We start from the raw sequence: 576716 nt of genomic DNA, 5'->3' as shown, positions 1-576716 counted from the left end.
CATTGTACTTATTGATCTCTACACACCATTCACATGCCAATGTTGTTATTCCAATACTTCAAAGTTTTTGTTTTTTGTGCATTCCACTCTGTGGTGAATCCCCACTGGGGTGAGTTTTCCTCTGGCAAATGGTCACACCTACAGAGATAGACAATTAAATTTCTGCACTTTGATCTCACACTTGGCAATAGCCAATTTGTTCAGGAGTTATCACCTGACTCAACATGGGTCAATGACAGTCTCTTGCCTGGGAATTTTGAAGCAGGAAAAAGAAATTCTAGTCTCAGTCTGGCCATTCTTATGAGTTGCAAAGGAGATTTCTGCATTGTAAGATTAGGTAACTGAGGCCAGCGCCTCAGCTCACTAGGCTAATCCTCCGCCTGTGACGCCGGCACCCTGGGTTCTAGTCTGGGTTGGGGCGCTGGATTCTGTCCCGGTTGCCCCTCTTCCAGGCCAGCTCTCTGCTGTGGCCAGGGAGTGCAGTGGAGGATGGCCCAAGTTCTTGGGCTCTGCACCCCATGGAATACCAGGAGAAGCACCTGACTCCTGGCTTCGGATCAGCACGGTGCGCCGGCCACAGTGCGCCAGCCGCGGCGGCCATTGGAGGGTGAACCAACAGAAAAGGAAGACCTTTCTCTCTGTCTCTCTCACTGTCCACTCTGCCTGTCAAAAAAAAAAAAAAAAAAAGATTAGGTAACCGAAAAAAGTTTCAGAATGATGTTTATGCACTGAGAGGAGAGATAGAGGTGAGAAGTACAAGCAGAGTTCTCAGTGTTCCCTTGGTTCCATTCCCTATAGATGCCTGGCTTCCTTCCTACTTTTAGGTAGATGAGATGGTGAGATAATAAAGTTTGCTTTATTTTGCTTAAATAGCCTTCTTGGAGATAATTTCCACAGTGCATGCTCTCTACTGTCCATTCCCTAGTTCAGCTTTCACCCTGTGCTGATTTTCATCTTGGGCTAATGGACTACAGACTTAATAAAAACTATATTTAGAAAACACCTGCTGGCCGGCACCACGGCTCACTAGACTAATCCTCTGCCTGCGGCACCGGCACCCCGGGTTCTAGCCTTGGTTGGGGCGCCAGTTCTATCCCAGTTGTTCCTCTTCCAGTCCCGCTCTCTGCTGTGGCCCAGGAGTGCAGTGGAGGATGGCCCAAGTCTTTGGGCCCTACACCCACATAGGAGACCAGGAGGGAGCACCTGGCTCCTGGCTTCGGATAGACTCAGCACACAGGCTGCAGGGCGCCGGCCATGACAGCCATTTGGGGGGTGAACCAACAGAGGGAAGACCTTTCTCTCTGTCTCTCTCTCTCTCACTGTCTAACTCTGCCTGTCAAAAACAAAAACAAAAAACAAAACAAAACAAAAAAAAAAAAACACCTGCTGAAATGTGAGTGGGCATTGGGAAATCAGAAGGAAGTAAAACTAAGCAAAATTCTTAGTTTATCAGAGAGAAATTCTACACATTAAAAACTGTATTTCACTTGTGTGGAATTTTAGCCCTTTTGATATCGTAACGCCCCCATTAGGAGAAAAAAAGAACAGAAACAGGAAGTCTCCCTTAATGAAAAGAGCAATGATATCAAATCAATAATAAGATTTTGAAATTTTGATATTAAATGACAAGGATGTCATTTTTGTCCTATCAAATTAACAAACAACAGAAAAATTATAATATTCAGTGTTCTCTAGGATATGAATAAATGAGCTCCATATGTGCTCCTCGTGAATATATTTATGTCAAATATTTAATGTCCATTTATTCATTTTCATCTACTTGAATGACATCTACAGAAAGAAACCTATACACACACACACACACACACAAAGCGGAAGAGGGAAGGAGAGATCCTCCATCCTGGTTCACTTTCCAAGTGGATACAAGAGCCAGGTGGGGCCAGGGTGAAACCAGGAGTCCAGAACTCCATCTGGGTCTCCCAGGAAGGTGGCAGAACCCCGGCACTTGACAGCCCTCACCCTCCCACCTTCTCTCACTTCCAGATGCATTATTAAGTACTCAAATCAGCATTCTAATATGGGATGTGGGGATCCCAAACAGTGGCTTATCCCACCCTGCCATGCCACAGTGCTTGCCTTTGTGTAAACATGTATTGCTGCAAACTTTCCAGAAAGAAAATTGGCAGTGTATCCTAAACTTGTGATTTACATATTTGACTTTTTTTTTTTTTGACAGGCAGAGTGGACAGTGAGAGAGAGAGACAGAGAGAAAGGTCTTCCTTTTGCCGTTCGTTCACCCTCCAATGGCCGCCGCGGCTGGCGCGCTGCGGCCGGCGCACCACGCTGATCCGATGGCAGGAGCCAGGTGCTTCTCCTGGTCTCCCATGGGGTGCAGGGCCCAAGAACTTGGGCCATCCTCCACTGCACTCCCTGGCCACAGCAGAGAGCTGGCCTGGAAGAGGGGCAACCGGGACAGGATTGGTGCCCCGACCGGGACTAGAACCCAGTGTGCCGGCGCCGCAAGGTGGAGGATTAGCCTATTGAGCCACGGCGCCAGCCCATATTTGACTTTTGACCTCAAAATTCTACTTCTAGGAATGTATCCTAAGAAAACAATTAAGAATGTAATTAAAATATTCATTCTAGCATGAAAATATTGAAATAAGCTAAATGACAAAATTATAGTTTTGTTATCATAAGTCATGATACTTTCATACTTAAAATATTATATAATCATTATCTATTATAATAATCTATTAAAATGTAAATTTGTATTTGTTAACATCAAATTGAAAGACATTCAAAACATTCATGGAAATAGCAAGGTGCAAAGCAATATGTATTGCATTTTTATAAATTAATATGTATCTATATATGCATAGAAAAGTGTTCAGAAGAATTCATACTATGGTATTAAGTGATATGTTTTCTTTCAGCGATAAGCTTGATATTCATTTCTTTCTTTCTGCCTGTTTTCTCCCCTGGTGCCTTTTATGACTTTTTCAATAGTGACTTAGATTTGATCCAGAGTTTTCATACTCACAATTCCATTTGAGCTGTGTAAAAGACCATGGAGTTCAGCGGGGAAAATATTATTTATCATCATTCACTTTTACTCGTGAGAAAACAGGTAGAGCAACAAGAACCATAACTAGCACTCTTCCTTTGGCTTTACCTGCACTGCACTTTACTTCTTTACCTGCACTGTGACAGAATGGCACAGTAGAAGTGCCTAAATATGCAATGATAGGTTAATCAAAGTGAACTATCAGAACATGTAGCTGGACACATTAGCTGGCACTGTGGACACATTAGGAAACAATGTTAAATAAGAACAGAGAGAGCCATAAGATATATGCATAGAAATCATAGCCATGTGAAAAAATGTATGGATACACAAATGCACACATGGGGGGTGTTGTAATCACCTTGCGAGTATATTTATAGGGACGTTAAGGGTATTTGGTGTTTTCTGTGATGTCTAGTAATGTAACTAGACAGTACAGGAAGCATCAAGTTTTGCCAAATACATGTGCAAGCCAGAGGATAAGAAGTCAGATAAATTTGGAATGGAAAGTGAGGGCTGATCTGGTTTGTCCTGCACAGAAGGGTTTCCTGGGATATTCAGTCTTTAAATTAGGAGACTCCATGGCAAAATGGGGTAAATGTCCCCCTAGTAGAGAAAAATGGGAAAGTGTTAAGGCAGAGCTCAAAAATCCAGAAAGCCAGAAAAACAATGAGCAGAGCAAAAATCTAGACAGGGCCTATATTCTCTTTCCACTTCCTTTGAGGATCCAAAGGTATTGGTTGCTAGAGGGATTGAGTGATATTTCCCAATTGAATTCTAGATTCCACTTACAGTAGAGCTCAGCAGTTGAGAGCTGTTGAACTGGACATCTGATGCTCTGGGAAGTTTACAATTTGTCCCCACTGTCATCTGGCTAAGTAACTTTAGGGAAATTCTCTAACATCCTGTTACTTCACTTTCTTCATCTTTAGAATGGGAATAATCATTATCCCACTTTATGAAGTTTTAATGAGAATAGAATAAAATAATGAGTACAATGTCAGATCCCCAAGAATTAAGTGTTGTTCTTAATATCATCACCCTGCATCTGGCAACAAGCAGCCTCAGTGGAGTCTGTGGGCATCATCTTTACTATCTAGGCACCAAAGTGTTCCATGTCAAAATGGTCTAATTTCCAGCTCTCCTTCCAACTATTTCTGATCTTGTTTACAATCTTACCTGCCAGCTCCTCCTGCCAGGATCTTTCTCTGCATTTTTCTCTCTTAAAAGAGTCCTCAGACTCCATCCTTTTTCAGAAGAAACCATCCCATCCCTCTCCCTCAAAAGAGCCCTCTGCCTCTAGGGAACATGTTTTTTGCATTATTAGCAAGGACTTTCTAGATATAGAGTATGTCAACTAAGGGGCACTTCTGGTTATGCTAAAAGTGCTTTCTATTCTTTTCCATTATTCTCCAGTTCTTTTCCTATTGTTGGGTCTTGAGAGAAGGTTGGTCCTTCTTACTCTGCCTGGAACTTGTACTTCAGGGAGCTTGAGAAGTGGAGGACAACAATAATTAGGTCAAACATGAATTGGGGAAGTGTGCAGCAAATATAGCCAGGAAGGGAGGGACCGATTTTGAAACAGAAAAAGGCATAATTGCTGAGCCTCAACGCACAACTGTTTCTTAATTTTTTGGACATTCTCCAAACTCAATTGTCAATATTATTACCCGTGGAAAAAGGATAAGCAAAAAGTAAATAGGCATGTGAATTTTATTGCAGAAGGTGGATTGCCTTTGGGGCTACATGAGGGCATTTCCAGAGACTTTCCCGTGCGTGTTAGTCAGACAAGCACAACTGGGAAATGCTAACACTGGCTAATGCATGCAGGAAACAGGACTAGAGCCTCCTGGTCTTACATGGTGTTGAGCATTATTATGGAAGGACCTTTTCTCTGCCAAATCTCAGATCTTGCTCTGAGAGTTGGACAGCACTATTTAAATTTCCAAAGGGCTTTAATTCATTCACCCATTCATTTGTTCATCAAACATTTATTAGGGTATTGGGTTGGCACTGGGAATCTAGGGATCAATTAGATATTGTCTTTCCTTGGAGGAGCTAGCCATCTAATGTGGGAGATAGGTAAGTAAACAGATCATTATTATTAAAACAATATAGTGAAGATCTGGGAACATGTAAGAAAGGGTGGCTATGAGTTTTAATGGGAATGGATTGAGATTTTAAGGAAAATTTTTCAGACAGGAGAATATTGAACCAGACTTCAAATTAAGATGGGGGAGTGGTAATGCAATGGTGCTATAGGAGGAAAGGTCTTTAACAAAAGCTTGGAACACTGAGTGCCCACGGACCAAGGCTGAAATATATATCTGGAAGAGAAGAATGGAAAGATTATGCTGGAACATGCAAGGCTATGTAAGGCAAGCAAAGAATTATGTGCTTTATTCTTCAGATTGTGAAGAGCCCTTAGAGGGTTTTGTGCAAAGAAGAATCATTTTGGAAAGCTTGCTATGACAACACTGTGGAGGGTGAATTTTATGTGGAGGTAAAATTGGAGGTAACATCGGAAAGGAGTCCCCTGCCATAGTTAAGAATATTCAAGATTTAGGCTAAGGCAATTCCAGTGTACAATAAGAGTAGTACGTCTTGAAAATATATAATCAATAATAACCATGACAGCAAATAATTTCGTAACACTTACTGTAAAATAGGCATGGTTCTAATGCTCACAATTAACCTATGAGATAGGTACTATTATTACCCCCATTTTACAAGTAATGGAACTAAAACCAATGAGGTTAATAAACTTGCCTAAGATAATTTATTGCCAAAGCAGATTATCCTGGGTGGCCTATGGTCAAGAAGTAGGAATGTGATTTTGCCTGCAATCAATACTTCATTATCTTGACATGTATTAACCATATTAAGATCTAATTGGGATCTTGAATTCACTCATCTCCTCAGTAGAGCTCAGATAATTGGGTTTTTGGCAAGATTATATATATATATATATATATATATATATATATAGACAGGTAGAGTTAGACAGAGAGAGAGAGACAGAGAGAAAGGTCTTCCTTTCCCATTGGTTCACCCCCCAAATGCCGCCACGGCCAGCGCTCTGCAGCCTGTGTGCTGAGTGGACCCGAAGCCAGGAGCCAGGTGCTTCCTCCTGGTCTCCCATGTGGGTGCAGGGCCCAAGCACTTGAGCCATCCTCCACTGCCTTCCCAGGCCACAGCAAAGAGCTGGACTGGAAGGGGAGCAACCGGGACAGAATCCAGCGCCCCAACCAGTACTAGAACCATGGGGTGCTGGCACCGCAGGCGGAGGATTAGCCAAGTGAGCCGTGGCTCCGGCCAAGATTATATTTTTTAAAGATGTATTTATTTATTTGAGAGATAGAGTTACAGGCAGAGAGAGGGAGAGCACAGAGAGTGATCTTCCATCTATTGGTTCACTCCCCAGATGGCCGCAAAGGCCAGAGCTGGGCTGATTGAAAGCCAGGAGCCAGGCGCTTCTTCAGTGGGTGCTTGGGCCCCAGGTGGAGGCTTAACCTACTATGCCACAGCACCAGCCCTGCCAAGATTATTCAGATAGAAATATAACATTAGCAGTAGGATATGAAGAGCTGAATGAGAAAGAATTCTGAGCTAAAAGGATAGGTCTAGAAATTACCAGCAAACAGGTGGTAATTAAAGCCATATGTATGAAAGATATTATCTAAGAAAAAGAAATAGAAGAAATGAGTAGAAATGAGACAAGCTCAATTGGAAGAGGTTGGGGATCCCATGGAATGTCAACATTGAAGAAGAAGAAGAAGCTATAAAGAGGACAGAGAAGGAGCATCCAGAAAGAAAGAAGGCTGCTAAGAGAGAATGAATCTAGGGAGGCCAAAGATAAAAAACCAAGAAGGGAAAGAACATTAGGGTCTGAAGCCAGAAAGGTATTTGGTAAGAGTAAAACTGGAATGTGTCCATCTGTTTTTAACAAATAGAAAGCTGAAGGTGACTGTAGTATGGGAAGTCTGAAGAGACGACCAGGAGCAGGAGTTAGGAGGCAGAGTGTTTGCGGCAGTGAGTGCAAACTACTCTTTGAGTAAGATAGTAATTTAAGGTGTATAGGACAGGGTCCACTCCAACAAACACAGCCACAGCAAGTAGCAATACATTATAAAAATTGGTTCCTATACAAATGTGGGAGGAATTGAAGAAGTGAAGGCCTAGAACGGGTAAGTTACAAGGTCAAAAAGCCATCACTAAACAGACTTTCTGAAGACCTAGAGCAGGTAAACAAGTTGGAATTTGGAAGGAAATTCTAGAAGTGCAAGAGCTGGACAGTGGCACCACAAAGGGGAACTCATATGGAATTCTGTGGAAACTGCTACCCTGAGGTAGTTGTTGGCCTTTCATGACTGCTCTCTCTGTGGGTCTGTTGGTGGACCTGGGCCAGTTGTTGGTCCACAAGGCTAGCAGTCATGAACATGAACTAGAGATAAAATAAAGGTGAGCAACAAGCTGGTGTCTGCTGAGCATTTCTGCAGCTGTTCTATGGTCACCAGGTCTAACCGTGATGATCTTCTGAGAGTAATGCTTCTATTTCACCTCTGCCCTCTAAATCTCTTGCCAGTGTCTCTGCTGGCAAACACTAACCCAAACCATACAGGAAAGAGTGTCCTAGGAAGCATGGCTCCCAGCCTCAGCCAAGTTGACAAAAGACAGTCCATCATGGAAAGGGAACAAAAATAAAAGATGGAAGCTTTGTTCCAACAGAGGACCTTTGAAGAAGCCACAGAGGGCAATCTTGTAGCACTGCTGCAATGACTGAAAGGAGGTATAAAGGGGTGCAGTGTAAGATACATGTGGAAGGTTTAGTTTACAACAGGAATGTGGATTCTGGACTCTTACAAGAAGGGGCTGTGACAGGGATGTATATGGCCTTTGACACCTTCATAGATGGAAGGGAAGGTGGAAATCATATAGCCTTCACTGTAGATGAGGAGATCATGAAGCCTGACAGGTATATAGTGATTAGCGCATAAAGCCAAGAGCTTGGAATGTTTTATGAGAACAGGAAAGAAAATGGCTTGATTCTAAGAGGGCCCATGTAGCTTAAAAGCACATGACTGCACTGAGTAATTGAATAAAGACTGAGGGTTTGGTTGCTAAGAGCAACACGGACAAGGAAAAGCGCAGTTTCCGCTGATCTGAAGAAGTGCTTTCACAACACAAGGTGTGATGCTGTGCAAAGAAGGAATTGCATCTTTGTCACTTCTGTGTCCAACAGAATGCTTTACTTGTATTTCATTAATTGAAGTGAAAAGGGCAGTAAGGAACTATGAGGAAGAGGATCATCATGGTGATTCTCTGATAGACAGCTGACTTGAGTTCATAACAACACTTAGATCAATATTTTGAGGGCACTTTCTCAACTTCAGCATGATTGACATTTTAGATTGGATAATTCTTAGCTTTGGGAGCAGGTTTGAGCATTGTATGAGGTTTGGCTGTATTTTAGTACTCTACGATGTGTTACCAGTAGCAGGTCTGCAGTTTTAACAACCAAAAATGTCTCCAGATATTGCCAAATGCCCCCTGGAGAAAATAAAACTAGCCCTACTGAGAACCACTGATTTTAAAGGAAGGAGCCAACATTTTTCTGCTTTGCTAAACTAAATTTTCATTGCACCATGAAGGATTTGGGATGAGCATAAAAAGGGTTTCCCTTAAAAAAAAAAGAAGGGAAAAAAAAACAAAGAAACAAACTAAATATCCAATAATATATTGGGGGGCAAATTGTTCACTATATATATATATATGTATATATATATATATATGTATAGTGAGCTAGTATGTAGTCATTTAAAACAGTGCAAATGTCTATTAATATAGAAATAGGTTTCAGAGCACACGAGAAAAAATCATGTACATACATGTAAATGTATTTGGCTTTGGCAAAAAAAAAAAAAAGTGTGAGAGGATGTATACCAAAAATGTTATCAGTAAAATCTTTACAGGTTTTTCTTTTGTTCTTTTATTTCTGTGTTTTATGCAAGCATAAACAATTTTTAAAAGTGGATATGATGACAGAAGGATATGCCAATTATAGGGCAAATGGTGGAGGCTTTTTTGTTTTTCGGTCCTGAAATTATATGCCAGGAAGTTTCCATAACTGACATTTACTGCAGCTCCTTTAGGGGCTTAGTGTGTATTTCCTGGCAAAATTGAACAAAGCTTATCTGAGGATTGCAGAATAGGTAAACTGGGATGCTCCTGCAAACACTTCTTTCTATCAAGGAGAAGTTAAATCAGAGGGAGAGTCTGGAAGAAAGTGCACTCAGGACAGCGGCCTGGAAGATGGCTCCTGCCAATGACCCAATAGAGGGAAAGGCAGCCCCAGGCTTCTCTTTAGGAGAGAATTGGCCTAAACTAGCTAACTTCTGAGCTGCATTCCCTCATTGAGTTGCATGGCACCTTTTAATTACTTGCTGGCTCCAGCAAGAAGCTCTTCCACTTTCCCACAGGCCATAACCCTGAAGAGGCAAAGCCTTCAGGCTTCAGTGAGTCAGCCCAGATAGGGACAGAGAACAACACTGGGAGATGGCAGCTGCTCTGGGGGATCCAGAGCACCCAAAGCCAGTCAAGCTGTGAAGAGGTAGGAAGTATATACTTCTTCTGCAGGACCTTTGTTTGAGGGGCTCAGAGTAGGGGCCAAGAGGGAAGGTAAAGGAAATGAGGAAACCTCTCAAATGCAAGAGAAGTGATTTCTTCTTGTGTATTTATAAGGACAGGTTTTGAAAGTGAGATTTGTTTGACAATGAGTCATCGCCAACATTTGATAGATATGATTCAGATGACCTTCCCTGACAGCGAATTCTGAAAATACAGGTTAAAGTTTTCTGATTGTTCAGAAATCCTCAAAGAGATTTAAAAGGCAGTATCATCAGTTTGATTTTTTAATCATCCATATTTTTGGTGTTATTGTTGATAGGTTCAAAGCCAATGATAACAACCCTTGGCCCTGATGGAAGAAACGGATGCTTCTCGGGGATCAGCAATGATTAAGTTGCCACAAGGGGCAGAACATAGAAATAGGTAGAATTCAAGAGTTCGGGATTCTCTCAATAGCCAGCATGGCGATCTGACCTTGAACAAAGAGCTGATTTGGAGAAACAGTTACCTAGACATCATTTGGGTATTTACTCTTTATGACTTCATTGATGGCTAACTAATGTGCCATTCAGGTGTCCCATTATGACAGTCTAATCAATTGAGGATCCAAACGACTGAGCTCTGCAGTTCATTGCCACATTTGCTTTGGCTGTTCCTCTCAAGGGCTGCTTCAAGGCAATGACAGTCCAACAGAGATAAGAAGGCAGACCTGTTCCCAGTAGAGATGGGTGTTCTCTGATGCGCAATTATGACTTGAGAACTGAGAAGTGGCCTTGCCGAATTCTCCTTGGAACTTAGAAACAGTCGAAGGTGCTTCCAATCAACTTCCCTCCCTTCCTTTCATTCTTCTTTCCGTCCCTCCCTCCCTCCTTCCCTCCCTCCCTCCCTCCCTCTCTCCCTCTCTCCCTTCCTTCCTTCCTTCCTTCCTTCCTTCCTTCCTTCCTTCCTTCCTTCCTTCTCTCCCTCGTTCCTTCTATCCTTCCTTCCTTCCTTCCTTCCTTCTTTCCACTCTAATTCTTCCTCTCCCTCTTGTTTGCACTTGGGCTCAGATTATTCCAGAAGTAATAGTTTTCCCTAGCTCCTTTTCCATTATATCTCATGAGCACATCCCTTAACTTTTTTCTGGTTTGATCTTGTCAAGAGTGGCCATATAATTTAAGAATATCATCCAAACCAGGACACTTTTGAGAGTGAAAGGAGGTACTATCCATCATTCCTCAAAACTACAGGCTTAATCTAGGATTGTCCTGCACAAACTAGTGTCTGCTAATGATCACATTATATCTATAAGGCAAGTTGTAAAGTAGTTAATAAAGCTGTCCAGAGTTGTGGTGAATCTCTTTATAGTATATTGTTGAAATCCCAATTGTTTCTGATGAAAGAGTTTTCAAAAGTGTTTTTTCCCATGCTCTCAGTTTGCAGAAAAGGAAACTGAGATCCAGAAAGAAGCAACATGCTCAAGGCCACTTAACTAGTAAGTATAAGCACTGGACTTAAGCCCAGAGCTCTAGTCTCCTATTCTAGTGTTCTTTCCTCCATGCAATGATGACTATAATAGTCATCAGAAGTGTTGATTCTCTTTCAGTGAGAGTTCAAGGCTCTGCTACCTGTGTAGAACACCAAGGTCATTCAGAAAGCATATTCTTAGTGAGAGACTATTCAGAAAACATTCCTTGGGTGAGTGTTTTCTGCCTTGTTCCCTGTAGAATATTGTATTTTCCAAGGACAGCTTCAATAGTATGTTCCTCTTTGAATCTGGTGAGTCCTATGAATATTTTGACCAAGAATATGCTGTGGTTCATTTCCCAAATGGCTGTAATAGCCAAGTTTTTGGCAAGGCTGAAACCAGGGACCAGGAACTCCATCCTAATCTCCCTTACGGTGCTAGTGGTCCATCATTTGCTGTCTTCTCACTCACATTTGCAGGAAGCTGGATTAGAAGTGGAGTAGCCAGAACTCAAACTGGCACTCCAATATGGGATGCCCAAATAATAGGCAGCAACTTAACACATGGTGCTACAATACCAGACCCTTGAAATTCTTAACTCTTGGGAAGTTCTCTTATAGAACCCCACCATCATGCTTTGAGATCCCCAAGATAACTGGAGCAGTTATAACGAACAGCCCAACAAAATTTTCAACCAGCAACCAGCATCAGTTCTCAAGCCTTGTGAGTGAGCCTTATTGGACATCATCTTTGTTGAACTTTAAACGACTGCAGTCCTGTCAGTGTACAGCTGCAGTCTCATGAGTTGCACCAATCACTAGACTGAACCAAGTCAACACATAGGAACATGACAGTAAATGCTTGTTTTAAGTCACTAAGTTTTGGAGTGGGGACAAGAACATCCAAAATCCTCTCTCCAAGTTCAAAACAGGTCCAAGCTGGGAACAATTTTCCTCTTAAAGTACGGACCTCCTAGTTACATCCACAATGAATGTTCTGCTAGTTGTCAATAGACTTCTTTATGGTGGAGCTTGGAGTACCATTCATTTGAGTTATAATTCTCAGAGATAAGAACTATGAGTTTCTTTGAAATATTTTCACGGAACAAACCAAGGTAAAATTCAAGTATACTTGGAACTCCATCTATGATTGGGCCCCTACTCACCTGCGTCATGCCTGAAATGCTCTACTGTCATCTGGGAAAACCTCATGGCGTTAGTGCTTCGCTCACCACTGACTGTTTTACTGCACAGTGCTAGGTTTGAATCCTTTTTGATCAAGAAAACTAAGTAAAACTAAGGAGTGAAATTGAAAATAAGTAGATTTTCTTTTTTTTTTTAAAAAGAGTTATTTGATTTATTTGAAAGGCAGAGTTACAGAGAGAGAGAGAAGAAGAGACAGAGTGAGGGAGCGTTCCTCCATTGGCTCACTCCCCAAATGGCTGCAATGGCCCAGGCTGGACAAGACCAAGGCCAGGGTCCAGGAGCTTCTTCCGAGTCTTCCACATTGGTGCAAGCACTTGGGTCATCTTCTGCTGCTTTCCCAGGTACATTAGCAGGGAGCTGGATGGGAAGAGGAGCAGCAAGCACTCAAACTGGCACCCACGTAGGATGCCAGTGTCACAGGCAGAAATTTTACCCCTCTCAACAATAACTATGGGGTTTCCTATATAGCTGCAGGGGCCAAGTATTTGGGCCTATTTCCATAGCTTTCCCAGGTATATTAACAGGGAGCTGGATCAGAAGTGGAGCAGCCAAGTCTTGAACTACTGCTCATATGGGATACCAGTGTCACAGGTGGCAACTTAACTCACTATATCACAATTCTGGTCTCAAATATTAGCTTTAAAAAAATCTGTTGTAGCAAAATATGTACTGCCCAGAGCTCATCTTATCTTGGATGAGGACTGTGGTGCCCAAATTCTGTAGGCTAATTCTCCCTACTGTCAGAGGTAATAGGCCAGAGATAAAGGTCTCACATGATGGGGTAGAAATCAGGGGAAAAGAACTGTTAAAGCTAGAATCATCATTTAGATCATTGTTACCTGTATATCTAGTCATCCATTTGTAAAACATCAGTAGTTTGTAACATTCTTCTTAGAAAGTTTTGTATTACGAGCCCAGAGTAGTGAAAGGAGTGAAAACAGTCTTTGGAATAATCACAATCCTTGAATGGAAAATAGACATGTAGAATTAACAAGAACAAAATGAGTTCCTAAGTAGATTTGGGTCCAAATCCTGATTCCAACCAATGGTGAACTGAATAAGTTCATGACTTACTGCATCTTATATCCTTTCATCAATTAATAATAATAGTACTACTTCATAAGGTTTTTATGAAACATAAGTGAGCAAATTCACATATGATGCTTAATACAAAGATTAGCACATAACACACACTCAATAATTACAGGTTTAAAAAAATGACAGAAAACAAGACAACTTTTTAAAAATGGTGATATGAATAAGAGTTATAGCTAGTCTGTGGAGGGGGTAGGTATTCCACTTGGAGAGAAAGGGAGGTTTCAGAGAAGAGCAAATACTGGGATTTTTAAGAATGATTAGGAGTTTACCCAGAAAGAAAGGAGGAGACAACGGGGAGAGGAAATTGTAGAAGGAAAATCGCAGGGCATATGAAAGGGATGGTGGGTTCAAAGAAGGGAAATTTAGTGAGGCAGGAAAGGGAGGGAGGGATCAGAGAGAATATGAAAGGGCACATCAGGCCAGGTCATAAAGGAGACCTCTCCTGAAAGAACAAAGAGCTTAGGTTTTATCTTGTTGGCTAGCACTTCCCAAGATCTGTTCTGTAAAATGCTCACCTGGGAAGATGTGAAGGGCCACTGTGTGAACAAGGTCTGCACTTCAGTAAATTTGGGAAGTGCTGGGTTGAACTGAGGTGAGCTCTTTATGCCCAGCCTCTGCCCCCACCCCTACCCCCACCCCCAGCACCTTTAACACACTGAAGGCATCTCCTTAGAGAAGGAGAAAAGTTGAGTTCTGAGAAATTTGGTTAGGCAACTAATGTTGTAGGTGTGACAATACAGCTTGCATGTTCAGATTTGCATTGGAGCAGATGCACTAAACATGTGAAGAATGGACATTTGAGGATGGGTTTGGAGTGGCAAGAATGAAGGTGGGAGACCAGGATAAAGAAAAGTGCAAGAGACATAACTGAAGGTTCAGTGGGACAATGGGAGGCAGCAGTTACAAGCACAGACTCATTTGGATTTGAACTTCAGCCTTATCTCATACTAGCTAATGACTTAGGACAAATGACCTCCCCTCTCCAGGCCTCAGTCTCCTCTTCTGTAAAAGGAGAATAAGAATATGCTCATGGGGTGGGAGGGTATTGGAAGATTGAATGAAATCATATTTATAAAGCACTTAGAATAGTGCCTGTACATATTAACACTGTTAAGAGCATTTGGCTAATTAAATGCGGAGGACTGTATAGAATTCGCCAACAGATTTTGTTGGAGGAAGTCAGACAGGAAACTGTGAATTGCACAAAGAACAACTCTGCTGTCCTATACCAATTTCTTCTACCCTTCTTGCCATCCCTTTCCCTGTTTTCTTGATTTGTTTGCAGATCAGAGCAACAATATTGCTTGATAAAGAAGTGATCTGAGGTTTTCTACAAGCATAGCTACAGGAATGCAAATAAAACAAAATAATTTTAAAAAGAATAAGTACTACTATATTAATATAAAATGATAAATATATAAAATGTAAGTGGTACAGGCCATTACTGTGCGAACATTCGTTCTGGGAGCCTACCATGAGACCTGTGCCTGTGCTGTGGCCCAGAGGGTCCCAATGTCTTTATGCTGCTGCCGAGGAGGCAGGACCTTGACAAGCTGAGGATGATGCTGAGGTTGAATGGTAAATAGTTCTCTTATGATGTGAATCCTAAGTGTAAGCCAACTTGGACTGAACTGCAGAAATAGAGATCTGTTTGGGGAAGACACACTGGTTGTGTCCACCTTACTGCAGACATGTTTATAAAGAACTTGCAAGGTAATTCTGATTACTTTTTATTTTTGTCTAACACACTTTAAAACATCACTGTTTTGTACGTCGAAACTCTGTTACAATGCAGAACTGCAATTGTCACCTGGGTCTTCCTGATTCTAAAGTGTGATTTTTCTACCACACAAACACTTGTAGACAAGACCTTGTGATTCATCCACTCATTAATTCAATACCTCTTAGTAGACATCTGCAACATGCCAGAAACTTGACAAATGCTCAGGATGTAGAGACCAAGTTGGGCATAGTCCTTGTTCTCATGGGGCTTCAAGACTGTGAAGAAAGTGCTGAGCAAGAAATGAACTGGTGTGGGACAGGGTGGGAAAGATTCAGCCACTCAAAGGGCACTTCCAGTACTTTCTAACCCAACTTAGTAAAACAGAACCCAAGCTAGGATCCTGGGGTCATAATCAAAACCAGGGCTAACTTTTGGAAGACAGAGTCTCAAAGAGCACAGTTTAGCTCAGTTACAGTCTACCATGGCTGCCCATTATAGTCAATTGGAAAGTATACAGTCCTCCCTTGATATCTTCAGAGAACCCATTCCAGGACCACCTGTGGATGCCAAAATCCATGGAGATCATGTCTCTGATATAAAATCCCTAGTATTTGTGTGTCATCTATGCATAACCTCCCGTGTAACTTAAATATCTCTATGTTACTTACAGTATCTAATACAATATAAATGTTATGTAAGTGTTGTTATACTATATTATTTAGAGAAAATTACAAACGGAAAATCTGTACATATCAACACTGACTCAATTTTATTTTTAAATGTTTTTGACCTATTATTAACTGGATCCAAACATATGAAATTAGGGATGACTTATATACTCATGCCACATTTCCAGTAAATGTAATACAAATATCTGTTTTACATAAAGACTTAGAGGCTTATAACTATCACAAAGATTGAGAGGATGCTCTGTCTCCACACACAGTTGCTTCTAAACTATACAAAAAATGTTTAACTTTGGGAGATGTAGATGTGTCTGGAATGGAGCCAAAATGCCAAGAGAGGAGGTAGACATGAGAGCTGATTCTAGCTTCCTTATTGGCTAGCTGTGTGATCCTGGATACATTATTTAATCTTTTAAGTCCCTTCCTCTTTTAAAATCTTAATAAGTTTATATTTATATTATATATATACATATATATATATAAACCTCTTTAAAAAGAAAATAATGTGTAGAAAATACATAATTATACTAATTGTTTTTCTAATCAAGAAAAAATCCCATAGATCACCATGAAATTTTAGGAGTAGTTATCAAATTTTCTTTTCCCAGGTTCTTGGTATATCCTTCTTTGTAAAATGTTGTTTGTTTATTTTCATTTTATTTCAAAGGCAGAGAGAGAGAGGGAGAGAGAGATCTTCCATCTACCCAAAGCCAGGAACCCAGAATTCAATCCAGGCCTCCTGTTTTGGTAACAGGGACCCAAATCCTTGGGCCATCCTCTGCTGCTTCCCAGAGTGCACATTAGCAGGAAGCTGGAATCAGAAGCAGAGCTGACCGTTGAACTTGGGCACTCCAATAAGGAACATGGGCATCCCAAGTGGTGCTTTGACTGCTGCACTGGATGCCCACTCCAAGTATATCCCTTCTGTGGTACAGGAGTTGTCATAAACTTGAGTCTACTAGTCAAAGTTTCTAAATTATCTAATGTTTCTTTTATTTTATGTTCTACTTGTTTTTTGGCTTTGAGTATTGTGTTAAAAGTGGCTTCAGATTCTTTTCTACTCACCCTATTAAGAGGTAAAGTTTAATTTCTGTTCTCTTGAATTTGGACTAAACTTAGTGTCTCACTTGATCAAAGGAATGCAACAGAAATGATGTTCTAAAATTCTGAGGCCTTGCTTGGGAAGTCAATTGCCTTCTAAGAAGACCAACAACCCTAAGCCACCATGTGTTAGAAAGAATGCACAGAGAGACCACATGGAGAGGTCCTAAGACTGCACAAGGAAAGAGACAGTCCTGTATGCACCAACCCTCAGCCATTCTCTAGGTTGATACCTCAGGCACCAGGAAGAGCAAGAATTAGTTGTACTTGACAAGCCTGGCCTCAACTGGCAATTCATAAGCAAAAGAATTTAGTAAGGTTATGATGGTTTATTTTGTTGAAATATGTAATTAGAACAGGAATTTGTAAACTCATTCAAAGAGCAACTTCTTTGACAGAGAAGATCCATATATAAAATATGACACATGAGTAGATGTGTTGATGAAGAAGCAGTACACATCCTGTGATGCTGAGTAAGCAGGCTTCAGCAATTCAGTGTCCACCTATAAGTTGCTGATACAACTAATATTGGACCTCAATACTCCTCCTATTGCTGCAAAGATTGATTTTGTGTTCCCTTCAGCTAAAATCATATTCTGAAAGAGGGATGCTGAGGATAACCAAGAGGTAGAACTGGTTCACAAACCTGCAACTAAGAAAGGAAATGATTCATATGTTAGGGATGTGATTCCAATCAACAAAACTTTATTGAGTGCCTATTATGTAACCCCCTAGGTACAAGAGATGCACGGGTGAAATCCCTACGGATGCATAGGTGGGAAGCACCTGTTAAGCATAAGGAAGCATTCTGTTAAGGGCCACATATAGGTACTTCAAAGCATTCATGAAAAAGCAAATTAAAAGATGTTCATTTTGATACAAAACCCCTTGAAATCCATGTATAATATGCTTTTTCCATGAATTTCTTCAATTCTCATATTAATGTGATATTAATACAAAGATAACAGATTCAGTGTAGTTCATAGATACAATTCTAAGAATATAATGATCTTCCTTTCCCCTGCCTTCTCCCCTTTTTTCTTTTTCTCTCTTCCTTTCTTTCTATGAATGCTTTGAAGATGACTTGTACACATGGATTTCAAGGGTTTTTTCCACAAAATTTATTTTAAAATTTATTTTTCCACGAAATTTTTGAAGTACCTCCATATTCAGCTCTACCTGAAGAGGTGAAGACTTCTTGGAGGAGGTGGTGCTTGAGTGAAGCATTGAAGAATGACTAGGGACTCACCAGGAAGCCACAGAAACAACAGATGTAGCACAGTGGTTAAACATGTCATCAGAAACTGAACTGAATGTGTTCAACACCTGGTGCTATTACCATCAACTTTGTAGACTAGGAAAGATACCTAATGTCTCTGAGGTTGTTTCATTTTTGTGATATGGTTAACAATTGTAATTTATAAGCTTATTCTGAGGTTTACAAGGATTAAAACATGTAAATCACCTAAAATGATGTCTAGTAGGTTGCAAGTGTGTAGCTGATGGTGGCTCTGACAGGGAAGATGGCATATGCAAATTATGGAGACAAGAAATAGCTTGGTGGAGTGGATGATCTGCAAGTTCTTCACAATGACCAGCACAAGTTGTTGATTGGGACACAAATGATGGAGTGAGCTGGCAGGCAGTGGGAGATGAAGATTAAGAGGTCAGCAGAGATGAGATCATGGAAAACCTGTATGTATGTATGTAATGTATGCATTTTATATTCTAGGGCAGTTATCCTTTATCATAATATGTTCCTAGGAGGAAATATCAGAACACTTGTTTGGCCAGTATTTTTTTGTCAAAGCATTTTTTATATTATAAAGACAGGCAAATTCATCCTGATATTCAAGGAACTCTGACTTGCCCCTGAGAAGGAACTCTGACTTGCCCCTGAGAAGGAGAGAGGAGGCTGCCGTCCGCGGACCCCTATGGAACATATCCAAACTTTGGCAGGAATAACATTTCTGAAAGCCAGGAGCGTGAGGAACCGGGCATGAAAAAACTGAGAATATTGTAGTAGGAAAGAAAGGCTTTTAAAGGTTTGAACCAAATGAAAATCAGGATTAACCTTGCCTTTCAGAAACAAGGCATTTGCTCTCTAGACTTTAGTGTCACTTTCTTGGAAACCTCGGCACCATGAGAGCCAAGTGGAGAAAGAAGCAAATTCGCAGCCTGAAAAAGTCCAAGTAAACTGCTGGCTTGTATACCTGTAATGGCCAAAGGAGCAGAAGAAAGAAGTGCCAAACTCCAGAACGCTAGTACAACTGTTGTACTGTTTGCTACTATCTACAACTTGTCTCCAAAGATCTGGAACTTCCAATACCAACAGATTGTTGAAATCACCTTTGAGACCCACTTTGCTGACACAAAACAGTTCCTGATGGCCCTTTGTCCTGGGCCTGTGACATTCTGGTCTAGTTCTCTTCTCAGCTGTGGCCAAGTGTAACACATGTACAGTAAATCATCTGTTCTTCTGTCTTAGCCAAAGGAAGGAAGGAAGGAAGGAAGGAAGGAAGGAAGGAAGGAAGGAAGGAAGGAAGGGAGGAAGGAAGGAAAGAAGGAAGGAAAGAAGCAAAGAGGGAAGGAAGGAAGGAAGGAAGGAAGGAAGGAAGGAAGGAAGGAAGGAAGAGGAGGAGGAGGAACAGGTTGCTTTGGTGGCAGTTTGAAGTAAGCATTGGGATGGTAGAAGAAGCTGGTCAATGGTGGAATAAGAGAAGTGAATAGTAGAATGTCGCAATGGTTCAGGTGAGAGTTTATTAGAACCTTGTTTAACAAAATGGTAATGGGGATGGAAAGGAGAGGGCACAGGCATTACAGCAGAATAAATAGATGAGGTATGTGAAAAAGCTTTCAAGTAGTTCAGCACTCTTAAATTTCTTAGACCATAGCAAAGCCTTTGGCTCTCATTACATCACCATGTCTTGTCTTTCAGAACAAATGTAACAAATTTGTTCTATGATTTCATATTTCTCTACCTACAATACAGCAGGTCCCATGATTGGTGATAAAAGCGAAGATTACAATTGTTCTTTACTAGGATTCTTCATCGTATATAGACAAAAGACTATAAATAATGTTGGCCCAGTAACTTGCAGGTTTTTTCAGCTGAAAGCCTGAAAGAACAGGGGGATCATTTCTTAAAACCCGTAATCAGTCAGATTTCCCCAAGGCTGGTTTGCAAGCATGCTGGTGCAGCCCTCTTTTCTGAATCCTGCCTGACTCCAAAACACTACCTTCACTATAAAGTGGAGACATGAGGGCAGAGGAGGGCAGCCAGAACTATTTTGCCTTCACATCCAAATCCCTGAGGATTAGACTCATCATCGCATCTTGACTTGGAGGCTTCTGACAGGAAAAGCCGATATATAAATCCCTCCGTTGTAAAACCATGTGGGAAGTAAGCCCATCCATGTTTGAGAGGCTCATTCATAAAAGCTCTCTGATCTCCAGGAATTTCACTCAGCATCCTGATGCCTGTGGTTCCCACCTATAAACCCGCAGACATAGCTTCCCAGTTGTTGCTCTCTTCTCAGTGGAGAAGGAAGATGCCCGTGTGGAACCTCTACATCTCCAGCTCTGAGCTCATTGATAAAGGGTGTAGAAATACTTTTTTGACACAGGCCAAAGGTAAAAAGGAGGTTGGGTCAGGAGTACAAAAGGGAAAACAGTAGTGGCCTGGAATATCTCTCCATGAAAAAAGGCTAGGGCTGGCTCTGTGGCATAGTGGGCGGGGTCTCCACTTGTGGTGCTGGCATCCCATATGCCTGCAAGTTCTTGTTCCAGCTGTTCCTCTTCTGATCCAGCTCTCTTCTATGGTCTGGAAAAGCAATGGAGGATGGCCCAAGTGCTTGGGTCACTGCACTCACGTGGAAGACCTGGAAGAATCTCCTGGCTCCTGGCTTCGGGTCTGCTCAGCTCTGGCTGTTATAGCCATTTGGGGAGGGAACAGACAGATCAAAGGTCTTTCTCTCTGTCTCTCCTTCTCTCTTTCTGTAACTCTACCTCTCAAATAAATAAAATCTTAAAAAAGAAACAAAAAGGAAAAAAGAAGGCTCAAGGTATAGCTTCCTGGCAGGGTCTGGGAATTTGTGTGAGGCAATGGTGGAAGGGTGAAAGAGGTGGTTCCAGGGTCCCGGCTGGGAGTAGGGTCATTATTTGTTTCATGCCTCCTACATTTCATGAAATTGAGTGACTAGCAAAAAAGAGATATACTGAGGCTTAGCCACAATCCATGTTACTAGGCTGTCCAAATCACAGGTCTTTTGAGAAGGAATCGACGGAGAAGGAGATTTTGCATACTTTCCTCATAGAGGGAAACCAGGAGGCTGGTTAATTTCAAGGAGAGACTAGGAAACCGGGATAAACTTTCTGACCAAGTACTCAGTGACAAAGGCTTTGATCATATTCAATAAAGAAGCCATGCAAGTCCTGACTTGCAAAGATAGGAGGATCTGATTCTCATGCCCCACCCACTTGAGTAATAAAGGAACTGGAGGTCAGAATTTATCTTCCCATTTACAGATCAGGAAATGGAGGCTCAGGGAGGTAAAAAAATCACCCAAGTTCACAAATAATAGTGAATTGACTGAGACAAGATTATATCCAGGACTGTAAATATCATGTCTTTTCCATTACACTGAGCATTTTACAAATGTCTAAAGAAGAATGAGATCTCTGGGATTCCAGATTCAAAGAAAGATGTGAACCAAGCAAACAAACTCAACAGGTAATAGGGCAAGTAACTAGAAATGGGGCCAGTGATGCTTTAACATTACAGCAGGTGGTTGAAGGAAGTCTGGCAGATGCAGAAGATTAGGTGAAAATAATACTGGATACTGGGTTCATATGTAGAGATACTGGATTCATATGTAGAGACCATGTCAGAGAGATGACACAGGCCTACCAAGAGGGACAAGTATTTTCCTCTCACCATGGGGAGACAGGTTGTTCTCACAAAGGCATTTGCTACCAAGGCTTCTTAAAGGGAATATGCATGGGTTGCTACCCTATGTTAGGTTCCCAGTGCAAAATGAAACTGCGGGCCCCTTATCCAAGAAACAGAAAAAATCATGGTTAATATTTTTCATTCTCCCTCTCAATCTGTCATGTTAGTTTTTGTTTGCTATTTCACATGGTATTCCATAACTGGAATTCATACCACGTGCATGTAGATCCTCATAGGCACCTGAGGTCCTGTCCTGCAACTTGCCAGGTGCATGAGCAATCCACCATTTCAGGGTTTCCCTTCACATAACTAATGTACAACACCTGTGATAAGGGCTGACAAATCATTCTCCCCTCCCTTCAGGCACACCCACTAAACCCACAGCAATGCCCAAAAGATTACAAATTCTGCACCAGGATATGCTTGGTATCATGATCAGAGATGCCAGAAAATGCCAGCATCAGGCAGGAACAGTTGCAACCATGCCTTACACCAAAGTGGATCCTAGTGTGCCTGTACCAAGGCCCCTTCCAGAGACAACAGTAGTCTCTGGATGGTGGTGAGTAAAGGAAGGCCAATACTTGGGGCTTGAAGAGTGGGATACTAAGTTCATACCCTATGTAAGCATGGAGGCCATAGGAGACAGGTTAGACATGAGCTAAAACTCCAAATCCCTGGAGCATGCTCTGTGTCTCACCAGACTTGATTTACAAATCATAAACCCAAAGACATAATCATTAATGGATCTCAAATTGGTAACTGCAGAGCAATAAACCACAGGAAGATGGTTCTCTGATGACAGCATCTTTGTTACATATCCAGAACATGTAAGCTTCAAAAGTAAGTGGTCTTCAACTATAAATACAATCAAGTGATCTGAAGAGTGCTAAGGCTCTCAAGCCTAACTTCCTACTGCTAATGTCCAGATGGCTTCCGTGATTGTGCTGGACATCATGGACATTGCCTTCCGTTATCACCAGTGCTGTCTTCCATGCTGAAGCCTCTAGTGTTGCTGCTTCTATTGTTGCTTCTTCCCTCACAAGGACAGGTAAGGGCTCTCTTCCTGCCTGTGCCTATGTGTCACATTTATTTTCTAGAAAGTGTGGCCCAGTTTCTTCCAGTTCTCCTATGCTCCATAATTGAAGAATTTTGGGGAAGTCTACTAGAGCTCCTGTGATTATAGAATTAGCCCATTCTCCTTCTTTGGCAGAAAAAGGAGTTTAACTAATAATTACACGAGGATGAAAGGAGTAATTGGGAGGGTCTCAGGCAAACCAGGATATTTGGTCAGTCCATCAGTGACTGAATAAGAAGACATTTGGGCCGGCGCCGTGGCTTAACAGGCTAATCCTCCGCCTTGCGGCGCCGGCACACCGGGTTCTAGTCCCGGTCGGGGCACCGATCCTGTCCCGGTTGCCCCTCTTCCAGGCCAGCTCTCTGCTATGGCCCGGGAAGGCAGTGGAGGATGGCCCAAGTCCTTGGGCCCTGCACCCCATGGGAGACCAGGAGAAACACCTGGCTCCTGGCTTCGGATCAGTGCGATGCGCCGGCCGCAGCGGCCATTGGAGGGTGAACCAACGGCAAAAAGGAAGACCTTTCTGTCTCTGTCTCTCACTATCCACTCTGCCTGTCAAAAAAATAAAATAAATAAATAAAAATAAAAAAAGAAGACATTTGACCGATCTTCTACAATGTTGCACACTGAAAAATTCCAATACTAATACCTCAAACCAATTTCTTAACAAGAAAGTCATATTAAGCTCTCAATTCTCTCCTTACTCAGGGCAGTGTCTCAGTTCGCCCAAGAGGAAGATCAGCCTTTACCCACTCTACATCTGTTCTTGATTAATATTCCTAATCTCGGTGTTTGTATTTTCTGTATTATTTTCTGTCCTGGAGCCTAGCAGGTTATTATTCAAATTTAATGCTAGTGCCCTGTCTTGGGGCTCCAGGATCTGCAGTAGGACTGGGAATGAAAGTGTCTCTTGTATCCTTACTGTGTGTATAAATGGACTTTCCTCTATTTTCCAACAGCTATCAGGAGTCATTGAATATCCCCCCACCGCATACACAGCCATTTTTGTTAACGCTCTCTCAAAGGTGCAAGAGGATTAATATCACAAGCCGAGAAAACGTAATTGGCCCTCAACTGCAGATTCCAGAACTCAGAAGGAAAATTTTTGTTAATGATTTCATTCTAAAGGTAGAGTTCACTATTGTTTAACCTTTGCCGTAAGGTAATTGCTTAGCCTAAACTATTCTTCTAGGAAGGTAAAATAATGCTTACCCTTTCTGAAGAGACTATCAAGAGAAGAAAGATTCCCTTTGCACTGCCTGCCTCATGTTTTACCCCTCAAATGCTCTTCCTCTTCCCTTTGTGGGAATGTTATCACCGGGAATCAGCTCCATTGGATTTCCCATTGACATCTAATTTTTACATTCTTGTTTTTTTTTTGTTTGTTTGTTTGTTTTTTTTTTTTTTTTTTTTTTACAGGCAGAGTTAGACAGTGTGAGAGAGAAAGAGACAGAGAGAAAGGTCTTCCCTTCGTTGGTTCACCCCCCAAATGGCTGCCACGGCCGGAGTGTTGCGACCAGCGCGCCGCGCCAATCCGAAGCCAGGAGTCAGATGCTTCCTCCTGGTCTCCCAATGGGGTGCAGGGCCCAAGGACCTGGGCCATCCTCCACTGCCCTCCCGGGCCACAGCAGAGAGCTGGCCTGGAAGAGGAGCAACCGGGACAGAATCCTGCACCCCGACCGGGACTAGAACCCGGGGTGCCAGCACCGCAGGCGGAGGATTAACCAAGTGAGCTGCAGCGCCGGCCCTTCATGTTCTTTTTATTGGACAAGAAATACTATTTTGAAGAGTTCTATTTATGTCATAAAATTAAAAATACATTTCTTCAATTCTTTTGGAAAAACGCATTTCAAGGGGATGTAACTTCAGTAGTGTCAGCTCCAAGCACTTGAGAAATCTATGCTTCAAAAAGGTAGACTCTTCAAATCTCACCTAATAGTAAATTCCTATACTCTAAACCATAGAGTACCTACATTCCTGGCACAAACGAAAAAGCAAGGATGTTTTTATTCACTTCGTAATTTTCAGTTTGAAAGTTGACCTGTTGCCAGCGCCACGGCTCACTAGGCTAATCCTCCGCCTTGCAGCGCCGGCACACCGGGTTCTAGTTCCGGTCGGGGCACCGATCCTGTCCCGGTTGCCCCTCTTCCAGGCCAGCTCTCTGCTGTGGCTAGGGAGTGCAGTGGAGGATGGCCCAAGTCCTTGGGCCCTGCACCCCATGGGAGACCAGGATGAGCACCTGGCTCCTGCCATCGGATCAGCACGGTGCGCCGGCCGCAGTGCGCCAACCGCGGCGGCCATTGGAGGGTGAACCAACAGCAAAAAGGAAGACCTTTTTCTCTGTCTCTCTCTCACTGTCCACTCTGCCTGTCAAAAAAAAAAAAAAAAGAAAGTTGACCTGTCGAGCAACTATGTTCTCACCCATCTCTTCCCAACCTGAGCTTCCCTGTTTCATCTTATTTTTTCTCTTCTTTTATGCATTAGTATATGATCCACACGGTAGAATAATGTTTTTGACCAATCATTTGTCCTATGGCATCCCATTTGAGCCACATCAATATCACAGCCACCATAAGTCTATTAAATAAAAATAAATTTTTAGTTATGTAAGTGTTATGAACTGAGTTATATCCTAGCAAAAGTCATATGTTGAAATCCTAACTCCCAGTATCTTCTAATGTGACTGAATTTGGGAAGAAAGTCTTAAAAGAGGCAAATAAGGTAAAATGAAGACATTAGGGTTGTGGGCCTAATGCAATATTACTAGTGTCCCTATAAGAGATGAGGGCACACAGAAAAGACCGTCTGAAGACAAGAAGAAAAATTTGTCTAGAAATCAAGGAAAGAGGACTCAGAAAAACCATCCCTGCCAAAACCTTGGTCTCTGAGTTTTAGCTCCGTGATCCATGAGGAAATAAGTGTCTTTCCCCTAGTCACTCAGTCTGAGGACTTTGTCATGCAGTCCTAGCAAACTGATAAACAAATTTATCTTGTGCCCATTCAATGTATTACTCTTATTACTTCTTTTTCATTTTGTTAGTTTAAAAATGTGTTTATTAATTTTATTTGAAAGGCAGACAGAGAGAGAGAGAGAAGAAAAAAGAAAAGAAGAAGGAAAGAGAGAGAGAGAGATTGAGAGAGAGATCTCCCATTCACTATTTTCCTCCCCAAATGTATGAAATGGCTGGAGCCATCAACTGTGTTGGGGTCTCCCACAAGGGTGGCAGAGACCCATCTATTTGGGTCATCACCTGCTGCAACCTAGGGTTCATTTTAGCAGAAGCTGAAATCGGGAGTGTAACCACCACTTGAACCTGGTTGCTTTTCTCAGGCCATTAGCAAGGAGCTGGATCAGAAGTGGGACAACAAGGACATGAACCAGTGCTCATTTGGGATGCCAGTGTGACAGGCAGCAGCTTTACCTGATATGCCACAACACCAGACACTACATTTTTAGAATCAGTTTTACTGAAGAATATTTTATATACAACAAACTGTACCAATTTAAATTGTGGTTCAATTAATTTTGGCATATTTTATGCATATGTATAAATAAAATGTACAGTAAAAATAAAAATGGAGTGAGTGTGGCTAAAAGTTAATTGCATATCTCTTGCTTCTGTACATATTAGCTTTGTTTGCTAAAGGCTAAGGGTGTATCTTGTGAAACTGTGGGCCCAAATTCCAAGGAACTGAGAAGGGACATAACCGAGTGTTCTGCCTAAATTGACAGAAATGTGCCCTGCACTGTTATCTTACAATCATATCTTGGGTTTATTATTGTTCCTGGGTTTGTTATTATTAACTTTTATTTTTTTTTAATTTAATTTAATTTTTTTTTTTTTGACAGGCAGAGTGGATAGTGAGACAGAGAGAGAGAGAGAGATCTTCCTTTTTGCCGTTGGTTCACTCTCCAATGGCCGCTGCGGCCGGCGCATCATGCTGATCTGAAGCCAGGAGCCAGGTGCTTCTCCTGGTCTCCCATGCGGGTGCAGGGCCCAAGGACTTGGGCCATCCTCCACTGCCCTCCTGGGCCATAGCAGAGAGCTGGCCTGGAAGAGGGGCAACCGGGATAGAATCTGGTGCCCCAACCAGGACTAGAACCCGGTGTGCCGGCACCGCAAGGCGGAGGATTAGCCTGTTAAGCCACGGCGCCGGCCTATTATTAACTTTTATCTTAAAACCATATTCTGGGTTTTGTTTTTTTTTTTTTTAAGTGTTCACTGGATACCATGGGTTTGAAATTGTGAGCCCTGGTGGACAGAATACTATAAAAAGCTGTGTAACTTGCTGTCGGGGGTCGCACTCTGGTAAGGAGTGTCTGTCCTGTTTGGATGCCTGTCCCAATCAGTTGCCTTGCCTCTCATTTTCAATAAAATTCATCTGTGACTGTCACTGGTTTTTGTAATAATCTATTATAGGTGACAAGTGGCTGCAACAGTACCACAACAAACTATAAAACGTTACCCACAATCCAACAAATTCTCTCATGACCTTTTACAGCTATATCTTAACTCTCTAGTTAAAGGCAAAAACTTACCTTCTTTCTTTTATAATAGATTAATTTTCCCTGTCCTAGAATTTCATGTGAATAGAATCGTATAAGATATACTCCTTTGTGTCTAGGTTCTTTCAGTCACTATGTTTTTAGAGCTTCATCCATGTTATGTATATATCAGTGTTTTGTTAATTTTTATTGATGAATTGTATTCCATTGTATGAACAACCATAATTTGTTTATTCATTCACTTGTTGATGGACATTTAGATTATTTCCAGTTTAGGGCTATGAGTAAAGTTGACATGAACACTAATGGAGGTCTTTGTGTGGACGTCTATTTTAATCTCTTGGGTAAACCTTTAAGAGTAGAATTGTTGAGTTTTATGGAAAGTATATTCTTTTTTGGCAAGTATATTCTTAATTTGTCCAAAAAAAGGGAGGAAAGAAAGAAAAGAAATTGTTAAACTTTTTTTCTAAGTGTTTTACTTCCTCTCCAATTTTACATTGTTAAATCACAAATTTACCGTTTAACTCTCCTACCAATAATAAATGAGAGTTCTATATTCTTGCCAATCCTTGTACTGTAAGTTATTAAATACTTTAGCCACTCTGATGCTTGAACAGTGATTCTCATTGTCCAGATGACCGGTGCTTGCATGTGCTTGTTGAATACTTGTATATATTCTTTGAAGAAATTTCTGTCAAATATTTTGCCCATGTTATAATTTAAAAGGTAAAGAGACGCCAGCACCGCGGCTCACTAGGCTAATCCTCCGCCTTGCGGCGCCGGCACACCGGGTTCTAGTTCCGGTCGGGGCACCGATCCTGTCCCGGTTGCCCCTCTTCCAGGCCAGCTCTCTGCTGTGGCCAGGAAGTGCAGTGGAGGATGGCCCAAGTCCTTGGGCCCTGCACCCCATGGGAGACCAGGAGAAGCACCTGGCTCCTGCCATCAGATCAGCACGGTGCGCCGGCCGCAGTGCGCCAACCGCGGCGGCCATTGGAGGGTGAACCAACAGCAAAAAGGAAGACCTTTCTCTCTGTCTCTCTCTCACTGTCCACTCTGCCTGTCAAAAAAAAAAAAAAAAAAAAAAAAGTAAAGAGAGAGACTGAGAGAAGAGATAGAAGTTCCATCCATTGATTCACTCTCCAAATGCCTGCAAAAGTCAAAGCTAGGCTAAGCCTGAAGCCAGGAGCTGGAAATGCAATCCAGCTCTCTCATTTGGGAGGCAGGAACCCAATTTCTTGAATCATCACTGCCACATCTAGGGTCTGCATTAAAAGCTGGGGTTAGGAACTGGAGTTGGGAACCAAATCCAGGTTCTGTGAGGTGGGATATATTTTTTTTTCTTTTTTTTTTTTTTTTTACAGGCAGAGTTAGACAGTGAGAGAGAGAGAGACAGAGAGAAAGGTCTTCCTCTTCCGTTGGTTCACCCTCCAAATGGCCGCTGCGGCCGGAGCGCTGCGCTGATCCGAAGCCAGAAGCCAGGTGCTTCCTCCTGGTCTCCCAATGGGATGCAGGGCCCAGGGACCTGGGCCATCCTCCACTGCCTTCCCGGGCCACAGCAGAGAGCTGGACTGGAAGAGGAGTAGCCGGGACAGAATCCAGCGCCCCAACCGGGACTAGAACCCTGGGTGCCAGCGCCACAGGCGGAGGATTAGCCAAGTGAGCCTTTACGCCGGCCAGGTTTTAATTTTAATATTGCTTGTATTTGTCAATTTTCCTTTTAATAATTATTGATTTTTAGGTTATGGCTAAATTAGTTGGATTCTGCCACCTACGTGGGAGACCTGGACAGAGTTCTTAGTTCCCAGCTTTGAATCCCTGGCTGTTGTAGACATATGGAGAATAAATCAGAAGATGGGTGCTCACTCTCTCTTTCTGTCTGTCTGTTTGTCTCCACCATACCAACAAATAAATAAAGAAAAATTTAAATGTAATAGAATTAAGTAATTATATGATACATAGTCATGTAATCATACCCCACAACATAGAGAGTGGTGATTTCATTTCAGCAAAATAATACCATTTGTCATATTAGTGTAATATTAATTTAAAATCTGTGCTTATATAGTCTTCTGTATTTAATTTTCAATTGGTTTTCTACTTATATATCATGAGAACTGGAAGCATATGGAATGTATGCTGAATTTCATGTTGTATGTATTTAAATAACGTGCTACTAAAAATAGTTTGTCAATATTGAAAATTCATGAGATAATTTTTACCTTCAAAGTAGTTCCATATATTATTCAAATTTGAGATGTATGATATAGCCAGGCAAGCCATTTTCCTGATGAGGCAATATCTCTAGTGGTACTCCTAAGTGGGCAATATGTAAGATAAGGTACATCTGTCCAAGGCCAACCATGAAGGAGACAGGAGCAATCATTCCGAAGCTTTGGAGTCTGCGAGACTCAGCCATCATATTAAGGATTCCAAGTATGACACTGGGAGAAAGTACATTTAGAAGAGTCTAAGTATCCATGATAGGGGGGAAAATGAAGTGCAAGAGGTAGATAGGGAGATGCAAGGCTAACAAATGTTCAATTGTCTTTAAGTGCCTGGAACCATCCTTCTAACAATTCTCCACCTTTCAGATGAGGAAAATAAGTTTCAGGGGAGTCAATAATTGGCTAAAGCTGCAGAGCTAGAAAGCCACAGATCCAGGATACCAGCTGGCTACCTGGCTCCAAAGGTCATCATTTTGCACCCTTAGCTTTGTTTCTGAAAGCTGCAGGTGAACATGGAGACTGATACCTATCAGAACTCTTGCCCAGAAATTCCAGAATGTATGACTTTTTTTTGAGAAGGGCTAGCCCAGAAGGGCCCCTTTGGGCATTCCTGAGCTTCCAATGCACAGAGGCAATAGGCCTTATGGCTGGGTGACAGTTATTTTTATTTGTCAACTTGGCTAGGCTACAGGGTTCTCAGGGATCTTATTCAACATTATTACTGGGTGTGTCTGTGAGGGTTTTCTGGAAGAGATTGGCATTTTAAGTTGTGGACTCAATAGAGCAGATGGCCTCCCCAATGTGAGTGGGTACCACCAATCCATGAAAAAGTTGAATAGAACAAAAAAGTGAAGGAAGGTTGCAATAGCTCTGCTAGATTGTTTGAGCTGATATATCAATCTTCTCCTGACCTCCTTGCTTCTGGTACTCAGAGTTTCAGACCCAGACTGGAATCTACACCACTGGCTCCGTGGCTGTCAGGTCTTTGAACTACATCACTGGCTTTTCTGGGTCTGCAGTTTGCAGACAGCAGATCGTGGGACTTCTCAGTTTCAAAATCATGTGAGCCACTACTTTATAATAAATATCTCTTCCTTTCCCTCTTTCTCTCACTCTCTCTATATATGTCATTAATGTATATTAATGTATATTATATATATAATGACATGTGTGTATATATGTATAAATATGTGTGTAAAAGTGTGTATATATGTGTATGTATGTGTATATATATATATATTTTTTTTTTCTGCTTCTTTAGAGAACCCTGACTAACACAGTACCTTCTTGCAGACACAGCCAGTGATAGTGCTGGCTCCCAGGATCCTGACAGCTCTAGTTGCAGCTCAGAAGTTTCTTTCTCTGCTTAACCTAAGAAGAACCACTGGCCATTTATTTTCTCAAGTGGGTTCATGACCTCAAATAGTTATAGATCCAAATATGCCTGGGAAAAATAGCCTTTCCTTCCTCAGTTTACATATCATCTTTGCTAAGGAAGTGGAGATGCCTGTATCTCATTGCTGGGAGAATCCTTGTCTCCCATGATAGAATGGATGCTGAAAAGAAAACATAGGGCCTTCCCTCTGCTTCCACCCAAGGTTTGGTGGTGTTTTTTTTTTTTTTCCTTCTCTATTAGAAAGCCACAAACTAAACATTTCATCCTCAAATGTCCATATGTAAGTTGGAGACAAAATGCTTCCAAGCCCTCAATTTTCAGAAAGCCCACCCTCAAATCCCAGAGTCTACATTTGTAGAAACACTGTGAGCTTGCTTCTTCACAGCCGCAGCTTTCCCTGGGGGCTCTTGAGAGCCAGATTCCTCCAAGTCTGGTCTCCTCTGTGCTTCTTCCATTGTATAGGGTAAAGGGAACTTTATTGACAGAATAGAAAAGGATTTCAGCTTTACAACAAATTTTAGGTAATATGTAAATTTTTAGAATTGTCAAATTTAGGGAAAACTTTATCAAGTTGTAAGATTTGAAATGGTTTTCTACAGACCATATTCTTTTTTTACAACTTTTATTTAATAAATATAAATTTCCAAAGTACAACTTTTGGATTATAGTGGCTTTTCCCCCCATAACATCCCTCCCACCGGCAACCATCCCATCTCCCATTCCCTCTCCCATCCCATTCTTCATCAAGATTCCCTTTTGATTATCTTTATATACAGAAGATCAACTTAGTATGTACTAAGTAAAGATTTCAACAGACTGCACCCACACAGATACACAAAGTATAGAGTACTGTTTGAGTAATAGTTTTACCATTATTTTGCTTAGTACAACACATTAAGGACAGAGATCCTACATAGGGAGTAGGTGCACAGTGACTCCCCTTGTTGATTTAACAATTGACACTCTATTTATGACGTCAGTAATCACCCGAGGCTCTTGTCATGAACTGCGAAGCCTATGAAAGACTCTTAATTTCACCAACTCCGATCATATTTAGACAAGGTCATAGTCAAAGTGGAAGTTCTCTCCTCCCTTCAGAGAAAGGTACCTCCTTCTTTGATGGCCTGTTCTTTCCGCTGGGATCTCACTTACAGAGATCTTTCATTTAGGTCACTTTTTTCCTACAGTGTCTTGGCTTTCCATGCCTGCAAAACTCTCATGGGCTCTTCAGCGAGATCCGAATGCCTTAAGGGCTGATTCTGAGGCCAAAGTGTTGTTTAGGGCATCTGCCATTCTATGAGTCTGCTGCATATCCCACTTCCTATGTTGGATCATTCTCTCCTATATAATTCTATCAATTATTATTTCAGACACTGGTCATATTTATGTAATCGCATTAACACTTAATCCTAACTTTTTGATCAATTATGAACTGAAACTGATCACTTTGACTAGTAAAATGGCATTGGTACGTGCCACCTTGATGGGATTCTATTGGAATTGGCACGTTTCTAGCTCTACCATTAGGAGTAAGTCCTAGTAAGCATGTGCTGAACTGTACATCTCCTCTCTCTCTTATGCCAACTCTTATATTTAACAGGGATCACTTTTCAGTTAAATTTAAATACCTAAGAATAATTGTGTGTTAATTAAAGAGTTCAACCAATGGTATTAAGTAGAACAAAAAAATACTGAAAGCAATAAAGTATTAAGTTGTTCATCGACAGTCAGGACAAGGGCTAATCAAGTCACTGATTCTCATAGTGTCCATTTCATTTCAACAGGTTTCCTTTTTTGGTTCTTGGTTAGTTGTCACCTATCAGGGTGAACATATGATATTTTTCATTTTGCAGCAGGCTCATTTCACTCAGCATGATGTTTTCCAGATTCATCCATTTTGTTGCAAATTACTGGATTTTATTGTTTTTTACTGCTGTATAGTATTCTATAGTGTACATATCTCATAATTTCTTCATCCAGTCTTCTGTTGATGGGAATTTAGGTTGATTCCATGTCTTAGCAATTGTGAGTTGAGCTGCAATAAACATTGAGGTGCAGACAGCTCTTTTATTTGCCAATTTAATTTCCTTTGGGTAAATTCCAAGGAGTGGGATGGCTGGGTTGTATGGTAGGGTTCTATTCAGGTTTCTGAGGAATCTCCAGACAGACTTCCATAGTGGCTTAACCAGTTTGCATTCCCACAAACAGTGGGTTGGTGTCCCTTTTTCCCCACATCCTTGCCAGCATCTGTTGTTGGTAGATTTCTGAATGTGAGCCATTCTAACTGGGTGAGGTGAAACCTCATTGTGGTTTTGATTTGTATTTCCCTGATGACTAGTGATCTTGAACATTTTTTCATGTGCCTATTGGCCATTTGGATTTCCTCTTTTGAAAAATGCCTATTGAGGTCCTTGGCCCATCTCTTAAGTGCATTGTTTGTTTTGTTATTGTGGAGTTTCTTGATCTCTTTGTAGATTCTGGTTATTAATCCTTTATCTGTAGCATAGTTTGCAAATAAATTTTTTCCCATTCTGTTGGTTGCCTCTTCACTTTCCTGACTGTTTCCTTTGCAGTACAGAAACTTCTCAATTTGATGTAATCCTAATTGTTAATGTTGGCTTTGACTGCCTGTGACTCTGGGGTCTTTTCCAAGAAGTCTTTGCCTGTGCCAATATCTTGCATGGTTTCTCTTGTTATTCTCTAATAATTTGATGGTGTTGGGTTGTAGAATTAGATCTTTAATCCATGTTGAGTGGTTTTTTGTGTAAGGTGTAAGGTAGGGGTCTTGCTTCATGCTTCTGCATGTGGAAACCAGTTTTCCCAGCACCATTTATTGAATAGACTGTCCTTGCTTCAGGAATTGGTTTTAGCTCCTTGATCAAATATAAGTTGGCTATAGATGTTTCGTTGATTTCTGGTGCTTCTATTCTGTTCCATTGGTCTACCCATCTGTTTCATACCAGTACCATGCTGTTTTGATTACAACTGCCCTGTAGTATGTCCTGAAATCTGTTATTGTGATGCCTCTGGGTTTGTTTCTTTTTTTTTTTTTTTTCTACAAGATTGCTTTAGCTATTCAAGGTCTCCTATGCCTCCATGTGAATTTCAGCATCATTTTTTCCAGATCTGAGAATAATTTCTGGTATTTTTATTGGTATCACATTGAATCTATAAATTGCTTTTCGGAGAATGGACATTTTGATGATGTTGATTCTTCCAATCCATGAGCATGGAAGATTTTTCCATTTTTTGGTATCCTCTTCTATTTCTTTCTTTAAGATTTTGTAATTCTCATCATAGAGATCTTTGACATCCTTGGTTAAGTTTATTCCAAGGTATTTGATTGTTTTTGTAGCTATTTTGAATGGGATTGATCTTAGAAGTTCTTTCTCAGCCATGGCATTGCCTGTGTATACAAAGGCTGTTGATTTTTGGGCATTGATTTTTATATCCTGCTACTTTGCCAAACTCTTCTATGAGTTCCAATAGTCTCTTAGTAGAATTCTTTGGATCCTCTAAATAAAGAATCATATCATCTGCAAAGAGGGATAGTTTTACTTCTTCCTTCCCAATTTGTATCCCCTTAATTTCTTTTTCTTGCCTAATGGCTCTGGCTGAAACTTCCAGTACTATATTGAATAGCAATGCTGAGAGTGGACATCCCTGTCTGGTACCAGATCTCAGGGGAAATGCTTCCAACTTTTCCCCATTCTATAGGATGCTGGCTGTGGGTTTTTCATAAATTGCTTTGATTGTATTGAGAAATGTTCCTTCTATACCCCAGACCATATTATTACTCCATACATTCCAATCCTTGTTTCTCCTGCATTGCCCACATAGTGCTGGTCCTGGTGTAATAGAAGTAATTTATATCATGGCATGATCTCTGTTCTTGTGCACTGACTTCACAGCTTTGGGTGGGTTGGCACAGGAGGCAAGAGGATTATTCCTGGAAACTATTTCTACACCAGGAGGGCTAATCATAACTGAACTGTACAGGAAACTGACCAGGAACCATATGAGTATGCACCATCAATGCCAAGTTCATTGTAGCTTCAAGTCAACTTTCCCTTAAGGATCTCCAAAATGTCTGTGGCTACACCCATCCTATCCAACATACAGGCGATGTGAGAACTGAGGTTGAAAAAGGGAAGATGGTTTTCACTGAGTGAAGGTGAGTGTGGAATATTGCAGATTGTATAATATACATGACTACATTCCTAGAGCTCTTTCCAGATTCTTGGAAGTGACCAACGAAAATGAGTTCAGCAGCTTCATCACCCATTAGTCTTTGCCTTGTATTTGGGATATATGAACTTCTTATTCTTTGTGATTGATTTTTCTTTAGCATTTATAATGTCTTGAAAGATACCAAAATAGTTTTTAGATGGGGCTTCCTAGATTTCTGAGGTGATCATTAACCCTTTAATTTTTATTTAAATAATCCCTGCTGCCACTTTTACCCTAAAGCTATTATCAAGAATTATCAGCGACTTCCCCGTGTCCCCCCCCCCACCCCCCCACCCCCCGCTCTGTTGATCTGTTGGGACCGGGGAACCTCACCAGGGAGCGGAACCCCAATAAAAAACTGTGAATTAATCGATTCGTCTGCCTGAGAAGATTTGTTACGCGCCGGACACCTTACAGATGGTGCCGAAACCGGGGAGCTGAGGTTTAGAGCCTCCCCTTTCTGGGTTTGAGGCCCCCTTGCTCATTGAACATGTCTGGTGCCCCAGGCTAATGACCAACTGTAAGTAACTCCTCCCTTGCTCTCCCTCCCTCCTCTGGGTTGGCCCAGTCTCTGTGACCTCCGGCTAGCTCTCCGTCCGGACAGAGACCTCCAAAGGCACGTGGCCTTTGTTCTCCGCTGTTTAGCCTCCCAGCGGCTGTTGGAGACGCCCCGCCACTGGCTTGGCCCCGTAGAGGACTGACCTCTAATCTTTCTGCTGAAGTCCGGGACAGGGGACGCCTTGACCGAATTTCAGTAGATCCGGGCTACCGGGGAGACCATGGGATCCGGCCAATCCTGAGGGTGGGACTCAACATGCCCCCTGGCCTGCCTGCTGAAGAACTTGAAAAAACTGGGACTGGCCCAGGATTTACGGAGTAAACACCTAATCTTCTACTCCACCCAGGCATGGCCTAATTCCTAATTGCCTTGAGAATTTCTGCCGCAGGGAGAGAAAATGGTCCCATATATCCAGGCTTTCTGAAACCTCTGCCCCTGTCCTACTCCCTTCTCTCCCACTTTCCTCTCTGCCTGCTCCACGGTCCAGGTCTTGCTGGCCAAGATCGGGCCCCCACCGCCTAAGAGTGCCTCTTCTGTGTTACTGCCAAACTCTCCACCCTCCACCTTTTCGGACCTTCCTGAGTTCCTGGGGACCCACAGCTAGCCAGGAACCTCCCGCCCCCAAATGCGCATTCTTCCGCCCTGCCCCACCCCATGTTCTGCCTCTCCCTGCCGCCATTGCTGGAAGCTAGGTAGCCACGTGGCCCAACCACCAGTGTCAATCTCCCCACCCCCATCCTAATGGGATTCTCTGCTCCTGCTACCCTGGCCGCCCTCCCGCAAAGTTTTAAAAGGACCTGTTCCTGACACGTGGCTCTACCTTTGAAAATATTGCTTTGTAACTTGCTGAACTTATTTTTGCAATTTATTTTAACAGGTTTCTGGGTAATCAGTACTCAATGAAACAGCAATGGGTAATTAGTACTTGTTTTAGATGAATGCAATTTTAATTTTAATTGAATTCAAGTAGAGATATATCAGCATCTTAAGTCATTTAGGTGTAACTGCTAATTTATTGTAAACTTGTATACTCAGCATGTTAAATTTGTGTTAAAAATGTTATAGAAATGTGCATTTGGTAAGGAAGGTTAAAAGGAAAGAGTTATTTTAAATAAAAAAAGGACAAGGTTTGTAAAATTGACTTCATCCTTATGGCTAGTTTACTCTAGCCTGGAATGGAAATTATGGAATGTCTCAAGTAAGTTGAAGAGGGTGTGTGGAAGTCACAGAAGGTATGAAAGAAAGAAATCTTGGATCTTAATGAGAAAGCCACAGAGGCCTAAAGAGTTAAATGTTCTGTAAAATCCTACAGGTGCTTTCAAAAATGCTATGTGAAGTAAGCACGTGCCTCTTGTTGAGTTTATAATGAGTTTATAATTTTAAATGTGGCAACTGAAAGTCTTTTGTCATCCACAGTTTTATATATCAGATTTGCTACTCAAAAACTAAAGCGTTGTTGGTTTTGTGCTTAGCTGTCCTCCTATAGGTTTTGATGGACTTTTTCCAGCCACTTCTATTGTATTCAGTACTTTGGGATGGCGCTGTAAACAGATGAAGCCAATAATGTATTATAGATACCAACTGAAAATATGGTTAGCTGAGGTTACTAAGAGCAGAAAGCAATTCGAATCAATTGGTAAATTAAAAAACAGTTAAAGTTTGATTGAAACTGCTTTATTTGTTATCTAATGATTGAAACTACTTTTTAAATTTTCATTTGATATTACTATTGTCAGTCAGTGATCTGGGACTTGAGCACCCCCCTGACTTGCATCCTCTCTGCTTTAACAAAAACCAGGAGGAAGAGAAAGCTAGGCATCAGAAATGTAAAGATGGGTGGCAGGCCTATTACTGGCTGTTCTGTACAGTGATCTGCCCTCAAGGAGACTCAACAGGCCAGTCCACTGCAGTGGCTTTCAATGTGGTAAGCCTGGGCTTCAGCAGAGCCAAGAGTTGGATCACTGGAAATGGACCTCTCCTGGAGTCAAAGGACTTCAGGTCAGAGCCACAGATCTTATTGGCTCTAAGCTGAAAAGCCCTTCACTCGGCCCAGCTTCCAAGGTGACCACCGCTGCTGAGAGGAGACGGTCAAGTAGGGTCAGCAACATTACAGGCAGAACTGGTAATTTCCTGTTAGAGATGCCACCTGCCTTTACCTGGCCAGCTCTCCTCCCGGACCAGCTAGGTAATGGAAGTCAACAGGGTGCCTTCCCCAAGGAGGTTCACACCTCCCTTAGGATGTACCATATGTGAAGAGACAGACAGATCTGGGCCTCTTTAACTTACAAGGCCAAAAGCCCACCAGATTATCAGGCCCCTTCTGTCAGGTTCTGTTTGCCTCTCAATCAGAAAACTTAGTTGACTCTACTCCCAACCTGTGTGTATTGATGGTCCTCTCCTCCACCTAATTTGTATGATTATTCAGAATTTCTCTACAGACAAACCCCTCTACCTGCAAAAGCTGAGTGGCCTTTCTCCTGGTCTTGGCTGGGATCAGATTTAAACCACGTCCATCAAACAATCCTCACAAGGGTCCAGAGACCCCCCTCATTTCCTCTCCTCTATGAAATCCTTTCATTACCTGGTTAATGCCACTCTTAGGATCATTGGTTGCTATTCTCACCCTGACTTATATACTACAGTGTCTAAGTGTTTATAGCAGGTGATAATGGAATGAACCAAGGCCTTCAGCAACCAGGCAGTCAACGAGGTCCTTCTCCATCCATACATGCCTGTCCCTGCAGAACCCCAAGATACCCTCAGCGGGCCCCTGTAGACCCTGTAGATGATGTTCCCAGTCAGCAGGAAATAGCCAGAGAGACTCATTGTCGCCCCCTTTCCTATCATCAAAAGGTCAGGATGGTAGCTTTGGGATCTGCAAGGAGGGAAGGCCTACACTTCCAGGAATGGAGAGGCCTACTTCCAGGGAAGAAAGTCCTTGTCAAGGTCCCTGCGGGTGCCTAAAGGTCAACCAATGAGGATCAGACCACCTCAACCTTTAACTCCCATGCCCTGAATCTATAAAGGGAGCTCTCCCAATCTCTGACGCGTGACTTCCCCGGCCCCCGCTCTGTTGATCTGTTGGGACCGGGGAACCTCGTCCGGGAGCGGAACCCCAATAAAAAACTGTGAATTAATTGATTTGTCTGCCTGGGAAGATTTGTTACGCACCAGACACCTTACAAGTCCATACTCATTCAGTTAAGAAATCATTCCTTGATTAAATAAAACAAAAAAAGCCTGAGTAACAAAAGTAAAAAGGAAATTTAAAGTTCAAAACTAAGAGCCCCTTGAAGGTAGAATGTCTCTCTTTGTCCTGTTAGCACTGAGCCTAGAGTTTGACATATATTAGGGATTTGCTGTTGTTTAGGGGCATGATGCAAGACAGTTTTAAGGGCCAGCTCAATTCACAATAGCTAAGACCTGGAACCAACCCAAATGCCCATCAACAGTAGACTGGAAAGAAATTATGGGACATGTACTCTATTGAATACTATACAGCAGTCAAAAAAAATGAAACCCAGTCATTTGCAACAAGATGGAGCAATCTGGAAAACATCATGCTGAGTGAATTAAGCCAGTCCCAAAGAGACAAATATCATTTGTTTTCCCTGATCGGTGACAACTAACTGAGCACCAAAGGGGAAACCTGTGGAAGTGAAATGGACACTATGAAAAACAGTAACTTGATCAGCTCTTGTGCTGACTGTTGATGTACAATGTAATACTTTATCCATTTTAGTATTTTTGTGTTCTAGTACTAGTGGTTGAACTCTGTAATTAACACACAATTATTCTTAGGTGTTTAAATTTTAACTGAAAAGTGATCCTAGTTAAATATAAGAATGAGAAAAAGAGAGGGAGGAGATGTACAATTGAGGACATGCTCAATCGGACTTGCCCCAAATGATGGAGTTAGAAACGTGCCAGGGGATTTCAATACAATCCCATCAAGGTGGCATGTACCAATGCCATCTCACTAGTCCAAGTGATCAACTTCAGTTCACAATTGATCACACTGATAGGTCTAAGAGTCAAAGGGATCACACAAACAAGACTAGTGTCTGCTAATACTAACTGATAAAATCAAAAAGGGAGAGAACGATCCAGCATGGGAAGTGGGATACACAGCAGACTCATAGAATGTAAGATGTCCTAAATAGCACTCTGGCCTCAGAATCAGCCCTTAAGGCATTCGGATCTGGCTGAAGAGCCTATGAGAGTATTTTAGGCATGGAAAGCCAAGACACTCTGGAAAAAAAAAAAAAGAAGACCTACATGAAAGATCTCAGCGAGTGAGATCCCAGTGGAAAGAATGGGGCCATCAAAGTAGGAGGTACCTTTCTCTGAAGGGAGGAGAGAACTTCCACTTTGACTATGACCCTGTCGGAATAAGATCGAAGTCGGCAAACCCTAAAGGCTTCCATAGCCTCGGCAACTCATGACTAGAGCTTAGGGAGATTACTGACGCCATAAACAAGAGTGTTAAATTGTTAAATTGTACATCAAGAGTCACTGTGTACTTACGTCCCATGTGGGATCTGTCCTTAACGGGTTGTCCAATGTGAAGTAATGCTATAACTAGTACCGAAACAGTATTTTTACACTTTGTGTTTCTGTGTGGGTGCAAACTGATGAAATCTTTACTTAGTATATACTGAATCGATCTCCTGTATATAAAGATAATTGAAAATGAAAAAAAAAAAACAAAACAAAACTTGGTGTTAAATTGGAAATTACATAGAAAATTAATCAACTTTTTAAAATATATCATGTAGGATCTCTGTCATTAATGTGCTGTACATTGTGATTTAATGCTATAACTAGTACTCCAACAGTATTCTTTCACTTTGTGTTGCTTTGTGAGGGCAAACTGTTGAAATCTTTACTTTATATATACTAAACTGATTTTCTGTATATAAAGAGAATTGAAAATGAATCTTGATGTGAATGGAAGGGAGAGGGAGCAGGAAAGGGGAGGGTTGCGGGTGGGAGGGAAGTTATGGGGGGGGGCATTGTAATCCATAAGCTGTACTTTGGAAATTTATATTCATTAAATAAAAGCTTTAAAAAAAAACAAGAATTATCAGTGGAAGAAGCAGTGATTTCAAGTGTCTTGTAAATTTAGAACTCAACTTTGAAACTGATCATGGAATCTTAATATTTGTGGCACATCTTTCTGATTAGCCAATAATGCAAGCTTCATGTGTCTGAGTTTCAGCTACTCCAGTGGGTAACTACCTATCTCTTTGAAGTACTCCTGTGAATCCCTAAAGTAAATTCCATGTATAACACATGTCTGTATCCCAAAGTGTCCAAATTAGGTGAAAATGTGGTCAGCTATTTTCATGTGATGTAATTACAAATAGAGCAAAATATACTCTTAATTTAATGGTTTCATGCTTTATTTCATTCTTTAAAGGATTTGAGACAATTAATGGTTATACATGCATTTGGTTTTTCTCCTACAGATAGGAAAAAAGTCAGAAAAAAGAAGGAAAAATAAAACTCAGTGGAAAATGAAAGTTGATATAGTGATTGGAGGGGAAAGTTCATACATAAAAATTAAATGCACGCATAATGACCATATCTGGGTGAATAAATCAGCTCTGAGCTGCATTGTGAATAAAGTAAAAAGGGAACCCTGGTTAGTTTTAAGGTGTACACTGTTCAGCACATCAGATCGTCACCCAGTATTTCATGGTTCTGGGTCTCCCTGGGATCCCATGAAAGTGGTCCTTTGTGATATTGAGTTGTGATTCTTCAAACCAGCTGTTGTTCTACAGAAGCTTTGGGGGAGGGTTTTTAAAAGTGCTGATTCCTGAGACTTCCCTCTGGAGAATCTGATTCAATAGTTACACAGTGGGGCCCAGGACATATCTCAATCACTGTTTAAATCCAAGAATGTCACCTGGTACTTAGTACAAGACTACCTAAATATTTGTTGGAAAAATGATTAAATGAATGAGTGAAATGAATGTTTGCTTTCTCTAATAAATTAAAAATTATGTTCTGTGCCTTGTCATCTTTATCTCCCCTAAAATACTTAGTATAGTTTATTAACTCATTTGTTCAGCTAGCATTTGTTGAAGGTCTACTGGTGCCAGACATTGGTCTAAACTCAGGGAATATGGCACTAAACAAAACACTGTAATGGGGAGACAAATGATAAATAATTACCGTACAGATGTGTATGGTTGTGTTCATTTACACACACACACACACACATACACACACATAATTACAGAATGTTAGTGAGAACTCCTTAAATAAAATGAGTACATATTTGAATTTTGTACAGATTCCAGGAGGAGCTTCATTCTCCAGAAAAGCCTGGAGGATCTTCTACCTAAGGACTTGTAATTATGATGTGGTATGATGTGGCAACAAGGTGTGTGGAATGGCTTCACAGAAGGTCACTGAATGGTATTTCGGTTTTCTAACCTATAGTGGCTTGGATGCCTTTGAACACCTTAAATGAGTACACTATGGTGGGAGATCTTAGAACCTACACTTTTTTTTTAAAAGACTCTTCTCAAATTAAGTAGTGAGTGACTTAACTGAGCCCATCTTTAGAAACAGCATCCCCTCAGGCCCATTATACCTCTGAGCCATTCTGCTTCCTACTAAAGGAAATCCCAGGGATGGGACCACCCCACTCAGCCAAATGTATGTGGTCAAATCATGGTCATTCACCACAGGAATGTTTTGTTTTTCTCTTCCTTGTCTTTGCTTTAGCACAAAGAGCTGCTCTAGCAGCCCTGTTATCTGTGGCGCCAAGAAGACTAAGAGTCCTGTGACAGCAGGGGCTGGTAAGCCATGCACTGAAGGCTGCTGAATGACCAAGGCCCATTAACTTCCTATTCCAGCTCATTGTTTTACAAGTGGTCATTGCCACCTCACCGCACAGTTAGAAGCAAGTAGCAGCTTTATAGCCTACTTACAGAAAATGGCTCAGCACTTAGGCATTTTGTAGTGCCCCAGGGTTCAAAGTGAAATTAATTTCCATTACTTCCCATAATAAATCACCTCACCCAACACATATATAAAATTCCATTCAGAAGACTCAAGTCATTCTGGTGCCACATAGAAGAGAATACACACTACACTTGCACTTACTTAATTTCTGAGTTTGGAATAGAGTTGATGGGGCCCTGGAAATAACTGGGTTCCAAGAGAGCCAATGGAATACTTTCTGACATCAGAATCTGAATCTAGTTGAAAACACTTTGAAGTCTTTGAGGGGATATGTGTGGCTAGTCATTCTGATTCTCAATCTTTTATAATATAAACAGCTGAATGATCATAAGTGCTGCATACAGTTGGATAATAAAGAAAGTAAATAGCAAGGTTCAGTGTCATGAAGATAAATCCACAGAGGTTGGAAGATGGTGAGCATGACTCATATTCAGCAAATCATAACTGAGGAGTTTAAGCCAGCAAAGTCAAGATTTTAAGGGTCATATTGCTCTCCTATAACCCAATTAGTTGGAAGCAGCTGAGACTTAAATCTGAAACCCAACTAATGTTCTTTCACAGAGATAGGAGAATAGGCAGGTGAAGTAAAAGGTGGGTGGGCAGGTAAATGGATAGATAAAAACATAACTAGATAGATGATATATTTCTTATAATTGCTTTATGATGACATAATACATCTCATGGTAAATACTAGAGAATTATAGGGATATATGAAGTGAGGGAATAATATAAGCTCTTTGCTTTAAATAGTAATATCAGGGATAGAGCCCTTTAATAATTTTCCATGCTTATATCATACAAAATTTTTGTTGAGAAACATGCTTCCACCAGCATATTGTACATATTTTTCTGTAGTTTTTCCTTAAAAATACCACTCAAATTTATGAACTATACATTTTATTTTATGCACTATTAATTAATTGGTTCCTTATAAGTGGATATCAGGTATCTCAATTTATTGCTGGTGCTCTTTACATTACATGGTATGTCTATAATCTATCAATTATGAGCACCATTTGGGGAGTGTATTAAAATACATATCCTCAAAGCTATAGATTCTTATTCACAAGGTTCCTCATTGTATTTTGGAAGTATAGTCCTCCCTTAGTCTGAGTGGAAACAATTTCTTGTGATGAAGAACTCCAACTGTTTGGATGTGATGAAATAAATCTGCATATATGACTCTAAATGTGTGAGTTTTGGGTCCGGCGCTGTGGTGCAGCGGGTTAACACCCTGGCCTGAGTTGCCGGAATCCCATACGGGTGCCAGTTCGAGACCCGGATCAGCACAGCTCCAGCTGTTGTGGCCAACTGGGGAGTGAACCATTGGATGGAAGACCTCTTTTTCTCTCCTCTCTCTGTGTAACTCTGACTTTCAAATCAATAAATAAAAAATCTTTAAAAAAATAAACTTGCAAGTTTTGAATTGGTTTGGTTTAATGACTGAACAGATATAGTAGTACATACATGCTAGGTGGCAAATGGGGATGGGTATTTCACATGTATTGACTCATTTGAACCCTCTGATGATTTAAGAAATAATGAGACCAGATATCTTGTGACATTATGGGTAATGCACTTGAGTCTCAGAAAGGCTTGTGAAGATCACACGGGTGGTGGTCCAGGTGCAAGGCTGTCAACCCAGGCTGAATTTCAGCTGTATGTCAGTAGTATTGGAACTCCTTCAGCTAAGGGAATTGACTGGCTCAAGTAACCAATGCTTGATTCCAAATCACAGGGCCCTATGTGAATTTTGGAACTTGAGGAAAGGAGACTTCCCTTGTTAGGAGCCTTTCTGGGAGCTCATTCAAGCAGCACTGGGAATTTCCAATAGCCTCAGTCACTCTTAGAAGTCAGCGTTTGTTATCCTATTAATTCGACCTCCTGCTAGGAAAGTGAGTGCTACAAATATAGAGATGCACCTGCTCAAAGTGAAAATTGGCAACTCTAACAGTTAAAATGTAGCACTCAGTGATTATCCTTTCTATTTTCCCAGCACTCTGCCTTTATATAGGTATACAATCTATAAATCATCACAACCATCATATGAGAAAGCAGACTGAAGATCATTAACTCTACTTTGCAGATGAGAATACTGATTGCACATGGTCACCAAGTCAGAGTTTTTCAAGACCAGGTCTGCTGAACCCTAACCAGATGCTCTCTGCACCAGTGGTAACAAGGACATAGGAAACACCGCATTCAAATATATTTCAGATATGTTATTTCACAAAATCTCAACAGCCATAGGAAGCAAACATTATCACCCCCATTATCAATAAGTGCAGAGTCCTACTGGACACGAAATTTTTCTAGGCATGGGTTGCATCACATTTGTCAGTGAACTTTCTTAGTTATTTACATTGGAAGTGGCAGAGTTGGAACCAGGCAAGATACTTTTTCTGATCAACACATGTTTCTAGAATTTCTGTACTGAGCCTGAAAGACTCTACATATGTGTGCAAAGCAGCCACCTGTTTGATGGGCTCCCGGAAGAGGAGTTGCTACACAACTGTAAGAGAAAAACTGGTTTCCCTGGTCACCTCTTACGTGCCAGGGGATTCACTTCCATTACTAGATCTACTCCATTAGAATTGACTCCCCTGAGGGCTACTTAAATAATAGATTCACCTAGTTTTCATATTTTAATGTGTATATTAAATGAGAGAAATCATAATCTTCCCTCTTGTCAAGATCTGATTCTAGCACAATAAATAAGGAACTTTGATGGGGGGATCTACATTAATGTCATATGCCAGAATTCTCAAATGCAAGCTGGATTAAAGAAAATTCTTGAAGTGGGCCAAAGTTTGTCTTGAGTTCAAACTGCATGCCACTAAATTCAACAAACCTTTATACAATGCCACCTCTGTGTCAGGTGCTGTTTCAGTCATTTAGTGCTAAGTGGACAGCAGAGGTCGGGGATGGATCTTGGGTTTAGAAGAATGACAAGGACTTTTCCTAGGAGATGACAGAGTGAAAGCAGATGGTACTACAACTACCACTAAGAAAAATGACTACCACCTATTGAGCACTTACTGTTTGAGATAATATAATGTGCAACTCAAGCACTGTGCTTTAGTCCTTGACACAGGCTATCTCATTAATTCTTTCAATAGTAATCCCATGTAGTTGATACTATGAATATCATTCCCATTGCACTGATGAAAAATAGAGGCACAGCATTGGAAGCCTTTGGAAGGAGATTTGAAATGACACTTTCAACGTCAGATGAACACTTTTAATCATCAAGCTGTGTTTTAGTGGTTCTTTGCCCCATCCACAACTATTGAAAGTAACTTTCCTCATGTCAAAGTTTGACATTCCAGAACCTGAGATCTAGCCACTTGTGGAACATGTCAGCCTGTGTCTACTTGCCCAGCTTGTCTCATTGGCTGACAACTGCTATGAAGAGAATACTGGGGGACATCTTTTGAAAGGGGGAAATTTCAGAAGACAGGAAAGAGTAAAACTGAGAGCAGTCGATGGTGAGGCTTCCAACTTGTGGCCCCTGTTACAGGAACCACCTCTTTCCACCCTTTCTTTGGGTGACCTTGTGACACTTGATGTGATTAAATCTGTCCCTACCAGGAGCAAACTATGGATGTGTGGTTCCCTGGTACTTTTAGTCTGATTGCTACCCAATGAATATAAAAATTATCGACTATCTGTTCAGCCACATAGGATTCTGAAAACATTCAGAAAGGGCTGAACACCAATAATACTCTACCGTCTGTAGGTTAACATCTAGTATCAGTAGGATGATCCTAGTTTACGTTGGTTTTCATCTCATTGTGGTCTTTCAGTATCAGGTTTACTGTCCAGTTGCTAGACAGGAGCAAGCTGTGACCCCAATAACCTCTCTTCTGTTTCTCACATCCCACCCTGGATAGGAACACAGGATTACTTTTCAGACTGAGAACAGGTGCTGCAAGCTCCAGCTGAGACCCATTTTGCTGAGTCTCCCCTGTTGACCTTGAAGGGTCAACTGGCTGAAATGGTTCCAGGTCTGAATTTGGAGCCCAGACAGGGGCTTTAGCTGGTTAATCAGGCCTACTAATACAATTGGCAAGCATGGATCTAATGTTGGACCAAACCCTCATGTAGCACCCTTCCTTGGCCCTAGATTAGGAAATGAGTCAAGAGAAAACCCAGCTCCTGATAACTAACTCGTAGGTACCTCATTCTTTTGCTTAGTATTTCAAGGAAACAAAACAGATCACCCAGCTTCCTGCTATCTTCCATAGGTCTATGTGTCCACTAGGCTCAGCAAAGCAGTTCATCTGCTGGCTTGCTTGTAATCCTCATGCAGCTGAAATCAAATGGTGGCTGGGACTGACATTGTCTGGAAAATCTATAGGTCACTTCTATGTCTGGCAGGAACAGCTGGAAGATTGAGCTCACCTGGAGTCTGAGGCAGGTAAGGCTGTCTCTCCATACCGTTTCAGAACCCCTTTTCAATATGGAGTCTTTCTGTGATCCATTCGGTGGGGTAGCTGGACTTCTTATAGGGTGGTAGGGGCTCCCAAATGTAGAAGCCTCCAGTGCCTAAAGTTTAGGCCTAAAGCTACCGCAGTATCACCTCAGTATTCTACTGATTAAAGTGATAGGGCGTAACACACCCAAAAATACTTTTCGTAGATACCATTGGGTGAATGCTCACCAGAGGTGAGACACTGCGTTACATGGGTTACATGTTTGTCTATTGTATCCTTAGAAAAACTGAGAGAAGAATTAGGACCACCATGTTACAAATGAACAAACTAAGGCTTAGAGTGTTGTAGTAAACTTTCCTAAATTATCTAGGTAGGAAGTAGTGGAGCAAGGATTAAATATAAGATCTATGTGCTTGTAAAATCCATATATATATATATATACATATGTGTGTGTGTGTGTGTGATTATATATATAATCTCACAGTGTTTCCCTTTCTTTCTAATTAAGTAGAATAAAAAGCCAGTCACGTTGGCCAAGGTGAGTTTGTTGGTGTCTTTCATTGAGGACTTAATGCTCTTGAGAGTAAACATGGTTGCAGGCTCAGAAGTTCTTTGCTTCAGGCTAATTGGGCATTCTACTGCAGATGTCTTACCAGCTGCTGCTCATGTACTTTACAGTATCTCAGGCCCTAGGAAGATGGCTTTTGTTTCCAGACAGTTCTTTCTTACTGCTGGGGATCTGGTCCTAGGAATTCAACTCCTTAGCCAGATCATGATTACATATTATCTAGATTCTGCCTTAGTCTTTGATCCCTCTTCTCTTTGCCTGTATTCCTCATCCCTACTGTTGGTCCTCCCAGAATCTGAGAATTTCCTCCCCAAGCCTGAGCTACTGCCTGTCCTTCTCTGCTTTACTTGGCCTTGATCACATTCCTCAAGCACAGACAGACTCTTCTTTCTAGTCTAGTTTGATCTGTTTTCAGTCATTCAGCCAATCATTCAGTAGCTGTTTATAGAGGGCTTTTCATGCCTCAGGTCGTATTCCAGGATCATGGATGTGATAGCGACCCAAATTGGCATGTTTTCTACCATCACATTATTATACTCTAGTTTTAGGAGTAATTAATGAATAATCAAATGAGTAAAGTTTAGATGGCTTATGATAAGGCAAGAAAGAGGGATGTGCAAGGAGAAGATAATAGGCAGAGGAAATATGAAGATGAAGGAAATGAGTGTGACTTGTTAACAGATCAAAGGCACTGTGAAAGAGTGAGGATTAGTGTAGAAGTTTTCAACAACAGACAAGATTCCCAGAAACCCAGCACTCACTAGACTGGTTTGGGGCCCTTTCTATGTGATTTCACTTTTTGTAGCTTCTCCTTAATTGCTCTATCCAAACTGTTTTGATGCTTTCTATTTATCTCCCTTATTAAATTTAAATTCTTTCCCCTCTGTATGCAAAGTGTCTATCACAGTGTATTCGAATAAAAATGTGTTGATATAAGCAGGCAGGCAGGCAGGCAAGAGGGAAGGAACGAAGGAAGGAAGGGAGGAAGGGAGGGAGGGAGAAAAATGAAAGGGGGCCGGCGCTGTGGCATAGCAGGTAAAGCTGCCACCTGCAGTGCCAGCATCCCATAAGGGTGCCGGTTTGAGTCCCGGCTGTTGCACTTCTAATCCAGTTCTCTGCTACAGTCTGGGAAAGCAATGGAAGATTGCCCAAGTTCTTGGGCCCCTGCACCCGTATGGGAGACCTAGAAGAAGCTCATGGTTCCTGGCTTCAAATCAGTGAAGCTCTGGCCATTGCAGCCAATTGGGAAGTAAACCAGTGGATAGAAGACTCTTTTTTTTTTTTTTTTTTTTGACAGGCAGAGTGGATAGTGAGAGAGAGAGAGACAGAGAGAAAGGTCTTCCTTTTGCCATTGGTTCACCCTCCAATGGCCACTGCAGCCAGCGCATCACGCTGATCTGAAGCCAGGAGCCAGGTGCTTCTCCTGGTCTCCCATGCGGGTGTAGGGCCCAAGGACTTGGGTCATCCTCCATTGCCTTCCCGGGCCATAGCAGAGAGCTGGCCTGGAAGAGAGGCAACCGGGATAGAATCCGGCGCCCCAACCAGGACTATAACCCGGTGTGCCGGCGCCACAGGGCGGAGGATTAGCCTGTTAAGCCACTGCGCCGGCCCAGAAGACTCTTTCTCTCTTCTTCTCTCCCTCTCTCTCTCTCTGCCTCTGCCTCTCCTTCCATCTCTGTGTAACTCTGACTTTCAAATAAATAAATAAATCTTTAAAAAAATAAACAGTGAATTTCAATCTTATTCTCTAGGTTTTTTTCTTCAGTATGGGGACTCCCTGTTTCTTCCAATGTCAGAAGTGGCAAGGAGAAGAAAGGAGAATCTGATTGTAGTTGATTTGACTTTGGTTAAGAGAATGGGTGAACAAAAAGTTCAAACCACATTTCAGATGAATCTTGATGTGAATGGAAGGGGAGAGGGAGCGGGAGAGGGGAGGGTTGCGGGTGGGAGGGAAGTTATGGGAGGGGGAAGCCATTGTAATCCATAAGCTATACATTGGAAATTTATATTCATTAAATAAAAGTTTTAAAAAAAACAAATCACATTTCAGAGTGAGTTTTTGCATTATCTGTGAATTTCAAAGCTTTGCCATGTTTTCAAAAGCTAAAACCCTCAGAGTAAACATATAAACGTCAACTCAACAAATACTTATAGAGCACATTTTGTCCCAAGTACTTAGGGTATCATGGAAAATATAATAGAATCATGCATTAGTAAAGAGGCAATAAACATAAAGAGTGTGAAACACAATTCTACAGAAGGACAAGATGAGCACATAGCCTCGTGAATTGGTCAGGGTATTATAGATTATGCTATGGTAACAAAAAATCCCCAAATATCAATAGCTCTAAACAACAAAGATTTGTTTCTCACTCATGCTACAGGCTCACTGCAGACTGGTAGGTGACTCAGGCAAATGTAGTAACCAGCCATGATAGAGGGAATATAGCTCAAGAGGATCTTGAACTACCAGTGAAATGCATAGCTTGGAAGTGATTTATGTTGTTGTTCATTGCTAAATCAAAGCACAAGCTCACCCAATCAGAAGGGCTTCAGGATGGGTCAAGCTTTTGATGCAGGAAATGATGTCCAAGCTGAGACCCAAAGGATATCTCAGCTTTTATGAATAGAAGTAAGGTAGAGCTTAACGTATGGGTATTAGGAAGAGTAAAGAGTAAGAAGGAAAACTTGGAAGTGAAAGAGAGAACGTTGTTTTAGAGGATGAGGGTGGGGTTGGGAAGAAAAAGAGGATTCTTGGTCATCACTAGGATTTAAAACACTCAAGACATCTCCCATTTGAGAGAAGCAGCCACTGGATAAACAAGTTAGAAAAGATTTGCACAGGAGCCGGCATTGTGTTTTAGAGGGTTAAGCTACCGCCTACAGTGTCAGCATCCCATATAGGTGCTGGTTTGAGACCTGGATGCTCCACTTCTGATCCAGTTCCCCACTAATGCACCTGGGAAAGCAGCGGTTGAAAGCCCAAGTGCTTGGGCCCCTGCATATACATAGGAAACCCAGAAGAAGCTCCAGGCAACTGGTTTCAGCCTGGCCCAGTCCTGGCTGTTGCAGCCATTTGGGGAGTGCAACAGCAGATGGAAAACCTTTCTTAAAGTCTCCCGCTACCTCCATAACTCTGCCTTTCAAATGAAAGAAACAAAAAAGATAGACACATTCATTCACGACAGATATGTTTCTTCCATTTATATTTTATTCTAAAGTCTTTTATTTGTCTTTCCAGTATCCCTTCAAATCATTTCATCATGGTCACTGTGGGTAGATGTCTATGAAGGTACTTTCCTAGGAATTTTTCCAATTGTAATTCTTTGACTTTTTAAATATACTTTACTCAACAAGGAACTTTTTAAAAAATATTTCATTCACTTAAAAGGCAGAGTTACAGAGAGAGAAGGAGAGACAAAAAGAAGAGAGAGAGGTGGAGGGAGAGATAGAGAGAGATGTCTCTTCCAACCTCTAGTTCACTCCCCAACTGGTCACAGTGGCTTGGACTGGGTCAAGCTGAAGCCAGGAGACTGGAACTCTGTCACATTTGTGGTGGAGGTCCAAATATTTGGACCATTTTCAGCTGCTTTCCCATGCACATTAGCAGGGAGCTAGATTGGAAGTGGAGGAGCCAGGAATTGAACCCATGCTCATATGGGATGCCAGAAAATCACAAGTTGTGACTTAATCTGCAGTACCAAAACACAGGCCCCCTCAACTAGGAACTTGAAAAAATAACGTCTATTAGTCACAAAGTCATTCTTAGAATACAAAACATTTGCAGAGAGGAGTACCAAATTCTGAGTGAATGATCATTTTAAATATATACTAACTAAATCCTCTGCAGATGTGAACAGTAGAATTCATCTACTATGGGGCAAAGTTGGAAATCTCTATAGGTTTCTGTCAGAAGAACTGAAAATTTCAGGGTAGTATTCTTTCCCTGAAGAATTTCAACAAATTCATTCTTTCTTTCATCAAATATTTACTAAACAGGCACTGTGTACCAGAGCCAGGCACAAAAGGTTGGTGATGCACCAAATAATGTTCCTGGCCACATGAAGCTGACAGTCTATCAAGGGAGACAAGGAACAAGTAAATATATAATGCATAACATGATATTAAATTCCATGGGTAAAAATACAATGATTTGGGAAGGCCTCTAACATAGTAGATCTTATAGGAGAGAGATCCAAGATGGATGAGTAGGGAAAAGATGTGCTGATTTGGACCATAGGAAGACAATAGAAGGAAAAGGGAGGAGCTGCGTTTCCAGAGGATAGTTGGAGAGAAGTGTGCTGTGGAAATTCTACAGAGAGGAGAGAGGCAAAGGAACATGGGGGAGGGTACAGTCACACAGCAGTGAACAGGACACCACTGTAGCAAGTGGGACACGGCTGGTGATTCCCACAACCAGGGGCTAAAGGAGATGCCATCTTCTTGGAGTAAGATGAGAGAAACCTGCCGCAGCCCATGTCACTGATTGCTGAGGTAGAACCTCACAGACCCCTCTAAATTTGAATCCAGCCTGAAGCAATAACAGGGGGCAGGATGCCCACCTAACCACATGAAGGGAGGGCACATTGCCTTCTCCCTGAACCCCAAAAAGTGTGTCCAGTGGCTAACAGGGAGAAAGCCCCACCTTAATAAGGTGAGTAGAGGTTGCTACAGTCCAGCCCATACATGACTGGGAGATTTTATGCTAGAGATAAATCTGCAGTCTCTTCTGAATTTGAGTCTGGTGTGGAGGGTTGGCAGGGGGCTGGGTGCCCACCTGGGTCTGTGGAGTGCTCCCCACTCCTCATTCTAATCAAAGTGTCTGAACTCAATTTACCAAGGCAGAGCACTGACCAACTTCTATCGGGCAGGCAGCTGGCTCATACCACAGTTCTTTCCATGGACAGAGGGGTCTTGCAGGGTTGCAGATAGTCCTCTGTTCCCTGTGACTGTGGGAGCCCTGTGTGCTATGACTGTGGAATCCAGTGACTGTATGATAGGGTATAGGGTATGGTTGGGTCTTTGGGCAATTATTGTGTCTGGCTTCAGAGGTTCAGAGTTCCCTGAGTGCCTAGGGTAGGTCGTTGCAGAAGGTTCTGTGCTCACACTGAGGAGTTAGCAGATTGTGCAATTTGTGTGCTTGCATAGATGGGGTGTGTAGCCACTGTGGGTTCACCCTCAGCAGTTAGGGTACCTTGGCAGGGAGCAGGTGAGGCTGTGATCATGCCAGGCAATCCAGTCATATCCTTCCCCCTCCTGACAATGGGGAAAATCTATCATACCCAACTTGGGTGTCACTTTGCATACTTACCCCACCCTCAAGCACTGGCTGGAGCTCCCTGGCCCCACTCAGCAAACATCTCTAGATATCTACCTAAAGAACAGACATTCCAAGCCTTAGAGGCATATTTAAAGTTAAAAGCCCTCAGAAGAGAAAAACAACAAGTCTCTACAAATGTGTAAAAATAAGTACAGAAATACAAAAAGCATGAATAAGAAAGACAATATGACTCCTCAAAAGGAACACATTTCAATATTAGAATGTGAAGACAAAGAGATTGATGAAATACCTGAAAGGAAATTCAAAAGAATGATCATAACATTACTCAAAAACACAGAGAAGCAAATACACGAGTTAAAGAAATCCACACATGAGATGTATGAGAAATTCTGCTGAGAGATACAGATATTGAAGAGAAATCAAACTGAAATATTAGAAATGGACAATTCAGATGCCAAATAAACAATAGAGTAGAAAGCCATAACAACTCAGTGAGGCAGAAGAAAGAATATACAATCTATGGGGCCAGTGCTGTGACACAGCAGGTTAACGTCCTAGTCTGAAGCGCCGGCATCCCATATGGGCGCTGGTTGAAGACCCAGATGCTTCAATTCTGATTCAGCTCTCTTCTATGGCCTAGGAAAGCAGTAGAGGGTGGCCTAAGTCCTTGGGCCCCTGAACCCACATGGGAGACCCAGAAGAAGCTCCTGGCTCCTGGCTTCGGATCAGCACAGCTCCGGCCATTGTGGCTAACTGGGGAGTGAAACATTAGATGGAAGATCTCTCTTTCTACCTCTCTGCCTCTCCTCTCTCTGTGTAACTCTGACTTTCAAATAAATAAATAATTTTTTTAAAAAAGAAAGAATATGCAAGCTAGAAGAAATATCCTTTGAAATATTTCCATCAGACAGAAAAAAAGAAGGAAAAATTAGAAAAACTGAAAATAGTGTTCAAAATTTAAGGGATACTATCAAATGACCAAACATAACATCTTAGGGGCTTCTGAAGGTGTAGAAAGAAGGAATGGATTTGAAAATATTTTCAGTGAAATAAGAGCAAAAAAATTCCCTAATTTGGAGAAAAGGACATCCAAGTACTGGAAGCACTTAGAACTCCTAATATGATCAGGAAAGATCTTCACCAAGACATATTGTGGTCAAACTTTCAAAAGCAAAACATGAAGAAAAGATTCTAAAGTATGCATGAAAGAAAATGTCAGATGACCTTCAGAGGACCTCTGATTAGGTTCATAGCCGATTTCTCATTAGAAAGTCTACATGCTAGGAGAGAATATAGAGATACATCCAAATCCTAAAAGAAAAAACTGTCAACCCAGAAGCCTATACCTAGAAAAACTTTTATTTATAAATGAACATGAAATAAAGACCTTCCAAAACAAAAAGAAACTGAATTTGTCACCACTGATTCAGCATTACAAATAATACTTAAGGATGTTCTATGCGCAGAAACAGAGAAAGATAGTCAGCATCATGAAAGAATGTGAAGGCGGAAAATCTTGTAACAGTGCAAAGGAAATACAAAACAAACAAGAAAACTACGGAAACATGACAGAACCAAATCGTTACTTATCATTAATAACCATGAACATAAATGAAGTAAATTCTCCAATTTTAAGATACAGACTGGCAAATGGATCAAAAAGCAAGATCCATCTATTTGCTGCCTGCAAGAAACACACCTCACCAACAAAGATACACACAGACTGAAAAGTGAAAGGATGGTAAAAGATATTTGATGCTAATGGAAAGCAGAAATGAGCAGGGTAGCCATCCTAATATCAGACAAAACAGACTTTAACACAAAAACTGTTAAAAGGAACAAAGAAAGGCATTATGTAATGAATACAGGATCAAGTCTACAGGAAGATGTGACTACAGTAAATGTATATGCACCCAATGCCAGGACTCCTGAATATTTAAAACAAATATTAATGGATCTAAAGAGAGACATAGGCTCCAATACAATAATGGAGTACTTCAACACCCACTTTCATCAATGGGCAGATCAACTAGACATAAAATCAAGAAAGAAACACTAATCTACACTACCAAATGGACCTCATTGATATCTACAGAACTTTTCACCCCACAGTTGCTGAATACACATTCTTCTCCTTAGTGCTAGGCCATAAAGCAAGTTTCAACAAATTCAAAATTGAAAATTATACCATGAATTATTTCTGCCACAATGGAATGAAGCTAGAAATTAACAACTTAAGGAACCCTGGAAAATATGCAAGCACATGGAGACCTAACAATATGCTTCTAAATGAACAGTGGGTCATAGATGAAATCAAAAGGATATTAAAAAATTCCTAGAAATGAATGAATATGACAATATAATACATCAAAACCTATGGAATATAGCAAAAGCACTGTTAAGAGAAAAGCTTACAGTAATTGGTGCCTAAATCAAGAAACTGAAAATGAATCACATAAATTATCCAACAATGCACCACAAGGACATAGCAAAAAGAGCAACAAACTAAACCTTAAATTAGTAGGAGGAAATAAATAATCAAAATTAGAGAAGAAATAAAAAAATTGAAATCAAAAAAGAGGTGAAATAAAGAAATGTTTTTTTTAAAGATTTATTTATTTATTCGAAAGACAGAGTTACACAGAGAGAGGAGAGGCAGAGAGAGAGAGAGTGGTCTTCCATCTGATGGTTTACTCCCCAGATGGCCGCAATGGCCAGAGCTGCACCAGTTTGAAGCCAGGAGCCTGTTAGCTTCCTCTGAGTCTCCCACACAGATGCAAGGGCCCAAGGATGTGAGCTATCTTGCACTGCTTTCCCAGGTCATAGCAGAGAGCTGGATCAGAAGAGGAGCAGCCAGGACTAGAACTGGCACCCATTTGGGATGCTGGCACTGCAGGCCAGGGTGTTAACCCACTGCACCACAGCACCAGCCCCAAGAAATGTTTTTTTGAAAAAATACATAAAATTGATACACCATTGGCTCAACTAACCAAGAAAAGGGGGAAGAAGACACAAATTACTGAAATTAGAGCTGAAAAAGAAAATGTAACAACAGATACCACAGAAATAAAAAGATTCATCAGGAATTACTACAAACAGCTATATGGTAACAAACTGGAAAATCTAGAAGAAATGGCTAAATTTCTGGGCACACAAAATCTACCAAAATTGAGTCATTAGTGATAGAAAACCTAAAAACACAAATAACATATACAGAGGAAGAATCAGTAATAAAGACCCTCCAAACAAAGAAAAGCCCAGGTTTGAATGGCTGCACTGTGAGATTCCACAAAGCTTTTAAAGAACTAATTTCAATTCTTCCCAAACTATTCAAAGCAACTCAAAGGAAGGGAATCCTCCCAATCCTTCTATGATACCAGCATCACTTTAATTTCAAAACCAGAAAAAAAACACAACAAAGGAAGAGAATTGGAAGACCAATATTCTTGATGAATTTAGATGCAAAAATCCTCAACAAAATACTAGGTAATTCAATCCAACAACATATCAGAAAGATCATTCACCCAGACCAAGTGAGATATATCCCTGTTTTGCAGGGGTGGTTCAACATACACAAATCAATAAATGTGATCCATCACATTAACAAATGAAAGAGTAAAAACCATATGATTATCTCAATAGATACAGAGAAATAATTTGATAAAATACAACATCCTTTCATGAAAAAAAAAAAAAACTTAAACAAGTTGGATATAGAAGGAACATTCTTCAACACAATTAAGGCAATGTATGTCAAACTTACAGCCAACATCATAGCACTTGGGGAAATGTTGGAATCATTCCCACTAAGATCCAGAATCAGACAAGGATGCCCACTTTCACCACGGCTATTGAATACAATTTTGCATGTGTTAGCCAGGGCAATTAGGCACACAAAAGAAATCAAAGGATACAAATTGGAAAGTATAAAGTCCAATTATCTCTGTTTGCAGTTGACATAATCCTATTTATAAGGGAACCAAAAGACTCCACTAAGAGACTCTTAGGACTCATAAGAGAATTTATTAAAAGTTGCAGGATATAATTGACACTCAATAGCCTTGGGCCTGGCGCTGTGGCACAGAAGGGTAAAGCCCCAGCCTGCAGCATTGGCATTCCATACGTGTGCCAATTAGAGTACCATCTTCTGATCCATCTCCCTGCTAATTCACCTGTGAAAGCAACAGAGGATGGCTCAAGTCCTTTTGGCCCTGCACCTAGATGGGAAGACCTGGAGGAAGCTCCTGGCTCCTGGCTTCAGATTGGCTCAGCTCCAGATGTTATGGCCATTTGGGGAGTGAATCAGCAGATGGAAGACCTTTCTCTGTCTGTCTGTCTTTACCCTCTATGTAACTCTGTCTTTCCAATAAATAACAAAAAATCTTTTAAAAAAATCAATAAACTTTGTATATACAAACCATGCCATGGTTGAAAAAGAACATGTAAGATCACTACCATTCACAATAGCTACAAAAAATTTAAATATCTTGGAATAAATTTAACCAAGGATGTCAAAGATCTCTACAGTGAAAATTACAAAACATTAAAGAAAGAAATATAAGACACAGAAAAATGGAAAAACTCTTCTTTGTTCATGGATTGAAAGAATAATATCACCAAAATGTCCATAGTACTGAAAGCAGTTTACCAATTCATTGTGACCCCAAACAAAATACCAAGGACATTCTTCTCAAATCTAGAAAAAAATAATTCTAAAATTCACAAGAGACCTCAAATAGCTAAAGCAACCATAAACAACAAAAACAAAGCCAGAGGCATCACAATACCTGATTTGAAGACATACTAGAGAAAGTATCATCAAAACAGCCTAGTACTGACATAAAAATAGACATATAGACCAATGGAACAGAACAGAAACCCCAGAAATAAATATATGCATCTACAACCAAGTAATCTTTGACAAAGGAGCTAAATTGAATCTCTGGATAAAGGACAGTCTCTTCAACAAATGGTGTCGTGAAAATTGGATCTGTACATGCAGAAGTAGGAAACAAGACCCTTACCTTACACTTTATACAAAAATCAACTCACAGTGGCTCAAGCTTCTAAATCTATTACCTGATACCATCAAATTACTTGAGGAACACATTAGGGAAATTCTTCAAAACATTGGCATAGGCAAAGACTTCTTGGAAAAGACCACAGAGGCACAGGCAATAAAAGCAAAAAATAGGCAAATGGGATTACATGATGCTAAGAAGCTTGTGCACTGCAAAAGAAACACTCAACAAAAAACAGAATAGGAGAAAATATTTGCAAACTAAGCAACTGATAAATGGTTAGTATCCAGGATCTATAAAAAGCTCAAGAAACTCAGCAACAGCAAAATAAAAAATTCAGTTAAGAAGTAGGCAAATGGGTGCCTCTCAATCAGAAAACTTAATTGTAGCTTAGACAGCACCTTTCTTAGCTCCTCTAATAATGACTCTGTCCTTTGTTCTAGACCCTGTCTAGCACACTTGGGCCTCATTCCTTTGTAATCATAACCTCTACTCTACCACCAATGGCTCTACTCCCAACCTGTGTGTACTGATGGTCCTCTTCCCCACTTAATGCTGTATAATTGTTCAAACCTGGTAAATGCCACTCTTAGGATCATTGGTTACTATCCTCACTCTGTCTTTTATGACCTTGTCTAAATATGATCAGAGTCGGCAAACTTGGAAGGCTTCCTTCCATAGCCTTGGCAACTCATGACGACAGCCTAGGGTGGTTACTGGCACCATAAACTAGAGTGTCAATTTGTTGGGTCAACAACAGGAGCCACTGTGCACTTGCTCCTCATGTGGGATCTCTGTCCTTAATGTGCTATACATTTTGATTTAATGCTATAACTAGTACTCAAACAGTATGTTTCACTTTGTGTTTCTATGTGGGTGCAAACTGTTGAAATCTTTATACTAAATTGATCTTCTGTATATAAAGAGAATTGAAAATGAATCTTGATGTGAATGGAAGGGGAGAGGGAGCGGGAGAGGGGAGGGTTGTGGGTGGGAGGGAAGTTATGGGAGGGGGAAGCCATTGTAATCCATAAGCTGTACACTGGAAATTTATATTCATTAAATAAAAGTTAAAAAAAAAAAAGAACTAGGCAAATGGGGCCAGTGCTGTGACATAAAGGGTAAAGCCACTGTCTGCAGTGCCGACATCTGATATGGGCGCCAGTTCGAGACCCACTTCCAATCCAGGTCTCTGCTATGGCCTGGGAAAACAGTAGAGGATGGCCAAAGTCCTTGGGCCCCTGCACCCGCATGGGAAGACCTGGAGGAGGTTCCCGGCTCCTGGGTTCAGACTAGCGCAGCTCCAGTTGTTGCGGCCAATTGGGGAGTGAACCAGTGGATGGAAGCCCCCCATCCCCTCTCTCTGCCTCTCCTTCTCTCTGTGTGTAACTCTGACTTTCAAATAAATAAATAAATCTTTTAAAAAAATGAAATGGGCAAAGGACATGAACTGACATTTTTCAAATGATGAAGTACACATGGCCATGTATTTTATGAAATAAAGATACATGAACAAAAGCCTCAGGATCACTAGCCATCAGGGAAATGCAAATCAAAACCACAATGAGGTTTCACCTCACCCCAGTTAGAATGGCTATCACCCAAAAGTAAAAAAATAATTAATGCTGGCAAGGCTGTGGTAGGAAAAGTACCCTAAAACACTGTTGGTTGGAATGTAAGCTAGTACAATCAATAAGGAAGAAAGTAAGGAGATAACTCAAAATTTGAAAATAGATCTGCTATATGACCCAGCCATCTCACTCCTGGAAATTTACCCGAATGAAATGAAATCAGCATATTAAAGTGTTATTTGTACCTCTATGTTTATTGCAGCTCAATTAATAATAGCTAAGATATGGAATCAACTCAGATGTCCATCACCTGATGACTGGATAAAGAAAATGTGGTATATGATGAATACTACTCAGCCATAAAAAGAATGAAATCTTGTCTTCTACAACAAAATGGATACAACTGGGAAACTATTATACTTAGTGAAAGAAGTCAGTCCCCAAAGGACAAATATCATATGTTTTCTCTGATATGCAGCAATTAATATAGAATACAAAAAATGTATAGTAATGAAACAGACATTTTGTGACTTATTGTTGTTTTCAGCCCTTATTTATATGCCTGTAGAACTGTGGTCTTTCCACTTTTTACTTTTTGAATATTATGGTTAGTGCTGCACTAACCCTATAATTATAAAGTGGATTTAAATTATGTTTTTGCAAAAATTAATTAAAAATAAAAGAGGAGGGACTGGCGCTGTGGCATAGTGGGTAAAGCCACCGCTTGCAGTGCCTGCATCCCATATGGGTGCGGTTCAAAACCTGGCTGCTCCTCTTCTGATCGAGCTCTCTGCTATGGCATGGGAAAGCAGTGGAGGATGGCCAAAGTCCTTGTGCCCCTGCACCCGTGTAGGAGACCCCGAAGAAGCTCCTGGCTCCTGGCTTCAGATAGGCGCAGCTCCAGCCGTTGCGGCCAATTGGGGAGTGAATCAGTGGATGCAAGACCTCTCTCCCTCTCTCCCTCTCTCTCTCTCTCTCTCTCTCTCTCTGCTTCTCCTTCTCTCTCTGTGTAACTCTTTCAAATAAATAAATAAATCTTTAAAAAAAAAACAAAGAAGAGGAAAGGAGGAACATTGAGGGAGGGAGAGAAGAAGGGAGGGCATTATGGTTATCTGCTTAGAATTTTACCTATGAAATACATAAACTCTGTTCTTTTATATTAATAAAAAAATTTCAAAAGAAAAAAGCACTACTTCCATGTCTATCTTTCATGATGTCTATATTTTCCACTGATAACAATGACAAATAGATATACTCAAGTCAGGGATAAAATAGATCGTATAGAATATTGGCGCTATGGCACAGCAGATAGAGCCACCGCCTGCAGTGCTGGCATCCCCTATGGCCACTGGTTCCAGTCCAGGCTGCTCCACTTCCGATCATGCTCTCATCTATGGCCTGGGAAAGCAGTAGAAGATGGCCCAAGTCCTTGGCCCCTGCACTCTTATGGGAGACCTGGAAGAAGCTCTTGGCTCCTGCTTCGGATCAGCGCAGCTCTGGCCATTGCAGTCAATTGGGGAGTGAACCAGTAGATGGAAGACCTCTATCTCTCTCTCTGCCTCTGCCTCTCCTTCTCTCTCTGTGTAACTCTGACTTTCCAGTAAATAAATCAATCTTAAAAAAAAAAAAAAAGAAAATGAAGGAGGATATCTGGAATAAGAAGAGTCAAAGGAAAAAGCAAGAACAAATAGTTTTGACACAAAAATCATCCTTAGGATAGTCACAGAACCAGAGGGAGGCCAATATGTCAAGAGAAGTATGAGCAGTAAGGACAGAATTAAGAGATATCTAAGAAATGGGATAGGGATACAGACCATGCTCCCTATACCATAAGGACTTTTCATTTAAATCAGAGTGAAACGGCAAATTATTTTGAGCAAACAGTGGCTTTTAGAAGGAAGCCTCTAGATGCTGTGTTGAGAAAAGTGTTAAGGCTGCCCAAGAAAAATGAAAACAGTGAGATTCCTTAAGGGATTCTTCTAGGTAAGAAATAATTATACTTGGCCTAGTGCAGCAGCAGTGCTTATAGTGATGAATGATCAGATTCTGATTATATTCCAAAGGAAAATCTGAGAAGATCTGCTGTTGAATTGGATACAGGATATGAGGCAAGGATAGAATCAAATACAACCCCAAAGTTTCTGTCCTGAACAACCGTAAGTACAGAGTTGTCATTTACTGAAAAGGAAAAACATATGAGCCCATATTTTTTGAGCACAGGAATTTATTGGTGATAACTCCTATGAGAGTCGGAGTATAGGGAGGGCCTCAGAGCACCTTGCAGAGCTGACAGTCTCAACTTACTGAGCAGGGAAAGGGATCCTACCCAAAACAGTAATGCTCCATCCTCACACCCCGCTCTGGGCTTACATCATGTGGGACCCACCCAAGACCACAGTCTCAGCTCGAGATCAAGGAAGACCCAGAAAGCAATGAGTGAACTGCTCTTGCCTAACTTCTTGCAGGTGAACAATAAGTTGTTTCTTAAAGCAGATCTGAGAGAATTCCGCCGTGGTTGCTACAAACTTCCCCAGTCTGGAAAATCTCAGCCCAGTCATTCCCTTAATCTCTTACCAGCCCATTCATTTTAAGAGAATAAATTCTATAAAGCATTTCGGTTCAGCCACACTAGAGAAAACTGTGCCCATCCCGAATGTTACATTATACAACAAGAAGACTGGCATCATGTCCCACGGAAGGCCTGCCCATTTCATTAAGTGACGAGGCAGGATGTAGATGGGAAAAGGTCATTTCTGAATAGCTGCTCGGTAAGTGGGATTCTCTTCCCAGAGACGCCAAAGAAAGCAGCCAGCCCCACTTGACCACTTGTCCAGCATCTCCCCTCCATCTCCTCCCCTCCCTGATTCCAGGAAGGTAGGCGAGGCATGTCAATCACTGCACATAGCTTCCAGCCAGCGTCTGGCCCATGGGTAGCCAAGTGACCGAGTCAGAGTCCATGGACTCTAGGAGGTTACAGTTTCTTGCTCCAATCCGGAGCTGTGAGGATGTCGCCCTGGTGCTAGTGAAACAGAACAGCAAGACCAACACAGGAAGGAGGCCTGGGGTTCCGAGCCCAGGAAGAGTCATGCTTAGATGCTCCAGCTTCTGTCAGGCTCCAGGAGCCAATCAGTCCCTTTGGGTTTTCAACTCTGCTGAGGGTTTTTGACTAACAGGGCAGTCAGCCAAGGCCCCTCTCTTGCTGTTCTGTGGCCCCCTGTAAGGGAGGCAAGGGAGGAAGAGGCCAGGGAAATGTCCTTCTTCCTGAACCTGCAAATGTTTGGGGAGCATTCAGGCCTCACAGGAGAACACCGGAGTCCAGGTCTGGTTCGCCTCGTCCCCACACCTCAAGGATCCGGGCATGACTGTGTCCACCTCACAAGGGGGAACTCAAGGTCTGGAGCGGGCAGGGAGTGAGCCCAGCGTCACACACGACCTGGAGCGGCTCCGTAAGTCTCACAGGAGGGAGAATGGCAGCTTGAGTGGGAAGGCTGTTCAGGCTGGCGAACGAGGAACCAGGGACAAGGCCTCTCGGGCAAGGCCGGCCTGCTCTAGGTCCTGGAGCAAGGACGCAGCTTTTCTGCGGGGACTATTCGGCCCTGGCCACCTTCTTGTGCACCTTCTGCTGTCGGGTTCGTCTTGCAGCGGCTGCATCTTCCAGTGATGCTTGCACAGGGCTCTGCGCTTTTCCTTGATGTCAGGGCCTCCTGCCGCAGCCTTCTTCGGCGCGGATCTTCATGCCCTCCGCCTTCCATAGCAGATTGGTCAACTCCATCTTGGCCTCCAGCTCCTGGGCTTCGTGCATGTCCTGCTCCCGCAGCTCTTCCAGCCTGCAAATACCCAGCAGCCACCGGTCAGATTCCTCTTCACCTGCTACCTCTTCCATCCCACTCCAACTGTCTCCCACCTTTTCTCCAAGGCAGCGGCCGATGGCTCCATGGTACCGCCCGGGCCCCAGTCCTCCTAGATCTAAACGTGCAGCCACTAAGGCAGGACATGCAGGGTAAAGAGAGCCAGGCCCTGTGGCCAGGCCATTTGTGGGAGCTCTTGTGGAACTGGGAGTCTTCTCCTCTTGGCCACCTCTTGCTTTTTGCTCCCAGACAAGTTGGAGACTTCTCCCCCGAGGACTTGACCGTGTGCTTTGCAGCCTTCACTTTCTTCTCTTCCATAATTTCTTGTGTTTTCTTTTTGGAGGCCCAACGGTTTCTGAGCCTTGAGTTTTACCAGCCCATTTGGGATTCTATGGAGTGCAGATGCTCCTGGCCTGGCCCTGCAGGTAGGCATTTTTGGCAAGACTGCAGGTTCAGGCACTGGGCTCGCTGGGCACACAAGAATTCCACAGGAGAGGGGCAGACGCCGAATGCCCAGGTGCCTACCGCCTGCTCCACTCTCACAGCTGGCGCTACTGGCTGGAAACCATCACATGGGCAGGCACCGCCAGCTGAACCAGAGCCCAACTTTAGACCTTTTAACTTTAAAATGCCTGCTAGATATTTGAGTCAAAATTCTAGGTGGGTATTGGAGATATGAATATGGATTTCAGGGAAAGAAACGAGGCGGACATTTGAATATTGATAAAGGCAGTGATCTCAACCACAAGGTACACTAGCTTCACACTTAGGTATATCTAATGACCTTCACCAAACACTGTGAAAAGAGTGTATAGGACAACAAGAGAGGGCTATAGGGAAAGGAAGTTGTCTAGTAGACAGAGCATTATTAAAAATGCTTCCAGAGCTGCTTATCAGGGGAGCAGCTAGTTAGAAAATACATCTGCTATGGAATGCTAGCCCCCTGGAGAAATGAGATAGTGCCTATTTAAACATCTTAAGGGTATCAGATACTAAGGTGTAGTAACTTGCAATCAATACCTGTAATTTGATGAGTAGGTAACCAAATCCACCCACCTGAATCCAATCTTTTATTTTTCATTATGGACTAGACTGAAAAAACAACAAGTTTTTAACCTATCCAGGTGAAACACAGAATTTGATCTTTGGTAAATCTTAAAACATAATACAAAAGGGAGATAGTTTGAAGGCCCAGAAAGAAGCCCAGCTGTTGAGCCAGGACACATTCTTAGAGCCGAAGCCAACAGAGGCACTGACATTCTGACACACTGAACAATGCTCAGCTTCCTTCCCTGGGGATCCACTGCTCCTAGATCCAAAAGTCTGCCTCCCAGATGGCACAGCCACAAGCCCATCCTTGATATGGGCCAGGGTCAAAGTTTTGCAGACAATTTCAGAAAGACCTAATTATCCTCAAACTCCTTAAATTCCTCCTAGAAAAAGTCTGAAAAAAGCATGAATTTTTGGCAAATTGCTGCAATTTTCAGAGATTTATCCACCATTTTATTCAAGGTAAGTTTTTCATTCATTCACTACAGTGAAATCCATATTGAGGGTCTACTTTTTGTTATCACCTGTGGATATGGTAGAAAACAAGATAAACAAAAGTACCTGCTCTGGTGAAGCATATATCCTAGTGGAGAAAATACAGATTTGCTCTGTTTTTCCTTCAGTTCTTGGCTATGAAAAAACTTAAGGGATAGATGTCCAAACTAAAGATTCTAATGGCTCTAAGGAATGATGATGAAACAATGTAGAATAAACTGAAATGAATTACTAGACTCTAACAACCAGAAAGACCTCTATTGCTTAGTCTCAAAAATCCTAGGAGTTATCAGGGAACTATACCAATTTATTTTGTCTATGGGAGACGCCATTCAGGAAGTAAAATCTCAAGATCCTTTTGAAGAACTGGACTTGCTTGTACTGAAGGAAAGTTTTAATCTAATTTTCCCTGTGTAATATCTGTGCCAAACACTGTACTAAGTTCTTTCCCATTATTATTTGGTTCAGTCCTTTAAACAATCCTATCGGGCAGATATTTTTTATCCCACTATACAGAGGACAATGATTTCTTTAAGGTGGGAAAATGAAAATTAATGAATCAAAAACTCCAACAATATAAAATGGACATTATTTAAAACTTCATTGATGAGAAAAATTTTTCCTGGCTCATTAAATAGAATGACAAAATTAAAAAATACAGGCTGGGGGCCGGCACTGTGGCTCAGTGGCTTAGCACCCTGGCCTGAAATGCCGGAATCCCATATGGGCACCACTTTTAGTCCCGGCTGCTCCTCTTCCAATCCAGCTCTGTGCCATGACCTGGGAAAGCAGTAGAAGATGGCCCAAGTCCTTGGGCCCCTGCACCCGTGTGGGAGACCTGGAAGAAGTTCCTGGCTCCTGGCTTCGGATCGGCACAGCTCCAGCTGTTGTGGCCATCTGGGGAGTAAACCAGTGGATGGAAGAACTCTCTCTCTCTCTCTCTCTACTTCTCTCTGTAACTCTGTCTTAAAAAAAATACAGGCTGGCTTCAGACCCCAAATCTTTATTGTATCAACTATCTCCTGAGCATGTCTGGTTAAAATACTTTGTGACTCATACATGGGAACATCTACATTTGCCTCTGTAGAGCACAGTCTGCTCTTCTTTGTGGGTGATCCTTTGCCTGGCTGGAAGACTGCTTGCCTAGCCTATCTATGCATGAGGTCAAGAGGGCATGGCACACCATGACCCCTGAGAAAAACCCTGGTTGAGGACTAGGCACATTGAGACCCACATATGACCTGATCTCTGGCATATGGCAGGGACCCCAGGCACATTTCCCCAACCACAGCTTCCTGTTGAGGGGCCTTGTAATTGTCAACTAAGTAAACAGCTCCTAGGTGTGGCCAAGACCCATAAGACTACCTGGAAGGATACCTAGGCTACATGACCTTCAGGCTGATTAGAGAACTGTAGAGGCACCAGTATCAGCTTTATCCTATAGAATTAGTGTTGCTACCTTGAACTAGCTACTCCCCTTTGCCTGCCCTATAAAAGCTTGTGCCTAACTGTTAATAAATGGACATCTTCACCAAAACTGTCTCTTGTGCTTCTTGTCAAAGAACACCATCACCCCACCATCCCAATCGTGTGGACTTCACGAGATGAGCCCATGCTTCTTCACCATGCTTATGCTCAGGTAGGTTGATCACCATGAACATCATCAGTAGGCTCCCTTGCATACTGACTTCCACTTGGGCTTGGCCAATGGAGGTACTCCCAGAAAACTATGAGAGGTGAAATGGATGAGAAAAAGGTGAGGTCAGAGTAATCACCCTCCCATTTCACATTGCCTCCATTACAGTGACATCTGTTTTGTAGCACCGGGATGCTGAAAACTTGGAAAATGGAACCTAAGAGTTTAGGGGGCAAAATTATTTCCTCTAAAACAAAATTAACTTATGAGGCACAGACCAACCCTAAATGGAACTAACTCTCCATATACTCAGTACAGAAAATCTGTTTAACTCTTCGCTTTTTACCTCTCCCTAAAGATGGATTATATCTCCCATTCTCTTCCAGCATTTTCAGGGGGAAAAAGTTATTTTACTAATTCAGGGTACTTTCACTTTAAATTTGATATTTCTTCATCTAAAAGTTTGAAAAGTTCAATAAACCCTGAAGCCAGAACAGATGTTAGCATTTTAATATTACACTTTAATATAATCCCTTTTGGTATTACTAATGATGCCTGATTGCTTTAAGTATTACAGTAAAATAAAAGCATTTGACTTTATTTTAGAATGGTTGAACATATTGAAGTCACATTCTATTATTTCAAAAGAGAGTACCAGAAGAAGAAACACTGACAGAAGTTGGTAAAATGGGATCTATTATCAACTGCTCTCCCTAGTCAACCATCTTAAAAATTGGTCTGCTTAGGAAGCCAATTAAAGCCTCCTATATTCTCCTTCATTGATCAGAATAATAATGGTTTAAAAAGGCAGTCCATATGGGAAAAAGACATATTTACCCCAGAGTTACTCTACTAAATATATTATAATGGTACAGAACATTAGCATTGCTCAGCATTACCTAACTACAATTCTCCTCATTGCTCCCATTCTAGTTCAACAACTTACTAAGGGTCATTTTTGCTACTATTACTGCTCTCCTCTTCCACATACCCTCTGTGCTCCAACCAGAAAGTTCTTTTATTGCAAAGTAAGTGTGATCATGTGTCTTCCCTGTGTCAACCCTTTGCATGGTCTACAGAATAAAGCAAACTCCCAAGAAAAGCAAACTAAGCTTCTCTTCCTACAGAGCTTCCCATATTCCCTTCTCCAGGTCTATACTGTATCCTTTGCTTAGATGCCTTGTCCTGCCTCTCCTGGATGCAACTTGTTCTATCTTCCAAGGTTTTGCACATCCTGTCCTGTCTGGATGAGTCTCTCCCATTACGCATGGAAAGCCTCTCGTGTGCCTCCTCACACACAAGAGACTGAGTCAAATGTCATCTCCTAGCTAAAACTTTCCCGAACTTCCTCCCCACAACAGCTTCCTGCCACCTGTCATCTCCTCTTCAGTGATTTTTAAAACTTAACTACGTCTCTTTTTCCTTCTTTGTTCAACATCCCATCCTTTGAGAAATAAGGAAAAGTAGTAGTTACCATTCTCTTTTATAAGGCTATGTCATTATGAGTCATTGAATTCTAATTGCATTTTTAAAAAGAAATACCATGTACTGAGCACCTGCTATTGTACTGTGAACATTATTTACATGCATAGTTTCAGTTAATCCTCACAGCAACATTAGGTAGAGAATCACTGTTACCCCATTTTATTGATGAGAAACTGATCCTGAAAACAAAGAAATGTTGCTCAGGGCAGTATAGTTTGTGGTGACATAACTAGAATTTGGCCCTCTGTTTTATCTTACTCAAAATGTGTGCTTTTTCCATGATACAATCATTTTTTCACAAAAGTTATTTCATCAGAGTTTTAATACTCCCTTTTATTTACAGAGTATGTTACAGATTATAAAATACTTTTGCACCATTATCTCATTTGGTCACCAATAAAGCTGTGAAGTAGTTAAGGTAGGGTGAGGGGGTTCATTTTATAAATTGGGAGTTCAGAGAGGGAAATAATTCTCTGAAGATCACTAAATCAAAAACTGAAGATATCAAGACTAAACTGCCATCTTCTAAGTCTCTGTTCTTTCTATATAACACCACTGTCTTCCAACAGATGTCGCATTTTCTTCCTGGCAAGAAAGAACAGATGAATCTTCAAAACAATTTGACTCTCTACAGAGACTCCAAACGAATCTCCCACATATCTTGCTCTTTGGTCCTGCCTTAGCCACCAAAGACTCAACCTCTAATCTGATCAATTAGCTGTAAAACTGAGGTTACATTGCAACAGGATAGCAGTCAACTCCAACATCAGAGATGGGATTTGGTTTTTGTTTTTCACCCTACACTGCATTTTTTTTTTATTTGAAAGGCAGAATTACACAGTGGGGGGTGGGGAGAGAGAAAGATATCTTCCATCCCACTATCACTCCCCAAATGGCCACAATGTTCAGGACTGATTTAAGCTGAAGCCAGGAACCTGTAGCTTCTTCCAAGTCTCCCACTTGGGTTCAGGGGCCCAAGGACTTAGGCCATCTTCCATTGCTTTCCCAGACAGATTATCATGGAGTTGGATTGGAAGTGGAGCAGCTGGGACTCAAACCAGTGCCCCAATGGGATGCCAGCATCACAGGTAGCAGCTTGTTATGCAACAACACCAGCCCCATCTACACTGCATTTAAAAAACATATCAGTTCCTAATTTTCTGAAAGTCAGATGTGTAAATTCTCCCGGAGGAAAAAAAAAGTGCAAGTGCAGTTACAATCACCAAAGCTTAGTGTTCTCCAACTCCTGCTTTTATGTACCTGCTAGTCCTAGTTTCCAGCCTAGTTCTTCCCACTGGGGAACCTCCATTGACTGTGATATGTAAAAGAACTTGTAGGAATATCGTCTAAAACCTTACCTTCTTTTCTAATTTACTTTTCAAAGTTTAGCTCAAGGCCCTGCTTTCCTAGAATGGGTCCCTTCTCTAAAATATTGAAGTGCATCCTCTATAAAATTAATTCTTTTCTCCTTCATGCAAGAACAAGGATATTAGGTGTTACTTACTCCTTCTGGTGTCGCTTTATGAACTCTCATTCCATCTGTGCCGTAAGGGCTCCAGGAGAAAGGGGATTTTGTGAGTGAGAAATGATTGCTCATTGCAGAGTATGAGAACTTGTTTCTGTCCACTAGGCTTCTGTTCTTTATCTTTACCATCCGTAGTTTCTGATGGACACTCAAGAGACAATTGCATATTGTAAATGATTAGAAAGTTCTTTCTTAATCTCTCTGGCCTCAGTTTCCTCAGCTGTAATATGAGGATGGTAAATTATTTATTCTTTAAAGGTCCTTCCAGATAAAGCATTGCCTGATGCTAGGGGGAACCATCTTTGTGAGTACAAGCCCAGTTTTTGGCAAAATAATGTTTTAATTTCTAAGTTATAATTTAAAATGAGTAATAAATGCAATACAGTCTCACAGTGTTTTGGTTGTCCACAGAGCCAGAGTACCTCCTGGGTATATATGAGGCTTCATGAGCAACATCTGCAACAGCCCAGGAGATCTCATTATGCCATTTACCTGTTATATGATCCTGGGCAAGTCCTTTCCCTCTTTAGTTTTCTCATTAAATTGAAGCAATGGAGTAAATTCAATAAATTTGTGATGACAGATCCAAGGAATACACTATTTGGTGAACTGAGGAAGCAGTGACAATGGAAAAAATTCCAGACAACTAGTTGAAAGACCAGAGTGCTATTAATAGTTCTGCCACTCACTAGCTTTGGGACTCTGGGTTGTTATACACTTACAGCCTTTGGGCTTTTGTCCCAATTACTATTTGTCATTTTTGTGTTGTGCTTGTTTGTGTGTTTGCTTTTAATCTGGTTAGCACATTCATTTTCTTTTTAAAGATTTATTTATTTGAAAGCCAGAGTTACAGAGAGAGGTAGAGAGAGAGAGAGAGGTCTTTCATCTACTAGTTCACTCCCCAGATGGCCACAACAGCTGGAACTGCGCCAATCCGAAGCCTGGAGCGAGAAGCTTCCTCTGGGTCTCCCACGTGGGTGCAGGGGCCCAACTTGGGCCATCTTCTACTGCTACCCCAGGTCATGGCAGAGAGTTGGATATGAAGTGGAGCAGCCGGGACTAGAACTGGCGCCCATATGGGATGCTGACACTTCAGGCCCAGGCTTTAACCCGCTGCGCCACAGCACTGGCCCCAGCACATTCATTTTCATGACCACTTACATTCTGTAGGCATGTGTATTTGTTAACCATCCTTCATCCAGGACTTTTATGCCTTCAACTAATAGCTATTGAGTATCCCTTGGAATACCAGGACTTTTTACAGACAAGGAAGAGTGATGTCCCAGGGAAGCTGACTTTCTGCTGAACTTAAGATTTTATCTGGAACATACAACACCAAATCTGGGTGCTGACAACTGATTTTCTTCATCCCTGTTCCCTTCCCCCTTAACCTCATCCTTTGTTTTAGCCTCTACTTAATGGCCTCCCTTCAACTGTGTGCTCTGCTCACAATCCCATTGATCCTTAATTATTCCCCACCCCATCTGCACAGATAGTCAGCATGAGTAAGTATATGAGTAAATGTTAAAGGTACAGTAGTAGATGATTCTTCAACCCAAAGGCATGGTATGAGAAAGGGTTCTTGGACTCATGAGAATGTAGATTCAAATTACCATGAAGTTACTGACTGTGGGAGTTCGGTCAACTTGCTTAACCTTTTGGAACCTCAATGTGCTCATCTATAAACCGTGGATAACAATAGCAATTTCCCAGGAAAAGCAGTGCAATAAAAGCATTCAAATAAACTGAGTGGTTGTTAAGCACGATGCCTGTCCTGGGCAGATTTTAAAGGCTCAACATATAGTCACTATTATGACCAGTAGGAAACCCAGAAAATTGTATTTGTGGTCAGGCTGATAGTGATGTTCTGGGAGAGGAGGGGCCTTCTCACCTCTCCTAAACTTCTGCCAATTAGCTTATGTTAACGACAGCAGATATAAGGCCTCAGTTTAAAGCCAGGGGTGCTCAGGGTGAGGGAATCAGCTGCAAGATTGCAATTCAGCCTCCTTTTTACAGTGTGTAGAAAGAAGACCTTTGCCAGTTCCAGAGACAACACAGAATTCTCCCTACACGTGGCTTTGACTTCCAGTGCCAAAACACAAAAGACTCTTTACAAAGCCCTTGTTTTTCTGCAAATGTGTTTGTCAGGGGCCTTGTTTTGCAGATAATGGATTTACAAAGAGGCCTGTTCTTCTTTTCTGGCACCTTGAAAGGAGAAAATCTGAATGGAAGAAGGATCAAGTGGCTGCTTTGCACGTACAGTGTCTCTTGCCTACGTATTGTGCCACTGACTTGGAGGCTAGGTTTCATAATTACACAGTGCCGATACACAATTACCCACAATTAGACTAATTATATAAATACACTATGATTATCTGAAAGATAACATTAAGTAACATGCAGAAAGGATGGGATGGCCCTACGGTAAACCTGAGGGGAGCAAGGCAGGGGGATGGAAGCAAGATCAAAGCAGTCTCCTGACATCCCAGCACCAGCACTTAACCAGGAGGAACCAGCTGCCCAGCCAGAAACAGGTCCTCTCCACAGCTCCAGTGGGTTGGGCTCCCTTCAGGTGACCCCAAAATGTTCCCTTTACAATCCCTGTCTGTTAACCCAACGAATTATAAAGAGCAGTTGGGTTGGAAACCATATCTGTTTCAGGCCAACACTGCAGCCACGCTGCTGCCATTTAAAGGCAAGCTGTGCATACCTTCTACATTGCCACACGTTTCAGATGGGCTTGTCGTTTTCTGATGGTCAGGCCAGAGCAATTAAGCAAAGGTTTACACTGGCATAAAAAGTATGGCTAACTGATGGATGGCCAACTCGAGCCTCTGGCCTGCTCTGAATATTGGCTGCCAACTTCCTCTTTTAGTAAATGCATGTTGAGCTCTGGAGGAAAAAAGAGGATTTCACAAATACACAGAAATAAAATTTTAAGTTAGTATCCCTGGTGTCTCTTTCCTGGATTCTCCTGGATCAAGATTCTCAATATTTGTTCAACAAACACAGTTTACTGAACACTACCTTTTTTTTTTTTTTCCTGCTCATCTTCAAATTAGAAGCTGGGAGTAGAGCAAGGAACAAAACAAATTGTGATGTTTGCCTACCAGAAATTTATAGTTTAGCTGGAATGAGAAAGGAGGGACATGTTCTCTTTTCAAGTGGATTTGCCTTTGCTATGAGTGTAAAGGATTGTGTCATTGTTCCCAACTGTTCATCCTCCCGCCCACCATGGTGATTATCATGTGACTTGGCAGTTCCTCTTGGTAATGGGTAGAGTGACTCCTCCACCCCACATTTGCAGGACTTGGCCATGTGATTTGCTTTGACCAATGGGATTTGTGCTAAAGTGATAATGTGTCAATTGCAAGCTTTATCCTCAAAAAACAGCACAGGTTTTCATTCATATCTCAGGAGAGCTTAGCCTGCACTGTGAAAAGAACATGTTCCAAGTACCCTGTTGGTCTTTGATGAATTAGAAACACATTCAGTAAACCTGAACTGAACCTGGAGCCAAGTCTTACCATAACCCAAACTTTCAGCCTAGAGCTGAGCTCAGCTGCCATCAGCGGAGCCGCTCAACTGACCTTCAGATGCGTAAGTGAGAAATAATTACTAACGCTGTATGCCACTGGGATTCTGTACTCACTCTGTTATATAGAATTTTCATGGCAATAGTGGATGGATACAAAGACTTTTTGGAGTTCCATCTAAGAATTTTGGTACAGGATATGTTTCACCTAAAACAGATAAAGACAATTTTCTGGAAGGGTACAAACCAAGCCAACCTATATACAATGCTCTCCATTAGAAATAGGTTTAAGGAAAGGAGCTTAGAGTATGGGAGAATTAAATAGAAACTGTTGCCTTTTATTGTATGTTCTTCGTTTTCTAAATGCATACAAGTATTATTACTTTTGCAATCTGAAAAGAAATAAAATTTAGAAACGTCATTTGTAAAATTCCAAAAAATAAAGGAAATTAGGTAGAAGAGAAGACAAACATATATTAAAACTTTATTATGTTCCAGGCTCTGTGTTTTCATTTTATACCCACCTACATTGTTTCATTTGATTCTTATAACAAATTTGAGTCTTATGGTCCCTGTATTAAAGATGAAGAGACTGAGCTTGGAAACCTGTCATAGTTTACTAAAAACCAAACAGCTAGTACATTTGGAAAATAACATTTGACATCAAGCCTGTCAACTTCAAAGCATAAACTATTTTTTCATATTATATTGTTTTATGCTGCCACAGATGAATAAACATTTAGGAACTCAGTTTTCTTGTCTGCAGAAAGAGAGATTTGAACTGTATCATCTCTAATGTTCCTGGTAGTCGAGGAATCCATAAGTGAAAATCCACCCCATGCAATAAAGAGTCTTTACTTTTAGAGGACTACAATCAAATTTCCTTTAAGTATAGTGCTCCCCTAGCTCACATAAGTGCTTATTATTTCCAGATCATTAACTATTTGACATAGAGATTTGGCTGAGAAACTTGAAGCTCAAGTGTTAGAGGGCTCTGCCAATTGAAAATCAGTCAAATGTGGATAATGGCTTCTGTTACTGTAATGCAAGCCTACACAAAAATATGATTCAATTTATAAAAATTCTATCAAATGCAGCTTTTCAGGAATTCATCTGTTGGGTACAACAGGTACATCTGTGCTGTATTATACAAATAAGTTCCACCTGGCAGGCAGATGACTAAGGCTTAAAAAGGAAAAAAAAAAAAAAAGTCTTTATAAAGTCCTCTATCTCTGTTCCCCCTAACTTGTTCTAATCTAGTACACTCTCATTTCTAGGTAAAACAGAATCATTAAATTTGGTCAAACAATGAAAGATGAACTTTCATTAATAGACAGAAGTGAATTCGTCATGAGAAAAGCCTTTCAAATTCAGTAGGAAGGTTGGGAAGGGGGGAAAATGGTAAAAAAAAAAAAAAAAAAAAAAAAAAAAAAAAAAACACTCCTTCTTTGTCCAACTGGCTTAGCTTATGAGCTTATGAAGAAATTCACAAAATGGTCATGAGAGCTTTGTAATGTGAACCCCTAGAGGCTTGCTCCAGCTTCTGCACAAATCCAGGGTCCTGAGAATGCCCAAGGGAAAGAGGCCATTAAGAAAACTTACAATTATTTTGAAGGCATTAAGATCAAGGTAGGTTATTTGGATGTCTGGGAAAATTGGGCTTGAAGAATACTTTCCAGATCAATATGGTTTTAGCCACAGGATTCTTATTATAGTCAGTATTCTGCCCTGGGTGACAACATTTTAACTTTCAGCAGGAGCTCTCCTACCCCTCTCCCCATCCCCTGCTCATTTTTCCTCTTCTTTCTGTGGCTTCACCTGGGACAATGTCATCCATTCTTATTTGGTCCTTTGTAAACCAAAACACCTCCAGACTAAGAAGTTAGTTTTGAGAGCCAGACATCTATTTCATTATGAATATCTGTCTAGACATTAAAGGGGTCAATCAACACTACTCCTATGATCCTGTGAGTGCAATGACAATAGCAGACCAACACAAGGCAGACAGACCCAGGTATCCAACTCATCCCCACCCCCACACCTTTTCTAGCCTGAACAGATTCTGTTTCCAAAAAGAAGCAAACTAGGAAAGAGGGAGGCTTCTCAGTTGGTAGAGGTAGTGGTGCCACGTGCAAAGACTGGCTTTATTTGTTGAATTTGTGGCTTTCCCTCTCAAAAGCAGGAACACTTTCTTACTTTTCAAGGAGGTCTAACATGTTCAGACTAATTAGCACTTGGATTCATTATCAAACCAACAGGATCAAAAGGAAGATGTTTATTGATTGATTATGTTCTTTGATTGATTATTCTGTCCACAATTTGAAATCGTGCAAAACTGTTATGTATAATCAACAGTTGAAGTGCAAAATACAACTCTATAGGATTCATCTGAAGTCATAATTGCTCCTTCTTGTTATACCTTCTTCAAAATGGTGATACTGAAGGTAAACTACTTTTAGTGCTGACAAACCCATAATGGGGTTAGGATAGAGGATCAATTCCTTTACCTCAAGATGGAAGTTTTTCCAAGAGAGTTCCCATCTGGATTGTAATTCAAAATCTCCGAAACAACTTCTCAATCTTTTAATTTACACATTCTTTGAAATAACCTCCTTAAAGTACATTCATGAACTGCACTATGATGTTCCAATCCATGACAGACCCTGCATATGACAATGGTCCTATAAGACTGTGTTATTGGGAGGCCACATGCTTATTCTAATAAGGTTTCCTTTTCTCTTAACCTGCTCCTCGGAAAAAAGCTTTCATAGTTACTGGAGTCATAAAGAAAAATTAGTCTAAATACGTCAGAATTCTTTCTCTTTTTTTTAACAACAAAAAATGACATTTTCCCTAGGTTGTACTCTTTACATGACATTTGGTACCTAAAGATTTTTAATATTTACAAATGTCAAACCCAGCACCAAAGGATTATTTGTAGCTATTAAAGGCATCCAAAGATTTTAACACAGACTTGTAATATAATTTCAACATTTTGAACAAGGTAATATTTTTGGATTAAATACATTGTCTATGGAGGTGGCTGCTCTGAAGAAGACATGCATGCATTCTGGTCATCATGTCACACGGCTGCAGAGAGGATCCCAGTCTTATTGTATCTTAGGTAAATAACACCTCCCACAATTTTGTAATCTGGGACACTATGTATAGTCTACTTTGGGAAAAAATAGTCTTTAATAAACATTCCTTTTGCCAGCCAAAGTTAGAACATCAGAACCTTGAGAATTTTTTCTTTTCATGTATATATGTTCTTCCTATAGGATCACTGAGTGATGGCCCTATTGTATTGCTGATTATTCTTTGTCAAATTTATAAGTCTTTTCAAAGAAATAGAAACTACCTTCTGGAAATGCTTAGGCTATTTATATTTTTATAGCATACCATAATTTTTAAGTGACAGAAGTGGCAAGGTTAGACACATTTCTACCTCGAAGTTAGTGAGATGGTCTAGGTTAATGTCAATCAAAGATTTGGAATATAAGACTCAAATCTAGTTTTTTGAGAACTTTGCTGCTGATATAATTTTCCCCCGATCTTTTCATAAACTAAAAATAAAAAAAGCACAACGAGGGGGGTTAGAAAAAATGATATAAGCTCCTAAAAACTATCCAGGAATCGGAATTGATCATTGGCCCTACTTAACTGGCTAAGGTTGCAGGTCACATTAATCAATATTTGGTTTCATAGCAGATGTGGAGGAAGTGAAAAGTCTGAATTCCAAAAAACACAAGAATACTGAAAAGTATCGCATTTCACACACATGGCAAATAAAATGAAGAGGGGAAAAAAGATTTATGTGTATCTGAAAGCAATAAGTCCAAAAAAACACAACTCTTCAAAATCACTGTAGTAAAACCAGATTTAAATCCTGCTTAGAGTTTTCTTAATTAAATTTCAATATCACAAAGTCATGAACAACAAGTACACATCTTGTTATATACCAACGTGATCTAGAGTCCCACCTGGTGGGAGAGCATTTTAAAATCACACACACAAGCACATAACTATGCATAAAATCATGCATTTCCTCCTTCCCAATCTCTCTCTCTCTCAATCTTTCTCTCTCTCTTTTTCTCAAAACATCCAAAATTTAGCCTCAGATCTTTTGCATAAGATCTTCTGTATCTTTTGTTCATTCAATAAACATTCACTGAACTCTTTGCTGGCCAGCCTCTGCACTTGATACAGTGAGAAATGTAAAGATGAGTTTTTACAATGGGAATAAAGATACCCTAAATGAGGAAAAATGTTGAAAACAGAAGAATGACCTTGAAATAAGAATTTAGGGAGGGAAAAATGCTTGCTTCCCTAGTGGCATCCACTCAATCAAGGTGTACTTATGAATGTCTACTCTGCACCAGGTGTGTGCCGGGCATCCTGAAAAACAGGTAGGAATAAGACAGAGCCTTCTGTTCACACATCTTTTAGAGTTTTATGACAACTTTCTTTCTAAGCCTACCTAAATTTTTTCTATTTTTATGGTCACCACATCACACGGCTGGATATTAGGAGCCATGCCTGCCCATTTACAAATGGGTTGACTATGTAACACAATTACAGATATCCCACTAATAATTCCAATCAGTTGTTTACCATTTCAGTTATTTTAAGGCCAACTTGTGATTGCTTCTGGAAGGTTGGTGAACAGAGGAAAACAGGAAATGAACAAAATCATTTATTAACATTGAAAATAATGAATCAAAAGGTGTTGGGTCCTGAGGTATAAATAGTACTTGACTAATGCAAATGAGAGAATGGGGATTTTCCAAAGAAAGGACTTATCTGAAAGAATTTTCCAAAATTTTCTTTTGGTGTCATGGAAAAACACTAATCTCAAACCAATTTTATTGATTGCTGAACATGTCCTCAAGAAGACATGTACTTGCTAAGAACTATAAAGCTTTAAATCACTATCATGTTCATGCATTGAATATATCCTGAAAATGAAAGAGAATTTAAAAAGGAAAGGAAGCCAGGCCTAGTAATAGATGTTTTCATAGATAATATGTTACCTACATGTCACAACAAACCTGTGGGTTAGAATCATCACTTTACATATGGAGAGAAAAATAAAGACTAGGGGAGGCTAAAGGACTTACTAAGGTGACACTGCTTTCAGATAGTGGAGCTTGTGCCTGGACACCAAGATTCATGTGAATCCATCAAAATGCAAGACTTCCTTCACTCCAAGTACTCACTCCAACAAGGAGAATTATATTAAAAAGTAGAACCTTTGTGTTTTTAAAAAATGTTCCTACAACACAACAAATCATATTTGAATTCAATCTGGTGAATTATGTAGAAATCAGTAATATTTTCTTTGAAATATATATTGATCTAGAGTATTGTTAAAGATAGAAAAACATATTGCTTGGGTGTGACCCAATACCCTGCCCTTTTCTTTATCCTGGGATTGTGCCCTGCTGTGGGAATGAGTAATGATCAGACAAATCAATTAGTAGGGAAGAAGGTAAGTTTGGGAAGTTGTCCTGAAAAGAGACAGATAATTTTATTATATCAAAATATCTGGGGCCAACAATGTGGCACAGTGGATTAAGCCTCTGTGTGCAACTCCGGCATCCCAAAGGAGCACAGGTGCAAGGAGTTACTCCACCTCCAATCTACCTACCTGCTAATGCACTTGGGAAAGCATTGGAAGATAGCTTAGGTACTTGGGGTCTACCACATATGTGGAAGGCCCAAATGGAGTTCGAGTCTCCTGGCTTTAGCTTGGTCCAGCCCTAGCCCCTGTAGTCTTGTGGGAATGAACTAGCAGCTGGAAGATTCTCTCTGTCTCTTCCCTCTCTCTCTCTATCCTTCCCTCCCTCCCTCCCTCCCTCTCTAACTCTGCCTTTTAAATAAATAAGCAAATATTTTAAAAAATCAAATAAATGTACTTTTGAGTAAGGATGTCCTGCACAGAATGACTTACAGTAACAAAATTTGGCAATACCTAAGTGCCCAATACAGGTGATTGCATAAATAAATGAAATTCATTTGTGCCATATAAACTTTGTGAATAGTTAGAAATGATGTGTTTGTTGGTGGGCATGTAAACTGGTCCAGCTAATGTGGAAGACAGTATGGAGATACATAAGAAATCTGAATACAGACTTACCATATGATCCCACTTCTGGGAATTTACCCAAACCAAAAGAAATCAGCACATGAATGAGTAGTCTGTACCCTCATGTTCATTGCAGCACAATTCACAATAGCTAAAATATGGAATCAACCAGATGTCCATCAGCTGAAAACTGAATAAAGAAATTATGGTATATATACACTATGGAGTACTACTCAGCTGTAAAAAAAAAATAATAATAATAAGGCTGGCACCGTGGCTCACTTGGCTAATCCTCCACCTGCGGCACTGGAACCCGGGTTCTAGTCCCGGTTGGGGTGCCAGGTACTAGTCCTGGTTGCTCCTCTTCCAGTCCAGCTCTCTGCTGTGGCCCAGGAGGGCAGTGGAGGATGGCCCAAGTGCTTGGGTCCCTGCACCCGCATGGGAGACCGGGAGGAAGCACCTGGCTCCTGGCTTCGGATGGACACAGCGCCGGCCGTAGTGGTCATTAGGGGAGTGAACCAACGGAAGGAAGACCTTTCTCTCTGTCTCCCTCTCACTGTATATATCTCTACTTGTCAAATAAAAACAAAATAAAATGAAAACATGTCTTTTGCAACAAAATGAATGCAACTGGAAACCATTATACTTGATGAAATAAACCAGTCCCCAAAAGACAGATATCATATGTTTTCCCTGATCTAACTGAGTACTTAAAATATAATATATTGGAGTGAAATGGATGTTTTGAGATTTGATGATTGTTTACTGTCCTTTTCTGTTCTGGTGAGGAACAGTGATATTTTTTTCTTCATACTATCTGTTGAACTCTTTTACTTAGCATGAAGTTACCTTATGATCATGAAATAAATGGAAATAGATCTCTGTAAAAATTAAGAGTGGGAATGGGAGAGGGAAAAGGAAAAAGGGTTGGAGCATGGGCGGGAGGGAAGGACATGTCACTATGTTCATAAAGCTGTATATATGAACCACAAGAAACTTGTATAACTTAAATATATACAAAGAAAAGAAATTATATGTTGATGGATATATGGAGATTCACCATACTATTCTTGTTTTGTGTATGTATTTGAAATTTTCCATGATATAAACTTTTTAAAATGAAATATGAGTGTATGATGCATACTACATACATACATACATACTATATTTTGTTTTGTTTTTTTATTTTTATTTTCTTTAACATTTATTTAATGCATATAAATTTCCAAAGTACAGCTTATGGATTACAATGGCTCCCCCCCCCCCATAGCTTCCCTCACACCCGCAATCCTCCCCTCTCCCAACACCTCTCCCCTTCCATTCACATCAAGATTCATTTTCAATTATCTTTATATACAGAAGATCAGTTTAGCATATATAAAGTAAAGATTTCAACAGTTTGCACCCACATAGAAACACAAAGTGAAAAATACTGTTTGAGTACTAGTTATAGCATTAAATCACAATGTACAGCACATTAAGGACAGAGATCCTACATGAGGAGTTAAGTGCACAGTGACTCCTGTTGTTGACTTAACAAATTGACACTCTTGTTTATGGCATCAGTAATCACCCCAGGCTTTTCTCAGGAGTTGCCAAGGCTATGGAAGCCTTTTGAGTTCGCCGACTCTGGTCATATTTAGACAAGGTCGTAGTCAAAGTGGAAGTTCTGTCCTCCCTTCAGAGAAAAGTACCTCCTTCTTTGATGGCCCCGTTCTTTCCACTGGGATCTCACTCACGGAGATCTTTCATTTAGGTCATTTTTTTTTTCAGAGTGTCTTGGCTTTCCATGCCTGAAATACTTTTATGGGCTTTTCAGCCAGATCTGCATGCCCTAAGGGCTGATTCTGAGGCCAGAGTGCTGTTTAGGACATCTGCCATTCTATGAGTCTGCTATGTATCTTGCTTCCCATGTTGGATCGTTCTCTCCCTTTATTGTTCTATCGGTTAGTATTTGCAGACACTAGTCTTGTTTCTATGATCCCTTTGACTCTTAGTCCTATCATTATGATCAATTGTGAACAGAAATTGATCACTTGGACTAGTGAGATGGCATTGGTACATGCCACCTTGATACACATACTACATTTTGATCAACAGAACACCTATGCAATAGTGCTCCCACATGATTATATTGCCTGGTGATATTGTAGTCTTCTCAGTTTGTGTTAAGTACACTATGCTGTTCTCATAATGACAGAATCCTGTAATAACACACTTTTCAGAACATGTCTTTATTATTAAGCATCATGTGACTTGTACACTGAATATCTTAGAAATATTTTTGTAATAATTATGTGGGAGAAGCAGATTACTACATGTAGTAAATGTTATTATTTGCATCCATTTTCCTCCTGTCTTAAGTCCATTGGAGGCTTGTATTTCCCTGCCCTCTTGCAGCTGTGGAAAACCCTACAACTCGTCTGGTCTATACATGTAGGCAGAAATGATGTGTGTTATTTATAGGCTGGAATACTTAATTTCCAAGGTGAAAGTTTCCAACACTCTCTATTCCCTACTTCTGCAACCTATGATTCCAAATGGTAGGGTATTTGTCCCTGAGTGAGGACAACATCAAACAGAACTCCCAAAGAATGGACAGACAGTGTGACCAAGAAATAAAACTTTGATGCGTATAGCCATAAGATGTTTATTGTCATAACATAGTTTAACACATCTTCGTTGGTAAATAAAACAAACGAATCTGTCCAGGAATACTCAGCTTGCTTCCTCATTATCAGGTCTTTGTGAAAATTTCATTTTCTGAGTAAGGGCTTCTCTGACAGCTCTCCTGCGCCTAACCTCAACTCCAGTATTCTCTGTCATCTTCCCCTTTATTCTGTACAGCACCTCAATACCTGTTTCTATTTCTGATATAAATTCTGTATAATTATTACATATCATAAAGACACAGATGTAGTTGTAGTTATTTTTGTTATTGCCTGTTTCCCTTATTAGACCAGAAGAACAGAAGGCAGAGGTTTTTGACTTGCTTCCCAGTTGTAACTGACCCCTGCAACTGGATAAAATTTCTACTTTGACCATAACAACATCTATCTATAGGAAATATCACCCCTCTTATCACATTTTGCTCTTATTCCATCTGGAAAAACTGTGATGATTTTTAAAATGAAGCACATAAAGGTTAAGTACTCTTACCTAGATCAAAATAATCATAATAGCTTAGAATTTATGGTGGCCTTTTTCTTCTACATTTTGTTTGATGTAACACAACAAGCTTACAAGATCAATTGGATCATTATCCCCCTTTCACAGGTAAGGAAAGTAAGACAAAGAAAGACTAAGAAATTTAATTAATATATTCAACTAACATTTGCTGAGCTTCAGCTAAAGCCAGGCACTGCTCCATGCACTAAAAATAGAAGATTAAAGACAGACACAAAATCCTTTTCTTCATAGAGCTTATACATCTGTTGGGGCAGGTAGTGATATTGAAGTATATCAGCCACTGCAGCTACCCCCTACAGCCCCACAGCCATACCTTGAAGTCCAGCCACTCCCTGAAGAGTTCCATCAGTCAGCACTGGTAAGAGTCACCTCAAACATGTTCCCAGCATCTTTGCTTTCTATCCATGAAATATCTTGGCCTACAAGCAGCTCGGAAACGGGCAAGGAATTAAAACTCTGGATGTAACTTCTAAGCAACAGAGAATGATGGCAGGGGATGCATAAAACTCCCAATTCCCAATTCCAAGTTTAGGGAGACACTCCTGGGAGTGAAAAGCTTAGAAATTCAATGCACAATTGCGTTAAGTACTATCGAGAATGCAAAGCAGAGTGAAGGGATAAAGGGTGATCACAGGGCAAGGATGGGGAACACTATTTTTTCCAAACTTCATCTTAAAAATTCTTCTGTAGTTAAATAAAAAGCACTCAAAAATATTCCTTCTATCTGACAGTAATTCTGTATTTTTGACCAACTTCTCCCCATTCATCCTCCTCACTAATCACTCCAGATTCTCATAACCACCATTCTATTCTCTGCTTCTGTGAGACCAATTTCTTAAGTCCTACATATGAGTGGATCTTGAGGTATTTGTCTTTCTGTCTGGCTTACTTCACTGAATATAATGTTCCCTAAGTTTATCCATATTGTCACAAATGAAAGGATTTCCTTTCTTTATGGTTGAATATTATTCTGTTATATATGTATACCACATCTGTTTTACCTTTTTATCTGTTGATGGACCCTTAGATTGGTTTAATTTGTTGGCCTTTGTTAATAGTAATGCAATAAACATAGCATAGGTGTCTCTTCAACATACTGATTTCATTGCCTTTGGGCATGTACCCAGCAGCATTGCTTGATCAAATTGTAGTTCTATTTTATTTTAATCATTTTTGTTTATTTTCATTTTGTTTGAAAGGCAGAGAAAAAGAGGGAGACAGACAGAGAGAGACAGAAGGGGAGGTTTTTTTCCTATCTGCTGATTCACTCCCCAAATGCCTACAACAGCTAGATTGAAACCAGGAGCCAGGAACTCCATCTGGGTATCCCATGTGGATGGCAAGGACTTGAACACTTAAGCCATCACCTGCTGCCTCCCAGGGTGCACAATAGCAGGAAGCTGGACTGCAAGTGGAGTAGCAAAACTCTAAAAAGGCACTTCAATATGGAATGTGGGCATTCCCACCAACCACTTAAGCCACTGTGCCAAATGCCTACCTGGTAGTTCTATTTTAAAATATTCTATTTATTCAAGAGGCAGACACACAAATGCAGAGAGAGTGAGAAAGAATGCTCTCATCCATGAGTGTACTCCCCAGTTGCCTACAACTGCCAGGGATGATATGGAGCTAAAGCCAGGAGCTGAAAACGAAATCCAGGCTTCCCACATGTGTGGCAGCAACCCAATTACTTGAACCATCACTACTCTTCCCACGTCTGCACTGGCAAGAAGCTGGAATTGGGGGTAGAGCAGGGAAGCAAATTCAGGCACACTGATGTTGGATGCAGATGTCTTAACTGCTAGGTTAAATGCCTGTCCTGGTAGTTCTATTTTTAATTTTTTTGAAGAATCTTCACATTGTTTTCCATAATGGGCTGTACTAATTTACATTTCTCACCAATATTTTTCACCTTTGGCTTTTTTTTTAAATGGTCATTCTAATTGGAGTGAAATGGTATCTCATTGTGATTTTGGTTTACACTTCCTGATGATTAGCAGTGTTAAACATTTTTGTCATGCATTTGTTGGCCATTTGTTTATCTTCTTTTCAAAGCTATCTACTCAGATATTTTGTGCATTTTTAAATATTTTTTTCAAAAATTTTCCAGCTATTGAGTTATTTGGGTTCCTTATATATTTTATTCATTATTAACCCCTTACTACTTGTATAATTTCCAAACATTCTGAGGGAGTCTTTATTTTTAGATTGTGTGTCCAAGTAGAATTTTTCTACTTTTCGGGTGTGGAAGATCAAGAGCTAAGAATTGATGAGGATGAGGAAGTCCTGAAAAGATCTGGAGCTGGGGCTGGGGAGGAATGTTTTGGGCAGGTGGAGCAGTGCATGGGAAGGTTCCCAGGAGGGAACAAATATAGTGGAGAGTAGTGTGGGGAGAAGTTGAATATGAAATTGCAGACCAGATTGAATCTAGTCTTGTCAGCCTATTGAGGCTATAAGAAGTTATTTTCTTCATAATGGCATAATGGGTAGCCATTGGGGGGTTTCCAGGAGGAGAGTGTGTCAGGACTAAGTGAGTCTTCCAGAGTCCAAACCCAGGATCCTCATTTTGTATGAGGATTTGAATTCAGCTGCTATAACCAAAACCTAACTTTCCAAAAGTAGTAAGTTATTTCTGTGTCATAAAACCATCAATGGGCTGGCGTAGCAGCTCCATGGTGTTGAAGCTCCAAAATCCATGTGTTTATTTATTATTTTAAAAATAATTTTTTGTTTATTTGAAAGGCAAATTGAGATTATATATATATATATATATATATATGCACACACACACACACACACATATATATATATATATACATTTTAGAGAGAGAAAAAGAAACTATCTTTCATCTACTGGAAAATGCCCCAAATGGCCATAATGGTCAAGACTGAATCAGGGCTAAGTCAGGAGCCTGGGACTGCATCTGGGCCTCCCACATGGATGGCAGTGGCCCAAGTACTTGTTGCTTTCCAGGTGCATTAGCAGGGAGCTAGATCAGAAGTGGAGGAAACAGAACATGAACTGGCACCCATAAGGGATGCTGCATCTCAGGCCGTGGTGGCTTAACCTGCTGCACTACGAGGCTGGCCAAGTTTTTGACAAATGTTTACTGGGTGTTGATTATAGTTTAGGGCCCTGGAGACACAGTGGTGGGGGAAAAAGAAATATATATGGATACGTGTGTGTAAATATATGAACATATATATATATATGTATATGAATATATATATATATTTGTACATGCAAATCCCTTCCCACATAAAGCATATACTTTAGTGAGGGACCTAAACAACAGAAAAAAATAAATAAACTGTGTGGTAATTGTGTAATAAGTAATAAATTACGTGGTAATCAGTACAATTGAGAGAAAAGCAATTAGGTGAAAATGAAGATGGCATGGGGGTGAGGTTGAATTTTTACTTTTTTGGTTTTTATTTAGATCTTAGTATTTATTTGAAAGCAGAGTTACAGGGAGACGGAGAGGGAGAGGAAAAGAGGAGAGAGAAGGAGAGAGAGAAAGAGAGAGATGATAAATAAATAGATATCTTCATCCACTGGTTCACTCCCCAGATGGCCACAATGACCAGCAGTGGATCAGGCCAAATTCAGGAGATAGGAGCTTCATCCAGGTTTCCCACATTGGGGCAGAGGTCCAAACATTTGGGCCATCTTCCATTGCTTTTCCCAGATGATTAGCAGTGACCTGGATTGAAAAGAAACAGCCAGGGCTCATAAGGGATGACAGCTTTGCAGTCACAAGCTCTAACTGCTATGCCATAACACCAGCCCTGTGACAGAAAGAGAGGTGGGGCGGGAGAGCAATCATAACCCATTGCATCACAACACTGACCCCTGAGATTGCATTTTTAAATGGAATTTAAAAAAAGATTGATCAATTGATTGATTGATTTGAATGGCAGAGCAATAGAGAGGGAGAGACCTTCCATCCACTGGTTCATTCCCCAAATGACTACAATGATAAGGCTGATCTGGACAGAATCTAGGAACCCAGAGAGCCATCTGGGTCTCCCAAGAGGGTGACATGGATCCAAATATTTGAGCCATCATCCACTGCCCTCTCAATTGCATTATCAGGGAGCTGGACTGGAAGCAGGGCAGCCTGGACTCAAACCGGTGCTCTAATATGGGATGCTGTTTACAGTTGGCAGCTTAGCTCACTGTGTCACAATGTAGACCCCAAAGTTGGGTTTTAAGGGCAGACGTAGTTAAGATTTTTCAGCAAGCAACTGGGGATGTGGGGGTTAACCAAGCAAATAGCTGAAAAAAACATCATTCATATGGAGGGAATAACCCAGTTCAGAGGCCCAGAGACCATAATATACTAAGAGGACAAGGATTAGCAAGAGCTACAAAGCAGCTGGAGCAACTAAGTGGGTAGAAAGTAAGAGAGGAAGTCAGAGGTAATGGACCAGAAAACTCTGAACCTTTTAGGTCATTGCTAGGACTTTTCATCTCTGATGAGGTAGAATGCTTTGGGAAAGTTTGAAGTGTGTTATGGGGGTGAATTCATCTGACATGGAGTTTAAAAGGATCACTTTGGCTTCTCTATTTAAAAAATAGATGGGAGTGTGGGAGTAAAAGTAGTGAGGTCATAAAAGGCTATTGCAATAATCCAAACAAAAGGTAATGATGGCTAGGACTAATAGAGGTGGTAGGAAGTGGATCTGTTTATAGATAGAGCCAGTGGGATTTGCTGGTGGATTGGAAACCTTACTTTGACAGAATGAAAAATAAAGGGTAACTCTAAGGTGGTTCCATCAAAGCCTAGGAAGTTCCTCTCATCCTGCTGACCAACTAAACTTTTCAATATCTTTTTTTTTTTTTTAAGGTTTAGTTATTTGAAAGGCAGAGACAAGAGAGAGAGAGAGGAGAAAGAGAGAGAGAGAGAATCTTTCATCTGCTGGTTCACTCCCCAAATCATCACAATAGCCAGGGCTGGGCCAGATCAAAGCCAGGAACCAGGAGTTCTCGTGTGGGTGGCAGGGGCCCAAGTGCTTGGTCCATCTTGTGCTGCTTTCCCTTGTGCGTTAACAGGGAGCTGGATCAGAAGTGCAGCAGCCGAGACTCAAACCTGTGTTCCTGTGGGATGCCAGCTTCACAGATGACGGCTTAACCCACTGTGCCACAATGCCAGCCCCTGCCAATCCTCTAATGCTGTATTTTTGAGAGTCGGAAGAGGAGAAAAGAGGAAATGAAAGACATTCTTTTTTGTTTTAGAGGAACACATCCAGTACCCCTCATGTCTTTTATTCCCTTTCCTTCAGCCAATATTTTGACCCGGCTTTAAGGATGACTCAGAAAAACAGTCATGAGCCCAGCAAAACTTCACTGTTCTATTATCAAGAGAGAAGGTGAATAGCATATTGGGATACCACACTCAGTCTCTCACCAACTAGTAGGTACATTGTTTCCCCAGCCAATATCTAACCACAAATCTTCCAAAGCTTATTGTGTTCTTTCTCCTATGAAGGCTTTTTCTAAGTTGTCCCCTCTTGTTTAAGTAGCAAAGCATTTACCACAAATACTGTCCTACAAATACCATGTGGAATGCTAGCTCAAGTAAGAGATATAACTCAGATACCTATTCCTTTATCCAATAAACATTACCTGAACAACTACAATGATCAAGATTATATAAAAGGAGCTGTGGGAAAAACAAAAATTAGTAAGACATAATCTATGTCTTCAAAGATCTCCTAAAATAGAGCTGCAGAGGAGGGAAGAACAGACATTTACACAATGAACTCTAATCAAAAACAGAATTAAATTAAAGCAATAACAGGATGTGAGCAGTATGTTATGAAGGACAGGGGTACTTGGTGGACTATAGACATCAGGGGAGTTATTTCAGTGAGACATTGAAGAATGTGAAAGATTTCAGCAGGCCAACAAAGGCAAGGAAGGGCGTTGTTGTCAATAACACAGATGTGAAGAGGGAAATGGAAGTTGAATTCAAAGAATGATGAGATATCCAGTGGGCTGAGACGTTACTGAGGGTGCACGGAAGGGTGTAACCTGATATGAGGTTGGAATGATGGGTAGGGGTCACAAGGCAACAGCTTGAAATCTTCACAAATCTGTTTATACTTCATTCTGCAGGTGTTGAGGAGTCATTTAGGGTTTGTGAATTAGAGAATAGCTAGATCTGACTTTTATTTTAGGGTGATTACTTCTGGCAGTGCAATGGATTGGTTCGAGAAAGGAAAACCCTTAGAGGAAAATCCTTCCCCTGTCTGTATTTAAGACTGTCTGCCCCTGAGCCTGTCAACTGCTCAATTTTCAAACTGATGATTCTTCTTCTGAGGTTCCCAAAATCTGGAATTCTAGAATTCAATTAAATTCACTCTTGCAAGCATGAATCATTCTGCATGTTTACATTGAACCTGAGAAACCTGAAAAGAACAAAATATCCCATATAATTTTGACACATAAAAGTATTTGCCATGGTGCTTGGGCAAAGATGCGACCATGAGCAGCTTCTCTGCTTAAATTCATATAAAAAGTCAGTCCCTATGAGATTTAACAAATCATGTAGTTCATTATGAATACTGGGGAATACATAGGTGAAATGATTACTCACGCCGGCGCTGCGGCTCACTAGGCTAATCCTCCGCCTTGCGGCGCCGGCACACCGGGTTCTAGTCCCGGTTGGGGCACCGATCCTGTCCCGGTTGCCCCTCTTCCAGGCCAGCTATCTGCTGTGGCCAGGGAGTGCAGTGGAGGATGGCCCAAGTGCTTGGGCCCTGCACCCCATGGGAGACCAGGAGAAGCACCTGGCTCCTGCCATCGGATCAGCGCGGTGTACTGGCCGCAGCGTGCCTACCACGGCGGCCATTGGAGGGTGAACCAACGGCAAAAAAAGGAAGACCTTTCTCTCTGTCTCTCTTTCTCACTGTCCACTCTGCCTGTCAAAAAGAAAAAAAAAGAAAAAAAGAAAAAAAAAAGAAATGATTACTCAGGACACAATACCTTAGCACCTGATATCAATTTCTTCATCAAGTGTTCTATCCACCAGTGCAAACCACAGCAATCCTTCTCACTCAGTAGAGATTCATATTTACTCCAGTGTGGGTCTAGCTCTTGGGCAAGAGTAGGACAAGAAAAAAATTGACCAGTACTATGCAATCAAAGCTTGTGTTTTTCAAAACTTTGATACTTATTAATTTATTTTCAAATTAAAAAATGATAATCTTATAAAGACTAAAGGTCATTTCATCCAACCATGTAATTTTCATAATTCTATAACTTGACTTTGTGAAAGTCATAAGAGATTTCATCAATTGCTATTTTGAACAATAAAAGGCATTCATTACAACATTTATTAATTAGCAAGGGGTGGTGGAGGTCAAAGTAGATCCAATCTTCAAAATGTTTACAGTCTCACAAAATACCTGTAAGCTTCCTTAATTCCTCTCCTGTCCTCAATTTCCTTGTTATTGATTTGACCTACATGACAATTTTAGGAATTTGTTCCTGGATCCATTCAATAGCCTGAATTTGACTTTAGGAGGAAATAAAAGGAACTCTTTATTCCATACAGAAATACCTCTCAGCTGCCTTTTTTTCACCCCACAATCTATAGCCTTCCCTGTGCAAATACTTGTTGAAGTCTGAGTGGTTTCTCTGTTGGCTGTGTTTGCCAGAGAGACTTCCCCTAGCCAGAACCAGTAATCATTAATGGGTACCTTGGAGACCCTTGACAGGGGCTGGAAATGAATCGCCTTGGTGAAAGCCACACCAAACCTTAGCCATAAATTACCCTGACAGTAATAACTAGAGAAAACCTGGTTCATATCAAGATCTATTTGTCCCATGTTGAAGTGAGGTCCTGCATCTTCTGGGGCTAAACCCCAGGAGTGAATCCATCACTCTCAGAAGACTTTCTGCTCAAGTACCTTTTCACTCTTGGAGGACATCCTGGCTGAAGCAGTGTGTGCACTCCAAAGGAAAAGCCAGCAGTTGTGATAATAATAATAAGCTTAGACAAAACACTGTTCTGCTTAACTAAAGCCCATTGTCATTTGTACATTTTCCCAGTGTGGAGAGTAGGAGATAAACGGCAGTTGAAGACAGGATGTGATCAAGGTGTCTCTGCCTCCCTTTGACCAAGTGAAATCAAATTCTAGCTTCATGAATTTTACAGATAATCAGTTATTTAACGCACATAACAGTTGTGTGCAAGGGTTGTTGACATAATGCAGGCATCTTGAGATCTACAGCTCTAGGACTCTGTTAGCCCACATGGTAACAACTAGCCACATGTGGCTGCTGAGCACTTGAAATGGAGCTAGTTTAAAATGAGAGATAAATGAAGACATAAAAAACACACATCCGATTTTGAAAAAAAAGCATTTAAACAATACCTCCTTAATCTTTATATTGATTATATTTTAAAATATATTTAATATGTTGACTTGCATAAATATATATTAAAATTAATGTCACTGGCTTATTTTTATAATTTAAAATGTGGCTACCAGATAATTTTTTTCTTACAGAAACTGAATTTATTTTTTGATGATTGTCTTGGGGTATTTGGGATCACGAATTCTATACTATACACATCTTATGAAAATTGAAAATTTTGCTTCCAGAAAAATGAGCCACTACTCAAACACACAATTTAAAAAAAAAAAAAAAAAAAAAGGAGACAATCTCAGGAGACAATTCAAGGGATCCTTTGAAGCACCCAGAATGATCATCCTCATGATACTGTTCATTTTGGTTAGGTCACAACAAGTGAGTATGGGGCTTAACCATGAAGTACCAGTTAGGATGCATGTGCCCCAAACTGGAGTGCCTCAGGTTGAAAACTCTCTCTGATTCCTGAGTTCAGGTTTGTGCTAATCCAGACCCTGGGAAGCAGTAATAATGGCACAAGTAATCTTGTTCTTGATACCCACATGGGGCACCTGGATTGAGTTCCTGGCTCCTGGCACAAGTAATCTTGTTCTTGATACCCACATGGGACACCTGGATTGAGTTCCTGGCTCCTGGCTTTGGCCTTGGCTTAGTTCAGGTCATTGCAGGCATTTGGGAGTGAAACAGAGGCTGAGAGTGAGCTCTTTCCCTCTCTCTCTCTCTCTCTCTCTTTCAAAAAAATTTTAAGAATAAGAAAATCCTAAAGGTCTAATTAACAAAAAAGAAAAATTAGTGCTACTATTTGCTCAATTTTATTTATTTATTTTTGATTAACACATAATTGGATATATTTATGGAGCATAAGATATTTTATATATGTTATCCATGTATAATAATCAAATTGATATAATTAATATACTTATCAACTTAAACATTCATCACCTCTTTCTTTAATGGTGAAATCGTGCAAAAATTTCTTCTCTACCTTTTTTGACAAAATTATATCACCTGGTGCTAGAAAGACCCCAGTAGCATCCAGACTTATCTCTCTGACATGTAGATCCTTCCCAGTTCCATCCAACCAAGTCTTCTTCCATCCCTTCCTTAACATATCCCTGGATACTTACTGCTTTGGTATGAATACTTGTGTCCCTCCATAATTAGTGTTGAAACTTAATCTCTCATAGAATAGTAAAAGGTGGTATCTTTAAGAAATGATTAGGTGATAAGGTGGTGGGCATGGTAAAGACATTTACATCCCATATCAGGGTTCCTGGGTTTGATTCCTGGCTCTATCTCCTGATTTGATCTGAGAATGCAGACTCAGCAGGTGATTCCTCAAGTAGTTGGGTTCCTGCCACTTATGGATTGAAATCCCACCTCTTAGCTTCAGCCATTGCAAGCTTTTGGGGAGTGGACCAGCAGAACAGAGCTCTCTTTGTATGTCTGTCTTTCTCCTGCCCCTCAAAAATTTTTTATGCAAAGGCTTATAGTATGTTTGGCCTTTTTGCCCTCTGTCATGTGAGGACACAGCATTTGTTGTCTCTGGAAGTCTCAGAAACAAGATGTCAAAGTCTGCTAGCAACTTGGTTTTAGGTACCCAGATTCCAGAACTGTGAGAAATAAATTCCTAGAATTTGTGGACATATGTTAAAGCAACACAGTAATTAATCAGTATTTTGAGGGGATTCTTTGAGGCTACCAAACATTATTTCAACTTTCAATTAAGCCTTTCCTCCCCCAGGCATATTTTCTAACAATAATGATTTTCCGGCTCTGATTTCCTCACATACAGCATGTATATCAGCAAATCTCTATTTTTGTTCACCATGATCTGTCTAGAATTTGCATTCTTTTTTATGTCATGCTCCAATGGCTATACTCTGAATTTTGATGTAATGAATTTTTCTGTAATTGTAATTCTATTTCTTTTCCCCCTGCTAATCAAGACACTAGGTTTGGCTATTAATTTTTCATTTCATAATATTGTGTATCTTTGAGTGTGTGTGTATGTGTGTGTGTGGATACTCAAAACTTGCATTTTATCCAGGTTTAAGAGTTGTGGTTGTTGGAGTAAGTTAGACTTGTGTTTGAAATCTTAGGCCTGCTAAATACAGCTATTAGATATTGGACAAGATGTTTTTATCTTTCCAAACTAAGATTCCCTAGCCATTAAATATGAATGCTTATACCCACATATCAAGATCACTGTGAGGATTAAATTAATTCATAAAATCAGAACTCCAAGATGAGTGCTCAGTACACACAAGCCATGTATTAGCTGTGATTTCCTGACTGGCCATTCACATTCCTACTCACAAAACTTGATTTCTCCTGTGTCTTCATGTGTCTTCTGGAATCATTGATTTCCACTCTGTAGTTGGTGGAGACTTTAGCGGATCTTTGGGAGAAAATGGAAGGATTGGTCTCCAAGCCTCTGTCTCTGCATCTTGTGGAACACTCTGCTTTGATCTATTTTCTACATTAGTTTTAGCTTAAGCTTTTAGTTTGAAAAAAAATGAATTCTAGGACTTAATTTTTTAACATATGCTACAAGTTTCTTCAGGGAAGAAGAGAAATTTTTAAACTTTTTGTCCTTTCCCAGTATAAACCATGAGATTATACACAAAACTGATATCTAGTAGCTGTCAACACAATGAGGGCACTAAATACTTGCTCTGGCTCAGGGTTTTGCAGCAACACTTGGGGCATTTTCCACCAATCATGAGTATCCCAAACCATCCAGGACCTGCCCTAAGAAGTCTATCTAAACCAACACTCTAAGTTGATTTCTCAGATATCAGATAAATGAGGGTTTCTTGGCATGAATTAAAATATGTTATTGACTTTCTGAATATTTACTAACAGGAGAGAGTTGTGTTCCAGAAACCTTTTAGAGTTTCATGAAAGTTCATCAAAATGCTTATATTTTTCTGCAAATTGACTTAGAGATTATGTCTCCTACACACATTCTTGTGTAAATGCACTGAGAAACATTTAAAAGTCAAAATTATTAAACTGTTAAACAGTATTATTTTCAATGATAGAATAATGGATATTGTGTTTTTCTTTGCATAGCTATACTTTACAATTTGTTCATAAAATTTAATAAAATACATTTTATAGAGAAAGGGTATGAGAAATAGAAGAGAGAGAGAAACAGGGCAGGGGAAAGAGAAAGTGGGAAAAAATTGAATATTAAAATTGCGTTCCAATTTCTTTACCTAATTTATTTTTCTCTGCAGTCATTCTTGAAATGCAGTTAACTAAAGCCCTCTGTACCTCAGTTTATTGGTGACAACTCCATTTCTAGCTTCTCAATATCTCTAGTAGGCAGACATGGTGAGTAGATGTCCATAGTGTGCCCCAAAGCCATCACCGAAAGGCAGTCATGCCCTTGAGCAACAAGTCCCTGAAAAGGCATAAATTTGAAGCCTGCATGTTTCACATATTATTATCATGTGGACACTTAAAAGAGATTCTGAAAAGATGTCATCTATTCCATTCCTTCCCCCAGTAAAAGTGAAGTTCATAGAAGAAATGTTTTTGGGCCCCCAAATGATCCATCTCTTCATGTGAGAGCTTGTTCTCCAGCTTTTCTTGGTTCCTTTTTTCTTTTACAACAACTCTGAATTCTCAGTTTTCTCTTTAGTCAGTTTTTAGAAGCTGACAATATCCTGAGTAATAAGTCTAAAAGTGAAAATATATTGGAAATGAAACTGCTTCTCATATCTACTGTCATAGCTACTTTGCTTACTGACTTAAATGCACCATCATTTTGGTCAGATTATTGATTGATCAAGGAAGACGGGGCCATTGAAAAGCAGTGAGTCAGAGCATTTGTGCAGGAAAACATTGCACTCAACACACCACCAGCTGAGACATCGGGGGCCAGAGAAAGAGGAGGTAGACTAGTTAGGGAAAAACAAAAGACTTTTCAATTTTTAATACACAGAAAGGAAAAATTTTGGTCTCCAACCTGTTCAGTTTCACCAAGGCTATTAAAAGTAGGCCAAAGCCAACAGGTCACCATTAGGCCATATGTTCTAACAGTCCAAGTCTGGGCTCCAGGATTGTACTGATTTTTATTAAATGGAATGTATTTGTTTCCTGCAGATGTTATAACAAATTGCTGTAAACTGGGTGGCTTAAGACAGCAGAAACTTATTCTCTCACAGTTCTAAAGGCCAGAAACCCATAATCAAGTTTGATAGGGTTGATTCCATGCCTCTTTTCTAGTTCCTGGGTGTTCTTTGGTTTGTAGATGCATCACTTCAATCTCCTGTGTCACCACATGGTGTTTTCCCTATGTGCTTGTGTTTGTCTTTTTTTCTCTTCTTATCAGGATATCAGTCATCTGGGATTAAGAGCCCACTAATCCAGTAGGACCTCATATTAATAATTACATTTGCAATGGCCCTATTTTCAAATGAGGTCACATCCTGAGGTATTGGATGTTAGAATTTTAATGTATTTTCCTACTGGATAAAATTCAGCTCTAGTAGGGATCAATGGAATTAATTGAGCCATAGATTTGCTCCTTTAATTGTGGGGAGCAGCAGTCAATTGGAATCATCAAATGTGGCAGCTTTGGCATTGACTGGTGTGTCAGTGCTACATGAGAAATAAGGAGAGGGCAGTAAAGGGGATGGTAGGTTATTTATGAGAAGGTAATAATAAATCAGTAATAGCTAAACTGTGAGTTTTGGGCAAAGCATATGGGAGGAGCAGAGTAATACATCTCTGAGTGTAGTCTCATAATGCTCATAGACAACTAAAGAGGAGGGTTGATTTGTTGGAAATCCAAGTTAGCCCACAGAATGAAGAAACTTAGATCCACTAGTGGAAATTTTAAAATCATTAGGATAAACAGATCCCATGATTGGTAAAACTAGCATGTTTGTTTGTCTATTTATCCCTTTAGAATGTTTTTGAAAATATAAATGAAAGCTATCATGCTACCCTTCTTTTGTAACTCAAAGAGTAAGGATTTTAAATGAAAAGATTTACCAGGACTGAAAGGCAAGAGAAATGAATGAAATGTGCTTGGAATAGAATTCGGAAAGTCCATATATTTTCAGTAGTTTAATTGGCATTGGCTTCAGTATTGAGGAGGATTAAGGGAATGTGAGGGATTGTATCAAACTAGAGATCATGTTTCTCACTTGTAAGGAGAGTCACTTGTTTATAATTGTCATGTGATGTTGTGGTGGATTTGTTTCTGAGAGGAAGAGCGTGGTGGGGGCAAGAGGCGCAGAGTCACCACACAGACCCCGGGAGTCAGGTGGAAGCAGGCCTGAGGCGAGCAGCCTGCAGACTCATTTATCTCAGTTGCTACAGCTGCTTATATAGCCAAGGCAGCCAATCCAGTCAAGGGACGGTCTATGCCCTAACCAATCACAGCCTGTTGCCAGGCAGTTTCCAAAGCCATCCAATCACAGCCTGTTGCCAGGCAGTTTCTATTGTCAGTGGCCATCTTGGTATGACCTTCTCACCTTTTCATGACCTTCTCATCTTCTCATTCCACCACAATGTACAACTGGTCATGGGCACTGGTTATGGAAGTGAGTGAGTGAAATTCAGACTGTTCTTTCACCAAGCTATGAGCCCACTGGCCTCCAGCATCCCTGTGGCACAACCTTTTACAATTTTTGCAGAGGTTCAATGTAGGCTGCGAGCTGTCCTAGCTCTAACATTTTTGTCAGGCTAGAAGATGGCTCAATATTTCTAGATCTCTGAATTTTTTAAAGAGAAACTAGAAATCTGCAGCTTTATATATTCTTTCTTAATTTTTAAGTGTTGAAATTTTTAAATGTTGAAAACTCCTACATAAACTAACAAATCCATGTGGTTATGGTCTGTTCTAGCTTGTGAATTTCTTTCTTTTTTTTTTTTTTTTGACAGGCAGAGTGGATAGTGAGAGAGAGAGACAGAGAGAAAGGTCTTCCTTTTGCCATTGGTTCACCCTCCAATGGCCGCTGCGGCCGGCGCATCTCGCTGATCCAAAGCCAGGAGCCAGGTGCTTCTCCTGGTCTCCCATACGGGTGCAGGGCCCAAGCACTAGGGCCATCCTCCACTGCCTTCCAGGGCCATAGCAGAGAGCTGGCCTGGAAGAGGGGCAACCGGGATAGAATCCGGCGCCCCAACTGGGACTAGAACCTGGTGTGCCGGCGCCGCAAGGCGGAGGATTAGCCTGTTAAGCCATGGCGCCGGCCTGAACTAAGGTTATTATAATAGCTGCTACTATACTGAGACTATTGTACATTGCAGCAACTATTATTTTCAAGATTTGGCTTTGTGTGTGCTGCTACCCTCAAGGAAGGGTGCAAGTGCTCTCTTACTCTTGCCTCAATTAGATTACCCCTTTGAAAATCGTGCCTAATAACTCTACCAATAATTATTGCAGCAGATGAGTGTGAGCATCTGGAACTTTTGTCAGCACATAGTATTTACAAGCATGACATAAATAGTTATATTCAGTCATTGGAAAGGAACCTGGAGATTTTCTACATCAATTTTCTCATTTGTCAGACAAGAAAACAAAGCCTCAGGAAAAACAAAAAAGAATTATACGTCTATGGTCACATAGCTTAATATTAGCAGAGCATGATGCAGTTTATATTTATATTTTGATTTTTTTTGCTTTTAATGGAGACTTTTAACTTTGTAGATAATATTTCAAACAATGCAAAGTAATAAATATGTTCTCAATTTATTTGACAATGAAATGTAAATTTTCAAAGCTGAAATAAAATGTAAAAATAAAAATACATTGCTCAAACCTCACCCTCCATCCTCTATCTCATCTTTGAAGGAGATAGATGATATTGGAAACATGTTGCATTGGGATGGAATAACAGCTTGTATTTTGTGTTTTTAAGCCTGGGATTTGCTTTGATTTGTTTTTGGAGGGAAACTGAAAGCAATGTGCTATACCTTCCACATGAAGATGTTCTGAAGATTAAATGATCAGAGCTTGGTGCCTCATTTATCTCATAAGCAGTAGCTTTCACTCTCCTCTTTGTAAATCCCACATAACATACCCTATGGTCCATTCCTGGCCAAAAAGATGCATAGATTCTAAAGCCTCTGTACTATTCTGTGAGCATTCTGCTGTCACATCATTATCTTATTTTGTATTGAACTGGAAACCAATATAGCTCTTGTCACCCTGAACATATTCAATACAATTTTGTTGAATTTAATTGATTTATTGTGTTCCCCTCAATTGGAACAATTCAGATTGTGCTTAGAAGACCAATTCATTCACATATTTGTTTTTAAGTGTATCCCTTACCATATGCTGCAATGCACTTAACACTACTCAAACTGATGACATAAATATTATTTCTAAGAAACTCAAGTTGTTGCTTAAATAAGAGTTTGGAATTTAAAAAAGAACTAACATGTATTTCTGAAATATCTGTCTCCTTGAATTCTGAGGACAAGTGCATTGATTTGGCTTCTCTCATATGAGAGCTCACATAATTTAAAAAGAGAATGTCATGTCCTAGAATCAGGGGACCCACATTAGAAGCCTTCAATGAGTCAGCATTCTCCATGCTTCCCTTGACATGATGAGGACGATGGTTACCAGATCTCCATGGTGCTTGGAGGAGCAGATGTTTCAGTGGTGACGTATTTAAAATATTGCTCCTGTTCTTTCCTCAGTGAAATCATTCTCTGTACTAGCCCATTTGACTAGCCAGGAGAACATGACCCTCTGTAGCTCCACTGACCTCAGAAGTGAGGGTGTATCCTTATCAATAGGGCTTTTCCAGTAAAGATATTCCACATAGAAAACTTCCCAGTAAAGCTAGGTGGAGGCATGTAGGCGAGCGCACGTGTCTCAGTGGATGCTAGCAGGGACGATGTCATCCAGCACCCAGTACCACTTCTAATTCCTTGAGACTCCATGAGTTCCCTCAGAAATACAAGTGCAAGGTTGGGTTCTGTGGTGCAATCGGGTAGGCCACCACTTGCTGTGCCCACATCCCATATCAAAGTCTTGGTTGGCGATTCAGCTCCTCCGCTTTCTTTTTCTCTTCTTTTAGAATTTATTTTATTAAATCACAAATGTACACCAGCTTCTTAACTCTACACATGCATTTAAATTTTTTTAAAGGAAAAACATTATGTCTTATTACACCATGATCCTGGCTAATAGCTTTTCAAAACTTTGAGAAAAATCTTAAAAAAGGTTTCCCTGAAACTTACAAATGTATACTATTTGATACAAGGCATTTAAAAATGAATATAACATTAACCCTGTCTTTATAGAGTTCACTTTTAGTGGCAAAAAAATAAAAGGAAAGAAAAAACAGAACAAAAACATAATTAAAGGAGTGGCATTGGCCTAGCAGTTAAGATACCAGCTAAAATGCTCATATCCCACATTGGAGTACCTGGATTGGGTCCCTAATTCCAGTACTTCATTCCAGCTTCCTGCTAATGCGGACTCTATGAAGCAGCAGTGATGACTCACGTAATTGGGTTCCTGCCACCTAGGAAATGAATTGCTGTTTCTTTGCTTTGGACAGCTGCTGACTTTGTGCTGTTGTGGGAATCTGAGGAGTGAACCAGCTGATAGGAACTGCCCCTCTCTGTCTGCCTCTCAAATAAATAAAAGTTTGTGGAAAAGTGAAATGAATAGGTGAGATTATTTTAGAAAAGAAAAAAAATTTATGTTTAAAAACTAAGAAAATTGACAGATTAATTGCATAAAAGTGCAAGCATTAAAGAAATATGCAATGTGGAATTATGTTTAAAAGAGAAGGTACATTTGAATTCAGCTTTGAGTTTGTCAGGCAGTTGACAGCACATGGCAAGACATGCCTATCTTGGTGGCAAATGTTAAGTTGGAGTCCAGGGGTTGCTTTCCCCAGAGTGTTTGTTTATGAGGTTATTTAAGTCCTGGCCATCTGTTTTTGAAAGCAATGGGTGTGAAATATGACAGCAATTATTAAAACACTTGCAATGAAATTTCCACTGATCACTGAAAGATTTATACCATTAGATGTTAAACACCACACATGTTTTAACCTCAGGACCCTTAATTTCAGTGGCATAGACTGATGGAGTAAAGCTGCTCAAACATCTAGTGCAGAACAATCAATCCTATTTAGAACAATCAATTTTATTTGACTGGTTAAATGGAGGATCAGATTTTTTAGGTCAGGGAGCAACAAGAATCTATAATCAGGCAAAATAATCAGAATCAACTTCTACAGATTTTGCTTTATAATGTCAGAGGATATTTTCTTCCAAGTACATTTAGCCCTCCATATTCATGGGGTTTGCATCTGTGGATTCATCCAAATGCAGATAGAAAATATTTTTAAAAATCACATCTGTAAATGACATGTATAGACTCCTTGTCATTATTCCCTAAACAATACAGCATTACAACTATTTACATAGCATTTCATTATATTAGATATTATAAATAATCTAGAGATGATTTAAAGAACATGAAAGCATGTGTACAGATTAAATGCAAATACTACACCATTTTATATAAATGATTTGAACACTTATGAACTTCAGTATCTGTGGGGGTCCTGGGACCAAGGCCCTGGACACAGAGAGTTCTCTGTACTTAACTGTGAGTCAGAAGCAGCCTTAAACCCTCACATACCGCTTGCCAACCACTACAGGTTCATCCATGAGGCTTTACTGCTTTCATACACCTGAGTGACTGTTCGCAGTCACTCATAATCTGATAAGACCAACTCCTAATGTTAGGCTGGTGTTTACACAGAATCCATGTCACTCCAGTTTTGTGGCACATCTATAATATGGCAGCAGAGTGGCCCAACACTTAAAATCACTAGCTATGTGTTTAAATTTTTATACTACAACATTGGAATTATTATTCTTTTTTTTTTTTTTTTTTGAGAGGTAGAGTTACAGACAGTGAGAGGGAAGACAGAGAAAGGTCTTCCTTCTGTTGGTTCACTCCCCAAATGGCCGCAACAGCCAGAGCTGCGCCGATCTGAAGCCAGGAGTCAGGAGCTTCTTCCTGGTCTCCCATGAGGGTGCAGTGGCCCAAGCACTTGGATCACCTTCTACGGCTTTCCCAGGCTACAGAAATGAGCTGGATTGGAAGAAGAGCAGCCAGGACTAGAACTGGCGCCCATATGGGATGCCGGCACCACAGGCGGAGGATTAACCTACTGTGTCACGGTACCAGCCCAGCCTTATTATTCTTATAGGTAGTGTTATAAATGGATGAGCCTTTAAATAGTCATTCAAAATTCTGGTTCCTGAAATTTATCTTCTTTTATTTCTATGAAACCGGTTCCCACCAATACATCAGAACTTAACTTTAAATCAACTGCAATTAAGTTTCCACCAAAATCTTAGCCTAGAAAAATGATATTAATGAAAGATGTATACGGGGCATATTCCCCATTTAACCCTGTACGATTCGTATGTAAACTGATGAAAATAGCATTCATAAATAGGCTCATAAATGTCTTTGACAACTCAGCTCTATTTCCCACCCTGCCAACTTGTCTCCGTAGTAAAGGACTGGAAACAACATTTCTCAGAGGCTTGGCTAGCAAAAAGCTAACATAGATTACACAAAGCATCAGTGTGCAAAGTTGGAAGGAAGAAGAAAAATGAAAACAATGTTAGGGTTTCACGGGCAGTGGCAGGGATGGAGGCGGTGGAAGTTAAGACATGGTATATGACAGGGCTTCCAGCGCATTGTGCTCTGAATTGTTCACCTTGGCACTGGAATACAACCAGAAACCTCCTATGATTCTTGCTTCATCCTGGATTTCTGAAAGCTAGAAGCAAACACAGGAGTTGAAAGCATTTGTTGTTCCTTTCTCTATGAATGCTCTTTGCTGAGATGCCCACGGGATTCATGGGCTCACTTCATTCAGATTCTGCTCCAATGTCACTTTCTGATCACTTCCTGTAAAAGTACATTCCCTGCATGACCCCTATCCTCCCTTATTTAACTTCACTGTACATGTTCACTTTTCCTTTATATAATATGTTAATTTATTCATTCATCTATTGAAATGTCAGCTCCAGGAGAGCAGGGACTTTACTTTATTCACTGCTTTATGCTTAGCACCTAGAATGGTATCTAGAACACAAGAGGTATACAAGAAATGTTTGGTGAGTGAATAAATGTTAAAAAAAAAAAAAGCAACTAACAGTAACAATAAAGTCTAACCTCTACAAGCAGTTCTACATGCCAGTACCTTGCTAAGTACCAACATAGATTGTTCCATCAAATTCTCCCCCAAACTCTGTGCCATAGAAGGAAATCAAGATTATCTCTCAGTTTGCCATTCTCTTTGAGGCAGTATTTGGTTCAGGGGTAGAAGTGACAGCTTCAGAGGGAAGCCCAAAATCTTTGATGACTGGAGATGAGGCTTCATTTTTCTGGAGACAAAGCAGGAAGTACTTGGTGCAAGATACTGCAGCAGCCATTCTACTACCACAGGCGAACTCAGTTTAAAGGTGAACCCAGTAAGACAGAAGGAAAAGGAGGGAGGGGGCGAGTAAGGAAGGGAGGGGGAGAGAGAGAGAGAGAGGAACATCATTTGGGTCCATGGTGACATCATAGAGGTGCTGGACCAAACTTTACCTGTAATTTATCTTCTTTCATTATATATGTCCATGATTACTTAACCCAACTTGAGAGATGTGCTGTTGGTACTTGTAACTGAAAGGATCTTTATGAATCTACGTGGAGACTTTTTAGTAGCTGTGTCAGCTAAAGCGAGTTATTGAACCTCTTTCTCTGCCTCTGTTGCCTCTTCTGTAGATTGAGGCTAATAATTTGTCTCTGAATTTGTTGTGGGGATTAAGACATAATGTAGGAGGCTGGCACTCCGGCGAAGTGAATAAAGCTGCCACTTGCAGTACTGGCATCCCATATGGGTGCTGGTATGAGTTCCAGCTGCTCCACTTCCCATCCGGCTCTCTGCTAATGCACCTGGAAAGCAGCAGAAGATGGCCCAAGTGCTTGGGCCCCTGCATCCTCGTGGGTGACCTGGAAGAAGCTCCTTGCTCCTGGCTTCAGGTTGGCCTAGTTCTAGCCATTGTGACCATTTGGAGAGTGAACCAGTGGATGGAAGATATGACTCTCTCTCTGTCTTTCTGTCTCTGTCTCTCTCTCTGTAACTCTGCCTTTCAAAAAAATAAATAAATGTTAAAAGAGAAAAAAGAGATAATGTAGGTAAAAGCACTGAGCACAGTTCTGCTCCATAGTAAAACTTTATGTACTCCTATATGGTCTCATAAAAAAATAAACAGGAAAAGTGTAATTATTTTAGGTCAAAAATATTCAAACTTGATCATATCTACTCCCACAGCCACTGTCAGAAGTCTATGTTATTTTGATTCACTGTTTACATGTCAGTTTCCTGAACTATACTGTGAACTTCTAAAATATAAAAGGCAAGACAAAGGCGATACACATTCTCTGTATGTGTCCCAGTGCCCATCATTGTGCTAGGTATGTGGCAGGTGTCTCACAGAAGTTTGTTGAACTAAGGGATTAATTTATGAGAAAGGAGCCTAGAGAAGGAGACAGAAGCAAGTGTTACAAAATAAATAACTGATGGACAATGTTTCAAGAGTGGGCAGGAGGGAAGGGGATCAGAGCCAGGGGAAGGGGTTAGTCTTGGAAAGGAAGAAGGTTAATAGTAAGCGGAATCCGGCCAGTGCCGCGCCTCAATAGGCTAATCCTCCGGCTGCAGTGCCGGCACCCCGGGTTCTAGTCCCGGTCGGGGCGCTGCATTCTGTCCCAGTTGCCCCTCTTCCAGGCCAGCTCTCTGCTGTGGCCCGGGAGTGCAGTGGAGGATGGCCGAAATCCTTGGTCCCTGCACCCGCATGGGAAGCCAGGAGAAGCACTTGGCTCCTGGCTTCGGATCAGCGCAGTGCGCCGGCCACAGCGGCCATTGAAGGGTGAACCAATGGAAGGAAGACCTTTCTCTCTGTCTCTCTCTCTCACTGTCTAACTCTGCCTGTCAAAAAAAAAAAAAAAAAAAAAAAAGTAAGTGGAATCCAATGTCTGCACCCAAATGGCCATTATCCCATTTCTTTCAGTGTTATGAACATAGCCAGACACGAAATATTTCCCAGTGAATACTAGTAAAGCAAGGACTGGGAAAAAACATTTGCAACAGAAAAAAAAAATTACAATGAGCTTTTCTCCAAGAGGGCTAGGATCTGATACAAGGGAATATGACTTTTTGAAGAGACAATTATAAAGTTTCCATGCAAGATTAATCTTTGCTACATAATACAGCATTGTGAATATGGAGCAGCTCCAACAGACAAGGGAAACTAGTTGCTAAAGGTCCCAAGTCACATAAACAAAAAACAGTGATAAATATCTTGCCACTACCTAGTAGTACGTTTAGAAATATTTCATCTTTTTTCTTCAATGTTGTAGTGGGGAGAACAAAGCATGTATTGTTACTTCCTTTAAAACATCAGTTAGTCATGGACTAAAACATTTGGAAAAGACCAAATTCCACAGTACTGTTATTTATGAATTGAGCAACAGCAACAACGTTCTAGGCACAAAGCTGGCCCTAGGGATACAGAGAAAAATGAGGCATGAGCCCTACCCAGAGAAATTACAGTTTTTATTACCTCCACTTCAACTAACGGGAACTTGTCTGTAATCAAGTTTAAGCAGAAAGAAGGGAAACAGAAGATAAGGTCATTTTGAGGCTCTCATGGGGTTCATCTACACTGAGCCCACTCTTGCATATAGCCAGCAATCTCCCGTTTGTGACTGCCCAGTGCTCCCAAATAACTTTCCCATTTTGGGCAAGTGCTCCCTTTCTTAGAGATTTGAAATGCATATATAAATAATGAGCAAAACAGAAACACCTGTGAACTTCTCCTGTGCCACTCTAAAGGAGGCAGGTGGGTGGATTGGCCCAGGAGTTATCTTAGCACCTTTATTTCTAGGCACTGGAAGATCTGTTTCTAATTTGGACCGTGTACAGGATGTGGTGTGTATTGCTAGAGGGAATTTTTTTTCAACTTCTACAACTATTCCCTTTTTCCTCTCCATTCACCCCTCCAACTGCCAGGATTCCTGCAGAGAAGAATACTTCCATTAGAAAGATGGAAATCTCCGAAGCAATGCACACTTTTGCAGTGCAGGTTGGAAGAAAGCAAGACTTTCTAGGTTGTCCATGAGTGGATAAAGTCCTGGAACTTAAAGACGTACCTTGGGCACGTGCATCCTCAAAGTTTAAGACTCAGTGGAAAGATCCTGGAAGAAACAGCAGAAATCCTAGTATCATGCAAAAATAGTACCTAGCACATGCAATTAGAGGGAAGAATTCCAAAAGGAAGATGCAGACTGTCCAAGAAAAGGAATTGGTTATCAGCAATTTCCTAATGATGAGATCAAGTACCTGTACTTGGTGTCAGCTCCAGGCATTATGCTAGGGTTTTGCACAATCAACCCACACTTGCTCTAACTTGAGATCACATCCATTATTATTTTAACTGTATGCATAATGATAGTAAGATTCAGAAGAGTAAAATAACTGTCTAAGATTACAAAGCCAAAACTCAAAGACATGTCTGTCTCACTGACTTTGCTTGTAACTACTATGGTCTTCCTTAGTAGGGAAACTGATAGCAGAATCCATCATCAGTCCTTTCTGATCTCTTGTGTCTGTATTGTTTGTGGTCAAAGTTACACAATATGATTTTTATTCCACACAATGCATCCATTACTCATTTAAAATGTCCTTTTATCCTTTCTTTTAAAGATTTATTTATTTATTTGAAAGGCAGAGTTACGGAGAGGTGGATGTAAAGAGAGAGAGAGAAAAAGAGAGAAAGAGAGCGAAAGAGAGCAAAAGAGAGAGAGAGAGAGAGGTCTTCCATCCAATGGTTTGCTCCCCAGATGGCCGCAATGGCCAGAGCTGCACAGATCTAAAGCCAGGACCCAGGAGCCAGGAGCCAGAGCTATGCCGATCCAAAGCCAGGAGCTAGGAGTCTCCTCTGGGTCTCCCGTGTGAGTGCAGTGGCCCAAGGACTTCAGCCATCCTCTACTGTTTTTCCAGGCCATAGCAGAGAGCCAGATCCGAAACGGAGCAGCAGAGACTTGAATTGTCGCCCATATGGATGCTGGCACTGCAGGCAGCAGCCCCACCTACTAGGCCACAGGGCTGGCTCCCTTTTATCCTTTTATTTAAAATTTGTAAAACAAACCTGTCATAGTTTGGGAAATAAAAGACAAACTTAAAACTTTTAGCAAAAAACTAGAAACCTAGAACTGAAAAATATAATAATGAAAATGAAGGGCTGGGGCCTGCACTGTGCCTCTGCCTGCAGTGCCAGCATCCCATATGGGCACTTATTCATGTCCCAGCTGCTCTTTTTGATCCAGCTCTCTGATATGGCCTGGGAAAGCCGTGGAAGATGGACCAAGTGCTTGGGCCCTTGCGAAACGTGGAAGAAGCTTATTGCTCCTGGCTTCGGATAGGTCCAGCTCCAGCCATTGTGGCCATCTGGGGAGTGAACCAGAGGATGGAAGACCTTTCTCTCTGTCTTTTCCCTCTCTCTGTCTGTAACTCTACCTCTCAAATAAAATCTTAAAAAAAAAAAAAATTAAGTGCACAAATGAATGGGTTTAGCAGTAGTAAAGGTAGAAAACACGGAGTGAAAACTATGCAAATACGTAGAAGATTGAGCATGCATTTAAATGGAGTCTCAGAAGGAGAAAATAGGGCCCGACTTTGTGGCATAACTGGTTAAGCCACTCCTGCAACTCCTGAAACCCATATGGGTGCCAGTTCAAGTCCCCGCAATTGCACTTCCTGTACAGCTCCCTGCTAATAAGCCTGGGAAGGCAGCAGAAGTTGTAGCAAGTGCTTGGGCACCTGCCACCCAAATAGGAGACTCAGAAGCTCTTGGCTCCTGGTTTTGGTCTGGCCCAACCCTGGCCATTGCAGCCATTTGGGGAGTGAACCAGAGATTGTCCTCTCTCTCTCTCTCTAACTCTGCTTTTCCAATAAATAAAATAAATCTTTAAGAGAAAGGGAAGGGGTTATGCATGACTTCATTGATGCTCTTCACATTTTACCTTTTCTGAAATAAGGATCTATCACAATTGACAACATCTTACTTTTACTGAAGTTGGGCAGAAGTTATATCAATTATTATTGCCTGTGCATTTGTGAATATCAAAGGTGAAAATATGAAAACTCTCAGAAAAGAGGTCAGTAGTTTGGAAAAAATTCCAAGAGACAGTAGTGAAGCAATTTTTACCCCCAAGGAAACAAATGGTTATTCAGACAAGTTTAACAATCTTTTCTAAGAAACAGCTAATAATGGGCAACCTGTACATAATTTCAAAGTCAGATTAAGAGTCCATCATTAATGGGTTTTAATTCCTATGTAGAATCTTTGAAGAATGCTATACACAGATGGTCATCAACAAGTGATTCAGAGCATTTGGATTCTTCATGAGAAGAGGTTTTAGAAATATTCACATAGATAATTTATTTTGTGTGTATTTTCCTTATTGAGTATTGTGATGATTAATTTTATATGCCAACTTGGTTGGCTATGGGACATCTTTGTGAGGGTGTTTGTAGATGAAATTTACATTTAAATCATTGGACTTTGAGTAAAACAAATTGCCCTCCACAATATAGTTGGTCCTCATCTGATCCACTAGTGGCCTAAATCAAAAAAGAGACTGACATTCCCCCAGGTAAGTGTGGTTCTCCAGCAGACTGTCTTCCCACTAGAATTTCTAGAATCTCTAGTCAGTCAGAATACCTACCAGATATTGAACTTGCCAAGCTTTCACAATCATATGGAACAATTATAATTATTTTCTGTGTAGAACTCTGACTATACAGGTATGAATAGTTATATATAACACAATTTTGTCTGATTAAAACTTAAAACTTTATTTTTGTGACAAATAAAAGAAAAATTCTTGAGTGATGAGGGCATGTATTAATGTTTATTTAATTGGCTGTGGGTTTATTTCTTCTATTCTTGATTATGCCTAATCTAATGCCTAAGTTTTGTTCACATGGCCATGTTGATATAAGAATTTAATCCAAGCATGTATTAATTTTTATAATATTTAGTAATTGCTTACTAGATGCCACCTTCTATTAAGGTCAGCTTAATAGTAAATAAGCCATACAATCTAGTTGGAATATTTCTGAGAAAGCTTTCACTTTCTTAAGAAGATATCACTAGGGAAAATTTGTACTTACCTTTTCTTCTTGCTTTGATTGTAGGTGACCAGAAAGAGAATTGCAGAGAAAACATCTTTGATCATGGCTGAGCTGCTAAAGAAACATGGACAATTGACTATCTCTATAGGTTTCTAGTAATGTGGGAAGTATCTTGCTTCTTAAGCTATTATAATTGGGTATGATCTTCATTTCAGTATAAGACCTTTCGGACTGATACAACATATGTAAGCCATCAGGAACTGGGTATTTCCCTATGACTTTATGAAGTTCTTATAATAATAGTTAAAAAATAGTGCAGGCAGATTTTACATTATGCGTGAGGTAAATTGGAGTCAAGATATGTTATTTTACTGCTTTCAACAAGTGAAATAGAACTAAAGGACCAACATTTCAATCGACCATATTTAGATTCATCATAAATTAGGACTTCCTAACAATTGTAATATTCTACTAGTGGTATGTATTGTCTTGCAGAGGTCAGTTTTTATAAAGGAAAAATCTCAAGAACAGATGGGAACACTATGTAAGGGATTCCAGTTCTGTATGGAAAGTTAGAAGAGAAGGGGAGAACTCCTAATATTTCTCCTTACCCTAAGATTCTAACATCAGTTTTCAAAAATGACGGGCCATGATTTTTTTTTCACATTTAAACTTTTATTTAATGAATATAAATTTCCAAAGTACAGCTTATGTGTTACAATGGCTTCCCCCCTCCCATAACTTCCCTCCCACCCGCAACCCTCCCCTTTCCCGCTCCCTCTCCCCTTCCATTCACATCAAGATTCATTTTCTATTCTCTTTATATACAGAAGATCAGTTTAGTATATATTAGGTAAATATTTCAACAGTTTGCCCCATATAGCAACACAAAGTGAAAAAACTACCGTTGGAGTACTAGTTATAGCATTAAATAACAGTGTACAGCACATTAAAGACAGAGATCCTACATAATATTTTTGATCATAATAAGAAAACATATAAAGTTGCTCCCTGTTTCTGGCATGGAGTTCCAAAACCCTTAGGATTTCCTCAGTGATAAGAGTCATAGGACTCTTTCAATCACACCTGAGTTTACATTAATGAAGTGACTTTTGGAAAGCCTCCAGATAGCCACAGGATGGGGGCTTGTTGCCAGGGGAGCCAACCACATGAATGGAAGGGAGGGTAGAGGGCCTGGAGATTGATTTTATCATCAATGGCTAATTATGTAATTAATCATATCTATGTGACAATGATTCCAGAAAAACTGAGAAGAATGGAGTTTGGAAAACTTTCAGGTGGAGAACATGCAGATGTGTTGGGCGAGCGGTTCTCCTTGGTAAGATGTGAGAGCACAGTTCCTTTCCCTTATAATTTGCCCTGTGCCCCTCTTCTATTTGGCTGTTTATTAATTGCATTCTTTATAATAAACAGGTAAACAAAAGCATTTCCTTGTATTTTGTGAGCCATGGTAGCAAATGATTAAACATGAGGAAGAAGTCATGGGAACCCCCAAACTGTGAACAAGTTGGACACCTACAATAGATAGGTCAGTGACCCACAATTTGACATTGGTGGCTGAAGTAGGGAGCAGAGTTATGAGACTGAGCCCTTAGCCTGTGGGATGTGCACTAAGCCCAGATGGTATCACACTTGAATTGTATTTATCCAGTTGGCAACTGGAGAGCTGGAGAATTGGTCCATGTGGAAAGTCTCCTATATATGCAAATACCTGAGGTCAGAAATGAAGTACTGAGAGTATAATGAAGTGCTGTGTATTTAAATTAGGAAGAAATGCAAGTTCTTTAAGAGGAGAAAGTGAAGTTTCCTTTATAGAGGCAAAATCAAAATGGCAATAAATAAAAACTTCAAAATTCTTAAATCCAAATTTAAATTATCAGTCTCTGGCTGACATTACACAGGACAGTTACAGATAACAGTAATTTCACTGGATTCTCATGAAAATGAAACATTTTGATGCTGGCCTTGTGGAACAGCAAGTTACACTGAACATTCAAGTCCCATCTACTCCACTTCTAGTCCCAGTACCTGCTAATGTGCCTGGGAAGGCAGCAGAGGATGGCCCTAGCGCTTTGGGTTCCTGAACCCACTAGGAGACCTGGATAGAATTACAGGGCTGCTGCCTTTGGCCTGTTCCAGCCATGGTCACTGTGGCCATTTGGAGAGTGAACCAAAGCATAAAGCACTCTCTCTCTCTTTTAACTCTGCATTTTTTCTTGTTTATTTCTTTAAATTTTATTTAAGTTATATAAGATTCATGTAGTTCATGAATACATGATTTAGGAACATAGTGATACAGATTTAGGAACATAGTGATACTTCCCACTCTACTCTCCCTCCCACCCATGCTCCAACCTTTCTTCTTCCTTCTTTCATTCCCACTTTTAAATTTTACAGAGATCTACTTTCAATTAACTTAATGATCATAAAGAGAGTTCAACAAATAGTATGAAGGAAAAAAAATGTTCCTCAACAAAAGAGACAAGGACTGTAAACAATCATCAAACCTCAAAATGTCAATTTCACCCCAATACATTACATTTTAGGTACTCTATTAGTTACCTCAGATCAGGGAAAATTTACGATATCTGTATTTTGGGGACTGGCTTATTTAACTAAGTATAATGGTTTCTAGTTGCCTCCATTTTGTTGAAAAAGACAGGATTTCATTCTTTTTTTACAGCTGAGTAGTACTCCATAGTGTATATATACCTTAATTTCTTTATGCAGTCAACAGTTGATGGTAATCTGGGTTGATTCCATATCTTAGCTATTGTGGTTTTGATTTATGTTTCCCTGATGACTAGTGATCTTGAGCGTTTTTTCAAGTGTTTGTTGGCTATTTGAATTTCCTCTTGAAAAGTGCCTGTTCAATTCCTTTGTACATTTCTTAACTGGATTGTTTGCTTTTTTGTTCAATTTCTTCAGTTATTTGTAGAATCTGAATGTAAACGTTTTATCAGTTGTGTACATTGCAAATATTTTCTCCCATTCTGTGAGTTACCTCTTCACTTTGCTGAGTGTTTCTTTTGCAGTACAGAAGTTTCTCAGCTTGAAATAATCCCATTTGTCAATTTTGGTTTTGATTGCCTGTGCTTCTGGGGTCTTTTTCCAAAAAGCCTTTGACTATGCCAATGGCTTGGAGAGTTGCCCTAATGTTTTCTAGTAATTTAATCATACCAGGTCATAGATTTAGGTCTTTGATCCATTTTGAGTGAATTTTTCTATAAGGTGTAAGGTAGGGGTCTAGTGTCATACTTCCGCACGTGGAGATCCAATTTTCCCAGAACCATTTGTTGAAGAGATTGTCCTTGCTCCAGGGATTGACTTTAGCTCTTTTTGTCAAAGATAAGGTGGTTGTAGATTCATGATTTCTGGAGTTTCTATTCTTTTTTTTTTTTTAAAGATTTTATTTATTTATTTGAGAGGTAGAGTTACAGACAGCGAGAGGGAGAGACAGAGAGAAAGGTCTTCTTTCCATTGGTTCACTCCCCAAATGGCCATAATGGCTAGAGCTGCACCCATCCGAAGCCAGGAGCTAGGTGATTCTTCTTGGTCTCCCATGCAGGTGCAGGGGCCCAAGGACTTGGGCCATCTTCCACTGCTTTCAGAGGCCACAGCAGAGAGCTTGATTGGAAGAGGAGCAGCTGGGACTAGAACTGGTGCCCTATGGGATGCTAGTGCCACAGGTGGAGGATTAGCCCACTACACCACGGCACTGGCCCCAATTTCTATTGTTACATTGGTCTACACATCTGTTTCTATGCCAGATCCAGGCTATTTTTATTTTATTTTATTTTTTTATTTTTTTAATTTTTTTTATTTTTGACAGGCAGAGTGGACAGTGAGAGAGAGACAGAGAGAAAGGTCTTCCTTTTGCCATTGGTTCACCCTCCAATGGCCGCCGCGGTAGCGCGCTGCGGTCGGCACACCGCGCTGATCCGATGGCAGGAGCCAGGTGCTTCTCCTGGTCTCCCATGCGGGTGCAGGGCCCAAGGACTTGGGCCATCCTCCACTGCACTCCCTGGACACAGCAGAGAGCTGGCCTGGAAGAGGGGCAACCGGGACAGGACCGGTGCCCTGACCGGGACTAGAACCCAGGGTGCCGGCGCCGCAAGGCGGAGGATTAGCCTAGTGAGCCACGGCGCCTGCCAGTACCAGGCTATTTTGATAACTCTCCTGTATTATACTTTGAAATCTGATAGTATGATGCATCCATTTTTTAAATTTTTTTTTTTTTTTTTTTTTTACATTTTAAGCTTTTATTCAATGAGAGAAATGCACAGAAGGGTGAGGGCCCTATCTAAAACAGAGAAATCAGGATTCATACTGAGTACCAGGAGCCAGCCTTGTGTAGGAGCATTCAGGCCAGGAAGCATGGGGTGGGTAGCCCGAAGGCCATGCACCCTAGAGGTGCAGGGCAGCATGGGCCCACAATGGCAAAAGGCCAAAGAAAGGGAAAAGGGCCAAAAGGGCTGGGCACACCATGCCCCAGGCTTTTAATCGACTTAAAATGGGGAATGGTTAATTAACCTGATTGGCCAGTTGGGCACACAGATGTGGCCAGGTAGGGGCATGAGGTAACAAAGGGGCGTGGTGAAGGCTTGGTCTTCCAGCTCACAAACCTGATCAATGTTATCCTGTATGCCTGCCTACATCATTCCCCCCTCAGAGACTCCATTCCCTTAATCCTAAGGGATGTTGAAGAGCATAGAATCATCCATCTCTGTAGCTGCTTTCTGCTTATGAGGGGCATAGTGCAGGCCCTGCCTGTCTGGGGTCTGGAAGTCTGTCTATCTATCTAACAAATCCACTTTGTTAGCCAGAGCAGTCTCAGTCACTGCCAATGTCTGTGTCTCCTGGGTGATCAGTTACTCCCAGAAGTCGAGTTCTGAAACATGTAAGTTTGTTCATTAGCAAAGGCAAAACTGGCACAAAACCAATTGTAAGTGCCCAATTTGTTTTTGTTGTAAAATATTGTTTTAGCTATTCAGGGTCTCTTGTGTTTCCATATGAACTTTAGCATTTTTTTTTTTTTTTTTTTTTTTTTTTTTTTTTTTAGATCTGAGAAGAATGTCCTTGGTATTTTTGATCAGGATCACAATGAATCTGTAAGTTGCTTTCAGTATTATGGACATTTTGATGATGTCAATTCTTCCAATCCATGAACATGGAAGATTTTTCCATTTTTAAATGTATTTTTCTACTATTTATTTCTTTAATGTTTTGTTATTTTCATCAATCAGCTCCTTGACATCCTTGGTTAAATTTATTTTGTTTATTTCTTCTCTAATTATTAAATTTAATTCTTTGTGAATGGTATTAATCTTGAAGTGGTTCCACTTAAAATGCCACAGGAGGAATAGAGATCAGAGAATCTGTACATTTCCCTGGGAGAATATAATGGAAAAGGTTAAAAAAAAAAAAAGTTCTTTCTTAGCCATGGCATTGTCTGTGTATACAAAGGTTATTGATTTTTGTGTGTTGATTTTTACATACATCCTGCCTCTTTACCAAACTCTTTAATGAGTTCCAATAGTCTCTGAGTGGAGTCTTTTGGATCCCCTATATATAGGATCATGTTACCTGCAAACAGGGATAGTTTGACTTCTTCCTTTCCAATTTGTATCCCTTTGATTTTTTTTCTTGCCTAATGGTTCTGGCTAAAACTTTCATGACTATATTAAATAGCAATGGTGAGAGTGGGCATCCTTGTCTGGCTCTGGATCTTAGGGGGAATGCTTCCAGCTTTGGAATGCTGGGCATGCATTTGTCATAAATTCCCTTGATTGTGTTGAGCAATGTTCCTTGTATACCCAATTTGCTTAAGGTTTTCATCATGAAAGAATGTTGTATTTTATCAAATGCTTTCTCTCCATCTATTGAGATAACCACGTACGTTTGTTTTTCAGTTTGTTAATGTGATGTATCACATTTATTAATTTGCAAATGTTGAGCCACTCCTGCATACCAGGAATAAATCCCACTTGGTCTGAGTGAATGATCTTTCTGATGTGCTGTTGGATTTGATTAGCTAATGTTTTGTTGAGGATTCTTGCATCTATGTTCATCAAGGGTATTGGTGCAAAGTTATCTTTCTCTGTTGTATCTTTTTCTGCTTTAGGAATTAAGGTGACACAGGTTTCATAGAAGGAGGTTGGGAAGATTCCCTCCTTTACAATTGTTTTGAATAGCTTGAGAAGAATTGGAATTAGTTTCTCTTTAAATGTCTGGTAGGGCTTACCAGTGAAACTGTCTGGTTCTAGGCTTTTCTTTGTTTGGAGGGTCTTTATTATTGATTCAAATCCCATCTTGGTTATTTGTCTGTTTAGGTTTTCTGTCTTCATGACTCAATTTTTTTTAGATTATATGTGTCCAGAAATCTATCCATTTCCTCTAGGTTTCCCAATTTGTTGGCATACAGCTCTGTAGTAATTCCTGATGATTCTTTTATTTTCTGTGGTATCTGTTGTTAGTTCTTTTTCATCTCTGATTTTATTTTATTTCTTTCGGTTAGTTGGGCCAATGGTGTATCAATTTTGCTTACTGTTTCAGAAAAGCAGATCTTAATTTCACTGATCTTATGTATTATTTTGGTTTTAATTTTGTTTATTTCTTCTCTAATTTTAATTATTTATTTCCTCCTATTAATTTGGGGTTAGGTTTGTTGTTGTTTTTCTTGGTCCTTGAGATGCATCAATAGCTCATTTACTTGGTACCTTTCTAATTTTTTCATGTAGGCACCAATTGCCAAAAACTTCTCTCTTAACAATGCTTTTGTTGTATTCCACAAGTTTAGAAATGAGGTATTATCATCATTGATTTACAGAATTTTTTTATTTTTATTTTTATTTCTTCTATGGCTCACTGTTCATTCAGGAGCATGTTTTTTAAGTCTCCATGTGTTTATATTTGATCTAGAGATTCTTGAGTTGTTGATTTCTAGCTTCATTTCATTGTGGTCAAAGGAGATGGATGGTATTTCATTTTTTTTTTTTTTTTTGAATTTGCTGAGACTCGCTTTATGGCCTAGCATATGGTATATCCTTGAGTAAGTTTCATGCACTGAGGAGAAGAATGTGTATTCTGCCACTGTGGGGTGAAATGTTCTGTAGACATCTGTTAGGTACATTTGGTCTATAGTGTCAATCAGCTTTGTAATTTCTTTGTTAATTTTCTGTTTGGTTGATCTGTCCATTGCTGAAAGTGAGGTATTGAAGTTCCCATTACTATTCTATTGGTGTTTATGTCTCCTTTTAGACCCATTAACATTACATTTAAATTGCCAGGCAACTTGTAATTTGGTGCTGATACATTTATTATAGTCACAAATTCCTGTTGAATTGATCCCTTAATCACTACATAGTGCCCTTCTTCATCTCTTTTAACAGTTTTTGAATTAAAGTCTATTTTGTCTGATATTAGGATGGCTACATCTTCCCATTTTGCTTTCCATTAGCATTATAAATCTGCATTTTAAATAAATAAATAAATCTTTAAAAGAGGAAAACATTTTATTTACCTACAAGATGTGATTTTTTTCTTTCTTATCTGAGTTAATAGGCATAGGAAAATAGGATTAAAAAAAAAACCTAGACTTTTAAATATGTTGACAAGGGTAAATTTAAATTTGCCTTAAGAAAGATTACTTACTGTATGTATTATAAGAGTTTTCATTCAGCAAAATAAAGGAATTCTTTCCTTTTAGCTAAAAATATCCTGTCAACAATTAAAGTTATAACTCTAGGTAGTTGTTTAATAATCTTGACATTATAGGAAAGTCCAATATGTTAAGATGTGATTTTTAAAAAATTTCAAGAAAAGTTATGATTAAAATTTCAATGTTTAGGGCTAAAATGAGAACTTTGCCAGTAATGGCATACACACACATTTTTCTGCCCACACAGAGGGGAAATGCCATACACCTCTCAAGTTATATGACTCACTCATTACCTGGGAGATATAGAACATATGACCGAGGCCATTCTGGAGGAGTCAGAACATATTTTTAAAAGATAATTGTAAGAGATGTCACATTTAAAAATTGTTGTTAAAAAAACTCACTGTGCTGATTGTGCAAGCATTTGTATTGTGTTCCTTGGCATAGATGAAGCAATTTGCTTGCTGCTGAGAAATACCAACAAGAACCATAGGAGGTCCTCCCATTGGATCTCTTGAACATAGGCAAACATAGGATTAGGTACTTCAGTACAAGTATAGTTGGGTGCTAAGTACAAGATGAACAAGAGTGATATGGTCTTGGGTTTCACAGAACTTATGTTCTTGTTGCCATGATCATCACATTTCTTTTAAATAAAAATTTCTTTCATAATTTTTACCCTCCAAGTAGAAATAGGTTTACTCCCAAGAAATGCAAGCCTACTTGGTAAATGAGTTTTGCTCAACAGTTATACAAACCTATTAGACTCTCAGACCTGATTTTAGTCAAGTAAAATAATATAAACAGGCTTCCCCTTTCCTCCCAACTCCAGAAATTTTTTTCTATTGACACTTTCATTTGAAAAATATTCTAAAGCCAAACCACTTGCATTGCTGAGTCATGCTAAGTTGTGCAATGTTATATTACATTCCATCTGGCATCAGATGACATGAAAGAATGTAGAATCTTAAATTTTTAAAAATATTTTAGGTATAGATGACATCTGTAATTCAGGATTTATCTTGCAAACATGTCTACCAGTAACTCTTACAACGGCCACTAATAAATAGGTAAGCATTTATATCATTCATTGTAATAAGTATGCTTTTTCCATCCAAATGTTAGAAATTACTGGCATTCATTTTGAGGAACTTGTTAAGCTTCTAAAATTTTGTACCAGCAAGTATCTGGAATATGCCTTGAAGCAACTTTTGTTTACAGACAAAGTCTGTAAGATATCCAAATACCACTGTGATGTGTTTACAGTTTATAAAAGAATTAAATATCAAGTACTTTTGGGTGTGCATTTCTAAATGAGCATTAAATGAATTGGGGAATGAACTAGAAAATTTTCATATCTGGCACATGCCAAATGAATGCTCGCATTCATCTTCCTGCTACAGCTTTACTTCTGGTTACTGAGAGATTCTCCAATGGTCATTAAGGTCATGACTGGAAATTAGTTTTTTTGTAAATGGATTTCACCTGGAAATGTCATTTCTGTGCAATCAATTGTATCATCTTGGGCCTATGAGCAATGATGCTGAACTACTGACAGATGGGGAATTTTGAAATGAGTTCCAACTAATTCTGACAGCCTTCACTTCTCACCACCCTTGGTTAAAAATTAACTTCCAAAAGTTAATGATGAAACCTACCCAATACCTACAAAAGATGTTTAGTATCACGAATTGTTATTCATAATTTCTTATTTTGGGAGGGAGAATGAGCTGTTCTGGGGAGTTATAACTACTAAATAAAACCAAAAATTCATTATAGTATGCCTCCTGTCAAATTAAACTTACAAGCATGAGGAAGCAGCATCCCAGGGAAAATCACTGTTAACAGGGGCCAAAATTTATTGTACTGGTTACAAAGAAAGTGTTGAAATCCACCTGCACAATGTTTATTTGGCTCAGTTAATTCACAAGGCTTGTCTTTAAGTCTTCACCCGAAATAACACATGTCTTCAAGAGTCAAGATCAGCAAAGTATTTAAGATAGCATATTTGGCAGACTGAGTACCAGAAAGAGCTAATTTGCTAATTAGGTTTTTAGGTCACAGCTTTAAAACAGGAAAGGTAACCAAGGCTGAAGCCTCTGTCATTATAGACTTTGGAAAGCTAAGAGATAGGATCATGGATTTCTTTAGACTTCAGCAGTGCAAGAACCCAACTGTTTGATTTATACTCTAGTGCGAAAGTCTCAGGGTGGCTTTATCAAATTATAGCCAAGTAGATGACTTTGTCAGAAGCACTGGCTTGGAGTTAAGCACTGATTTTGGAAAAGTCCACATGAAAGATGGCCAAGATACATACCCCTATGTTACCATAATTACTGATAGATGTTCTATTTTTTCTTACCATGCACATCCCTTATTGAAACCTTCAATTTCCTACAGGACTTCCTGCTCAAGTGCCAGTGATGGGTAGGCAGGGAAACATGAACCCTATGGATACTTTGCACTTTTTCTTTTCCTTGCTTTTCTCTTCCTACTTTTTTAGCATACTAGGAAAATAAGGAAGAATGGTCATGAAATATAATTTTATAAGTACGTGAAGTTAGTAATATGAAAAAGTTATTTTGTAGAAGTATAAAAATGAAAATGACAAGGCAGACCTTTGTCTCTCTCTCTCACTGTCCACTCTGCCTGTCCAAAAAAAAAAAAAAAAAATGCAGCACTGATTATACTGAAAGTGTGTTTGAACTGGAATGGCAGTTTGAGTAGGCATTCAGTAGATTATTGTGTGGAACTAAATTATGTGATTTTGGGTCCCTTGTGTGTGGGGAGCTGTTTAACTAAAAAACTCAGTAATGTTCAAAATCTTGATATCAAAATATAAAGGTACATACTTATCTGTGTTGAGGACAGAGTAGAGTGGTATGAACAGATTAGAATTCAAGCAACTATTTTAGTACAATAATAATTTGCTTAAATATTTAAAAAGCTTAAATGTGGCATTTCTTGGAGAGATCATATTGGACTTGTAAGTATTTTACAGAAGGTTAGGGAAAAACTAATCTCTCATATGTCTTTTCCTTGGGGTTCAAAACCAATGAAGAAATAAACAAATAAAGTTTGGATAGGAGTACCAACATAGCATAGGAATTTTCTACTATTTCCTCCCAAATCTAGAGCTTAGAATTATTATTTAGCTAGTACTATAAAGGATAGGGGCTGAGGGAGTAGATGGATGTGTGTGTGTCCCTCAGGGTCCTACCCCGGGGTTCTAGGGGGAGGGGTGCAAAGATAACTCCATCAGGACTTCACTGGGGAAAGGAGTGGTTTTTCAAATACCTGAGACTTTTTAATCAAACTGAGTTTAGGTGGGTCAGGTAAAACAGATATCTGCTATACTACTAAAGTGTCACAATGACAACTCTGTGAATATGTATAAACACAAGTACTTGATAAAAACATGTTGATTATTGCTATAACAAGGAATGGTTACAGATTTAAATTGTATTTATATTTTGAAAGAAAAATAAAGGCCAGAAACCCTGAACAAAATTGAGTAATTAACTAAAAGCTTACAAGAAGCATAGTCTTGAGACAGTGGTAAGATGAAAAATCTTGGATTGTGAATGAAGTTGATAAAAATTAGAAATCCTTTGTGATCTTTAAATTATACAGAAACTAACATTTTATGGGCAAAATGATGAAATATTTAAACAGGTTAAATTTAAGTTTTGGAAAAAAGTAATGTTGATTCTGGCATTTAAAAATGCTCATCTATGCAAAATTGGACAGTATATTTTATATAGGTAAAAACCACATTATGACAATTATTAAGCTCAGGAGTAGCTGGGAACTTTTCTTCTCATTTGTGGCCATTTAGGTAACACTCTTGTAGCACAATATAGTAAAGGGCTTGTTAATTCCCAGGGATGATCTTTCCAAAGATTCTTTTCAACCTGTAGGTAAACTAATGAAAGACTAACCACAGAGGTTACCTTAAAATTGAATGAAGAAGTGGAGTGGACAGGTAGACTTATTTGGAGAAAGCAAAGGAAGGAGGTAGAGAGAACAAGAAGTTAGGTGTTGATTTTTACACTTAGTTTTGAGTAGATGTGATATGCTTGCATTTTTATCTTGATATGAAGAATTCAGGAGGGCAATGAACTAGAATGAAAGAAAATTTTTTAGCATGTTGAATTGAGAGAATTGGGGTGAAAGTTAAGAATCTACACTAATAACTATTATTGAGAAGAACAGTAAGCTTTAACACTTTAAAAAAGATGATTATTCCAAAATACACACATGAGGAGGAAAATAGGAAAGTGATGGGTACAGAAGGTGCTTATCTATTTCAAGTGGTTGGTAACAACTTATGAGCAAGTTATGAATTTGCAAAAAATATTGTTTGTATGAGACTTTGATTGTAAAAAAAGTCCTTGAAAAATCAACCCATATGATTTTTTAAAAAAGATTTTTATTTATTTGAAAATCAGAATTAGAGAGAGACACACAGAGATCTTCTTCCATCAGCTGGTTCACTCCCCAAATGGCTGTAATGGCCAGGGCTGAGCCAGGCTGAAGCCAGGCACTAGGAACTTCATCTGGGTCTCCCACATGGGTGCAGGGGCTCATCCACTTGAAACATCTTGTGCTGCTTTCCCAGGCACATTAGCAGAGAGTTGAATTGGAAGTGGAGCAGCTGGGGCTCGAATCTGGTGTCCATATGGGATGCCTGCACTGCAGATGGTGGCTTACTTAATCCACTATGCCTCAGCGCTGGTCCCAATCCATAAGATTTTTGAACGTTTTCAATGATACCACTTCTCTTCATGTTCAAGTAACAATATTTTTTGTTTTTGATATAAACATGTGAGCTAAAGGTAATTTTCTTATAATTACAAAATGCACTCTTATTAAATCTTAAAACCAAATTTCAGGTATAATTAGTTTACTGACCTTCAGCACACATTAATTACCAATCCCAGGTGAGCATGTGGCTTGAATTTGTTTTCTGTGGTAGAAGTGCTTTGAGTAATTATCCATATGCACAATTTTGGTCACACTAGACAGAGGCAATGTACAATAGTCTCAGTATAGTAGCAGCTATTATAATAACCTTAGTTCAGGCCGGTGCCATGGCTTAACAGGCTAATCCTCCGCCTTGCGGCGCCGGCACACCAGGTTCTAGTCCTGGTCGGGGAGCCGGATTCTATCCCGGTTGCCCCTCTTCCAGGCCAGCTCTCTGCTATGGCCCGGGAAGGCAGTGGAGGATGGCCCAAGTCCTTGGGCCCTGCACCCCATGGGAGACCAGGAGAAGCACCTGGCTCCTGGCTTTGGATCAGCGAGATGCGCCGGCCGCAGCAGCCATTGGAGGGTGAACCAACGGTAAAAAGGAAGACCTTTCTCTCTCTCTGTCACTATCCACTCTGCCTGTCAAAACAAACAAACAAACAAACAAAAAACCAAACTTAGTTCAAAATACCAACTACGCTACTGTCCAGTTGTAGGTTTTGGCAAATTAACTTTTCTAAATATCTGCTGCTTTAATCAGAAAAACAAATGTGGTTAATAAACAATCATCTGTTTATGGCTGTTTGGGATTCAGAATTTTTTGTTTTCAAGAGGTAATATAGGTAATGTTGGGCATACACCGTGTTTGTCTTTCACCCTGCTATGGCTTGGATGCAGTTTGTCCCTCAGTTTCTTGTACTGGAAGTCTGAGCCCTAGTGTGATAATACTAAGAGGCTATAGAACATTTAAGAGGTTGGGGCTGGTGAAAGCTGTTTAGGTCATTGGCAACATTGCCCTTGGGATTAATGCTGGTCTCATTGAGTTGATTCTCCGGAGAGTGAGTTGTTAGGAAGCAAGGCCAACCCATGTGCTTGCCTCTTTTTACACGATGCTGGCTTTCTTCCTCTTCCTCTGCCATGTAATGACAGTCAAGGGGGCCTTCACTAAAGCTTGAACCAATGGGTAGAGTTGCTAGATCTTGGACTTTTCGCCTCCAAACCTGTGGTCTAAATAAATCTCCTCCCTTCATAGAGTACTCAACTTCAGGTAATTTGTCATAGACAAGGGGTCTGAAGCAAACACTTCTAATCAAATATTAACATTTCTACAGCAAAGCCTTTGAATGTTCACACTAAGAAGGATAAGACTACTGAGTCTCACGTTAGAATTCAGGCTTTAACAATCACAAGGACTCATTTTCAAAATCTGAAGAGTGGAATTTGGAATTGTGAATGAGAGGGTGTAAATATGATGTTTATTTTTCAAATAATAAGACATATTTCTCATGCACAACATAATTGTAATCTGCTTTAAAGGCTTGTTGCAAGGAATAGGTGAAAATACATTTAAAGCATTATTACATAGAGAGAGCTCAAAAAAGTGTGGAAAAATTTGGTGACTGGAAGTATATTTATTGTCAGCAGTATTTATGAAATTGATACTTAAAAACTTTACAACAATGTCTAGGATGTTTTTAAATGTAAATAAAAAAGCAAATAGCCAAAAATATTAAAAAGCATGACTCAGTTTTTGTTGCCCTTATATAGAATTATATATGAATAATTTGGTAGTCCTTGAACTTGAATTAACAGTGGTCACATTTAGGAGTGCTACTGGTACAGGGTAAGGACACATATTTTACTCTTTACAATTCTATATATTTTTTTTAGAATACAATAAAATTTAATACAAATTATTTAAGTTAAAGTCAATGTATGATGTTAGAAAAGTTGTTACCCTTGGGGGATATGGTAGATGTGATGGGGTACAAGGAGGGCTTTTGAGGCCCTTAATATTTCCAGTATATGCAGGTATATCAGTATGCTCATTTTGCAAAAAAAAATCTATTGAGCTATATACTTATGACTGATCCATTTTTTACATAAAATTCATTTATGAACGAACTGTTCAAAGTGACATTGAATAGAATTTTTGTTCTAGTGTAGATGCACATATTTTGTCTTAGTAACATATTTAATAGCTTTCTTTTCCCATATTCATTGTAATTTATTCCTCCTAATTTCTCCTTAACATGGTTGCATTTCAAAGGTACTATTAATTTTTACAGAAGGAAATATCTCTAGTTAATAATATAGTATGACGGACTATAAGTTATGACCACTTATTAATCATGTCAGCCACTCATCAGCATTTGGTAAGATTTCTTTGAATCACACAATTAAATCACACTGACAGGAATAACAGAGAGGTAAAAATTATTGTTAAAAAGGGCAATACAATAAAAAAAATTTATTGGTGAAGCATCCAAAATAATGAGTATGGTGACTCTCCTTATGACAATTGTATGATTATTTGCTTTGCTGTGAAGTTTCCTGCACTGTATAAAATAAAAAAGTGTATTTAATTAACTATTTGTTGTATTTAGCAGCAGGATAAATAAGGTTATATAATTAACTTGTAGGTCTATATAATTTCTGAAGCAGCAGGAATAGATTAAAATTTTTTTCCTTACCATTAAGGAATGTATGGAGTATTTTAAGATTTGGTTATGGTACCATATTTCTTGTTATAATCTGAAATACAAATCTGTAACATTCACATTTTATATAAAGTAATAGTCTGGCATATATAAGGGGTAGTAATGAGACAGGAAAACCACTTTAAAATCTGCATCTTTAATATGTAAAGTATCAAGGAACAATATTAGTATTTTATTCAGGACAACTATTTAAATACTATTTACAACTTTATGGACACATTATCTACATTTGTTACATTTGTACATCAAAGTATTTTTAGAAAGAGAAATATGTATAATTAAAATAATATATGAAAACATAATAGAAGTCCAAATATATCTGGCGGTGTAATTTGATCACTTCTAAATTTTCCTTATTGACAAAAAAAAAATGGGAACAATTTTGACTATTATTTTCTAAAATGTCCTAACTGATTTGCTGAAGCATAGTAACAGGAAGCTGCCATCAGGTGACTTAGGGACTTAAAAAGATAACAAATATTTTACAACATAACCTTTTCTATTGAAATGTTGTATTTACTTACAATACGAAAGGAGAAAAAGTTTCTTTTCTGCTTGCTGAAAGTATTTAGGTAAACATAGCTTTAAAACAGTCTTCTTTCAAAGATTTTAAATACATTTCTGAAAAGATTCCAACAAAGCAAATTTTTAAAAGCAAATTTGATCAATTTTATTTTTCTTGACTTTGAAGTGATTCATCTTAGATTTCCTTTTGAAATGTTTCTTCCAAATTTTCTAACTATCCTTGAATTTATCTTATGGATGTTTCTTTTAAATTCTAGAGAAGAAATAAAAAGATGTATAAATATGGTATCATTTGAAAATAATTTTTACTATTCATTCAACTTAAAAATTATTAAAAATTATAAGCATATACAGGAATATTTGCTCTTGAAATTCATAGTTGTTAACACGATTTGAAATTTAACAAAGAAATATTAACACCTTTGCTGTAAAACTGCTTGCTAAATCCATTTCTCTATGTTGCAAGTTGAAGATTCAGTGAGCAACTGCACACACAGAGGTATCAAAAGTCACTGAATGAACTGCAGATTCACTTTCCTTCTAACAGAAGACTATTTCTACAAGCATTTGTTGCTTTATTGTTTTCTTTCTTGTATAATCAATTTTTCTCATTCTTTATTTCACCAGGGCTTTTAAATGTCCATATTCTAAGAAAAGGTTATCAGTACTTCCTAGAAGGCTGATCCTAGTCCTATAGTCCTTTTTGCTTTCACTGCCACCTTTCAAATGTTTCTTTTTCTTTTTCTTCTTGTTCTTTTTAAATATTTATTTATTTGAAAGGCAGAAGGGAGAATGATAGAGGGAGGAGGGGCAGAGATCTTCAGTCAGTTGATTCACTCTCCAAATAGCTTCAACAGCCAAGGCTGGGCCAGGCTGAAACTAGGAGCCAGGAACTCCATCCATCTATGTCTCCCGCATGAGTGGCAGGGACCCAACTACTTGGACTATCATATGCTGCCTTCCCAGGTGCACCAGAAGGAAGCTGGATTGAAAGTAGAGCAGCTGAAACACAAACTAGCACTTATGACACAGTACGCCAGTGTCTCAAGCTGCTGTGTCACAATGTAAAATCCCTTTCAAATGTTTTGGTCTATGCCTACTCTGATTCTTTATCAGTCTTTAAAACAATCCTCCACTCAACACTACTGTAAAACCTAGGGCCACTGACTTCTTTTGAGAGCACTTAATTGGTTGTACATTTTATTGGTCACATTAGGTTTTAGTTTTAGAGGAGAAATATATATATATATATATATATATATATATATATATATGTATGTATATATATATATTCCCTAACTCTAATTCCTTTCCTCCTTCCTCCCTCCCTCCCTCCATTTTTTGTTTAAGAGGGAGAGAGAGAAATATGCTTCTCTCTGCTAGTTCACTCTCTGAACTCTGAATGGCTGCAATGCCTGGGGCTGGGCTGAAGAGGACAAAGCTGGGAGCCAGGAACTCAATCAGGTCTTCTGCCAGGGTGGCAGAAACTGATAAGCTTAAATCATTACTGCTGCCTCTTGGATTCTGCATTGGTAGGAAACTAGAGACTGAAGCTGGAGCTAGTCAATTAATCCAGCACTCTCAAGTGGGGTGGGAGTTCCTTAATTGCTGGACTAAATGCCCACCTCCTCTTGACACTATTTCTTATTTCTCTAACTGCTCAGTCAACAGCTATTGCCATCTTTCCCACTGATATTCTTTTACTTTATCATTTGTACATTGATAATTGGAGAATTCGGGGAAAAAAGGCAGTCTCAACCTTCACTATTCTAGGCATTTCTGGTGTGTGTAGCAATTTTATTTGGATGTTCTAATATACAATGTTATCTTCCCTTAAAACTTAATAACTTTCCAAGTGTTCAATTATCCTTAATAATCTGTAATCTTTTAACCTAGCTCTTTGAAGTTTCTAATTTGACAATTATATGCAGTTGAGGGAATGTAGTCACCTCAAGTTGCATCTTTTTCACTTTGCCAATGGGAATTACAATATGATTGTTACTGTGCAGAGAGTGGAGCTTGTGTAATAATTACACAAATGACTAAGAAGCTAAATTAAAAATAATAGGCTAAGAAAAACATTTCAGGTAGATATAATTTATCTGTAACTTATACTTAATCAATAACTTTTAATAGCTTTATTTTTAACAAATTATACTTGTTTTACCATACAATAAAGGTGATAAGTAGTATATAAAGAGACTCCTATGAAAACAGTATAAAAAGAGTAATCTACTATGATAGGTAATCATATCATTAAGATTAAATTACCAAATAAACATACCTGTGGTTGTTCTGTTTTCTTGTAAATGTTTATCACTTGAATTATCTGATCGGACACGTTTGGCAAATCCATGGTTTTCTTCAGCAGCTGATGGAATACTTGATGCAGATATTGAGGAGAAAATTTTTTAAGTATTTTTTCATCTCTAAGTTCTAATTTCTGTTCTACATGCAGCAATGATAGAAGAAATCAAATACAGAAATGTAAAGCTGTGAAATCCTATAGAAGTAACTGGAGCTACTAAACACATTTTTGGCCGACAGAAATTTAGATGTTTGTGACTTTAATGTTTATTCCAATTGCACATTATGATTGTAAGTGTAACAATTCTGACTGCAGAATATTTCTAGGGTGCTCTGCTGGAATATAAGTGAGCACTTATCCTCAAAGTATAGAAATAAGTAGCATATAATCACAAGATGTGCAAAGCTAGTATCGAACAAATTTGGACCAAGAACCCCAATCTGGGAATATAAACAAGTGAGATTATTTGGGCACTTTGTCTTTAAATCAAAACATGTTAATCGACCGACAATCTCTAATTATTACAATTACAGAAACTGAAATGAAAAAGAATGATCTATTTTCATTTGTCTTTAAAAATATATCTCACATTAAGTGTCAAATTTCTAACTCAATTTGAGTTAGCATAATACTAAATACCCATAATAGATCTGTGTTACAGGATGTGCAAACCAGTAAGGCACAAATAGTCTCTGTCCTGCTAAGTTATACCACAAACACCTAGTAAGGGCAGGGAAAATGTAAGACAAATACATGAATCAATATGGTAGAATTTAAAAAAGTGCCACACGTTTTCAAATTTCAAGGAGCTACAGACCTTCAAGATGTGATAAATTTGCTCAGAACCTTCAATTACAGCAATCGTTCCTAGTTCTAAAAAGGATTCAGGGTTGATTGGGGAAGAACATCCTCCTTCCAAACTAATTTAACTAAGCTAATTTTACAGAAAATCTGGCTCATAGAGACTACACATACTAATATAAACTGATGCTAATTGCTTATCAGTTGGGTTAACAATTGGGGGTTTTCCTTTAAAGGCAACAACTTGGTCTTCTGGTGATCCCAACCATGTTTTAAATTGGTAAAGGGATATGTGTATAGAACAGGGAAAAAATGGGTTAGTGGCATGCTCACTGCAAACACACATGAGCACAATGAATGCAGGGGAAAACAACTCAATTGAGATAGGTCCATTTCTAGAGCCCTTGAGAGAAATGATTTTGTTGTTTATACCTCCTTTGTCCAAGAATGCAAATCACATTTATCCAAAATGGTTAGAAAGGAAGTGCTGGTGCTATAAAAGTAAACAAATTCAACTATAGAAATTACCCATTCCTAACAAGTGGTAAATAAGTTACTATAATTGTTTTGAATACTAAACATTTTTTATATTATATATATATCTACTAGTGATCCATGGCAGAAATTCTTTTTTAAAGTCATCATTTGGTGATTTTATTTAAGTAAAAGAGCAATGCCATTTTCCATATAATTTATTTTAAAGTTGTCTTTTTTATTTTATAGTGTGATTTTTCACCTTGGTTAGTTCTAGAATCTTATTTTTTTTTAAAGATTTGTTTATTTATTTGAAAATCAGAGTTATAGAGAGAGGTAGAGACAGAGAGGTCTCGCATCCACTGGTTCACTCCCCAGATGGCTGCAAAGGCCGGAGCTGCACCAATCCAAAGCCAGGAGCCAGGAGCTGCTTCTGGGTCTCCCACATGGGTGCAGGGGCCCAAGGACTTGGGCCATCTTCTACTGCTTTCCAGGCCATGGCAGAGAGCTGGTTCGGAAGAGGAGCAGCTGGGACTAGAACCGGCGCCCATATGGGATGCTGGCGCTTTAGGCCAGGGCTTTAACCTACTGCACCACAACGCAGGCCCCACTTCTTACTTATACCATGCTCTTAAATTCAGTCTTTGGAATAAGCCTATTTGATTAAAATTCATATTTCTAGGAATGAAATCCAAGTCTAATAAAATATGTTGCATAGTTATATGTACGTCAAACATACCCAAATAGTTTTAGGATTTAATTAAAGCAGTCTACTGTTAGAATTTAGAAGTTAGATTATAAAATAAAGGCAAAATTTATACGTGCACAAATTCATATTATGTGAAGGACTATATTAAGATGAGATCCAACAACTCTTGTAGTTGTAAGCCAAATATATTTTTCTAAGTATTAACAAAGCTGAAAATTAACATTTGCTCCCCCACATAAGTGGAATTTTCTACACCATAAAGGTAGTGCAATTTATATTCTTCTAGTTGAAGTGATTTCTAGTTGGGATCATTAGACATATTTCAAAACAAAAAAGATATGGCAAGTGTGAGACATTTTTAGGCATTATTTCTTAAACAAATGAAAAAACCAACCAGTCAACTAACCAAATACAAGGCAAACACTCCAAACTCTGATAAACATAATTTATAAATAAAAGCTAACATATGTATTTGTATAGTTGGTAGGCTGATTCACTTAATCCAAAGTCTGCTACTAAACAAATTGTTAAGATTCAAAATCAAGGGGCTGGTACTGTGGCACAGTGTATTAAAGCCCTGGCCTGAAGCGCAGGCATCCCATATGGATGCAGGTTCTAGTCCCGGCTGCTCTTCTTCCAACCCAGCTCTCTGCTATGGCCTGGGAAATCAGTACAAGATGGCTCAAGTCCTTGGGTCCCTGCACCCGTGTGGGAGACCCAAAAGCAGCTCCTAGCCCCTGGCTTCGGATTGGTGCAGCTCTGGCCATTGCAGCCATCTGGGGAGTGAACTATCGGATGGAAGACCTCTCTCTCTCTGCCTCTCCTTTCTCTGTGTAACTCTGATTTTCAAATAAATAAATAAATCTTTAAAAAAAAAAAAAGATTCAAAATCCAGTATTTTGGTAGGTTTTGTAATATGCAGTGCATTTGGACTCTTTTGAGAAAGAAAAACTATACTCCAGAAATGGCTCTTTTCTTTATTTTTAACAATGATAGATTAGAATATATACACATTTAAATAGGTATATAAAGCTGCTAGGTGGAAAATACCAGAGTTTATTACTCTCAAGCCCATGTAGCTTTAATTGGGGAAAAGGAAGATTAAAAAAAAAGTGATCATGTACATTTCTAGCATTAATCTCTTTTAACCTTAGTTAATGGCAGGATCTAATTATTGGTACCAGAGGGAATGTAATAGAGTATTAGGCTATGAGAAATCAAGCATTTTCTTTACTTGTTCTTCAATATTTCACAATCTTAGTTACTCATGTGGAAGCAAGCCCTTTAACTCTACTAAAACCAGTCTAAATACATAATTCACATACCTGGATATTTCTTGAAAAATCATGTGATTTAATAATGTCTATGCTTGTATCTTAAAACTATTCTTAGTTATAACCTTTTAGTAAGTACAACAGAGTGCATTACTACTGAAGGACAAGAAAATTCCATTAACATCAATTAGTGGAAAGAACGGACAAAACTGGTACAATGCAAATTAGTGATAAAATGGATATGACAGATGATGGTAGTTAGGTAGGCTCACTCACAAGTTGACTGACTGCCATGTACGAGTCAGACTTACTGCACAATTCAAATTTGTGCCCTAGCAAAATATATTAGTTCTTTCTTTTCTGCTGTGTATATGTTGTAAGATCCCTGTGATTGCCTGAAATGGAGACAGTAAGAAACCCTATATAGTAATATATTTTTTATGGCTTTTCTTTGGCACATCCAAATAATCAGTGTCACTAATATTGTGCTTTGGGGCCATTATTAACTAAAATAAAGGTTACTGGGACACAAGTACTGTAATACTGAGACAGTTGATCTGATGACTGAGTCAACAGAAAATATATAATACACGTACATATACACTGGAAAAAGGAATGATCCATGTTGTGGGATGGAGTCAGAAAACATGAGATTTCAACACATTACTCAGAACAGCTCATAATTTAAAATTCATTGATTACTTTTGCCACTTTCCATTCAATATTTTTGAACCTTGGTTAACCACAGGTAAGTGAATCTGCAGAAAGTGAAATCATGACTAAGAGGATGCTTCAGTACATATTTTTAAATGTCATGCATAGTTAGACACATTCAGGAAAAAGCAATCCATGAATTTAAATATGCACATTCTTAGGCTCTGCTGTTATTTGTTTTGGAGGGGCAAGGATGTACCTTAAATTCATCTATGAGAAGACCCTCTATGAAGCACAGATAATTAGGCTATTTGTAAATTTAGTTCCTGTAGCCTAGATGATAATAGATAATATAGATATAGATAACAGATAATAGATCCATAGTGAAAAACATTTTAAAAGTGGTGTCTTAAGGTCCTACACTTCTTATACTCATAGCAAGTCAGATTCATTTTATATTTATTTAGTATTTTTTGTCTCGGCACTCAATTTGTAGAATCCAAAGAACATATAATAAACTGCATCTTACATGACTTGGTATACTTAAGATTTTTCCATTTTCTTTGTTTTTAAATTACTATTGTGTAACTGGCTTATTTCTCTTTGTATTACCCTGCTTGTGGTTTACAGCACTTTTCAAATCTGTGATTCATTTTTTGTTAGTTTCAGAAATTAGGAGTCATTTTCTCTTAAAAAACTGTTTTCCCCCATTCTTTCTCTTGTTTCCTTCTGAGACCCAATACATGTATTCCAGTCTCTCCCCTTTTTAACTCTTTCTAATATATTTATATTCACTCTTTTATTTTCCATTTTTTATTTTTTTATACATTAAGTTGAATATTTTTTCTATCAATGTACCTTTAATCCATTAAAACTTTTTGCTATGACTAATCTGTTAGATTGATTTACTGAATTCTCTTAAAACTTATTAAATAATTTTGTTTTTCTTTAAAATGACACATACAAATTGTACATATTTATGGGGTATCATGTGACCTTTCCATACATGCATACATTGTGTAATGCCCATTAGGGGAAACATATCTCCTTAAATATTAAATGCTTTCAATGAGGAAAACATGAAAAACCTTTTCTCCCAGGTTTTAAAATATTTTTAAGAAATATGAATATTACATTATCACTAGTGATAGTCACCCTACTGTGCAACATAACACTAGAACTTCTTACTCTGATCTAGCAATAACACAGTACTTCTTAATCAACGTTTCCCCATTCCTCCCATCATCTCCCATTCTTCTCAGATTTTGGTAACCATGATTAAATTTTATAACTTCTGCGGGATTAATTCTCCACAGATGAGTGAGATTATATGGTACTAGTTTTTCTGTGCTTGGCTTATTTAATCACCTAACAATGATTTCCAGTTTCATTGATGTTACTGCAAATGACAAGATTTTTTTAAATCCTTTTTTATGGCTGAGTAGTATTCTGTTATAGTACATTTGTATTATCTATTTACCAGAAGATGGATATCTGGTTGTTTTCATTTCTTGGCTATTGTAAATAGTGTTGTAATGAACATGGGGGTGCAGATGTCTTTTCAGTTCCTTTTATACATACCCAATAATAGAATTTGCTGGATCATATGGTACTTTTAGATTTTTGAGGAGCTTCTATACTGTTTTCTACAGTGGCTGTAGTAATTTGTATACTCAGCAGCAGTGTGCAAGGTTTCCCTTTTGCCATATCCTTATGAGAATTTATCTTTTGTGTTTTTGATTAACAGTCCATCTAATTAGAGCAAGGTGATTTCTCATTGTGGTTTTGATGTGAATTTCCATGATGGTCAGTGATACAGAGCATTTTTTATGTTCCTGTTGGCCAGAAGTTTAACTTTTTTTTGAGAAATGTCTATTTAGTTCTACTTTTTATTGAGTTCTAAATTTTAGTAAATTCTCTTTTCAGTTCTAGAACATTCAACTGGTCCATTTTATTTTATTTTTATTTATTTGACAGATAGAGCTAGACAGTGAGAGAGAGAAAGAGAGACAGAGAGAAAGGTCTTCCTTCCATTGATTCACTCCCCAAATGGCTGCCATGGCTAGCACTGTGCCGATCTGAAGGCAGAAGCCAGGTGCTTCCTCCTGGTTTCCCATGTGGGTGCAGGGGCCCAAGCACTTGGGCCATCCTCCACTGCCCCCCCGGGCCACAGCAGAGAGCTGGACTAGAAGAGGAGCAGCCAGGACTAGAACCCAGTGCCCATATGGGATGCTGGTGCCGCAGGTGGAGGATTAACCAAGTGAGCCATGGCGCCGGCCCCAATCCATTTAATTTTTTTTTTAAAAACATTTATTTTTTATTTTTGAAAAGCAAGTTTACAGAGGGAGGGAGATACAGAGACAGATAAATCTTCCATCTGCTGGTTCACTCCCCAAATAGCCACAACAACTGGGGCTGGGCCAGGCCAAAGCCAGGAGCCAGGAGCTTCATCAGGGTCTCCCACATGGATACAGGGCCCAACCACTTGGGTCATCCTCCACTGCTTTGCTGGGCTCAACAGCAGAGAGCTGGATAGGAAGCGGAGCAGTTGGTGACTCATATGGGATGCTGGCATTGCAGGCAGAGGCTTAACCATTATGCCACAATGCCAGTCTGTAGTAGATCCATTTTAACAGAAGCCAATTCTCTATGAAATTTCCTTATTTTATTTTGAAATTAATCAGTTAAACTCTCAGCTTCTGATAAACTAATATTTGCATAATTTATGAATCATTGCTTCTCTAACTTTTTAGAAAAGTTGGATTTTAGTCATTTATCTTGTCTCTTGGCATACTTAATTTGTTTAAATACCAAGTATTACATATGAAAAACTATAAAGGATCCACATAATATAGTCTCTCAGTGATACTAGATTTTCTATGGCAAGAAAGCAGAGTAGTGGTTGATTACCTTGATCCAGCTGAGTTGGTTCAAGGTCTGTTTCTGGTTTTGAGGAACCAACCTATTTCCAGTTGGTCCTATTCTTAGAATATACTGTGCTTCAGAGATCTCAAATAAAACTTTTTCATGGTGGTCTCTGAATTTTAATTTTTCTGTTTAATACTTTACCCTCTTATTAACTACTTTCAGTGTGGTTTCTTGGCCTCTTATTCTATAGTTTAGAACTTAATGAATACCTTGAGGGCAAAAACTGCATAGAATGATTTTGTTTCCCTATCACAGTGAAACTGATCATAGCTATAACTTCCATCTTCTATTTGTCCTCTTTGTCATATATCTTAATTCAGCAAAAGCTAAATGGAAAAAAGAGACAGAGAAAGTCTGGCTCTCTATAGCACATCTCCCCTTTCTCTGTAATCTTACACTTCCAACTACTGGTGGCCTTGGTTGTTCTCCCAGCCCTAACTGGCTGTTAGTTTTACTGTATCTAGGTTTTTGTTTTTGTTTTTTTTAAAGATTTATTTATTTACTTGAAAGGCAGAGTTACAGAGAGGCAGAGAGAGAGAGAGAGAGAGAGAGAGAGAGAGGGAGGGAGGGAGGGAGGGAGGGAGGGAGAGAGAGAGAGAGAGAGGTTCTCCATCTACTAGTTCACTCCTGAGATGGCCACAATGACTGGAGCTGCACTGATCTGAAGCCAGGAACCAGGAGCCTCCTCAGGGTCTCCCACATGGATGCAGGGCCCAAGGACTTAGGCCATCTTCCACTGCCTCTCCAAGCCACAGCAGAGAACTGGATTGGAAGGGGAGCAGCTGGGACCAGAACCAGAGCCTATATGGGATGTCAGTGCTATAGGCCAGGGCTTTAACTTGCTGTGCTACAGCGCTGGCCTCTGTATACAGCTTTTACAACTTTTTTTCATGGGTGGCTTGAACTGACACAATTATGCTGTCATAGTCAGAAATAGAAGTTTCCTTACTCATTATACGTTAGTCATATATCAAAATCCATTCAAATAATATAATTCTGGGATGGAAGAATTTCAGTAATGCTTAAAAAGAAAAATAACCAAATAAGTAAACATTTTCACTAGAAGAAATGTTAAAATTAAGTGACATTTTTGTAAGCCAGAAGCCTCCTCAGTTTATTTTTAATAATCTGAAATATGGAATACTTACGTAAATATCAAACGGAATACTTGGGCTTTTTCAAGATCCCCCTTCAGTACCATGAATTCAGTGGCTCATTCAAATAAATTTATCACGAGTTTGCTTAAATATAAACTGAGAGTCTAATTACAAGAAATAAAAAGGCTATTGAAAACAGAGTATAAGATGATCTTATATAAATACAATTACCGCACTTCTTTCTGTGTAATCATACCTTGTTAATTTCCGTTTCCTTTTGGCAGCAGCAGTCATTGCCATGTAGGATGGCACCACGCTTGGTAGAGGCATAGAATGCTTAGTTGAGAATGAAGGGTCCAGCCTGCACATTAAACAGTGAATACCAAAACAGAATAAGTTTGATTTATACTATAGAGAAAAAAGGGGCATACACTTCTACTAAAAAACTATCTGATATTAATAGATAAAGACAAACATTCTTATATACTATAAAACTTTGCAAGCTTACCCTAAGGATTTTTTTTTTTTTTCTTCTTCATACAATAGGCAGAGCTGCTATCAAGAGATTTCTGCATTCCCAACAGGACAGAAAAGTGAAGAAAATATTTTTCTCCTCATATTTAGATTGGGTATCATTATGTAAATAAAGTGAGAAGGAAATGTGTGCTTGGATGACATGTGGTCAACCATACCTTAAACACATGACTATTACAGAGTACGCTGAGGTTTGATAAACATCAATAGAACTGGACTCTCCTTTAGTGAACATATTAATGAATAAAAACCAACATGGTAATCCTCTGATGATAGATTATGTAGCTTTGAAATATGAAGAACAAATTGAATATATCTTAAGGTCTCTCCTAGCTGAATGAGGGTCAACTGACTAAAGATCAAATTTATTCTGACATTTTAAAATATTGTTAGTGAATACTTCAGAGAAAAAGATTTAACACAAGTAAAATACAGTTTTGTAATCCAGACAGCCTACTAAATCTATAAAATACACCTCAAATATAGCTAATGAGGAAGAAAACTAGTCTGAGTGCTATGTTAACAAAAAAGAACTGGAAAATATCCCTGTTTTTACCTTTGTAAAATGTTTTTATTGTTGTTTGGTTGAGGTTCTTGTTCAGGTAATTTACTCTTCAAGCTCCTAGTGTCTTCACATATAGTAAATGTAGAGTCCAAAATTTCCTCTTCACATTCTCTTCTGTTAAGAGGGATATCTACTTCACATAACATTTTTAGAGAATTATCACTGTTTCTGTTTGAGCTGATGTCCTGAAAACCCGCAGTATGTGATGATGGCTTTATTAAGGCTATTGGAGATGGATTCTGAAAAGGTTTTCTACAGTTTTCTGGAGTATATACAATAGGTTGAAGTTCTTGGCTGAGAGAATCATTGAGATGCATACTTTCAGATAGTGCAGACTTTTCTGTATGTTTGACTTTTAAGGGAGAAGACATTAGTTTTCTACGAGTTCTTTTTTGTGGAGGAATTTTAAGCAGGTTAGGATCACTTGAAGATGCACCTGTTCAATAAAATTAAAAAGGTGATTAAAATGCTGCTCAAAGTTTTCCAGTAACTTTATTAGTTTAAAAAAATCACTAATGAGTACTTATTTTTTGCCAAAAACTGAACGAAAATAAGTTGGAAAAGAAAACAAGTTTTTTTTTTTTTTTTTTTGGTAAGAAAGGCAAATAAAGACAACAACTCATTACATATAAAGAGAATCTAAAACAGAATATAGTAAATTGCTAACATCAATATTAATACCAGTATGACTATTTTGATATATTGGATATTTACAAATTTCTAATCAATTATATTAAAATTTACAAGCAATTTCTAGCTTTCATGTTTTGATGTGGGCTTAAGAAAAAGTAATATTTAAAATTTGTATACATAGATTTTTTTTCTTTTCTTTTTTTAACTTTTATTTAATGCATATAAATTTCCAAAGTACAGCTTATGGATTACAATAGCTTTCCCCCCCATAACTTCCCTCCCACCCACAACCCTCCCCTTTCCCGCTCCCTCTCCCCTTCCATTCACATCAAGATTCATTTTCAATTCTGTTTATATATAGAAGATCAGTTTAGCATATATTAAGTAAAGATTTCAACAGTTTGCACTAACACTGAAACACAAAGTGTAAAATACTGTTGGAGTACTAGTTATAGCATTAAATCACAATGTACAGCACATTAAGGACAGAGATCCTACATGAGGAGTAAGTGCACAGTGACTCCTGTTGTTCACTTAACAAATTGACATTCTTGTTTATGGCATCAGTAATCACCCTAGGATCTTGTCATGAGTTGCTAAAGCTATGGAAGCCTTTTGAGTTCACCGACTCTGGTCATATTTAGACAAGGTCATAGTCAAAGTGGAAGTTCTCTCCTTCCTTCAGAGAAAGGTATCTCCTTCTTTGATGGCCCCGTTCTTTCCACTGGGATCTCACTCGTGGAGATCTTTCATTTAGGTCATTTTTTTTTTTTTTTTTTGCCAGAGTGTCTTGGCTTTCCATGCCTGAAATACTCTCATGGGCTTTTCAGCCGGATCCGCATGCCTTAAAGGCTGATTCTGAGGCCAGAGTGCTGTTTAGGACATCTGCCATTCAATGAGTCGGCTGTGTATTCCGCTTCCCATGTTGGATTCTTCTCTCCCTTTTTTGTTCTATCGTTTAGTATTTTCAGAGATTTTTTTTTTTTTTTGACAGGCAGAGCTAGACAGTGAGAAAGAGAGACAGAGAGAAAGGTCTTCCTTCCATTGGTTCACCTCCCAAATAGCTGCTACGGCCGGTGCACTGCACCGATCCGAAGCCAGGAGCCAGGTGCTTCCTCCTGGTTTCCCATGTGGGTGCAGGGCCCAAGGGCCTAGGCCATCCTCCACTGCCTTCCCAGGCCACAGCAGAGAGCTGGACTGGAGAGGAGCAACCGGGACAGAATCTGGCGCCCCAACCAGGACTAGAACCCTGGGTGCGGGCGCCACAGGCGGAGGATTAGCCTAATGAGCAGAGGCGCCGGCCCATACATAGAGATTTAATACTTGTTCTATTGTAAAAAATGACTAGTTTATTATTATAATGGGGTGAGAATCACATATTGGAAATGCTTGGAAAAAAAGTGTTTCTTTCCTTTTTTTTTGGTTTTGATTTTTGGACTATCTCAATGTATTTGTACACAAGGATTTACAAATTTTTCCACACCAAAATAAACTTTACTTCCAACTTTATTTTTTAAAAATTTATTTGTTTGTAAGACAGAACAGAGAGAAGGAGAAACAGAGAGAGAAGATCTTCCATCTGCTGATTCACTCCCCAAAAGGCTATAATGGCAGAGGTGGTGCTAGGCTGAAGCCAGGGAGTTTGGAACTCTATCCATGTCTCCCACATGAATGGTAGGGGCCCAAATACTTGGGTGATCCTTATTGCTTTCCCAGGAGCATTAGTAGGCTGCAGGATCATAAATGGAAGAGACAGGACTCAAATGAGCACCCATATGGTTGCTGGAGTTGCAGGTAGTGGTTTAATCTACTGCTCCACAATGCCAGCTCCCTAATGTTATTTTTCATGAAATACTTTTTGAAGTATCATTGTACATAACAAGATATTTTGGAGATGTAACTCAAATATAACATGAAATTCATTTGTTTCATTTATAACATACATACAGCCTGAAGATAACTTTACACAATAATTTTTAATAATTTTGTGAATGAAGCAAAGCTTCATGGTGTATAATTCAAAAAGTCTTTAGTCTGGGGACATTTCAGATTTTGGATTTTTTGGATTATGGACGTTCAACCTTTAAGTGTAAGTCAAGTAGTCTAAACTAACAAGGGTGATAACAATAAAAATACCAGATTTCTAAAATAACTTCATCTGTTATGATTTCATACATACTGAGTTAAGCACTGTAGCTGATTTGCTATACACACACATACACATCATAGGTTTGCAAAAATTAGATTTAATAATAAAAACGAAGAGTTCAGTTTAGCTTTTCAAAATTATAACCTTATCTTTATAATCTGTGTTAATTTCTTCCTCCATCCAGTAAGTATAGAAATTCACCTAAGCAGTTGCACTTTGCCTTGCTAATCAATAGTTAGATAGAAACATGGTATCTAGAAAAATTTTTAGTAGCGAAAGTCTTGGTCTAAAATCAAAAGATAATTTTTTAACTTCAGTATACTTACCTTTATTTCTTAACAAACTTTTTTCTACTCTGGTGAATTTCATGGAGCCTGACATGTGCCTTTGCTTGGAGTATAGCATGTAAGAAAGTAATATGTGCATTTCTGCCTACACTTTCAGACAATGAGGTAAAATTTTCAAGTATTGCTATATTTTCTTTATTATATAGAACTAACTTAAATAACACTGAAAATTGAATAAAGTTGTGTATTGTATTTTAATAAAGCAATTCAGAATATCAAACAAGTTAAAAAATACACTTACAACAATCACCAACAGTAGTACATGCATTATTCTTATTATGTTAGTTGACAATAGGCTCTGCCATGGCTAGGTTGACAATTACCCTCTAGGAAATACAATTTAAAAACAGGAAGAAAAATATGATTCCTGTTCTACTAAGGAATTTTACTTTTCTGAGAACTAGATAAATGAGATCCAGATCTTAAAATAATTTTCCACTCCCTTTAACATGACATTTGTCAAATTTTCCATTACCAGATATTTTTATACTAATGCTGCAGTGTAAAGACAGTTACTTTTCTCCACTGTGCTGCTATCACCAATTTGGTGGCTATTAATAGCTGGAAGATTAACTTCTTTTCCCATGAGAGGCAGCAGAGGTATAGAGGATAGAAAACTATATCCAGGATAGAGAACTGAATTGAGAGTCAGGAGACTTGGATTCTATTTCTGGCTCCATCAACGACTCATTGAGTGACCTTGGGTAACTCACTTAAGCAGTGTGGACATAAACATCCCATAGAACAAAGGGAATACTACTCTCTTATGGACAGGGAATTTACTAGGATTAGAAAAAAATTTAGGGCTCAAAGAAATGCTCTACAAATTCAAATATGCTTCAACTGTTAGCATTACACTATCACAGGGAAAGTTGTAATTTATTTTCCAGTAGTATATCAACAACTACCTCACAGTTAACTCTAAAAAATGTCTTACTTTCAGTTATCAGAAACCAAGTTTACCAAGGCTTATCACAAATTGCAAATATAAACAAAAGGTATGTTAAAATAGGCATATGTATGTGTTATTTGCAAATGCTGACTTTCTAAACACCATTCTAACACTTAGAATACAATGGGACATGAAACCTCAGGGGGTAAGGATTATCCAAAGCCACTATTTTTCTTGTACATATTCAGAGGGCATAATCTCTGGAGATACAACTGGGCAAAGACTCATGTGGTGGACCTCTTTTCCCTTCTGCTAACAAAGAGCATGAAAATTAAGGCCTTCCCACAAGACACTGAAGAAATATCCACCTGTCCTCATGGATACTCTAAATACATACCCAGTATCAAATCTGATATAATCAGACTAACAGTTTATCAGTAAAAAGAATAATGTCATACGACGTATCTTTCACTATAATTCTGCTCTCCTGGCAAAATACAATAATCTGAAGAATTAAGGAAATGCAGTAGTTAATGTGGATTTACATACAGTTGTTTTACTAGGCCTGGAAGGAGAGATGTTAGAGACACAGAATGTATACAATACAAATCTGAAAGGGTCTTTTCTTTTTATCATCTCAGTTATTAAATTTATACTCTGAATTATTAAATTCAGATAAAAATACTAACAAGAGGGCAGAGAGTAGATGGTCTACTCAGGACTACTTAGGCTGATTTATTGCTAACAAAGATTCAGGAGATAACCACAGCAAAAGTAAGATTCAAAGGCTTAAATAAAAATTCACTAGTAATCAACTATCACTATAAACGTAAAGGGATAATGATATACTCTATTACTTAAAACTAAAAGAACACAATAAAAAAATTGGCATTTCACTTTGAATATGATTCTTAGAATCTATAAACATAACTATTTTTAGCTAAGTTATATGACAGAATATTTGAAGTGTGTATGGCAACTGGAGAATGTTGGGTTAGAGGCATTATAGGGTTTATAATGCTGAAAGAGAACTATTGGGTATGCTAGATTTATGTGTATAAAAAATTTGCTGTAAATTTCCATTAGAGAGAAAGGGTATTCAGTAACTTTCCAGAACAGTAAGCTTGGGGTAGTTGTACAGTTTTCCTTGATTCAGCCTGGGAAAATACTATCTAACAAAATTTCATAATTTCTGGGCTCATAGAGTAGAAGTAATAAAGGAGGGACCTGCAGGCAAATTATAATTCCTTTAGAAAGGTCCCATAAAATAAGAAAAGGAATCATGTAGTTGTAGGCTGTCAGAACAAAGCACCCTACAGATGAAGAGTCAATGTAAAACCATAGCAATGAGGATACTACACAGGAGGGGAATGGGAGTTAAAAGTGCATTGATGTAAGACAAGGTCTCGCAAAATAGAAAAGATCTGCAGCCTTTGGGAAACAACAGGTCTTTTCTCTACGATCTATCTGTGGTACTAACCCAGTGTACCACAGCTGAGTATAGGAGGCAGCGAACTGCATTTCTATCACTCTGAAATGGTTATAATCCATGAGATGTAAGTGAATATAAGTTGCTGAAATTAATAACCAACTACAGAAGAAAAGGTCACTACACATGTTGCTTTTTATGAAAGAAAAAAGGTTTTGGTTAGCTGTAGCGCAAGATCAATAATCTAAGACTGTACACACATAAAAATAATTTACTGTCCATTCACCCAACATTTATTTCTGCCATGCTCATGCCTTGGTAGGCATTGCAAATTCAAGTTGTTTTGCAATTAAGAAGTTACATTTTCGAGGGAGGAATGCAGATGACAATAAAACAAAGATGAACTAAAGAAAAACAAAACATGAAGCAGAAAAATGGAATACAGATGAGAGACAAGAGGGATGGTTTTAACTAAGATGGCCAAGGAAACCAATTCTAGAAATGGTATATGTGACCTGAGACTTGAATGGCTATGGAGAAATCAGTTCTATGAAGAACTGGAGGAAAAGGCAGAAGAAATTACAAGTACACAATGTCAACAATGAATTTAATCAATTCAACCATAAGAGAGGATTCTAGTGTAACTGAAGTCCAGTGAATTAAAGGGAGAGTAGAAATAAGAGAATGGAGCACTAAAGAGTGGTCAAACTATGTTAGGATTTACAGTCAAAATAAGGGCTTAAAGTTACTCCAAGCACAAAGGGCTATCGGCGGAGGATTTCCAAGTATAGACATGATGTAATTTGATTGATGTTTAAGAAAAAGACCTATTTACTTGCTGTGTAGAGAAACAGTAACAAGGATCTTGCAACAGCTCTGTCAAGAAATAATGAGAGCTTGAAAGAGAGTGGTAGTAGTAACAACGGAGAGAAGGGTATTATAATCAAATAATCAGATAAAAAAATATAAAGTAGGGGGCCGGCACTGTGGCTCAGCGGGTTAACGCCCTGGCCTGAAGCGCTGGCATCCCATATGGGCACTCTTTCTAATCCCGGTTGCTCCTCTTCTGATCCAGCTCTCTGCTATGGCCTGGGAAAGCAGTAGAAGATGGCCCAAGTCCTTGGGCCCCTGCACCCACATGGGAGACCCAGGAGAAGCTCCTGGCTCCTGGCTTTGGATTGGCACAGCTCTAGCAGTTCTGGCCATCTGGGGAGTGAACCAGTGGATGGAAGACCGACTACTCTGTCTCTACCTCTCTCTGTAATTCTTGTCTTTCAAATAAATAAAATAAATCTTCAAAAAAAAAAAAAAGTAAATCCATACAGTAGATAACAATATAAGTGTGATTAGCTACCTCTCTATATGGAATAAAGATAAGAAGTTCATAGTAAGGAACAGAGATGAAGAGGTATTATATGTTACTTTTACACAAATACATCAACAGAAATGGACAACAATCCAAGACATCATGAAACATTTTTGGTGTTCCTCATTTTCCCTCAAATTTGGCACTCTCTTGTTTTGAGATCACCTTTCTCCTACCTCTACCATTCAGATTTGAAGACCTGTCCAGTATTCAACAGTTCTGATCCAAATAATTCGAGGAATGTGGGAATCTGGCTCTTTCCTTCTGTAGTTTGAATTCTCATGGACTCATGGCAGCAGAAACCCTCTCGGGTTTGAGGATAACACATTTTTATTCAGAAAGGATAGGTGTAGTTATTATGCTGAGGTGAGTTAAAGGAGAGTAAGCAAAGTAGGAGACAGAGACTATAGAGAAGGTATGGAAAATAAACTTTGGCTTCTAGAAGTAGTACAAAGATTTTAGTTAGCAGGATTATGTGGAAAGGTAAAGAAGCTTTACCTATGTTTATATATATATATATATATATATATATATATCAATCTTTGAGAAAAAACTCCTACAAAGAAAGTAAGATGATACCACAGCAAAATAAGACAAAGGAAATAAACAGGTGATTAACAGAATGAATTATAATTAGACAAAAAGTATGTGAAAAAGATAATAGACTGTATATTTATAATAGTTCAGGACATTAATTTGATAATGTATATCAAATGCTTCAAAAATGTACAAATGATTTGATCTAGATATTCCATTTTAGGAGCTTAGCCTAAGGAAATAATTAGACAAGAGTAATAAATAATACAAAGATGTTTAATGGAGTGTTGCTAGTAAAAAAAATACAAACTACATGTTTATTATAAGGGATTAAATATAATATGCATGTATTAAAACGACTTGAATTCATATATTTTTTAAAGATTTATTTATTTATTTGAAAGCCAGAGTTACACAGAGAGGAGAGGCAGAGAGAGAGAGGTCTTCCATCTGCTGGTTCACTTCCCAGATGGCTGCAATGGCCTGAGTGCGCCGATCCGAAGCCAGGAGCCAGGAGCTTATTCTGGGTCTCCCATGCAGGTGCAGGGGCCCAAAGACTTGGGCCATCTTGTACTGCCTTCCCAGGCCATAGCAGAGAGCTGGATCAGAAATGGAGCAGCTGGGACTCAAACCAGTGTCCATATGGGATACCAGCACTGCAAGCGGTGGCCTTAGCCACTAAGCCACAGCGCCAGCCCCTGAATTCATATTACTGAGAGGAAAATACACAAGTGGTTCAATGAAAAAAGCTGATTATAAATTGTATGTATGACAGATGTTTTTGTTTTCACAAATGTAAATTAGGGCAGGTGTTTGCTGTAGTGGTAAAGATACCACTTGAGATACCTGTATCCCATGGGAGAACCTGGGTTCAACTCAGTACCACTCCTGATTCCAGCTTCTTGTTAATGCACTACCCTCGGAAATAGCACATGATGGCTCAAGTGCCTGGATCCCTGCCACTCACATAGTAGAGCTGGATTGAGTTTTTGGCTCCTTGCATCTGCCTAGCCCAGGCACTGCTGCTGTAGGCATTTGGGGATGGACCATGGTATGGGAGATCTGTTTGTGTCTCAATAAAAAAAAAAAAAAAAAATTAAAAACACTGAACTTCACATTTATTGATAGGAAAATGTGTCTATAACATGGTCCAGTGAACAAAAAATGGTTATTAGCTGGATTTTCAAAGGATGCTATTGATTGCTTTTTTTTTTTTTTTTTTTTTCTTGACAGGCAGAGTGGACAGTGAGAGAGAGAGTGACAGAGAGAAAGGTCTTTGCCGTTGGTTCACCCTCCAATGGCCACCGCGTGCGGCCGGTGCGCTGCGGCCATAGCACCGCGCTGATCCGAAGGCAGGAGCCAGGTGCTTCTCCTGGTCTCCCATGCGGGTGCAGGGCCCAAGGACTTGGGCCATGCTCCACTGCACTCCCGGGCCACAGCAGAGAGCTGGCCTGGAAGAGGAGCAACAGGGACAGAATCCGGCACTCCGACCGGGACTAGAACCTGGTGTGCCAGCGCTGCAAGGCAGAAGATTCGCCTGTTGAGCCGCAGCGCCGCCTCTATTGCTTGGGTTTTGAAAAAGGATTACTCAGAAACCTGAATATAACCCTACCATTCAACCCAGCCATCCCACTCCTTGGAATTTACCCAAAGGAAATTAAATTGGCAAACAAAAAAGCTGTCTGCACCTTAATGTTTATTGCAGCTCAATTCACAATAGCTAAGACCCGGAATCAACCTAAATGCCCATCAACAGTAGACTGGATAAAGAAATTATGGGACATGTACTCTATAGAATACTATACAGCACTAAAAAACTATGAAATCCGGTCATTTGCAACAAAGTGGAGGAATCTGGAAAACATCATGCTGAGTGAAATAAGGCAGTCCCAAAGGGACAAATATCATATGTTCTCCCTGATCGGTGACAACTAACCAAGCACCAAAAGGAAACCTGTTGAAGTGAAATGGACACTTTGAGAAACAGTGACTTGATCAGCCCTTGTTCTGACTGTTGATGAACAACGTAATACGATATCCCTTTTAGTATTTTTTTTTTGTTCTACTTAATACTATTGGTTGAACTCTGTAATTAATACACAATTATTCTTAAGTGTTGAAACTTAACTGAAAAGTGATCCCTGTTAAATATAAGAGTGGGAATAAGAGAGGGAGGAGATGTACAATTTGGGACATGCTCAATCAGACTTGCCCCAAATGGTGGAGTTAGAAACGTGCCAGGGGATTCTAATTCAATCCCATCAAGGTTGCATGTACCCCAGGGGATTCGAATTCAATTCCATCAAGGTTGCATGTACCAATGCCATCTCACTAGTCCAAGGGATGAATTTCTGCTCACAATTGATCATAATGATAGAACTAAGAGTCAAAGGGATCACATAAACAAGACTAGTGTCTGCTAATACTATCTGATAGAATAAAAAAGGGAGAGAACAATCCAACATGGGAAGCGGGATGCACAACCGACTCATAGAATGGCAGATGTCCTAAACAGCACTCTGGCCTCAGAATCAGCCCTTAAGGCATTCAGATCTGGCTGAAAAGCCCATGAGAGTATTTTAGGCATGGAAAGCCAAGACACTCTGGCAAAAAAACAAAACAAACAAACAAAAAACTATATGAAAGATCTCCACGAGTGAGATCCCAGTGGAAAGAACAGGGCCATCAAAGAAGGAGGTACCTTTCTCTGAAGGGAGGAGAGAACTTCCACTTTGATTATGACCTTGTCTGAATGTGATCAGAGTCGGCGAACTCAAAAGGCCTCCATAGCCTTGGAAACTCATGACAAGAGCCTAGGGAGATTACTGACGCCATAAACAAGAGTGTCAAATTGTTAAGTGAACAACAGGAGTCACTGTGTATTTACTCCTCATGTAGGATCTCTGTCCTAAATGTGTTGTCCAATGTGATTTAATGCTATAACTAGTACTCCAACAGTATTTTACACTTTGTGTTTCAGTGTTAGTGCAAACTGTTGAAATCTTTACTTAATATATGCTAAACTGATCTTCTATATATAAACAGAATTGAAAATGAATCTTGATGTGAATGGAAGGAGAGAGGGAGTAGGAGAGGGGAGGATTGCAGGAGGGAGGGAAGTTATGGGGGGGGGAAGCCATTGTAATTCATAAGCTGTACTTTGGAAATTTATATTAAATAAAAGTTAAAAAAAAGTACACTATACTTACACTTAAAAATGTCCCATAGTTTATCAAAACAAAACATCAAAACATTAATTTGTTAATGGGCAAAGCGTTTTTGGTTTGACTTTTTCCAAATTAAAATAAAAGAACACTTACTGCTAATATAATAACAAAGATAAAACATTCATAATGCAAGCAAAAATAAAAAAATGAATTCTAAGAAATATAGTTTTTGTCAATGACATAGTTTTTTCGGGACAGGGAAGTTGAGGTAATGATAATTGGTATATATAGTGGAATCAAAAACAAAAACCCCAGGAATGCCAAAGAATATGTTTAGGCTCAGTACAGATGACTCATGAAAGAAAAGGTTCCTAAATCTGTATATATGAAATATATAAATCTTGCTTAACTGAAATTAACATTTCTTTTTTAAAAAAAGATAAGGTTATATAAAGAAGGTATTATCTGAATTAGCCTCTCAACACAGAGAAGGACTTAATAGGATAGGATGGAGGATGGAGGGAGAGGAAGCAGCATTGGAAATTGAGGGAAAAACTTGGAAACTGAAGAAGCAAGAAACAGGAAACAGGTTTAGGAAGAAGTGTCGGCTACCAACTGCATAGTAACATCAGGCTCAGAAAGTCTTTGAAGGCTCTCCTTAGATATCTCAATTTGATGAGGAAGATCACTTTGGGTAGCATGAAGGGTAGATTGTGAGGTGTAAGCCTCAGTACTTTAAAGGAGTTTTTAGAGTATACTTAGTTTAGTTTGTACATAAAGCTAGCTAGCACTTTACACACAAGTAAATATTTTACTGTTAAGGGAAAAGCCTGATTTATTTGTCTTCTGTTTACTACTAATGGGAGGCAATTTAAAACTTACTAAGTGACTAAAATAAGTTAAACTTGTGTCAACTAAGTATGTAATTCCCAGGCTTTATTGAATGAATTGAAGTGTTTAATCAGCTTTAAATACTGTCCGTAAAGGAGGTACAGGGGAATTTCAAGGCAAGGTGCTTCCAACTTCAGGCATTAGGAGCTAGGGCATGATCTGTGAGGACTGCCAGTGACCCAGGTCTTAATATGTGTAAAGGGCTGTGTCATTTCATTTTTCAAAGTGTGTTCTTCCCGATTTTGCTGGTATAAAAAATCCTTGCAAGGTCTTTTTGGGTAGGATCTAAGAAAGCACTGTGAATTTTCCAATAGTCCTGGAACAAAATAACCCACCTAAGATCTTACTCCTGAAAAATGGTAAAACCAGGACTGAAACTGGCTCTTCTAATGCTGTTCTTTCTGATTTTTTGTATAAGTAGGTACTGCTGAGATTTAGTCCATTTATATTTACTACATGTCTTTTGAGTTAGAATATGTTTACTATATGTATGTCCTTTGAGGTTTTAGCTGTGGTTCATACTTTGACTACAACCCCATATTATCTTGAAATTCATAATCAGTGAAAAATTGCTCAGTGTAATTCTTAACATTTGCCTAAATTGACACCTGATGGATTCTAAAACTTTAGTAGAAAATACAAACTATTCATATATATTCCATTGACATAGAAGTCTCAGGGAGAAGTATAAACATAGATAACAGCTAGTTCGAATTAATTTGGCCTCATGTTTTAGGGAAAAACAGATGAAATATTCCATGGAAAATGACAGATGAGCTGTGAGTCTGATAATCGCCTGTTGGCTGATGGTGTTGTGCAGTGCTCAGTTTGCACCATTTGTTGTATGAATGGTCAATTTAAAAAATCCCTGTAATATGGAGTCCTTTCTGTCTTAAATTATTGCGACCTAATGCTAATAAATGCCAGTTATGGACCTCAAAAAAAATACAGAGCAAAAAAGAAATGAAAACTAGTTTAGATGTCACTATAATTACTCATTTCTTACATCACGTATCCTCAAAGTGTTTTAAAATAAATAGAATTAAGAAACACCCGTTTTCTCTGTTTTAAATAAATCTTTGGAATACAACTACTAACTGGTAATTCATGTGGTTTCTTACATGGGGAGGTCTATTATTACTTTTTAGCTTTTTGAAGTATTTCACAGATGGTTCCTTTAAATAAACAGACAAGCTCATTTATCACTAATGAGTTTAAAATCCCTCTCTTAAAAAATGGACAGATCTTTTGGGGTCATCTTTTGATGTGCCACATCATGTGTTCAGAGTGATTTTACCCAGAGGAACTAATTTATCAAGAGCTTAAGACTGTAAACGTTAAAAGATTTACAGAACTATACATTAGTGTAAAAAGCAGAATGCAGTATTGAAAAAACATGAGTCACAGGCTGCAAAGTAGGGTTCATGACAGGGAGACATTGATGAATGGGGTTAGACTTAATTGAGGTTCTAAACAAAACCATGGCAAGGATTCTTCTTCTGCTGGCACCCTTATTAATATATACATGAGGAAGTATTTGGGGAAACTGCTAAAACACAATTAGGTGGGCAAAATTCTAAAGTATAATCAAGTATTAATGTATGCATTTCAATAAACACTTCTAGGCTACAAATGATTGATACAATTACTATACTAATCATAAATCTGGATTCTTTATAAAAGCATTATGACTCATTGAGTTGCAAATGATACAGTTGAATGAATTTCAACTACTTAAAAGATACGTAACCTTAAAGTTCCCCCTAAATTAACCAAACCCTATAAACATTTTTATAAAATATTTATGAGACATTTATTGTGGTTACTATATAGTATTAGTACCTACACAGATAATGACTATAAAATATTAAAAAATGAGAATATATTTTCCCATGTATTAAATTATAGTTCTTTAAATGAATCTAGCATTTTGGATAATAGATAAATCATAAGCTTCTGACAACTGTCTCTGTGAGAAATAGGAAATAAAATGTTTTCCTCTCAGCCTCATTTTCCAGTTCTCATATTTATTTAAGATGGACAATGCAAGGAATAATCTAGCAATATTTGAAGCTATAGATGAATAACTGAACACTGTCTTATTTACATGGGGTTTAAGAGTCAAACAAAATGCATTTAGGGCTGTAGGCACAACTTCCATTGTTCATTGTTAATGACTGAATTTTGTTGCCAAACAGACAAAAATATGGAAGATTTAGTTTATAAATATTTTTGCAGTTTTACATGTTATATGAAGAATTGGCAAGTTGCTTTTTTTAAACAAGAAATTTCCTTCTTTCAAGTATTTTCAGGAGAAACTTATGTGAGAACTATTTTCAATGAGAATATCTGTACAAGAAATTGGTTCTACTAGTATCTTTTCTTTCATTGTGCTTTAAGATAAAACCAAGAACATGGGGTACAAAACTTAAAAATGGAAAGGTTAGAGACAGAAATATTACTAAATGTAAGCTTCCAGATGGATAATGAGGAAATCTTGACTTTTCATTTAATGTCAGAAATTTTATCAGTCCCATAAATAAACCTTGCTGTCAGCACCCCCATCCTGCACAGTACTCAGTGAGTGTGCTTTTGTTTTCTAGACTTAAAATAGGAGCATGTTTTACTCTTTGTCAATACACATGTAGTTTAGAACGAAAGATTTCAAGTCAAATATCTATACAAAAACCTAAAGTATTTGTGTTGGTAAAGTATTAACTTTAACAAAATTTTATTTCTTCCAGAATAAAGAGTAACATAGGCTTATAAATATAAGAAACAAAAAAGTTCATATAACAAATATGTAAAATATTATATCTAGAGATATTTTAAATAACAAATGCATAGAACATACATTTAAACACTCTTAAATTGAATTATAAATGACTACATATTATATGTAAAACAAAAGTATTAAAAGGATGAATTGTCAATATTCTATATGCAAAATTGTGAATATAATAAATATGATAGGTTCCTTGGAAACAATAAAGTTAGATTGTTGCTTATCATCCCACACTGAAATAAATGAGGGGAAATGTAAGGGAAAAAATTTAAAATTTATGGATGGAAAGACCTTTCAAGTAATGATTCCAAAGGCATTGAGAAAAAAGTATTCTATACAAAAAGTTTTATATTTCAATATTAAAAAAGGATATTTTAAGCAAAGAGTAAATGATGAAACTTAAAATAATATAATTATATCATGTGTAAACAGTTAAAATTCCATGGTCATCTTATCTACCTTTAAGACTTTAAATATCATCTAAATGTTAAAAACTCTGAAATTAATTATTTCAGTTTAGACTTCTCTACTGAACTTCAGGTTCTTAATTCTCTATAAAATGCCTCCACTTGGTTGTACCCTTATGCAAATTTAACATGTCACAAACTGAACTCTTCATTTTTTACCACCTCTTCCTTGTTCTACCTTCAAAATACATTGGAATCTGATCACATCTCTCCAACTTCACTACTACAAACCTTGACAGAGCTACATCATTTTCACTTGTTATCATAGTAGCCTCTTAATGTTTCAACCTTGCCATACTACAATCTATTCTTAACATAGCATCCAGAGTCCTACTTAAGAAAGGATTGAGGTATTTTAGGCTCTCCACTTGATTATGCCTTGACTCCATTTCACTCAGAGTAAGACTAAGTCCCTATAAAAAACTACAAAGCTCTCCTGGTTTGCTTTCCTTCTCTCTATGAACTTGTCAGTATCTACTTTTCTTCCCTTTCCTCTGTACCAGTCATACCATATGTCTTCCTTGCCATTCTTAGAAATATGCCAGGCAAATTTCTTCTGTGTCAGAAATTTTGCACTGCTTGTTCCCACTATCTGCAAAACATTCTTCCCGTAGATATCCACACAGCTCATTTCATGAACTCCTGCAATTTTTATCATTGAGATCTACCTTGACTCTGATATTTAAAATAGTAACAACCACTCCTCTCTGGCCTTACTCTTGACCCCCCTTTATTTATTTTCCCATATAGCATGCATCACCTTCTAAGATTCTGTTTACTAATTATATTTATTGTCATTTTCCACAAGAAAGCAGGGTCCATGAAGGTGGGAAAGTTTGTAAATGGAAGAAATGACATGCAGACTATAATTTATTTCAAAGTAATCCAGTGGAGTAGCTAGTGTAGAAGAAAGAAGACAGAGTTTTTGAGATCAGACATGAACTGATAATTATCAAAGTTAGGTGACGGGCATGTAGGGCTCATTCTGTGGCTTATTATAGTATTCTTTGTACTTGTATGAGTTTGTAATTATTTTACTAAAAGTACAAGTTGAAAATCTTTTAACATAGGAAAGCCGGTAAAGCTAAAAGAAGAAAGGAGCTTATTTTCTTACACACTTGATAGAAGTTAAAATGATTATAACCATGAGGGAGGAGAATAATTTTATAAAATACATTACAAATTTTGAAAAACTTACATATACCTTAAGAAATTCCATTGTATTAATTTATGATAGGGCTTATCAGACAGACAGCAAGACAAATATTCATATTTGGTTAGTGAAATATTACTTGTCAAAATAAAACTATCAATATTGTTATTTTATTAATAAAACATTAATTATTAACATTATTAAACAATATTACTTGTATTAATACTTTATGAAAATAAACTAAAGACCAAAAATAGAGGATAGGCTAAGTTAATCTCATCAGACTTTTAAAAGCATCCTGTGTGTGTTTTAAATAAAAAGAAATATGTTGATCTAATAAATACTCTTAAAGGTCTCTAAGGAATTTTTTTTTTGAAATTCAAATTCCACAGTATTTAGAATTTTGAAATACTAAATAGTATTTTTAAATACTAATGCTTAACAATGAAGCTACTTGCTATTACTTGCTCATGAGAGAACAGAAAAAAAATCAGAGACACACAGTTAAGATAAATGAGACAAATTTGACTGTTTTGCTAAGTTAATTTGCTAACTTGAACCTTCTGAATTTTACTTTTAAAATTTTCTAAAATTTTAGAGTACCAATAATAGTATAATTTTCACAATACTTAATTATCTGAGTATTGCTTCAGACTTTCTTCTATGAACTACTTCAATAGTCCAAGACTAAAAACAATAAATATTTGTAAATGGACTAACGATATATCTATTCTGCTATTCTTTGATAGTCTTCATAATGCATGCATTTCTAATTAACAGGATGAGCAAGAAATTAAGCAGTTAATTTCTGAAATAATTTGAACCAAAGTAAAATAACAAACCATGAGCAAAACTCTATAAAAACAAAATCAACCTTCTGATACATTCTTAAAAGAAACTATGTATTTACAAAACGTTGCAGGAATTCAATAGTATTTTTTTGTGGAAAGACTGTAAAAAGGAATCAAGAAACAAATAAATGTTTTGTTTTATCGTTGAAAAGTATAGTCTATGTAATAACATTGTATGTAAAATATGGATTTTTAAATAAGGAATAATGATCATCATATAGCAGGTGGCCAATATTACTCAATTTTTGTGTTAAAACCCTACTTCCTCTCCAACATCTTGAATACATTAAAAAAAAGAATAAGGCCTAAGAGGTATGAGGCTCTGAAAAAAATTTCAAGACTTTGTTTTAAAGATTTCAACTAACGGTCAGGTCTAATGACGATAATACTTTATTTAAAGAAAAGGAAGATAATATGTATATATTTAAAAGAACATATATTCATATATTTAAGAGGAAGATAAAATATTTAAGAAAATCTATTCAACTTTCTTATTGTCTTAATGTGAATATATAATAAAGACAACTTCTGCTAATAATAAAGATGTAGATAATTCAGACCGACCTATTTTCTGAAGGTTACAAAAATCTGGACAAAATATAAGAAACATGTGTTTGAAGGCACTGGATTGCTATTAAGACTGTGAAGAATTATAGGTGAGTATCAAGAGGAAGTTGGAGGCACAGGAAGGTAATCTCTGCAATTATAGCTAATTTCCCGTTGAAGTTGTTCACTGATGCTAGAAGAGGTATCAGAAATGCTTAACAACACTGTTGAGAGGTTATGGGAATGAGGTGCTGGTCTGGAATTTTGGCAAACCCTAACTTTGAGTTGAGATACTAAACAGCTACACTCTAGAGAGCGAATCAGAAGTAGCCAGACCCTGTAAGACAGTGCAGTTTAGTTCCAAATTATCTCAGTCTCTGAAATAGGATTGAAGTGATTTTCAATTGCCAATATCACAAGTTGGAGAAGCAAATGTAAATAATCTCAGAAGGAAGACATCATTACCAGAAGCCTCAAAGTATTTTGACAGATAGTTTAGCAAATACACCAAAAATTAACATATGAAAGAAAATCAGCACAAATAAGTAACAGAAACAGGTCATAGCATTATAGATTCAGGAATTTTCATAGACTTTAAGATAACTATATTCATTTTGTTCAATAAGAATTTTGCAAACAAATGGAAACTATAAAAAAAAAACCAAATGGAAACCCTAAATTGAAATACAGTAATTGAAATTTAAGGACTTGATGGATTTAAGAGCTAGCTGACAAAGGTGAAAAATAAAACTACAGAAAGTGAGAAAAAAATTTCCAAAAAAGGAAAACATGAAGAAGAGCAGGAAAGTAAAAGGTATAAATAATACAATCAGAGAAGGCACCACATAGGTACCTCTACTTTTCTTGAGTTTTAGAAGTAGAGACAACAAAAGTGGCAAAAGCAGTATCTAATGAGATAACGGCTAGGAACATTCCAAAATGAATGAAAAATAATGCAAACACAAATCGAGAAAAGTTCTGTGATAGGTAAAAGTAAAATTAATTAGGTTCAATATAGAAGCTAAGCAAAATTCAAACACTAGAAAAAATATTTTCAGAAGTCAGAAAAAGATTTTATTTACAGAAGCAAAACTTAGGATCAAAAACATTTTAATAGAAATAACAAAAGCCAGAAATTAATAAAAAGATTTTTTGCATTGCTAAAATAAAGGAACACCAAGTCAAAATTCTATACTTAGCAAAATAGTCCTCAGACAGAAAATAAAGTACTTTTTTCAGATATACAAAAACTGAGGTTCTCTGGATGAAAGAAAAGTTACCTCAGATACAGATGTAAAGATGATGAAATATGAAGAAGAACAAAAAGAGTGAATGAGAATACTGTCTGTAGGGACAATAAAAATGACACCTTATTGTCCCCTCCTCTGAAAATAACCATAGTATATGTATGTCAAAATGGCTAATGGAGTGGAAACATTTTTCAGCTCTGGCATTGTCTGAAAAGAAGTCACAACTGGCTAGCGCCGTGGCTCACTTGGCTAATCCTCCACCTGCAGCACCAGCATCCCGGGTTCTAGTCCCAGTTGGGGTGCTGGATTCTGTCCCAGTTGCTTCTCTTCCAGTCCAGCTCTCTGCTGTGGCCCGGGAGTGCAGTAGAGGATGGCCCAAGTGCTTGGGCCCTGCACCCGCATGGGAGACCAGGAGGAAGCACCTGGCTCCTGGCTTCAGATTGGTGCAGCGCGCAGGCTGTAGCGGCCATTTTGGGGGTGAACCAATGGAAAAGGAAGACCTTTCTCTCTGTCTCTCTCTCTCTCACTGTCTAACTCTGCCTGTCAAAAAAAAAGAGTCACAAGTAAATAGACTTTGGTAAATCAAGGATATTTAACTTTAAATGTACAATGACCACTAAAAGAATATTAAAAGTATGTATGGCTTCCAAGTTCAAAGGGTGGAGGTGGTGGGAAATAATTAAATACAATTCTATCACTTCAAAGTAAAATCCATAACAATTAAGGAGTTTCAATTAACCAGGGCAATTAGAAAGCAAACTTCAAGATTATAGATTCAAATCCAAATATCAATAAATGAGTACTTGAATTAAAAGATAAAGATTAGAAAACAGAACAAAATGTAAACTCTAACTCTGTACTGTTTATAAGACACAAATTTGAAACATAATATTATAAAAAGATTAAAAGTGAAAGAATTGGATGAAAAGGTAAATCATAAAAATCAGCAGGGGCTGGCGCTGAGGCATAGTAAGCTAAACCTCTGCCTGCAATGCCAGCATCCAGTATGGGCATTGATTCGTGTCCCAGCTGCTTCTCGTCTTATCCAGCTCTCTGCTATTGCCTAGGAAAGCAGTGGAAGATGGCCCAAATACTTTGGCCCACACAACCCACATAGGAGAGTTGGATGAAGCCAGCTGCTGGCTCTAGGCTTTGGATCGCTGTGGCCATTCAGGGAGTGAATCAGTGGATGGAAGACCTTTTTTCACTGTCTCTCCCTCTCTCTCTGTAACTCTCTGTACCTCTCAAATAAATAAATAAAATCTTTAAAAGAAATAAATATGAGTGAAAAGATAGAACAAGTCTATAAGTATTAAGGTAAACAAAGTCAGGAAGAATTATTAGAAGAAATTTAATTATAATAATCAAAGAAGTAACATTTATGAACTATATGAATGTAATAAAATCTCAAAATAATGAATGTGATAAATGAATGTAATAAAATCTCAAAATAATGAATTTAATAAAACCTCAAAATACAGATTATATAAAGTAAATACTGACAGAACCACAAAGAAAAATGTGTGATAGGCAAAATGGTCCTCCCAAAGATGTCCATGCCTGGCTCTGGATCCTGTGGGTATGTCATATTACCTGGCAAAGAGATTTTGCTGATGTAATTGAAATTATGCTATTTAAAACAGGGAGATTTTTTGGATTATTTGGTGGGTCCAATACAATCTAATCTTAAGAACTCTTTTTAAATGCTGAGAATTTCTCTAACTGGAGATAAAAGAAGAGAAAGCTTTGACTGTTTTTGTCGGCTAAGATGAAATGGGTCATCAACTAAGAAATATGGCTGACCTCTAGATCTGAAAATGACCTTTGGCCAGAGCCAGTAAGCAAACAGGGACCTCAGCTCTAAAGCAGTCATATGAAACTGAATTCTGCTTTTAACCAAAATGAGCAAAGGAGCACACTCTCCCCCAGAAGCTCCAGATAAGAGGCCCAGCTGGTTGACACCTTGATTTTGACACTGTGAAACTCTGAGTAACCAGTTGAACTTGCTGGACTTCTGACCCACAGAACTGTGAGTATAAATCATTGTTATTTTCAATTGGTACGTTTTTGTTATAGCAGCAATATAAAACTTTTACAAAATGAAATAAAATCCAATTGTAATGGGAAATAGGCAAAGAGGTAACTTATTGATAATTAACACATTAATTGCTCAACTATGACTGTCATGTTTAACAAGTTTATAGAAAAATGGAACTAGAAGATAATGTATATTTTCCATGAATTTTCCATGTAATCTGAGTTAAAACTCTCTAAATGTAGTGGGGATCTCCCAGGAACAGCATTGGAAAGAGAAAAAAGTGGAGCAGAACCTTGGGAAGATCCAAACTTCCAGAAAAATGAAAGCTTGGCGGTAAGGGAGTAGCACAGGATAGCAGTTGAGACCAGATGTGAAACTCTAAAGCACTATATATCCTTAGAGGACAGTGTGATCTTACTTGTACAAATATGAAGGACTGCCTGTTTGCCTACCTGTGTGGGCCCTGGAGATTGATATGACCCATTTACTTATCTAAAGCTTTAAACAATCTTCTCATTCAGGAAAACGATTGGATGAAGAAACAGAAATACTCCATCACTGAGGAAGCCCAAAGAGAAACCAATCACAATCATCCCAGTCTTAATCACATTAAATATGGTTGACAATGAAGTTTCACCACTCAAAGAAAATCAAAAGCTTGAAAGAAAAGAATACAGAGGAAAGAGGCATAACGAACAAAGAGAAAAGTTAAAAAAACATTCAACTACCATCCCAATATATTGTATTTTATTAAAATAACTCAGAAAGTTTCTATTCAAAAGAAGAAACAAGCACAAAAACTAAAAAAAAAAATAAAAAAAAATAAAAATAAAAAAAAATAAAAAATTAAACAGAAGGGCCAAATGATAGAATGGACACAATTAAAGACAAAATTAGTATTGCAGATGAATCAGAAAAAGCAAAGTACTACTAAAAATATTAAAGAAACATAAGCAGGTATTTTCACATTATGACAGAAAAGATTTTTCCAAGAAAGACATAAAATGTGAAAGCCATAAGGAAAACTAATCAAGGTTACATCTTCTCTGGGGTTACATTTGCTCATTTTAAATTTGTTAGGAAACTATTTCGTAATAATTCTTAATAAAATAATTCAATTTTGTAGGATAGTGTCACTTCTGGTATTATCTTTTAGATTTCTAAATTTCACTATGGTAATACTTCTATGTCTTTTCTAATTTTTAATATATGCTTATGTATACTTTTCCTAAAATAGACTGAGAAAATATTTGATGTTGTTTTTCTTTCTTTTTTCTGTTTGCAAATGATCTGCTTTTGGATTTATTTATTTATTTATTTTCCCTGCAATTTTTAAATTTCTGTGTCATTATTTTCTACCATTACCTTTATTCTTCCTAGCATCTATTCTACTGTGCTCCTTAGGTCTTGAGAGGCCATGTTATTTAAAACAAATTCTTAGCTAAATATTAAGTTTTCTTCTTTGAGCACAGATTTAGTGCTTTTTATTGTTTTCCATATAATTTATAATTATACTCTGGATTTTGTTTTTCCATGGAATTCCCAGTATTGTTGATAATTTTGAATCCATTAAGATTTTGATCACCTAAAAGAATTATTTTCTTTTCTGTTTTTGTTTTAAAATTTATTTATTTATTTGAAAGAAAGAGAGAGAGAAAGAGAGCTTCTATTTGCTGGTGTGGTCCTTAAATGGTGCCACAGCTGGAGCTTGGACAAGCCAAAGTCAGCAGTCACAAAGTCTGAATTCAGTTCACCCACATGTGTGGCAGGGAGCTGGATCAGAAGTGGATATGAGCCAGTATTTTATATACTTATTTCATCTACTGGATCACTCCCCAAATATCAGCAACAGCAATGCTAGGGTAGAAGCAAGCCAGGAACTCAGAAGGCCACCTGGGTCTTCCACAAGGGTGGCAGCAACTCATGTATTAGAGCCACCCTCTGCTTCCTCGTAGGATGTGTATTAGCAGGAAGCTGGACAGGAAGCAGAGCAGCTGGGACTGGGACCAGGCTCTTGAGTATGGGGTACAGGCATCTCAGGTGGTATCTTAAACCTTTGTACCAAACACCCACCCATCACCTTTTAGTTACTTCTAATTTTGTTACATTCTAAACAAAATATGTACTTCATAAAAACCTCTAGAGGGAGAATAAAAGAGATGATCATGGGATAAGTATAATTAAAAAATAATGAAAGATAATTTTTCTAAGTTCAACGAAAACCTGAATCTATAGAACTGAAAGCTTCAACAAATTCCAGACAAGATTAATGAGATGACTCTTCAGCATGACATGATAAAATGATATCTGCAATAGTTAGTTATACTAAATGTAGATGTTTCTTTGTATATCTATTAAACTAAGCTTAAATATAATGTTTAAATTCAGTGTTTCCTATTAGATTACTCCAATTCTTTTTTTTTTTTTTTGAGATTTATTTATTTAATTGAAAGGCAGAGTTACAGAAGAAACAGAGGGAGAAACACAGAAAGAGAGAGACAGAGATATCTTTGAATTGCTAGTTCACTCCCCAGATGGTTACAATGGCCAGAGCTGGGCAAGTCTGAAGTCAGGAGCCAGGAGCTTCTTCCAGGTCTCCCACAAGGGTATAGGGACCTAAGTTCTTGGGCCATCCTCTGCTGCTTTCCCAGGCACATTAGCAGGGAGCTGGAATGGAAGAGCAGCAGCCAAGACTGGAACCGGTGCCCAGTTGGGATGCCGGCATCACGGGAGGAGGTGTTATCCACTATGCCACAATGCCGGCCCCAGATTACTTAAATCCTTTTTATTTCTTTTTTATTTTTTGGACAGGCAGAGTTAGACACTAAGAGAGAGACAGAGAGAAAGGTCTTCCTTTTCCATTGGTTCACGCCCAAAGTGCAGCTACGGCTGGCGTGTTGCCGCCGGCGTGCTGCGCCCATCCTAAACCAGGAGCCAGGTGCTTCCTCCTGGTCTCCCATGCGGGTGCAGGGCCCAAGGACTTGGGCCATCCTCCCCTGCACTCCCGGGCCACAGCAGAGAACTGGACTGGAAGAGGAACAACTGGGACAGAATCTGGCGCTGCAACCGGGACTAGAACCCGGGGTGCCGGCGCTGCAGGTGGAGGATTTGCCTAGTGAGCCGAGGCGCCGCCAAGATTACTTAAATTCTTAAAGAGGGAATACTGAAACTGATCATAATTATATATTTTGCTTGTTCTTGGTACCTGTAAAAATTATTGGCCTACATATTTAGGTGGTATACATTTGTGAGTGCAAATTTATGATTAATTTATTGAATTGTGCCTTTTCCATTATCTAGTATCTTTCTTTATCCTGTTCAATATTTTTAAAATTAAATTATTCCATCACAGAAATTTTCCTTCATTCTTGCTTTCTTTTTTTGGGTATTTGTCTGATACACCTTCACTTTATTTTACAGTTCATATTTTATTACACATTCTTAGTATATAGACATGCATTTAGAAATATTATCTACTTATTACATGGATAACAGAGGAGGTAATATTGGTAACTATTACAACCTTAATATCCTGAATTAGCTCTTCACCCCAATATTAAGGGTCATTATTTGGATCATCCATTATTTCATTACAGTCCCTGCTTTTAGGTATTTTCCTCACATTAGGTTCATGCACAATTCGTATTTTCTCTGCTGGCATTTGTTTGTTGGATATATTTTCTCTATGCAATTTTTCTCTATTTAAAAGATGGTAAAAAAGGGACTGAAGACTCATTACAGGTAATTCACATGTGGTACTGATATAATGAGTGGTAGAAGTGAATGGTAAAGTAGCCTCCACTAAGAGCTGGTCTTAGCTGGTGCTAAGACTTTCCTGTAGAAGAGACAAAGGTGAAATTTTTGTTTCTAAGTCTTCTGGTTCTTCCATCTCAAAGATGGGAGGCTCCTGCACACCTCTTAATCTGTTCCTAGATATTCTGTGCACTCACAAATATTAGGCACAGGGGCTGGTATTGTGGTGTAGCAAGTTAAGGTGATACTTGCTAGCATCCCATACTGGAGTGCTAATTCAAGTATCAGTGTCTCTGCTTCTGATTCAGTGTCCTACTAATGTGTTTGGGAAGGCAGTGGATAATGGCCCAAGTCTCTGGGCCCCTGTTATCCTTATGGGAGAGCTGGATGGAGTTCTTGGTTCTTAACTTTGGCCTGGGCCAATCCTGGCTGTTGTGATCATTTGGGGTCTGAAACAGTGAATGGATGATCTCTCTGATCTGCCCTTCAAATAAATAAATTAATGAATCTTTAAAAAATATATCAGGCATAATACAGTCAACGTCAACTTCCCCCAGAAAGTCCGTAGATTTTTGTGGCCAAATTTTTGTGAAGATCTTTGATATTCATTATTATGATGCTCAATTGGTCTTGTCCAGCCCAAGCAGGAGAAAACACATTTGCTTTCACAGAGAATAAGGTCTTATCTGTCCTTTATCTCAGAAAATCAGCTTCTAGGAACCTATTCTAGGAATCTAGGAACATATAACAAGCAAGTTCTCAGATGCAGTGCTTACTAATAGAACAGTGGTTAAGTCATTCATGGTACTTCTCTGAATTCTTAAAAGTTCAAACAATGAAGTAAGATTCTTCATTTATGTACTCTAAAATGCTCCTAATAAATTAAACAAAAATTGCTGCAGACCAGTATGTATAATATGCTACCATTCATGTAAAAACATAAAAAAAATAGAGTATCCAAAATTTTTTCGTGATACATAAATACCTCCTCCCCCACACACTGAAAGGATAACAAAACTATTCATAGCATTTATCTTTCAGATGTGATATCAGATTGGGATTATAGGAAGAACAGAAGAATGTTCAATTTCTTGTATCATCTGAATTTTATGCTAATTTTTTTCAACCATGATTATATATTAGCTATGCAATTAAAATATCCAATGAATACTTTTATGAGAGAGACAAAGAGAGTGATAGGGAGGGAGAGATACCAAGTGATCTGTTAGCAGAAAAAGAGCAAAATTCTAATAAATAGGTTTTATTACTACAGTTACTTTGAACACCAAAGCAAACTTGTTCTAAGATCCTTGGAAGAGACTGGTTAACAAATAATTTTGAAGTTAATTTTCTTGTTCTTATAAAATAGCCAAACCTTTAAAAAAATTAACTTTTCTGTAGATGGACACCTAAAAGATCTCTTTAGGAGTAATGTTACTATTCACTTTATAAAATAAAAGCTGTACTTACAACAAGGAATAGACTGAATTGGTCCAAGCTGTGGAAAGGTCATAAGAACAGAAATCCCTGGTAGGTCATTTTGCTTTGGATGTTCAGCAGTTTGGTCTGCCCAGACCACCACTTTTTTCCTCTCCACCAAATGTTCAATTTCTTTAAAGTCAGACTCAAAAGCAGCATTTGATAGACCAGCTTCTTTCAAAGTGCAATACTGTTTTCTTAGGGCTGGAAGTAAAGCATTCAAAACTCTATATGCAGAAGGAGAAAAGAATAGGAGAGATAAATACTAAATTTTAAATACTATGGTTCTTTTATGTAACACCCAAAGTATCAACATATTATTGAAATTATTCCATTTATCTTTTCTTTCAGAATGGTATTTCAATCAAATACCTCAACATATTCTTAGTACATTAAATAAAGAGTGGAAACAATCTTGGGTAGGAATTACTAGTCTCATATAGTCTTTACGTCACTCCTACTTAACCTTGGACAAAACACAAACTAAACTTGTTCCTCTAAGCTGGTAGGCTTGGGGTGGACATAAATTTATCCTAATGGTTAAGACATATATGTTCCATATTGGACTAGTACCTGGTATGGATACAAGCTCTGCTCCTGACTACAGCTTCCTGTATCCTCTAACTTTCCTATATGCTGAGAGGCAGAGGTAATAATCAAGTGACTGGGTTCCAATCACCCACATGGGATATGTGGATTGAGTTCTGGACTTTCAGATACAGTTCTGGACAGGGGACTGTTGCAGCCATGAGAGGAAGTTAAACATGCAAACATACAAATACATAAACATAAATTAAACTGAGGGACAAGCAGATAGCCCGTAGGCATTTGACAATAGTTAAAACATTATTTGGAATGTGCACATCCCATATGAGATTGCCTAAGTTTGAGTCCTGGCTCTGCTCTCAGTTCTAGCTTCCTATTAATGTGTACTGTGGCAAGCAGCAGGTGATGGATCAAGTATTGGGACCCAGCTACCCTTCTGGTATACCTAGATTGGGTTCCTGGATGCTAGTTTCAGGCTGGCCCAGCCCGAGCTGCTATAGTCATTTGGGGATAACTCTTTCTCTTTCCAATAAAATAAATAAAAATTTAAAAAGCCATTACTTATATTACAGATTGCTTTGAGGGTTAAATGAGTTAAATACATAAAAAAGCTTTTGCAAAACATGAGATTTACAAACCACACGTATTGCTGTTGTTACTAATAATTATGGATTCAAATAAAAAATACACTATGTCAAATGATTAGGCTCATTCTTGGTACATAGTATACACACATACACAATACTCATCACAAAAGAAGAAATCCCAACTTGTTTTTAAGATAAAGTACCCAAAGCAATGGCTTTCAGAATAGAATTCAAAGGGGATTCAGGGAGAAAAGTTGTGGACAAGGAAGATGGATATCAGAATTGATAGGGCACTAGATTCATGGTTCTGACTCAAAATCTTTCCTATCTTCAATAATCAACTACATTGAATGTATCCTATTTACTGATAAAATATCACAGCTAACAAGTTATAAATTTATGCATTCAACCAATGGTTCCTAACTTGTAAAAGATGGCAAATAATATAAGTGATCTTGAAATGATTCAGTCAGAATTCTGTGGCAGTCAATAGATGATGTTTCAGTTGATCCATAACATCTAGGAAAATAGAATCATTTGAAGTATTGATAGGGCAGTGAAAAAAGAATAATCAGGCATTAAATTGAACACATTATGAAATAACCGTCTGATAACTAGGAGCATTAAGCATTTAGATAGCAGTACAAATTATTTCTGAATTTCTTTATGGTGAGGGTTTCTGAGAGTAGTACATTTAAGCCAAGTATGCAACAAACATAGGGAACAGTTACTAATTAAAAAGTCAATAAAGCAGTTATTTATTGACCAACTATACTGATAACAAGAATTAACATTGTAGGGCTGAGAAGGCCAAGAAAGGCTTGGTTGCAAAGTTGGCCTTGGCTGGTATTTGAAACTTGGATTTTGGGAGGGCTCTCATCATTTTCAGAATTGATATGACAGAAGTGATTTATACTGAACACTTGCTTCCCATCAGAAACCTGGTGCATGCTAGTCAGAGGGCGCCTATGTGACCAGTTACCAGTAAAAATCCAGGGCACTGAGTCTTTCAAAACAGACAACATTTCACACGCATTATCACAACCTTTTGCTGGAGGATTTAAGCATATTCTGTGAAACCCCACTGGAAGAATTCTAGAAAACTTTTATCTGGTATCCTCCCAATCGTCTATGAGCCTTTTCCCTTCAGTGATTTTAGTTTGCATCTTTCTGATGTAAAAAATCATAGTCATTGAGAACAGCTGTATGATGAGTCTGTGAATCCCCAGAGTGAATCACTGAAACTAAGAATGGTCTTAAGAATGCAAAGAAAGGTACTTTATTGCATTACTTATTTTTATATTGTTTAACCGTTTCAAAACCTTTAAATGGAACACATTGCAATCTAATTCACATACAAGAATTTTCAGGCTCATTGAATTTAAATAATTAATATGGATTATGTTGATTAATATTATTTTTTTACTATTTTTTTCAAATAAATGACTAACATGTTACCACTGATCTAGTAGAGACAGTATAAAAGGGTTCACATAAATCTGATGTTTAGTAACTGCATTTTAATGACAGCAAAAAGTCATTCTGAATTAGGAATAAGTAACAACTGCCTACTAAAAATTCAGTAGGTGTTAATGGTAAATTGTTACTAAGAGCAAAATGAATGACTAGAGGATGGAAATGACTGCAGACTTCTTTTGATTATATAAGCAAAGCAGCAGAAGATGGCCCAATTGTTTGGCCCCTACTACGCACATGGGAGAGAACTGGAAGAAGCTCCTGTTTCCAGAGTTTTGCATGGCCTGGTCATTGAGGCTATCTGGGGAGTGAATCAGCAGATGGAAGATTTCTCTGTCTCTTACCCTGCAACTCTGACTTTCACACAAATAAATAAGTCTTAAAGTATAAAAAGCTAGGGCCAGTGCCATGGTGCAGTAGGCTAAGCCTCCACCTGCAGCGCTGACAACCCATATGGGCACTGGTTCGAGTCCCAGCTGTTACACTTCTGCTCCAGCTTTCTGCTATGGCCTGAGAAAGCAGTAGAAGATGGCCCAAGTGCTTGGGCCCCTGCACCTGTGTGGGAGACCAGGAAGAAGGCTCCTGTCTTCAGATTGGCCCAGTTCTGAAGTGATCCAGGGGATGGAAGACCTCCCTCTCTCTGCCTCTCTCTTCTCTCTCTCTGTAACTCTGCCCCTCAAATAAATAAATAATTTTTAAAAAATAAAAATAAAAAAGTTAGCTGGAAGGGAAGAATCATATCTTTTATACTCTATCAATTTTGCATGTTTTCTAACTTTGCATGTTTTCTGATGCTGGCAAACACTTAGAAATGATGTATTTATCTCAGATAAAAAACTTAGCTTTTTGGCAAAGGAAAACTGGCCTCCTATGCTTCAAGTACTTTAGGTCTATAGTGGTAAATTTGTAGAATAGGTAAATCCATAAACATACGCCTCAGTCTGTCTGTGTTGTTGTTCTTGAAGACAGGCTAGATCCATCATATGTCGAATTTGTGCTTTCAAATCCTTGTTCTGGAGGTGCAGATGATGGCAATGAAAATCTTTACTGAGTTCCTGGGAAAATAAAGAAAATATATGTCAGAGATTTCTAAAAATATTAAACTTAATTTCAATAAAGCTTATTTTATATAGTGAATAGTTTTAATTATTTTAGGTTATCAAATGATGTTTAAAAACAAATTCTTGTAGAGGTGGTCTATAATTTATAAGCAGTAATAGGTACCAGATTTCCTCAGAAACAAGGTAGGATTTCTGAAGAAATTTTATTATGATGAGAGTTTTTTGGTTAATCCTATTGTTCATTATTTTGTGAAAATACATGAGGATGATCAGTTTTTACTTAAATGCCGCTTCCTCAGGTTAGCAATGTATTTAAAGAAATGTATTTAAAGATGGAACTGTCCACTCAACTTCCAATATTCTCATAGCATTGATCAGTAATATTTTCACTTATTTATTTATATATTTAATTATGAAAATGTTTTGTCCACACCCACTCTTGGCATAAGCTTTGCTGTTGGCCAAAATATGAACAAGCCTCTTGAGGGTTCCAATATTCCTAATCAGCACCTGCCTAGGGCCAGGGGCCCTCTACTATACTACCTAAAATTACATGTCTTTCCTCAAATTTGGTATACTAAACTAAGCACAGGAAATATCAGCTAAGTGAGTACACTAAAGTATGAATGATATCCGACAACATTCTCAGAATTTCAGTGAGTATAATGAAAAGGATGGAAGTTTTCTGGATATTTTGAACAGATAAGACAGCAACCCATAAGCAGGGGGAGTTTTGACTGGAAACTTCCTCAAAAGTATAACCCATTTTAGCTTTCTAAAAAGCTTTCCCAATTCACAGTTGGTTACTAAGTCTCTAAAAGCTCAAAGTAGCTTGTTCTTTCTTTTTAACACTTCCTATGCCATGGTAGAAAATGTAAAAGAGAAATAATGTCACTCTATTTATCTGATATACTTAAGTTAAAGGTTATTTACATAATTCATGACTATATTCCAAGAAATATAGCAAGAAAAATAAAGTCTTTATGGAGTCAGGGTTATATGCTTAGAGCACTGGCACATAAGTCATGTGATATTATTGTTAGCCTTGAAACAAATGACATCTTAAGTCAAATATATGGCCTTTATGGATATCAGTTTACTTGACTAAGATAGTGGTTTCCAGTTAGAAATTTGAGTGATCATTATAGTGCGAACATCTTTGCCAAATATTCCATTTATCCTACATAAAAAAAAAATTCTTCCTTTATATACAGTTTCTGATAATTTTATTCTTTTATCTTCTTGAATTATTCTATCAAAGAAAAAAGATTCAGCTGTTGGGAGCTGACACAGTGACACAGTGGGTAAAGCTGCTGCCTGTAATGCTAGCATCCCACATGGGCGCCGATTCGAGTCCTGGCTGCTCTACTTCCGATCCAGCTCTCTGCTATGGCCTGGGAAAGCAGTAGAAGATGGCCCAAGTTCTTGGGCCCCTGTACCCACGTGGGAGACTGGGAAGAAACTCCTCACTCCTGGCTTCGGATCAGCGCAGCTCTGGCCATTGTGGCCATTTGGGGAGTGAACTAGAGGATGAAGACCTCTCTCTCTCTCTCTCTCTCTGCCTCTTATTCTTTCTCTGTGTAACTCTGACATTAAAATAAAAATAAATAAATCTTAAAAAAAATTCAGTGGTATGATTATATTAGTTAATGAGTCATGGTAAACTTCATCTTTGGAAAAGCAAGTTTATAATTTGAGTTTTTTTTTTTTTTGTCATGACACACTAATGATTGAATCTGACTGAAAGAGCACGATCTATTCTGAAAACTACAAGAAGGCACTATTAATAGCTGAAGTGCAGGCTACATGGAGAGGTGACATATAAAACTTAAGAGGCATCACTTCTTGGCCTTTTGGTTAAGATCAGGTGTAAAACTTGAGTTTTTCAGGTGCCAGACCATGCTATGCCTGGTAAATCATAATGCACAGTTTATAGTAGGGAGAGGGTATTGAAGAATCATATGATCAGGATTACTCTTTAAAACCTCATTCTGGCTGCAGTGTAGAGAATGAATTGCAGCAGAACATCAATGGAAGCAGAAAGAAAAAATTAGCTGTCCAGAAATAGGGGGTTGGAGTCTGAAATAGTGTAGTTGGAATTAATGATAGATTTAGAAGCAAAAAAAGTAGATAATGATGGAGAGTGTAGAGAAAACAGAATCAATTAAGAAGTCAAAAGTAGTTAGTCTAGTGTTGTGTGATCCTGAATATAGTCGCTTTATCAACTTAATAACTAGTTAATTCAGCTGTAAAATATATATAGCAAAAAAAAAATAGGGTGGGATTTAGGTAGTAGACATGGAAAAAATTTCAGTTTTAAATAATTTCAGATTTTTTTTTTCACAGGCAGAGTGGACAGTGAGAGAGAGAGACAGAGAGAAAGGTCTTCCTTTTCCGTTGGTTCAGCCCCCAAATGGCCGCTACAGGCGGCGTGCTGCACCAATCCGAAGCCAGGAACCAGGTGCTTCCTCCTGGTCTCCCATGGGGTGCAGGGCCCAAGGACTTGGGCCATCCTCCACTGCACTCCTGGGCCACAGCAGTGAGCTGGACTGGAAGAGGAGCAACCGGGACAGAATCTGGTGCCCCGACCGGGACTAGAACCTGGGGTGCCGGCACCGCAGGCGGAGGATTAGCCTAGTAAGCCACGGCGCCAGCCCAGATTTTTTTTTAAACCAGAAACCTTTTATTTAAGGGATATAAACTTTATGCATTTCATAAATACAACTTTCGGACATAATGATACATCTCAATGTATTAAAAAACAGAACTTGGCCGGCGCCGCGGCTCACTAGGCTAATCCTCCGCCTTGCGGCGCCGGTACACCGGGTTCTAGTCCCGGTCGGGGCGCCGGATTCTGTCCCGGTTGCCCCTCTTCCAGGCCAGCTCTCTGCTGTGTCCAGGGAGTGCAGTGGAGGATGGCCCAAGTGCTTGGGCCCTGCACCCCATGGGAGACCAGGAGAAGCACCTGGCTCCTGCCATCGGATCAGCGTGGTGCGCTGGCCGCACCGCGCTGGCCGCAACGCGCCTACCGCGGCGGCCATTGGAGGGTGAACCAACGGCAAAGGAAGATCTTTCTCTCTGTCTCTCTCTCTCACTGTCCACTCTGCCTGTCAAAAAATTAAATAAATAAAAATTAAAAAAAAAAAAAAAAGACTGTGACAAAAAAAAATAAAAAAAAAATAAAAAACAGAACTTAAAATCAATTTTAGGTTCACATTTAAATGTGCAAAACTTCTGCTTGAGTTCTAGAAGACAGATTATTAGAAAAATTAGGTTTGACCATACTGAAACAATTTAATGCATTAAAATAACCAAAATAATATTGATAACTTTATAAACACTACTAAGTAGATAAAAACAAAAAAAAATTAGCAATAATAGTGATACTTTTTTTAACATTAGGGAGCTTACGGTAAATGTTGGATAGGAAAACAAGTAAGTTTCTACAATTGACTATTTTGCATCTTTGATATTAAACAAACTATTGTATGGTTGGGGTTGGGATATAAAACTAGAACACTGATTACATAGACAACCATTCTAAACTGTAACATAAGCTCAACATAAATAGAGGCTCTTGATATACTCCAGCATTATCATCTTAAAATCATATATAATATGTGTAAGTTTTTTAAATGAATGTAATGTCACTGAAATGTCAATCTAAAAATGGTAAATTTTATGTTATATTTTACCACACACACAAAATTCTTTTAGACTCCTCTTAAGAAAGTTTTTGACCAATAAAGTGCTAAATAATCAGTCATGCATTAGTAATAAAGATAGTAGTCATTATTAAATAAGGTCAAAGATTACCTTTAACCAAAATACTTATAATTTTTAGCTTACAAAATGATAATCTCAAAAACACATCTTTTGATATATAAATAATAAAAAAAAAATCAAAAAGTACTGTCAACATAGAACACTTAAGAGAATCAGCTCCAGTGCATTGAATGAGAAATATCCAAGTGGTCAGGATTATCCGCTGCTTTCTTCAAATACTCTTTATGCAGAACATGGTTTTGGTTCTTTTACAGGTACACTCATGGAGATGACTGTCATCAATGAAGAGTCTCTATTGTTTTAGATAACGAATATGTAATGCGAAATTTCTGAAGTTACCTTTTGTAAGCATAGACAACTCCAACATTTTCCAACATTTTTGATTACTCCTTTGATTACTCATTATATTATCTTGAGATGGATACAGCATTTTTATAAGTTTTTTATTATCCCTCTAAAGTAGATGTCTTGTCTCCCCCCAACCCCCTTTAAGATTTAGTTATTTGAAAGGCAGAGTGACAGAGAGAGGAAGGGAGAAAAATCTTCCATCTGCTGATTTAACCCCTAAACGGTACAAAAGTTTCAGGAACCTGAAAATCTATCTGGTCTCTCAAGTGGGTGGCAGGGGCGCAAGCACTTGGTCCACCTTCTGCTGCCTTCCCAGGCACTGTAGCACAGAGCTGGTTCAGAAGTAGAGCAACTGGGATTTAAACTGGCACGCTGTTATGGACCAGGGCTTGAACTGGCACTCTGAAATGGGATGTCAGTATTGCAAGTGGCATTGCTGCACCACAACACTGGTCCCTAAAGTAGACAGTTGTATCTGAGTTTTAATGCTTAATGACCATTTACAGTCACTGCGAGTCAGTCACAGAATAAATCCCCCTGGTTATGAGGCATTAGGTAGCATTAAAAAATTTTTGAGTTTAAAGTTTGTTACTGAATACTTCATATTTTCTTTCACCTCTACTTTAGTTGGCACTCTTCAAGATATTTTAAAACCTTAGAAAGATATCAACTAGCTCATAGGGAACAGTGAATTTCAGAAGAGCATCATCAAAGTACAGACTTAGACACTCCTCAGTATTAGTCAGCTTTTCATTACTCTCAAGAAATATCTAAGGCAGGCTAACTATTAAAAAAAAAAAAAAAAAAAAAGGAGGATTATTTTGGTTTACAGTTCTGGAAGCACAAGGTCTAAGGGCCCCCACCTAGTGATAGCCTTCTCACTGGCAGAATTCTGGTGTGGTGTAGAGAATCTCACAGAAAAAGATAGGGATCCAGAATGTCTAAATCTGAACAATCTGTAGCCTGTCTTGCTATGAATCCACCAGGATTCAGTCATGAGGGCTCCACTTTAAAGACCTAAACCAATCTTAAGCACTTCCCTAAGGCCTCACCTCTAAATACCATAATTGGATTAAGTTCATAAATTCTTTGTATCATTAATGTAAGACTTTGGAGTTTAAAATCCTGTATGCATTCCAGGGCCAACTCATAATCATCCTCTTTAAGAAAAAAAATTGGGCCGGCACCACAGCTCACTAGGCTAACCCTCTGCCTGCGGCACCATCACCCTGGGTACTAGTCCTGGTTGGAGCACCAGATTCTGTCCCGGTTGCTCCTCTTCCAGTCCAGCTCTCTGCTGTGGCCGGGGAGTGCATTGGAGGATGGCCCACGTCCTTGGGCCCTGCACCTGCATGGGAGACCAGGAGAAAGCTGGTTGGCTTTCCAGCTCCTGGCTTTGGATAGGCGCAGCGCGCCGGCCGTGGCAGCCACTTAGGGGGTGAACCAATGGAAAAGGAAGACCTTTCTCTCTGTCTCTCTCTTTCACTCTCTAACTCTGTCAAAAAAAAAAAAAAAAAAAAAAAAAATTGAAAAGAAGTTCTTTAATGTGCAAGGTTTCAGGATCAATATTAGTTACTTTGTGGCAGTTGCTGCCAGTTGCTTATCCCATATTCAGTTTCCACTTCTTTCTTATTAAGAGAACTCCAATTTTGTTCAGGATAATAATATATCCAGTAAAAGAAAATGGAAGCTTTCTACACTCCTTTTTACCTGAGGATAGCTATGTGACATAATTTTAGCTAACATACAGTCTGTTAGGAATTTCTGGAAAGTCCTTGTTTTCCTGATAGAGACACAGCTTCCCTTTTACTTTTCTTCTGGTCTGGGTATAAATTTGAGACTAGAGATGAAATAGTAATGTTACAAATCATGAAATGAAAAGCACAATGATGACTTTGATCACTTTTTGGAAGTACTCCAACAAGAACAAACTGCATACTTCCAACACTTTTAAGGAGCAAAATACAGCTCAAACTGGTTAAGACACTGGAGTCAGATTATTGAAATCTTGTGGTAGAACAAAATTCTAACCTGATACAGCCATTAGCCATCATCATACATCATTTACTATAAGTTTAAATTTTTGCCAAATTAAGGTATAATATTTTCAGTTATATACACACACTCACTCTTTTTTTGACAGGCAGAGTGGACAGTGAGAGAGAGAGAGAGAGACAGAGAGAAAGGTCTTCCTTTGTCGTTGGTTCACCCTCCAATGGCTGCCGTGGCTGGCACGCTGTGGCTGGCACACTGCGCTGATCTGAAGCCAGGAGCCAGGTGCTTCTCCTGGTCTCCCATGGGGTGCAGGGCCCAAGGACTTGGGCCATCCTCCACTGCCTTCCTGGGCCATAGCAGAGAGCTGGACTGGAAGAGGAGCAACCGGGACAGAATCTGGCACCCCGACAGGGACTAGAACCCGGGGTGCTGGCACCGCAGGCGGAGGATTAGCCTAGTGAGCCGCAGCGCTGGCGACACACTCACTCTTTTAAATTGGTTTTCTTTAGAATTAATACTACTAATGGTGCCCACACTTAAAATCACTTTTGCACAATATATATAAAGATGTAAAGCAAACAAATTACCTACTTGATAAAGCCTCAAGTGTAGTTTGAAATGGAATTTATTCTATTTTAAGAGCTACTTCATAAAAGGATGCAGTTCCTTAAGTAACTTTATTGTTTTGAAAGTATAGACAAAGCAACTCTAATAGGTAATTGGAAAGCATAAGAGATATATATTCATTTAACAACAGTAAAAAGGATCAGAGAAATTGGACAATAGTGTTATGAAGGATACTTATTCAATACAAGAAAGATAAAGAACTAAGTTCTTTAATAAAAATCTGAACATAGAAATACATCCGTACCTTTGGAATATGACCATTTTGACCTAGGAGTCTCATTTCATTTTCAACACGATGGAGCCAATTAGTATTCTCATCAAATTGCTTCAATTCTTCTTCTTTCTTTTTCTCCAGGTAGCAGCGACGAGTTTTCAACATTGCAAGTCTGTGATCTCTTTTGCAAGTGGCCTGAAACATAATGCATTTAATAATCAACCTAATTTCTTTTTTTTAAAGATTTTATTTATTTATTTGAGAGAGAGAGAGTTACAGACAGTGAGGAGAGACAGAGAGAAAGATCTTGTGTCCATTGGGTCACTCTCCAAATGGCTGCAATGTGGGTACAGGGGCCCAAGGACTTGATTCATCTTCTACTCCATGGCAGAGTGGGATTTGAAGAGCAGCAGCCAGGACTAGAACCAGTGCCCATATGGGATGTCTGCGCCGCAGGTGGAGGATTAACCTACTGCGCCACAGTGCTGGCCCCTAGTAATCAACCTAATTTCTATATTTGATGTGATATTAGTAAAGTGGTATATTTTCTTGTAAGTATGCTATCGTAGCTTATGAAATTAAACCATTCTTTTGTATTTAAAGCTATTTTCCCCTTGACATCACACAATCCCACTGCTTGCAGGAAAATAGGAAATTGAATTGTGAGTCATTTTTATAAAATTACATGTTGAGCGTTTATGGTTTTAAGAAATACAAAGGCCAAATTGAAGACTGTAACTTCCTTTTCTCTTTTCCTTTCTTTGGCCCTAAAATATATTTCTTTCAGTATATTACAATTGAAAAGTTCACACAAGGTCAGACAAATTCCATGATTTGCTTTAATACAGTCAAAAAAGATGTATATCTTGTTTTAGTCATTGCTCCAATTTGAAAGATGTGAAGAAATAGTGTTGTATTGCTAAGTTTTGCCTATGTGGCCTTAAATTGGTTGATACAAATGACAGAAAAGAGAGTTGTATCAGTGTGCTTATCTGTATCTTTCCTGATGGTTGGTTCAGGATCCATGCAGATAATCTCAATAGTTTTGGAGTTTTACAGAGGTAAAAATTGAGATTAAAACTAATTTTGGGGTGTCTAGCCCCTAGGATCTTACACATTATCATGGAAACTGTGAGACAATATAGGTTGGCCTTTCTGGGCTATCTGCCAATAGACACTGAATTAAACAATTATCAGATATGGCTACACCTGAAATAATAGATTTCTATAGATTAGAACCATCTACAGTTGATTTTTGAAGTGGAGAATGAAAACACAAACAAAAACTATTGAAACCGATCAGAGACCTCCCTCTCTTTGGGTAAACTCTAATTTCTTTCTGACTTTCAAGCAAGATGTATTATTGACATTTGGGGTATACAATAATAAAAATATTATCATTATCATCTACATAGAGGATGTGAGCTTATGAAAGATTTAATGCAAGGCAAAGGTGGCTAACAGAAGTCACAGCCAAGCCTTAGACAGCCATAAAATTTTACTTGACATTCCTTTTAAGGAAATTATGAGGACCAAGGAGAAGCAGACTCCATTTCAGCCTGGAGTCCATTAGAGGAGGGAAAATGGTTGATGAGTATTGTCATTCTCACAGAGGTTCTTGACTACTCTGGCTTCTCTGGTTAATTACAATACCTCAATTGCACTTTGACAAGGTAAGACATTAATAAAAAACCTTCAACAAAGAAACTGAATAGTCAAGAAGATAAAACAAAACAACAAGTAACCCTTCAAAACAATCAGTGTGCCAGGAAGAGGAGTAAGAAAGATAGCTATAATACAGATTCTCCAGGTGTGGTACAGGGATCCTAAGGATCCTTGAGAGTTTTTGACGGAGTTCACAATGTCAAAATTATTTTTATGATAACACTAAGCCTTTTTAATTCTTACTTGCATACACATTATAAAGGTTTCTAGAGGTTAAAGGATGTGTAATAGTTCAACAGGGTGTCAAAGAAGCACTTGCAGTGCCTGTATCCCATATGGGTGTGGGTTTAAGTACTGGCTGCTACACCTCTGATCCAGCTCCTTGCTAATGGCCCGGGAAAGCAGTGGAAGAGGGCCCATGTGCTTGGGACTCTGTGCTGATGTGGGAGAACGAGAAGAAGCTCCTGGCTCCTGCCTTCGAATCAGCTCAACTCTGGCCATTGCAGCCATTTGGGGACTGAACCAGCAGATGGAAGATCTCTCTCTGTATCTCTGCCTCTCAAATAAATAAATAAATCTTAAAAAAAAAAAGGAAAATATAATTAGTGACTTTTATAAAAATGTTAGCTATGTTATGAAATGATATTTTCCAATGAACAAATATATTTTTATGAATTTCAGTTTTAATTTTAACATAATTAATATCAACAGATGGAATCCGTATAAATAATAGCTCTTTGAGGTCCTACATAATTTTTTTTATAAAGTGGAAAGAGATCTTGACACTTGAAGTTTAGAGTCCACTGGTATTATTTTGCTTTAACATTTACAAATGTTGTAGGCACTCTTAGAAACCAGAGTAGGAAATGATCTGTGGGTCCCATGGCAGCAATATTTAATATCAGAAAGATCCTAACTGAAAATCCCAGAAAGTATGGATTTGACTTTTGACTAATTTTTTAAAGATTTATTTACTTATTTGAAAGTCAGGGTTACAGAGAGAGAGAGAGAGAGAGAGAGAGAGAGAGAGGAGGAGAGGAGAGGAGGAAATGAAGAGGGAAGGAGGAGGAGAAGGAGGGAAGGAGGGAGGTAGAAAAGGAGGATACAGGGAAGGAGGAGACAGGAAGAGACAGAGAGAGATCTTCCATCCACTGGTTTACTCCCCAGATGGATGCAATGGCTAGCAGTGGGTCGGGCAGAGATCAGGAGCCAAGAACTTTCTCTATGTCTCCCATGTGGGTGGCAGGGGGCCAAACATTTGGGACATCATCTGCTTTTCCCAGGGCATTAGAGGGAGCTGGATTGGAGGCAGAGTGGCTAGGACATGAACCAGTGCCCATATGGGTTGCTGGTGCTGTAGGCAGTGGCTTTACTCACTATGCCACAATACTGGCATTGACTTTTTTTACTTTTTAGGTGCATATGATGTATCCTCATGATGCTCCATGGAGACATTTCCCTTGCAGGTAGTCCTATGGAATCATTATTCTAAAATGGCAAGTTAAATGTTTGGGACTACATTCTAAAATATGCACATTAAATTCTGACATTAAAGTGAAATGTTTCCCATTAAAGTTTCAAATGCTTTATATATTTCATCAACAAAATACTCAGAATGCCACTAATGTCTTAAGAGAGAATAAACACATAATTCTGACATTCTGCATGCTATTGTTGCGTTGTAAAAGAGAACTGATGCTATGATAAACTCTAAAAATAATTTTACACATTATCTTTATGTAACCATAAAATTACCCAGGAGCTTCACTTTAATACTAATCTCAGAGTCAATTCTCTACTTTTTATATCTGAATCAATGTTAGGAGATTCTTTCAGCACTCTTAATGAATAGCTACTTTTCAAAAGATTGAAAACATAATTCCTAGTTCTACAATGGTAAAACTGAAGTTTGACACTAATGTGTAAAAACAGAACAAGAACCCAAATCAGTTTCTGATGTTTTTCTGTTTCTCCATGGCTTAACTTAACAACTTCGAGTTTATATCTGCATTGCTTACCAAGTCTTATAATAGTTATAAGAGTTGAAAAAAGACTACTAAACAGAATAAAGATGGAAAGAGTAAGACATTAAAGAAATCTAGTCAAACCCATTCCATTACTCCATGTCTTGATAATTCCAGACATTCAAAATTCATTGGGTGAAAATAATAATAAAATAACAACTTTTAAAATTAGTTTGTCATCAAACAGAGCAAGGTTATTAATTATACTAAATAAGAATATACAAATGTTTAAAGTATCACTTGGTTTCTGAGCTCTTATAATGCCACTTGGTTTCAAAGATTTCCTTTTGGTTACAAAAATAGATGTTAAATTTCTGGCAACAAATATTTCTATAATCTGTTCTACCAGCCTCTCTTTCCATCTATTGTCAATAATTTCCAATACAGCAAATATGCCTTACATTTTGTTCCAACCTCAATCCATTTGTAGTGGTGAACTCTGACTTCTTTCAGGTTCAGAAAGAACAGGTTATGGAAATAGATCGACTTTTAGCGTGTTTAATACAGCAGCAACAGGTAGGAAGTGTTGAGTCTAGTAACTTTCTTCTATAGATACAGTCCTACAAATATGCTGTGTTCTGGTCAAACAGTTATCTTATCTTGAACACAGTGTTCCTATCAGTATTTTAATGTAAAGCGCAGTGCAAATTTTGTCTTTCCACTAAGAACCCCTTTTTAATCACCACAACTGAAAGCTACTATTTTCTCTTCTGAGCAGCCACAGTGTTTATACTACTTATAGTACAGCAGTGTGATGAAGACTGCACACTGTAAAATCAGACAGCTACAGTTTAATAATGGTGCAACTCCAGACAATTTATTGAGTTTTAAATCCTCTTGCTCATGGATGGTAATAATTTTGGATCTATCTCATAGGATAGTTATATATACTAAATGAATTAATCTATACAAAGGACTTTGAAAAATGTCTAGGGCTGGCATTGTGACGCAGCAGGTTAGGCTGCTGTCTGTGATGCTTGCACCACATATCTGAATGCCAATTCGTGTCTCCGTTTTTCTGCTTCCCATTCAGCTCCCTGATGATACAACTGAGAAAGCAGCAAAAGAAGCTCTAAGAACTTTAGCCCCTGACACACACATGGGAGACACAGATGGAGTTTCAGGCTCCTGACTCTGGCTTGGTCCAGTCCTGTTGCAGCCATTTCAGGAGGGATCCACTGGGTGAAAGATGTCTGTCTCTTCCCTGTCATTTTTTCAGATAATAATTTTTTTTTTGACAGGCAGAGTGGACAGTAGAGGGAGACAGAGAGAAAGGTCTTCCTTTTTGCCGTTGGTTCACCCTCCAATAGCCGCCGTGGTAGGCGCGCTGTGGCCGGTGCACCGCGCTGTTCCGATGGCAGGAGCCAGGTGCTTCTCCTGGTCTCCCATGGGGTGCAGGGCCCAAGCACTTGGGCCATCCTCCACTGCATTCCCTGGCCACAGCAGAGAGCTGGCCTGGAAGAGGGGCAACCGGGACAGGATCGGTGCCCCGACTGGGACTAGAACCCGGTGTGCTGGCGCCGCAAGGCGGAGGATTAGCCTACTGAGCCGCGGCGCCGGCCTCAGATAATAAATTTTAAAAAATAAAAAATTGCCTGGCACTGCTCAACAATATTAGTTGGTCTTATTATTATTATACTCCTACATATGACAATTAATAGTGCCTTGTCATTTTTTACTATTGAATTAGCATGTAAATAAGTGAAAGCAATACAGTGTCTCATACTTTTCCATTGTGTCTAGCACAAGGCTTTGCATAGAAACATGTTAAATAATAACTGTTGTTAAAGTTGTGATATTAACTCAATATCAGAGTCCCATGACTGTATTTCTTGCCTTTGATCAAAAAGTCAGATAATTACAGATTCAGATACCTGAACCATATTTAATAGATATCAACATAAAACCTGAAAGAGAAATTACTATTCCCACTAAACATTATTCTCTATAAGAAGTACTAATAAAAAATTGATAAGAACATTAAGAAGTTCTCAAAAACAAATTCTTGAACTACAGAAATCCTTCATGGACAAGATAGAAAATCTCTCTCGTGAAAATGAAATAGTAAGGAGGAATCAAAATGAATTGAAACAACTAGTGGAACAAGAAATGGTGATAGTGATGAGAAATCATAATGAAATGAAGAATTCAATAGATCAAATGACAAACACATTAGAGAGTCTTAAAAACAGAATGGACGAAGCAGAAGAGAGAATATCAGACTTAGAAGACAGAGAACAGGAAAGGAAACAATCAAATCAAAGAAAAGAAGAAGAAATCAGAAATCTAAAAAATACTGTCAGGAATCTACAGGATACTCTTAAAAAACCCAACATTCGGGCTCTAGGAGTACCTGAAGGCATGGAGAGAGAGAAAGGATTAGAAGGCCTTTTTAGTGAGATACTAGCAGAAAATTTCCCAGGTTTGGAGAAAGACAGAGACATCCTAATACAGGAAGCTCATAGAACCCCTAATAAACATGACCAAAAGAGATCATCACCACGACACGTCGTAATCAAACTCACCACAGTGAAACACAAAGAAAAGATCCTAAAATGTGCAAGAGAGAAACGCCAGATTACTCTCAGAGGATCTCCAATTAGACTCACAGCTGACTTCTCTTCAGAAACCCTGCAAGCTAGGAGAGAATGGCGAGACATAGCCCAGGTGCTAAGAGAGAAAAACTGCCAGCCCAGAATATTATATCCTGCAAAGCTCTCATTTATGAATGAAGGTGAAATAAAGACCTTTCACAGCAAATAGACATTGAAAGAATTTGTCGCCACTCGTCCAGCCCTGCAAAAGATGCTTAAAGATGTGTTACATACAGAAACACAGAAACACGGTCACCAATATGAAAGAAGGTAAAGGTAGGAAACCTCACACCAAAAGATCACAGGAATCTCAAACCATATATTAGAAAGTATCTTTGGCTAATGGCAGGGCAAAGTTACTCCTTCTCAATAGTCACATTGAATGTTAATGGCTTGAACTGTCCAGTTAAAAGACACCGATTGGCTGACTGGGTTAAGGAACAAAACCCATCCTTTTGCTGCTTACAAGAAACCCATCTATCCAACAATGATCCATACAAGCTGAGAGTGAAAGGCTGGAAAAAGATATACCACGCCAGCAGAAATGAAAAGAGAGCGGGCGTAGCCATCTTAATATCGGACAACATAAACTTTACCACAAAAACTGTTAGGCGAGACAAAGAGGGGCACTATATAATGATTAAGGGATCCATTCAACAGGAAGATATAACAATTATCAATGTATATGCACCTAATTACAGGGCACCAGTTTATTTAAAAGACTTGTTAAGGGACCTAAAGGGAGACTTAGACCCCAATACAATAGTACTGGGGGACTTCAATTCTCCACTCTCAGAGATAGATCAACAGGACAGAAGATCAACAAGGAGACAGTAGATTTAAATGACACTATAGCCCAAATGGATCTAACAGATATCTACAGAACATTTCATCCTACATCTAAGGACTTTACATTCTTCTCAGCAGTACATGGAACCCTCTCTAGCATTGACCACATACTAGGCCATAAAGCAAGTCTCAGCAAATTCAAAAGAATTAGAATCATACCATGCAGCTTCTCAGACCACAAAGGAATGAAATTGGAAATTGGCAACTCAGGAATCCCTAGAGCACGTGCAAACACATGGAGATTGAACAACATGCTCCTGAATGAACAATGGGTCATAGAAGAAATTAAAAGAGAAATCAAAAATTTTCTGGAAGTAAATGAGGATAACAGCACAACATACCAAAACCTATGGGATACAACAAAAGCAGTGTTAAGAGGAAAGTTTATATCAATAGGTGCCTACATCAAGAAATTGGAAAGGCACCAAATAGATGAGCTTTCAAGTCATCTCAAGGATCTAGAAAATCTGCAGCAAACCAAAACCAAACCCAGTAGGAGAAGAGAAATAATTAAAATCAGAGAAGAAATCAACAGGATTGAATCCAAAAAAACATTACAAAAAATCAGCCAAACGAGGAGCTGGTTTTTTGAAAAAATAAACAAAATTGACACCCCATTGGCCCAACTAACTAAAAAAAGAAGAGAAAAGACCCAAATCAATAGGATCAGAGATGAAATGGGAAACGTAACAACAGACGCCACAGAAATAAAAAGAATCATCAGAAATTACTACAAGGACTTGTATGCCAGCAAACAGGGAAATCTATCAGAAATGGACAGATTCTTGGACACATACAACCTCCCTAAATTGAGCCAGGAAGACATAGAAAACCTAAACAGACCCATAACTGACACAGAAATTGAAACAGTAATAAAGGCCCTCCCAAAAAAGAAAAGCCCAGGGCCAGATGGATTCACTGCTGAGTTCTACCAGACATTTAGAGAAGAACTAACTCCAATTCTTCTCAAACTATTCAGAGCAATCGAAAAAGAGGGAATCCTCCCAAATTCTTTCTATGAAGCCACCATCACCTTAATTCCTAAGCCAGAAAGAGACACAACATTGAAAGAGAAATACAGACCAATATCCCTGATGAAGATAGATGCAAAAATACTCAATAAAATTCTGGCCAATAGAATGCAACAACACATCAGAAAGATCATCCACCCAGACCAAGTGGGATTCATCCCCGGTATGCAGGGATGGTTCAACATTCGCAAAACAATCAACGTAATACACTACATTAACAGACTGCAGAAGAAAAACCATATGATTCTCTCAATAGACGCAGAGAAAGCATTTGATAAAATACAACACCCTTTCATGATGAAAACTCTAAGCAAACTGGGTATGGAAGGAACATTCCTTAATACAATCAAAGCAATATATGAAAAACCCACAGCCAACATCCTATTGAATGGGGAAAAGTTGGAAGCATTTCCACTGAAATCTGGTACCAGACAGGGATGCCCTCTCTCACCACTGCTATTCAATATAGTTCTGGAAGTTTTGGCCAGAGCTATTAGGCAAGAAAAAGAAATTAAAGGGATACAAATCGGGAAGGATGAACTCAAACTATCCCTCTTTGCAGATGATATGATTCTTTATTTAGGGGACCCAAAGAACTCTACTAAGAGACTGCTGGAACTCATCGAAGAGTTTGGCAAAGTAGCAGGATATAAAATCAATGCACAAAAATCAACAGCCTTTGTATACACAGGCAATGCCACGGCTGAGGAAGAACTTCTAAAATCAATCCCATTCACAATAGCTACAAAAACAATCAAACACCTTGGAATAAACTTAACCAAAGACGTTAAAGATCTCTACGATGAAAACTACAAAACCTTACAGAAAGAAATAGAAGAGGATACCAAAAAATGGAGAAATCTTCCATGCTCATGGATTGGAAGAATCAATATCATCAAAATGTCTATTCTCCCAAAAGCAATTTATACATTCAATGCAATACCCATCAAGATCCCGAAGACCTTCTTCTCAGATCTGGAAAAAATGATGCTGAAATTCATATGGAGACACAGAAGACCTCGAATAGCCAAAGCAATCCTGTACAACAAAAACAAAGCCGGAGGCATCACAATACCTGATTTTAGGACATACTACAGGGCAGTTGTAATCAAAACAGCATGGTACTGGTACAGAAACAGATGGATAGACCAATGGAACAGAATAGAAACACCAGAAATCAATCCAAACATCTACAGCCAACTTATATTTGACCAAAGATCCAAATCTAATCCCTGGAATAATGACAGTCTATTCAATAAATGGTGCTGGGAAAATTGGATTTCCACATGCAGAAGCTTGAAGCAAGACCCATACCTATCACCTTACACAAAAATTCACTCAACATGGATTAAAGACTTAAATCTACGACCCGAAACCATCAAATTATTAGAGAGCATTGGAGAAACCCTGCAAGATATAGGCACAGGCAAAGACTTCCTGGAAAATACTCCAACAGCACAGGCAGTCAAAACCAAAATTAACATTTGGGATTGCATCAAATTGAGAAGTTTCTGTACTTCAAAAGAAACAGTCAGGAAAGTGAAGAGGCAACCAACAGAATGGGAAAAAATATTCGGAAACTATACTACAGATAAAGGATTGATAACCAGAATCTACAAAGAAATCAAGAAAATCCACAACAACAAAACAAACAACCCACTTAAGAGATGGGCCAAGGACCTCAATAGACATTTTTCGAAAGAGGAAATCCAAATGGCCAACAGACGCATGAAAAAATGTTCAAGATCACTAGCAATCAGGGAAATGCAAATCAAAACCACAATGAGGTTCCATCTCACCCCGGTGAGAATGGCTCACATTCAGAAATCTACCAACAACAGATGCTGGAGAGGATGTGGGGAAAAAAGGACACTAACCCACTGTTGGTGGGAATGCAAACTGGTTAAGCCACTATGGAAGTCAGTCTGGAGATTCCTCAGAAACCTGAACATAACCCTACCATACAACCCAGCCATCCCACTCCTTGGGATTTACCCAAAGGAAATTAATTTGGCAAATAAAAAAGCCATCTGCACATTAATGTTTATTGCAGCTCAATTCACAATAGCTAAGACCTGGAACCAACCCAAATGCCCATCAACAGTAGACTGGATAAAGAAATTATGGGACATGTACTCCATAGAATACTATACAGTAGTAAGAAACAACGAAACCCAGTCATTTGCAACAAGATGGAGCAATCTGGAAAACATCATGCTGAGTGAATTGAGCCAGTCCCAAAGAGAAAAATATCATTTGTTTTCCCTGATCGGTGACAACTGAGCGCCAAAGGGGAAACCTGTTAAGTGAAATGGACACTATAAGCAACAATGAACTGATCAGCTCCTGTCCTGACTTTAGATGTACAATGTAATACTTTATCCTTTTTAGTATTTGTTGTTGTTGTTGTTGTTCTAGTACTATTGGTTGAACTCAGTAATTAACACACAATTATTCTTAGGTGTTTAAATTTTAACTGAAAAGTGATCCCTGTTAAATCTAAGAGTGGAAAAAGAGAGGGAGGAGATGAACAATTTGGAACATGCTCAATCGGACTGGCCGCAAATGGTGGAGTTAGAAATGTGCCAGGGGATTCCAACACAATCCCATCAAGATGGCATGTACCAATGCCATCGCACTAGTCCAAGTGATCAATTTCAGCTCACAATTGATAGCTCTGATAGGTCTAAGAGTCAAAGAGATCACACAAACAAGACAAGTATCTGCTAATACTAACTGATAGAATCAAAAAGGGAGAGAATGATCCAACATGGGAAGTGGGATACACAACAGACTCATAGGATGGCAGATGTCCTAAACAACACTCTGGCCTCAGAATCAACCCTCAAGGCATTCAGATCTGGCTGAAGAGCCCATGAGAGTATAGCAGGCATGGAAAGCCAAGATATCATGGAAAAAAAAAAAAAAAAAGACCTAAATGAATGATCTCTGTGAGTGAGATCCCAGTGGAAAGAACGGGGCCATCAAAGAAGGGGGTACCTTTCTCTGAAGGGAGGAGAGAACTTCCACTTTGACTATAACCCTATCGGAATAAGATCAAAGTCAGCGAACTCTAAAGGCTTCCATAGCCCTGGCAACTCATGACTAGAGCCTAGGGAGATTACTGACGCCATGAACAGGAGTGTCAAATTGTTAAATCAGCAACAGGAGTCACTGTGTACTTACACCCCATGTGGGATCTGTCCCTAATGTGTCGTCTAAAGCCAAGTGATGCTATAACTAGTACTGAAACAGTATTTTTATACTTTGCGTTTCTGTGTGGGCACAAACTGATGAGGTCTTTACTAATTATATACTGAAGTGATCTTCTGTATATAAAGAGAATTGGAAATGAAAAAAAAAAAAAAAACCTGGTGTTAAAATGGAAATGGCATAGAAAATTAATTAATTTGAAAAAAAAATTATGTAGGATCTCTGTCTTTAATGTGCTGTACATTGCTATTTAATGCTATAATTAGTAATCCAATGGTAGTTTTTTCACTTGATGTTGCCATATGGGCAAAATGTTGAAATCTTCACCTAATATATACTAAACTGATCTTCTGTATACAAAGAGAATTGAAAATGAATCTTTACATGAATGGAAGGGGAAAGGGAGCGGGAAAGGGGAGGGTTGCGGGCGGGAGGGAAGTTATGGGAGGGGGGAAGCCATTGTAACCCATAAGCTATACTTTGGAAATTTATATTCATTAAATAAAAGTTTAATAAAAAAAAAGTACTAATAACTAAAACAAAATATACAATTCTTAAAATAAAAATATGGTACTATTTCAGAATTACATCTAGCAAACATATAAACAACAAAGTATTATATTAATCCTATGAGATAATCTGTTATTTGCATCCCATTATATTTATCAAATTAAACTGACAATTTTCATTTTAACATTAAAGTGCATATATAGTGGCAAGTTTCAAAGATAAAAATTTAGTTTTTATTCTGCAAAAAAAAGAATGTGAGAGATATTTTAAGTGAAATTTGAAAAAAATAAAATTAGAAAGGAATTTTCAGTAAGATAAGGCACACAAAAATAGTAAACAAATTATTGATTTTTATAATACGGTTTAGTAGCTTCTGATAAATTTGTATCAATGATACCATTAATGAATGCCTGTGATTATTTTTTAGTATATCAACATCTTACCTATTTCAGAGGCTAAGAAAAAAGTAAAATGCTAGTTTGTTAAAGCATTCTGTAAATTACATAAAATATGACAAAACTTACCATTGATGAATAGCAAAACTAGGGAGAATGATTATCTAGTATTTTAAAAATGCTCATTTTTTTGATCTTTTGTAATCTGTAGTTTCACATGTCTAGCTATAAAATTATTTTATACTGCTCAGAATGAAGCTTCTTGAATTTATCTTATTGGTCCTATAAAATTCTCAACCATAAATTTTTTACACAATTGTCCTTTCTCACAATCTCCTCCTGGAAAGCCTAACAGATGAATGCGTATTTTCAGTTTGTTATATGATACCTAGTCTACATATGCTATCTTTAAAAATCTATTTATTTGTTTGAAAGGTAAGGAGAGGAAGGGATTGAGAGAGACACACACAGATAAAAATAAAAGGCAGAGCTTCCATCTGTTGGTTTACTCCCTAAATACCAGGGGCTGGACCAGGCTGAAGCTGGGAATTGGGAACTTAATCCTGGCCTCCCCATGTCAGTGGCAGTGACCCAACTAGTAGAGCCATCACCTGCTAACTCCAAGGGTTTATATTAGCAGGATACTGGAATCAAGCACAGAGCTAGAATTCTAACCTAGAAACTCTGATATGGAATGTAAGTTATTTAACCACTAGGCCAAATCCATTCCATCCACATATACTATCTCTTTATGCTGCATTTGGAGCTCACTTCAGCGGTATCTAACAGTATTCTTCCTTGAAAAAAAAATCTGATGATAAGTTAGAAACTAATGCTTGCATCTGCTCCCAGACTGCTACTACTGCCGCACCTTTGGTAAAAAATTCTCTCTGAGTGTTAACTTCCTTTTAAGAACTCCATAGGGGCCTGAGCTGTGGCATAATGGGTAAACCACTGCCTGCAGTGTAGGCATCCCAAATGGGTGCTGGTTTGAATCTTGGCTGCTCCACTTCCCATCCAGCTCTTTGTTATGGCCTGGAAAGCAGTAGAAGATGACCCAAGTCCTTAGGCCCCTGCACCCATGTGGGAGACTTGGCAGAAGCTCCTGGCTCCTGCCTTCAGATAGGCCCAGCTCTGGCCACTGTGGATATTTGGGGAGTGAACCAGCAGATGGAAGACTTTTCTCTCTCTCTGCTTCTCTGTAACACTGCCTTTCGAATAAATAAATGAATCTTTAAAATAAAAAAGAACTCCATAAACCCCACAGAATATTTCCTGGTGTTTGTAGAAAATAGATGACTAACTAATTCGTCTATTAAAATTCAAAAGTCCCCATGTTATTACATTCTATAAATATAATCATAAAATTGTTAAATACCTTTTCTACTTTGTCTTCAGAACACATCATTTCTATTTGCTTATGACACTGTTGTTGATAGAATGACTTAAGTTCATTTTCTTTAAGCAACATTTCCAATTTCAGATATTCTTGTCTGATTTCTTCTCTATTTTGAAACAAGCAGTTCAGAATTTCGTGAAATCTATAGAAAACACGTTGCATAATTTTACTAATTTTGTGATAAACCATACACAATTTCTTTAAAACATGCACAAAGTACATATCACTTACAGAATTTTATTCAATGATAAACAACAAATAGCTTAGAATGATTGTTTCTCATTACAGAAATACTTATGAGCTTTAATGTAATTTCTAGTATGTTAGAATTCTTTTTGTCTCCCCCAAGGAAGATGTTATTGAAACATATAGGTATCAAAAGGCCTCTGGCAGTAGTAATATATTATATCTACACTTAATATCTACATATGATACAACTGCTTAGCAAAAAAATATTTTGTTTATAGGAAAAAGATGGTAACTTGGACCTGTACTATGTCAATTAACAAGGCCCCATTAGCAACATGACACTGTGTGTTTTGGTGTTGGCTCACTGTGAAGAAATAAGCAGTAGGAGTTATAATCATATGGTGCCTCTATGGTCCCCTAGGGAAAACGAGAGTCAGTTTTTAGCTTCAGAATTTGTTATAGTGAAAACATGACATACGGTTAGGTACCCCCTACAGTCTGGCTAAGAGTCAAATGACACTGCCAGGACCCAAAAACATCCAAGTTTACAGTGTGGTAAACCTAGAAAAGCTGCAATAGTGTATTTCCTCCATAGGGTAACATAGATCTAGAGAATTAAAAATTGATAGCATGATTCAGATCTCCAAAGACTTAAATGTCATTAACTCCTATGAAAACACTGGAAGGAAACTGAAGTTCTGTACCTTCCAGGGGTCAAAAGAACTTTGGTCACAGTGATATAATAAGTTTATAAATATATATTTACACTTTTGAGTCACATATTAGCTCTAAGCTACAGTAACAGTATAAACAGTTACATGAGTGTACAGACAAAAACTGCAAAGAAAAATTAACTGTGAAGTCTTTAGAATAAAATCAAATATATGCGTTTAAAAATAAATGTTCTTTGGCCAGAATTTTAGATACATTTGTTAAGGATTTGTGGTATAACCACTGCCAATTTACGTCACTGGTTCTTAATGAAACTCTATGGGGAATGAATATAAACCACGATACATTGACTTTACTGCAGTTTTGTCAAACTGATAAATATTTCATAGGAAATATGTACAGACATTGTGATTTCATTGTATTATATTACACCTACGTGAATGCCAGTAAATGAATTCATAAGTTATCTTTACGTTACACTCAAATATAATTTCTTAGTTTTGGTGTAATTTTTTACTCAAGAACAAAGTTAAGTATCTATCAATACTCTAATTTTGTGGTTCAGACATACTTTATTTACTTGGTGGCATTTACAGATTAGGATGGAAGGAAGAGAATTAATACCAAATGCTCTTTGTGAAAAATTATCATTTAAAAAAAACCCAGAAAGAGTCCTAAGGGAAAGACTACTAATAATTATTTTCTAATTATTTGAAACACTAAAGTTTACTAGAAATCCAAAACGCGTACTAATATTTTTAGGTGATAAATAATGGGTTAAATTCTAAACAATTTCCTTTTCTAGTCCACAAGTGAAGTTTTATAATTAGTTTTTATAAGAAACAATTGTATTTTGTTTATGACTTCCTTTTAAATATTATATTTCCAAGTAGCTTTAATAAAGACCAGATATTCTATGTTCTTGCTTAAACTTCATCAAAAGGTTATTTGAGTTTTATGGAAAAAGACATTTTGAAAATTCATGTCATTGAAAAAACCCTATGCAACAGTGTGACTGATATAATGAAAAATATTTCATATATTTCTTTTAGGATTCAGTTACTTTTTAAGGAAAATGACAAAGGTTATAGGGTACATAATTTTATCATTACTTTAGTTATAAATACAAGTAAATTATCATGTAGCATCAATTAAAATTAAAGTTTTTATTGTTGGTTGAAAGTCAGGTAGAGAGAAGGAAAAATATCCGATATATTTTCTTTTTTAAGATCATTTATTTGAAAGGCAAAGTTAGAAAGAGTGTGGGAGATCTTCCATCTGCTGGTTCACACCCCAAATGGCTGCAATGACCAAGGCTGGAAACCAGGAGCCAGGAGCTTCATCCAGGTCTCTCATATGGATAGCAAAGGCCCAAGCACTTGGACCATCCTTCACTGTTTTCCCAGGTGCATTAGCAGGGAGCTGGATTGGAAGTGAAGCAGCCAGGACCCTAACCTTTACCTGTATGGTGCGCCAGTATTACAGGTTGCAACTTAACCCATTGGGCCCCAATGCTAACTCCCAAATAAGTTCTTATTTTATAGCTTGGGCCGTCTCTTTAATTACTTTACCAAAGGGAGACTCAATAATTCAAAGTTACCTACTCCAGGAAAATTTACTGATCTTAAGGTTTTCATAGGAAAGTAGAACCAGTTAAGTAGTGCTGAGCAATTCTATGGGAAATGTTATTCCAAATTTCAGAAACTGGTGATTTTTTAATTATTAGGAAACCTGAATAATTAAAGAGATATGCGGTTGCATGAGGGCCAGTCCCACATTTTACTAACAATGGAATAACAACCATAGTGCATGAGAGTTTAAAGTTTTCCTTGATATGGGTAAACAATAACTAGAAATTATTTTTACTTAGGTTATTTTACAAAAGACAATAAATTGGTGGGATAGGAAAACAACACAAGAGTAGTATAACAGCAATTTAACTTGAAATGCATTACTAGGGGGATTAACAAAAAACACGCTAGAAAATTTTCCAATTAAACAGAGTTCCTGCACTATAATAATAATAATACAGATGTCAATCTTACCCCACATGAAAAACTGATTTTTTTTTTCCATTGGTAGAAATAACTGTGGTAGTTACTACTTATGATGTCTACAAAGTAGCAAAGTATGGAAACACAAGGATAAGATTTGAAAAATGTGCTCCTTTTTAAGCTTCTCTATGACAAAACAATATATCCATTAACATTATTTGAAGGCGTTGTTATAGTGATCAGATGTAATTAATACGGGTCTAAAAATCATCAACAAAGCCATACATAAAAACAAATAAGGAGTTATCTTAGCACCAAGGGTCCATTGTGGCAGAAAAATATATTTTTTTTCAAATCAAAATGTTACATTTTATATAAAACTTCAATACACATGTGCAACTGTAAAAAGTCGGTGGAGTTGGATTGAGGTTGAAAGCCACGGCTAATCAGAAATTTCCTATTTTCCTTATGGATACCAAGTCACTTCCAATAAATTAATTTCAAAACAGTATGAGCGGACGCCGTGGCTTAAGAGGCTAATCCTCTGCCTTGCGGCACCAGCACCCCAGGTTCTAGTCCCGGTTGGGGCACCGGATTCTATCCCGGTTGCCCCTCTTCCAGGCCAGCTCTCTGCTATGGCCCGGGAAGGCAGTGGAGGATGGCCCAAGTCCTTGGGCCCTGCACCCGCATGGGAGACCAGGAGAAGCACCTGGCTCCTGGCTTCGGATCAGCGAGATGCGCCGGCCGCAGTGGCCATTGGAGGGTGAACCAATGGCAAAAGGGAAGACCTTTCTCTCTGTCTCTCTCACTATCCACTCTGCCTGTCAAAACAAAAACAAACAAACAAAAAAACCCACACAGTATGAAATGTGGTTGGTTTCTCATACTAGTAGGAGACAACTGGCACTGGAGAATGAATGTCAAGTAAGTTTAACTTAATTCCACTATAATCAAAGCTGAATGGGTATCTCAGAGCCTTTTTCCCCCCATGTTTTTATGTATTTATTTATTATGTATTTATTTATTATATATTTATTTATTTATTTGACAGAGAGAGAGAGAGAGAGAGAGAGATAGAGAGAGAGAGAAAGGTCTTCCTTCTGTTGGTTCACCCCCCAAATGGCCGCTACGGCCGAAGCCAGGAGCCAGCTGCTTCTTCCTGGTCTCTCACGTGGGTTCAGGTGCCCAAGCGCTTGGGCCATCCTCTACTGCCTTCCCCGGCCACAGCAGAGAGCTGGACTGGAAGAGCAGCAACCGGGACTAGAACCTGGTGCCCATATGGGATGCTGGCGCCGCAGATGGAGGATCAGCCAAGTGAGCCATGGCGCCGGCCCATCTCAGAGCCTTTAACATGTGGATTATACTTGGGAATTTCTTTGATTATTTCTCTGTATGGAGAACACAGGCCTTCTGTATAGAGATTCTCTAATGTAGATTCAATAAATTATAGATTCACAAAACCATCTCCTCTGTTTCTGTACAGACTTCCCCTGTCATTATTCCCTAAATAATAAAGTATAACAAATATTTATATAATATTTACTTAGTATTTGGCAATGTAAATAATCTAGACATGACTAAATTGTATACAGGAGGGTAGGTGTAGGTCATATGCAAATACTGCACCATTTTATATAAGGGATTTGAGCATCAACAGATTTTGTTATTCACAGGGGTTCCTGGAACCAATTCCAGGAAGATACCAAGGAACAAGTTTACTCCCAAAATTTGTTTGATCCAGGAATTTCTTACTGCATTTTTAAACCTACCCAAGCTCAACATTTCTTGATTCAGTGTCCCAAAGGGTCACTTTGGAAAACTGTGATAAATGCTTGGGAAAAGAGTACTTTTGACTACTAAATTATTAACTGGCTTGTTTTTATTTACCTGCTAGGAAGATTATTTGGAACTTACCACAATTCTCTATCAATTTATTTTACTGAGAGATGTCTAGTTACATAATTATCCACTTAAACACCATAAGAGGGCTATTAGAGCTATATATGGACAACAAAATAGAGCAAATTTATATGAACTACAGAATGCTGGTAACAGAGAAGAAAAATATAACTAAAAATGTAACTTCACAAATGACATAATTAGCTTTATTTTCTATTCATTTTGCCTAAGTCCTGGTTCTCTTTCACATCCATAAAATCATAACTAAAATGATCTGATTTCCAAACTGTACAATATAAAAAGCCATCAGTGATTTCCTGAATTCAGTTAGTTGAGTGTGCGACATATAACCAACGCTGATTAATATAAAATATCTGATTAAACTATGAAACAATGCATTCCTCAAAATGAGATTTTTAATGTCACTTTTACCTTTCAAATTCTTTTTCCTCAGGCTTTGAAGTCATTAACTTTGCTTTGCCATTTTCATCAGTAAAGGCTTTCTGTTCTTCATAAGCTTTTAGCTTTTCTTTTAACATTAAAATCTAGTAGAAAGAAAATAGTAGTTAAAATACAAGTTATTTGTCTCTAACATGGCCACAGGAAAATTTCTAGTTGTGAAAAATAACTGGATAAATCACATTTCAATTGTAATAGGAAAATATGTTAAATATGGGGACAGTTAGGATTACAGAATCTTATAAAAGAGGAACTAAGGGAGATTAGCCTAACAATTTAAACAATAGACATACCTCTGCCTTCTGCTCATTACATATCTTTACATATTGAGAAATATGATTATCCAGGTTAAGAACATTGCTCTTCAACTGTTAAAAGATAGAAATTATGATTTTGTATATACAGATAATCACATAGTTATAAACATGAACAAAATGACACTGTATCTTCATTATTTGTCCTATGTGTTCAGAACTGATGATATTATGATTATGTGACAACCATCAATTACGTACATGTTTAAAACTTAGGACAAGAAGATAGGCTTAGCACATTAATAAAGCAAAGGAAATTATAAAGAAATTGTCTTACTGAGAAAAGGCACTTTTAAGCATTCATTTACGACATGATAAAAATTACCTACTTTCAAAGAAACTCAGAGATAATTTTATGTTTCAACCGTTCATGAGTTGAACTACTTTTTAGTGAGTTCCTTTTATATTTTATCCTTTTTATAAGAGTGTGAGACCCTTGGCATCATCTATGGAATAGTGAAGATAATATTAAAGTGAAGATAAAAATGTCTCCTTCAATGGTTGCAGCAAGGATTACATGAAAAACGTGTGAAAAACCTTTATATACCTACATAGTACAACCTTTTGCAATTAATTACATAAATAGTATATGAATATTCTTTTCAGAATGACAACAAACAACTCATCTTCAGACACATTTAATGGGAGCAGAGGAGAGTAAAGGAGTCATCATGTTATGAGTTTAATCCTAGGTCTTTCCCAATCCTGAGATTTATACACATAACATGTTTTGACTTACATTTTTTATTTTAAAAAAATCTGTTATTCATGATTGGGGTAGGGGCTGATGAGATAGAGAGATGGTGAACAGAGAGGAAGATGAGATGAGACAGAGATATGGAGAACTTCCATCAAGTGGATCAATCCTGACAATGGGTAGGGCCAGAGCCAGGATTTAGAAACTCAATCCAGGCCTTCCATGAGGGTGGCATTACTGTTACCCAGTAATCTGCATCAGCGGGAAGCTGGAGTTGGGATCCACGGCCAGGAACTGAACTCAGGCACTTGGATTTGTGATTCTGGTATCTTAACTGCTAGGCTAAAAACCTAAAGTACTACATACCTTTGTTAAGAACAGTGACATTTCTAATTATGATGTTATTTCAGGGGCCAAATAGAGATTGCTATAGCAACATCATGAGTGAAAATACATCTTTTAGAGGGGTGGACATTTGGGACAGCAGCTAAAACACAGTTTGGGAAGCTGGCATTACATATTGGAGTCCTTAGGTTCAAGTACTGACTTTTGCAGTTTCTTGCTAACGCGCACCCTGGGAGGCAACAGTTGATGGTTCAAGTAGTTGGGTCCCTGCTACCCAAGTAGAAGACCTGGACTGAGATCTGGGCTCCTGGTTTCAGTGTTGTCCAGAACAGCCTCTTGTGGGCATATAAGGGCAAACAAGTGGATAGAAGCTCGCTCTCTCTCTCTCGGTCATTGTGTCTTGCTATGCTTTTCAAATAAAAACAAATTTTAAAATTATATAGAAAAACTGAGGCACATATTATATTTTATAGCTAAAGGAACTAAGGTTTGGAGAGATTAACTAACAGGTGCAGGGAAGTCAGGTAAAAAGTACTAAGTTCTGCTATTGTAGAATATATCAGATTTGGCTGTTACATATGTGTTAAAGCTTTGACTGATTAGGATGCCACCAAAATACCATGTGCCATAATATGAAAAAAGTTGGGAAAAAGGAACTAAAGCATCTTAGTTCTCAAAAGACTTAATAGCTGTATCTATCATATAGATAATAAAGAAGTTTAATTGCTTAAGTGTTTGAATTAATGTACAATTAACTGTTAGTAAAGATTGCTTTTCACCCTCAGCTGTCCAGCTTAGCAGAAACGCAATCTCAACTAAGAATTTCATTAGAATTATAAAAATAATATGCACTCAACAGTCTCAAAATAAAGGCAAAGTAAACATACTTACAGAAGATTTAATGTCCTTTGCACGGTTAGCATACTTAAGAGTGTTGTATGTGTCATCGTAGAATAAAGAGGAAGGACTAACAGCAGCTATCATTATAGTTTGACAGTTTCCTCCGAGAGAATCCTTTAACAAGCGAGTAAGCTTACTATTTCTGTAAGGAATATGCTGATTCTTTCTCTGAAAGAACAGAAAAAGAATTCTTATGTCATTTTCCACATTTAAAAACAAACCTGCTACTACTTCACTATAAGAACTTAAGCACTGTTCAACTTTGCAGGCTTATGATATAATTGATTATTAAAATGTTAATAACAAATCTTACAGGATTATTCAGTGGATATATAAAACAAGTATGCTCTTCAAAAATTGTTTCTTAATTTGACTAAGTATGAACTTTAATTCATAATAGGATAATGTATCAATACTGGCTTATTAGTTTTAATGTACTACACTAATGTGAAAAGTTAACAGGGGAAACTGGATAGGCATATTTAACAATTTTTGTGTAATCTAAAATGATCTGAAAATATAATTATAGGGACTGATGCTGTGGCATAGCAGGCTAAGCCTCTGCCTAGTAGCGCCGGCATCTCATATGGGATGCCTCTGCCTGTACTGCCGGCATCCCATATGGGCACTGGTTCATGTTGCGGCTGCTCTACTTGCAATCCAGCTCTCTGCTTATGGCCTGGGAAAGCAATGAATGATGGCCCAAGTATTTGGGACCCTACATTCACGTGGGAGACCTGAAGAAGCTCCTGGCTCTGGATTGGCCCAGCTCTGGCCATTGTGGCCAGCCATGTGAACCAGTGGATGGAAGACCTTCCTCTCTGTCTCTACCCCTTTCTGTAACTCAAATAAGTATATAAATTAGAAATATATATTAATTATGGTATTAGAGATATTTTACCTGGAATTACAATAGAGTTCTACGAGAATTTAATTTGTCAAAATTACAACAGTTAGGAAACTATAGTTCACAATAATAATATATTGCATGAACAAATAGAAGAAGCACCAAACTTGTAATCATAAAATAACATTAAAGAAGGAAAACGTTGATTATACTGTTTTGATCAGTACACATAACATTTATTGAAATATACTGTAGCCCATAAATACAAAATATGTGCTATTAACAAAATTTTCAAAATTTATTTAAAGACATAGCTCTGATTTTGAAACAACTATTTCCCAAAACACACAACTTTAATATAAAAATAGATTCATTACAGTCTTAAGCTAAAAGTAACTTTGTGTTACCTATTTCTATCTTTCAAAATATAGAAGCAGAAACTGAAGATAGGCAAAAAGTAAAATGACTTGCCTCAGGTCATACAGCTTGTAATTCAGGGACAGAAATACATCCTAGGTTCCCCAACTCACAGTAATAATATAATTTTCTATCAATGCCTTCTACCATATAGGTTTTCCCAAATAGTATAGAAAGTATATGCTAATGAAATGATTTTATACGCACAATACATGCATTAAATCATGACTCATTTATGGCAAAAATCATATAAATGATTTACATTTAGAAAACAACAAAAAAGGTTACAAAATCAGTTCTTACATTATGCTGTCAGTTTGAGACTTAAGTTTGAATTAAAAAAGAAAAACTTACTTTTACAATTTTCATTTGATTCAGCAACCTGCCCTAAAACATTCTTCCAATAATTTTAATATACTTTATTCTAAATGATATTATATCATTTTGAACTGTTTAGAGGTAACTGCCTAAAGCTTTTAAGCCTAGTTTATCTGATCATATTTTAACTTTTTTTTAAAGATTTATTTATTTATTTGAAAGGTGGAGTTACAGAGAGGCAGAGGCAGAGGCAGAGGCAGAGGCAGAAGCAGAGAGAGAGAGAGAGAGAGAGAGAGAGAGAGAGAGAGGTCTTCCATCCGCTGGTCCACTCCTCAAATGGCCGCAATGGCTGGAGCTGGGCCAATTCAAAGCCAGGAGCCAGGAGCTTCTTCCGGGTCTCCCATGCTGGTGCAAAGGTCCAAGGATTTGGGCCATCCCCACTGCTTTCTAGGCTATAACAGAGAGCTGGATCTGAAGTGGAGCAGCCAGGTCTCGAACTGGCGCCTACATCAGATGTCAGCACTGCAGGAGGCAGCTTTACCTCCTATGCCACAGCGCCGGCCCCCATATTTTAATTTTTAAAAAAGGATATTGGGCCCGTGCTGCTGTGGCACAGCAAGTTAACGCCTAGGCCTGCAGCGCAGGCATGCCATATAGCAACTGGTTCAAATCCCGAATGCTCCAGTTCTGATCTAGCTCCCTGCTAATGCAGCTGGGAAAGCAGCTGAGGATGGCCCAAGTCCTTGGGTCCCTGTACCCATGTGAGAGACCTGGAAGAAGTTCCTGGCTCCTGCCTTCGGCCTGGTCTAGCCCCAGTCGTTGCAACTATTTGGGGAGTGAACCAGTGGATGGAAGACCTTTCTCTCTCTGAAACTCTACCTTTCAAATAAATAAAATAAATCTTTTTTTTTTTTTAAAAAAAAGGATGTTATTTTTACAATGACACTGTGTTTTAGTGAGCACTTCAGAAATATGATACATGTAAAATATTTTGATATGCCTCCAAAGCACCTATTAAATATTCTATTAGGTGATTTCATGACATTTTGCCTCTTAAGCTGCTCTTCCATGAAGAAAAAAATCAAACACTCTTTAATCTAATTTCAAAGTGCACAAAATACTAACTAGAAGAAAATCCAGTTTTTCTAAAAATGTTTTTGCCCTTATGCCAATTCAGTTATTGAACTTGGTCATTAAATTAGCACTTTAAATACCAAGGTTAAGGGTCGGCATTGTGGTGCAGTATATTAAGGCACAGTCTGTGATGCCAGATTCCTATATTAGAGTGTTGTTTGGCGTTCTGGCTACTCTGCTTCCAATTCAACTATCTGCTAATGAGCCTGGGAAGGCAATGGAAGATGGCCCAAATACTTGGGCCCCCTGCCACTCACGTAGGAGACCAGGATGGAGTTCTTGGTTCCTGACTTTGGCCTGGCCCAGTACTGGCTGTTGCAGCTATTTGGGGAGTTAACCAGAAGATAGAAGCTCTCTCTCTCTCTCCATTTTCTCTATAGCTCCACCTTTCGAATAAATATATCTTAAAACAATAACAAAAAACTCCCACCAAGTTTAAAATAAGTGATAATAATATACTATAAAATGCTAATTATCAATTTGATATTCAATTAATTTTGATTATAAGATTGAAAATCCTAAGAAATACAAAAACAAGGGTCTCCTGGTCTGATCTGTATATAAACATGACTGATATGCCCTTGAATTATGATTTATAATAACTTTTAAATATAAAATAGTATCTTTCCATGAGTGGTATATTTTAATATTTCAAAATATTTAACAAAGAAACAGAATACATACCTTTGTGTCTGCTAAGGCATTGATGACATTCCCAAGAGCCAGAAGTGACCTATTAATATTTGTGCCTTCTACAAACCGGGTCCCTTTAGCACTGGTAGCACTGGCACGCTCAGATCCTGCCAGGTCAATTAATGACATCTTGGCAATACGAACATTTTGACTGATGCTTGCTGTCTTGTCTTGTTGTCGCAAATAAATCTTTTTGAAATTATAGGACATTGAAGAAAAATGAGAATAAGTTTAACAAAATTAAAAGAACAATGAATACTTTATTTCCAAAAGATTATGAAATAGAAATTTTCATTTTAAAAATCAACTGAACAAAGTATAATCTAATATTTAAGAGTATTAGACATATTAACCAAAGTTAAGAAAAATATTAAAATAAAAAGATTTCTTATACTTGTACCAGCGAGAATAACTCTTGACCTGTTAAAAAGTCAAAGTGACTGCTATTTGTATTTTTCGAACCAGAACATGGAAATATTAGAGGTGATGGTAAGGGAGACAGGCCCAAAAGAATTAATGCTTCTAACAGAAAGCAAAAGGTAGTGGTCAGCATGCTTTGATTGGCTCCAGGAACTGTCCCCTAGAGAAAGCTGAATTTGAATGTTCACCCAAACTGAAGAGTGAAGTTATTCTAATCCCTTCAATGGTTGTGTGTCCTTAATTAAGAAGTCATTATATTTCAAAAAGGTAGTAGTAAAGTGTATTTGCCATTTCAACTCTACAGTAGAATAAAGCATAATATATTCAACTACTTTGTAGCAGTTTAAATGAATTAAATAGCTGGTAAGCTTAAAATATGAGATTAGGAAGCTAAGCTATTATTCCATTATAAAATCTTATTATTAAATTTCTTGATGAAGGAGGGTGCAACACTTTTCAGAGATGTTTCAATGTCACAAACCAACATTTTTCTCAAGATTATTAATAGATTAAAGAGAACATTAATGAAATTTTGCTGACTGAAAATGCAATAATTTCCTTTTCAGAAGATGCAATTCAAATAGCATAATCCAGAAAGAAGCTTTAAATAATAATCATTTTAATATTAAAAGGAACAGAAAATATAAACTAATATCAACTAACTTATGCTTTAGCTCTTTCCAGGACTACAGTCCTAAAAAGTACTGCGTCAACTGAATCATACTTCCTTAAGGAATACAACTACTTACATGGTCGTTATAGTGAAATCTTTTCAAAAAAGTAAATCAACATCTTTTCAATATATTGATTCCAGCAATCTTAATTCACAGAGAGAAATCTCATTATTATATAAAAATATCTACTGAAAATATTAGTATTTAAATGAATTGAAACAAAAAAATCTTCTAACATAAGCATTTTATCATCTTGCATCTTGACAAAGGTGAGAATTTACAATTTTGCTTTATATTATCTCAACCCTAAATAATTTTGGTGACACAATCTTCTCAAAGCAGCAAAGGAAAGAAGTAGACGAGTACATAGATGAAGACTATTTCTTCTCATGTTTGAAAATTACTATCTATGAACTTGGTTTCATTTATTTTAAAGCATTTTTTTTTTTTTTTAATTTTTGACAGGCAGAGCGGACAGTGAGAGAGAGAGACAGAGAAAAAGGTCTTCCTTTTGCCGTTGGTTCACCCTCCAATGGCCGCCACGGCCGGCGCGCAGTGGCTGGCGCATGGCGCTGATCCGAAGGCAGGAGCCAGGTGCTTCTCTTCTCCTGGTCTCCCATGGGGTGCAGGGCCCAAGCACTTGGGCCATCCTCCACTGCATTCCCGGGCCATAGCAGAGAGCTGGCCTGGAAGGGGGGCAACCGGGACAGAATCCGGCGCCCCAACCGGGACTAGAACCCGGTGTGCCAGCGCCACAAGGCAGAGGATTAGCTTGTTGAGCCACGGCGCCGGCTTAAAGCATATTTTAAGTATGACATATCTAGTGGTCTGTTACCTGGAAAACAGCATGAGAACGAGAAGATGTAGCATTCAAATCAGTGGGATGTTGTGTCCTGTTTTTGTTGCCATTATCCAATAATTGTAAAATTTCTGCTGAGGATTTGGGCTAGAGAAGATTAAGAAGACAAATACAGAAATTAGGATTCTAGCTTTGAATTTTTCAATAAGCTTTCGACAACATGATTTTCATTATTTTTACAAATTTATCTATTTATCTGAAAGGCAGGGAAGAGAGAAGAGATAAAGCTATCTTCCATTTTCTGGTTCACTCCCTAAATGCCAAGAACAGCAGGGTTAGGCCAGCCAAAAGTCAGGAGCTAGAGCCAAGAACTCCATGTGGGTCTTTCACAGGGATCCAGCTACTTGAGCAGTTACCTGCTTCCTCCCAGGTTGCTCATAGGAGTAGAACTCGGATTCAAACAAAGGTACTTTGGTATGGGATGTGAGTATCCAGAGTGCAATCTTATCTGCTGTACAAAATGTCCACCTAAAGAAGACCTCTAAAAGAAAATGTTCTCTATATATCCAATATTATTGAATAGTCAGTTTGGATGATCTACTTGGTATTTTTGTGTTATATGAGTAATAAAAGATAAAATGTAGTCTCCAAGGAGATGAAATATAAATGCATTAAGCAGAATGAATTATATTAAATGCTCAAGCAGGTCTTAAAGGTTTCATTTCATTTCTTTTTTTTTTTTTGTATATAGGTGGACAGATCTTCTTTCTGTTGATTTATTCTCCAAAACCCCCAACAGCCAGGGTTGTGCCTTGCTGAAGCCAGGTGCTGAATCCAGGTGTCCCACATGGATTTCAGGGACCCAAGTACTTGAGGAATCATCTAGTGCCTTACTGGCACACATTAGCAGGAAGCTGGATTGGAAGTAGACTCAGGGCTTGAACCGGGCACTCGAATATGGTATGTGGGAGTGAGATTTTGTTTGTAATTAATTTATTTGACAAGTATGGAAGCAGAGATACAGAGCGAGCGAATTCCCATCTACTGCTTCACTCCCCAAATGCCCACAATGCCTAGGACTGGATTGGGGCCAAGTCAAATTGGGAGCTCAATACACGTCTTCCATACGGGTTGGAAAGACCCAAGCACTTGAGCCATCATGGCTACTTCTCAGTGTCTGCACTAGCAGGAAGGTGGAATCAGAAGCTGGAGCCAAGAATCAGACCCAGGTACTCTAATGTGAGAAGCAATCTCTTAACTACGAGGTTAATTTTCTTCCTTTTAAGCAGATTTTTTAAAGATGACTCAATTACTTAAAGAATTAAAATGATGAAAGCTAGTCCCTGATCTTTTCCAAGTTGGATGGAAAATAAAATGCTGGTAAAGATGGCTAAATAACCACACTTGTTATTCTCAAATGAGAAAAAGACTTTAATCCACATACCTGGTGTAAAGTCAGTCCTTGAACGACCACGCCTTTCTGAGCATCTTCCCGGACAGCAAGTGGCCCTGAATTTACTAAGAGGTCACGGATCTGTTCATTATATACCTTAATAGAAAAAGAACTGCTTGATGTCAAAACAGTAATGGGACCAATCAACCACATAAGCCTCTTAGTATGATGCCATAAGAATCAATATAACTTCTGTAGTGTTCCTGCCAACGTATAACCTGAATTTAATCATGCCAAACCCAAACTGAGGATTATATGACAGCATCAGAGTAAAGAGGCTAAAGAGAAACAACTGAATATAATTTGTGACCTTGGACCTTCTTTTCCAGTAAAGAGCTTTATTAGAAGTGCTAGCAAAATCTCTTTAGGGTCTATAGTTATGTAATAATGTTGGACCCTTGCTAATTTGATAATTATTCAGGAGTTGTCTGAAAAAATTTCCTGTTTTTACAGCAAGTATGCAACTTAAACAGCTCTGAAAAGAATTACATATACTTATATCCAAAGAGAGAAAGCAAATGCAGTAAAATGTTAACAAATGGAGGATCTGTGTGAAAGGTAACTGGAAATTTTTTGTACTAGTTGAACTTCTCTGTGAGATAAGAGAAAACAAAAAGCTTATTAGGCAAAGAGTAAAATGGGGCCAGCACTGTGGCGTAATGGTGCTATGAGTGCTGGTTTGAGTCCAGGAAGATCCACTTTTGATCCAGCTCCCCACTAATGCTCCTGAGAAAGCAGCATAAGATAGGCCAAGTACTTGGGCCCCTGCACCATGTGGGAGACCTGGAAGAAGTTCCAGACTCCTGGCTTCAGCCTGGCCCAGTCTCAGCCGTTGCAGCCATTTGGGGAGTGAACCAGCAGATGGAAGATCTCTCTGTAACTCTGTGTTTCAAATAAGTAAAAAATTAAATTTTTTTTAAACACGATTTTATTTGACAGGTAGAGTTATAGACAGTGAGAGAGAGCCAGAGAGAAAGGTCTTCCTTCTGTTGGTTTACTCCCCAAATGGCTGCCATTGGCTGGCGCCGTGGCTCACTAGGATAATCTTCTGCCTGCGGCCCAGCACTATGGGTTCTAGTCCTGGTTGGGGTGCCGGGTTCTGTCCCGGTTGCTCCTCTTCCAGTCCAGTTATCTGATGTGGCCCAGGAAGGCAGCAGAGGATGACCCACGTGCTTGGGCCCTGCACCCCCATGGAGACCAGGAGGAAGCACCTGGCTCCTGGCTTTGGATCGGCGCAGCAACGGCCATAGTGGCCATTTGGAGGGTGAACCAACGGAAGGAAGACCTTTCTCTCTGTCTCTCTCTCTCTCACTGTCTAACTCTGCCTGTCAAAAAAAAAAAAAAAAGAAAAAACAAATGGCTGCCATGGCCGGCACTGCACCGATCCAAAGCCAGGAGCCAGGTGCTTCCCTCTGGTCTCCTATGTGGATGCAGGGGCCCAAGCACCTGGGCCATCCTCCACTGCCTTCTTGGGCCACAGCATAGAGCTGGACTGGAAGAGGAGCAACTGGGACTAGAACCCAGCGCCCAAATGGGATGCCAGCGTCGCAGGCAGAGGATTAATAAAGTGAGCCACAGCGTCGGCCCCATAAAAAATTAATCCTAAAAAAAAAAAAAGTACAATGAGTAATAAATACTCCAGACCAGGAATTTTAATGAATTTATATATTCAAAACTCTTGTGCAATAAAATAGTTTTAATGAACCATAACAAAGAATTCTGAAAACTATAAATTTAAACGAATGAAACTGTCAGCTTACCTCCAGATAAGAGACTGCAGTACTACATACTTTCTCTTCTTTAATTTCATCCATGGATTTGTAAAGGTCTAACATCGTTAGGTACATCACTCCAGGTTCACCAACTGATCCTAGCATCGTGTGGGTCTTCCCAGCTCCAGTGGCCCCATAGGCAAGTACTGAATTTTTATGAAAAGGAATCAAAGCTCTTTGTTATGACATGTAACACTCTACTATGCACTGACTAGTGGATAGTTCCGTCTGGATATTCTTTACGGTAACTTTAAGCCTAACAGATCCAAAACTGATTAATGCTCAAAACCTGGGAATTCTAGCACAAATCTCTTACGCCCATATTCCATTATGATTAATGCTACCATCACCCACCACCTCCCACTCCAAACTTGCGCCCTTTCTTCCAAAGTAGTCTTGTAAATTTTAACCAATCATGGATCTCCCTACCTATTAGTCTCAGTCTTCTTTTATCCATCCCCTGGGATTCATACAAAAATCATCTTCAGCAAAATGGGATCCAATTATGTTAAACCTTCCATTTAGTCTCATATTCCTACGTGAGAAATTCAAATTCCCCACCTTGGAAAAATGATAAATCACTCTAAGGGAAGGTGCTTGTTTATTTCTCCAGGTTTATTTCTTATTTCTAGATGTATTAGATTATTCAATGTTTTCAGTATTTGCTGCTCCTTTTCTATACCACTGTCTTTGAGGGGTGTCTTAGAGAAATGTTATACAAACTTTTAACTATGAAAATGATATTAATAACAGCCATGCGTTTCTTAAAATGTATAAATTGAATTAACTGACTATTAAGGGTCTCATTTATTCTAGGATCAACAGTAATTTGAAAGGTAAATTACTATAGCCTCTCCAAAGCATTAGACTTTTTGGGCTCTAATATCCTAAAATGGCACAAAATATTCAGATAAGATGAAATTTTAATATTTTTATTTCAAGGTATCATCAAGATAAACAGTGTTGCAACGATATTACTAAGTATTTAGAAAAACAGGAGTACTACCCCAGGGATAGATAATTGTAGAGGTCAGCAGTGGGTATATTTAGGAATACAAATTTTGAGAACTCCATTGTAAACTGCCAGAAATATATGGTTTAATAATATAGGAAACAGAAAGGATTAAATCTATAGGGGACACAATGAGACCATAGGAAACAAAGTCTCACAATTGATATATGTTATATACAATGGCAAAATTTTAAAGAAGGTCTATATTGTCATTTGTCTGCTGAACTTTACCACAGAAGCATCTTAATTTGATTATATTTAGAAGAAAGGGCCAACTATATGCTTTTCCTTATATAAAACTGAAATCCAAATGGAGAAATTGAATGCCAAACTGAAACAATTACCTGTGCAATTATATCCATTCAAAAAACTACGAAGAATTGGCTTAGTTGTATGTTCAAAAACTTCCAATTGAGTTGAAGTTTCATCAAAAACAGTATCAAATACAAATTTAAGATCTTTATTTTGTCTCTTTGTAATATCAAAATTTGTGGTTTTCTTTTTATGAAAAAAACTGATTTCTTCTTGTTTGGGATCAAAAAGTAGTATATGTTTATCCACGACATGGACCACTTTACGGAATCCAGCTGCCTTTTCCTTTGTGTTTTCAGGACGTACACGAACAACTACTTTCATGTGGTGACACAGGTCTTCTTCAGTGGCAGACATTGTTGATTATCTTGATTTCTGATTATATAATACCTAGATCTTTCTCTAAAATTAAAAAAGAGTTTTATTATTAGTTCTACTTATTGTGTTGCATTCATTTGAATACAATATACTATTGTGTAGTATTCATTTGAAAAAGGTATCAATTCTGTTCTACTCACCTAGTAAATGTTACTGGCGAGAAAAAAAATACATGTATTTACATATCCTCAAACAAAAAGTTAAATGGCACACATGTACACAAAACCAAGAAAAAAAACCCTCTTCATCTGAATTATTAGTCAGATCCTGGGCTTCAGATTAAACTCAAATACTATGACTGAACCTCATGCAATCAGTTATGCTACCACAAATCCCAGCTTTGACATTCACAAGAGGTCTACTACTATTTTAGCTTGGGTCCTGAGAATGGAAAGGAAAGGATCATTCAGAATCGTATCAAGCAAATGCTGAGAGAGCTTTAGCTTGTGAGCTATTTTTAGTAAAAGCGATCATGGCAGCAGAACTCTTGGTAGAGAAAAGCGATGCATCCAGGTTGATCTTAACATTATCTCAGAATCTCATCGGGTTAAAAATAGTTCCAAGGATGCATCAAGTAGCTAGCTAAGGTGTGAGATTGACAGAGACGGTATATACTCTTTGGTACATTCATTGATCCTAATCTCTGCTTGCTAATGATAATGGACATAAAAATTGTGGTTTGACCTTCTAACTGCCTCACATGAAAAGATTAAAGGTAAACTTACAAAGATCAATAAGTGGAATACTATTCAGCCTTACAAAAGAATGGAATTCTGTTATTTGTGACAAACATGGATGAATATAGAGGATATTATCTCAAGTGAGTTAAACCAGGCAAAGAAAAACAAAAATTGTATGATCTCACTTACATATAGAATCTTTAAAATTTGAACTCAGAATTATAGTCGAATGATGATTACCAGAGGCTAGGGGTGGGGGTAGGCGTAGGATGTGTGGAGAAAGGTGCAAGGTTAATCAAAAGGGTACAAAGTTTCAGTTCGATAAGATGAAAAATTCTGGTGATCTGTTGCACAGCATGACTATAGTTAATAAAATATTGTACTTCAAAATTGCTAAGGAAGTAGAATTTTTTTTTTTTTTTTTTTTGGACAGGCAGAGTGGATAGTGAGAGAGAGACAGACAGAGAGAAAGGTCTTCCTTTTTGCCATTGGTTCACCCTCCAATGGCCGCTGCGGCCGGCTCATCTCGCTGATCCGAAGCCAGGAGCCAGGTGCTTCTCCTGGTCTCCCATGCGGGTGCAGGGCCCAAGCACTTGGGCCATCCTCTACTGCACTCCTGGGCCACAGCAGAGAGCTGGCCTGGAAGAGGGGCAACCGAGATAGAATCCGGCGCCCTGACCGGGACTAGAACCCGGTGTGCTGGCGCCACAAGGTGGAGCATTAGCCTGTTAAGCCACGGCGCCGGCCAGAAAGTAGAATTTAAAAATTATAAGTATTTATTTGAGTAAAAGAGATAGAGGGACAGGGAGGGAGGGAGAGAGAATTCCCATTCACTAGTTCACTCCCTAAGTCCCTACAATGGCCTGGACTGGGTTAGGGCCAAAGTTGATAGGAACTGGAAACATAATGCAATCTCCCACTAGCATGGCAGGAAGTCAATGACTTCCAACAGAGCATAGCTATTGGAAAGATTAGTGAACAAAAGGAAGAGTAGTAAAGATACTCGAAGTGAAAGCCATGAAAAGAACCTTGGCTTATACTGTGAATAATGGACTATTGACAGGTTTTGTGCATAAGAGTTCCAATCCATCACTCTTACTGCTGTGTCAGAGGAGAGACTAGTAATGTAGACATGACATGATGAGATGATGGTGTCAGCTCAAAACAGGGTGGTGGCAGCAGAGATAGAAAGAGGCTAGATTCTAGAGGCATTCAGAAGAATTTCATCATTTGAAATACAGTTGAGGCTCTAATCATCAGGGTTCTTTCTAAAGCGAGTGTCTTCAATGCCTCTGTACTTCCCAAGCTATACATGAAGATTAATTATTGTGTGATCTGTGGCATTCACAGCAAGGTAGTTAGGAATCCAACTTGTGAAGCCCCAAAGGACTTAACACTACTACTTGCTGGTGCTGCTCTGACACTCCATAAAATCCCCTTTAAGAATTTTAATTCTTTTTTTTTTTTTTTTGACAGGCAGAGTGGATAGTGAGAGAGAGAGACAGAGAGAAAGGTCTTCCTTTTTGCCGTTGGTTCACCCTCCAATGGCCGCTGCGGCCAGCGCATCTCGCTGATCCAAAGCCAGGAGCCAGGTGCTTCTCCTGGTCTCCCATGCGGGTGCAGGGCCCAAGGACTTGGGCCATCCTCCACTGCCTTCCCGGGCCATAGCAGAGAGCTGGCCTGGAAGAGGGGCAACCGGGATAGAATCCGGCTCACCAACCGGGACTAGAACCCGGTGTGCCGGCGCTGCAGGCGGAGGATTAGCCTGTTAAGCCATGGCGCCGGCCAGAATTTTAATTCTTAAGGACTAAGAAAAATCCTTAAGGACTGTCCACTGGAAAAATAAAGTGGACATGATTTTTAAATGCCTAATGTCAACAGAATCATTGAAATGTAGAATCTATGTTCAAATGGAATGACATCTTTCAAGATTAATCAGACTTTTCCTACTGTAATATATGGTGCACCCTCCCCCTCTTTTTTTTCTAACATAGTTGAATAAAAGAGATGCCCATTTAATTGATTCTGAATTAGGCATACAGAGAACAAATTCTTTGATCATGTTTAATATGAAGCAGGAAAGCTTCAAAATTATCTGTGCAATAATGTGTTGATTTGCATATTCTTTCCAGACAACAGTTCAGAATATATGTGTGTATATATATATATGCACACACATATATATACACACACACACATACATAACAGCCTCTGATCAATTTTGTGTTATCTAATCCTACATGGTTTATGGTTTTGAATAGAATCAAAGAGTAAAACTGGTAGGATTTTACTGGTGGGGTAAAACATGAAGGATAAATACTTAAAACACCAATGTTCATTATTACTGTAGAATATCTAACTTGGAAAGTGAAGTATAAAAAGCAATGAAGGGGGTTGATGAAACGGCTTCCACTGCTAATATATAAAATGAAAGGGTTAGAGTATATGCTATCTAAGGTAAAGTAAATAATAAATGATATTAATAAGACTGTATTTTTACTTTATAGCCTTAGTTTCTTGTAGTGAGTCTGATATACAGTGAACTCTCAAAAATATGAGGAACAACTTGATTAATAAACTATATAGAATCTTAAAAGCAATGTACTCAGAGTAAAGGCAAACAGAGTATCTTTTTAAGAGAAACACTATAGTAGAATATCATGAATGACAACAGGAAACCACAATGAGGACCTGGAGGCATCAAAAAAAGGTCAAACAGTGTGTCCAATTTCTTGTTTAAAAAATTAAATAGGAAGATTATGTTTTATTTTTTAGTTCATTCCTCTGCAATGTTTAAGGTGTGAAAAACCTAATTCTCTTCGATAGTTGTAGTGCAATATAAACTCAGTTGGACAGGCAAATCCTTAACTTATAAGCTATTTCTCATCCTAGAGATAAGCTGATAAAGTTAAAGATTCATTTCCAATCATATTCAAGTGCAATAATGAATTTTATTTTATTCATTATATATAGGTACTCTCTTCAAAAGCGAGATCACGTCACTTTTTTTCTCCCTTACTCTAAACTCTCTAACCACTTCTTACCATAAGAAAACTCCTTACTATGATCTGTGAAGTCCACATCTGGCCCCTGTCTATTTCTCTGATTCCTTCTATTGTTTCCCCCAAACCCACCACCCCTTAGTTACTCTGCTTCAATCACACTGACTTTCTCGGTGTTCCTAAAGCACTGTTCCTAACGAACAGTCCATACTAATAACGAACAATCCATACTAATAACACCAGCTGTCCATGAAGGAAGGCCTAGATGAAAGGCATTCCTATTTTATATCCTTTTGTATTACTGGTATTTAAAATTAAGTCTAGACACTATTTAGACCTATGTCTAAATCCAGTCTCTTTTCTTCCCAACTTTGCTTTGCTGGAATCAGAGAGCATGCTTCTACACAATCATACACAAGTAAAGCCGTACAGTCATGATTTTTTCTTTTTCCTAAAAGGGATTAACCAAATAAAAATGTATGCCATGAAATTTATAACTTTTTTTTTTTTTTTAATGATTTGTTTGAAAGAGTTACAGACAGAGGGACATCTGTCTCTGCTGGTTCATTCCCTAGATGGCCTCAACTGCTGGAGCTTGGTGGAGCCAGGAGCTTCCTCTAGGTCTCCCTTGTGGGTGCAAGGGTCCAAGCATTTGGGCCATCTTCTGCTGCTTTTGCAGGTCATTAGCAGGGAGCTAGATCAGAAGTGGAGCAGCCGGGATTCCAACTAAGGTGTCACAGGCAGCAGCTTAACCCTCTATGCCACAACCCTGGACCCTGATTGTTTCCTTTTTTTTTTTTTTTTGCCAGGCAGAGTTAGACAGAGAGAGAGACAGAGAAAGGTCTTCCATCCATTGGTTCACTCCCCTAACGGCTGCTAAGGCCGGCGCTGCACGGATCAGAAACCAGGAGCCGGGTACTTCCTCCTGGTCTCCCATGGGGGTGCAGGAGCCCAAAGACTTGGGCCATCCTCCGTTGCCCTCCCAGGCCACAGCACAGATCTGGACTGGAAGAGGAGCAACTGGGACTAGTACCCAGCGCCCCAACCAGGACTAGAACCTGGGGTGCTGGCGCTGCAGGTGGAGGATTAGCCAAGTGAGCCGCGGCGTCGGCCCTGTTTCTTATACACAAACTGAAATCTCAATTAGATTCATATTCCGTAAACATTTTTTAGGACTGGGAACTATTTTCGACAGTGTTACTTATAGTTCCTATGTTAAACCTCTTTGGAATAACCTTAGTGTTAGAGGCACCACTTTCAATAATTTACAAGCTTCAGAGACGTATGGAAAGTTCAAATGGAGGGAAGTATTGACAATCTATTTTTCCTCCTACTTTTCATAAGTAGCACAAAATTCATTTTATTGTATACCTTAATTGATCAGGCACTTTCGAAATGGAAATTTTATGTATGCGTAAATACATATTCATTACATGAGATTAATTACTAGTGTTAAAGGTAGATCAACTTTGTTCACTGAAATGGACAGGTCTCACAAATGATATAACCAACACCGTTTCGTCTTTGTAACTCATTCTTTAGCAACAACATTCATAAAAACCCCCCTACAGCCCAAGGTGGCAGAACTGCATGCTGTGAGAATGACAAAGTGAAAACCTATGGAGTGTCTAATGTATTCTTTGAGTTGTTCCATAGTTTATAACCTAAATTATATTGTTATAAATTAGTCTGACCAAATAATGTCATTTAGTAGACGGCAGTGGTCAGCCTTGGTTTCACTGTAAATGAGAGGCAAATGACCTTTAAAGAAACTAACAGCAGACTGTAGAAAGCCCGGTGCTTACAGTCCCCCTGTGTGCGGAGCACCTGGCCAAGCTGTACAGCTCCTCTGATCCTCAGCGACCCGTTAGGCACTCAAGACAGTGATCTTGATACTACACACCTGGGTTCGGGCGGGCCCCGAGTGGCCACGGCGAGGCTAACAGCAGAACCTTGCTGGACAAAAACTGCTGCGATAATCAATGGACGAAAGTTTCTCATTTGATAGCTAAACCCACAGACCTTTAACAACTCCTCGTGAAACAAAACACTCTTGAATTGCGATGCCGGAAGGCACTCCACACTGAATCCTTAAAGTTCTCTGCCACAGTCTGGGAAAGGGGCCAAGACACACTTTAAAATTTCCAGCTTCCTTCCAAAATTGAAGGCAGGCGATCCCAGCCCTTCCTGTAGAGTAGTGAAGAGATCAGCCAGAGCCCTGCTCCGGGCTGGTTCTCCAGTCCCTCCTGGCTTTCACTTTCTCCTCAGGGATCCGGACTACGCTCCCTCCGCAAACCGACAGCCACACAATGCTTCCGTATCTGTCAACAAGCCCATCGGGTCCTCCAGCCCCGAAGCGGCGAGACCCTCCGGTACCAGTGAGGCAATTTACCAAAAAGAGCGTTTTAGAAAGCAGTTTTCTCCTCGCGTGCCTCGCACTCACCTCAGGCCCCAAGAAAGGCCGCCGCGACCACTTCTCTTTAATGTCCGCCTCCCGGCGCTTCACACTTAATCTCAAAATTCAAACCCAAGCCAGCTTCCTCAGCGCCCCGTTTCATTGGCGGGTTCCTCGTGACGTCATCACGTCGGACGTTGCCCGGCTCGCTGAAGCTTGGCGCCGGGAGGCTCAGCCGCTCCGCTTGGTGGAGGCGACCTTGTTGTGCGTCGTCGTGGCAACGCGCTCGGTCATTTCCGGAGGCTGTGGCAGAGGTGGGCGGGGCTGGACTGGAGCGGCAGGCGGGAGGCAGCCGCCCAGGGATCCTCCGGCACCCTCCAGTTGCGCGGGCTCGGGGCCCGGTCCCAGGGTTCAGGGTGTGAGTGAGATCGGGCGGGCCGGGTTGACGTCTGTCCTTTGGCAGGGGGAGAGGCGGAGCCTGTTGGGTGTGGGGTAAGGGGGTAGGATTCTGGGTATTTATTTTCCCCTTTTCATGGATTAGTGAGGCCTCCAAAGCCCCTTCTCTGTGCAAGGTGTAGGGACCTGTTAACAGCCGTAGTCACTGGAGCAGACCTTTAGGGTCTCTTCAGCTGAGTTAATTGCAAGTCTGTGGTCTTTGGCGTTGAGGCCTGAGGTTTCATTTTGCACTACCCCAGGCCTACTCCCCTTAGTGCTAACTGAAAAGATTTGTTATATGATTGCTTTTTACATTCCTTAATGATAGTATTAAATTCACTTCAAGATTTTGGCTAAGTTTGTTATTAGATGAAGTGGTTTTTTTTAAAAGTCGCGGGTTACAAGTATTTCAGAATGAACACTTTAAAAAGGGGGGAAAAAACCCTGGAAAAAATGAGAAATGTATTTGCTAAGATAACTCTATTTGTTAGGATATTTTTAATAGTATGATATGAATTTCATTTTTCTATTACTGTTTTATTCGTTTATTAGCAAATATAGATTGTAGATTTTAGAGACACAGTAATTCATGGTATAGTAAAAAAAAAATCGCTGCCCTCTTGGAGTTTATATTCTGATGACTCTATTATTGTGTTAAAAAAAAAGACACCACACCAAGGCAGAGGATTAACAATAAAACAATGTGGAAATCACCCCTCATTATAGACATTTATTTCCCATTGAAAGCCAGGAGTATTATATATTTTATATTATGCATGTTATATGATTGCTTCTGAACATTGGCTAGAACATCAATAAAACTATTTCTGGTTTACTACATGTATCTTTGCTAATGAACAATTATTTGTATGCTAGGTTTGGTAATAAAATTGAGAAGATTTTTTACTTTATTTCAAGTAATTGCTGACTGTATAGTACTTTACTTTTAATATCTCAGGCATTTTATTAATAATTTTACATTTGATACATCATTCAGTTCTCAAAACAGCCCATGAGATATAGGTATGGTTCCTTTCATTTTATTGAGAGAAAACTGAAGTTTCAGTACATCACTGAAGGAAATATTTTTCTTGAGTTGTACAAACAAGCCAATTTTTAGAAATCAGTCATTTGAAATAGTTCTTAGATTGACATTGATCATATCTTAATCTAGTTGGAAAATATACTTACCTTGCTATTATAAAATTTCGTTGATCTTTGATGAAGTAAATAAAAATTTCAAATTTGGGCTTTTTGTTTTTGGATACCCATATTGTACAGAGTAATCAGGCCCTCAGGTGTTTCCACACCCAATTTTAATTTCACTGGTCATATAGCAATGTTCTGATTATGAGGTCTGTATTCTTAAGTAATTGTATATTTTGTTAAAACAGATTTTGAGGTCATAATCCATGCCATTGCTGTGCCAGCTGGCTACTCTTCAGTTTGGCAAGACTTCAAGGGGTTATAAGAGGATAAGAGAATGGAGCATTTTGTAAGGGAATGAAGGAGAAAAGAATCAAAACTTTATGTAGAGCTAAAGCGATAGAAATTCCCACCTTTCAGAAATTGGAGTACTATATAACTAACTGCAGTGTTATTAGAACACAAATTTAATAGGTTTAAAATAAACCTATAGGAGTAGACATAAGGAAAAAATGGAAAGATAAAGTTGCCTCAGACACTTAAAAAAAAAAAAAAGTAAAAGTGAATTTAACACGGCAATGGTGGGGCCTTATTTATTCCCCCTAGGAGCGCCCTTTGGAAAACCCAGCACCTTGAAGACCCTTTAGAAGCTAGGACTGGAAGCCGCGGAACCAAAGGCAGCCAGTCCTTGGTTGCAGGGGCGGACGTGAGCCCAGTCTGTCCGTCCGCAAGGTTCCCCCCCGGGCTGGGACCTAGACGTGCTGCAGATTCAGGTTCTCGGCGTCGCAGTGGGGCTCGCTGGCCCGAGGTAAAGGCCGACTGAGAACTCTCCGTGCCCCAGGTGAGGAGAAGGAGCCCGAGTCCCCGCAGCTCTGTTGGAAGCCGATACACCCTTAGGAGTACACCCGGGGGTGGCCCGACTAGTGCTAAGGGAAAGAACACGCCCCTTTCCCACCCGCTTTCCTCCACACGCCTTCTACCTGGGGTTTGAAGTTTCCCGACAGTTTTCCTTCCTCAGAGGACAGTTCTTAGGCAAAAGCGCGTGTTCTTCCTTTGCCTTAGAACCTCTTTCACTTTCTGTGCGTTCCCGCGCCTGTCTGCAGGTCGCATTTTTGTGGTTAAGACTTACATTTTCAGACAGAGTTTCCCTGCAGAGGAAACTGAACTGCAGTTATGGTAATTGTTAGGAAGTCGTCTTCACAGATATCCTTCACCTGTTTGTGCCCGGAATAAACAGAGTAAACGGGCCAATTGTGTAGTCTCAACAAGCCTAAACTCAATCTGGCTGGTAGTCAAATGACTTACCTTGAACACCGCGGGGCCCACCCTAGATAGCTGACGGCTGCCTTCCTATGACCAGAGGGAATTTAACTGGAAATCATTTAGGTGGCTGCCTCTCAGAAGACAGCAGGGGGCTTTGGGTTGTCTGGTAGGAGACCTGGCTGCTAGACAGGGAAAAGAACTTTGTTTAGAGCTTTCCTCCCGTTTTTAGGTAGGTATTCCAGAAACAACCATAGAGGAAAATGAATTATTTGTAGCCCTTTCTCCATTTGATACAACTTAGACAATTAATTCACAATAAAAATCAAAGCGTTATACCTTGGTTATAGTTTTAATATATAAAAATATTGTATAAATATATACATACAAACACATTGAATATATTAGAGAATAATGCTGGTGATAGCATTTTGTTTTCTTGTCTATTACTGCTTTTCCTCGTGTGGGTTTGGTGGGTATATTGGAATTGCTTCTGCTGCTGCTTAGGCTTTCTCTCTTAATTATAAAAATCTAGTCGCGTAGTACAGCTTGGTTAAATATCCCAAATTCCACTATTTCGGTCTGTAAGCAGAAAGCTCTCTTTCGGATACCTCGCAGCCTATTGTTCTTTTCAAGCAGATCAGGGCCAAGACATAGGATGTTGGTTCCTGAAAATAGTTGAATCTAAATTCATGAGATACCACAAATCCATGGTCAGTATGATTGAAGCACCATTAAATTTCATGAGTCAATTAAATAGTTCCAGTGTGTCATGTTTATAACATTAGAATTAAGATTATTAGGCTCTGGGGATGGAGCAGTTGTCTTACATTTCTGGCTTTGGCAAAGTACTTAATTGCCCCATTTTCCTCATCTGGAAAATGGGGATAATAATAACAGTTGTGATAAGGATTGAGTGAGCTAGTACATGTGTAGTGTGCTTAGAATAATAGTAAGTGGTATTTAATAAATGCTAAATAAATGTTAACTATTTTGAAAAATGAGAGAAACACTAAGAGAGTGGTTGGTTTTACATTTTGTAAGCTTTCTGATGGATAATTTGATTGACTAGTTAACTGCTTAGTATCCAAAAATTTAAAACACTCCACTATTTTTCTTTTTGGCCATATTTTTCTTTGTTACATTTGCCATAAAGTTCTGTGGATTTTATCAATAATAAAGTTAATTTATTATCAAGATAACATCTTATTCATGGCATACTGATATGCTATCATATGTTTATATTTCGTTCTGTTTTAGTCATTACATGTGATCAGTGTTTCAGCTTTTGATTTATGTTTTTTGAAGTGTTTTGAGGATGTGATTTTTGGAGTGAGACAGGTGAGATTTCTTGAAATGGGAATTCATAAAAATGTTACTTCTGTGTGGAATTTATCTGTTCATCTTTTTCCTCAGAAAACACTTAGTACTCATTCTGCGTGTCTTGATATTATGCATAGAAAGGTGTTGGGGTCTTATTTTTGTATAACTCAGTATCCAGGAGGAGAAAAGAGCAGTGTTTACTGATTATTTACTGTGGTAGTGTAAAAAATGTTGCTTGGAGCCAACTTAGTAAAAATCATAATGTTGTCAATATATTTGTTAATATATTTACATAAATAATTTTCTTCTTTTGTCTTTAAAAGAAGTATAGATTGCAGAAGACATTTGAACAGGTCTGAGAAATTTCAAGGCATTTTTCAGTTGTTGCTTGGTTTGGGCATAGGGGCTCAAAAACAAAGATGGATATGAAATGCCAAAGTGTGCTCAGTTGAAGTTTATAAAGGTTACGGTTCCAATTGGTATACACTCCACTGATGAAGGCTGGGATGAAGATAATCTCAGCAGTGAATAGCCATGGCACATCTGAAATTTTTACATGTCTCCTTTTCTTTTTGGGTGTACATGTCTTGTCTCTTTCCAGGAACAGTCTCTCATACAAAGTTAACTTGAAGATGAGACTTTAATAGTAAGAGAAAAACAAATGAAAGAACTTGAAATAAAATACCACCTGAATCTAAAATAGGATGCTTATAATCCCTTCAGTTGTCCAGATAGCTTTTCAGATGAACAATTTAAGCTTATTAAACCTACTCTTTAGAATTTATTAAAATTCAAAAAAAGTGTATTTCCAAAAAATGACAATAATCAATTTTCATATCCCTGATGGTTGAAACAGTGTTTTTATCAGGCCACATTAAACTTATATTTAAATTATGTTTCTGCAGTCTCTTAGATTCCTTGTTTGCTGTAAGGAGGTTAGTTATTACAATTTGTTTAAGATCTTCAGATGATGAGCCATATTTTTTGATGAGTTGAATATTTCATATTATTTTGCTTTCCTCCAAGTGTTATAACATTCTTTTAAAAAATTCAAGAATTGTGTTTTGAATTTTTTTTTCTAGATTCGTTGACCTACATACAGAATGCTTCGGTACTCATATTTTTGTAGAATATGTAAAGAATTTCCATCTTGCTGGTTGGAATTTGGCATGCTTAATTTAGGTGTCTGGCCAAAAAAAATACACAATACAGCAGAAGGATATAATGACTATGAAGCCCAGGGACAATCAGATCAAACTGGAGCTCAGGAGTTGCACAAATCTCAAGATAGAGATTCTGAAGCTATGGCTGAATTACACGTTCCAGTAATGGTGGATGAAGTTGTTCGTTGTTTGGCACCACAGAAAGGGCAGGTGAGTTGATTGGGTTTTTACTTATAGTACTTGTTATTGAGTTACAAATTATTTATTGTAATTTTCTCTATTTGAAATTGTACAATTCAGTGCTCTTCAGAATATTCATAAGGTTTTACAGTCATTACTACCATCTAATTCAGGAATATTTTCATCATTGCAGAAGGAAACCCTATATCCATTAGTATTCATTTCCCATTGGCCTCCTTCCCTTAACTCCTGACAGTCGCTAGCCTATATTTTGTCTCTATGGATTTGCCTGTTCTGGACATTTCATAAAAATTGATTCACATAAGATATGAACTTTTGTATGTGCCTTCCTTTACTCAGCATGTTTTCAAGTTTCATCCATGGTGTGGCATATATCAGTACTTTGTTTCTTTTTTAAAGGCTGAATCATTCCCTTGTATGGATATGCCACATTTATCTGTTAACAGACATTTATGTTGCTTGTGCTTTGTCACTATTGTTAATAATATTACTCTAAACTTGTGTACAAGTTTTTGTAGACATGTTTTCCTTTCTTTTGGATATTTAGGAGTGGAATTGCTTTATGCTTAACTTTTTGAAGATTTGCCAAAAGATTTCACAAAGTTGATTAGTTTCATCAAATGACAATTTAAAAAAGAACATTTTTAAATGCTAGGGTAATAAGTGAATGCCTGTGAAACTTTTTGGGAATTTTATCTTTTTAGCCATGATTGGAGACAAAGACTTGAATCTAAGTTCCTCTTCCCTATTATCTAAGTCTTATTTTTCAGGCATCTGCTGTATTAGAGTTCTTATGAGAAACCAGTAGAGTGTGTATGTGTCCGTTTTTTTATTTCCATAATGAAATAATGAAAGAGATTTCCTCAACTTATGCTATTGGAAGTGGAAGTCAAAATATCTTGGAACTGGCTCTGGCAAAACATACCCAAGCTGCATCTCAGCATAGTGGTTGGCATAGAGGGAGAAAGTCGGAGAGGGAGAGCATATCACATGGCAAGTCAGGAAGGCAGAGTGTTGGTGAGAGGCCAGTTTTCTTTGTTTACAACAACCTTTCCATGAGAACTAACCAGAGTCTCTTGAACACTATATAAATTCATTTTACTAATTGTTTCTCACTTGACCCACTTCTTAAAGGTCAGAACATATCTGAACTTTGCCACAGTGGGGTTCATATTTCCAAAGGATGACCCATTTCTAAGACAAACCACAACTAAATCATAGCAATGTGTGCATGTGTGTGCATGCATTTGCAGATGATAGTTTCCCCTTATCCTCAGGGTACATCATCTAAGATATCTAAAACCATAGATAGTACCAAACTTTATTAATACATAATGTTATTTTCCTGTTCTTACCCTATATCTTAGCAACCTCAGCATATAATTTTTCTTCCTACTAAATTGAGAGCTTTTGGCATATATGATTTACCAGCATCATGATTCTTGTGCTTTGGGACTATTATTAAGTAAAATAAGTGTTACATGAACACAAGCGCTGCAATGTGTGACCATCAATCTGATAACCTGATAGTGGAGATGACTACTAAGTGACTCATGGTGGTAGAATATACAGTGTGGACATATTGGACAAAGGATTGTTCATGTCCTGAGTGGGACATATTGGGAAGGTGTATCTAGAATGGCATGTAATTTAAAACTTAAGAATTATTTATTTCTGCAATAAACCATGGATAAGGGGAGGGTATACCTACAGGGGAGAAGGAGAGAGAAGAGAAGAGGGAAAGACAAAGTATGGGAGGGGGAGAGAGAGAGATTGAGAATATGAATGAATTGAACAGTTTGACTCATGTAGTATGTAGTGATGGTAAATTCAAAATCAGCAAGACAGACTGGCAGGCTGGGGAACTAGGAAAGGAGTCTAAAGGAACTCTGCTAGCAGAATTCCTTCTTGTTCTATTGAGTATCAGCTTTTGTTCTATTAAGGCCTCTCCTGATTGGTTGAGACCCTCTCGTATTATGAAGAATAATCTGCTTTACTCAAAGTCCACCTATTTAAATGCTATCTCATCCAGAAAATAGGATTAAAGAGGCATCCGGCATAATATTTAACTAAATATCTGGGCACTGTTGCCCAAACAGATTGACACACAACATTAAAGATAACACCTACCTTACTTACAGTATGGCCAGCAGGATAAAAAAGTCTTTGATATAAAATGCTTTAAAACTCATGAAGAGTTAACGAAAATGTGAAGTGATACAATATCCAAAAAGAAAACACTAGAAACATACATAGAAACACACACACACAATTAACTACTTTGTGGTAGATTTTCCTCAAGTGTCTATTAAGTAATTAATACTGTGCTTTCCAGTGTACTGACTTCAGAAATGGGATCCCTTATACTAAAAGCTATTGTTTTTACCAAACTCATTTATTTTCATTTTGAAAGTCATACTTCACTTCTTTTTCCAATATATAGGAGAATTAACTTAGTGGTTAGCAAGATTCTGGGACTGGACTGCCTATTTAGAATCTCTTGTTTGAGAAACAAAAAGCTCTTAATGTGCAGTATCTTTTTTTTTTTTTTTTCTAAGACTTATTCAAGTTGTATTAAGCGGTTTTCATGAACTAAGTCCTAATTTATATGGATAAGGAGTATTAGAATTAGTGGATGTTGCTCATATAAAAGCCATCCGTGGCCGGCGCCACAGCTCACTTGGCTAATCCTCCACCTGTGACGCTGGTACCCCAGGTTCTAGTTCTGGTTGGGGCGCCGAGTTTTATCCCAGTTGCTCCTCTTCCGGTCCACCTCTCTGCTGTGGCCTGAGAAGGCAGTGAAGGATGGCCCAAGGTCTTGGGCCCTGCATCCGCATGGGAGACCAGGAGGAAGCACCTGACTCCTGGCTTCGGATGGGCGCAGCGTGCTGGCTGTGGCAGCCATTTGAGGGGTGAACCAACGGAAGGAAGACCTTTCCCTCTGTCTCTCTCTCACTGACTAACTTTGCCTGTCCAAAAAAAAAAAAAAAAAAAAACACACACGCAGCCATCAGTGATATCAAATGGGTTGTTTCATCATAACAATATTGTTCATAAAACAAAATAATGCAAGCATGCTTACATGAGTTTATATATACAAGGCATCTTACTCAATGCTGTCATGTAGGGACTCTAGAATAAATACACATTAAAATGTAAATTTAAAAATTAAGTTGGGTAAAACTTCCTGTTGCATATGGCTTTAATTAAATGAAATCCTCTATTTTCTTAAAGATTCATAAAGCAGGTATAGCACTTAAAATAATCTCTGAGTGCAATTTTTTATATAGATATATATGATTTATTATTTTTTAAAGATTGATTTATTTGAAAGGCAGAGCAGCAGATGGAGACAGGCAGAGAGAGAGAGGTAAATCCATTTTCTACCCACCTGTTTACTTGCCAGTTGGCTGCAACAGCTGGTTTGGGCCAGGATAAAGCTAGGAGCCATCTTGGTATTCTTCATGGGTGGCAGGAGTTCAAGCAATTGGGTCATTATCTACTGCCTTCCTAGGTGCATTAGCAGGAGACTAGATCTGAAGCAGAGCAGCATAGACTTGAACTGGCACTGGAATATGAGTTGCTGGAATCATTAGTGTCAGCTTAACCTGCTGACCCTTAACAAGGGCCACTACGCTGGCCCTTGTGATTTATTTTAAGTACATTCATATATATAGAGACACTTTAAATACATTGATATATATAGAGAGAACGGGGAAGTTAGTAAAAAACTGGAACTGAATTCAGCACCTTGAATTTGACTTCTGGCAACCAGGAATCAAAATTATGTTGTATCAATTTACTGAATCTTAGTAGCAAAGCCAAATATTTATTTTGCACTAACCCATGAGTTAGAAGAACAAACTGCACCAAGTCTCCTAGTAAATCAGTACTGTATATGCCTTTTTTCTTAAATGGATTGAATAAAATTAGAGGATTCTCCAATTTGATCTATTGGATCAATTTGATCTGTTTTTTTCTGTTCAGATTCCTGACAAATGTAATATTGGTTTATTGTGACTTTTCATTGTTCGATTTGAGTTGGGCTTTCCAATAACTTTTTATAGAAAGTTTAATTTTATGAATGTTACTTCTGAAAACTTTCATGTGATGTACACTTAGAGATGATGCTTTTTCTTACCTTTCTGCTGTCTGCCAGACAGCTTTATTCACTATTCCCTTAATCTTCAAGCAATAAAGTACTAGTGACAGTCTTGGACAGGAAAGATCTTCATTTCATCCAGAATCCATTATTTGCTTTTCTTCTTCCTGAGCCTTTTCCCAAAAATCATTTTCCTTTGCAAGCTATGAGTCATATTCTCACTTGTATCAATCACCCACTTAATTATTACTTTTTCACATCACCTTCAACAATGAACTTACAGATGAAACTTTTGATCATAACAGGACCTTAAAAAAATCTAAATGTAGTTTTTAAGTAGGACAGCATTTTATGATTATTTTTTCTTAATCTTCAGAAAGTACCAATATTTAAAGAAAATATTGGTTTAAGGAATTTCTTCTGAATCATATTTATTTCTTCTGCATCATAGCTAGTTTACTACATAATACAAATACATTGAAATATTTGCTAGTTTGATTTATAAGAAAAAAGTTATCTTTTTCTTGGTAGGTTCTGAGGGCACTAAATTATGATTGTTTCTCCTTGCTTAGTTTTTAGTATTTCATGTTCTAGATGAATAAATTTTCTTGTTAAGGATGTATTAGTTATCTAAAATCATTTTGGTTGTTTGTGGAACATTTTAACCTAAGCTACATTGGTCCAGTTTTTACTGCTAATTTCTGAAGACTGGAGAAAACAAGAATGATCCTGCCTAGTTTAGGATGGTAGTAGTTTGGAGGGTATAGAAGATTTCATGTTCATTGCCCAGAAATAGTGCTAAATTAGCTTGATGCCTTGGGGCTTCTGTAAGAGTGCTAATTGTAAAGGAGATGATGGATATGTGAAGACTAATATCAGTAGCTGTGCAGTTTTGGTCAATTAATTTGTGGCTGAGCCTCAGATTCCTCATCCATGAAATGAATAAGTATGTCATATGTTTACTCTGAGGACTAGATGTAAATTACTTAGAATTATATCTTCCAAGTAATATGAACTCAGTAAACTTTAGCTGTCACTCTTATTGGGATAAGAAGTATTAGGGTTGGTAGCTGGATAAAAAGAGCAACAACAACAAAGAAAACTGCCAGGAGACTACAAAGGTAGAACCAGTATATCTTATTTGGAACTAAACAAATAATGTTTACTCTGCCTGGAACTCTACCCATCACCATCTTTCAAATCTTTTTTTTTTTTTTTTACTTTCTCTGAGCATTTTGTGAACTTCCAGAGGAAGCTGTTTATGAGGGGTTTTAAAACAGTTCATGGAGGGGGAGGGGCCGGCACTGTGGTGCAGTGGGCTAAGCCTCCACCTGCAGCGCCAGCATCCCATATGGGCACCCATTTGAGTCCCATCTGCTCCACTTCTGATCCAGCTCTCTGCTGTGGCCTGGGACAGCAGTAGAAGATGGCTCAAGTCCCTGGGCCCCAGCCACCTGTGTGGGAGACCTACCTAGAGGAAGCTCCTGGCTCCTGGCTTTGGATGGGCTCAGCTCCGGCCTTTGCGGCCATTTGGAGAGTGAAGCAGCAGATGGAAGACTTCTCTCTCTCTGCCTCTGCCTTTCCGTAGCTCTGCCTTTCAAATAAATGAATAAATATTAAACAAAAACAGTTCATGGAAAGAGCCAGCATTGTTTGGTGCAAGCAGGTTGCTGCCTGTAACACCAGCATCCCTTATCAGAGTGTTGGTTTGAGTCTTGGCTATTCTTCTTCCAATCAAACTTCCTTCTGATGGGCCTGGGAAGGCAGCAGAAGATGGCTCAGGTGCTTGAGCCTCTTCCACCCATGTGGGAAACTAGGATGGAGTTCCTGACTCCTGGCTTCTGCCTGGCCTAGACCTGCCTGTTGCAGCCATTTGGGGAATGAACCAGTGGATGGGGGCTCACTCTCTCTCTCTCTCTCTTTCTCTATCTCTCTTACTCTGCCTTTCAAATAAATCAATATTTTTTAAGAAGTTCATTGAAAATTTGCATTAACTTTTAGTTCCATTATTCCATAAACTTATTGAAGCACCCTTATATAGTCTTAGAATTGTGTCATATGTATTTTTCTTACATAGCACTAATAATAATTTATAATTAGTTTTTATATTTATTCAATGAACAATTCTCCTGGTAGACTGTCCCTTATAAAATCATAGAAATGTTTATCTTGGTTAACATTATATCTCTGATGCCTGGTTAAAACGCTTTCTGTGTGTGGCTTTGTGAAGATGTTAAATGAATGAATAAAAGTCAAAAATAATCCAAAGGCATATGTGAAGTATCAATAAAAGGAATGTCCCTTGATACTAAGGTAGTTTCTTTCAGTTAAGACTTTTATATTATTCTAACCTCCGTGTCGAAGGCTTTGATTAAGGAACTACAGAAAGCTGGTGAAGAAGCCACAGTAAGGACTAAGAAAATGAAGTAGCATTAAAATGATGCAAAATATGATGACAAGTAGACTAAGGTTGTAATGTTTAGATTATAAATATTTTACCTATTATAATATTGTAACATTGAATATTAATTTTTATAATTATTAGATTTGATAAAATTGTCATGATACTCGTTTTGATAATTCTCTTTGTAAAAGTCATTGTGAAGCTGACATTGTGGTGCAGCAAGTTAAGCTGCCACTTGTGATGCCTGCATCTCATATCAGAATGCTGGTTTGACTTTTGGCTGCTTGGCTTCTGATCCAGCTTCTGGCTAATGTGCCTGGGAAAGTAGTAGAAGATTGTCCAAGTGCTTGGAGCCCTGCTTCCCATCGGGGAGGCAAGGATAGAGTTCCAGGCTTCTGGCATCAGTCTGGCCCAACCCAGCTGTTGTGGCGAGTTGGGAAGTGAACCACAGATGGGAAATCTCTGTCTCTCTCATTTTGTCACTCTTCCTTTCAAATACATAAATAAGATCTTCAAAAACATCCATTATGTTTTGTTGTTTTGGTTTCCTTTATTTTTAAAGATTTATTCATTTATTTTGAATGCCAGAGTTAGAGAAATAGAGGAAGAGACGAGAAGAGAGGGACAGATTTTCAGCCCACTGGCTCACTTCCCAGATGGCTGCCACAGCCAGCACTGGGCCATCAGTAGTATTGCTTTACTTGAATATTTTTGCAATCTTTAATAGAGAATAATCATCAAATATAAATTATTGAGACTGTTAGTACTTTAAATACTGAAGACATATATATATATATATGTATCTAGTGTTTATATATAGTGGCATTTTTATATATAGTGACACTATATATATGAAATGTCAATATATATTGTTTTTCCTTGAGGTGCCATTTTATTTCAAATTATATTCTACATTTTAAGAATATTTTTGTCTTAATCACGGGTCATATTTAATGGGCCTTGTATTAAAATGCCTTCTGAAGTGTGATATTTCCAGTGTGGTGCTGGTCAGTGTTCCACATTTGACACTGAGGATGGGGGTGGGTTTTGAATTTACAGAAACGTAAACCTTGATTTTAATTTTTGCACATATCGATGGTATACGTACTTCTACCATTATCCACTTTAAGCTACCAACTTATGTCACTGAATATGCATTTAGTCTGCCTCTTTCTTTAACTTGTTTTCCTACTTCTTGAAGTTTATATTAATGATAAGACAGTTTTCCATACACTGTATAGTATTGTATCTATTACTTTGTATTTACTTTTCCCAGTGACTTGTTGGGTTGAGATCATCTTATTAATATTTTAAAATCTGGTTTTATTGGTTTATCTTCCTTCATGTATCTTTGAAAGGGTAGTCATTCCCTCATTTCCTTCTCTCTACTACTGCAAAACCTTGTCCTTTTTTTTTTTTTTTTTTTGACAGGCAGAGTGGACAGTGAGAGACAGAGACAGAGAGAAAGGTCTTCCTTTTGCCGTTGGTTCACCCTCCAATGGCCGCCGCGGTTGGCGCGCTGCGGCCGGCGCACCGCGCTGATCCGATGGCAGGAGCCAGGAGCTTCTCCTGGTCTCCCATGGGGTGCAGGGCCCAAGCACTTGGGCCATCCTCCACTGCACTCCCTGGCCACAGCAGAGAGCTGGCCTGGAAGAGGGGCAACTGGGACAGAATCCGGTGCCCCAACCGGGACTAGAACCCGGTGTGCTGGCGCCGCAAGGTGGAGGATTAACCTAGTGAGCCGCGGCGCCGGCAAAACCTTGTCCTTTTTATAATTATAAAGTGCTTTATATTATACCATAATTCTTTATTGCCACTACCTTTTTCTTCTTTGTATTCCCAGCACCAGTATGATGCCTGATTTACAGTGGAGGGCAAAAAAATGTTTAATTGTAGTTGAGCTGATAACTTATTAATGTTGTGAATTGATTTGATTTCATTAGCTTTATTATTTACACATTAAGACTTGAAGGTAAAGCTGTACTTGGGGTCTATTATATATAGTGATTTCTTGCCTCATTTAAAAAATGCATTTAGAAGGACATCTTTTTTTTTTTTTTTAAGATTTATTTGTGTACTTGAAAGATTTACAGTGAGAGAGAGAGACAGACAGAGAGACAGAGAGAGCGAGAGAGAGACAGATTTTCCATCTCCCCAGATAGCTGCAACAACCAGCACTGGGCTAGGCTGAAGCGAGGAGCTTCTGGGTCTCCCATGTGGTTGGCAAGAGCTCAAGCACTTGGGCCTTCTTTTACTGCCTTTCCCAGGCCATTAGCAGGGAGCTGAATTGTAAGTGGAGCATCCAGGACACAAACTGGTTTTCAAAATGAATGTTGGCATTGCAGGCAGCAGCTCAACATGCCATGGCTGCAATGCTGACCCCAAGGAAGTCCTTTTAATACTCCTAATACATCTTATGATGTATTTCGTGTAACTTGCGATAGTCCATAATTTTGAAAATCATGTATAAAGTTTTCACAGTATGTGTTTCAGTAAACTTTTTGAGTACTCTTCATATGTATGAATTTCAAAATTTTTGGCAACAAAATAAACTTCTAAATTTCAGTTTCTATTAACTTTTTGAAATACTGTCATATAATTAAAAATCCCATTATTGAGTTTTTGATTAGATTTTATTATATGCAGTATTTTATTAGTGACATTTATTTGTTATTATTTTATTTAATGGCGTGCTTATTTTCTTATCTGTCATTTATTGGTATCTTTTATATGGAGACTATGCTGCCTGATAAGTGATGAACATTTTGTATGTTCTTGTTAAGGTGTTTAAAGCCTTTATGGAGTCAGTGGTAGTAAACACAAAGCAATTAGGTAACAATTAAATGTGGAGTTCTTAGATTTGATGATTTAATCGATAGTTTCTTTTTATGAAGAATTTTTAGTTATGAAAATATTATATCAAAACTCTACTATATATTCTCTAATTCCAAAAAACTTACACTATTGCATGTAGAAATTTCTTTAGAGAATTTTGGGGTGGAGGAAATTGGAGTATGGAGCCCTCTGGTAAATTTAACACATTTTCTTTAATGGTAATGTATATTTTAATGTTATTTATTAACTGCTTGTTCTTATGTTAAAAGAAAGGTGAAAAAAATGATACACAAATGAGGTTTTTGGTTATCTTTTCAAATTTTACTTGCTATGTATATAAAGAAAAAGTCTGGTAAATGCTACTTAGTTGTAGCCAAAGTCTTAGTCACAGTTCTTTAAAGTTTTAGAAGTGATTGTATTATTGATAACTAAGATGAAAATGTATGTTATAAAATAAAACTATACAAAAGAAATTTATGCTCTTAATTCTATTTTGCATGAATTTTTTGAAGTACTAACATACATAGGGGTGAATGCATATATATATATATATATATATATACACACACACACATGGGCAGACAAGTATATATACAGACTTATAGGTGTGTGCATATATATGACTGTATACCTATACATATGTGAGACTAAATAAATATTTTCATTTTCAAATATTTAATATTTGTAGTGAATTTTAGGTATACCACTTTTTTTAGTAACCTCATGATCTGTGTGAATTTGCTTGATTTTTCTACCAAGGAAATACATTTATTTAAAAGATTTATTTATTTATTTGAAACTCAGAATCATACAGAGAGAGGAGAGGCAGAGAGAGAGAGAGGTCTTCCATCCGTAGGTTCACTCCCCAAATGGCTGTGATGGCCAGAGTTGCGCCAATCTGAAGCCAGGAGTCAGGAGCTAGGAGCTTCTTCTGGGTCTCCCATGTGGGTGCAGGGGCCCGAGGGCTTAGGCCATCTTCTGCTGCTTTCCCAGGCCATAGCACAGAACTGGATAGGAAGTGGAGCAGCCGGGACTTGAACCAGTGCCCATATGGGATGCTGGCACTACAGGTGGCGGCTTTACCTGCTATGCGACAGCTCCGGCCCCACATTAATACGTTTTTATCACTGCATTTAATTCTCTTAATTGCAGTTTAGAAGTAAATTGTTAATAAAGGGTATTAGATACCTATGTAAGAGCCAACAACTTTACTCAGTTATTTTGCCTATCTAGTGTCTTTAAATTAACCTTCTAGTTTGATATATTTTATTGTTTAAATGCTGAGTCCGTGTTATGCTTTTGCTTACTGCAATATAAGGATTAAGGTATAAAAAATTCAACCTCAAAGACGCTTTTAAATTAGTTTAAAAATTATCAGTCTATCTGTGGTCAGCTTGGGTTTATCACCAATTGCTGGAGTTAAGAATTTCACAAGAGGAAGGAAAAGACATTACAACAGTAACTTTGAGAATTCACATTTTTTTTTTTTTTTTTTTTTGACAGGCAGAGTGGACAGTGAGAGACAGAGACAGAGAGAAAGGTCTTCCTTTTCTGTTGGTTCACCCTCCAATGGCCGCCGCGGTAGCGCGCTGCGGCCGGCGCACCGCGCTGATCCGATGGCAGGAGCCAGGTGTTTATCCTGGTCTCCCATGGGGTGCAGGGCCCAAGCACTTGGGCCATCCTCCACTGCACTCCCTGGCCACAGCAGAGAGCTGGCCTGGAAGAGGGGCAACCGGGAGAGAATTCACATTTTTAAAATAAAATATGAGACTTTTTGACTCTACCATTTGATATAAACTGAAAGCTATGACAAAATTCTTTGAAATCCATGAGTGGTAAAAGTGAGAGAATGTAGGAGAAAATATAGATGATCTTCGGTTTGGCAATGACTTTTTTTGTATATGACACCAAAGGCATGATCCATGAAAGAAAGAATTGATAAGCTGAACTTCATTATAATTAAAATTCTGTTCTCTATCTAAAGAGAATAGAAAGTCTAGCCATAGGCTTCAAAAATTTTTTTGTGAAGGGTACATCTGATAAAATACTGTATCTAAAATATAAAAAGAACTCTTAAAACTCAAGCAAACAAAAATGCAATTAAAAAAATGAGGGGGCAGGCAATATGGTGCAGTGGTTAAGGTACCACTTGGGATGCCTACGTCTCATATCAGAGTGCCTGGGATCAAGTCCCTTGTTGGCTTTCCAGTAAATATTCTTCCCAATAAATAAAGGCGCAAGTACTGGAATCTCTTCCAACCATATGGGAGACTCAAATGGAGTTTTTGGTTCCTGGCTTTGGTGTGGCGCAACCATGGCTGTTGGGAGCATTTGGGTGACAATAAGTAAGTGGATCTCTCTCTTTCTCTCACTCTTACTCTGCCTTTCAAGTAGATGAAAATAAATAAATACACATTTAAAAAATACATTTAAAAATACATTTTAAATGATGGCCAGAATTGAGACAAACAGCAAATGCTGGTGAGAATGTGGAACAATAGGAACTCTCATTGCTGGTGGGAATTCAAAATGGTACAGTCACTTTGGAAGACCGTTTGGCAGTTTCTTACAAAGCTATATTCTTTTTTTTTTTTTTTTAAAGATTTATTTGTTTGAAAGACAGAGTTACAGAGAGGTATAGAGACAGAGAGAAAGGTCTTCCATCCGCTGGTTCACTCCCCACATGGCCGCAAAGGCCGTAGCTGCGCCGATCCGAAGCCGGGAGCCAGGAGCTTCTTCCGGGTCTCCCATGTGGGTGCAGGGGCCCAAGGACTTGGGCCATCTTCTACTGCTTTCCCAGGGCATAGCAGAGAGCTGGATTGGAAGAGGAGCAGCCGGGACTAGAACTGGCACCCATATGGGATGCCGGCACCTCAGGCCCGGCTTCGCCACAACGCTGGCTCCAGCTATATTCTTAATATATGATATAGAAATCATACTTCTTGCTATTTTCAAAAAGGAATTGAAAACACGACTACACAAAAACCTGTACATTGATGTTGATAGCAGCTTTATTTTGAATTGCCAGAATTGAATAACAACCAAGATGTTTTACAGGTGACTGAAATAGCTTTTTTATACCAATAGCATTGGATTGATATTCATTACTAAACAGAAATGAGCTTGTAAACAATCAAAATAATAGAGTAAACTGAAATGTGTATTACCAAGTAATAGAACCCAATCAAAAAAGAGTGAATATTGTGCGGTTCCAACTATATGACAATCTAGAAAAATTGAAACTATGGGGACAATAAAAAGATCACTGTTTGCCTGGTTTTACTGGGGGAGGGAGAGATGAATTGGCAGAGTACTGGGAATTTTAGGACAGTGAAACTGCTCTTTATGAACCTGTAATGGTGAGTACATGTCATCATACATTTTTCTAATACAATGCATACTACTAGGAGGGGACTCTAAACTATGATATTTATATAAGGATGTGTCAATATAAGTTCATCCATTTTAACAAATGTACCAGTCTGGTGGGGGGCTGGTTTTAATGAGAGAAGTTATATATGTGAGAGAACAGTGAGTATGTGGGAAATCCATGAATATTCTTTTGATTTTTGCTATGACCAGAGAATTGCTCTAAAAAATAAAGTTATGAAAATTGTTGCAAATACAAAGGTACTTCAGGCAGTTGAGGGGAGAATGAAATTAGGAGGTGTTTATTTTGTGTAAAAACATTTGAAATTCATGCATAATTTTTTTGTAGTATATGTTTTCCATGAACTTTTTGAAGACCCTGTCATAAAACCCGGAAACTAAATATTTCATAGTCAAGAAAAATGATATTCTTTTATATTTAAAAGTCAGACGTATGCACTGAATTTTAAATTTATTTAAGAGTCATTGATGTGATTCATAAATAGAGATGACCCTGGAAGCAAACAGTTCTACTTGGATAAGGGAAGCTTATTTAAAGAAAAAGGAGAAACAGGTAAGGTCTTTTTTTTTTTTTCTTCAGGAAACAAATTCACATGAGTCATCCTGGGTACTGGTTACTCTCTATTTAGGTCAGCACTAGACCCTGATCAATAGTCTAATCATAGTTACTGCAAGAGGATAGATTCAGTGGTTTTTGTCTTTTCCCATTATTCTAAGTTCCATATTGTTTTTGTGAAGAGTGTTTAGGAAGCATACCTTGACCTTTTGAAGTTCTCATAGCATTTTATTTTACTATTATACCTTCTAATATCACAAACTGCTGAGCTGTAAGTAGCATACCTAAAATGTTATTTTATAATAAACCAAGTTGCAAAGCCTTTTGGTGACTCATCTTTTATTGTTCAATAAACTCTCTTTCTCTGTCCTTTTTCTTTTTTGGTTGGTGCTAGTGGCTGTTCCTTGTTGGTAAAATGAATCCTATTTACCAGGAGTTAATATGCTTTTAAAGATTTTATTTTTCTTGATGAATATTGCTTTAAAATACTTAAGCACACTTTTTGTAGCTATTTATTTTCCCTCCCATTCTGTGTAAACTATTTACTTGGCTTGTTTGGTCTTCAATATTTGAGATAGCATTATATCACACTATAATTTAGGCATGTATTTTATCCTTTTCCTATTTATTTGCTCTGTATCCTAAGTAGTATTTTTCTATATTTATGACTAAGTTTCAAGATAAAACCTAATTCTCCCATTTGCCAAATATTTATTTTCTTTCTGGAAAGCAAAAGAAATACACTGGATATTGAAAATATTTATAAAGATGGAAGATTTTCCACTGGAGGCCAGTATATGCTGAGAACAGTATTATTAATAATAACAGTATACAGTTGTGTAAAATTTTACTGTTATATAAGATTTTACTATTTCAAGAGGACTTTCCTATATTATTCTCTGTGCTTTTATTCATTGGTACTAATCTCAGTAGTATCTTGTACATTATGCCAGATGTGGGAAGGAGGTCAGATGTCTCCAGTGGGTCTGTTCTTCTGGAATGATGTAGTAACAGATGATATTCTTAGTGTTCTTAAGTACTCTAAGGTTCTAGTGCTCAGCCTACAATATCTTCAGAGCCAGTTTGGCTGAATGTCTCTAGAGAATAGAATACCAGCCTGAGCACTTGGGATTATGCCTGTGATTAGTAATTTGTAGCATGTTATACTGCTCTTGCTTTCAGAAATTTATGCAGAGGAGTCCATACTGATCTCATTGATCAGTTCACTGGAATTTTCAGAGCTTGATCCCAAACTGACCTCTTATTCTTTCAAGGAAACTATATTTGTAATGACTGGATAGGAAAAGAATTTGCTCAAAGAAAGGAACCAGATGCACCGACTAGAACTTCCCAGTGACTGAAGTTTAAATATGCAGTTAGAGAGATGGGTATGGTTTGAAGAGGAAAAACAAAACAAAACAATACAACTATCAGAATAATCTGAAGCAACAAAATGTAGATGCTGAAAAAGAGGGCGGACATTTGGTACAGCATTGACTTGTCACTTGGGATGCTTGCATCCCATGTCAGAGTATGTGGTTTCAGCTCTGGCTCTGCTTCTGATTCCTGCTTCCTGCTTGTGTAACCCGTGAGACCTGGATTGAGCTCCCAACTCCTGGCTTGGCCCTGTGCAGCCCTTACTGTGAAGACATCTGGGGAGTGAACCAGTGGTGGATGATTTCATTTCCTTCTCTGTCTCTCTGGCTTTCAAACAAAACATTAAAATAAATAAATAAAGGAAATTTTTTTGAAAGTCAGAGATGGGAAACAGAGAGAAGATATCAGTCTTCCCTCCTTGGATTCACTCCCCAGATGACTGCAACAGCAAGGCCTGGCCAGGCGGAAGCCAAGCGCTCCGTCTGTGTCTCCCAAGTGGGTGCAGGGCCCCACTTTTTCCCAGATGATTAGCATGGAGCTGGATCAGAAATGGAGCAGCTGGAACACGAACCAAACCAACTTCCATGTGGGATGTAAGTGCTGTAATTCTGGTCCCAGTAATAAAAAGTTTAAAAATACTGAAAAGGAAAACAGACTTAAATGAGTTTCTTTATTTCTCTGCTTCCTGTGCCACCAAGCTACCCTAAGTCCCTTTGTATGGTTTTGATTTTACTCTTACGTAAAACTGATTCTGCTTCTCACCCACTTTTTAAAAATGACATTAAATTCTGGTCATATGAATACTTCTGTTTTTCTACCTGTACAGAATATCATCACCGAGGTGGTTCCTTTTTGAGCATTGATTGTAAAAGAAACAGTTTTGAATTGAAAGGCTTGATTTTTCTCCAATTTAAAATTACAAAAACAGCAAACTACTTTTGTGAATGAACATGAACCAACTTCTCTGGCTTGGCATTGCTTTAGAATTAAAATTCAAACTGAGATTTTTTTAAAAGCAGAAATGGAGATAAGTATGAGAGATAATTGTTTTATGTTTCTATATTTTTTAACAGTTTAATAGGAACTACCCAGATTTTTCTAAAATTAAGCTTTGCCATGAGAAGCCTTTAGTTTAAAGGCATGATTGATACATGCTGTGAGATTTGAATGTATCTCCCCCCAATTTCATGTTTTGGAAACCTAATCTGAAAATTCATATAGTAATGATTTCAAGGTGGAGACTTTGAAAAGTAATTAGGATTAGATGAGGTCATGGGCATTTGGGATGACAGTAGTGGCTGTGTAAGAGGAGGAAGAGAGATCCCAGCTAGCATGCCCTATGCTGGATTATGATTCAGCAAGAACACCTTCTCCAGATGTGAAGCAGATTCTAGCTCTATGTTCTTAGATTCCCCAGTCTCCAGGGTTGTGAGTTAAATAAACTTCTATTTCTTTTTAAAATTTATTTATTTGAGAAGCAGAGCTCTCATCCTCTCATTCATTCCCCAAATGCCTGAAATAGCTAGTCCTGGGCCAGGCTGAAGGCAGAAGCTGGAAACTCAATACAAGATTCCCATCACTTTAGTCAATACCCATTGCTGTACAGGGTGTGCATTAGATGGAAGCTGAAATTGGGAGGGGAACCAGGACTTGAACCCAGGTACTCCAATATGGGATGTGGGCATCCCAAATAACATCTTAACTGCTATGCTAAATGCCTGCCATTAAACTTCTATTCTTGACAAATTATCTTGTCTCAAGTATTTTATTACACCAACAGATAAGAAGCAGCAGCTTACAAAATAATTATTTCAAGGTTTTAAAGTTTTGTTTATTTGTTTGAAAAGGAAAGATAAGAGAAAGCATGAGAGAGAGAGAGCAAGAGAGAGTGTATGAGCACACACATGAGAGATTTCTTCCAGATCTTCCATCTGCTAGTTCACTTCCCAAATGCCTGCAACATCCAGGGTGAGGTCAGGCCGAAGTCAGGAGCCAAGAACTCCATCTGAGTCTGCCACGTAAGTGGCAGGGGCTCAAGTAACTGAGCCATTATGTTTCCCAAGGTGCACTGCTTCAAGAGTAAGTTATTTGAAGAATATGTCAAAAATTTTTTGAGAAATTTTATCAAAATCACAGTAAGTTCTGCTTAAGGTAATTATGCCTTCTGAAAACAAGGAGTGAAAAGTTGTCTTAGTTTCAAATTCATTATTTCTTCTGAAATCTTCAGTATGTAGATTGGAACCATTCTGGTTTCTGAGCCTTTTATAGTTGGAGAAAGATAAATAAATATCCCTGCAAAAATTTGAAAATCTATTTTGTTTTCAATGTATAGTGTTCTGGATTTCAGCAGATTTGGTTTATATTCATTTTGGGAAATTTTTTTTAAAATAATGTCTTGAAAGATTTTATTTATTTATTTGAAAGAGTTGCACAGAGGAGAGGCAGAGGGAGAGAGGTCTTCCCTCCGGTGGTTCACTCACCAATTGGCTGCAATGACTGGAGCTGCATCGATCTGAAGCCAGGAGCCAGGAGCTTTTTCCGGGTCTCCCACGTGGGTGCAGGGGCCCAAGGACTTGGGCCATCTTCCACTGCTTTCCCAGTCCATAGCAGAGAGCTGAATTGGAAGTGGAGCAGCTGGGTCTTGAACCGGCGCCCATATGGGATGCTGGCGCTTCAGGCCAGGGCGTTAACCTGCTGCGCCACAGTGCCAGCCTCATAAATATTTTTTAAAATAGTTAATGAGAGGCCAATGCTGTGGCATAGTGGGTTAGGCTGCCACCTGCCATGCCAGCATCCTTTATGGGCACTAGTTCAAGTCCTGGCTGCTCGCTTCTGATACAGCTCCCTGCTAATGCCCTTGGGAAAGGAGCAGAAGCTTGCCCAAGTTCTGGAGCCTCTGTATCCAGGTTGGAGATTAGGATGAAGCCCCTGGCCCCTGGCTTTGATCTGGGACAGTCATGGGCATTTGGAGAGTGAACCAGTGGATGGAAGACTGCACTCTGCTTCTGCCTCTCCTTCTCTCTAACTCTACCTTTCAAATCAATCAATAAATATATCTTTAAAAGAATAAAATAGTTAACGAATTTTTGAAAAAATATTTTTTATCAAGATAGAATCATTGGGACTGGCGCTGTGGTGTAATGGGTAAAGCCACTGCCTGCAGTGCTGGCATCCTATATGGGTGCTGGTTCCAGTCCTGGCTCCTCCACTTAAAATCCAGCGCTCTGCTATGACCTCGGAGAGCAGAAGATGGCCCAAATCCTTGGGCCCCTGCACCAGTGTGGGAGACCTGAAAAAGATCCCTGGCTCCTGACTTCGGATCAGTGCAGCTCCTGCCGTTGTGGTCATCACTGTCTGGTGAGAGCCTGCTTCCTGACATGTAGAAGATGGTGGTCCTCTTGCTGTGTCCTCACATGGGAGAAAGCAGGTGGGTAGGGAAGAATAAGATAGAGACATATAATAGATTGCTTTGGGATACTAGTGAGGGTAACATTAATTCTGTCTGAGATTCACAGAGTCTTCAGAAGTGAGGAATCTTAAGAAGAAAGGAGTCTTCTAAGAGGATAAGGAGAGGAAGGAATTCTATGTAGAGAAAACATGTTTCAAAGGCAAAAACATATGAGAAAGTATTGTTTGCTTAGGAAAACCTAAGGTTCAGAACATAAAGGAATGTGTAAGGTGTGATAGGGGACTGTATCTTGTGGGAGATGGGGAGGCTTGATGATTTCCTTCCTCTTTTCATTTTGCTGTCAGGTTTCACATAATTCCCCAGGACTGAAGTTCATTTTGGGTAGATATGGGAAATGGATGATTGAATTTGAAGAGGTGGTACCTTCATCTGAAGTGTTCATTAATGGAAGTGAAGGACTAGCAGTAGGAACTAAATATGGATATAGAGTGTTCCATACAGGTGATATTTAAACCTTTTAGAATGAATATGATTGTCAAGGTAGAAAGAAGAAAACCTTGGGCAAACACATTGAATATTAGAGCTGTAAAATAATTTGTGAGAGAGAAAAGAAGGGATAAGAGGTTAGTAGAAATGTAACGTGAGTTGGCCTATAAATAGCTGCCCTGTCTAAGCTGTTTCTTTAGTTTGAGCCTAATGGCCCAGGACTTGAAGATTTCTTGACCGTGTGAATAGCTCAAGTAACAAGTAAAAATTATTTATAATACCTTCAATACTTGGACAGTTTTCTTAATATTTAAGATTATCCTCCTTCTTGCTGCTGTTAGAAATATTTCATGCAAGTTCTAGAAATCAGAATCTGTATAGTGTCTTGAAATTAGTTTTTATTGCTATTGTTTTATGTTAAACATCACCAGATAGATCCAACTAATTATTATTATTGATACAGGACAGTTGGGGTCCCTTGTGTGGACCTTTCACTATCTCAGGAAGGTCCTTGGCTTCTGCAAAAGATAGGAATCAATCGCAAGCCAATGCAGTGAAAGCAAGAGTTCTATTAAAAAAAGCCACAAAGAGCAAGCCACTTCTCAGATGGAACAGCACTGGAGTGTGCTTTTGGGGTTCTACATTTATGGGGTCCAAGAAATTTATGTTAATATCTGGATAGATTGTTCATCTTAATTTCTGGTAAAGCAACAGTGCCGTCCAGGAATTAGGGTTCCACCTCTTTTTTCTCCTTGTATGGTCACTTTTACAGGTTATCATGGCAATTGTAAACTGTCATGGTATGAGAAGAGTGATTTCTGTTCTGCTAGCAAATTATAATGAAGGTATAATGAAGCTGGAGGCCTGTTAGTGGTTGATCTGGAGACTATGTTGGATCCAGTTGATTTGAATCAATTCCTTTGCCTGAATCTTGTTTTTTTTCAGCTAGCTTTCTGGTGGGTAGAACTGGGCTTTCTATATAATATGTCATTATTGCTACTAATCCTGAGGGTTTTTGTTGTTGTTGTTTTTGATATACAAGTAAACTAAAGAAATTGTCCAAACTGTTCAAAATGTGTCAGGTTGGTAATATGTTACCTGTTACTTCAATTTTGTTGTGTTACTTTCCTTGTTTTTATAGCTTCCTTGCCTTGGCTAAATATTCAATATATTGGTTGGCTTATCATTTATCAAGGACTGACCTTGTGTTCTGTGTGAATTAAGTATCAGGAAGGGCTCACTTGAGTTGTGAATGCAATTTCTTAATTACATCATTAGTTACTTATTTGATGAATTATAGTATTAATACATAAGCCATGGCACCAGCTTTATTAACAGGCTAATCCTCCACCTTGCAGCGCCAGCACACCGGGTTCTAGTCCTGGTCGGGGCGCCGGATTCTATCCCAGTTGCCTCTCTTCCAGGCCAGATCTCTGTTATGGCCCGGGAAGGCAGTGGATGATGGCCCAAGTCCTTGGGCCCTGCACCTGCATGGGAGACCAGGAGAAGCACCTGGCTCCTGGCTTCGGATCAGCGAGATGCGCCGGCTGCAGTGGCCATTGGAGGGTGAACCAATGGCAAAAAGGAAGACCTTTCTCTCTGTCTCTCACTATCCACTCTGCCTGTCAAAAAATAAATTAAAAAAAAATTAAAAAAAATACATAATAAGAAAAAGGGAATGCTCTTGGATGTAAGTTTCTGTTGAATTCTCTGTAGGTATTTTTCTGATGTTCATTGTTAAAACCAAGACAGAAATCTTACTTCCATATTTATGCATTTTTGTATGGTTTTAAAAAAAGTAAAAAGTATAGAAAAACATTTATCTAGAATCAGTATGATCTCTAAACGAACACATTAGGTAATATATACGTCACTCATATTCTATATTATTTAAAATAATAAATATTTAAATTATTTAATTAAAGCATTTAATTAATATTTAAAATAATTAAATCAGAATAATTAGGCTTGAATCTATATAATGCTAGAAACTGAAAGGGGAGTTCCTTTGATATTTAAGAGGTATTCAGGGAGTTTTATAATATAAATTTCTTGTCATTTGCTGAAAATTAACACTATGTTCACTGTACACATTTATTGTCAAGATTCTTAAAAGTTGGACATGTTATATTTTACTTTCCTCTCAAAATCTCAATGCTAATAATAGAAACTTACATGTTTTTGAATGAACAATTCATATAACTCATTTTTTTTAAGATTTATTTTATTTATTTGAAGAACAGAGTTGCAGAGAGAGGTAGAGCCAGAGAGAGAGAGGTCTTCCATCTGCTGGTTCACTCCGCAAATGACTGCAATGGCCAGAGCTGAGCTGATCTGAAGTCAGGAGCCAGGAACTTCTTTTGGGTCTCCCATGCAGGTGCATGGGCCCAAGGACTTGGGCCATCTTCTACTTCTTTCCCAGGCCATTGCAGACAGCTGAATCGGAAGTAGAGCAGCTGGCACCCATATGGGATGCTGGCACTGTAGACCAGGGCTTTAACCCACTGTGCCACAGCGCCAGCCCGAATATCTAGCTCTTCAGTTTTGGTTTTATATTGTAGTTTTTTTCATGAAAGTTCAAAAGTGAGCAGAAACTATGCAATCATTGTTTTCCTTTGTTAAATTCAAGGATATGTGATTTCCTATAAAAATTTGAGTAAGGAAAATACATTCTCTGAAATGAGTTTTCTGGTCATTCAGATTTAGTAGAAAAGACTTTATTATTTAATTAGCCTTAGATGAGTTGGGGATATGTTGACCATCAACTGAATGCTTTAGTCTGTAATTTAAAGTCATGCTAATGGTGTTTTAGGAGAGTGCAAAAACATTAAATTGACTGTATTACATCAATTAGCCTTTGATGATTTTCCTAATTGTTATGTTAATTTATTCTCTTGACTCAGAAATGTCTTTTAGATGCTATTCATGCACACAGCAGGTCTGTAGACTTTAGGTCAACATGTCTATATATAGAAGTATGTTTATCTAAAACAGTTGAAATTTTTAAAATTTTCTCCTAATTTTCATAACATTTTCTATTTGATTTCATTAGATTGCAGAAGAAAAGCACATTCATACTTTGACATTTGTTTTTGTACTTTTTTCTAACATAGAGACTTGAGGGGAAAATCTTCTGGTCATATCAAATCAAATTACTTTTTTTGTTGATATTCTATAAAAGAACTTTAAAAAATTCAGGCCAGTAGTGTACATTTTTGTGTGTTTAACATTTGGGGATCTAGGGATGACTAGAATAGTGGATCAATAAATAAACATGGAGGTCATAATTAATATTCAGGAGATTTTGTCTTTTAAATACTTATTTTAAATTAAATATTAGTATGAGAAGACACTGAATACAATTTGATCATCCAAAACTAGAGATGATAAAGGAAAAGCTAGGTATGACATTGTTCCAGAATTCTTGGGATAAAGAGGGACAGGCTTTCTTTAACTTAAAGAGCATATAGTACCTTGGCAGTCCTGTTAGAGGATATGTGAAAAGATGGATTTAAATTTCTCCTGGGGCTTATAATTCAGTAGATGGGAATTATTCATATGCAGATGACCAAAATAATACATGGATAGGATAGCTGAAAAGATAAGGGTTAGAAGAAGGGCATGGGCATACTGTTCAAATTAGAGAAGAGTGTGATTATATCATTTTGAGGTTTTCAGAAAATGCACTTTAGAAAGTTAGCATTTGAGAAGGCTTAGGAGGCCAGCACCTTGGCTCACTTGGTTAATCCTCCACCTGCGGTGCTGGCATCCCATATGGGCGTCGGGTTCTGGTCCTGGTTGCTCCTCTTCCAGTCCAGCTCTCTACTGTGGCCCGGGAAGGCAGTGGAGGATGGCCCAAGTGCTTGGGCCCCTGCACCTGCATGGGAGACCAGGAGGAAGCATCTGGCTCCTGGCTTCGGATCGGCGTAGCTCCGGCCACAGCATCTAGTTGGGGAGAGAACCAACGGAAGAAAGACCTTCCTCTCTGTCTCTATCTCTCACTAACTCTGTCAAATAAAAAAAAAAAAAAAAGAGAGAGAGAGAGAGAGAGAGAGAGAGAGAACTAGAGGGTGGCAGCCTTCATCGATTGTTTAAAAAAAAAGAAAGGCTTAGAAAAATTGTTAGGATTTTTGAGAACTTGAGTATTTCTTTGTTTGAGGGAAGCTAATAGGAGTCATGAAGTAGAAATTGTCAGTGACCTGGCCTCCCGTTAATATATTAATGCTAAGTAATGATGTGACATTGCTCAGTTCCTAATATGGAAAATGAAGATTTTGCAACTATATCCTCCTTAAGGGGCTTTACAAACCATAACAGATTATTTGTAATGATCAGAGTAGACTTTGTAAGAGAACTCGTGATAACTTCTGTTTACCTTTGCAGAACCACTCTCTATCCTTCTCTACTTCATGTGTGTCCTAGGAAACTGGCCTTTACCAACTGCTTTATCTGGTTATCTTGTCTTTGTTTCTGATTGAGTTAGACCAGTAGGAGACAACAGCAAATTAGACAGTGAGGGAAAAGTGAAGGCATGACGCTAATTCCTCTGATATCCTTTGTTGTGTTGCTTTAAATAGGCAGCTGTCCTCTCCCAAGGCTGTGTGTAATTAATTCTCTCTAAATTCTGGTAATCACTTATTCCTGTTGCTCTTCAGGATTAGGTTTGGTGTTATCTGTTGCAAGATTCCCCAAGATTTATGCACTCTCCCCTTTCCTGTATCCTCCAGTATGTCTACATCTTTGTGATTAGTCCCTTAATTAGACTAACGTCAGATCCAGTAGTATGCCACCTTTTTTTCTGCCGGGTTTCTGAACACTTTTTATTCTCTTGGAATGACTTGACACTATTCTGTCCATCTTGAGAACTTACTCTCTTTAAAAGTCCCTATAAAGTGGAAGTATTCCTAGAAGGGATGACATGTTAAACTCTCTAGGTAATATCTTGGTTATTAATGGTCACAGTGACATGAGTTGTATGAATGTATGCCTCTTTCCTTACTTCGTAAGTAGTGAGAGCTCTACAGTAGTTTATTTAAGTCATTTTTCTGGTGGAGGTTAGTATTAGGCTAGTTAGGTGAAGATGAATGGAGTTTTTTCTTATGCCAGTGGGAATCCTTGAAGAGTTTAGGAACCTGCACTGTGGCTTAGCTGCTAAAGCTGTGTCTATGGTGCTTGCATCCCATATGGCACCTGTTTGAGTCCTAGCTACTCCATTTCCTATCCAGCTCCCTGTGAATGCACCTGGGAAAGCAGTGGAAGATGGCCCAAATCTTGGACCCCTCCACCCACATGGGAGACATGGAAGAAGCTCCTGGCTCCTGGCATTGTTCTGGCTCAACCCTGGCCATTGTGGCCATTTGGGGAATGAACCAGCTGATGGAAGATCTCTCTCTCTCTGTCTCCCTCTCTCTCTCTCTGTAACTCTGATTTTAAAATAAACAACTAAATCTAAAAAAAAAAAAAAAAAAAGCATAGGGTCTAAAACTCTTCTTCTAATTAGGTATGTGATCACAGACAAGGTTTAATATCTCGGTCCTCAATTTTCATCTGTAAAATGGTGATAATAATAGTTCTCACATCATTAGAATGTTGTCAGGATTAATGAATGTTTACATATAGTGATTGAGATAGTGTCTGTGACATAGTTAATATTCTATAAATTGTAGTCATGAATATGTTGTATTATTGAAGCATAAAAGATAAAGCACAAAACAAGTAGTATGATTGGAGATGATGTAAGACAGATAAAATGACAGTTTAAGCTGGTGCAGACATACGAGGTCTGAAGTAGTTGTGGTTACAATTTAGAGTATTTTAATTCAAAATTCCAAGGGTAGAACATTTTATTTATTTATTTTTAAAGATTTTATTTATTTGAGAATTATTATTTGAGAATTAGAGTTACAGACAGTGAAAGAGAGAGAGAGACAGAGAGAAAGGTCTTCACTCCCCAAATGGCCACAACGGCCGAAGCTGCGCCGATCCGAAGCCAGGAGCCAGGCAATTCTTCCTGGTCTCCCACGTGAGTGCAGGGGCCCAAGGACTTGAGCCATCTTCTACTGCTTCCCCAGGCCATAGCAGAGAGCTGGACTGGAAGAGGGGCAGCAGGTACTAGAATCGGCACCCATATGGGATGCTGGCGCTGCAGGCAGAGGATTAACCTATTGCGCCACTGCGCTGGCCCCAGGGTAGAACATTTTAAACTGATGAAAAGATCAAGTAGCAGCTGACTGAGGGGCAGAGGTTATTACATTTGAGATGGGTATTTTGTTCTAGTAGGATAGGTTTGTACTTAAAAATAGCACAAATTTGAGTTCATCATCTGCACGTTCACATTGAGCAAGATATGTTGTATTAATCTCTTATATATGACAAATGGTATTGCTAAACTAGAGTTGATTTTTGGAAATGGAGGACTATTCTTGTTAAACTTTCTCTCACTTTAAACAATAGTTGTGTTCCTGAAAAATTGTGTGCATTAAATCCTTATAAAGAGTATTGAGTGATATGAAAAATGAAGTTTTGAATCAGACTTGGATAATTGTTTCTGCTCTTGCTGCCTTTATGAATAGGCACAGTAAGTCATGCATGTGGGCCATTTTGTTTTGTAGCACTCTGTTGTGTATGCATAGCAGGATATCCAGTATTCCTGTATTTCACCCATTAAGTGCTAGTGGCAGTCTCTTATTCTTTTATATGACTAGACACATTTTCAAAATGTCCCATTGAATATTACCAGGTTCACCTAAAGAAAGCATATAGAAGTACATATATTATAACCAAGGCAAGAGTTCTATTTTGCACAATGAACAGTATGACACAGATGTAAGGCAAGGAATTGCCTGGCAACAAACTCTCAGTAGAATCCTGTTATAAAATGGCAGTGGTGTGAGGTGGTAAAGATTTACTATCTAGGCTTCCTGGTCACATTATCTCTTCCCTCAAACTACCCACATCTCAAGCTTAACTGGTAGCCTGTTTATGATAATACTTGAAGCCCAAGTGAGAATTCTTGTCTGGTTTGTACAATTTTAACACAATTTTTTTTAAGTTACCATTTTCCTTTTTTTCATGGTCTTTCCCATGTAAATGTTTGTTATTTGTTTCATTCATGCCATAAGTAAATGTGCTGAATAAATGTAATCACGGAATTTATTTTCCCTTTTTAAAACTTTTTTTTAAATTAAATTGAACAATTTTTAACATTTTGCCATGTTCAATTCATACATAGATATTATGCACATATACATATATACTAATTTTTTCTTGGAAATAGGGTTATACTATCACAAAATATGGAATGCATGACCATGATCATAAAGTGGAGAGAAAAATACATGTAAATTGTATAATTTAGTGAAACGATGTTTATAGCTGTATACCAAATGCTATGAGATCCACACGATTTTTAAGCTCTCTCTATATTAGCTTCCACAAATTAGTTACAAAATGATATTTTGTCTTTCTGGGATGATCATTAGCTTTCTATGTTTGTGACCATGTAGTACATTCAGTGAGGGTGATTGCTGTGATTTCTTTTGTTCTAATTGATAAACATTTAGTAGAGTTACCTTTGGCCAACTTTAAGAGTTTTTTGTTGTTTTGGAAGAATTGTCTCCTTTGTACCGGTTTATATTTTGTGATCCTATTTAACCATAAGTATTGGATTTCTAAAGAGTGTTTTCTAGCTGAATTGAACTATCTGATTTTTTTGCTATATATTTTTACTTTTAGTTCATGCATAGTAGTTGGATATGTTTATGGAGTATAGTGTGACTTTTCAAGGCACTTATGCATTGTGTAAATGATACAATCAATATAATTGGCATATCACTTCAATCTTATTTCTTTGTGTTGGGTCACGATCTTCACTACTGACTCTTTTGAAATATTGGATTGGGGCCAGCACTGTGGCACAGCAGATTAAAGCCATGACCTGCAGTGCTGATATTCCATATGGGTGCTGGTTCGAGTCCCAGCTGCTATACCTCCAACCCAACTCCCTGCTGATGTGCCAGGAAAAGCAGCAGCAGATGGCCCAAGTCCTTGGGCTCCTGCACCCATGTGGGAGACCTGGAAGAAGCTCCTGGCTCCCAGCATCACATCAGCTCAACCGCGGCCATTTGGAGAGTGAACCAGTGAATGGAAGACCTGTCTTTCTTTCTCTCTCTTTTAAAAAGATATTCAATTAATTATTGTCAACCATAGTTATTGTATGCTGTGGAACATTAGCACTTTTTTTTTTTTAACAGGCAGAGTATGACAGAGAGACAGAGAGAAAGGTCTTCCTTCCGTTGGTTCACCCCCCAAATGGCCACTACGGCTGGTGCGCTGTGTCCATCCGAAGCCAGGAGCCAGGTGCCTCCTCCTGGTCTTCCATGCAGGTGCAGGGCCCAAGCACCTGGGCCATCTTCCACTGCCCTCCCAGCTCACAGCAGAGAGCTGGACTAGAAGAGGAGCAATTGGGACTAGAACCGTCATCCATATGGGATGCTGGCACCACAGGTGGAAGATTAACCAAGTGAGCCACAGTTCCAGCTCCAGGAACATTAGCATTTATTCCTCCTCCCAACTACATCCTGTAACCCTTACACATACTGTCTATACCCTTCCTACTCCAATTCCCAGACTTTGGTAACCACTTTTTCTTTAATAAATTTATTTTCATTTTATTTGGAAGGTAGAGGGACGTATACTCCGCCCCGCCCCCATGCACATCTTCTTTCTGTTGGTTCACTCCTCAGATGCCCTCAACATTCACAGCTGGACTAGGCTGAAGCTAGAAGACTGGAACTGAATCCAAGTCTTCTAGGTAGGTGGCAAGGACCCAGCTATTTCAGCCAGCATTTGCTGCCTTTCAGGATATGCATTAGCAGGAAGCTGAAGTGGAGGCAGAGGAGTTGGTACTTGAACCAGACACTCTGATATGGACTCTGGGCATCCCAAGCTAAGACTGTGTTGATGTGCCATATGCCTGCCCCATGGTAATAACTACTGCATTCTAAGCTTTTATATGACATCAACCATGTAGCTTCTACAAGTAAGTGAGAACATGAAGTTTTTGTTTTTCTGTTTAGATTTCACTTAACATGGTGTTTCTAGTTTCATTAATGTTATGAGAGACAGAATATCATTCTTATGTGCTGTTGTTTATACACTCCATTTTCTTTATCCATTAACCCCATTGATAGACACTGTGGTTGATTCTATAACTTGGCTATTGAGAATAATGCTGCAATATATGTGTGAGTTCAGCTCTCTCTTTGGCATTATGATTTTAATTCCTTTGGTTATATATTCAACAGTGGGATTGCTTGATCATATGGTAGTTACGTTTCTGTTTTTTTTTTTTTTAAGGATTTCTATACTGTTTTTACATTCCTCCTAGCAGCACATGAAAATTTCCCTCTTTGTCTTCTTTTGCATTTCATTTTTTGCATTTTTGATATCAGCCTTCTAACTGGGGTGAAATAGTATCTCATTGTGGATTTGATTTTTGTTTCCCTAATGGTCAGTGATATTGAGCAATTTTCATTTATTTGTTGGCCGCTTGTATATCCTCTTTTGAGAAATGTCTATTCAGAACATTTTTCCATTATAAAATTGTAGTTTTTTTTCCCTTTGTGTGTGTGTGTGTGTGTGCGTGCACTTGATTGCATGTGTGCTCTGTTGTTTGAGTTTCTTATATATCAGATATTAATCCCTGTGGGATAGTTTGCAGACATTTTCTCCTATTCTACGGATAGTCTTTTCACCTTACTGTTTTCTTCACTTTGCATAAGGTTTTTATCTTGATGTAATTTCATTTGTCAATTTTTACTTTTATTGCTTGTCCTTTTGGTGTCATATCTAAAAGCAAATCTTTGTCTGGAGCAATGATCTGTGATGTTTCTGCTGTATTTTCTTTCAGTAGTGTCACACAGCTTTGGGTCTTACTAGTCTTTGAGTGATGTTGATTTGATTTTTGCATATGGTGAGGGTTTGGGATGCAGTTTCTTCTTTATATAAATATTCAGTTTTCAAAGCCATTTTTTATTGAAGAAACTTGTTTTCTGAACTAGGTATTCTTGCTGCCTTTGTTGCAAATCACTGGATGTCAATTTGTGGGTTTATTTCTGTGTTCTGTATTCTGTTCCATTGGTCTGTGTGTTTTTATGCCAATACCATATATCTTGGTTGCTTTGTGGTTTTTTATTTTTTTATAAGATTCATTTATTTATTTTAAAGGCAGAGTTAGAGAGAGAGGGAGGAAGAGAGCGAGAGAGAGACAGAGAAGGAGATCTTACATCCGCTGGCTCACTTATGAAATGGCCGCAATGACCAGTGCTGGGCCAGTTGGAAGCCAGGAGCTAGGAACCATGAGACAGGATCTTAATCTTAGTCTCCCAGGTAGATGTCAGGGGTCCAAGGATTTTGGCCATCTTCGTTACTTCCCAGGCACATCAGCAGGGAGCTGGATCAGAAGTGGAGCAGCTGGAACTTGAACTTGCGCCCATATGGGATGCTGGTGTCTCAGGTATTATATTTGTTTTTCTTGCCTAGGATTGCTTATAGTATTTGGGGCGCTCTTCTATTCATTTTGTGATTGTTTTTTCTTGTTTTATGAACAATATCTTTTATCTTTTGATACAAATTGCAATGAATCTGTAGGTCACTTTGGATTATATGGACATTTTGACAACATTAATTCTTCTAATCCATGAACATAGGAAGTCTTTTATTGATGTCTTCAATTTCTTTCATCAGTGTTTTGTAATTTCCATTGTAGAGGTCTTATTTTAAATTAATTAATTTGTAGTATTTTAAATAAAATTTAAATAAGAATTTAGGATGCTAAAATTTTTTTAATTACCCAAGAAGGGTAATTTTTAAGTAAAACTATATTGAAAATTAAGAGTAGTTTCTGAAATACGCTTGCAAAGTGAAATAGATATTCTTTTTTCCAGAAAGGCCCGTGCCATAGAAGTGCTAATATTAATAGTATTAACTGTTGTGCTTCTGTAGTCTCTCTGTAGGGAAGTCAGAGCTGTTACACTGAAACTTCTGTTCTACCCTGTAAAGGACCTGGCAGCAGACTTGGTTCTGAAATGGAATAGTATAATCACCATGTAAATGACTTAAATGGTACCATGTAAATATATTACAATTATATATATGGGCAACATCTCTCTATTCAGTTATATATCTTCCATATTAAAATATATTATTTTTGTTTAGTCTAATGTTTACGACACTTTAACACTTCAGAGTGCCAAAGTTTGATACTCAGCTCCAACTCCTGACTCCAGCATCTTTCCAGTGTAGACCCTGGGAGACAGTGGTTGATGGTTCCAGTAGTTAGACTGCTTTCACCCATTTGTGAAAAACTTACATTGAGTTATAGGCACACAGTTGAGTCCACACCAGCCCAGGCCACTGAGTGAATTCAGGAGGTGAACCAGTGTATGGAGCTCTCTATTTTGGCCTGTCTCTCAAATAAATGAAAATGTGTATCATTTTTATGTGAGGAAAAATCAGATATTTCTTAAAATCCAATTTGTTCTTGTTCCCTATCATTAACTTTAATACATTATTTAGTCTGTTTTAAACATTAATACATTATTTAGTCTTGTTTTAATTTGTTCTTTTTCTTATAAACTTGGAAATAAATCAGTTAAGCCAATTAATTAATTAATGTCAGCTGCTTTGAAGTTTATCCTTTATGAGGTTTTCACAGGAGAGTATCACAAAGTATAATAGAGTTTACTTTTATCCTTAAAGTAAATTTCTTTATTATCTATCCTAGGAAAATTCATTTGCTGTGGCATAAGGTGCATTATAGACTTATTTCTTCATCTTTGATGCATGACATACTGCTTTTTGTTCTTTTGCTTTATTTGTTTTTGCCATCACAGACAGGTTTATAAAAACTTGATGTTAATATCAAATTTCAAAAGCTTCTTTCTCCTCACTGCATTACATTATAATGGTATCGTGTTTTATTTGAACTTAGAGTACTGAATGAATGTATACTTATTTCAAAATTTGATAATAGTTTTGTGAGTTTAAAAAGAGGATGCATTCTTTTAACTTCCAATATTTGTCTCCTCTGATTTGGAAGTCTACAAACCTGTTGGAATAATGAAGTATAAGGAATTTAATTATAGTGCCTTAAGTCTTATTTTTTTTCCCAAAAAACCTTTTATTTAATGAGTACAAATTTCATTAAGTACAACTTTAGGAATATAGTGATTCTTCCCACCATACCCCCCTCCCACACCCACTCTCACCCCACCCCTTCCTCCCTCTCCCATTGCCAGTCCCATTCATTTCAATTCATTTTCAACTTTATACACAGAAAACCAACTCTATGGTAAGTAAAGATTTCAGCAATTTGCACACACATGCACACACACAAAAAATGTTTGAGAACAAGTTTTAAAGTTATTTCTCATAATACCAATCATTGAGGACAGAAGTTCTGCCTGGGAAATAAATGCACAATGACTCCTGTTGTTAATTTAAAAATTAACACTCTTATGTATGATGTCGATGATCACCCGAGACTCTTGACAAAAGCTGCCAAGAGTGTGGGGGCCTTTTGAATCCACAGTCTCTGTCAGTATTTAGACAAGGCCATAAGCAAAGTAGAAGTTCTCCTCTCCCTTCAGAGAAAAGTACATCCTTCTTTGATGGCCACTTCTTTCCGCTGTGGTCTCACTCACAGAGATCCTCCATGTAGCATTTTTTTTTTCTTTTTTTTTTTTGGCTACAGTGTCTTGGCTTTCCATGCCTGAAATGCTCTCATGGTCTTTTCAGCCAAACCAGAATGCCTTAAGGACTGATTATGAGGTCACAGTGCTATTTAAGCGGTTGCCATTCTATGAATCTGCTTTGTGGACCGCTTCTCATGTTGGAGCATTCTCCGCTTTTTAATTCTTTCTGTTTATATTTCAGGCATTTGATCTTATTTATATGATCCCTTTAACACTTAATCCTATCTATATGATCACTTTAACAATCCTATCAATATGATATCTTTAACGTTTAAGATGACATTTTTACTACCCAGCTTAATTGGATTTGGGGTCCCATGGCAAGCTTTTAAACTGTACAGTGCAGCTCCAGCTGCTGTGGACATTTGGAGAGTGAACCAACGGAAGGAAGACCTTTCTGTCTGTCTCACTGTTTGTAAAACTCTACCTGTCAAATAAATAAAAAATCTTTAAAAAAAAAAAAAAGTAAGTCCATAGGAATGTCTGCAGAACTTTACAGCTTTACAGTTACAAACTTCCTCCTCCCTCTTTTATTCCCACTCTTATTTTTTTCTGAGATCTATTTTCAATAAACTTTATACACATATGATTAACTCTGTGTTAAGTATTCAACAAATACTATGAAAAAACACATGATTTCTCAATAGTCAAGACAAGGGCTGATCAAATCATTGTTTCGCAAAGTGTCAATTTCACTTCTACAGAATGCCTTTTAGGTGCTCTATTCATTATTACAGGTCAGGGAGAACATGTGGTATTTGTCCCTTTGGGACTGGCTTATTTCACTAAGTATGCTGTTTTCCAGATTCATCCTTTCTGTTGCAAATTACCAGATTTTTTTTTTTAACTGCTGTGTAGTATTCCTTAGAGTACATATCCCATAATTTCTTTATCTAGTCTTCAGTTGATGGACATTTAGGTTGATTCTGTATCTTAGCTATTGTGAATTGAGCTGCGGTAAACATGATGGTTTTGATAACTCTTTTATTTGCGAATTTCATTTCCCTTGCATAAATTCCCAGGACTGGGATGGCTGAGTCATATGGTAAGTCTATATTCAGATTTCTGAGGTATCTCCAAATTTTCTTCTGTATTGGTTTTACCAGTTTACATTCCCACCAACAGTGAATTAGGGTACCTTATTCCCCACATCCTCATCAGCATTTCTTGTTTGTTGATTTCTGTATGAAAGCCGTTCTAACTGGGATGGGGTGAAACCTCATTGTGGTATTGATTTGCATTTCCCTGAGGACTAGTCATCCTGAACATTTTTTCTTCTGTTTGATGGCCATTTGGATTTCCTCTTTTGAGAAATGTCTAAGTCCTTTGTGCATTTCTTATCTTGGTTGGTTGTTTAGTTGTTGTGGAATTTCTTGATCTCTTTATATATTGTATATTAATCTTTTATTAGTTACATAGTTTGCAAATAATTTCTCCCATTCTTTTAGTTGCCTCTTCACTATGCTATTTCTGTAGTAGTACAGAAGCTTGTTAGTTTGATGTAATCCCATTTGTTAACTTTGGCTTTGATTGCCTGTGCCTCTGGGGTCTTTGCCTGTGCCAATATCTTATAGGGTTTCCCCAATGTTCTCTAATAATTTGATGATATCAGGTTGTACATTTAGGTCTTTAATCCATTTGAATAGATTTTTGTGTAAGGTGTAAGGTACTTCTGCATGTGGAATCCAGTTTTCCCAGCACCATTTGTTGAAGAGACTGTCCTTACTCCAGGGATTGGTTTTAGCTTCTTAGTCAAATGTAAGTTGGTTGCAGATGCTTGGATTGGTTTCTGACATTGCTATTCTGTTCCACTGGGCTGTACATCTGTTTTTGTACCACTACCAGGCTGTTTTGATTACAGTTGCCTTTTAGTATGTTTTTTTTTTTTTTTTTTTTGGACAGGCTGAGTGGACAGTGAGAGAGAGACAGAGAGAAAGGTCTTCCTTTGCTGTTGGTTCACCCTCCAATGGCCGCCGTGGTAGGCGCGCTGCGGCCGGCGCACCGCGCTGATCCGATGGCAGGAGCCAGGTGCTTCTCCTGGTCTCCCATGGGGTGCAGTACCCAAGGACTTGGGCCATCCTCCACTGCACTCCCTGGCCACAGCAGAGAGCTGGCCTGGAAGAGGGGCAACCGGGACAGGATCGGTGCCCCGACCGGGACTAGAACCCGGTGTGCCGGCGCCGCAAGGCGGAGGATTAGCGTAGTGAGCCGCGGCGCCGGCTCTTTTAGTATGTCTTAAAAACTGGTATTATTATGCCTCTGGCTTTGGTTTTGCTGTCTATGATTGCTTTAGCTATTTGGGGTTTCCTGCTTTTCCATGTGAATTTCAGCATTTTTTTCTGTACTGAGAGGAATGTCTTTGTTATTTTGATTGGTATCACATTGAATCTGTAAATTTCTTGTGAAAGAATGGACATTTTTATGATATTGATTATTCCAATGCGTGAACATGGAAGATTTTTCTATTTTTTTTGTATCTTCTATTTCCTTATTTAATGCTTTGTAATTCTCATCGTAGAGATCTTTGATATCCTTGGTTAAATTATTGCAAGGTATTTTATTTTTATTTTATTTTATTTTATTTTTATTTTTGGCAGGCAGAGTTGACAGTGAGAGAGAGAGACAGAGAGAAAGGTCTTCCTTTGCCGTTGGTTCACCCTCTAATGGCCGCCGCGGTAGCGCGCTGCGGCCGGCGCACCGCGCTGATCCGATGGCAGGAGCCAGGTGCTTCTCCTGGTCTCCCATGGGGTGCAGAGCCCAAACACTTGGGCCATCCTCCACTGCACTCCCTGGCCACAGCAGAGAGCTGGCCTGGAAGAGGGGCATCCGGGACAGGATCGGTGCCCCGACCGGGACTAGAACCCGGTGTGCCGGCGCCGCAAGGCGGAGGATTAGCCTGTTGAGCCACGGCGCCGGCCGGTATTTGATTTTTTGGTAGTTACTATGAAAGAACTCCCTAGACGTTCTTTCTCAGCTTTGGCATTGTCTGTGTTTACAAAGGCTGTTGTTATTTGTGTTCTTATTTTATATCCTGCTACTCTTCTATGACTTCCAATGGCTTCTAGTGGAGCCTTTTGGGTCCCCTATATATAGAATCATGTTATCTGCAAATAGGGATAGTTTGACTTCCTCTTTCTCAATCTATATTCCTTTGATTTCTTTTTCTTGTTTAATGGCTCTGGCTAAAACTTTCATGACTATGTTGAATAGCAGTGTTGAGAGTGGTTATCCTTATCTGGTTCTGGATCTCAGAAGGAATGTATCCAACTTTTCCCCTTTCAATAGGATATGGGCCATGGTTTGTCATAGATTGCCTTGATTGTGTTGAGGAATGTTCCTTCTGTACCCAATTTGCTTAGAGTTTTCATCATGAAAAGCTATTGTATTTTATCATATGCTGTCTCTGTGTCAATTGCGATAATTATATGATTTTTGTTCTTCAGTTTGTTAATGTAATGTATCACATTGATTGATTTGTGGATGTTGAACCATCCCTGCATAACAGGGATAAATCCCACTTGGTCTGGGTGGAGGAACTTTCTTATGTGTTGTTGGTTTCAATTGGCTAGAATTTTCTTGAAGATTTTTGTGTCTATGTTCATCAGGAAAATTGGTCTGTAGTTTTTTCTTTTGCATCTTTTCTAGGTTTAGGAATTAAAGTGATGCTGACTTCTTAGAATTTGGAGAGGATACCCCTCCCTTTCAATTGTTTTGAATAACTTGAGAAGAAGAGGAGTTAGTTCTTCTTTAAATGTCTAGTAGAATTCAGCAATGAAGCCATCTATCTGGACTTTTCTTTATTGGGAAGGTCTTTATTACTGATTCAATTCTGTCTTGGTAATGGGTCTTGATAATTTAGGTTTTCTGTGTCTTCATGGCTCAATTTACGTAGGTTGTGTGTGTTGAGGAATATTTCCATTTCTTCTGAGTTTCCCAGTTTGTTGGCACACAACTCTTTGTAGTAATTTTTGATAATTCTTTTTATTGGGCTGCTGTAGTCTTTCTCACCTCCCTCTCTAACCCTGGTGTGGAGGCTTTCGGGTGCTGGGGTCCTAAGTTGTGTGTGTCCTCACCTGCCACTGTGTCCCTCCAGTTTACATACAATTTCCTCTGCTGAAACTCTTCCCTAAGAGTACAGTACCTCACTGCTTCCACTGCTTCCACATTGGTGGACCACTCTAACTCTTCCCTGAGACTGCACTCTTTTCACCTTTATAAAACTCTCTTCTATACTAGAGCAGCAAGCTCCTTCCCTACCCCACCATTTTAATCTCTTCCGTTGTGTCTTAAGTCTTATAAAATAAAATTTTAATGGATTATGTATTTTTAAATTTTATTATTTTTTAAAGATTTATTGATTTTATTTGAAAGGGAGAGTTAAAGAGTCAGTTGCATAAAGAGAGAGAGAATCTTCTATCTGCTGGTTCACTCCTCAGCTGGCCACAATGGCCAGAGCTGATCTGAAGCCAGGAGCCAGGAGCTTCCTCCAGGTCTCCCACATGGGTTTAGGGGCCCAAGGACTTGAACCATCTTCTATTGCTTTCCCAGGCCATAGCAGAGAGCTGGATGGAAGTGGAGTGCTTGGACTCGGACCGGCACCCTTTTGGGATGCCGGCACTGCAGGGAGCAGCTTTCCATGCTACACTACAACTTTAGCCCCAGTGGATTACATTTTAAAACATAGGTCATAATCAACAAAATTCTACCTGGTGGTATTATTTAAGGCTAATTTAAGAAAAAGACAAAAGGTAAAATTTTAGAGTATAATCCATAATTTTGCTAATTTTTCTTTGTTGGAATACTTAGAAAAATTGATTTAAAGATATCTTGGAGTTGTTGAACTAGCATAGTGGTTTAAGGGAGTAAGGCAGTTGTAGAATAATTTAAAAGGGATTTTTTTTTTTTTTTTTTTTTTTACTGAAATGGCAAGGTACCTTGGGGATGATAGTTGTGACTTTTATTAAATATAAGACTTCAAAGCAATTTCAGGCTTGTTGTGGTTACTTTAAGACTTGAAGTTTTAATCTATTGTGGAAGATTTCCAAAAAAAGACTTAACACACTACAGTAGTCATAGTGACAGTTCTCTCCCATATTGAACTGGTGGACCAGTGTAACCAGTGAGGTATTGCAGAAATGATGTGATTTCTGAGTCTGAAGTCATAGCGATTGTGGCTTCTTCCATATGTCTGTCAAATTATCTGCTGTGGAATGGCCAGCTACCATGCCATTAGGAAGTTTATGAGGCCTACATGCGGTGGAATTAAGATCTCCCAAAAATCTGTACTTGGTAGGTAAGGCATGTTGCAGATAGATCCTATAGGCTAAAAGAAGTCCTTAGATAAATGCAGTCCTGGCTGTCATTCTGACTGCAGCCTTGTGAGAGATAAGCTGGTTAAACTACTTCTGAATTCCTGACCATTAGAAGCTGTGAGGTAACTAATTTTGATTGTTTTGAGTCTCTTAATTTATTATGCAACCAAAATAAGTAATATACACAAAAATATAAGTCAAGTTTTGACTGTGATTACTGCCATAAAGAGAAGTATTGCGCTGTTATCAGAATAGCTAACAGACTTCTGACCTAGTATGTGAGCTTAGATCTAAAGAATAGGAAAGAACATTCCTGATAGAAGGAACAGCATGTGAAACCATGCTGTTATGGGAAATAGCAAGGCACTTTTGAGAAACCAAAATATGATCATCATATCTAAGGGTACACAGGAAGGAAGACAGGAAGATATGATAGTAGGATGATCAGAGTGTTAGGCATGAGGTCATATTAAGAATTTTGCTCTTTATTTTAAAAGACATGGGAATTTATTGGAACATTTTGAGCAGTGAATGTGATATAACTACATGAGAAAGATATTTTGTAAAGAACATTCAAATTGCCTTGTGGAGAATAGATTAGAGATAGTAGGCTAGGAATGGCTTGTACATGAATGGATGAAATAGATCGGTTAGAAAGCTATTGTATTTATTAAAGAGATGATGACATTTTGGACTAGAAGTTTTTAAAACAAATTTTTAAAAGATTTATTTATTTATTTGAAAGGTAGGATGAGATAAGGGGAGAGAGGGAAGGCCAGCGCCGCGGCTCACTAGGCTAATCCTCTGCCTTGCGGCGCTGGCACACCGGGTTCTAGTCCCGGTCGGGGCACCGGATTCTGTCCCGGTTGCCCCTCTTCCAGGCCAGCTCTCTGCTGTGGCCAGGGAGTGCAGTGGAGGATGGCCCAAGTCCTTGGGTACTGCACCCCATGGGAGACCAGGATAAGCACCTGGCTCCTGCCATCGGATCAGTGCGGTGCGCTGGCTGCAGCGTGCTACCGCAGCCGCCATTGGAGGGTGAACCAATGGCAAAAGGAAGACCTTTCTCTCTGTCTCTCTCTCACTGTCCACTCTGCCTGTCAAACAAACAAACAAACAAACAAACAAAAAAGGGGGAGAGAGGGTAGGTAGAAGAAGAGGAAGGCGAGAGGAAGGGGGAGAGATTTTCCTTTTCCTGATGTATTCCCCAAATAGTTGCAATGTCCCTGCTGGTTCAGGACAAAGCCGGGAGAACTCCATCTGAGTCTCCCACATGGGTGACTTGGACTATCTTCTGATGCCTTCCCAGGAACATTGAGCTGGATCAGATGTGGGACAGCTGGAACTTGAACCTGCATATTGATATAGGTTGATGGCATGGCAGGTGGCAGCTTGACTCACTGTGCCACAATGCTGGTCCCTGTACTAGTTGTATAAATGGAGAGAGGGGAGTTCATTTGAAAGGTTTTGCATGTAAAATAAACAGATGTGATGAGGAGTTAGATATAGGAGGTAAAGCAACAGGGGGGTATTTTAAGGCAGATATTTGGCCTTGTTGGATAGATGAGGACCATATTTCCTTGGTAAAATATCTTTATTTTTATTTTTTTGTTTGTTTTGCACATGATTATAGATGCTGTATGAAGCTAAAATGGAGTTCCTTTTTTTTTTTTTTTTAATATTTTTATTTGAAATAGAGAGGAGGGGAGAGAGAGCCAGTGAGCAATCTTCCATCCACTGATCACTCCCCAAATGCTCACAGTAGCCAGGACTAGTCCTGGCTGCTGATCCTCAGTCTTGGTCTCCCACATTTGTGACAGGGACCAAAGTACTTGAGCTATCACTTGCTGCCTTACCAGGTATACATTAGCAGGAAGCTGAATCTGAAACAAAGGATCTGGGGACTTGAACCAGGTAATCTGATATGGGATGTTGGTTGCATTCCAAGGAGTATCCTAACCACTGTGCTAAATGCCCATCACCCAAAATAGAGTTTTAAGAGCCAGCTTGATATATGTATTGTTTAGGAGCTCAAGAGAGATCAGAGCATGTTGCAAAATTTGTCATTTAATTCTTATTAAATCATAACCAGGTGAGATGGGTGTTGGTAGTACTACAGATTAAGTCACTGCTTGGGATGCCTGCATTCCATATCAGAGTGCCATTAGAAATCTTGCTACTTCACTTCCCACTCAGGTTGCTGCATCCTGGAGGTAACAGAATATTCTTTTTGTTTTTTTTTTTAAACTTTTATTTAATGAATATAAATTTCCAAAGTACAGCTCATGGGTTACAATGGCTTCCCCCTCCCAAAACTTCCTTCCCACCCACAACCCTCCCCTTTCCCGCTCCCTCTCCCCTTCCAATCACATCATGATTCATTTTCAATTCTCTTTATATACAGAAGATCAGTTTAGTATATATTAGGTAATGATTTCAACAGTTTGCCCCCATATAGCAACACAAAGTGAAAAAAAAAATACTGTTGGAGTACTAGTTATAGCATTAAATAAGAGTGTACAGCACATTAAAGACAGAGATCCTACATAATATTTTTTTAAAAAATTAATTAATTTTCTATGCCATTTCCAATTAACACCAGGTTTTTTTTTTTAATTTCCAATTCTCTTTATATACAGAAGATTGATTCAGTATGTAATTAGTAAAGATCTCATCAGTTTGTACCCACGCAGAAACACAAAGTGTAAAAATACTGTTTCAGTACTAGTTATAGCATCACTTCACATTGGACAACACATGAAGGACAGATCCCACATGGGATGTAAGTACACAGTGACTCCTGTTGCTGACTTAACAATTTGACACTCCTGTTCATGGCGTCAGTAATCTCCCTAGGCTCTAGTCATGAGTAGCCAGGGCTATGGAAGCCTTTAGAGTTCGCTGACTATTCTGATAGGGTCGTAGTCAAAGTGGAAGTTCTCTCCTCCCTTCAGAGAAAGGTACCTCCTCCTTTGATGGCCCCATTCTTTCCACTGGGATCTCACTCACAGAGATCTTTCATTTAGGTCTTCTTCATCTTTTTTTTTTTTTTTCTTTTCCATGGTATCTTGGCTTTCCATGCCTACAATACTCTCATGGGCTCTTCAGCCAGATCCGAATGCCTTAAGGGCTGATTCTGAGGCCAGAGTGTTGTTTAGGACGTCTGCCATTCTATGAGTCTGCTGTGTATCCCGCTTCCCATGTTGGATCTTTCTCTCCCTTTTTGATTCTATCAGTGCTTGGGCCCCTGCCATCCAAATGGGAGACTTGGATTGAGTTTCTGACTTCTGGCTTTGGCCTGACCTGACCCCTGGTGTTGTAAGCATTTGGGGAGTGAACCAGCAGATGGAATCTCTGTCTCTCTCTCTCTTGCTCTGCCTTTCAAGTAGATGAAAATAAATAAATAAATAAGCAAGCAAGCAAACATTAAAAAAAAATCATAGCCATGTGATACTGTCATTGTAAGTGTACTCCTGAGCTTGTGGTGAAAAGAACACTGTCCATTAAAACAACAATGATTTCAAAATAATGCCAGTCCTTTATACGTTTCTTAAAACCTTGAAAGAGCCTCTTAATTCCCATCAGTATTTTCTAATATTGTTCTTATTCTCTTTCTCTACCTCTCAAGAGCCTCTTCATAAAATGCAGCTGTATTCCATCCTTTCCCTCATCCCAAATCCTGAAAAAGCTGTTCCTCTACTACCATCCAAGCTAGCTTTTTTTCCTAATTCATCCTTTATGTTTTGTTTCTTGCTCTTTGTTTAATTGGTATGAATGTTCCTGTTTTGAAAGCAGAAGACTTTTCTTGCCATGGAGGGTAAGAAAAGAAACTAGGAGCACAAAGCCAGATTTCTTTTGATGGCTTAAGGAAAGTAAGTACACTTAGGGAACACTTCTGAGAACAGTGACAAATTGATTTTTGAATTTTTGTTATTGTTGTTCAAGTAACTGAATTTTCAGCATTTAAATAAAAATTGAAACTATGGACATAGATAAATTTTGCCTTTTCACTTAATAAATGTAAAGATGCCCTGATTCTTAAGTAGTTCCATCACTTCTGAATGGGTTAAGGAAGTTGTGTCTAGAGGAGACTGATTATGATCTCCCTTGACCTGTGACTGAAATTTCAGAGTTAACTCTCCTGTTTAGACTTCAACTTAGCTATTAGTTACTTTGGAAAGTCATTTCTGGCATATCCAAGTTAGACTCTGTACCAGAAGTGATATTCTATTATTGTATTTACCATTTCAATTGTTACTTAGTTGCATGTGGCCCCCAATTGACTATATCTTGTGGGAGAATGCAAGGCAAGTTTCCTAAGTAAGTACTATCTTAACTGACAGGATTCAGTGAGTGCTTGTTTAATTATTTTAGACAAGTATTTTCATTAGTCCCATTAGAGTTCATATGTGTACATCAAACATTTTCTGCTTAACAAACTGTAAAAATATGTAGACCTCTTTAGCAGATAACATAAAATAACTGTATTCCAGGTTCTCATGTTATATTTTGACTTTGAACTCTCTGTGAACTATTATGTATAAAAATTTGGGAAAAATAAAATTTATGAAGGACTGCAGTGTACGTGAACTGTATAATTTTTATACTTCTAAAATGAATTTTACTGAGTCATACTTTGCTGTTACTATATAGATTATAGTGACAAGTCTTAAAAGTAACTTGAGGGGCCGGTGCTGTGGCACGGTGGGTTAAAGCCCCTGCCTGCAGCGCCGGCAGCCCATATGGGCACCAGTTTGAGTCCCAGCTTCTCCACTTCCAATCCAGCTCTCTGCTAATGTGTCTGGGAAAGCAGCTGAAGATGGGCCAAGTCCTTGTGCCACTGCACCCACGTGGGAGACCTGGAAGAAGCTCGCAGCTCCTGGCTTAGTATTGGCTAAGCTCCAGCGGTTGCAGCCATTTGGAGAATGAACCAGTGGATGGAAAACCTTTCTCTGTGTCTCTGCCTCTCTTTGTAACTCTTTCAAATAAATAAAATAAAAAATTTTTAAAAAAAGTAACTTGAAAATTCCTTTTCGTGTTTTTGATTACCAAAAGGGTTTTTTTTTTTTTTTTTATGATACAGTAGTAGGAAAGCTTATTTTGAACAATTAAGGCTTGTGCATATATGTCCATGTTTGCTTAATTTTGTTTTGATATAAGTGATGCAGCTGCTCATGTTTCTTTGCTGTGGCTTCTAGGAAATTCATTGTAAATTTTGTAGTTTGTTTTCATCAAAGTACATAAGCATTTTATGTCCTGTGTTTTGATTAATAGTCATACTGTTGACTATAATATTTTTAAAGTCCCTCCTTTGCCATCTTTGTCTTCCAAATTCTGCTTCTTTACTTTTTACTTTCTATACTAATTTATCTCTGTCATTTCAACAAATTTTAATCATATGGCATTAAAAATTACATGTAGACATCTATATAATACAATGTATCTCTTATTGTAATTTGTTTGGGAACTGACTTGGTGCCAAACTGGACCATCTCACTGCATCCTCTGAACTCTTCAAGATACTGAGATTGATATCTGGGTGCCTGGAGTGCACTCTGTCTTCTTTTTTCTTCTATTTTCCGAATAAGGGATATTCTCTTCTTTGTTTTCCTTTCAGGGCTTGGTCTTTGTTCCTTTTTCCTGTGAGCTTCTGTCCATTCTCCCCACTCAATAATTTATTGATATAAAAAGTATTATTGATATTGATACTCTGAGTTAGTAAACTGAGTTAGGTAGATGTCAGCTTCGTAATAAAAGCAAAGGAAGCTAATTACTCTCTGTTTTATATTTTGTAGTTTTTCTTGAAAAAACATTTAGAACATTTAGATTAATTCTAGGAAAGTAAGTTATCTTGAATCACTACATATAAAAAAATAGTGCCTTTGGCATAAATGTATGTGATGATTTTAGGTGTTTGCTCACATCTAAATTTTGTTTTCCTTGCTATTCTAAGGAGTTAGGAAATATGGGACAAATATATGATGTCTAGCTGAAGTTAACTGAGTATTTTAATGTTATATTATTTGTATCTTCTATATACTTTAACAAACATCTATCATTTTTTAAAAGATATACTTGCAAAACTGATTTTGAAGTAATGCATTTTCACTGTTTTGTTAACAAATCAAAGTTTTCAAGCTATTTCTGACTGTTAAACCTTTTTGGAAACTTGTTCTATATCCTTCCGGTCATCTAAATTTATCACAGGGCTTTAACTAAGAAGGTTGGTGAACCTTCTTTCCTTTTGATCTTGCATCCTGGCGGGCGCTTGGATATTTCTTGTGGAAGAAAAGTTTTGGTGGATGAGTCAGTGCACTGAGTCATAGGCAGCATGAAGCCTCTAGTGTTCTATACTAACTAATTGGAAACAGTTTCAAAATTAATTAAGGCACAGTTGTCAGCTCAGTGTTACTGATTGACATCCCACCAAAGTATTTTGTCTTTTGGCAACTTGTTTAATTGTTCTTTGATATTTAGGGTTTTGTTTTGCTTTATGAATTTTTAAAATTCTGTTGACTAGACCCATAGTTACCATGTCGATTTTTTACGAGCCCTTTTATGAGTCCTGTGTCATTTGTGTTTAATTTCTTCCTTGCTTGATGCCTTTTCTTCTAGAAAAAAATTTTCAATACAATTCCTTTTCTTTTTATCTTGCTAATTTATCAGTCTGTGAGAGAAGTCTTTTATGCTCCACAGAAAATAGTTCATACAATAATAGTATATTGATTTGTCAAATAAGAACCCACTCTCTAAGTACTGTGTATTTCAGTTAATAAAACAAAATTAAATGGCTTATTTAGATTCCTTTACATTGCATTACTTTGGCCTTTATAAGTTCATTAAAAATGACATATTTTGAAAAAATCTGTTTGTTCATTAGGCTCATATTTGAAAGAAAGTGTTTTATTTATATCATGCATTTTGCAAGGGGGCATTAATTAGGTATCTCTCACGTTTACAGAAAACTACAAGAGGAAATCAAGACAAGAATGATGTTTTGACCGAAGAGAACAATTGTGTTTAGGCAAGATGATTAAAAACTAGGGTGAATTATTGAGGAACTAAGAAGGAAGAACTCACAAATAAGGGCCTACTAGGTTTCAGGCACTTTACAAAAGTTATTTCTCTGTGAGATGGGAATTGTATTTGCTCATAATCAAATGTGAAACTTGAAGACCACTGAATTAATAACTTATTCAAAATCCTCAACAGTATCTTTATAGTGAAGACCTTGAGCAACATACAACAGAACTTTAATGTGCTCTCTACTGCCAGATTTGGGAATTATGCCAAAGGAAAATTCAGGAAAAGCATTTGATCTAATTAAGAATAAACACTCTATGGGATAATAAATAGGTTACATATCTTATGTTCATTCCTTTTAAATATCTTTTGAAGTTATTGATTGAAATTGAGTATATTTTATAATTGCTGATGTCATAGTTCAATTGATAACATCTTCATGGATGTAAAATTGATACTGTGTCTTCTATCATCAACATCATTTTAGGTTTGATGGAATATGCATACAGTCTTCGATGGAAAGCATTGCATGAGTTTTCTTATACCTTCGAATTTGTTTAAGAACAAAGAACACCATTTGATCTATTGGTTTTCATTCATTATCCTCTATGTTTGTTCTGATGAGTGATGGTCAGGACCCAGCATTGTGATGTAATGTTGGCATCCTAATTGGTCACCAGTTCAAGACCGAGCTGCTTCACTTCTGACCCAGCTCCCTGCTAATGTGCTTGGGAAAGCAGCAGAAGATGGCCCAATAGTTTGGGCACCTGCACCCACACTGGGGATCCAGAAGAAACTCCAGCCTCCTACTTCGGCCTGCGTGGTCCTGGCAGTTGCAGCCCTTTAGGGAATGAACCAGCAGAAGGAATATCTCTCTGTGTCTCTGTGCAACTCAGACTTTCAAATAAAATAAATATTTTTTTAAAAAGATATGATTGTGGATTTAAAATGCATGATCCTTTAAAATTATTATTTATTTATTTGAGATGAAGAAGAAGGAACAGAGAAAAAGAGAACTCCCATCTATAGGTTTATCTTCCAGATACCTGTAATGGCCTGGAGCCTGGGGAGCTTAGCGTGGAAGCCAAGAACTCAATCCAGGTCTCCCACATTGGTGGCAAGACCCTAGCTGTCTTGAGACTTCATGTGGTGCATTAGCAAGAAATTGGAATCATAAGCGAGAGCCTGGATCAAACCCAGTTACTCTGATGTGGAACATGGGCATCCTAACTAGCTTCTTTTTTTTTATGTTTATTTATTCTTTTGAAACGCAGAGTGACAGAGAGAAGGAGAGATATGAAGAGAGATCTTCTCTATCTGCTGGTTCACTCTCCAAATGCTTACACCAGCCAGAGCTAGGCCAGGCTAAGAGCAGGAACTATGAATTGCATCCAAGTCTCTTTGGGTGACAGGAACCCAAGTACATTAGTGTATCACCTGCTGCCTCCCAGATATGTTAGCAGGAAGCTGAACTGGAAGTAGAAGGGAGACTCAATCCTTGTCACTCTTTATGGGATGCAGACATCCCAAGTGGCAACTTAACCCACTGTGCCACATGCCCTTTTCTAACCAGCTTCTTAAGTCCTAGACCAGGGGTAGGAACCGTTTTTTTTTTTTTTTCTGGCAAAGGCCATTTTGACATTTATAAACATCATTCATGGTTCATACAAAATTATCAAAAATTAGCCTGCTAAACACTTATTGAATTTTGAGTCCCATCTGTGGGTGCCTTGGCTGGACCAGACCAAGTGATTTCATGGGCCTTATACATCCCTGGACCAGATCTTCCCCACCACTGCACTCGATCAAGCATCTATCCCTAAAAAATTTGATTCTTTGGGTCCTATGGCCATACCACCCTTGAATGCATCAAATCTTGCTTGAAATAAACTGACAGTAGATAAGCAGGGAAAAAATATATAACAAGTTTGTTGTAGTACACTCATTGTAAAGGAAGGGTAGGGGCTTGGGCTTCTGGGAGAAGGGAGGTGATAACAGGCTACAGAAGTTGTTGCATAGCCAGCATAGGTTGTGTTGTTATACATATGAACATTCCTAGGTTACAGCCACCTGTCGTAATCTTTGTTTAGCCAGGTGTCTGATTCCCAATCTCTTATTCCTGTGAGAAGGATTTTTCTTGGGCTTCTGCCCAAAAAAAAAAAAGGGGGGGGGGTGTCAAATGGAAAATCCTGTGTTGTTTACTAATGTAGATAGATATAAATTTCTTTTACTTAAGAAGGATCATTCAGGGTTAATCCTCTGTCTGCAGAGGTTTGCAGTATTTCGAATAGCCATCTTGAAATATGCCAGTGGGTGGCATGTTGCAGTCCCACAGTGGCTTAAGGAGAACATGAGAGTGGAGCCATCACCTTCATCTCATTGCAGTTTCTGATGGATTACGCAAATCAAACTTGTAAATAGCTGTTCAGGATTTGTTTGTTTACAGTGAAAAATTTTTCTACAAAAAAGATCTATATAAAAAGTATTGTAATTAAACAATGCTTAAAGTCTAATTAAGGGGCGTGCACTGTGACATAGTGGGTAAAGCCACCACCTACAGTGCTGGCATCCCATACGGGCGCTGGTTCGAGTCCTGGCTGCTCTTCTTCCAATCCAGCTCTCTGCTGTGGCCTGGGAAAGCAGTGGAAGACGGCCCAAATCCTTGGGCCCCTTCACCTACATGGGAGACCAGGAGGAACCTCCTGGCTCCTGGCTTCGGATGGGCACAACTCTGGCCATTGGGGCCATCTAGGGAGTGAACCAGCAGATGGAAGACCTCTCTCTAAATCTTAAAAAAACTAATGAAAATACTTTTGCATTTCTCAAAAAACTCCTAGGCAAGAAAATATCTTTGAGACACTCTCTAACCACTCATTGAGATAACTGAGGAATTTAGAAAAAGAAATTGTCTAAGCTACAAGTAATTTTTCTGATTGAGAGGCAAATAGAACCTAAGAGAAGGGGCTTGATAATAATCTGGTGGGCTTTAGGCCTTGTAAATTCAGAGGCCCAGACCTATCTATCTCTTCACATGGGGTATATCCTAAGGGAGGTGTGAACCTCCTAGGGGAAGGCACTCTGTTGACTTTCATTACTTGGCTGGCCTGGGAGGAGAGCTGGCCAGGTAAAGGCAGGTGGCATCTCTAACAAGAAATTTACAGTTCTGCCTGCAATGTTGCTGACCCTACTTGACCATCCCCTCAGCTGCAGTGGTCACTTTGGAAGTTGGGCTGAGTGAAGGGCTTTTCAGCTTAGAGCCAATAAGATCTGTGGCTCTGACCTGGGCATCCTTCGACTCCAGGGCAGGTCCATTTCCAGTGATCCAACTCTTGGCAGAGCTGCCAGGGCTCTTCACAAGCTGACTTCTGCTGAAGCCCAGGCTTACCACATTGAAAGCCACTGCAGTGGACTGGCCTGTTGGGTCTCCTTGAGGGCAGATCACTGTACAGATCAGCCATTAATAGGCCTGCCACCCATTGCTTCTGATGCCGAGCTTTCTTTTCCTCCTGGTTTGTGTTAGCTCCTCTAATAATGACTCTGTCCTTTGTTCTAGGCCCTGTCTAGTGCACTTGGGCCTCATTCCTTTGTAATCATAACCTCTACTCTACCACCAATGGCTCTACTCCCAACCTGTGTGTACTGATGGTCCTCTTCCCCACTTAATGCTGTATAATTGTTCAAACCTGGTAAATGCCACTCTTAGGATCATTGGTTACTATTCTCACCCTGTCTTTTATGACCTTGTCTAAATATGATCAGAGTCAGCGAACTCAGAAGGCTTCCATAGACTTGGCAACTTATGACGGGAGCCTAGGGTGGTTACTGGCGCCATAAACTAGAGTGTCAATTTGTTGGGTCAACAACAGGAGTCACTGTGCACTTGCTCCTCATGTGGGATCTCTGTCCTTAATGTGCTGTACATTGTGATTTAATGCTATAACTAGTACTCAAACAGTATGTTTCACTTTGTGTTTCTATGTGGGTGCAAACTGTTGAAATCTTTATACTAAACTGATCTTCTGTATATAAAGAGAATTGAAAATGAATCTTGATGCAAATGGGAGGGGAGAGGGAGCAAGAGAGGGGAGGGTTGCGGGTAGGAGGGAAGTTATGGGAGGGGAAAGCCATTGTAATCCATAAGCTGTACACTGGAAATTTATATTCATTAAATAAAAGTTAAAAAAAAAAAGAAAAAGAAATTGGGGGATATGTGATATATTTAGATATACCCAAAGCCGATGTGGATGTAGCCTCTTGAAATTTCAAATACCATATAGACTACCAGCCTGGCATTACTCAAGGTGCATCTTTTGGAAAGGCAGTCCAGCTCTTGGATATACCAGATTTGAAAGATGTAATCTATCCCTCTGCCTCAACCCTGCCAGTCTCCCACAGTACTCCTTTATGTCACATTGCCAGTAAATTGCCGGGACTACAAGATACTTAAGAAACTTTCCAATTCAGTAATTGTACCCATTAGGATAGTACTGATCTTTCAAACCTTGAGTGGTGTTTCATTGTTATTTGTCTTTGTTCTATTGTCTTCCTATTTTTGGTGTTGCCTGTTTCCAAATTCTTTGTTATGTTATTACTTCTTTCTGGGCTATGACATTGAGATAGATTTGTGTGAGAGATATTCTCACTAGTACCTCTTCCAGAAGCAAACACCAAAACAAATTCACTTATCTATTACTTTGTATATGAATGTGAAGAACACAGTGAGCAGAAAAATAATAAGGGAAGAATTTGAGCATATTCATTTAGGAGAAGTAGATTAAGAGTGTGCTAACTTTGCTGTGGCAATGAATTAGAAAAATGAAAAAAATTTCCCCTTTATACACACAACTCTTTAGGAAAAAAAAAAAAACAGACAAATATACCCATGATAAAGGATGAGGATACATTTCTATCTCCTCTGGTATTAGTAGTCTGGAAGTCTTGCCCATTGTAATTGGAATGTTAAAAGCAGAAGAGAATCATTGCTGTCTATTCAAGGGAGTTGAGACTTTAGTCTCACTTTTCTATGAGACTTTATTTATCAAAGGTATTCTCAGGAGGTAATGAAGAACCTGAAACTGTTCCAGCCTGTGCTGAAATACTCCCACACCATGTTGTTGGAATAGATTTAAGCACTCTTTGTAAACCCTTGCCAGAAAGTTCTTCCCATTTGAAGTTTTGCCCTCAGTTGGATTAAGAGGAGGAATTTCCCATCTGTTCAGACAGAAGAACAGTATTCAGAAAATAGGTAGAAAGAAAAGATTTCCCTGTTTGTGATGTACTTTTTGTGGTTAAAAGGTTTTTATTGAAATGAATTATGTATTTTCACACGACAAATATTGTGATCTGATTTCAAAATAGATAATTGGACCTGACTTAAAAGTGATCATTTACCTCTAAATATTACAGTATGTAATTTACTTGTATTGTTTGATATTTGGGTTCAAAATCCTATTGGCATTCTTGATTGCTTAATATCCCACCTCTGCCTCCTCCTTAATAACATCACATCACCCCCTTCTCAACTCTTACCTAGATGGCTTACAAAGCTTTTAATTGGTCACTTACCTTCAATATATCTTAATTTTCTTTTATACTTATTTATTTGAAATAGATAGATATGTAGATAGCAAGTTCCCATCTCTTGGTACTGTCTGTAAATACCTCCAGTGGCCAGAAGGGAGTCAGGAACTCAATCCAAGTCTCCCACATAGGTGGCAGGAACCCAATTACTTGAGCCAAGTTGTCTCCCATATATATTAGGAGGAAGCTGGAGAAAGGAGTGGCAGCAGAGCGAGATCCAGCTGTTTAACCCAGTTATGCTGATATGAGATGTGGGTGTCTTCACTGCTAAGCTGAACACACACTCCTCAATGTATCTTTTATTTTGTTTTATGTTTTTAACTTCAGACTGATCAATACATACTCTAGTTTAAATATGTATAAATTCCTAGAAAAATGTATAAATTTCTTTGCCTCCAGGTCTATTCTACCTCCTCAGTCTCTTCTGTTTGTATGTCCTACTTGTCACCCGTGAGTCAAACCTCAGCTATGGGATGTTGTTTTAGGCCTCTGTGACTTTGCACATGCTTCTGCCCCTTCTTTCTCTCATAATAACATCCATTGTACTATTTATTATATTGTTCTGTCTTACAGGGTGGTGTTATTACATTGTAATTGTCTATTAACCTACCTATTCCTTCTTTATGTAGAGACATACCTACATTTTATTATCCTAGCATTTTGCACAGTACTCTGTTTACTGAGTGTTTATGTAATTACTACCCCTCCTTCAGCATCTTGTAAATTTTCTTGTGTCTTAGCTCAACCAGTGTTAGAATCTCAGGTAAGCTGTGGCTGTTCCTTCAAGCCTGGAATCCCTTAGTTTTCCTCTGAAAGGAATATCTAACTTCTAATTTTTAACCCCACAATTATTGCTTTCATTCTTTTCCTTCAGACTTCAAATTTCCTTGTTATTTGCCTTGGAAATCAAGAGATATCAGCCCTACAATATGAATATCTGATTTATTCATGTTGTTTGGAGGATCTTGTATTTCTGCTTTTAGTTCCCAAGACAATAAGATTTTCCTTCTATCCCTTGGTTACACCTGCTACTTCATGTTCATTTTAGAGAAGTGAACTGGGTTTAGAGAATTGTAGTGAGTTGCTCAAGTTCATGTGGCTGGAATAGACTTTTTTGCTATGATTTCAAAGCCTATGTGTACTTTTCAGCTGTACCATGATGCATCTTACAAACACTAATAGCCTCGATTGCCCTCTCAAATTGTCTTCTAGGCTCCTGCTTTGCCTCTCATTTCTCTTGAATTCACTTCTCATCTCCAAATATATGACAAAGCGGAAATGGGGTTCAGGATCTAAAATCATTCCGGTTACTTTTGATGAAAAGAATTTGTTTTTACAGTTAGTTATAGCTATAACGTGGAACTGAATATTTCTTTTTTTCCCTTTTGTAGTTGAACAGACAGAACAAAAGAGAAAAAAAGTTATCAAACATTTCTTTTGTAAGTTTACAGCCTTTTGTAGACTTTTAAAGCTTTTGCTTTGGAAAATAATTTTAAAAAATTATTCTAATGTGTGATTACACTTGGGATTGGATAAGTGAAGAGGGGAGAATATTGAAATACATAGGATAGCTGAGCTCATGAAAATATTAATTTTTTGGTTGCAGGAAAGAATAAGGAATTAGAAAACTTCATTTTACTGTTATTACAAAGTTTTGTCTTAGTGACCCAGTCTAGTGAGTGGGCAAAAGATTATGCTCAGAACATGATGGAATTGGCATTTTAAAAATATAACAGATAAAATATTACACTCACTGACTCATGAAACAGAAACAATTAAGGTCCCAATTTAGAATGATTCTGGACAGAGGCTCTAATTGTTAGACTCGTTTTACAAATATCCATATGATAGATTTGGAAGCATGAGCTGAGTGCCCAAATCAATAGTGCAGGGGAGGTTCTGGTTTAAATTTCAAGGCTCTGTTGATTTCTATATATTTGCATTTTAATGTCAACACATAAATTGAATTAATGGCATTGTTTGAATTTTCAAAGTAGGTTCTTATGTGATATTTCTGTCATTGATTCTTGTGTAACTTAAAGCTTCAAATTTTATCTTTTTTTCCCCCAAGGTAACCTTTTATTTCAGGAATATAAACTTCGTGCATTTTATAAGTAAAACTTTAAGTGTATAGTGATTCTTCCCATTATACCCACCTTCCCATCCACACTCCTACCCTTCCACTTCCTCCCTCTGCCATTCTCAGTCCCATTCTCCACTAAGATGCATTTTCAATTAACTTTATACAAAGAAGACTATACTAAGTAAAAAAGAAGAAACAAAACAAAACTTCCCATGCAAGAACTCTGTCCTCAAAGAGTTGTATTATAAATATGTCTAAATGCTCCCAAAAGAGGTATCATTCGTGGGTGCTTCTTTAAAGTTAATTAAATTTCTTTAAAAAAAAAAAGTGAAATTAATTTCAAGATGCAATGACTTTGAACAGCCCTTGTTTCAACTGTTGAGGAAGATTTTTTTTTTAATCCATTCAGCCAGTCTGTGTCTTTTAGCTGGAGAGTTGAGGCCATTTACATTCAAGATATCTATTGATAAGTAATGACTTTGCCCTGCCAGTTTTCCATAAATGTTCCTATTTTTTACTTTGGATTTCCTTTGTACTTTTACTGGGAGATTCTCTGCCTTTACCTTCTTTCATAGTAATGACTATGTGTCTGTGTTTCTGTGTGCATCACATCCTTAAGCATCTTTTGCAAAGCTGGACTGGTGGTGAAAAATTCTTTCAATTTCTCTTTGTTGTGGAAGGTCTTTATTTCACCTTATTCATAAATGAGAGCTTTACAGGGTATAGTATTCTGGGTTGACAGTTTTCTATCTTCAGACTTGGAATGTATCTCACCATTCTGTCCTAGTCTGATGAGATGTCCACAGTAAGCCTAATTGGAGATCCTCTGAAAGTACTCTGGTATTTCTCATGTGTTTGCATATGCTCTAGGGATTCCTGAGTTGCTAATTTCCAATTTCATTCCTTTATTGTCTGAGAAGCTGCATCGTACGATTCTAATTCTTTTGAATTTGCTGAGACTTGCTTTATGGCCTAGTATGTGGTCAATCCTAGAGAAGGTTCCATGTATTGCTGCGAAGAATGAAAATGCTTTATGTGTAGGATGACAAGTTCTGTAGATATCTGTTAGATCCATTTGGGCTGTAGTGTCATTTAAATCTACTATCTCCTTGTTGATCTTCTGTCCTGTTGATCTGTCTATTTCTGAGAGTGGAATATTGAAGTCCCCTAGTACTATTGTATTGGTGTCTAAGTCTCCCTTTAAGTCCCTTAACAAGTCTTTTAAATAAACTGGTGCCCTGTAATTAGGTGCATATACATTGATAATCATTATATCTTCCTGTTGAATGGATCCCTTAATCATTAAATAGTGCCCCTCTTTGTCTCTCCTGACAGTTTTTGTGGTAAAGTTTATGTTGTCCGATATTAAGATGGCTACGTCCACTCTTTTTTCATTTCTGTTGGCATGGTATATCTTTTTCCAGCCTTTCACTTTCAGTCTGTATGCATCTTTGTTGGAAAGATGTGTTTCTTGTAAGCAGCAGATAGATGGGTTTTGTTCCTTAATCCAATCAGCCAATCGGTGTCTTTTAGCTGGACAGTTCAGGTCATTAACGTTCAATGTGACTATCGAGAAGGAGTAACTTTGTCCTGCCATTTGCCAAAGATATTTTCTAATATATGCTTTGAATTCCCTATGATCTTTTGCTGTGAGGTTTCCTTCCTTTACCTTCTTTCATATTGATGACGGTGTTTCTGTGTTTCTGTGTTTCTGTGTGTAACACATCTTTAAGCATCTTTTGCAGGGCTGGACGAGTGGCGACAAATTCTTTCAATTTCTGTTTGCTATGAAAGGTCTTTATTTCACCTTCATTCACAAATGAGAACTTTGCAGGATGGAACAAAACAGAAAAATAACCTATTAGCTTCAGGTTATTTTTTTAAGAACAAAGGAAAGTTCATTGTCATGCTGATGGGCCTGTTTGGGAAATTTGACTGTCATTCTTCTAAATTTTTAAAGTCAAAGGAATCACATACAAGACTAGTGTCTGCTAATACTAACTGATAGAATTAAAAAGGAAAGAACAACCCAACATGGAAAGTGGGATACACAGCAGACTCATAGAATGGCAGATGTCCTAAACAGCACTCTGGCCTCAGAATCAGCCCTTAGGGCATTCGGATCCTGCTAAAAAGCCCATGAGAGTATTTCAGGCGTGGAAAGCCAAGACACTGTGGCAAAAAAATAAATAAATTAAATAAATAAAATAAATAAAATAAATAAAATAAAGTTAACCTAAATGAAAGATCTCTGTGAGTGAGAACCCAGCGGAAAGAATGGGCCATCAAAGAAGGAGGCACATTTCTCTGAAGGGAGGAGAGAACTTTCATTTTGACTATGGCCATGTCTAAATAAGATCGGAGTTGGCGAATTCAAAAGGCTTCCATAGCCTTGGCAATTTATGACAAGAGCCTAGGGTGATTACGAATGCCGTAAACAAGAGTGTCAAATTGTTACGTCAACAACAGGAGTCACTGTGTACTTACTCCCCATGTAAGATCTCTGTCCTTAATGTGTTGTACTATGTGAATTAACGGTATAACTAATACTCTAACAGTACTTTACACTTTGTGTTTCTGTGTGGGTGCAAACTGTTGAAATCTTTACTTAGTATTTACTAAATTGATCTTCTGTATATAAAGATAATTGAAAATGAATCTTGATGTGAATGGGATGGGAGAGGGAGCGGGAGATGGGAGGGTTGCTGGTGGGAGGGAGGTTATGGGTGGAAAAAACCACTGTAATCCAAAAGTTGTACTTTGGAAATTTATATTTATCAAATAAAAGTTAAAAAAAAGTACTACTGCTTTATTTCTTGGAGAAAGAGAAGGGGAATAGCACAACTAGAAATCATGTACACCAGGTCTCTTTGTTGAAAGACAGAAATTTCAAAATATAATAAATTTTATGAGTTCTCAAGCTTGTCTACAGAAAATTTCCCTCTTTGTATTATTATTAACTCTATGTATTGAAAAACCAAAAAATGATAGTATTGACAATTATTTTATACTCTGTAGTTTTCATCAGCAACTCTGATGGCTATCCCTAGAAGATAATGGCCTCCGCTCGTCCACACAAAAACCAATATTACTGCCTTTAATAAGCCTACCAAGACATTAGAACTTTGATCCTTAGTCATATTGAACCCAGTATCTCTTTCTTGTAAAAAGTACATCATAGCACCTCCTTGATTAGCTTTAAAATATAAGCCAAATATATACAATAAAAAGTATACCTAATACACTAGCTATAATTTTAAGATAGAAAAGTAAATCATGTTAAATATTATAACACATAAACACTCAAATATGGCAGTGATTTAGTTAGATGTTCACAATTACCTTTGTGATGAATGGAGTTCAGAGAAGTAGCAAGATCCTAAATCATTCCATATAAGAAAAATAGTAACTTGAAAGGGCTGATGTACATATAGACACTAGAATAAAACGTGTTGTTAGAATATGTTATGAAATCACATTTATTAATCTTTTTAAAGAAAAATATATTATTTTGAAAGTCAAGAGTTACAGGGAGATAAGGAAAGACACAGATCTTCCATCTGCTGGTTCAATTCTCAAATGGCTGCAACAGCCAGTGCTGGGCCAGGCCAAAGCCAGGAGACAGGAGCTTCATCTGGGTCTCCCACATGGGTGGCATGGTCCCAAACACTTGGGTCATCTTCCACTGTTTTTTCCAGGCCATTAGCAGGGAGCTGAATGGGAAGTGCAGCAGCCAGGATGCAAAATGAAGCCCATACACGATGCCAACATCGCAGATGACAATTTTACCTGCTTATGCTGTGATGCCGGACCGCACTTTTATCAGTTTTTGATCTGAGTTTTTGACTTCAGCCAAAAAAAGAGAAAACATAAGAAGACAAATTATATTCTGTATAATTGGATACAATGAATTGGGCCTCGTTTTAGTTGTGACATAAAATAGTATAATAATGTAGGAGAATACAAAATATGACGTATTTTGAAGTTCTGTTACATTTAAAAATAACAGAGGAGTGATAATTTTGTGATGCTGATGAGTTTTGTTTGGGATGTACTGAATTTGTACAGTTGACAGGACTCTATAGTGGAAATCTTCAGCAGGTTGAAAGTTAAAATTGGAGTTCCAGAAAAAGTTTATGCTGGCAAGAAATAGTTTTGAAACCAATTCATGAAGGAAGAGTCATTTAAACCATTAGATTAGATAATAAATATAAATAAAATCTAGAGAATAATAGTAATAATGGAAGTTAATGTTATTTGTCATGCTAGTATTTGTTATGTATATTACTTACCAGGAACTGTACATGTATTTGATTTATATTTTTTCACACTTGTAGGGATATCAGAAAGTTCGTAGAAGAGTAGAGTGAAGAGATGAATTTATTTTGGTGTGGAAAGTTTTGAAACTCATGCAAACCCTTTTTTATAATCTTCATTTTCCTTAAGCTTTTCAAAGACCCATCATATTTCGTACAAAATCTCTCTGAAGTAGGTACCAGTATTACCAATGTCTCCTTTTTACAGATGAAACAACTAAGATAACAGAGACAAAAACCTTCATTCACACAGATAGTAAGTGACAGAGTTTAGATTCAAATTCAGGCAATCTTGCCCTAGAACCCACTTCTAAGTAGGTATTCTGAGGAGTTCATTTTTTTGGAGGCAGTTATAACAAGAGAGAAGTCTTTCTTACTGAAGAGAGTGAATTGGATTTTACTTTGTCTTCAAAGGCTGAGGACCAGAGAATGGTATGGTAGCTAATTTCACAGGATTCATAGCATGTTTGAAAAGACTATTGGATTTCATGATTACTAAATATTTGCTTACTCAATAATAAAGCAAAGCCCAAGGAAACTACCTGTGCATATTGTTTTCTTGAGATTTTCTAGAAATTGTCATTATTCTGTTTATTTTCCATTAGCTATTTGAACTTTAATATACTCTAGATTGTATTTTGAGCCTTAGCAAAGATGATGCAGACATTTTAAAAATAAGTCGTGGTGTTATTCTTGAAAGAATCTATTCTAAATAAGCAGTCTAATTTTGGATTTGTTTGGGACAGTAGAATCTGTTGAAAATTTCAAAAGCAGAGATTAAATTAGTTCAAGATTAAAAGACTAATATTGCAAAAAAGTTTCATATACAAAGTAAAAACATTTTAATTTGTACTATGTAGTGAAGAAGCAGCAACTCATCATTCTTGGGTGTGATAATGAGGAGAGAAATATTCATGTGGGTGTTTTGATGATTAATTAGTTGATGTGTGTAAAATGCTTGAGGGAAAAAAAAGTATGGCATAAATTCTAAATATTATTATTTTATTCCCAGAATTCTGTCAAGCTTCATGGCTGCCTTCCCATGTGCCCATCTTTCTGCACCTGTTGCCAGAATTTCTTTCCACAGCAGCACTGCTTTTTCTGTCATTTGAAATCTGTTCTGATTTTTTTTCCTCATAACTCTCTCCAAATGCTGTTATACTTTGTTATGTGATATTTTATAGATCTTTTTAGGAAGATGCTTTTTGTTATATAATTGTATGTGTATAGAACATAAACAGTCAAATATGTTATCTTCATTGGCATAGGTATAAATTTTTTCTATGTAATATTACCTAAGAGTCAGTTACCCTAAAATAGCATATACCCTGAGAACTTAAATTTTTCAAAGTGCATTTCTTCATTGTCAGGAAGGCTTTTCTGTGGCAACTGGAGTAATCACCTTTTTTTGAAAACTTGCTACAATTGAACATGCAAGTATTAGAAAGAATTATAATTGTAATACATTTTCCAAGTAATACTTTATGTCTCTTTAGAAATGATTATTTTTGTTTGTTTTTTGAGGATCACAGCTGAAAGTATGATTAAATTTATTTTTTTTAGAAATTAAATATGGGAGCAGGCATCTGCCTTAGGTTGTCTAAGATTCTGGGTAAGTTGCCCACATCCTACATCAAAATGCCAGGGCTCATTTCCTAGCTCTGGCTCCTGTTTTTAAGTTTTCTGCTAATATGGACCCTGGGAGGCAGAAGGTAATGATTCAACTGATTTTATTCTTGCTACCCACGTGGGAGACTTGGATTGCATTCTTGGCTTATGGATCTGGCTCCAGCTCATGCCATTGCAAGTACTTGAGTGGATAGGAGCTCTCTGTCTATTCCTCTTTTGTCTCTCACATAACCTTAGAAAGAAAATGTGACTTTTACAGAGAATTATAGTTCAGAAGAAAACACAAATGTCAAAATATGACAACTATAGTTCTTTAAACATGAATATTATACTTAGAGTTTAATAATTGCCAAAATGAGGCTGGCGCCGTGGCTCACTAGGCTAATCCTCCGTATGTGGTGCCGGCACCCCGGGTTCTAGTCCCTGTTGGGGTGCTGGATTCTGTCCCGGTTGCTCCTCTTCCAGTCCAGCTCTCTGCTGTGGCCTGGGAAGGCAGTGGAGGATGGCCCAGGTCCTTGGGCGCCTGCACCCGAATTGGAGACCAGGAGGAAGCACCTGGCTCCTGGCTTTGGATTGGCACTGTGGTACTGGCCGCGGTGCACCGGCCATAGCAGCCATTTGGGGAGTGAACCAACGGAAAAAAGGTACACCTTTCTCTCTGTCTCTCTCTCTAACTCTGCCTGTCAAAAAATTAAAGAAAAAAAGTTGCCAAAATGAAATACTATATATCCTTGGTATCCTGTTTGGTTATTTAAATTTGTAACATTTGTTACACAAATACAGTGGTAGCATGCTTCATTCTTTGTCTTTACTGATCTAAAACATGCATTTTAAAATAGCTTATCTTGGGGACTTGCGCCAAGGCACACTAGGCTAATCCTCTGCCTGCGGTGCTGGCATCCCATATGGGCGCCAAGTTCCAGTCCCGGCTGCTCCTCTTTCAGTCCAGCTCTCTTCTGAGGCCCAGGAGGGCAGTGAAGGATGGCCCAAGTGCTTGGGTGCCTGCACCCATGTGGGAGACCAGGAAGAAACACCTGGCTACTGACTTCGGATTGGCGCAACACTGGCCGTAGCAGCCATTTTGGGAGTGAACCAATGGAAGGAAGACCTTTCTGTCTGTCTCTTTCTCTCACTGTCTATAACTCTACCTGTCAAATAAATAAATAAAATATATATATATACATATATATATATATATATATATATATATAATAGCTTATCTGTTAGCAAAATGACTACTTAAACAAAAGGTCATATTAGGAGCAAAAGTTACCATGATCTGATCATTCTCCTGGGAAAGCATAAAACGAGAAATATAGAACCATTGCCTTTAGTCTCAGAATCTATGCTTACCTTGTAGTGACTATTTTAATTCAAATTTGTTGAGTATATTTATCAGGAAAGAATATTTATCTCTCTCCTTGTGAAGTGATGAAAGTGACATTGTGCCATAGTTGATAAATTACCTCAAAATATAGCTGTAACTGATTTTCTTTCACTTTGAATAATTGGGTTATAGTCTTTTCTAATTAATCATAATTGTGCATATTTGAGGGGTAAAATATTGTGTTTTTTTTTTTTAATTTTTATTTTTGACAGGCAGAGTGGATAGTGAGAGAGAGACAGAGAGAAAGGTGTTCCTTTGCTGTTGGTTCACCCTCCAATGGCCACCACAGCCGGCGCGCTGTGGCCGGTGCACCGCGCTGATCCGAAGGCAGGAGCCAAGTACTTATCCTGGTCTCCCATGGGGTGCAGGGCCCAAGCACTTGGGCCATCCTCCACTGCACTCCCGGGCCATCGCAGAGAGTTGGCCTGGAAGAGGGGCAACCGGGACAGAATCCGGAGCCCCGACCGGGACTAGAACCTGGTGTGCCGGCGCCGCTAGGCGGAGGATTAGCCTGTTGAGCCACTGCGCCGGCCAAAATATTATGTTTTGTTATATGAATACAATGTGGGTTGATTAAATCAAACTAATTGGAGACCAGCGCTGTGGCGTAGTGGGTTAATCTCCTCTTACAGCATCGGCATTCTGTATGAGCACCCATTCGTGTCCTGGCTGCTCCTCTTTCTATCCAGCACTCTGCTCTGGCCTGGGAAAGCAGTAGAAGATGGCCAAAATGCTTGGGGACCTGTACCCACGTGGGTGACCTGGAAGAAGTTCCTGGCTCATGGCTTTGGATTGGCTCTGCTCCAGCCATTGTGGCCATTTGGAGAGTGAACCAGTAGATGGAAGACCTTTCTCTCTGTCTCTTGTTTTCTGTCTGTGACTCTACCTCCCAAATAAACAAATCTTTGAAAATTAAAGAAATTAACAAATTCATTATCTGACTTATCTTTCTAAAGAGACTTGTTTATTTTAAGATTTATTTATTATATTTGAAAGACAAAGTGATAGATAGACACAGAGAGTGAGACAGAGAGGGAGATCTTCCATCTGTTGATTCACTCCCTAAATGGCTGCAACCACTGAAGTTGGACCAGGCCTTAGCTAGGAGCCTGGAACTCTATCTGGATCTCCCACATGGGTGGCAGGGACTCAAACATTTGAGCCATCAGTTATCTGTTGCTTTCCAGGTGCTTTACTAGAAAGCTAGGTGAGAAGCAAAGTAGCAAGGATTTCAAATGAGATTCTGATAGGGGATGTGGGAATTCAAAGTGGTTGGTTAACCTGGTGTGTCACCCTTTCTGCTGCCCTTAACTGTTTTTGTGATAAGACATTGAAATTTACTTCCTTAGCTATTTTCAAATATTCAATGCATTATTTTTAGTCATCATCCTGTGCAATAGTTCTCACAAGTTTTTTCCTCCTATGTAACTGAATCTTTGACAAGATATCTTCACTTTTGTTCTACGCCAGGAGTGAGTGTTTAGCAGTCCCACTTAGAAGTACCTGGGTTTGATTCCTGGCTCTACTTCCTAACTCCAGACTTCTGGTTCCTGACTTCAGGCCCAGGGTGGACATTGTGGGCAATTTAGAATGAGTCAGTAAATAGGGCTTTCTCTTTTTCTACCTCTCAAATAAATAAAAATTAAAAAAAAAATTAGTACCATTTTTCTCAGAAATCAAAAACACCATCCTTAAATTCATATGGAACCATAGAAGACCCCACAAAGCCAAAGCAATCTTGAGAAGAAAAAAAAAAAGAAAGCTGGAAACATCACACTTCCTGATTTAAATATGTATTATAAAGCTGTTATAATCAAAAAGCATGGGCTGAGGTTAGTACAAATGCATAAGCCAATGGACCAGGATAGGGAGACTAGAAATAAGCTTCCAAATTTATGGCTAACTGATCTTCAAGAAAGTTGCCAAGAAAGGACAGTCTCTTGAATAAATGGTGCTGATAGACTGTCCACATAGAGGGAATGAAATTGGATCTTTATCTCCTGTAGCATACAAAAATCAACTTAAATGAATTGCATATTTATATATACTAAAACTTCACACCTGTTCTAATGACTGTTGTCAAAAGATGGGAAGTAAGTATTGATGAGGACATAGAGAAAAGAAAACCTTTGCACACTGTTAATGACAGTGTAAATGAGTATGGCATTATGAAAAATGGTATGGTAGTTCCTCAAAAAACTGAAAATACAACTCTCATTTGACCCTGTACTAGCCTGACTTCTAGATATGTATTCAAGGAAATCAATGTCTAATGTCAGTATATCACATGTTTCTTGCAGCATTATTCACTTCTTTTATATATATATATATATATATATATATATATATGTATATACAACTGTCATGCAGAATACTATACAGTTTTTAAAAAGAGATTGTGTCATTTGTGATGATATGGATAAACCTGGAGGATACTGTGCAAAGTGAAATAAGCCAGAATCACAAAGACAGATACTGCATGATTCTAATTATATGTGGAATATAAAAGAAACTAATAGAAAATTGGATTATTGCTACCAGAAAGAGGGGTACAAGGGCAGATTTTTTTTTTTTTTAATTTGAGAACAGAGTGAGAGCGAGAGTTATCTTTGGAAATTCACTCCTCAAACAGCCAGATCTGGGCCAGGCTTGGTTTGAGCCAAAGCCAGGGGCTAGGAAGTCTAGGAACTCAATCCAGGTTTCTAACCTGGGTTGCAAGAGCCCTGTTACTTCAGCTGCTGCTTCCTAGGATATGTATTAGCAGGAAGGTGAAGTCAGGAGTGGAGCTTGGTATCTAACCCAGACACTCAGTTACTGTATCTGGGCATATTGATGAACACCTTAATCACTAGACCAGTTGCCCACCTCCTGACACTGGAATTTTGATTGGAATTACATTGGGATCTCTGTTTTCTGAGTCCAGTGGTATGATTAACTTACCTACCTTTTCTCCACCACCCCCCACCATGTAGAAACACTATTCTTTATTCTGATTAATTCTCTGCACTAGTAATCTTAGATTATGATGCAAAATTAATTTTTATGTTTTCAGTGGTAATGTAAATTTATGGTATCAGTTTGGAAAACCATGTAAGTACATAGGAAATATTTAATAAAAGAGTTGGGTTTTCTAGCCTTTCTTTTTTTTTTTTTTTTTGAGATTTATTTATCATTTATTTGAGAGGCAGAATTTCAGAGGCAGAGAGAGAGGTCTATCGTCCACTGGTTCACTCCCCAAATGGCCATAATGGCTGGAGCTGGGCCGATCAGAAGCCAGGTGCCTGGAGCTTCTCCCAGGTCTCCCATGTTTGTGCAGGGGCCCAAGAACTTGGGCCATCTTCCACTGCTTTTCCAGGTCATAGCAGAGAGCTGAACCAGAAGTGGAGCAGCCAGGACTCAAACAGGTGCCAATATGGGATTCTGGCACTGCAGCCCGTGGCTTGACCTGCTACACCCCAGTGCCAGCCCCTCTAGCCTTATTTCTTATATCTGTAGCTTTTTTCTTGGTTGTCATATTTATTTTTGAAATTATGAGCAATAACATATAATTTATATCCTTAATTCTAGAGAACTTAAGGTTCAGGTCCAGGATTCATTTTTGATACATTATTTAGGTTGTTCTGAATCCTATGCTGGGACCTTACCATCCAACAATAACTGCTTAAAACTGAACATGTATATTTTATCTGTTGTTTCTGTACCTAATATTTCTGGCCTAACTTTTTGGTTGTGTTTTCCTTTTATTATTTTGTTTGTCCCTCAGAATTAACAAGTTTACTATTGATAAATATAATCATTTAATATTGGAACTTCAAGAATCTTGGGAGAGATCTTTACTTGTAATAGTCAAATAAATGAATGTGACTAATTATCAAGATAGGAGTTGGGGAGGGTGGAATTTTGAATTTATGAGTTAGATTCCTGACTGCAAGCAATAGAAACTGAGTTAGGCCATTTCACGAAGAAAGAATTTATAAAGTTATTTGGATAGCTCTCAAAATCAGTAGGAACCTTGGAGGAACAATAACCAAAATGGGCAGAAATTAAGAGATGCTGAGCAGTAGCAAACACAAGCGGGATATTCCACTAAACACTTCAGATTGAGAAACTGCAACTGATCATAGCTCCACTGGTATTTCAGTCCCTCCTGTTGAATTGTCATCTTTGCTGCTGCTATTATACGGTTGTCCTCTCATGGCTAATTTTTTAACTATCGTGAGTCTTAGCATTCCTTCAGGATCAGTGTTCAAGGTGGGAACATGTAATTGCCTAAGTCTAAGTCACTTCTTACCATGGAGGTCTGCACTGAGAGTCACTTACAGGTTGAGGGTATTTTGATGCTGGATATTAAAAACAATTTTATTTTATACTGTAATGACAACACCTTATATTCTTTTTTTAAAGATTTATTTATTTATTTGAAAGTCAGAGTTACACAGAGAGGCAGGTGGAGAGAGAGGTCTTCCATCTGGTGGTTCATTCCCCAATGGGTGGGCTGCAGTGACCAGAGCTGTGCTGATCCGAAGCCAGGAGCTAGGAGCTTCCTCTTTGTCTCCCACTCGGGTGCAAGGGCCCAAGGACTTGGACCATCTTCTCTGCTTTCCCAGGCCATAGCAGAGAGCTGGATCAGAAGTGGAGCGGCTGGGTCTCAAACCAGCGCCCATATGGGATGCTGGCACTGCAGCACCCACCCCCAAACCTTATATTCTATTTCAGGTGTTATTTCAATACCATGCCATCTTGATCTACTACAAAGGTTTTTCTTTCATTGAAATATCTTTTTAACTGAGTTTATTTCTTTGTTTTAGTAGAAAATGACAAAAACTGGTTGGCATCCACTTTATGAAAACTTCTTATATTATAGAAGGTAATAACATGATTTCAACTCATGTATTAGGTTTAAAGTGAGAGAAGATTGAGATCCAAATTTTTTAAGACCTTTAATTGAATATTTTTAATATATTTGGTTAAAGATTCCTATTCTGACAATTGATTTATTTTTACCTTTATTCCCTTCCCTTCTTCCTCCTGTTGTCTTCCTGCCCACAAACTGTATCCAACCCTGGTTCTCTTTGTAACATATTTTTTGAACATCTGTGTCTTCCAATTTGGTTTTCTCAAAGAAAAATAAATATCACCTCTATCCCCACTCAGCAGGAAGCAAAATCTAGTGTAGAATGGCAGGTATGTCTGTAAACTAATTAAATTAGCAAGTACTTACTGCTTTGATTGAAAAATGGAAAAAGTGTTATGAAAACATGAAGAAATCTTAATTATATAAGTCATATAGGGTAGGATAATTATGATAATTAAGAATTATGTTCTTGCTTTCACTCCTGTTTCAGAACAGATAGAATTAACAGTCAAAATGCCTTTTTTTTTTCCCCTTTCATTCTTCAGTTTGAGAGGCAGAGAGATGGAGAGCTCCCATGTCTTGGCTCACTTCCTAAATGCCTACAGTTGCTGAGGCTGAGCTGGGCTGCAGCTGGGAGCTGCGAACTTAATATACGTCTTGCACATGGGTGCTGAGGACCCGATTACTTGAACCGTTACCACTGCTTCTCAGAGTCTCCATTAGCAGGAAGCTGTATCAGGAGGCAGAGCTTTTACTCCAACCCAGGCCCTATGATGTGGGATACAGGCATTTTAACCACCTTGCAAACACCTAATCAATGATCCTTTTTTAAACGAGAAAATTTTAAAATAAAAGAAAATATGAAATATAGTACAAAGAACTCCCATATTTTCATCCACCTGAATTAACATTTTGTCTTACTTATATTTTAGTTAATTTTTTAAGAAATAAAATGTTACTACAGAGTTCCATTTACCAAACACCCATAGTTCCATTGTCAATTTGATTCCTCCAATGACAAAAATTACATCTTTATATTTTACTATTTATATTTTTAAGTTAATGCTTATCTTTACAAATGTGTATCTTTGTATATGATATGTAACATATATGTGTTGCATATGTGCATGACACCATTTTTAAATTTATGTGGAGAAGGCATTACAACAAAAGAAAGTAGGAAATCATTGATACCAAAAGGAGAGGGTTCGTGACCAGCGCTGTAGCATAGCCTGTAAAGATGCTGTGTGAAGTGCCAGCATCCCATATTGATGCCGGTTCGAGTCCCGGCTGCTCCACTTCTGCTCCAGCTCTCTGCCATGGCCTGGGAAAGCTTCTGCCCAAGTCCTTAGGCCCCTGCACCTGAGTTAGAAACCCAGAAGAAGCTCCTGGCTCCTGGCTTTGTATTGGCACAGCTTCTGCCGTTGCTGCCATCTGGAGAGTAAACCAGTGCCTCTGTCTGCCTCAGCCTCTCTGTAACTTTGCCTTTCAAATAAAATACATATACCTTAAAAAATTTTAAAAAAAAGCAGGGGGTAGGTAAGAGAAACTAAAATGTGATGTGGAAGACTGAAGCAACTGGCTAGAAATGGCTCAGGACCAATTCAAAGGACCCTTTGGTCACCTTAAAGAATTAATATTTTAACATGTTAGAAACAGGAAACCACAGGTTTTTAAACAAGGGGGTTTGTTTTGCTAAGATGTTTCAGCAGGCAAAATGGAGGTTAAACCCGAATAGAAAGAGACTGTTAGAGAAAATGGACACACATACTGTTTTTTTTTTTTTTTTAAGATTGTATTTATTTGAGAGGTAAAGTTAAAGTTACAGACAGTGAAAGGGAGAGACAGAGAGAAAGGTCTTCCATCCACTGGTTCACTCTCCAAATGGCCGCAACAGCTGGAGCTGCACCTATCCAAAGGCAGGAGCCAGGAGCTTCCTCCTGGTCTCCCTTGTGGGTGCAGGGGCCCAAGGATTTGGGCCGTCTTCCACTGCTTTCCCAGGCCACAGCAGAGAGCTGGATTGGAAGAAGAGCAGCCGGGACTCGAACCAGCGCCCATATGGGATGCTGGCACCGCAGATGGAGGATTAACCTAGTGAGTCATGGCGCCAGCCCCCGCACATACTGTTTTAATAATTTAGGTTAATGATGGTGAGAGCCTAATTTAAACAATTAGTGTTAACAATGGAGAGAAGAGAATAGATTTGAAAGAAAATCCTGAAAGTGAATCCAAATGACTAGAGAAGCAGATAAAGTCAGGAGATGTGGCTATCATTTTATGTGCAATTCCTCAGATTTTTTTTTCCACCACTGTTCAAACCTTTGAAAGCTTTAGATTTAAAACTGATATTCATAAAATGAGGGTTTTTTTTTTTACTACTTTCATTCTTCTATAATGTTACTATTTAAAAATTATATGATAAATTAAAGGCAAGGTGATAGAATACAGCTGTTAAAATGTTGATGTAGATTTGTAGATTTAAAAATGTCTATAGCAAAATTACTATTTGTAGAGTCATAGGAATTGAATTTTGTTTCATTTTTAAATTCTTTTATTTCCAAAGTGTGGAGTACTATTATTTTAAAATTAAAACTTGTTTTTAATATAACAAACACAAACATTTTTTGAACCTTATTTAAATTACTGCATTAATCATAAGTCTTTGGCTGTGTATACTACTGATGATTCTAGGCTGATGTATGCCATTTTTGGTAAAAAGCTTGGTTTTCAAATCCTAATGCAAATTCCTACTAGATAAAAATAATTCTAATTATTCTCTTACTGTTGTAGCAGTGTTGTGGTTTTTGAACATTTTTTCTACAACTTGAATACAAGCAGAATTTGTAGTTGTTTTATTTTTAAAGATTTTCTCCTACCTTGATGACCCAGATTGAGTGCAGCTACTCTGGTGTGCTGGCAGAGCATGAGGCCTGTTCTGCTTCTTTACTGAGTGATGTCAGATCATCAGAGAGGGAGAAGGAGATAGAGAAAGAAAGAATGACCCTTCCATCCACTGGTTCATAACTGACAGGTATGGACCAAGCTGAAGCTAGGAGCCAGGAACACCACCCCAGTGTCCTGCATGGGTGACAAGGCCTGAGCAATTGGTCCATCTTTTATTGCTTTCCCTGGCATATTAGCAGGAAGCTGAATGGGAAGTGGAGCGGGGGGCTCAACCCTCTGCAGCACAAGGACAGCCCCTCCTTCAGGTTTTTGAAGTCCCTTTGTACATGTGAAAATGTTTACCAAGTGTTCCTAGGCTTTTTTAGAAACATAACTGGAAAGTGAGGTAAAATGATTTGTCCTAATTTAGGTAATTCTGACTTTATTTTAATCTCAGTTTTCAGTAATGAGATTTAATGGAATTTAAACACATTTCATTTTAACACATAATTACCATTTATAAAGTAGCAACATATGAACATTGCTGAATGTAATGCAGTAGGGTTCCTACTTGAAATCCCATATTCTTTCACTTTTATTTTTAAAACATTTTCATAATTTGAGTATTTACATATTTTAAGAAAGTTTTAAATCTTTGCTCTTAAAATTTATTTCTCCCATATTCAGAGAAATCAGTATTTTAGATTCCTGAAGATGTGATTTTTGTCTTTTTTTTATGTGGGGTGGGTTGTCTTTAACACAAGAGAAAATATGGTTTTGCAAATGAAGAAACTTAAGTATTCTAAGGACCTATGTCCTCTTCTACGTGAACTGTCTTTCCTTTTTTTTTTTGCTTCTTTTCTATGCACATGAATAGTACTTCCTATTAAGAGTATAGTAAATATTAAGAAATAAATAGTTTTACCAGATTTTTTCAGAAAATATGGCTACTGCTGCAAAGAGTTATGAATTAAATGGACTGATTGTCTTAGTGCCTGTGTAAGTCTGTGTGGCACATAGAAAATTATCTTTCGTGTATAACAAATATAGATTAAAGCAATTAAATTTACAAATATATTTCATCTGTTTTGTGACTTGGTTTTCTTAATCTGCTTTTAATTTAAAGTGTTCAAAATTTTATCATAAAATCGTTCCAATTTTAGTATATGTGCTGCCGAAGGGAGCACTATGGTAAAATCTATTTAAATTATCAACATCAGCTTTAGGAGAACATAAACAGATTAGTTGTCCTGTTCATGTTGTTTTGGTAGCTTGTGTTATCTTCAAGATGATTATTTTACTGAATTGTTTCCTTAATGGAACGTTTATACTTTTATCGAGATAAGACAACATAGCTTCTAAAATATCATAACTACTCGTTCAGTTTACTAATTGTTAATTTAATGATGAAAGCTTACATATTAAATTTTCCCTTTTTTCATGTTACATGGTTCTAATTATCTTTATTCCAGCTCTATATTCTATTTTACTGTTGTTTTTTTTTATGATTTATTTATTTGAAAGGCAGAGTTACAGAGAGAGAGGAAGAGACACAGAGAGATCTTCCATCCCTGGGTTCACTCCCCAAATGGCTGCAACTGCCAGGGCTGTGCCAGGCCAGAACCATGAGCCCAGAGCTTCTTCCACATCTCCCAAGCAAGTGCAGGGGCCCAAGCACTTGGGTCATCCTCTGCTGCTTTCCCAGGTGCATTAGTAGGGAGCTGGATGAAAAGTGGAACAGCCAGGAATGGAAGCAGCACCCATATGGAATGCCAGTTTTGCAGGCAGAGGCATAACCTGCTGGGCCACAGCTCTAGGTGCCTTGCTATTGTTCTTAATTGCTTATATTTATTATACATCTTTCAGCATTCTACTAACTGCCTTGCATTCTGACCTTGAGTTCTACATTGTATCCCCACAGCAGTCTAATATATATTAAATTCCCATTTTGGAAATGAGGGTAATGCAGAGAGGTTGAATTGGTTTGTGCATCTTCTCAGACTTTGTGTTAGATACTACTAGTTTATCAGGGAATAAGAACAGATTTTTAAAAATGATTTTTATTAATTTTTAAAATTTTATTTGAAAGGCAGAAAGGAAAGGGCAAGAGTAAGCAAGCAAGAGAGAGAGATGGTGACAGATAGACATCTTCCATCTCCTGATTCACTCCCAAAATATCCACAATGCCTGGGTCTGTGCCAACTCAAAATCGAACCTGGAGCTGAATTTGTACTTCAGCTGCCTTCTAAAGGAATGCCTTAGCAGGAAGCTAGAACATAAACATAGCTGGAATTTGAACTTAGGCACTCCAGTATGGGAGGTGGGTGGTCTCTTAACCATTGCACCAAATGCCCACTCTCTTGAGAATAGTTCTTGAGTTATGATTGTCTTCTAATATAGGCCTATATGCATTTCTCAGATATGTAGGAAATAACAGTATGGGGGACATGAACACATTATTAGAGACAAGGAAAGAGGAGCACAGTATAAGTGGCTTAGAAGAAAATCTTGTTGTTGTTGGTTGTTTTTTCCCTTTTTTTCTTTTGTTTATTTATAACTAAATTTGATATTTTAGTTTTTATTCTTCTGTGTGACTGTGTAGAAATAATGAGTTATTGGGACAGTTGATTTGGGCTTGAAGAATCTTAAATAACTTCTGACCCTGACTTTATAAAGAAGTTTGAAATTTAGTAACTGATGAAAATTCTCTGTAGTATGCCTTAGTGTTTATGTGAATATTTGCTGTTTTTCAGGTGGAAAAAAAAAAAAAGGACCTTTATGACCTGGTTTAGGTAGTATTTGTGGATTTCTCAACTGTAAAATTACTGATTTTCTTCCTGTTTGATACTGTGTTCTTTGGGAGAAATTACTATGCTCAGCACACATATAAGGTTGGGGAGTTATTCTGTCTTCCTTTGGGATCTACTATCTGTATATATTATTTGGAATTCTTCTGCATTTATATATTTGCTGATAGTTTATGTAGGCTTGGAGTTAAGCTTTTTTTTAAGTGGGATTATTTTTCTCTTTTTTCTTTTGAATTTTGAGTCATGGTTAGCAAGAATTTTTTTTGTATAACTGTTTTGTTATTTTTACCTTTTAAGTTCTGAAACTATTTGGGGTTTGCTATAGTATAGAGTCATATTTCGAATTCAATGTAATATATACAGCATGAAGTAGGGACTCAGATATTCATTCCAGTCATATATTTGTGTAAGACCTCTTTTTTTTTTTTTTTTTTAGGTTTCTTTATTTATTTGAAAAGCAGAATTAAAGAGAGGCTAAGACAGAGTCAGAGAGAGGTCTTCCATCTGCTGGTTCACTCCCCAGATGGTTGCAATGACCAGTTGATCTGAAGCCAGGAGCTGGGAGCTTCTTCCAGGTCTTCCACGCAGGTGCAGAGGCCCAAGGACGTGGGCCATCTCTTACTGCTTTCCCAGGCCAGAGCAGAAAGCTAGATAGGAAGTAGAGCAGCCAGAACTTGAACTGGCACCCACTGGATACTGACACTGCAGGCCGTGGCTTTACCTGCTATGCCACAGCACTGGCCCCAAGACCTCAATTTTAAGTTCTAAACCACATTATTTATCACAGCATGAGAGATTGTTTTCAGACATCTTGTAACATCTGTTACTGTTCCAGACAACTCACTAATTTTTTCAAACCTGTACCTTATTTTTTCCTCATTCAGTATATGGTACAGCCAATCCAACTGCCCATGCCAAAATCCTAAGTATAACTATCAAGCTGCTAATGTTTCTCACTTCTTCACCTAACAAACCACTGACTTTGGAACCAGTGTCTGGGTCATAATTCTGGCCCTGTGACTTACTAGTTGTGCCCATGGAAATGTTACTCTTCTGTACATCAGTTTACTCAGGTGTAAAATTCATATGGGAGTATGTAGTTAAAATCAGTTAATATTGGGAAGTGATTTAAACTGCCTGGTACCTAATAAGTTGAAAATAAGTCTTTGCTGTTTTTACCATGTGCTATTTTACACTATTCATTTTTGACTGTAGTATTATATCATGTATGCACTCAAAGGAGATACTGTTTGATTTTTGTAGCTAAATAAGCTAATTGTGCCAGTTATTATCTGTATAACCTTAAACAGTTGACCTCAACTCTGTGAAATTCAGTTACTTACATTTCCAGCTGGTATTTTAATAGTATGTGTAGGATTCTTATAATAGACAAAGCATTCATATGAGACTAATTTAGAAAATTGCCTGGCATAGAATATATACTTGATAAATGTTAACCTTTTACTTTTTCAAACTGAAATGGCTGTACAATTGGCAATAAATGTCCAATTTTTTTAAAGTTTTATTTCTTTATTTTTGTTTATTCAACAAGGACAGAGAAAGAGAGAAGGAAGGGAAGGGGAGAGAAGGGGTGGAAAGAGGGAAAAAGGAGGAAAAGGACTGAAGCCTGGAATTCAAGCCTGGTCTCCCATGTTTCAGGGACTCAATTACTTGGGTCATAATGCTTGGCCTTTCCAGATGTGACATTAAAAGGAAGTTGGAATCAAAAGCAGAGCCAGAGCTCAAACATAGGTGGTATTGTAGGTGTTACAGTCTGCACCAAGTCCTGTCATTTGCAACAAATGGGTGCTAATTCTTTCTTTATAAGAAATACAATTCAGTTTATTATTAGAACACAAAATTTATTTTAAACATTGCCAAACATTTTTTACCACCCTGAAAATAATTTTTTTTCTTTTTTTTCATTGTTCTTTATTTTTTATTTTTTTTTAACTTTTATTTAATGAATATAAATTTCCAAAGTACAGCTTATGGATTACAATGGCTTCCCCCCAATAACTTCCCTCCCACCCGCAACCCTCCCCTTTCCCGCTCCCTCTCCCCTTCCATTCACATCAAGATTCATTTTCAATTCTCTTTATATACAGAAGATCAGTTTAGTATATATTTTTATTAAAAACTTTTATTTAATGAATATAAATTTCCAAAGTACAGCTTATGAATCACATTGGCTTCCCCCCTCCCATAACTTCCCTCCCACCCGCAACTCTCCCCTTTCCCGCTCCCTCTTCCCTTCCATTCACATCAAGATTCATTTTCAATTCTCTTTATATACAGAAGATCAGTTCAGTATATATTAAGTAAAGATTTCAACAGTTTGCCCCCACATAGCAACACAAAGTGGAAAAATACTGTTGGGGTACTATGGCCGGCGCTGTGGCTCAACAGGCTAATCCTCCGCCTTGCGGCACTGGCACACCGGGTTCTAGTCCTGGTCAGGGCGCCGGTTCTGTGCTGGTTGCCCCTCTTCCAGGCCAGCTCTCTGCTATGGCCTGGGAGTGCAGTGGAGGATGGCCCAAGTGCTTGGGCCCTGCACCCTATGGGAAACCAGGATAAGCACCTGGCTCCTGCCTTCGATCAGCGCGGTGCGGTGGCCACAGCGCGCTGGCCGCGGCGGCCATTGGAGGGTGAACCAACCGCAAAGGAAGACCTTTCTCTCTGTCTCTCTCTCTCACTGTCCACTCTGCCTGTCAAAAAAAAAAAAAAAGATTTATTTTCTCTGAAAATAAATTTTTAAAGGATGTCTTAAAAATTGAGAAAGGAGGAGTTTAATATATTTCTTTGCTTTACAAATATAATAATTATTAGCTGAACATACTAGGAAAAAAGTTGTATATAAATAAAAATTGAGTTCCCTTTGTAGTTATTTTTTGCAGTTCTGCATTTTTTAAAGTATTTGATAAATTTTTTAGAAATCACTTTGTGGCCTGTCACTGTGGCATAGCAGGTAAAGCCGCCACCTGAGATACTGACATCCCATATGGGCATCAGTGAGTCCTTGCTGCTCCACTCCTGATGCAGCTGCATGCTAATATGCCTGGGAAAGCAATGGATGATGGCCCATGTACTTGGGCCCTGCACCCATGTAGGAGACCTAGAAGAAACTCCTGGCTCCTGGCTTCGGCCAGGCCCAGTCCTAGGCATTGCAGCCATTTGGGCAGTGAACCAGTAGATGGAAGAAATCTTTATCTCTCTCTCTCTCTCCTTTTCTCTCTCTCTCTCTCTGTAACTGTGCCTTTCCAATAACATATGAATCTTTAAAAATAGTGAAAAACTGATAGTGTCTAAAGATATTTTTGGCAATGTTTAAAATAAATTTTGTGTTCAAATAATGAACTGGATTGTATTTCTTATAAAGAAAGAATTAGCACCCATTTGTTGCAAACGACAGGATTTCATTTTTTTTTTTTACCATGATGTAGTATTCCATGGTGCACATATCCCATAATTTCTTTATCAGTTTTCAGTTGATGGATATCTTGGTTGATTCCATATCTTAGCTATTATTAATTGAGCTGCAATAAACATGGGGGTACAGATAGCTCTTTCATAAGCTCATTTCATTTCTTTTTTGGTAAATTACCAGAAGTGGGATGGCTGGGTCATATGATAGGTCTATTTTCAGATTTCTTCACTGTCTTCCACAGTGGCTGTACCTGTCTACATTCCCACCAACAATGGATAAGGGTACCTTTTTCTCCACATCCTTGCCAGCTTTTGTTGTTTGTTGATTTCTATATGAAAGCCGTTCTAACTGGGGTGAGGTAGAACCTCATTTTGGTTTTGATTTGCATTCCTCTGATAGCTAGAGATCCTGAGCATTTGGATTTCTTCTTTTGAAAAATGCCTTCACGTCCTTTGCCTATTTCTTAGCAGAATTGTTTGTATTGTGGTTGTTGAGTTTCTTGAGCTCTTTATAGATTCTGAATATTAATCCTTTATTACTTGCATAGTTTACAAGTATTTTCTCCCATTCTGTTGGTTGCCTCTTTACTTTGTTCAGTGTTTCTTTTGCAAGGCAGTGCCTTCTGAATTTCATGTAATCCCATTTGTTAGTTTTGGCTTTGATTGCCTATGCCTCTGGTATCTTTTCCAAGAAGTATTTGCCTATGCCAATGCCTTGCAGAGTTTACCCAATGTTCTCTAGTAATTTGATGGTATCAGGTTGTAGATTTAGGTCTCTGATCTATTTTGAGTAGAATTTTATGTAAGGTGTAAGGTAGGGGTCTTGCTTCATACTTCTGCATTTGAGGATCCAGTTTTTCCAGCACCATTTGTTGAAGAGGCAACTGGAAAACATTGTACTAAGTGAAATAAGCTGGTCTCGAAAACACAAATACCATATGTTCTCCATGATCTATGGTAACTAATAGAGTAGCCAAAAGGTAATCTACTGAAGTGACATTGACACTTTGAGATGCAGTGATGTTGAACAGCCCTTGTCTGGACTGTTGATGAACACTTTTCTTTTTTTTCATACTATTTGTTGAACTCTTTACTTATTGTAGGGTTAATCTAATATGCATATAAAGTGAATTGAAAATAGATCTTAGCAAAAAATAGTGCAAATAGGAGAGGCAGGAGGAAGAAGGGTGGGAGTGTGGGTAGTTAGGAGGGTAGGGTGGGAAGAGTCACTGTGTTCCTCAATTCATATTTTTGAAATGCATTAAGTTTGTATAACTTAAATTTTAAAAAAGTTAAAAAAAGAATTAGCCTCTAACATTCTAGTTGTGAATACAGATTTCCAGCAGTGAACAGAGTCCTCCATTGAAAATATTTAGTATTGTTAAATTTATTAAAATGGACTTGGCCTCCATTCAATAAAAATGCTGATTTCCTTAAAAATGATTAAAATGAATGTCTTCAAATTTGAAACATTTGCTTGCAAAGCAGATGTTTCATTTGAAACAAAGTATTTCAGATTGTGTGAAGACTCCAAGTAAAATGTTTCTCTGCATGTAAAAAATTGTATTTAATATGAAAAATGACAGTGTAGGCCCAATATTTGTGTAGTATGGATTAGGTAAGCAAAACTGGTATGTATTAGGAAAATCAGAACACAATACCTCAGGAAATGGGAAAGTTTAATTATTCTCTTAAATGAGATGAATTAGAAAAGTTTTTGAAGAATGTTTTCTTAATTTTCTTTCTTTTTTTTTTTTTTTTTTTTTGACAGGCAGAGTGGATAGTGGGAGAGAGAGACAGAGAGAAAGGTCTTCCTTTGCTGTTGGTTCACCCTCCAATGGCCGCCGCAGCCAGCGCGCCGCGCTGATCCGAAGGCAGGATCCAGGTGCTTATCCTGGTCTCCCATGGGGTGTAGGGCCCAAGGACTTGGGCCATCCTCCACTGCCTTCCCGGGCCATAGCAGAGAGCTGGCCTGGAAGAAGGGCAACCAGGACAGAATCTGGCGCCCCGACCAGGACTAGAACCTGGTGTGCCAGTGCTGCAAGGCCGAGGATTAGCCTGTTGAGCTGCGGCGCCGGCTCTTAATTTTCTTTATTAATTTTCATGATTTTCCTGACATCAACTTCTTCATCTAATGGGATTATTTGAATTTAGATCTCTTAGAGTTCATGTAGGTCACTAGAAGGGACTTTTACTTGTTAAATCCTGAAGAATGGTGATCCGTTCAATTGCTTTGGATGCCTAGGTGGGTGGGTAGAGATGGATTTAAAAAAAAAACTGAACAATTCTGGCCGGCATGTGGCTCACTTGGCTAATCCTCTGCCTGCAGCTCTGGTATCCCATATGGGTGCCAGGTTCCAGTCCTGGTTGCTCCTCTTCCAGTCTAGCTCTCTGCCGTGGCCCTGGAGGGCAGTGGAGGATGGCCCAAGTGCTTGGGCCCCTGCACCCGCATGGGAGACCAGGACGAAGCACCTACCTCCTGGCTTCAGATGGTACAGCACCGGCCGTGGCGGCCATTCGAAGAGTGAACCAACAGAAGGATGACCTTTCTCTCTGTCTCTATCGCACTGTCTGTAACTCTACCTGTCATTAAAAAAAAAAAAAAAAAAAAAACTGAACAGTTCTTCATGAGCTCATTGTAAATATATGGACAGAAATTAGAGAATCACATTGGTAAGTCTAAAATATTTATTATTTTATCCCCAATTAAAATCTTAAAATCTTAAATTCTTTTTTATTTTAAGTTTTATTTATTTGAGAGTTAGAGTTACAGACAGGGAGAGGGAGAGACAGAGAGAAAATCTTTTCATCTGCTGGTTCACTTTCCAAATGGCTGCAACGACCAGAGCTGAGCCCATCTGATGTCAGGAACTAAGAGCTTCTTCTGGGTCTCCCACATGGGTGCAGATGCCTAAGCACTTGGGCCATCTTCCATTGCTTTCCCAGGCCATCAGCAGAGAGCTGGATCAGAAAAGAAGCATCCTAGAAATGAGCCTGCACCCATATGGGATGCTAGAGCTGCCAGAGGCTATGCCAGAGGCTTAATGTACTATGCCACAATGCTGGCCCTAGGACCTTAAATTCTTTTGATTTTAAAATAGAAAGAATACTTAATACAAATGATTTGTTTTTTATTTTCCATAGAGGTGAAGATGATTTGATGACTGTCTAATTTTCTTCTATTATTACTTGTTTGCCCAGACATTTTACCAAATCTTTATTGGCGAGTGGTTCTGTATTCCGGATTATACCATTGTGAATACTCATACACATATTCACTGTTATTAAACTAACATTGTTTAGCTATTTATTTATCATTAACATTTTTATATTAGTAGACATAAGCACAATATATTTATAGTATAGTTCTCTCTGATGTAAAACTGGACTACATTTACTTAATTAATAGCTTTTCAGACTTTACTTTGTTTTATGATTTAGCTGTTATTCACAATATTGCAGTGAAAATTATTAACATAAGTAATTATTTCACTATGATGGTTTAATTGACATACACCAAACACTATGTTAATTTTTTATGCTTGATATGTAATATTAAGTTGCCTTCCAGAAAAACAAGATCAGATTTGAATATTTTTTAAGAAAACTATTTCTATTTTGATTTGTATTCCCTTATTATATGTGAAGTTGAACATTTAGTTACCATTCTATGTGTCTTTTTAATATACTTATATAAAACATCAGATGTTAATCTTTTTACCATTTCAGAAGCATATAATAATATGTCCCCAATTTTGAAAAAGTATGGAGTTTTAATGTTTATATTTTGTTATATCTGTTTTGGTAATATTTGTTTTTATGAATCATAGTCTTTATTTTAATTGTGGTTTTGCTATCTTTTCATAGTAGAGTCAACCTTCTATATTCTGGGACTATATTAATAATTCATTTATATTTTCTTCTTATATTTAAAATTTTTTTTCTACTGATTCTATAATCTAACTGCAATGTATTTTTGTTCAATGTTTGATGAAAGAAAATCTTGGTCTCTTGATTGAAACTGAGCAAGGATAAAAGGAAGGGAGGGAGGGAGAGATAGAGAAAAAGAATCTTACATGTATATACATTTGTATATGTGTATTTTAAAACCAATCTAGAAATGTTTTAATTGGAACCTTTACTTTATTTACTAAATAAAAATAATTCAATTACTATTATATAAGCAATGATAAATATGGGTTGATATCTATACTTTTACTTTTCTTCATCTATTGATATGGCCTAAATACTTATTATATTTTTCCTTTGTTAATATTTGATTATATATTCCTTTTCATATCACGTTTTTAAGTGAATTCTAGCATGAATACATGAAAATACATTCTATGTCTAGCCTACCTGAGTACACATTTATAATTATTACCTAATTGAAGATGTAGACTATCCCTTTGCCCCGGAAAGATACCTTGGAGGTAACCAATGTTCTCACTAGCACTCCCTGATCATGAATTCATTTAAATGTGTACTAATTTATGGCTGGCTTTCTCCATTTAACATGTTTATAAAAGTCATGTATATTTTTGACAGGATTTGTAGTTTGAAATTATAATATTCTATGGTACTTGTATGAGTAAATAATTTGTTCATTCTCCTACTGATAGGTATTTTCCAATTTTGCCTTTTATGAATAAAGCTGTTGTTTTATTGTATAAATCTTTGAGATGGTTATGCGCACTAATTTTTTGGGGTTATGCTAGCAATGGCATTAATAAGTGATAGGATAAGCATGTGTTTAGCTTTAAAAGGTACATCCAAACAGTGTTATGAGTGGTTAAATCTTACCCTTCTATGTATGAGAGTTCCACTTGTTTCTTATACTCAGTACTACTTTGTGTTGTCATTGTTTTTAATTTTTGCTTTTCTGGTATATGGTAGTGTGTTGGAATAACAAATCCTTTTCTCTCTCTGCTCAAATCTCCTTAAGCACAGAAGACCTTTGTGACCCCTAAAGTTGTGGGGATTTCTCTCTGTAGCAGTGGACACCAGCTGGGTGTCCTCTAATCCAATTCAGTTCTCAACACTGTCTGATACTATCTGCTTGGTGAAAGAGTCCAGATCCCATATGAGTACGGCCTCAATCCCCAAGACTGCACTCATCTCAGACCCAGTCATAAGTCCTGGCCTCTAGAACTTCTAGTTGACTTTGTACCATTGAAGGTTCTCAAGGATTTCCCACCTAGGTTCAATTAATTGGCTAGAGTGGCTCACATAACTCATAAAAATTCCATACTTACAGCTACCAACTTATAAAGGATACAGTAAGTACCTAGATGAAGGGATACATACGGTGGAGAGGTCTGGCAGGGTCCCCAGCACAGAGGAATCGGTCCTGTGGAGTTAGTCTGCACCATCCTCCCAGCATGTACCTTCTTGTTCACCTTCCTGCAAGCCTCCACATGTTTAGCTGTCCTGCAACTCTCTGACCCTGTCCTTTTGTTGCTTTTGTATTATGGAGACTTCATTGCATAACTAATGCTAACAGACTGGTTGGGGAAATCCAGCAACTCCTGTGTGCTTCACCATTCTTCTTGGCCTTTCTGTAGAGCATTTCTTCCTCCCAGAATAGGGGCAGGGTTCTTCTCAAATGATGAGGGTCTTAGGACCTACTATGGGAAAAGGGCAGGTCAGAAAATTCCCTTATGGCCGTCTCCAAGACAGAGAGAGGGGAAGATTAGAGTTTCTATGGCCTGCTTTGGGGAAGGAAAAGTCTAGTTTCTAAGGGAAATTCTGCCTTGAAGAGAGAATTTTAAGTCAAGAACTGTGGATGAAAACTAAAACTAAAATATATAAATGTATCGTAATATCACAGGGATTATCCTATTGGTTTTAATTTTTTTTCACTGATGAATAATAATATTAGGTCCTGCTAGCAAACTCAAATATCCCCACATAGGGATACTTACTTCTTTATCCATATCTTTCAATTATCTGTTAATGGGCACATAATTCCACGTAGTTATTAGAACAGGAGTTTGTGATGCCATTTATGTGTACTGTGGTAGATTATAATGTTCTGTAAGAGTATACCTTACATATTTATTAATCAATAAATGAGCAAATGAATCTGATTTCACATCCTGTATTTCAAGTTGTTTTTGACAAGTATATATTCTTAACATTTTAAAAATATTTGTTTCCTCTCTGATATCATTGTTACATTTATCTTTATATGATCCCAGATTCAGCAAAAGTGAATTTAAAAGTAGTTCTGTCCAGTTTTTTTGAGAACCTAAAACTGCTCTAAAAAATAAAGTCTATTTAAAAAAAGAAATGTGGAACTGTGATAAGTTTTCTCTTTCTGTTGGACTTGTTTGTCCCAATCCTTGTGTTTTGTTGTTGTTGTTGGTTTTTTTTGTTTGTTTGTTTGTTTGTTTTTTGTAAGATGTATTTTATTTGAAAGGCAGACTTACAGAGAGAAAGAGGGAGAGACAGAGAAAGTTCTTTCAGTTGCTGGTTCAGTCCCTAAATTAGTGGTTTAGTTGGTGCTGGGCCAGGCTGATTTCAGGAGCCAGAATTCAGGAGTCAGGAGCTTTATCTAGGTCTTCTAGGTGGGTGCAGGGCCCAAGCACATGAGCCATCCTCTGCTGCTTTCCCAAACGACTAGCAGGGACCTGGATCAGAAGTGGAATAACTGGGACTTGAATTAGCACCCATATGTGATGCTGGAATTGCAGGCAGAGGCTTAACTTGCTATGCTGCAATGCTGCCCTCAATAATAATAATAGTTCTCAATAAGCATTATCTATTATTAGTACCCAAAATTGGCATATTTTACTTTAAACTTAAATTTAAAAAAATTATTTGAGAGACTAGACAGACTCAGTTAAAAAGCTCCCATTTGCTGATTCTTTCCCTAAATACCTACAATGACTAGGGCTGGGCTGTGTCCCAAGCCAGGAATGAGTATGCATTCCATGTCTTCCATGTAGGTGGCAGGAACCCAGTTATTTGAGCTTTCTTTTTGCCTGCTAATGTATGCACTGATGGGAAACTGAAGTCAGGGTCCAGAGCTGGACCAATGTTACAACATTCTAGTAAACACCTATTCTTTTCTTTAAAGTTTTACAAATTACAGGTGATTTCAATTAATATTGTCATAATAAGGTACATTTAATGACTTGCAAATATAGTTCATATATGTTCTTTTAGAAGAGAGAAAGGGTGAATAATGAGGTAATAAACCCACAGTTTATGTAATCTTCCCTATAGAGTAGGCTCCATAATTGTATGCATGATCTATGAAATTCATCTTTCATCAAATGCATTCCAGATAAAAATTGTTGTGAATGCTCTGAAAGATAGTATCTAAGTATATGAATATACTAGAATTTTATTTCTAAGGGTGAGTTTATATCTAATCCACATTTTACTTAATATGTTTAATATTAAAGTAGGTAACATACAGGGAGATGATATTGTATTTTTCAAAAATATAACGCAACTGCCTTATATAATATCCTTAAATGACTTTCTGATTTGAAATTAACCTATAGTAGTCCCTCAAATTATATTTAATAAATTCCATAGGACCAAGGATCATAGCTTTTCAATATTTAATATCTGCAATGTATTACTTTAGCTGTTTATTTTTTTTAGATTAAATTGAAACTCATTTAAAGGAAATATGGGGTGAACATTGTGATGCAGCAAGTTAAACTGCTGCTTAACCCACATTTAAGTGCCTGGAATGGAGTCCCACCTTTGCTTTCAATCCAGCTTCCTTAAATGCACACCGTGGGATGCTGCAAATTATGGTTCAAGTACTTGGATCTATGCCACCTACATGAGAGGCTTGAATGGAGTTCCTGGCTCTTGGCTTCAGCCTGGTCCAGCTCCAGGTGTTGTGGGCATTTGTGGAATGAACTGGTGATGGAAGATCAGTTGCTCTCTTTCTCCTCCTGCCTTTCAAATAAATAAATATTTTTTAAAAAAATAAAATAAACACTAGAATTTTAAAGAAAGACAGGTGGAGTATAGATTTCCTTTGTAAACATTAAGTTTTAAGTGAGACTGATGGTGAACTTAAATCCCAGCCCATGTCCTGAAAGGTTAGACAAATTGCTTAATTTTCAGCTTTAGTTTCTATGTCTGTACTTATAAGTATTATTCTCATTTGGGCATCATTAATAACCTAGCTTTTAGAATTGCTATAAAGATTAAGTATTTGCAAACCATCTTCAAAACTGGAGTTGGGCATTGAACTTTGCAGTGATCATTATTTTATTACTGATAGTTGAGGATCCACTTGACACTACTGTGAAACAAAATATATAACTTGGGCCAGCATTGTGGCTTAGCAGGTAAAGCTGCTGCTTGCAATGCTGGCATCCACATGGGTGCTGGTTCAGGGCTGCTCCCCTTCCAGTCCAGCTCCCTGCTAATGGCCAGGGAAAAGCAGCACAAGATGGCTGGTTCAAGTGCTTAGACCCCTGATATCCATGTGTGAAGAAGTTTCTGGCTCCTGGCTGTAGCCTGCCCCATCCCTGGCCATTGTGGCCATCTGGGGTATGAACCAGCAGATGGAAGACCACTATCTCTGTCTCTCCTCTCTCTGTAACTCTTTTGAGTAAATAAATCTTAAAAAAAAAAAATGTGTAACTTAATTACTCTGTTGTAGTTTAGGATTAAAACTTTCACATTTTATTTTGAAGCCCAAGGCAAAAGCAAAATGAAGAATCACATATTCTAGTTCTGTATGTTATTCATTCACTTAATAAATATTTATAGAGTTCTAGCTATGTTTCAGGTACTGGTCAAAGCCCTGAAGATATAACAGTTAATAAAATGGCATGTTTCCATGGAGTTTATTATGATCCACTGGAGCAGATAAAGTTGATATATAAATATCTACATAGATATTTATACATCAATTTGTAACATAAATATCTTTTGAAAATATATGACAAACATTTGTAATATTTATACATATGGTATTTGGTTTTTGATCTAGAGAACAAATGAAAGGTTAAGCCATAAAAAGTATTTAAAGCCTTGGCCAGGGAAGACATTAATTCTAGGAATAAATAATTCACTACATTAAATGTTGTGGAATCAATTAAAGAACTGAATATTATCTAAATTGGAGTCATTGGTGATTTTTGTAATAGATATCAGGGAGGCAGTTGGGATGGAAAGGTTGATTGGGATTAGGAAATTTTAGAGAGACAGCAAATTTAGCCAATTTATATCACAGAATTCTGTTTTATGCATAGGATTTACGTGTGTGTGTGTATGTATCAGTAACCATTCTTTTTAGTATTATTACTGAGATTTTTTTGGATGGAATAATTTTATAAACTTGAATATTATATTTATAGTAAAATTTATTTACTGGTCCAGTTGGAATAAAATTTTTCATTAAGCTCACTTTCTTAATTTATAAATAAATACAATTAGTTTCTCAGTATTACAGTAATATAACTTACATGTTAGAGATGAAAATGACATGACATATAGTGAGGAGGAAGTTTTAAATCTTTGAAATTATGCATAGTTTTCACAGTACACATTCTTCATGAGCTTTGATAATATTTAGTTGGAAAGTAATGCTATATAAGTTTTTGTTAAAGTTTATAGGGGCCGTACTGTGGCATAAAAGGTTAAGCCGCTGCCTGCAGTGCCGGCATCCAGAGTGGCCATCAGTTCGAGTCCTGGTTGCTCTACTTCCCATCCATCTCCCTGATAATGCACCTGGGAAAGCAGCAGAAGATGGCTCAAGTCCCTGGGCTCCTGACACATGTTGGAGATCCAGATGGAAGCTCCTGGCTTCTGGCTGTTGTGACCATTTGGGCAGTGAACCAGTGGGAAGTGGCCCAAGTCCTTGGACCCCTGCTACACATGTGGGAGACTGAGAAGCAGCTCCTGGTTGCTGACATTGGCCGTTTTGGGATTTGGGGAATGAACCAACTGATGGAAGATTGATCTCTCCCTGAAAACCACCCCCTACCCCTGTGTATCTCTGCCTTTCATATAAATAAATCTTTAAAAAAAAAAAAAAACAGTGTATTTATTAGGTACTAATTGCCTTTCTTACTTTTATCTACCACTATAATGACACTTTTTTTTGTTTTTAAATAAGATGCTGTGGTTATGTAGTTTAATAGAGGTAACAGTGTACTTTTTAAAAGCTAGTGGAACTGCTGGCATTGTGGAGCAGTGGCTCAAGGCACTGGCTGTGACACCACTGTTCCATATGTTTACCTATCTGAGCCCTGACTATTTCACTTCCAATACACCTGGGAAAGCAACATAGACATCCAAGGGTATGGATCTCTGTTACCCATTTAGGAAACCCAGTTGGAATTTCAGACTCCTGCCTTCAGCCTTGCCCAGCCTCAGTCAATGCAACCATTTGAGGAGTGAACCAGTAAATGGAAGATCTCTCTCTCTCTCTACCACTCTTTCTTTCAAATAAGTAAGTTTTCTTTTCTTTTTTTTTTTTTAAAGTGAGGAGATAGTATAGGATAATGGAATTTGTGAAGACATGCTGATATTGATTAATCTTTATTTTTGTAAATAAATTACTAAACCAATCATAGTTTACTTCCATTAATCAGTTAAGACAACCCTAGTTTAATACACTTAGAAATCCCATGAGGCCGGCGCCGTGGCTTAAGAGGCTAATCCTCCACCTTGCGGCGCCGGCACACCGGGTTCTAGTCCCGGTTGGGGCGCCGGACTCTATCCCGGTTGCCCCTCTTCCAGGCCAGCTCTCTGCTGTGGCCTGGGAAGGCAGTGGAGGATGGCCCAAGTTCTTGGGCCCTGCACCCGCAAGGGAGACCAGGAGAAGCACCTGGCTCCTGGCTTCGGATTAGCGAGATACGCCGTCCGTAGCAGCCACTGGAGGGTGAACCAACGGCAAAAAGGAAGACCTTCCTCTCTGTCTCTCTCTCTCACTATCCACTCTGCCTGTCACAAAAAAAAAAAAAAAAAAAAAAAAAAGAAATCCCATGAAAATGTGAAAACAATGTTATTTTTAATGCACTTAATTAAACTTAATAACCTTAATTTTACCTGGAAACTTTTTAAAGAAAGTAAATAATTGTTTCTTTTGGAGTAAATAATACAAAGCATCAGAAGTCTGTGAGATATAATAGTTGTATAAAAATTTTAAAAAATAATAAATAGAAAATTAGCTAAGTTCAGAAATTCAGAGACTGTTCTGAATAAAGTAGGTGAGCTTTAAAATGATCACATTGACTAGAGATGTCTTAGACTAAGTATATCCCAGCTGAAATTTGAGGAAGTATCTTTAGTTAGGTTGCTGGTGATTTTTAGTATGTTTGGAAATTTTTCAATCAGAAAATACTTAAATAGAGTGGTTAGCTTGTACATTGGCATACCATACAGCTTTTTAAAAGGTTGAGGTGCACCTGGTAGGCAGGGTAGTGGATATTAATAAATTTTTAACTTGGGACATTATGAAGACTGAATATGGGGAAGCATGTTGGACTGTACCTCATGCATAGGAAGACCACAATAAATATTAACTTTTTTTTTAAACATGAAAGGATGTCTTCACAATAAAACAATAAAGGTATGGTTTCTGTATTGATGCCACACCAGACATAATTTTATTTTGTTATTTTTGTAGGGAAAATCTATATATCCATTTTCTTTTTTTTATATAAAGATTTATTTATTTATTTGAAAGGCAGAGTTACAGAGAGGCAGAGAGAGAGAGAGAGAGGTGTACTGTCTTTTGGTTCATTCCCCTAATGGCCAGAGGTGGGCCCATCCCAAGCCAGGAGTTTCCTCTGGGTCCTGCACATGGGTGCAAGGGCCCAAGGACTTGGGCCATCTTCTACTGCTTTCCCAGGCAATAGCAGAGAGCTGGATTGGAAGTGGAGCAGCGAGGACTTGAACCAGCACCTATATAGGGTGTTGGCACTGCAGGTGGCACTTTATCCTTTGTGCCACAGAGCTGGCCCCTGTATATCCATTTTCAAATATATTTATGATCATATATAAAAAACAAGGTATGGAAAAGACATACTGCTAAGTTTCTGTTGGACATGCTTGAGTGCAGAAGGTGGAAATCCAAATTTATATTTCATTTTTATTTATTGTTTGAAATGTTACAAATAGTAATAAAAATAGCATTTTCAAATTTAAGGTAAATAAGTTTTATTTATAATAATTAAATGTTTTAATAAAAATGTAGAGAAAGAAAGAAGTATATTTTCTGATATGGAATGGTCTATAGATATAGTTTCATCAAATCATTTGAAATCATGTATAATTTTCATAATACATATTTTTCATGAGCTTTTTGAAGTCCCCTCATGTTCATGAATTTAAAAAGTATTTTGCACCAAAATAACCTTATTTATAATTCCATTTTCCATTAATTGTTTGAATGGCTGAGTATTTTTTTTTAATTCATTTGATACACAGAGTCATAGAGAGAGAGGAGACACAGAGAAATTTTCCACTCCTTGGTATACCCTCCAAAAGGCCACAGTGACCAGGCTGGGTCAATTCGAAGCTAGGAGCCTGGGGTTTCTTCCAGCTCTCCCATGTGGCCATCCTCTGCTGCTTTCCCAGGCACATTAATGGATAATTGGAAATGAAGCAGCTGAGACTTGAACCAGCACCCATATGGGATGCCAGCGCTACAGGTCATGGCTTTAACCTGCTGTATCACAGTGCTGGCCCCCATGGATTTTTTTGAAGTTGCTTTTATATGTGGATACTTGTCCAATTATTTGGCAACAGAGTTAGATTATTTCTTATTTAAAAGTGTGTAGCTGCTACAGCAATTTAACTGATTGCTTGAAATGTAACTTTACACTACTTTGTATAAGAAAATTAAAATTTTAACTTATGTCACAGAAGTAAGTCATCAAGTATATGGAAAAATATAACTTTAATTTTATAAGATGGTAGACCAAAATTAAAGTGTTACGGTAGTTGAATGCATATTGTTTAAATATGCAGGCATTGTTCTCTTGGATATTTTTTATCACTAGCTGCAAATTTCCACCAATCTTGGCTCATGGTCAGGAGTTAGATAATAGTCTATTCATTGCCATTCGTTAAACTAATTTTCATGGCATTTTAAAATGTAATGAATATCATATCACATACTTTTATCCAATTAACTTTTTAAATGGGAAGACATTCTGGGGCATATCATAGTTGACTCAACCTATTTCTGACATTTGCCTCAGCAAACAATACATGAATCACATATTTTATTTGCAAATAAATTGAAATATGTCGTTAAAGACATATTTTAATACTATGACAAAGTCTTAAATGAAAGGCATATTTGATTTTAAATGTGTTGTGATTTTTAGTAATGGAAATCATGAAGTAGTTGATCTTTTACTTGGATTTATATGGGAATAAAAAATATCAAGTCAAATATTCATTTATTGGAATTCTTTATTACGAATTAAGAGGTAGTGGTATTTAGGAAATGTTTTAAATATTGAATCATGCCTACGTGTCAACTTACTAGTTTATAATGTTTTAATAGTAAATAATTGTTAATGCAAAGTACAGAAAGATGAAATATTCAAAAAATTATTATACCCTAAGATTTGCAAAATTGGTTATAGGACTCACCTGAGGTTATAATCAGCTGTCTACTTTTATCATTTTGCTGCCTTCCTTATACTCATTTGGTTAAACTATACCTTTTAGAATATCATGTGGCATAGTGAATTATTACTGTGATTTTCCAAGTCAGTGTAAATCATACAATTATAGATGCCAGTTCTGTTACTTTCTCTTGTTAAACCTGAAAATGTCATCACTAAATCCTTTTTATGTAACATGTTTATTTCTTAAAGGAAACTGTGATCGTTCATTTAACGGCTGTATAAAAATCATAACTTGTTTCTCAGCAATCCATTCATCTTATTTATTTTAAAGTTGACATTTGTGAAATAGCATTTACCTTAATCAGCTCAATGTGTAATGTAAGTATATAAAGATGATTTTTATTATTGATTTCCTAGATTTGAACATTAGTAAAATAAAAACATATGCTATTTTAAGCTGACTGAAACAATGTTCCAATAAAAATTTTGTTGAATTTTTATTTCCCTCCTAAGCCACGAGGTATGTTAAATAATTTAATCTTTATTCATAATTACAAGTTTAATTTCCTTATTTAATATATTTTGAAATTTGGGAATATAAAAATTGCTTCTAGGTCATTAATAGCTTGAACTAAAAATTGAAATTTTACTATGATTAATATAATATCATTCTATTTTTTTAACTTTTATTTAATGAATATAAATTTCCAAAGTACAGCTTATGGATTACAATGGCTTCCCCCCCATAACTTCCCTCCCACCTGCAACCCTCCCCTTTCCTGCTCCCTCGCCCCTTCCATTCACATCAAGATTCATTTTCAATTCTCTTTATATACATAAGATCAATTTAGTATATATTAAGTAAAGATTTCAACAGTTTGCCCCCACATAGCAACACAGAGTGAAAGCATACTGTTGGAGTACTAGTTATAGCATTAAATAAAAGTGTACAGCACATTAAAGACAGAGATCCTACATGATATTTTTTAAAAATTGATTAATTTTGTATGCAATTTCCAATTTAACACCAGATTTTTTTTTCATTTTCAATTATCTTTATATACAGAAGATTGATTCAGTATATGCTAAGTAAAGATTTCATCAGTTTGCACCCACACAGAAACACAAAGTGTAAAAATACTGTTTTAGTACTAGTTATAGCATCACTTCACATTGGACAACACATTAAGGACAGATCCCACATGAGATGTAAGTACACATTGACTCCTGTTGTTGACTTAACAATTTGACACTCTTGTTTATGGCGTCAGTAGTCTCCCTAGGCCCTAGTCATGAGTTGCCAAGGCTATGGAAGCCTTTAGGGTTTGCCGACTTTGATCTTATTCCGACAGGCTCATGGTCAAAGTGGAAGTTCTCTCCTCCCTTCAGAGAAAGGTACCTCCTTCTTTGATGGCCCGGTTCTTTCCACTGGGATCTCACTCGCAGAGATCTTTCATTTAGGGTTCTCTCTCTCTCTTTTTTTTTTTTTTTTTTTTCGCCAGAGTGTCTTGGCTTTCCATGCCTACAATACTCTCATAGGCTCTTCCACCAGATCCGAATGCCTTAAGGGCTGATTCTGAGGCCAGAGTGCTGTTTAGGACATCTGCCATTCTGTGAGTCTGCTGTGTATTCCGCTTCCCATGTTGGATCGTTCTCTCCCTTTTTGATTCTATCAGTTAGTAATAGCAGACACTTGTCTTGTTTGTGTAATCCCTTTGACTTTTAGACCTATCAGAGTCAACAATTGTGAACTGAAATTGATCACTTGGACTAGTTTGATGGCACTGGTATATGCCACCTTGATGGGATTGTATTGGAATCCCCTGGCACATTTCTTTTTTTTTTTTTTAATTTAACTTTTATTTAATGAATATAAATTTCCAAAGTACAGCTTATGGGTTACAATGGCTTCCCCCTCCCAAAACTTCCCTCCCACCCACAACCCTCCCCTTTCCCGCTCCCTCTCCCCTTCCAATCATATCATGATTCATTTTCAATTCTCTTTATATACAGAGATCAGTTTAGTATATATTAGGTAAAGATTTCAACAGTTTGCCCCCATATAGCAACACAAAGTGAAAAAAAATACTTTTGGAGTACTAGTTATAGCATTAAATAAGAGTGTACAGCACATTAAAGACAGAGATCCTACATAATATTTTTTTAATTAATTAATTTTCTATGCAATTTCCAATTTAACACCAGGTTTTTTTTTTCATTTCCAATTATCTTTATATACAGAAGATCGATTCAGTATATAATTAGTAAAGATCTCATCAGTTTGTACCCACGCAGAAACACAAAGTGCAAAAATACTGTTTCAGTACTAGTTATAGCATCACTGCACATTAGACAACACATTAAGGACAGATCCCACATGGGATATAAGTACACAGTGACTCCTGCTGCTGACTTAACAATTTGACACTCCTGTTCATGGCGTCAGTAATCTCCCTAGGCTCTAGTCATGAGTTGCCAGGGCTATGGAAGCCTTTAGAGTTCGCTGACTTTGATCTTATTCCAATAGAGTGATAGTCAAATTGGAAGTTCTCTCCTCCCTTCAGAGAAAGGTACCTCCTACCTTGATGGCCCCGTTCTTTCCACTGGGATCACACTCGTTTTTCATTACATCACATTCCCTGTCTCTACATTGATTATGGGGCCACTGGGAGATTGTGATGATTCTATGAGTCTGCTGTGTCTCCCTCTTCCCATGCTGGATGGTTCTCTGCCTTTTTGATTCTATCAGTTAGTATTAGCAGACACTAGACTTGTTTGTGTGATCCCTTTGACTCTTAGACCTATCAAAGTCATCAATTGTGAACTGAAATTGATCACTTGGACTATTTAGATGGCATTGGTACATGCCACCTTGATGGGATTGTATTGGAATCCCCTGGCACATTTCTAACTCCACCATTTGGGGCAAGTCCGATTGAGCATGTCCCAAATTGTAAATCTCCTCCCACTCTTTTTCCCACTCTGAAATTTAACAGGGATCACTTTTCAGTTAAAATTTAGACACCTAAGAATAATTGTGTGTTAATTACAGAGTTCAACCACTAGTACTAGAACAACAACAAACAAACAATAAAATACTAAAAAGGATAAAGTATTACACTGTACATCAACAGTCAGGACAAGAGCTATTTAGGTTTCTTATAGTGTCCATTTCACTTCCACAGGTTTCCCATTTTGTGCTCAGTTAGTTGTCACCGATCAGGGAAAACAAATGATATTTGTCTCTTTGGGACTGGCTTAATTCACTCAGCATGATGTTTTCCAGATTCTTCCATCTTGTTGCAAATGACCGGGTTTCATTGTTTTTGACTGCTGTATAGTATTCTATAGAGTACATGTCCCATAATTTCTTTATCCAGTCTACTGTTGATGGGCATTTGGGTTGGTTCCAGGTCTTAGCTATTGTGAATTGAGCTGCAATAAACATTAATGTGCAGAGGGCTTTTATATTAGCCAAATTAATTTCCTTTGGGTAAATTCCAAGGAGTGGGATGGCTGGGTTGTATGGTAGGGTTATGTTCAGGTTTCTGAGGAATCTCCACACTGACTTCCATAGTGGCTTAACCAGTTTGCATTCCCACCAACAGTGGGTTAGTGTCCCTTTTTCCCCACATCCTCTCCAGCATCTATTGTTGGTAGATTTCTGAATGTGAGCCATTCTCACCGGGGTGAGGTGAAACCTCATTGTGGTTTTGATTTGCATTTCCCTGGTTGCTAGTGATTTTGAACATTGTTTCATGTGCCTATTGGCCATTTGGATTTCCTCTTTGGAAAGATGTCTATTGAGGTCCTTGGCCCATCTCTTAAGTAGGTTGTTTGTTTTGATGTTATGAAGTTTCTTGATTTCTTTGTAGATTCTGGTTATCAACCCTTTATCTGTTGCATAGTTTGCAAATATTTTTTCCCATTCTGTCAGTTGCCTATTCATTTTCCTGGCTGTTTCTTTTGAAGTACAGAAACTTCTCAATTTGATGCAATCCCAAATGTTAATTTTGGCTTTGACTGCCTGTCCTTCTGGGGTATTTTCCAAGAAGTCTTTGCCTGTACCTATATCTTGCAGGGTTTCTCCAATGCTCTCTAATAATTTGATGGTTCCAGGTCATAGATTTAAGTCTTTAATATATTTTGAGTGAATTTTTGTGTAAGGTGAAAGGTATGGGTCTTGCTTCATGATTCTTCATGTGGAAATCCAATTTTCCCAGCACCATTTATTGAATAGGCTGTCCTTATTCCAGGGATTGGTTTTGGATCTTTGATCAAATATAAGTTGGCTGTAGATGTTTGCATTGATTTCTGGTGTTTCTATTCTGTTCCATTGGTCTATCCATCTGTTTCTGTACCAGTACCATGCTGTTTTGATAACAACTGACCTGTAGTATGTCCAGATATCTGGTGTTGTGATGCCTCCGGCTTTGTTTTTGTTGTACAAGATTGCTTTGGCTATTCGAGGTCTTCTGTGTCTCCATATGAATTTCAGCATCATTTTTTCCAGATCTGAGAAGAAGGTCTTCGGGATCTTGATGGGTATTGCATTGAATGTATAAATTGCTTTTGGGAGAATAGACATTTTGATGATATTGATTCTTCCAATCCATGAGCATGGAAGATTTCTCCATTTTTTGGTATCCTCTTCTATTTCTTTCTGTAAGGTTTTGTAGTTTTCATCGTAGAGATCTTTAACGTCCTTGGTTAAGTTTATTCCAAGGTATTTGATTGTTTTTGTAGCTATTGTGAATGGGATTGATCTTAGAAGTTCTTCCTCAGCCATGGCATTGTCTGTGTATACAAAGGCTGTTGATTTTTTGTGCATTGATTTTATATCCTGCTACTTTGCCAAACTCTTCAATGAGTTCCAGTAGTCTCTTAGTTGAGTTCTTTGGGTCCCCTAAATAAAGAATCATATCATCTGCAAAGAGGGATAGTTTGAGTTCGTCCTTCCCGATTTGTATCCCTTTAATTTCTTTTTCTTGCCTAATAGCTCTGGCCAAAACTTCCAGAACTATATTGAATAGCAGTGGTGAGAGTGGGCATCCCTGTCTGGTACCAGATCTCAGCGGAAATGCTTCCAACTTTTCCCCATTCAATAGGATGTTGGCCGTGGGTTTTTCATAAATTGCTTTGATTGTATTGAGGAATGTTCCTTCCATTCCCAGTTTGCTTAGCGTTTTCATCATGAAAGGGTGTTGTATTTTATCAAATGCTTTCTCTGCGTCTATTGAGAGAATTATATGGTTTTTCTTCTGCATTCTATGAATGTGGTGTATCACATTGATTGTTTTGCGAACGTTGAACCATCCTTGCATACCAGGGATAAATCCCACTTGGTCTGGGTGGATGATCTTTCTGATGTGTTTTTGCATTCTGTTGGCGAGAATCTTATTGAGGATTTTTGCGTCTATGTTCATCAGGGATATTGGTCCGTAATTCTCTTTCAATGCTGCATCTTTTTCCGGCTTACGAATTAAGGTGATGCTGGCTTCATAGAAAGAATTTGGGAGGATTCCCTCTTTTTCAATTGTTCTGAATAGTTTGAGAGGAATTGGAGTTAGTTCTTCTCTAAATGTCTGGTAGAATTCAGCGGTGAATCCCTCTTGTCTTGCGCTTTTCTTTGTTGGGAGGGCCTTTATTACTGTCTCAATTTCTGTTTCAGTTATGGATCTGTTTAGGTTTTCTATGTCTTCCTGGCTCAATTTAGGTAGGTTGTGTGTGTCCAGGAATCTGTCCATTTCTGATAGATTTCCTTGTTTGCTGGCATACAGATCCTTGTAGTAATTTCTGATGATTCTTTTTATTTCTGTGGTGTCTGTTGTTACGTTTCCATTTTCATCTCTGCTCCTATTGATTTGTGTTCTGACAGTAAAATACCATTTAAATTAATAGCAAGTATTGGATGTTTTGGCTAATTTTCTGCCTCAAGGAATAGTAAGAATTTTCTAAACGTTAATATTCATACTTCCTATTAGCCCATTCCTGGCCTTTATTTGTTATATGGAATATTTTTATACTTAAAGTCTTTCATAATTATGATTTATATGTGAGCACTGAACAAGATGGGATTTTTCAGTTCCATTATAATATTCTGGGGTCAATGTATAGGTGGTCCATTGTTGAAATGTTGAATTTAGTGTGACTACTAAATTCCACTTGATTTTCATCTCATTCTGTCTCAGGAGAATACAACATTGTACTTCTCATTTAGTTTGGAAGCTTTCCTTCCATGACTCCCTTGTATATGCCTTCCACCCCATTACATAATTATATACTGTTAGAACTTCGATGTTAGCAGACATACATCCAAAATATTTATGTGTATGTATTGAAAATCATATATTAAGTTGATTGAAGGAAAACAAATTCAGTTTAAAAAATTGCTTTAGCTGATGCCATAATCATTCCGTGTTTCATTGTATCATTGTCTTTCTAATCATTTCACTCCCTTTTGCACAAGACCTCTAAAAAACCTTTATTGGCTATAAGTTAAAATTCAAACTCTGTAGTTTGACATTTAAAAAGTTCCTCATCAAATGTAATGTACTCTTTCTAATTTTTTTTCCTGTAAAATCTTTTTCTTGGTCAAGCTTATCTATTTGTAGCCTTGAAGAAAGGTTTCCCTCAACATCTTGGAAATCTTTTATATGTTTTATTTGGTTCCTTTTCTCATTCTTAAGAATATTTCTGTCCTTTAACTTTCTATGGAATACCAGATCTTCTTTGTTAATGTTACCTTCTCCTTCATTTAATGGTTAAAACTATCAAGATAACAGAACTATGACCAAGCATGACAAAGTAATTAGATAAGCGAAGTTTCACAGAAGACAAACAGTTTTATAAGTTAAATATACTTAGTTGAAAATGAAACAATGAAACATATTAAAAAGGCAAAGCTTCATGACAAGAATATTCATGAAGATTTTATTATTGAGATAACTAACTGATTTATTTTAGTATGAATATTGATGTTGGTATACAGCCTTTGAGTTATATGGCCATTTGGAAAGTTATTTAAAGTCTTCTGATCAGGGATTGGTGCTGTGGTGCAGTGGCACAGTAGGTTAAAGCTCCAGCCTGAAGCACTGGCATCCCAAATGGGTGTCAGTTCAAGTCCCAACTGCTCCACTTCCTATCCGGTTCTTTGCTATGGCCTGGGAAAGCAGTAGAAGATGGCCAAACTCCTTGGGCCCCTGCATCCATGTGAGAGACCCGGAAAAATTCCTGGCTACTGGGTTCCTCGCTCCAGATTTCAGATAAGCTCAGCTCTGTCTGTTGCAGTCATTTAGGGAGTGAACTAGCAGAATGGAAGAACTCTCTCTCTCTGGCTCTACTTCTCTCTATAACTGTTTTTCAAATAAATAATTCTTAAAAAAAAAAAAGTCTTCTGATCAGTTAGAACTTGAGAAATTTCAGACACTCTATTTCTAATAATTTGAGTGTATGAGAGGTCTTTGAAGATAAACGGGCCCTACTGTGCAATTCATTTTCCCAGATGGAGTTGTTTACATATTCCAAAACACAATTAGAAGTATGATAGAATTCTAAAGAGCATTAATGAAATGTTTGAAAGTATTAATATCTGAAAATGAAAATAATGATATTTCTTATTAAGCATATTTTTAAAGAACATCTAAATAGCCTTTTTATTTGGGCTTGAGTGAAAAGTTAAGGGCATTTTCTTAGTTTTAAGAAATATAGCACATGCAGGCTAATTATCAAATTTTCTTTTTTAGGTATACCATTGGTAACTTTTATTGAATATTGAATTCTTTGAAATTTTTCTCAGCTGAAATTTTGTATTATTGAGATTGTCTTAAAAGACCATCTGGCGGCCGGCGCCGTGGCTCAACAGGCTAATCCTCTGCCTTGCGGCACCGGCACACCGGGTTCTAGTCCCAGTTGGGGCGCCGGACTCTATCCCGGTTGCCCCTCTTGCAGGCCAGCTCTCTGCTATGGCCCGGGAAGGCAGTGGAGGATGGCCCAAGTCCTTGGGCCCTGCACCCGCATGGGAGACCAGGAGAAGCACCTGGCTCCTGGCTTCGGATCAGCGAGATGCACCGTCTGCAGCGGCCATTGGAGGGTGAAGCAATGGCAAAAAGGAAGACCTGTCTCTCTGTCTCTCTGTCACTATCCACTCTGCCTGTCAAAAAAAAAAAAAAAAAAGACCATCTGGCATTCGAAGCTTCTGATGGTGTTTCTTCAAATTCAGAAGTCATGAAATATCTTTTGTAAAATGCTTTCTTTTTGGTTTAGGATTGGATTTTTGTGAAATTCTGGCCTTTTGTTTTTATTATGTCAAATACATTTTACTAATATTTACTTACACTTGTAATAGCACTGTGCTTTTTAGAATTTCCTGCATGTATACTATACATCCTACTAACATAGTGCCATGGGCTAAGATTGTATATTTATCCCTATTTGCATGAAATTGAGCTTCATTGAAATTAGGTAACTTGTCTAAATTTTATAGTGATTAAATAATAGGTTTTGAACCAGAAACTACACATTTTTCCCCATTAGTCCCTTTTATGTAGCCTGCTACCCCATTTTTGCCTATTTTAAAGTTCCTATAATACTTGAGAGTCACACAGCAGTTTGTTTTAAAAGTATTCAGATATTTTATTAACTTGCCTCATCTCATTACTTAATAACACACTCTTAATTATTTTCTCCCTTAGTAACCTATTACACTTTTGCTTGCTCCTTAACATTTTCGGACTTCTTGATATAGAGTTTTTTTCTGATTATATAATGTGCCCTATTTTAAATCTGAACATTTTGTACAATCTCGAGTCCTAAGTTTGAATGAGTTTAGGAATATAAGAATTCCTTTTCATCTGCACTGATGATATACACTTGCGTGTGCATGCACACATATGGTCACACATACTGGACTAGACACTGGAACTTATGTACTTTACTATTTGATTTATGTAAAATTTATTTGAAGGCTCAGGAATAGAAAAAACCTCATCTTTTAATTTAATTTTTATGATAAGAATTTATGAGAATCATGTTGAAATTGCCATGAGTAGATTTACTTGTGCCAAAATAATTTTTGAAAAGAGCATTAGTGGGGCCAGTGTTGGGGTGTAATAGATTAACCCGCCACCTGCCACACCAACATCCCATATGGCTACCAGTTCACATCTCGGCTGCTCCACTTCTAATCTATCTCCCTGCTTATGGTCTGGAAAAGCAGTAGAAGATGACCTAAATGCTTGGGCACCTGCTACCCATGTGGGAGACTTATAAAATCTCCTGGTCATTGGTTTCAGCCATGTCCAACACTGGCTTTGTGGTCATCTTTGGAGTAAATCAGTGGATGAAAAATCAGTCTCTCTCTCTCTGTCTCTCCCTCGTTCTCTGTAACGCTTTCAAATAAAAAATAAATTAAAAAAAAAAGAAAAGAGCATTTGCTGAGAGCCTCATATTGTGGTACATCAGGTTAAGTCTCCATTTGCAATGCTGGCATCCCATATTTGAGCTCTGCTTCCTATCCATCTCCCTGGTGGTGGAACTGGGAAGGTGGCAAAGGATGGCCTAAGTGCTTAGACCTCTATTACCCATGTGGGAGACTCAGGTGAAATTCCTGTCTCCTGGCTTATGCCTTGACCAGTCCTGACCATAACACCTGTTTGAGGAGTGAGCTGGAAGGTGGGGACTTCTCTGGGTCTCTCCCTCTATCTCTATGGCTCTGCATTTCAAATACATAGGTAAATTTTAAGGAGAGAAAGGGAAAAAAGGAAGGAAGGAAGGGGGTGATATAGAGGTTTCAAAAAAAAAAAAAATCCATCAAGGAAAGAGCATGTACTGAACACATTGGTTAAAGAGCTCAGTGTTGCATTATTTTTTCTAAATACTGTAAAAAGTCTATCTATTTAATAATTCTTAGAAAAAATAACCATCTAGCTGTCTGAGTTGTTTTGAGTTCATGAGAGTTTGTCCAGAATACATTATATATATTTGTTGATTTTGTAGGCAAAATCTATTTGTTTTGGTAAAATAGACACTGACAGATTGGTGTAGTACCATTCAGAGATCTCTGTTAAATTAAGCATATTGAGACCACTCTTGTCCTATTATTTTTAGCTAATTTTGTTAATTCAACCATTGTATCTGCAAGCAGATTATAGGGCAGTTCCCTTGTAAGTGGCTCAGATTAGCACTGAAATTCATCCTGGGTTACAGATAACACCAAAAGCTAGTCATAAGGAAGAATGAATACTATAATTATTTAATGTATTTTGAAGTACATACTTTAAAAAACATAAATTAATTTTACTATGACAAGTAAGGATTTCTTCTGTGAATAGGATGGAATGTAAGCTACAAAATGAAATGTTTGCAGAATTTAGGTGGAATGAGTCATCGTGGTAACACCAACATTTTTGATAAAATAGGAAAAGAGGTAAATTTATTGGAATGTATTGATTGCTCTATTTGTTTCATATTCTTTGGAGATTTTTTCCTTTTTACATAAGCCTGTGTAATAGTTACAAATAAAACATAGTAAGTACTTTACCAACAAATACTTGACAGAACTTGACAAGACAATAATAAATCAAAGCATAGGTAAGATTAATGTTTGTTCAAAATGTTAGCTATCAGGTTTGTCACTCTGCTTACAGTTATATGTTCTAATTTATTTCAGGCCTAAAATTCATCAATGTGACAAATGTCTGCTTGTCTACATTAGATAGAAAACATCAGCAAAGCTTGAGAGAACTCAGTGATAAGGCTTGAGTGATTCAGCACACAATGGTAGAACAATAGCTTGCCTTAGCAATTACACATATTTCAGTGACATTATAAAGCAGATGGCTTTTTTTTGTGATTTTTTTAAAGTGACAGTATCAAAATTACTGTGTCAGAATCTCATTTTTCTCTTAACAATTGCCTCAATAATTATGCCGAAGGACTCCCTGCTTTTGTTTTTAGGAAACAAGTATTGAATTAACTCTGTTTAGGGACTCAGTTTTCTTGAAGGATGCATCATATGATCTGTATATATAGTGAAAGTAATTTATATTAGTTTATTTAACATTATCAGTGATTTTGATTAGGATACACTTTAAAAATATATAATTAGAACTTAAGATTTTTATAGAATTACCAAATGTCAAATTTCTTAATTCCATGATGAATTAATGATATTGTAAATAGCACTGTTGCATTTGTAGATTTCAGTCTTTTAAAGTTATTCTCTCTAAAATATCTTATCAACAATTCCCTCACTTCACTGTTTAAAGTATATATAATACAAAGAATTATTTTGTTTCCATGTGATATTTTAGACATCTTTGTTTTCTCTCTCAAGATGTCTGCACCTTTTCATATTTTTCGCTTTTCCTCTTGTGGACCAAGAAGTTATTCCTTGACTTTCCTAATACTAAGACGTGTGAGGAAGGAGGGATATACAGAATGGGGTGAGGAGTAACATTTATTTCTGTTCTTTTCTTTGTTTGTACCACTAACTCATGTTTTCTGAAGTAATAGCCTCCAATGTATTCATCTGTAAAATGGGATCATGTTATCTACTTACACACTGTTGTAAAAATTAAATTAGCTCAAGTGGATTTTTTTTTCAAGTTTTAATTTATTTATTTGAACATCAGAGAGAGGGAAGGACAGAAATCCTACTTTCACTGGTTCATTCACCAAATGGCCACAACAGCCAGGTCTAGGCCAGGCAGAAATCAGGAGCCCGGAGCTTCTTCCAAGTCTCCTACATGGGTGCAGGGTCCCAAGCACCTCTTCTGCTTTCCCAGGTACATTAGCAGGGAGCTGGATCAGAAGTGGAATAGCCAGGACATGAACCAGCGCCCATATGGAATGCTGGTATTGCAAGTGGTGGCTTTACTTGCTACACTACAACGCCGGCTCCTAGATCAGCTTTTCAACGTGAGTGGCATAGTGAGTACTAGCACATGATAATTGTAAAATGAATAGTGTCTGTTATTCTCTAAGTTACCCAGATGGCAGTTTTTAATGATTTTTTAAAGATTTAACTCACTTCTACATCCACAATATCATGTCTTCTATATCTAGAAAAAGTAAATAAATAATAAGCAAAGTAGGTAATAATACATGTTCAGGAGGCATAAAAAGTTGTTTTTGAAATCTATCTCTGCCTTTCATTATGTGTTTCTCAGATAATTACCGAAGCCGTACTAAACCTCCATTTCATTTCTGTTAAATAGTGATAATAGTGGCTTCAGAATGCAGCTTTGAGAATGATTCAATTAACTGCAGTGTGCATTTATGTTCGTGTATTTATGAAACCAGTGATGCAGATGAAATGTTTATCATTTTGCTTGAAATAAATTATGGACTCAGGGCATATATGTTTTGCCTAGTGGTTAAGGCACTGCTCACATTCCATATCAGAGTGCCTGCATTTCAGTCCCAGCTCTGCTCCCCATTCCAGCTTCCTGTTAATGTAGTTCCTGGGAGGCAGCAGGTGAGGATATAAGTAACTGCCACTCACATGGGAGACCTGGGCTATGCTCCTGGATTCTGATTTCAGCGTGACCCAGCCTAGCTGTTAAAGAATAACAGGGATTAACCAGAAATAGGGAATTTCTATAAGTCTCTTTGACTCTCAAATAAAATGTAAAAAGAAATGATAAGCTCTTAATACATGTAACATATTTGACTGTTTTTACTTTCCATACCTGTTGCTAGTCAGCCTTTGTTTTCTCATTTTTGACAGAAGCCTTCATGTCTTCTCTGTCTTCTCACACTCTGCCATCCAAAATAGAGCCTATTTTGGCTGTGTCATGTTTCCAGCTCTTAGGACAACCTAATTGGATGAAACAGGACTCTTAAAATTTAAAAATATTATTAATATAAAGACAACCAGGGACAGTGCTGTGGCATAGTAGGTTAATTCATCACCTGCAGTGCCAAGATCCCATATGGGCACCGGTTCTATTCCCAGCTGCTCCTCTTCCAATCCAGCTCTCTGCTATGGACTGGGAAAGCAGTAGAAGATGGCACAAATACTTGGGATCCTGCACCTGTGTGGAAGACCTGGAAGAATCTCCTGGCTCCTGGCTTTGGATTGGCACAGCTCCAGCTGTTGAAGCCATTTGGGGAGTGAAAGAATGAATGGAAGACATTTCTCACTGTCTATAACTCTACCTCTTCAATAAATAAATAAAATCTTTAAAAAAATGTAAAGAGAACAAATTTCATGTATTTCATAGGTGGAATTCTAAGAAGGTAACCATAATACCCTCTCTGCCTCATTCCCCTCCTTCCTTCTTGCCTTTTTTTCTTTAATTTTTGCAAATACATAATATCATTCCACTCTAAAATCACAGGGTTAATGCACCAACAATGATATTAAACAAAAAGTAGAAAGACCACAGTCCCAAATGAATGTAAATAAGGGCTAAAATGGTTGTACTCATTTGCATTCCCACCAACAATGTGTTAGGGTACATTTTGCCACACATCCTCACCAGCATTTATTTTTTAGTTTTTAAATGATGTAGCCATTCTAACTGATGTGAGGTGAAATGGCATTGTGATTTTCATTTGCATTTCCCTGATGGCTAGTAATCCTGTGCATGTTTTCATGTGTCTGTTAGTCCATTTGTATTTTATCATTTAAAAATGTGTATTCATGTCCATTGCCTATTTCTTAACTGGATTTTTTGTTGTTGTTGAAATTTTTTTGAAGATTTATTGATTTATTTGAAAGGCAGAGTTAGAGAGAAAGAGAGAGAGAGAGAGAGAGGTATCTTACATCCACTGGTTCACTCTGCAAATGGATGAATTGGCTGGGCTGGGCCAGGTTGAAATGACAAGCAAGGAGCTTTATCTGGATCTCCCATGTGGGTGTAGGGGCCTAAGGACTTGGGCCATCTTTTGCTGCTTTTCCAGGCATATAAACAGGGTGCTGGATTGGATGTGGAGCAGCTGGTACTCACACCTGCACTCATATGGGATGACAGCACTGTAGATGGCAGCTTAACCTCCTGCGCCACAGCGTTGACCCCTATTGTTGAGATTCTTGAGCTCTTTGTAGATCTTAAATATTAATCCTTTATCAGTTGCACAGTTGGCAAATATTTTCTTTCATTCTGTCAGTTGCCATTTCCATTTTGTTGAGTGTTTCCTTTGCAGTGCAGAAATTTTTTAGCTTGATGTAATCCCATTTGTCTATTTTTGCTTTTATTGCCTATGCTTATTGGGTCTTTTCCACAAAGTCTTTGCCTATGCCCTGGTCTTGCAGAGTTTTCCTGTTGCTCTCATTTAGTAATTTGATGGTATTAGGTCATATATTTAGATCCTTCATGCACTGTGAGTTGATTTTTGTGTAAGATGTAATGTTGGGGTCTTCTTTCATACTTCTGCATGCATAGATCGAATTTTCCCATACCGTTTGTTGAAGATACTGTTCTTTATCCAGGGATTGATTTTAGCTCTTTGTCAAAGTTTAATTCATTGTCGACATGTGGATTAATTTCTGGGGTTTCTATTATGTTCCATTGGTCTGTGTGTGTATTTCCATGCCAATACCAAACTATTTGGATTATAACTGCCCTGTAGTATGTCTTGAAATCTGGTATTGTGATGCCTCTGGTTTTGTTTCATTGTTTAAGATTGTTTTAGATATTGGAAGTCTCTTGTATTTTCATATGAATTTCAGCATTGTTTTTTCTACATCTGAGAAGAATGTCCTTAGTGTTTTGATTTTGATCCCACAAATCTGTAAATTGCTTTTGGTAGTATGGACATTTTATTGATATAAATTCTTCCAAACCATGAACGTGGAAGGGTCTTCTTTTTCTTCTACTTGTCTTTAAAGTTTCTTCTTCTATTTCTTTCTGTAGTGTTTTCAAATTTTTATTGTAGTGATCTTTTACTTCCTTGGCTAAATTTATTCCAAGGTGTTTAAATTTTTTTGTAGCTATCATGAATAGTACTGATCTTACAAGTTCTTTCTTAGCCATACTATTGTTTGTGTAAACAAAGGCTGTTGATTTTTATATCCTGCAACTTTACGAAACTCTCTTATGAGTTCCGTTAATCTCTTACGAGAGTCTTTTGATTCCACTATATAAAAATATTTATATATATATATATATCTGTGTGTGTTATATTTATATATATATACATATATATAAAATCATGTCATCTTCAAACAGGGTTATTTGACTTCCTCCTTTCCAATTTGTATCCCTTTGATGTCTTTTTCTTGCTCTATTTCCCTGGCTAAAACATCCAGAACTGTATTGAACAGCAGTGGTGAAAGTGGGCATCCTTGTCTGATTCTGGATCTTATTGCAAATGTTTCCAAAAGTTCCCTATTCAATATGTTGCTGGATATGGTTTTTCGCACATTACCTTGATTGTATTGAGGAATGTTCCTTCTGTATCTAATTTGCTTACAGTTTTTATTATGAAAGGATGTTGTATTTTATCAAATTGTTTTTCTGTATCTATTAACACAATAATATAGTTTTTATTCTTCAGTGTGTTAATCTCATGTATCACATTTGTCGATTTGTGTGTGTTGAACCATTCCTATATACCAGGGATAAATCTCACTTGTTCAGCTGAATGATCTGTCTGATATGCTGCCGTATCATTATTTGATGCCTTTTCAATTTTTTGATGTTGGTACTAATTACTATAGTCTTTCCTCTTAACACTGCTTTTGCTGTATCCTGTAAGTTTCAATATGTTGTTTTGTCATCTTTCTTTGTTTCTAAGAATTTTTTGATTTCTTCTATGATCTGCTGTTCATTCAGGAGCATGTTCTTCAGTCTCCATATATTTGCATATTTTTTAGTTTGTTTAGTTGTTTATTTCCAGTTTTGTTCCATTGCTGTCAGAAAAGATACAAGGTACGATTTTAGTTTTTTTGAGTTTGTTGAGACTTGCTTTATGGCCTAGCACATGGTCTATTCTAGAGAAAGTTCCATGCGCTGTTGGAAAGAATGTGCATTCTGCAACTATAGGATGAAAGGTTTGCAGTAACAAATTGGTCCATTTGATCCCTAGTGTAGATTAGCTCTGCCGTTTCTTTATTGATATTTTGTCTAGTACAACCATTCATTGATGACAGTGGGGTATCAAAGCTGCCAATTATTATATTGTAGCCTTTGTCTCCCTTTAGATCCATTAAGATTTTTTTAAATAGTCATGTGCCCTGACATTGAGTGCATATACATTTACTGTAGTCACATCTTCCCGTTGTGTTGATCCTTTAATCATTACATAATGCATTTTGTGTTTTTTAACAGTTTTGTGTTAAAGTCTATATTGTCTAACATCAGGAGAGCCAACCTGCTTGTTTCTGCTTTCCATTAGCGTCGAATATCTTTTTACATCCTTTTACTTTCAGTCTGTGTGTATCTTAGTTGGTGAGGTGTGTTTCTGGTAAGCAGCTTTTAAATGGGTCTTAATATTTTAATCCTGTCAGCCAGTTTGTATCTTTTAATTGGAGAATTTAGGGTACTTACATTCAGTGTTAATATTGATAAGTAACGACTTAGCCCTGACATTTTCCCATAAATATTCCTATAGTTTCCTTTGGATTTCCTTTTACTTTTACCAGGAGATTTTCTGCCTTCACATTCTTTCATGATAGTGTCTATCTTTCTCTACTTCTGTATGTAGCACATTCTTAAGTATCATTTGTAAGGCCTGATGTGTGGTGAAAATTTCAATTTCTGCTTCTTTTGAAAGATCTTTATTTCACTGCCATTTATAAACGAGAGCCTTGCCTCATGCAGTATTCTGATTTGACAGTTTTTTGTTGTTGTTGTTTGCTTTTTTTTTTTTCCTTCACGGCCTTCGACTATGTCTCTCCATTCTCTCCTAGCCTATAGGGTTTCTGAAGAGAAATCAGCTGTCAGTGTAATTGGAAATTCTCTCAAGGTAATCTGGCATTTCTCTTGTTCATATTTTATAATCTTTATGTTGAAATCTTTATGCTGAAAGTTTGACTGTAATGTGTAATGGTAACATCTGTAATGATTGTACCTATTAGGAGGTCTCTGTGCTTCTGATTTTGGGTGACCCTATATTTCTCCAAAGGGAAGTCTGCTGTTATTTCATTGAATAAGCCTTCTATTCTATTCCCACTTTCCATACCTTCTGGAACTCCTGACACGTGAGTTTGGTCTTTTGATATTATCTCATAAATCTAGAACAGTATTTTCAGTTTTTCTTTTTCTTTTGTGTATGTGTGTGTGTGTCTTACTGTCTCCAAAGATTTTTCCTCTATCTTGGATATTCTGTCCTGCCTCATCATGCCTGTTGCTATGGGTTTCCACTATATTTTTTTATTTGACACATTGAATTCTTCATTTCTAATATTTCAGTTGGATTTCTCTTCAATACCACTATCTCGTGGTAGGATTTTTCATCCCTGTCATGTATGGATTTCTTTATCTCATGTATTTGCTTCTCTGTTTTTGAGTAATCTTTTGATTGTTCTTTTGATTTACTTTTCCAGGCATTTCTTCAATCTGTTCTTCCTCACATTCTGATATTGAAGTGTTCCTTTTGGGGAGTCATATTGTCGTCCTTGTTCCTGTTTGTACATTTATTTTTAGACATGTGTAGAAATACTTGTTGGTTTTCTCCTCTGATGTCTTTTTTTCTTTTAAATATGCCTCTGTGGCATATTGGATGATCTGTTCTTTCATTGGATATCCAGAGGCATAAGCTGGGGTCATAATGCTGTGTCCAATGATCCAGGGTGGGGCAGAAGACCAGGGTGACACCCAAGTTGGACGTGGTAGATCTCTTCTGTCATCAGTAGTGGGGAGGATATGATCGCATTGACTGAAATGATTACAGCGTCAGCACCTCTCTGCCAAGGTGAGCCAGCCACCCAAGGTAAGCCCGCCTTAAGCCTCACAGAGTCTGGGCACCTTACCAATGCAGGCACCTGAATGCACTATGGACCTACACACTCCTCAGTGTGAGCATGGAACCCTGAGCCTCTGAAGCCAGATACATAGACTTCCCAAAAACCTATCCATAGCCTGTCACATACCCTACCACACATTCACAGAATTCCCACCGATACAGGGTACAGGGGTTCTATTCTCAGCCCCACAAGTCTCTTCCATCTACTGAAAGAACTGTGATGTTCTGGGATCAGCTGCCAACCAATAGCGGTTGGTCACTGCTCTGTCTTGTCAAGTCAAGTCAGGCACCATGATAGACTGAGGGAGAGGTGAGAACTTCATGAGCCTAAGTGAGTTCCCTGCCCACCTCTAATCCTCTAGGCCAAACTCAAAGTCAGTGGGGAATGCAGATTTATCTCTCAGATAAAATACCTCTGTCAGGCATGTGGGCCACAGTAGCCTCTACGCACCTGATTAAGATGATGTTTCCTCCCTGCTGGTTGTCCAGTGCCTTGTTCCAAGAAGATGGTGTCCCCTCCAGCTACCAGCTGTGGGAATTGCTGGCATTTTCGTGCTTACTGCTGCATGGTTGTAATGTTCCCGCTGCTCTGTGGTGTATTTCTTGTTTTTGTAGAATTTCCACTGTAAACTTCTCTCCAACTGTCCTCTGGGAATGCAGTTCCTCTTCTTTTCTTCTGTTATCTTCCTTTGGTAAGAATCAGCATGTCTTTTCCCTATTCAGCCATCTTGGATCTTCTATTAGGAATTTCCTAATTGTTTGCAAATAAGAAAGTGAAAACAAGGCAAAAAGTAAAAGCATGTCACATTTGACAGCATATACTTCATAGCAAGAAAATATGTTGTAAAATTCATGTCTGAGGGTAGTGGGAGTTGATATTGAAAAGCAACACAGTGATAAGAATATGAAAATTTTCTATTAGGCCTAGAAATTTGGACTATTGAGAGGCTTTAAAGGAGGATGTCACATGCTAAAATTTTATTTTAGGAAGGATATCCTGTTAACAATGTAGAAAGAGAAATTACTAGAGACATAGATATAAATTGTGAGCATTTTCTACAGTAAAGCACAGGAAAATGGAGATCCAAATTAAAAGTTGGGATGAAAAGATTCAATGCATATTTTTATGACAAAATCACTAGGATTTAATAAACTAGATTTATAGAATAAGAGAAATTGAAATGATAGTGTGAGTTTTGAGCTTTGTACAGCCTTCAAGGCACAGTTGAATTGTAGCTTTCCCTTATTTAGTCCATCTTTCTACTTACTGGAATAAATTTCAGTTTGTTTATTCCTTGGGGAATGTCTTTCTTATACTTTTTTTTATGAATGTTATAATAATTTGTGTGCATGTCTATTACTTCCCTAAGACTGAAAGCCCCATAATGTAGTATCTTTGCATTACCTCCTATGATCAATATGGTCACAGGTATATCAAAACTGAATACTCAATAAATATTCAGATTATTAAATAATGTCATATATCTTTAATTTTCTCCTGAAAAAAAAATCCAGGCATAAATACTTGTATGTGTTCTGCACACCTCAGTACTTTAAAGTTAATCATCTTCGACATGGGGGCAATTTAACAAATTTTTTTCAAAAACACTCTAATTCTAAACATACAAATTCAGCAATTGCCAGAAAAGATTCAACAGAAGAAATTTTAAAGTGAAATCAGGCCATATTGTTTCCAAATTCAGATGGGAACTTACTATTAAAAATCTTGCACAGATTGGAAATGACTAATCAACATTAGGAAAATGAAATGGGAAGATCTACTCTCGTAAGTGTTCATGGCTAAAAATGTTTTCATGTCCAATTTTAACTATATTTTTCCAATGTGAAAATTTCAGTGATTAGAACTGTTGAATTAAAATGGGTAAATCACTTAATTATCAAGTCTTTGTTAGATATTCTTGGGCAAAAGCCTTGATTTTTGTTAATCTCCATCATCAGAGAAGAGCCTGTGCTGTCTTAAAGCATATCAGATGTGAGATGTATAAAAGTATAGAAAGATAGAGTGGTATGCATAATGAAGGAATTAAATTATTTTGAGTATTATTTCTATCCACCCATGTTTCTATAATTTTAAGTTATCTGACATTTTTCCTTCATAATTTTTAATATCATGACTATTATAGATAACAGACAGACATTTAAACCAGATCATATGCAACATAATCACCTTTTTTTGTGACTTAATTCAACAGTTGTATCTTCATAAAGGCTTAAGAAAATTAGTTATTTTTAAATGGGTTATAGGCTTAAGGTGTAAAGGTCCCACATATGTCTATCTTCTTATTAAGAAAGAGCTCATTTATTTGATGCCTTCTCAGTTGCTACCAATTTTTTCATGTAGGCACCAATTGCTATAAACTTTCCTGTTAACACCGCTTTTGCCATATCCCATAAGTTTTGATAGGTTGTATTGTCATCTTCATCCGTTTCCAGAAATTTTTTTATTTCAATTTTGATTTGTTCTATGACCCACTGTTCATTCAGAATCATTTTTTTCAGTCTGCATGTGTTTGCATATGTTCTAGAGATTCTTGAGTTGCTGATTTCCAGCTTCATTACATTGTGGTCAGAGAAACTGCAGGGTATGATTTTGATTTCTGTGTATTTGCTGAAACTTGCTTTATGGCTTGCCGTGTGGTCTATCCTAGAGCAAGTTCCATGCACTGAGTGTGAAGAATTTGTATTCTGCAACTAAAGGATGGAAAATTCTATAGATATCCGTTGGGTCCATTTGGTCTATAGTGTTGATTAACTCTGTTGTTTACTTGCTGATTTTCCGTCTGGTTGATCTGTCCATTGCTGAGACTAGGGTATTGAAGTCCCGCATAGGGGTTGCTGGTGCTTCAGGCCGGGGCTTTAACCTGCTGTGCCACAGTGCTGGCCCCTCTTTGTCTCTTTAATGGTTTTTGTGTTAACATCTATTTTGTCTGATATTAGGATCTACACCAGGTCTTTTTTGGTTTCTGTTAGCATGGAATATCTTACTTTCCATCTGCTGGTTCACTCTCCAAATGGTTGCAAAAGGTGGGACTAGGCTAGATAAAGCCTAGAGCCTGGAACTCCTTCTAGATCTCCCATGTGCATGCAGGAGCCCAAGGACTTAGGCCATCTGTTGCTGCATTCCCAGGCACATTAGCAGGGAGTTGGATCTGAAGTGGAGCAGCTGGGACTCAAATCCAGTACTTGAAAGACAGCATTCCAGTACTGCAGGCAGCAGCCTAACCTCATCACCACAGCATTGGCCCTTTACCTTTTTTTTTTTTTAACTTTTATTTAATGAATATAAATTTCCAGTGTACAGCTTATGGATTACAATGGCTCCCCCCCCCCCCATAACTTCCCTCCCACCCGCAACCCTCTTTTTAAATTTTGTTTGACCTTCCCTTCCTTCCTTTCTGTTTCTTTCAGAAGAAGCAGATAATTTAGAGTTGAAAAGAACTAGGTTTAGTGTCTGTTTCCCATCCCTTCCCCCTTACTAGTAATATGCTCCTAATCAAGTCACATTGTCTTCCTGCACCTGGATTTTCACTTTTATAAAAATGGAGATAATCTCACTATGTGTTGTCACAAAGTTCTTGTTAGACCTGGTAGGAAAATATTAATGTTTGGTCAATCATAAAACAGTGTGTATATACAGACTATTGACTTAATTCAGAGGCAGAGTGGTATGATAAAGAAAACAGATTTGAGCCATATATACCTGTATTTAATTCTTGGCCGGTGCCGTGGCTTAACAGGCTAATCCTCCACCTTGCAGCGCTGGCACACCGGGTTCTAGTCCCGGTCTGGGCGCTGGATTCTATCCCGGTTGCCTCTCTTCCAGGCCAGCTCTCTGCTATGGCCCAGGAAGGCAGTGGAGGATGGCCCAAGTCCTTGGGCCCTGCACCCGCATGGGAGACCGGGAGAAGCACCTGGCTCCTGGCTTCGGATCAGCGTGATGCGCCGGCCGCAGCGGCCATTGGAGGGTGAACCAACGGCAAAAAGGAAAACCTTTCTCTCTGTCTCTCTCTCTCACTATCCACTCTGCCTGTCAATATATATATATATATATATATATATATATATATATATAATTCTTACACTGACCTCTAACTAGTCTAATCTTAGTTTCCCTATGTGTAAAATCTAAAAATATCTATTTTGTGTTTGTAAGGAGGAAATAAGATAATGTTATAAATCTCTGTGAGGTAGTAAACAGCGTCACATTTTGTTCCCACTTTTTAGGTGAAAAAGTTGAAACTCAGAATTAAATTATTTTTCCAGGGCTATACAGGTAGTAAGTAAGTGAAATAACCAGGATTAATCCTTACCATCAAATGTAAGTTTGCTTTTTTTTAAAAGATTTCATTTATTTATTTGAGAGGCAGAGTTATAGAGAGAAGGAGAAATAGAGAGCAGGAAAGACAGAGAGAAGGATCTTCCATCCACTGGTTCATTTCCCAAATGATTGCAATGGGTGGAGCTGGGCTGATCTGAAGCCAGCAACCATGAGATTCTTCTGGGTCTTCCATGCCGGTACAGGGGCCCAAGCAGTTGGACTATCTTCCACTGCTTTCCCAGGCTCATAGCAGAGAGCTGGATCAGAAGAGAAGCAGCTGAGTAAGGAATCGGCACCCATTTGGGATGCCTGCACAGCAGGTGGAAGCTTAACCTATTGGGCTAAGAGCCTGCCCCATAAGTTTGATTTTTTTTTTTTTATTTGACAGATAGAATTAGACAGAGAGAGAGAGGTAGAAAGGCCCTCCCTCCATTGGTTCACACCCCCCCCCCCCCCCCCAATGACTGCTACAGCCGGAGCTATGCCGATCCGAAGCCAGGAACCGGGTGTTTCCTCCCTGTCTCCAACACGGGTGCAGGTGCCCAAGCACTTGGGCCATCTTCCACTGCCCTCCCAGGTCACAGCAGAGAGCTGGCCTGGAAGAGGAGCAGCCAGGACCAGAACTCTGTGCCCACATGGGATGCCAGCACCGCAGGTGGAGGATCATCCAAGTGAGCCATGGCCCTGGCCCCCGTAAGTTTGATTTTTAATACAAATTATATTAGGTTATTTTCAGAAAATTCTCTGTGTATTTGAAACATGGATATAAATACAAGTGAAAATATATGAACAGGTGAAAACTATGGAAAGATTAAGACATTAGGATTTATTTGTTCTTTTGCATTTGCTAAGAAAAAATTATTTCATTATTATCAATTTTTACAGATTAAAAAAATAAGTGGTCTTATGTCTTGTTAGTGACCCAGATGGGAAAAACTAATTAACTCCTTTTTCAATGGTAAGGGTGGATGATTTATGAGGTTTAGATACCAGCTTTATATATGATGAGCAATGTATATTAAAATTTTTAAAATGGAAGTTGTTGGTGCCAATCACCTACTAACTCCAGGATATATGGTAGGATTCACTTGTAGTTTCATAATCCCATTTGTCTAATACTTTTTTCTTTCTGTGTTCCACTTGACTGGTAATAGCAGATTATTTTTTCCCCCTGTAGAAAGTTCCTTGATTGTCAGCACATCTCCGAGGGCATAATCATGATATATTAAAAAATAACCATGTATATCATAATCATCTCACTCACATTTCCCAGAATATTTTTAATGAGGAGGAATTTTCTTTTTTAATATTGATTGAGAGTTTCTTGGCTCGGGATGAGATAATCATATGCAAATTATTTTATTTGATATGCTCTTAGTTTAATCCAGGTTTATAGCAAATCTTCCTATTGGTTCCTTAACGAGAAAATGGTTCATAGTTTTTCCTGGGAAACTTTTTTTGTTTAGATTATACTGAAGCCCCTGGAATTCTGAAGCTGTGGTAAATAATAGTAGAACATATACCTAACCATATATCCATAAAATAAGGATATAGATTGGGAACGAAAATTATTCTGTTGAGATTTAAGTATGTATTACTAAAAACATGAAGTTACTGTTTCTTTTTGTGCTGACAGTGATAGAAGTACAAAGTTAATTTATATTAAAACAATTATGTTAAAAAGAAAAGGTGGGGGCGGATATTGTGACACAGCAGGTTAAGCTGTTTTGGCACTGGCAGCATCTTGTATGAGTGCTGGTTGGAGTTCTTGCTTCTACACTTTGGATTCACCTCTGTGCTAATGTGCTAATGCACCTGGGAAAGCAGTGGGTGTTGATCCAAACACATTTGCCCCTTTCAGCCATATGGGAGACCCAATGAAGTTCCTGGCTCTTGACTGAAGTATGGACCAGAAACAGCCTCAGCCGTTGCAGCCATCTGGGGAGTGAGCCACTGAATTGAAGATCTGTCTCTCCACTCTCTAACCTTCTTAATAAATAACCTTAATAAATAACCTTAATAAAACTTTTTTAAAAAGGAGAAAAATACTTCTACATTTATACTGTATTTACATTGTTTATATTCTGTGTTTCTTATGGTCCAGGTATGATTTTTTATTCAACTGTGACCTGACTATTCTCTTTAGAGAAAGGCCAAATAGCAAAGGAGTACAGATTCAATTAATTGTTTGTATATCTAGGATGATCCAAGACTTTGAAAATATGTACTAATGTACATCATATCCTATGGTGTCTGCATAAATATTGGCAAACATTCACTTTCAGAGTTTCTTGGTTTACATGAGAACCTATATTACCTGACCAATTAGGTACATGATGATGGTATCTTCTTTTCTTGTTCATTTTGTTTTTTTAAAATATTGGGGACATCTAAAGATGGTGGACTATTGTGACTGTAAGTGACTTTCCCAAGGACTTATAGCTGCTTAATGTCACAACTACAATTGACCTTAGATAATTTTTCTAAAATGCCTTGGGCCTTTTTTATTATTTTTATTATTTTTCCAGGTTATATATGAATTGTCCTGTGACTTTTTCTTGTATGATATATTCATTTTCATGTTTATTCTCATTTATTCTCTCCCTCCAACCTCTTGAATATCTTTAATTTTCATATAAAGCATTTAAGAAAGTTGAAATTAAAGTGAGCCATACTAATTGTGAGGCATCTACAAATGACAAGAAATTGTTGGAAATGTTATTAGCAGTTGGGTTCTGGAAAGCATTTAAAAGCTAGCAGTACAGTAATATGTCCAGTTTGATGTTACAGAGGGAAATATAAATTTGTTTTGACTAGCCAGCATGTGCCAAGAATTATTTTTCTGATCAGCTTATTGGGATTGATCATTCATAATTGAGCCAGAGCTCATAGTTAAAAATTTTTATTCGGGGCCTGTATTGTACAATGGGTTAAGCTGCAATCTACATTTCTAAAATTCTATAGGGACTCCAGGTTCAAGTCCTGGCTGTTCCACTTTTGATCAGGCATCCTGTTAATGCCCCTGGGAAAAGCAACAGAAGATGGCTCAAGTGCTTGGGCTCCTACCACCCATGTGGGAGACCCATATGAAGCTCCTGGCTCTGGCTTCAGTCTGACCTATCCCCTACCGTTGTGACCATTTGGGGAGTGAATCAGCAGATGGAAGATCTCTCTCTGTCTGTAACTCTGCCCTTCAAATAACTTAATTATCTTTTTTTTAAAAGTGGAACTCTATGCAAAACTGTTATAATTTTTCTGTTTATAATCAGCGCTAAAAATCATTATTGGATTTTAGAAGTTAAAGTCGTTTTCTTCATTCTAACTGGTCATTTCTTTTTCTGTATTGACTAGGTTTTTCTAGATATGACATTTGGTTCAGGAGGACACTCAAGAGCCATACTACAGAAAGAGTCAGATATTACTCTATATGCCTTAGACAGAGACCCTACAGCTTACGCAATAGCAGAACAGCTTTCAGACTTATATCCGTAAGTAATACTCTTATGTATTTATTTGGTATTGCTGCTGAGTTTTACAGAGCTTGTCAATTTGGAATTTGTTCTATTTTGTAGAATGTTATATTTCATTTCAATAAATGTTTTCTTCTTTTATTCCCAAAAAAGAATTAATGCGGCCGGCGCCACAGCTCACTAGGCTAATCCATCACCTGCGGCGCCAGCACACTGGGTCTAGTCCCGGTCGGGGCACCGGATTCTGTCCCTGTTGCTCCTCTTCCAGTCTAGCTCTCTGCTGTGGCCCGGGAGTGCAGTAGAGGATGGCCCAAGTCTTTGGGCCCTGCACCCGCATGGGAGACCAGGAGAAGCACCTGGCTCCTGGCTTCCGATCAGCGTGATGCGCCAGCCGCAGCGGCCATTGAGGGGTGAACCTGCACAAAAGGAAGACCTTTCTCTCTGTCTCTCTCTCTCACTGTCCACTCTGCCTGTCAAAAAAAAAAAAAAAAGAATTAATGCAAATAATATCTTAGTACCAATTAAACGAATTATATTCCTGCATGTATCCTTTCTCAGTTCTTAAGAACAAATGCAAAAATAGGTTCTGACTACAGGATTGAAGATATATTGAAATTCATTATGAATATTTTAACAATTTAGTCAAAAAATGATTTTTGAAGTTTTTAGGAGTTAAAATTTTTGCTTCCCCAAAATTTAGTAAATATGTAAGCATTCTGTCGAATTCATGAAACATAACTATAACATACTAGTTTTCTCTAAATTCCGTCTGATATTTGCAAGTCAATTTAATCTATTGCCATCGCACAATTAGTTAACTATCCCTATTGAACTTTCAAAAAATATAAAATTATATTTTATTTATTTATTTATTATTTTTTTTGACAGGCAGAGTGGACAGTGAGAGAGAGAGAGAGACAGAGAGAAAGGTCTTCCTTTTGCCGTTGGTTCACCCTCAATGGCCGCCGTGGCTGGCACGCTGCGGCCGGCACATCACGCTGATCCAAAGCCAGGAGGCAGGTGCTTCCCCTGGTCTCCCATGGGGTGCAGGGCCCAAGCACTTGGGCCATCCTCCACTGCACTCCTGGGCCATAGCAGAGAGCTGGCCTGGAAGAGGGGCAACCGGGACAGAACCCAGCGCCCCGACTGGGACTAGAACCCGGTGTGCTGGCGCCACAGGCGGAGGATTAGCCTAGTGAGCCGTGAAAATTACATTTTAATGAGTATTAAAAACCATTTACCTTTAAAGAAATATTTTTAATTTAGGACTTAAGACAAATTTGTTGAATGATTTATTTATTTATTTTGAAAGAGTTAGAGAGGGAGAGACACAGAGAGAGCTTCTGTCCACTGGTTCACTCCTCTGATGACTGCTTGGTCAAGTGAAAGTCAGTAGCTAGGAGCTTCATCCAGGTCACCCATGGGGGTGGCCGGGGCCCAAACACTTGGGTCATCTTCCACTACTTTTCCATTAGAAGGGAGCTGGGTTGGAAATGAAGCAGCTGGGACTAGAACTGCCCCAAAGAGATGCTGGCTTCATAGGTGGTTGCTTTACACACTATGCCACAATGCTTCACTGTTCATACATGTTTGAAAAAAGCCGTCACCCTAAAAAGGAAAAGAAAAGCTTGTAACTAAGATGACTATCTCCAAACATGTAAATGGGTGTTTTCAGAATGGGTATTGTTTTTATTTTCTTATGCCTCAGAGACTAGAATCAAGAAAATAGATGATGACTTCAGAGTTAAATTTTGACGTGGTATGAACTAGAGTTAATTTTTTAAAATGATTTATTTATTTAAGTAAGGTGGAGAAAGAGAGAGCTTCCATCCATTGATTTCCATCCCAAAAGCCTGCAGTGGCCTTGACTGGGTAGGGTCCTGGCTGAAGCCCGGAGTTGAGAAGGCGGTCTTTGACTCCCACATGGTTGGCAGTAACTCAGTTATTTGAGCCATCACTGCTGCCATGCAGATTCTGTATTAACAGGAAGCTGGAGCCAGGAGCCAGAACCAGGTATCAAAAGCAGGCATCTAGTTGAGAATTTGGAACATGTAGCAAGCATTTTAACTAAGTGCTCACTTCTAATCTATCATGTTTTACTGGTTGTAGCTATCCAACAATGAAATGATCTGTTAAACATGACTATGGAAAAGTTTAATCAGAGACTGAAGATAGAAAGTTGAATTACCTATCTAGAATTTTAAGGTCCTAGATTCCTTGTAGATCTACTTAATATAATTAAGTGTCCTCATAAATTTGTAAATAAATATACATAAATTTCTGATTGCCAGATAATGGGATTTATGGGAACCATGAAACCTACCATTTGATCTCAGGTTATTTATTTTGTTCTAAGAATAATATAGAAATATGGTTTAAGACCATAGTACTGTGGTAATGACTTTTTATTGTTTTAATCTTTCTCTGCCTTCTCCAGCAACTTAGGTTATACTCTCTTATATTAGAATATTCATATATAAGTTTGCATGATTATGAGCTAAAAGCTATAGATCTTCATTATGTCTCACAGTCTAGAAAACCCTGCTTTCTTCGATATTATTCCAATGTCTCTTACTCCTTCGAAAACCCTCTTTATCAAATGCAGTTCAAAGTTTACATGTTTTACTATATATATCTTTTTTTTATTCACCTAATTTAAACCTTTGGCTCTATACTTGCATTTCTCAGATATTAGCCACATGGATGAAAAGGTTTTCTAACAAGCCAAAATGATTTAACTGGGACTAACCTGTAGTGTGTATCTTGACCCCTTGCCTAATAATTCTATTTTACTAAACTATACTACTTTGGCTCAAATCTGGAGACTTTTTTTTACTCCATTCACAAAAGGATTTCTTTGCTAAACATAATAAATTAGATAGAAAACCAACAAGATAAATCAAAATAACCCAGGAAGAAAGAATTAATAAACACTGCAAAGAAACAAAAAAGAAAGTAGAAAGGAGAAAGAAAAATCCTGAGATCATTCTTTGAAAATAGCAACATTCCTTTTGAACCTGATTACTAAAACAAAAATATATAATTAGGAGTGAAGTAATAGATCAGCCCTATTCAGAAATACAAGATAAATTCATATGTGGTAAATTATGAAACATAGAGGGAATGAATGGTATACTAACAAAATATGTTATTAAAATTATTTCAGTTATGAAACTGGAAGAGGTCATTACCATAAAAATATCACAAAAGTAATTAAAGGACATAGGAAAATACACCCTCATCAAATTTACAGTTAGTCTTAACAAAATTTGAGCGAACAATGCCTTTTATGCTAGTCCCTAGCAAGGTAAAGATGCAAGGTTCTTTCATTTCATATTATGAACTCAGTATAATTTTAATACTAAATCCTGATAGAGATATTATTAAAAACCCCAGCCTCATTGAAGTGTATAAATTCAAGTATTGAAAAGGAAATTCTAGTATATCTAATTTGCACTTAATTTGTTTAGAAGAATGTTACCTAGGGACTAGTAAACTTTTTTCAGGTACACAGGAGTGGTTTCTTGTCAGATAGTCAGTCAACTAATGGTAGATTGATAATCATGACAGTAGTCATCCAGCTGTTCTGATTTAAAATCTCTACAGTAAATAAGAGAATATAAGGATACTACTGAAATATAGAATATTATCTTAAATAAGGACAATAGCAATTATTTTCATAATCAGTAAATATTACAATTTAAGTGAGAATTGATTTAATTTCTATAAATATTATCCCTTAATGTTTTTGGAAGGTCAAATATAATTAAGAAACTAAGGGAAAATTAAAACATTCTCTTACAATAATTTAACTGAATAAATACCCAAAAGAGTTTTTAAATTTACAAAGATATATGATAACATGGTTAGATAAAAATTTGAAAATCTATTCAACTAGAAGTCCCTAGAAAGCAAAATAGAAGAGAATATACAAAACCATATATTTAGTAATAAGCTTCATAGAAAAAGGCAAAGTTCCCAGTGGAAAGTAAACCATGTAATTTTTATTGAAGACTACATATAGTAAGATCTGAACAAAATGAAAGATGTAATTTTAGGGTAGAAAGAATAAATATAAAAAGTACCTAGTTTCTCAAAATTTATATATACATACAATGTACTTCTAGGAAGCAGCTTAGTTTTCAATTTAACTGTTGTTTATTTTTTTTTTATTTGAATGATTTGATCTTATGTTTATAGTGAGACAAAAGTGACAAGATCTTTTTGAATTAAAAAAAAGGTGAGAAGTTTGCCTTAGCAGATGTCAAATCATTGTGTGAAATCACTGTAATGAAATCTAGGCAGTGTTGCCACAAGAATAGACAAGTAGAGTAGTACAAGAGAGAATTGAAAAATAGATTCCAGGAAATGAAGGAATTTGATAGAAAAGTATCTTTATTCACTGAAGAAAAGTATCTTATTGGATCACTGGAAATGGACCTGCCCTGGAGTCGAAGGATGCCCAGGTCAGAGCCACAGATCTTATTGGCTCTAAGCTGAAAAGCCCTTCACTCAGCCCTACTTCCAAAGTGACCACTGCAGCTGAGGGGATGGTCAAGTAGGGTCAGCAACATTGCAGGCAGAACTGTAAATTTCTTGTTAGAGATGCCACCTGCCTTTACCTGGCCAGCTCTCCTCCCAGGCCAGCCAAGTAATGAAAGTCAACAGAGTGCCTTCCCCTAGGAGGTTCACACCTCCCTTAGGATATACCCCATGTGAAGAGATAGATAGGTCTGGGCCTCTGAATTTACAAGGCCTAAAGCCCACCAGATTATTATCAAGCCCCTTCTATCAGGTTCTATTTGCCTCTCAATCAGAAAAATTACTTGTACCTTAGACAGCACCTTTCTTAGCTCCTCTAATAATGACTCTGTCCTTTGTTCTAGGCCCTGTCTAGTGCACTTGGGCCTCATTCCTTTGTAATCATAACCTCTACTCTACCACCAATGGCTCTACTCCCAACCTGTGTGTACTGATGGTCCTCTTCCCCACTTCATGCTGTATAATTGTTCAAACCTGGTAAATGCCACTCTTAGGATCATTGGTTACTATCCTCACTCTGTCTTTTATGACCTTGTCTAAATATGATCAGAGTCGGCAAACTTGGAAGGCTTCCATAGCCTTGGCAACTCATGACGACAGCCTAGGATGGTTACTGGCGCCATAAACTAGAGTGTCAATTTGTTGGGTCAACAACAGGAGCCACTGTGCACTTGCTCCTCATGTGGGATCTCTGTCCTTAATGTGCTGTACATTGTGATTTAATGCTATAACTAGTACTCAAACAGTATGTTTCACTTTGTGTTTCTATGTGGGTGCAAACTGTTGAAACCTTTATACTAAATTGATCTTCTGTATATAAAGAGAATTGAAAATGAATCTTGATGCAAATGGAAGGGGAGAGGGAGCGGGAGAGGGGAGGGTTGCGGGTGGGAGGGAAGTTATGGGAGGGGGAAGCCATTGTAATCCATAAGCTGTACACTGGAAATTTATATTCATTAAATAAAAGTTAAAAAAAAAGAAATAGTATATTATTAAATAAATAGGGCTGATTTAATGCCTTTCAAACCTAAAGAAACTAACTACGTCCCTGTTTTAACTTGGATTAAAAATAACTTATAGTTAAATGTATGAAAAATTGAAAATAAGAGACTTAAGAATATTGAGGGCCGGCGCCGTGGCTCAACAGGCTAATCCTCCACCTAGCGGCGCCGGCACACAGGGTTCTAGTCCCAGTCGGGGCGCTGGATTCTGTCCCGGTTGCTCCTCTTCCAGGCCAGCTCTCTGCTATGGCCCGGGAGTGCAGTGGAGGATGGCCCAAGTGCTTGGGCCCTGTACCCCATGGGAGACCAGGAGAAGCACCTGCCTCCTGGCTTTGGATCAGCGTGATGCGCCGGCCGCAGCGCACCAGCCACGGCGGCCATTGGAGGGTGAACCAGTGCAAAAGGAAGACCTTTCTCTCTGTCTCTCTCTCTCACTGTCCACTCTGCCTGTCCAAAAAAAAAAAAAAAAAAAGAATATTGAAGAAATTAATGTCTGTAATCTAGGGGAAACTTCTTTAACCAAGACTAGATATTATTTATCTATAATTGAGGAAGGAAAAGAGGGAGGGAGAGAATTATGGTTGTCTTCTTTGAATTGTACCTATGAAATATATAAAATATATTTGCTTTTTACTTATTTTTTTTAAAAGAAATATGGTCATTTCAAAAATGTATGGCAAAAAGAGTATCATAATTTTCAAAAAAATTAATTTTGGAAAGAGCTATTTGAAATAGAGAAGATTGGGAAAGGACTGATATCTTTCATATAAGAATTCTTCCAAAATTGGCAAGATAACAAAATCCAGTTTTATACCAATGTTCTCTTATATGTGAGAGCTAAAATTAAAAAAAGAAAAAGAAAATCCGAAAACAAAAATAAAAAACAGGGAAGAAATGCCAATGTGTAACAGTACTGCAGCAAATATAGTTTTGTCAAACTTTGTTTTATATATTTGTCAAACAAATTGTGAAGAATGATGTACTACTATAGTTGAAATCATTTGGGATTCTTTTAAAATTTACTGTATGTGAATGAAATTGACATCTCTTCATTTGATTACTATTTACACCAACTATATATCTGCTGAACTATGGTTTAATAAAATATTAAATAGTTAAAATGGGCAGAGATACAGTAGAGTATTCATGGAATATTAATTTAGGAAAAGGTTTTCCAACTCAGTAATTATAATGATTGAAATAAAATTGAAATATAATGCTATACTGGAAAAGTAATTTTGCTGTTAAAGGTATGAGAAATGCTCTCTTACATTTTTTGGATATTGTTAATATAAAAAAATATACATTAAGCCTCAAATCACATTCTGGTTTGATGTGATTTTTGACATTTAGCACTTGTCAAGATGAATTTTCCTTTATTTTTGGGTGTGCAGATGATTAAAAAAAATCTTCGCTTTGTTTATTTGGTACAATTAAATTTAACATAAAACAGGGTAATTATTTTTTAAATATTTATGTATAAATATTTATATATTATTTGGAGTTGGCTTTGGTAAATAGTTTCGCACTTAAGATACTATATGAATGTTGGCTTCAATAATGATTCTTGAAATTGTTAACTAAATACATAATTTGCTTAAAATCTATTCCATATAAATGAAATAATTGACATAAGCAAACATTTATAGATTTATTACATACCTTGTACATGTATTGTGTTGTAGATATAATCAAGGAGAACTTGAGAAAGAAAGGATTATTAGTAGAGGGAGAAACGGGGAAAGGGAAAACAATTGTTATAAAACGTGAGCCTAGAGTTTATATTATCATATTCTTACCTATTTACAAATTAGGAAATGCAAAATATTGCCAAATGTTATTGATGAATACCTACATATGTCATAGTGTGTTAAATAGACTATTGAATATCATAAAAATATACTATTTTGTATAATGTAGTAATAGGAAAATATACTATTTTTAAGGCTATACAAATTGTGGTTCAGGTTTATTTCTGGAGGTAATAGACAAATTATTGCCTGAATAGAGGATATATTAGATGGGTAGTTATATTAAAACTATGTATGTAACTCACTCTTGTAGTAAAGCACACAACAAAGGAAATATTTTGTTATTAGAATGTAAACATTATTTGAGAAGATACAATAATTTCTTCTCTTTATTTTCTTGTTACTGTAAAACAGGACTTTAGGTGTTTTTTTTTAATTCATTTATTTATTTTGAGAGTGAGAATTACAGAGAGATCTTCCACCTGCTGGTTCACTCTCCAGATGGCCACAAAGGCCAGTGCTGGGCTAGGCCAAAGCCACAAATTTCTTTGAGTCTCCCAAGTGAGTGGCAAGGGCCCAAGTACTTGGGCCATAATCTGCTGCTTTCCCAGGGCATTCTGGTGGATCAGAAGTGCAGCAGCTGGAACCTGAACTGGCACCCGTATGAGATGTAGGTGTCACAGGTGGTGACTAACCTGCTACCACAGCACCGGCCCTAGGAGTTTAGGTTTCTTCCTGAAAAATCTCGTGTTCTTTACTTTCTCAAAATTAAGTCAGAAATAGAAACTACCATTTTCATGGAAAACTGAGCTTTCATAATAATGTTGAGTTTTAGGATAAACTATTTTAGCTCTTTCAGAAAACACTGAACGTTAGATCACCTGCTGTTTAAATACCAAAACATTTTCCCATTACCTCTGAAGATAGTGTAAGAGAAAATACATTTAAATTAGACCAATGGGGTGTTGCTTGATGTTTAATAGTGGAAACTGGATGTTGGAAAGCAATATTTAAAAATCATATTTTTTTCCTTCCAAATTGAGGGAAAGTATCTGTTTTGTGCCATAACTTCAGAGAATATACAATCAACATAAAGGCAAAAATAAAATCATAATTGATATCAAAACATAAAAAAAATTAAACTCACCCCAAATTCCATCATCCTGTCTAATCAGCGTTAATTCAGCCTTTTAAATTGACACTATTTTGTTGTATTGTGTGTACTATTACTTGTTGGAATTTTCTTGGAAATTTTTGCTTTGTATACTTGTGAAATGTTAGAATAAGGTAACAAAGTTTAAAAAAATCACTTAAGCTAGATGTTTTAAATATATAGCTGTTAGAAATAATTGACATCTTTATTCTATATCCCAATTCAGAAGCCTAATATTTCTTTCCATTTATTTTAATATTTCATGTTTCTCATAAAATTATTTTTTCTGAAATAAAATATTTAGTGTGGAAAAGTACTGAGAAGAAAATTAAGATAATGTATAATACCACTTCTCCAGTGTTTACAGCATGGGATATTTCCTTCTAATCAATTTGCTTATATATGCATTCATATTTTGTTATATATATATATAGGTATATTTCATATATCTATATATTTTACAAGATTGACTCTACTTATACATTAGCAACAAATTCCTGTTTCTTTAAATTATTTTAAAAGAATGATGATTGTAGTGTATTTCATTTATAACTAAAACTTATTATAATCCTAATTTTAATATGCTTTTATCATATTTATATTTTAAATCTTTCTATGCTATATAATTTTAGATATACTTCTTATATGTCTCTTTTTTTTTAGTTTCTTTTTTTTTTTACATTTTTTTTATTTAACAAATGTGAATTTACAAAGTGCAACTTTTGCATTGTTGTGGCTTTCCCCTCCCAACCTCCCTCCCTCCCGTGGCCCTCCCCTCTCCCACACCCTCTCCCATCCCACCCTTCATCGAGTTTCATTTTCAATTACCTTCATATAGAGAAGATCAACTTAGTATATACTAAGCAAGGATTTCAACAGGTTGCACTCACACAACCGCACAAGGTATAGGGTATTGTTCGACTAGTAGTGTTGTCTTTAAGTTTCATAGTAAAACACATTAAGGACAGAGATCCTACGTGGGGCGCATGTACCCAGTGACTCCCGTTGTTGATTTAACAATTGGCACTCTTATTTATGATGTCAGCAATCACCCCAGGCTCTTGCCATGAGCTGTCTAGGCTATGGAAGCCCCTTGAGTTCACCAACTCTAAACTTGTTTATTCAAGTCCATATCACAGTGGAGGTTCCTTCCTCCCTTCAGAGAAAGGCACCTCCTTCTTTGATGGCCTGTTCCTTCTGCTGGGGTCTTGTTCACCAGGGTCTTTCATTTAGGTTGTTTTCACCACCGTGTCATGACTTTCCATGCCTGTGAGACTCTCATGGGCCTTTTAGCCAGATCCAAATGTCCCAAGGGTTGATTCTGAGGCCGGAGTGCTGTTTTGGGTGTTTGCCATTCTATGAGTCTGCTGTGTGTCCTGCTTCCCCCACAGGATCATTCTCTCCCTTTTAATTCTGTCCTTCATCATTTGCTTACATTGGTCTTATTTGTAAAATTTCTTCGACACTTACCCTATCTTTTTGATCGGTTATGAAGATGTACTTGTTATAAACAGCAAATACTAGATGGACTTGGTGTAAGTAAATTTGAGTATGTGTTCTATAAGAGTATTATTTTAGGCTCTACTTGCTCTTTTTGTACTATCTTGGTTTATTTTTTGTGTTTCTTTGTTTTATTAATGCTTTGTTTGACTTAAAGCTTCTATGTCCCTATATATTTAGTTTTACTTCCTGTCTGGTGATTTTGGCATCTACCTATTATTTTTTAGTCTACTACTGGCTGACTTAGCATTTTTTTAAGAATAAAAATTACTTAAAACATTTTATAATATTGCATGCAGAATAAACTAATATTTATTGCATTACCCTCATGTAAGATGAGAAATTAATAAGCTTCATTTGTACTTTCTTTTCTCTCACCCTAATTATTGGCTTTTTAACTATTATCCATTTAAAAAAAAAAGATTCAACCAAGTAGCTCACTTGGCTAATCCTCCACCTGCGGCACCAGCACCCCAGGTTCTAGTCCTGGTTGGGGTGCCAAATTCTGTCCCGGTTGTTCCTCTCCCAGTCCAGCTCTCTGCTGTGGCCCAGGAAGGCAGTGGAGGATGGCCCAGGTGCTTGGGCCCTGTAACCACATGGGAGACCAGGAGGAAGCACCTGACTCCTGGCTTCGGATTGGCACAGCGTGCCGGCTGTGGCGGCCATTTGGGGAGTGAACCAATGGAAGGAAGACCTTTCTCTCTGTCTCTCTCTCTCACTGTCTAACTATGCCTGTCAAAAAAAAAATAATAAGATTCATTTATTTATTTGAAAGGCAGATTTACAAAAAAGCTTAGGCAGAGAGAGAGAGGTCTTCCATCCGCTGGTGCACTCCCCAAATGGCCGCAATGGCTGGAGTTGGGCCAGTATGAAGCCAGGAGCTAGGAGCTTCTTCTTGGTCTCCTACATGGGTACAGGGGCCTAAGGGCTTGGGCCATCTTCCACTGCCTTCCCAGGCCATAGCAGAAAGATGAACGGAAGTGGAGCAGCCTGGACTCAAACCAGCGCCTAAATGGGATGCTGGCATTGCAGATGGCGGCTCTACTTGCTGTGCCACACATTGGCCCCTTAACCATTATCTCGAATATAGATGTTGATATTTACTGTTTTGGCAATTATTAATTAGCATTTGAATTTTTTGGCAATCTTATCTAAAGTAGTTATTTGTACTTTGACCTATTTAATTTATGTCAATGTAGTTCACTATCCTTTTCATATTACTTTAATTGTCATCTAGAGTTTGCACATAGGTTTATGTCTTTGTCAATTAGTTATATCTTTTTTTATTTATTTCTTTTTTCTTTTTTTTATTTGACTGGTAGAGTTAGACAGTGAGATAGACAGAGAGAAAGGTTTTCCTTCTGTTGGTTCACCCCCCAAATGGCCACTACAGCCCTTGCTATGCCGATCCGAAGCCAGGAGTCAGGTGCTTCCTCCTGGTCGCCCATGTGGGTGCAGGAGCCCAAGCACCTGGGGCATCCTCCACTGCCTTCCCGGGCCACAGCAGAGAGCTGGACTGGAAGAGGAGCAACCGGGACTAGAACCCTGCGCCCATATGGGGTGCCGGTGCCACAGGTGGAGGATTAACCAAGTGAACCATGGTGCCGGCCCCTTTTATTTATTTCTTTAAGATTTATTTTATTTACTTGAAAAACAGAGTTAGAGAGAAAGGGAGATACAGGGAGAGGTCTTCCATTCACTGGTTCACTCCCCAAATGGCCTCAACAGCCAGGGCTGGGTCAGGCCAAAGCCAGGAGCCAGTAGCTTCATCTGGGTTTCCCACCTGGATGCAGGGGCTCAAACACCTGAGCCATCTTCCATTGCTATCCCAGGCACATTAGCAAGGAGCTGGATCAGAAGTAGAGCAGCTAGAACTCAAACTTTTGCCTATATAGGATGGCATCCCTGTAGGTGGAGGCTTTTTACCTTCTGTGCCTTAGCACCAACCTTGATTGGTTACATCTTTAAGCAGTGTTTTTATAAATATGCAGAAGGAAAGTATCATAGCATTTCTTTTGAAGATTTCACCATTTTCTGAGTAATTTTAATCCTGTTTCTTGTATTAGTCTTACTCATTTTTGATCGATAGCCCCCTTTCTGGCATCTAGAGAAGTTCTTAGGCAGGGGTAGATCTTCAGTGGATAGTCTAGCCTTTGATTTTGAATGTCTTAGTAATGACCATAGGAACCAATGATCATTTTTTGTTCTTTAAATCGTTGGGCTGTTGCTGTTTTTTTAAAGATTTATTTATTTACTTGATGGGGGGACGGATCTTCAACCAGCTGTATCACTCCTCAAATGGCCGCAACAGCCAGTAAGTAGGAAGTACTTCGTGGTCTCCATGTGGGTGGCAGAATCACAGATACTTGCTGTCATCTCCTGCTTCCCAGGTGCATTAGTCAAGAGCTGGCTTAGAAGCAAAGTAACTAAGATTTGAATTGGCACTCCAACATGTGATTCCAACGTCTCGGGTGGCAGCTTAACCTGCTGTACCACAGTAGAGCCCCTTCTTGCCTTTGTTTTTGATTTTTTTAGAGCTGCTATTTACCAACTGAAAAAATGACTGGGTATGTTCAGCTATCAGGTTAAGCTACTGTAAGGGCACTGCAGTCAGCAATGGTGTATTACTTGGCCAGAGGATACTATTATTTGAGTTCAGCAGTTAAACAAGGTAAAATAAATCTGGATGGGTGAGCTGTCTGCTGTACTCTGTAGAAGTCCATGGTTGAGATTTGTCTCGCTCCATGGGCAGTATCTAGGAGTAGGCTTTGAGACTGTGATGGGTACTGTTTAGGCTCCCAAAAATAGTGTATGTTTTTTATCAAAATTCATGGCAAGGATTTTTTCTTGAGCAGTGCCAATGGATTAGATTCTGAGGCTGAACATGGAGACTCACCATCTAGGGATTCAAATGAGGTGGTATTTCCCACCTTTTCTGGGAATGTCCAGCTTGGCATTGTATGTAGGCTGTTAACTGGAACGTTTGATGACCTAGCAGGTACACTGAACTTTTATCAAAATCTTTACACTAGGCTCTGTGGGCTCTACCTCTTTGTGTTTTCCTCACCTAGGTTGTCTAGCACCTTAGTTTTCAACTATCTTTGACAAGAAATGGAGTTGGCTTCCTGGGAAGTATCTTGAAATGCTAGGGAAGAAAACCTCTTTGGATTTCTTTTCTCTATGTAGAAACCATGGACTCTAGGGAATCCTCTCTTTATGGCCCTGTGTTTGCTTGAGAGTTGGGCTAGGTGATAATGCAGTAAAAGTGAGACTACTTCTTTTTCCCTTTCAGTGAAATTTTTATTCTGTTCCAAGGACACATGAGTGATGGGTTATTTCCATGTTTTGGGGCTTTCACGTGAGTGTTTTTGTCTAGATAGTTATTGTTTGATCTTCCTGTGGAAAGGAGTGTATCTTGGGACTGTCTCTTCTTCCATCTTGCTCTAGCTTCCATCTTTTCTAATAAAGTTTTCTTCACTGTCATTTGATTGGAGAGTTGTGATATCTGTATTACATAGTCTATTTTTAATTAACCATGAGATCTTTTCAGATTTGTATAGTGTAAAAACCATGAAAAGGAAAATGCTTTCATTAGCTTAATCTACCTAAAATTTAGACTGCCTCTATAGACAAGGGACACAGCTGTTACTAATCTTAGTGATCATAGAATGTCAGTTCTGGTATTTTCAGTTCTGGTATTTACATCAGAGTAGAAGAATTTTCATAAATAAATATGAAGAAAACAACATGCAAAAATTAACTAGCCCATTTTGAACTATTGATGATGGTTTGTAATGTTTTCATCATTTTTGATAACACAAACATTTGCACAGGATACTGCATTTTTCCTCATTCTTATTGTTAAATATAATCCTTACCCAGGGAGTATCAGCCTTGCAAGAGTAAGTTTTTTGTTTGTGGAAATAAAATTACTTCAATCTGGTTTACTAAATGAGTTCCATGGCTTGAGTAATATAAGAATACTTCAGGGGCTGGTGCTGTGGCTCACTTGGTTAATCCCACGGCTGTGGTGCCAGCATCCCATATGGGCGCCAGGTTCTAGTCCCGGTTGCTCCTCTTCCAGTCCAGCTCTCTGCTGTGGCCCAGGAAGGCAGTGGAGGATGGCCCAGGTGCTTAGGCCCCTGCACCCGTATGGGAGACCAGGGAGAAGCACCTGGCTCCTGGCTTCGGATCGGTGCAGCGCCAGCTGTGGCAGCCATTTGGGGAGTGAACCAATGGAAGGAAGACCTTTCTCTCTGTCTCTTCCACTGTCTATAACTCTACCTGTGAAATAAATAAAAAAAAAAAAGAAAGAATACTTCAAAAGTATATGGAAAAATGGAATATAGTTCAAGTGTTTGGCGTATTTATTGATTTAACAATTTGGATGTCTGCATATCAGAGTATTTGGGTTTCACCCCTTGCTCCGATTTGACAATTTGAATGTCTACATATCAGTCAGAGTATTTGGGTTTCACCCCTGGCTCTGACTCTTATTCCAGCTTGCTGCTAATGCAGACCCTGGGGCAAAAGGGCTGACATAAAAGGTTGGGACCCTGCCACCCTAACGGGAGACTTTAGAATGAATTCTCACTGCCCAGCTTCCACCTGGCCTAACCCCAAACATTGTGAGTATTTGGAGAGTGAACCAGCAGATAGGTGCTTTCTCTCTCTCACTGTCTGTCTTAAAAAAAAAAAAAAAAAAGCTATGTTTATTTTGGTGCAAAAAATAAACTTTTGAAAAGCATGCATGATTATTTCTTAATATTCATTTTTCATGAAATTTTTGAAGGCTCATTTATGCTTATTCTGTAAATATGAATAGTACTAACTTGTTTTTTTGTAATCTTTTCATTCTGATGACCCTAGAAAGAATTAATGCATATAATCCATACTTTCACAGAGTGTATGTATAATATAACCAGAAAATAGAAAGGACACATAATTTCACAATTCATTTAATTGTAGTTGTGATCGTAGCTCTGAATGTGTACAGAATGTTCTAAGAGGAATCTAATATAGTCTAGAACATCTGAGAAGATGTTCTGCATTTTTCATTAATTGTTGACTTCCAACCATACTATTTTACAAATATTATTAGCCAATCAAAAATCCTTTCCTATATGTCTTCTCTTCTTTTGGTCACTCCTGCTATATTCCTATTCTGCTGGTTTTTAAAAACTACTTTTTCTCGGGGCCAGCACTGTGGCGTAGTGGTTAAAGACACTGCCTCCAGTGTCAACATCCCATTTGGGCACCGATTCGCATCCCTGCTACTCCACTTCTGATCCGGCTCTCTTCTATGGCCTGGGAAAGCAGAAGATTGCCGAAGTGCTTGGGCCCCTGCACCTGTTTCGGAGACATGGAAGAAGCTCCAGAATCCTAGGTTTGGATTGGCACAGGTCCAGCCATTGCAGCCTTCTGGAGAGAGAACCAGAGGATGGAAGACCTCTCTTTTTCTTTGCCTTTGCCTCTCTGTAACTCTGCCTTTCAAATGAATAAATATATCTTTAACAAAAAAAAAAAAAACAAAAAAACAAAAAAAAAAAACTACTTTTTCTTTATTAAAGAGGAAACCTAAAGGTTTTTCAGGGTTAAATTTTTAATCTCTTTGTTATGAAGTCTGAAAATTCTGGAAGGCTGATTTCTGAGTCATCTTCATTACCTGTGGATTTAAGTTCTTATGCTGTTCATTGATTTGCTTATTACTGACATGAGGAGGCAGGGTCTGTGTTTATTTCAAATAAATTATGGTGTTTGTTTTCTGACAAATATAAATTTAACTACAGATCTACAAAGTTAATTCCTATACACCCATTCCCAAATAGTGTTAAAGATTTATTCTTAGACTATTTGGCTTAAAATTTTACAACACTGATTCATGGAAGTCAACATGTATATTTGAAATGCAAATGGTATTTATATTAAGATAGCTATGAGAAAATGAATTACCTCCTCACAGTCTTGAGATAATCCATTTTTATTGCCTACGTCATTTGAACATATCCATATGGTGCAGGATAAGAATAGCAGCTTGTTCAGTACAAGAATGACTATACCTAGAAAGTCTTATTTTATTTTATCTTGGCTAAACAATACATATTTAGAGACATAATTTGTCACATATGAGAAAATTTAGTAGAACCTTTTATGTTTAGACTTCTGAGTTATTAAAAGAATGAAAACAATAGTTGTATTCTAACATCATAAACTCATTAAATCAAAATGAGTTTGCTATAATTACATATATAATCCTCCTGTTCTCCATACCACCACTTTTGCCTGATATTTGAAATAAAATTGAAGTAGCTGTTGGATTGGATTATCTAGTTTGGTATTTTATTCTTTTTTCCTGAGAGAATTCAGTCTAAGTTTAATGCCCAATTCAGTGTTCATTTAATACCTACTGTGTATAGGGAAATAGATGTGGCCTGAGGAATGCTCAGAAGCCCAAGTTAAGGTCTCTGTATCACAAGAGAGAGCTCATTATCTAATAGGCAGTAAACTTCTTCGAGATCAATTACTTAAATCTTCCGGCAGAGAGAGTACCAAACATATTGTAAACCCAAACTTGAATTATTTTTGGACTATATTTTGTTACTTTTTCTAGTAGTTTTGATTTTTACTCCTTTAATGTTATTCAAGAAACTGTATTTTAGGGGAAGATACTAAACCACATCCTGGAAATACAACTAGATAAAACATTCAACATAATCCCTTTTTTTTTTTTAATCAGGAAACACAGATATTAAATAGCTGTTTACAATAGGGAATAATTAGTGCCAGGATGCAAAAGAATTAGATTTTAAGGAGACAAATTTTTACAGCATGGAAGAATAACTCATATTTAAATAAAATATCATTACAACAAATATTTACGTGAAGGAAGAACACTCATTACACAGGACATAAGATATATATTTCATAAAACAAAATATGTAATAAGATATCACTGATCAAGTTATCAATGGTAAAGTTAAGTGAGTAATACTTCTGTACAACAGGCTTTATTTTCATGATGTAATTCTTACAGTTTTTTTTAGTAGTGTCCTATAGCTTTCAGAATCAATTTAAAATTTCTCTGCTTATCACAGGAGGCCATTGAAAGATATGGCCTATCTTTTCTCGAGATTCTTCCATTATGATTTCACAGCCTTCACCTCGTACCCTTTATGAAATACTCCTTTTATGTTGGCTTATAATGTGTCATATGGTTCTCCATGTCTACATGCTACTCTTATCATGTACCAGAGCATCCTACTTGTCTTTCAAGAGTAAGCACTTTCTATCTGGAAAATCACCAAAGACACTACCAATTTGATTTCAATATCCATCCTCTGTTTCCCATGAGAACCAGTGAAATCTTTATCCAGACTTTAAGAAAAAAAGATTTATTTATTTATTTATTTATTTGAAAGTCAGAGATACAGAGAGAAAGGGAGACACACACACACACACACACACACACTGAATCTTCCACCCACTGGTTCACTCAGAGAGAGAAAGAAGAGAGAGAATATCTTTCATCCACTGGTTCATGCCCGGATGGCCACAATAGCCAGGGCAGACTCCAGGAACCAGGAGCTTCATCAGTGTCTTCCCTCTAAATGGCAGGACCCCAAACACTTGGGCCATCTACTCTTACTTTGCCCAGGCCACTAGTAGAGAGCTGGATCAGAAGTGGAACAGCCAGGACACAAACTGATGCCCATAAGGGATACTGGCATCACAGACAGCAGCTTTACTTGATATGCCACAATGCTGGCCGCTATCCAAACTGTTACACTATTGTATTGACTTAGTTCCACGTATTGTGTATGGCAATATGTCATACGTCCGTGTCACTTTTGACTTAAACATTCAAAACTTGGTACAATCCTTGGCATATAGTAAGTGTTCGATTAATGACATTTGGATAGATATCTGTATATAAATATGAGTGGATGGTTGTTTTCCATTTTCTATTTCACATATGTAGAAACCATAAAAATTAGATACAATGTTCTGAGTTTCTCTTGCTTTCCATTTAACAGGGTATACAGAATTTTGCTAAATCGCTAAACCTCTCTGAAATAGTGTTTTAAATCTAGACTAGACCTAGTGTCTAAAGAGAATGAAGGTATTTCCTGCAGATTAAATTGATCATTAAATATTTGTGTAGTATTAAGTATTTTATGTAGAAATATTAAATGGTAAACTTTGGCTGGATATAATATACCTTTCAATGATCTCAAAATTCTTACTACCAGATTTCACTATAGAGAAATTAATTGTCAGTACTGTTTCTACTTGAAGCCCTGCATCAAGGGAACCTGTGTGGGCATTTTACATATGTATACAGAAATATATATATATGTGTGTGTGTGTGTGTGTAATATACAGTCACTACAAAAATGTGTTTATAAAGAAACTTAGTCTCCGATAATGCTAATATGTATTCACTGAACAATAGAGTTGGGATGTCACACTCCCTTAGATAAAAGTAATCAATTATTTGAAATGAAGCAAAGTCAATACTATATGACTTTTAGTTATTCATAATTAAAGATAGCTAGATTTATATAGTAATTTAGGAAGTAGGAAGTAATTTTATATTAGTACCCTTATTTTGTATGATGGAGCATATTTATATTAGCAAGCATATTAAAAAAACATAATGTATGCAGTGTGTAGGCTCAGTGTAAGATTTTTCTACACTAAAATTGTGCAATGATATTGGTTAATTGCTAGATTTCAAGCACCTTTCTAGCCTTTTTTTTAGTGGGTGTGAAAGGGTTTATTTGTAAGATATATTGCTACTGACAGAGTTTAATCTTTTTTCTCCTGGAGTCTCAACAGCAGTTCCCCTGTTAGAGGCATCCCCAGAAAGCTCGTCAAAGGATTTCCACCCACACTCTGAATATCTAACAGGGCTTGACCCATTTTTTTCCCTTATTAAGGTAGCAGCATATGCATCATGGGGAAAAATAGAATAAGAGCAAGTCTAAACTTGTAATATCAAAAAAAATATCTACCTGTATTCAATGAATTGAAGTGTAAACCAAAATTAATCTTTACAACTTATATCCTCAATAATCTAAATTTCTCACATTAAGGAATCACGTCTGATTTAATGAATGGTCTTTATTTACAGTGACATAAAATGTGTATTTATATTCTCAAAAACAATGAATAAAAATGTCCCTCAAATGGAGTACAATATAAATCAAGAGTTTCCCCTTTGTACCCAACTTTTAGGACATAAAGTAATTACTGGTTAAATGACATATATAGTAACAATTAAAGAATAAAATTCTGAATTGTAATATACATACTAGTAGGAGTCTTTAAATACAATATTGAGAATAGGAAGGTATATTTAAAATAATTTTGCTCAGATAATTGATCATATTTTAGTATTTAATTTCTTTTTCCATCAAAAACCATGATCTCTTTTTTATTTATTCTTGTGGAGTGCATATACTAATCTATATAGACTGTAGCTAATTTTTAAAATTCATTTTATGTTTTAATTCATTTTAACAGTTTCAATGTGATTTGTAGATACAGTTCTAAAAACATGATAGGTCCTTCCTCCCTCCCCCTCTTTTCCTCTTACCCTCCTTCCTTCTTGCATTCTCTGTGGTTTTTTTTTTTTTTTAAGTTTTTGAGATAACTTATTTAACTTTAGCTTATAGTTAAACGGCTCAATACAGTGAATAAGAAATTTAACAAGTAAAAAGCAAAAGAACCTAGATTAATGGGATATAGAAAATGGGTATAAACAATAATTGAATGGGAAAATGACCATTTCACTTATATACAGTAAATTTTAAAGTAATCACAAATCACTAAAACTGTGGTCATATAACATTATTTTTAAAGATTTATTTTATTTATTTGAAAGGTATAGTTACAGAGAGAGGTAGAGACAAAGAGAGATCTTCCATCCAGTGGTTCACTCCCCAAATGGCTGCAATGACCAGGCCTGGGCTGGGCTGAAGCCAGGAGCCAGGAACTTCTTCCAGGTCTCTCATGTGGACGCAGAGGCCCAAACACTTGGGCCATTCTCTGCTGATTTCCCAGGCACAATAACAGGGAGCTGGGTCGGAAGTGGAGCAGAAGGGAGTCGAACTGATACCCATATGGGATGCCAACACTGCAAGACAGGGCTTTAACCCACTGTGCCACAGCACTGGCCCCTAGTATAACATTCTTTTTTTTTTTTTTTTTTAAGATTTATTTATTTACTTGAAAGAGTTACACAGAGAGAGGAGAGGCAGAGAGAGAGAGAGAGAGAGAGGTCTTCTATCCGCTGGTTCACTCTCCAGATGGCTGCAGTGGCAGGAGCTGTGCTGATCCAAAGCCAGGAGCTTCTTCCAGGTCTCCCACGCAGGTGCAGGGGCCCAAGGACCTGGGCTGTCCTCTACAGCTTTCCCAGACCGTAGCAGAGAGCTGGACTGGAAGTGGAGCAGCCGGGACTTGAACCAGCACCCTTATGGGATGTCAGCACTGTACGCTGCAGCTTTAGTCACTACGCCACAGCGCTGGCCCCAGCATTCTTAATCTTTGGTTTGACAAAGGTATAAAGCAAAATTTTACAAAACTATATATGCAGTAATACTGATACATAGAGACATTTCTTTATTTTTTCTTTATTTTGTTTGGTTTTTAAATATTAACTCGTACATAAAAGGGTGAATATGCAGTATTTGTCTTTCTGAAACTGGCTTATTTCACTCCACATGATGCCCTCCAGTTGCATCCATTTTGTTGAAATCGGTAGAAATTCATTCTGTTTTTTATAGCTGAATAATATTCCATTGTGTATATATCGGTAATATTTTGCTTATCTGTTCATCTGATGGTGGACACCTTGGTTACTTCCAAATTTTGGCTGTTGTGAACAGTGCTGCTCTAAACGTGGTATTACAAGTATTTCTTTGAGTCATTGTATTCAGAGTCTTTTGGGTATATTCCCATAGTGGGCTTGCTAGATCATATGGTAAGTCTATTTTTAATTTTTTAAGAAATCTCCACACTGTTTCCACAGTGCCTGCACTGATTTATATTCCCACCAACAGTGTACAAGTGTGTTCCCCCTTATCCAAATCCACACCAGCAATTTTTACTCTCTGTTTTGGATTTTAGCCATTTTGGTGGGGGTGAGGTGGTACCTCATTGTGGTTTCAATTTGAATTTCTCTGATGGCTAGTGAAGTTGAGCATGTTTTCATATTTGTTGGCTATCTGTATTTCTTTAGAGAACTATTTATTAAAATCCTTTCCCCCTTTCTCAACTGGATTGGTTGTTTTTTTTTGTTGTTGTTGATTTTTTTTAAGTTGCTCATATATTTGGAATATTAATCCCTTGTCAGGTGGCTTGTAAATGTTTTTTCCCATTCTGTTGGATGTCTCTTCACTATATTGATATTTTTCTTTGCTGTGTAAAAGCTTCTGAGTTTGATATTTCATTAGTTTTGCTTTTGATGCCTATGCTTTGGAAGTCTTATCCAAGAAGTTATCCCCCACACCAATGTATTGGAGTATTTCCCTGAAGTTTTCCTCCAGAAACTTCATAGTCTCAGTTCTTAAATTTAAGTCTCTTATCCATCTTGAGTTGATATTTGAATATGGTGAGAAGTATGGATATAATCTCATTCTTTTACATATATTCATCCAGTTTTTCCAGCACCATTTGTTGTAGAGATTATGTTTACTCCATCATATAATCTGAGCATTTCTGTCAGATATCAGTTGGCTGTATGTATGTATGTTAGTTTCTGGGCTCTATATTCTGTTCTAATTTTTTTAAAAGATGTTTTTATTTAAAAGGCAGAATTACAGAGAGGCAGAGGCAGAGAGAGAGAGAAGTCTTCAAACCGCTGGTTCACTCTCCAAATGGCCACAGCAGCTGAACCTGCACACATCCATAGCCACGAGCTTGAGGCTTCTTCCAGGTCTCCCACAAGGGTTCAGAGGCCCAAGGATTTGGGCCATATTTCATTCTTTCCCAGGCCATAGCAGAGAGTTGGATTGGAAGTGGAGCAACCAGGACTTGAACTGGTGCCCATATGGGATGCCGGCACTGCAGGTGGCAGTTTTACCCACTATGCCACAGCGCCAGCCCCTATGCTGTTCCAGTTGATCTGGGTATCATTTTTTATGCCAGTACTATGCTGTTTTGATTACTATAGCTTTGTAGTATGCTTTGAAGTTAGATATCTTGATGCCTCCACCTTCATTTTTCTTGTTCAGGACTCTTTGGCTATTCTGGGTCTTTGTGATTCCATATAAATAGTAAGATGGCTTTTTCTAATTCTGTAAAAAATGTTGTTGGTATTTTGATAGGGATTACATTAAATCTGCAGATTGTTTTAGTACTATAGACATTTTAATGATATTGGTTCTTCAATCCATGAATGAGGAATATCTTTCCATTTTTTGTGTGTGTCTTTATTTCTTTCATCAATGTCTGATGATTTTCATAGTAAAGATCTTTCACTTCTTTGGTTAAATTTATTCCTAAATATTTTATTTATTTATTTATTTTTTTGTGGCTACTGGGGAATGAAATTTCTTTCTTGATTTCTCTCCTCCTGTTAGTTTATCATTAGCGTACAAAAACGCCACTGTACTTTGTATGTTTATTTTGTAACCTGCTTCTTTACTGAATTGGTTTATCAATTCTAACAGCTTGTTGGTATAGTGTTTAGATTTTTCCCATGTACAACAACATGTCATCTGAAAACATGAATAATTTGACTTCCTCTTTTCCAGTGTTGATACCCTTTATTTATTTCCCATTCCTAATTGCTCTTGATAAAACTTTGAGTACTGTATTGAATAAGAGTGGTGAAAGTAGACATCTGTGTCTTGTTCCGGATCTGAAGGGAAATGCGTTCAGTTTTTCCCCATTTAGTATGATATGGCTGTTGATTTGTGATATATGGCCTTTAGAATTTTGAGGAATGGTGCTTTTATGCCTAATTTGTGGAGGGTCTTTTAATCATAAAGAATTTTTGAGTCTTATCAAATGCTTTCTCTGCATCTATTGAGAAGACTATATGTTTCTTTTTAATTCTGTTGACATGATTTTTGATGTTTATTGATTTGTGAATGTTGAACCACAGCATTTTGGGATAAATCCCATTTGTTTGTGGTTTATGATCTTTTTGATGTGCTTTTGGATTCAATTTGCTAGTATCTTATTGAGAATCTTTATAACTATGTTCATTAAGGATGTAGGTCTGTGGCTTTCTTTTCATGTCGTGTTTTTGGTTTTGCTATCAAAGTAATGCTGGCCTAATAAAAAGAGTTTAGCAGAGTTCCTCCTGTTCAATATTTTGGAATAATTTGAAGAGTATTCGAATTACTTTCTCTTGGCCGGCGCCATGGCTCACTTGGCTAATCCTCCGTCTGCGGCGCTGGCACCCCGGGTTCTAGTCCTGGTTGAGGCGCAGATTCTGTCCCGGTTGCTCCTCTTCCAGTCCAGCTCTCTGCTGTGGCCCGGAAGTGCAGTGGAGGATGGCCCAAGTCCTTGGGCCCTGCACCCGCGTGGGAGAGACCAGGAGGAAGCACCTGGCTCCTGGCTTCAGATTGGCTCAGCTCACAGGCCACAGCGCGCTGGCCATAGCGGCCATTTGGAGGGGTGAACCAATGGAAGGAAGACCTTTCTCTCTGTCTCTCTCTCTCTCACTGTCTAACTCTGCCTGTCAAAAAAAACAGAAAAGAAAAAGAAAAAAGAATTACTTCCTCTTTGAATGTTTTGTGGATGTTTTGTAGAATTCAATAGTAAAACCATCAGGTCCCAGGCTTTTCGGTGATGGAAGACTTTTGGTTACTGCTTCAATTTTATTACTTATGGGTCTGTTTAGGTTGCCTATATCTTCTTGAGTTAATTGGTAGGTTATATGAATCCTGGAACTTACCCATGTCTTCAAGATTTTCCAGTTTTTTAATATATAGTACTTCATAGTAGTTTCTTATGATCCTTTGTATTTCAGTGATGTTGGTTGTATTGTCTCTTTTTTCATCTCTAATTTTATTTATTTGAGTTTTTCTCTTTTTTCTTTGTTAGTGTGGCTGAATTTTATCTATTTTGCATTCTTTTTAAAAAAACTAACTTTTTTTTTTTTTTTTTTTAGTTTTAGTTTAATTTATATCTGCTCTGATCCTTGTTATTTCTCACCTCCTGCTTATTTTGGCTTTGGATTCTTCTTGTTTGTCTAAGTCTTCAAGAGACATCATTAGACCTTTAATTTGAGACACTTCTCTTTTTTAATGTAAGTGCTTAATACTGTAAACTTCCCTTTTTGTTATCAATTTCTAGTTTTATTCCTTTATTGTCTGAGAATATACATGGTATGATTTCAGTTTTTTCAAATGAGCTGAGTCTTGATTTGTGGCCTAATATGTGGTCTGTCTTAGAAAATGTTCCATAAGCTGATAAGAAGAATATGTATTTGGTAACTGTTGGGTCAAATGTCCTGTAAATGTCTATTAGGTTCATTTCCTGGATAGTATGTTTCAACTCTGAGGTGTCCTTATTGATTTTCTGTCTGAATGATCTGTCCACTGATGACAGTGTGGTGTTGAATTCACCCACTATTATTGTATTGGAGTCTGTCTATCTCTAAGTCTAACAATTATTTGCTGTATATATCGGGGTAGTCTTGTATTGGGTACATATGTTGAATTAAACCTATTATCAAAATATAATGTCCTACTTTATCTCTTTTTACAATTTTTGATTTAAAGTCTATTTTATCTGCTATCAGGATGGCTATGCCCACTCACTTTTGGTTTCTCTTCACCTGGTGCATCTTTTGCAACCCTTCATTTTCAGTAAGTGTGTGTCTTTGTTTGTGAAGTGAGTTTCTTGTAGGCACCAAATAGTGGGGTCCTGGTTTTTTATCCATTCAGCCAAGCTAAATCTTTTGGTTATTTAATCCATTTACATTCAAGACTAGTTTTGATAGGTAAGCACTAAGAATTGTCATTTTGTTCATTGGGTAGTTCTACCTGTTCTGTTAGGGAATTTGTTGGTGACATTTTTTTCATGCGTACTTCTAATGCAAGCAACCCTTCAGAATTTTTTGAAAGGCTGGTCTGGTGGTGGTGAATTCTCTCAGTTTGCTTATCTGGAAAATACTTTATTTCTCCGTCACTTTGTAGGAATAGATTTTCTGTATATAATATTCTTGGAAGTTATTTTGTTTTGTTTTTTAAGACTTCGAAGTAGCATCCCATTTTCTTCTGGCCTACAGGGTTTCCACTGAGAAGTCTGATGTTGATCTAATTGGTTTTCGTTTATATGTAACTTGACACTTCATTTCTATGCTTAGAATTCTTTCCTTACCTTTAACTTTTGATAATTTGACAATGATATGCCCTGGAGAAGGCTTTCTTTGGTTGAGTCTGCTTGTGGTTCTTTGAGCTTTTTGTATCTGAATGTTCATGTGTCTTCAAGACCTGGGAAATTTTCAACTGTTATTTCATTTATCATTTTCTCAGCACCTTTTTACTTTTTGTCTTCTTCAGGAATACCTATAATATGAATATTTGGTCATTAAATGGTATATTTTGCATAGACTTTCTTTATTCTTTTTAACTCTTTCCTCTTTATTTTTGTCTGATTGGGTTATTTCCGAATTCTTATCCATGAGGTAAGAATTCTTTCTTCCTTTGGTCTACTCTGCTGTTAAAGCTCTCAATTGTATTTTCTAGTTCACTGTTTGAAGAATTCATTTCCAAAATTTGTATTTGATTCTTCTTAATGAGTTCTATCTCCTTAGTAATACTTTCATTTATTGATTTCCTCATTCTTTAATCTATCTGTATTCTACATCTTATTGAATTTCCTTACAATTTTTATTTTGAATTCTATATCTGTCATTTCATAGATCTCCTTCAGTTCAGGATGTGAGTCCTGAAGATTATTGTGTTTCTTTCATTTTCTTCTCTACAGCATTATCACCCTTTGCCGTACTATGTAACTATTATACATACATAGTAATTATTAACTTACTATTTACCCAAAGTAAGATATAAGTGCCATGAGAACAGGAGTGTTTTTTCTGTCATTTACATTGATTCAAAAACCAGTAACTGTGCCTGAATCATAGTATGTTGTCAGTATATACTTTTTGAAGCAGTAAAACAACCAGTCAACAAACACTTCATGTAAAATAGAAGAGAAACTGCCCTACAATAATTGACTCTTTATAAACCCTACTTCAGTTTCAGTAAAACTAGCTTGCATATTCACACTTAAGTTCATTCAAAAACTGTTAAATAGCAAGTGAAAATCACCTAGACTCTTCCGTAAACTTTGAAGTGAGAATAATTTTGTTTTAGAGAACATGAAATTATATATTTTCAAAGATTTTTGTATCATTGAGGGTTTTAATATAGATATCTTTGATAGCAATTAAACTGTGAAACAATAGCTATAGCAATACCTAAAATGTTTTTAAAAACAATTTCTATTGTGCTTTCACATTCATTTATTTCATATGATCATCATATTGACCATGTAAAATGTAGGATTAGTATTCCTATATTATTTTTTGAGATGAAAACAACAGAGATCCATGGTCAACTGCAATTAGCTTTTTCTGCTAGGATTAAAACCTTAAACTTGGAGCTGGCATTACAGTGTAGCAGGTAAAGCTACTACCTGTAACACCAACATATTGGTGCTGGTTCAAATCCCAGCTACACTACTTACTATCCTGTTTCCTGATAATGTGCCTGGGAAAGCAGTGGAGAATGGCCTAAGTGCTTAGGCCCCTGCCACTCATGTGGGAGACCTGGAAGAAGCCCATGGCTCTTGGCTTTGGGCTGGCCAAGCCTGGCCCAACCTTAGCGATTGTGGCTATTTAAGGAATGAACCAGTAGTTGGAAGGTCTCTCTGTCTCTTCCTCTCTCTCTTTCTCTAAATAAACTAAATCTGTAAAACTTAAAAAAAAAAAAAAACCACTTTAAACTTACATCTAAACTTATGAGAAAGAACTCAGTGTGCTTTTGACTACAATACAATCCTTAAGTGATTGATTTGAATTGAGCTGGGTTTTTTTTGTTGTTGTTGTTGTTGTTAGATTTATTTATTTATTTGAAAGTCAGAGTTATAGGGAGGGATAAAGAGTCACAGAGAGAAATATCTTGCATCCACTGGTTCAGTCTCCAAATGACAGCAATGTACTGGCCTGGGTCAGGCCAAAGCCAGGAGCCAGAACTTTCATCCAGGTCTCCCACATGGGGGGCAAGGGCCCAAATACTTGGGGCATCTTCTACTGCTTTCCACAAGCCAATAGCAGAGACCTGAATCAGAAGAGGAACTGTCAGGACAGGAACTTGAGGCCATATGGGATGCCATCCTCACAGGCAGTGGCTTTAGCTGTTGTGCCACAATGCAGGCGCCTGCATTGAAGTACTGACATATGTTTTAGCTTGTCTTGAACTGCCTAGCCTTTAACTTAACTCAGATTTCCTCAACCAACTTTTTATCTGTACTTAAAGGATTTAAAAAAGATGTATAACCTAGATGATTGTGGAAGGGAAAAGAAGGACAGCCAAGTTTTTGGAACAGTTTGAGAAATATGAATGAAGATAAATATGAATGAAGGGAAACTGGATAATGAAGAACCCTGTTAATCAGCTAATATGTTCTAAGCTTAAAAAAAAATGATGGTAGCTGCTGCTATGGTGTAGTAGGTTAAGCCTCTGCCTGCGCCACCAGCATCCATATGGGTGCCAGTTCATGTGCCAAATGTTTCTCTTCTGATCCAGCTCTCTGCCTATGGCTTAGGAAAGCAGTGGAAGGTGGGCCAAGTGCTTGGGCCCCTGTACCCCCATAGAGGACCTAGAAGAAGTTCCTGGCTACTAGCTACAGATCTGCCTTGCTCCAGCAGTTTTGGCCATTTGGGAGTTGCGCAGTGGATGGACAACCTTTTTCTCTGTCTCTCCCTCTCTCTCTAGCTCCACCTCTCAAATAAATAGATAATTAAAACCTTCAAAAATTGATGTATTTAATTAGGTTTTATTATCAGAAAATAAAATATATTGTAAAGAGCTTATTACAATTTTGTATTAAGAAGGTTATTAAAAGATTATTTCTCAAAATAGGGAAATATTTAGATTTGAAAATACTGTTTTTAAGGAAAAATGGGTTCACTTGTTCATTGTTTCAATATGTATTTATTGAATACCTACCACATTCTCAGCACTTGAGATAAATTATACACAGAGCCCTGTCCCCTAGGCCTTGCTATCAGAAACAGAATACATAATAAATAACAGTAAATTGAAAGTGTGTGAGAAAGTGATGTATGCCATGGGAAAGAACCAGAATAGAACAAAGGCTGAGGAATATTGAAAGGGTAGAGAGCAAGAGAGTAGACATAGCTAAAAATTTCAGTAGGATGAATAGTCTCATAAAGAATAAGATATTTTAGCAAAGACTTGGAAGATATAAAGAGTTAGCATGAGATGGATCTGAGAAGATAGCATTCAGGCAGAGGAAAATGCAGGCAATGTAAAACCGTGAAAGTTATATACACATATACATGGTGTGTTCAAGGAAAACAAGGAAGCTCATAAAGAAAGGACATAATGAACAGGAGAAAGAGATATCAGACAGCTAATGTGTGCAATGGATGTGGTGGTGCTCAGACGACACATCATGTGGAACTTGAAAGAACTTTGAGTTTTATTCTAAGTGAAATGGAAAGTCATTGCATAGTAGAGGAATTAGGGATGTTGTCTGACTTGTTTTTAAAGCATTACACTGGTTGCTACATTAAGAATAATCTCCAGAGGCTAAGGAAGAAACAGGAAAGCTAGAAGTAAAGAGTCATTAAAATAATACCAATAAAACTCAATTTAATATCATAATCTTGACTACAGTTCTGAGGTTAGAACCAGATAGTTTATCAGCATTCCATAAATATGTTTGCATGTTATAAGTATATACTTATTTATTAATTGTTCTTAAATATGTATGTTGGAATTAGTTCTATTCTGTTTACTGATTTCTTCTCATGCTTTCTGCTGTCTCTACAGTAGGAGCACTTTAAAGACAGAAGTGGTGTCTTATTCACATCTGTATTCTCAGTGCTCAAAATATGTTTCCAGAATTAAATTAGAACATTCCAGATGTGATGTTGGTATGCAAAAATTTGCATAGAGAGAAAGAAATAAAGGATAAATTCCAAAGTGTAAACTTATGTCTGTGATAATTTAGAGATCGTTATTCCTAGAATATGAAAATGCTAATTTCTCTAAAAGTAAGAAAAATCAGGTTATAGGGTCATGTGGTAGTTTCCTTTATTGAATTTGTTTATCCTTTATATCATTGGCTTTCATTGTCATTGGCATCTTTTCTCTTGTTTTAATGAACAAAACTCAAGTTTTTCTTCCCTTGGACTTTGATATCTATTTTAATTTTAAATTGTTTCATAGATATTAACATTTTGAAGGATTATGAAAAAGAACCCTAGAGCTGATCTGACTGGTGATTTTCAGAGTTCTCACTGAGCCTTGGAGAAATTTCTTTGAGGCTATTCTAAGGAGGAAGGATGTTTGTTCTAAATTGGCAGGAAAGTAAATTCCATAGACGTAGCCCAGCCTTTATCAGAACTTGAGTAATAGCAGAGAACAGATTTCTCACATTGTTTTCCAAGCATCTTTTTGCTTTAATGATTGTGATATTGTAAGTATCTATTAATGAATGTGTGCTTATTTTTATAAAAAGTATTAATATGATTAATCTTTATATCCAAAACTGACCCTATGTGTTTTTATAATATCCTTAGTAATAAGAGAATTTATTGAAAAAAGTTAATTCTTTCTCATAACTGAAGGACAAAAATATCCTGAGCATAAAAATAGTATTTTTATGACTATGGATAGAATAGGTTTCATGTAGGTCAAAGATATTATTCTAAGAACATTATTATACTTCCCTCCCTCTCTCCCCTCCTTCCTTCCTTCCTTTTTTTTCTTTTAATTTTTGCAGTAACATTTTCCATGTACTTTATAATCATAGGCTAAATATTCCATTAAATATAGTGTTCAACAAGTAAAAAGTAGAAAGACTATTTTTTTAAAGATTTATTTATTCATTTGAAAGCAGAGTTAGAGAGAGAGTGAGAGAAGGTCTTCCATCCACTGGTCTACATCCCAAATGGCCACAATGGCCAGAGCTGGGCTGATGCAAAGTCAGAAACCAGGAGCATCATCTGAGTCTCCCACATGGGTACAGGAGCCCAAGTACTTGGGCCATCCTCTGCTGCTTTCCCAGGAGCATTAGAGCTGGATTGGAAGTGGAGCCACTGAAATTGTGCCCATATGGGATGCAGTTGCTGCATGCAGCAGCTTTACCTGCTACACCACAGCACTGGCCCCAAGACAACTGTTTTAAAACTAGCAACCACAAGGGAGACCTGGAAGAAGCTCCTGGCTCCTGGCTCCAGATCGGCTCAGCTCTGGCTGAGCTATTTGGGGAGTGAACCAGTGGATGGAAGACCTTGCTCTCTCTGTCTCTCTCTCTCTCTGTAACTCTGCCTTCCAAATACATAAATATATCTCTTTAAAGAAAAAAATAGAAAAGTAGCATTCTAGCTGGACATTTACATGATTTTGAAGCTGAATACCAACTGGGTACTCTTAAAATACATGGAACCTTGGGGTTATCATTGGTGTATGTGTAATAGTCTTCTAGCAGGACTGCTCCAAACAGAGTGACTAAGAAGTCATTCAAGTGTATAGAATCAACTAGAAAAATAATCAAGGTAAAGTTGTTGAGTAGCTTATTTTAACCAACCATTGCAGGTTAAAAGAAATTAAAAAGGTAACTAGAATACCTTTTTTTAACTTTTCAGAATAATAGTTTTGAATTTCATACTGACTTCTGTCAATTGCCTGGAAATTTATATTCAGTTGAAGACTCTATTAGGTATTTGAAAAACAATACTATTTATTTATAATACATATCTTATTCACTGGTTTAAAAAACTTGAATGATTTCTCATACTTTTTAGAATGAAATTCAAAGTCGTTTGTTAGACAACAAAAGCCATTTATTATATGGTCCCTTTCTACCACTCCAGCTCTATCTCGTACTTCTGTTTCACTGTTCACTATTTGTGTCATACCTTTCCTCGTTCCTCACCTAATAAACAAACTCTTGTTGCTCGAAGCAAGCCTTCCTTAGCTTTCCAAGTTAAGACCAAGTGTCTAATTTGTATTCCCTTAGCATCTATTTCTTATCTTTGTATAGTGTTTATTATGTCATAGAGCTATGCCTGTTTGTTTTTTCCTCTATATGTGACTATTTTGCGGGCAGGGGAATATTTTTTCCCAATCTTCCTAATTTAAAATTATTATGGTTTATAAAAGATCTCCTTTGATGTGTGACAATGAATAAACTGGAGAATAAGACATTATACCTGTGAATGGATCACTGCAGTAGATTTTAAATTCAAAATGATTCTTTTTATCAAAGAAGTTATGTTATATAACTCTTGTTTTCTAGTTCCAGTTTACTTTTCTATTGTAAAAGAAATGAAATAATAGAAACAGTTTGAAATGAAATAAAAAAAATATAAAATATTTGCTCATAATCACTTTGATATAAAGTATAGGTTTGTGATACTCTTTCTGCTAGTTTTTATTTATTTGTTTTTATGGTGGTGTTTATTGGTTTTTCTGGGGGATGGGGATCTGTCTTTAATCATACTATACTGCAAAGTCATGTATCTCCTAAGATTTTCTTTAAAGATTTATTTTACTTATTTAAAAGAGTTACAGAGAGAGGTAGAGCCAGAGAGGTCTTCCATATACTGGTTCACTCCCCAAAAGGCTGGAGCTGGGCTGATCCGAAGCTGATCCGAGGCCAGGAGCCAGGAGTTTCCTCTAGGTCTCCCAACGTGGCTATCCTCCACTGCTCATGCAGGCCACAGCAAGAGCCGGATCAGAAGTGGATTAGCAAGGACTCAAACCAGTGCCCCTATGAGATGCTGGCACTGCAGGTGGTAGCTTTACCTGCTACACCACAGCACAGTCCCCCCTTGAGCTTTTTTAAAGCAGGTGTCACATTGGGCTAACAGATTATGTCAAGTAGGTATTTTTATCATACAAATTGCTGCTGCTTTAGTTGATTATCTATTAAAGCAATTGACTTAAATGTAAGGATCTTGTAATTTGAAAACAAGACTATACTCCTTAGAGAGGTATTGGTGGGAAATGCGAAGCTGAGAGAAAGGCATAGGCCCATCACCTTTCCTGTTTCACTCGGGTCTGTAGAATCAACAAATAGAATGGCAGGTGAAATCATCAGATTTGAAGTCATTCATTCTCTTTTGGTGTCTTCCTCTCTCTCACTTGAGTGTATAAGTACTTGAATAAATGCATGTAAACCAAATTTAATATTTTACATTTAACTTGTACATAAAATATTTATCCTTTTTTATCTTTATCAGAAGTTCTAAAAGTAGTGAATGGACTTTGTAAAACAAATTAAAAAACACAAATATGGGGGCTGGCGCTGTGGCATAGCTGATAAAGCCTCCACTTGCTGTGGTGGCATCCCATATGGGCTCCAGTTTGAGTCCTGGCTGCTCCACTTCTGATGCAGCTCTCTGCTATGGCCTGGGAAAGCAGTAGAAGATGGCCCAAGTGCTTGGGTCCCTGCATTCATGTAAGAGACCTGCAAGAAGTTCCAGACTCCTTGCTTCAGTCTGGCCCAGCTCCGGCCTTTGTGTCTGTTTAGGGAGTAAACCAGAGGACGGAAGATTTTCTCTCTCTCTCTCTGCCTCTGCCTCTTTGTAACTCTCTGCCTTTCAAATAAATATAAATAAACCTTTAAAAAATCAGAAATGTATGAAAATGAAGATGCTTACCTTTAATACTATTATTGAGAAATCTCCATTGTTGAACTTCCCTAACAGAAGACTCCGCAGAGGTAGCCGTGTTAGTGTACTCTTCCTTTTCATGTACTAGTACTTCAAAAGATTTGTGGGGAAAACAAATTTAAAAATAATTTTATCTTGATGCAAAAAAAATAAACTTATGAAATTCATGCATAGTTTTTTTGCAATAAACACTTTTCAGGAACTTTTTAACATTTCACTTATATGTATTTTTACTAATGAAATTGAGAAAATGGTGAGTAGTCTCACATAACCTTTACTTAAATTTATATCAAAAGCACTTCAAAATAACCTTCGATAGATACTCTGTATAAGGATAATTTTATGACTGTTTTTGAGTGCCTCATAGAGATGTACCATAATTTACCTGTGTTTGAATGTACTGTAAAGGGTTCATGGAAAGTGGAATTAAGAGATAGGTTTATTTTGTTTGAAATTTATGCATAGAAGGGGTCTTAAAGAAGTTAGTGGAAAATGTGTATTATGAAAATAATTATACAAGCATTTCAAAAGTTTTGCAACAAAATGAGCTCACATTTTAATTCCATTTCCATAAATTTTTTAAAGTAATTTCATTATATGTGCAACTATTTTTGGAAATATAAGATTTATTTCAATCTTGTATTTATAGAAGTAGCTGTAATATGCATCATTATATACAAATATTCATTAATATTATTATTTAGATCCATTTGTAAAAGTTACACATTAAAGTATAATGACTTTCATATAATAATACATGTATTTAAAAATACACACATATTTCTAGATGGGATTCTAGGAACAGTATTCTAATTAGTTAATCTTCTTACAGAAAATAAAGTGACCTTAAGACAGCATCCTTAACATGGTAAGGATTGTTCTTTAAAAAGAAATATGGGAGGAGGGGAGGGGTGCTATGGCATATTGGGTAAAGCCCTCACCTACAGTGCTAGCATCCCATACGGGCACTGATTCAAGTCACAGCTACTCTACTTCTGATCCAGCTCACTGCTGTGGCCTGGGTAAGTGGTAGAAGATGGCCCATGTGCTTGGGCCCCTGCACCCACATGGGAGACTCAGAAGAAGCTCCTGGCTCCTGGTTTCTGATCAGCCCACCTCTGGACATTGTGGCCTTTTGGGGAATGAACCAAGGAATGGAAGATCTCACTGTCTCTACCTCTACCAGTCTGTAACTCTGCCTTTCAAATAAATAAATCTAAGAGAGAGAGAAAGAGAGAGGAAAAAAAAAAGAGAAAAGAGAGAAGAAAGAAAAGAAAAGAAAGAACTTAATTTGGGGCAAGGGTTTGGTGGTCTGCTACTTGGGATGCCCCCTGCCAGAGACCAGGTGGAAAAGGACACTTCAGCTCTGTGAGAATGGAATGGAATGAAGCTGAGAGATAGGGAACAGTCTTACCTGAGGCATTCCAGCTTGGAAAACCAGTAGCAGGACAAAGTCCTTTTGCCTCCAGGAATGTTGTTCTCAGTATAACAAGTTCAAAGAACTTGTTAACCCAGACACTCAACTCCTTCCTCCTTTGGGAGCTCTGGCAGTGATCATGTGACAGTCTGGTTAACATCTGCTTTTGTAGAAAATACTGTTTTTAGCTAAACAGTAACCTGGCCTGATATCAGCAAGAATATGTGGCAGATAAAGCTGCAGGGCAAGCCAGAGAGACTTTCCTCCTGCTAACTCAGAGAGGACCACACTGCATGCCCCACCCCTTCTATAATCTCTTGTCTTTGTTTTAGTTGCATCACGCACTGTTGGCTGTTCACCCTGGAAAGTTGCTATGCAGGTCATGGCAGCCCCCATGCTGTCTTTAAGTGCCTATATTCAAGTTCTAGCTCTGCTTTCAATTTTAGCTTCCTGCTAATACACACCCTGAGAGGTGATAGTTGAAGGCCCCAGTAGTTTTAGTTCTTGCCACCCAGTGGGAGACCAAGAGTGAGTTGTTGACTCCAGGGTTCAGCCTGGCCCAGTCCTGTATGTTGCAAGTATTTGGGAAGTGAACCAGCATCAGAGATCTATCTCTGTTTCTCTGTTTCTCTGCTTCTCAAATAAATAAAAATAAGTAAAAATATTTTTGCAAAGAAAAAGAAATACTTTCAAATAATCATTTAATGTAAAATTGACGTGCAGTATACAAACTTGAAATATATGTAATTTTGACATAGGTTCGTGCTTATGAAACCAACACCATAATCAAGATAATGAGCATTCCTATCATTCCACTAAGACTTCTTTTGTTTTTAAGTTATGAAAGTCAGAATTACAGAGAGAGGAAAGACAGAGAGAATCTTCCATCTGCTGGTTCACCCCCTCAACGGCCCCAATGGCCAGAGTTGGACTGGTCTGATGCCAGGAGCCAGGAATTTCTTCTGGGTCTCCCATGTGGGTACAGGGGCCCAAGCAGTTGGGCCATTTTCCTCTGCTTTCCCAGGTGCATTAATAGGGAGTTGAATCAGAAGTGTAGCAGCAGGAACTGCAATTAGTGCCCCTATGGGATGCTGACACTGCGCATGATGGCTTAACCCATTATGCCACAGTGCCGGTGCCTCACTAAGACTTTTTATGCCTCTGAAATACTTCCTCTATTTCCACTCCCTTCCCAGCAACTACTCTTTTTCTTTCATAGTTATAGTGTACATCTAGAATTCTACATAAATGAAGCCATATATTAAGTTCTTTTTGGTGTTGGGAAGTATATAGTCTGACTTCTTTCAGCATAATAATTAGAGTCAACTATATTGTTGAAAATCTCAATATCCCACTCCTTTGTAATGTTGAGCAATATTCCATAATGTGGATATACCACTTGTTTGTAGTATATCACATGTAGCTTATTTCAGTTTGTGACTATTATGAATAAAGCTACTAAGAAAATTTGCACTTGATTTTTTGGTGTGAGGAAATATGCTCTTTAGTAAATAACTAAGATTGGAATTGTTGGATCATATTTTAAGTTCTATGTCTATGTTTAACTTTTTAAAGAAACTGCCAAATTGTTTCTCAAAATGCTTGTAACTGTTTTACATTTTTTCTAACAGAGTAACTGTTTTACATTTCATCCAACAGAGTAAAATGAGAGGAGTAAAATGAGAGGTCATTTTACTCTACATTGTTGGCAGTGCTTAATGTGGTCAGGTTTTTCATTGTTGTTGTTTTGATTCATTTAACATTTGCCATTCTGATAGGTGTGCAGTGTTATCATACTATGATTTATTTTATTTTATTTATTTATTTATTTGTTGTGACAGAGTGGACAGTGAGAGAGAGAGACAAAGAGTTCTTCCTTTTCCGTTGGTTCACCTTCCAGTGGCCACTGCGGCCTGCACACTGCGGCCGGCGCACCACGCAGATCCGAAGCCGGGAGCCGGGTGCTTCTCCTGGTCTCCCATGCGGGTGCAGGGCCCAAGCACTTGGGCCCATCCTCCACTGCACTCCCGGGCCGCAGCAGAGAGCTGGCCTGGAAGAGGGGCAACTGTGACAGAATCTGGCGCCCCGACCGGGTCTAGAACCCTGTGTGCTGGCGCCACAGGTGCAGGCAGAGGATTAGCCTATTGAGCCACAGCGTCAGCCCATACTGTGATTTTAATTTGAACTTTTCTAATGCAAGATGATGCTGAGAATTATTTCATGTAGTGATTTACCATCGTGTATAGCTACTTTTCTTATTGAAAAAAAAATTTGGATGGGATTATTTGTTTTTCAGTATTGAGTTTTGAAAAATCCTTATATATTCCGGATATGTCTTATCAAAATTTGATTTGCCAGTATTTTCTTCCAGTCTATGTGTCTTTTCATTATTGTTACAATGCCTTTCAAAGAACAGAAGTTCTTGGTTTTACTGAAATACAGTTCATCAGTTTTTCCTTTTGTGGATCATTCTCTTTAGCTAAGTAATCTGTCTGAACTTAAGGACATAAATATTTTTCATGTTTTCTTTAGAAATTCAGTGCTTTTCAGTCTACAGTAAGGTCTATGACAGATTTAATTAAACTGTATTTTTTTCTTTATACAGATGCAGCTTTCCATCTGGTGTGACTTTTCTTTTGCCTAAAACACTTTAGTATTTTCTGTTTTTTAGGTCCTTCAATGTAAAACTTCTCACTCTTTGCATATTTTGCAATATTTTTATTTATGATATGTTTTTGAAGACATTTTCACTGAGTATGGAATTAATTTTATTCATTTTTTTCTTTTAGTGCTTTCTACATGTTTCTCCACCATCTTATATTTTGTATTATTTCTGATTAAAACATCTTTCATTATATTTGTTCTTCTGCATAAAATGAGCCTTTTTCTCTATATACTTGTAAGATTTTTCTCTTTATCACTGACCTTAAACAATATAATTGGAATGATCCATGGTGTGGTTTTCACTCTGTTTCTTGTACTAAGTTCTCTGTGAGTTTGTTGTCTCCAGTCGTTAATTCAGTTTTTCTCCTGTCTTCCTTTTCTTCAAGTTCTTTTCATTCTGGGTATAATTTCAATCTTCTTCTCATGTTCTGTGATTTGACATGAAGATTACCTTGCCATGTTTTTTATATTTTCTATTCATGTGTGTGTATGTGTGTGTGTATGTGTGTTGTAACTGTGTGTTGTTCTGAAACATACATAACTTACTTGGAAACAGTTTTATCCTTTTGAAGGCTACTCTGAAGTATTTTGGATAGGAGCAGAGCAGATTTTACTTTACAACTAGTTTTGCTCAATTTCTAATTTTCCATGTAATGGAATTAGGTTTTTCTTTTCTTTCTTTTCTTTCTTTTTTTTTTTTTTTTGTTTTGACAGGCGGAGTGGATAGTGAGAGAGAGAGAGACAGAGAGAAAGGTCTTCCTTTTTGCCGTTGGTTCACTCTCCAATGGTCGCTGCGGCCAGCGCATCTCGCTGATCCGAAGCCAGGAGCCAGGTGCTTCTCCTGGTCTCCCATGCGGGTGCAGGGCCCAAGCACTTGGGCCATCCTCCACTGCCTTCCCAGGCCATAGCAGAGAGCTGGCCTGGAAGAGGGGCAACCGGGATAGAATCCGGTGCCCCAACCGGGACTAGAACCCGATGTAATGGCGCCGCAAGGCGGAGGATTAGCCTGTTAAGCCACAGCGCTGGCCATGGAATTAGGTTTTTACTCTGGTTCTTGTGAAAAGGAACTACTCCCAAACTATGTATTATATTTTTTAAAGGATTTATTTATTTATTTGAAAGCCAGAGTTACACAGAGAAAAGAAGGAGAGGCAGAGAGAGAAAGAGATCTTCCTTTCACAGGTTCAATCCCCTATTGGTCGCAATGACTGCAGCTGCACCCATCTGAAGCCAGGAGCCAGGAGCTTCTTCCAGGTCTCCCACACATGTGCAGGGGCCCAAGGACTTGGGCCATCTCCACTGCTTTCTCAGGCCAGAGCAAAGAGCTGGATTGGAAGTAGAGCAGCTGGGACTTGAACCTGCATGTATATGGAATGCCAGCACTGCTGGCTGCGGCTTTACCCGCTGTGCCACAGCAACTGCCCCGGTATTGTATTTTTCTTTTTCTTTTCTTTTCTTTCTTTTTTTTTTTTATTTGACAGGCAGAGTGGACAGTGAGAGAGAGAGAGAGACAGAGACAGAGAGAAAGGTCTTCCTTTTGCACTGGTTTACCCTCCAATGGCCGCTGCAGCCAGCGCGCTGCCGCCGGTGTACCGCGCTGATCCGAAGCCAGGAGCCAGGTGCTTGGGTGCAGGGCCCAAGCACTTGGGCCATCCTCCACTGCACTCCCGGGCCACAGCAGAGAGCTGACCTGGAAGAGGGGCAACAGGGACAGAATTCGGCATCCCGACCAGGACTAGAACCGGGTGTGCCAGCGCCACAGGCGGAGAATTAGCCTATTGAGCAGCAGTGCTGGCCCCTGTATTGTATTTTAAGATTGTTCTTTGTGCTTCTCCTGGGATGTTGTTTGCCTAGTCATTGTAAGTTTCCTCAACTCATGAATTTACCAATTCTCAGCTAAAGACCTGTAGGGGCTACTGAGAAGTTCTCTGGAACCTTCCTTTTGCTGAATTCTCTCCTATCCAGTATTGCACCCCATAAAAAAAGGAGAGCTCCTTGACCTCCCCAGACTTATACTTCCATACTCATCTCAGGGAGACCACCAAACTCTGAATTTCCCCCTCTTGCCTTTCTACCTAGAAACTCTGCAGAAAGGAAAGTTTGTGTAATTTTATGACTTACCTCATTATTTCCTCTTTTTTCAGATATGTCCAACATGCCCTGGCTATCATCTAGCACCTGAAGTCCCTTGTTTCATGGATCTTGTCCAGGGTTTTAGTTGATTTAGGAGGGTGGGTAACTTTCCTGTATTTCTTCATTTTACCTGAAGTGGAAGACGCTCTCCTTTTATTTTCAGCCTATTGCATTCTAAACTGTGTGATTTTTTTTCTAACTCTAGCATTTGGGGCAAGTCTGATTGAGCATGTCCCCAAATTATACATCTCCTTCCTCTCTTATCTAGAGGATTATTAACAAACATTGAAGAAAATTAATATTTACTTCTATACTCAACAAAATAAAATTAATTTTAATGATGTTTTACAATTTGTTTTAGTTTATCTTCACACTAAACCTATGTGGTAGGTGGATTTTTTTTTCCATTTTATTGAAGAGAAAAGGCTCCCTAAGGCTAAGTAATAAGGTTATGTAACATCTGTCCCACATGTATCTCTCCTTTTACAAAAAAAATCACTTTGAAATCTCTAATCTAAAACACAAATAATAATTTGATAATATCTTTTTCTTGCTATCTTTACCTGTTCTGTGTTTTCTCTCTCTTCTTTTGTCAATTACACTTTGTTAAACTTAGCATCTGTAAAACCATCTCTCACCAGAAAAGGAACCATTCTTTTTCAGAAATCTTATACTATTATTATTTGACTAAATAAATGCAATCAGAAGAAGTAAAAGTGAAAAATTAAGTACACTTTCTAGAGTTAGATTGATTTACATACAGGTTAATATAAAGAAATCCTCAATAATACCTGATCTTTCCAAATTTCAGTTTTTGTACTTGAAAATAAGATTTACAGGGGTGCCTGTCTTCATAAGCATTCTCTGAGATTTGACAGAGATAATTCCCATAAAAATATTTAGCTAAGAGTTTTGCACATATTGTAAGCTTAACAAATTTAGATAAGTGAAGATGTTTATTGCCATAGCTTTAGTGACTTGCTTAAAAATTGAAATATCTTCCTGTTTACTCAACCCAATATTGTAATATGTAAATATGTCATTTCCTAGATTAGGTTTTATTATCTGTGATAGGCAGCTTTATGCTTCTTAAATCTAGATACTTCCTTCTTTATTTGCATTTTGTGGAAGGTTGAGTAAGTGTTCATTAATGGATAGGTCATTTCTTTTCATCATTAAACATCAATGCCTTGTCATTATGCATACTTTATTGTACAATTTAGCTTCCTTTCTCTGTTACACAGATAATGTTGTGGGAAAGACTAATTTATATTAGATAGAGAGATATTTTAGAATTTATATATATTTTTAAAATAAGTGGTGTTTCTCCTATGTCATTTGCTTTTTTCTCAGAAATGAAGGGGCAATATGCATGGCTGATTCGGCAAAATTATTTTTGATTCAAAAGCAAAAGCAACCGTCTGTTAGTTTGTTTCCTATGTCCAGAAAATCCACTTCAGTTCTATTTTTCACCTGCCAGAAAAAGCATCTTTTCTCTTGTTATCAGTGACCTTTGACTTGTCAGTAGCATTCAAAACATTGTTATTTCTGCATCACTAATAAAATATATCAGGTCAACCACCTTGTCATTTTCAACTTTTCACTTCCCTATCCTACTGACAATGTTATGGTTAGAGAAGTGAAAGAAGAGTTTCAGAGATTTCTGTAGGTATTTTGGGGAAAGGGCAGGTTTTGAATCAGCACTATCAGATTTAGACTTTTCTTTCATCCTTTTAAATAAAGGTTTCCCTTAGTGAATTCTGAAATGTACTTTGTTCTTAAAGACTCTGACTTCTGGCCTCCCATTTGCATCTCAGTAGTGCAGATCCCTAGTATTCCTACTAGCTAGAGTAATATTTGAAGCAAATTTGAAGAGATGACAAAATTATTCCCTTTCCTTCTCATACCATACTCTCTCCTCATCAAATCTGCTATTCTTTTTTTTTTGACAGGCAGAGTGGATAGTGAGAGAGACAGAGAGAAAGGTCTTCCTTTTGCCGTTGGATCACCCTCCAATGGCTGCTGCGGCCGGCGCATTGGTCTGATCCGAAGCCAGGAGCCAGGCGCTTCCCCCGGTCTCCCATGCAGGTGCAGGGCCCAAGGATTTGGGCCATCCTCCACTGCCTTCCCGGGCCATATCAGAGAGCTAGCCTGGAAGAGGGGCAACTGGGATAGAATCCGGTGCCCCCACCAGGACTAGAACCCGGTGTGCCGGCGCCGCAAGGCGGAGGATTAGCCTGTTAAGCCACGGCGCCGGCCAAATCTGCTATTCTTGAACAAAAAAGTAAATGTGAATTATCCTTTATAAGCCTAGCTGTCCTTCTGCTAAATTAGAAATGTCTTATATTGGCCCAAACATGTTAGCCCTGAATTTTATAATTAATAAGACTTCTAGTTTTAGATAGACCCAGCCCAACTCCAAATGCATAGAACTATCAATAGATGAGTACAGATCAGTTTTATTCTTGGCTAGGTCATCAATTTTATTATTATATTTATCTTCCCACTTATTAGGTAGCCAGAATTACTAGATTCTGTTTGGCCATATTCTTGTTTAAAACCTTTCATAGGCAAGTATTGAGTTCTAAGATGTGCTGCCTCTACTGAGCCATAATAGTATCTCAATTCATATCTATGGCAGTACACACTTTCTCATACAAGTTAAGCTCTATAGTTTACTTTCTATCTCACTACTGTTTTCTTACTATTATGACTTCTCACAGGCCATAGACTAGAAAGGCAGCTTGTCATCAAAATATCAAAGTCTTCTTGGATTCCCATAGTTGAAACTGGATATACAGTTTCTTACAGATCCTGAGATTTTAATATTTTTAATGTTCTTCAGTGCTTCTATTCTGATGTCTGAGCTTTCCCTTTTTATTAGATTATTTCTACTTCCTTCCATTTTTAATCTTATTATACATGACTTCTAAATGCTTTACCTCACTGACCTCTTGGTTCGTATGCCTTTTAAAATGTGGTGCTCTGAACTAAACATAGCATGTTCTGTGACCTCCATGGAGTATAGTGACATTCTGTCTTTCTGTCCTCTGGAAATAAACCTCTTATTAGCAAGATATAAAGAAATGCAGTTGATCACCTTACATGGCTAAAATAGTTACACCCACTTCTATCATGTTAGACATCATAAAACTAAATAAGACTCTTTACCTCTTAGACTTACGGAATAGGTAATGTTGATGAAATATAGTTTAATTTCTTCAAGGAGGTAGTTGGATAACGAAATTATGGAAAAATGAGTTAGATGTTACAGCTTTTTTAAATCTCAGTTTCATTGAAACAAATATATGTTTTATATATTTTTGTAGATAGTAGGATGAAAAGTTTTCTCTGAATTTTAAATCTCTACTGTATAATTAATCATTTTGTATTATAAATTGTTTCTTCCTATTAGAAAGGATCATGTCTTTCTATCTTTTCATCCATAATATCCTGCCCAGTTTCTAGTGCCTAATAAACTGGCAGTGTATTTCATGGGCTTTTCTTGAATTGAATAAGTTTCCAAACATTAACTTTTGAAAGAACTTGATCAAATTTAATGAAAGCAATAGTATTTATTTTTTGAGACAGGGAGAACCCCCATCTGCAATTTCACTTCCCAAAAGCCTTCAACAGCTAGGGCTTGGCTGAAGCCAAAGCCGGAAGCCAGGAATGCAATCCAGGTCACCCATGTGGGTGATAGGAAGCCAAGTGCTTTAGCTTTCATCACTGCCTCCTAAGGGATGCATTGGCAAGAAGCTAGAGTGAGACATCAGAGTTAGGTAGCAAACTCAGGTGCTAAGATATAGGATGGAAACATTTTTAACAGTAGACTAAATACCTCTTCCATTTAAAAATGTATGTATGTATATTTACATTTGTTTGGGACTGAAAGAGAGAATGAGAAAGAACAAGCTCCTTTCTCCTGGTTTACTCCCCAGATGCTCTCAATAGTTGGAGCTGGTTCAGAGCCAAAATCAGAAACTGTGAACGCATTGTGGGTCTCCAATATGGGTGACAGGAAATCAGTAATTGGAGCAGTACCACTGCCTTCTAGGGTGTGTTATGGCAAGAAGTTGGAGTTAGGAGCTGGAGCTGAGAATCAAACCCAAGGACTACAATATGTGACATGGAACTCTAATAACTAGGTTAAATACCAGTTCCAATAATAATAATTTATGAAAATAGTCTGTTAAATATATACCTCTGTTAGTTACTTGGCATTTTTCCTTCATGCTTTCTTTTTGTCTCACTAGTAAAATATATGGCTATATTCTGTCATATGGTGTTCTATAATATAAAAAGAACTTAATGTTCTCCCAAGAAAATTCTAAGTGCTTTGAAGGTAAGAGGCATATTGTCTTTTATGGGTCTTCTCTAATTCTCAGCACAATGCTACACACATAGCAATTAACTTTGTATACTTTATTGAATTCTCAGCTGTTTAGTCACATGAACCTTAAATTTCAGGCCTACAAAGTTTTCATTATGTTGCCTAAGTCATAGCTTTCTGAACTTTGATCACTGTAATTCCCATTCAATTCTTAAGTTTCACATTGTAAGAAAGAAACTGTTTTAAAAATATGAAAGTATATTAGTTGTCTTAATTCTCTAGCAAAATATTTTAGATAAAATTTCTCAGACTTTAATTTCTGTTACTTATAATTTATATTCACTCTTATTCTAAATCAATGTTTTGTTTATGATAGTTGATAATGTTGTGTTGATTTCCATTCATTATAATGAAAATTTTATGTATTGGCACTTTCTTATTTCATTCATAATTGCTCAAAAATCAAAGTAGACTAAAAATCCTGCCTTAGAATATATTTTCTGGTGAAGAGCCTTATTCTGCTATATTCCCAGATCTCTGGTTACATGTCACCTAATTGTTGATCAAGTTGAGTAGGAACCAAGAAAAATCATTGCATACCAAGAATTTGCACTGGGTATTAGAGTATAAATGTGGGAAGAATTAAGGTAATGTACGATATGGTTTCCTTAATACATTCATTTCTTTTTTTTATAAGAGCAGTTGAGAAGTTTTTTTAAAAATATATTTTTTATTTATTTGAGAGATAAAGTTATAGCGATAGAGTAGAGAGACAAAGAGAAAGGTTTCCCATCAGCTGATTCACTCCCCAAATGGCCACAATGGCCAGAGCTGAGCAGATCTGAAGCCAGGACCCAAGAGTTTCTTCCTGGTCTCCCATGTCGGTAAAGAAGCCCAAGCACTTGGGCCATTTTCTAGTGCTTTTCCAAGCCCTAAACAGAAAGCTGGATCAGAAGAGGAGTAGTCAGGACATGAACCTGCACCCATATGGGATCCTGGCACTTCTGGCAGAGGTTTAGCCTACTATGCCACGTGGCCAGCCCCCAATATATTCATTTCTGAACCCTATTCAGACCCATTATAATATTGTGACAGACCTTAATTCTGAATAGAAATGATTGTTTCAGTAAGTAACCATTTGAACTTGTACAAATTACCATCCCTTTGAAAATTTCTGTCCTATGTACAATGAGGGGTTAGTTAGACTATAATATATGGGCTGTAAGAAATCTTTTTTATTCATCTAAGAATTGATTTTAATATTACTTTTGTCAATACTAATATGTGTAATTTATCATGTAATATGTAATCCTCTGAAATTGATGGTAACCAGGACAATTATATTTACTGAGTGAATCAGAGAATTTTTGTAATGAAACATCATGGTGTAAAGAGAATGAGTTAATGCAAATTACCAAAGATGGTTGATACTGTAGAAAATTGAGGCAAAATAAAGTAAATATTTTAAAATTTATACATTAAAGTTCAGGTACAAGCCCTATGTAATAAATCGTAAGTAGGCATGACTGTTATTCCCTCACACTTCCGCTTTCCTTCCTGTCTCATTTCCTAAATTTACAAGATCTAAATCATCCAACTAAGCTGATAGGCTCTGAAATATGGTAATGACATCTGTACCCTGCTGAAAGTAGCAGCTCACTTGCATCACCTTACAAAGAATAGAGAAAATTTTAAGGCGAGCACTGCAGCTCACCAGGTTAGGCCATTGCTTGAGACATCTGCTTCCCATAGTGGTGAGCTGGTTGATTCCCACATATTCTACTTCCAGTCTAGCTTCCTGCTAATTTATCTTTGGCACAGCTGGTGGTAGCCCATATGCTTGGGCTCTTGTCCCCAGATGGAACTCTTGTCTCCTGGCTTCAAGTCTAGCCCAGCCTGGTTATTGCAGACATTTGGGGGGAGAAGTAATAGAAGATTCTCTCTCTCTCTCTCTTTCTCTCTCTCTCTCTTTCTCTCTCTTTCTCTCTCTCTCTCTCTCTTTTTGTGTGTATGTGTATGTTCTGCGTCTGTTACTCTACATTTCGCCTTTCAAATAAATAAAAATTCTTTTTTAAATACTGAAAGCTGGTAAGAAAATGAAAGCATGAGTCCTATAAATCTTCTTTATTATCTTTTACATGGAGTTGACATATGGATGAAGTTCTCAAATATAGTATCTGGTGAATATTTTTGTAAATAGTATCACAATGAATAAATATTAAGTACACATATACCATGTCATTGTGATCTCCTCAGTGCTCTTTCATCAGTATTGAATTGGAATTCTTTCTTGGTTCTATTTTAATTCATACTCTTTTTAAATTAAAAAAAGATTTATTTATTTATTTGAAAGAGTTAAACAGAGAAGGAGAGGCAAAGAAAGAGAGAGAGGTCTTCTATCCACTGATTCACTCCCCAGTTGGTCACACTGCCGGAGCTGGGCCAATCCATAGCCAGGAGCCAGGAGCTTCCTCTGCTTCTCCCACGCGGGTGCAGGGGCCCAAGGATGCTATGCCACAGTTCTGGCCCCTTGATTGATTTTCTTTAGTGAACTCATCAAACTTAATGGCTTCAAATACTATATTCATACTAATTTTCACTCTTAAACTTGAGGTTTGGGTGGGCACTGTGGCGTAGCAAGTAAAGCTGCCACCTGCAGTGCCAACATCCCATATAGGCGCCAGTTCGAGTCCCAGCTGCTCGACTCCCAATCCAGCTCTCTGCTATGGCCTAGGAAAGCAATAGAAGATGGCCCAAGACCTTGGGCACCTGCACCACTGAGGGGGCTCCTGGCTCCTGGCTTTGGATCAGCACTGCAGCAGTCGTAGCGGCCAATTGGGGAGTGAACCATCAGACGGAAGACTGACTCTCTCTCTCGCTCTCTTTCTCTCTCTCTGCCTCTCCTTCTCTCTCTGTGTAACTCTGACTTTCAAATAAATAAATAAATCTAAAAAAAAAAAAGCAAAGAGAAGAACTTGAGGTTGTATACCCAGATACCTTCTTGACTTCGCTACTTAGATAATTAAATCATCTCAATTTTAATATGACAAAACTGAAACTTGATCTTTACCCAAAATCCACTTTACTTACAGCTTTTCCCATCCTTCTAGTTGCTATAGCCAAAATGCTAGTAGTTATCCTTCACTTTTCTCTTCTTAAATCCAATCCATCAGGAATTCCATTGTTTATGTCTTCAAAATATATTATGGGTGCATAAACTGCCCAACCTCTGCTATACCACTCTAGTCTGAACTACCAAGCAATAAGCTTTTTTTATTTTTTATTTATTTATTTATTATTTTGACAGCCAGAGTGGACAGTGAGAGAGAGAGACAGAAAGGTCTTCCTTTGCCGTTGGTTCACCCTGCAATGGCCGCAGCAGCCGGCGCGCTGCGGCTGGCACACTGCGCTGATCCGAAGGCAGGAGCCAGGTACTTCTCCTGGTCTCCCATGGGGTGCAGGGCCCAAGGACTTGGGCCATCCTCCACTGCACTCCCAGGCCACAGCAGAGAGCTGGCCTGGAAGAGGGGCAACCGGGACAGAATCCGGTGCCCTGACCAGGACTAGAACCCCGGGTGCCGGCGCCGCAAGGCGGGGGATTAGCCTGTTGAGCCACAGTGCCGGCCGCAATAAGCTTTTATCGGTCTTCTCTATTTCCACCATAGAAACTGTTGGTGATCATTTGAAAACATATCTTATGCCACACTTTTGTTCCAAACTTTGTAGAGGTAACTGTTTACAGAGAATGAAGAATTAATAGTATCTTCTGAGGCCCTACAACATCCAGCCTCCTCATTGTTTCTCTGCCACTTGATGACTTTGCCCTGGTCGTTCTGGCTTCCTTGCTATTCCTCAAAATGGCCAAGCATGCTTCTGAAATAAGGCCCTTGTACTACCTGTTTCTTCCTCTGCGTGGAATGTTCCTTCTTTACCTCTTACTTTCTTCAAGTCTTTGCTCAAACATCAAATTCGAAAGGCAGAATTGGAGAGAGGGAGACACACACAAAGCAAGAGAGACTTTCCATCTGCTGGTTCACTCCCCAAGTGGTCTCATAAGTTGGGACTGGGCCAGGCCGAATCCAGGAGCCTGGAACTCCAGCTGGGTCTCCCACATGGATCACTGGGGCCCAGGTCCTTGGCCTATCTTCCACTTACCTATTTATAACATTTATTATCATTCTTTGTCCAGCTCCATGAGGGCATTGTTTTGTTAATGTTTCTCACAGAATTGAACAGTGTTTGAAACATAGCATGTGATGGGCACTGTTGGGGAGACTTTACGTATGTTATTTCATTTCATTATCATCTATACATGTGTAGATGAAGAAGTAAGACACAAAAATTACCTAACTGGGATCCCAGCATTGTGGCATAGTGGGTAAAGTTGCAACCTGTGATACCAGCATTCCATATGGGAGTCACTTTGGGTCCTGACTGCTCCACTTTCAATCCCACTCCCTGCTAATGTGCCTGGAAAAGCAGTGGAAGGTGTCCCCAAGTCCTTGGGCTCCTGCACCACGTGGGAGACCCGGAAGAAGCTCCTGGCTCCAGGCTTTGGTCTAGCCCTACCCTAGCCATTGAGGCCGTTTGATAAGTAGACCGCAGATGAAAGATTGCTGTCTCTCTCTCTCTCTCTGCTGCTCCCTCTCTCCCTCTCTCTGTAAATGTGCCTTTTAAATAAATAAAATGAATCTTTAAATAAAAATATTACCTAACTTAGGTGAGGTCATTATCTGCTAAAAAGTAGAATTGGGACTTATGTGTCTAAATCTCATGTGCCATGCCTTTATACAAGTGATATGAAAAAATAGAAGGCAATAGAATCACATACACACGCACATACACACACATATGTGTGTTGTTTCATGGTTAAAACACTTTTTAAAAATATTTGCTTGTATATTTGAAAGGCAGAATGACAAGAGAATGGTAGAGAGATATACATAGTGAAAGATAGCTTCCATCTGCTGGTTGACTCTCCAAGTACTTGAACAGCCGGGTCTGGGCCAGGCCAAAGCCAGTAGCCAGGAACTCCATCTGAGTCTCCTACAGAGATGTTCTGGACTCAGGTACTTGAGTCATCATCTGAAGCTTCCCAGGCTGATTAGCAGGAGGTGGATGCAAAAATCCCAAGCAGCAGTTCAACTCATTGTGCCATGGCAGTAGCCCCCCAAAACGTTTATATAAATGTCTACATATAACAATAAAACATTTTCTATTTGATCATAGAAATAATTGAATAATACTACAATGTAAAATATTTTCTTATACAGAAATTTCTGTATTCATCAGTAACTTAAGTACGTATGCATATTACTTTATTTTGATATTATTAAATGTTGATGCTGAAACAGGAATTTTATTTTCCTCCTTCCCTGATACAGAAATATGCACTATACATTACATAATAAAACACTGATAACAAGAATCAATATCGTTCTTACTCTACATTCTCTCTCTCTCTCTCTCTCTCTCTCTCTCTCTCTCTCTTTTTAAGAGAGCAGCCTTTAAGACTCATTTTTATTTACTTAAAAGGCAGTGTTAGAGAGAGAGAGAGAGAGAGAGAGAGAGAGAGAAATCTGCCATCTGCTGGTTCACTCCCCAAATAGCCACAACTGCCAGAGCTGGGCCAGTCTAAAGACAGGAGCCAGGACCTTCTTCCAGGTCTTCCATGTGGATGCAGGGGCCCAAGTTCTTGGGCCATCCTTTACTGTTCTCCCAGGCTGTCAGCAGGGAGCTGGATCAGAAGTGGAGTGGCCAGGACTTGGATTGGTGCCGTATGGGATACCAGCACTGTAGGCAGAGGCTTAAACCACTATGCCAAAATGCCAACCCCTGTACATTCTCTTCGAGGGATTATTTAAGCCTTATAAGATTTCATTTGTACTCTGTTTAAAATGAAACTGTGTCAATTAGCATCTTTTGATGATTAAATGTATCATTGATGCACATGTTTCAGGGGTTCTTAACTTAAAATTTCAGCCTAATACTAGGATAGTTTATATAATTGTTCTTTTGAATTTAAATTTCTATATGAATTTGAGCAATTCCTTTTCTGAAAAGAGACTAGTATTCCTACTCAAAACTAGCATAATATCTTATTAGTTGCATTCCTTAGACTTAGTAATCCTTGCTGCTCTCTATCCCTGGTTACATTATTTATTATTATATCCATCAAGGGTGATTTAACAACATAAGAATCACTTTTTCTTTTGAATATGTAAATATTTCTAATTTAACATTTGTGCTAATAGTGGATAACTGAGTTGTAGACAGCGTTAGAATAAGATAGAGTAAAACATAATAATTTTTCCTTTGAAATTTAAGAAATTGAACATCCTAAACCACCAGATACTATTTTGATATAATCTATCACCTTTGTTAATGTTTTATTGGATATAAATCATATTGTATCATGTTGCATAGCGACAATATGGTTCACCAGGCATTCTATTTTTATAACTTTACTTAAAACTGACATATAACTTGCTGTACCTGAAACCCCAAGTGAGCCAGTTATTGGAGTGTAACAAAGTTTTGACGTCAGAGTAGCTATTTATTGTACTGGAAACCATTAGCGATGCATTACCCCTTGGCACTGCTGTTTTTTGCAGAAACATGGTTAAAATTTCATGACTGATTTTGACCAGATTTCCTTCCCTCTCAGAACTAAGAAATTAGATGTAATAAATGCATGCGTATATGTCTATATAACATGCACATACTTTATATCCTTAAGATGTAATATATTTAAATAGGTTTTATATGTGTATACGTTTCCATTATACATATAGGGCCTTTTAAATGACTTCTCTAAAGCCAGATATTTTGGTTTTATTTTACTTAACTTCAAGCCTGATTGCTATTTTATAGAAGGGAATTAGCTTCCTGTTAGTGTTGTTTATTACTATGGATCTGGATACTAAGCTACATGGTGCTACCACATTTGTAGCTATTACTTTGCTATTATGTTAAAAGGACATGTTAGCCAGTCATTTGTTTACTACCAGCAGTAGATTCTTTGAAAGTGAAGGCTAATCCCATTCAGTATAAATGTAATATAATCAGTTACAGATAGGTTTTCCTCTTGTTTAGCTTTGCTATTTCCCTCCCCCTCCTCCAAGGTACTAAAATACACACTGTGCATCCATGCATGGAGTTAAAGTCCCTTGACTCCAGAGCCTACCTAGTGCCAGTTTACATGCTGATCTCTGTCAGTGCATTTCAAATCAACTCTGGTGGGGCTACCCTTTGGAATTAACAGAGGAAAAAAATTTCAGGATTTTTTGTAGTAATTTTGCTATTCTAAAACCCTTTATGGCCGGCGCCGTGGCTTAACAGGCTAATCCTCTGCCTTGCGGCACCGGCACACCGAGTTCTAGTCAGATTCTATCCCGGTTGCCCCTCTCCCAGGCCAGCTCTCTGCTATGGCCTGGGAAGGCAGTGGAGGATGGCCCAAGTGCTTGGGCCCTGCACCCGCATGGGAGACCAGGAGAAGCATCTGGCTCCTGGCTCCGGATCAGCGCAATGCGCCGGCTGCGGCGACCATTGGAGGGTGAACCAACGGCAAAAAGGAAGACCTTTCTCTCTGTCTCTCTCTCTCTCACTATCCACTCTGCCTGTCAAAAAACAAAACAAAACAAAACAAAAAACCCTTTATAATAGCATTGCCAGACTTGTATTTGTGCAATAACTTGATTATGCCACCTAAAGGAATGCCTGGAATTAAGTAAATAAGTTCTCTTAAATTCCAGTGTGACAGCTTATATTCAATAGTATTTCTACTATCATTTTGAATATAGTGTCTACTTCTAAGTATTAATCTTTACACATTGTTTAATTGATTCTTTTCCTTAGGAACTGTAAATCTGCATATAATTTTTCAAGTCAGAGGACATCTGATAATCATTTCCTATATCCATATTTTTTCATTATACATTTTATTTTTAATTGATGAAAAGTATAATTGATAATTTATGACATGTTTTGAATATATGTATATTGTGGAATGATTATATAAAATTTAGTAACATTGTATCTAAATTTATTAGGAGAAACCCACATTGGTAATCATTTTAGTATGTTATAGTTTTTTCCAATTTGTCTTTTCCCCTAAAATTCATCTAGAGTCTTTTTGAGGTACAAAATGTATACCTTCAGTTCCAACTCCAAAAGTGGTATATTTCATATAGAACATCATAATATTGCACATTGGTTAAGAGTAGAGACATTGTGCACAAGCAACCAAGATTATACTCTTAGCTTGCCACTATCTGATAGTAGATGAATATTTAAACATTTTGAATCAGGTTACTGTTATCTCAAGTAAGTGTAGTAATAACCACTTTAAAGGTTATTGTTTTGTAAAGATTAAGTTAAATAGAAAACCTAAAGTCCTTGGGGCCAGTGCTGTGGTGCAGCGGGTTGGAGGCCCTGGCGTGAAGCACTGGCATCCCATATGGGCGCTGGTTCTAGTCCCAGCTGCCCTTCTTCCGATCCTGCTCTCTGCTATGTCCTGGGATGGCAGTAGAAGATGGCCCAAGTCCTTGGGCCCCTGCATCCATGTGGGAGACCTGGAAGAAGCTCCTGGCTCCTGGCTTCGGATCAGTGCAGCTCCGGCCGTTGTGGCCATCTGGGGAGTGAACCAGCAGATGGAAGAACTCTCTCTCTTTCTCTACCTCTCTCTGTAATTCTGTCTTTCAAATAAACAGATCTTTTTAAAAAAAAAAAAGAAAGAAAACCTAAAGTCATTAATCCAATATCCAATACATAGTAATAACTTACATGGTTGTTACCACTTATGCCATTACACTTAGTGACTCCTATTAATCTACAGAAGCCATACAACATTCCACTTGATAGCATCAGCTTTTGAACTAGAATATCTGGATTAGACCCCAGCTCTACTACTTACTAGCTATATGACTTTCAAAAATTTTCTTAACCCCTCTACCTCAGTTTCTGCAAATGGTGGAATATAATAGTACCTATTTCATAAATTATGTTTGAAGACTGTATGCTTTAATATAAGGAAATGCTTTAAATATGCTCTAAATAATGCCTGATACTTTGTAAAGATTAAATATTAACTATTAGAATTCTAAAAATCATGGCAAGATCTTGGAAGTTCAGCCCTGGCATTTTACAATGATTAAAACAGGCTAAGTTACAACAAAGATTTGTCCAAAGTCACACAGTGTTTCTGAAAATTCAGACCCATTCCAGTGCTCTGCAAATAGCCTTTAAGTAAATATTTTAAACTTCTTTAAATGTTAATTGCACCCAAATATTAATTAATTTTAATATTGTTACAAAATAATTTTATTTTGGATTTTATTATTGCTCTTCTATGAGTTGAACTTAACTGTTCAATTGTGGTTAATAAGGTTTACTTGTTAGCAAGTATGAGGCTAACCTGGATAATTCTGATTCAGGGTTTATATTTGGATTCTTCCTGTTCTCAAGCATCCAGTAAAATTTGTGACCAGGCAAATGATTTCAGTCTCATAGTACCAGCCAGTGACCTAAACCATTCACATTGGTGACATAGACCCTAAAATTCCATTTCTTTACTGCCTTCTATCCTCTAAAGATGGATGCTAAAACTAGAACAATGAATAGTTTTCCTCCTGGCATGCCATCCCACCTTTTTAAGAAAAATGTGTATATATATAGTTCAAGAATTACTATATAAAAAAGTTATTGAATTAGTTTTTTCACAGAGATGTCCAAACAGATACCCCAAATCAACTCTGCACAGCTTTGCATAGTAACAGTTTGTCTTGGAATTAACTTGACCCAAGTTTAATTTGAAGTTTACCACCATTGGATGTATGTCTTTGAGAAATTTTATTTTATTTTATTTTTGATTGAGCACCCATCCTGTTCCCTGTTAGTGCACTAGGTAGTTTGATAGAAAGATAGATTTTTTAAAAAATTAGCTGTGCCTAAGTTTCTAGAACTCAAGTATAAAAATGTTTACCTTATGTAACTCATAGGATTGTGATGAAGATCAAAAGTCATAATATCAGTTAAAACGTTTTGTGAATCATAAAGTATAATTATCGATCTTATGAATCGATCTTCTGTATATAAAGATAATTGGAAATGAAAAAAAAAAAAACCCTGGTGTTAAATTGGAAATGGCATAGAAAATTAATTAATTTTTTAAAAAAAATATTATGTAGGATCTCTGTCTTTAATGTGCTGTACACTCTTATTTAATGCTATAACTAGTACTCCAACAGTATTTTTTTTTCACTTTGTGTTGCTATATGGGGCAAACTGTTGAAATCTTTACCTAATATATACTAAACTGATCTTCTGTATATAAAGAGAATTGAAAATGAATCATGATGTGATTGGAAGGGGAGAGGGAGCAGGAAAGGGGAGGGTTGTGGGTGGGAGGGAAGTTTTGGGAGGGGGGAAGCCATTGTAACCCATAAGCTGTACTTTGGAAATTTATATTCATTAAATAAAAGTTTAATAATAAAAAAAAGAAATAAAAAAATCAGAAATGACAATAAAATGTTTTCCAGTTGAAGTTAAAAAAAAAAAAGTTCTACGCTAGTATTATTTTCTGTCAGGTGCTTTAAAAGATTTATTTGTTTATATATTTGAAAGGCAGAAAGTGAGAGAGATCTCCCATCTGCTGGTTCATTCCCCAAATAGCTGCAACAGCTGGGATTGGGCCAAGTTGAAGCCAGAAACCAGAAACTCCATTTGAGTCTCCCACATGGATGGCAGGAACTCAAGTACTTGTACCATCATCTGTAGCTTCCCAGGTACATTTGTAGGGAGCTGGATCAAGAAGTATAGTAGGGACCGGCACTGTGGTGTAGTGGGTAAAGCCACCGCCTGCAGTGCCAACATCCCATATGGGCGCAGTTCAAGTCCCAGCTGCTCCACTTCCAATCCACCTCTCTGCTATGTCCTGGGAAAGTAGTAGAAGATGATCAAGCCAGGGCTTTCGGCCCCTGGCTTCGGATCAGCGCAGCTCCAGCCATTGCAGTCAATTGGGGAGTGAACCAGTGGATGGAAGACCTCTCTCTCTCTCTCGCTCTCTCTCTTTCTCTGACTCTCCTTCTCTCTTTGTGTAGTTCTGACTTTCAAATAAATAAATAAGTAAATCTTTTTTAAAAAAAAGAGGTATAGTAGCCAGGACTCCAATCAACACTCATAAGGTGTGAGGATGTCCCAAGTGGTGGTTTAACCCACTGTACCACAACACCCACCCTTAGAAGTATTAGGAAAATGTATACACTGGACTGATTTTCTTTAAAATGTCAAAAAACGTCTATATGCATATAGAAGAATATTATTTCTTTTTTCTAAATAAGCTGAAAACTTTTTAGCAATTTTTTATTTGTTTGAAAGGCAGATAGACAAAGGTCTCCCATTATTGGTACTTCTCAAATGCTCACAGTGGCCTGAGCTGAGCCAGTCTGACGCTAGGGACTTGAATTCAGTCCCAGTATCCCATGCCAGTGGAAGGGACACAACCACTTGAGCCATCACCTGCTGCCTCCCAGGGTTCACACTGGAGGCTGGATTGGAAGCAGAGCTGTAACTCCAACCCAGGCTCTTTCATAATGAGATGTGGGCATCCCAAGCAACACTGTTCTACCAAATGCTTACCCCTGAAGAAAATATTATTTGAAATTTAAACTTAAAAATATACATAATTTATTCTTTTGATTTTCTAACTGTATCCTCTATATACCTAGAATTATGTGGAATATTCCTAAGAGATTTTGTGAAGAAATTGTGCTTTTAGATAAAACAATTTTTATATTTTCATTTTAGAGAGCCTTTCTGCAGTGAAATGTAGCATTTGAATTAAGAGAAATTATAAAAAGTTGATAAAAATCCATTATGGCCAACAATTGATGTTGTTATTATGCACTCAGAGCTGCAGTTAATCTCCAGATTATTGAATAATGTATTTTATATTTCATAAATATATTCACTGACTGAAAATATAACTTGTACCTGAACTTAGTCACCTTTGAATAATAAAATCTACATAATGGCAACAGAAATCAATTTCTTAAATTCTTTCTAATTATTTGGATGTTCTATATTTGTGAATGTTATTAAATGAGTTAGAGATAGAAATTTAAGTCCACTGGCAAAAATTTTAAAATCTTTCACAAAATATCTTTTGGATATATAGAAATTGAAATTTTGCAAACCAAAAATAATGAGGCATTGGGCAACGTTAACCTGACCAAAAGGAAATCAGATCCTAAATATTAGCCTTGCATGATACTTCCAGGTTCAAACCTAGTCACCCCATTAGCCTTTTGTAAAATAATTATAATCAAGAAAAATAGACATAGATATATTCACACATACACATATATGATTAATAAGTTCATGCTTGGTTTGGGTGACTATTTCATAATAATATCCATTTCATGTTCTTTTAACGTGAGAAATACACAGTGGTCTCCAGAATTAACTTCAGCAACTGGAAAGTACAGAAAAGCCCATTCTAAGATGGGTCATTGGAAAATAGTATGACTAAAGGAAGTGTTCTGAAACACATCCAGCTAATTAATTTGCATTTACAAAAGAAATGGATTTTTCTTACTTCCACTGAACTTAAAAAAAAAAGAAATGAAAATCCACTAAAACTCGCAATACCAATTTTAAGTTTTAATGAACTTTTCTCAGAGGTCAGAAAAACTGTGTATTCCTTTTCTTAGACTAAAGCCATTAAGTATTTTGCAATAATTTTCTTGTTACTTTATATAATAACCACACTAAGTTTGCAAGTTAATGAGAACCACTAACAGGAGAAAATGTTTGCATGCTTCATTTTCTTTCTTTTGGTAAACAATTTGAATGTTCTAATACTTGTCAGGAGCATTGTCAGTGAGTATTCAAGGTTACAGGCGAATCACAGTATGTCTTCTTGCAACATCAGTTTGTCTTCACAAATAAACATTATTTTATATTAACATGAATAGAGGTGTAACAGAAAACAAAAATGCATAGTAGTTTTAAAATCCAAAAACCAGATTTCATGGGCTATAATTTTGAGTTAGTAGCTGGTCTCTTCATTTGCAAAGCACTGCCACTTCTGTTAGAGAGTTTCCTTTCTTATTTAGATATTTGATTGTATGTAATGATTTTTTTCTTTATTTAAAATCAACTTAAGATGCCATTTTAAAGTCCATCCATCAATGGGTATTAGAGTTGAAAATGGTCATTTTGAACTTATATACTAGAGTTAGGGCCCAGTTGATGTATAAAGACAGGTTATGTCCCCACACTACTTCTTCCTTGGGAGCAATGTTATTCATGTCCAACAAGTGGAATTGCTTTCTAATCTTTGGGAAGTGGCTAAGACACACACATACTTCCCAACCAATGGTCCCTGCACCTGCTTTTACCTTATGTGACAACCGTTATCCCTTACCATAATGGTAAATATTTGATTTTTTTATAAAGATTTATTTATTTTAAAAGCAGAATTAGAGGGGGAGACAGAAAGAGATCTTTCATCCTCTGGTTCACTCTCTAAATGGCCACAACAGTTGGGGCTGTGTCAGCCTAAAGCCAGGAGCCAGGAGCTTCATTGGGGTCTCCCATGTGGATGCAGGGACCTAATCAGGCCATCTGCTGCTGCTTTCCCAAGCACATTAGCGGGGAACCAGATTAGAAGTGGAACAGCCAGGACTCGAACTGACATTCATATGGGACTCTTACATTGCAGGCAGCTGCTTAATCTGCTATACCACAGTGCCGGCACCTAAATGTTTAATTATTCCTGCTCATTTACTTTATGTTTGATGTCCATACTTAATTTATGAAAGCTATCAAAAGCTCAAGAGTTTACTATTCCTCATGGTCTTGATAAACATAACTGAAACTCTCCTTTGTAACTGTACCTGACACTCCTTAAAGAGTATAAATAGGGAGGTCCCCAGGAAAATCCCCAAAATATAGCTTGTCCCTCTTGATGATGATTCTTTGTAGCAAAACATTCACAATTTTTTTTTTTTTTGACAGGCAGAGTGGATAGTGAGAGAGAGAGACAGAGAGAAAGGTCTTCCTTTTGCCGTTGGTTCACCCTCCAATGGCCGCCGCGGTAGCGCGCGGCGGCCGGCGCACCGTGCTGTTCCAATGGCAGGAGCCAGGTGCTTCTCCTGGTCTCCCATGCGGGTGCAGGGCCCAAGCACTTGGGCCATCCTCCACTGCACTCCCTGGCCACAGCAGAGAGCTGGCCTGGAAGAGGGGCAACCGGGACAGGATCGGTGCCCTGACCGGGACTAGAACCCTGTGTGCCGGCGCCGCAAGGCAGAGGATTAGCCTAGTGAGCCGCGGCGCCGGCCAACATTCACAATTTTTAAACATTCCCCGGATGATTATGATAGTCACCCTAAATTAGAAACTACTCCTACTCGGTTAAATCATCTGAGCCCTTAACTAGACTCCAAATACCCTGCTTCAATAATGCCAAACATTCAAGACTATTCATGATTAAGTTGTATTGGAATCTCCTGAAAAATTATATACTCAGTGAGCTGTTTTGGTAGTATTTATACATGGTGATTATTTAGATGTTAAATTCATCTAAACTTGGAAGATGTAAGAACTAGAAAGTAAGGCTTCGGAGAGAGGGACACTTCTTAATCTAATTGTCATATTGACCTTTCTAAAAATGTGTATAAGGTGCTGGCATTGTGGCATTGCAGGTAAAGCCACCACCTGCCATGCCAGCTATCAGCATCTGTTTGTAACCTGGCTGCTCTACTTTTGATGCAGCTCTGTACTTAATGGCCAGGTAAAGCAGTGGAAGATAGCCCACGTTCATGGACCCTGTGACCCATGTGGGAGACCCAGAAGAAGCGCCTAGCTACTGGTGTCTACCTGGCCCAGCCCTGGCCATTGTGGCCATCTGGGGAGTAAACCAGAAGGTAGAAGGGTGGAAGATTTTCTCTCTCTCTCTCTATTCGTGTGTGTGTGTGTGTGTGTCTGTATCCTGACTTTCAAATACAACAAATAAATCGTTTTTAAAAATTAAAAAAAATAAAAACATGCAGAAGAGAGTACTATAAACAGAACAAGGTTATCCAACATACAGGAGCCAGACATTACAAATCATAGAATAGCAATAGTCACTTTGCAAACTGTGTGATAATTGTTACCCAGAGAAAAACAGACTATCTGTAAATCTTTCTACATATGAAATAAAATGTATTGCTTTCCCTGAAGAGTGTCCCAGGAGGGAAAAAAGAATACTTTATGCTTAAGTAGTATTAAGAGTGTAATAACTATCCTTCAAAGTATACTGCTGCTTCTTCACTGTGTGAATTAATCTTAATTGAATTCACTGGCTTTGATTGATACAAATTATTAATTTTATTTCATTTGTTAATAGAGCATGCTAGCATTTTTCCTTAGAGTGAATTAAAATTATTCTGTGATATTATGGGTGACAAGATATTGTGAGCAAAAATTTTAAATATATTCTCTTTAGTAATTGACTACAGCTATAAAATATTCCATAAAGCTTCTTTTCACTCCTAGAAATGTGAAAAATAGCTGTCTAAAATAATGCCCTGTAATAATTTTTTCAATTAAACTTAAGAAATAGACACCGCTTAAATGTCTGTTTGTCCCTTTGAAGCCTGTATTAGTATACAATGTATCTTACATCTTCTTACATCTTGAACACTTCCATCACATTCATGATGTGGTATAAAAATGTTGAATTAGTTATTATTGAGTATTCTTATCTTTGATACTTATTAAAAATTTGTGATGCTCCTCAAATTTATTACCATCTGCATCATCAAAAAAAGTTTACTAAATACTTAAAATCTTCTGGATGCTGAAGATAGTAATTAAAAAGGGGGTGTGGTGTGGTCCAGAGGATTCCTTAAGCGATCATGTAGTTGTTGCAGAGGCAGCAGATGCATGTATAAAAGATAAGTAGCATCACAAAATAGCACGTACTGAGTGCCAACTGAATTATCAATAAGCTCTGTACCTGTAAAGAAGAAGAATTTAGTGTCAAGCATTGGAAGAGTACAAGCCCTATAGGGAGGGGATTAGGCATGGGGGGAGCATTATAGTGATATGTTTTTATAATAGAGGAAACAGATGTTTTTACATGAAATCAAGGATACAGTGTTTGAGTATCATATTTAAAAAGTAAGATGTTAAGCACTTCTTACAAATTAAATTTCATTATCAAAATTCCTGTTCATTTTTAATCTCTTTTATGATATTAAATTTCCCTGTGAGGAACCCAAGTATAATGAAACCGTTAGGCCATGTATTTGAGGAAAACTGCATTTTTACTTGGTATTTTTTCTGGTATCAGATATCTCTTGAGGATATTGGCCTGAAATTAGGAAACTTCATCAATTTTTATAATTCTATTATCTGCTCATTTAATAAACCTTTCTCAAGTTCCTACTATTCTAAACAAAGGCTGTGTCTTCAATCCTAACTTCTCGCCTTATCTTCTGTCCTGCATGCTCTACTGCTTCATGAATTTTTATATCTGAATGTCAACCTAGAGATAGCCTATGTAGCTGGAGTTGGTCTGCTCCTACTTTATTAATTTTGTTACTTTATTATTTTGTCCATGAGAAAGATTGACATTTAGTTTTTCTTGTAATATCTTTACTTTCTTATAATGTCTTTATATCAGTGTTATGTTAGCCTTGTGAATTGGGTTGAAAGTTTCCTCTTTTTGTTCTCTGAAAGAATTTATATATTGATATTATTTTGTTTATATAATATTGGTGTGGTTTAAATGTTTGAAGAATACATGATGAAACCATCTGGGCCTTTTTTTTTTTTTATAATTACGTACTTAATTTCTTTAATGATTTTAGTACCATACATTTCTTCTTATGTCAATTTTACCACGTTGTAAATTTCTGAGAATCTTTTACATTTGATCTGAATTTTAAAATTACTAGTATCATGTTCTTAATGATATCCTCAATTTTAATGCCTGTTGAGTCTGTAGCAACATTTTCTTTTTCATTCTTATGTTGGTACCTTGCGTATTCTTTTCTTTTTGATCATTCTTATAATGTTAATGAATTTTGTTAGTATTTTCAAAGAATAAACTTTACTATTTGTGTCTTTATTGTGTGTCCCATTTCTGTTTGAAAATTTTTTTCTCTTATATTTAATTTCCCTCCTCACTTTGATGTTTAATTTGCTGTTTTCTTAATTCATAAAAATGAATACATAGGTAATCAGTTTTCAGCTTTCTTTTCAAATATGTACTATTAAGTATATTAAATTTTCTGTAAGCATGATTTTACAACTATGCATCTACTGGTTCATTCCCCAAATGACCACAACAGCCAGGTCTTGGCTAAGCTGGAGCCAAGAGCTAAGAATTCCATCTGGGTCTCATGTGTGAGTAGCAGGGGCCCAAGGATTTGGGTCATCTTCCACTGCCTTGCCAAGCACCTTAGGAAGCAGGATTGGAAGTAGAGTATCCAGGACTCCAACTAGCAATCCACTATAGACTACGGAACTTGCCAACAGCAGCTTAACCTGCTATACCACAATGCCAGCCCATATTGTGCTTTTTGAATATATAGTTTATAATCTTTAATCATTTTGGATAGCTCTTGGCCATTGTATCTTTTTTTTTAAAGATTTATTTGTTTATTTGAAAGTCAGAGTTACACAGAGAGAGAGAAGGAGAGGCAGAGAGAGAGAAAGAAAGGTCTTCCATCGGCTGGTTCACTCCCCAATTGCCGAAGTGGCCAGAGCCATGCCAGTCTGAAGCCAGGATCCAGGCACTTTCTCCGAGTCTCCCACATGGATGCAGGGGCCCAAGCACTTGGGCCATCTTTTACTGCTTTCCCAGGCCATAGCAGAGAGCTGGATCAGAAGTGGAGCATCTAGGTCTCAAACAAGAGCCCACATTGGATGCTGGCTCTGCAGGCAGCTACTTAACCCACTATGCCACAGCGTCAGCCCCCAGCCATTGTATCTTTAAACATTATCTTTACCCTTTTCTCCCTCTTTTCTTCTGTAATACACATATGCTGGATCTTGTCACCATATATAATGTATCATGTACTCTTTTCCATATTTTCCAAATTATATTCCTTATTCATTCTGAATATTTCCTGTTGAACTATTTTCCATGTTCCTAATCTTTTTTTAGGCTATTTCTAAGCATCTATAAACCCAGCTACTGAAATCTTAGGTTCAATTATTATAATTTTTTTCTTTTCCATTTGATCTGATTTTCATTTTACTATTTTTTGTAGAAATTTTTCTGGCTTATCTGATTTGTCCTTTATGTTCTTGAGAATGTTAGTCGTTTAAGTTCATGATGATAACTATATACGCTTTCTTGTATGTCTGCTTCTATTATATATTCCTTGAGTTTGCTAGGTCATCTTATCTCCATGGCTAACCAGCAATTTTGTATTTTAATTCACACAGTGTTTTTGAAAAGTCATGCAGCTTATTTGAGAGGTGTCTGCCTCCAAGTGCCATTTCTTGTTGTTTCTGGCAGAGTTCATCTAATGTTGTTCTTATCCTAATGCAGTAAAGCTTAAGCTGATTGGAAATTAAATTTCAGTACATGCGTTCTATTTTTGATCTACCATTCTAGTAGTTTCATTGAAGCTTTAACCCTTTATGGTCCCAACTGAAATTGTGGGGCTATTACCTGATCATATCCATCTTGATGAATTCTGAACTCTGTTTGTCTCCCATATCCTAGGAGACTGCCAAAAGTTCTGCTCATTTCCTTCATACTTAGCTTCCACTTATAAATTAACAGAGGCTTTATGTAATAGCACTGTTCCAATGTCCAGCTTAACTGTTTGCGCTTTGCTTTCCTCCCCTCAAATCCTAACTCCTTTTAAAGCTCTCCGTTTTTTAAATAGATAGGTGTAATTAGCTAGTTGGACTTCTCCTCCACAGTAGAAGAATTGATATGATTAATCTAAACTGCTGCAGACAGAAATCAATGTTTCTTCATGTATTTATTTTGATTATTTTCTGGGGTGTAAGCTCTGTAGTCATGCTTTATTTTATTTATAAATGTACCTGAAATTTAATAAATGCTCATTAAATATTAACTTGTTACTTGTTGTCATACCTGAGTGAGTACTGGACAGTCTTACTTCTGACTGTGTTCGCAACTCATAGAAGCTATAAGACTATATTACATATGAGTGAGTGGAAAAGTTATGGGGCCTGCTAAATTTTTAATTCAGAACAAGAGATTATTCCACTGAGTAAATGCTTTCAAAATGTGTATTTTAATTATTTGAAAGGCAGAGAAAAAGAGACTAACATGACAACTTGCATTTGCTAGTTCATTCCCTTACAGGCCTGCAACAGCCAAGGCCAGGCCAAGTCAAGATCAGGAGCCCAGAATTCAATCCAGGTCTCCTGTGTAGGTGTCAGGGACTCGTGTACTTCAGCTACCATCACTTCCTCCCAGGATGTGCATTATCAGGAAGTTGGAATTGGCAGGAGGGCCAGGTTTGAACCCACCCACTTCACTATAGGATGAGGTTATAACCAAATAGCATCTTCACTGCTGTACCAGTCACCCTCCGTGAATTTTAAAAGAATCACTAAGAGGTAGAAATACAATCATAATTCATCATTTCTAAATGATGAATTTATTCAAGTCAATGTTTGTTTATTCAAGTCAGTGTGTGAGCTATGATTAAATGATTAAATCTATTTTAAGAAACTGGGAAAGTACTACTGTGTTGTGGTAGGTTAAGCCTCCACCTACAGTGCTGGCATTCCATATGAGGACCAGGTCCAGACTTCATTGCTAAACTTCACATACAGCTCCCTGCTAATGGCCTGGGAAAGTGCTTGGACAACTGTATCAACTTGGTAGGCCCAGAAGAAGCTTCTGGCCCCTGGCTTCAGATCGACCCATCTCTGACTATTGCAGCCATTTGGGGAGTGAACCAGCAGATGGAAGACCTCTCTCCCCCACCCCCACCCCATGACTCTGCCTCTGAAAGGCAAAGTTACAGAGAGGCAGAGGCAGAGATAGAGAAAATATTTTCATAAAAGAAAGGAAATGATCAGAAAAGGTAATGCTTTTAGAACAAATTATGCAGAACAGAACAGTATCTTCATTCCATCTCTGCAGTATATGAAAATACTCTTTGATAAGGATATCCTTTGATGGTATTCCAAAATGATCATAATCAATACAGTAATCAAAACATCCTGTGTATAAGTACATCTGCCAAAATTTCTAAATGATAAACATCACCATATCAAAAAGTGAGCTGTTCTCAATAACAAATGCTTGTTGAAATGGAGGTAGAAATGCAGCACAAAAGTGTCACCTAAGAAGGGCTGGCACTGTGGCGTAGCAGGTAAAGCTGCCACCTGCAGTGCCTGCATCCCACGTGGGTGCCAGTTTGAGTCCCGGCTGCTCCATTTCTGATCCAGCTCTCTGCTATGGCCTGGGAAAGCAGTAGATATTGGTTCAAGTCCTTGGGCCCCTTCACCCACATGGGAGACCTGGAAGAAGCTCCTGTCTCCTGGCTTTGGATGGGCACAGCTCCAGCCATTGCTGCCAACTGGAGAGTGAACCAGCAGATGGAAGACCTCTCTCTCTCTCTTTGCTTCTCTTCCCCTCTCTGTGTAATTCTGCTATTCATTAGGATTCTCCAGAGAATGAATATGAGTACACAAAAGTTTGATTTCTTATATATTACTATATGTGATACATAAAAATAATTTTTTCTCAGTTGACCTAACCATAAATTCTCCTTCCCACTACTTTCTGGTAGATAAAGTTCCATGGACAAACAACTTTCTTTGTCAAAGGGATAAGGTATAATTTGTATATATCCCTGATTAGCAATTTCAGTTCTCTGCCAGCCTGTGGATTTATTCAAATTAGCCAAGCACATCCTCTCCTGGGAACCAGGAAACACCTCTTCATATTATAAAACTTGCTTCTCAAGCCCCTGGTGTTCAGTTGGCTCCTGGATACAGCCCCCATATGACCCTGCATGGTATGTGGTGTCCTCTTAACCTGTGCTATGAATATATGAAATTGATAAACTTATATTATCTGGTATAGAGTGTCATGTGTTCAGCCTTCTTGATAGCTTTAGAACATGAATTCCTCCCTAACTGCCCCCCAACACCATGTGTTGATAGAAAATGACAGTCCCCAGCAGTGATGTTGGATTGAGAAAAGATTGAAATATCAGTTATCAGAACAAAATACTTATAAGATATCGTCCAATCCCAAGATTTTTTTATTTCCATTTCATCAATGCTAGTATTAGTGCTCATATTTTCCAAATATGGACATGGCAATTTTTTCTTCTCTCTTTTATGAGGTCCTATCATGATGTTTTGTAAACTATTTATTTATACATCTCTTCCTCTTAACTGAAAGCTCAGAAAGCCATGCTTTATTAATCTTTATATACCCTCCAAAATAATCACACGTAACAGATACTCAACACCTTGTTGATGAGTAAATATTAAAATATTTTTCACCAGAATTTGAAAAACAAATAATAGTGAGCTGTGAAATTCCCCTTTAAATAGGCTATAACACAGAAGTAAATATCATAAGTGTGAATTCTTCAATGCTATTGAAATCCAAACTCACTCTACCCTACATTAGGCAGAGGGAATGAAATTTTGAGTATTGCCCAATTTTTCTCTTCTCATTCCACTTCCAAAATGCATGCCAGTTGCCCTAAGGCTTTTGAAGAACCCTGAAGGCAGCACCTCACTTATTGTAGGAAGGGGAATTAGTATAGCTGCAAGGTGATCTGAACTCCCTACCTGTCTGTTGATTCAGAGGCTCTGTCCACTTCTGAATCCCTGCTGAAATCTAAAATACTGCTTCTGCAAGAAAGTATTTCATTTAATCATAGTCTTACTCCTCAAATTTGTAAATGCACAGGACCCTTATCCTAAATTAAGGAAAAACATGGAGAAAGCTAAATAATGGGTCTGAATGTATTTGATATGTCTTTTTTCCTGTGTTTTCTGTTCTATTGCTTATTATGTTTAAATTAACCTACTCATTAAAGTTACCCTTTTGATGTAATAGCATGTAATTTTTTTCTCTTCATATAGATTTTTTAAATAAAGGCATGTTATAAAAAAGGAATTTTCTGTAATTAACATGTTGTATATCTGCACAAAGATGTTCAATAAATTACATTTATTAATAAGAATACAATTACATTAAATCAGATGAAACCAAAGATGTACAGTTTCCAAATCCATATGTCTTTACATCATGGTAAGGATGTGGCAGGCACACAGTTATCAACATATAATAGGTTATACACTCTTCCATTGATAATAGAGTGCAACAAATACTTGAATAAGAAGTGTTTTCTCCATATCTTGGGTTTATTCACAGTAAACAAATCCGAGCCATGTTGGGCCAATTCAGCCAAGCAGAAGCCTTATTAACGAAAGCTGGAGTACAGCCAGGGACTTTTGATGGAGTTCTTCTGGATCTTGGTTGTTCCTCCATGCAACTTGATGCTCCTGAAAGAGGTTTTTCCATTCGGAAGGATGGTCCATTGGACATGAGGATGGATGGTGGCAGGTGAGTATTGATAAAGCATTTCTACTCACAAAAGAAATCAATTCCTCAAAAACACTCTGAATTTAATTTCTCTTTTAAAGACTACAGAATTCTCATCACATGCCCACATATAATACTACCCATACATTAAAAAATAGTTGTGTTTGCAACTAATTATAGACTTTAGTATTTCTTTGGGTTTGATATTCTAAAAAAAAATAATTACTGTCTTTACAGAAAATAGTGAAGAATATTACTTTCACAATGATTATCTTTTCCACAGATACAATGATACAATATGGGCTTTTGGACTACTAGCAATGTTGTTAAATATGATAATGAAACAATGGTTCCACTTTTATACACACCTAACTATGTCTCTTATGGGAAACAAAAGGATTTATATGTAAAGCATATTCTTTGCAAATACTGCAAAAAAGGCAATATCCTAGAGATTAGCAGTTGTGTTTTTTGTTCTGTTTCTTGTACAATCACTTGGGTTGTGCCTCTCCAAAGAAATTGCAAATTTATGGTTTTATATCAAACCTAATACTGTGCATAGAATATCTTTGATACCTACTCTTCATTCCTCACCACACTGGAAATAATAGTGTGTGTTCTCCATTATTCAAATAGGTACATATATGTTAAATTGTATAAAAAGGATCACATTCTAGGAAAATATAGGAATAATTCCTTTTTGTATAAATTAAATTTAAGATCTTTGGTTTTCACCGATGTCTGTGCCCAGTAGTGACATTGAACAGAGACCAAACAACCTATATCTAAAAGCTTAATCTTTTTTTTCTCTTTCATGCCCCACCAGAGGTGGGTTCATATTGTGGTAATTATTCACATATAGCCTTTTCCTCATGTTGTGGCCTGACCTATTAACTTTAATTTTGTGTTATATTTGTAGAATTTTGTTGTTGCTGAGACTCATACCTTCCTTTGCACATATCATTGACATTCATAGAATGAAGAATGTGATCATAAAGAAATATAATAAAAATCTCATTTAAAAACTAATGACTAAAAGTAAAAGGCAAATATATTCTCATGTTTGGTGATTGAGATAGTTGTGCATAGGTAATAAAATGTCAAGAAAATTTCTGTTCTTCCTTTGTCTTGTTAAATAAGATGCCTTTTGAAATACAGTTAACAAAGTTAGAGACTTACCGGCAAATATAAGTCTGTGAATCAGTGTCCCTGAAATTCTCCTCCAAGACCTTGACAATAAGATTGCCCCCAAGAGTTAAACTGTAATTTAATACCTAATAGCTACAGAGTTAAGCAAATAAATCTTTACAGAATGAGTTCCATGGATAGCATAGACTGTAACCTACTGAAAGATATTAAAAGATCAAAAGCAAGTATATAGCATTAAGAAGGGGGGAATTGATTCACATACTTTCATAGAAAAGAAGCGAGAGATGCAAATATGAGAGGGAGTCCAGGCCAAAAAAATATGGCCTGTCCTGTCCTGTGATGGATATATGCTGTGAGGGATATATATCCTGTGAAGATGATGAATACAAAAAGCTTTCTTTGGTCTGTTGCTGTTTAACACAGGAGTCTTAAATTTGTCCTTTGCTGTTTTAAATTTCTATTTTTAAAGATATATTTATTTGAAAGAGTTACAGGGAGAGGGAGAGGGGGAGAGAGAGAGAGAAAGAGAGAGAGAGAGAGAAAGTATCTTCCATCTGCTGTTTCACTACTGAGATGGCCAGAATGGCCAGTCCTGGCCAGGCTGAAGTCAGGAGCCAGGAGCTTCTTCCAAGTCTCCCACATGGGCAGCATGAGCCCATGCACTTTGGGATATCTTCTGCTGCTTTTCCCAGACCATTAGCAAAGAGCTAGATAGGAAGTGGAGTAGCCAGGACACAAAAAGGCACCCATGTGGGATGCTGGCATTACAGGCTGTGGTTTTATCCAGTATACCATGATTCCAGCCTCACACTTTTCAATTTTAACAATAGCTTTCCATTTATAATAAGGACTGTCATGTAGCTGAAAGAAATCCATAGATTCAGGGGCTCAGTAATCTAGTTCTGTTGGTCATTATATACTTTTTTTTTTTTTAATTTATTTTTTGACAGGCAGAGTGGACAGTGAGAAAGAGAGACAGAGAGAAAGGTCTTCCTTTGCCGTTGGTTCACCCTCCAATGGCCGCCGCGGCCAGCGGGCTGCGGCTGGCGCACCGCGCTGATCCAAAGGCAGGAGCCAGGTGCTTCTCCTGGTCTCCCATGGGGTGCAGGGCCCAAGCACTTGGGCCATCCTCCACTGCACTCCCGGGCCATGGGCAGAGAGCTGGCTTAGAAGAGGGGTAACGAAGACAGAATCCGGCGCCCCAACCGGGACTAGAACCCGGGGTGCCGGCGCCGCAAGGTGGAGGATTAGCCTGTTGAGCCACGGCGCCGGCCCGGCCATTATATTCTTAATGAGAAAGTAATAGATTTGTATTCCTGTTAATATTTTCTTTGTATCATTTGTTCAATTAAATTAAGCCAGTGAAATCTGGAGGATTGGCAAGATCAAATCCCAGAATCTGTTAATTTGTGGGACAGGACTTGGACCTGGACTTCTTCAACACATGTATGCCTATTCCAAAGCCACACCCTAGCCTGCCACAGTGTGGAATCTTACCATGTAGCACTATGGAAACGTCTACACAATTATTCAATGTTAGTGTAAAAATAAAATAAAATAAAATTATGCCTGTCTTCTACCAACCTTCACTTATTTTGATTTTCTTATTTAAAAGTAGAAAGGGGCCGGCGCTGCAGCTCACTTGGCTAATCCTTCGCCTGCGGCACCGGCTCCCCTGGTTCTAGTCCCAGTTGGGGCGCCGGATTCTGTCCAGGTTGCTCCTCTTCTAGTCCAGCTCTTTGTTCTGGCCCAGGAAGGCAGTAGAGGATGGCCCAAGTGCTTGGGCCTGGGAAAGCAGCAGAAGTTGGCCCAAGTGCTTGAGCCCCTGCACCCACGTGGGAGACCCAGAAGAAGCTCCGGGCTCTTGGCTTCAGCCTAGCTCCAGCCATTGCGGCTATTGGGGGAGTGAAGCAGTGGATGGAAGACCTCTCTCTCTACCCATGCCTCTCTGTAACTCTGCCTTTCAAATAAATAAATAAATCTTTCAACAAGAAAAAAAAAAAAGGAAAAGAAGGTTCATTCTAGTGCTCAGTGGTTTAGGGAGTTGAATTCAAAACTAGGTAAGATCTAATAGGGGTTTTGTCATTTAAGCCAAGAATGATGACTGGCAAATATATGACTGGAAAAGATCTAAAGGACATTGACCTACACTGAACATCTTCCGTGTGCCAGGCAATATAGTATCCATTTTGTAAATGGATGTACCTCTACTTCTCCCAACAATTCTGTGAGGTTAAAATGTTGCTTTCATTGCACAGATTAAAAAATTGAGGCTCAGTAATTGAAAATCTTACCTAATGGATAAGAAGGCCAGAATTGTAATCTAGATTGAACTGACTCTAAAGATCAGATCTTCAGCCTGAAAACTGAACAAGCAAAGCCCATTGACAGGCAAATACAGTTACTATGTAAAGATGCTCATTTTAATAAAAGTGCCACAATAGCCAGACAAATATATAATCATAGCCTCTGGAAAGCAATGTTGATGAGAGAGATGAAGTGTATAGCAAAACAAAGAACAAACCAAAGATAGTAACAAGATTTTCTCCTGGAGTCACTAGGCATGTTAACATGGTGTAGTTTAGTATTTTCAAACAGATATTCAGGTTTTTCTGGGCAGCTATTCTCTGACTGGATTCTCAGGTTTTAAAGCTAGCACATAGTTATTACTTAAAAGTCCACCAATGTGGTACCTGCAGTCAGTAGAATGTATTAAGTATATGAGTAGTAACTGTACCATCAGCAAAGCTGTCTTTCTAATATGTAAGGTCAATATTAACTCATCAGTTAGACTTCTTTGGCCCATTTTCATGAAATAAGATTGATGCTATTTCCTGTAACTATAATTTTTCTATCTGGCTAAAGGTTTGTATGTCTTTTACCCCTGCAACTGAAATTACTATACAAACTTATTTAATACTCGTTGATGATCAGGTTTTACCCCGTAGTGATGTTTGGCATATGCATTATTGCCAGTAATGTTGTTTAGGTTTTTGTGAGGGAAATTGATCAATGGTACCTTTTTATATAAACAGAGTTCAGTTTGTGTCTCCACAGATAGTTGATTACTTGCCTCAGATTTAGTTCAGTTCATGAGATCTTAAGCTCATTCAAATGTCATCAGCAAGTGTTGTATACTCTGTGCCGAGAAAAATTAAAACTAATTTAAATTTTCAACAACTTAAATTCAAATGTTTTCCAGTATTTTAGTTGGGAGAAAATCTATAGGAGCAATAGTGGTAAATACTTTAACTTTCTGCTGCTTCGACCTTGATGAATGTTACAAATAGTCCCCACATGCCATAATTATGGGTGTTTGAAATGGCAAATCTGTTTCATTCCTGTAGGACTTCAGTAAAATCTCAGAAGCTCTCCTAGATTATGAGTGTGTTGCCTGACTTTTAGTTCTCAGTACTCTGCAGTTTCACCTCTTGTCAATGAAATCTGACGTCAGTGAACTAATTGGCTCTTCTTGTGCGTAGGTACCCTGACATGCCCACCGCTGCTGATGTTGTGAATGCTTTAGATCAACAGGCACTTGCATCCATCCTCAGGACATACGGGGAGGAGAAGCACGCCAAGAAAATCGCTTCAGCAATCGTTCAGGCACGTAGCATCTACCCCATCACCAGAACCCAGCAGCTTGCCAGCATCGTTGCAGGTACTCTCATTAATTCTAAACAGTGTCTGAAAGAAGAAAAAAGAAAAAAAGATATACACACACAGACACACACACGTTAATCCCCCAGATTCCCAGAGGGATTCATTTGTACTTGAAATCATGCAAGATAGAATCTTTTCTATCCTTCTCTAATGTTAGCTTTCTTTGAGTCTTGTGTGCTTCCTCTCTCCAACACCTCTTCCCAACATAAACACAATTTCCAGACATATACTTTAGTTTACTGATTAATATAATAATAGATTTTTTAATGTGAAATAATTTACCATTTGTGCCTACCAAGGTAAAACACTGATGAGACCAAAAGAATTTCATCATCTATCACAGTGCTTGATAAGCATCCTGTATAAGATTTGACATTACTTTTTTTAGTTTCACCTTCCTGCATTTTAATATTTTGGGCAAAAGGAGACTTGCATTGCCAACTGCAAAAATACAGTCCAGTGACTCATACATCTATTCTAAACAAGCAGCTAACAAAGGGTATGTGATGTATAGGTTATTCCACTTTGTGAATGCTAACTAAATCAGCCTGAGGGGCTTATTGAAACATTTCATCTTTTCTGCTGTTTGCCACCATAAACCTCTTGAACCTAAGTCTAGCTAGGAGGCGTTTTATTATAGCCTGTCTGTTTGAAGCCAGAGTTGTTTCACAGCTGCATTTCATGATGAAAGTTTTTCAAGGTAAAATACAACTTCTGCAGTTATTTAATGTAATTCCAATGCTAAATTCTGCATCTTGTTGTACCATTTGAAATCCTATATCATTTTTATTTACAAAATGTGCTAAAATTCTTTTTAGTGATTCCTATTAGGTTATTTAAGTAGTTATAGAAATAAAAATAAGGTATATCTGTATAGCTTATGAAAAGAATCTGCTGTTGGCTGCTTCTACATGTTATCCAGATCATTAAGGATAGACATCATATTGTAATTATTTATGATGTAATTAAATAATGCTATATTCTACATGATCAGGATGATAAAATGTAAGAATTGACTAAGTCTTTAATTTTTAGGCTGCATACTTCAGAGGTCTCCCAGGTTATCACTGGGATTTCCTTTAAGCAAGTGAGAAAAGAACTCTTGTGAGTTAAAAGAACACAAAATATTCCATGATGTTTTGTTTTCTCAAAAAGAGTTCATACAAGCATGCTGACATTAAATTCATACTGTCTTGTGTCCCTTTTTTTTCTTCCCTCTCTGACTCATTAAAATGTCTCCACCATATCCTTTCTGTCATTTTTTAAATAACTCTGCATATTGTTTTCTGTCTCTCACACTGTAAAAAGAAAAGCAGTGAGAAGTCACAGTTTTTAGTCATAAGAAAATCTAAAATTTTCTGGTGCTGGGAATGAGTGTTTGGGACTAGAGAACATCCTAGAAAATAATCAAAAAATAAAAATCCCACCTGATACCTGAAGAAACTGAGACTTAGGGAGAAGCAATAGTTTGCTTAAGGCTGCAGCCTAATTAGTGACAGAGTTAGTAGTAATTTAGAATAGTACAATTTAGAAGCTCATGAATTTGAGTCATAACTGAGAATCTGCCTTTAAGAAATCAAGTTAATTTTTCTCTGTGTTTCTTAATCTATAAACTTGGGGAGATAGCACTGTTGGCATTTAGATAGAAATTATATGGGTATATGTAATAGGAACAGTTTAAGTTATTTTAACAAAGATTATGTTATGAAAAGCACATTAAGGCTGTAACAAATGATATGGTAAAAGTGAGAATATTCCTATAAATTGGTAAACCTTGTTTTAGTAATACTATTAACCTTTGTTTTAGTAAATACTATTAAAACATTAAGTTCCATATAATGAATTTATTTTTATTTCTAATATCATCCCATAATGATATAAATTCATTGATCATGATAGTTTTTTTGAAAAAGAGGCTACAGAAAGAAATGTTTCCCTTTTGTGCTCTTTTATTAATGACATACTTTGGAACAGGCTGCAATATACTAGGCACTATACTAAGCGCTAAAGGTAACATTGGAAATGAATCAGCTGTATCCCCTGTGTTTACAAAACATATCATGAATAAAAATATAGCGTAATAAGCCTCTACTTATAGAGAGAACCTTTTCTTCTTTATTGAAATCTTGAGTTATGATTATATGGCTAGTAGAAATTTTGATAAAAACAGACTTATAAAACCTGTACTACAACAAATGTTTATATACAATGGTTGGGCCCTAATTGCAGTTTCATAAAGTCCATTCTCCATTCTTAAATGAATCACAACCATGAGATATATCCTACAGGAAGGTGAATGTTTAGCCTAATTATTGAGACATCCATGTTCCACATTGGTGTACTTAGGTTTGATTTCTCTTTCTGGCTTCCTGCTAATGCAGAGTAGGGGTGGGAGCGATTGATGACTCAAGTGGTCGGGTTCCTGTCATCAATGTAAGAGACTCGGATTGTGTTTCCAGCTCCCAGATTCAACCCTAGTGCAGTTCCAGCTGCAGTTCCAGTTGAGGAGTAAAGCAGTAGATGGGTGCTCTCTCTCTCTCTCTGTCCCCTCCCCCATCTCTGTTTACCTGCTTTTCAAATAAATACATAAAAATTTTAAAAGTTGAATCTAAAGACAGTCTGAATGATGATTTTCTAAAAATCTCCTGATTTTTTCAGTCTTTTATAGTTGCCTTACCCTTACTTAATTTGCAGATTTTAAACTGATTTACCTTTATCAAGAATTTCCAAAGTCTCCAACTTAATTTTCATGGAAGCAACAGTAATCCTTCCTTTTGTGTTCATGTTCCGTCACTCTCCTTTTTAGAGAGAGAGAGAGAGAGAGAGAGAGAGAGAGAAAGAAGTCTTTAAAAGAGAAAAGAATATACAAAAAAAGAGATACATAGCTCATTTCCTAACTGATATGAGGGTAGGGTATTTCAAAAAGTTCCGAAAGATGAAATTAGAAGATAAGTTTGTTTTTGTGTAAAACAACATTTGAAATACCTGCAATTTTTTTTTATCACAATGCACACTTCATGAACTCTTTTTGAAGCCTCCAAATTATAGCCTAAATTTTGCTAGAAATGTAAATCATTTCCTTTGTTTTCCAAAAGCTCATGATCCAGTGAGACAAGGGCAACTGCCACACTTAGAATAACAATATACTCTGTAGACTACTATAATAAGTCAGATGATTAAGCTGTAATGTATAAACCTAAAATCTGGTAGCTTTTAGCTAGTGTAAATAACTGTAGCTCCAGTACACCTCCATATCATGGACATTCCAGAAGATACATCTGAGACAATTACTGTAACAACCTATAGGACTTTACTGTTCACACTACCACACATGTTCATATATACTCTGTTCATAACCAGCAGCCTTCAATCTTAATACAAATATTTACAACATGCACAACATACTATCCCTTCAAAAAATGGTTTGTACATTATGAAGAACATTTTGTTAAGTGTAATTTTTATTCTAAACTGTTATTGTTGAAGACTTAGTCATGAAATCTAAAAGTTGAAGATGATCTGAAGGACCCATTTAATGCAGAACCAGAATCTGCCACCTCTAATAAATGGCCACATAGCTTTTTCATGTTAATTTCCCTTGCTTCCTATCATTTTCCACCAGGGAGGAACATAATTCAGCCTCAGATTGCAAGGTCCATAAATATAGGTTCAAACCTTCCTGACCCAAATAAATGATAACTTTATAAAGGGAAGGAAATGATAATCCTGATTCAATCATTATACATTGTATACATATATCAGACTGTTATACTTTATTCTACAAACATGTATAATTATTAAGTGTCAAAAAGAAAAAAAAAAACCCACATTCCATGGCACATAACATCCTTTCTACAAATGCTCACTGTCATTATCTGAAAAAGTTGTTTTTAACAGTTGTTTAAAAAAAAGAAGAAAGAAAGCACTCCCTGAAAAATAGTAATAATGAATAAACAAAAGATAAGTTCTCAGCCTTTAAAAAATGAAAACCTCTCAAGCTCTTCAAGAGAAAGAAAATATGTGCCTTTAATTTTGAGAAAATGGCTGTGGTCTTGATTTTGCAGAATTGATGTATGTTTGATTTGTACAGTCTTAAAAATGGCATCTCTCTGAGTGAAGGGAGTCCAAGTATTATTTTCATGAGGGTGGAAGCCATATTTTATATTAGAGTTTTTCTGTATTCTAGTGCTGTTTTCATTCTCTTGTTCTATCAAAATAAAATCACCAACTAAATGTTAATCTAGTTTAATGAAAAGATCTTAGTTCAAGTTCTGGTTTTATCACCAACTTTCTGTGTAAACATGAAAAGTGCTAGACCTCATCTTTTTCATCTTAAAATATTGGCAAATACTTATGATAATTAATCATTTTAATTTTTGTTTAGCAAAATAGCCATAGTAATTATGTTTTGTTTCAATGAATATTGAAATTAATTTGCTCTCTCAAAGCTTTTGTCAAAATTAAACATACCACTTTCCAATAATTGAGATTTAGATTAAATTTACAATACAGATCATTGATCCACTGATAGTCAAAACAGTGACAGAAAACTCATAGTATTATTTTTTAAATGAGGAAAGATGCTTCTTTTGTGATTCACATTGACTAAATGTATAGACTTATTCCCTGGCTGAAACTTTTATGTAACCTTTATTCTGACTCATGAACTGGGTACATGGCCAGCGCTTAATGAGTGCTTGTTGAACAACTAAATCAATAAAAAGATGTGTACATTCTCAGCCAAAGTAAAAAGAAATTTCAGGTAAAAAAAGTATAAGTTGTTAGGTGTTACTGAAAATCAATTGTACCCTGCCCTTCACGTAAGTGTCTTGACTAGGTTAGACTCTCCTGGACATAAAATTCAAAATGTTCAAGTTCTGTTTCTGATTTTGCTACCTATTTGCTCTGTGAATATGAGTATATTACTTTCCTGACCCTCATTTCCTCATCTATAAAATGAAATTGTTAATTATTACTAAGACCAAGAAATGAAATGGTATAAAGAAATGTTTACTATGAAATTCAAAGTACAAATACACAATTTCTTTCTCCCCTCTATTCAACATTAACTAATGCAGAAAGCACGTGCATACATTAGTTAGAATCTGAATGTGATCTTCTGTTTTCACTTCCACTGCTTTGTGGCTAAACAGTGTAATTTATTTTATTTTTTTATTTGACAGTTAGACAGTGAGAGAGACAGAGAGAAAGGTCGTCCTTCCATTGATTCACCCCCTCAGATGGCCGCTATAGCCAGAGCTACACTGATCTGAATCCAGGAGCCAGGTGCTTCCTCCCAGTTCCTCATGCAGATGCAGGGGTCCAAGCATTTGGCTCATCCTCCACTGCCTTCCCAGGCCACAGCAGAGAGCTGGACTGGAAGAGGAGCAACCGGGACAGAACCCGGCGTCCATATGAGAAGCCAGCACCACAAGTGGAGGATTAACCAAGTGAGCCATGGCGCCGACCCCCATACAGTGTAATCTATGACTGACTGATCACTTCATTCAAAGCTGTTCTTCCCTTATGTTATTTGACTTTCAGGAAGGAGAGTAATAATCATCGTTTTCTCATCGGAACATGTACAGTGTGCCTTTCCACAGAAATAAGTTTACTTATGAAATGTCATTTGATAATTAAGGTCCCATAAAGTTACCATATTATTAAAAATTGTATAACAGATTGAACTCAAGAAATTGAAAATTATTTAAAACAATGGCTCATGCCTCAACTTGTATCTGAAATGATTATTTTCTAGCAGTTTTTGTTAATCCCAAGAGAGACCTTCAAAATAATAAGTCATTAAAAACTTGTGTAGTAATCTACATGTTGTTTCCTCCATCTTTCCTATAAAATTCTTTATACTAACATTTTCATCATTAAAAATTAAAAATAAAGATGTTAAAGTGTTCAGTTATCAATTTTATGGAAAATGGTAAGATCAAAACTATAGTCAACTTTGACAACAATGTGTCGTACTTTATAATTGCCACCATCTATGATATTAGTTATTTTATCATTTTAAATTTCTTGAGTTCAATCTATCATACACTAGGAGTATTAGTATGGTAACTTCATGCCAATTAAATTATCAAATGACATTCAGTAAGCAAACTTATTTCTTATTTTCATAAGAATCCTTCCAAGAGACTTTCTGTATAAGAAGTCCAACTCAGAAGAAAATGAAATGTGGAAAAAAAGAAAACCTGAAGTATTCTTTCCTCCTAAAAAAAATTCTGGCTATTCTTTGTTTGTAGTACCAAGCAAAGAGACTATTGACCATGGCCCAACCCTTATTTAGTGATAATAATGATGATAAATAATGCTAGCTAATATCCTTTGAGCAAATACAAGCTACTATCCAAAATTATTCTCATGTATTAACTAAATCCTCACAACTATCCATAAGGCAGGTACTATTTTTAATTCCTATTTAATAGATGAGGAAACTAAAGCATGCCAAGGTGAGGTAAGGGGCAGGCACTTGGCACAGCAGTTAAGTTGCTGCTTGGGATGACTGCATCCCAAATCAGAGTCTCTTGGTTTGAATCCTGGCTTCATTTCCCATCCAACTTCCTGCTAATGTGCTCTGCGAGACTTAACAGGTGATGGCTCAAATACTTAGGTCCCAACAACGCACAGAGGAGACCCAGATTGTGTTTCCAGGCTTCTGGCCTTGACCTGATCCAGCCCCAGATGTTGGGTGCATTTGGGGAGTGAACCAGAGGATGGAAGGTTGGTCTCTCTCTCTCTCTCTCTTTCTCTTTTTTTCTCTCTCCCCCTCCCTCCCTCTCAAATAAATAAATAATTTTTTAAAAGTATTAGATGATTTACTTCATGTCAAATGAAGCTGGGATTGGAATTAGAATTGGAAGCTAGAAGTCTTATTCTAGAGCACCCCCCCACCCCGTTCCAAAACATGGCATTTCTCTAGGTACCTTTATTGTGATAAAAGTACAGCATGTACTATAAGTGGAGAGTGATGAGAACTCAGGCTACCAGGACTTCACAGATTCGTAAGAGGCACAGTTGTATAAGCAATTCACTGTGTCCTGTCGTAAATGCTCTCTATATAGTAAAGTTGTGAATAAAAAGCAATGAAAAAAAAAAAAAAAAGCAATGGAAATCTAGTAAAGGACCAATTTATTTCAATGCAGTGAGAGGTTACAGTTAATGAGGAGAGGGACTGAGTAAACATTGTAGACAACGAGACCTTTGAATTAGGCTGCTTAGAGGCAGAAAATATACCTAATTATAAAACAATCCCTGGTACCCAGTGGAAACTCATTAATTAACAAAATAAAAGAATGAATGAACAAATAAATGAAGAAACAGGTAAGATTTTATAAAGCTGGTGGTAGAAAGCAGGCAAAAGATCTGATTCTGGGACTTAATATAGTTCTAAGTCCCTGTGATTCCCTCTTATCTTGGAATCGTCTCTCATAAATATGACCTTGTACTGGGTCATATTCTTAAATCAGTAATTCAGTGTGAACAGTCCTCTAGATCTTCCTGATTCTGGCTGAATTTCAAACGACTCCTAGGAAACAAGAGAAAGGAAAATACAACCCTTTATCCCATTACTCTAGTTCCATCCTTTGGTATAACTTCAACAAGTGAAAGTTAAAGTGACATGTTGGTGTTGTATTTTTAGCAAATGCATGTAATGCACCATTTTGTTCTTTTTATTAGTTAAACCAAAGAAGGAGGATTATTTGTATCAATTATTATTTGTTCAGAAGTCCTAAGAATTTGGTGGCAGATATTTATACAGTATGTTTTTATAATGGCCAACAGATATAAGAAAAAAAATGCTCAAAATTACTAATCATCAGGGAAATGTAAATCAAAACCATGATGAGCTATCTCCTCCCTCCAGATAAAAATGCCTGTTATCAAAAATGCAAAAGATGAGTGCTGGCAAGGATATTGAGAAAAGGAATCCTTGGGACCAGCATTGTGGCATAGCAGATAAAACTGCTGCCTGTGTTGCTGACAGTGCAGCTGCTCTACTTCCATTTCAGCTCCCCGCTAATGGCCCAGAAAAGCAGTGGAAGATGGCCCTAGTGCTTAGGTCCCTTCCACCCATGTAGGAGACCTGGCTCTGGCTCCTAGCTCTGGCCTGGCACAACCCCAGCAGTTGCAGCCTTGTAAGGCTGTCTTTGCCTCTTTCTCTTTAGCTCTTTCAAATAAAAATGAATAAATTCTTTAAAAAAGAGAAAAGAAAAGGATTCTCTGTGCACTGTTGGTGGGAATGTAAACCAGTATGGCCATTATGGAAGATAATATGATGTTCCTAAAAAATATTTAGAGAGAACCATCATTTGACTCAGTAATCTCACTACTGGATATATCTCCAAAGGAAATGAAATCAGCATATTTTAGAGGCATATGGACTCCCATATTTATTGTAGCAGTAGTCACAATGAAATTAACTAAAGTGTCCATAACTAATGAATGGATAAAGAAAAGATAGTGGAAGATATTTACATGAATTCTCCATTTGAAAATCTAGGTTAAACATTCATATATGTCAATTGTACTGCCATCTTGTTTTGAGATTTATTTCATTCAGTTCTTTTCTAGATGGTAGGTATAAAATCATGCCCTCTTCACCCTCAAATATTGACAGGATCCATACTGTGTACAGCAACATTCTTTAAGTAGCAGTGTCACCTATTATATTTATGTTAGAAGCATTTTGGCTGGCGCCACAGCTCACAAGGCTAATCCTCTGCCTGAGTGCTGGCACCCCGGGTTCTAGTCCTGTTTGGGGCACCGGATTCTGTCCTGGTTGCTTCTCTTCCAGTCCAGCTCTCTGCTGTGGCCTGGGAAGGCAGTGGAGGACAGGCCAGGTCCCTGGGCCCTGCACCCGCATGGGAGACCAGGAGGAAGCACCTGGCTCCTGGCTTCAGATCGGCACAGCACGCTGGCCACAGAGTGCTGACCATGGTGGCCATTTGGGGGGTGAACCAATGGAAGGAAGACCTTTCTCTCTGTCTCTCTCTCTCACTGTCTAACTCTGCCTGTCAAAAAAAAAAAAATTTAAAAAAAAAAACATTCTTTGAAAACAGTCATGTGCTTTCATTTTCAGTGTTTAAAATGTTCAAATCATCTCAAAATAATGTTAAAGAAAGAACATTCCAAATGGCAATGGGTTGACAGAGATCAAAGATTATGTTTCCAGGGCTAGGCACTGGAATAGTAGATCAAAGAGTACTTTTGATGGCTAAACTTTAGTAGTGATGAAACATTAAGACTAATACTTCCAAAATATTCTCAGTCACATCTTTTGCTTTGTGGCTGAATTTTAAAAATTATGGAGTATCTTCAAAAGATGTTTCTGAAAACTTTAGAAAAATATATTAACTTTTTGTGTATGTTTTCCTTATCTCTGCTTTTTACAGGAATATTAGCAATTTTACTGTTTTCTAAACATTTTTAATCTTATCACTATAAAGTTCATGTGACAATACATTGTCTCACATATTTTTAAGCACTTAGAATCAGTTCTACCATATTGTCAACTGGATAATAATGTCTTATATTGTGTGTGTATGTGTTCCAAGGTGTGTTCATTCAATAGCATATAGTACAAAGTAAACTCAGACAATATTTGTTTGCTTCCTACATCCTTCTAATGTATAATTATTCATTTAATGACTTTCTTTCCAGCTGAACTTATAAACTATCTGAAGGAAAGGATTAGATATATCTTCTTCATTACCACATCCTCAATAACTGATATAGTATCTGTCATAAAATAGATGCTCAATTGATGTTTCTTTAATGAATAAATGAAGGCCTATTCCTTTGAAATTTCTATTATGTATAGAAAATTAGTGAGGCAACTAGAAAAGGTCTCACAACCAATTAGATTCCTCAGCTTACAGCACTTTCTAATATTAGGTAGACTGAAACCTCTATTAATAATTTTCTTTGCAATTGTAATATGTTTCCTATTTTCTTCAAAGGAAAGTCCATTTCAATATGTCGTATGACAGTGGGTCAGTTCTCTATATTATCAGTCCCCTCATTAGCAGAGCAGGGCATTTGACCTCACAATGAAATGAGATACTGATTTCACATATTCATTTAATCAACAGGTAGTTATTGTAAATCCACTCTGTGCTAAGCACTACAGGCATGTAAATGATTAATGAAAAGGTTTCACTTTCTAAGAATTTATAAAAAATATGATCTTTACTATTTAGACAGCAGATTTCACATTTAGTGTTTATTTAGGTTTATCAGCAGGTTTAGTAATTTCCCAGCTTAAAGTTCCTTCATAAGTTCCACTTCTTTTTAGAATTAGTTGCCTTCTTACTCAAGTACATATTTTAAGATATTTTTATGGGAATCACTGTCATATTTAACTAAATGTTAACTTTATTTTTCTCTCATTTTTGAATCATAATTTAGTTTGGGTATAGAATTGACAGGTTTATGATTGTTTCCATACAGTACTTTGAAGGTATTATTCCATTATCTTTTGATAAGTATTATGGCAAATGAAAAGTCATTATTTTGTAATTAATCCTTCTGTTTCTCTGGTTACCTTTAAGATTCACTGTCATTGGTGTTTAGTTGTGACCATTTTTATTGGTACTTAATGACACAGAATGAGCTGCTTTGATAATTCTTTATTCCTGGAAATGTCATATTGACTTCTCTCTGCTCCTATACAGCAGTTATTTATCATATTTCTAATGTTTCCCATGTCTTTATATGTCTGTGTCACAATCTAGGTTAGAGCTTTTTGTTGTTCACTGTCTCTTTTAAAATATATCTGATCTGCTGTTTAGTCCATTTCTTGAAATTTTAAATTCACTAGTGATTCCTAAAAGTCATATTGATTTCTTAGTTACACTTGTTTTTATTCTTTCATCATAATTTGTATAGAATATTTTAAGTCCAAGCTATTGAAATTATAGTAAATACGTATTATTTCATATTTGAACTCATAGAATCTTTTAACTCCAATTCTTCCTCTTTACTTTATTTACTGATTTTATTTGTATGTTTTGCATGGTATATGATCTTGGGGCCCTGTAATAAAACTTTAGTGAGTTTTAAACACATATCCCCTTTGAGATTTCTGCATGTAGTTTAATGCTTGCTTTTTCCTTTCTTGACTTCTTTCCTACCTCATCACCTACCAACCAAGCAAAAAGTGTCATGTTAGGCTCATTTAGGTAGCAGAAATCAGACATATTTAGGCAAACATGTATTTAAGAATTATTAGGTGCCAGCACTGTGACACAGCGAGTTAAAGCCCTGGCCTGCAGTGCTAGCATCCCATATATGTCCTTGTTCAAGTCCTGGCTGCTCCAGTTCCCACCTAGCTCCCTGCTAATGTGCCTGGGAAAGCAGTGGAAGACAGTCCAAGTCCTTGGGCTCCTGCATCCATGTGAAAGACCTGGAAGAAGCTCCGAGCTCCTGGCTTTGGATCAACTCAGCTGCAGCCATTGCAGCCATTTGGGGAGTAAACCAGCAGATGGAAGACCTCTCTCTCTCTCTGTACCTCTCTCTATAACTTTTCAACTAAATAATTAAACAAATCTTTTTTTAAAAAGTAAATGCAAGAATTACTATAAGCCATGCATGATAATCAGGGATTATTATAAATCTACATGTATGTTCATTTCACAGCTGTATAGCCTGGTCCCTGAGAGACTGGAAGACAACTTGAGAGTTATTATGATTACTGCTCAACATAGTAACTGGGCTATTATTTTGTAGCCTTAGAAGGAAACATCTTTTGACTTTCTAACCAAGTAAGGGCTGCCTTGTATGATCTCACTCATTTAATAGACTCATTAGTAATTATGATAATTATTTAAGTACTGCTGGAAAACAAGTGCTAGGTCTTGAAATTGGCCATATCTAATCATAAGTTGTATTTTTTTCCTCTGTAAAATAATTCATCTAACTTACATAACTGTGGACCCTAGAATTAATTTTTTTAATAATCTTTTGTCAGAAGTTCTTTTATGACAGCTATATAAACATGTCATCAAAGTATGATAAAATTTATATTTTCTCCAGGTCCCAAGAAGAAGGTCCCTTCTCCTACACTGCCCAAAGAGATAGATAGGTCCATCAATAGATAGGTCCCTAGAGGTAGGGCTGTTTGTCAGTAGGTCAACTGGTTAGTAGATAAATTGGTCAGATGGTAGACATGTCACTGGGTCAATCAGTTGATCGAGTATGGAGTCCAAGTATGGAGTCATCAGAAACAGGGAAATCAGTGATATAACTCTTGGTGTAATTCCTGCAGTCTAAATGCTGTATTTCTGATGTCCAGGATGATGAGAGGAAAAGTGTGTTACCTCCGGAGGAGGGAGGGGGGAGAAAAGGAGGGAGGGAGGAAGAGAGAGAGAGAGAGAGAGGAAATCATCTTTCCTCTGCCTTTTTTTTTTTAACTTTTATTTAGTAAATATAATTTCCAAAGTACAGTTTATGGATTACAATGGCTTCCCCCCCATAACTTCCCTCCCACCCGCATCCCTCCCATCTCCCGCTCCCTCTCCCCTTCCATTCACATCAAGATTCATTTTCAATTATCTTTATATAGAGAAGATCAATTTAGTATGTATTAAGTAAAGATCTCATCAGTTTGCACCCACACAGAACATAAAGTGTAAAATACTGTTTGAGTACTAGTTATAGCATTAATTCACATTGGACAACACATTAAGGACAGAGATCCCACATGAGGAGTAAGTACACAGTGACTCCTGTTGTTGACTTAACAATTTGACATTCTTGTTTATGGCATCAGAAATCTCCCTAGGCTCTAGTGATGAGTTACCAAGGCAATGGAAGCCTCTTTAGTTCGCTGACTTTGATCTTATTTAGACAAGGTCATAGTCAAAGTGGAAGTTCTCTCCTCCCTTCAGAGAAAGATACCTCCTTCTTTGATGGCCCGTTCTTTCTATTGGGATCTCACTTGCAAAGATCTTTCATTTAGGTCTTTTTTTTTTTCTTTTTTTTTTTCCAGAGTGTCTTAGCTTTCCATGCCTAAAATACTCTCATGGGCTCTTCAGCCAGATCCGAATGCCTTAAGGGCTGATTCTGAGGCCGGAGTGCTATTTAGGACATCTGCCATTCTGTGAATCTGCTGTGTATCCCACTTCCCATGTTGGATCGTTCTCTGCCTTTTTGATTCTATCAGTTAGTATTAGCAGACACTAGTCTTGTTTGTGTGATCCCTTTGACTCTTAGCTATCAATGTGATCAATTGTGAACTGAAATTGATCACTTGGACTGCTGAGATGGCATTGGTACATGCCATCTTGATGGGATTGTGTTGGAATCCCCTAGCACGTTTCTAACTCCACCATTTGTGGCAAGTCCGATTGAGCGTGTCCCAAATTGTACATCTCCTCCCTCTCTTTTTCACACTCTTACATTTAACAGGGATCACTTTTGCAGCTGATTGAACAGAATCTGCCTACATTAAGGGCAGATCTTCTGTACTCTGTCCACCAACTCATGTGCCAGTTTTCTCTGCAGACACCCTCAGAAACACAACCAGAAATAGTGCTTTACTATTTCCCTAGGAATTCCTTGTTCCAGTTAAATTGGTATCTGAAATTAACCACCACAAGGATATGCTCCCATTTTCTTAACAAATATAACCTGGCTTCCTTTTATTCATATTAATCTCTTTTGAAAATGGTTGCCAGTACCCTTATTCTCTTCTGAATATGTTTTTTTTATTTTATTTTTTACTTGGACACACTGACAGTTTTTCCAAATCTTTCTGTTCTTCCCTTTGAGTAATAAATTATCTTTAAATTATTTCTGTTAGTTTTAGTATATGTGAACAAAAAAATCATGTAGCACTTTGAGTGCTTTGCTGCTTTGATATTTTCCTCATTTCTGCCTGAGATGTAACCAAAATTACTTTTATTGTCCATATTAAGTGATCACAGCCACATAAATAGTCTCTAAGAAGATTTAGATTCTCCCTACAGTTCTTATCTTCTTCAGAGACTTACCAGAATCACCCTTAACAGTCATTTATGACAATCTAAGTTTGTTTTTTTTTCTAGGTTGCTCTTCCAAATTCTTCTTCTACCTGTTGCCCTGTTTCAAAGTCACTTCTGCATTTTCAAGTATTTGTTACAGCACCAACCTTACTCTATAGTACTCATTTCCTGTCTTAGTCTGTTTTGTGTTGTGATACCAGAATACTTGAGTCTGAGTAGTTCATAGTGAATAGAAATTGATTTGACGGATTGTGCTACATTCTGAGAAGTCCAAAAGCAAGTGGCCACATCTAGCTGGTGCCTTTTCACTTGTAGGAGGGTGGAGGGGTAAAAGTACACATATGCATGAGAGCGCAAACAGGAAGGGAGCAAACCTCACGTATAACATTAACTGATTTCCAAAATAGCCAGTTTAGTTTTGTGATAATAACATAATCTATGTCACCTCTTTAACATCTCACCTCTCAACAGTTACATCACATATAAAGTTTCCAACACCTTTATTTTTTTTTCTTATTTCCTTTTCCTTTTTATTAATGCCTCATCAACCTTACAGTTTTAATTAAAGTTCATGTCTCTGCTTTCTCTTCTAACAGTGAGGAATAGAAAAAAGAGTTGGAGTTGCAGTTTTGCAAAAGCCTAGGTTCAAATTCCAGTCCCATTATTTATGAGCTGTGTGAACTTGAAGAAATTATATAACTTCTCTGAGCCTAAGTCTCTTTAAAATAAGAGTAATGGTTTTTAATGTATAAAATTATTGAGATGATTAGGAACTACCTAGGGACCAGCATTGTAGCATAACAGGTAAAGCCACCAGTTCAAATCCCAGCTGTTACACTTCTGATCCAGCTCCCTGTTAATGTGCCTGGGAAAGCAGTGGAAGATGGCCCAATTACTTGGACCTGTTTACCCATGTGGAAGACCCAGAAGAAGCTCCTGGCTCATGGCTTTGATCTGGCCCTGTCCTACTCCTTACAGCCATTTGGAGAGTGAACCAGTGGATGGAAGATTGATTTCTCTGTCTCTCTTTTTCTCTCTCTCTATCCCCCTTCCTCTCTCCAACTCCCTCTCAAATAAATAAAATAAAATAAAAAATAAAAAATAAAAACGCCGGCCCATGGCTCAACAGGCTAATCCTCCGCCTTGCGGCGCCGGCACCCCGGGTTCTAGTCCTGGTTGGGGTGCCAGATTCTGTCCCAATTGCCCCTCTTCCAGGCCAGCTCTCTGCTGTGGCCAGGGAGTGCAGTGGAGGATGGCCCAAGTGCTTGGGCCCTGCACCCCATGGGAGACCAGAATAAACACCTGGCTCCTGCCATCGGATCAGCGCAGTGTGCCAGCCACAGCACGCCGGCCGCAGCGGCCATTGGAGGGTGAACCAACGGCAAAAGGAAGACCTTTCTCTCTGTCTCTCTCTCTCACTGTCCACTCTGCCTGTCAAAAAAATAAATAAATAAAAAAAATAAAAATAAAAACAAAAAAACTGCCTAACATTGTTATGAGCACATAATAACTACTTGAGGAAAATAAATCAGTATGAATTGTTTACCTTGGGAACTGGTGTTGTGGCCATAGCAGGTAAAACCATCACCTGCTACGCTGGCATCCCATTTGGGTGCCAGTTTGAGACCTGGTTGCTCCACTCTAGTTCCAGCTCCCTGCTGATGGCCTGGGAAAACTGTAGAAGATGGCCCAAATACTTGGTCTCCTCTACCCACTTGGGAGACCTGGAAGAAGCTCCTGGCTCCTGGCTTTGGCCTGTCCAAGCCCCAGCCATTGCAGTCATTTGGGAAGTGAACTAGCATATGGAAGATCTCTCTTTCCCTATCTCTCTCTCTGTGTAACACTGAATTTCAAATAATTAAATAAATAAATACTTTTAAAAAAAATTACCCTATATAGTTGATAAAATTCTACTTTATAAACACATGTAAGAATAGTTAAAATTCATAATTGTAAAGTGTAATATCTTCATTTTTCTATCATAAGTGCACTTTTTACTTAAAAGTCATAATTATTAAGAAAGTTAGGAGACATTACTACTCTACCACCATAACACAAATATAATTTTGCATATTATTTTTACCTCTTTATTCTCACATTATTGTTTGAATTGATTATACACATATAATCTTAATTCTTAACATTTTATTGTACTTCATTTTATGCCATTGCACTAGATACCAATAAGAGATAATGTAATTTAGTTATTATTAAGTTTTATCTTCCTAGTGATAGCTGTTATGGTAAATAATTTGGGCATGTTTAAGGTATTTAGGGTGGGAAGAAGGATTCTAACTTTCTAGGCTAAATCCTCTAAGTGAAGTTAAGTGCACATATTTGCCTTGAGTTCTTCAAAATTAATAGATGTCATCCTTCTAAAATCCAAAGCCTTTACTGAATATTATCCAAAACACTATTCCTGGAGCAGTTTGATGGCATTGAGCAGGAAGGAAAAAAAAGATAGGAGGGGGCAATTCAGTATTGGATTTGTTTGTGAGGTGGGAAAAGGATATATTTATGATGTAATTAAAATTCATAGGCTGTGGTCCTTGGAGAATTTTGTCATGTAATCTTTAATTCACTCAGATAGTCTGTTAGTTTTTCAACAAACCTGTTAATATAAATGATAACACATGACCTCTGCCATCTGGAAGCTTATATTTCAGTAGAGAGAGAAAGAGATTTGTTAAAGATCATTTGTGGCACAAATGAGAAGTTTGCTATTGCTGGTAAATATGCCAAAGTAAGGGAGCACCTTTATCTTGGAATGCACAGTTTAATTATATGAGTATGTGCTGACTGCAAAGATGAGCATTATTAAATATTTTTGCCTTTTGCCATCTCCTAGGTGTTGGACGTGGAAATGGATCAACTCAGAACAATACTTTTTGCTCTGTAGAATGTGCCAGATGTTTCAAGTAAAATGTCTTATTTTGAGTAGTAAGTGTACTAGAACCTCTTGCTTCAGCATCTGGCAGTAGGTCTCAATCACTCTTTAAACATATGATAATTGAATTCAAATGTTCAGACCATCAAAGTAGATGAGAATCATGATTCAATTTGAGCTATCCTATCTATGTTAAACAAATTAAAACATAAAGTAATATTCTGTATGTTCATGTAGTTTTACTGAAACATGATGTATGTAAAATTTCAATTCCTTCCTTTAATTATGGTCCATATTTCTTTTTTTCTAAGATTTTATTTATTCGAAAGGTAGAGTTACAGACAGAAAGAGGGAGAGACAGAAAGGACTTGCATCTTCTGGTACACTCCCCAAATGGCCACAATGGCCAGAGCTGGGCTGATCTGAAGCCAGGAGCCTGGAGCTTCTTCCAGGTCTCCCACGTGGATGCAGGGGCCCAAACACTTGGGCCATCTTCTACTATTTTCCCAGGCCATAGCAGAGAACTAGATCACAAGCGGAGCAGCCAAGACTTGAACTGGTGCCCATATGGGGTGCTGGCGTCCCAAGCAGAGACTTAGCCCACTACACCACAACTCTGGCCCTTGATCCATGTTTCTTATTTCATTTCAGCAGGTAATATTTCTTATTACTCTTTTGCTCAAGCATAGAAGTTAATTTTTCTCCCTTATTGTATGAGGATTTGTAAACCTCAACCACCCATAGTGAGATCATGTTGTCATCAGTCTTAACGTGGTAGCAATTGGGGATTAGTTGAGACTCTGAAGAAGTTTAAAAAGAACCTCACTGAGTAAATCCAGTTTTATCCAGAACCATTCAAGTTCACAGACTTTAATTAAACAGTTGGAAATTTGTAATATTACTTGAATTTTAGGTGGATGAAAATTTAACAATATTAAAGGAACCCAGGCAAAAGGACACGAGTTGCGTCATAGTGACTTATTAAATGTGATGGAAATTCAGCAGATGAATGCCGGCAAACAGGTGCAACAGCTGAATTAATTTTTAAACCCTACCACTCAGGGGGAATTGCAATGCATCACATTGACAGCCACAGCACGTTGCTAATTTCATTCACAAGCTTAAAATCTCAATACATTTGAACATGTGAATGCATTAAATTTTAAAAAGTGTAAGTAGCATAAGGGTATCCCAGAACGAAAAATGATAATTTCTTTCTGGGACTTCACGTTATTTATCTAGCCAGAAGCATGGTGCTTTTTATGAATGAAATCTATCTTGCTGCTTCCTCATACAAATTTTGTTCTATTATTATATGGAGTACAGACTGTTACTAAGCAAGATTTTCTTGTACTTTTAATGTGAATCCTTTGTGAGTCAGAAGAAAACTGAATCTTCACTGATAGTTTCCCACTTTGTCATAAATGAAGAAGGGTCTCAATCAAAACTTCTATAAGTGGTAGTGGTAAAATTTTCTTGGAGTTAGACAAAAACAACAGCAAAATAAAGGAAGTAAGATTTTTTTTTATAATATTAGAATAGTAACTTATGGGCTGATAAACTCTGCTAGCTCATAGCTTGTTTATATCAAAAACTCACCTAATTTGGGGACCTCTGGTGCATTTGAGAATTTGATGGAGGTAATAGAGCAATTCCACATAAAATTTCACATAATCACAAAACATTAGAAAAGTTTCATGGAGTTCATGAGTTTTTATGTTGCAAATACCATTTATAGTACATTCTGATATTTGTCTGGGACTAGAAGAATTTCTCTTATTCAGTAGATTTGCCACCTACTATGGACCAGCCCTATACCTGAGTTGCAGATACAAAGCAAAATAACAAAATGTCTCTGGACCTTTTACAACCAGTACACCTTGAAAGACAAGTGGGGCAGAGTGGTAAATACTTTGATGAAGTATGGATTAAAAGGTGATTTCAAAAGCTTGCTGGAGAAAATGGCACCTAAGTATTGAAGATAAGTAGATACAAACTACCAGAAGAGGAAACAGGCATTCTAGACTGAGGGAACTATATGCACAGAGGAGCAGAGGTGAGAGCAAAGAGGACTTCTTTTAATTGTTAAAGTCATGAATTTACAAGAAATACAGTAATAACAAATGTATGGGGAAATATTTCACTTTTCTCTAGCAACATTTCTCAAGATTTACAGAAAATAAAAGGAGTTAAGCTTAACAGCCCAAAATTTTACCTATCTCAACCCTTTATCTCATTTAATGTACAACTTTGTCCCCTTATTTTGTTTAGATGAAGAAGATTAAGCACTTTTTTTAGGACATAAAAACACTGTGAAAGGTTCCCTTCTTAACAAGGGAGTCAGGAAAAGCCTGTATATATGTCATATGTTGGATGAGTCTAGATTCTTAATCAGATTGATGTAATCCATACCTGCCCAAAAGTCTTTTGGTAATGGTAGCAGTAGCAACTATTTTTTTTAAACCACTATTGAGAAAGTAGATGAAAAAGAGACAAATGCACAGCCTAATAACCTGAGCTAACAATAAGTTATTTCAATAGAACAGAAAGGACAAAAGCCAAAGGTATTCATTACCGTTCCCAGGGTAAGAGACCAGAGCAGTTACTGCCTTCACCAGATGCGCAGTCTTTAGTACTGACAATGCACATCTCCCCAAGGGAAATGTGGAGAGAAAGCCAAACTCTTGCAACTTGATGCAAAGTGATTTGGCTTCCATTAAAACATCTCTCAGTAAAAGGCAATTCAGGCTTCATGTAAAGATTCCATGCTCATTTTCTCCCAGAAAGTGAGATTGTTATATAAATTGCTAAACACGGAATCAGAGCTTTTGAAATCACCTTAAACCATGTGATTTCATTTTAACTTCCTTAAATTCTAATCGGGAAAAAGGAAATGAGATGGTTTGGTAAGCATACCATCATAAAATTGTTGCCTTATTTTGAGCACAAAGTTAAGGAAACTCAAAAACATCTTCAGGATACTGAAGAATTACAAAACTTTATAATAAGATAAGTTTACAAAAACAACCTAACACTGATAAGGGCTTCCCAAACTTTATCTTAGATAAACTAGCCTGATTCTGTGGGAAATATCTCGTCCAATATCATACTACCCTTTCTTGTAGATTAGTGTAGACTTCATGTTAAAGAGACCCAAATTTCCAACTGAATTCTTACAGTTCCTTTGAACTTGGAGACATTTAATCCCTCAGTTGTTGACCTTTAAATGGAAATAAGCATATCTGTTTCTTCTGAGAATGTTTGTATGAACTCAATAACATTATTAAAATATGTGGAATATAACTATCACAAAACTACCTTAAGTATTTTTCCAGTTTGTTACTCAGAAACATATTCTATGGAATTGTTAGTTGCTCCTGAAAATAAAAACATTTTCTGTTGTCATCAATAGTTGGGAAATGTTGGGTAAACAAAGTTAAACACTTAGCTTCAGAACTTTATCATATTATGGGCATTGTGAGTATCCAAAAGAGGAAAGTAGTATTCTGCATGTCCCAAACCTACTTGACAGTAGGCACATTGGTGTTTGGTTGGGGATTAAAGGTCTTATAGTTCACAAGGTCACTGTTCCTGGGAACAGCAGTTTGGTAAATGCCATATTATGTAGGAGGTAGGGATAATTTTTCATCCTTTTGACTCCCAAAATAGCAAGTTCAGTCCTTCTTTATATCCCTCATTGTAATATTTACATGTCACTCTTTCCATTGGGTTTGAATTTCTTGAGAGTAAGGACTTTATGTTCATAAATGTTTTAATTTCCAGTGTTAGTACATCATATGTAATAAATTTTGGCTACATTATTTAATAATGTATGAGTATTAAGGATATGTATTTATTAAGGTATAATTGTTTTAGTCTAGATAATTCTAAGATTTAGATGGACTAAACAGATTTTTTTTTTGAACTGTGAAAACAAAGGAGATAGTTTAAAATGATGCACTAATATATTTTATCTGTGTGGAGCTATTCTTAAGAAACAAAATACCTGTGCAGAAAGCTACTCCATGAAAACTAGAGCAGGGGAATAATAAGAGGCTTGAGGGGGGAAATGTGTTCTCAAAATGCCAGAATACAAGTTGTATTATTTAAGTGGCAAGAGAAATTTCCACATTTAATTATGGAAAATAATCTCCTGGCCAGATGGTTGAAACATAACCTGGAAGGCTTCAGTTAATGAAATCAGGGTTCTTGCAAGTCTTAGCATCAAAATCAAACTAAAAATTAAATTAAAAAGAATGATTTCTCATTCTTCTGCCATTGTAAGTTTTCATACTTTAAAGACGCCAAATACTACTTTGTATACATGGGAATGCATCATTAATTTAAACATTACAAAAATTTTGCACTTCTTTTTGTATCCTGAGATCTTTTAATCTGATGTCTAACATTTTACAACTGTGAAGAATAAATAAACAAGAAACTCTGAAGACTTTATAATATGATCTTCATAATAATCCTGTTCGAAGTATTCTTATCCCATCACATAATGTTGAAATAATCTCAGAGATCTGTTCCTCCACATCAAATAAAGAAATGAGAAATCGGATAATTGGTCCTACTTTCCAGTGCTATTTCTATGAGTATTACACAGTGTTGTCTTAATGTAAGTATTGTATTATGCTTTTCTATAGGGATGATTAAAATGTATATTTGTAAAGTCAGCACTTATAAATAGCCTGACCATGACTTAAGTGAAGACAACTGTTAAACTTTAACAGCACACATACAGAACATTAATGGAAATGTTGTGTTACCTGGTTGGATTGCTTCAACATTATGATAATTAAGTTTTGCTCAGACCGGTTTAGACATTGACTGTAATTCTAATATACATGTGTGTGTGTATATATATATATATATATATATATATATATGTGTATATATATACACACATATATATACATATGTATTATATATTATTTCTAAATTGAATTTCAAACAGTAAATGCATAAGAATACCCAAGTAAAATTTTTTTAAAAAGGAGAACCAACTTCATGTATTTCATATATACAATTTTAAGAGCATAATATTTCCCACTCTACCCTCCCTCCCTTTTTATTTTCCTTTCAATTTTTACAATGATGTACTTTCAGTTTTCTTTATAATCACAAGCTTAACACTCCACTAAATACAGAATTCAACAAGTAGTAACTAGAAAAACCAGTGTTCCTCAAGAGTTTAGCAGGGCTATAAACAATAATCAGATCTCAAAATGTCAGTTTCTCTCATATACATTACATTTGAAATCCTGTCAATCACAACAAAATGTATACAACTGGAGACTGTTATGCTTGGTGAAATAAGCCATCCCCAAAAAGATAAATTTCATATGTTTTCCCTGATTTGTGATAACTAATATACAGAGTGTCAAAAAAATGTAATGTATCTAAGAAAAAACAGATAATGGAGGGCTATAGCTAGGGGGTGAAGAATTGCAGGGATGGGATTGTCCCTCCTGACCTCAAAATTTACTGAAAAAAAAATGACAGGCCGGCGCCATGGCTCCACAGGCTAATCCTCCGCCTTGCAGCGCTGGCACACCGGGTTCTAGTCCCGGTTGGGGCACCGGATTCTATCCCAGTTGCCCCTCTTCCAGGCCAGCTCTCTGCTATGGCCCGGGAGTGCAGTGGAGGATGGCCCAAGTGCTTGGGCCCTGCACCCCATGGGAGACCAGGAAAAGCACCTGGCTCCTGGCTTCGGATCAGCGCGATGCACCGGCCGCAGCGGCCATTGGAGGGTGAACCAATGGCAAAAAGGAAGACCTTTCTCTCTGTCTCTCTCTCTCACTATCCACTCTGCCTTTCAAAAAAAAAAAAAAGACAATCACTAATTAAAATAATCGGCTATTGTCAGAAAAATACAGAAATACAATTGAGAATACAGAAGCAGATCCATCTGTATATAAAAATATGTATATAATTAGAATAGTACTTTAGATGTGTAAAAAGAATATACTTTGGCCGGCGTCGAGGCTCAATAGGCTAATCCTCCGCCTAGCGGCGCTGGCACACCAGGTTCTAGCCCCAGTCGGGGCGCTGGATTCTGTCCCGGTTGCCCCACTTCCAGGCCAGCTCTCTGCTGTGGCCAGGGAGTACAGTGGAGGATGGCCCAAGTGCTTGGGCCCTGCACCCCATGGGAGACCAGGAGAAGCACCTGGCTCTTGCCTTCGGTTCAGCGTGGTGTGCTGGCCGCACGCGCCAGCCGCGGCGGCCATTGGAGGGTGAACCAACAGCAAAAGGAAGACCTTTCTCTCTGTCTCTCTCTCTCACTGTCCACTCTGCCTGTCAAAAAAAAAAATATATATATATATATACTTCATGGGAATATTGACTATTAGTTCAAAGTAAAGTTAGATCCTAACCTCATACCATGCTAAAAGATAACTTTCATGTATATTAAATACTTGTATTTAAAATGTAAGAAATAAATCAGAAATATAGCTCCCCAAAAATCTGATTATAATTGTAGTGTGCGTAAAACTGTCCTAAACTTCATAAAACTTAAAACTACAAGATAAAAATATATGTAAATTTTCAAAAACATTTTGTATGACAGAAGCTCTACAAAGTTAAGAAATAGTCTAGGAAAAAAAAATACTTGCAACTGTATATGAGACTAAGGGTTAATATTTGTATTTTATAAATAGCTCCTCCAAATCAATGAAGAAAAGAGCAATATCTCATCAAGACATAAACAAAGGGATTTCTTCAGAGTAGTCTATTCTGATGGAGGAACATAGCTAGTAATGCTTGTTGCTGATAAGTTATAAATGAAGAAGAATAAAACTACGTAATGGGAATAGTGACAGAGTACTGTCAAGAAACTGCCTTTCCAACTCTGTGTTTGAGAAGAGACATGGATAAAGTAAGGAGTAAGCCTCATGGGTGTCTGAAGGAAGATCTTTTAGGTACAAGTCAAAGCCAAGTACAGGTCATATGACCTAGGCAGGGCCATTCCCTGGCTCTGTTAAATTAAGAGTACAGAGATCAAAGTTAGGAGATGAGGTGAGAGAAATGAGGGATATAGGAGACAGATGTTGCATATCACATTTGAACTTCTGTTTCTATTTTATATGGTGGAAAGGGGTTAGATTTTGAACAGTGAAGTTACATTTTTATGTTAAAAGGGTTCATCTACTGGCTGTGTACAAACAGTGATGATGGCTTTGATAGTGGTGAAGTTAGTAAGTGGTGATTTCTGAATCCACCCCAGATACAGAACTCTCAGAGTTTGCTCCTGTGAGACAAAGATATGAAGCTGTAACAGACTTAGAAAAACGCTAACAGCAACAAAGCTAAACTGGATTGTGAGAATGGAGTGCCTCTAATGAGACAGAATGCTTAATAATTTTCTTGCATAGGTAATTTCATGAATTTTCCAACCTTACTATGAGAGAGGTAAGTGCCAGATAAAACCTCAAAATTATACTGAAATTAGAACTTGTTATCACATACTGGGTTTAATGTGCATTTACTCTTAAATATACATTTTTAAAAGTGTATTTAACTTGAAAAATCTTGTTATTAAATATGTTAGCCTTTAATTTCCTTTTGTAGTCAGTTTTACTGCCATAATTTTGCTATTTTAAAGTATAAGGAGGAAAATAGTTCTGCTATTTTGACATAATGAGAAAATAGGTGGTTCAGGATTTCATAGTTAAGGGAAGTAAAACTTACATAAAATCTCAATATTCTCAGAAAGAGAGATACCACATGTTCTCCTTTATATGTGGAATCAAAATTTAAAAAAAAAAAGAGAAATGCCTGGGTGTATCAGTATTGATGCAAACCTAATTTTGTAGAACTTTGTTTTATACTTTAGTGAATGCAGTGGTTAAGAATGTTATTCTACTATAGTTTTAATGATCTGTGATTACCTTAAAATTTATTGTATATGTGTGAAATGATCATTTTCCCACTGTTATTGTTTATAACCACTTTCTATATTCCCATTAAACTAGGATCTTTTGCTTTTACTTGTTAGACTTCTTATTAGGAAAAGTATTAATCCTTTTTACTGTAATGTAAATTTAAATATGTTATCTCAAAAGAAAAAAAAAGAAGACGACAGTGGGAGGGAGGAGGGAATATCATTCTGTTCTTAGAATTATATCTACAAACACATTGAATCTGTTAAAAGCTTAAAAATTAAAATTAAAAAGTAAACAGATCTGAATGTTGTATATTAATTTTTGTGAGGAAAAATTCCAACTTAAATCTTTGAAGATCTTTATTTTTTTAAATCTATATTTACAATTTTACCACTGCATTTTCATGTCTCAGTCTATTGTGCAAAAGTAATATACAGCAATAATGTTCATCTTGCATGCTTGCTGTATTTCAGATAATAAAGGCTTTCAAGCTTACATTTCAGAGGTTAAAATTATTTGCAGGTGCCCCATTACATGTGCAAATGGTTGATTAATTGAGGACATTCTTAGTTATAATCAGATATAATCAAATACATGCAATCAGTTGTATTACAATATTGGAATTGCCAGCAAACTTGAGAATTTAGTTGCCCCATTAAAATTGTAGTTTGATTATATCCACAATCACATTGGCAAAAAAAAAAAAAAAAGAGGACTTGGGCCTATGTCATGACATTATTTTACAATTCTGTTCATAATATTTTTATGAATAAATGTAGTGTGCTCTTCTTTAGCCACCCATTATTATGACTGAGCATCATGCTCTTTATGTATTCAACTAATGTTATAAAGCAAACTTTTGGTACTAATGGTCTGGGTTTTTGTTCAGTCATTAATCTGTTTATTTTATTTATAGTGTTCCTTATCTTTTTGACAAACATTTATTGAGTATTTACTATAGTAGTTTTTCATCTTGGCTGTGTGCCAAATTCCTCTGAGAAGCTTCATAAAAATAGTAACTCCTGTCTAATAAACCCCTGAAATTTGCTTTAGTAGGCCTGGAGTGGGGCCAGGCATCAATTGTTTTGTTTTGTATTTTAAAAAGTCCTGCCAATGACATTGATGTGCTGTCAGAGTTTAGAACCACAAGCTTCTCTGCCAAGTGATGGGGATATAAGAGTGAACACAAAATAGTTCCTTTTCCATAAGGTGGTCAGAGTGAAGGGAGTGAGGCAGACAAGTAAACTAGTAATTAAAGTGGAGCATGGAAAGAGCTGCACCAGCAGTGAGTACATCTTCCCACTTAAAACTAGTACATTTGTCCTGTGTTAGCTGAGTCCATTCACTGATGGGCTATGAAACACAACAAGAAGATTTACTCTCATCATCAAACCAAATGACCCAAATTGTGATTGAGACCATATTTTCCATCTTAGCTACTCTATTCCTTAATCAAATGAATTAGCCATAGTAGGCTCTGTTATTAAACTCAGGAAATGGACAAGCAGAGAAGGACCATTTATACTTATGATAACAGGATATGGGAGATGTGAGTAGGGTGAAGAAGAATTGGAAAACAGTAAGTTCCTCAAGAGCACGGACCCATGTCTCTTTCTAATTAATATGTTTCTCCCCATGAGTTAATTCAGAGTGCAATATATGTAGTGCATTGAGTCTGGTGCAGTGTTTTAATCTTCTGTCCTGATGACTTGTATGTAGGCAGTCTTATGTAGCCTGTGCATACTTAAGAGAATTTTGTCTCTTGCTTTCTAACCAGTAACTATCACTTCCTCAGAGACACAGTACATTTACTGATTGTCTTTAAGCTTAAGAATTCGAGAAACGGGGGCCAGTGCCGTGGCTCACTTGGTTAATCCTCCACCTACAGCGCCGGCATCCCATATGGGCGCCAGGTTCTAGTCTCGGTGGCTCCTCTTCCAGCCCAGCTCTCTGCTGTGGCCTGGGAAGACTTTGGAGGATGGCCTAGGTGCTTGGGCTCCTGCACCGGCATGGGAGACCAGGAGGAAGCACCTGGCTCCTGGCTTCGGTTCGGCGCAGCCGTCCGTAGCGGCCATTTGGGGGATGAACCAATGGAAGGAAGACATTTTTCTCTGTCTCTCTCTCTTTCTCTCTCTCTCTCTCACTGTCTAACTCTACCTGTCAAATTAAAAAAAAAAAAAATTCGAGAAACAGTGCTTAATTTTTCATAGTTGGATTTTTTTCTAGTCTTCCTGTTTGTACCACTGCCAGAGGATATTTTCATCTTACTACTTTAATTTCTATACCATATGCTGTTTTATATTCTTTTATTCTTTTTTTCATTTTACACAATATGCATTGTCAGCCTGTCTTCCTGTAAATAACAGACATGAAATACCAGTATACAGGCAGGGTAACCCTGGAAATTTAATTTGGCTAAAATAAGGGAGGCTGTGTGCCTTGGATCCCCAGAGTAGCACCCAGAAGCTTTACAAAATACATTACCTATTGTAGACTCACCATCTCCTTGTCTCTAAAGATGGGACCTAAGGTGGTTGACAGGACCATATCTAGAAATCCTTTTCAGGAAATGGACTACATATAATCCTGGTGAGTATTCTCTAAAAAACAGTAAGCCCCAGGAGAAGAGCTTCATGGATTAGAGTTATCCTGTCATTTCTAAGGCCATTCATTCCTCAATGTAAGTTTCAGCTTATATATTCATTATTTGTGACTCTCTGACATTGGCAAGGCCCAGTTCCAACAGGTTGTGTGTGTGTGTTTGAGAACTTTGCCATTTTCTACAAGGTACTTCAAATCCTTTGTGAAAAATAGAATGTTTCATGCAAAAAATTTTGAAATAAGTACATAAATTTTTCATAATGTGCTTTTTCTATGAGTGTTTTGAGACCTGCATATATTTCTTTTCTTTTTTTTTTAATATTTATTTTATTTAGTTGAAAGAGTTACAGAGAAAGGTAGAGACAGAGAGGTCTTTCATCTGCTGGTTCATTCCCCAGATGGCCACAATGGCCGGAGCTACACCAATCTGAAGCCAGGAGCCGGGAGCTTCTTCCAGGTCTCCCATGCGGGAGGACTTGGGCCATATTCCATTGCCTTCCCAGGACATAGCAGAGAGCTGTATTGGAAGAGGAGCAGCCGGGACTAGATCCAGCACCCATATAGATGCCGGCACTTCAGGCCAGGGCTTTAACCTGCTGTATCACAGCGCTGGCCCCTTGAATAGATTCAAAAAGTTTTGCATCAGGGCCGGCTGCTCCTCTTCTGATCTGGTTCTCTGCTATGGCCTGGGAAAGCAGTAGAAGATGGCCCAAGTGCTTGAGCCCCTGCACCCACATGGGAGACCCGGAGGAAGCTCCTGGCTCCTGGCTTCAGATCGGCGTAGCTCCAGCTGTTGCAGCCATGTGGAGAGTGAACCAGCGGATGGAAGACCCCTCTCTCTCTCTCTGTCTCTACCTCACTCTGTAACTCTGTCTTTCAAACAAATAAAATAAATAGTTTAAAAAAAACATTTTGCATCAAAATAAATTTACCTATTAATTACTTTTCCAAAAATGTTTTGAAGTAATCTCGTATCGTCATATAATGTCATGTCTTCTTGGAACAGAGGTAATTTTACTTCATTCTTTCCAATGAATGCCTGTTTTTCCTTTTCTTGTGTAATTGCTTTTACTGAAGCTTCTAATACTATTGATATATACAATTTTAATATTTTGCACCATAATAAACTTTTATAGTAGATTTCCAGCAAATATTTTGAAGTACCCTCATCTATTTATTTTTAATTGGTGAAAGCAGGCATCCTTGTGTTGTGCATAATCTTATAGGAAAGTCACTATTGAGTGTGATGTTACCTATGAGTTTCTCATATATTGCCTTTATTTTGTTGAGGTCATTTCTTTCTACTCCTACTTTATTGAGCATTTTTTCATATCCACTGTAACTAATAGAATACCTGAAATGTAATGTATTGGAGTGAAATAGACATTTTGAGAATAGGTTATTTATAGGTGTTTATAGCCCTTGTCTCTACCATTGAGGAATAGTGTTTTATTTTGTTTTCTTTTCTTTTCATTCTCTTCGTACTATTTGTTGAACTCCTTTACTTAGAGTAGGATTAACAAGGGGTTCAGTGAGTATACTGAAATTAGATCACTGTAAAAATCAAGAATGGAAATCCAAGAGAGAAGAGGAGGAAGTGTTGGAGCATGGGTAGGGGGGAAATGCTACTATGTTCCTAAATTTGTATATATGAAATATATGAAATTTGTATAACTTAAGTAAATTTTTTAAAAAGTGCTAGATTTTGCAAATACATTTTCTGCATCAATGCAAATGACCATGGGTTTTCTTTTCTTTGTTTTGTTGATGTGATATATCACATTGATTAATTTTCATATGTTTAACCGTGATTACATTACTGGAATAAATTTCACTTGGCCATGGTATGTAATTCCTTTAATCAGATGCTAAATTTTATTTGGTTGTATTTTAAGATTTTAACATTGATATTCAAAGGGGATATTGGTCTGTAATTTCCTTTCCTTTAGAATACAACAATGAGGCTATCTGGGTCTGGACTTTTCTTTTGGATAGAGTTTTAATTATTGACTTAAGTGTATTCAGATTATCTATTTCCCCTAATCAATTTCAGCACTTCCTTTTCATTGGATATATAGTGTATTTAGTTGTTGTTTACTGTAGCTATTAATAACATTGAATATCTTTTCATGCATTCATTGGTCATTTCTATACCTTTTATGAAATATCTGTTCAAAATGTTGTCCATATTTCAAATAAGTTGCTTGTCTTATTACTAAATTGAATGATTTATTCATATATTTTTTGTTTTCTTTTTAAAAAATTATTTGAAAGAGTTACAAAGAGAGAGGGAGAGACAGAGAAAGAGAGAGAAATCTTCCATCTGCTGATTAACTCTCCTAGTGGCCGCAATGGCCAGGGCTTAGCCTGTCCAGAGCCAGGAACCAGGAACTTCGTTCAGGTCTCCCACATGGGTAGCAGGGCCCAAGCACTTAGGCCATCTTCCACTACTTTTCCCAGGCCATTATCAGAGAGGTGGATTGAAAATGGAACAGCCTGAACACAAACCAGTGCCTATATGGGATCCCAGCATTTCATGTGGAAGTTGTGGGTTTTTTTTTTTTTTTAAGTCATTTATTTGAAAGGCAGAGTTACAGAGAGGCAGAGAGAGAGAGAGAGAAAGAGATCTTCCATCCATTGGTTCACTCCCCAGTTGGCTGCAATGGCCAGAGCTGGGCCGATCTGAAGCCAGGAGCCAGGAGCTTCTTCCAGGTCTCCCATATGGGTGCAGAACGAGGACTTGGGCCATCTTGTACTGCTTTCCCAGGCCCTAGCAGAAAGCTGAGAGACAGAGAGAAAGAGAAAGTGAGCAAGAGAGCTTTCATCCACTGGTTCAATCTCCAAGTGGCTGCAACAGCCAGGGCTGGGACAAGCAGAAGCCAGGAGCTTCATCTGGGTCTCCCATGTGGTTGGCAGGGCCTCAGCACTTGGGCCATTCTCTGCTGCTTTTCCCAGGCCATTAGCAGGAACTGTATCAAAAGTGGAACAGCTGGGACATGAACCCATATGGGATGCTGGCATTGCAGGTGGCAGTTTATCCTGCTATACCACAATGCAAGCCCTGCAGTCTACAACTTTGTTTAATGTAATTATTGACAGATTTATTGTCTTTCACTTTGCTGTTTATCTTCCTTGTTACTTTTTGTTTTGCTGTCCTTCAGTTCTGCTTTCTTTTTTTTAGACTATTTCTACTCTCCATAAGCTTGTTAGCTTTATTTCTTTGCAATATTATTTATTATTTGCCTTAGGTACCATAATAAGCAAATTTTATTTCAGGAAAATATAGGAACATTGCAACAGTACACTTAGCTCCATTTACTCACTCTCATCCTCTGTGCTATTATTATCATACATTGTATATATTATCATATAAAATCCTGTGAATGAATATATATGTAATGTGTAAATCATATATTATATTTACTACTTATGTCTTCATTCCTTTCTTTTCAGGTTATCACTTGGCTTTTTATTTCAGCCTACAGCATTTCCTTTAGTATTTCTTCAGTGCACATGTGTCAGCAATGAATTCTCACTTTTTATTTATTTAAAAATATCTTTGGGCCTTAATTTTCGAAGAATAGTTTTAAGGAATAAAGCCTTGTTGACAAACATATTTCTATTCTCAACACCTTCAGTGTTATCCCACTGTCTTATAACATGCATTATGACAGTGAGAAATTAGCTGTCAATCATATTTTTGTTCTCCTTAATACACTATGTTGTTTTTCTTTATTGTTCTCATGATTTGGCTTATAGTAGTTTGTTTATGATGTGCCATGGGCACCTTTTTTTGTATATTCTATTTGTTGTTTCTTTAGGTTCTTATAGGTCTGAATCAGTTGTTTTCTTTTTTTTTTTTAACTTATTTATTTATTTATTTATTGACAGGCAGAGTGGATAGAGAGAGAGACAGAGAGAAAGGTCTTCCTTTTTGCTGTTGGTTCACCCTCCAATGGCCTGCTGCGGCCAGCACATCTCACTGATCTGAAGCCAGGAGCCAGGTGCTTCTCCTGGTCTCCCATGCAGGTGCAGGGCCCAAGCACTTGGGCCATCCTCCGCTGCCTTCCCGGGCCATAGCAGAGAGCTGGCCTGGAAGAGGGGCAACCGGGATAGAATCTGGCACCCCAACCGGGACTAGAACCCGGTGTGCCGGCGCCGCAAGGTGGAGGATTAGCCTGTTAAGCCACAGCACCGGCCTGAATCAGTTGTTTTCTACCAAAGCTGGGAAGTTTGAATTGTTACTTCTTCAAATATTTGTTTCTTTCTTTCTCTGTTCCTTTCTTTGATTCCACTAAATGATTTATTAAATATATTTCTGACAGATCCTTTTAAACCTTGATAGAATTCTTGGAAATATGAGTATGATGTATGAATAAAATGCCATAGTTTTATAAGAAAATATAGTCTCTTAGATTCTTTTATGCATACACACTACAAAACCCAATATGTTTAATGAAAAGTATTAATGTGAACTATCCTCTTCCTGTTTTTACAAAATCTTCCCTAGGTGCATTTCCTCCCTCTGCTATTTATGCACGAAAAGACTTGCTACAGCGATCTACCCATATTGCTACCAAGACTTTCCAGGCTCTTCGCATATTTGTGAACAATGAGCTCAATGAACTCTATACAGGACTAAAGACAGCACAGAAGTTTCTGAGACCTGGTGGCCGACTTGTTGCCCTCTCTTTCCATTCACTAGAAGATCGTATAGTAAAACGATTTTTGCTTGGGATAAGCATGACAGAAAAGTATAACTTAAGTGTTAGACAGAAGGTGGTACAGACATCACAACTGAGTTCAGGTCCTGAAAACAAGGAAGAAGTCTCTGCAGGAAGAGCTCGTTTAATGTGGGAATTGATAAACAAGAAGGTACTTACTCCAGAAGATCAAGATGTACAAGAAAACCCCAGAGGACGCTCAGCCAAGCTTAGAGCAGCTATCAAATTATGAGAAAGTGACCATCACCTGGTCTTCAAATTTTAGTTTCTTTTCATTTTGTTATGTGATATTCCAGAACAGGTTGTGATAGCTTAAAGTGTGAGATAGTTTTGAAATCGATGGCATTTAGCATTATTATTTTTATCAGAAATGAATTTAGGAAATAGGAGCATGACACAGGAAATTCAACACAACATATCTGAAGGCTGGAAAAATGTGTTTATATTATATATGATTTTTTTTCTATGACCAGGAAGTTAGAAAAAGCAACTACTACTGTTGTGTTTATCTAAAATCATAAACTGAAATTATCAAGAGAGAAACTATTATAATCATATTTGGATGCCCTAAATTCTTAATTTAAATGATCAGATTTTCAATAGACTTTTTATAGCTAAAATAGTGATGATCATTGAATTAATTTCAATTTCCCTACTTCTAAATAATTAATCACTATAGTAGTTTTAGCTATAGGCTTTATACAAGTTTGAAAATTTCAAATATTTGGACTGGTATTTTGACGTAGTTTATAAAGTCGCCACTGCAATGCCAGCATTCGATACCTATGCCAGTTGAACTCCCAGCTACTCCACTTATGATCCAGTTCCCTGCTAATGGCCTGGGAAAAGCAACAGAAGATTGTCCAAGTGCAGACAATTGTTTTACTGTAGTCTATTTAATTTTAATTGTGCCCATTTTAAAAATAGCCCAAGAGCAGGCTTTTAATGCAACAGTTAAGAGTCCACTTAAGCCAGCTGTGTCTCACGTGAGAGTGTCTAGATTCAGTTCTTGGCTCCAACTCCTTGTTCAAACTTCTTGCTATTGTGGACTCTGGAAGGCAGTGGTGATCTCTCAAGTTACTGGGTTCCTGTCACCCATAGGTGAGACCTGATTTGAGTTCCTAGCTCATGGCATCAGCCTGGCTCAGCCCTGGCCATTGTGGACATTTGGAATATGAACTAGCAAATGAGAGAGCTTTCTCACTCTGGCTCTCTCTGCCTCTCAAATAAATAAAATAACATTTCATATGCTCTTAATATGTCAGAATGCCTTCTGTAAATAATAAATTTTCTTATTTTAATCCTGAATTTTAGTTGATCTATTCAATCTAATTCAGCAGTCTATTGAAATAGCTGTCTGATTTATTCCACATATTAAAATGCAATGCTCTCTTAATGCTTTTATTTAGACATAATAAGTAATAAGTATAAAATGTTTATTCAGGAGAGATGTCCTTGGTAGGGAATTTTTAGCAAATTGATGAGATTGATTCATAATTCACATGTCACCTTTTTGTGTATAAATATACGCTTCTAATTTATTCACTTTTCAGCAAGTACTGAAATTGTCATTCAAGAAACACAGTTAAGTTAGGTACACGTGACCAACAGTACCTGTCCTATGGAGCTAATAGGCTAGTGGAGAAGAATGAAAGTTAAGAAATCATAAAAATCTGTACCAAATGCACAGAGTGGTAAATGCTACAAAGAAGTGGTTCACAGTTCTGGAAAATTAGGAAGTTGCTCTACTGAAGGAGATCAGGTATGAGAACATGATGAAAGATGAGTAGCAGATAATAATAAGTCAAAGAATACATGAGGTGGGAAGGAAGTCATGCTGATTAAAGTACATGTAAATAAATATTCTGTTAGTTATCCTGAAAATCATATTATGTATTCTAAATTGGTAAATCAAAGTGAATGAAATTCGTCATATGGGCAAAATATATAAAAGTTAAGTGGATGAATTTACCTCACACTTATTTTTATCTACATCTATGTTTAACTTTAGTGCCCATGATTGTTTGACTTTAATTTATGGGATTGATTTATTTAATTATTTTAAATTTTATTAGAGAGAGAGCACATGTGCTCATTTCTGCTGTTTCATTGCCTCGAATTCCTAAAACAGCCAGGACTAGGCCAAAATAATTCAGGAGCTAGAAGCCAGAAACTCAGGATCTCCCACATGGGTGGCATAAACCCAATTACTTGGACCATCAGTTCTGAGGAGCCAGAGGTAGAAATTGAACCCAAACACTCTTGATTTGGGACATGGACATCTTAACAGGTATCTTAACCTCTAGGGCCAAATGCTTGACTCTATGTGTACTTTTAAATTTGAAGAAGCCTATAATAAATTCAGAATTAAGAACTGAGGGAAGTAGTCTCAAAATGGAAATAAGGGAATAGAACTAAGTCGATCCCCTGAATCATACCTAAAGAATTTTCTAAGTTTTTCTTCACGACAGGCAGGCCCTTAATTCAATGTGACTATAATCCTATGAGAAAAGAAGAGAGACAGAAATAGGGAGACTGTCATGAGAAGAGGGAAGCGGAAGTTGGAATTATAAATCTTACAAACCAAGGGACTCCACAGATTGCAGGCAACCATCCACCAAAATGTGGGAGAAAAGCAGGAAGAGATTCTCCATCAGCGTCTCCAGTAGGAGGAACCAGTACTGTTGGACACCTTGATTTTTGACTGCTCGCCTCTAGAACAGTGACCCCACACATATCTACTGTTTTAACCCGCTGACTGTGATCATTCGTTTGTGGCAACCCTAGAAAACTAATACTCTAACAGAAAAAATTCTTCAATAATATGCAATAAACAAAATTGATTTTAAAATGTTTTATAGTAATTATTTTCTGTAATTATGTTATTTACAGCATTCATTTTTGCCTGCTTGTTAATCTGTTGTGAGAAACATAATAAAATACATGAATGAGTTTTAAATGGTGTGTTCTGGAAAATGGTTTGGGAACATTCAAATAATAGACTAGAAATACAAACCATTATGATTTGCAGTGCTTTTCTAATAAAATATTTCTGAATCTGTTAACTGCCTTCTAATTTGGATCAGTATCATAAAGTAGCTAAGTTTTTGAAAATTTTCAGTTCATCACCTAAGTAATGAAATTTGAACAAAATTATGACACTGAAGGTTATGCCACCACTTGCAACACCAGCATTCTATATCTGAATGCCACCTCAGGTACTAGCTGCTCTGGTTCTGATCCAACCCCTTGCTAATCCACCTGAGAAAGAAGTGAATGAAAGCCATGTACTTGGTCCCCTACCATCAATGGGGATGGAATTCATGGCTCTTAGCTTTGGCTTGGCCCAGCCCTAGCTGTTGGCAGCCATTTGGGAGAATGAACCAGCAGTTGAAATATCTCTCTGTGTCTTTCTGTTTGTCCCTCTCTTGCTGTCACTCTGCCTTTCAAATAAATAAATCATTTTTCAAAAATGAAATATGATACCTATACAATTTTAGTTGATATGCCTATTTTGTTATTCCTTTTGTTTTTCAAATTGTGTAGTAATTACAGTGTTGTCTTTGAAGTTTCTAGAATTTTCATGAAGCATATATATATCTCATTAATCATGTTTATATCATATATAAGTAGTAATATATAAGGAATTATATATTAATCATATATGTATATATCATTTCTATTTCATGTGACATGTTATATAATTTTGCTTAAATTCATTTTTAAAAATTATTTATTACCATAAGAATACAGCATGCCTAGTTAGATTTTTGAAATAAATGTCCATTAAAATTCACTTGCGGCACAAGCGCCATGGTGTAGTAGGTTAAGCCTCTGGCTACAGCACCGGCATCCCTTATGGTCACCAATTTGAGTTCAGCTGCTCCATTTCTAATCCAGATCCCTACTGATGGGCTGGGAAAACTGTGGAAGATGGCTGAAATGCTTGGGCCCTGCACAAACATGGGACACTTAGAAGAAGCTCCTAGCTCCTGGCTTCAGATTAGCCCAACTCCAGCCACTGTGGCCATTTGTGGAGTGAACCAGTGGATGGAAGAGCTCTCTCTCTTTCCTCTCTCCCTTTCTGTAACTGCCTCTCAAAAAAAATAACAATCTTAAATTGAATATTAGTTCTGTGTATATTAGCTGAATATGTAAACTTTAGCATTTAATCTCTTTAATTTTCTCTTATTTCACTTTGAAGTAAAGATAGTATTGGTTCTTTCTAACAGGTTGCTATGAATCAAGTAGAAGATAGTGAATGTGTTTGAATTGAAAGTTTTAAGGGTGAAACTGGATAATGCATGTAAAATATTTAGCATTATTCTGAACGCATTAAATTCTCAGTGGTGCTATTGTTTTAAGTGCACCTTCTGCATCACTAGCAGCAATTGATTGGGCTATAGTATGAGAATTTATTATTTGAGAATGTTATTCCATTTATTATTTATTTGACACCATTGATGTTTGCTATGCCATGATGAGATACATAAAAGAGACAGTTATTGCTCTCATGGAGTTTCCATTTATAAGAAGACAAGATGGGGTAAAGAGAACCAGTCTGTGAAGTTATTTGGCATTATTTATCTTGGAGAAAGTGTTTTTCTTATATCCTCATGGCAGTAAGTGGCCAACTTATGTAGTCTTTTTAGTAAGATTCTCCAAAATTCATTTTGAGAAATAAAATTAAATGAATAATTTGTGATATGTTAGATGAAAGGTTGTTACGGAAAATGAAAAAGTTTCCCACTTCTCTATTCTAAAACCAGTGAGAAGAGTATAAGGAAATGAATAAAGTGCATGTGTTTCAGGTCTTAAAAGGATAATAAATGCCAAAAAGTAGGCGGGCTATTTACACTTAGAATGAGCTTATAATCCTCCCTTTTACAGAACAAGGAGGTTGATACTATCAGAACTGGATCCTGCTAATTCCCACCCCCTCACCTTCAGTTCAGCATTTACAAATCTCTTCCTTTATCCCAATTTTGTACTCCTATGTTTCATCAGAAAGCTTATCCTTCTCCTTTGTTTTCTGTATTCTCTAGTACTCGATTCTGTCGATTTTATTTGCCTCCTTCGTCTTGAATCCCGTCTCTGCTGTTACCTTTATAAATATGCTCAAAAGAGCCCCCTGGTAAAAACAAACAATAATAACTAAATCTCTCCTTGACTCTGTTTTCTTTACAAAAATACCACCCATTTTAAAATTTTCTTTCATATCTATTTTTTTTTTAATTTGACAGAGTTAGAGAGAGAGAGAGAGAGAGAGAGAGAGAGAGAAAGGTCTTCCTTCCATTGGTTCACTCCCCAAAGGGCCGCTACAGCAGGAGCTATGCTGATCCGAAGCCAGGAGTTAGGTGCTTCTTCCCGGCACTTGGGCCATCCTCCACTGCCTTCCCAGGCCACAGCAGAGAGCTGGACTGAAAGAGGAGCAACCGGGACTAGAACCAGTGCTTATATGGGATGCTGGTGCTGCAGGTGGAGGATTAACCAAGTGAGCCACAGCACCAGCCCCCTCATATCTATTTCTTAAAGAGAATCTGTACTACCTTCCAACTCCTCACCTTTTATTTTTCCCAATTCTGTGTGTTCTTTGTTAAGTCACTGTTGACTTCTCAGTTACCACTCAATATACTAATCACCATCTTGAGCTACTTGTCTCTGCCTCATTTCATAGTTTTGATGTATCCTTCAATAGAAATCTTTCCTCCATTGCATTTTCCAGAATCACTCCCTCTGTAGGCTTGTCTCTAACACTCTGATTCCTTCATTGGATTCTCCTTCCTCTCAAACCAGACCATGAATCATGAATTGGCCACAAGATATATGTAGTCAAATTCATGTGAACTTAGTGAGAGTAGTACTGTAAAATCACTCCATGATCATACATGGAATGGATCAAGATAATGGTGGAAGAAAGACTTATTGGATAGAAAAAAATTAACAATTATTTTGTAATTATGTAAGCCAAGAGAAATCAAGAAGTTAAAACTGATATCAAATTAAGTAAAATATTTACCAATCAAAACTTCATTTCAAAAATCCCACTAAAAAGCAACTAGAAAACTTGACCAAAACATTGTTCATCAAAAGTCAGGGTTAAAGAATCAGAGAGCTAATAAAGAGGTGATAAATATATAGGGGAAGAGGAAACCCAAATTATTTCCACATTTGTAGCTACCAGTTGTGAACTTCATGTCAACTGAGAAACTTAAAAGGAAATTTTGACAATTTATTTGGGAATACAGGTGAACTTGAAATCAATTGGAACTTGAAGAAACTGAAGGCCATTTTCAAATCAACTTAGTCCTTGAAATTCAATTAAGGGGGCCGGGCCGGCACTGTGGCACAGGGGGTTAACCCCCTGGCCTGAAGTGCAGGCATCCCATATGGGCACTGGTCGAAACCCAGCTACTCCACTACAGATCCAGCTCTTTGATATGGCCTTGAAAAGCAGTAGAAAATGGCCCAAGTCCTTGGGCCCCTGCATCCTTGTGGGAGACCCAGAAGAAGCTGCTGGTTCCTGGCTTCGGATTGGCGCAGCTCCGGCCATTGCGGCCAATTGGAGAGTGAACCATCAGATGGAAGACCTCTCTCTCTCTCTGCCTCTCCTCTCTCTGTGTAACTCTTTCAAATAAATAAATAAATAAATAAATATTAAAAAAAAAGAAATTCCATTAAGTTGACTTTTGATTCTAGAGTCCCTAACTGCTTGCCAAAAGCAACTTTTAATCCTCTTTGGAGGTGTGGGGAATCACAATTCTCAACTCATTTCTATAATAGTTAATACTTTGTTTCTATAACTAAGTCAGAAAATGATCAGTCATAACAATTTTAAAAGGGCAAAGAGACTGCAGATAATGCTATCAATCAAAGTCACCTACTGCCAGCCATGATTGACCCCATGTGTTCTTGGACATCATAACAAGCCCTTGGACCATGTCTCCTTCCAACTGTTTGCACAGTTCCAAAGACAAAGAAAAAAAAAATGTGCTCTGAGCAATAGAAGCAATTTGATTATAGGATTTCCTGCTTTCACAGAATAAATTCTGGGGTTTATGTGCCATGGTGAAGATTTCCCATGCCAAAATGGGACTGGTGGGATCTGTTTATGGGGAGGAAATTTGATGATGATGAATGTGCCTGAAGGTACAAATCCTAATATCTTGTATATTGCAAATGCTGGGCCCAACGCAAATGGTTCCTTGTTTATCTTCTTCACTGCTAAGACTGAATGGTTGAATGGCAAGCACATGATCTTTGGCAAGGTAAAGAAAGTACAAATATGGAAATCGTAGAGCACCCTTGAGTCCGGGAATGGCAAGACCACCATAGATCACCATTGCTGACTATGGACAGCTCTAATACTCTTGACTTGTGTTTTATTTTATCCACCATACCAATTTTTCTTTGGCTCAGAAAAAGCACCTTTCCACCCCATTTGCTCACAGTATGCTATAAGTGTTGTTTTGTCATTGCAGTTTTTTGAGCTCCATGTTTTCTTTATTCTCAAGTATAATTGGCTTGCAAAGTTTATGATTATGAAATAAAACTAACAAAGAGAAAATGATACAAATAACTTTTTAAATAAAAAGCCTGTTGGGGACTTATGCTGTTTATATATTCATAGGAATTTTTTTAATAGCTGAAAACTAAAGAATAAAACAAAAAGTCTAGAAATGAAGAGTACATGTACTAGTCATACCTAAGAACTCAGTAGATGCATTTAAAAACAGATTAGACATGGCTAAAGATAAATAGTAAACTGGAAGATATTTCTTAAGGAAATATATAGAGGGTAGCATGGAATGACAAAGAAAATCCAAAGGAAAAAAAGTGTTAAGAAGCACAGGAATTGCAATGAGAGGTCTAACTAATTCAAGTGTAATTAGAATCCCAAAAGAAAACAAAAAAATGGGACAGAAGCCATATTTGGAGAGAAAATGACTAAGGCTATCCTAAAACTGATGGAAGACATCAAACTACAGATCCAAGAATCCCTAAGACTTCCTAGGAACAACATAATAAAACCTTCTGGAAATTAAAAGTCAAAACAAAGAATACCTTGAGTTGAAAGGCAACTAGCATTCTGAAGGAACATGGTTCACGTGATCTATTTAAAATGATTCCAATCTTCTTCTATGCTTCAACAGTTTTTGAGACATTGAGGAGATTTTGTAGTAAGTTTGCTTCACCAATTCTCCACTCTTCAGTTTCTTTTCAATTAAATTCAAGTAAAATTAAATGTTGTGCTTACATTCAAAATAAGACACATAATCTGATATACCATTTCTATAAAAATTTTCTGCTGTTCTATTTATCCTTCTCTCCTTAGTAATACATGAAAGATTTTCTTTGTTAATGATGTTTAATTCTACGATAAGGTATTTTGTCATTCCACTTTAAAAAAAATAAAAGTGTGTGTATATGTGTTTATATAGTGTTTACAATGAGCTAATATCTATTTTACAAAAATACACAATCTAGTTACTAGTATTACTTTGAAAGAGCACAGGTTTGGAAATTTGACAGACTTAGGTATAAATCCTGGTTCTGACACGAAGTCGCAGTTTAACCATAGAAAGTTAATCTCTCAACTTTAGTTTACTCGTACATAAAAGGGAGATGTTAATACCTATTTCATCATGCAGTGTATTAAGCATAAATACATATTTAAACCATTTAACAGTGCATGCAAAGTGATTTTTTTAAGTACCAGTGGTTTTAGTAGTTTGTCACATAAATTTCTTACCTGAAAACTGAAGAAGAAATTTGTATTTCACAGATCAATGTACCCTCTGCTTACCCTAGAGCAGACTCCAATCTCTGACAACTTTTCAACCACCTTGTTACTCTGTGACTACTTCCAACCCCCTCAATCTCTTATATATTCTTGTCATGGTTGGTTTGTCCAGGAATGTACACTGAAGCAAACTAGACTAATTCTAGCTACAAGTGATTGATCCAGTCTATGCATTTTCTAACTTATTTTAAATTTAATGTAAAAATGAGATCTCTTGGACTGACTTCAGTGTTTTCAAGATATTAGAAGGGCTTCAAATTTTCATGGACAATGCATGTTATGAAGAAACCATGTATGCTTTTATGTTTTTCAAATTTTTATTGCATCAAAATATGTAAACGTTTTAAGTAAAATTTTTCATGAACTTTTTGAAGTTCCTTTGCAATCCCTATCAACTTTAGTGACACAGTGTCTGAAAAAAGAGAAAGAAAAAAAGAATAGCTCTAACTTACAGTAGAAAAGAAAAGGATAGGAGTTGGAGGGGTCCTCCTGGAATCATTCACATTCCTCATCTCCGTGGTTCTGAAAGTAACTGTATGCATTTCCTGTCCATGATTTGATTGAGCAGCCCATTCTTGGATCACTTAAACAATTCCTTTTTGTTTTTATTTTTTGGCTTATCCTCCCCTTTTATTAAATATTGGAAAAACTGTTATATTTGTTACTTGATAGGTTCTTAAATATTGATACAGAAAAAAAGTCATATTCATGAGATATTATGTGATATCCCTACACATGAATATATTATGCAATGTTCAATTTAGGATAAACCTAACCATTTCCTTATACATTGATCATATCTGGTGAATACATTAAAAATCCTCTCATAGCTTTTAGGGAAAATATATATATATATATATATATATATGGAAAATATATATATATATAATATTCTGTTATCGAAGTCATCCTAGTTTGCAATTGAACACTAGATTTTCTTTTGCCTCTTTAAATATTACTTAATGTCTGTTAGTTAATCTGTCCTCCCATCCTCTATTCTTCCCAGCCTTTGGTAACTGCCCTTTTCTCTCAATTTATATGAGACCAGTTTTTTTTTTTTTTTTACAATTCCACATATAAGTGAGATAGTGTAGTATTTTTTTAATTAAACTTTTATTTAATGAATATAAATTTCCAAACTACAGCTTATGGGTTACAATGGATTCCCCCTCCCAAAACTTCCCTCCCACCCACAACCCTCCCCTTTCTCGCTCCCTCTCCCCTTCCAATCACATCATGATTTATTTTCAATTCTCTTTATATACAAAAGATCAGTTTAGTATATATTAGGTAACGATTTCCATAGTTTGCCCCCATATAGCAACACAAAGTGAAAAAAAAAATACTGTTGGAGTACTAGTTATAGTATTAAATAAGAGTGTACAGCACATTAAAGGCAGAGATCCTACATAATATTTTTCTAAAAATTAATCCTATGCCATTTCCAATTTAACACCAGGTTTTTTTTTTCATTTCCAATTTTCTTTATATACAGAAGATCGATTCCGTATATAATTAGTAAAGATCTCATCAGTTTGTACCCACGCAGAAACACAAAGTGTAAAAATACTGTTTCAGTACTAGTTATAGCATCACTTCACATTGGACAACACATTAAGGACAGATCCCACATGGGATGTAAGTACACAGTGATTCCTGTTGCTGACTTAACAATTTGACACTCCTGTTCATGGCATCAGTAATCTCCCTAGGCTCTAGTCAAGAGTTGCCAGGGCTATGGAAGCCTTTAGGGGTCGCTGACTTTGATCTTATTCCGATAGGGTCACAGTCAAAGTGGAAGTTCTCTCCTCCCTTCAGAGAAAGGTACCTCCTTCTTTGATGGCCCCATTCTTTCCACTGGGATCTCACTCACAGAGATCTTTCATTTAGGTCTTCTTCTTTTTTTCCTTTCCATGGTATCTTGGCTTTCCATGCCTACAATACTCTCATGGGCTCTTCAGCCAGATCCAAATGCCTTAAGGGCTGATTCTGAGGCCAGAGTGTTGTTTAGGACATCTGCCATTCTATGAGTCTGCTGTGTATCCCACTTCCCATGCTGGATCTTTCTCTCCCTTTTTGATTCTATCAGTTAGTATTAGCAGACACTTGTCTTGTTTGTGTGATCCCTTTGTTTCTTAGACCTATCCAAGCCATCGAATGTGAACTGAAATAGATCACTTGGACTAGTGAGATGGCATTGTTACATGCCACCTTGATGGGATTGTATTGGAATCCCCTGGCACATTTCTAACTCCATCATTTGGGGCAAGACTGATTGTGCATGTCCCAAATTGTGCATCTCCTCCCTCTCTTTTTCCACTCTGAAATTTAACAGGGATAACTTTTCAGTTAAAATTTAAACACCTAAGAATAATTGTGTGTTAATTACAGAGTTCAACCACTAGTACTAGAACAACAACAACAAATACTAAAAAGGATAAAGTATTACATTGTACATCTAGAGTCAGGACAAAAGCTGATCAGGTCATTGTTTCTTATAGTGTCCATTTCACTTCCACAGGATTCCCCTTTGGTGCTCAGTTGTCGTGATCAGGGAAAACAAATGATATTTGTCTCTTTGGGACTGGCTTAATTCACTCAGCATGATGTTTTCCAGATTCCTCCATCTTGTTGCAAATGACTGGGTTTCATTGTTCCTTACTGCTGTATAGTATTCTATGGAGTACATGTCCCATAATTTCTTTATCCAGTCTACTGTTGATGGGCATTTGGGTTGGTTCCAGGTCTTAGCTATTGTGAATTGAGCTGCAATAAACATTAATGTGCAGATGGCTTTTTTATTAGCCAAATAAAGTTCCTTTGGGTAAATTCCAAGGAGTGGGATGGCTGGGTTGTAGGTAGGGTTATGTTCAGCTTTCTGAGGAATCTCCAGACTGACTTCCATAGTGGCTTAACCAGTTTGCATTCCCACCAACAGTGGGTTAGTGTCCCTTTTTCCCCACATCCTCTCCAGCATCTATTGTTGGTAGATTTCTGGATGTGAGCCATTCTCACCAGGGTGAGGTGAAACCTCATTGTGGTTTTGATTTGCATTTCTCTGATTGCTAGTGATCTTGAACATTTTTTCATGTGTCTGTTGGCCATTTGGATTTCCTCTTTCGAAAAATGTCTATTGAGGTCCTTGGCCCATCTCTTAAGTGGGTTGTTTGTTTTGTTGTGGATTTTCTTGATTTCTTTGTAGATTCTGGTTATGAACCCTTTATCTGTAGTATAGTTTGCAAATATTTTTTCCCATTCTGTCGGTTGCCTCTTCACTTTCCTGGCTGTTTCTTTTGAAGTACAGAAACTTCTCAATTTGATGCAATCCCAAATGTTAATTTTGGTTTTGACTGCCTGTGCACCTGGGGTCTTTTCCAAGAAGTCTTTGCCTGTACCTATATCTTGCAGGGTTTCTCCAATGCTCTCTAATAATTTGATGGTTTCGGGTCGTAGATTTAAGTCTTTAATCCACGTTGAGTGAATTTTTGTGTAAAGTGAAAGGTAGGGGTCTTGCTTCATGATTCTTTATGTGGAAATCCAATTTTCCCAGCACCATTTATTGAATAGGCTGTCCTTATTCCAGGGATTGGTTTTGGATCTTTGATGAAATATAAGTTGGCTGTAGATGTTTGGATTGATTTCTGGTGTTTCTATTCTGTTCCATTGGTCTATCCATCTGTTTCTGTACCAGTACCATGCTGTTTTGATAACAACTGCCCTGTAGTATGCCCTGAAATCTGGGATTGTGATGCCTCCAGCTTTGTTTTTGTTGTACAAGATTGCTTTGGCTATTCAAGGTCTCCTGTGTCTCCATATGAATTTCAGCATCATTTTTTCCACATCTGAGAAGAAGGTCTTTGGTATCTTGATTGGTATTGCATTGAATGTATAAATTGCTTTTGGGAGAATAGACATTTTGATGATATTGATTCTTCCAATCCATGAGCATGGAAGATTTCTCCATTTTTTGGTATCCTCTTCTATTTCTTTCTTTAAGGTTTTGTAGTTTTCATCGTAGAGATCTTTAACGTCCTTGGTTAAGTGTATTCCAAGGTATTTGATTGTTTTTGTAGCTATTGTGAATGGGATTGATCTTAGAAGTTCTTCCTCAGCCGTGGCATTGCCTGTGTATACAAAGGCTGTTGATTTTTGTGGATTGATTTTATATCCTGCTACTTTGCCAAACTCTTCGATGAGTTCCAGTAGTCTCTTAGTAGAGTTCTTTGGGTCCCCTAAATAAAGAATCATATCATCTGCAAAGAGGGATAGTTTGAGTTCTTCCTTCCCGATTTGTATCCCTTTAATTTCTTTTTCTTGCCTAACAGCTCTGGCTAAAACTTCCAGAACTATATTCAATAGCAGTGGTGAGAGTGGGCATCCCTGTCTGGTACCAGATCTCAGCGGAAATGCTTCCAACTTTTCCCCATTCAATAGGATGTTGGCCGTGGGTTTTTCATATATTGCTTTGATTGTATTAAGGAATGTTCCTTCCATACCCAGTTTGCTTAGAGTTTTCATCATGAAAGGGTGTTGTATTTTATCAAATGCTTTCTCTGCGTCTATTGAGAGAATCATATGGTTTTTCTTCTGCAGTCTGTTAATGTAGTGTATTACGTTGATTGTTTTGCGGACGTTGAACCATCCTTGCATACCAGGGATAAATCCCACTTGGTCTGGGTGGATGATCTTTCTGATGTGTTGTTGCATTCTATTGGCCAGAATTTTATTGAGGATTTTTGCATCTGTGTTCATCAGGGATATTGGTCTGTAATTCTCTTTCAATGCTGCATCTTTTCCGGCTTAGGAATTAAGGTGATGGTGGCTTCATAGAAAGAATTTGGGAGGATTCCCTCTTTTTCGATTGTTTTGAATAGTTTGAGAAGAATTGGAGTTAGTTCTTCTCTAAATGTCTGGTAGAACTCAGCAGTGAATCCATCTGGTCCTGGGCTTTTCTTTGTTGGGAGGGCCTTTATTACTGTTTCAATTTCTGTGTCAGTTATGGGTCTGTTTAGGTTTTCTATGTCTTCCTGGCTCAATTTAGGGAGGTTGTATGTGTCCAAGAATCTGTCCATTTCTGATAGATTTCCCTGTTTGCTGGCATACAAGTCCTTGTAGTAATTTCTGATGATTCTTTTTATTTCTGTGGTGTCTGTTGTTATGTTTCCTTTTTCATCTCTGATCCTATTGATTTGGGTCTTTTCTCTTCTTTTTTTAGTTAGTTGGGCCAATGGGGTGTCAATTTTGTTTATTTTTTCAAAAAACCAGCTCCTCGTTTGGCTGATTTTTTGTAATGTTTTTTTGGATTCAATCCTGTTGATTTCTTCTTTGATTTTAATTATTTCCCTTCTTCTACTGGGTTTGGGTTTGGTTTGCTGCAGATTTTCTAGATCCTTGAGATGACTTGAAAGCTCATGTATTTGGTGCCTTTCCAATTTCTTGATGTAGGCACCTATTGATATAATCTTTCCTCTTAACACTGATTTTGTTGTATCCCATAGGTTTTGGTATGTTGTGCTGTTATCCTCATTTACTTCCAGAAAATTTTTGATTTCTCTTTTAATTTCTTCTATGACCCATTGTTCATTCAGGAGCGTGTTGTTCAATCTCCATGTGTTTGCATGTGCTCTGGGGATTCCCGAGTTGCTAATTTCCAATTTCATTCCTTTGTGGTCTGAGAAGCTGCATGGTATGATTCCAATTCTCTTGAATTTGCTGAGACTTGCTTTATGGCCTAGTATGTGGTCAATCCTAGAGAAGGTTCCATGTACTTCTGAGAAGAATGTAAAGTCCTTAGATGTAGGATGAAATGTTTTGTAGATATCTGTTAGATCCATTTGGGCTATAGTGTCATTTAAATCTTCTGTCTCCTTGTTGATCTTCTGTCCTGTTGATCTGTCTATCTCTGAGAGTGGAGTATTGAAGTCCCCCAGTACTATTGTATTGGGGTCTAAGTCTCCCTTTAAGTCCCTTAACAAGTCTTTTAAATAAGCTGGTGCCCTGTGATTAGGTGCATATACATTGATAATCGTTATATCTTCCTGTTGAATGGATCCCTTAATCATTAAATAGTGCCCCTCTTTGTCTCTCCTGACAGTGTTTGTGGTAAAGTTTATGTTGTCCGATATTAAGATGGCTACGCCCACTCTTTTTTCATTTCTGTTGGCATGGTATATCTTTTTCCAGCCTTTCACTTTCAGTCTGTATGGATCATTGTTGGAAAGGTGAGTTTCTTGTAAGCAGCAGATAGATGGGTTTTGTTCCTTAACCCAATCAGCCAATCGGTGTCTTTTAACTGGACAGTTCAAGCCATTAACATTCAACGTGTCTATTGAGAAGGAGTAACTTTGCCCTGCCATTTGCCAAAGATATTTTCTAATATCTGGTTTGAGGTTCCTGTGATCTTTTGCTGTGAGGTTTCCTTCCTTTACCTTCTTTCATATTGGTGACCGTGTTTCTGTGTTTCTGTATGTAACACATCTTTAAGCATCTTTTGCAGGGCAGGACGAGTGGCGACATATTCTTTCAATTTCTGTTTGCTGTGAAAGGTCTTTATTTCACCTTCATTCACAAATGAGAGCTTTGCAGGATATAATATTCTGGGCTGGCAGTTTTTCTCTCTTAGTACCTGGGCTATATCTCGCCATTCTCTCCTGGCTTGTAGGGTTTCTGATGAGAAGTTAGCTGTAAGTCTAATTGGAGATTCTCTGAGAGTAATCTGGCGTTTCTCTCTTGCACATTTTAGGATCTTTTCTTTGTGTTTCACTGTGGTGAGTTTGATTACAACGTGTCGTGGTGAGGATCTCTTTTGATCATGTTTATTAGGGGTTCTATGAGCTTCCTGTACTAGGATGTCTCTGTCTTTCTCCAAACCTGGGAAATTTTCTGCTAGTATCTCACTAGAAAGGCCTTCTAATCCTTTCTCCCTTTCCATGCCTTCAGGAGCTCCTAGAACCCGAATGTTGGGTTTTTTAATAGTATCCTGTAGATTCCTGACAGTATTTTTTAGATTTCTGATTTCTTCTTCTTTTCTTTGATTTGACTGTTTCCTTTCCTGTTCTCTGTCTTTAATTCCAATATTCTCTCTTCTGCTTCACCCATTCTGTTTTTAAGGCTCTCTAATGTGTTTGCCATTTGATCTATTGAGTTCTTCATTTCATTGTGGTTTTTTGTCACTATCTCGGTTTCCTGTTCTACTAGTTGTTTCATTTCATTTTGATTCCTCCTTAATATTTCATATTCACGGGAGAGATTTTCTATCTTGTCCATTAAGGATTTCTGTAGTTCAAGAATTTGTTTTTGAGAACTTCTTAATGTTCTTATCAATTTTTTGAGATCTGCTTCTTGCATTTCCTCTATCTCTTCATCTTCATAATCTTGCATTGGCGTGTCTTGTTCACTTGGGGGCGTCATAGTGTCTTCCTTGCTCTTGTTACCTTGGCTTCTATGTTTGTTGTTTGGCATGTTGGAGATAATTTATGGTGTTTTTGTTTTGTTTTGTTTTTTTTTTTTTTGCTGTGGTGTTTTTTTTCTCGTTATACTATTCCTCTAAGTGAGCTGTCTGCTTTGTTGGATCCTTAGGGGCTGTGATGGGTGTGGCCAGAGAGCTATGCTTGATTCTTCAGGTTTAAGGCTGTACAAAGAGCGACTCTCCCAGATTGCTCACTCCCTTGCTCCTTGCTGGCTCGCTCTCTCTCTCTTTTTTTTTTTTTACTCAGTTGGGAGTGGAGTTGAGGGTAGTTGAAATCTGGCCTCTGTGAGTATTCGTTTGATCTACCCCTGGAACCACACAAAGAGTTTATGCAGCCCTCAATGTGTTCTCGAGTTTCGCTGAAGTTACTGAGTTTGGCTGCGCTTTACATATGTAAAATCGCGGTGCTCTTTGTTTTGCTTGGTGAGTGAAGGGAGAGGCCTCTGTTCCCCCCACCCCCAATGTCTCGGGTTTCTGAGGTCTTTGTCTTACCCTCCTCCGTTGGTTCCCGCGCTGGTGAGATTCTGTGGCTCTGGCTTGTCTCCCGCCGCTCGGCTCGTCTCGGTTGGTTTTCCACCCGGTGGGCCCCCTGTAAGTCCTCTGTGTCACATCCACTAGATCCGGAAGCGTTTCCTCTGCAGTTTTTTTCTTGAGTCTTTTCCTGAGGCTACAGTAATTCCACTTTTATGAAACTTTATTTTCCCAAACTAAGGCGCACGTCCTCACTATCCGCCATCTTGGCTCTGCCCCCGATAGTGTAGTATTTATCTTCCTTTGCCTCACTAGTATCACTTAATTTAATGATCTCCATGTGATCACAAATTATAAGATTTCATCATTTTTATGTTTGAATAGTATTCCATTGTACACATGTATCTCATTTTCTATATTTAATCAGTTGAATAACAGGTAATCTATATTTCTTAGCTATTTTGAGTAGTACTGCAGTAGATGTAAAAATACAAATATCTCTTCAACATATTGATTTTGTTTCTTTTGGACATAAACTGAGTAATGGGATTGCTCTATCAAATGGTTGTTCCATTTCTAGCTTTTTGAAGTTACTCCGTACTGTTTCTATAGTGGATATACTAAATTACATTCCTACCAACTGTGTGCAGGGGTTCCCTTTTTTCCACATCCTCACCAGTTCTTGTTATCTTTTTTCTTTTTGATAATAGTTATTCTAACTGAAATAAGGAAATGTCTTATTATAATTTTGATGTTCATTACCCTGATGACTAAGGGAGATGAGAAAGTTTAAATGTACTCGTTTTCCATTTTTGTGTCTTCCTTCGAAAGATGTCTATTCATATCTGTTGTTCATTTTAAATTGGATTATTTATTCCTTTGCTATTGAATTGAGATCCTTTTATGTTCTGGGCACTAACCTTTTATTAGATATACAGACTGAAAAATTTTCTCTGAAAATATTCAACTCTGTAGGTTGTTTCTTAATTCTATTGATTGTTTCATATGCTGTGCAAAATGTTTTTACTTTGATGAAATCCCCTATGTCTACTTTTGCTTTTGTATCCTGTGCTTATGGCATCAAATCCATAAAATCATTGTCTATGCCAAAGTTATTATTTGTCCAAGAATGACTTCATCTCTATTTCATATCCAAAGATTATATTGGCTGCACAGTACTCTTCATTGGCAGTTTTGTTTTTCCTTTCAGTACTGTAAAAACCTTACTCCGCCCTCTTCTGTGCTGTAAAGGTTTCTTCTAAGAAGTCTGTAGTTAGGCAAATTGGGATACTCTTAAGTATTATTTATTTCTTTTCTCTTACAGCTTTTCAAAATCCTCTTTATATTTTACCTTAGAGAGATTGGTTATAATATATCTTGGGGTATACCTAATTGATTTAAATATAACTGGTGACATCTGGCTTCCCTGTATCTTTTTTTAATGAAAAAAATTCAAATTTCTAGTATTTATAACCAAACCAGTAATATTAGATGATTTTTAAGGCTTTCGTTATCTGAATGCTAAGTGATTTCTTAAAGTATGTTCTTCAACTTGTTTCCTGATTCATCTAAATAGGATAAGCTCATGATCTTAAAAACTTTTATGACATTGTTTCATATACACACTTGCACAATTAACATCCTAGTTTCAAGGGTTGAAATATACTTTTTTTTCTTTTTTTTCTTTTTTAACTTTTATTTAATGAATATAAATTTCCAATGTACAGCTTATGGATTACAACGGCTTCCCCCTCCCATAACTTCCCTCCCACCCACAACCCTCCCCTCTCCCACTCCCTCTCCCCTTCCATTCACATCAAGATTCATTTTCAATTCTCTTTATATACAGAAGATCAGTTTAGTATATATTAAGTAAAGATTTCAACAGTTTGCACCCACATAGAAACACAAAGTGAAACATACTGTTTGAGTACTAGTTATAACATTAAATCAAAATGTACAGCACATTAAGCACAGAGATCCCACATGAGGAGCAAGTACACAGTGACTCCTGTTGTGGACTCAACAAATTGACACTCTACATGGCGCCAGTAACCACCCTAGGCTCCCGTCATGAGTTGCCAAGTCTATGGAAGCCTTCCAAGTTCGCCAACTCTGATCATATTTAGACAAGGTCATAAAAGACAGGGTGAGAATAGTAACCAATGATCCTAAGAGTGGCATTAACCAGGTCTGACCAATTATACAGCATTAAGTGGGGAAGAGGACCATCAGTACACACAGGTTGGGAGTAGAGCCATTGGTGGTAGAGTAGAGGTTATGATTACAAAGGAATGAGGCCCAAGTGTGCTAGACAGGGTCTAGAACAAAGGACAGAGTCATTATTAGATGTGCTAAGAAAGGTGCTGTCTAAGCTACAATTAAGTTTTCTGATTGAGAGGCAAATAGAACCTGACAGAAGGGGCTTGATAATAATCTGGTGGGCTTTAGGCCTTGTAAGTTAAGAGGCCCAGACCTATCTATCTCTTCACATGGGGTACATCCTAAGGGAGGTGTGAACTTCCTGGGGGAAGGCACCCTGTTGACTTTCATTACTTAGCTAGCCTGGGAGGAGAGCTGGTCAGGTAAAGGCAGGTGGCATCTCTAACAAGAAATTTACAGTTCTGCCTGCAATGTTGCTGACCCTACTTGGCCATCCCCTCAGCTGCAGTGGAAGCTGGACTGAGTGAAGGGCTTTTCAGCTTAGAGCCAATAAGATCTGTGGCTCTGACCTGGGCATCCTTCGACTCCAGGGCAGGTCCATTTCCAGTGATCCAACTTTTGGCAGAGCTGCCAGGGCTCTTCACAAGCTGACTTCTGCTGAAGCCCAGGCTTACCACATTGAAAGCCACTGCAGTAGACTGGCCTGTTGTGTCTCCTTGAGGGCAGATCACTGTACAGATCAGCCATTAATAGGCCTGCCACTCATTGCTTCTGATGCCTCGCTTTCTTTTCCTTCTGGTTTTTGTTAAAGCAGAGCAGAGGATACAAGTCAAGGGAATGCCCAAGTCCCACCTCTAATCTTCAGTGGCCTGAACTACAAGTCTATAGTCACAGGCATGTTCTGTAGTAGTTTTTCTAAGGTAGACAATGCCCATGAGGAAAATTATATTCTCACTTAAAAACTTTCTTTCCCTTTGTCTGAAAGGGAGGTTTTTTCTACTTACTGTATACTTCGCTGATGGCGAAGTGAATCTAGCTATGAGATTATTATTTAAGCTCTTATTTTAGCTATGCACCCATATGGTATGCTGCCACTGCAAGCGGAGGCTTAACCTACTGCGCCACAGCGCCAGCCATGAAATATACTCTTTAAACTTATCTAAGTAGAGATAACATTTCTTTGCCATTAGTTTTCCTAACCATATTTGATAACATACATCATTCTAGAGACTGTCTAACTCATGGAAATTTTTGTCAAATGTTGGCTAACTTACATTCCTTTACGTTGATGACTTGGTACGAAAAAAGAAAGTATATCCTCTTCCTGGATTTACAGGTATTCTTTATGATTGTTCTCTTCTCTCTTGAGTGTAACTATACTGACTTCTAGCTTTATATTACTATTTTCACATACAAACCCTTTGAGGATGAAGAAAACCATGTTTAAGAGCCTCCAGATGGATTTCCCATTGCCTATTATATACATATATATGGTGTACGTTTTTTCATTGGGTGGGGCGGGGGTCAGAGAGAAGAAAAGAATGAAAACCTATAGAGAATGTTGAACCTATCTGGTTATTCCAGAATCTATCATTGTTCCTTTTACCAAATTCGACATTTACCTTACAATCAGACAATAAACATCAGCTGCTAGAGAAAGCTATTGAATTTCAAAATCCTTTTGAAATGTCACATTAACCTGTTTAACTTTCAGTCAGTTCTTTGAAGTATCTAACATTTCCTGATGACTCCCAGATCTATGACTGCTTATATTTCCCTAACTTGAAAGTTTGTTTCCTTCATTCTCAAGTGAACTGTGGTGAATGAATCAGCAATGTTTGGTCCTAGGAGGAGTGTATTGCAGCTGCCATCTGTATGCAGTCTTTCTGCAAGGTAGTTCAGTTTGTGGATATCATACAGGGTCAAATGCTACATCTGGTTGATTTGGCTAAAGCTATAGGTCTAGCCTTCTATTTTCCACCCATTAAATTGTAGTCTTTATATTTGTTTCTAGGTTATCTTTCATTTTGAGATGTGTAGAAATCAGGAAGTAACAATCAATTCATTATTTTAGTCAAGCATTTATTGATCTAAGCACTGGGGGTAAAGAGTAAGAGGAAAAAGTGCATTCCTTGTTCTTGAAGAGCTGCATTACAGTGTAGAGTGAAACAAATAGGTACATTTTTTGAAAGAATATAATTGGGTAAATTCTGTAATAGAGGGTCAAGTACTATGGGAGCCCAAGGAATGAAGAAATGAACTTTTCCTGCAAGCATAGCAGTATATACAGAACATCCTGTTAAGGTGAGGCTATCAGAATTTTGTGCTGAGTCTTCAATAGCATAGTTTCCTGGGACATAACACCAGGTGGCCTTTTCTTGTAATGCTATTGAGAGACTTCCTGTTTTACACTTTCTGTTAGTCATTCTTCTTCACAAATCTCCATGTACTTTGACTTCCATGAAATACAGTGAAATATATCCTTTTCTGTGTGGGATAAAATCTAAGTGCTCACTGAAGCTGTGCCACAGCCAAACAATTATAATTTTATGCATGTAACCAATGGTTACTGATGTTTACATCATAGAAGATGCCAAACATCATGAATGATTTTGAAATGAGTCAGTCATGGTATACTGAGGTAGTTAATAGATAATGTTCTAGTTAATTATTAAGATCTAGGAGAATAGAGAGCCGGCGCCATGGCTTAACAGGCTAATTCTCCGCCTTGTGGCACCGGCACACTGGGTACTAGTCCCGGTTGGGGTGCCGGATTCTATCCCGGTTGCTCCTCTTCCAGGCCAGCTCTCTGCTATGGCCCGGGAAGGCAGTGGAGGATGGCCCAAGTCCTTGGGCCCTGCACCCCATGGGAGACCAGGGGAGGCACTTGGCTCCTGGCTTCAGATCAGCGCAGTGCGCCGGCCACAGCAGCCATTGGAGGGTGAACCAACGGCAAAAAGGAAGACCTTTCTCTCTGTCTGTCTCTCTCTCACTATCCACTCTGCCTGTCCAAAAAAAGAAAAGAAAAAGAAAAAAAGATCTAGGAGAATAGAGCCAAGTAGTTTTCTCAAAATCTTGTCTGTAGTATGCCCATATTCTATTTAAATTTCCATGACATGTGAATGCACATGTCCACATAATTAAGAATTCTGGCATTCATAGACATGCATAACCATCTAATATTATGAGTATTATGTAATAGATGACCATCTAATTGTGAAATAATAACCTGTCTGGGTGAGTGATTTCTTCCTAAAATTGGGATTATTAGGATTTTGGAGCTATAGTGCCTTTAAAAATTTAGTTGAAATTATAGCTTCTCTAAATAAAAATGCACATACATACCAATTTCATGTATAAAATCAAAGAGTTTATGTCTACTCAGTTTATGTCTAACATGAGATGTAGTGTAATAACTGCTGTACTAGAGAAACATGTCTCAAGTCATATTTTCCAGATATGACCCTTGTGGTATGTTGAAGGTAAAGGCTAAGAATTTCTTTCTTTTTAAAAATTTATTTTTATGTATTGGAGAAAGCTCCCATCAACTAATTGACTTCCCAGGTACTGGTGTTGTTCAAGACTGTGCCAGGCCAAAAATGGGAGCCAAGAACTCAATCCAGGTCTCTCAGATGGAACAGGAACTCAATCACTTGAACTATCACCACTGCTTTCCAGGATCTGCTTAGAAGAAGCTGGATACACAAACCAGATCCATGTAGTAAATCCAGATACCCTATTATGGGGTATATGCATCTTAACCAGTTTCTTGATCACTAAGCCAAATGCCAGCCCTAGAGTTTCTGTCTTTTAGCCTCACCTGGTTACTTCATACCTGGGTCCTTCAAGCTCTATAAATTGTCTAGAGTTTCTGAATGTTGGCATAAATCAGTCTATTTAACATCCCAACAAGTCTGACCTGGACCATCATAGCAGTTTTGCACTAGGCACAAAGAATGAAATATTAAATGATTTCTAAGGACTTGAATAAATTTAATCCAGTAATATCCAGCAGAAATGGAATATAAACCACCAATTGGAAATAGGTTTTAATTTTAAATATTCGAGAAGTAACATTGAGAAACATAAAGTGAAGCAGGGGAAATTAGTTTTAATAGTCTAGTCTTTAAAACATTCAAAATATTATTTCAATATGCAGTAAATGTAAAAATGAGTTGATTTGCATTCTCTTTTTTTCTCTTTTGTCCTAAGACTTCAAAATCTGGTGCATATTTTAGACTTAGAGCACATCTCAATTTGAACTAGCTACATTCCAAATTCAATTACTATACCTATATCTGCCATTGTTTTCAGTGGTGATCGATTTTTCACCTTTAAAAAAAAACCTTAATCACAATAACTGACAATATATGAACAAACTAGTTTTCTTTACTATTCCAAGAAAGCCGTATGTAATTCTGGTAAATACAATTCAAGGATGGAGGGAAAGAAATATAATATTTTGCTACATTGCACATTAGAAGAAGATGGGATCTGTGTCCCATGAAGTTCAATGCGGTCACCCTGACCCATGAAGAAGCTGTTCCTTTTCATTCCTCTTCTCTCAAAGCCCAATGTATTTGGTGCAGCTATAAGACGGTTTTAAAAATAAAATAACCAAAACAGATCTTTGTACCCACATCCAAAATCAAGCAAACGTACACTAACCTCCTTACTATAAATTGCTTCAGCCTGACCACACCAGGGTTGCCCTTCAGATCAGAATTTAAATATGAGTGTATATTCCGGTTAAATCAATGCATTCCAGGAATGACATTTATAATGAAAGGTATTTAAAGCAAATGGTCATTTTAAAAAAAAACTATGGAAGTTCTTCCCCCACCACTGCTTTCATTACACAAAATATATTGCTGTACTATTCAAATATTGTTGAGCATTTAGTGGAATAGTCTTGCACAAATGCCAAACCTATAGCTCATAGGCGGCATGATTCCTCAGCTATCCCTTGTATTCATTTCATTTTTTGGAATAACACTTTTCTTGCCATTCAATGAAAAAAAAATTCTAAATTTTTTCTGGCACCAATTTTTTATCCAATTAAGTTCTCTGTTTTGTTTTTAAATGGCATCATTTGGAACAGACATATCATCCCTTGAGGAAAGGGCACATTGCTAAGTTTTTTTTTTTTAAAGCTATACTGGGCATCTTGAATCTCTTTCAGAGTTAAAAAAAAATTCTCAATGCTAGCAGTTAATAAATGTTAATAAGAGTTTTAAAATAGTGGCTGGAATATTACAGTGTTAATTGCATTACTCACTAAAAATATGCAATGAGTCACATTTTATAGTTGTTTCTTATGCAATTTGGAGAACTTTTCAGGCAGTTGGTAAAGAATGAGGGGACTCCAAACCTGATACAAATGAGTCTAGAAAGACCATTTCCTTTCTTTAATTGGGTTTAGAAAATTTGCAATTAAGAGTAGGCTAAAGCATCTTGAAATTGTGTTTTAGATTCATTGTCTTTTTTAACTCAACAGAATCCCAGCAAAATCAGCTGATTTCAGTTGTCCCACCCTTTTCAAAAATAAAATTTTTTTGATGTTTCTCACTGCCATATTTTCTCTACAACATAAACTCGGTGCTTATGAAAGAAAATTTTTTTCTACCAAATAGAAATAAAGTAAAATTATCCTATCTTTACCAAATGCATATATAGTTACTAACCAGCTTCAGTCTGTTCAATGTACAATAGCTTATGTTCTATAACGAAGCAAATAACTTCAGGGCTAAGATAATTATATAATATTTAGGTTAGCCTCCACAGATGTACCAAAAACTGAATACAGAAGACTTAGCCACATTAAAAAGCCAACGCAAGTTGATATGCTCTCCAGGATTATATATCCATATTTATTTACTGAATATTGACAAATGTGGTCTCAGGCTAAAAAGTACTTGGGACTCATTTGTAACTCAAGGAAAATTCATACATTAGAAAAAACAAAGGTGAAGTGCTAAATACTTGCTTTCAGCTCCTTCACTCCTCTTCCTAGAATGTCCTTCACCTCTTCTACCAATTAAATCTTCATCATCCAAAACAAATGTGGTGGTCATGAGACTGTATTTTGCTACCCTCCTATTATAGGAAGTGTAATTGACCACAGGTTCATGCTGCTGCATTTTGAAGTCCATTCCTGTTGCAGTAAGACCCATACCCTGTCATGGATTTCCTACTGATGAAGTGTGGTGGGAATATTAAGCAGGCATGCTCCTAGGAGATGGGACTACTTTGCTGTTGAGTTTTGTTCTAGGACTCACTGAAAGTTTTGCTGAACTTTCTACTCAACCTTCCTTTTCATTTCTCCTTCACCCAGGGGCAGACTTGCATCACATATCACATCTTCATGCTCTCCAAGCTTTTTCCAACTTCCTCCCTTTTTCCTTTCATGCAGGCATTTCTTGTCATTAAATTTTGTGTACTTGATCTTGACTTGGTATCTGCTTCTCAGAATACCTAGACTAACAAATCAACTAAAATGCCTTTTCCAACTCCTCCAGAGTTGATTATTCAAATTCCATGTGCTGATAACACTGCCAAAAGATGTCAGAGGAGAATGGCCCTTCATAATCTTGTCACAATTCATCTCCTTTGGCTGCAGCTGTCATCTCTTTTCAAATTGAAGTCTCCAAGATTCTATATGTCTAGGTCATCTCCTTTAATAACTCTTCCCTGAAATCTAAGTAGAATTTAGATAGTGCCCTCCTCTTGTAACAGTTACTTACTTAGTTTTCATGAGCATAGCGTTTTTGAAGATTGGCCAGAAATTTTTCAGCATATCCTTCAACTTGAGTTTGACCAATGTTTCCTTATGATTAGACCAGCACTATGCATTTTTGTCAGATTATCATACATTCTTTTTTATTATATCCTACCAAAGTGCATATGATGTCCATTTATCCTCTTACTGATAGTATTCATTTTGATCACTTGATTAAGACCATGTCTGCCAATTTCTCTTCTTTTTTCCTTTGCACTTAACAAATATTTTGTGGTAAGCTACTTTGACACTATATAAAAATATCCTTAGTTGCTTCACTTTCACCTACTAGTTTTAGTACCTGTAGATGTCTCTTTCCTGGATTATTACTATGTTACTGACAAATGGTGATTATCTAAAATGATATTCTTACATTAAATTGGAGGCTTTCTACTTTAAGGAAAGCCTTCTCTTTTCCCCACTTATTTAACCATTCATTTTGTTGATGGGTTATGACTTTTATTATATTAACACTCCAATTATATGTTATTTAACTAGTGGGAACCTCTTCCAGCTTACTTCTGTGTTCTTTTGCTATGTCCTAAAACTTCCTTCCTGCTGTGGGGAAGCAGGTAAAGCCACTGCCTGCAGTGCTGGCATTCCATGTAGGCGCTGGTTCAAGACTCAGCTACTCCAATTCCAATCCAGCTCTCTGCTATGGCCTGGGAAAGCAGTAGAAGATGGCCCAAGTCCTTGGCCCCCTGAAACCACATGGGAGACCTTGAAGAAGCTCCTGGCTCCTGGCTTCAGATCGGTGCAGCTCTAGCTGTTGCAGCCAATTGGGGAGTGAACCAGTGGATGGAAGACCACCTTCTCTCCCTCTCTGCCTCTCCTTCTCTCTCTCTGTAACTCTGACTTTCAAATAAATAAATAAATCTTAAAAAAAAAATTCCTTCAACAATGTGCTCAGTGTCCCTGGGTGTAATCAATCTGTTGTGAAAGATGTCACAAGTTGGGGCCAGCGCTGTGATGCACTATGTTAATCCTCCACCTGCGGGCACCAGCATCCCATATAAGCACCGGTTCTAGTCCTGGTTGCTCCTCTTCCAGTCCAGCTCTCTGTTGTGGCCTGGGAAGGCAATGGAGGATGGCGCAGGTGCTTGGGCCCCTGCACCTAAGTGGGAGACCAGGAAGAAGCACCTGGTCCTGGCTTCTGATTGGCGCAGCTCCGGTCGTTGCGGCCACTTGGGGAGTGAACCAATGAAGGAAGACCTTTCTCTCTGTCTCTCTCTCTCACTGTCTATAACTCTACTAGTCAAATAAATAAATAAAATCTTTACAAAAAAAAAAAAAGAAAAGAAAGATGTCACAAACTTAGCATGTTTCCCAGCCCTAGACTTGCATTCAGTCATTTCTTCAAGGAGCTTTAGTTCATTTTAATATTTGAAACCAAAATATGAGCATTAGGTACTCATTTTGACTGAAGTACCACTTCTCTTAGACCCTTTTCATGATACTGCTGGAACCACACACAAATTTTAAATCTCTATTTCTGTATCTATCCACAAGAGAAACTATTAGCTCATTCTAGTGCCTACAATTTCAATCCAATATTGACGATGTTTATTCTAACTTTTTCATTTCCACTCTTGTAACTCCCTTTCCAGTTGTGAGAAAACTGGCTCTCATCATTCTCAATGTATTCACATATTTGCTCATTTCCCTGGATGTGATCAATCTTCTGATATTTCTGAGCTATTTCTGTTTTTGAAAATGGCCTTTCATGGAAAGCCAAGACACTCTGGCAAAAAAAAAAAAAAAAAAGGAAGAAAAGAAGACCTAAATGAAAGATCTCTGCGAGTGAGATCCCAGTGGAAAGAACAGGGCCATCAAAGAAGGAGGTACCTTTCTCTGAAGGGAGGAGAGAACTTCCACTTTGACTATGACCCTGTCGAAATAAGATCAAAGTTGGCGAACCCTAAAGGCTTCCGTAGCCTTGGCAGCTCATGACGGGAGCCTAGGGAGATTACTGACACCATAAACAAGAGTGTCAAATTGTTAAGTCAAAAACAGGAGTCACTGTGTACTTATGTCTCATGTGGGATCTGTCCTTAATGTGTTGTCCAATGTGAAGTGATGCTATAACTAGTACTAAAACAGTATTTTTACACTTTGTGTTTCTGTGTGGGTGCAAACTGATGAAATCTTTACTTAGTATATACTGAATTGATCTTCTGTATATAAAGATAATTAAAAATGGAAAAAAAAACAACCTGGTGTTAAATTGGAAATTGCATAGAAAATTAATCAATTTATTAAAAAATATCATGTAGGATCTCTGTCTTTAATGTGCTGTACACTTTTATTTAATGCTATAACTAGTACTCCAACAGTATTTTTTCACTTTGTGTTGCTATGTTCTATAGCAAACTGTTGAAATCTTTACTTAATATATACTGAACTGATCTTCTGTATATAAAGAGAATTGAAAATGAATCTTGATGTGAATGGAAGGGGAGAGGGAGCGGGAAAGGGGAGGGTTGCGAGTTTTAGGGAAGTTATGGGGAGGGGGAAGCCATTGTAATCCATAAGCTGTACTTTGGAAATTTATATTCATTAAATAAAAGTTAAAAAAAAAAAAGAAAATGGCCTTGCCTGGTGCTCAGCTTGGCCTTTTCTGTACAGGCCTGCTTTTCCCATCTAGGCAACCTGTCTTTTTTGAGGCCTGATTCATGGCTATTTGATAATGAAAGGAACGACACTAATAAATATTTTCTAAAGAAAATAAGAGGAGAAAATGAAATGGAAGAACAAGATACAGAACTACCAACATGCCATTATACCTTGGTGTTAATGCAGATTTACCTGTTTTTTTTTCTTTTATTTTGTTAAAGTATTTATTCAATGAATACAAATTCCCTAGGTACAAATTTAGGAATATAGTGTTTTTCCCCCCATACATACCTTCCCATCCTATTCTTCATTAAGATTCATTTTTAATTAACTTTATATACAGAAGACCAAGTCTATACTAAGTAAAGATTTCAACGTTTGCACCCACATCCACACACACATAAAATGTAAAAAGTACTGTTTGAGAACAAATTTTGCAGTTAATTCTCATAGTACAACTCATTAAGAACAGAGGTCCTACATGGGGAGTATGTGCACTGTGACTCCTGTTGTTAATTTAACAATTAACAATCTTATTTATGGCATTAGTGTTCACTTGAGGCTCTTGCCATGAGCTGCCAGGGCTATGGAAGCATTTTTTTTAAATTATTTTAATTTTTAAAAGATTTTATTTATTTGAAAGAATTACAGAGAGAGGTAGGGACAGAAAGAGAGGACTTTCATCCACTGGTTCACTCCCCAAATGGCTGCAATGGCCAGAGCTGAGCTGATTCGAAGTCTGGAGCCAGGAGCTTCTTCCAGGTCTCCCACGTGAGTGCAGGGGCCCAAGGACTTGGGCCATCTTCTACTGCCTTCCCAGGCCATAGCAGAGAGCTGGATTGGAAGAGGAGCAGCTGGGAGTAGAACCGGCACCCATATGGGATGCCGGTGCTTCAGGCCAGGGCTTTAACCCACTGCACCACAGTGCTGGCCCCATGGAAACCTTTTGTGACCACAAACTCAGTCAGTATTTAGACAAGGCCATAAGCAAAGTGAAAGTTCTCTCCTCCCTTCAGAGAATAGCATATTCTTCTTTGATGGCCCCTTCTTTCCACTGGGGTCTCACAGAGATCCTTCATGTAGGATATTTTTGCCACAGTGTCTTGGTTTTCTACACCTGAATTGCTCTCATGGACTTTTCAGCCACATCAGCATGCCTTAAGGGCTGATTCTGAGGTCAAAGTGCTTCCTATGTTGGACATTCCCTCTTTTTTAAGTCTATCTATTATTGTTACCAGACACTTGATGGTATTTTTATGGTCTCTTTAACATTTAATCCTATCTATATGCTTTAATACTTGATATGATCACTTTAACAATTAAGATGTCATACAGCTTTACAGTTATAAATTTCCTCCTCCCTCTCTTAACTCCCCTTTTATTTTTCTACTGAGATCTATTTTCAATTGACTTTATATACATATGATTAACTCTGTTAAGAAAACAATTCAACATATAGTATGAAGAAAAGAAAGAAAAAAATAAAAATAAAACACTGCTCCTCAACAGTCAAAATGAGGGCTGTTCAAGTCATTGTTACTCAAAGTGTCAGTTTCACTTCTACAGCTTTCCTTTTAGGTGTGCTATTAGTTCTTACAGATCAGGGAGAACATATAGTGTTTGTCCCTTCGGGACTAGCTTATTTCACTATGTGAAGTTTTTCAGATTGATCCATTTTGTTGCAAATGATCAGAATTCATTTTTTTTTACTGCTGTGTAGTATTCCATAGTGTACATATCCCATAATTTCTTTTTTTTTTTAATTTTTTTTTATTTTTGACAGGCAGAGTGGACAGTGAGAGAGAGACAGAGAGAAAGGTCTTCCTTTTGCCGTTGGTTCACCCTCCAATGGCCGCCGCGGTAGCGCGCTGCGGCCGGCGCACCACGCTGATCCGTTGGCAGGAGCCAGGTGCTTCTCCTGGTCTCCCATGGGGTGCAGGGCCCAAGGACTTGGGCCATCCTCCACTGCACTTCCTGGCCACAGCAGAGAGCTGGCCTGGAAGAGGGGCAACCGGGACAGGATCGGTGCCCCAACCGGGACTAGAACCCGGTGTGCCGGTGCCGCAAGGCGGAGGATTAGCCTGTTGAGCCACAGCGCCGGCCCAATTTCTTTATCCAGTCTTCAGTTGATGGGCATTTAGGTGATTCCATGTCTTAGCTATTGTGAATTGGGCTTCATTAGACATGGAGGTGTAGATAGCTCTTTTGTTTGCTGATTTCATTTTCCTTGGGTAAATTCCCAGGAGTGAGATGGCTGGGTCATATGGTAGGTCTGTATTCAGATTTTTGATGTATCTATATACTGTCTTCCACAGTGGCTTTGCCAGTTTACATTCCCACCAACAGTGGAGTAGGGTACCTTTTTCCCCACATCCTCTCCAGCATTTGTTGTTTGTTGATTTCTGTATGAAAGCCAGTTTCTAACTGGGATGAGGTGAAACTTCATTGTGGTTTTGATTTGCATTACATGACAGCTAGTGATCCTAAACATTTTTTCATGTATCTGTTGGCCATTTGGATTTCCTCTTTTGAAAAATGTCTATTGAGGTCCTTGGCCCATCTCTTAAGTGGGTTGTTTGTTTTGTTGTTGAGTTTTTTGAGCTCTTTGTAGATTCTGGTTATTAGTCTTTTATCAGTTACATAGTTTGCAAATAATCTCTCCCATTCTGTGGGTTGCCTCTTAGCTTCCCTGACAGTTTCTTTGCCATACAGAAGCTTCTCAAGTTGAAGTAATCCCAGTTATTAATTTTGGCTTTGACTACCTGTTCCTCTGGGATCCTTTCCAGGAATCCTTTGTCTGTGCCAATGTCTTGCAGGGTTTCCCCAATGTTCTCATTTAATTTCATGGTGTCAGGTCATAGATTTAGATCTTTAATCCATGTTGAGTGGATTTTTGTGTAAGGTGTAAGGTAGGGGTCTTGCTTCATACTTCTGCATGTGGAAATCCAGGTTTCCTAGCACCATTTGTTGAAGAGACTGTCCCTGCTCCAGGGATTAGTTTTAGCTTCTTGGTCAAATATAAGTTGGTTGGAGATGTTTGGATTGATTCCTAGGGTTTCTGTTCTGTTCCATTGGTCTATCCATCTACTTTTGTACCATGCTGTTTTGATTACAACTGCCCTATAGTATGTCCTGAAATCGGGTATTGTGATGCCTCTGGCTTTGTTTTTGTTATATAAGTTTGCTTTATCTATTTGAGGTCTCCTGTGGCTCCATATGAATTTTAGCATCATTTTTTCTAGATCTGAGAAGAATGTCTTTGGTATTTCATTGGTATCACATTGAACCTGTAATTGCTTTTGGAAAAATGGACATTTTGATGATATTGATTCTTCCAATCAATATCTTTTCCAAAGAAAATTACTTTGGGTTAACCATTCAGGTAAGAGCCTAGTCTTTATAAATGGCTACAGACTCCTTTTGATCTACTTGTTTTTTCATTCATATATTTTTATGGTCAAACAACCAACTCCAAATGTGGAATAAATTTTTTATTGCAGTCAGCACATTGGGAAAAGGCACAAACGAGAATGCAAATTGATGCTGTCAATCAACAGGTATTCACTGGGCACAATGACAAAAAAATCTCTGTTGCCAAGGAGTTTATGCTATAATTGAGGAAATAAATTACACTTGAAATTTTGAATTACAAGAAGCAGAAATTGCCAAGTCCCAAGCAGATATCCTTTATCATAACTTAAAATTGCCAAGGAGCTTATGATATATTTGAGGAAATAAATTACACTTGAAAATTTGAATTATGAGAAGTAGAAATTGCCAAGCACCAAACAAACTTAAAATATGCTCACACTATGGGGCAGGCATTTGACATAGCACTTTCTATATCCACCTCTCTTATCAGAGTGCCTGAGTTGTGGACCCAGCTCCATTCCTGATTCTAGCTTCCTAATAATTCACTTGAGAAGACAGAAGATGATAGCTCACATGCTTACATCCCTTCTACCCACATGGGAGACCTGGAATGAGTTCCTAGCTTCTGGCTTCAACTTGGTCCAGCCCAAGCTGTTGCACACATTAGGGAAGTCAACCGGCAGATGGGAGATCTCTCTCTCTCTTTCTAATAAAAATAAATTTAAAAATATGCTCATATTATGTCTCTGATCACCAGGCAACCTTTGAAAATAGAGTTTGTCACTCTCATATATTCCACCTGAATTTTAGAAATTGAGAAAGTGAAATGAGCTCCATTTTTAATTCTTATAGAGTTGGGCAATAGAACAGAGTCTACTTTACTTGTAAACCTAATGTAATTTGAGATGAACTTCGAAAGAATCATCAACATCAATAATTGAAATACATAAATATCTGAAATCATCTTTTTAGCTCCCTACCTCACATCTCATAACAGTATCTGCCTCACTGGGGAGCCAATCAGTTGGTGTATGTTGTGAACACTTTTTTAAAAAAATATTTATTTATTTTACTTGAAAGTCAGAGTTACACAGAGAGAGGAGAGGCAGAGAGAGTGAGAGAGGAGAGAGAGAGAGAGATAGAGAGAGAGAGATGTCTTCCATCCGACAGTTCACTCCCCAATTGGCTGCAATGGCCAGAGCTGTGATGATCCGAAGCCAGGAGCCAGGAGCTTCCTCCGGGTCTTCCAGAGGCTGCAGGGGCCCAAGGGCTTGTGCCATCTTCTACTGCTTTCCCAGGCCAAAGCAAACAGCTGGATTGAAAGTGGAGCAGCTGGGTCTCAAAACCAGTGCCCATATGGGATGCTGGCGCTTCAGGCCAGGGCGTTAACCCGCTGCGCCACAGCGCCGCCCCCGTGAACATGTTTTGTAAACAGTGGTGCAGTTCCCAAGTGTAAAGGGTTATACAATCCCCATGAGTCTTAACAGTTTGCTACCTAAGCTGTGGTATGGTCCATGTGTCCCTGGATTTCAGTACAGTTAAGCATAAACTTAAGCAGTTAAGATGGGACAGAAAAACATTTACCAGTCACATATAATGGTTGAATAAGGTACAGTGAGAAATTTATAACTGAGTAAAATTGTCACATGCACTATTTATAGGTCTAAAATGAAGACACTGCTGGTTAGGAAGTCTATAAAGCCAAAGCTTGAGAAGGACTGTCCAAGTTTTATAAGCTCTTCAGGAAGGCTCACTTTGCCTTGAGCCATAAAGCCAGTCACTTACTCTCTCTTCTTTGATTTCCCTCACAAGAATGTCATGGTTGCGAAAGTGAAAACTGACTCTGCAGAAGAAAATTGCGAAGTAGTGGATAAAGGATATCTGTTGTAATTCTTTGTTTCATAATTTACTATGCTATACACATTACGTGTCATTCCTGTCTATACAAGTGAAGCTTAAGAATCTGAACTCTTCTGGAGATGGCTCAGGGCCTTTCCTACACATCTTACTGCAGAGGTGAAAAAATGACATCTAACTTATCCACTAGGGGAAGGCAATGTTTAGATAAAAAAAAGTTTGACCCATTATTCAACCAGCATGACTCTCTCATTTTGATGCTTCCACAACTTAAAACATTTTTTGTATTAAATTTAATGACCCACCTGCTTACCTTCTAGCCTGTGAAACTTTCAGGGAGTAATTTTCTGTCATGTTTTACTCAGTTCTATCACTCTAACAACTAGGACAGGATAATGCATAGTCGGCACTCATAAATATTTGTGGACCTGAGTAAGAAGAGAAACACTCAAGGAACAGCAAAGGTTTATGGGCCTCAAAAACTTCATGTGTTCTATAGGGAAGAAACAAAATTTAGTCAATCATTTTTACGTACTTGAATCAACTGTAGAATGTTTGTCTACCAATATATGCTATACACATTCTCACCCCTTCCCTATATTTCACTTTATCTCTGCTCTTTTCCCTTAAAGCTCCATTCCTTATCAGAGCATGATCTCCTACTGTACCTCAGCCCTTCCTTTCCTTCACCCAGTCCTCACCCCATAGATAAAGTTCTTTAAGATCAGAGAAAAACATGGGGTATTTTAGCAACAACAAAACTTATAGCTCAGTGGTTTATTTTGTTGCAACAAAATGTCCCAGAATCAAAATGGTCACATCAAAATATGTATTTATAAGACAAGAGCACAGTTTATACTAGTTGCATGGTTTGGAGAGGCAAAATAAAAGTCTGAAGTGGTTCAGTAGAGGCAGGTATAAGGATACCTTATCCTTTAAGGAGAGGTGCTGGACATATCTCAGGATTTTTTGAAAGCAAAAGTGATGTGGGCTATACCATTGGAACAGGAGCCAAGCGGGAAATCATCATAGTGCATCTCTGGGAATGGGAAGACTCCAGCAGAACTCTGAAGGCACAAAAGCACCCCCACAGAGTGTAAAAGCACCAAATCATAATAACACTCTCAGTAGAAAAGATTGTTTTTGTCTCTTCATCCTCTCCTTGTCCCAACCTGGTCTTGCCAAAGGGAATATAATGGAAGAGAGGGGGTGAGAGAAGGTCAAGAATAATGTGCTAATGAGATAGTGAGGAAATGAGCTTTATCAGTGTTTTCACTGTTAATCTGTAGAATTCTTAGGTTATACCAAATGAGAGAAGAGAAGCCTCGAATTAGATGAGCGATTGGATGTTGCTTTAGATACATTTTGATGTAATTTTAGAAGATATATTTATTTGGTAGGCAGAGTTACAGAGATAGAGAGAAGGAGAGACAGAGAGATCTTCCATCTGCTGGTTCACTCCTCAAATGGTCACAACAATCATGGCTGGGCCAGGCAGGATCTAGGAGCCCAGGGCGCAGGGGCCCAAGCACTTGGATCATCCTCTGCTGCTTTCCTAGACGCATTAGCAGGGAGCTGGATTGGAAGTGGAGCAGCTGAGGCTTAAACTGGTGCCCATATGGAATGCAGGCACTGCAGGCTGTGTGGCTTTAACCAGCTGGCCATAGTACAAACCCCACATTTTAATATTTTTAAGTGACACTATTCTGTTGTTACCCTGAAATGGCCAGAAAACATGTAACTGGTCTGAGAAGACGGGGAAGAGAGATTTGGTGGAATGGCTTGAGTAAGCATTGGAGAAAAAAAAAATAAAAAGGCTTTATTTTATCCTTCTTAGTCCAGTTCATTCAACAAACAGAAACAAGAAAGGTCAGGGCAGTAAATATTTCTCCACATATAAAAAGTTTAAGGGAATTTGGTGAGCAGTGCTATAATTTGGTGTTTTTTTTTTTCAATTTTATAAAACATTTTACAATCAATATTGACCTTTTGACCCCTTCATATATATTATGGGTTTGTCAAAGTAGGATGTCAACAAAATGATATTGAAAGCCATTATGGAAGACAGTAGGAAACATGGAGCTGGAATTGGGCATTCAGAACAAAGTTTTCATTTGAAGAATGTCATTCACATGGTAATTTGGAGTTATTTGGGGGTTAATATTAGCTCTGCGAGGCCATGCCTTCTTGGTCTTTGGAGGAACTGCACCATTCTGTTGGTTAAATTCCCTGATCCTGTTTCTTTGTTGCTACAAAAGAAATATTCCTACTTTTGGTTTGTGGAAGGAACAAATGAATATGTATCTTTATCCACAGGTCCTTCATAATGTGGATTCTCCATCCTTTTCCCTACCATTTTCTTTGGCTTATTTCCCTCCTCACACACTAGCAATCTCTCTCTTACTGAAACACACCAAGCCATTTCCCACCTCAGTGCTCCTATATATTCTCTCTACATGTAATTTTATACCTTTAGCTTTTTTCTTATTATATTTCAGGTTTCAGCAGCAAAAGTTACCCTATCAGATAGATCTTTCCTTGATTTTACCAAAAGTGTCTCTCCTGGATATTTAGTGTTTAGTTAGCATAAATTTGCTTCTCTTTCTTATAGCATTATTTTATACACTAATCATTTTGTCCATGTAAGTATTTACTTTAGTATGTTCTATCCCCTTCTTCTGGATTTCAAGATATTTGATGAGGCGGGCATTTTACACAGTGGAAAAGATGCTGCTTGAAATTACATCATCCCGTATCATGAAGTTCTTGGTTTGAGTCCCAGGTGCTCCAATTTTGATCCAGTTTCCTGATAATGCACACCCTGGGAGGTTGCAGATGACGACTTAAGTACTTAGGTCCTTGCCACTCACATGGAAGATACACATGGAGTTCTAGGCTCCTGGCTTCTGCCTACCCTAGCCCTGGTTTTGTGAGCATTTGGAGAAAAAAGTAACAGATGGACTTTTTCCATCTGTCTCTCTCTCTTTGTCTCTCTGTTTCTGTCTTTCTGTTTCTGTTTCTGTCTTTGTCTCTCTCTCTCTCTCTTTCTCTCTCTGATCTATTTCTGCCTTCCAAATAAAATGAAAAAAGATACATGAAAAAATCAAGATCTATTATATCAACAAAGTGTTAATCTTCTTTACTGATATTTTCAATGTAGCCAGTAGTGTCACATAGTAGACATTCAATAAAATATTTGTGAAATTAATGACATAAGACTTCTGTATTAAAGTCTACTAGAAATTTAGATCAAACATGTTACCATAATGAAAAAGAAAAGAAATTGCTTGAGCATTTTTATATGAAGGCACAAGAGGAGACAGTGGAAAGCTCTTTATAGGAAGGGCAGTGTTCATTTATAAAGAAAGCAAAGCCAGGAAGTCTAGCTGAGGCAGACAATACCCTGGTGTTTTCTGACCCCAAAGGTGGCTCGTGTCAAAGCAGTGGCATGAATTCGTATTTGGCAGGGTGTTTTCAAACCAGATGAACCATGCCAAACAAAAGACCTGGGAACAAAAGCACCATTTGAATAATATCATTTTGTAGGGCAAGCTTGTGTGATTTTATAGGTTAATACCAACAATTCTTGGTGTTTAGAGCTAACCTACCTGCAAGCCATAATTTTTCATCTTCAAATTAATCAGAGACCCAGATGGCATCCTGGCTCAACAAGAATATGCTGCTGGGACGAAGAGGCATTACCTTGCATGGCTGCCGCTGATATAAGCCCAGGTGTGCTGGCTTCAGAGCTCACTTCTTGAGGAGACTGGGCATATTCAGCTTCATACTTGGGCCTGACTCCCTGGGCAAGTCCAGAACCTCAGAGTTGCTAATAACATCCTGTTTCAGTGTATATAGCATACTTCTTCATTTCTTGCATCTGGTAGGCAGAACATTTCCTTTTGATTTTGTAAAGGGTGTGTCGTTTGTAGGACTGAAAAACTGGAAAGGCTACAGACTTTGATATTTTATACTGTTCTTTGGATTTGCCCTCCATAGATTCTAGGATTTTGGCAAAATAACTTCACCTGTCAGCTCTTCAATAAATGTAGAAAATCTTGTCAAATAGAATATTGCAAAGAATCAATGAAATAATATCTGTCAATGTGTTTGCTATATAAATATTGCCTTCTCTTCTCCCTTGCTTCTTTATTTTCTTGTTTAGTATACATATAAAAGAAAATCCCTCTCTAGGTACCATGAGGAAAAACACACGTAATGTTCGGAAACTGGCTATCAAGCCAAGTAGTCTTGGGTATATACACCCCAAGGTTCTCTGTCCTAGCTTACAGACTTGACCAAGACACTAACCATTTTTGTACCTTAGTTATTTTCATCTGTCAAATAACCAAGGTAATAATCTTACTTCATAAGAGTATTCTAAGAATCACATGACTTTAGAAGCCTGATTCATGGTAAATGCTCAATGAATATCAGCCAGCTCAGTCTTCAGGCTGAACCTTCATTAGCTACTCCAAAATGTGGAGAGAGCTATTAGTGAAAGCAAAATGGAAATTAGGAGTACATGAACTAATGCAAAGAAATCTTCTTTATTTCCTTAGCATTGCCTTTTACTTTAGCATATCCTCTCTTCAAGGCCCCTGCCATTTTGTCATGATTCAGAACTAAAAAGTAAAGAGAAAGAAGCAGTGTATACATGTCAGGTGTTCTAGGGAGAATTTTGGCCCCCATGACCTTTTCTCTGTCTGATGATATACCCGTGAATATGTAATACTATGTGGATTATGAGACTTCACAGATTTAATTAAGGTCACTGGTTAGTGGACATTACGATGGGTAAGATTGCATAATCCCTTTAAAGCAGAAAGAAAAATCTGAGATATTAAAATCCTGAGAAGGGTTCTATGTGCTGCTGTAAGCTTAAAGATGAAGAGGAACCCGTGTCAAAAAATGAAAACTTGAGTCCTACAACCACAAGAATTGACTTCACTAGATAAGCAGTGAGGTTGGAAGAGAATGTTAGGCCTTGAGAGGCTTAGAACTGTACCACAGTCGTCACTTTGATTTTGGCCCAATGATACCCTACGCAGGGAATACAGCCATGTAGTACTGGACTTCTGATCTACCAAAATGATAAATAATAAACATGTTGTTTTAAGGCATTGAGTTTATCATAATTTGTTTTGGAATCAAAGAAACCAATATGCCAGATTTACAACTTTCCCTGAAGCACAGAACAGAGGCCCCTGGTTATCCATAGCGGACATGTTCCATGACCTCCAAAAGATGATTGAAGCTATGGATATGGCCAAACCCCATATATACTATATTTTTCCCACACAGAGATATCTATGATGAAGGTCAGTTTATAAATTAGGCACAATAAAAAATAATGACAAAATCAAATTATCATAATCATAAAAATTATGTTAATGCAGTCTCTCTCTCCCTCTCTCTCTCTCTTCCTGCCACCAGGTAGGTAACATATACACCATGGATATGTTGGACAAAGGGATAATTGACATCCCAGGCATGGTGGAGCACAATGGTCTAAGAGTTCTTCAAACTGCTCAGGTTGGCTTGCAATTCAAACTTACAGATTTCTTTTTCTGGAGTTCTCTGTTAATATTTTTGGACCACGGGTGACCTTAATGTCAGGTAGCTGAAACCAGAAATCAAAACCTCAAATGAGGGAAGACTATGGTAGAACACTGAAACGTCAAACAAAACAGTGTAGAAGTACCTTGTGCTGAAGACAGTCCATCAAATCTGAGGTAGACAGTTCAGCACTTCTATATAGATTCCAGGTGAGCCTCAGTTTGAAACCTGCAGGTTGACTTTTGCTACTACCTCATCTGGACTCCCTCAACAGCATTTATATAGTTTCATTGTAATTTTTAATATCTTATAATGATTTATTTATGTGTCCATGTCCATAATGGATGAGTATCATAAGAGAGTATCATAAGTATAGTTATGTATCGCCAAAATCTGGCTGGCACAGAGTTTGCTACCATGGAGGCATTTAAGATGTGTTTGGTAAATGAAAACATTTCGTCAAAGTGTAAAGGACTAAACAATTGAAACTGAGATTCAAAAAGTCAAAGTATTTGTTAGAGTCACAGAGTGAATTTTATTTCTAAATATAGGTGCCCAAGAAATTTGTGTTGTTTTCTTTATAACTCATAGGAAACACACTCAGTATGTTCTCTGATAAATTGATTCAATTAAATTAATGACTCAGGTAAAATTATCAAATCAGTTATGCAGACCTGAAGTAACTTTAATTGTATGAGCTACTCATGTGTATGTTAATGTATAAGCTCTTTTAACATCAGTTCTCTTGAGTGGTTTCTGAAAGGCTCAAGTCTGCCAGTCTAATTCCTGTGTTCATTTAGGTGCTTGGTCCAAAACCAAATTTGATTCTGGAGGTGTTCTTAAAGGACACATACAAAAGAATCCCAACTTTTGGGAGAAAATGTATATGATCCTTGCAACCATAGAGCTGGAAGGAACCATAAAAGAGTGTTTTGTCTTTTAGGTAGTGGCTAAACCACATCATCAGGCTGCCTCTTCTGTAAGATCTTCATAGACGCAAACACTGTATCTCTTGATGGCCCATCTCCAATGGTTCAGAAGTTCATTCTTTCACCTGCCATCTGCCTTCCCTTAGAATTTCTCTCCCAGTACACAAGCATGACATGCACACACCAGCCAAGTGTATTATACACGATTCTGCCATCTCACCTCCCATCCACTCTACTTTCTGGTCTTGGCTAATTGGAACAGGAATTAAAAACATAACCAAGTTGACCCAGAAAATTCTCGATCCTACTTCTTTTTTTTTTTTTCGATCCTACTTCTTTTTCATGGAAATTTGTATTTGTAACTGAGATACAGGTCACTGGTTTGTGTTAGAACCAAGCAATGTAAATATAAGATCTGTTAGATAACTACTTTCTCTTGGAAGACAAGGAATGGATAACATAGTCTGCAGAGAAGTGTAATTAATCAGGGATATAGAAGAAGCTCAGACATTACATAGAGAAGGAATTGTGACTGGGTTCCAGGAGGCTTTCAAGAATTTATGAAGCCTGGCTTCATGATGTTCTCCGGATGTATGAAGTATCTCTTTATCCTTAAAACATAGCCCCTTGCTTTTACATTACTCTAGATAGATTTGGTTTCTGTTATCTTTAAATGATGAGTTCTAATAAATATACTACCAGAAACTTTTCTCTTTATTTTTTTTAAGATTTTATTTATTTATTTGAGACTTAGAGTTACAGACAGTGTGAGAGAGAGACAGAGAGAAAGATCTTCCATCTGTTGGGTCACTCCCCAAATGGCCACAACAGCCAGAGATGCGCCGATCCGAAACCAGGAGCCAGGTGCCTCTTCCTAGTCTCCCATGTGGGTGCAGGGGCCCAAGGACTTGGGCTGTCCTCTACTACTTTCCCAGGTCATAGCAGAGAGCCGGGTTGAAGAGGAGCAGCCGGGACTAGAACCGGTGCCCATATGGGATGTCAGGGCTGCAGGCAGAGGATTAACCTACTGCACCAAAGCGCCAGCCCTCACTTTTCTCTTTAAATACATCTTTCCTTTGGGGAGTGAAAGAGAAGATTGTGATGTGTGTGTGTGTGGGTGTGTGTGGGTGTGTGTGTATAAAGTCCATCACACTGCTATTTAACTTAATAGATATTTACTTAATGCTTCTCATGTACTGATAAAGATTAGAGATGAATAAACCACATACTTGACTCTTAAGAGTCTGGAATATTGGAGCCTGGCCATTTCTCTTTAACATAGAATCACTCTTTGCTCTAGAGCTCCTCACTGAATTGGACAAAATTTTGTCAAATCTTCCTCTCTTTAAGACTATCACTCTTCCTAATTATGCTTCCTTCTATTATTATGTTCCATGGAAATTTTCTCCAAATAAACTTCTTATACTCTGAACTCCCAATTCAATGTCAACTTCAAAGACGACTCCACCAACATATGGATAGTCTTTTCATTTATGCCATAAATGTGTATTAATCATCACAATGGCCAAGTACTATGTAAATCAGCAAGTTTATCACCAAACAAGATTAAAGTTCCTTTCTTTGTGAAGCCTACTATCAAGCAGAAATATCATTAAACAATTATACTAAATCACTGGGCCCATTAATGATAATTAAGCAAATACTATCAATTCTGACATGAAGAAAGCATAAGGAGAAAGTAGAGAGGAAACTGGATTGGGAAGACTGACTATTGAAGTATTTGGGATTTCAGTAAGGTATGAAAACCAGGTTTCCTACATTAATCAAATTCCTCATTTAATAAAAATAGAAGAATCCCATGGTTAGGAGTATTAATGAGTTGATGTTAGGCAGTAATTTTTCCTCTGCATTTTGAAGTTGTTACACATCATGTGGAGTCTTGTGTTCAGTTCTTGCTTCCTTCACTGAAAATTTTTTGTAGGCATAGGGGCAATTAGAGTCAGTTAGAGGGCAAAAGATTGGAGAGTCCTTGAATGCATGTGGTGGAAGGAGTAAGGGGTGCTAATACAGTAATAGAACAGACTAGATTGATCCTTTATGTCTATCTTTGAATAAAATGTTATCTTGATTTTTAAAAAAATCCTTAAATTAGCTTGGTTCTAATCTCTCCTGAGGATAGAAGTAATAGCCATGAGTAGAAACTAAGTGGGAGCAGATCACAGTTCAGTGTAAAGAAGAACAAATAGAAGTACTGAAGCTTAGAATTACTCATCAATTGGATGAAGCAGTGAGACCTCCTGCCTTTGAAAAAAATGGAACCTGTGTAGTGAGACTTCCTTCAAGTAGTACTTTGGGAGTGAGTTTTTGAAGATTAGAAAATATATGAATATGAACTACCTGCAGGGGGTTGTAAAATAATTCCCTATCATTCAGAGGTAGGGTGACATAGGCTAAATTGGAGCTGAATGCTCTACCAATCCATATCCATTTACAAATGTTCTAAAATGATTATCCCAGGGCAAGGTATAATAGGAAGCCCTAACTCTCACCACCCCCCACAGAGATACCAATAACAATATATGATCTAAAAGGCCCAAATGGTAAGTCCAGGAACCAGTTAAGAAGTCACAGTAACATAAGCAAGTATGAAGTCAAGAATATCTACATTGAAATGCTTCATGATGACTATGACGTTTCACCCATGATAACACTTTCTCCCAATCCAACATAGATCAGTATTATCAGGAGAAAAATGTCTAAATTGTGGCTTGTCCCTCAAGAGAGAAAAAGAAGGCTGAAAGGTATTCCAATATTTTTGGCCTTCCAGGTGGCTGCTTGAGAGACTGGTTTCTGTCTTACCTAATTCAGAGTGTTGACAAGAAACTGGAATATTCTGGGGACTATTGAAACATAAAGGAGATCTTGGAAACATTTTGCAGTATCTGAGAACTTGTTTTATACAGATAGATAACAGAGAGAGAAAGATATGAGTCCCAATTGGGAAATTATATTGTACAAGGCTAGAAAAGCCACATGCCTAGAAAATGTTTTAGATGTCCCCATAATCTCTAATCAGGGTCACTGATGAAGATCATCTTTGTACAAAACCATTCTGCAGAGAATGTGAGAGGTATCTGTTTTCAAATGTGCCTCTTCCAGCAGCAAAAGAAAGGGTATTTAAACAAACAGGAATACAAGGCCCATTGAAGGCATCAAAAAACCTATGGAAATAGACCAAATAGATATATGAATTACCTGAAACAGAATTCATTCTGAAGAAGCTCAATGAGCTATAAGGGAACACAGACAGACAAGTAAACTAAATCAGAATAATGACATATGAATAAAATGAGAATGTCAACAAAAATATAAGAACTATAAAATAGATACTTTGCTGTAGAATAAGATAATTTAATTATGAAAATCGCTTGATTGGTACAATAGCACACAAGCAGAAGAAGGAATCAGTGAAATGAAAGGTCCTTTTGAAGTTATTAAGTAAGAAGAAAAAAAGAATGAAAAAAATGAAAGAGCCTAAGGGATATATGGGATACCATCAAGCTGGCCAGTATTAACATCATCAAAGTTCTAGATGGAGAACAGAGAAAGAATAGAAAGCTTATTTAAAGAAATAATGGTTAAAAACTTCCTCAATCCTGAGGAATGAAATTGACCTCCAAATTCAAGAAGCTCAAAGGACCTAACTTGGATGTATCTAAAGAGAACCCCATCAAGACATAGTATAAGCAAACTATCCAAAGTCAAAGACAAAGAGGATAATTTTTTAAAAGGATTTATTTTATTTGAAATGCAGAGCCACAGAGAGAGGAGAAACGGAGATAGAGATCTTCTACCAGCTGGCTCACTCCCCAAATGGCTGCAACAGCCAGAACTGGGCCAGGCTGAAGCCAGGAGCCTGGAGCTTCATCCGGGTCTCCATGGGGGTGCACAGACCCAAGTCGTTGGGCCATATTATGCTGCTTTCCCAGGCACATTAGCAGGGAACTAGATTTGAAGTGAAGCAGCTGGGACTAGAACTGGTTTCCATATGGGATGTCGGCATTGCAGGAGGCAGCTTAACCCACTATGCCACAACGCAGCCTCAACAAAGAGAAGCTTAAACCCAGGAGAAAAATGACTTATCACATATGTGGGAAATTATCAGTGGATTTCTAAGCAGAAACATTAGGAAGTGTGATAATATATTCAAAATACTCATAGAAAATATCTGCCAACTAAGAATACCATATCTGGCAAATGTTCTTCAAAAATTAAAGAGCAATAAAGACTTTTCCAGGAAAATAAAAGAGGAAGGAATCCATTAGTCCTAGACCTGCCTTATAAGAAATGCTAGAGTTCTTCAAGTTGAAACAAATATTATTATTTTTTTTAACTTTTATTTAATGAACATAAATTTCCAATGTACAGCTTATGGATTACAATGGCTTCCCCCTCCCATAACTTCCCTCCCACCCACAACCCTCCCCTCTCCCGCTCCCTCTCCCATTCCATTCACATCAAGATTTATTTTCAATTCTTTTTATATACAGAAGATCAATTTAGTATATATTAAGTAGATATCAACAGTTTGCACCCACATAGAAACACAAAGTGAAACATACTGTTTGAGTACTAGTTATAGCATTAAATCAAAATGTACAGCACATTAAGGACAGAGATCCCACATAGGAGCAAGTGCACAGTGACTCCTGTTGTGGACCCAACAAATTGACACTCTAGTTTATGGCTCCAGTAACCACCCTAGGCTCCCGTCATGAGTTGCCAAGTCTATGGAAGCCTTCTGAGTTCGCTGACTCTGATCATATTTAGACAAGGTCATAAAAGACAGGGTGAGAATAGTAACCAATGATCCTAAGAGTGGCATTAACCAGGTCTGACCAATTATACAGCATTAAGTGGGGAAGAGGACCATCAGTACACACAGGTTGGGAGTAGAGCCATTGGTGATAGAGTAGAGGTTATGATTACAAAGGAATGAGGCCCAAGTGCACTAGACAGGGTCTAGAACAACGGACAGAGTCATTATTAGAGGAGCTAAGAAAGGTGCTGTCTAAGCTACAATTAAGTTTTCTGATTGAGAGGCAAATAGAACCTGATAGAAGGGGCTTGATAATAATCTGGTGGGCTTTAGGCCTTGTAAGTTAAGAGGCCCAGCCCTATCTATCTCTTCACATGGGGTACATCCTAAGGGAGGTGTGAACCTCCTGGGGGAAGGCGCCCTGTTGACTTTCATTACTTAGCTGGCCTGGGAGGAGAGCTGGCCAGGTAAAGGCAGGTGGCATCTCTAACAAGAAATTTGCAGTTCTGCCTGCAATGTTGCTGACCCTACTTGGCCGTCCCCTCAGCTGCGGTGGTCACTTTGGAAGCTGGGCTGAGTGAAGAGCTTTTCAGCTTAGAGCCAATAAGATCTGTGGCTCTGACCTGGGCATCATTCAACTCCAGGGCAGGTCCATTGAAACAAATATTAATCAAAGGCAACAAAACATATGGAAATAAAAAACTCTCTAGTTAATGCAAGTATAGGTACATAATCCTGCACATTGTAATGATGGTAATATTTTGTTTTTGGTAGAGAATTTAAAAGATAAAAGCATAATGAGCACCAGTCATTCTGAGACCCCTCCAAAAATAAGAGGAGTGAATGCATTTAAACTCATTTTATGGGACCAGAACTACTATGATATCAAAATCAGACTTAGATGCTATAGGAAAAGAAAACTACAGAACAGTATTACTGATTAATAGCCAAATAAAGCCTCTAAATCCTAGTAAGCCAAATTCAACAGCTAATAAAATTTATTTCTTCTCCTTCTGTCTCTCTCTATATGTAATTCTTTCAAATAAATAAATCTTTTTCCAAAAAGAGTGACATATACATACAGTGGAATATTATTTAACCTTCAATATAGTAAATACTGTATAAAAATTACCCCCCAAAACTTAACAACGTAGAGCAATGATAGCAATTTACTATTATTCAGGGTATTTATGAGCCAAAAAATTTGAAGTGGCTCAGTTATCTTGTATTCTTTTCCAAGCATTTCTGTTAGATGCTAGCTGGAGTTGTTTAAAAGCTTAACTGGGTTGGAGGATTTGTTTCCAAAGTGGCACAATGATGTCACTATTAAAAGGCAGCCTTTTCATTTGTACCTCTCCACTGGGATTCTTGAAAGTGTTCAGAGTAGGGGGGCTGACTTCTCTAAGGACAAGTGATCTAAGAGACCAAGGCAAAAACTATATTGCCTTTTATTTTGTGTCCTTGGATGCTACCGATCATTTGGCAGTACACTGTCTTGGCCACTGAGGTATGCCCAGTTCACTGTGGGGTGAGTTAACACAAGGATATGAGCACCAGGAGTTGAAGGTCAGGGATTACCTTGAAGGTTGGCTGCTAGCTCATATTCATTTATCTCTTAGGTATTTTTTCTGAGAAGCATTTATTGAATTTGTCTGCCAAATTATGCAATTGCTGTACCTCATCGATACTGCAGTTATACATATATATAAAAGAGCTTCCAAAAATTTGTGGCAAATTGAGTTAAACGACAAGATGCACATTTCTTGAACTTTTTGAAGTCCCATTGTGGGTGCATATGTATCCATACACATGAGTGTACATTTATATGTATATATATAATTTTCAATGTGTACAATGTGTTATAATTGCCTGTTTAAGTTTCTGACTTTTACATGAGACTAAGCACCTTGTAAGTTGGATTCATGCCTTATTTTCTTTGTACTGTGTTTTTTCAGAGATTAATGCAGGACAGATAGGAAAAGGACAGTAAGGGAAGGAAGGAACGATTTTGAGCAATTACATTTTGTTGTCACAAGGCTCTATGACACACATGAGTTCTGTTTCTGTTAATTAGAAGATGGTTCACAAGGGAAAATATCTTTGAATGAGCAATTGAGAAATAGAAAAAGTCTGAAACAATTTCATTTACAACAATACAAATGCTGAGGGATGTGTATGAACTTTGACATCGTTTAATTTATATTGTTCTAACAATCGTGTTCAGCCATATTTAGGTCTAATTTTCTTTTCTGTTCTGTTTTTGACATTTTACTCACATATTCTTGGTCAGCAGCTGGGGAAATGAAAGTTATAAAAAGGAGTGTGTCCTTGGGATGGCAGAGGATAAAACTTAATACTAAAAATTCCTAAAATGTTTCATGGATCTTCACTTCTAATCTCCCCCTGCTGGGAGGTCCACACGCACAGCAAATATTAATTTTTTCATATAGTATTTTCCACTGAAATAGAAGGTTTTAGTGATTCTTCATTAATAAAAGTATTAATGATGCTTCACCTTTTTAATAACATTGTTGCTTCTCTATAATTGAAGTGGCTCCTTTGGCTTTTTCCAACAAAATCCTTGCCTTGCTTTCCCATAATTGTTAGTTTATTCTGGTCTTCCCTAGACTATGAAACAGTCATTTGTTTTCTTTATAAACACATCTTGATGCCTAATACAAAAGTTATTAAGTCTAAGCTGAATGAATTAAGCTTATTTAATTAAGTTATTGAAAATAATCAGATTTATGATTTTACATTGGTTAATTCCCGCCACTATACACACCACTTATTTAAATCTGTAGAAACAGAAATTTGATCCTTATAATAAGTAACAATTACAAAAATTAATGAAATAAGTTTAAGAAAGTTTGTTCCATGTGTACATTGCATATACACAATTCTCTGCTATCATCGGTGATTATTTTTTGCCTCCAATTTCTGTTTCAGAAGGAACGTCATTCTGCACTCAGAATTAGGGGAGATGGGATTTCCTCTCTTTTGTGTTTACTGTCAGGTGAAGCACAGATTTTCAGGGAAGTACAAGTCAGCCAGTTTTCACTGAGTGCTTCTGAAGTGTCAAGCACTGTGTTAAAGCATAGCGGATGATAAGATAATATTGTGTCGCTGGCTGAGGGAAGGAAGATAAGAGAGTTCCTGTATAACTCTGAAGATTAAACAAGTTACTATGGGAGGGGTCTTCAAGAATTCATGGGAAATGCATATTACAAAAACCTGTGCATTAATTTAAATTTTCTTGTCCTAAAATTAACTTTTAATTTAATTTGTCCATGAACTTTTTAAAGCACCCTCATAGTAGTAGACACTGAGGTCCATTACCTAGCTTCCTCACCCCACCTATATCAGGACTGAAACACTAATTCCTCTACAGCGCTTGTGACTAACCTTAGGAGGCTGACTTCTCTAAGGATTCTGCCCCTAACCCCAAGGTTATCTTCCCTTTCCTGAAGCCATAACATTGCTGAGGCAGCCTATATTCAGTGACTTAATTGATATGGAAATATAAAGGTCTGCTCCTTGGACGAATTTTGTGCAACCTTATGGAGCCATTCTTGCAGTAGTGCTCTTAGTAGGTTCATTTGTTCTTCATTGGATCTGCTTTCATGTTCAGCTTCTCCCTTTGCCACATCATGCTTTGTTCACTCCCTCACAGGTGCTGACTTCAAGAGATTTCCCCATGGCTCACTTGGTTAATCCTCCACCTGTGGCGTTGGCATCCCATATGGATGCCAGTTCTAGTCCTGGTTGCTCCTCTTCCAGTCCAGCTCTCTGCTGTGGCCCGGGAGGGCAGTGCTTGTGCGCCTGCACCTGCATGGGAGACCAGGAAGAAACACCTGGCTCCTGGCTTCAGATCGACATGGCTTCGGATCGGCATAGCTCTGGCCATAGTGGCCATTTGGGGAGTGAACCAACGGAAGGAAGACCTTTCTCTCTGTCTCTCTCTCTCACTGTCTAACTATCTGTTAAATAAAAAAAAAAAAAAAAAAGAGATTTCCCCAACAGAACTATTGTCTTCCTGGTGAATATGACCTATAAAAATCACTATAATTAGAATATATGTTAAAGAATAACCTAATGAAGAAAATAAATTTTATGATTCATTTTGAAGTTTTTAATATATTATACAGGTGAAACTCAACCTCAGTCAAGAATTTTGAGTAACATGAGTAAAGTATGATCTAGTAGAACTGTAGAAATACATTTATTTGTTTTAGTTTTATCACACTTGCTTGGAAGTCATTATTGAAAGTAGTAAACCCACTGAGTGTTAAACTGAATATTTGCATGGTAGGAGTATGAATTATTTTCAGTTCATTCGAAGTAAGGAAATTCCATCAATTTTACCTGTGGAAGCTACAGTAAAAATGGAAAAATGAAACTCTAATTTCCTGTCTCTGAAGAAAAATTCTAGGTAACACACTCATGTGTGCATAAGGTGCTGATCATAAAACAAAGTGTCTAATTTTTAAGAAAGCTTTTTTTTTATTAAACTTTTATTTAATGAATATAAATTTCCAAAGTATAGCTTATGGGTTACAATGGCTTCCCCCCTCCCATAACTTCCCTCCCGCTCGCAACCCTCCCCTTTCCCGCTCCCTGAAAGCTTTTTAAGATCATTTAGTCTCATGACACATATAATGGAATTTTAGTTAACTAGTTTATACACTATATAATTCTTTATAATAGTGGGTATGTATTTATATACGAGGGGACTTTAGAAAATTCATATTATGAGAAAGCAGTACATGGGTTTTAAGCATTTTCTGTATCATAATAAATTATAATTCTGTTTTTCAGAAACTTTTTGAAGTACTCTTGCATATTAAAATCTCTGTACTCAAATGTTAGAATACGACTACTTATTGATAGTGAAATGGCAAAAATAAAAATTTAATAGCCTTTACATATACTTTGTACACACTTTGGAATGTATAAATTCAAAGTACATATAAGTCATTTGCAAAGTCTTTTTCTTAGGTTAACATATCAGAGAATGACAGACTGCTGTTTCTCAAACTATTTGCAAGTGGGTACCTGAAGCCATAAGCCACTTTTATATATAGTACAACAGAGAAAATAAAATTTGCATGATCTTTTAACATAAGACTTCATAGAAATCCTTGAAATCACGTGATTTTTCTTCATCTTAGATCATTCTTCCATCTTCCCTTCCTCACATTCTTTGCTGAATGTAGGCAGGAAAGTTTGAGAAATGTTGCCATACAGATTTGATTCAGGATTAAAATTTTACTTTCTGCGTAGAAGTACTCACGATTTATTTACACAGCCATAATTCATTGATAACCTACTATACTTAGCATTTTATTCTTTTCTTCCCTGGAGCAGTCATGTACCATATGAGACAGCTTCCATTCAAGTTCAGTAACCCAAGCTCCACTTTAAGCCTGCATATCTTTAAACTTTAAGAAAGCATGACTGCACTCAAAGTCATCAACATGGAGGGGAGATATGACACCTTGAACTGACCTCCCACTCAGATGTAAGCCACGGGAGTGCTGAAGTCCAGCACTTCAGATAAACAGCAAGCTGGCTTCCCCTAATTAGGCAGCCTTCAAGGTGCTTTCTGGGCAAACAAAGGACATACAATGTGGATATGTGAGAAACAGTTTAAAAGCCAACTTGAGTTTGTCAGTGAAGTCTGAGCTGCCCTCATTCCCCACCCCTCTTTAGGTCCAGAGGTTACATATTTTCCTGACATTTCTACATTCAGCCTTCTTGCTTAGCAGGCTTTGCAGAACCTGAGAAGTTTACATTATGTACATGAGTGTGGATGAAATCGAAGGTTAGCCACTGTTGTGGGTGGGCTTGGTCAAGGGAATGAAAATATGCGCTAAATTTAGATGGTTCTTGTAATGCTTACTAATCGCAACAACGTGTTTGTAGAACAGTAAATTTGGAACCACAAGCATTTTCCCCCTACCTAGCTTCATTTTCCACTGAATTGAAAGAATTGAAAACACTTAATGCACCTTACTTGAAGTCTTGTTAACTGCAAGATTTCCACCGGATCAGGGATATTAGGCCTATGAGCAAAAAGTATTGCATGTGAACAGCTGTGAAGAGGAATTTATTACCAACCTGTTTTAAAAATAGCCGACAAGTTTTCATTACAGCATAAGATAGACTTTTACTTGACACAATGCCCCCAAGTAGATGACATACCCAGTGGTACGTGGAATCATTTAAATATTGACAAAAATCTACTGATTTCAGTGGATATCACACTGCCATGCTTTTGGTTTCAATGTAATGAAATACTTAAGTTAGAAAGTTGATTGTCTTCATTGGAATAGTTATTTTCCTAAAAAACAATCTGCTGTTAGGTACTTACATAAATTGTTACATTATTTTTTCTTATGTAATACCTTCTTGTTTGCTTATGTAATTCAAATATATCTTCCCTTAAACTCTTAAGAAAAAAACCAACAGCTGCTTATGTCTTTCTTTCCATAAATATCTTCCTGGGTAATCCTTTTGGGTACCTTTTTCTGTAGACCTCCCTTAAGAAGTAATCGCTTAACCTGTTTTCCGAGTTAATCATTACTCAGAATTTGTTTGATCACTTTCAGTTTGCCAAATTTAGAGAAAAGAACTTTCTGGTCTTTTTCATGTTTGTCTGGTTTAGATGCTGTTATCATTTGTTGACTATACTGTTTTTTTTCTCTGCTCCTACTGAGTCATTCTTTTGATGATTGCTGTTCCATGTATTCATTTGCTTTGTCTAATATTTCTCTTTTCAAGAGGATTGCATGCAGCAATAAAGTTCCTACAAGATAGCCAGCACCACATACAAGAATAGTTTGCTGAAAGCCTTTAGAATTACTGGCAAACCTGCACTTGGCCCTTTCTGAACCCAGAAGGAGGCTCTTATTTGGATTTGAGTAATATCTCAATCCTCATTTTATCTCACTTACAAGACTGAAAAAAAACTGCTTCTTTGAATAAGCTCTGTAGTCCAAAATATTCCTGTAGCAAGATGCTTGAAGGATAGCTCAGAAAAGTTAAGGCTGCAATAACTTTGTCATATTTTCAATGTGATTTAAGGTCTCTATGAAAACAATTATAATTTTAAGCCATGAAGTACCAAATAATCATACCTAATGACCCATTTTTTTTTCTTGTCAGTGAATGAAAAATCAGCATATTCAACTCTTACCTAGAGCAAGCTTTCAGTTAATCTGTATGAAGTCTTCAAAGCCTACCTGAGAGCTGTTTGGTAGTTTCCAGAACTTATACAAAACATTATAAATATTTGTTAATTTTAAAATTTGTGAACATACATGCTTCTTCTGTTTTATGAAATGTAACCATATGTAATAGTCAACTAAGCCAGAACCCCAGATGACATTCTGTCACCTTCTTGTCTCTCATGAGCAGCAACAAGTCAGTTTAACCTGTGGATTATACTTCCTAAAAGTCTCCCCAGTTTGTTTCCCTCTCTGCCTAGATTGCTGAAATGGCCTTCTAACTGGTCCCCTTGCTATTATTCAGGCTTCACTTCGTCTCATTTCTTCTCTGTTCTGTAGCCACAGTGGTCCTAATCACTACTCCTCATTCCAATTTAAAATCTATAGTGCTTCTTTACACATGTCAGGATAAAATTTAGATCCTTAAAAGTCATTCAAGGGGCCGGCACTGTGGGGCAGTAGGTTAAGCTGATATCTTCAGTGGCAGCATCCCATATGGCACCACTTCAAGTCTCAACTACTCCACTTCCCATCCCATCCCTGCTAATGAGCTTGGGAAAACGGAGGAGTATAGCCCAACTATTTGAGCCCCTGCACCCATGTGCAAGACTTGGAAGAAGCTCCAGGCTCCTCACTTTGGCCTGGCCCAGCTCTTGCCATTGTGGCCACTTGAGGAGTGAACCAGTGGATGGAAGACTTCTCTGTGTCTTTCCATCTCTCTGTAACTCTACCTTTCAATATAATTAAACATAAATCTTTTTTAAAAAAAGAGTCATTCAATGATTCTTGATGTGAATGGAAGGGGAGAGAGATCGGGAAAGGGGAGGGTTGCGGGTGGGAGGGAAGTTATGGGAGGGGGGAAGCCATTGTAATCCATAAGCTGTACTTTGTAAATTTATATTCATTAAATAAAAGATAAAAAAAGTCATTCAAGATCCCTTCATTGTCACCTCTCATTACTACTCCCTCTTTAAAATCAGGTTGCACTCAATTATTTGAAGTTCTCCAAATATGACCTTGCCATTGGACCTTTATATCTGCCACATCTTCTGGCTGGGACATTCTTCTTGCTCATAGCCTGCCTACTTTCATCATTCAAGTGTCAATTTAAATGTTATTGTAAGATTCAGGAAAATAACTCAACTGTTTTTTCCTACTTTCTACTCTCACATAGTCCCTCAATACTTCTGACACCAGATGTGTGGAGGCTTTTTCCTACATACTAAGCAATTCTCCAGCAGAATCTCCATTAGACACCTGCCGAGTGTTCCCTTATGCAAATCAATTCTGACACTATCTATCTGGAAATAATGTCAGATCCTCCAAGCTGAGGGATCTGTCTCACAAGACTGCCCCCAACTGCAGAAAGCACTTGGGAGCATAGATTTCTGAGTAACCCACTATAAATCACTGTTTCCATGACCTCCTTATTGGGTTTGATTAATTTGCTAGAGACAGTATTTCTTTGAAAATATTATATTTAAGTTGAATGATTTATTAATAAAAATATAATAAAAACTAGAGCTGAATGGGCATACAAAGAAAGAGTTGCATAGAACAAGATCTGGAGGGATCCTGAGCCACCTTTCTAGCATATGAATACGTTTGTGAGTGCTTAAGCTTGTCAAATCCAGTTCTGATTTTATTGAGGCTTCATTACATACAAATGCTTGGTAAAATCATTGGCCATTGGTGATCAACTTAACTTGTAGCTCCTTTCCCATTGTCTGTAGGGCTGAAAATTTCAACCCCTCTAATTATGACTGGGTATTTCTGGTGATCCATACCCATCCCAAAGCTATGTAAAAGGACCAACAGCCACAAGTCATCTCTTTATCACACAAAAGATACTTAGTTTATTACTTCAGAGATTCCAAGGATTCCACAAGTTGTATATCAAAAAATGGACAGAAAGACCAAATATCTATTTCACAGTATCACAGTTACTTTCTTCAGAAAGCTTCCAGATCCAGTTAGGAGTTCTGCATCTGTGTTCCTGTGGCTCTGGGGTTCAGTCACAGCACTTGTCACTCTGTCGCATCAAACACTTCTCTTTGGTGTACTTTTTGGAAGGCCATGGTGCAATTTGTTCTTTGAAGGTTTCCAGGAAAGTAAGAATTAGGCTTCATGGAGAGCTTCTACAGAAAAGATACAGATGATAGTTGTAGTAGATCAGGTCAGCTTGAAATCACAGGACAAACATATTTTCTTTTCAAGGCACAGAAACTGAGATCCAGAAAGGTTAACTCATTGCTAGGAGTCATAACCAGGTTGACCACAAAATATACAGGCCAGACATCCTAACTCTAGCCTGTGTTTCTTAAAGTGTGAAATGTAGGGTTTCTGTGCTAACACAGTAGCTGCTGGCCATGAATAACTACTGATAACTTCAGTGTGGCTAGTAAAAATTAAAAACTGAGATTTTTGAAGATAATATAATATAAAATAGAAGTATAATGTATCTCATAAGTAAATTTTGTATTGATTACATATTAAAATAATATGTTGGGTATATGAGTTAAAATATCAAAATTTCTCTTTTTTTAATAGTATCCTGTAGATTCCCGACAATATTTTTTAGATTTCTAGTTTCTTCTTCTTTTCTTTGGTTTGCCTGTTTCCTTTCCTGTTCTCTGTCTTTTAAGTCTGATATTCTCTCTTCTGCTTCTCCCATTCTGTTTTTAAGGCTTTCTAATGTGTTTGTCATTTGATCTATTGAATTCTTCATTTCATTATGATTTCTTGTCACTATCACAGTTTCTTGTTCTACTAGTTGTTTCATTTCATTTTGATTCCTCCTTAATATTTCATTTTCACGAGAGAGATTTTCTATCTTATCCATTAAAGATTTCTGTAGTTCAAGAATTTGTTTTTGAGAACTTCTTAATGTTCTTATCAATTTTTTGAGATCTGCTTCTTGCATTTCTTCTATCTCATCATCTTCATAATCTTGAATTGGGGTGTCTTTTTCATTTGGGGGTGTCATAGTGTCTTCCTTGTTCTTGTTACCTCGGTTTTTGCGTTTGTTGTTTGGCATGTTGGAGATATTTGGTTTCTTCACTGTGGTGTTTTTTCTTGTTACACTATGGCTCTATATTAAGTGGACTGTCTGCTTTCGGTGGAGCCTTAGAGGCTTGAGATGAGTGTGGACTGAGAGCTGTGTTTGGTTCCTCAGGGTTGAGGGTGTGTCAAAGATGACACTCCCAGGTTAGGCGTGGTAAATCTCTCTTTCTTTCTTTCTTTCTTTCTTTCTTTTTTTTTTTTTTGATTCAAAAGGGACGTAATTCTGCACAGCTGAATGTAATTGGAGGTAGTTAGCAGGCGAATGATATACCCATAGGAGCCAGAGATCAGAAGCTCTTTCCCAAGGACCACACAGGGAATCTGTGCTGCCCTCAGTGTGGGCTCCAATTCTCCTGCAGTCTCCCACTGGGTTGCCAAGTTAGATGCTAATCTCCTGTTATTTCACCCCTCCCCCCAGAGTCAGGTTTTTCTGCTAGGCTCAGGGCCGGTGCAGACCTGAGGTCGCCCTGCTTATGACGTATGTCCAAAATGGCACCTGCTCTTTGTCTTGCTCACCTTTGAGGGGTGAGCGGAGAGAGAGAAACTCGTGTCCGTATCGGTCACTTTTTTTTTTTTCCTCTCTCTCTTCTAGTTAGCCTGGTGAACTTTTCCCCATGGAGTTTCAAGCCTCGTTCCCTCTAGTCTCCTCTTTCCGCTTGCCCGCTGGTGTCTCGGGCTGTTGAGGTTCGGCTCACCTCGCGTTCCAGCGCTGGTGTGTTGAGTCTGCCGCTGGTGTCCCGAACTTGGGCTCCCACGCTCTCCACGCAGGTCCACTGTGAATCACTAGTTCCAGAAGAGTTTCCTCTGCTGTTTCTTCCCCTACTCTTCCTTGACCCTGCAGTATCTCCATTTTTATTAACCTGTGTCTTGCCGAACTACCAATGTGCTCCTTTCCTATTCCGCCATCTTGCCGCTCTCTCTCTCTTTTTTTGCCTTTTAAATGTGATTAGTAGGAAATTTTAAATTACATAAGATTCACATTTTATTTCCATGGGAAGGTATGGCTAAAAATGAATTTTAGTGATTCTCAGACCTGGTATTAAGTAAGAGTGAATCATGTACCAATGCAAGTTATTCTGTTCTAAATCCCTCTATAAGGCTTCTGATTATATCATGGGAAAACTATAATTTAGTACTAGTTTTCTAATATTGCCTCATTTCATTTTATTTCATTTTCTTAAAAATCAGAAAAAAAGCCTAAAAAACTAGAGCCTTAAAAGATAACAAGATCTAGCTAAGATTTAACAGCATGGTTTTGTTTTATTGTGTTTGCTTTTTAAATTGCCTTTTAGACTGGGAAATACTAATTCTTAATTTATTTTCATTAATACAGTTTCTTTACAAACATATTTATCTAAAAAAGTAAGTGCACTTGAATCAAAATATTAAGTACTAATGTCAGCATGCAAGTGTAGGAAAAAAATGAAGATGTTATGTAAACAATCAACAGTTGGGAAACTGCCTTATACAAAGATGTAATTAGACTCATAATGTGGAATATACTTCTGATCAAAATAGCACCCTCAGTCTTCAACCTCTACATATGTCCTGTGAAATGGGACTGTTGAGAGTTTAACTTCGCTAAGGCCATTGCAATATATATGCATCAATTCCACTTCTCACAAAATACGAGATTCAGGTACAATTGACCTGCAAGGGAGTATAGCAGTCAAAGTCCCTCAGGGATCATCCTAAGTCATTAAATGAGATGACCACTTCTTTTTGGAAAAATGCTGGCAGTTATTAAGAGTTAAATCCAGAAGGAGCATTGTGACAATGCTGGCTAGGACAAGTGAGGGAGAACCAACACAGACAAAAGTAGGATGATAAATAAGGAGCATATGAGAAAATTCTTGGGTTATTTTTCAAAGCCAAATAGCATAGTAAGAATTGGAATATGACTGGGCATGAGTTATTTGGCCTGGCTACTTGTTACTGCTACACTCTAGGATAAACTACTTAATCTTTTTACAGTTTAACTTTCTTGTTTGTAAACTTATTAGTAATAAAACCACCTCTAATGCTTTCTATGAGCCACATACTAGATACTAGGTCAGTATCAGCTGTTATGAACATCATGCCCATTTTCTTCATCAGCAGTGTCACACATTATGTTCAAGTTGCAGGTGTATGTGGAATTTGGTTCTTGAATTGGAGTTAGTAATTTGGGTCTTGGAGTTTAGCAGCATGTAGAAGACATTATATGACCAAAATTAGGGAAAGTAAAATTGAAGATTGATAAATTATCCTGTGTGTACATTTTCCCAGAAATCCTATCCATAAAGGACCTATCACAATAGATTATGTAATGGACACTCTGACACAGGATAATCATATAAAACATATTTTTTTTAGATTTATTTAGTTGAAAGGCAGAGTTACAGAGAGAGAGATACACACACAGAAAGATGGTAAGATATATATATATATATTTCTACCCACTGGTTCACTTCCTAAGTCTCTACAACACCCATAGTTAGGCCAAGTCAAAGCTAGGAGCCAGGAGTTTTATCTGTGTCTCCCACTTGGGTACAGAAGCCTAAGCACTTGGGCCATCTTATGCTGCTTTCTTACACACAGAGCTGGATGGGATGTGGAGCTGCTGGCACTCCAACTGGTTTCTCTATGGGATGCTGGCATCACAGGTGGCCACTTTACCCACTGTGTCACAATGCTGGCCCCAAAATGGTTGCTTTTAAGGACTCTAAAAATATGACTAATAAATAGGTAAAGATTGTCTGATTTTTTTTTGGGGGGGGTCAATTATGGCTCTTCTAGCTTGTTTGTAGCTGTTTTATAACACATTACTAGGAGAGTTTTGCTGCATATTTTCTTTGCATGCAGTGACAGTGGCTTGAGGAAGTAAAGAGGAAGAGAACTGCTTCTAAATGGTTTGCTGTTTTTTTTTTTTCCAATTACACTGATTTCTTTACTGTAAATTTCTCTTTCTAAACATTCTCATGATAGGTAAATTACTATATCAATAATAGTAATAATAATTAATATATCAATAATAATCAACATTGTCTTAAATTTGAGCATTAGTTTGTGGCTTATTTTTCTTTTCAAGTATCTCTTCAAAACCTTAAGATATCTATAAGCAATACTTATCTTTTTTAGGGATTGAAAATGCCATTTGACAATCTATTGAATTCTATGGAGTTTGTCTACAGGAAAGAAAGGTGTCCACATAAAAATAAAATGTTACACACAATTTCATGGGGTTCAAGGATCCTATTTTACTTTGGGCTATTTTAACCAAAAAACATCATAAACTGGATGGGTTGTAAACTACAATTTACAGTGGTTTTGGAGTCTGAGAATATGATATCAAGTCCCAGAAAGATTTGATTTCTGATGAGGACCCACTTTTTAAAAAATATTTTTATTTATGTATTTGAGAGGTGGAATTACAGAGAGAAGGAAAGTCATAAGGAAAGGTCTTCCATCTGCTGACTCACTCCCCAAATGACCCCAATGGCCAGGGATGGGCCGATCCGAAGCCAGTAAAAGGAGCCTCCCTTGGGTTTCCCATGCAGATATGGGGGCCCAAGCACTTGGGCCATCGTCTACTGCTGGATTGGAAGAGGAGTAGCTGGGACACAAACTGGCTCCCATATGGGATATTGGCATCACAAGTGATGGTTTAACCACTAAGCCACAGCAGTGGCCCCAAGGACCTCCTTCTTGATTCACATATGGTGACTTCTTGCTGTGGGCTCACATGGTGGAAAGGGAAAGGCATATCTCTGATGCCTTTTTTTTTTAAAGATTTATTTATTTGAAAGTCAGAGTTACACAGAGAGAGGAGAGACAGAAAGATAGAGAGGTCTTCCGTCTGCTGGTTCACTCCCCAACTGGCCGCAATGGCTGGAGCTGCACTGATCCGAAGCCAGGAGCCAGGAGCTTCTTCCATGTCTCCCACATGGGTGCAGGGGCCCAGGGGGTTGGGCCATCTTCTACTGCTTTCCCAGGTCATAGCAGAGGGCCGGATCAGAAATGGAGCAGCAGGGACTAGAACCAGCGCCCATATGGCATGCCAGCACTGCAGGCCAGGGTGTTAACCCACTGTACCACAGTGCCGGCCCCTTGATGGCTTTTAAATAAGAAAATTGGCTAGCCCCTCTCCTCTCTCTCTCTCCTTCTCTCTGTTACACTCTCTTTCTCTTTCTTTTTTCCTTCTTCACCTCTTCTCTCCAGCCTGCTGGGTTTTCCCCAATAAACCCTTTCCCTTACTCCGTTAGCTGGTGTGTTTTGTGGCGGCCTTACATTGGTGCTGAAACCTGGGACCGTACACTGGTGCTGTGGCTCAGAACCAAGGTCCCCCAGTGACTTTGCTCTCCTTTTAGGGAACTCTGAGCTGCTCTGGGGTCCTAAATTTCTGCCAGCCACAAAACACACCCCCGGAACTCCTTCCATGCCTCCAAACACTCTGCGATCTCCATCCACACACCAGCCTTCCAAATTCGGAGGTAAGACGTGAATGAGAAATTCTCATAGCGACTCTACTTTGAGTTGTGGTCTACTGTCATTTGCTTGTCTGAGGCTTTTCTACTCTAGTAAAAGTCAAATGCTAGGCACTGACCACAACTCCTACCTAAAGGCTTTTAGTCTCTATGGATGTTGTGTCCAGGCAACAATGGGTGTGAGTGATGACTCAACCTATTTCCCTTTTACAGGCTAAGCCACGGGCTCCAGTGGGCACTTGGATGATGACCCTGCTTTCTGCTCCCTTATCCTCTCTTTAATCAGACAGCCGGGATTCAAGGATGCTTGAAACCAATGGATCTGATTCTATAGGTCGCAATGGGAACTTTTCTATAACCATGTTCTGTCCAACTCTCCTCTTGGTAGCATCCTAAGTCCCTCTCAAATTGGCTCTAGCCCTCAAACACTTGATGCCTCATCTTTCTCTGTAATCGAGAATGGCCCATGTATGACCTTAACAGTCAATCAAAATTGGCCCTTCCATTGTGGCACGTTTGGCCCTGAGGGACTGGCCCAAAGTTGGAGTGGTTTAACCCTGATATCATTCAAGATCTTTATCACTTTTGTGAGCATTTGGGAAAATGGAAGGAGATCCTATATGCTTAAGATTTTCTATCTTCAATCTAAACCTTCCATGTGTACTGCTCTCCGGCCCAGGTCCTTTTGGCCTCCAAAGTTTCCACTAGAGGTCAAGGGCCTGAGCCAAAACCTCTGCCTTCCACGTTTATGGCCCCAATTCTTCACTATCTCGGCTCACTATACCTCCACCTCCCACCCAGGAATTAGGACGTTATCTTAGAACCAGGCCTATTCCAAAGTCTGCTCTCCCTGTATTATCAATGATCCTCTCCAAAGTTTGGGAATGGCTGTCTCCATGCTTTCACTCTCCAGCCCTTGTCCTCCTACAGGTCTTTCGCCCCTCCCCCTCTTGTTCCAGTATTACCACAATTGTAAGGGGGTGGTAATCCCATTCTTTTGAGCTCCCAGCCTATAGAAACAAATTAGGTATCCTACCCTTCTGATGGCTCTTTTGTTTTATCATGAGCAAGCCAGGCAGGAAAATCAGATCTTCTGACCTCCACTTATTGTCCCTGGTACATCAACCTCTAGCCCAAGGTCACCTTTGGGAATTGTCTTGAGAAGGCAGTCCCAAGAGGCTGACTATGACGTCATGGGCCTAAGGTGTTCTTAGGAAAAAGGCAACTGTAACTAGACACTGAGTTTGAAGGAATTTCTCTCTAGAATCTAGGAAGATCACTACCTTTAAAAATATTGCTTTGTAATTTGCTGGACTTATTTTGCAATTTATTTTAACAGTTTTCTGGGTAATCAGCACTCAATGAAAGAGCAATGGGTAATTAGTATTTGTTTTAGATGAATACAAATTTAATTTTAATCAAATTCAGATAGATAATATGACATAATATCAGCATCTTAAGTCATTTAGGTGTAACCATTAATTTAAATTGGGTAAATGTGTTTATATGTAAACCGTGGTACTCTCAGCATGTTATATGCTATAGAAAAATTATTTGGGTTTGTTTAATGAATATGTAATCATAAACTGTCCATGAAAATAGTTCAACACTGCTTAAGGTAACTTAGGCTGAAATTTGATGTGTTACCTTATTTAAAAATGTTATTTTAATTTGGAGATCTTTTAAAGGTTATTTCAAAATGTAAATCAAGGAAATTGGCAGATGGAAAAAACACTACAAGTATAGAAATGTGCACTTGGTAAGAAAGAGTAAGAAGGTCATAGTCAAAGTGGAAGTTCTCTCCTCCCTTCAGAGAAAGGTACCTCCTTCTTTGATGGCCCTGTTCTTTCCACTGGGATCTCACTCACACAGATCTTTCATTTAGGTTTTTTGTTTTATTTTGTTTTGTTTTTTTTTTTTCCAGAGTGTCTTGGCTTTCCATGCCTAAAATACTCTCATGGGCTCTTCATCCAGATCCAACTGCCTTAAGGGCTGATTCTGAGGCCAGAATGCTATTTAGGACATCTGCCATTTTATGAGTCTGCTGTGTATCCCACTTCCCATGTTGAATAGTTCTCTCCTTTTTTGATTCTATCAGTTAGTATTAGCAGACACTAGTCTTGTTTGTGTGATCCCTTTGACTCTTAGACCTATCAGTGTGATCAATTATGAACTGAAATTGATCACTTGGACTAGTGAGATGGCGTTGATACACGCAACCTTGATGGGATTGTTTTGGAATCCCCTGGCACGTTTCTAACTCCACCATTTGGGGCAAGTCTGATTGAGCATGTCCCAAATTGTACATCTCCTCCCTCTCTTATTCCCACTCTTATATTCGAAATAGGTGAACTCAAAAGGCTTCCATAGCCTTGGCAACTCAAGACTAGAGTCTAGGGAGATTTCTTTTTTTTTTTTTTATTTTGGCGGCCGTGCGGCGCAGGTGGTAGGGCATGAAGGCGGCGTCCTCGCTGCCCAGCCAGCCGGACAGCAGGTTCTGAACCGTGAGCCCGGCCGAGTGGAACTCGTTGGGCGTAAACACGAAACACACGGCGAAGACCAGGTAGGCCAGCGTGAAGGTCACCTCGGGGCTGTCAATCGTGCCGCCAGCGCGCAGCGGCCACGGACGGTTGCCGCCGCCGAGCCCAGTAACCCGGCCACTCGGTCGTGGCCAACACAAGCCGGACGTCCGCGGCGGCCCCTGGGAGATGGAGTCCCAGACTGGATCACCCGCACGGCCCTCTGGGAAGTGGAGTCCGTCTAGGGAGATTTCTGACACCATAAACAAGAGTGTCAAATTGTTAAGTCAACAACAGGAGTCACTGTGTACTTACTCCTCATGTGGGATCTCTGTCCTTAATGTGTTGTCCAATGTGAATTAATGTTTTAACTAGCACTGAAATAGTATTTTACACTTTGTGTTTCTGTGTGGGTGCAAACTGATGAAATCTTTACTTAATATATACTAAATCGATCTTCTCTATATAAAGATAATTGAAAATGAATCTTGATGTGAATGGAATGGGAGAGGGAGTGGGAGATGGGAGGGGTGCGGGTGGGAGGGAAGTTATGGGGAGGGGGAAGCCACTATAATCCAAAAGCTATACTTTGGAAATTTATATTCACTAAATAAAAGTTAAAAAAAAAAGAAATAAAGCAAAAGCAGCTGATTGTAAGAAAAAAAAAAGAGTGTTCTTTGTAAGAAAGGTTAAGAAGGAAAGAGCTCTTAAATAAAGGACATGGTTTGTAAGCATGATTTCATCCTGATGGCTAATTGACTCTAGGCTGGAATGGAAATGATGGAAGGTTTCAAGTAAGTTGAAGAGGGTGTGTAGAAGTTACAGAAGGTTATGAAAGAAAGAAATCTTGGATACAAAATCTATTAATCTATTTCCCTAAGACATAGAATTAGAATCTGACCCTCTGTTAAAGCAATGAGTTAAAGTAATGTATTATGTTCTCTTGATGTCTCTGTTAAATTCTAATTGTTTAAAATATATGCTTATTCTAAAACATTTGAATAATCACCTTGTAACAATGATCAACTTTGGTCCAAATTATGTCATGATGTTAAGAGATCTTATTTCAACCAGATACTTTAAGCCTTCTTGGCATCCTTGACAGGCATTCAAAAAATCAAAAATCAAAGTTCTAAAGAATTTGAACTCTGAAATTTCCAGTAAATTTGGACTTTGGTTTTTCCAATTTGGGCTCAACTGGAAAAAATCGAAGGACATACATATGTCTCTTACCTTGTAGAGACACCAACTAATCAGGCTATTTGGATTATGTTAGAAGTACTGTCAAGATGCAAAGTAGTGCTAAATTTTAAGTTTTGATAATATAAAATGCTACTGCTACAAATGTCTGAAAGTTAAAATGTCTAATAATCTTGTGTTACTAGATGTGATGGTTATCTTAATGAGAAAGGTCCAGAGGCCTAAAGGGTTAAATGCTTTCTAAAATCCTACAGGTATTTCAAAAATATTGTGTGAAGTAAGCAAGTGCCTCTTGTTGGTTAATTAATTTATAATTTTAAACATGGCTATTTAAAGTCTTTTGTCATCCACAGTCTTGTATAGGTTCTGATGGACTTTTTCCAGCCACATCTATTGTATTCAGTACTTTGGGATGGTTCTGTAAACAGATGAAGCCAATAATGTATTACAGGTACCAACTGAGAGAAAGTATGGTTAACTGAGGTTACTAAAAACTACGAATCAATTGGTAATTTACAAAAAGGAGTTAGATTTTTAAAAAGCTATTATTGAAACTGCTATATTGTTCTATTATGTTATGTTATATGTGTGTACATGTTGTATGACTACATGGGAAAATTTATTAAGAACTCTGTTTTAATTGGCTTATAGATAAAAGATTGCTTGTAAATTTAAACTGCTAAAATTATTCAAAGATACATTTTGATTCATGTGACCTGAATCTCTGTATCAGATATTTGAAATCTATTGGTAGAAAGAAACTAAAAGTGTTTTACATGCTTGTGCTTGAATTTTCTGGTTAAACAGGCTACACCATCTTAGATATTTAAGAGATGTTTCCAAATACATATATTATTAAAATTTATAGAAGGCATTGGACCTTCTGGTAAATGTTTTCCTAAGTTGTTGTCTAATGATTGAAATTGCTTGCTAAGTTTTCATTTGGTATTGCCATTGTCAGCAACCAATCTAGGACTTGCTCCCTCATTTCTTTATTCTAAGCCAGACTTTCCCCCTCATTTCTCTATTATATTTAAGATAGGAAACTGACTATACTGAAAGACTCTCTAAGATGCACAATTTGATCTTTATATCTTATAAAAGGGATGGCTAACATTTTCTGTAATAGCATAGCCAAAATGAAAGCTTAAATTATAATTTCACAGCTAGATTTACTTTGCCATGGGCACAGTAAATAGGCAAAACCTCCATTTCAGACCAAACAAAGGGAGAGAAAGTTTTAAAGTAAGGACATAGCTTTCTTCATGGGCATTGTCTACCTCAGGAAAAACACAGTCAGAACATGCCTGTGACTATAGACTTCTAATTTAGGCCACCAAGATTAGAGATGAGACTTGAGCACCCCCTTGACTCGCATCCTCTGGTCTGCTTTAACAAAGACCAGGAGGAAAAGAAAGCTAGGCATCAGAAGAAATGTAAATATAGGTGGCAGGCCTTTTAAAGGCTGCTCTGTACAGTGATCTGCCCTCAAGGAGACCCATCAGGCCAGTCCACTGCAATGGCTTTCAATGTGGTAGGCCTGGGCTTCAGCAGAAGTCAGCTTATGAAGAGCCCTGGCAGCTCTGCCAGCCAAGAGTTGGATCATTGGAAATGGACCTGCGCTGGAGTCGAAGGACACCCAGGTCAGAGCCACAGATCTTGCTGGGTCTAAGTTGAAAAGCCCTTCACTTGGCCCAGCTTCCAAAGTGACCACCACACCTGAGGAGATGGCCAAATAGGGTCAGTAACATTGCAGGTAGAATTGTAAATTTCCTATTAGAGATGCTACCTGCCTTTACCTGGCCAGCTGTCCTCCCAGGCCAGCTAGGTAATGGAAGTCAACAGGGTGCTTCCCCGAAGGAGGTTCACACCTCCCTTTTGATGCACCCCATGTGAAGAGATAGCTTGGGCCTCCTGTCAAGGCCTTAAAGCCCACTAGATTATTATCAGGCCCCTTCTGTCAGGTTCTACTTGCCTCTCAATCAGAGAATTTAGTTGTAGCTTGCTAGCACCTTTCTTAGGTTCTTTAATAATGACTCTGTCCTTTGTATCTAGCCCACTTGGGCCTCATTCCTTTGTAATTATAGCCTCTACTCTGACATCAATACCTCTACTCCCAACCTGTGTGTATTGATGGTCCTCTCCTCCACTTCATGTTGTATGATTATTCAGAATTTCTTTACAGACATACCCCTCTACCTGCAAAAGTTGAGTGGCTTTTCTCCCAGTTTTGGCTGGGATCAGCTTTAAACTACGTCCACCAAACAATCCTCACAAGGGTCTAGAGACCCTCTTCATTTCCTGTCCTCTGTGAAATCCTCTCATTACCTGGTTAATGCCACTCTTAGGATCATTGGTTGTATTCTAACCCTGTCATTTATAATGCAGTGTCTGTTTAAGTGTTTACAGCAGGTGGTAATGGAATGAACCAAGGCCTTCACCAACCAGGCAGTCAACCAAATGCTGCTACAGGGATGTACTCAGCTCCCCACCAAGGAGACAGCAACTTGAGACATCGCCCCAAGCCAGCGAAGAGTACCTCGTCGCCCCATGTCAGCAGAAAGTAGCTCTAAAGACAGATCATCGTCCCTCTACCCATCTTGGACTTTTGGGACTAATGTACTCCTATACAACTCCTGCTTTAAAAAAAACAAAAAGGAGGGAATGTTAAGAAATTGGCACAATCTTATCTGTGGCACGAACTACCCCCTGACACCATCCTAGGCTCTAGCCCCCACCACCATTGCTGGAAGCCAGGTGGCCACATGGCCCAACCACCGTTGTCAAGCTCCACCCTCATCCTAATGGGATTCGCTGCTCCTGCTTCCCTGCCTGCCCCCTGGCAAAGTTTTAAAAGGACCTGTTCCTGAACACGTGGCTCTCTCTAGCTCCTCTCCTCTCTCTCTCTCTTTCCTTCTCTCTCTTTTTTCCTTCTTCGCCCCGTCCCTCTGGCCTGTTGCGTTTTCCCCAATAAACCCTTTCCCTTAAAAAAAAAGAAAGAAAGAAAGAAAGAAAATTGGTATCATTTGTAGGGGTTCTGCCCTCATGATCTTATCACTTTCTATCAACTCCATGTCCCAATATTATCATATTGGTGATTAGGTTTCAACATACAAGTTTTGGAGGAAAACAGACATTCAGACCTGGATAGATCCTGAAACTTATAACCCCTGCTGAAACATGTCTACTGCAGAGGACAAATAAACCATAGGCCGACCTAGAGTACAGAGATGATGCAGAAAATGTGGATAAGTAAGGTCTCTCATCTCTGAGGCATGAATGCATTTTTTTTCATTTTTTTAAAACTTTTATTTAGTAAATATAATTTCCAAAGTACAGTTTATGGATTACAGTGGCTTTTCCCCCCCATAACTTCCCTCCCACCTGCACCCCTCCCATCTCCCGCTCCCTCTCCCATTCCATTCACATCAAGATTCATTTTCAATTATCTTTATATAGAGAAGATCGATTTAGTATATATTAAGTAAAGATTTCATCAGTTTGCACCCACACAGAAACACAAAGTGTAAAATACTGTTTCAGTACTAGTTATAGCATTAATTCACATTGGACAACACATTAAGGACAGAGATCCCACATGAGGAGTAAGTACACAGTGACTCCTGTTGTTGACTTAACAATTTGACACTCTTGTTTATGGTGTCAGAAATCTCCCTAGGCTCTTGTCATGAGTTGCCAAGGCTATGGAAGTCTTTTGAGTTCACCAGCTTCGATCTTATTTAGACAAGGTCATAGTCAAAGTGGAAATTCTCTCCTCCCTTCAGAGAAAGGTACCTCCTTCTTTGATGGCCCGTTCTTTCTATTGGGATCTCACTTGCAGAGATCTTTCATTTAGGTCCCCCCCCCTTTTTTTTTTGCCAGAGTGTCTTGAATACATTTATTTTTGAATTGTTCATTGGAAATTGAGTAAGAATCTATGTTCCTTCTGATTTATATCTTTACAGTACAGCATCACTTTTTAAAAATGATCTTAAATGGAGATTAAGAATACATCAAAATTTAGAATTTGTAAGGTCAGTCATAGAGGCTGTTTGGTCTCCCTTAAGTCCATGAATGCAAGCAACTGAGAACAATTAAAAAAATCCTGAACAACTAGTTTAAATCATGGAACGTTCATTGCACATATACAGCATATCAGTCAAGACTCATGGAGCCTGAATGATTTTCTAGGCTAACAAAGGTGCTAATGCCAAAATAATCCATTTGTCCTAACTCCTGGGAGTGGAATATTTTTTTCTTATGTGGCTGCCACAAAATCATGTCATGTTGAAATAAAGTTTATAGTCCACTACATATTACTTTTATCTAGTGCTATGCACTGACAACAGCATAAATCAGTGTTTTAAAAGGTACAAATAATGAATTTAAATTAAAAGCAAGATTTTAAGGTACATAATGCTTACCATAGTATGATTAAAATAGATCTAACTTATCTGACATGATTTTCCTATTTAACTTAATTTTAATTTGCTTTCTCTCAATTCTTTTAGAGTAATTTTACCCAATCTGGTGTTCCACAGAATACTTTTCAAGATATTTAGAACACAAAAGACTTCGTGGTCTTAGACATTTTCCATCTAATATTCTCCTTTTGATATGTTGGAAAGCATATAAGAACATTAAAGGATCTGGGAAGGTGTGCAGTAAAACATAAGAGCAACAAGTCTTGTTTGATTTTAAGTCTATATTTCTCAGAGTTGCTGTACTTCAGAACACTTTTTAAATATTAACCCCTATAAAAATCCCACTTGATCAATGTTCTGCAGCACATTTTATGGAGAACTCTGTTTAGTTTTATAAAGTATACATTCTAAATTTCCATTTCAAATGATTTTTGGAAATACAGAAGAAACTATTTTGTGAAGGATTGCTGCTTTGGCACACCCCTCCCTAACTGAATTATGAAAACAGTGCTAGCTAACCACTTTTTTCCCTCAAATTCTTCTCTTTCCATGATGCTGATTGGTGGCCTGCCTACTAAACTGTGTTAACAATCTTCATTCCATCATTTCCACTTTAGAGATATATTGTAAGAAAATAATTATATATAGTTAAAATTTTAAATTTACCACTAATAAAAAATGATAAACAATTTTATTGTATCTAATAATGGGTGAATGAATGAACTTTCATACAAAATGACATACAACTACGAAAATCAGATTTTTCTTTTTTTAATTTTTATTTTATTTATATGAAAGAGTTACAGAGAGAGAGGTAGAGCCAGAGAGAGAGGTCTTCCATTCCATTGGTTCACTCCCCAAATGACTGCCACGGCCAGAGCTGAGCTGACCTGAAGCCAGGAGATAGGAGCTTCTTCTGGGTCTCCCACGCAGGTGCAGGGACCCAAGGACTTGGGCCATCTTCTACTGCTTTCCCAGGCCATAGCAGAGAACTGGATCAGAAGAGGAGCAGCTGGGACTCGCACCCATATGGGATGCTGGCACTGCAAGCTAGGGCTTTAACCCACTGCGCCACAGCACCAGCCCTTAAAATCAGATTTTTCAAATAATACTCAGTGATCTGGAAAAGCCCACATAGCATGAGATGCCGGCATCACAGGTCATGGCTTAACGCACTGCACTACAACACTAGCCCGAATGTTTTCCTTTTAAGACAAAAAGTATTTTTCTATGGTTTTCTATGTTTGGCTTCAATTGGAAAATTATTCTATTCTAACTAGGAAAACAGAAATCATTTTTAAGAGTTTTCAACAGAGCTACTTGCATTCAATTCAGAGAAATTATTACGCAGGCAATGGAGTGGGTGAGAACTAAACAGGGATAGTCACAGCAAGAAGCCACTACTGTGGACTAGAAAGATGAAAGATATGGGCAGGAGACAACTGGTGGAAGTTGGAACTACAATAAGCCTGTCAAGCAATGAAAATAGCTAGAGCTATAGAGGAAAAGCAATTTCTCAGGAGCTGCCTTAAGTAGAGCAGCAGGAAGAGAAATGCCTTGGCTTCTCTTCTACCCATTCAATCTCCTGCACGTGCCTCCTTTCAAAAGTCAGCCAGAAGACAGCTGATCTAGGATCATGCAAACCACAGATTTCAGAGCCCAGCCTCCCCCTATGACAGAGCTGAGCTGAAGAATATCCAGGAATGGAGCTAATTTACCCAAGTTTCCAAGCATAGCACCTATAGCTATTTTGATTGTTTCAAAAGTTTAAAGCATTTTTTCAAAGGTTTTATGCAGCTTCCATTATTCAATCCCAAGTTTCAGTGGTTCCACAATCCAAATCTCTTTATTTCTGAGAATTTCACAGAACCATCTGGTGGAGACAAATGAAGCTAGAAAAATATTTTTAAAATAGAAATTATCTAATGCTGTTACTCATCATCATGGATTTTAAAGCACTTAATTTGAAAGATTCCATCAAAATTACTTTTAAAATTTTCACTTTTCCAAGTTTATTACCCACAGAAATCTCATCTTCCTGCTAATAATAGTATAGACTACTGGTGTAGTAGTTTTTAACCTGAAAATCATAATGAAAAGAAAATACATCATGTTGTGAAAGTTATTTCAAGCTTGCATTGCTATAGGACTAACTCTAAAAGATTCCTTAAGATTCAGAGAATCAAGAAAACTCAAGAAGAGCTTAAATGCTTGAATCCTTATCTCTGCTATTGCAGATCATGTCATCAGATACTCCAGAAAATGAATATGTTTTTGAAGTGGATGAAGTGTGTGATCAAATCCCTGAGTTGGGTGAGTATGACATAATAATGCTTGACAAGTTCTTGAAGAGTTTAAATAGCAAGTCAGGAAGAAAATGGTTTCTTGTAGCATAAGGAGTTAGAACTTGAAGTACCAAAATGGAAACATTTGAATGACTTTCTAGAAATATTTCCTAATGGAGTCATAAGTTAGGGCAGTGGAATTGGTTTTCTAGGGGGAAGTGGTTGAAGCAGAGGATTTTGAAGTAAATAAAAGGTATCTGAGAACAGGGAACATGCCGAAGCAGCCATCAATTATCAGCTCTTCTCTTCAGATCCAGCATTATAAATGACAATGCCACATTTGCATAGTGCTTTTTAGTGAGGTATATGTACACATATTATCTCACTTAATGCTCAGGGAACAGCTAGGTTCACAAAGTAAAAAGTGGCTTGTTCAAAGAGGTATAACTGGTAACATAGCTCTCCAACCCATGCTCTTCTTCCATCTTCTGTATCCTTTCTATTATTGTACAGAGCTTTGGAATCAGGGAAATCACGCACTCAAATAGAAGTAATAGTTGAGAATTAAAGAATTCGTCCAATGAAGTTTACACCAGGTCTTTGAGTTGATGTAGATTTATAGGGAAAACATAATACCTTTCCTTTCTAATCATCTATGGAGCTGGAACAGCCAGGATTCTTGGTTTTTGAAAACAGAATCTATGTCACGTATTTGAAGTAGAAAAAGGATTTATTCCAAGGTGGGAGGTGGCTTACAATCTTCACAGCAGGGCCAAAGAAATAACCACTTCAAAATGAGGATAACAGCACAACATACCAAAACCTATGGGATACAACAAAAGCAGTGTTAAGAGGAAAGTTTATATCAATAGGTGTGTACATCAAGAAATTGGAAAGGCACCAAATAGATGAGCTTTCAAGCCATCTCAAGGATCTAGAAAATCTGCAGCAAACCAAACCCAAACCCAGTAGAAGAAGGGAAATAATTAAGATCAAAGAAGAAATCAACAGGATTGAATCCAAAAAAGCATTACAAAAAAATCAGCCAAACGAGGAGCTGGTTTTTTGAAAAAATAAACAAAATTGACACCCCATTGGCCCAACTAACTAAAAAAAGAAGAGAAAAGACCCAAATCAATAGGATCAGAGATGAAAAAGGAAACATAACAACAGACACCACAGAAATAAAAAGAATCATCAGAAATTACTACAAGGACTTGTATGCCAGCAAACAGGGAAATCTATCAGAAATGGACAGATTCTTGGACACATACAACCTCCCTAAATTGAGCCAGGAAGACATAGAAAACCTAAACAGACCCATAACTGACACAGAAATTGAAACAGCAATAAAGGCCCTCCCAACAAAGAAAAGCCCAGGACCAGATGGATTCACTGCTGAGTTCTACCAGACATTTAGAGAAGAACTAACTCCAATTCTTCTCAAACTATTCAAAACAATCGAAAAAGAGGGAATCCTCCCAAATTCTTTCTATGAAGCCAGCATCACCTTAATTCCTAAGCCAGAAAAAGATGCAGCATTGAAAGAGAATTACAGACCAATATCCCTGATGAAGATAGATGCAAAAATACTCAATAAAATTCTAGCCAATAGAATGCAACAACACATCAGAAAGATCATCCACCCAGACCAAGTGGGATTTATCCCTGGTATGCAAGGATGGTTCAACGTCTGCAAAACAATGAACGTAATACACTACATTAACAGACTGCAGAAGAAAAACCATATGATTCTCTCAATAGACGCAGAGAAAGCATTTGATAAAATACAACACCCTTTCATGATGAAAACTCTAAGCAAACTGGGTATGGAAGGAACATTCCTCAATACAATCAAAGCAATATATGAAAAACCCACGGCCAACATCCTATTGAATGGGGAAAAGTTGGAAGCATTTCCCCTGAGATCTGGTACTAGACAGGGATGCCCACTCTCACCACTGCTCTTCAATATAGTTCTGGAAGTTTTAGCCAGAGCTGTTAGGCAAGAAAAAGAAATTAAAGGGATACAAATTGGGAAGGAAGAAGTCAAACTATCCCTCTTTGCAGATGATATGATTCTTTATTTAGGGGACCCAAAGAACTCTACTAAGAGACTACTGGAACTCATTGAAGAGTTTGGCAAAGTAGCAGGATATAAAATCAATGCACAAAAATCAACAACCTTTGTATACACAGGCAATGACACGGCTGAGGAAGAACTTCTAAGATCAATCCCGTTCACAATAGCTACAAAAACAATCAAATACCTTGGAATAAACTTAACCAAGGACGTTAAAGATCTCTACGATGAAAACTACAAAACCTTAAAGAAAGAAATAGAAGAGGATACCAAAAAATGGAGAAATCTTCCATGCTCATGGACTGGAAGAATCAATATCATCAAAATGTCTATTCTCCCAAAAGCAATTTATACATTCAATGCAATAGCAATCAAGATACCGAACACCTTCTTCTCAGATCTGGAAAAAATGATGCTGAAATTCATATGGAGATACAGGAGACCTCGAATAGCCAAAGCAATCTTGTACAACAAAAACAAAGCCGGAGGCATCACAATACCAGATTTCAGGGCATACTACAGGGCAGTTGTTATCAAAACAGCATGGTACTGGTACAGAAACAGATGGATAGACCAATGGAACAGAATAGAAACACCAGAAATCAATCCAAACATCTACAGCCAACTTATATTTCATCAAAGATCCAAAACCAATCCCTGGAATAAGGATAGTCTATTCAATAAATGGTGCTGGGAAAATTGGATTTCCACGTGCAGAAGCTTGAAGCAAGACCCATACCTTTCACCTTACACAAAAATTCACTCAACGTGGATTAAAGACTTAAATCTACCACCTGAAACCATCAAATTATTAGAGAGCATTGGAGAAACCCTGCAAGATATAGGTACAGGCAAAGACTTCTTGGAAAAGACCCCAGGTGCACAGGCAGTCAAAACCAAAATTAACATTTGGGATTGCATCAAATTGAGAAGTTTCTGTACTTCAAAAGAAACAGCCAGGAAAGTGAAGAGGCAACCGACAGAATGGGAAAAAATATTTGCAAACTATACTACAGATAAAGGGTTCATTACCAGAATCTACAAAGAAATCAAGAAAATCCACAACAACTAAACAAACAACCCACTTAAGAGATGGGCCAAGGACCTCAATAGACATTTTTCGAAAGAGGAAATCCAAATGGCCAACAGGCACATGAAAAAATGTTCAAGATCACTAGCAATCAGAGAAATGCAAATCAAAACCACAATGAGGTCTCACCTCACTCCAGTGAGAATGGCTCACATTCAGAAATCTACCAACAATAGATGCTGGAGAGGATGTGGGGAAAAAGGCTCACTAACCCACTGTTGGTGGGAATGCAAACTGGTTAAGCTACTATGGAAGTCAGTATGGAGATTCCTCAGAAAGCTGAATAGAACCCTACCATACAACCCAGCCATCCCACTCCTTGGAATTTACCCAAAGGAACTTTATTTGGCTAATAAAAAAGCCATCTGCACATTAATGTTTATTGCAGCTCAATTCACAATAGCTAAGACCTGGAACCAACCCAAATGCCCATCCACAGTAGACTGGATAAAGAAATAATGGGACATGTACTCTATAGAATACTATACAGCAGTAAGAAACAATGAAACCCAGTCATTTGCAACAAGATGGAGGAATCTGGAAAACATGCGGAGTGAATTAAGCCAGTCCCAAAGAGACAAATATTTGTTTTCCCTGATCGGCGACAACTGAGCACCAAAGGGGAAACCTGTTGAAGTGAAATGGACACTATAAGAAAACAATGACCTGATCAGCTCTTGTCCTGACACTAGATGTACAATGTAATACTTATCCTTTTTAGTATTTGTTGTTGTTGTTGTTGTTGTTGTTGTTCTAGTACTAGTGATTGAACTCTGTAATTAACACACAATTATTCTTAGGTGTTTAAATTTTAACTGAAAAGTGATCCTTGTTAAATTTAAGAGTGGAAAAAGAGAGGTAGGAGATGTACAATTTGGGACATGCACAATCAGACTTGCCCCAAATGATGGAGTTAGAAATGTGCCAGGGGATTCCAATACAATCCCATCAAGGTTGCATGTACCAATGCCATCTCACTAGTCCAAGTGATCAATTTCAGTTCACAATCGATGGCTCTGATAGGTCAAAGAATCATAGGGATCACACAAACAAGACAAGTGTCTGCTAATACTAACTGATAGAATCAAAAAGGGAGAGAAAGATCCAGCATGGGAAGTGGGATACACAGCAGACTCATAGGATGGCAGATGTCCTAAACAACACTCTGGCCTCAGAATCAGCCCTTAAGGCATTCGGATCTGCTGAAGAGCCCATGAGAGTATTGTAGGCATGGAAAGCCAAGATACCATGGAAAAGAAAAAAAAAAAAAAAGAAGAAGACCTAAATGAAAGATCTCTGTGAGTGAGATCCCAGTGGAAAGAACGGGGCCATCAAAGAAGGAGGTACCTTTCTCTGAAGGGAGGGGAGAACTTCCACTTTGACTATGACCCTATCGGAATAAGATCAAAGTCAGAGAACTCTAAAGGCTTCCACAGCCCTGGCTACTCATGACTAGAGCCTAGGGAGATTACTGATGCCATGAACAGGAGTGTCAAATTGTTAAGTCAGCAACAGGAATCACTGTGTACTTACATCCCATGTGGGATCTGTCCTTAATGTGTTGTCCAATGTGAAGTGATGTATAACTAGTACTGAAACAGTATTTTTACACTTTGTGTTTCTGCGTGGGTACAAACTGATGAGATCTTTACTAATTATATACTGAATCGATCTTCTGTATATAAAGATAATTGGAAATGAAAAAAAAAACTGGTGTTAAATTGGAAATGGCATAGAAAATTAATTAATTTTAAAGAAATATTATGTAGGATCTCTGCCTTTAATGTGCTGTACACTCTTATTTAATGCTATAACTAGTACCCCAACAGTATTTTTTTTCACTTTGTGTTGCTATATGGGGGCAAACTGTTGAAATCGTTACCTAATATATACTAAACTGATCTTCTGTATATAAAGAGAATTGAAAATGAATCATGATGTGATTGGAAGGGGAGAGGGAGTGGGAAAGGGGAGGGTTGTGGGTGGGAAGGAAGTTTTGGGAGGGGGAAGCCATTGTAACCCATAAGCTGTACTTTGGAAATTTATATTCATTAAATAAAAGTTTAATAAAAAAAAAAGAAATAACCACTTCATTTCTAACATTTGTGGCCCGTGGGGCAAGAGTGTAAGTATAATACATGTCTGAATACTTAAAAGTTAAACATATGCTTCAAACTGTTAACTAGAATGTACACTATTCTCTTACCTTAAGAAGTTTACCTCTGAAATAACCTTGAAAGTTAAGACTGGCTTTAGAATTCTGCGAATTCTCTGGGATCTTCAAAAAAGCATAAAGCCTTGAAGAAAACATGACCGCAGCCCCCAACTCAGGTTCCCAGCCATTCTCTGCCCCTATCTGCTTACATTTTGTGCTGCAAGGGCCTTATGTGAATGTGTGTGAATACTATAGCCCACATGCCCAAGCTCTGTCTATACACCTGCAACAAGCTAACCTGTAGTTACCCTCAGACCTAAAAGTGACTACCTTGGTGGTATGGTACATTCTCAGGACTTTGACTTAGTAAAGTGGTCCACAGAAATGCCCTCCCTGCAAGAGAGCTCCAGGCTATATGAGTAAGGGATATGAGTCCATTCTTCCCAGAACACAGTCTGGTGTTAGAGCTCCCTTTAAGTATGTCCCCAGGGTCCCATGTACTATTTCTGAATGAAAAGCATGTAGGCTTGATTCCACTCCTGTGATAGGATTATACTTCCTAATCCCTGAAAAGCTTTATCATTTGACTTGTTTTTCAAAGAAGATATGATCAGAAATGACCATTGTCACTTGCAGTGATTTTAAGAGCCTGCATTTGCCTTACTACTTCCTCTTTTGTCACTGCGAACTGCAAGGACCAAATAACCTACTCTTTCAGTAGATCCTGAAGTAGGGAGATCAGGCAACAGGGAGCAGAGGCCCTTATAATGGAGATGTAGTATTAAAAAGAAATAAAGTTTTGTTGTTTTAAGCTCTGGTATATTGGGGATGTTGGACATAATAATACTATCGTGAGTTTCCTTTCCTTCAACCTTCACATTGACTATTATGTTCTATAATAGTCTGGGTTGGGCAAAGCTAATTTCCTGAGGTGCTTTCCTTTTTTTGGTAGTATGCTAAAAATTTCTAGTTTTGTATATTTATCTTTTCATTCTTACTTCAAGAATCCATGGTATCTAGACACCTTGACCATTTTTAAAACAGAATTCTTACTTTGAGTTTGCTGTAGTTTGAAAGAGCCTGATTTTTCCATTCTTAATATTTATGGAAAGAATAATGCAAAATAAAATTAACATGACAATTTTTGCTTCAACTTTTAGGTCCCGGTCAATCTATTATTATTATTTTTTTAAGATTTATTTGAAAGCCAGAGTTACACAGAGAGAGAAAGAAAGGCAGAGAGAGAGAGGTCTTCAATCCCTTATTGGTTCACTCCCTTATTGGCCATAATAGCCAGGGCTGCACTGATCTGAAGCCAGGAGCCAGGGCCACCTGGGTGCAGGGGCCCAAGGACTTGGGCTATCTTCTACTGCTTTCCTAGGCCATAGCAGAGAGCTAGACTGGAAGTGGAACAGCCGGGACTTGAATCAGTGCCCATATGGGATGCCAGCACTAAAGGTGGAGGCTTTACCCGCTACGCCACAGTGCCAGCCCCTCTATTGTCTTTCTCTTCCAAGTTCAAGAGTTCAATATTATTGGATGGCAATAATTTGATTTCTTGAGAATCTGGCTCAAGAGATTCAAAGTTAAATGAAATCACAAAAAACTCAGACTGTTAGATTAGGAGAATATCTTCTTAACTGATCTGCTGAAATCTGATTTAAATTTGGTAAGCATACATGCTAACATATATTACATGCAACTGGCAGCAGGTAGCAGCATACATAACCCTGATATCACATATCTGGGGGTGAGGTAGAAGTGGGTTTTTTGTTTGTTGTTTTTGGAGGAGATGGCAAATTTACCTATCTAATTTTGTTAAGCTTAGGCTAGTATTAACATAATGATTTGGTGTTTCCTGAGCATTACTCCCTGGCCAGAGAGGGGGCAGGTGGTTTGGAATTAAAATTGGAACATAACCGATGTACAGTAAAATGTCAACTATCTATCTGGGTATTAAGGAAATGAGTTGTTCTGGTTACAAAGTTCATATGTATAAAAATAGTTTCATTTAAACTATTTTTGGTGAACATCTTTGAAAATGTATATATTCTTCTCTGCTTTATTAAATAGAACATTCTAATTTGATCTTGTCTTGATGACTCAATCATAAATTATTCTCACAGTCATTAATAGAGCCTATGAATACAGAGCTCTGTGTTTGAACCTGTGAGAAATCCAGTTTGGAATTCTGGCACCAACTTTTCAGAGTTTTTCTGTCCTCTTCACCAACTCTCAGGCTGCCAACTGTCACTCTTTGATGCTGCCAGTGTGTGCCTCTGTGATGACCTGCTGCCTCTGGGATTCCTTGAACTGGGAAACCAGACAATCACCTTGTTAAAGTTGTGTACAAAATACAAGTAAATTGACTCCAAATGTGTGCCCCAGGGGCGCTTCTGTGAAAAAAAGTGCATAAGCTTTATTTTAAAACTTTTGCCTGATCAGTGGCCCATTTTTTCTTTATGTCTCAGGCCAGTGAGATTGCTAGAGTGCTAAGTTTCATGCAGGTGAAGTGCTTCTTTTCATTAGGTCTATTTTGAACACAGGTGATAGAATATTGACTAGAGGTTGGATGTCATAGCTAGACAGAGCTAATGAAAAACCTAGTCATAACGCTTTGCATTTTTAGAGCCTTTTATACTGTTCATAATGTTCTTCCTACTGGCATCTGCATCTGTCATTTTGGAATAATGTTCACATTGGTTCGTTTTGGTAGACGTAATGACTGTAAAATTGTCTTAGTCTGCTAATAAGTAAGGATATCTTCACTCGGCCTTACAGAGAAGCAAAAATGTTGAGCCCATTGATTGTTTTCTCCTTTCTAAACATTTGACCTTTCTTTGTGTAGGCTGCATGATTTCATGAAAAAGAGCTAAAATCAGTGCCTCTTGCTTGTCTATTAGTCTCTAAGATGAGTCATTGTTATAGGCTCTTGTCTACTATCCAGTTCTCTGCATAGAGGTTAACATGGGATACAAGGGTAGAGAAGACAGGAATGTGAGAGGGAAGCTAAGAGGCCCATAAATTCTATGCAAAAATTAAGCTTTTTAGACATAATTCCATCTGAGAAATATTAGAAATTTCTTCAAAGCTATGTCGTTCTTGTCAGTTACAAGAATTTTATATTATATGAGCACCTGGATTGTTGAAATGGAGCAAATGACCCCTGCTAACCTGTGCAACAAATGGACTTGTTTAAGTGAGAGAACTATTTGACCACACACAGAAGAAAGCCATGCCCCCTTTCAATTCTTCCATGACAGATACAGAAGGTATGATTTATCACATAAGGCCAAGACCTTTTGCAAGGCTGGAATTACATTAAACCTTCCAGATCTCCTCTCTGTTCCTTTTCCTCTGTGTTAAGACATACTCTGTGGTCCTACTGCAGGGATGCAGGGAGGGCAGTTCCTATCATGTGGCAGAGGGTTGTAGATAATCTGTCAGAGCTATTAAAACTGGGCATGTAGTTCCAAGAGACCATTTTCCTGGCATGAAAACAAGAGAGGCTGTGCAGGGCATGAAGGGAAACCACTGCTAAATGAAAGCCAGTCATTTTCCCCATATGATCATATTCCTGGTAGACCTGACCTCAGGAGTTTTCTTGTGGGTTATAGGCCAGAAGACATTTCTAATAGAAGACAGAAGTATAAATAGGCTAGCAGCAATTAGGTCTTCTATCATGAAGTAGGAAGATCAACAGTTCAGATTCTGTCCATCAATTCACCCTTCTACCTATTCATCTATTTAACCATCCATCTGGTCTTGTTATTCCTCTTTGAAATTCTTTCTTGGTTTTGCCTTCAGAATGAAGTCCAGATACCTGAATGTGGTCATCTTGTCCCTTCATAATTATAATGAGGCCTCTTCCACTTCTGTGATGATAGCTATTGTCCTTTCACTGCTGTATATACCATCACCCAGATTTGCTTTTAGTAATTTGAAGAAATCATGCTTTTTCTTGCCTCTGAGGCTTCAAGCAAGTTGTTTATTCACCTTCTTTTCCATTACTTACTTAAATGATCTCTAATCGTTCATCACTTCCTACAAGTTGAGAGGCCTCACATTAAGGGAGTATTGTGTCACTGTGTGGAAGATCTATTACCAACTGGATATAGATCCCTTTCCTATATCTAGATGATCGGAGTTTTTTCCCTAAAGCTCAGGCTATGCTATCTCTGTGATTGTGACCACATGCTCACATTTTCTTTGTCTGAAATACTCATCACCATTTTATATCTAACTCATTTTAAGGCCTCTATGATACTTCCTACTTGACTGGGCTGCTACCTCTCTCCTGCACCATTAACATGCTCTACTGGACTATCCAGAGTATAACTGAATCTGCTTCCTCTTGCTCATCCTACTTTGTAATAAGTCATTTAATCTAAAATTCCCTTCTCATTTTCCTCATGCCATCACCCAAACAACCACTTAGAACATTCCTGTCTTTAAGAAACCACAATGCCTTTGAAGAGATAATTCATGTCCTTAAATGATAATTAAAGACAGTTGAAAGAAATGACTTGAAACATTGGTAGAAGTTGCCTCTTTTTAAAAATTTAAAGAGTGGGCCAGTGCCGTGTCTCAATAGGCTAATCCTCCACCTTGTGGCGCCGGCACGCCGGGTTCTAGTCCCGGTTGGGGCGCCAGATTCTGTCCCAGTTGCCCCTCTTCCAGGCCAGCTCTCTGCTGTGGCCAGGGAGTGCAGTGGAGGATGGCCCAAGTGCTTGGGCCCTGCACCCCATGGGAGACCAGGAGAAGCACCTGGCTCCTGCCATCGGATCAGCACGGTGCGCCGGCCACAGCATGCTGGCCGCGGCGGCCATTGGAGAGTGAACCAATGGCAAAAAGGAAGACCTTTCTCTCTGTCTCTCACTCTCACTGTCCACTGTGCCTGTCAAAACAAAACAAAACAAAAAATTTAAAGAGTGAACAGAAATTAAACAAGAGGAAAGAGAACACTTACATCCAGTGATCTATACTGAAACTCCAGGAGAGTCAGACTAACAAAAATAAATATCTCCATAGGGTGCTCATCATTAACTCTCCCTCAGTCCCTATTAGGTGGGAAGGAATCCTTCCACTAATACCAGAATTTTCTTGGCTCTGTCATTGGTACTATTATTCTTTTACTCATTTGTTCTTTTGTTAATCCTTTTATTCATCTTTTCTCTCATCATTTTACTCATCCATTCAGCCATGACAAAACTAAGTTGGTAATGGGAAGCTAAAAAGTATCCCAATAAGAGAAGCAAAATAGAGTTTTAATCACCTTTGATGTCTTATTTTTCGCACTTCCCCATCCACAGTCCAACCTTAAGACTGGTCAATTTCTCCTTGATATGTCTCACAGGCAAATCATTTTTTCTCCAATCCCATTGAGATGCTCCTTCATGCAGAGGTTGGGAAGTTTCTTTCTGCCAAGGGCCATTTGGATATTTATAACATCATTTTGTGGACCATACAAAGTCATCAACCTGTTATCAAAGTTATCAGTCTATAGCCTGCTATGGATTTATTGAATTAAAGTCCTGCCTGAGGTTGTCTTGACAGGGCTGCACCAAAAGATTTTGTGAATTATATATACAGAGCTCACAGGCCAGAGGCTCTCCACTTCTGAAAAAGTAGGATTTTTTTAAAACATTATCTAATTACCAAATGTAATTAAATGAGACTTCTTTCTGAGTGATGAATGGTCTCCTTTGGCATCAGTCTGCAAAGAAGAGGCTGAACTGGGCTGTGGTAGAATAATCTCATCTTTGACTAAGGTTTTTTTAGGTGATTTAGATAGTGACTTGTTGAATTCTCATATTGGTGGTTGTATTTCTGCTATTATTTTTAACTTTTTGTAATTTTAGAGTTGTCCATCTGGATGAGATTTTATAGATACTATTAAAAAGGTATCTCTGGGAGGACAATAAATTTCTATGTATTTCTATAAATTTAGGACGTTTCTCTACAGTCTCAATTCATTAGTCAGAATACCAGAATATTGCCAATCCAAATGAATTAAAATCCTTGTGTATTTTCAATGAATATGATTTAATTCTGTTCTATGAATCTAAAAGCCACACATTTCTTACCCCTTGTAAGCACTTTGGTATAGCAGAAAAGTTCTACTAAGCCTTACCTTAATTCCTTTATAGGGTTTTATAAACAGTCTTATAGCTACATTAATGATTTGATATTTGTTCCAAGCTATATTTTTTCCTAAATATTTTTGCTTCCCAGAAGAGCTAAAGATGAAAAATTGTTTTGTTACCTCCCAGAAAGATCATGAACCCTCTATATTTTCTGTATGTTCTCCTTGTAAAGTTGCTAGTGTTTTCTTTAAAACATCTTCTTCTTACAGCATTATATGAAATATGACCAATAAGAGCCAGTTGGCATTTTCAACATTCTCCCTGGGGATATCATTGTTTAAATTCACAAATTCATTAGTAGATTTTCTGTCTTCTTAGTTATAACAGGTGACAATTTTGTCAGTGGCTTCCACATTGTATAAAGTGGATCACTATTTCTCTAGCCTCCTTTAACATTCCTGCCAGAGGCTCTGATCTAATGCCAAGATCACGTATTCAAATTATGCAAAACCCCGGTATAATGCCAAATTATTTATTGGTTTTCTAGTATGCATCACAAACCACTCCAAAACTTAATGGCTTAAAATAAAAACTATATTAATTTCTAACAAGTCTATGATTTGATTTGTAAAAGATTTTGTAGACCCGGAGCAAGCTTTATGGTGCAGCAGGTTAAGCTGCTCCTTGCAACATTGGTATTCCATATTCAAGTGCCAGTTCAAGTCCCAGCTACGCAGCTTCTGATCCAGCTTCCTGCTAATGTGTCTGGGATGACAGAAAAATATGGCCTAAGTAGCTGGACCCCTGCCATCCACATAGGAGACTGGGATGGAGTTACTGACCCCAGCCCCAGACCTGGTTTTTGTAACATAAATGGGAGTAAACCAGGAGTTTGAAGATCTCTCTCTCTCTCTTATCTTTCCCCACTCTCTGTTGCTTTGCCTTTCTGATAAGTAAATAAATCTTTTAAAAAGAGACGATTTTTTTCAAGCATGAACTAAGCCCACTGCATCAGTGTTCATGCATATGTAGTTGCCAGCCAGATCAGTTGATACATGGCTGGCCCAGTGTATCCTTGATTGTGTGATTTCAGCCTTCTCCATATTTTTTTTTTACATTGACTGATTTTTTGGGGGAAAATCAGCATGGAATATTATAAAACATTCTGAGGCTATATATAGGATCAGCATAAAAGGGTACTATGTTAATGATTTTAGTCATGGGAGGGGAATAGAAGAGGTAGCACATAAGTAACATGCTCACTATTTCAGTCTGTGAGGTCTTCAAGAGTAGAAATCAGATCTTATTTACTCACCTAGAATTACACCTGACACTTATTAGGTGTTCAATGAATATTTCACATGGATAATTAAATAAATAAAGGAAAAGGAAGATGCAAATACAGCAATGCCAGATATCCTTCAATCTGTTTTAAGGCTTTTCTCTACACAACATTCATCCAATTATACTTTCTTAAATTAGTTTGGTATATTTGCGTTTGCCCCTGTTATTTCAGCAGATGAATGTTCTTTTCACATCTAAAGATCAAAATTTGCCTCAGTTTATATGTTTGTTCAAATCCATCTTCTTTAATTAGCCTTAGTCTAAAGCAATATCAGTCTAGTACTTGGTATTCACTGTGTTTTTCCCAATACTAGAATGAATCATTTTGATCTTGGACATCCCAGACATGTTAAAAGCTCTTTGATTGTACAGGCTATGCAGCATTTCTATAAATAGTCTTCACAGCACCTAGCCTAGTTTCTTTCAAATAGTATATTTTGTAAATGTATTTGATAAATAAATGAATGTATGAATGGATAATAATCCAAATCTATGCCACACAAGGGCAGAGTTTTTGTCTATCATGTTTATCCTTAGCTATTAGATTAGTGCTTGGTAAGTGGGAGATGCTCAATATATATATTTATTAAATGAAAAATGAATGAAAGAATAAGTAAATCAATTAATGCATGTGTTTTGTAAAGCAAATTCAAATTCATTTTTTCTATTTGAAGAAATTCCACTCTAGAGAAGAATATTTTATGATTAGATTTATTTGTGATTCCTTATAATAGCCCAGGAACTCGATTTGATTATTTTCCTAGTCATTCTTGCTCAAAGAACCTTTCCCACACAGTGAGAAAGAGAAATAGTGCACTAAGCTTGCCAGGAGGTTTGCTTATGGAGTGAAATATTTCAGAATTTCTAACAAGATGAATAGAATGCTGGAGTCTTTTCAGGTCAAATGGGGCTGGGCTTGTCCTTGTAAGCAGAAAGGAAAAGTGCCTATGTTTTGGATGATGTGATCATGTAGATCACAACAGTACTTCCTTTGGCTACAAATATCTTCTGTTCTGCTGAGATATATTCCCTCATGTGATAGATTTTGCACTCCATCTATTGGTTGTCAGACTGAATATTTCTTCCTACCTACAAACATTCCAATTTTGTAGATCTGAAATTGATCCCAGGAAACTATTATATCAATTACCCCACTCCTATGATTCTGATGCTGTAGACTTTTGTGTGTTTTGTGCACTAATTGTGTATATGTATACACATGTGTGTTTGTGCAAAAAACAGAAGTGCCCTAAGATGCTAAAAGTACCAAAATGGATGTCTCCGTATGATCCAGGGGACAGAAAAGAAGTTGTCCCCCCTAACTATAGCTCTCTGGGTCTTGGTTTATAGTACTGGCTGGTTGAGCATTTTCTCGTTTGCAATAATGTGTAACTGCTTTAGGATTTGCAGAGGGAACAATTGAAGTCCTAAAAGGACTAGTACATGCATGAAGGTTGAAAATTTTGTTAAAGTCACTTTTTTTCCTGGAAAATCCCGGGAGGTGCCTGTAATGTGTTTTGTATTTCCGAGAATCCTTTCACTAACCTTGCTGCTAGCACAAGAATAATGAAAGCTCACTATGCTGGCATGTACCCTGGATGTGGACAGCAGAGATAAAGGGGTTGCATGTGACAGATGTGCTCCATGAAATCTCAGGAAAACTCTGTTCCCAAAGCTACAGAGTCAATGCAGTTTAGAGTCATGGAACGTTGTCTTTTAAGGTATTATATTTTATCACGTGTCTAAGCTTGAACTTTATGGTGTGGTGTTTAACTTAGAACTCTCTATTTGTCATCCCCCATTATCTCTGTGGGTGGGAACAATGGGAGGCAGAGAAGTAAAGGTGCTCAGTGAATACTCAATAATCCCACTAACATCACATAGCCTTGGGTCATTGGAGATGTGTTTTATAAGCACTGTTAAGTTTGATCTATTTTACTCCTACTGCAATTATCTGTTGGAATTTTATAGGAATGTGGGCACATGGAGAGGAGGGATTTAATCGTTAAGTACTTTCAGCCTAATTGGTTCTCAATTGGAGGAGATTCCTTGGCCTTGGAAACTTGCCATATGTTAGCAGAGCATGTCAGTTCATTGCCCACCTGTGGAGCTGACAGATACAAGAGAATGTTCTGACTTGGCATCATTTTTGGCACTTAGTTGGCAAGTCTGTCTTTGACGCTGCTCCAAGGGCTCTGTATTTGTCAGCTGTGCCTATATTGGGGAAACATGGAAGGTTCTGCCAAGTCTCCTAGTTACCTGGGCTAAGACTCTGATTGTTGAAATTGGCATGAGGTCATGAAGAGCAATAGCTTTGTTGTTATTCCCATTGGAAAGCCATGCGCAGAAAATTGAATGCTAAACAATCCAGTTTCTAACCCATTTTGTATTGCATCATTTGGATTCCCAAACCAGTAAGCCAGTTATTTGTATTGCTAACTGCAGAACCCCATGTCTAGAGGAAATGAAAGTCCAGAGAAAGAGAAATGATTGAATAAATGATTGTACATACATATGATATCTACAGCACAATCACTACAATTGTGACCTGAAATATTATTTCATAATATTAAAAACTGCTTACAATGAGTTAATTGGCAATAATAATAGCTATAGCATTTAAATTTGGGGCAACAAATGAATTAATAAAATAAATTCCACAAATCTTAATGGTAGTTAAGTTCAAGGATTTAGGAATTAGACTAGCCTTTTTTAAAGAGGTTAAGTAAATTAAAAATATTTAATTGCCACTTAATTTTTAGAAAGTTCCTAAACTTCATTAAAACTAATTTTTTTAGTTCATGAAGTAGCAATAATATTCATAGTACTTACTCCAAAGTGTTGTTTTAACCATTTAACATATATCTAAAGTGCTAAATTCATTGCCTCATATTCATTGCCTCTATAATTATCATATCATGACAAATACGCGCTTAAGTTCAAAGACAAATTTGCACAACTACAAACACACTTTTATATACCTTCTCAATTTTTTTTTTGTCTTATCAGTCTTTCCTACTCCTCTAGCTCTCTGCCATTGATACTAAGCAATGGGGAGATAGAAGATCCCATCAAGAATTGCATAGTCCAGGACTGTAGCCACTACCCATTTTGGCCATTAAGCACTTTGAACATGGCTATACCAAACTGAGATGAGCTGTAATGCAAAATCAATGATAGATTTTGAAAACTACAGAAAGCAGATTTTCTGGAGTATAGAAAGAATGTAAAATATATCAATATTTTTTAGTATTTTTCAGTATTAAAATATATCTATTGTATTGTTAAATGTGTTATTAAATAAATAAACATTCTTTTTGGCAATGGCAAATATAAGAACCTCTCTGACAATACTGAATGGAATATTCTTCCCAAAGTAATTCTGTTTGAACCGCTCTAACACTTCTCTTCTGAGGTACACTTTCAATTGTCCCTGCCTGACATTCCTGTTTGGTTCCCACTGTCAACTTACACTCACCCTGTCCTAAGTCGCATTTTCATTTTCTTCACAACTGTGTCCTATTCTGATTTTTCTGTTTCTTTTCTATTCTCACAGCCTCACCTCCACTTGCTGAAGCTGCGTTATAAACTCTCATTTGAGGGTGTCCTATTGCTTGATCCCCTTTCAATAATTTCTGCTCAGGGAATCAAAACTCAACTTGGTAAATTATCATTTATTTTTAAAATTACATTATTTGTTTCAGATTCTTTAAATGGCACCCATTTTCCCATAGGATAAAACTCACACCATTTAGGTTGGCATTTGGGATCCTTTTAATCAACCCACATGTTCTCTCCATTTTCTTGTCCAGCTTTCTGAAATGCTAATTACTCTCTAGCCTTCAAGCATAACATCTGGGGATGGTAGAGATGTGTTAAGGTGCCTTTTACACAGGAAAAGAGGAGGTTTTGCAGGCTGATACTTGGAAGAAGAGATTTCACTTTTGGACATATGAAAGTTTATATGCCTTTTAGATCAATTAGAATTTTCTTCACAGCTAACTTCCCTGAGAAAGACAAGAGTCTCTTATTTTTTTAAGATTATATTTATTATATTTGTATTGTATATTTATTTATTTATTCCAGACAGAGAGAGAGGGAGAGACAGAAGACAGGGCTTCCATCCATTGCTTTACTACCCAAATGGCCCTAATGCCAGAGCTGGGCCAATCTGAAGCCAGGAGCCAGGGGTTACTTCTGGATCTCCCACAGGAGCAGGAGCCCAAACAGTTGAGCCATCTTCTACATTTTTCAGGCCATAGCAGAGAGCTGGATCAGAAGAACAACAGCTAGGGCTAGAACTGGCACTTATATGGGATGCTGGTGCCACAGGTGGAGGTTTAGCCCACTATGCCACAGAGCAGTCCCCAAGAAGTCTTATTTTAATGTCAATTAACAAAGAGGAAGAGGCATACAGAAGTGAGATCAGAGTTAGGAGAGTCATTCCACAATCTCTCAATATAGAAGCTTCTGATTATACTACAAACTGCACTGACTAGACAAAGGTGATGCTGTGGATCCACAGTTATTTGGGAATTTGCTCCAGACATTTTTTTTTCCAGGAAAAGGGGAAGTTTTGATATTTACCTACTGAGTGCACATTTTCTGGAGGGTGATGAAAATAAAGATTTCTGAGGCCTTGCATTGTGAAGTTTTCTATGACTTCCATCTAGCTTTTCTGGTCATTAGCTCATGGAATTATCTCAAGACCATGAAATTGACAAATGGTAACCATTTTTATGACCATTTTGTAGAATACGTGGATGCAGGTTTAGCTAGCTTATTCAAGAACACAAAGATACATGTTGATTTTAGCTTCTAAGGCTGATTTCAGTGTTCTTTCTGTTGTTCTGTGTCTGCATGCAAAATGCAAAAATCATTCATCTATTGAACTGTTCAGCCTTGACTGTGAAGTTGATGTTTTCTGGTTTATCTGTAAGAATTAGTGTTTTACATGAAGAGGTGAGTTTCCCCTAGGAAATCCATGGCAAATTTTTCATTATGTACACTATTCAAATATTATTTACACTGGTTTTTGGTTGAGGGAAAATAATATCCTGTTAATTCTTACCTTTACAATTCAAAGAAGTTTGACATATGCAGTAATCCAACCTTCATTTCTAAATGTTTATTTTTTATTATAAAAATAGTGAATGTTCATTATATTAATATTAGAAAATGTGAAAATAACATTTATTTTATATAAGTATAATCTACATACAGTGAAACACATGCAGTTCTTAAGTGTACCATGTACTGAGGTTTTTTTTTTTTTTTTCTGACAGGCAGAGTGGACAGTGAGAGAGAGAGACAGAGAGAAAGGTCTTCCTTTGCCGTTGGTTCACCCTCCAATGGCCACCGCAGCCGGCGCGCTGCGGCCGGCGCATCGCGCTGCTCCGATGGCAGGAGCCAGGTGCTTCTCCTGGTCTCCCATGGGGTGCAGGGCCCAAGCACTTGGGCCATCCTCCACTGCACTCCCTGGCCACAGCAGAGAGCTGGCCTGGAAGAGGGGCATCCGGGACAGAATCCGGTGCCCCGACTGGGACTAGAACCCGGTGTGCCGGCACCGCAAGGCAGAGGATTAGCCTAGTGAGCCGTGGCGCCGGCCCCATGTACTGAGTTTTTAAAAGTGTACACTCTTGCATGACCCACACCTTATTCAACTTATAGGAATTACCATCACCTGACGTTCCTTTTATCTATGTCTCCATCCTCCTTCCCTACATTCTCAGGTGAATGTCTAACTAGCATCTGTAAAGCAATGTACCTCAAGTTTAAACTTTGTTGTTCATGCCCTCTAACCTGCTCCTCAGGGTCTCCAGCTCAAAAAAATGACATCTCCCATTGCTTTAGCCAAAAGGCTTCAGATCATTGTTGACTCTACTCTTCATTTCATACCTCGTGACAGCTACCATCAGGAAGTTCAGATGGTTCCACTTTAGAGTAGATAAGAGACTCTAACATATTCTTACTGCTCCCCATACTAACTCCTGAATCATAAGTGGTTGACTTACCACCTTGTGATCTAGTCTCCACACAGAAAGTGGGCACAATCTTTTAAAATATTAAAGAGTTCTCCCAAGCTAGATTCACTTTATAATTTTACATTCTGCTTTTTTCACCCAATTCCAAAATATAGAATATCCCATGTCACTACAAATTATATAAACATAACTTCAATGACTGAATTTTAAAGGGGATACACAGTATTTCTCTTATCTGTCCTCATATCATTGAACATTTAGTCTATACTTTTTTTTATTTGACAGGTAGAGTTATAGACAGAGAGAGACAGAGAGAAAGGTCTTCTTTCCATTGGTTCACCCCCCAAATGGCTGCCATGGCTGGCGCTATGCTGATCCAAAGCCAGGAGCCAGGTGCTTCTTCCTGGTCTCCCATGCAGATGCAGGGGCCCAAGCACTTGGGCCATCCTCCACTGCCTTCCCGGGCCACAGCAGAGAGCTGGACTGGAAGAGGAGCAACCGGGACTAGAATCTGGTGCCATATGGGATGCTGGCGCCACAGGCAGAGGATTAACCAAGTGAGCCATGGAGCCAGACCCTAGACTATACTTTTGACTATTGTTAAAAACACTGTTAAGGAACATCTTGCTTCACAATGTCACACATCTCTTCTAGTTACAATATTAGACAGATAACCTAGGAATTACAAGATTAAAGGATATAAACATTTTGAGGCTATAGCTAGCTGCACATTGTAAAGTCACTTTTCAAAAGGAATGAATCAATATATACTTTTATCAGTAGTACTAACAAGATTTTTTTCTAAACAAGTGGAATTTTATTAACAACTTTATAGGAGATGTAAGTAAGTAAAATATCAATGCAAAGTGCCTTATTTTTATTGGAGTTTGACTACATAAATGTATTTTTAAAAATATTTATTTAAATTTATTGACTTGAAAGGCAGAGTGACAGAGAGAGGTGGAGAAACAGAGAGAGAGGTAGAGGTAGAGAGAGAGAGAGAGAGGGAACTTCCATACACTGGTTCATTTCCCAATGGTCAAAACAGCCAAGTTTGTGCCAAGCCAAAGCCAGGAGCCAGGATCTCCCACCTATGGGTGGCAGGGTCCATCTTCTGCTGCTTTTAGGGGCATTAGCAGGAAGCTGGATCAGAAACAGCAGCTGGGGGTCTTACCAGTACTGTCATGGGATGCCAGCATAACAAGCAATGGCTTAACACACTGTACCACAATACCAGCTACTTAAATTGTACTATATAAATTAAAGTTCATTTGCTACTATTTTTTAAAAATATTTATTTATTTACTTGAAAGACAGAGTTACAGAGAGGCAGAGGCAGAGGCAGAGAGAGATCTTCCATCTGATGGTTCACTCCCCAAATGGCTGCAATGGCCAGAGCTGGGGCGATATGAAGGCAGGAGCAAGAAGCTTCTTCTGGGTCTCCCACATGGATGCAGAGCCCGAGGACTTGGACCATCTTCCACTACTTTCTCAGGAGCATTAGCAGGGAGCTGAATTGGAAGTGGAGCAGCCGGGACTTGAACTGGCACCCATATGGGATGCCAGCACTGCTGGTGGTGGCTTTAGCCTCTACACCACAGAAGTTCCATTTGCTACTGTTAATGCAGATAGTACTACTCAACTGTATGCCCACAGAATTGGGATACCTTATAGTTAAGTCTTTAGGAGTTCATATAATGAAATTGTTCGATGAGATTCAAGAACACAAAGCCATGGGTTTGATTAATGGCATTATCACTTAGTAGCAATAGATTTGAGCAAGTCACTTAGCATACTTGAGCCTCAATATTCTCATTTATTAAATAGGGATCATGAAAGCTGCCTTGCCTAAATGTTGTGAAGATTAAATGAGATCATGTACACAAATCACTTAGCACTAGGATGTTACTCATAGATGTTTATTCCTATTCTCCCTTATGAAGTCATCTCCTTTCCTAGGTTGTGATTCCTACCCTAGCACACAGGGAAATAAATTATAAGCAAGCCATTTTTCCTGTAGCTTGATGAGCTACTGTGAATAAAGGGAGATTTTTGTTTTTTAAATTTTACTTTGCCCAGGGCAAAGTAGGCAGTTTCCATGTCAGGTTGTGAGCAGCATCAGGTGGGGGTTTCCACGTGTGGACTGGGACCAAGGAACTGTCTGGGATTCTGATCCTGAAGGCACAGGGATTGGGATGTGAAGGGACAAATGGGAAACAAGCAAAAGGGCAATAGGCCTAAAGGTCAGGACAAAGTGCAGTGTACATGCCTGAGGCTGGCCATCATGGATGCTATTGCCAGTGTTGAAGAATATATGAGAAAGCAGAAGTCTTGGGAGTGATATCCTTAAGTCATAGAACCAACCTTAGAGCCCAGGTTTTGAAAAATTTACTTCAAAATTACTTCTTATTTATGAAAAGTTATAAAAATAACACAAAGAACTTCTGTAGACTCTTTCAGACCCACCAGTTTTGAACATTTTGTCTTATTTGACTTGTCACCTAGGTACATATGTATTTTTACTCCAAAACATTTTAGTGTCTATTTCCCAAGGACAAGGACTTTCTCATATATAACCACAGAATAAATATCAAATTCAGAAAATTGAACATTGATGTAGTACTTCAATTTAAACTCCCTATTCCACTTTCATTAATTGTCCCAATAATGTCTTTTATGATATTTATTTTCTGTCATATAGTTTAGTTTGGGGTCCTAAATTACAATTAGTTTTTTAATAGAAAACTTTTAATATAAATTTCCAAAGTAAAACTTTTGGATTATAGTGGTTCTTCCCCCCCCCATAACCACCCTACCACCCGCAAACCATCCCATCTCGTACTCCCTCTCCCATCCCATTCTTCACTAAGATTCATTATTAATTACCTTTATATACAGAAGATCAACACTATACTGAGTAAAGATTTTAACAGTTTGCATCCACACAGGCACACGAAGTATAAAGTACTGTTTGAAGATTAGTTTCAGGCCGGCACCGCGGCTCACTAGGCTAATCCTCCGCCTGTGGCGCCGGCACTCGGGTTCTAGTCCCGGTTGGGGTGCTGGTTCTGTCCCAGTGGCTCCTCTTCCAGTCCAGCTCTCTGCTGTGGCCCGGGAAGGCAGTGGAGGATGGCTCAAGTGCTTGGGCCCTATACCGGCATGGGAGACCAGGAGGAAGCACCTGGCTCCTGGCTTCGGATTGGTGCAGCGTGCTGGCCGTAGCAGCTATTTGAGGGGTGAACCAATGGAAGGAAGACCTTCTCTGTCTCTCTGTCTCTCTTTCTCACTGTCTAACTCTGCCTGTCAAAAAAAAAAAAAAGATTAGTTTTACCATTAATTCGCATAGTACAGCACATTAAGGACAGAGGTCCTACATGGGGAGCAAGTGCTCAGTGACTCCTGTTGTTGATTTAACAATTGACACTCTTATTTATGACGTCAGTAATCACCTGAGGCTCTTGTCATGAGTTGCCAAGGCTATGGCAGCCTCTTGAGTTCACAAACTCTGAACTTATTTAGACAAGGCCATAATCAAAGTGGAAGTTCTCTCCTCCCTTCAGAGAAAGTTACCTCCTTCTTTGATGGCCCCTTCTTTCCACCGGGATCTCACTCACTACAATTAGTTTTATACCCCTTTAGTCTCCTTCATTCTTCAGTACTTTAGTTTGTTTTCCATGACATAGACATTTTTGAAAATTACAAGGCAGCTAATTTACAATTCCTCAGTTTGGGTCTGCTTTGCTCTTAGGCTCCCCATGCAAATATGAGCAGAGTTCGAAGATTCCCTCTGAGGCATGATGTTGGGTGCATTTGTAGTCTATGGAGATAGCCAAGCAGTCAGTGAACATTGGTGAGAGCAAAGGGTGGAATGGGGCTCCTGTGCCTGAGCCTACTTGTAAGCCCTGGTCAATAGACTGGAAGGAACCTTCATGGGCCACCAAATCCATCTTCTTGACCTTTGGCAGAAGCGCATTTCCACTCTCCCAGACATGCCAGCCTATTTTTAGCATCCTCCTGGGAAAGTGTTTCTCTGTATAGCTTCTACATTGGTGCTTTGCCCTCACTATGTGGTCTCCCCTGAAGCTTAACTAATGTCCCATCCCATTTCCAAGAAGGACTCACAAGTGAGTCACAAACCCTTCATTCTGTTCAAAAGATTGTACTTTTTGCCCCTTGGATTTCTGTTCTTTAACCTAACCTGAAGAAAGAGCCTACCATGTACAAATGTAAAGTATTATTATGATAGGAATAATAGTAACCAATATAATGTCATATCATAGTCCCTATCACCAAGAGGACACTTTAGGAAATCTACTCTATGCACTTATTTCTTTTCATTTTTATTATAAAATAATAAAAGTTTATTGTAAAATACAAATACAAACATTACAAAAGAGTTAAAATAACAAAATTCTTCTTTCTTCTCCCTCCCTCTCTCCCAAGCACATTCCTTAAATATAGCCATTTTTAAAATAGTGATCTCTGAAATTCTAGTTATTTTCTTTTGTTTTTTTTTTAAATTTATATTAATAGAAAGAGAACAGATTTCATGTATTTCATAAGTACAGTTCTAAGATGATAACAATACTTCCCTTCCTCCTACTTTCCCTCCCTCAATCCACCTCCTCCCTTCATTTCTTTTCTTTAATTTTTGCAAAAACACAATTTAAGTCCACTCTATAATCACAGGGTTATTGCACAACTAAACCTAATATTCAACAAGTAAAAAGTAGAAAGACCACAGTTCCACAGGAACATGAATAACAATCAAATCACATGATATCTGTTTCATTTCTATACTTTTTATACTTTATATTAACTACTACATATCAGAGAAAAATATGATATTTGTCTTTTGGGACTGGCTTATTTCTGTACAAATATAAGTATACTTGCATGCATATAGATACATACACATAGAAACATATGCAAATACATGCACTCCACACTCCTTTTTTTAATAAAAATAAAAATTGGATCATGTATATGTCAATTTGGTAATATTTTCTGAATGTAAAAATAATATATATTCTTTGTGAAAAATACAAAAAGAGCACAAAGGATAAAATTATATACATTACTCCAAAATTCAACCACTTCTTTTTTTTAAGATTTTAATTTATTTATTTGAAAGCCAGAATTACAGAGAGGCAGAAGCAGAGGCAGAGAGAGAGAGAGAGGTCTTATCTATGCTGATTCACTCCCCAGATGTCCGAAACGTCCAGAGCTGTGCCGATCCAAAGTCAGGAGCCAGGAGCTTCTTCCGGGTCTCCCATGCAGATGCAGGAGCCCAAGGACTTGGGCCATCTTCTACTGCTTTCCCAGGCCATAACAGAGAGCGGGATCTGAAGTGGAGCAGCTAGGACTCAAACCGGCACCCATATGGGATGCCTTCCAGCACTGCAACTGGCTGCTTTACCTGCGATGCCACAGCACCAGTCCCAACATCTTTAGTGTTTAGATATTTTCTTACACTTTTTTCCATGAATATGGGTTTCTATACATTCATCTTTAAATGTTGTTTTCCTTCTTTCTTAACTTCGAGGACTTAATCTATTTAATGCTTCTCTTCTTATCTTAAAAAATATTTATTTTTATATGAAAGGCAGAAAGAGACAGAAACAAAGATACAGAGTTTTCCTATCTGCTTGTTCATTGCAATAGCTAGAGTTGGACCAGTTCCAAGATAGAAGCCTGGAGCCAGCAGCTTGAACTCAAGAGTCTGGAATTCAATCCAGGTCTCCCATGTGGGTGACTGGGACCAAGGTACTTCATGCCATCACATAAAGCCTCCCAGGATGCACATTGCTGGAAAGCTGGAATTGAGAGCAGAACTGACTTTGACCCACACACTCTGATATGGGATGTGCACATCCCAAGTGATGTCTTAACCGCCATGCCAAACACCTGCCACCAATGTTGCTCTTCTTAATTTGGAGTCCAGCCAAATGTAGTTGCTTTTTTGTGTGGGGGGGTTTGGTTATAAAGAAGATGATAGTCATGGAAAGGACATCACTCTGGTAGAGTCAGGAGACCAGGGCATGCAGAAATATTTCCAGGAAGCAACAGATCTCTGCGAAGGGAGTACAGCACTTGTTACCCACAAACCACTGGATGAACATCTCTGAAAGTGGTATAATCAGATCTTCCAGGTGTAATTATTTATTAGTAACGTATCACTATTGGCAGATCTTGTAATAAAACATTGAATAACAAAAGCTTGGATACACATAGATTTTTTTTCTTTTTTCTTCTTTCTTTTTTTTTTTTTGTATCTTAATGGAGTTTTCTTTTTCTTTCTTTGTTTTCCTTTTTTTTATTACTTTTTTTTTTTGACAGGCAGAGTGGACAGAGAGAGAGAGAGAAAGGTCTTCCTTTTGCCGTTGGTTCACCCTCCAATGGCCACCGCAGCCAGCGCACCGCGCTGATCCAAAGGCAGGAGCCAGGCGCTTCTCCTGGTCTCCCCATGTGGGTGCAGGGCCCAAGGACTTGGGCCATCCTCCACCGCACACCCGGGCCATAGCAGAGAGCTGGCCTGGAAGAGGGGCAACCGGGACAGAATCCGGCACCCCTACCGGGACTAGAACCCGGTGTTCCGGCGCCGCTAGGCGGAGGATTAGCCTGTTGAGCCACGGCGCCAGCCATGTTTTCCTTTTTTCTTTAAAGCTATAGAAACCAAAAAAGTGCTGTCTTAAAAGCTTGTGGTCTACTTGAATTTTGAGATTTTTTTCTTGTCTTGTTTTATGTTGTGAATCTTCTATTGCAAAATTTACCACAAATAATTTTTCAAGAAGTTCTTAATGTGTTCAAAACTTTAGAGATTTATTTATTGTGTATTTTATTATTATTAAAAATAATCTAGAGTTAGACTATCTCAAGAGGGAGGTGACTATGGAATGTCTTGCTTTAGAGGGTAAGATGCATCTGCACAGTCCCTGCTTTTTCTTCTTACTTATGCATTCTCATCCCTTCAAGCTGATCACCATGCCCAGTTTCTGAGTCAATCTAGAGAAAAAGCGGGCAAATAGTGATGTTATTCACCACACGCTTATTTGAGTGTAGTAAAGCTTGGAATTGCATCACATATCACTTCTTAGATCATAGCCTCCCCTTCTCTGTCCCAACTACCCTATCTGCTCATTAGGCTTGGGATCTGTATGTTCAAGTGATAGCAGGATTGCAGTATCCTTGCACTCTTTTCTCATTTTCTTCACATGATAGGAGCTCCTGTGTGGGTCCTCTCTTAAATTTGCCTGGTTGCTCTGCTTAACACTACAGAGTCCCTCATTAAGTCTACTTATTGGGCAAAGCCCTAAGACTTGTGCAGTATTTCTCAACTTCTTTACTCCATTTTCCTGCACCATTGGAAGGGGTCCTGCAGCAAAAGCAGATCTCTAGTAACTACACCAGCAATGAAGTAGCCTCAAGGATTCCTTTCAGCCATCCAATCTTGAGTTTTATTTGTTAAAATAAAAAAAAATCAATTACTCACTATGTGCCAGATTTTGTTCTAAGTGTCTAAGATATATTAATGAACAAAAAGAACCAATCCTTTGCTTCCCAGAGGTCTTGTATTCTTATGGCTGCTTCAGAAATAAGAGACTGCCATGCTGAGTCTTGATCCATTGTGCCCCACTAGACACCAAGCAGTTCTCTTAGTTCTCTGCTCCTCCCCCCCCTTTTTTTTAAAAAAGATTTATTTTTATTTGTTTGAAAGACACAATTACTGAGAGGTAGAGATGGAGAGAGAGAAAGAGGTCTTCCACTTGCTGGTTCACTCCCCAAAGAGACTGTAACAGCCAGCATTGAGCTGATCTGAAGCCAGGAGCCAAGAGCTCCTGGGTCTCCCACATGGGTGCAGGGGCCCAAGGACTTGGGCCACCCTCCACTGCTTTCCCCAGCCATTAGCAGGGAGCTGGATCAGAAGCAGAGCAGTTGGGACTCAAATAGGTGCCCATATGGGATGCCAGAACTGCAGGCTGGGGCTTTAACCCACTGTGCCACAGTGCCAGCCTCTGATTCTCTGCTCTTGTATTTTAAGACTTTCCATGTTTGTGTCTAAATCTACCTAAATTATGCCAGATTTTATATTCATAAAATGTTTATTCCCCATTACATGGAGCCCTTATACTGAAAAGTTCTGTGTGCCAAAATGATACAAGTGTGCATTTGCACGTGACAAAATCAAACAGTTTGTCTTTTTGATCAGTTAATAGTTAACAAAAGCCCTGGATCATTGAAAATAAATATGTAATATAAATGCTTGTGACACGTAGAGATTGTGATCATGAAACAATGAGAAAATAATACCTATGTCTGTGTACATAATTTAAATTTGTGAAGGTGGCTTCTAGAAACTAGTGTTGAGAATAAACTTCAATTCTCATTGGGATTGTCCGAGATGTCCTATGCTTGTTTGTGCTATTTGTATTTCCTTTCTTCTGTGTGGTTTCTGGGATCATTGTGCTATTTTAGCTCTTACTTAGCTATGCTCCCTGTTGAGATGCTAAAATATCCTGAAAGTGGCAGTGCTGATTTTTTGCATGCCCAGGAGGTGGATAGTGCAGGGTTGATTTGTAATGACACTTTACTGTAGAGTAAATTTCTAGCTATAATGATATTTTGGACTGCTTGATCCCACTAGATTTGGAGAAGTTTGAATTACCTTAAATAACTAGAACACAGACACTCCTGTGTTACCCCTGGGACGTGCTCACTGAAGCATGGAAATTAATTCAGCTATATATCCAAGCTTCATTGAATTTTAATCTAAGGGTTTATAGAATTATGGACTGATATTCGGGAAATGAAAGTCATTCCATGAGGAAATCTTGTTGAGGGTGGCAACAAGAGCAACTCTAGGTTACCATTTTAGTTAAGGAAACTATACTATATAAGCAGTGACTGCTTATCTTTTGACAATCTTCCCATCTAAACACAAAATATATTTCTCTACTTCTTGAATCACAATGATGCCTATGAGTACTTTGACTACTAAAATGTAGTAGAAATGATGCTATTTCAGTTCTACACAAGGTTCTTAAATTACCTGAAGTTTTTGCTTCCTCTTCTTGGGTCTGTGGGCTGCTGGGTAAGAAGATGACTATCCTGCTAGTGAGACAATGTAGAGAGGCTCTGACATGGCAGAGAAAGGGAGAAGAGAACAGTGGAGACCAGCCTTCCAGGATTCCCACCAAGGCACAGGCAAGTGAATGAAAAAGGGATTGTGGCAATTGATCTTCCAGTCCCATTTACACCAGCTGATGCCACGTGGTTTAGAGATAAATCACTCAACTGAGACCTTCCAAATTTATGGCCTATAAAACTGAGAGTGAAATATAATGCTTATTTTAAACCACTAAGTTACCAAGTTTTGGGCAGTATTAGACAAAGGAAATGATGTTTTGTTTGAATTCATGGCTTACTTTCTAGAAATGAGGTTTTATTTACTCATCCATCTACCTATCCATCAAATATTTACCAAGAGTTTGTTATATTTTTGATGACATTGTGTTAAGCTCACAGAAAGGTCTAATAGAGTTTTAGCTATGCCCTGTATTAGCTTAAAATTATTGAGTGTTTTCTTCAGGAAATGATTCTCCTTTCCCACATTTTTCTTCTTTCATTTCAAGCATATCAAGTGCCTACCATATTCCAGCCAATGTATGTAGTGTTGCAGTGGTTACTAAAGACACAGTGGTTATTAAAACAATATGGTCTGTATCCTTATGATGCTTATTTACAATGATAAAATACAAAATGAATTTTTTCTACTAATCTGTAATATGGACCTTAAAGGATTTTTCTGAAGATAAATTATGTAGTCAATATGAAATCTTTTTCTAATTATTCTTCATAATAGCAAAAGCTTACTGAGCCTTAATCATAGTAACAGTAGCAAAAGAGCTCAGAGAAAAAGCAGGTATTTAACTCTGAAAGTGAAAATATGTATATAAGTGACTGCCTATACCAAGAGTTATTCATCTGATTTTTATGGGCCCCTTTTCGAGTTTTAGTGGATCGAAAAAGTTCCAAAATTATATGCAAGAAGTTGTGCATTACTTTTGGGCTTTTCTTTTTCTTTCTTTCTTTTAAAAAAGTTTATTTGATTTATTTGAAACGTAGAGTTACAGAGCCAGAGAGAGACAGAGAGAGAGAGAGGTCTTCCATCTGTGGGTTTACTCCCCAAATGGCCACAATGGCCAAGATTGGGCCAAGCCAAAGCCAAGAGCCAAGAGTTTCTTCCAGGTCTCCCATGTGGGTATAGGGACCCAAGAACTTGGGCCATCCTCCACTGCTTTCCCAGGAACATCAGTAAGGAGCTGGATCACAAGTGGAGCAGCTGGGATGCAAACTGGCACCCATATGGGATGCTGGTGCTGCAAGGTGGCTGTTAAACCTGCTGTGCTACAACACCAGCTCTTTGGGCTTTTCAAAAGAGTTAGTGATCCTGAAAATTAAAGAAACATTGATTCATAGAATAAAGGCAATTGTTATATATAAAATACCCTCTAAGAGGAAACTACACTATTTGTCTTTTTTACACATTATAATATAATCTATACAGTCTTTGTGAAACATCCCATCCTCATTTTAGAAATTAGAGACCAATGCTCAAAGAAATTATAATGACTTGTACAAGTTTAATACATAATGGGCTGGGAATTCTATTCCATCTACAATTAACCCCAAAGGTCTTTCCTCTACAACATGTGTATCAGTCAGTGTTCTTAGTTTCCTCATAGAGCAAACAATTATGTTGCCTTAAGCAGAAAGGAAATACACTGAGTACATACTGGAGTTCAAAAAACATCTGGAAAGAACAGAGAGCCAAAATCATGTCTGGGGCTACAGTAGGATCTGATAAATGGATACGTTAGCTTACATTGCCATCATTTGAAGGTTAAGAGGAGGGAAATTGTTTTTAAAACACATATGAATGTATATCTCAGTGTATATATTTGGAACAGTAAATAAGAACATATGGCTAAATTAGAACACTTGTGCATTTGTAGCTAAGAAGCCTTAATTGATGTTTCTGATGATTTTCCTCCACTAATCATTCTATTTTCTTTGCATTATCCAGAAAATAAGTTTATTATTGTGAACTGAATCAAGATCCCTTCATTCTTGCGGAATTGATTCTCTTGATGGTTATGGATTATGTCTTATTGGTTTTGACAGTCTTCCAGTGAATGATATTACTTTTTTTTTTATAGTGAAAGGGATTGCCCAAAAAGCGTCCTTGGGTTTCTTTTGTTTTCCAAACCCCTATCTGCCCCATCCTGTAGATTAAATAGTTAGAATAAAGATCACAGTCAACCCTGTAAGTCTGTGAATTTATTAGTTGTTAGTCAATATAATGAAAAGTCTAAAATAACCATTTATCAGTTTTAGCTTTCATTTGAGAGGGACTATTTTGGGGGACTCAGGTGCAAGTAATTCATCTTTGAATATGTAAGCTTTAGGAAACTAGTGAAGTCAAGGGGAAAGAAAGAAAACATTTTCTGGGTGAGACATTTGGTCTAATATGAATAGGTATCTCCTCTACTTCCATAGGTACTCCTGTTCCAGTACCTATGTTTTTAGCTTATATTTGTTTACTGGTCCAATAGCATTTACTTTCTTCTTCATTGTAGCACCCCAATCTCATAAGATATTTTCTTTCAGCTGATACTTTATGAGGCTTGCAACTGTCCATTTGGTGATTCTGTAAGACCAATTGGTTTGGGGCAGTACAATATATAACAAGAGTGGTGAATGTTGGGGGCAGCTGTATCTTACTTCATATGCATAATATTAATTCTTAAGTCTGAAATAATGCTATATATAAAGCGTTAAGTAAGATCACCCAATGATAGTGTTTGTACACGTAAGGTAGATAGGAAAAGCACATCCAATTACAAATCCATGTGTCAAAGACATGTCTATATCAGAAAGAAAAAATCCCATCATCTTTAGATAACTGGATGATTTGATGGGGCCAGGGGTATGATGCCAAATCAGTAATTCAGGTTTTGCTCTTGGTACAGGATTCAGTCCAGAATTGGTAAGGGACCAGCCATGTTATTGGGTCAGTGCATAGCCTGAATCCTTGCTTCTATGAGAATTTTATTATTGAGCTCTCATAATAGCCACCGGATTGCTTGGGAAACCAGGACAATTGATTTCTATGGAGTAGTTTGTCTTATCCATTTGTTTATCAAGAACTCTTGATGGGCTTTGGTAAGCATTCATGTGAAACACAAATATTATACTATCGATCCATTATGAAAAATCCATATGCATACCTTGTTACCAGTTGTCTAAACTTTAAAAGTCACTTAGCCTGGATCACTGATTACTATAACTTTCAGTCTCACCAAATCAATTGTTGGAGCCTCACTTGTTTCCTGGCAGTACCACATTTAACCAACTCATAGTAGAACCTTGATAAGGAATGTATTCAGCTGACTATATATAATTTAATAACTAATAAGATCAACTTTGGTTTTCAAGACAGCCAGACAGAGATTATTTTTAGCGTACCATTTCAGTTCCCAAGCTATAGCTGCTGGGTCCCACCACTTTAAGTTTCTTATGCCATCCATATTGTTCCATGACTATAGCAATTTTGCTCTCAGTGGACAATTTACTCCTTGTAACCATAGGCAACAAATTAATTGGCTATTTGTTTTTTTGTCACTGTGTGCAACGTCTGTAAAACCTATCCTATAATTTTAGCTGAATGTTTCACTTTATTCAGTCCTAAGAGGGCCATAGAGTCAGTACTAGATGCTACTAATTTCCAAGAAGTAGCACATTATATTTTCTAGAGATGATTATAGCAATATATAACATGCTGCACATCTTTACTGCAATGTGACCATGCTGCTCCTCCATCACAAGGTAGAGTCTACTTTGCCTGGGTGATTCTGTGGGATTTCTGGTGCTAGGTCAGAAGAAGTACTTTAGCTTTTGCCTTGGTCTCTTGGAAGACCCTCTCACAATGCTACATTTTGTGTAACTGCCCCTAAATTTTAAGAAGCTCAAGGCACTTAGAGATAACATATGTACACATCTGATAGTAGTCCCAACTAATCCCAACCCAACTATCAGATAAGTGATGTAGAAGCCTCCAGATGCTTCTTTCCTTCAGCATCTTGAGCAAGCTCTGGTCATTTGAGTCTTCCCAAATGAAGTCCCAGACACTGTGCAGCAAAGACTAGCCTTTCTTGCAGTGCTCTATCTGAACTCTTGTCCCACAGAATCTGTTAGCACAATGAAATCATTGTCTCTTCATGTCATTAAGTTTGAGTTGGGTTGTTAAAAAGCAGTAAATAAGTATGGTACCAGATGATATTTCAGTTGAAGTTCTTGGGTTCTAGACTATAATAAAAAACAAATGAGACTGGCGCAGTGGCTCAATAGGCTAATCCTCTGCCTGCGGTGCTGGCACACCGGGTACTAGTCCCGGTCAGGGCGCCGGATTCTGTCCTGGTTGCCCCCTCTTCCAGGCCAGCTCTCTGCTGTGGCCCGGGAGTGCAGTGGAGGATGGCCCAGGTGCTTGGGCCCTGCACCCCATGGGAGACCAGGAGAAGCACCTGGCTCCTGCCTTCAGATCAGCACGGTGCGCCGGCTGCAGCATGCCGGCTGCGGCGGCCATTGAACCAATGGCAAAGGAAGACCTTTCTCTCTGTCTCTCTCTCTCACTGTCCACTCTGCCTGTCAAAAAAAAAAAAAAAGATTCTGCATGATTTAATGATAAAAGGAATTTTTTGAAAGAATATTACACAGAGACCATTTGGAAAGGCTGATGAACCAGGCTTAGATCTTTTGCAACCAGACCAGAGGCAAATTACAAAGTTGCAGTCATTTGAAAGAAAATAACACAGACCCCTAATACTAGATGTTGCAGTTTAGAGTTCCATATTCCACATAACTGAATTTGAAACTCTAGAGATGCCATCATTAGTTTGGAATCAGATGTTGCTACCATTGCTGCAAATACCAGTAACATAATTCTCTTTTTTTGTCTCGCTTGTCTTAACTTCAAGTGTATGATTCTAAACAGCTAATGCTATCTTAAAAGCAAGTATCAGGTGTTTCCATTTCACTGGTGGGAGTCTAATTGAGAAGGTTTACATTAAAAATTGACATAATATTGCCCAATTCATAGGTTATTTTTAGTAGAAAGATTTTGAAGAGGTTTTGCTAACTCCCAAAATACTAACAGCATGCTATGAGGAGAGCAAATATCTGACCAAATTCTGCCTGTACATACAAACATTTGTTAGACAAATATTCTTCCGGAAGGAGGCAGAAGACACAGAACCTTCTCTGTAAGCTCAATGAGATCCCAGCTCTCACTTTTGGTGCTCTGACTACAGCACATAGGAAAAGGCACACTTGAAGTGGAAGGCTTGGTGTTTCAGAGTCAAGAGTAGAATCTGTGCTCTCAGTCTCAGATAACTAGAAGTAACCTAAACCAATGACTGGAGAATGGCTTTTCAGGAATTAATCCTTAGGCTACACTTCTCACTTCTTTGTTTCTTTCTTTATTTTAAAAGTCAGAGTTACAGAGAGACAGAATGAGAGCGAGATCTTCCATCCACTGGTTTACTTCCCAGATGGCCACCATGGCCAGGACTGGGTCAGATTGAAGCCAGGAGCCAGGACCTTCATGCAGATCTCCCACGTGCGTGGTAAGGGCCCAAACACTTAGGCCATCTGCTACTTTTCCCAGGCCATTATTATGGAGCTGGATCAGAAGTAGAGCAGCCAGATACAAATTGGCACCCATATGGGATGTCAGTGTTACAGGCGGTGGCCTTACCTGCTATGCCACAATGCTGGCCCTTTAGGTTACAATTCTAAGGACACTGGCTTCAAATCTCAAAGGATTCCATATTATTAGACCCTCTGAATGCAAAGGTGGGAACTGTCTCCCAAATATTTAAACTAATTTATGTTTTCTGAATGGCTGGTAATTTTGCTAGCTAATTAATGTCACCAATTTCAACATTGGAAAGAATTTTCTATACATCTTGTACACTAATTAATAGAGCACTTATTGTTGATAAAGGAATAAGTAAAATACATACTGAGTTCTTCTTGACTGACCATGACTGGATTGTGTTCCTAATAATATTTTGGTGTACTATTTGAACTAAATAATTATATATACATTTAACCTTAGGGAGACTCAAGTATATTATATAATACACGCTGTAGATTTTTTTTTTGTTAAACTGCAGATATCATAACAGCAACCTCAGTGAGTTCAGATGCTGGATACCTAAAAATAAAGTAAGTCTCTTTATACCATAATGCCTGTAAATACCAATTTCAAAGCAGATAATGTACAGCCCTTATTATAGGGAGAAAAGACATTTGGGAGTCATAAAATCTCCTATAGGATCTCAACTTCTGAGTTTCTTTGAAGAAAACATGTACTGTTTTGATAGGATCTTACTGGGGACAAACTATTACCATTTCAAAAACAATTATCTGAGATATAAGTTCAGCATAAAAATAGGTTGGATAAGGTATTGAGAGAAGACCTCCCTGCCATCAAAATACCAGAAAAAAAAAAAATTCCAGGCCGGCGCTGTGGCGCACTAGGTTAATCCCCCGCCTGCGACACCAGCATCCCATATGGGCGCCAGTTCTAGTCCTGATTGCTCCTCTTCCAGTCCAGCTCTCTGCTGTGGCCCGGGAAGGCAGTGGAGGATGGCCCAAGTGCTTGAGCCCCTGCACCCACATGGGAGAGCAGAAAGAGGCACCTGGCTCCTGGCTTCCAATTGGTGCAGCTCTGGCCGTGGTGTCCATTTGGGGAGTGAGCCAATGGAAGGAAGACCTTTCTCTCTGTCTCTCTCTCACTGTCTATAACTCTACCTGTCAAATAAATAAATAAAATCTTAAAAAAAACAGATTCTATAATGACTTATGGCTAATCCTCCTTTGTAAATGCAGGATTATATAGGATTTTTTAAAAAAATGTATTTTTAATGCATGGTTTTAATTACCTACAAGAAGATAATGACAATATTGCTTATGCTATAGCCTGTAGCACTTTATAATTTACACAGAACTTGCACAAATTTTATTGTTATATATGTTTGATCAACTCAGTCTGAAAGGTTGATAGGAAAAAAGCTTTTATCCCTATTTGATAAATGAAGAAAACAAGGCTTTAGATGCTTCTGCACTTCACACAAATCTCATGTGACTGTCATGTGCTCTAATTCCTTCTCATTTGGTGCTCCCTATTTACTTGATGTCCTGTTGACCACAATTGCCTCAGCTGCCTGCAGAGCTGAAGCCATGCCACACCTTGCCCTTATTAGGTGCAATAAGGAGGAGATAGTTGATTGCACACACCTACAGACTGGGCATAGTTGCATAGTTGTCAAGAGATTGACAAGTGACATGCCCAAACATTAAAACATAATCTGAAGGGAGGTGGGCTGTTGGCATGATACGAATTTGTATTCAGATGTGAATGTCAGTTTTGGATGACAGTTTGTGTGAATATGTGTGTCAATTATGCTGGAGTTCCAGAGTGATTTTGTTGGGATTATCATTCAGTACTTTCCACAGCTGGCAGGACCTCATCCTGTCTGAGCAGAACATAACTACTCCTGAGCACATCTCCCATGAGGACATGGGGTGACTTCTAAGGATGCACCTTGTGAAACTCCTGTAAGTCCAAGATTCTCTGCTAGCCTTTGCAGAATACACATAATTTATCTTGTTGGTATACTCTATAATTGGTGCAGATTATTCATTTTTGTGAAGCCTTGTATTTCATCTTCTGTATTTGTTACTATTCTGTTAGCACCAAATGCAGAAACAGATGAATAACTGTGATTTTAATTTTTTTATCCACATAAAACTGCAGCTAATATTTGTTGAGTAGTTTGTATTAGTGTGTATTAGATTTATGGTATGCAATCTACATCATTATGTTAGTTAACCTCTTCTGTAATAATGCAAGGTAACTATTATTTTATTCATTTAAATGGACTTATGTATTAAAAATAACTTGCCCCATGTCTTACTGCTTCCCATTAACTTAGGTATTTTTTTTAAAGATTTTTTTATTTATTTATTTGACAGGTAGAGTTACAGTGTGAGAGAGAGAGAGAGACAGAGAGAAAGGTTTTCCTTCCATTGGTTCACTCCCCAAGTGGCCGCAATGGCTGGAGCTCCGCTGATCTGAAGCCAGGAGCCAGACGCTTCCTCCTGGTCTCCAATGCAGGTGCAGGGGCCCAAGTACTTGGGCCATCCTCCACTGCTTTCACAGGCCATAGCAGAGATCTGGCCTGGAAGAGGGGCAGCCAGGACTAGAATCAGTGCTCATATGCGATGCTGGCGCGGATTAACCTAGTGCGCCATGGCGCCGGCCTCTAATTTAGGTATTTGAACCTAGTCTTCTTTCCTTCCAAAGCCTAGAGTTTTTCATATCACTGCTTGAAGAGAAAATTCTGCATCCCTTTAAAGTGAAAAAAGTGAGAAAGTTCAGAGTATACTGTGTTCTCCTGATAGATCTACTATTCCTCAACTCTTAGGGCCTTTCGGCAGAAACTTTATGTCACCACATAAGAATCCTGCACTGTTATTTCACTTGGTCCACACATTAATAGTCCATGCTGCATCTTTGGTGCTGTTCAAAACAACATGTGGCCAAAATGTATCCAGAGGGATTTTCCATCCAAATGGCCATCTGTGGCTAGAAAAATGCATTTCTCTTTTCTTTACTCCACACAGTTGTAGGATGTTTGGAGGGTTACTGTTGGAGAAGGAAGGATATCTGTTGGTTGAGTGAAAGGTCAAATGGAATGTTCAGGAATCTGCTCTTTTATGCGACCTCTGTTTATATTCTCTCTATGACTGTGAACTTCGTAGCAAGTCTGATGTTCTTATAAACTGTCTCCCCATGCCATGATCCAGTGCCATTGAGATACTCCTAACTTCATTCTCAACCAGTTCCTTTTCTATCTTGCTCTCTATCACAATTCTTCATCCTTAACTTCTTCCTTGATCGTATCCTTGGATCCATAGAAATTCTTCCTATATACTTTGATATTCATATAAAAGTTGATAATTAAAAAGTAAATTCATGTTAAGAAAATAGTGTACTTTCTTTTTTTGTGGTGTGCAGGATCCTTGCTATGCATTTTATTTTTTTTAACTTTTATTTAACAAATATAAATTTCCAAAGTACAGCTTATGGATTACAGTGGCTTTTTCCGCCCCATAACTTCCCTCCCACAGTTTGCACCAACACAGAACATAAAGTGTAAAATACTGTTTCAGTACTAGTTACAGCATTAATTCACATTGGACAACACATTAAGGACAGAGATCCCACATGAGGAGTAAGTACACAGTGACTCCTGTTGTTGACTTAACAATTTGACACTCTTGTTTATGGCATCAGTAATCACCCTAGGCTCTTGTCATGAGTTGCCAAGGCTATGGAAGCCTTTTGAGTTTGACAACTTCGATTTTATTTAGAAAAGGTCATAGTCAAAGTGGAAGTTCTCTCCTCCCTTCAGAGAAAGGTACCTCCTTCTTTGATGGCCTGTTCTTTCCACTGGGATCTCACTCGCAGAGATCTTTCATTTAGTTTTTTTTTTTTTTTTTTTTTTTTGCCAGAGTGTCTTGGCTTTCCATGCCTAAAATACTTTCATGGGCTCTTCAGCCAGATCCGAATGCCTTGAGGGCTGATTCTGAGGCCAGAGTGCTGTTTAGAACATCTGCCATTCTATGAGTCTGCTGTGTATCCCACTTCCCATGTTGGATAGTTCTCTCCCTTTTTGATTCTATCAGTTAGTATTAGCAGACACTAGTCTTGTTTATGTGATCCCTTTGACACTTAATCCTATCATTATGATCAATTGTGAACTGAAATTGATCAATACTTTCATAAAATGTACTTTCATAAAATGAATATGTAGTATTTGATATGTAATTATCTCTGAAGCATTGGACTAGGTCTTTGATAATATTACATTCAGTTTTCACAAAGCTTTGTGAAGTAGCATTTTCAATCTAATTTCTATAGATGAAGATGAACTGGAGTTAAATATGTTACCCAAGGTCTAACAGGTGGGAAAAAAAAAGTCTGTCTGAAGCCAATGCATTTTTTCATAGTGCCAGATTGTCTTTTAATTTCAGAGCCAGTAAAATTATGTGTAGCCATTCTGTTTGCTCTCCTACCATCATTGTTGGAGTTCTATCTTCTTTTGGAATCAAGTTACTCCTATGATCCATTTTAGGAATTAGGAAATTGTATAGGTTAAAAGATCCCTTAAATGAATGTTACCCTCTAAAGAGAAAAGCTCTTTAAAGCTGTTGGAATCTAGGCTGAAAAAACCAATTTCTATCTATGCTCATGTTAGAAAGGCTTAACCCAGAATAGCTTTTTGACTGAAATCATTGACCTCGTTTTTCTTCTTCTTCCCCTAAGCAGAATCAGTTGGAGATAAAAGTATATGTTTATCCCTTGTCATTTATTGTTGGTGTCCATAACAGTTTTATGGATTAGCTATTTCTGTGTTCTAATGTGTACATAGAGAAATTTCCTGTGGCTTCTGTTGGTGTTAATTTCCAGATACCACGATTACTCACTGGCATGAAGACCAATGAAATTCTCTCTGGGTACATGAGACCCATGTATTTATGTCATTGAAGTACTTTTCAATGGGCCTTGGAAATGGCAAATTTATTTTCCTATAAGAAAAGTTTAAATATGCATCCATAAACTATATTGGAGGAATCTCTCTCACTGAATTTTGAACTTCAATATTGACACTATTTCTGTGTCCATGGAGACTAACATGGGCTGTATAATCTGCATTGAAGCTAAATTTCTGGTTTCCTATAATATTCTGAGGAGGAGGCAATGATTGGCATGTTAAATAGGTGGACATTTCTTCTTCGTTAGCAACAACATGTTGGGTCTTTATTTTGGAAATGAATAGTCATTAATTCATCTGATAAATATTGGATTATCTACAATATGTTAGGAGCAGTGATTCTTATATACCCCTTATTCTCAAGGAGCCCAGAGTCTAGTAGGGAGGAAGAGATCAGAGGATAAATTTCACATGGCATAGAGATGGATAAGACTTTGAAATGAGTAAACAAAGATGGCGAAGATTTTCCAGGTAGACAAAAGAGGAACAAATTTCCCAGTGAAGGGATACAGCAGGCTTAAAAGTGTCTGGCTCAGAAAGTATTTGGACAGGGCAAGATGGTGGAATAGGAAGGGAACACACTGATAGTCTGGGAAGAGAGAGTTTAATAAAAGTGGAGATACTGCAAGTTCAAGGAAGAGTAGGGGATGAAACAGCAGAGGAAACTCTTCCGGAACTAGTGATTCACAGTGGACCTGCGTGGAGAGCATGGGAGCCCACAGTTCGGGACACCAGCGGCAGACTCAATACACCAGCACTGGAACGCGAGGTGAGCTGAACCTCAATAGCCCGAGACACCAGCGGGAAAGCAGAAAGAGGAGACTCTGTGGGGAAAAGTTCACCTGGCTAACTAGAAGAGAGAGAGAAAGAAAAAAAAAGTGACCGATACGGACACGAGTTTCTTTCTCTCTGCTCACCTCTCAAAGGCGAGCAAGACAAAGAGCAGGCACCATTTTGGACATATGTCAAAAGCAGGGTGACCTCAGGTCTGCAACGGTCCTGAGCCTAGCAGAAAAACCTGACTCCGGGTGGGTGAAATAACAGGAGATTCACCTGAGTGCTCTCCAGAGACACTACAGTTCGGTAGCCTTGGCAACCCAGTGGGAGATTGCAGGAGAATTGGAGCCCACACTGAGGGCAGCACAGATTCCCTGTGTGGTCCTTGGGAAAGAGCTTCCGATCTCTGGCTCCTGTGGGTATATCATTCGACTGCTAACTACCGCCAATTCAGTTCAGCTATACGGAATTACTTCCCTTTTGAATTTTTTTTTTTAAAAAAAAAGAAAGAAAGAAAAAAGAGAGATTTACTACGCCTAACCTGGGAGTGTCACCTTTGGCACACCCTCAACCCTGAGGAACCAAACAGAGCTCTCAGGTCACACCCATCTCAAGCCTCTAAGGGTCCACTTAATCCAGAGTCATAGTATAAAAAGAAAAACACCACAGTGAAGAAACCAAAGAATATCTCCAATATGCCAAACAAAGGCAAAAACCGAGGTAACAAGAACAAGGAAGACATTATGACGCCCCCAAATGAAAAAGACACCCCAATTCAAGATTATGAAGATGATGAGATAGAAGAAATGCAAGAAGCGGTTCTCAAAAAATTGATAAGAACATTAAGAAGTTCTCAAAAACAAATTCTTGAACTACAGAAATCCTTAATGGACAAGATAGAAAATCTCTCTCATGAAAATGAAATATTAAGGAGGAATCAAAATGAAATGAAACAACTAGTGGAACAAGAAACTGTGATAGTGACAAGAAATCACAATGAAATGAAGAATTCAATAGATCAAATGACAAACACATTAGAGAGCCTTAAAAACAGAATGGGTGAAGCAGAAGAGAGAATATCGGACTTAGAAGACAGAGCACAGGAAAGTATACAGTCAAACCAAAGAAAAGAAGTGGAAATTAGAAATCTAAAAAATATTGTTGGGAATCTACAGGATACTATTAAAAAAACCAACATTCAGGTTCTAGGAGTTCCTGAAGGCATGGAGAGAGAAAAAGGATTAGAAGGCCTTTTTAGAGAGATACTTGCAGAGAACTTCCCGGGTCTGGAGAAGGACAGAGACATCCCAGTACAGGAAGCTCATAGAACCCCTAGTAAACATGACCAAAAGAGAGCCTCACCACAACATGTTGTAATCAAACTCACCACAGTGAAACATAAAGAAAAGATTCTAAAATGTGCAAGAGAGAAACGTCAGATTACTCTCAGAGGATCTCCAATTAGACTCACAGCAGACTTCTCATCAGAAACCCTACAAGCTAGAAGGGAATGGCAAGACATAGCCCAGGTACTAAGAGAGAAAAACTGCCAGCCCAGAATATTATATCCTGCAAAGCTCTCATTTGTGAATGAAGGTGAAATAAAGACTTTCCATAGCAAACAGAAATTGAAAGAATTTGTTGCCACTCATCCTGCCCTGCAAAAGATGCTTAAAGATGTGTTACACACAGAAACACAGAAACACTGTCATCAATATGAAAGAAGGTAAAGGAAGGAAACCTCACAGCAAAAGATCACAGGAAGCTCAATTTCTCTTTGACATAGAATTAAAATCTGATTCTCTGTTAAAGCAATGTGTTAAAGTAATCTACTATGTTCTCTTGTGTCTGTTAAATTCTAATTGTTCAAAAACAGCTGAATTTTTATTAAGAGCTATGGGTTATTTAAATATGTGCTTATTTTCAAAGATTTGAATAATCACCTTGTAACAATGATCAAATTTGGTCTATGTTATGTCATGATTTTAAGGAATTTTATTTCAACCAGATATTTTGAATTTTGAGCCTTCTTGGCATTCTTGACAGGCATTCAAAAAATCAAAGTTTCAAACAATCTGGACTCTAAAATTTCCAGTAAATCTTAGACTTTGGTTTTTCCAGTTTGGGCCCAACTGAAAAAATCGAAGGACCTATGTCTCTCATCTTATAGAGACACCAACTAATCAGGCTATTTGGATTATATTAGAAGTACTGTCAAGATGTGACGTACTAAATTTTAAGTTTCTATAAAGGAAAATGCTATTAATACAAATGTTTGAGAATTAGAAAGTCTAATGATCTTGTGTTACTAGACATGATAGTTATCTTAATGAGAAAGCCCCAGAGGCCTAAAGGGTTAAATACTTGTAAAATCCTACAGGTGCTTTCAAAAATACTGTGAAGTAAGCAAGTGCCTCTTGTTGGTTGATGAGTTTATAATTTTAAACATGGCGACTTAAATTCTTTTGTCATCCATAGTTATATATGATGTGCTGCTCATAAAACTAAAGCGTGGTTGGTTCTGTGTTTAGCTGTCCTCCTATAGGTTCCTATGGACTTTTTCCAGCCACTTCTATTGTATTCAGTACTTTGGGATGGCTCTGTAAACAGATGAAGCCAATAATGTATTAACAGTACCAACTGAGAGAAAGTATGGTTAACTGAGGTTACTAAAAACAAAAAGCAATTCAAATCAATTGGCAATCTACAAAAAGAGTTAAAGATTTTAAAAGCTATTATTAAAATTGCTATACTGGTCTATTATGCTATGTTATATGTGTGTACATATTGTATGTCCACATGGGGAAATTTTATTAAGAGTTTTATTTTAAATGGCTTATAGATAAGATTGTCCATAAATTTAAGCTGCTAAAATCAATCAAAGATACATTTTAATTTGTGTGACCTGAATCTGTGTATCATATGTTTTAAACGTGTTGGTAGAAAGAAACTAAAAACATTTTATATGGTTGTGCTTAAGTTTACTGGTTAAACAAACTACACCATGTTAGATATTTAAGAGGTGTTTTCAAATACATGATTCTTAAAATTTATAGAAGGCATTGGACCTTCTAGGTAAATGTTTTCTTAAGTTGTTTTCTAATGGTTGAAACTGTTTGCTAAGTATTCATGTGATATTGCTATTGTCAGCAAGCGGTCTAGGACTTGCTCCCTCATTTCTCTATTCTAAGTCCAACTTGTTCTTTCATTTCTCTATTCTCTTCAAGGTAGGAAACTAATTCTATTATGAAGGAATCTGTAGGACGTACAATTCTATCTTTAGACTTTATAAAAGAGATGGCTAACATTTTTCTGTAATCACATAGCCAAAATAAGAGCTTAAATTATAATCTCATAGCTAGATTTACTTCGCCATCAGCGAAGTAAACAGTAAGTAGAAAAAACCTCCCTTTCAGACCAAAGGGAAAGAAAGTTTTTAAGTGAGAATATAATTTTCCTCATGGGCATTGTCTACCTTAGAAAAACTACTACAGAACATGCCTGTGACTAGAGACTTATAGTTCAGGCCACTGAAGATTAGAGATGGGACACGGGCACTCCCTTGACTTGCATCCTCTGGTCTGCTTTAACACAAACCAGGAGGAAAAGAAAGCTAGGCATCAGAAGCAATGGGTGGCAGGCCTATTAATGGCTGATCTGTACAGTGATCTGCCCTCAAGGAGACCCAACAGGCCAGTCCACTGCAGTGGCTTTCAATGTGGTAAGCCTGGGCTTCAGCAGAAGTCAGCTTGTGAAAAGCCCTGGCAGCTCTGCCAAGAGTTGGATCACTGGAAATGGACCTGCCCTGGAGTCGAAGGATGCCCAGGTCAGAGCCACAGATCTTATTGGCTCTAAGCTGAAAAGCCCTTCACTCAGCCCAGCTTCCAAAGTGACCACTGCAGCTGAGGGGACGGCCAAGTAGGGTCAGCAACATTGCAGGCAGAACTGCAAATTTCTTGTTAGAGATGCCACCTGCCTTTACCTGGCCAGCTCTCCTCCCAGGCTAGCTAAGTAATGAAAGTCAACAGAGTGCCTTCCCCCAGGAGGTTCACACCTCCCTTAGGATGTACCCCATGTGAAGAGATAGATAAGTATGGGCCTCTTAACTTACAAGGCCTAAAGCCCACCAGATTATTATCAAGCCCCTTCTGTTAGGTTCTATTTGCCTCTCAATCAGATAACTTAATTGTAGCTTAGACAGCACCTTTCTTAGCTCCTCTAATAATGACTCTGTCCTTTGTTCTAGACCCTGTCTGGCACACTTGGGCCTCATTCCTTTGTAATCATAACCTCTACTCTACCACCAATGGCTCTACTCCCAACCTGTGTGTACTGATGGTCCTCTTCCCCACTTAATGCTGTATAATTGGTCAGACCTGGTTAATGCCACTCTTAGGATCAATGGTTACTATCCTCACCCTGTCTTTTATGACCTTGTCTAAATATGATCAGAGTTGGCGAACTTGGAAGGCTTCCATAGCCTTGGCAACTCATGATGAGAGCCTAGGGTGGTTACTGGCGCCATAAATTAGAGTGTCAGTTTGTTGAGTCCACAACAGGAGTCACTGTGCACTTGCTCCTCATGTGGCATCTCTGTCCTTAATGTGCTGTACATTTTGATTTAATGCTATAACTAGTACTCCAACAGTATGTTTCACTTTGTGTTTCTATGTGGGTGCAAACCGTTGAAATCTTTACTTAATATATACTAAATTGATCTTCTGTATATAAAGAGAATTGAAAATGAATCTTGATGTGAATGGAAGGGGAAAGGGAGCGGGAGAAGGGAGGGTTGTGGATGGGAGGGAAGTTATGGGAGGGGTAAGCCATTGTAATCCATAAGCTGTACATTGGAAATTTATGTTCATTAAATAAAAGTTAAAAAAAAGTATTTGGACAATGGACACAAGTTCAGAAATGCAGACTTTTGGACTAGAACAGAAAAAAATCCTGGGAGAATAGGTATGTCTGGGTCAGGAATTTGCAACACAATACATTGGCAAAGGGATTAACATGTGAATGTTCAAATTACCAACCAAGAAAGATCATTTTCCTTTTTCCTTCATGAATAATACCAGATACTACCAAGAAATATTTACCAACTCTGGCCAATTATGAAGAGCAGCAGGTGAGATAAGGTTGGTGTCAAATAACAAAAAGAGAAAACAAATTTCATTTATTTTCTTCTAATTTGATTAGCATTTTGCTTCTCTGATTATAGCTAATCCATTTAAACAATTGCAAAGTTTTGGACTTCAGAGCAATCTTTTTTCTTTAGAAAGAAAATCTATTTATTTTATTTGAAAGGCAGAGATACAGAGAGAGAAAGAGAGAGAGAGAGAAAGAGAGAGAGAGAGAGAGAGAGAGAATATCTTCCATTCACTGATTTACCTCCCAAATGGCCACAATGGCTGGAGCTAAGCCAGGCTGAAGCCAGGAGCCAGGAGCTTCTGCCAGTTCTCACACATGGATACAGGGGCCTAAACACTTGGGCCATCTTCTGCTGCTTTTCCAAGTGCATTAGCAGGGAGATGGATCAGAAGTGGAGCGGCCGGTGCTCGAACTGGCACTCATATGGGATGCCAGAGCTGCGGACGGAGGCTTAACCTTCTATTCCACAGAGCTGGCCCCCAATTAATCTTTTTAGGAAGGTAGATTAGACCCATGATGATTTCTTCTTTTAGTTTTGTTTTTAATGAATAATTCAGTAGCAGTTAACCAGAAAGAGCCAAACTATACTCAACTTCAGAATTTCTTAAGGGATTGTTTTCTTTTCCTTCATTCACATTAGCAATGTATTAGGGATCTCATGCTTTTTCTTCTTCCACATAGTCTCAGGAGAGGAGGGAAATCCTGTCTGTTATACAATGTAGCTAGTTGCATAATGGGTCATTGCATATTTCTGCAAAGATAGAGGCCAAGGGAGCTTGCAAGGAAACAAAACATGGCATTGAAATGTGATGTGTCAGTGGAAAAGGGAGAGGCAGAGAACCTCAGAAGAAAAGAGAAGTGGGGCAACTATTTTTGCTTTCCACTTCTCATCAGTTATTCATTATAAACTCTATAAAGTGTTAATGGGATGCAATTTTCAAAAGAGATACAGGATTAGAAATTTTAAAATTTATAAACAAAAAAGTGAAATCCATCTTTTGAAAAATATTCTCTCTATATGTGATTCAGTTTATTCAATTCAGCAACATTTGAATTTATTGTACTCTGCCTGTGTGTCCTTGAGAATTTTAGCATTTCCTGAAAGAGCTGTGCATGTGAATCAGTGGCTGTGATACTATATTGCAAGCTAGAAAGATGTATATAGGGCTATGGGTGAATGAATGCAAAGATGCTTAATTTTTCATTTTAGGGTTGGGGAAGGGTGTGAAACAGCAATCGTTTCATATTTGTGCTAACACTTGAGGGATAAATTGGAATTTTCCATAGCAAAAAAAAAGGACATTATGGGGGCTAGGGAATAGTAAGGACAATTGCCTAAGATGGAAATATACAGTACCATTAAAATTGTTCAATTTCTTATGGTTCTGGAATCTAGGAGGTAGAAGGATAGGAGGCCTTGGGGGTGACTGAATCAGAAACTGATTAAGTAATTCAGTCCAAACACATACACACATATTTATAAACACATACATAATTTATTGAAAATATATGCTGCTACTGACACAATATAGGAAGTATTTAATAAAGACAAGAACTGGAGCATTAAAAAATGATAGTAGACTCTTCAGGCAGCCTCCTGGGGTGATTCATGTTCAGTAATTTCCCTTAAACATAGAAGTTCAATGAGACAGTGTCTGGTTGGTCCAACTTCAACAATTGTTGGCTTAGAAAAGGTAGAGTTCCTTGACAGAAAGTCCTTTCAAGCTATACCAATGAGGGAAAGTTAAGATTCTCCCAATCATATCTGATTGTTATTACCCAAGTATGTGTAAAAGATTTTAACTTTTAAGAAAAATGATAAATGTCAATTATGAGTAAGATGATAGCAGTTTATGAAGGGTCTTACATGTAAATTTATTCTTTTGAGAATTATTTTAGATTTGGAATCAACAAAGCTTTGTGGCTCGCTGTCTGTTGAGGGAATGTTAAGGGAGAAGTCAAAGAATAGCAGAGATTTTCCCAAGATGAACACATGGATAATGAAGCCTGTAACTGACACAGGTGTTTCAGAAAGTGACAAGTCTATTTTAAGAAGACTGGCAGATGTGTAGGGTGAAGATATAGCATAGATGTGGGGAAAATATATATATATATATATATATATATATACACACACACACGCACACACACACACGCACATATATGTATCTATATACATACAAGTAAATATGAAAATTTCCAGAACAATCTTGTCCAGCTTTGTAAAACATAGTGGAATGCATATACATCTTATCCAAAAATTACTGGGTGACAATTTGTGTGATATAGAATACTACCCAAAAGAAGAAAGGAAGTAAGGAAGATCGCTGAACTGTCAATGGATGTCATAGAAATCATGCTACTATCATTTTTAAAATTTTAAAATTTTTATTTAATAAATATAAATTTCCAAAGTACAACTTTTGAATTATAGCGGCTCTTCCCCCCATAACCTCCCTCCCATCCAAAAACACTCCCTCTCCCATTCCACTCTTCATCAAGTTTCATTTTCAATTATCTTTATATACAGAAGATCAACTTAGTATATACTAAGTAAAGATTTCAACAGACTGCACCCACACAACCGCACAAGATATAGAGTACTGTTCAACTAGTAGTTGTACCGTTAATTCACAAAGTCCAACACATTAAGGACAGAGGTCCTACATGAGGAGTAGGAGCACAGTGACTCCCATTGTTGATTTAACAATTGACACTCTTATTTATGATGTCAGTAATCACCCGAGGTCTTGTCATGAGCTGCCACAGCAATGGAATCAAGCCTCTTGAGTTCACCAACTCTGATCTTATTTAGACAAGGCCATAGTCAAAGTGGAAGTTCTCTCCTCCCTTCAGAGAAAGGTACCTCCTTCTTTGACGGCCCGTTCTTTCCACTGGGATCTCACTCACAGAGATCGTTCATTTAGGTCATTTTTTTTTTGCCAGAGTGTCTTGGCTTTCCATGCCTGAGAAACTCTCATGGGCTTTTTAGCCAGATCTGAATGCCTTAAGGGCTGATTCTGAAGCCAGAGTGCTGTTTAGGACATTTGCCATTCTATGAGTCTGCTGCGTATCGTACTTCCCATGTAGGATCATTCTTTCCTTTTTAATCAAAACACAATCGTACTGGTACAGAAATAGATGCATAGACCAATGGAACAGAATAGAAATACCAGAAATCAATCCAAACATCTACAGCCAACTTAGATTTGATCAAGGATCTAAAACCAATTCCTGGAGCAAGGACAATCTATTCAACAAGTGGTGCTGAGAAAACTGGATTTCCACATGCAGAAGCATGAAGCAAGACCCCTACCTTACACCTTACACAAAAATCTACTCAACATGGATTAAAAATCTAAATCTACAACCCGACACAATCAAATTATTAGATAACATTGGAGAAAACCTGCAAGATTATGGCACAGGCAAAGAATTCTTGGAAAAGACCCCAGAGACACAGGCAGTCAAAGCCAAAATTAACAAATGGGATTACATCAAATTGAGAAGTTTCTGTACTGCAAATGAAACAGTCAGAAAAGTGAAGAGGCAACTAGCAGAATGGAAAAAAAATTGCAAAATATGCAGCTGATAAAGGTTTAATAACCCGAATCTACAAAGAGATCAAGAAACTCCACAAAGAGAATGATCCTGCGGGGAAAGGAGGACACACAGCAGACTCATAGAATAGCAAATGCCCTAAACAGCATTCCAGCCTCAGAATCAACCCTAGGATATTCTGATCTGGCTAAAAGGCACATGTGAGTCTCACAGGCATGGAAAGCCAAGACACTGTGGCAAAAACAACCTGAATGAAAGATCTCGGTGAACAACATCCCAGCAGAAAGAACGGGCCATCAAAGTAGGAGGCACCTTTCTCTGAAGGGAGGTAGGAACCTCCACTGTGATATGCCCCTGACTAAATAAGTTCAGAGTTGGTGAACTCAAGGGGCTTCTATAGCCTCCACAGCTTATGGCAAGAGCCTCGGGTGATTACTGACGTCATAAATAAGAGTGTCAATTGTTAAATCAACAATGGGAGTCACTGTGCTCCTACTCCTCATGTAGGACCTCTGTCCTTAATGTGTTGGACTTTGCGAATTAACGGTACAACTACTAGTTGAACAGTACTCTATATCTTGTGCGGTTGTGTGGGTGCAGTCTGCTGAAATCTTTACTTAGTATATACTAAGTTGATCTTCTGTATATAAAGATAATTGAAAATGAAACTTGATGAAGAGTGGAATGGGAGAGGGAGTGGGAGATGGGAGGGCTGTGGGAAGGAGGAAGGTTGGGGGGGGGAAGCCATAACAATGCAAAAGTTGCATTTTGTAAATTCACATTTATTAAATAAATAAAAGAAACTCCACAACAACAAAACAAAACAAACAACCCACTTAAGAGATGGGCCAAGTTCCTCAATAGACATTTTTCAAAAGAGGAAATCCAAATGGCCAACAGACACATGAAAAAATGTTCAAGATCACTAGCCATCAGGGAAATGCAAATCAAAACCACAATGAGATTTCACCTCACCCCGATTAGAATGGCTTTCATACAGAAATCAGCTAACAACAGATGCTGGTGAGGATGTGGGGAAAAAGGGTCACTAATCCACTGTTGGTGGGAATGCAATCTGGTAAAGCCACTATGGAAGTCAGTCTGGAGATTCCTCAGAAACCTGAATATAGCCCTACCATATGACCCAGCCATCCCACTCCTTGGAATTTACCCAAAGGAAATTAAAATGGCAAATAAAAGACCTGTCTCACCTTAATGTTTGTTGCGGCTCAATTCACAATAGCTAAGACATGGAATCAACCTAAATGCCCATCAACAGAAGACTGGATAAAGAAATTATGGGACATGTACTCTATAGAGTACTATACAGCAATAAAAAAAAAAAATGAAACCCGGTCATTTACAACAAAATGGGGGAATCTGGAAAACATCATGCTGAGTGAAATGAGCCAGTCCCATAGGGACAAATATCAAATGTTCTCCGTGATCTGTGACAACTAACTTAGCACCTCAAAGGAAACCTGTTGAAGTAAAATGGACACTATGAGAAGCAATGTCTTGATCAGCCCTGTCCTGACTGTTGAGGAACAAGCTGGTATTTTATTCCTTTTAGTATTTTTTGTTCTACTTAATACCATTGGTTGAATTCTTTAATTAACACACAATTATTCTTAGGTGTTTAAATTTTAACTGAAAAGTGATCCCTGTTAAATATAAGAGTAGGAATAAGAGAGGGAAGAGATGTATAGCTTGGCACATGCTCACTTGGACTTACCCCTAATGGTAGAGCTAGAAACGTGCCAGGGGATTCCAATTCAAAACTATCAAGGTGGCATATACCAATGCCATCTTACTAGTCAAAGTGATCAGTTTAAGTTCATAATTGATCATAATGATAGGATTAAGTGTCAAAGGGATTACATACATAAGACCAGTGTCTGCATATAATAATTGATAGCTAACATTTTTATCACAAGAAGTTCTCTCAAGAGCTTCTCTCACGGAGACCTAATTCTACTTTAGAAATGCCTGCAATAGAAGCTCCAGCCAAAGGAGAAAAGGATTCTGTACCATGACTCAGAAAAAGCCAACTGCCCATGAATCAACCCAAGAAGCAACTGGCGACAAAAGCTGTTCTCAAGAGTATAGCCTCTGTGGGGAGATGAAGAATCCTCATTGTTACAGGCCTAGTACTGTGTTACTTTGAAATTAGATGTTATCAGAAGTCCACCAAACTTCTGTTTTGAAAATTCTCCTTGCAATCTGATGCGAGAAATTTCACAGGACTTCAAAAACAGGTTTGTCCTTCTAGATAACAGCTATTGATACTTTACAGGAAGCAAGAGGGGCCTATCTGGTTGTCATTTTGATGACACCAACCTATGTACTATCCATACCAAACATGCAACAATTGTGCCAAAAGACATCCAGAGTTAGCATGCCATATACATTGAGAACATGCTTAAGAATCTACTATGATGGGAAATATTTCATTCCTAAAACATTATTTTTCCTCTTCTTCCTGTTATTGACAATTTTGAACATTAGGTGTCTTTCACCATGGAGTGAAAATTTATGATTTTGAGTGGAAAAATAGGGGATAGACCCCAGGTATCAACAGTTTCTCCATTTTCATTTGTGTGTGTATTTTAATATAAGTATGGAGATGTAAAGCATTAATGAATTGTCAAAATGTTTCAATGAACAGGTTTGAACAGTTCAACTTTATAACAATTATAAATAACCTGTTAAATTTTTCTGTACATTGCTAGCATTTGAATTTTTTTAAAAATGAGTACATTTTTTATTGATGGAAAAAATTAAATAATTATGATAATGGTAAGTATCTACTTTCTTAGACTATAGGAGTAGATAATTAGAAGTGAATGTGAGACATACTACTTAAAATGATAGCCTGATATTGAAGAAGGGGAGACAGTATAAAGTGTCAAAGATTGAAGAGCTTTCAAAATATGAGTCTGGGACTGCACAGCATGAAAAAAACATTCTTATGCAGATAAATACTTCATAAAGCCATTATGTTAGTCAGGTTAGGATAGCTTATATTGCAGTAACAAGCAATAACAAATTCTCTGGGACTTACCACCACAAAACATTATCTCTTTCTCAATGATTACTTCTGATTTGTATGCTATTCTGAGCTAATAGTCTCATGTGGAGTCTCATTATTTTAGGCTACTGCACAACACCTTCATCACTGAATGCCATACTAGGAGAAAATTATCCTTGGCCTCCTTCCTAGCAATTATGTGCCTTCTCTTAAAGTGGCACACACTTCTGCCACAAAGTAAAACTAAGCACATAATCTTGTCAAAGGGCAAGGCAGTGTGTAGCCCTCTCTTGTGTCAGAAACAGAATGAAACTATAGATGTGGGATCACTAAGGAGCTTTCTTGCAGTCATTCCTGTCCTAGAACTAAGGGTGATTACTAACATTTCTCACAATGCTTGAGTCATTTCAGCAAAGTTCAGTCATGTTTGGTTGTGTTTCACTTTTTAAGAAAAGAGAATAGAAGGCATTTAGTTGATTTTATTTGTGGTAAAGTGCAGAAGATGTTAGTTCATTTAACACTAATTTTTTCCTTCACAAGATCAACTAATGCATTTTACAAAGGTTTCTACAAATAATGGTAAAGAAACCAATAAAAAGGATTTTATCATACAAACAAAAGGCTCACATTACCTAGAGTAGGTATTTTCCAGAAGGATTGGATCAAAAGTGTTTTTATTTTGTGGGTCATACAATCTGTGTCTCAACTACTTAACTCTGCTACAGTACTGTGACTCAGTTATAGACAGTATGGACATAAATGGGGTGGTTGTGTTCCAGTGACACATGATTGACAAAGATCATTGGCAGGGCAGATTTGGTTGTGGGCCAAATCATGCCCTGATCTAGAAAATTCACTTGTTATCAACTTTGTGGAGACTCTAGGGCTCTCCAGTTCATCCTTTCTAAGTTATAAAACAGATACTATGTAATCTCTTCGAAACTGACCTTTCTACTCCAAATTGGACTACTTTCTGAATGATGTCATGTGTCTATGCCTTTATCCACATTCTACTCTCCCCCTGCTCCTGCCCCAGCCCCAGGCACACCCTCAGCTTCTAAGCTCTCCTCCTTCTTTGGGGATTCAATCAAGCTTTACTTTTTATTTGAGGATTCCCCTAAAGAATCCACTCACCAGTGAGAACCGTTTCCTCAGAACTCCAAGCTATCTGGCTCAGATGTCTCTTTTCTTATTACTCTTCTCTGTGTTTGTGCTAAATTTCCAACCATATTTTATGTTCCTTTAAGGTAACAATAATGTCTTTAATTTAATTTCATGAGCTAACACAAAATACATACCCTTGAATCTTCCCCTGGAAGATCTGACCACACTGAACTCTATTTCCTTCTTTCACATTTATTCGTCTTTTAAACATAATCTATCTTCTACATTCACCATCGCACTAACACTACTTTTGAAAATATGGCTAAGGAGCTCTTTCTTGCCAATTTGTCACTGGATTTTCATATTAGAAATTTCCTGTTTATTTCCTGTTTGCTCTTTTTGTACTTTAATTTCTTTTTTTAAATTTTTATTTATTTATTTATTTATTTATTTATTTATTTTGACAGGCAGAGTGGATAGTGAGACAGAGAGACACAGAGAGAAAGGTCTTCCTTTTTGCCATTGGTTCACCCTCCAATGGCCGCTGCGGCCGGCGCATCACGCTGATCTGAAGCCAGGAGCCAGGTGCTTCTCCTGGTCTCCCATGCGGGTGCAGGGGCCAAAGACTTGGGCCATCCTCCACTGCACTCCCGGGCCATAGCAGAGAGCTGGCCTGGAAGAGGGGCAACCGGGATAGAATCCGGCGCCCCAACCAGAACTAGAACCCAGTGTGCTGGCGCCGCAAGGCGGAGGATTAGCCTGTTAAGCTACGGCGCCGGCCTGTGCTTTAATTTCTTAAGCAGCATTGATACTAATGATCACTACCCTCTGAAATAGTCTCTTCCAAAAGGAACCACACTCTCCTGGTTCCCCACCATCACTCCCACTTCTGCCAGTCATTCTTCCCCAGATTCCTTGCTGGTATATTCTTCCTCTCTTATCCCTTAAATTCTGGTGTCCTTTAGAGGATCCTAACCTCTATTTATTTTCAACATTCTTCCTGAACAATATTATTGTATCTCTAACTTCACTTAACTTCCATATCCTGATGATCCTATACCTATCTTTCCTGTCTAGGTCTCCACTTTGAGCTCTGCATCTTAAAGTTACATGGCTTATTGAGACATCTTCATATATATAATTTAGAAGCCTCCATACTCAGCATCCCTAAAGCTGACACTCTTCATTTTTTCCCAAAGTTGCTCGATACTTTCTCTTTAGTGTTTAGCTGTTAATTGCTAAATCAGAAACCTGGGAAGCATCCCTTTTGTATCTGTCAGTGTTCTAGATGACTCTTGGATTTGTGTTCTTCTGTCTGTTCACTACTCATATACTTCTCTCCTGGTTAATCCTGTGTTACAACAAGATTCTGCTAACTGGTTCTTTACCTCCTATTGAGTCATGTTAAACCATCCTACATATTTCAACCAGGGCCATCTTTTAAAGTGCAAATGCAATTCTCAAAAACATTTTTGTAAAAGTTGTTGCTTCAAGAGACTTTCACTTCAGTGATTCCACATTATTTTGCTAGATCTGATATCATCTGGCCTGACAATTTCTATTGCCATCTCCCTTTAGGATTTTAACTAACCAGTTTTCTCAACACTTGCTAGGATTACCCCTCCTTATAAGCTGATTAATTCCTGTTTCACATGAGCTTTCAGTTAAAAATTCTTTTGACTTTATAAAGCCACGTTAGGAGGCTAAGATCATTATTAGGGTCATTCACAAATGCTCTCATTCTTCTCCCATTAAGTACATAGTTGCATTGCATCTCCTACCACTTTCAAGTATGTTGTGGTTACATAGCTTGGTCTTGCCAATGAAATACACGCAGTAGTAATGTGTATCACATTGGTGCGAGAGCCTTTAAGAATCTTACCTCTTCTCTTTCTCAAGACAGCCATGAAAATCCAGGTGATCACAGGCTTTGTTGATCTTGGTTACTGTTTGAGAAGATTTGGAGTAGAGCTTGAACCATCTAGCAGAGATATGAAGTGCCCATTTGGTGTGATAAGCCACGATTGTTGAAGTTGTTTGCAACCTTGACTTAACTTATCCTCTGTTTATTAATACAGTGCTCCTACAAATGGAAGACATTCTCTCCCAGCCCCAACTTTTTGTAGTCTTGTTCTCCATCCTATTAAGGTAAACTCAATTTTTTGTATCTTCTGGGTAGCTTCCTAGGTTCCCCAATGTGATTTAGACATTCTTCCACTGAACTGCTTTAGCTCACTATGCATACCTCCAGTAATGTACATTTGCCTCACCATAACTGTAATTATTATCTGTCTTTTCCTTCACTTAGTGAGCCACTCAAGATAAATATTCAGGTCATATTTGCCCATACCTGCATAGCTATTAACTCAGTGTGTAGGACATTATAAATATTTCATATATTAGTTGGATAAATTTAAAAATTAATGAATTACTTTTTTTTAAAGAACAAGATTTCTCAATAGTTGTTCCATTCACAATTTTGGATGGATAATCCCTTGTTGTGGGGACTGTTTTGTTGATTGTAGGGTGTTCAGCAACCACTGCAAGACTGTAGGACCAACCCTTCCCCCGACTTGTGATTCTCCAAAATTGTCAAATTGCCAAATGTCCTTGAGAAAGTAAATAGCCCCCATTAAGAACCACTATTTTCAAACATCTTTACTTATTGCATGGGACAGAAACTGAACTTGAAGTAGTTTAGACAAAATGTTGATATCCTAAAGAACTCAATAATATAAATTTTGCTGGACCTCACAATCAGCTGCACAGATCAGGTGCCTACATTTGGATCAGTCAACTTGGCCAGTGTCCAAGGGTGAGGCCAGCTCCAGCAAGAATCAAATTGAAAAGGCAGGCACTGTGGTGTAGCCAGTAAAGCTGTAGCCTGAAGTGCTGGCATCCATATGGGCACCAGTTTGAGTCCATGCTGCTCCACTTCCGATCCAGCTTTCTGCTATGGCCTGGGAAAGCAGTAGAAGATGGCCCAAGTCCTTGGGCCCCTGCACCCGCTTGGGAGACCCAGAAGAAACTCCTGGCTCCTGGCTTCAGATTGGCCCAGCTCCAGCCATTGTGGCCAATTGGAGAGTGAACCAGCAGATGAAAGACCTCTCTTTCTCTCTCTCTCTCTAGATGGGGAGATAGGAGAACTGTTTCCAAAAGAAGGTGCCTTCAAGATATGTAATAGGTTTTCACCAAAAATTCTACTTAGGAGAAAACACAGAGAAAAAAAATCATTTAATAGAGTCTAGAATCATGACAGATTTCTTAAAAAAGAAAATAATACTCGTAAGTTAAAAATTAGTCCTACCCATAGGGCATCAGTTAGTAAGAGAAGCACTACTACAGCTCAGATAGTTCTGCAGGATGTGTGGGGTGTGTTAATGCAAATCCCAACATAAGCAAGAAAGCCTTTTCTCCAGTAACTACATACATTTTGTCTTCCAAAGCCAATCTCAATCCCAACCTCATTCCTTCCATCTAGCTAAAGTATTGTGGCTCTCTCTGTAGATCAGCATGGTGTCTGACTCTCTACATATGTGCAGCAACTGCAGGGTCTTATTCATCTGAGCTATTAGTAAGTTGTTACCCCTCTATTCCATCACAGGTTCAGTTTATCCTTTAGGAGGGCTGATGTAGGGAATGCATGTGGTTAGAAATGGGTATGACAGAAGTATCTAGGCTCTGTGATACTGAGGCTTATAACTGGACAACACATGTGGAGCCTTGGTCTGCTGAGGAGTGGGTGTAGAAAACCACTACAGTGGGCCGGCGCCATGGCTCAATAGGCTAATCCTCCGCCTTGCGGCGCCGGCACACCGGGTTCTAGTCCCGGTCGGGGCACCGATTCTGTCCCGGTTGCCCCTCTTCCAGGCCAGCTCTCTGCTATGGCCAGGGAGTGCAGTGGAGGATGGCCCAAGTGCTTGGGCTCTGCACCCCATGGGAGACCAGGAGAAGCACCTGGCTCCTGCCATCGGAACAGCGCGGTGCGCCGGCCACAGCGCGCTACCGCGGTGGCCATTGGAGGGTGAACCAACGGCAAAAGGAAGACCTTTCTCTCTGTCTCTCTCTCACTGTCCACTCTGCCTGTCAAAAATTAAAAAAAAAAAATGTTAAAAACCTTAACTCCTTTTTGAAAAAAGTGTATATGAATTTCTTACCTGGTGGGCTGTCCTGAAATTTTCCTGTCTAAGATTCTGCTACACAGCCTTTAAAGAGCTCTCTGGATACTTTTCTAAATGATCTTCAGCACTAGCTGGCTATTCTAGTTACTGCAGATGGCATCTGATGGAGGAGGGCTATACTCAGGTTTCTGAGCAATCTCCAAACTGTCTTCCATAATGGCTTTACCAGATTGCATTCCCACCAACAGTGGATTAGTGAGCCTTTTTCCCCACATCCTCACCAGCATCTGTTGTTAGTCGATTTCTGTATGTGAGCCATTCTAATCGGGGTGAGGTGAAATCTCATTGTGGTTTTGATTTGCATTTCCCTGATGGCTAGTGATCTTGAACATTTTTTCATGTGTCTGTTGGCCATTTGGATTTCCTCTTTTGAAAAATGTCTATTGAGGACCTTGGCCCATCTCTTAAGTGGGTTGTTTTGTTTTGTTGTTGTGGAGTTTCTTGATCTCTTTGTAGATTCGAGTTATTAATCCTTTATCGGTTGCATAATTTGCAAATTTTTTTTCCATTCTGTCGGTTGCCTCTTCCATGTACTTTTTTCAAAGTGAATATTTTCCACAAACTGTTTGAAGATTCCTTGCATTATCATTTTTCTCTCGACACAAACTGTAATTTGCACATTCTCTCATGGGCTGAGGGTAACTTGTGGGAAAGACCACTAGGGATAAAACACAGTGAGAGTGGTGGGTGTTTGGCCTAGTGGTTAAGACATCCATTAAGATGTCTATGTCCAGGGCCAGTGCTGTGGCATAGAAGGTTAAGCCTCCACCTGTAGTGCCTGCATTCCATATGGGAGTCATTTTGAGTCCTGGCTGTTCCACTTCCAATCCAGCTCCCTGCTAATGTGCCTAGGAAAGCAGCAGCATATAATCTAAATATTTGGGGCCCTGCACCCATGTGGGAGACCCAGAGATACTCCTGGCTCTTGGCTTTGGATAGACCCATCCCTGGCCATTGTGGCCATTTGGGAAGTGAACCAGCAGATGAGAATTTTTATTCTCTGTACATTTCTCTTTCTTTTTGTCCCTCAAATAATTAATTAATTAAATAACACATACATACAATATTGAGAGGAGAAAGGAAGATATGGGACCATAGTAATTTGTCACACATCCATGAAAATGTTGTTATGCAGTGAAACCACAAACATGCTAAATTTGGCACAATAAAGCATGTCATACCACCTAATATACCTGGTTTATCAAATACATTTTAATAAAAAATATCTTATTCTACAGCATGACAGATTGTTCATAAACCCATTAAAAGTATTTCTATGCAAAATAGTATTATTTAATAATGTATGCAGATATAAATTGCCAAAGCACTCAATTTCTCTAAGTGATCCTATTGTAGGTTTCCTGGAGGGTAAGAGAAGATTATAATGGACCTTTACATATAATTTCTTCAGTTCCAAAGTCAACAAAGGGAGTTTCATGATGGAGCAGGAGAAAAGGCCATAGTCTTAGCATACAATTTACATGCCATTCTATATCATTCCCGGGTGCCCCTCACTGACTCGTTCTTGTATCTTAAAATGGTGTGAACAGTGAGCGTTTTCTGGTTGAATGAAAGGTGGAATCCCAACTGGATACTCACAGCTGGAGCTCTGTTTTACATGGCAAAGATCAGACATATTTGGGAGGAGTGGATAGGAGATAGAAATTCAGGATGAGAATTCATTTTAATTTCCTCCACTTTTAATCTTAATTGTAACCTCTTCAAAGGATCTCAGGCCTATTTAAATATTTTTTAAAAAATTATGTTGTGGGGCTGGTGCTGTGGCTTGTTTGGCTATTCCTCTGCTTGCAGCGCCAGCATTGCATATGGGCGCAGGTTCTAGTTCCGGTTGCTCCTCTTCCACTCCAGCTCTCTGCTGTGGCCTGGACAGTGGAGGATGGCCCAAGTGCTTGGGCTCCTGCACCTGCATGGGAGACCTGGAGGAAGCACCTGGCTCCTGGCTTCGGATCGGCACAGCTCTGGCCGTGGTGTCCATTTGGGGAGTGAACCAACGGAAGGAAGGCCTTTCTCTCTGTCTCTCTTTCTCATTGTCTATAACTCTACCTGTCAAATAATAAAAAAATTATGTTGTAAGCATCCTTATTCAAATGTATCCATAGGATTAGTAGTTTCTTTAATTGTGGATGCGTGTGTGTGTGTTTATGTATCTGTGTGTGTGAGAGAGATCAATCTTGCATTTCTAGTGCCTTATAACACAGTTTTTGAGCAATCATATTTTAGATGGTATTTAGTTGTATCAATTTCTGATATCAAGCTTCTGTCTTGGGGTCTCTATCTTTTAATAGCTACATCATATTTGTCTCATTACTGACTGACCTATTTGTTTTTCAGCTTTATTCACATATGATTGAAAAATAAAGCTTTTATATATTTAAGGTGTGCAATGTGATGCTTTTGTATGAGTACAGTAGGAAATGAGTATCACAAGCTAACATATCCATTTCCCACATATAGTAGTTTCCTTTGTGTGTGTGTATATGCGTATGTGTATGTGTGTTTGCGTGTGGTGTATGTGTCTGATGAGATTATTCAAAATCTCAGTAAATTTCAAGTAACAATACATTAGCTCTCAAAATAGTCTATTCATTCTAAAATTGATAATTTATTCCTTTTGACCAATATCTCCCCTTTTCTTCCATGCACAAGCTCCTGGTAGCTATCATTCTGTTTTATAATTTGTGTGAGATCCTGCACTGTTTCTCTTTCTGTGTCTGGTTTATTTCACTTACCATAATGTCCTTCAGTTTTATCTATATTGTCACAAATGGCAAGATTTCCTTTTTTTCATAGAAGGGTAAATAGCAGGAAATTTGTATGTGTATTACATTTTCTTTATCCATTCTTCTGTTGGTGGACACTTTGGTTATTTCTGCATCTTGGCTATTGTGAATAATGCTGCAATGAAGATAGAAGTGTGAATATCTTTTCATAAGAATTATCTCATTTTCAATGGATATAAGAAGGCACTTCAAAAATGAATGGAAATGTAAAGTGTGAAAAAGCTATATATTAATTCTATTTTTTACACCAAAATAACCAATTATTTTAATTCCACTTTCCACAAACTTTTCCGAGTATGCTCAAATACCTAGAAGTTTGATTGCTGACTCATCCCTTTTCTAAATTCCGAAGTATCAGATTTCCTTTCTTGGGCAGGAGCAAGGGGTTCAATTGATTTTTGGATATCTTTCAAAAATATTTTACAGATTCTGTGCAAAGAGAAAGTGTGTCAAACTTTGTCTCAAGCCTTCCTAAAGTTATTTCACCAGTAAGCCCCCTTCCTGTTCTTCGTGTAAGATCTTTGATGCTTCTTTACTGATTCTCTGGAAACTGTTCCGTACAATCCTACCTTGAGAAATGTTACTTTGTGTTAAGAACAAAAGTTTCCAGAGCCACTTTTATTTTGTGTATGTTTTCTTGATTCTTGCCCCCCACTAAATTGAGATACAGAATTTATTATATAATTTTAGGAAAGGGTCCGATGCATTATATATGCTTCATAAGTGTTTTTTAATCTTATACTGACGTTAAACTACCTATGACAGGACAGTACCAACTTAGTATTGTTTTCATGTACTTGTTGGTGTGTAAAATAGTCTTCCAGTATGTGGAAAAGCACAAAAGGAGGATATTGAGTATACAAGCACGATTCAAAAAGCTGTTACTTTTGATTTAGTTGAGAACAATTCTCTGTCTTGAATTTGGTCACAAATTCTAGGAGTCAAAGATTTTGTCATCTAGACGTGATATATATTTCCCAGTCCCAGATATGGCTGTTTTTTTTTGTTTTTGTTTTTGTTTTTGCCATTAGAGGGAAGTGCTTTGCTCTTTATTTATTTATTTTGCAATAAGTGTCTCATTAGCACATATGCCTTGAAGATATTTAACACACACTGAACTTTTTTTTTTAATGTTCACTTAAACTGTTACTACTGTATTAGCACATCTTTGTTTTTTTAATCTTTTATTTAATAAATAGAAATTTCCAAAATACAGTTTATGGATTACAATGGCTTCCCCCCCCCATAACTTCCCTCCCACCCACAACATTCCCATCTCACACTCCCTCTCCCATTCCATTCACATCAAGATTCATTTTCAATTATCTTTATAAACAGAAGATCGATTTAGTATAAATTAAGTAAAAATTTCATGAGTTTGCACCCACACAGAACATAAAATACTGTTTGAGTACTAGTTATAGCATTAATTCACATTGGACAACACATTAAGGACAGAGATCCCACATGAGGAGTAAGTACACAGTGACTCCTGTTGTTGACTTAACAATTTGACATTCTTGTTTATGGCATCAGTAATCTCCCTAGGCTCTAGTCATGAGTTGCCAGGGCTATGGAAGCCTTTAGAGTTCGCTGACTTTGATCTTATTCTGATAGGGTCATAGTCAAAGTGGAAGTTCTCTACTCCCTTCAGAGAAAGGTACCTCCTTCTTTGATGGCCTGTTCTTTCTACTGGGATCTCACTCACACAGATCTTTCATTTAGGTCCTCTTTTTTTTTTTTTCCCAAAGTGTCTTGGCTTTCCATGCCTACAATACTCTCATGGGCTCTTCAGCCAGATCCGAATGCCTTAAGGGCTGATTCTGAGGCCAGAGTGCTATTTAGGACATCTGCCATTCTATGAGTCTGCTGTGTATCCCACTTCCCATGTTGGATAGTTCTCTCCCTTTTTGATTCTATCAGTTAGTATTAGCAGACATTAATCTTGTTTGTGTTATCCCTTTAACTCTTAGACCAATCAGTGTGATCAATTGTGAACCGAAATTGATCACTTGGACTAGTGAGATGGCATTGGTACATGCCACCTTGATGGGATTGTATTGGAATCCCCTGGCACATTTCTAACTCCACCACTTGTGGCAAGTCCGATTGAGCATGTCCCAAATTGTACATCTCCCCCCTCTCTTATTCCCACTCTTATATTTAACAGGGATCACTTTTCTGTTAAATTTAAACACCTAAAAATAATTGTGTGTTAATTACAGAGTTCAACCAATAGTATTAACTAGAACAAATAGTTTTTTAAAAATATTTATTTATTTATTTGAAAGCCAGAGTTACAGAGAAGGGAGAGAGAGAAAGAGAGAAAGAGAAAGAGAGAGAGAGAGAGATCTTCTATCTTTTGGTTCACTCCCCAAATGGCTGCAATGGCCAGGGCTGGGCCAGGCCAAAGCCAGGGGTCAGGAGCTTCAACTTGGTTTCTCACATGGGTGCAGGGGCCAAAGCACTTGGGCCATATTCCACTGCTTTCCCAGGCAGGGAGCTGGATTGGAAGTGTAGCAGCTGGGACTCGAACCGGCGCCCATATGGGATACTGGATTTGCAGGTGGCAGTTTATCTGCTATGCCACAACGCTGGCCCCTGGAAACTATATTATTAGGGAAAGTATTCTAACCTGCATTGATGCATGCAAAATTCATGAAGTGAGGGACAGACATTTGGTGCAGTTTTTAAGATATCACAGGATAGACACATCCAATATAGGTGCGCTTGGTTCAAGTCTCAGTTCTTTCTATTCAGTTTCCCACTAATGTGTACTCTGGCAGTTATCAAATGATTTCTGACATACTTGTATCTTTACAACCCATTTGAGCAACCTGAATTGAGTTCTGGGCACTTGGCTTTGGTCTTTGGCCAGTTCTGGATGTTGCAGACATTTGAGGGAGTAGACCATCTGATGGAAGAGCTCTGTTTCTCAGCCTTTTAAATACATACAAAAATTAATAATTTTTAAAAAAAATTCATGAAGTGAGATTAATCTAGAGAGGAAGGGGAACTTTAATGCAGGGGATTTCACTTTAATAGCTAATGTTTAGGGGCTGGTGCTGTGGCACAGCAGGTTAAAGCCCTGGCCTGCAGCACCAGCATCCCAAATGGACGCCAGTCCAAGTACAGGCTGCTCCGCTTCTGATCCAGCTCAATGCTATGGTCTGGGAAAAAAGTAGAAGATGGCCCAAGTCCTTGGCCCCTGAACCCATGAGGGAGACCTGGAACAAGCTCCTGTCTCCTGGCTTTGGATCAGCTCAGCTCTGGTCATTGCTGTCATTTGGTGAGTGAACCAGTGGATGAAAGACCTCTCTCTCTCTCTCTCTCTGGCTCTATCTCTCTTTGTAACTCTTTCAAGTAAATAAAATAAATCTTTTTTAAAAATCTAATGTTTAATTTTCTAAAAGAGAGAGGGAGAGAGAAAGGGAGAATATCTGTAGATTCTATTAAATGCTTATCAGGATTTATTGATTATCAGACTAATGAACATATTCTGATTTATATATTAAGCTTTTATGTGTTACTTTTGTGTTCTTCCCTTAAAGAGAAGAAATAATATATACTTCCTTTCTCTTGTTCCCTCTTCTTTCTTGACAGGATGTGACAGTGATAGGTAGAGATGCTGCATCCATTTTAAGCCAAGAGATGGAAACTATGTATTAATAATGACACTAAAATAAGTGAATCCTGAATCCCTAGTGCTCTCATGAAAACACAATGCCTTGCTTGAACTTTCATGTGAGATGAATTAACTTATTTTTTAAACCATCCAAATGGATAACCCATTTTTTGGCTTATGTTGCTGAAACTGAAGTGATGTCCTAACTAGTATCAGTGTCTTAGTTTTCCTTTGGGAATCATCTTTCATTACTCTAAGCCCATATGTTTATAGGAAAGTGTTGATTTTAACTCTGGCTTGAGGGGTGGGTCAGCAGCCCAAGCTGGGCCAATCTGTGCCAGTAACGTGTATACTGGAACTGTTGAAAAACAAAAGCTCTCTTTCCGTTTGGGCTTCCAGAAGATAAGTCTCAAACATAGCACTGCTGGTTTCTGGTTTGCTGTCACAAGGTAAGAAGCTGTCTGAGAGTAGATCCAGCTGAAGAGTAGAAGTGAAAGAACGAGATGAGTCCCTGGTCTGTCACTTGAGGGTTTAGACCTAGGTATCACTGGGATTTCTTCAGCTAGGATTTTCATTTACCTGGACCAATAATTTTCTTTTTGTTGTATAAGACAATATGAAGTGGTCTTCAAATGTTCATGCAAAATGCGTATTGTAAAAAAAGATGTATGCATTAAAATTGTTTTTTTGCACCAAAATAAACTCATCCTTTTAATCAAATTTTCACGAACATTTTGAAGCAGCCACATATGTGTTTGTTATTGACATTTTCCACTAAAAATTCCTTTATAATTCAGGGCTGCTGCCATATAAACTTTGGAGTCAGCATCCCTAACTCAATAAAAAATATTTTTGCTGATATCTATTTTAATATAACCACATCTTCCTCCTCCCTCCTAATTTTAGTGGCTTAAAACAACACCTTAGGCTTATTTCTCATATGTTACAAATACAACCTGGGCCTGGAACCATCAAAGATCCCACTGGGCTGGACATTCAAGATAACTTCTTTCCTCACAAGTAAGATTTTGTTACACAAGCCTGGCCTCCTCCAGAGTAAGCATACCAGAGGCCAATGTGGAAACTGCTAGGCTTTTAAGCCAGTCTCAGAGACATGCAGCATCCCTAGCACTGTATTTTATTGGTTTCAGGCAAATCCAAATCTTAAACCAAATTCAAGGGGAGGGTTATCACAAAGGCATGGATATGGGAAGGCGTTGTTCACTGTTGGACTTCTTTAAAAACTAGGTGGCATAAGAAAAGTCCAAGTGTTCTTTATGATTTGAATCAATAGAATAAGTGATTACTGCATCAAGTTGTGAGGCAAGATTTGAACACAAATAGTTGAAAGAACGTCTGTGAATTATTTGCTTCCAATTGTAGCCCTCTCTCCACTTGAGTTATAGCCTTCCAGCTTCCTCATCGTGCGAGGTTTCTTTTCTGTTACAGCTTTTGTCATCTCTGGAACAGAACAAAACACATTCTGAATCAAGGTCTGGGTATAATGTAAGCTTCTCTGAGGAAGTGCTGGATATTTCTTTATAACTCCCACCCCTGTAGATTTTAACGTTGTTGTTTTTAGAAAAATAATATTTCCAGCTGGTAGATTATAAACCTCCCGGTGCAGGTGAAAAAAAATTGTCCTTGATGATAGAAAAAGAACTGGCTGGATTCTATGCTAATCAGAGCAGACCTCATTCTCTGTGGAGGGAAGAAAGCCCTCTCAACGAACTACTTTGAGGTGAAAGATATTTGAATGATTTTTCTGAATGACGCAAAGCTGAGCTCAGGAGAGGAAGATCAAATCTGGCTAAAGAGACCAAGATGTTGAAAAAGACTGAACGTCCAGCTGGGATTCCTGCTAGTCACAGGCTTGTAATAGAAACTTTGAGGAAGTATGATCTTTTTCAGAGTACAAATTCTTCAGGGAAAGTAAAACAATCTAAATGGAGACAATGAATAAAAGAAACAGTCCCTATAATTAACACATGGAGCTGTTGGCTAGCACTCAATGATAGAATTGGTATCAGCCTTTGCTCTCTTATTTACATCAGATATTTGAACCTAGAGACCAGGCATATCTGGAAACTTATTGACAGACACCAGTTAGGGACTTAATTTCCTCTGAAGTACTTACTTAATAAAGTCATCATCAATATTCTAATACAACTATAATTTACTCAATTTCTAAATTTGTATCTTTCAATGGCTCAGGCAGGACATACTCTTGTATTCTAAGGGACATGCTTGGTGATCCATTCTATCTGAGGTATTACAAATCTAAGGAAGTTAGTGTACATCTAAAAAAGAATCCATAAGGGAATTCAAAAGACAGAATCCCAGAAACATCCAAAGCAAATATCTAGTCCAACAGGGCTAAGAACAAGAGTGTGGGGATTAGCCTTGGCATCTGTCTACATCAGGTCTGTAAAATAATAATAACAATGATGATAAACATCACAAAGAGGCCCTTGGAATACCAGCTAGGAGAAGAATTTTAAGGAGAATCTGGATTGTCACTTCCAAGGCTAAAAAGCAAAGAAGGTATTGCAAATATATTGAAGGGGAGAATAAATAAAAATTGCATCAACTGCCAGGAAAATGAAATGTTTTCCTGTAGTTGAAATAAAAAGAATTCACAAAAATTCTTTGCAAAGCTGTTGCCATCATGAGCCCTGGAGAAACAAGAAGACTGAACATTCAGTAGAAAATGTAAATCCTTGTTTATATGTCTAGTTTTCTCTTTAAAATTCACATCTTAAGCGGGCTAGCTCTAGATCTGTTTACCTGAAAGATCACAGAGCCTGGCATATCATAGACTCTCAAGGGGGATAATGAGTGGAGGAAGCAGACAAGCTAATAAAGATACTCTAAGAGTTAAATTAGGATGGAGCACATAGTCTACAGTTCCTCTAGACAGAAACATGTAGCAGTAATGGAAGTGGGTGATGTGACTGACATCCAACTACTGAGTTGGTGCTTCAATATTCATGTCTGCATGTAACATAGACAGAATTGTTTAATGTATGGGTTATCCAGACATTTCTTTCCATTTAACATTTTAATAGACTTTTCTGGAGAGAATATTGGCTCTATATTTCAATATTCCCAGGAATGCTTAGAAAATGGTGATGTACCACCAGTAAGAGTCATGAAGCTAATCCCCCCGGGGAATATAGTTAAAATTGCAGTGTCACAGTGCTGCTGTAAAAATCTATCGTGGTTATTTAGAACTTTCATTTTCTAGCATTAGAAAATCTGATGGTGTTGTTTTCTTGCCCCTTAGTCAAGGAATGTGTATTACATGTGAAGCCTGTCTCAGCTGCAATGATCAGTAATTGGCAGATATGTTGCCATGCTCGCCTTCTGTATTCATTGTAGACTTGGACAGATTCAGGATATGACCAGCCATAGCTCTCTTACTCCCAGAGCTCAGAGAAGCTCCCAGAATACATCTGGCTCTGTAATTTGGAGTTGTAACTTTGCATCAATTAGAATTGGGACTAGGGATGTCCTCCTAAGCTTTGAATGCAAGAGTCTTCATCAAAGAAAAGGAATGGCATTTGGACTTTTCCACAATTTAGCCATAGTTTTGCCAACCTTCTATTTATCTTTTTCCTGGTCCTCCTACTTATCTAAGGCTTATGAATCACTGATAGACTGTAACCTGACAGAGTATTTGCCTTCCATCTCTGTTGCCAGAGAAAGGACGTTTCTCTGTTCTACTTTCTCTGAAGTTTTTGTATTAAACTCTTTCCTTTTCCTCATTCTGACACATGAAGGCAGAATTGACATTTTTCCTATGGTTTTTTTTTACTGAGACTTGTAATATGTCAATTGTTTTGCTATTTGTTCTCCTTGATGGCAGTGAGCACTATGACAGATGCTCTCACATACATAGACACACACAAATGTATAGAGACACATATTTAATGTCAAAGAGTTCATGGAAAAATGGAATTAAGAGATAAATTAATTTTGGTTCAGAGCAATTTTTTTTTTATTTGACAGGTAGAGTTATAGGCAGTGAGAGAGACAGAGAGAAAGGTCTTCCTGCCGTTGGTTCACTCCCCAAATGGCCGCTACGGCATGCGCTGTGCCAATCCGAAGCCAGGCTTCTTCCTGGTCTCCCATATGGGTGCAGGGGCCCAAGCACTTGGGCCATCCTCCACTGCCCTCAAGGGCCACAGCAGAGAGCTAGGCAGGAAGAAGAGCAACCTGGACTAGTACCGGCACCCATATGGGATGCTGGCGCCGCAGGCAGAGGACTAACCAAGTGAGCCACGATGTCAGCCCCTGTTCAGAACAATGTTAAAATCCATGCTTATGAGGGGGTATTCAAAACATTCATGAAAATCTATGTTGTGAAAAATATATGGATTGGTTTCAAAATTTTTTTACATCAAAACAAATTTATCTTTTAATTCCATTTTCCCCATAAACTTTAAATAATTTTTTAGTCGGAAAGCAGAGAGAAAGAGAGAGAGGGAGAGAGAGAGAGAGAAAGAGAGAAACAAGCACACTCCTGTTTACTGGTTCAATCCCCAAACACAATGGCCAGGGCTGGGTTGGCTGAAGTTCGGAGCTAGGAAGTCGACCTGAGTGTCCATATGAGGGTCAGAGACCCCAGTACTTGAGCCGTCTTCCTGCTGTATCCCAGAATGTGCATTAGCATGAAACTGAAGCTAGCAGCAGAACTGGGACTTAAACCCAGGCGCTTTGATATAGAATGTGGGTTTCCCTGTGACTTTATGTATTCAAACATGATGTAGCCTGATAACCCCTGCACACATGTAAACACATATTTATGTGTGTATTAATGTATACTTAGTTGTTACTGAATGAATGCATTATTTTGTTTACTCTTCTGTCAATAAGAGTATACCCACAGGGGCCAACGCTGTGGCGCAGAGGGTTAATGCCCTGGCCTGAAGCGCCAGCATCCCGTATGGGTGCCAGTTCTAGTCCCAGCTGCTCCTTTTCCAGCTCTCTGCTATGGCCTGGGAAACAGTAGAGGATGGCCCAGGTCCTTAGGCCCCTGCACCCGCATGGGAGACCCAGAGGAAGCTCCTGGCTTCTGGTTTCGGATCGGTACTGCTCCAGCTGTTGCAGCCATCTGGGGAGTGAACAATCAGATGCAAGACCTCTCTCTCTCTCTCACTCTACCTCTCCTCTCTCTGTGTAACTTTGACTTTCAAATAAATAAATAAATAAATAAAATCCTTAAAAAAAGAGTATATCTACAAATTTCATTTTTATTTTTCTCATCTTCTATATTAACTGCTATACCAAATGACTGTCTTGTGTAAACTTTTTGAAGTACCCTCATGTGTATGCATGCACTGAATTGTTATTGAATGGAGAAACTAGCATAATTTTGCCTTACATTATTAGAGACAGATTTGTAAATATTTATTTCCATTTTCCTCATCTTATCCTCCCCCTTTTGATAAATATGCATTAATTTGAGGTTTACAATAATATTCTTTCTTTAATCTTATAAATAATGAAAGACATCTTAAACAAGTTACTAAGATGACAATTGAAATATATGAGAAATTTTTCTCAGAAAATTGCAGAAATAAATAGATATTCATGAATCTGGACATGTTCATGTATATGAGGAAGAGAGCTCCTAAAGATAGCTGAAGGTGACCCAGGCGGTAGGATCCAGCTTTTCTGGTGGAATACTCACAAATGGCCTGACAGTCTTAAGGGAGATGGCAGATTATGCAGAGATATAACCAGACAAGTCTCCAGTCCTAGTCTGTGTATATTCAAAGAAGATATAGACACACACACACATACACACACATATATAGATAACACAAATATATATATATATGTAGGGGTAGATTTGGAAATATTCATTTCTGTTTTATCATCTTTTACTCTCTTCTTGTGATAAATAGAGCATTAATTTAGATTTCCAGTACTATTTCTCTTTATTCAATACAAAAAAATAATGAAAGACCCTGAAATGCATGTTGTTAAGACTAAACCTGAAAAGGGAAGAACAGTTGATGAGAAAGTTCCAATACCATGGTTTTGTGAGGAAAGTCCATATTTTGTTGGAAAACAATGGTATGACACAAAAATTTCCTGTATATACAATTTATCCAGACAATGAACAGTAAACTATACATGAAAATGTCAAGTGAGGGTAAGTGTTTTGTTGTGTCAATACAATTTCAAACTCCTGGGCATGATTGGTAATATTTGATCATTGACCTTCCTGGGTCTCAGGACAAGTACCTCATATTTTACATGTGGAGGTCATAAAAACAGCATGAACAGCTGGTGAAACATATCTCAAGAGGCAGAGGTGCTTGGTCCCTTTTCTTTGTCTTATTTAACCAGATTGTTTTGATAGCCTGAAAGTTGTTTGAACCGAAGCTGGGTTAGCAGAAGGTCCACAGGTCAGTTAGCAAGTGCAGTCACTTGGGTAAGATTTGATTTGAGCAGGGTCCCAGGAAAGGATAGAGGAAAGTAAATGTGCTAGAAGGAATTTGTGAAAGCCTAGAGGCCCTTTCAGGAATGTAGCATAGTCCATTGGCTCTCTGCGAGATGGAGGCCATGGAGATACAATGATTGTAACTCTGCCTTATCAAATGAAATGTGTATGATCCTCTCCACCAACTTCGTGGTGCAAATAAGGTCACTCCTTTTTCTCTTTAATATTCAGGTTAATTACTGGATTAATTTGAGACTCTCATCTGTAAATTGTCAAAGATTTCTAATTACTTGGTGCAAGGAATCCAGTCCTATTACTAAACTGCCAAAGAAGAGAAAATTGGAAAATGATCAGTCTGGTGACAGGACCCAGGCTGTATTTAGGCTGTTTTGTCACAGTCACGTTGTGTTACTCTTGTAAAATCAACTTCCTGGTTTGACTCAGCCTTGCTTCCTATAGCAGTAATGCTTTTGCTGATGCAGATTCTCTTGAAGGCACAGCCACTCTTCAGGAGTGAAATCCTTCATCCCCTTTAGGGTTATGCTTCTCTTTGGGACTGTCAGGGCTGTAGTTTTCCGGTTGAATTTTCTAATACTTGGAGCATTTCTCTGAGTCAGGTTGGCTGGCTGGTCAGGAGGTAATTCCAGCCTTGATCATGTTCTTTCCCAGAACCAATCTCCCCAGGACACCCTCAGATTACCCTCTTTTTATAGCTAATAAAACTGAACTCCACAGAGCCGAAGGATTTGCCTATTTAGTAAGTGGCCATGCCATGGAAAATTTGTAGGGCTTCTGTTGATCAAGACAGTGACGTGCTCTCCTCCTGCCACCATCCAAGCTGCTAGCAGTCCTCTCTGGTATGTTCACTCCCTAGAGAGCAGTAATCTTCCCCTGAGATTAGTGCATGGGGCCCTGCCTTGATACTTTTTCTGTACTCTGTTTGCTTCTACAGAACCAGGCTTGTTGGGGGTAGTAAACAGAGAATGAAAAAGGAATAATTTATATTTCACTCTCTCACTCAGGCTTCCCACTGGGTTGCTTTCTAGGAAAAATATTCCTTGCTTGCAGTCTCAGCATGATAGTGTATGCCAAGCCCAGCCCATTGTCCTCCTCTTCACACTGTCTGAGATATTAACCAGACAGAAATATCAGGCTACTGGGTTTCATTACTGCCTTTTTATTTTGGTCCCTGGGAAAAGTGACTGCTTTCCATCATTCTTAGCCAAACCTCAGTCTCTGTGTGTTTAGTTGTCAAAATGACCCAGAAGGCAAGTAAGATAATTCTGGTGTCTCTAACAAGACCACCAGATTTCTTATATGAAAGTATTTATTTAAGAATTTCCCTTCTGAACTTGCTGTAAGAAGTCTGGATTCATCTTCCTTGTCCATTATAATTGAGGTTGAAATGTGGAAACACTCACTTTAGAGACTTTTTTGCCTTTATTTATTTTTTTTTTTTTTTGAGAAAGAGAGAGAGCAAGAGACAGAGATACTATTCACTGGTTCACTCCTCAAATGTCTGCAACAGCCAGGGCCAGGCTGAAGCAAAAAGCCTGAAACTCAGGCTAGGTCTGCTATGTGGGAGCAGAAACCCAATTACATGAACTGTATTGCCTCCCCATATTTGTATTAGAAGGAAGATACAGTCAGGAACTGAAGCCAAATATTGAACCCAGGTAGTCTGATGTGGGATGCACACATTTAAATGGAATCTTGACCATGACACTAGATGCTCATCCCTTGAGGCTTATTTATTCCATTTTGTTTCTGTCCATTGGTCTAAGCAGGTTATTCAAGATGTCCACCATTCTTTTCTAAAAGAAACTATGAGGAGGTCTTCAAAAAGTTCATGGAAAATGCATATTATAAAGAAACCATAAATGGATTTCAAAAACTTCTACACTTATATAAATTTTATTTTTGTTTTTTAAAAGTTTTTTTAGTTATTATTTGAAGTACAGAGTGATGAGCGAGAGAAAGAGATCTTCTATCCACTGGATCACTGACTCACTTCTCAAATACCTGCAAGAATTTGGTCTAGGCCAGGTCAAAGCCAGGATGCAGGTCTCCCATATGGATGGTAGAAACCCAAGCACTTGGGTCATCATCTTCTGCCTCCCATGTACATTAGTAGGAAGCTATGTCAGAAACACAGAGAAGCTGAGACTCAAATCAGGAACCCATAAATGGGATGTAAGTGTCCTATACAGTGTGCAACCAGCTGTACCACAATATCTGCCCCTAAATTTTATTTTTTAAATCCATTTTCCAAGAACTATCTGATGAATGCTGGTGTGTTGCCTGGAAAGCATATGGAATAGCCAGCTCTAGAATGTCTTATTCTTTATGACAGTTCCACAATCCTGCAGTGAACATAGATGTGGGGAGCAGGTGTGAGGATCTGACCTATCTGTAAGCAAACTTAAAACTAACAAGTGGTCTGTAATGTAACTTAGTGCTGAAAGCTTCCTAAGCAATGACTTCTATGGGAGTAATTCTCTTTCTGGACTACACTTCTCAGTGTTATAGAACGAATTGTATTGTGAGCAGTGGGAGCATAGAGGATCATGGTAGACATGATCTAGCATGAGTAAGTTTAAGCTATGAAGAAGTAGGAGATGTAAGAAGAGAAGAGGGTTGAAAAAAGAAGTCAAAGAGTCATAGGAAAAGCAAGAGACAGAAGGAGAAGGAGGCAGGGAGAGTAGCTTGGTCACATTAATGATAGCTTACCTGAGACCAAAATCCTCAGACTTATGCTGCTGAGGTCCCTAGAGTTTCACAAATATAGAATAATCTTATCTTCCAATTTCTTTATGACCATAATGCAATTTATACTCTTGAACATATTTCAATATTACTATAATTGTCCTTATAAGAAACTGCAGTTGGCTGGAATGGGACCCTGGGTCTTGCAACTAATAAGGTAGCATTCTGCATTTCCTACTTCATCCAATATAAGAATCTCTCCCAAAACATCTCTGGCAAAACTGTGGATATTCTCTGCTTAAAGATCCATGAGACTAGGGTTTTCAACATCACTAGAATGCCCACTTTAGTTTTAGTCACTTTGGAGTGTGAATCTTGAAACTATTATTCACTAATTCAGCCCTTCCACAGTTCCATAATTAAATTTTCTTTAACATAATAATTGTACATAGTTACGTGGTATAACATTTTAATATATGTATGTGATGTGTAAGATGTGTAATGATCAAATTGGAGTGATTAGTTTTCCATCTCATTATTTCCTTATGTTTAGAGACTTCTGGCTCCTGTCTTCCAGTTACTTTCAAATATATAAGTAATATAAACTGCAGTCACTCTTCTATGCTGTAGAATACTGGAATGTATTACTTTTTCTTACTGTATCTTGCTACTCATTATCCAACCTCCCTCCAATCTCCCTCTTCTGCCTCTAAAAATCATTATTGTACTCTCTGCTATTTTGAGATCAAATGTTTTACCTTCCACATATGAGAGAAAATGTTTAGTATTTTTTTTCTGTTTGTGGTTAGTTACATTTAACAAAATGTCCACCAATTTTACCCACAAGTGACAAGTATTTTTTTTAAAGACTTTTTATTTCTTTCTCTGAGAGGTAGAATTATAGACAGTGAGAGGGAGAGACAGAGAGGAAGGTCTTCCCTCCATTGGTTTACTCCCCAATTGGCCGCAATGGCCGGAGCTGCACCGATCCAAAGCCAGGAGCCAGGTCCCTCCTCCTGGTCTACCATGTGGGTGCAGGGGCCCAAGCACTTGGGCCATCTTCTCCTGCTTTCCCAGGCCACAGCAGAGAGCTGGATCAGAAGGGGAGCAGCCGGGACAAGAACCAGTGCCCATATGGGATGCCGGCGCTTCAAGCAGAGGATTAATCTACTGTGCCATGGTGCCGGCCCCACATGTATTTCTTTTTTTTTTTTTTTATTTAACTTTTATTTAATGAATATAAATTTCCAAAGTATTTCTTTGACATACTGCTTTTGGATTTATACCCAAAGCTGGGATAGAAGGATCATATTATATTTATTTTTTCAGTTTTTGCCTTTTTTAATTTATTTTTTTAAAGAATACAAATTTCATAAGCATAGCTTTAGGAATATAGTTATTCTTCCCACCATACCTGCCCTCCCACCTACACTCCCAACCCTCCTTCTCCTCCTTCTCCCCTTGCCAGTCCCATTCTCCATTAAGACTCATTTTCAATTAACTTTGTACACAGAAGACCAACTCTATACTAAGTAACGATTTTGAAAATTTGCACACACACCAAAACTGAGAACTAGTTTTACAGTTAACTCTCATAATACAACTCATTGAGGACATTGGTCCTACATGGGGAGTTAGGCATAATGACTCCTGTTCTTAATTTAGAAAATTAACACTCTTAGGTATGTTGTCAGTAACCACCTGGGGCTCCTGTTATGAGCTGCCTAGGCTATGGAAACTTTTTGAGTCCACAAACCTCATCAGTTTTTGGACAAGGCCATAAGCAAAATGGAAGTTCCTCCCTTCTTTGATCACTACTTCTTTCTGCTGAGGTCTCACTCACAGAGATCCTTCATGTAGAACATTTTTTGCCACAGTGTCTTGGCTTTTCATGCCTGAAATGCTATCACGGGCTTTTCAGCCAGACCAGGAAGTGTTAAGGGCTGATTCTGAGGACAGAGTGTTACTTAAAGTTATTGTCATTTTATGAGTTTGCTGTGTGGGCTACTTCCCATGTTGGAATATTCTCTCCTTTTTAATTCTATCTATTATTATTAACAGGCACTTGATCCTATTTATATGATGACCTTAACACTTAATCCTATGTATATGTTCACTTTAACTTTTAATATGATCACTTTAACAATTAAGATGGCATTTTTAGCACAAAGTTTAATGGGATTTGGAGTCCCTGACATGTTTTTAAACTATACCTTTAGAAGTAAGTCCATAAGAATGTATGCAGAACTATACAGCTTTATAGCTACAAACTTCCTCCTCCCTCTCTTATTTCCACATTTATTTTTTACTTAGATCTATTTTCAATTGACTTTGTACACATATGACTAACTCTATGTTAAGAGTTCAAAAAATAGTACTAAGAAAAAAAGAAAACAAAATAAAACAAAAAAAGGAAGAAAATGTTCCTCAACAGTCAATACAAGGGCAGCTCAAGTCATCCCTTCTTGAAGTGTCAATTTCACTCCAGCAGATTTTATTTTAGATGCTGTATTAGTTCTCACAGGACAGGGAGAAAATATGGTATTTGTCCCTTTGGAACTGACTTATTCCACTAAGTATAACGTTTTCCAGATTCATTCATTTTGTTGTAAATGACTAGATTTCGTTGTTTTTTTTTTCTGCTGTGTAGTATTCCATAGTGTTCATATCCCATTATTTCTTTATCCAGTATTCAGCTGACAAGCATTTAGGTTGATTCCATGTCTTAGCTATTGTGAATTGAGCTGCAAAAAGCATGGAGATGCAGATAACTCTCTTGTTTACTGATTTAATTTCCTTTGGGTAAATTCCCAAGAGTGGGGATGGCTGGGTCATATGGTAGGTCTATATTCATATTTCTGAGGTATCTACATACTATCTTCCATAGTGGCTTCACAAGTTTACATTCCCACCAACAGTGGATTAGGGTACCTTTTCCCCCACATCCTCTCCAGCATTTGTTGTTTATTGATTTCTGTATGAAAGCCATCCTAACTGGGGTGAGGTGAAACTTCATTGTGGTTTTGATTTGCATTACATGACAGCTAGTGGTCCTGAACATTTTTTCATGTGTCTGTTGGCCATTTGGATTTCCTCTTTGGACGATGTCTGTTTAAGTCCTTTGTCCATCTCTTAAATGGGTTGTTCATTTTGTCATTGTGGAGTTTCTTGATCTCTGTAAATTCTGATTATTAATCCTTCATCAGTTGCATAGCTTGCAAATAATTTTTCCCATTCTTTCAGTTGCCTCTTCACTTTCCTGACTGTTTCTCTTGACAAACAGAAATTTCTCAATTTGATGTAATCCCATTTGTTAATTTTGGCTTTGACTGCCTGTGTCTCTGGAGTCTTTTCCAAGAACTCTTTGCCTATGCCAATGTTTTGCAGGGTTTCCCCAATGTTCTCTAATAATTTGATGACATCAGGTCATAGATTTAGATCTTTAATCAATGTTGAGTGGATTTTTGTGTAAGGTGTAAGGTAGGGGTGCTGCATTATATTTCTGCATGTGGAAATTCATTTTTTCCCAGCATCACTTGTTGAAAAGACTGTCCTTGCTCCAGAGATTTGTTTTAGCTCCTTAGTCAAGTATAAGTTGGTTGTAGATGTTTAGATTGATTTCTGGTGTTTTTATTCTTTTTCATTGGCCCATCCATTTGTTTTTCTTTTTTTTACCAGTACCAGGCTGTTTTGATTATAACTGCCTTGTAGTATGTCTTGAAATCTGGTACTGTGATGCCTCTGGCTTTGTTTTTGTTGTATAAAATTGCTTTAGCTATTTGAGGTCTCCTGTACCTCCATATGAATTTGAGCATCATTTTTTTTTAGATCTGAAAAGAATGTCTTTGGTATTTTTATTGGTAGCACATTAAATCTGTAAATTTGTAAGAATGGACATTTTGATGATACTGATTCTTCCAATCCATGAACATGTAAGATTTTTTTCATTTTTTTTTGTTTCTTCTTCTATTTCTTTAATGTTTTGAATTCAAAAAAATTGATCATAAGATTACATGGAAGTATTCAGAAGCAAATGCATGAACTACTGAAGTCCATAGAGGACATGAAAGAAAATTTCTCCCATGAAATTGATATCTTAGAGAGAAATCAAAATGAAATGAAGAATTCAGTAGAACAAATAAAAAAGGCAGTGGAAAGCCTTAACAACAGAATCAGTGAAGCGGAAGAAAGAATATCAGAATTAGAAGACAAAGCACAGGAAATTATACATTCAAACCAAAAACAAGAAGAGGAAATTAGAAAACTAAAAAATACTGTTGGGAATCTACAGATACTATCAAATGACCAAACAAATGGGTTCTAGTGTTCCTGAAGCCAATGAAAGAGAAAAAGGATTAGAAGGCCTTTTTAGTTGAATAATAACAGAAAACTTTCCTAATTTGAAGAAAAGGACAAGTACAGGAAGCACATAGAACTCCTAATCGACATGACCAGAAAAGATCTTCACCATGACACACATTGCAATCAAACTCACCACAGTAAAACAAAGAAAAGATTCAAAATGTGCAGGAGAGAAAAGTCAGATTGCTCTCAGATGATCTCCAATTATACTCACAGTGGAGTTTTCATCAAAAATCCTACAGGCTAGGAGAGAATGGCAAGAAATATTCCAAGACTTAAGAGAAAAAAAAACTGTCAACCCAGAATACTATATCCTGCAAAGCTCTCAATTATGAATGAAATTGAAATAAAGATCTTCCATAACAAACAGAAATGAAATAATTTGTCACAATCTGTCCAGCCCTACAAAAGATGCATAAGGATTTGCTGCACACAGAAACATTGTCATCAATACAAAAGAAGGTAAAGGAACGAAATCTCTCAGTAAAAGGTAAAAGGAAATCAAAGTGAAAAATAGGAATATTTTTGGAAAAATGGCAAGGCAAAGTTGTTACCTATCAATAGTCACCTTGAATGTAAATGGCCTCAAATCTTCACTTAAAAAAACAGAAAGGCTGAATGTATTAAAAAACAAAACCCAGCTATTGGCTGCCTACAATAAACACATCTCACCAACAAAGATGTACACATACTGAAAGTGAAAGGATGGAAAAAGATATTCCATGCCAACAGAAACCTAGAAAGAGCTGGTGTAGCCATCCTAATATCAGACAAAATAGGCTTTAACACAAAAACTGGTAAAAGAGACAAAGAGGGTACTATGTAATGATTTAGGGATCAATTCAATAGGAAGATACAACTATTATAAACATATATGCATCTAATTACAGGGCACCTGGCTATTTAAAAGAAATGTTAAGGGATCTAAAGGGAGACATAGACTCCAATACAATAGTAATGGAGGACTTTAATACCCTACTTTCAGCAATGGACAGATCAACCAGAGAGAAAATCAGCAAGGAAGCAACAGTTAAACAACACTATAGACCAAATGGACCTAACAGGTATCTATAGAACTTTTTATCCTACAGTTGCATAATACACATTCTTCTCAGTATTGCATGGAACTTTCTCTAGGCTTGACCACATGGTGGCCATAAAGCAAGTCTCTGCAAATTCAAAAAAGTTGAAATCATACCATGCATCTTCTCAGATCACAATGGAGTGAAGCTGAAATTCAGCAACTCAGGAATCTCTAGAACAC

At 38.0% G+C, this 576716-nt stretch overlaps 2 protein-coding genes across 5 annotated transcripts; one reads left to right on the top strand and one right to left on the bottom strand.

Moving 5' to 3' along the window:
• Window positions 1-123565: 123565 nt before the first annotated feature.
• KIF18A (kinesin family member 18A) lies at window positions 123566-209149 on the bottom strand. 2 transcript variants are annotated; one of them, XM_062196374.1, is made up of 17 exons: window positions 209047-209149; window positions 202576-202945; window positions 201208-201365; window positions 199439-199543; window positions 198031-198141; window positions 196093-196290; window positions 192684-192860; window positions 190730-190804; window positions 190410-190522; window positions 185203-185365; window positions 171574-171738; window positions 164446-164567; window positions 160895-161130; window positions 135162-135606; window positions 134328-134432; window positions 126111-126208; window positions 123566-124079 (listed from the first exon to the last, which is right to left on the bottom strand). In XM_062196374.1, the coding sequence occupies exons 2-17, from the start codon at window positions 202898-202900 to the stop codon at window positions 123997-123999; spliced, it is 2679 nt and encodes an 892-aa protein (XP_062052358.1). In that variant the 5' UTR covers window positions 202901-202945; window positions 209047-209149; the 3' UTR covers window positions 123566-123996. The 2 variants fall into 2 exon arrangements, with proteins under 2 accessions (XP_062052358.1, XP_062052359.1); XM_062196375.1 differs by lacking the exons at window positions 123566-124079; window positions 126111-126208 and adding an exon at window positions 133605-134235.
• Window positions 209150-209363: 214 nt separating this feature from the next.
• METTL15 (methyltransferase 15, mitochondrial 12S rRNA N4-cytidine) lies at window positions 209364-499294 on the top strand. 3 transcript variants are annotated; one of them, XM_062196372.1, is made up of 7 exons: window positions 209364-209416; window positions 211186-211420; window positions 214245-214535; window positions 326313-326449; window positions 392210-392401; window positions 397012-397190; window positions 477760-478027. In XM_062196372.1, the coding sequence occupies exons 3-7, from the start codon at window positions 214266-214268 to the stop codon at window positions 477798-477800; spliced, it is 819 nt and encodes a 272-aa protein (XP_062052356.1). In that variant the 5' UTR covers window positions 209364-209416; window positions 211186-211420; window positions 214245-214265; the 3' UTR covers window positions 477801-478027. The 3 variants fall into 3 exon arrangements, with proteins under 3 accessions (XP_062052356.1, XP_062052357.1, XP_062052355.1); XM_062196373.1 differs by lacking the exon at window positions 477760-478027 and adding an exon at window positions 499225-499294 and having other exon boundaries at window positions 209365-209416; XM_062196371.1 differs by lacking the exon at window positions 477760-478027 and adding an exon at window positions 429080-432374 and having other exon boundaries at window positions 209368-209416.
• Window positions 499295-576716: the final 77422 nt, after the last annotated feature.

Source organism: Lepus europaeus, chromosome 7 (assembly GCF_033115175.1).
Source record: "Lepus europaeus isolate LE1 chromosome 7, mLepTim1.pri, whole genome shotgun sequence".
NCBI lineage: Eukaryota > Metazoa > Chordata > Mammalia > Lagomorpha > Leporidae > Lepus > Lepus europaeus.
Note: the sequence above shows the minus strand (reverse complement) of the source record. Positions and strands in the feature narration are given on the sequence as shown.

Bases quoted from the DNA above. Each gene is read 5' to 3' on its own strand.
- KIF18A (XM_062196374.1), bottom strand. From the start codon at position 202,900: ATGTCTGCCACTGAAGAAGACCTGTGTCACCACATGAAAGTAGTTGTT. The intron at 201,366-202,575 runs GTAATTGTTTCA...ATAAAAATTCAG, and splicing joins GAATGGATATAATTGCACAG to TACTTGCCTATGGGGCCACT. The intron at 196,291-198,030 runs GTAACAGACCAC...AATTTCAAAAAG, and splicing joins GTTCTCATGCTGTTTTCCAG to ATTTATTTGCGACAACAAGA.
- METTL15 (XM_062196371.1), top strand. From the start codon at position 214,266: ATGCTTCGGTACTCATATTTTTGTAGAATATGTAAAGAATTTCCATCT. The intron at 214,536-326,312 runs GTGAGTTGATTG...TGTATTGACTAG, and splicing joins TGGCACCACAGAAAGGGCAG to GTTTTTCTAGATATGACATT. The intron at 326,450-392,209 runs GTAAGTAATACT...GTTTATTCACAG, and splicing joins CAGCTTTCAGACTTATATCC to TAAACAAATCCGAGCCATGT.